The 576,716-nt window shown below is 43.5% G+C and overlaps 3 protein-coding genes across 12 annotated transcripts; 2 read left to right on the forward strand and 1 right to left on the reverse strand.

The window, feature by feature from the left end:
- The first annotated feature begins 126,058 nt into the window (after positions 1-126,058).
- rai14 (retinoic acid induced 14) lies at positions 126,059-406,149 on the forward strand. Of its 6 annotated transcripts, none has more exons than XM_067984243.1 (19): positions 126,059-126,173; positions 126,995-127,072; positions 270,219-270,349; positions 313,243-313,331; positions 316,407-316,471; positions 324,733-324,790; positions 333,093-333,163; positions 344,032-344,138; positions 354,598-354,785; positions 362,748-362,776; positions 375,674-375,760; positions 375,979-376,071; positions 376,664-376,771; positions 377,724-377,790; positions 381,190-381,308; positions 384,071-385,666; positions 391,013-391,162; positions 391,667-391,732; positions 402,028-406,149. In XM_067984243.1, exons 2-19 carry the CDS (start codon positions 127,037-127,039, stop codon positions 402,103-402,105), a joined length of 3,138 nt encoding a protein of 1,045 aa, XP_067840344.1. In that variant the 5' UTR covers positions 126,059-126,173; positions 126,995-127,036; the 3' UTR covers positions 402,106-406,149. The 6 variants fall into 6 exon arrangements, with proteins under 6 accessions (XP_067840344.1, XP_067840361.1, XP_067840336.1 ...); XM_067984260.1 differs by lacking the exons at positions 126,059-126,173; positions 126,995-127,072 and adding an exon at positions 263,167-263,464 and having other exon boundaries at positions 384,071-384,328; positions 384,452-385,666; XM_067984235.1 differs by lacking the exons at positions 126,059-126,173; positions 126,995-127,072 and adding an exon at positions 263,167-263,464.
- Positions 406,150-415,932: 9,783 nt separating this feature from the next.
- tmem267 (transmembrane protein 267) lies at positions 415,933-434,324 on the forward strand. 4 transcript variants are annotated; one of them, XM_067984288.1, is made up of 3 exons: positions 415,933-416,059; positions 424,495-424,885; positions 433,405-434,324. In XM_067984288.1, the coding sequence occupies exons 2-3, from the start codon at positions 424,544-424,546 to the stop codon at positions 433,738-433,740; spliced, it is 678 nt and encodes a 225-aa protein (XP_067840389.1). In that variant the 5' UTR covers positions 415,933-416,059; positions 424,495-424,543; the 3' UTR covers positions 433,741-434,324. The 4 variants fall into 4 exon arrangements, with proteins under 4 accessions (XP_067840389.1, XP_067840407.1, XP_067840397.1 ...); XM_067984306.1 differs by lacking the exon at positions 415,933-416,059 and adding an exon at positions 416,360-416,429; XM_067984296.1 differs by lacking the exon at positions 415,933-416,059 and adding an exon at positions 416,436-416,754.
- Positions 434,325-441,891: 7,567 nt separating this feature from the next.
- On the reverse strand, positions 441,892-519,724 carry il11ra (interleukin 11 receptor subunit alpha). Of its 2 annotated transcripts, none has more exons than XM_067984329.1 (12): positions 519,581-519,724; positions 483,174-483,267; positions 482,003-482,063; positions 473,875-474,041; positions 471,573-471,687; positions 462,629-462,795; positions 461,606-461,763; positions 456,633-456,774; positions 455,369-455,479; positions 450,961-451,051; positions 450,401-450,474; positions 441,892-449,377 (listed from the first exon to the last, which is right to left on the reverse strand). In XM_067984329.1, exons 2-11 carry the CDS (start codon positions 483,265-483,267, stop codon positions 450,405-450,407), a joined length of 1,176 nt encoding a protein of 391 aa, XP_067840430.1. In that variant the 5' UTR covers positions 519,581-519,724; the 3' UTR covers positions 441,892-449,377; positions 450,401-450,404. The 2 variants fall into 2 exon arrangements, with proteins under 2 accessions (XP_067840430.1, XP_067840440.1); XM_067984339.1 differs by having other exon boundaries at positions 450,385-450,474.
- Between the last annotated feature and the right edge of the window lie 56,992 nt (positions 519,725-576,716).

Genomic DNA, 576,716 nt, shown 5'->3' on the forward strand with positions numbered 1-576,716 from the left:
CATCCAGTCGTGAATGGTGGTGGACAATTAAACAACAAACGGGAGGAGGACGCTCTGTAAACATCCGTATCCTCAGTGATGGCGGAGTCCAGCACGTGAGTGCAAAAGACAAGGCTGAAGCGTTTGCAACCATCTTCAGCCAGAAGGGCCGAGCGGATGATTCATCTCAGCCTCCTCCCGATATCCCCACCATCACAGAAGCCAGTCTTCAGCCAATTCGATGCACTCCATGTGATATCAAGAAACGGCTGAGTGCACTGGATACAGCAAAGGCTATGGGCCCTGACAACATCCCGGCTGTAGTGCTGAAGACTTGTACTCCAGAACTAGCTGCGCCTCTAGCCAAGTTGTTCCAGTACAGCTACAACACTGGCATCTACCCGACAATGTGGAAAATTGCCTAGATATGTCCTGTGCACAAAAAGCAGGACAAATCCAATCCGGCCAATTACCGCCCCATCAGTCTAGTCTCAATCATCAGCAAAGTGATGGAAGGTGACGTCGACAGTGCTTTCAAGCGGCACTTACTCACCAATAACCTGCTCACTGATGTTCAGTTTGGGTTCCGCCAGGACCACACGGCTCCAGACCTCATTACAGCCTTGGTCCAAACATGGACAAAAGAGCTGAATGTGACTGCCCTTGACATCAAGGCAGCATTTGACAGAGTGTGGCACGAAGGAGCCCGAGGAAAATTGAAGTCAATGGGAATCAGGGGGAAAACTCTCCAGTCGCTGGAGTCATACCTAGCACAAAAGGAAGATGGTAGTGGCTGTTGGAGGCCAATCATCTCAGCCCCAGGGCATTGTTGCAGGAGTTCCTCAGGGCAGTGTCTTAGGCCCAACCATCTTCAGCTGCGTCATCAATGACCTTCCCTCCATCATAAGGTCAGAAATGGGGATGTTCGCTGATGTCTATAATTAAGGATAGGGTGACTGAACACCTTGAGAATTTTCAGTTAATCAGAGAGAGCCAGCATGGATTTGTGAAAGGTAGGTCGTGCCTGACAAGCCTGATTGAATTTTTTGAAGAGGTGGCTAAAGAAGTGGACAGGGGAATGTCAATGGATGTTATTTATATTGACTTCCAGAAGGCATTTGATAAGGTCCCACATAAGAGACTGTTAACTAAGTTAGAAGCCCATGGAATCGAGGGAAAAGTACGGACTTGGTTAGGAAGTTGGCTGAGCGAAAGGCGACAGAGAGTCGGGATAATGGGTAGGTACTCACATTGGCAGGAGGTGATTAGTGGAGTCCCGCAGGGATCTGTCTTGGGGCCTCAATTATTCACAATATTTATTAACGACTTAGATGAAGGCATAGGAAGTCTCATATCTAAGTTTGCCGATGACACAAAGATTGGTGGCATTGTCAGCAGTGTAGATGAAAACTTAAAATTACAAAGGGATATTGATAGATTAAGTGAATGGGCAAAAGTGTGGCAAATGGAATTCAATGTAGACAAATGTGAGGTCATTCACTTTGGATCAAAAAAGGATAGAACAGGGTACTTTCTAAATGGTAAAAAGTTAAAAACAGTGGATGTCCAAAGGGACTTAGGGGTTCAGGTACACAGATCATTGAAGTGTCACGAACAGGTGCAGAAAATAATCAAGAAGGCACATGGAATGTTGGCCTTTATATCTAGAGGACTAGAGTACAAGGGGGCAGAAGTTATGCTGCAGCTATACAAAACCCTGGTTAGACCGCACCTGGAGTGCCGTGAGCAGTTCTGGGCATCGCACCTTCGGAAGGACATATTGGCCTTGGAGGGGGTGCAGCGTAGGTTTACTAGAATGATACCCGGACTTCAAGGGTTAAGTTACGAGGAGAGATTACACAAATTGGGGTTGTATTCTCTAGAGTTTCGAAGGTTAAGGGGTGATCTGATCGAAGTTTAAGATATTAAAGGGAACAGATAGGGTGGATAGAGAGAAACTATTTCCGCTGGTTGGGGATTTTAGGATTAGGGGGCACAGTCTAAAAATTAGAGCCAGACCTTTCAGGAGCGAGATTAGAAAACATTTCTACACACAAAGGGTGGTAGAAGTTTGGAACACTCTTCCGCAAACGGCAATTGATACTAGCTCAATTGCTAAATTTAAATCTGAGATAGATAGTTTTTTGGCAACCAAAGGTATTAAGGGATACGGGCCAAAGGCAGGTATGTGGAGTTCGATCACAGATCATCCATGATCTTATCAAATGGCGGAACAGGCATGAGGGGCTGAATGGCCTACCCCTGTTCCTATTTTCCTATGATTGCAGAGTGTTCAGTTCCATTCGCAACCCCTCAAATAATGAAGCAGTCCGAGCCCGCATGCAGCGAGACCTGGACAACATCCAGGTTTGGGCTCATAAGTGGCAAGTAACATTCGCGCCAGACAAGTGCCAGGCAATGACCATCTCCAACAAGAGAGAGTCTAACGACCTCCCCTTGACATTCGACGGCATTACCATCGCTGAATCCCCCACAATCAACATCCTGGGGGTCACCATTGACCAGAAACTTAACTGGACCAGCTATATAAATACTGGGACTACAAGAGCAGGTCAGCGGCTGGGTATTCTGTGGCGAGTGACTCACCTCCTGACTCCCCAAAGCCTTTCCACCATCTACAAGGCACAAGTCAGGAGTGTGATGGAATACTCTCCACTTGCCTGGATGAGTGCAGCTCCAACAACACTCAAGAAGCTCGACACCATCCAGGACAAAGCAGCCCACTTGATTGGCACCCCATCCACCACCCTAAACATTCACTCCCTTCACCACCGGCGCTCAGTGGCTGCAGTGTGTACCATCCACAGGATGCACTGCAGCAACTCGCCAAGGCTTCTTCAACAACACCTCCCAAACCCGCGACCTCTACCACCTAGAAGGACAAGAGCAGCAGGCACATGGGAACAACACCACCTGCACGTTCCCTTCCAAGTCACACACCATCCCAAATTGGAAACATATCGCCGTTCCTTCATCGTCGCTGGGTCAAAATCCTGGAACTCACTACCTAACAGCACTGTGGGAGAGCCTTCACCATACGGACTACAGCGGTTTAAGAAGGCGGCTCACCACCACCTTCTCAAGGGCAATTAAGGATGGGCAATAAATGCCGGCCTTGCCAGCGACGCCCACATCCCATGAACGAATAAAAAGAGAAATAATTCCCGCTATGCACTGTCCACTCAAAAATAAATGATCAGGGCTCTGGAGATTTAAAATTGTTAGGGCGGCAGAATTTGTGCTGTGAGGCATGTCATTTCATATGTTTGGAGTTACCCATCCAGGAATCTTCATTTCCTTAGACTGTTTGTCATATAGGTGCATTTGAAAGATCAAATAAAATTTGAATTGTAACTGTCTGTGGGCTTAAGGGTCACTGGCCATGATGATAGATGTTGGCACTTTATAATTGAGCTTTGCTATATTCTGGAAATTCCCTGCAGTTCAAATACATTTTTAAACCGAGCTTCTGAAATACTGCGAGAGGTGATGGGTGTGACTGAGAATGACATCTGTTGAATGTACTTTCAATTGACAAGAAGTCTAATCGAAATGATTTTGTTTTATTTATTGATAAATGTCTTTTTCCATGTGGGAAAATAATGCAAAAATTTCTATAAGTTGTTGTTTTACCTGATCATTCACATTTTCCTGTGCAAGAAATGTTTGCAACATGAACTTCCTCTGCTCACTTCAATGTATTGCAAGCATCTATTCAAGATTTATCTTTGTTTATCGTTTTACTATAATTTTGACTCCAGGTGCCCATAAAGGCTGTCTTATAGGTCGATCAACAGATTGAACATTGTAATAACTTTTGTCGTGACTAGATCAGATTATAATGCTGTTTTTGTGGCTGAATCAGTCTAAGCCGCTGAATCAGTTCAGCTTCTGGTACCTCATCCAAGTGACCATTCTTCATTCCTGAGCGCATACTACAAATACTGGTGGGCTATTTGTGGGTTCTATCATAACCAAGGCCGATTCTGTTTTTACCCCTCGTAGGGACACATGCACTTCCAGCAGGGATTAAGATTGGAAACCCTTGTGGTTTTTTTTTACCTTTTTTCCTAAGGCCAATTAAGCACTTCTCTTACCCGCACGGAGCAAGAATCAGATCACCGACCTGTGGGGGTTATATTCGATTAGGCCAGAAACCGGGCAAGGGTACTGTGATCCACGACTAACCTGTGCCCGGTGCTTCCTGCGCAGGCAGGATGAGACACTCGTCCGGCCTGAGTACTTACCTGACAGCAGCGTTAAAAACCAGGCCACGACACAAGGATTTCAGGACATGCACACTTTCCACCAGCAGCGGAAGCCTGAATCTCTCAAAGGGAGGATGTCCCTTGAAGGTAGCCAGTCCCTGTTATTTGCTTAAAAAATAACAGTCTGCTGTCTGATCTCAGTTCAGACATCGCACATGTAAAACACAGATGCAGGTTCCATCCCTGTTTACAAACTGTTGAATTCTGTCAAAACTTTGAATAAAGGATGCGCACTACTAAATCCCACATCCTCCGATCTGCATGCCAGACCTCACCAATCTGAGTTTTTACCAGGCCTGCGAGTGTGTGCATCAAGGTTCTCTGCTGATGCACTAGAGGCCTTGGTGCAAGAGGTGGGCAGAAGAATAAGGTGGATGAACTGAAGGTGTTGATAAACACATGGGAGTATGATATTGTTGCTGTCACAGAGACATGGTTGAGGGAGGGGCAAGACTGGCAGCTCAATATTCCGGGGTACAGAATCTTCAGGCGAGACAGAGGGGGAGGTATAAGAGGAGGGGGGGGGTCGCAATATTAATTAAAGAATCAATTACTGCCATAAGGAGGGATGATATATTAGCAGGTTCCTCTAATGAGGCCATATGGGTGGAGCTTAAAAACAAAAATGGGGCAAGCACTTTGATGGGAGTGTACCATAGGCCCCCAAACAGTCAGGGGGAGATAGAGGAACAGATATGTAGGCAAATCTCAGAAAATTGTGCAAATAATAGGGTAATAATAGTGGGGGATTTCAACTTCCCCAATATTAACTGGGATACTCAGAGTGTAAAAGACTTAGAGGGTACAAAATTCTTAACGTGCATCCAGGAGAGCTTTTTGAGCCAGCATGTAGAAAGTCCTACAAGAGAGGGGGCGGTACTGGACCTAATTCTAGGGAATGTGGCCGGCCAAGTGGAAGAAGTGCTAGTAGGTGAGCACTTTGGTGACAGTGACCATAATTTGGTGAGATTTAAGGTGGTCATGGAAAAGGACAGGGAGGGGCCGGAAATAAAGGTTCTAAATTGGGGGAAGGCCGATTTTAATAGGATAAGGCAGGATCTGGCCAAAATGGACTGGGATCAGCTGCTTGTAGGACAATCCGCATCGGAGCAATGGGAGTCTTTCAGAAGGGAGATTGAGACCATACAATGGCAACATGTTCCCGTAAAGGTCAAGGGTGGTTCCAAGAACTCCAGGGAACCTTGGATGTCAGGGGATATACGAGAATGGATTAGGAAAAAAAGGAGGGCTTTTGGCAGATACAAAAGGCTAAAGACGGAGGAAGCCCTAGAGGAGTACAAAAAGTGCAGGGGGATACTTAAAAAAGAAATTAGGAGATCAAGGAGGGGCCATGAAATAACACTGGCGAGCAAAATAAAGGAAAATCCTAAGATGTTTTATAAGTATATTAAGGGTAAGAGGATAACCAGGGAAAAAATAGGGCCCATTAGGGTCAAAAATGGCAATCTGTGTGTGGAGCCGGCAGATGTCGGAGGGGTTCTAAATGAATTTTTTGCATCTGTTTTCACTATGGAGAAGGACGATGTAGACATAGAAATACGGCAGGGGGACTGTGATATACTCGAACATATTAACATCGAGCGGGAGGAGGTATTGGCGGTTTTAGCAGGCCTAAAAATGGATAAATCCCCAGGCCCGGACGAAATGTATCCCAGGCTACTGTGTGAGGCAAAGGAGGAGATTGCGGGGGCTCTGACACATATATTCAGAACCTCTCTGGCCACAGGGGATGTGCCAGAGGACTGGAGAACCGCTAATGTAATACCATTATTCAAGAAGGGGAGTAGGGAAAAACCGGGGAACTACAGGCCAGTGAGCCGAACATCAGTGGTAGGAAAATTATTGGAAAAAATTCTGAAGGACAAAATTAGTCTCCACTTGGAGAAGCAAGGATTAATCAGGGATAGTCAACATGGCTTTGTCAAGGGAAGATCATGTCTGACTAATTTGATTGAATTTTTTGAGGGGGTGACTAGGCGTGTGGATGAGGGTAACGCAGTGGATGTGGTATACATGGATTTCAGTAAGGCCTTCGATAAAGTCCCCCACAGGAGACTGGTCAAGAAGGTACGAGCCCATGGAATCCAGGGTGCCTTGGCACTTTGGATACAAAACTGGCTTAGTGGCAGAAGGCAGAGGGTGATGGTCGAAGGTTGTTTTTGTGACTGGAAGCCTGTGGCCAGTGGGGTACCACAGGGATCGGTGCTGGGTCCCTTGCTGTTTGTGGTCTACATTAATGACTTGGATATGAATGTAAAAGGTATGATCAGTAAGTTCGCTGATGATACAAAGATTGGTAGGGTGGTAAATAGCGAGGAGGATAGCCTCAGTCTGCAGGACGATATAGATGGGTTGGTCAGATGGGCGGAACAGTGGCAAATGGAATTTAACCCGGAAAAGTGCGAGGTGATGCACTTTGGAGGGACTAACAAGGCAAGGGAATACACAATGAATGGGAGGACCCTAGGCAAGACAGAGGGTCAGAGGGATCTTGGTGTGCAAGTTCACAGATCCCTGAAGGCGGCGGAACAGGTAGATAAGGTGGTAAAGAAGGCATATGGGATACTTGCCTTTATTAGCCGAGGCATAGAATATAAGAGCAAGGAGGTTATGATGGAGCTGTATAAAACACTGGTTAGGCCACAGCTGGAGTACTGTGTGCAGTTCTGGTCGCCACACTACAGGAAGGATGTGATCGCTTTGGAGAGGGTGCAGAGGAGATTCACCAGGATGTTACCAGGGCTGGAGCGCTTCAGCTATGAAGAGAGACTGGGAAGATTGGGTTTGTTTTCCTTGGAGCAGAGGAGGCTGAGGGGGGACATGATTGAGGTGTACAAAATTATGAGGGGCACAGATAGGATGGATACTAAGGAGCTTTTTCCCTTCGTTGAGGGTTCTATAACAAGAGAACATAGATTCAAGTTAAAAGGCGGGAGGTTTAGAGGGGATTTGAGAAAGAACTTTTTCACCCAGAGGGTGGTTGGAGTCTGGAACTCACTGCCTGAAAGGGTTGTGGAGGCAGGAACCCTCAACATTCAAGAAGCATTTGGATGAGCACTTGAAATGCCATAGCATACAAGGCTACGGACCAAATGCTGGAATATGGGATTAGAGTAGACAGGGCTGATGGCCGGCGCGGACACGATGGGCCGAAGGGCCTCTATCCGTGCTGTATAACTCTATGACTCTATGACTCTAAGAAGGGACATTCTATATCCGCTGGGGGGTAGGCAAGAGGCCCTCCAGACATATGCCCAAAAGGCAGTGGGAGGCAGCAGGGGACAAAGTCAGTGCCAGGTGCATAGCACCAAGAATATGGATTTGTGCGGGGAGAAGTTCAATGATTTGACACGAGTGGTCAAAGTGAGTGAGGTCAACTGTCAAGTGGCATCTCCTACCAACTACACCACTAGCCGCATCCACTGCTCCACGCACTACAGCCCCCCATCACCCTCATACCAACAAACTCTTTCCATCAGTACTCAACTCTGCTAATCCGATGCTTCCTCTCACCGTTACACATTACCACAGTTGCAAGCCGTCCACCCACAACTCACAGGCCACACACACTGGCAGCTATTCAACATGACCGGCACATCACCCAGACACACTGTGGGAGAACCTTCACCACACTGCAGCAGTTCAAGGCGGCGGCTCACCACCACCTCCTGATGTCCAATTAGTGATGAGCAATAAATGCTGGCCTTGCCAGCGACGCCCACATCCCATGAACGAATTTTGAAAAAAAACCACACGTCCCACTTTCTTGCAGGAGAAGGTGAAACAAAACATGAGGCAGCAAGTGGCAGTGGCATTTAATCTCTCGATCATGTTCCGCCATTCAGTGAGATCATACTGGATCTGTGACCTAACGCCATATACCTGTCTTAGCCCCATATCCCTTAATACCATTGGTTCACAGAAATCTATCAATCTCAGATTTAGAATTCACAATTGAGCTAGCATCAACTGCCATTTGCAGAAGAGTGTTCCAAACTTCTCCCACCCTTTGCTTGTCGAAGAGTTTCCTAACTTCACTCCTGCATGTCTGGCTCTAAATGTCTCCTATACTTGCATATTATGTCCTAATATGCAAGTATAGGAGACCTCTAAAAACAGCTAAAAATGCATCAGCAGCCAAAAGCAATAATCCAGCAACTAACCTGTAAATCCTGCATTGTCCCTTTTTAAATAGCACTGGTGGGAAGTCCTCCAGGCACTCTAAGGCATGTTCAGATAGTCGCGGTTAGGACTGTGCGTTGAGTCCCAAAATGGTGTCTATCACTTTGAATCAGCGTTGCACACTGATTGTATCCATTTTCTCTTTACTTCACTTGCTGCCGGCGTTCGTTATTTGCGCATGTGCTGCTACCTTTACCAAGATGGCATCCTGCCCATGTCACGCTAGAAACGTACGTGCGCAGCCAAGATGCTATCTTGGCACTTTACGAGGCCGCGTAGCTCCGAAACAACAATGTTTTTTTTTATTCGATCATGGGATGTGGGCGTCGCTGGCGAGGCCGGCATTTATTGCCCATCCCTAATGGGTGCTAGATGGCCTAATTTCTAGCCCAGTGTGTCTCAGTCCCACAGGATATAATGTATTTCCTCTCTCTAAACCATTGGGGACAATTTAATAGCTCCAGCTGTCTCTCTTTTTGTATTTTTCATCTATGTATGGGGGGGGTGGGGTTTAGCATTTAGAAACATTTAGCAACTCTTTGGCTCAAAGAGTTGCTAATAATTTTCAGCAGTGTTTATTTGTTAACATAAAATAGTGTTGGCACAAAAAGTGCTACATCAAAGAATAAAATGATTATTTAATGGCACAGCAAAAATAGAGAGATTAAACTGTTGGCTTTGTGCTAAGTTTAGTAATGCTTAGGCTGAAATAAAGCCCAATAATGCTGAGTAACTTTTCCTGACATTTGCCCTGGGGAACGCCTGGGAGGAAAGAAATGAGAGGGGTGGAAGGGGTGCAGGCCCAACTCACTGATGCCAACTTCAAAAATAATTCTCATGTTGCATCTTCAGTGTCAGGTTGACAGAAACCCTAGAAAAATAGTGCAAATGGTTGCTTATGCCATTTCTCCTTGGATTTTGATAATCTTCTGCCGAAGTTACGGTAGGAGGCCTGGAGAAGCCCCATGGAAGTTTTACCCCACAGGCCTTGAACAGCAGTCACACTGCTGGGAGTGTACTATAGACCCTCAGGTCGTCAGAGGGAGATAGGAGAGCAAATAGGTAGGCAAATTTCTGAAGTGTAAAAACAATAGGGCAGTAATAGGGGATTTCAACTACCCTAATATTAATTGGGATAGAATCAGCGTAAAAGGTATAGAGAGTGCAGAATTCTTAAAATGCATTCAGGAGAACTTTTTCAGCCAGTACGTAGCAAGCCCAACAAGAGAGGGGACAGTTCTGGATTTAGTCTTAGGGAATGAAGCTGGAGGAGTAGTATCAGTGGGAGAGCACTTTGGTGGTAGCGTAGTTATGGAAAAGGACAAAGAAAGAACAGGAATAAAAGTTCTCAATTGGGGAAAGGCCAATTTTACTAAGCTGTGATATGATTTAGCAAAAGTGGTCTGGAAATAGCTACTTGAAATTAAATCAGTGTCAGAGCAGTCTACATGGATTTTAGCAAGGCTTTTGACAAAGTCCCACATGGCAGACTGGTCAGAAAAGTAAAAGCCCATGGGATCGAAGGGAAAGTGGCAAGTCGAATCTAAAATTGGCTCAGTGGCAGGAAGCAAAGGGTAATGGTCAATGGGTGTTTTTGTGACTGGAAGGCTGTTCCAGTGGGGTTCTGCATGGCTTAGTACTAGGTCCCTTGCTTTATGTGGTTGAAATCAATGATTTAGACTTTAAATGTAGGGGGCATGATTTTGCAGAAGATAGAAAAATTGGCTGTGTGGTTGATAGTGAGGAGGGAAGCTGTAGATTGCAGGAAGATATCAATGGACTGGTCAGGTGGGCAGAAAAGTGGCAAATGGAATTCAATCTGGAGAAGTGTGAGGTAGTTCATTTGGGGAGGGCAAACAAGGCAAGGGAATACACAATAAATGGGAGGATACTGAGAGGTATAGAGGGACCTTAGAGTGCATGTCCACAGATTCCTGAAGGTAGCAGGACAGGTAGATAAGGTGGTTAAGAAGGCATCCAGGATACTTTTCCTTTATTAGCCGAGGCATAAAATACAAGAGGGAGGTTACGCTAGAACTGCACAAAACACTAGTTAGAGTACTGTGTACAGTTCTGGTCTTCACATTACAGGGAAGATGTGATTGCACTAGAGAGGGCTCAGAGGAGATTTACGAGGATGTTGCCAGGACTGGAGAATTTTAGCTATGAGGAAAGATGGGATAGGCTGGGGTTGTTTTCTTCGGAACAGAGGAGGCTGAGGGGAGGTTTAATTGAGGTGTATAAAATTCAGAGGGGCCTAGATAGTGGATAGGAAGGACCTATTTCCTGTAGCAGAGAGGTCAATAACCAGGGGACATAGATTTAAAGTGATTGGTGGAAGGATTAGAGGGGGGTTAAGGAGAATTTTTTTCACCCAGAGGGTGGTGGGGTTCTGGAATTCACTGCCTGTAAGTGTGGTAGAGGCAGAAACCCTCAACTCATTTTAAAAAAGTACTTGGATGTGCACTTGAAGTGCTGTAATCTACATGGCTACGGACCAAGAGCTGGAACGTGGGATTAGGCTGGATAGCTCTTTTACGGCCGGCACAGACACGACGGGCCGAATGGCCTCCTTCTGTGCCATAACTTTCTATGATTCTGCGGTGGTTCTTCTGATCCCTTGTCATAACTTTGGTGGTGTAACAGCTGAAGATGGTTGTTTATGCCACTTCTCCAGACATTCTGCCGAGCACCTACTACAGTTGCAGCATGAGATCGGGAGAACCCCCATGGAAATGCAGGATCGTAGAGAACATACAGCAGAGATTCACCAAGATGATAGCGGGGATGGGAGATCATAGTTATGAGGAGAGAATTGAGATGCCGAGACCAGAGCCGAGGCCCGAGACCAGAGCGGCGGCCCGAGGCCCGAGGCCCGAGACCCGAGGCCCGAGACCAGAGCCGAGGCTCGAGACCAGAGACCAGAGACCAGAGACCAGAGACCAGAGCCGAGGCCAGAGACCTGAGCCGAGGCCCGAGCCGAGGCCCGAGGCCCGAGGCCCGAGACCAGAGCCGAGGCCCGAGGCCCGAGGCCAGAGCCGAGGCCCGAGACCAGAGCCGAGGCCCGAGACCAGAGCGGCGGCGGACCTGATCGGATCAAAAACAACAACAGAAAACCAAGGAGTGACGTCACAGGACAGCAGGTAAGTGATTGGTTGGTGAGTATTACTGTTTTTTTTTTCTTCTCTAAATTAGGGCATTGGTTTAAACTAAGAGCTGGGAAACTAAGCAGCTTTTATAGCAGGTAGTTTTTTTTTTAGTGAACCTAGGTCCCTGGTATAGTTAACATTTTCAAATTTCAACGTAATTTAAAAGAGGTAACTAAGCTAAGGCAAATCATGGCAGCAGACCTCGCACCCGTGATATGCCCCTCCTGCAAGATGTGGGAAGTCATGGACACTACCAGTGTCCCTGCCGACCACGTGTGCAGGAAGTGTGTCCACCTGCAGCTACTGACCGATCGTATCTCGGAGCTGGAGCTGCGGGTGGACTCACTGTGGAGCATCCACGATGCAGAGAAACTCGTGGATAGCACGTTTAGCGAGTTGGTCACACCGCAGGTAAAGGCAGTACAGGCAGGAAGTGAATGGGTGACCACCAGGAAGAGTAAGAGGTGCAGGCAGGTAGTGCAGGGGTCCCCTGTGGCCATCCCCCTCTCAAACAGGTATACCGTTTTGGATACTGTTGTGGGAGATGGCTCACCAGGGGAAGGTGGCAGCGGCCAGGTTCATGGCACCGTGGCTGGCTCTGCTGCACAGGAGGGCAGGAAAAAGAGTGGCAGAGCTATAGTGATAGGGGACTCGATTGTAAGGGGAATAGACAGGCGTTTCTGCGGACGCAACAGAGACTCCAGGATGGTATGTTGCCTCCCTGGTGCAAGGGTCAGGGATGTCTCGGAGCGGCTGCAGAACATTCTGGAGGGGGAGGGTGAACAGCCAGTTGTCGTGGTGCATATAGGTACCAACGATATAGGTAGAAAATGGGATGAGGTCCTACAAGCTGAATTTAGGGAGTTAGGAGTTAAACGAAAAAGTAGGACCTCAAAGGTAGTAATCTCAGGATTGCTACCAGTACCACAGGCTAGTCAGAGTAGGAATGACAGGATAGCTAGGATGAATACGTGGCTTGAGAGATGGTGCAAGAGGGAGGGATTCAAATTCCTGGGACATTGGAACCGGTTCTGGGGGAGGTGGGACCAGTACCAATTGGACGGTCTGCATCTGGGCAGGACTGGAACCAATGTCCTAGGGGGAGTGTTTGCTTGTGCTGTTGGGGAGGGTTTAAACTAAAGTGGCAGGGGGATGGGAATCGATGCAGGAAGTCAGTGGGAAGTAAAGTGGTGACAGAAACAAAAGGCAGGAAGGGAGAGTGTACAAAACATGACTGGACAAATGGTCTGAGAAAGCACGGCAAAGACCAAGGGAAGTCCAGATTAAACTGCATTTATTTCAATGCAAGAAGTCTGATGGGCAAGGCAGATGAACTCAGGGCATGGATGGGTACATGGGACTGGGATGTTATAGCTATTACTGAAACATGGCTAAGGGAGGGGCAGGACTGGCAGCTAAATATTCCAGGGTACAGATGCTATAGGAAAGATAGAGCAGGAGGTAAGAAAGGAGGGGGAGTTGCGTTCTTGATTAGGGAGAACATCACGGCAGTAGTGAGAGAGGATATATCCGAGGGTTCGCCCACGGAGTCGATATGGGTAGAACTGAAAAATAAGAAGGGAGAGATCACGTTGATAGGATTGTACTACAGACCCCCAAATAGTCAACGGGAAATTGAGGAGCAAATATGTATGGAGATTACAGACAGCTGCAAGAAAAATAGGGTGGTAATAGTAGTGGACTTTAACTTTCCCAACATTGACTGGGACAGCCATAGCATTAGGGGCTTGGATGGAGAGAAATTTGTTGAGTGTATTCAGGAGGAATTTCTCATTCAGTATGTGGATGGCCCGACTAGAGAGGGGGCAAAACTTGACCTCCTCTTGGGAAATAAGGAAGGGCAGGTGACAGAAGTGTTAGTGAGGGATCACTTTGGGACCAGTGATCATAATTCCATTAGTTTTAAGATAGCTATGGAGAATGATAGGTCTGGCCCAAAAGTTAAAATTCTAAATTGGGGAAAGGCCAATTTTGATGGTATTAGACAGGAACTTTCAGAAGTTGATTGGGAGAGTCTGTTGGCAGGCAAAGGGACGTCTGGTAAGTGGGAGTCCTTCAAAAATGTGTTAACCAGGGTTCAGGGTAAGCACATTCCTTATAAAGTAAAGGGCAAGGCTGGTAGAAGTAGGGAACCTTGGATGACTCGGGAGATTGAGGCCCTAGTCAGAAAGAAGAAGGAGGCATATGACATGCACAGGCAGCTGGGATCAAGTGGATCCCTTGAAGAGTATAGAGATTGCCGGAGTAGAGTTAAGAGAGAAATCAGGAGGGCAAAAAGGGGACATGAGATTGCTTTGGCAGATAAGGCAAAGGTGAATCCAAAGAGCTTCTACAAATACATAAAGGGCAAAAGAGTAACTAGGGAGAAAGTAGGGCCTCTGAAGGATCAACAAGGTCATCTATGTGCGGAACCACAAGAGATGGGTGAGATCCTGAATGAATATTTCGCATCAGTATTTACGGTTGAGAAAGGCATGGATGTTAGGGAACTTGGGGAAATAAATAGTGATGTCTTGAGGAGTGTACATATTACAGAGAGGGAGGTGCTGGAAGTCTTAACGTGCATCAAGGTAGATAAATCTCCGGGACCTGATGAAATGTATCCCAGGACGTTATGGGAGGTTAGGAAGGAAATTGCGGGTCCCCTAGCAGAGATATTTGAATGATCAACAGCTACAGGTGAGGTGCCTGAAGATTGGAGGGTAGCAAATGTTGTGCCTTTGTTTAAGAAGGGCGGCAGGGAAAAGCCTGGGAACTACAGACCGGTGAGCCTGACATCTGTAGTGGGTAAGTTGTTAGAGGGTATTCTGAGAGACAGGATCTACGGGCATTTGGAGAGGCAGGGACTGATTAGGAACAGTCAGCATGGTTTTGTGAGAGGAAAATCATGTCTCACAAATTTGATTGAGTTTTTTGAAGGGGTAACCAAGAAGATAGATAAGGGCTGTGCAGTAGACGTGGTCTACATGGACTTTAGCAAAGCCTTTGACAAGGTACCGCATGGTAGGTTGTTACATAAGGTTAAATCTCACGGGATCCAAGGTGAGCTAGCCAATTGGATACAACATTGGCTTGACGACAGAAGACAGAGGGTGGGTGTAGAGGGTTGTTTTTCAAATTGGAGGCCTGTGACCAGCGGTGTGCCTCAGGGATCGGTGCTGGGTCCGCTGTTATTTGTTATTTATATTAATGATTTGGATGAGAATTTAGGAGGCATGGTTAGTAAGTTTGCAGATGACACCAAGATTGGTGGCATTGTGGACAGTGAAGAAGGTTATCTAGGATTGCAACGGGATCTTGATAAATTGGGCCAGTGGGCCGATGAATGGCAGATGGAGTTTAATTTAGATAAATGTGAGGTGATGCATTTTGGGAGATCGAATCGGGCCAGGACCTACTCCGTTAATGGTAGGGCGTTGGGGAGAGTTATAGAACAAAGAGATCTGGGAGTACAGGTTCATAGCTCCTTGAAAGTGGAGTCACAGGTGGATAGGGTGGTGAAGAAGGCATTCAGCTTGCTTGGTTTCATTGGTCAGAACATTGAACACAGGAGTTGGGATGTCTTGTTGAAGTTGTACAAGACATTAGTTAGGCCACACTTGGAATACTGTGTACAGTTCTGGTCACCCTATTATAGAAAGGATATTATTAAACTAGAAAGAGTGCAGAAAATATTTACTAGGATGCTGCCAGGACTTGATGGTTTGACTTATAGGGAGAGGTTAGATAGACTGGGACTTTTTTCCCTGGAGAGTAGGAGGTTGAGGGGTGATCTTATACAAGTCTATAAAATAATGAGGGGCATTGATAAAGTAGATAGTCAAAATCTTTTCCCAAAGGGAGGGGAGTCTATAACGAGGGGGCATAGATTTCAGGTGAGAGGGGAGAGATACAAAAGGGTCCAGAGGGGCAATTTTTTCACTCAAAGGGTGGTGAGTGTCTGGAACGAGCTGCCAGAGGCAGTAGTAGAGGCGGGTACAATTTTGTCTTTTAAAAAGCATTTGGACAGTTACATGGGTAAGATGGGTATAGAGGGATATGGGCCAAGTGCAGGCAATTGGGACTAGCTTGGTGGTATAAACTGGGCGACATGGACATGTTGGGCCGAAGGGCCTGTTTCCATGTTGTAAACTTCTATGATTCTATACTAGGACTATTTCAACTGGAGCGGAGAAGGCTAAGTGATTTTATTAGAAATTTTTAAAATTATGAAATGTATTCATGGAGTGAAGATAGAAAGACTATCTTGTCTAGTTGGGGAGTTGCTGATGATGAGGGTACATTAATTTTAAATTAATCATGAGGAGTTAGGAGAAATTTATTTTACACAGAGGGTTGTTGGAGCATGGAATTCTTTGCTAGAGAAGATGGTTGAGGCAGAGACCATTGCATCTTTTAAGGGGAAATTGGATAATATTTAAAGCAGAAGAAAATACAAGATTATGGGGAGAGAGCAGGGAAATGGGATTAGCTTTGGATTGCTCTATCAAAGAGTTGGCCAAATGGCCTCCTTTCATGGAATGGTTACAGTACAGAAGGAGGCCATTTGGCCCATTGAGCCCATACTGGCTCGTTGTAAGATCAATCCAGTTAGTCCCATTCTCCCGCATTTTCCCTGTAGCCCTGGAGATTTTTCCCTTCAAGTATTTATCCAACTCCTTTTTGAAAGCCATGATTGAATCTGCTTCCACCACCCTTTCAGGCAGTGCATTCCAGACCATAACTACTCGCTGAGGAAAAAAACTTTTCCTCGTGTCACCTTTTTGGTTCTTTTGCCAATCACCTTAAATCTGTGCCCTCTGGTTCTCGACCCTTCCGCCAATGGGAGCAGTTTCTATTTATTTACTTTATCTAAACCCTTCCTGATTTTGAACACCTCCACCAAATCTCCTATTAACCTTCTCTGATCTAAGGAGAACAACCCAGCTTCTCTAGTCTATCCACGTAACTGAAGTCCCTCATCCCTGGAACCAATCCTCTTCTGCACCTTCTCTAAGGCCTTGACAGCCTTCCTAAAGTGCGGTGCCTAGAATTGGACAATACTGCAGCTGTGGCCGAACCAGTGTTTTATAAAGTTTCAACATAACTTCCTTGCTTTTGTACTCTATGCCTCTATTTATAAAGTCCAGGATTCCGTATGCTTTTTTAACAGCCTTCTCAACCTGTCCTGCCACCTTCAAAGATTTGTGCACATATACCCTTAGGTCTCTGTTCTTGCACCCCTTTTAGAATTGCACCCTTTAGTTTATATTGCCTCTCCTTGTTCTTCCTTCCTTTGCACTTCTGTGTTAAATGTCATCTGCCATATGTCCCCCCCGCCCCACTCCCCATTCCACCAGCCTGTCTATGTCCTCTTGAAGTCTGTCACTATCCTCTTCACTGCACTTCCAAGTCTTGTGCCATCTGCAAATTTTGAAATTGTGCCCTGTACACCCAAGTCCAAGTCATTAATACATATCAAGAAAAGCAGTGGTCCTAGTGCTGACCCCTGGTGAACATCACTGTACACCTTCCTCCAGTCCGAAAAACAACTGTTCACCATAACTCTGTTTCCTGTCACTTAGCCAATTTCGTATCCACGATGCCACTGACCCTTTTATTCCATGAGCTTCAATTCTGACAAGCCTATTATATGGCACTTTATCAAACACCTTTTGAAAGTCCGTATACATGTGAACCACAATGCCCTCATCAAAAAACTCGATTTGCCATTAACAAATCCATGCTGATTTTCCTTTATTAATTCAGGACAAATTAGGAGTCACTTGGACAAGTTTGAATTATCATTCCTAAAAGCTTCCCCACCACCAAGATTAAACTGACTGGCCTGTAGTTACTGGGTTTATCCTTACACCCTTTTTGAACAAAGGTGTAACATTTGACATTCTCCAGTCCTCTGGCACCACCCCCATATCTAAGGACAATTGGAAGATTATGGCCAGCACCTCTGCAATTTCCATCCTCGCTTCTCTCAGCAACCTAGGATGCATCCCATCCGGACCGGGTGACTTATCTACTTTAAGTACAGCCAGCCTTTCTCGTACCTCCTCTATCACTTTCAGCCTATCCAATATCTCAACTACCTCCTCTTGAACTGTGACTTTGGCAGCATCTTCTTTCTTGGTCAAGACAGATGCAAAGTACTCGTTTAGTACCTCAGTCTTGCCCGCTGCCTCCATGCGTAGATCTCCTTTTTTGGTCCCTAATCGGCCTTAACCCCAACTCCTCCTCTTACTAACCATTATTTATATGCCTATAGAAGACTTTTGGATTCCCTTTTATGTTAGTTGCCAGTCTATTCTCATACACTCTCTTTGCCCCTCTTATTTCCTTTTTCACTTCTCTGTACTTTCTATATTCAGCCTGGTTCTCATTTGTATTATCAACCTGACATCTGTCATACGCCCTTTTTTTTTGCTTCACCTTACTCTCTATCTCTTTCATCATCCAGGGAGCTCTGGCTTTGGATGCCCTACCTTTTCCCCCTTGTGGGAATGTACCAGAACCAACTCCTCTTTAAAGGCTGCCCATTGTTCAATTACAGTGTTGCCTGCCAATCTTTGATTCCAACTTATCTGAGCCAGATCCGTTCTCAACCTACTGAAATTGGCCCTCCAATTAAGTATTTTTACTCTAGACTGCTTGTCCTTTTCTATAATTAATCTAAGCCTTATGATGATATGATCGCTGTTCCATAAATGTTCCCCCACTGACACTTGCTCCACTTCATTCCCTAGAACTAGATCCAGCAATGCCACCTTCTTTCATTAGAAGAAAAAAGTTATATTGCATCACTTGTTGATTGTTGAATGCCTTTTAATTGCCACAGAAACGAAACTTGTATGAAATTTCAAGGATAGTTATTATGCTAGATCTTGTTTGCTGATCTGCAGATTTCTCAGCAGTAATTTATTGAATAGTGCTGGCCCAATGTTTCTTGGAAGCCATTAAATTGCAGTGAGTAGTTGTGTTTGATATATATCTTGGCATATGGAATTTTTAATTAGCCATTCATTTTATTTAGGCATGTCTATTATTTTGCATGTTTTGGCACTTGAACGTATGAGTGTCAAAGTATTGATGTTGTCTAACACCATTTCAGTAATGGGTGGATTTGGTTTTTACTGAAAAACAAATGTGTGCCTTTTTGACTTCTTAGTTGCCACCCAGTGACAGTATTTCCTAAATGATAGCAGAAAGTGAAATTTAATCTCCTAAAACATATGCTGAATTTGGACACTTTTGGCAGAAGCTGCGACTGGCTGCCAGGATTCCGCAGCTGAAAGCTATTGGCCAGAGCTGGGGATTGGGGATGTAGTGGAAATCTTAACAGGAATTAACTTCAGATTTTATTAATTTTTAAGGCTCAGTCCTAGTAGAAGCTAAATTAGACTCTAAAGGTTAGCTTTTGAGCTGACAGCAATTAGGTCAAGCTCCTCCCAATTGGCAGCTTTTTAAAATTTATAACAGGTGAGCTAATGTTTCTTAACACTATTTATAGCATATGCTAACAACAGGTCACACTGACAATGATTTAGGACCATGGATTCTGACCAGTATATATGACTGTTGGAACTATCTACAATGATCTTGAGACATTACCTAATCTTCAGGATATTGTTAATAAGCTAACCTGAATTTTGCAACTACATATGAACAGTAAAGTTCGCACTATCTGGAGCTGTATTTATACACTGTTATATTTAACATTGGTTAGATATTGAGATGTTAGGGAGGAAAAATTATCATTGTCCCTGTGATTATATGGGGTCAATAATGTAGTTCTGGCACAGAGGCACTGGGACCAGTGCACTCAGCACACCTTGCGCTTTAGGAAAGATAAGGCATCCCTAGCTAGAACTCCCCGGATGACAAAGGAAATAGAGGTTAAATTAAAACAGAAAAAGGAGGTTTATGACACATGTCAGGTACATAATATAGAAGAAAACCCAGGCAGAATATAGAGTGCAAAGAGAGAATATGAGAAGATTAGTGGGTAACATAAAAGGGAACCCAAAAATCTTTTATAAACCTATAAAAAGGATAGTTAAAGGAATGGTGGGGCTGATTATGGACAAAGATGGAAATCTAGTTTTGGAGGCAGAGGGCATGACTGAGGTACTGAACGAGTACTTTACATCTGTCTTGACAAAAGAGGATGAAATTAATGTCGCAGTAGAGGAGGAGGGAGTAGGGATAGTGGATAGGATTAAAAATAGATAGAAAGGAGGTGCTAAATAGGTTGGCATCACTCAAAGTTAACAAGTCACCCAGTCCAGATGGAATGCATCCTAGATTGCTGAGAGAAACAAGAGTGGAGATATCAGAAGCTCTGACCACAATCTTTCAATCCTCCTTTGATATGGGAGTGCTGCCAGAGGATTGGAGAATTGCATATGTTACTGCTATTCAAAAAAGGGGTGAGGGATAAACCTGGTAACTACAGGCCAATCAGTCTAATGTCAGTGGTGAGAAAGCTACTAGAGACCATTGTCAAGGACAAAATTAATTCTCACTTGGAGAAGCATGGGTTAATAAGGGACAGCCAGCACAGATTTGTTAAAGGCAAATCATGTCTGACCAACCTGATTGAGTTCCTTGATGAAGCATCAGAGAGGGTTGATGAAGGTAATGCAGTAGATGTTGTATGTGTATATATGGACTTTTAAAAGGCATTTGATAAAGTACCGCATAACGGACTTATTCAGCAAATAGAAGCGCATGGGATTAAAGGGATGGTGGTAACTTGGGTACGTAATTGGCTATGGGGTAGGAGATAGAGAGTAATGGTGAACGGATGTTTTTCTGACTGAAGAGAAGTATGCAGTGGGGTCCCCCAGGGGTCAGTAATAGGACCATTGGTTTAAGAACATAAGAACATAAATAGGAGCAGGAGTAGGTCACATGGCCCCTCGAGCCTGCTCCGCCATTCAATAAGATCACGGCTGATTTTCAACCTTAAATCCACTTTCCTGCCCGATCCCCATATCCCTTGATTCCCCTAGAGTCCAGAAATCGGTCTATCTCAGCCTTGAATATATTCAACAATTCAGCATCCACAGCCCTCTGGAGTAGAGAATTCCAAAGATTCACAACCCTATGAGTGAAGAAATTCCTCTCAGTCTTAAATGGCCGACCCCTTATCTTGCAACTATGTCCCTTGGTTCTAGACAAACCAGCCATGGGGAAACAATCTCTCAGCATCTACCCTCATAATCTTCTTATGTTTCAATGAGATCGCCTCTCATTCTTCTAAATTCCAGACAGTATAGGCCCACTCTACTCAATCTCATTTCATAGGACAACCCTCTCATCCCAGGAATTAATCTAGTGAACCATGCTGCACCGTCTCTAAGGTAAGTATATCCTTCCTTAGATAAGGAGTACAAAACTGTAGACAGTATTCCAGGTGAGGTCTCACCAAAGCCCTGTACAATTGTAAGACTTTCTTACTTTTGTACTCTAAACCCCCTTGCAATAAAGGCCAGCATGCTATTTGCTTTCCTAATTGCTTGCTGTACCTGCATGCTAACTTTTTGTTTCTTGTATGAGGACACCCAAGTCTCTCTGAACACCAACATTTAGTAGTTTCTCACCATTTTAAAAAATATTCTGCTTTTCTATTCTTCCTACCTAAATGAATAACCTCAAATTTCCCCACGTTTATACTCCATCTGCCACCTTCCTGCCCACTCCATCTGCCACCTTCCTGCCCACCTGTCTATATCCCTTTGCAGACTCTGTGTCCTCAACAGCTTACTTTCCCACCTAGTTTTGTATTGTCAGCAAACTTGGATACACTACACCCGGTCCCTTCATCTAAGTCATTAATATAGATTGTAAATAGCTGAGACCCAAGCACCAATCCTTGCGGCACCCCACTAGTTAAAGCCTGGCAGCCTGAAAATGTCCTGTTTATCCCTACTCTGTTTTCTGTCCGTTAACCAATCCTTCATCTATGCTAATATGTTACCCCCAACTCCATGACCTTGGCTAACAACCCTTTATGTGGCACATTATTGAATGCCTTTTGAAAATCCAAATAAAAGACATCCACTGGTTCCCCTTTATCGACCCTGTAGTTACATCCTCAAAAAACTAACAGGTTTGTCAAACAAAATTTCCCTTTCATAAAATCATGTTGACTCTGCCTAATCATATTATGATTTTCTAAGTGCCCTGTTACCACTTCCTTAACAATGTATTCCAGCATTTTCCTGACAACTGATGTCAGGCTAACTGGTCTGTAATTCCCTGTTGTCTTGCTCCCTCATTGTATACAATTAACCTGGACTTGGGTGTGGGGAGTACAATTTTGAAGTTTGCGGGTGATACAAAACTTGGCAATGTAATAAATAGTGAGGAGGCTAGAAGCAAACTTCAGGAGGACATAAACAAGCTGGTGAAATGGGCAGACACATGGCAGATGCAATTTAATGCGGATAAGTGTGAAGTGATGCACTTTGGGAGGAACAACATGGAGAGGCAGTATAATCTAAATAGTACTAATTTTGAGGGGGGTGCAAGAGCAGAGGGACCTGAGGGTACATATTCATAAATCGTTTGAAGGTGGCAGGGCAAGTTGATAGGTTAAGAAAAGTGAATGGGATACTTGGCATTGAATACAAAAATAAGGAAGTCATGCTAGACCCTTACAAATTACTCGTTAGGCCTCAGCTGGAGTATGGTGTACAAATCTGGGTACGGTGTACAAATCTGGGTACCACACTTCAGGAAGGATGTCAAGGCCTTGGAGAAGGCACAGAGGAAGTTTATCAGGGACAAGGGACTTCAGTTATGTGGAGAGATTGGAGAAGTGTGGATTGTTCGCCTTAGAGCAGAGAAGGTTAAGGGGACACCTCGTAGAGATATTCAAAATAATGAAGGGTTTTGATAGAGCAAATAAGGAGAAATTGTTTCTTCTGGCAAAAGAACTAAAGAGGAAATGAGAATTTTTTTCACAGAGGATGGTTAAGATCTAGAACGCACTACCTGAAAGAGGTGGAAGCAGATTCCATAGGACATGTAATTGAAGAGGACTAATTTGCAGGGTTATGGGGAAAAAGCTGCGGTGTGGGAATAAATTGGAACACTCTTTCAAACAGCTAGCATAGAAACGACAGGCCAAATGGCCTCCTCTGTACTGGAAGATTTTATATTGAGGATCAGCTCGTTTTAAATATATTTTTTTCGTTCCCAGTGTACAGCTCAGGTAGAATATCCAATGCCAACAGCTATTAAAGGGCTGCAAATTTACAAAATGGCAGAAGCAAAGAGCATAGTATCATAGAAAGGTTACAGCATGGAAGGAGCCCATTTGGCCCTTCAAGTCCATGCCGGCTCCATGCAAGAGCAAGCCAGCTAGTTCCAATCCAACTGTTCCAGTACAGCTACAACACTGGCATCGACCTGACAATGTGGAAGATTGCCCAGGTATGTCCTATCCACAAAAAGCAGGACAAATCCAATCCGGCCAATTACCGCCCCATCAGTCTACTCTCAATCATCAGTAAAGTGATGGAAGGTGTCGTCGACAGTGCTATCAAGCGGCACTTACTCACCAATAACCTGCTCACTGATGCTCAGTTTGGGTTCCTCCAGGACCACTCACCTCCAGACCTCATTACAGCCTTGGTCCAAACATGGACAAAAGAGCTGAATTCCAGAGGTGAGGGGAGAGTGAATGCCCTGGACATCAAGGCAGCATTTGACAGAGTGTGGCACCAAAGAGCCCTAGTAAAATTGAAGTCAATGGGAATCAAGGGGAAAACTCTCCAGTGGCTGGAGTCATACCTAGCACAAAGGAAGATGGTAGTGGTTGTTGGTGGCCAATCATCTCAGCCCCAGAACATTGCTGCAGGAGTTCCTCAGGGCAGTGTCCGAGGCCCAACCATCTTCAGCTGCTTCATCAATGACCTTCCCTCCATCATAAGGTCAGAAATGGGGATGTTTGCTAATGATTGCACAGTGTTCAGTTCCATTCGCAACCCCTCAGATAATGAAGCAGTCCGAGCCCGAATGCAACAAGACCTGGACAACATCCAGGCTTGGACTGATAAGTGGCAAATAACATTTGCGCCAGACAAGTGACAGGCAATGACCATCTCCAACAAGAGAGAGTCTAACCACCTCCCCTTGACATTCAACGGCATTACCATCGCCGAATCCTCCACCATCAACGTCATGGGGGTCACCATCGACCAGAAACTTAACTGGACCAGCCACATAAATACCGTGGATACAAGAGCAGGTCAGAGGCTGGGTATTCTGCGGTGAGTGACTCACCTCCTGACTCCCCAAAGCATTTCCACCATCTACAAGGCACAAGTCAGGAGTGTGATGGAATACTCTCCACTTGCCTGGATAAGTGCAGCTCCAACAACGCTCAAGAAGCTCGACACCATCCAGGACAATGCAGTCCCCTGGATTGGCAACCCATCCACCACCCTAAACATTCACTCCCTTCACCACCGGCACACTGTGGCTGCAGTGTTCACCATCCACAGGGTGCAGTGCAGCTACTCGCCAAGGCTTCTTCGACAGCACCTCCCAAACCTGCGACCTCTACGACCTAGAAGGACAAGAGCAGCAGGTACATGGGAACAACACCACCTGCACGTTCCCCTACAAGTCACACTCCATCCCGACTTGGAAATATATTGCCGTTTCTTCATCGTCGCTGGGACAAAATCTTGGAACTCCCTTCCTAACAGCACGGTGGGAGAACGTACATCACATGGACTGCAGCGGTTCAAGGAGGCGGCTCACCACCACCTTTTCAAGGGCAATTAGGGATGGGCAATAAATGCCGGCCTTGCCAGCGATGCCCACATCCCGTGAACTAATTAAAAGAAAAGTCCCACTCCCCTGCCCTATCCCCGTAGCCATACAAATTTTTTCCTTTCAAGTACTTATCCAGTTTCCTTTTGAAGGCCATGATTGAATCTGCCTCCACCACTCCCTCGGGCAGTACATTCCAGATCATAACCATTCGCTGCGCTGTGTGTATTAAAAAAAAAGTTTTTCCTCATGTCACCTCTGGCTCTTTTGCCAATCACCTTAAATCTATGGCTTCTGGTCCTTGACACTTCTGACAATGGGAACAGTTTCTCTCGATCAACTTGTCTAGGCCCTTCATGATTTTGAATACCTCTATCAAGTCCCCGCTCAACCTTCTCCGTTCCAAGGAGAACAACCCCAGCTTTTCCAGTCTATCCACATAACTACATTCCCTCATCACTGGAATCATTCTAGTAAATCTCTTCTGCACCCTCTGTAAGGCCCTCACATCTTTCTTAAAGTGCAGTGCCCAGAACTGGACACAGCATTCCAGTTCTGGCCAAACCAGTGTTTTATAAATGTTCATGATGTTGAGATGCCGGTGATGGACTGGGGTTGACAATTGTAAACAATTTTACAACACCAAGTTATAGTCCAGCAATTTTATTTTAAATTCACAAGCTTTCGGAGGCTTCCTCCTTCGTCAGGTGAAGGAGGAAGCCTCCGAAAGCTTGTGAATTTAAAATAAAATTGCTGGACTATAACTTGGTGTTGTAAAATTGTTTACAATTATAAATGTTCATCATGACTTCCATACTTTTCTACTCTATGCCTCTATTTATAAAGTCCAGGATCTCGTATGCTTTTTTAAACCGCTTTCTTAAGCTGCCCTGCCACCTTCAAAGATTTGTGCACATATACCCCCAGATCTCTCTGTTCCTGCACTCCTTTTAGAATTGCACCCTTGAGTTTATATTGCCTCTCCTCATTCTTCCTACCAAAATGTATCACCTCACATTTTTCTGCATTAAATTTCATCTGCCACTTGTCAGCTTATGCCACCAGCCTATTTATATCCTCTTCAAGTCTATCTCTATCCTCCTCACTGTTCACTACCCTTCCAAGTTTCGTCATTTGCAAATTTTGAAATTGTGCCCTGTACACTCAAGTCCAAGTCATTGATATATATCAAGGGATATCAAAACCAATACAAAGAACTTTTATAGTTATATTAGGAAGAAAAAGGTGGTCAGGAGCAGTGTTGGCCCCTTAAAAACTGAAAGTGGGGATATTGTCATTGACAATGGGGAAATGGCGGACATGTTGAATTACTTTGCGTCAGTATTTACAGTAGAAAAAGAGGATAGCATGCCGGAAATTCCAAGAAAACTAATATTGAATCGGGGACAGGGACTTGATAAAATGAACAATAGTAAAGCAACAGTAATGAAGAAAATAATAGCACTAAAGAGTGACAAATCCCCAGGACCAGATGGTTTCCAAGGAAGTAGGTGAGCAGATTGCAGATGCCCTAACTATAATCTTTCAAAGTTCTCTAGATTCAGGAACTGTCCCTCTAGATTGGAAAATTGCACATGTCACTCTGCTTTTTAAGAAAGGAGAGAGGGGGAAACCGGGGAATTATAGACCAGTTAGCCTAACATCTGTTGTGGGGAAATTGCTGGAGTCTATAATTAAGGATAGGGTGACTGAACACCTCGAGAATTTTCAGTTAATCAGAGAGCGCCAGCATGGATTTGTGAAAGGTAGGTCGTGCCTGACAAACCTGATTGAATTTTTTGAAGAGGTGGCTAAAGAAGTGGACAGGGGAATGTCAATGGATGTTATTTATATGGACTTCCAGAAGGCATTTGATAAGGTCCCACATAAGAGACTGTTAGCGAAGATAGAAGCCCATGGAATCGAGGGAAAAGTACGGACTTGGTTAGGAAATTGGCTGAGCGAAAGGCGTCAGAGAGTAGGGATAATGAGTAGGTACTCACATTGGCAGGATATGGCTAGTGGAGTCCCACAGGGATCTGTCTTGGGGCCTCAATCATTCACAATATTTATTAACGACTTAGATGAAGGCATAGAAAGTCTCATATCTAAGTTTGCCGATGACACAAAGATTGGTGGCATTGTAAGCAGTGTAGATGAAAACACAAAATTACAAAGGGATGTTGATAGATTAGGTGAATGGGCAAAAGTGTGGCAAATGGAATTTAATGTAGACAAATGTGAGGTCATCCACTTTGGATCAAAAAAGGATAGAACAGGGTACTTTCTAAATGGTAAAAAGTTAAAAACAGTGGATGTCCAAAGGGACTTAGGGGTTCAGGTACATGGATCATTGAAGTTTCATGAACAGGTGCAGAAAATAATCAAGAAGGCTAATGGAATGCTGGCCTTTATATCCAGAGGACTGGAGTAAAAGGGGGCAGAAGTTATGCTGCAGCTATACAAAACCCTGGTTAGACCACACCTGGAGTACTGTGAGCAGTTCTGGGCACCGCGCCTTTGGAAGGACATATTGGCCTTGGAGGGAGTGCAGCGTAGGTTTACTAGAATGATACCCGGACTTCAAGGGTTAAGTTACGAGGAGAGATTACACAAATTGGGGTTGTATTCTCTGGAGTTTCCAAGGTTAAGGGGTGATCTGATCGAAGTTTATAAGATATTAAGGGGAACGGATAGGGTGGATAGAGAGAAACTATTTCCGCTGGTTGGGGATTTTAGGAGTAGGGGGCAAAGTCTAAAAATTAGAGCCAGACCTTTCAGGAGCGAGATTTGAAAACACTTCTACACACAAAGGGTGGTAGAAGTTTGGAACTCTTCCACAAACGGCAATTGATACTTGCTCAATTGCTAAATTTAAATCTGAGATAGATAGCTTTTTGGCAACCAAAGGTATTAAGGGATATGGGCCAAAGGCAGGTATATGGAGCTCGATCACAGATCAGCCATGATCTTATCAAACGGCGGAGCAGGCACGAGGGGCTGAATGGCCTACTCCTGTTCCTATGTTCCTGAATGCAATGGTCCTAGTATTGACCCCTGGGGAACACTACTATACACCTCCCTCCAGTCCGAAAAACAATTGTTCACCGCTACTGTTCCCTGTTACTTAGACAATTCTGTATGCATGCTACTACTGCCCCTTTCATTACATGGGCTTCAATCTTGATGACAAGCCTATTTTTTTTTTATTCGTTCATGGCATGTGGGCGTCGCTGGCGAGGCTGGCATTTATTGCCCATCCCTAATTGCCCTTGAGAAGGTGGTGGTGAGCCGCCTTCTTGAACCGCTGCAGTCCATGTGGTGACGGTTCTCCCACAGTGCTGTTAGGAAGGGAGTTCCAGGATTTTGACCCAGCGACGATGAAGGAACGGCGATATATTTCCAAGTCGGGATGGTGTGTGACTTGGAGGGGAACATGCAGGTGGTTTTGTTCCCATGTGCCTGCTGCTCTTGTCCTTCTAGGTGGTAGAGGTCACGGATTTGGGAGGTGCTGTTGAAGAAGCCTTGGCGAGTTGCTGGAGTGCATCCTGCGGATGGTACACACTGCAGCCACTGTGCCGGTGGTGAAGGGAGTGAATGTTTAGAGTGGTGGATGGGGTGCCAATCAAGCGGGCTGCTTTGTCCTGGATGGTGTCGAGCTTCTTGAGTGTTGTTGGAGCTGCACTCATCCAAGCCAGTGGAGAGTATTCCATCACACTCCTGACCTGTGCCTTGTAGATGGTGGAAAGGCTTTGGGGAGTCAGGAGGTGAGTCACTCGCCGCAGAATACCCAGCCTCTGACTTGCTCTTGTAGCCACAGTATTTATGTGGCTGGTCCAGTTAAGTTTCTGGTCAATGATGACCCCCAGGATGTTGATGGTGGGGGATTCGGCGATGGTAACGCCGTTGAATGTCAAGGGGAGGTGGTTAGACTCTCTTGTTGGAGATGGTCATTGCCTGGCACTTTTCTGGCAGGAATGTTACTTGCCACTTATCAGCCCAAGCCTGGATGTCGTCCAGGTCTTGCTGCATGCGGACACAGACTGCTTCATTATCGGAGGGGTTGTGAAAGGAACTGAACACTGCAATCATTAGCGAACATCCCCATTTCTGACCTTATGATGGAGGGAAGGTCATTGATGAAGCAGCTGAAGATGGTTGAGCCTAGGACACTGCCCTGAGGAACTCCTGCAGCAATATCCTGGGGCTGAGATAATTGGCCTCCAACAACCACTACCATCTTCCTTTTTGCTAGGTACAACTCCAACCACTGGATAGTTTTCCCCCCGATTCCCACTGACTTCAATTTTTCTAGGGCTCCTTGGTGCCCTTGAGGTCAAGGGCAGTCACTCTCACCTCACCAATTCAGCTCTTTTGTCCATGTTTGGACCAAGGCTGTAATGAGGTCTGGAGCAGAGTGGTCCTGGCTGAACCCAAACTGAGCCAGTGGTAAAGCATTCAAACATAGAAGCAAGTTAACTCAATAGACTAGATAGTGAAAACCCAAAGATGTTTTATAAATACATAAGGAGCAAGAGGATAACTAAGAGTACGGCCTATTAAAGACCAAAAAGGTAACCTGTGTGTGGAGGCAGAAGATGTGGGTATGGTTCTTAATGAATGCTTTGCGTTTGTCTTCACAAAAGAGGAAGATGATGCAGACATCCTAGTCTAGGAGGAGGAGTGTGAAATATTGGATGGGATAAACTAACGAGACAGGAAGTATTCAGGGGTTTAGCATCTTTGAAGGTAGATAAATCACCAGGCCTGGACGAACTGTATCCAAGGCTGTTAAGAGAAGCAAGGGAGGAATTCACAGAGGCTCTGACCATCATTTTCCAATCCTCTCTGGCTACAGGCGTGGTGCCAATGACTGCTAACATTGTACCATTCTTTAAAAAGGGAGAAAGGGATAGACCAAGTAATTACAGGCCAGTCAGTCTCACCATGGTGATGGGCAAATTATTGGAAACAATTCTGAGGGACAGTATTAATCATCATTTAGAAAGGCACAGATTCATTAAGGACAGCCAGCATAGATTTGTTAAGGGAAGGTCTTGTCTGTAACTTGATTGAATTTTTTGAGGAGGTAACAAGGAAGGTAGTGCATTCGATGTAGTCTACGTGGATTTTAGCAAGGCTTTTGCCAAGGTCCCACATGGCCAACTGGTCAAAAAAGTAAAAGCCCATGGGATCCAAGGGAAAGTGGCAGGTTGGAGCCAAAATTGGCTTAATGGCAGGAAGCAAAGGGTAATGGTCAACGGGTATTTTTGTGACTGGAAGGTGGCTTCCAGTGGGGTTCCGCAGGGCTCGGTACTAGGTCCCTTGCTTTTTGTGGTATATATTAATGATTTAGACTTGAGGGGCATGATTAAGATGTTTGCAGATGATATGAAAATTGGCCGTGTGGTTGATAGTGAGGAGGAAAGCTGTAGACTGCAGTCAATGGACTGGTCAGGTGGGCAGAAAAGTAGCAAACGGAATTCAATCCGGAGAAGTGCGAGGTAATGCATTTGGGGAGGGCAAACAAGGCAAGAGAATACACAATAAATGGGAGGATACTGAGAAGTGTAGAGGGACAGAGGGACCTTGGAGTGCATGTCCACAGATCTCTGAAGGTAACAGGACAGGTAGATAAGGCATACAGGATATTTTCCTTTATAGCCGAGGCATAGAATATAAGAGTAGGGAGGCTATGCTAGAACTGTAAAAAACACTAGCTAGGCCCCAGCTACAGTACTGTGCACAGTTCTGGTCTCCACATTACAGGAAAGATGTGATTGCACTGGAGGTACAGAGGAGATTTAGGAACATAGGAACAGGAGTAGGCCATTCAGCCCCTCGTGCCTACTCCACCATTTGATAAGATCATGGCTGATCTGTGATCTAGCTCCATATACCTGCCTTTGGCCCATATCCCTTAAAAGTTTACAAAGTGGTCACCAGGACTGGAGAATTTTAGCTATGAGGAAAGGTTGTTTTCTTCAGAACAAAGGAAGCTGAGAGGAGATTTAATTGAGGTGTACAAAATTATGAGGGGGGCTAGCTGGAGTGGACAGGAAGGATCTATTTCCCATAGCAGAGGACAATAACCAAGGGGCATAAATTTAAAGTAATTGCTAGAAGGATTGGATGGGAGGAGAGGAAAAATCTTTTCACCCAGAGGGTGGTGGGGGTTTGGAACTCACTGCCTGAAAGGGTGGTAGAGGCAGAAACCCTCAACTCATTTAAAAAGTGCTTGGATGCACACTTGAAGTGCCATAACCTACAGGGCTATAGACCAAGAGCTGGAAAGTGGGATTAGGCTGGATAGCTCTTTCAGCCGACACAGACCTGACGGGCCGAATGGCTTCCTTCTGGGCCGTAAATTTCTATGATTCAGTACTTAACTTTAATTACATTACATTAAAACAGTGAGTCTAGAAAGTCATTAGTTCCATGAGAGTGCCTTCAAAATTGTGCTCTTTGATGCTTTGTTGGATATGTGCATGGCATAATACGCACAGTCAGTAGTGACCAGTAAATAGGATTGATGAGTGAACTAAAGAACGTGTGCCATCATTTTCTTTTATTTACCATAGGCTAAAGAAATCTTCCAAAGTAGATTGTTAATCAAGCCAATTTCAAAGGTGAAGCATCTTGAACATTGGTTCAAAGTTCACACCTCATCCAGTATCCAGTCTTGACTATCTAATTAATACCTTGACCAGAGTGACGATTTACACCACTGTATCAGCCAATAAATTGTACTGTGTCAGCCAATGAGTTGAAGGCAGGGCAGGATTTACAGCAGGACTCACAGCAAACAGCCTTTTTACAGCAAAATCTATTTACTCAGCACACTACAGCAAACAGTCTACAGAGTCTATTTAAAAAGAGTCTCTATGAACTACAGCAACATCTCCAGATAAAATCAATGATTTCTCCAGCAAATTGCAGCACATGGAGGATAGTTACATACAAATTATATGTGTAAAATCAATCCCAGTCATTTATAGCAGTGCAGTCTCCAGGTGTGATTGATGGGGGAACTACCCAATAATCTCCATTCTAGCCAAGAACTCAGTGGTGTCACTATATGCAGCCTACCTTGACAAGGCATAATCAGAGGAGTCCTGGGAAGAGCATTCTGCAATTGACTGAGTTGCAAATCAAATCGAACTGGATCCAGTTGAGTTTATTTTTTTGATGGCCCAGCGACTAAGGATGATGATTACATTTGCAAACTCAGAGTTTCTGACACCTATATCTTCAATCGAAACTGTCAACTTTGGCTCAGTGGTAGCACTCTAGCCTTTGAGTCACAAGGTTGTGGGTTCAAGCCGGACTCGAGAGTCTTGGGCACAAAATCTAGGCTGACACTTCAGTGAAGTACTCAAGGTGTGCCTGCACAGTCAGAGGTGCATCTTCCGGATGAGTCGTTAAACCAAGGTCCGTCCGCCCTCAGGTCGATGTAAAAGATCTCACGGCACTATTTGAAAAAGAGTAAGTGAGTTCTCCCAGTGCCCTGGCCAACATTTTCCCTCAGCCAAAACTTTTAAACAGGTGATCTGGTCATTTATTTCATTGCTGTTTGTGACAGCTTGCTGTGTACAAATTGACTGCTGCATTTCCTACATTACAACAGTGACTACACTTCAATAAAGTACTTTATTGATTGTAAAGCACTTCAGGGCATTCTGAGGTCATGAAAGACATTATATTATTGCAAGTCTTTCTATTTTCTTTTACAAAATTAATTCAATGCCTTTAAAAGGATCTAGAATTTAATTAGATATAGTTTCAAAAGTCATTGTATCAATCATTCAGACAGGAGAGAATTTCTGTTACAATTAACACATGGTGCTCCCAGACAGAATTTTGTAGGCTCGGAATTCTGCGGGGGCTGCTCCACTGGTGAAATAGCGATGGAGCAGAATCCCTATCTGCCCTTGCAGTAGGCCATATTTACAGTCCCAAACTGCAGGGTCAGGGAGAGCTGCCAATGCTTCCAAGGGCTTCTCAGCAGCACCATCACAGATCTGGCCTTGTAAAGCAGAATGGCCCAATGCTGCTCTGCCTGAAATGTCCCAGACTCTTCAGGCTCAAAAGAGTAAAAGTTAAACTTTGGGGTTTTTGCCTCCAAAAAGGGGTCACTTTACCTCCAGGCAGAAGGCAATTGATCCTCTCCAGGATTGATCACCTTAGTCTCGTTGGGATTTGGGACATTTAAAATGCACTCAAAGAAACTCACACCAGTTCTCAGCTCTTTCTTCTGCTAGTCTGGAACGGTTATTCCTATTGCTCGAGCTGACCATGATGATAGCTCTCCTCTCCATACAAAGTTGCTGCTGTTTCCATGGGGGGGGTTGACGGACGGACACACACAACAGTGTCTATTACTAATTTTTTTATTTACTAATCAAACATGCAATTAGCCACATCTGGATTTCCAATTAGCCACGTGACTAACGGCTAACGTATTGAACAACATTGTGTTAAAGCGTCTGATTCCTTAGTTTTGCCAGCTTACCTCAGAAGGTTGTAGGTTCATATCCCAGTCCAAGACTTGAGCACATAAATAGTAGACAGGAGCATAAAATTACAAAGAGACAACGATAGATTAAGTGAACGGGCAAAACTGTGGCAGATGGATTTCAATGCAGGTAAATGTGAGGTTATCCATTTTGGACCAAAAAAAGGATAGATCAGAGTATTTTTTTAAATGGTGAAAAGCTAGGAACAGTGGGGGTCCAAAGAGACTTAGGGGTCTACATACACAGATTGCTAAAATGTAGGAGTCAGGTACAAAAAAAAATCAAAAAGACTAATGGAGTGTTAGCCTTGATAACTAGAGGGCTAGAATATAAAAGGGGAGGAAGTTTAGTTACAGCTATACAAAGCCCTGGTCAGACCACATCTGGAGTACTGTGTACTGCGCCTTAGAAAGGATATATCGGCCTTGGAAGGACTGCAGCGCAGATTCACCAGAATGTTACCAGGGCTCCAAGGGTTAAATCATGAGGCGAGATTACATAAACTAGGCTTGTATTCCCTGGAATTTGATTGAGGTTTTTTAGGATTTTGAAAGGAATTGATACGATAGAGAGAAACCTTTTCTGCTGGTGATGGAGTTAGGCCAAGGGGACTTAACCTTAAAATCAGAGCCAGGAGAGAAGTTAAGAAACAATTCACCACGAAAAGGGTGGTAGAAGTATGGAACACTCTCCCACAAAAAGCAGTAGATGCTAGCTCAATTAATCATTTTAAATCTGAGATGGCTAGATTTTTGCTAGCCAAGGGTATTAAGGGATATGGAGCTAGGATACAGATCAGCCATGATCTCACTGAATGGCAGAACAGGCTCGAGGAATTGAATGGCCTACTCCTGTTCCTACAGTCTAGGTTGACACTTTAATACAGTACTGAGGGAGTACCGCACTTGAGTTGCTGTCTTTTGGATGAGATGTTAAACTAAGGTCCTGTCTATTCAGATGGACGTAAAAGATCCCATAGCATTATTCCAAGTAAAGCAGGAAGCTGTTCTTTCCAAAATTCCTCCCTCAGCAAAGACCACCACAAAAACTGATATACTGGTCATTCATTTAATTTACTGTTTGTGGGGTCTTTCTTTTCACAAATTAGCTACTGTATTTGCTTCCACGTGACTAAGCTTCAAAAGTAAATCACTGGATGTGAAGTCTTCAGGACAAGACATACATTCAGCACAGGTACAGGGAAACTGGCTGACCAAGGGCAGAAATGGGGCCCAGCTAGACACCCAAAGACGTAGGCAAGAAAAAAAAGTCCTCAAATATTAAAAAGGTGGTCCTCTTTGTAAAGGGGATGCTGGGACAGGTAAGTTATTTCTTGGAGTGGACCCGACAACAGGTCCCCAACTTTTAACATTAATGCTGGACTTTCCGGCATCTTTATCAACCCTAGATGCACCCGCAGCTCACCATGTGGGGTCTCATCCTAACCCCAACAAAGATCACGGGGGTCAACAGCAGAGATCTGGAGCAAGCAAAAATCAACACTTACACCAAGACATGCTGTCCGGTGGATTTTTTAGGAACCAAAATTTGAAGAACGAAGTTAATTCTTGACAAATAAATTGTAAATAATACAATTATTTTTCCTATAATTTCTTGCCACTATCTAAACTGTTTCTTGGAAATTTAAATCAATCTATCTCTCTTTCAGGAGTTTCAAACTGATCATTTCCTTCTGAGATCTCAGACTCCACATTTCATGGCTTTATATTAGGGTTGCCAACTCTCATTAAGCGTATACCTGGAGGTTTCAAAACATGACCTCCCGCCTCGAACCTTCCAAGCCCCACACTCCCACCACTGGTCCATCCTTCGGGCGCACCACCTTCCTATACCAATCAGAAAGCAAACGGACTCTGTTACCCAGTTGAATTAATCTTGACTGTTAGGCAGGAGGGAAGGCTGCTTGACTATCTGATTTTTTTTTACAACTAATAAATGAAAATGTTAAAAGAAAATGAAACAAAATTCTTTTTAAGGCCCCTATGATTTTTCTCCCTGGGTTGCTCGCATCAGTGTGCTGGAAATTAATCTTCAATTCCTGGAGAGTTGACAACTCTAGTTCATATCCTAGAAAAGTGTTCCTGGAACATCTTGGATGTGAATATTTGACTTGTCAAATCTAAAAAAGGGACTATCACATAATACTGTAAGTTTGAACTATCCCTCTCTCCAGGCTGTAACCAACTAAATTTGTGACAATGAATCGTGGTAAGCTTGGTGCACAAATCTGGAACTACACTGGCCCAGAACGTGGTGTCAAAATAACAGGTTAATGGCGCTCACTGTTATTTATGCACAAATCGTACAGCAACTTCAGGTGAGGTCAGACGAATGCAGTTATCCAAAAGTTGCTGTCAGAGATGCACCACTCCGCCATTAGCTTTGCTAAAATGGCATCTCGCTGTTTGCCTCATCGTTGAAATGCAACGAATAGTGTGAAGTTCCTGTATTTGTGAAGTAGATACTAAACTCGCCACAGAAAGTTGTCAAATCATTTCAAGTCTAAGTACCTTTTTAATGATGTGATAACTGTTAATTACCGCTAGTCAACCTCTCTGGCACTGAAAATTAAACTATTACAAGTGTGGAGCCTCATTCCTTCAGGTTTTAATTGTTGCAGATTTTTTTTTAAATTTACTTTTTCTTTGTCTCCTTTTTATCTCTCAATCCAATCTTTCTTTCCCTCTCTTTCTCCTTGTGTACCTGATTTGACATTGAATTCACCCACTCCAATTTACACTGGCTGCTCAGTCCTTGCACTGTTCATTTCACTAGTCTTCAATCTGATTATCTCTTTAACCACACAGTTGCTTGCCCTGTTCGCCCAGGTCCCAGATGCCCTGTAGAGGGCACTGCACCATTTCCATCTTGCACTTCCAGCAACTTGCGGCACAAAATATCATGGAGATTAAATGGGCACGAGCAAGTTCAACTAACTACAGCAAATTCGGGGCCATTTAGTTTTTTTTTGTTCTTCGACTGGATTTGGAGAAGCAGGCATTAATCTGAAAGAGAGAGACAAAAGATACCCCATTTTTGTCATGAGATTTTAAAGATTACAGAAGAGCCTAAGAATTCTCTCTCACAAAATATCAGATCAGACCTGAAATTAAATGTTCACTTTTCGAAGTCTCTACAGTTGCAGAATGCTGCACACATCCTTCATGATTAATCTTTTAAGACAATGCTAAAAGCCAAATTGGCCTTTGTTTTAACATGGACAAATGGGCACTTTTTCCTGAAATTACAAAAGCTGTTTACTCATGTCCACTTTTTTTTTTGGTAGATTTCAGAGAGGAATGTCAGGACCACTATGTCTAAAGGAGTTGTGGTGCAATGCAACTAGATATCCAATACAAGGATAAATTCTCATCCATCATGGGTCATAAGTCAGCCATGTGATCTAATTCCCAATACATCCCAGTGTGTGTAGCTCTGCACCAGGGATGCTAAAGATGAAAAATTACCTCAGAGTCCTGGGACATGATTTTAATTTGGAGCCGGGAACTCAGCCAGTGGGTGGATTAGCACGTGGGGAACCCGGAAGTCAAGTATGCGCATTTAAATCTGCAATCGCAACTCAATTGCAGGCAATTACGTTTGCTTCTGGATTTCGTGTCTCCAAGGTACACAGCGGGCCTACTGCGCACCCGAACCCATGATTTAAAGCACTAGTCCAAGAATGGATTTTGAAAGAGAAATGGAGTCCAGAAAAGCAAAGGCTTCCCCTAGATTTAATGATGCCTCCCTGGATGTACTGCTGGCTGCAGTGAGAGCCAGGCAGGAGGTAATGTTGCCAATGGATGGCAGAAAGAAACCTGGCTCTAACGAAAAATGCTTGGCTGGAGGTGGCAGAAGAGCTGCGCAGCAGGAGCACAGTGCCCAAGTCTTGGGTTCAGTGCAGGAGGCATTTTAATGACCTAACCAGGTCAGGAAAAGAGAGTCAAGTTGCTGATTCATCCACATCCTGAGTTGTTCAACATGCCACCTCCCCACCACCCATCACTCTGTGTTAGCATGCCTACCCCATCACACCCACTTAACCATCCTTCACTTTCTATGCACTTCCTTAACTGCCCATTTATTCACCTACCACTACCATTCACCCCAATCCTGATGCAATGTGATGCATTTGACTGATAGATGCATCAGAGGGTGACTCTTTCGTGGTCAGCCTCACCCAAAGCATTCACAGGGTGAATATGTCATCTTCAGTCACTCACAAGTCTGCTCTTTCGCCCCTCGTGGACGAGTGCAAAATGCAAGGGAGAGGAGCAGAACTGGAGCAGGCCCACCGTATAGCAGAGGTGACAGATGTGGAGGAGGCAGCAATGGAAATAAGTCAGTGTGTTGCATGCCTATCCATTGGAGATGGAGACTGGCAACCCGCAGATGGCTGGTGACAGAACTTTAACATCTTTCACACGCATGATGAATTGATTTTATCAATGATGTAACTGTGCCAGACCTCAGTATGATCACTGGAAAGATTGTCAATTTTGCGATAAATTATCACATTCTGTTTTCTTCCAGCACCTTCATAAGGAATCAGCAGAAATGGAAGATAGTGATTCCTCAGAGAAGCTCATTCCTTCTGAAGATTCCTTCCACCGTCACAAGACATACAGCTATGCACTAGTGCTGGTACTCACACTTCAGTGGGTCCTGTTAGCTGGGTTGTCACCTGTTGATTCACTACTCAAGGGAGCATGAGCAAACACTGGTGGCAAGGGCAGCTGTGGAGAGTCAGCGTCAGGGTTGGGTTGGGGGAGGAAAAAGAAGAGACACTCCTCTCCAAGCTGTGCTCAGCTGGCCATAGATGCTGAAATCCAGGGGTAATCATTGAGTGAGAATGATGGAGGTGCAGCAGCAACTTTGCAAGGTAATGGAAAAAGTGCCACGCACACTCCACAATCGCGGAGAGGATGAAGGAGTCCAACTCCATCACTATTGAATTATTGGCACAGATAAGTGCGAGAATGTCTGTGATGGAGAGAATGGTAGCCTCCATTGAACTTCAAGCACGGCTTTCAAATGAGTCCATGCAGGCCATGACAATGGCCATGTGGACTCTGGAAGCCAACACGTCTGCCGCCTTAAACAGGTAGGTAGATACATTAGCCGTGGCCTTACAAGGCAGCACATCTGCTCACCAACTTGCTGACCAGCAAAACGGGACATGGAAGTGGGGACTCTACTCCCACATCTCACCCTCATATGTCTCATTGAAACATATAAAATTCTTAGAGGGCTTCACAGGGTAGATGTGGGTAGGCTGTTTCCCCTGGCTGGAGAGTCTAGAACTAGGGGTCATGGACTCAGGATAAGGGGTCAGCCATTTAGGACTGAGTGGAGGAGGAATGTCTTCACTCAGAGGGTTGTGAATCTTTGGAATTCTCTATCCTAGAGGGCTGTGGATGTTTAGTTGTTGAGTATATTCAAGACTGAGATCGATAGATTTCTGTCTCTGGGGGAATCAAGGGATATGTGGATCGGGCAGGAAAGTTTAGTTGAGGTCGAAGATCATCCATCATCTTATTGAATGGCGGAACAGGCTCGACGGGCCATATGGCCTACTCCTATTTCTAATGGGCACCCACTGCCCTCGCCTCAACCAGTACCCGCAATGCTGCCTCCTCTCCCATGGAGAAGTCTGTCCCTGCACAGGTGCAGGAGGAACAGCCTTTGGCGGGGCCTTCACAGGCTCCAAAACCCAGAGGTTGTAGGCAGAGAGCATCTCAGCAGTCAGGATAGGTATCTGAGCAACCTGCCACTAACTCTGCTGAAGCCACATGGGATGCGCCACGTTGAAGTGGTAGAAAGCGAAAGGCTATGCAATTGTAATTCACCAAGGGTATGTACAAAGGTGTTTAATGAGCTGTCATGTTAATTTATATATTTTTGTTATGGCACATTAAATCATAGTAGGTACAGCACAGGAGGCAGCCATTCGGCCCATCATGCCTGTGCTGGCTCTTCGAAAGTGCTATCCATTTAGTCCCCTGCCCTTTCCCCAAAGCTCAGTAAATTCTTTCCCTTCAAGTATTTATTTATCCAATTCCCTTTTGAAAGTTACTATGAATCTGCTTCCACCATCTTTCCAGGCAGTGCATGCCGGCTCACTGCATAAAAAGGTTTCCTCATGTCGCCTCTGGCTCTTTTGCCGATCATCTTAAATCTGTGTCCTCTGGTTACCAACTCTTCTGCCACTGGAAACAGTTTCTCCTGTGTCAAAATTTTGAATACCTCTTTCAAATCTCCTGTTCTAAAGGAGAACACCCCAGCTTCTCCAGTCTCCACATTGGAGAATTCCCTCATCCCTGCTAAATCTAGTAAATCTCTTCTGCACCCTTTCCAAGGCCTTGACATCCTTCCTAAAGTGCAGTGCCCAGAATTGAGCATAATACTCCAGCTGAGGTCAAACCAGTGTTTTATAAAGGTTTAGCATAATTTCCTTGCTTTTGTATTCTATGCCTCTATTAATAAAGCCCAGGATCCCATATGCTTTAACAGCCTCCTAAACTTGTCCTGCCACCTTCAAAGATTTGTGTATGTACACCCCCTTTAAAATGGTACCAGTCAGTTTATATTGCCTCTCCTCATTCTGCCTACCAAAATTAATCACTTCACACTTCTCTGCATTAAATTTCACCTGCCATGTGTCTGCCCATTTCACCAATCTATGGCCTCCTGAAGTGTTACTATTGTCCACGTTGTTTACTACATTTCCAAGTTTCATATCATCTGCAAACTTTGAAATTATACCCAAGTCCAGATCATTACTATATAATCGAAAGGAGCAGTGGTCCTAATGCTGACCCCTGGGGAACATCACTGTACATTTCCCTCCAGTCTGAAAAACAACCGTTCACCACTACTCTCTGCTTTCTGTCCCTTAGCCAATTTTATATCCACGCTGCTATTGTCCCTTTAATCCCATGGGCTTTAATTCTGCTAACAAGCCTATTATGTGGTACTTTATCAAATACCTTTTGAAAGCCCGTATACACATCAACCCTCTCCATTACTTCAAAGAACTCAAGTTAGTCAAACATGATTTTTCTTCAACAAATCCATGCTGACTTTCATTTATTAGCCCAAATTTATCACCAACACAGCCACATCTTGGCCATTATTGAGTCTCTTGTGAATTCACCTTTTCATGTGCTTCATCATGAATGCCAAGACATGATGCCACCCATTGGACAAGTGTGCAATGGGTGTAAGCATGGTTGAAGGACTGCTATGTGCAAAAGAGAGGGGTTGTTGTTGGTAGTGGTGGTGGTTGTTGTTCCAGGTGGCCTGTTTATTTCAGTCTTCAATTTTGCACATCTCATTATAAGAACGCGTTAAGATGAACGAATCCCTGGCATCACATGCAGCAATGTGCACCACTGCTCTGGCAATGGGTTCCCCCATCTTCATTTTCCTCCTCCTCAGATGTACTGTGGAATAGATCCATTGCATCTGTCATCCAGATCTTGTCAGTTTGAGGGGCTCCAAAATGTAGGTAAATGTGTGTGAACACAAGCATTCTCAGTTTCAAAGAAATCTCAGTCTAAACGGAACTCTAAACTCCTAGCCAAACGTTTGAGAGAACAGAGTGCCCAGCTGCAAAACTACTTCTTTTATTGAGATGTGTCAACCAAGGGCCAAATGAGCTTCAGTTGCAACTCACCTCCATTTCAATGGCCTGTTTCAGAAGCCACAGGAGACATGTTAAGGGTAGTTAAATCAGTTTCTGCAGCAGAATCCACAAAGTTAAATACCTAAAGTGGCCCCTTAAATATCAGCCCACCGACTTTGAGTGACGATGGAACTTCTGGGTTTCTGTTATTAGGGTGCGTCAGAGCCGGGCTGCTACTTTAACCTCCCACCTGCCCCCAACTCACCTGTTCTTGGGGGTTCAAATTATCCCCGTTATCTATTTTACTGTAGTACAGATATACAAAATACCAGAAAATTGAATAGAAATGCCTACTTAGTATCTGAAACAAACAGGTAAATATTTTAGGTGGGATCTTTTTACGTTCTTCTGAGGGACTCCACCAAAAAGATGGATTTGCCAACTATTTCTAGCATTTAAGTACTGATTTGCCCCCCCCCCCCCAGAACACATATTCCCCAGGTACAGAGGTCACAAAAAGGGGAGCAGGTTGCTGCTGCCTTTACATTGCCACAAGATTTTTGGGGGAATTCATCCAATGGACAGAGTAGAACCTGTGCATGTAATAGGCTCAGGCCCAATGTACTCATTTAAATGAAGTGGCAGAGGCACATTTCAAGGCCTCCCACTACATTCCCCTGTCGATTGGGCAGTCAGGCACCTAAACACAGGGGTGTCCAATGAAGATGGCAGTGGGCCTTGCTCCAGTGACCCCATCAGATCAAAGGGTCCTCTGGGGCACCAGCAAGGTCAGAAGGTAGTTGAATCACTTTTTTGGCAGGAACAAATAGATTTTCAGGCCCCAATTCCAGTGGCCAGGTTTGCAACTACAGGCCTCTGTTTCTGTCACCAATGCCTGCTGCAAGGCCCACTGTAGGTGAGCCTGCATTAGAGATGCAAACAGATCATTTTAATGGCCCAGCCTACCAAATTCAGATAAAGCCCTGCCAAGCACAATGCATTTTGATTCAATCCAACCCCAGGATGGGGGCCCGTTGTGTTTTTGCATTAGATTTCCAGCATTTTGTTCTTATCTACGGAGGAAAAAGGAATACCGATTTTAGAAAAGTATACATAGCACCAACATTTTAAAGCAGTGCATGAATACTGTGTTAAAGGGGAAATAAACTGACATTCATATAGCACCTTATTGCATAATTGAAACATCACGGAGCACTTCACAAAATGAATTACATTTCGGTGTGCAATTACAGGCATCTGAGTAAGATTCACTTTCACTTATCTAATGCTGCCCTCTAGCGAAAGCCGCAGAGAGAACAACATTCGATAAACTGAAGAAAAACAATTTCCAAAGCATTTATAATCCAATTTCAGAAGTGAATTTGTAGCAGATCATAAGGCTTGGAACAAAAACAGTTGGAATCTTGCAACGTACTTTGCTTATCTATGACAGATCTTCTACCATGTGTACCTATGCAAAAGAAAATTCTCTACAAATCACGAATAAAATGTTTTAATCCTGCTTCTAATGAAGCTAATAGTCAATACTGAAGTGGAGATTTAAAGCAGAGCTATCATTACAGCATTATAACAGAGTGACTTTTGGGAGCAGGAGGAGGCTGGTCAAGCCTAAGGTCAGAGTATTAGTTTTCCCTGGGACATGTAACAAAATCCAACAAGATATCACTTGACCAATAACACAACCTGCCAATTACAATTAGCCTTGTTGACTAATTTCTAGAATAATATCCCATCCAGTACGCAGGAGGCCAGGAATCCTTGCGTCTTATCCAGCCCCAAATCTGGTGCCAATTATACAAATTACCCCTAAGCCACAGATAATGTTACCAATTCCATGTATACGCAGACTTTAAAACAGCTCTTTGTTCTTTATGGATTCCCGTACAACCCATGAAGCACGCACCAATTACTCACAGGATGCTCTTTACAGTTGTTAAGAAATCAAAGAACGCGACTTAACTAAAATCCCTGTCCACAGTGAAACATTTGGAATGCTTTAAGTGAATACATTACATAATCATTAGATCAGCGGTGTCAAAAGCACCATCGGCTCGATCCAGCCCAGACTTCCGAACCTGCTGATTGTCCTTGTTCACTAGTGGAATTAGAAAATTCCCCGTTCAGTTGTTGAAAGCCTTTTAAATTAAGCACGTGGATTCTCAATTTCTCATTCACCTGTGGGCGAGTGGTTACTGATAGACAGACTTCTCCCCCGAGGCTGATTGCCGGCTATTTTTTTTAATCAATCTATTTTATTTGCATGTCATGAGGGAAAACCTTAAGGAAGACTTCTTCTCTAGCTTCCTCATCACTGCATTTGCAACCTACACAGATTGCTTTTTTTAAAGGAAATTCCGCAGTCTTATAAACTTCAGACCAAAGGATTCTGTTTTTAAGTCCAAATTAAGTGTGTTGTTTCAAGAAAAAAATTGGAGGTTTTTAAAGATTTGGAAAGTTCTTCGGCATTTTGGGAGGATACAGCTATAAATATAACTAACCTAGTCTTGCTGTTCCGTGTTTATAATGTGTAAAACGTTTCTATAATTCTCCTTTAAATTAACAAGCAGATAGACTGTTTCTTGACAGAAACCACTATGACTGCTAAATACACAAAGGTAATCAACTCTGACTTTCACCACGCTCCTTCTATCTTTGAGTGAACCCGTAGAACAGCATTGTTGCCCCAGTGTCATGAACCCTGAAAAACTAACAAAGTGCCATCATAAATTATTTGTTTTTTGACACAAATAATAAACACCAAATCAATACAATTATTCTCATCAACCATACACACCGGTCACGGAAAACCTCAAGTGTACCAGCAGACACTGCGTGCTGCCTCTGTAGGGCCACCCGGACGGGGAGCATATGCCATCCTTTAGGAGTGGCCTATCGGTGAATGAGGACTTTTCTAACCCTGTTCATTGTGAGAAGCAACTGATTCTTGGCCCCAGCATCATGTTGGAGATTCTGAAGACCAATTATAATTTAAAATGCATAGTTAATAAACTTTTTCATTACTCTTCCAGTCTCCAGTTCTGTTCAATATTCTGACCAATGGGTTTGCTCGTCAGTTGAAAGCTATGATTGGTTGCCTGGTGCCTTTTTTATCGGGCACATATAGGGATACTCATTCACATGTAGCACTCAGTCACTCGTTGTTGGGTGGCAGTAAATAGAAATTTCATTTTATATTTAGAGCCTTTCACAACCTTAGGTCATCCTAAAGTACTTTACAGGCAATTAAGTACTTTTGAATTGTAGACACTGTTACAATATAGGAAATAAAACCTAAATGTAAGTAAAGAACTTGCATTTATATAGCGCCATTCATGACCTCAGGATGTCCCAAAGTACTTTACAGCCAATGAAGTACTTTTGAAGTGTAGTCACTGTTGTAATGTAGGAAACACGACAACCAATTTGCACACAGCAAGGTCCCACAAACAACAATGAGATAATGACCAGATAATCTGTTTTAGCGATGTTGGTTGAGGGATAAATATTGGCCAGGACACCGGGGAGAACTCCCTGCTCTTTGAAATGGTGTTGTGGGATCTTATACATACACCTGAGAGGGCTTCTGTTTAATTTCTCATCCGAAAGATGGCACCTCCAACAGTACAGCATCCCCTTAAGACTGCACTCAAGTGTCAGCCTAGATTATGTGCTCAAGTCCCTGAATGAAGTGGAGTAAGTACCAATATGGTTTATCTTTATTTCTATTTTAATAACTTTTTCTGAACGTGGTCCGTGACAAATGCTGGGATATTGGATCAGGCCAACCATATAAAATGAGGTTGACACCCCTGCATTAGATGACTATCTAATGCAAATTTTCCACACTCTGTTAATCATTTGGGGGGGGGGGGAATAGGAATCTGGCCCATGTCTATATTTAATGTTTCTTCTGTAGTGAGAATCTCTATGATCTAGCTTTGAACTTTGCTTTACATGGTGTAAACTAATGTCACCTACAAAAAGCGCAACTGATGCACGTCTGGCCATTTGTTCCAGCGCTGGACCTGGAGAGCATATAGGTATATAGAATCATTGAATCATACAGCACAGAAGGAGGCCATTCAGCCCATCATGCCTGTGCCAGCTCTTTGAAAGAGCTATCCAAGTAGTCTCACTCCCCTGCTCTTTTCCCATTGCCCTGCAAATGTTTCCTTTTCAAACATATATCCAATTCCCTTTTGAATGTTACTATTGAATCCGCTTCCACCACCCTTCCAGGTAGTGCATTCTAGATCATAGCACCACAGAGGCTAATTATATTGCTGAGACTGGGGCAGGGGGTGCAGAATACTAACACTTAACCTTTCTGATGTTGAGCACTATTACTTGGACAGCTGTCACTGTGATTCCACATTGGCTGGGCAGCTACCTTTGTGATAGCACCAACAATCTCGTTCTTCTGGGGTGTTAAGGGTTTTGTTTAAGGGACCCTCAGTATGCTTCCATGCTGTTCCTACAAAATCAATCAGTTCTTCATTGAGGGTACTGTTTATGTTGAAAAACAGAGTTTTTGCCCTCTTAATTCATTCAGCATTATATGGAAATTCTTTGAGGATATTTCAACTCAGTGTCTCAAGTCATCTTCAACTAACTGCATTTAATTAAACTATTGTGTTCAGATCACCATAGAAAAGTCACTAACATTATTGAGTGATGAGACGTTGCTTTCTGGGGCATAGCTTTAGTATCTGGTTTCACTGTACATATGTTTTGAGTTACTTGTCCAGCATTAGGTAATATAATGAGAGTTTTTTTTACAGGTTCTTGTAGGTTGAATGTTTGCGGTTAGTGGTTCTCAATTGTTAAAACCCAATAAACAGCTGATGCAGGGTCAAGGCAGTGAGTCAAAATGTCCTGCAGTTTAACACACTCCAGTTTTGCTATTACTCATTATTTCATAAATAGCGTTTTCACTTCTCCAGAAAATATTTCCAGAGTATGCACTATGGTACATCCTGAGGTCACGAAAGGTGCTATATAAATGCTTTATATAAGGTTATGGTGTTCAAAATCATGAATGGTTTTGATAGAGTAAATAAGGAGAAAGTGGGCACTAAATAGGGTTGTCTAGGGCCTGTTGTTTTGGCGTTACGCAGCCTCCCGGAGATCCAAGATGGCGCCTTGGCTGCGCACGCACATTTCCAGTGTGATGTGCGCTGGACGCCATCTTGGTATAGGTATTAGCACAGGTGCAAATACCGAATGCCAGCAGCATATAAAGTAGGGAGAAAATGCGTACAATCAGTGTGCAATGCTGATTTAAAGTGATAGACACCATTTTGGACCTTATCGCTCAACTCAATGCACAGTCTTAACCACGCACACCTTAACGTGTCTTGGAATGCCTGGAGAACCCCCCACCAGCGCTATTTAAAGGGACCATGCAGGATTTACAGGTTAGTTGCTGGATTATTTCTTCTGGCTGTTGGTGAAATAGGAAGTGTTTTTTGAAGCTCCCGACACTTAATGAGAGTTGCGAAAGGACGTTTGAGAGTGGTTTGGCAGGTAGTGTCTTACGGTTCGGAAAGTTACAACTATGGTTGAACAACATTCCTGGCAACTATGGGTGGTCTGCTAGGGGTCCCGCTGGGCATTGAGCACGACTGGGAGCACGCAGAGAGGCTACATACAGCAGGTCAAGCCATGAGGGGAGGGAGGAGGTGGAGGCGCAGGGCACTGGGCAGGAGCCATATCCAATGAGGGCCTTCCGGGACCAATTCTCTTACCTCAACATGAGCGAGAAGCATTGCATCCGACGGTTGAGGTTCACCAAGGAAGCCGTGATGGAGATCTGTCAACGGGTGTGGCTACAACTGCAGCACCACAGCAGGGCAAGAACATCATTGCCTGTGGCTGTGAAGATAACCATGGTGCTGAATTTCTACGGCTCAGGATCATTTCAGGCCTCTGCTGGCGACATGTGCAACATCTCGCAGTATGGCAGTGCGCTGCTGCATAAGGGAGGCAGAGATGCACTGTATCCTTGCGGGGAGGTTTGCTAGCACTGTTGGGGGGGGTTTAAACTAACTTGGCAGGGGGATGGGATACAGAGTGGAGCTACAATAGGGGGTGATGTGCAGCCAAATATTGAGAAAAAAACAAGTCAGCTTGGAAGACAGGGCAAATATGTGAGGGCAAGGCTGGATGGCATCTATTTTAATGCAAGGAGTCTTGCAAATAAGGTGGATGAACTGAAGGTGTTGATAAACACATGGGAGTATGATATTGTTGCTGTCACAGAGACATGTTTGAGGGAGGGGCAAGACTGGCAGCTCAATATTCCGGTGTACAGAATCTTCAGGCGAGACAGAGGGGGAGGTATAAGAGGAGGGGGGGTCGCAATATTAATTAAAGAATCAATTACTGCCATAAGGAGGGATGATATATTAGCAGGTTCCTCAAATGAGGCCATATGGGTGGAGCTTAAAAACAAAAAGGGGGCAAGCACTTTGATGGAAGTGTACTATAGACCCCCAAACAGTCAGGGGGAGATAGAGGAACAGATATGTAGGCAAATCTCAGAAAATTGTGCAAATAATAGGGTAATAATAGTGGGGGATTTCAACTTCCCCAATATTAACTGGGATACTCAGAGTGTAAAAGGCTTAGAGGGTACAAAATTCTTAACGTGCATCCAGGAGAGCTTTTTGAGCCAGCATGTAGAAAGTCCTACAAGAGAGGGGGCGGTACTGGACCTAATTCTAGGGAATGTGGCCGGCCAAGTGGAAGAAGTGCTAGTAGGTGAGCACTTTGGTGACAGTGACCATAATTCGGTGAGATTTAAGGTGGTCATGGAAAAGGATAGGGAGGGGCCGGAAATAAAGGTTCTAAATTGGGGGAAGGCCGATTTTAATAGGATAAGGCAGGATCTGGCCAAAATGGACTGGGATCAGCTGCTTGTAGGAAAATCCGCATCGGAGCAATGGGAGTCTTTCAGAAGGGAGATTGAGACCATACAATGGCAACATGTTCCCGTAAAGGTCAAGGGTGGTTCCAAGAACTCCAGGGAACCTTGGATGTCAGGGGATATACGAGAATGGATTAGGAAAAAAAGGAGGGCTTTTGGCAGATACAAAAGGCTAAGGACGGAGGAAGCCCCAGAGGAGTACAAAAAGTGCAGGGGGATACTTAAAAAGGAAATTAGGAGATCAAGGAGGGGCCATGAAAAAACACTGGCGAGCAAAATAAAGGAAAATCCTAAGATGTTTTATAAGTATATTAAGGGTAAGAGGATAACTAGGGAAAAAATAGGGCCCATTAGGGACAAAAATGGCAATCTGTGTGTGGAGCCGGAAGATGTAGGAGGGGTTCTAAATGAATTTTTTGCATCTGTTTTCACTATGGAGAAGGACGACGGCGACATAGAAATACGACAGGGGGACTGTGATATACTCGAACATATTAACATCGAGCGGGAGGAGGTATTGGCGGTTTTAGCAGGCCTAAAAATGGATAAATCCCCAGGCCCGGACGAAATGTATCCCAGGCTACTGTGTGAGGCAAAGGAGGAGATTGCGGGGGCTCTAACACATATATTCAGAACCTCTCTGGCCACAGGGGATGTGCCAGAGGACTGGAGAACCGCTAATGTAATACCATTATTCAAGAAGGGGAGTAGGGAAAAACCGGGGAACTACAGGCCAGTGAGCCTAACATCAGTGGTAGGAAAATTATTGGAAAAAATTCTGAAGGACAAAATTAGTCTCCACTTGGAGAAGCAAGGATTAATCAGGGATAGTCAACATGGCTTTGTCAAGGGAAGATCATGTCTGACTAATTTGATTAAATTTTTTGAGGGGGTGACTAGGCGCGTGGATGAGGGTAACGTAGTGGATGTGGTATACATGGATTTCAGTAAGGCCTTCGATAAAGTCCCGCACAGGAGACTGGTCAAGAAGGTACGAGCCCATAGAGTCCAGGGTGCCTTGGCACTTTGGATACAAAACTGGCTTAGTGGCAGAAGGCAGAGGGTGATGGTCGAAGGTTGTTTTTGTGACTGGAAGCCTGTGGCCAGTGGGGTACCACAGGGATCTGTGCTGAGACCCTTGCTGTTTGTGGTCTACATTAACGACTTGGATATGAATGTAAAAGGTATGATCAGTAAGTTTGCTGATGATACAAAAATTGGTAGGGTGGTAAATAGCGAGGAGGATAGCCTCAGTCTGCAGGACGATATAGATGGGTTGGTCAGATGGGCGGAACAGTGGCAAATGGAATTTAACCCGGAAAAGTGCGAGGTGATGCACTTTGGAGGGACTAACAAGGCAAGGGAATATACAATGAATGGGAAGACCCTAGGCAAGACAGAGGGTCAGAGGGATCTTGGTGTGCAAGTTCACAGATCCCTGAAGGCGGCGGAACAGGTAGATAAGGTGGTAAAGAAGGCATATGGGATACTTGCCTTTATTAGCCGAGGCATAGAATATAAGAGCAAGGAGGTTATGATGGAGCTGTATAAAACACTGGTTAGGCCACAGCTGGAGTACTGTGTGCAGTTCTGGTCGCCGCACTACAGGAAGGATGTGATCGCTTTGGAGAGGGTGCAGAGGAGATTCACCAGGATGTTACCAGGGCTGGAGCGCTTCAGCTATGAAGAGAGACTGGGAAGATTGGGTTTGTTTTCCTTGGAGCAGAGGAGGCTGAGGGGGGACATGATTGAGGTGTACAAAATTATGAGGGGCATAGATAGGATGGATACTCAGGAGCTTTTTCCCTTCGTTGAGGGTTCTATAACAAGGGGACATAGATTCAAGGTAAAAGGCGGGAGGTTTAGAGGGGATTTGAGAAAGAACTTTTTCACCCAGAGGGTGGTTGGAGTCTGGAACTCACTGCCTGAGAGGGTTGTGGAGGCAGGAACCCTCACAACATTCAAGAAGCATTTGGATGAGCACTTGAAATGCCATAGCATACAAGGCTACGGACCAAATGCTGGAATATGGGATTAGAGTAGACAGGGCTTGATGGCCGGCGCGGACACGATGGGCCGAAGGGCCTCTATCCGTGCTGTATAACTCTATGACTCTCTATGACTCTGAGACGAGGAACAGGTTCATCACCTTCCCTCTCCACAGAGGCAAGCAGAACAAGTGAGCATGGGGGCTCGCTCGCATTGCTGGTTTCCCCATGGTGCAGGGTGCCATAGACTGCACGCACATTGCCCTGCATGCCCCATATATCAATTCAGCCGTCTTCGTCAATCAAAAGGGCCTCCACTTCCTCAACGTGCAGCTGGTGTGCGACCACCTGCATCGAATCATGGAGGTTGATGCCCACTACCCTGGGATCAGTCACAATGCCTTCGGGAGGAGGAGGAGGAACAGGCTGAGGAGGAGAAGGAGGAGGAGGCGGAAGGGGAGGAGCCAGAGAAGGAAGTGGAAGAAGATGCAAGGGTGCAACAGGAACCACACACCTTGTCTGCAAAGGCTGTGCGAGCTTGCCTGATCCGTGCCCGCTATCAATAATGTCAACTACATCCCCCAACTCACCAACAGTCCTACACTCCCCACATTTCAACTCCCACAAGACCATCAAATTGCCCTCCCTCTGATTAAACATTGGTTTCCCCCTCAGCTCATTGCACAAATAAAAACCATCACCAAATGCAAATTCAAAGTCACATTTATCAATGAAGAAATAAAATTATGGAAACAGAACAGAACTATTCACCCTTCTGCATTGCCTTAGTGCCTATTGTTCGTGTGCCTTTACCTATCCTAGTGCTCCTACGAGGTGCATCCCCAGTGGCTGGAGCATGGGTGGTGGGAGGATGCTTGCCTTCAATGGAGGAGCGTGCAGATGGCCTTGGAGAACAACCTCGAGCAGCTCTGGGCTGGGAGAGCCCGGCTTCAAACTGCACCATCTCAGCATGCACTGCAGCAGTCTGACCTGGCTGGCTGATAGGCAACAACAGGGGCACTGGCGGAGTGGCAGGGGTGGGAGCAGAAATGCTGTCGACGTAAGAACAGCAGGTCTGACTGCCATGGCGCCACTGTCACTCTCCCGGGGTGGTGCCTCAGCACTCCTGATGATCAGCTGGAGAACGGATTGCTGGAGTGCTGGGATACCCTGAAAGCCCTATTCCATGGTGGTCCCCAGAGCCATGATACCAGCAGTCTGAGCTTCCATTGCAGCAGTCTGAGCAGCAACCGTAACTTGCAGACCTATAATCACATCTGTTTGTGCTGCAATGGAAGCTGCAACATCAGTTATCAGACACTGCATCATGGTGGGTTCCACAGGTGCGCTATTGGAGGTGACCACCCATTCTATGTTGGAAAGGATGGGCTCAAAGCTCTGCACAAAGCCCTGTGCCAAGTTGGAGCTGGACTCTTCCATGCCCCTTTTCATTGTGTGCAGGCTTTCTGGCAGGCTTTCCAGTGCCCCAAGCATTTGGTGGTGTACTCCCATCAGCCGTCTTCTGTAGCCTGGCCCATCAAAGTCCTCATCTGACTCCTCTGCAGCAGAACTAGTGAGCGACCACACCCTCCGGCGAGTTGGCTCCTGTGGTATCCATTCCCTCCGCCTTGGCTCCTGGGCATTTGTGCCCGGTGTCTCACCACATGCAGATCCCTCCTCTAACCTAGCCTGTAAAGGACGCGCAGTGTCAGTCTCTGAGTGGATGTGAGTGTCAGATCAAGTAACGGTGTGGCTTCAGTGTCCCCCCAACTTCTCCCCTCCTCCTCGGACGGTGCCACCACGTGTTCTTGGGTATCTGCAATGACAAAGGGAAACGGGTTGAGTTGTGGAGTGGGGAGAGGAGCAAATAAGATATGCATGCCGACAGCATCTGCAGCACATGAGTCAGAAAAGATTATGGGAGGAGGGAGATGTGGGAAATGAGATGGAGCATTAGATATGCAGAGACCCCCTTCATCAGGACCTCCAGCGCAGCATGTTGTCACGGCTGCAGCGATGGCCCACCCAATGATCCGGAGCATCGTTTCCTCCAGGGGGGGTGAGGACACGTAAGCATTCCAATCCTCCCTCAGGTCTCTCCTGCTGCCAGCTGTTATGCGCCACCTTCTCCTGCAAGACAGAGGGAAGTGTGTCAGTGAGTATCCTGCAAGGTGTTTGGGTGATGTGCTTGTCATGTTCGAATAGCTGCCAGTGTGTGTGACCTGTGAGTGGTGGTTGTGTGGCCTGCAAGTGTAGTACTATGAGCGGGTGAGATGCAGCATGCCAAGTGCATCATTGCGTATGGATGGGCAGTGTTTGTTGGTGGGTGGGTGAAGGGGTGTCACGCGTGGAGCAGTGGTGCAGTTGGTAAGATGTGCCACTTGACTCTTGCATTCACTCACCTTGACCACTCATGTCAAATCATTGAACTTCTTTCGGCACTGCACCCACATGCGTGGTGCAATGCTCCTGGCGTTCACTTCCTGGGCCACATCCTGCCAATGCCTGCGGAGCTGCGGTCTGGAGGGCCTCCTGCCACCCTGCGGGTACATGCTGGCCCTCCTATCGTCCACCCCCTCCACCAGGGCCTCCATTGCATCCGGGCCGGTCCTGCCATCCTTCCAGCCATCTTTCCCGGCTCCTAGTGGACTGTGCATGTCCCATTTAAAATGTGCACCTGATGACGTGCGCTGAGCACACCCCATTTCCAGCTTCCTCATTCTCCATGCAGCCTCTCAGCAGTGCGGGAGTGCTGGCTGCACGGACATATCATGGTAAGTAGCAGGCAGCTCGAAATTCACATGCTGCCCGTGTAAGGGCCATCGGACACGGGGTAATAGCAGATCACGCTACCCATGCCCGAAAATGGGCCTGATCTAATTTTTTTTTCCACCAGTTTTTCCAGTGATAAAAGGGTTGGTAACCAGAGGACACAGATTTAAGGTAATTGGCAAAAGAATCAGAGGCAAGATGAAGAGACATTTTTTTACACAGTGAGTTGTTATGATCTAGAATGCACTGCCTGAAGCAGATTCAATAATAACTTGCAAAAGGGAATTGGATAACCAATTGAAGGGGAAATATTTGTCCGGCTATGGGGAAAGTGCAGGGCTGTGGGACTAATTAGATAGCTCTTTCATAGAGCCGGCACAGGCACGATGGGCCGAATGGTCTCCTTCTGCGCTGTATCATTCTATAAAAACCCAGTATTCCATTAGCTTTATTTAATGACCTCATCCATTTGAGGTGCTGCTTTTAATGTCTTATAAACCTGAACCCCAAATATATCTATATCACTCAGCTTTCTCCTATTCAAGGTACAATTATTACTTTTTTAAACCAAAATCTGCCACCTCACAGTTACTGACATTGGATTCCCTCTGCTATTGTCCATTCCACCATCTTATTAATATTCCCTTGCAGCTTCCTTTGATCCTCACAATTATTTACTATGCCTCTGATTGCCTGTAAATTTGCACACCACTCTCTCCAGCCCTATATCCAAATCACTGCTAAACACAATGGTCCTAGAACAGAAATCTGTAGGACACCACTACCCACTTCCAATAATTCTCAGAAACTGCCCTCAACTCCTACTCTCTGTTTTCTCCCTTCTAACCAGCTTTTAACCAATTTGCTACCCTCCCGCTAATTCCATACCCTTTAATCTTCTTCAGTAGTTTCTTTTGTGGTACTTTGTCAAAGGCTTTCTGAAAGTTCATGTTTACCACATTCACCTCATTTCCCTCATCCACTATATCTGTCACCTCCTCAAAGAGCTTTTCTGCTTCTCTCTCCCTAACTCTTCTTTTTGCTTCCCTTTCAGTCCTTTTCTAGTTCTCTTTGTGTTTTCCTTCTTTTCTTTGAGGTGGAAGGTGGTGGGTGGTATGATATAGTGTGGCAGGGAAAAGAGCCACCAACAGCTGTGGGCTGCATTTGGGGTGATACTGCAGGGAAAATGATTCCCCGACCCATGATCCCTGACCCTTCACTTTCTCACTATCCCCCCCTCATCCTCCCATCTCCTCAATCCCATCACTACCCCTACCTCTTTCTCCTTGACCTACCTGTTCAACCCCTGTATCCTCCCCTCCCCTTGATCCAATATCACTCACCTCATCCTTAACCAGCCTATGGTGGGTATCAAGAAACCAGAGGTCCCCTCACCCTGAATAATTTCCTTCCTCTTTCCTTTCTGTCCCTTCTTCCATCCCTTCCTATCTATTTCTATCAAAGAGCCTTTGTTCGCTTTCAAAATTCAACTTCCTGTTTTTTTTCAAAAAATAAATTAAGTTAGAATGAGGAATGATATTGTGGGGGCCAATTTCTGCAAGGATTCTCCCAATCATCCACTGTAGCTTCAATGGAATATCTGCAGAAACCCAAATCTGCAGTTTCAACAAATGTTCCACCAAAGTTACATCGGACAATTGGGAGAACCCCTGCAGAAATTTACCCCATCTGTCCACTTTTCTATCCATCTGTCCCTTTCCCTTCCCCCCTCTCACTTACTCTCAAAAAAATTAATTTTCAGTAATTTATGGAACACAAAACAAAAGCTACAATAGCTGTGTAGTCAGAACACTGTCATTTCTTCTCATTCTTGCTCTTTCTCTCTCTCAGACACAAACACAAACAACTTGCATTTATATGGCGCCTTTAACATAGTAAAACATCCCAAGAGTTACATACAGTCTCTCTGTTTAACATAATATGCAATATAAATTTTGCCCGAGTAAAACTTTTGAAATTTGTCCTCTTTCAAAATGTTTGAAGAAAAGCTACAGAATCAAAAGTGTTAAAGAGAAATATTACATTAATATGGCTGATTAAATGGTACTGATGCTTCATGGGAAATTAGGCATATTGCAAATACTCAGAGCACAATCCAAATTCAGCTGTGTCACACATCTGGGCAAAAACATGGGGCATGATGGCGGAAGGAGAGTTGGGGGGGAAGGATTTGCAAGTGCAAAACCCGGAAGGGAAGTAGGCGAGCCACGATTGCAATGAGGCCAATGAATGCCTCTTCCGGGTTTCATGCCCAGCAGCCAGCTTGGTGGACAGGCTGGCTGCCTGTCGGCAGAGAGGAGTCACACATCCGAGAAAGCTGGGGGAGGGGGGGATAAAGAGAGAGACCTCATTGGCCATTGGGAGAGAGATGGGGGTGGGGGGGCAGGAGATATCGGAGAGACATCGGGCATCGGTGGAGAGGGGGAAGAGACATCGGACATCAGAGAGACAAAGAACATTGGGCGGGGGGGATGCAGGTGACATCATTTTTTACAATGGGAAATGTAATTTTATTTAATTTATTTAGTTTATTTTTCATTGATCCGGCCCTTTCCGCCTAGTTTCACCAGGTTGAATCGGAAGCCGTGGGAAAGCCGCCCAGGTACGGTTAAAATCTTTTTAAGTGCCCAATATGCAAAAAATAAACTATCTTAAATACCTCAATGAGGTACATTTGCCCCTTTAATTATTGGCCCGCCGGATTTAATTGCCAGCAGGACTTCTGGCTTTCTGATCCGTGCACGCATCCAGATGCGTCTGGGTCGTACGCGTTTTACGTCGGGTTGGAGCCAGGACTCCCGCTCCATAAAAATGTGATTTTGTTTGACCCCCCCCCGCCCCGAACTCATCCAGACATGGCAGTTAAAATCCTGCCCATGAAGTCTAAACCTAAACAATAATAATTCAACACTTACTTTTAGCGGGCCTCTTCAGTTCCATCGCCTGTGGAACTGGTCGGAGTGTGCACGGCAAGGCTTCAACCAGAAATGGCAATCAGGGTCCTATTTAGTTCATAGGAACTCTATTTTTCCATATTGAAAGAGGCCTATCGCCTGAAACAGGCAGGCGCTTTGGACACCCGGCAGTAGGTCGCTTTCAAATTGGAGCCGGCCCCATTGCGGGTGTTAACGGAGTGATAAAGCTACCATATTGATGTCATTACGGTCCTGTTAACAAAAGCTGAGGCAGTGAAAATCGACGCCCAGGTTTGTGTGAATCTGTGTCAGACAAAGTGTGATACCCTCAACGTTAAAAATACATTTATATCGCAGTGCCACCAACAGGCCTAATGGGTATAGCAGGCACTATATCAGTTTGTGTCATTAGGAGTAAACTTCACATGAAAGTGTTTGATGGAACACATATCCTACATACTGAATTTAATATGAGCTAGATTGTTTATTAAATATTTACATTAAGTAAAATCTGTTTTATTTGAGTTGATCAGTTTAAAAAGTAAACTGTCTATCCTTACAACTGGCATGTTGGTTAGTTTCTTAAGAATTTGAAGAGAGAGATGCTATGTTGTGATGCACAATGACAACTAGCTATGCCCATTTTATGGATATTTGATACCATTCTGTCCTTGAGACTATCTGATGAAACAGGGGGCTCCCAAAATAAAGTAAAGCAAACTGGTAAAGGCAAGGGATGGTAAAATCGTGGGATATTTTTGTAGCATCTATTTGGATAACCATCCAGTCTGGGCATCTTCCCAAAATGCATGCCTTTGATGGCTGATGTTTCCTCATCCTCAGTAAACCTGGTGGCCAGAGGGTCACTATCCAAATATTCCAGCTAAAACAGATCCAAATGCTCCACAAGTCATCTTTGGCTTGGCTGACACCAATTAAATTCCTTTCCTTGTTCTTGCAATTGAAATAGAAATGGTTGGCTTGACTGGTTAACATGTTCATGATGCTTCTGATGATTAAAATGAAGTGAACCTTCTGCCTGTTTGACATTAGGTAGCTTAATATTCCTTTAATATGGGCAAAGTCTTGCAGCTTATTATCTGTATCTTGCCACTTGTACTCTCTTTCAAGAGCTGCTAAACCTAATAATAAACCTGGCCTAACCCTAAATCTAACCTTAAGCCTAACCCTTATCACAATCCTAAACCTACATATTCTGACATAAAATCACTGGCGCCACCCCGCATGTTTTCTATCAGCATGAGTGAGGGGTTGTCAGATCTGAAACTGTGTGAAAAGGCTGTCCAAAGAAGCTCGCCTGAATGAAAATGATTGTGTCTCATTATGTCCCTTTGTATAAGGCAGGATTGGAGCCCTCAACCTACCCACAGGGACATCACGGGGCGCAGTACGGGGCATCACGGGGCGCAGTACGCTCATACATGTCCACTTCTTTCAGCAAGCTTCTTCAGTTGCACTACTGTTGGCTTATTAGTTGCATGGGTGCCCCTGCAAAAGAAATATAAGCAATCGTGCATGCGCCTGCCTAAACCTGTATTTCCCAGCCACTGGGGATAGGTAGTTGTACTAAATAAATAGTAACAAACAGTGAATTTAAAGCAACTGCACTCTATTGTGCATGTTCATTTTAAAGTCAAACCAATCGTTGTGGAAACCAACCTACAATGTAAACCACAAGATTGGGAACCAGCGTTTGCCAACCTTTTGGGAAGTGGTTCTTCACTATAAATAAGCACATAATCCTGTTCAGAGAAATGTGAAATTACTGTATCCGACACCAAGCTTGTTTCCATTTACAAGAGATCATAATCAAAGTCAGTTGCTGTCCAACTGACAGGAGATCCGAGGACAGCCAGTACCTTATAATAACTGATCTCTTGGCCAGAGCCATAGGAAAATCAGTAGAAGCCTCCAATGTCCTTCACTGAGGGTGAGCCTCTTGTTGGGAATCACCCAAGCGGATCTTATTTTATTAACTCACAGTAATAAGCAACAGTACACATGGTACCCATTAGAAACAGTGGTGCTCAGCACTGCCAACTATATGGTTCTTAGTAATTAAGTAACTTATTGACTATTTCAGATTTATCCTTTATATAAACTGTTTTATTTGCATCTTTTCGTAAAATGTTATTATATGAAGAACGGGTCTGGTCTTCTCCGAATAAAATGAAGGATGATGATTATGGTAATAAATATAAACAACAACTTGCATTTATATAGCGCCTTTAATGTAGAAAGACGTCCCAAGGTGCTTCACAGAAGCTTAATCAGACAAAAAAATCAATGCCGAGCCGAAGAAGGAGACAACCTTTAACATTGCCCCTTGATGACCTCTTTCCTGTTAGAAGTAAAATTTAATTTCTGAATGCTGCTTTGCGAGCAACATTTAAAAGGACACTATTTCCATTATCAAGTGTTCAGTGAAACTTTTTCATTTGTTTACAAATACCATTATCTAGATCACATTAAAATGTATCATTACATCATTTGTGCATGACATAATCACAGTGAAAATTATTCATTTTTCTGGCTTTTTTCCTTTCCAAAACACGCTTGTCTTTGAGACTGTATTAGCTGCTTTAATGCATACACAATGCATGAAAAAGACACTTTTACACAGACACATATTTAGTTCAAAGTCTGGAGCCTGCATCCCACATTTATTAGATCTGGCTCCTTATTCCCAAAGGTAGAATAATAAACAGAATTTTCCATTGGTGTGTGATGCTGCTTCAAAGCTATGGGATCCAGATTTAGCAGTGTAAACACAGGGAACCACAGCACAGATGCAATATCCTGAAATCTAACCCAAACAAATGCCAGTGTAGAAGTACATTTATTCTACAGTGAATATGGATGTATTTAATTCTGGGATAAAGCTTTTAGAGTAAACGATAGTAGAATATACACTGGTATATTCATTCTTGGTATGTGAGTGTTGTTGGTAAGGCCTGCATTTCTAGTTGTCCTTGATAAGGTGGTGTAGGCCTTCTTCTTGAACTGCTGCAACCATGTGGTGAAGGTTATACTTTGAAAGTCAGTGATGTGTAATCTTGCCCAAGGTCACTCCACAATTCATATCCTACCAGACCTTCTGTTTGACTGACAACAGAACCATTAATGAGGTGATAAGAGTAGCATCTGGCATCACCTTATCTGTGACCAGATCTACTCCACTGAGAAATCTAAACACAGCCTATCCAATGCCAACAGAATTCATCAATCACTGTGGGTCTAAATGTGCAACAAAAATATTGGATACATATGTATCATTTGTGAAAGAGCAACTGAACCCAAAATGTTATCTTCATGTGAACTCATCACATACCATTACGATAACTTTTTGTTTCTGCCCTGTTCAGGAAATTACATGCAGTTATTTGAAACAAATTGATTTCATTGTGTTTTCTGCTTGACGGGCTATAATGTTGCTTAGAGAGGAAGTTGTTGTTGCAAGTACCCTGAAGACTTAACCACAACTGTGGAATTTTTAGGCTTTGAATGTTTTTGCGTGCAAGTATATAAAAAAGTATAACATTACAGAATACTAACCATACCCTGATAAAAATAAATGGCATCTTATCCTGTATTTCCCCATGACTGGTTCTGCTAGGCTTGGAAAGTTCGCTACCAGGAAATAGGAGTGACTTTTGTGTTTCCCCATAGATTGCACTGGAAGACCTCAGGTGAGACTAATTCATTTTGGCATCTTTAGCCCCCTTGCTCTATTTGATTGGTCAAACTCTGGCCTGGGAAACTCTCATTCAATGCTTCCATTTTTGAAACAAACTTCACTGTCTTGTGATCCCATCCTCATGTAACACATTAATTGTTATATTTGCAATTATATTTGTACAAATTTCACTGTTTTCATGTGATTGTGTTTTTTTAAATGTAAATATGGGACAAATAATACATCCATAACTGTGGGCTAGATTTTCAAAACATTTGTGATCTATATTTTAGTGTATTTGTAAGCTAAGATTGATTTATCACAAGGATGGCTTTTTAGTTCTGATATATTATACATTATTTTTCAAGCTGTCCAATTGGAACACAAATATACATAAGTTTCAGATTCATATCTCCAGGGAAAATGTTCCTTGCAGTGATGGTGGAAAGAAAGAGAGAACTTGCTTTTATAAAGAGCCTTTCATGACCTCAGGATGTCCCAAAGCAGATTGCTGCCCATGAAGTACTTTTGAAGTGTGGTCACTGATGTAATGTAGCAAAATGCAGCAGCCAATTTGCACAAAGTAAGATCCCACAAACAGTAAATAGATGAATGACCAGATAATCTGTTTGTAATTTTGGCTGAGGGATAAATATTGGCCAGGACACCAGGAGAACTACCATGTTCTTTGAATAGTGCCAAGGGATTTACAACTGGCTGAGAGGGTAGACTGGACCTCATTTTAAAGCCTCATGTGAAAGATGACACCTCTGACAGTGCAGCACCCCTTCAGTACTGCACTGGAGTGTTAGCCTAGATTATGTGCTCACGTCTCTGGAGTGGGGCTTGAACCCATGACCTTCTGACTCAGAGGTGATAGTGATACCATTAAGCTGACACCAAAACTGCATACTTATATGTTGTTTCTCAAAATAAATCTTTTTCTGCCATCACAGAGGTAAGATAAAGTTTCAGCAGACTTTTTATGATTATTTAGCGTGTGCAGAACAGACTGTTAATCTTGTCCTCAGTTGAGTGGGGAAAAGCTCCATGGAATTCCACATGACCAGATATACTGAAGTTGTTTATATTACAACACTGCCATTGAAATCAGAGTTGCCACTGGCAACAGTGCTGTAATATAAATTCAGCATTGAGATGTCATTCTGGACTTGAACTACAAAGAAATCTACCACAGCTGCTTTAAAATAGAGGATTTCTAGTTTTAAGTACATTTGTGCTTGGTTTTGATTGCCAAATTACATAGGATGTTTAAATTTTGAAACAAATTTTCCAAGGTTTTTTCTCTGTGTTCTTGTCTCTTTCTTTCTTGCATGTCTGCTGGGTGGGGGTGGTCGAAGCGGGGATATGAGGGTGCTGGTGTGCAGATGACGCATGGACAGTATACAACAGGTTTGATGAACCAGATGGTCTGTACCTGGCCTTCTTTGTATGTTTTATGTTGCTTTGAAAGAATTCAATATGGCTAAAAAGTTGTTTTCCTTTGTTGTCGAAAAGCAACATTGTATTTGTAGATAGATTGTTATTCGGTGTCATAGAAGCTGCTGCTAAGGAGAATTTTGTCATCAAACTTGTTCAAGTTATCGAACATCCAGTTAGTATGAGTTCTTGGGTTTTTTTTGAATATTACAGAAATGCAAAGAGTGATGTTGGAACAATAACCTCAAAAACTAATTTTCCTTAATCTCCACATTCATCACACACAAAGTTAAATTTGCCAATCAATCTGTATAAAGCTTATAACTAAAATATAGTTTGACTAGTCTAATGGTTAGGAGGTAGGAGACAAAGAGTAGGGATAATGGGTATGTACTTCAATTGGCAGGATGTGACTAGTGGTGTCCGCCAGGGATCTGTACTGGGGCCTCAGCTTTTCACTATATTTATAAATGACTTAGATGAAGGAACAGAGAGCCATATACACAAGTTTGCAGATGACACTAAGTTAGGTGGCACAGTAAGTAGTCTAGAGGGAGCAGAAAGTTGCAAAGATTATTGATAGATTAAGTGAGTGGGCAAAACTGTGATGGATGGAGTTCAACGTGGGGAAGTGAAAGGACCTAAAAAAGATAGATCAGAGTATTTTCTAAAGGGTGAAAAGCTAGCAATTGTGGAGGAGCAGAGAGATTTAGGGGTCCATGTACAGAAATCACTAAATTTAGTGGACAGGTACCAAAAATAAATTTAAAAAGCTAATGGAATGTTAGTAATCATCTTAAGGGGGCTGGAATACAAAGGGGTGCGAGTTATGCTACAGTTGCATAAATCTCTGGTTAAACTGCACCTGGAGTACTGCATTCAATCCTGGGCACCGCGCCTCAGGCAGGATATGCTGGCCTTGGAGGGGATGTAGCATGGATTCACCAGAATGATACCAGGGCTAAAAGGGTTAAATTATGAGGACAGTTTCCATAGACTAGGCTTGTATTCCCTTGAGTATAGAAGATTAAGGGGTGATCTAATTGAGGTGTTTAAGATGACTAAAGGATTTGATGGAGTAGATAGAGAAAAACTATTTCCTCTGGTAGTGGAGTCCAGAACAAGGGGGCATAACCTTAAAATTAGAGCTAGGCCATTCAGGGGTGATGTGAGGAATCACTTCTTCACACAGAGGGTAGTGGGAATCTGGAACTCTCTCCCCCGAAAGGTTGTTGAGTCTGGGTGAATTGAAAATTTCAAAATTGAGATTGATAGATTTTTGTTAGGCAAGGGTATTAAGTGTTACAGGACCAATGAGGATAAATGGAATTAAGATGCAGATCAGCCATAATCTAATTGAATGGCAGAACAGGCTCGGGTGGGGGGAGGGTGCAGTGGTTGAATGGCCTACTCCTATTCCTATATTCCTATGAATTGTTCCATAGGTTGATGACTCTCTGTGAAGAAAATTGTCTCCTGACATTTAACCTAGTTCTGTGCTTACGTAACTTATGCTTATGTTCCTTCGTTTTCCTTATCCTATCTAGCTCGAGTAGCCTATCCACTTAAACCAAGTTTAATCATTTATTATTTTAAAGTACTCAATCAACTCTCCTTGAAGTCTATGCTTTTCTATAGTAAAAATCCCCAGCTGTCAATGTTTATTGTAGTAATTCAGTCCCATTAAACTAGATATCAATCTAGTTGTCCACTGAATCTTTTCCAGGGCTTCTATTTCACCCACCATGTTAGGGGACCAAACTACACACACTACTCCAAATGACCATGCCCTTATACAGAAAAGGGATAATATTTTATTCACTTCAGCGACTCTTGCACTATAAACCCAGATTCTTCGTTCACTCAACAATCTTAAGCTTGCAATCCTGCATGGTGTACACATGCTTGGAGTTGCCCATACCCAAGTACATTACACCATGGTACATTTATCTGTATTAAAAGACATCCATCAGATACAGGCTCATTCCTCCATCACATCTAGATCTATCTGCAATCAATTGGTGCTCAGATAGCAATCTTCTTTGAAATGTAGGTCCTGTGGAGTCTGAATTCAATCGCTCTGAAGCTAAGGAAAGAGGCAAGGTGGCCCTTCAGCCATCAAGCTCCTACTCGTCCTCTGCCACCACCACATGCTATAGCTCACTCATTCACTGTATTTCATATTTTCATACTGACTATTTAAATCCCTCATGGTAGACATACCTGTGCTAGTGCTTGACACAGCTGCTGAGTCACCGCTTAAAACAATGACAATATAACTAGAACTTTTGTCATGGTGCTGTGATTGAAAGCAAGTGAGTGAGTGTGATTGAGTGAACAGAGAAAGAATAATTGAATAGGATAATACTAGTCCTCAGCTTCAAGAAAGCCTCCAGCTTCATCCTGGATTATTTCCTCAGCCTACTCCCGTCCCAAGATGTCCAGTACAACCTGGTGGAAAAAAACCTAAGGCATGAAAATGACAGGGTCCTCTTTCAATTCAGATTTGTTCCCATCTATTGTGAGCACATAGACTGACACTCAAGTATCCATTTTTTTCCCCAGTTTCTGTGTGAGTAAATCAATATGCATCATGTAGCTAGATTGTGTTGTAAGCTTGCTTTGTGGGCTCACCTTTTCAAATACAAATGTGACAATAGTTCTAGTTTTAAGTGGCAATAGTATAATTTGCCCTGCTGCAGAATGGTTATGGTATTTGAAGTTTTTAAAGCGCTGTATGTTTTCCGAGGGCTTAACTTGTAGTATCTGAAATTCTTGAATTATAAAAGGCTTATCATAACGAGAGGCTTGTGAATATTACACTCCTCATCAAAAAAGGGAAAAGGGTAATTCAAGCAACCATAGACCAATTAGCCTCATGTTCGTAGTAGGAAAACCACCAGAGACCATAATAAGGCAAAATATTTAGTGAAAACTTAGAAAGGCATGAGCTAATCAGGGACCAACATGGGTTTCTAAAGAGGAGGTCATGTTTAACTAAATTAACCAAATTCTTTAAGAAAATTATTGGGCACATAGGCAAAGGGAATGCAATGGTTATGGTACATTTGGACTTTCAAAAAGCATTTGATAAAGGTTAATATAAGACACATGTGAAGATTGAGGCCCATGGTATTAACGGTAAAGTAAATGGACAGAGGAATGACTGAAAAACAAAAAGGAGAGAATGGAAGCTGTTTTCCTTGTTTTTGTATCTTCACACTTTTTCCTTGAAGAATGGTATGAAATTCGGAAGGATTCGCAAGATGATTAACAGTCAAACAGGTGAATGTTGCTTCCATGGACGTAACTATCTTTACACAAGTTAATAGGGTGATTAGTCCTATACAACAGAAGGGTTTTATGGGCTCCCACAACCCATACAATGAGAGGGATGGGAGGAGGGGAACACCCACACTCACTGGATGCGAGTATCCACTGGATGTCAACCCAGAATTCAGAGCCAAAGCTCGCCGAGACTGTCTGAAGCAGGGTTCAAACCTGCACCTTTTGACTCAGAGGCAGGAATGCTACCACTAAACTAAAGCCTAGAATAGAAGTGAATGGATGTTTCTCCAATTCGCAAGATGTACCTAGTGGCATACTGCAGAGATCTGTGTGTTGGGGCTTCTCGTCTTCATGGACATAATTCATTCTCTCTGTGAAATTATTTAACATTTATATAATGCCTTTCACATCCTCAATACTTCCAAAATTCAATGAATTACTTTTGTAGCAATCACTGTTGTTTTGTAGGCAAACACAGCATCCAATTTGCACACAGCCAGTTCCCACAAACAGCAATGATATCATTGGCCAGTTAATCTGTTTTTAGTGGTGTTGGTTGTGGAGAACCCTCTGCTCTTCTTTCAATAATGCCATCAGGTCTTTTACATCCACTTGAACAGGCAGGCAGGCCCTCTGTTTCATCTCTCATTCAAACAATGGCACTCTGACAATGCAGCACTCCCTCAGTATTGGGCTTGAGCTAATCCATGTCTTTCTGATTCATAAGAACATAAGGACATAAGAAATAAGAGCAGGAGTAGGCCATATGGACTCTCGAGCCTGCTCTGCCATTCAATAAGATCATGGCCGATCTTCGACCTCAACTCGACTTTCCCGCCCGATCCCCACATCCCTTGATTCCCTTAGAGTCCAAAAATCTATCAATTTCAGCCTTGAATATACTCAACGACTGAGCATCTACAACCCTCTGGGTAGAGAAGTCCAAAGATTCACAACCCTATGAGTGAAGAACTTTCTCCTCATCTCAGTCCTAAATGGCCGACCCCTTATCCTGAGACAATGCCCCCGAGTTCTAGACTCTCCAGCCAGGGGATGTTAATTGTATCCATGTGATTTATATCAATTAGTATTAATTGTATTCAGGTGGTGTTTATCAATTGGGGCTCTCTTGTATCCATATATAAGAGAGCTTATCTAGGGTGTGGTGTGTGTAACATGGAGCTCTGTGAATAAAGGCTTGGAAGCAACTGAAGACCAGGCTCTAGTATTGTATTCTTCACCCCGGGCTATCCAATTTATAAGATAGTAGCAGAGAATGGTTGCCTAAAGGTGAAGGTTGGAAACTACAATTTTTTAGGGGGCATAAAAAAAATTGTAGTTTCCAACCTCTACCTTTAGCTAACCATCTCTGCTACCATGTTTTAAATTGGATAGCCCGGTGGTGAAGGATAGAATACTCGAGCCTGGTCTTCAGTTGCTTCCAAGCCTTTTGTCCACAGAGCTCCACTTTACACTGGGGAAACAGCCTCTCAGCATCTATCCTGTCAAGCCCTCTCAGAATCTTATATGTTCCAATGAGATCACATCTCATTCTTCTAAACTCCAGAGAGTAATGACCCATTCTACTCAATCTCTCCTCCTGGGGCTGACAGTGCTGCCACTGGGCCAAGCTAACAGAAAATAATATCAATATTCACTGATGACACCAGATTTGAGGTGTGGCAAACTATGAGAAAGTGCAAGAGACTTCAGGAGAACAGAGACAAGGTAGGGTATATGGCAACAGTAATTCATCATAGCTAAACATGAAAAAATACATTTTGAGAAAAAGAACATTGAATGGAAATATACCCTGAATGGTAAAATTCTCAATGAAGTGAAGAAACAGAGAGATCTAAGATGTAGGATTCTTTGATTCCAGGATTTGTGGACCTAAGCGGAATGACAGTCAGACAATACATACACAATGGAAGTTAAACTAAACTACCTTTATAATTCCAATATGCAATAAAATACATACAACCTGTTCTGTAGAGAAAGCTTGGCTTCAAGGCTTGTGGAGTGATCAGTTCCGTAGCACTTGAGGTTCTTCTTAAACGTCTTCCTAAATGAGTCTTTCACCACTCCCCATCAACTCTCCTATTTTTATACCTTTATTTATACTAAGACATCATCACTCTCCTGTGGACATGATAAGATTAGTCATAACATGATGTTATTTGTTTCAATCCCTAAAAGTTAATCAGCAACGCATTCATCAAGGATGCATTCTTTTCGTACCTTGTGTTCCTTAGCACTGTCCGTTGATCACCAGACCTCATGATTAGCCATCTCTGGACTTTGGACAGGGATGACCTTGTTTATCCCAAAAAACCTGCATCCCTGATTGTTTTATTCCTTGCAGATAAGAAGACCCTCTGCCAGCAGCAATTCCTTGCTGCATCGACTCTTCAGGTTATACTGTTCAGTTCGGTTACTAACCCTCAACTCTCCAACATATGTCTCATATAGTGAGATGGACAGCATTTATATAGTGCCTTTAACGTAGTAAAACGTCCCAAGGTGCTTCACAGGAGCATTATCAAACAAAATTTGACATAGAGCCACATAAGAAGATATTAGGACAGGTGACCCAAAGCTTGGTCAAAGAGGTAGGTTTTAAGGAGTGTCTTGAAGGAGGAGAGGTAGAGAGACAGAGAGGTTTAGGGAGGGAATTCCAGAGCTTAGGGCCTAGGCAGCTGAATACACGGCCGCCAATGGCGGAGCGATTAAAATTGGGGATGTGCAAGAGGCAAGAATTGGAGAAGCATAGAGATTTCGGAGGGTTGGACAGCTGGAGGAGGTTACAGAGATAGGGAGGGGTGAGGCCATGGAGCGATTTGAAAACAAGGATGAGAATTTTAAAATCGATGCGTTCCCAGACTGGAAGCCAATGTAGGTCAGTGAGCACAAGGGTGATGGGAAAACGGTACTTGGTGCGAGTTAGGATATGGGCAGCAGAGTTTTGGATAAGCTCAACAGTATAAGTTGTTCCTCCATCGTAAGTTACTTCAAGTCATTATCTTTGGCACAATTCCTGCAATGGTGCATTTACACAGATCTTTACAAGCAGATTACATGGGGGGAAAGCCATAAAAAGGGCAAATGGAATTCTGCACCTGGAATTTCCACAGGGTTCTCCAGCAGAACCCTCAGAGAGATGGTATAAACCCCTAAAATAGCTGTTTGACCATTTCTCCAGGGATTCCACCAATCTCCTGCCGAGGTTAAGGCAGGAGATTAGAAGAACCCCACAGAAATTCAGGGCCCTGGGGTTTTCTGTAATCTTCTTGCCAATTTATACTTTGATCTCAGATTCTCCAACATCCCATAAGCTGGTTTGTCTGTTTCAAGTCATATTACGTACTTTTCCATTTCTTTTACTGGCAGCTCGCAACAGGCATCATACTTTTTTTTTGTTAAAAGTTAAGTTTTGGAAACTCTGGAATTGAACCTTAAGAAGCCCTGAATAAACAAATGCAAGTGAAATGAGTTTCAAACCAGCTCATGGTGGCTAGGGTCCACTGCAAAAAACTGCCTTGGAATTTGACATTAAATTAACATTCTCACTCAAAAAGGTTGTAAAGATGACTGGTCTAGAAACTGGGGAAAAATTATGCTGTGCAGTAATGGGCTGGGGTTAAAATATATTGGGGCACAATAGAGGGTGCCTCCATTGGCTACTCTGTACACGAACTGGGAGTATTTGATGCTGACACTGGGGATAATTGTTTTGGCTTTACCCTTCCCAGTCCATGAAGCTCTGCACTAGTATCACTAAAGATAAAATGTACTGCTATGTGTTAAATAGAAAAGTTTCATTCCCCCCGCACTGATATCGATTAACTAGGTAAACACAAAAAAAAAGGAATTTGTTCAAATTTAATATGAAAGCAATAAAAATGTAACCATTAAAAACTATTGAAATTTATTCCAATTTATTTTACACAGGGGACGGTAGCATAGTGTTTATGTTACTGGACTAGTAATCCAGAGGCCTGGACTAAAATCCAGAGTCATGAGTTCAAATCCTGCCAAGGCAGCTGGCGAATTTAAATTCAATTAATTAATTAAAATTCAATTAATTAAATAAAAAATCTGGAATTAAAATACTAGTATCAGTAATGATGGCCATGAAACTACCGGATTGTCGTAAAAACCCATCTGGTTCACTAATGTCCTTTAGGGAAGGAAACATGCCGTCCTTACCCGGTCTGGCCTAAATGTGACTCCAGGCCCACAGCAATGTGGTTGATTCTGAAATGGCCTAGAAAGCCACTCAGTTGTAAAATCTCGCTATGAAAAGTCATAATAAGAATTAAACCGGACGGACCACCTAGCATCGGACCACTAGGCACCGGACACGACAACGGCAAACCAAGCCCAGTCGACCCTGCAAGGTCATCCTTACTAACATCTGGGGACTTGTGCCAAAATTGGGACAGCTGTCCCACAGACTAGTCAAGCAACGGCCTGACATAGCCATACTCACAGAATCATACCTTTCAGCCAACGTCCCAGACTCTTCCATCACCATCCCTGGGTATGTCCTGTCCCACCGGCAGGACAGACCCACCAGAGGTGGCGGTACAGTGATATACAGTCAGGAGGGAGTGGCCCTGGGAGTCCTCAACATTGACTGTGGACCCCATGAAATCTCATGGCATCAGGTCAAACATGGGCAAGGAAACCTCCTGCTGATTACCACCTACCGTCCTCCCTCAGCTGATGAATCAGTCCTCCTCCATGTTGAGCACCACTTGGAGGAAGCACTGAGGGTAGCAAGGGCACAAAATGTACTCTGGGTGGGGGACTTCAATGTCCATCATCAAGAGTGGCTCGATAGCACCACTACTGACCGAGCTGGCCGAGTCCTGAAGGACATAGCTGTGAGACTGGGCCTGCGGCAGGTGGTGAGCGAACCAACACGAGGGAAAAACTTACTTGACCTCGTCCTCACCAATCTACCTGTCGTAAATGCATCTGTCCATGATAGTATTCGCACTGAGGACACCATCCAACGTGTTGAGTGGCACTACCACCGTGCTAAATGGGATAGATTCAGAACAGATCGAGCAGCTCAAAACTGAGGCGCTGTGGGCCATCAGCAGCAGCAGAATTGTATTCCAGCACAATCTGTAAACTCACGGCCCAGCATATTCCTCACTCTACCATTACAAACAAGCCAGGGCATCAACCCTGGTTCAATGAGGAGTGTAGAAGAGCATGCCAGGAGCAGCACCAGGCGTACCTAAAAATGAGGTGCCAACCTGGTGAAGCTACAACTCAGGACTACATGCATGCTAAACAGCGGAAGCAACATGCTATAGACAGAGCTAAGCGGTCCCACAACCAATGGATCAGATCAAAGCTCTGCAGTCCTGCCACATCCAGTCGTGAATGGTGGTGGACAATTAAACAACTAACGGGAGGAGGAGGCTCTGCAAACATCCCCATCCTCAATGATGGAGGAGTACAGCACGTGAGTGCAAAAGACAAGGCTGAAGCGTTTGCAACCATCTTCAGCCAGAAGTGTCGAGTGGATGATCCATCTCGGCCTCCTCCCGATATCCCCACCATCACAGAAGCCAGTCTTCAGCCAATTCGATTCACTCCACGTGATATCAAGAAACGGCTGAGTGCACTGGATACAGCAAAGGCTATGGGCCCCGACAACATCCCAGCTGTAGTGCTGAAGACTTGTGCTCCAGAATTGGCTGCGCCTCCAGCCAAGCTGTTCCAGTACAGCTACAACATTGGCATCTACCTGACAATGTGGAAATTGCCCAGGTATGTCCTGTCCACAAAAAGCAGGACAAATCCAATCCGGCCAATTACCGCCCCATCAGTCTGCTCTCAATCATCAGCAAAGTGATGGAAGGTGTCGTCGACAGTGCTATCAAGCGGCACTTACTCACCAACAACCTGCTCACCGATGCTCAGTTTGGGTTCCGCCAGGACCACTCGGCTCCAGACCTCATTACAGCCTTGGTCCAAACATGGACAAAAGAGCTGAATTCCAGAGGTGAGGTGAGAGTAACTGCCCTTGTCATCAAGGCAGCATTTGACCGAGTATGGCACCAAGGAGCCCGAGTAAAATTGAAGTCAATGGGAATCAGGGGGAAAACTCTCCAGTGGCTGGAGTCATACCTTGCACAAAGGAAGATGGTAGTGGTTGTTGGAGGCCAATCATCTCAGCCCCAGGACATTGCTGCAGGAGTTCTTCAGGGCAGTGTCCTAGGCCCAACCATCTTCAGCTGCTTCATCAATGACCTTCCCTCCATCATAAGGTCAGAAATGGGGATGTTCGCTGATGACTGCACAGTGTTCAGTTCCATTCGCAACCCCTCAGATAATGAAGCAGTCCGAGCCCGCATGCAGCAAGACCTGGACAACATCCAGGCTTGGGCTCATAAGTGGCAAGTAACATTCGCGCCAGACAAGTGCCAGGCAATGACCATCTCCAACAAGAGAGAGTCTAACCACCTCCCCTTGACATTCAACGGCATTACCATCGCCGAATCCACCACCATCAGCATCCTGGGGGTCACCATTGACCAGAAACTTAACTGGACCAGCCATATAAATACTGTGGCTATGAGAGCAGGTCAGAGGCTGGGTATTCTGTGGCGAGTGACTCATCTACTGACTCCCCAAAGCCTTTCCACCATCTACAAGGCACAAGTCAGGAGTGTGATGGAATACTCTCCACTTGCTTGGATGAGTGCAGCTCCAACAACACTCAAGAAGCTCGACACCATCCAAGATAAAGCAGCCCGCTTGATTGGCACTCCATCCACCACCCTAAACATTCACTCCCTTCACCACCGGCACACTGTGGCTGCAGTGTGTACCATCCACAGGATGTACTGCAGCAACTCGCCAAGGCTTCTTCGACAGCACCTCCCAAACCCGCGACCTCTACCACCTAGAAGGACAAGAGCAGCAGGTACATAGGAACAACACCACCTGCACGTTCCCCTCCAAGTCACACACCATCCCGACTTGGAAATATATCGCCGTTCCTTCATCGTCGCTGGGTCAAAATCCTGGAACTCCCTTCCTAACAGCACTGTGGGAGAACCGTCACCACACGACTGCAGCGGTTCAAGAAGGCGGCTCACCACCACCTTCTCAAGGGCAATTAGGGATGGGCAATAAATGCTGGCCTTGCCAGCGGCGCCCACATCCCGTGAACGAATAAAAAATAAATAAATAAATAAATAAACTGGAACTCTACATGACTGACAACAAATAGATGGAATAACGCCTAAGGAAAAGTCACTCGGTGTTTATTCAGCTTCAATCTTGCCATCACGTTATTGAGAAACAAACTATTTAACCAGTGTACAGCAATTTTGATGAAGGCTCCTATCCAAAACATTAAGCCCTTTTAGCATTTTTCGTCTTTATTTAAAATTTACACTGTGTACCATTTGTTTATGCCTAATTATTGAACTAGTTGTTTCTCCTTAATATTTCAATGAGAGCTGCAAGAGTTTTTTTTCTATCATACCATTGGTCACAGAAATATGGTATTCATAATCACTCACAGCCTCAGCTGAGCTTTCCTGTTCTGTTTATAACTCCGCGGCAAACCATGAAACAAAAAAAAATCTGGTTCTCTTTTCTAAAAAAAATGATGTTTAGCAAATTACAAATATTTGTGGGCAAAATATAGAACTCCACTGCCAGAAGTTCATATTTATACAGTGCCCTATGCTCAGGTCGCTGGGGGGATTGGAAACATAGTTTGTTTTGATTTTCTGGGGAGTTGTTATCCGATACTCTTGGCAGAATGATGTAGCTGTCACAAATGTCATAAACCACATTCTGGAAGCTGGTAAAATGAATCATTGGTATGAAATAATTGATTCTTTTACACATCAAATCATGAAGAGGCTTATTTCAATAGATGTTTCACAAATTTTTATATAAATATAAAATGGAAAAAAGGGGTTCAAAAGTGTTCTGTTCTTTTATGATGTCGTTTCCAAACACCCCCTCCATCCAGTTTCCTCTTTCATTTTTGAACATCTCCTTGGAAAAGCAAAATATCCCACTGTGCAAAACAGGACCTCTAAAACCGCAATTGTAATGCATCAAACATTTTTCTTCTGCAAAATCATTTAAAGCTGGATCACAGTTGTTCATCCATTACTGATTACAAAATCTCCATTTTAGCTTTCAAAGTTTTTCCTCTCTCAATGAAGTTCTTTACCCTTCTGAAAATGTTAATACCAATTAACATACATTAAATTTCAGAATCTATGAAACTGCAGTGCAGTTTATTGATTGAATTTTACTGCTAAATACTAAGCAGAAGTTTTGTGACATATTTTCTCTTTTATGTATCCCATAAAGTGGTTAAAGAAACTGTATCTTCCTGTCACCCCAACTTACATAAATTGCATTTCAGCTCAAATATTCCAGCTATGTTTTCTGACATGCTCTGACTTTCCCTAAGTTTTCATTCACATTCACTTAAAGTGACAGCTACCAAAACAACATTAGGCAAAAATATGCCATTTTTTTCTCACAGGCACTAACCATAATTCTCCAAAGGATTGGGGGGTTTCAAATATAACACCATTATTTAAGACCAAGAAAAAGGATAAGTTGGGAAAGCGCATGCTAATTAGTCGTACTTGAGTTGTAGGTAATTTTCTAAGCTTAGATTATCCATTTTTAGTATAGTTTGGACTGCAATAATTATTGATGGGCGTGAAAAAACATGATGGGATAGATTTTCATCTTCACCACCTGGGCAGTAATCTGGCAACGAGTGCCTGCCCTTTGTAGAATCTGACGGATTTTCATTTCATTGATTTCAACATAAAGGGAGGGCAGTCAGCTCTGCAAGATTACCGCTGCAAGAATGGACAAATCAAGGAAGATTCGAGCAAGAGCCCATGAAGATATGGTGTACATATAATTTTAATTATGCTGCCAGTCAATGAAACAGTTAAAACTAAAATGCTGTAGTCCTAGGTAATATCTTTAAAATAATTTAGTAAGAATGCTTTGTTGAGATAAGCTGCACGTGGTTGATCAGCCTTATCTTAATCACTGTAGCTCTAGACAGTGTTTTGTCTCTTAGAGAAATTAACCTGTTGAGATAAGCTACTCATGACTGATCGGCCTCTTCTCCCTCCAGTTTATACTCATGAAGCTGACAATAACCAATCAAACTTATCTTCCCTGACCTTGTTATGTTGGAAAAACAACATCACATTTTGAGGCTCTAGGTCCAAGGGGCTGGCTTGAACCGATTACAAGACCAGCATAAGTACAAGTGATTGTAAGAGGTCAGTAGTAGAGATAAAGCTACAGAGAAGAAGAGAATACCAGTCAGGTTATGACTCTCAATAAGGGAACAGGATAATATCATTCAGATCTTATAACTATTGCTCGAGCATTGTAATTGTCTTAATTTGTGCTTGATTTGATCTCCTCAATAAAGAATCTCGTCACCGCCCATAAGGTGTCAGGGTCGGATTTATCCCACCGCCCAAGCAGTGAAGGTGAAAATCTATCCCCATGTATTTTTGTCTAGTGTTATTTTGGTTGTGTCTCTTTAAACCAAATCATAATACATTTGGGCCTTGCATTTCCTTGGAGGTTCTGCTAGATACCTGATGGGTTCCTGCCAATTCCAGGATCTCCCAGTCGGCCTTGAAATGGGCAGAACATTCATTTACTCCTTAGATGGGACCAGTGATGTGACAGGTACTCCAAGGGGAAGAGCTGGGGTCAGGACTTCATATGTTGGGAAATTTTACTTCCCCAACTCAGTTGGGATCCAGCATATTACTGGAGGCTGGTATGCCGAGTGAGATGAAGCGTACCAGCCAACAGATGACCACAAATGCCACCCCCTCCCCCACCATGGGGCATGGGTGAGAGGAACAGGCTGGATTCCTGAATAAAAGAATAAGTTCTAAAACAAAATTTATTGGATTGGGTCACTTGCATGGGAGGCGAAGGGTGGGGGGTCGGGGGGGAGTACTATGGGATCTCAGGGTGGGCCTGAAGAACCTCCCCCACCTCCCCCAAATGGTGTGCAGGCGCTGGATTTTCTGGCTGCAGGGAGCAAGCAGGTGCCAGATATGCGCCCATGGTCGTTTAGGTACCCTCCCACTGAACCCGCAAAATCCAGCAGCTTTAGAATTAGAGGTCACTGGTAACCGCCTGGATCGTGGCCCATGGAATTTTGGGCTTGGAGTTTAAACAGCCAGGTAGAGCCAGAAATCTTGTACCGATTAAATGTTGCAAGTTTTGTTGGGTGCAGGCTTGGGAGAGCTATCTTAACATATACTGTGTGATTGCTTCTGTTTTGTATTTGACTACATTCCCTTTCAAATTTGAAAGGGTCAGAATTTCAAAATCCCAGATAACCCAGCAACACTTCTCCTGGATATAAATAAGGTGACTCTGTTTGAATGAAGAGAGGAGATTGGAAAATCCTATGGGAAAAGTAGTACCAGCCACAGTTACTCTGTACCTGTACACAGGTACCAGGTTGCTGGCCTCCACATCCTAATGACCGATATATGCTATCCAGCTGCAAAGTTTTGCACCAGGAGAGGAAATTCATAAAATGAATCCTACTTGTAAATTAAAGGGATGGCCTTCCAACAATAAGTGTTAGGAGCTCCTGGACGTCTTTGTCACTAAGATTGAGACCATCTGTTCAGCTGTCTCTGCCATATCCCTCCCTTCCCCTTGCCCACCAATCAAATATCCCCCCAGGTTCCCCCTGTCCTAGCCCTGAACTTGCATCATTCTCTAGTTTCGATCCTATCTCTCCTCAAGCCCTCTCAAAAAGCTCATTTTGCCCATGAGACCCACATCCTGCTCTCTCATCCCTATTCCCACTAAACTGCTGACCACCCAACTTCCCTCCTGGCCTCCACGCCAGCTAATATTGTTAACGGTTCCCTCTCCTCAGGTACAGTCCCCTTCCTTTCAAAGCTGCCACGATCAACACCCTCCTCAAAAAAAATCCTTGACCCCTCTGTCCTTACAAACTAAAGACCCATTTCCAACCTCCCTTTCCTCTCCAAAGTCCTTGAAATTGTTGTCACTTGCCAAATCCGTGCCCATCTTTCCCGCAACTCCATTTTGAACCTCTCCAATCAGGTTTCTGCCTCTGCCACAGCACTGAAACGGCCCTTATAAAAAGCACAAATGACATCCTATGTGACTCTGACCATGAAGCACTATCCTTCCTCATCCTTCACAATCTGACTGCAGCCTTTTATTCAGTTGACCACACCATCCTCCTCCAATGTCTCTTCTCCGTTGTCCATCTTCCCTAGCTCCACACTTACCTGTCCAGTTGTAGCCAGAGAACCTTCTGTAATGGATTCTATTCACGCCCCCGCACCACTATCACTGGAGTTCCCCAAGGTACTATTGACTTCCTCCTATTTCTCAATTGTGAAAATTGAATTCCGGACTGGCAGCAGAGAAAAGATCATAATATTTACTGGATTGTCAGAAAGACCCAACTGGTTTACTAATGTCCTTCCATCCCTAGGGGCCGATATGGCCAGCTTGCAGAATGGGCATGTAAATGGCAAATTAATTTCAATATAGATAAGTGCGAGGTGTTGCATTTTGGTAAGAGAAATAAGGAGGCCACATACTCCTTGGGACATAAGAATCTAAGTAGGGTTAACATAGAAACATAGAAAATAGGAGCAAGAGTAGGCCATTCGGCCCTTCGGGCCTGCTCCACCATTCAAAATGATCATGGCTGATCGTCTAACTCAGTACCCTGTTCCCGCTTTCTCCCCATATCCCTCAATCCCTTTAGCATTAAGAAATATATCTATCTCCTTCTTGAATACATCTAATGACTTGGCCTCCACTGCCTTCTGTGGTAGAGAATTCCACAGGTTCACCACTCGAAATTTCTCCTCATCTCGGTTCTAAATGGCATACCCCGTATCCTGAGACTGTGACTCCTGGATCTCGACTCCCCAGCCATCGGGAACATCCTCCCTGCATCTCGTCTGTCTAGTCCTGTTAGAATTTTATATGTTTCGATGAGATCACCTCTCATTCTTCTGAACTCTAGTGAATATAGGCTTAGTTGACCCAGGTAGAGACACAAAGAGATCCAGGGGTTTAGATTCACAAATCATTAAAAGTAGCAATGCAGGTTAACAAAGCCATAAAAAATGCAAACAAAGCCCTGCAGTTCATTTCTAGAGGAACAGAATTCAAAAGCAGAGAAATTATGTTAAACTTGTATAGAACCTTGGTTGGACAACACTTAGCATACTGTGCACAGTTCTGGTCTCCATATTACAAAAAGGATATAGAAGCACTGGAGAAAGTGCTAAAAGATTTACAAGGCTGATACCAGAACTGGGAGGTTACAACTATCAGGAAAGACTGAACAGGCTGGTGCTCTTTTCTCTAGAAAGGAGAAGACAGAGAGGTGACCTGATAGAGCTCTTTAAAATTATGAAGGGGTTCGATAGGGTAGATGTAGAGAAGATATTTCCACTTGTGGGGGAGTCAAAACTAGGGACCATAAATATAAGATAGTCACTCATAAATCCAATAAGGAACTGAGGAGAAACCTCTTCACTCAGAGAGTGGTGAGAATGTGGAACTCGCTACCACTTGGAGTGGTTGAGGTGATTAGCATCGATGCATTAAGGGGAAAATAGATAAGTACACGAGGGAGAAAGGAGTAGAAGAATATGTTGATGGGATTAGATGAAGTAGGGAGGGAGGAGGCTCGTCTGGAGCATAAACACCAGCATAGACCAGTTGGGCCGAATGGACTGTTTCTGTGCTGTAAAATTCTATGTAATCCACATGTTGCCCCTCGGCAACATCATCCAAAGGCATGACATCAGGTTCCACATGTACACTGACGACACCCAGCTTTACCTCAACACCACTTCTCTTGACCCCTCCACTGCCTCTGTGTTATCAGACTGTTTGCCTGAAATCCGGTCCTGGACTAGTCGCAATTTCCTCCAATTAAATACTGCGAAGACCGAAGCCATCGTCTTCGGCCCCCACCACAAACTCTGTTCGCACACCTTTGATTCTATCCTCCTCCTGTCTCAGGCTGAACAAGGCTGTTCATAATCTTGGCATCTTATTTGACCCTGAGCTGAGCTTTCAACCCCATATGCTCGCCATCAAAAGACTGCCTACTTCCACCGCCATAACATCGCCCGTCCCTGCCCCTGTGGGAGTTTAAGGGTTAATCTCTTTAAAATCTAGTGCATATTGCTTCCAAAAGTTTAAGTTCAATTGCTATTAACTGTTTAAGTTCAATTTTAAAGTTTAAATTTTTAAGTTTCTGTCAGGCTTCAGCAGAGAGAGCTGCTGTAGCAAGTTAATTGGTTAGCTAGATTCAACTGGTACTTGAAGGTGGGGCAGGCCTGACTCATCTGAGTCTCAACTGTAGAAATACAGGGGCCTGTCAGTGCGAACAGCACGGTGTGCGGATACACAGTGTGAACTGAATTTGTTGAGTGTGGGAGTTCGGTGAAGTGGGGGAAGGAGGTGCTGCTTTGCCTTGCTTTTCCTAATTTTTTCCCCAGAGCGGCAATGGACCTGAGAGCAGAAGACTGAGATTGGGGAATAAAAGCAGCAGCAGACCTGCAACAAGAGACAACTACTGTGCGACGTCACAGGTGAGGCAGGAGAGTCCGAGAGGTGAGCACAGTATAAAAGGAGAGACCTAGAGCGGGAGGAGAGTCGGAGAGTCTAAGGGCAAGTCATGGCAGCAGACCTCGCACCCGTGATATGCTCCTCCTGCACTATATGGGAAGTCATGGCCACTACCAGTGTCTCTAGCGACCATGTGTGCAGGAAGTGTGTCCAGCTGCAGCTACTGGCTAACCGTCTTTCGGAGCTGGAGCTGCGCGTGAACTCACTGTGGAGCATCCACGATGCTGAGACTATCGTGGATAGCACGTTCAGTGAGGTGGTCACCCCGCAGGTAAAGATTACGCAGGCAGAAAGGATATGGGTGACTGCCAGGCAGAGTAAAAGGACTAGGCAGGTAGAGCAGGAGTCCCCTGGGGCCATCTCCCTCTCAAACAGATATTCTGCTTTAGATACTGTTGGGGGAGATGGCTTATCAGGGGGATGCAGCAAGAGCCAGGTTCGGGGCACCACGGGTGGCTCTGCTGCACAGGAGGGGAGGAAGAAGAGTGGCAGGGCTATAGTGATAGGGGATTCCATTGTTAGGGGAACAGATAGGCGTTTCTACGGCCGCAAACGTGACTCCAGGATGGTATGTTGCCTCCCTGGTGCTAGGGTCAAGGATGTCACGGAGCGGCTGCAGGGCATTCTGGAGGGGGAGGGTGAACAGCCAGTAGTCGTGGTCCATATCGGTACCAACGACATAGGTAAAAAAAGGGATGAGGTCCTGCAAGGTGAATTTAAGGAGTTAGGAGATAAATTAAAAAGCAGGACTTCAAAGGTAGTGATCTCAGGATTACTACCGGTGCCACGTGCTAGTGAGTATAGGAACAGGAGAATAGACAGGATGAATGCGTGGCTGCAGGGATGGTGTAGGAGGGAGAGATTTAGATTCCTGGGACATTGGGACCAGTTCTGGGGAAGGTGGGACCTGTACAAGCGTGACGGGTTACACCCGAGCAGGACCGGGACCAATGTCCTCGCGGGGGTGTTTGCTAGTGCTGTTGGGGAAGGTTTAAACTAGAGTGGCAGGGGGATGGGAACCTTAGTGGGGAGTCAGAAGGGAGTAAAGTTGAGAGCAGCAAGAGAGGGGAAGACCCAGGGGAAATTTACAATACAAATAGTACAAACAGTTGTTCAAGAACAAGTGAAAGGGAAAAGCGTAGAGCAGCAGAAAGAAAGTGTACTTTAGGCACGACAGAAAAAAAAAAACTAGAAGGCGTAAGGCGATTAACCCAGCATCAAAGCTGTGGCAGGGGGTTGGGAACCTGAGCAGGGAGACAGAGGAAAGCGTGTCAGGAAGGGACAGAAGGTATGGAGTAAAAGGTAAAGAGTTAAAAAAGGAAAAAGCAGGAACTAAGTGTCACAAAACATATTTGAAAGTTCTTTTACTGAATGCACGTAGCATTCATAACAAAATGGATGAGTTAACGGCACAAATAACGACGTATGGGTATGATCTTGTGGCCATTACAGAAACATGGCTGCAGGGTGACAACGACTGGGAATTAAATATGCCAGGTTATTTAACAATCAGGAAGGACAGGCAGGAAGGAAGGGGAGGTGGGGTGGCTATGTTAGTAAAGGAAGGAATCACTGTAATACAGAGAAATGATATTGGGACAAAGGATCAGGATAATGAAACAGTTTGGGTAGAGATAAGGAATAATGAGGGGCAAAAAACACTCGTGGGCGTAGTATATAGGCCTCCTAATAGTTGCAACTCTGCTGGAAGAAGTATTAATCAGGAAATAGTCAGGGCATGTAATAAGGGAACAGCTATAATTATGGGGGATTTTAACTATCATATTAACTAGACAAATCAAATTGGGCAGGGCAGCCTTGAGGAAGAGTTCATTGAGTGCATTAGGGATGGATTTCTTGAGCAGTATGTAACTGATCCTACAAGGGGGAAAGCAACCTTGGACCTGGTCCTGTGTAATGAGCCAGGATTAATTAATAATGTCCGAGTTAAGGATCCCCTTGGAATGAGTGACCATAACATGGTTACATTCCATATCCAATTCGAGGGTGAGAAGGTTGGTTCTCAAACAAGCGTACTGAGCTTGAATAAAGGAGACTATCATGGTATGAGAGCGGAATTGATTAAAGTGGACTGGGAAAATAGATTAAAGGGTAAGACGGTACATGAGCAGTGGTGTTCATTCAAGGAGTTATTTTACAACTTTCAAAAAATATATATTCCACTGAGGAAAAAAGGGTCTAAAAGAAATGACAGCCATCCGTGGCTAAGTAAAGAAATTAAGGACAGTATCCGACTAAAAACAAGGACATATAAGGTAGCCAAACTTAGTGGGAGGATAGAAGATTGGGAAGTCTTCAAAAGACAGCAAAAAGTAACTAAAGGATTGATTAAGAAAGGGAAGATAGATTATGAAAATAAATTAGCAAAAAAAATAAAAACAGATAACAAGAGTTTCTACAGTTATATAAAAAGAAAAAGGGTGGCTAAGGCAAACGTAGGTCCCTTAGAGGATGAGACCGGGAAATTAATGGTGGGATACATGGAAATGGCAAAAATGCTGAACAAATATTTTGTTTCAGTCTTTACGGTAGAGGACACTAAGAATAACCCAACACTGGACAAACAGGGGGCTCGAGGGGGGGAGGAGCTAAATACGATTAAAATCACTAAGGAATTGGTACTCAGTAAAATAATGGGACTCAAGGCGGATAAATCCCCTGGACCTGATGGCTTACATCCGAGGGTCTTGAGGGAAGTGACAGTAGGGATTGTGGATGCTTTGGTAATAATTTTCCAAAATTCTCTGGACTCGGCAAAGGTCCCGGCAGATTGGAAAACTGCTAATGTAACAACCTTATTTAAAAAGGGTAGTAGGCAGAAGGCTGGAAATTATAGACCAGTTAGCCTAACATCTGTGGTGGGTATAATTTTGGAATCTATTATCAAGGAGACAGTAGCGGAACATTTGGATAAACATAATTTAATAGGACAAAGTCAGCATGGCTTTACGAAGGGGAAGTCATGTCTGACAAATTTGCTTTAGTTCTTTGAGGACATAACGTGCAGGGTGGATAAAGGGGAACCAGTGGACGTAGTGTATTTAGACTTCCAGAAGGCATTCGACAAGGTGCCACATAAAAGATTATTGCTCAAGATAAAGAATCACTGGATTGGGGGTAATATTCTGGCATGGGTGGAGGATTGGTTATCTAACAGGAAGCAGAGAGTTGGGATAAACGGTTCATTCTCGGACTGGCAACCTGTAGCCAGTGGTGTTCCGCAGGGGTCGGTGCTGGGTCCCCAACTCTTTACAATCTATATTAACGATTTGGAGGAGGGGACCGAGTGTAACATATCAAAGTTTGCAGATGATACAAAGATGGGAGGGAAAGTGGAGAGTGAGGAGGACATAAAAAACCTACAGGGGGATATAGACAGGCTGGGTGAGTGTGTGGAGATTTGGCAGATGCAATACAATATTGGAAAATGTGAGGTTATGCACTTTGGCAGGAAAAATCAGAGAGCAAGTTATTATCTTAATGGCGAGAAACTGGAAAGTACTGCAGTACAAAGGGATCTGGGGGTCCTAGTGCAAGAAGATCAAAAAGTTAGTATGCAGGTGCAGCAGGTGATCAAGAAGGCCAACGGAATGTTGGCTTTTATTGCTCGGGGGATAGAATATAAAAACAGGGAGGTATTGCTGCAGTTATATAGGGTATTGGTGAGACCGCACCTGGAATACTGCATACAGTTTTGGTCTCCATACTTAAGAACATAAGAAATAGGAGCAGGAGGCAGTACTGCTCTCGAGGCAGTACAAAGAAGGTTCACTCGGTTAATCCCGGGGATGAGGGGGCGGACATATGAGGAGAGGTTGAGTAGATTGGGACTCTACTCATTGGAGTTCAGAAGAATGAGAGGCGATCTTATTGAAACATAAGATTGTGAAGGGGCTTGATCGGGTGGATGCGGTAAGGATGTTCCCAAGGATGGGTGAAACTAGAACTAGGGGGCATAATCTTAGAATAAGGGGCTGCTCTTTCAAAACTGAGATGAGGAGAAACTTCTTCACTCAGAGGATGGTAGGTCTGTGGAATTTGCTGCCCCAGGAAGCTGTGGAAGCTACATCATTAAATAAATTTAAAACGGAAATCGACAGTTTCCTAGAAGTAAAGGGAATTAGGGGTTACGGGGAGCGGGCAGGAAATTGGACATGAATTTAGATTTGAGGTTAGGATCAGATCAGCCATGATCTTATTGAATGGCGGAGCAGGCTCGAGGGGCCGATTGGCCTACTCCTGCTCCTATTTCTTATGTTCTTATGCCTCAGCTGATCTGCTGCTGAAACCCTCATCCATGTTTCGTTACCTCCAAACTCGATTATCCCTATGCTCTCCTGTCTGGTCTCTCATTATCCGCCCTCTATAAACTTGAGCACATCCAAAACTTTGCCCATATCCTAACCCAAACCAAATCCCACTCACCCATTACCTCTGTACTCGCCAAACTACATTGGGTCCTGGTCCACCAATGCCTCGATTTTAAAATTCTCATCCTCTTGTTCAAATCCCTACATGACCTTATCCTTCCCTATCTCTGTAATCTCCTTCAGCCCTGCAACCCTCCAAGAACTCTGCATTCCTCCAACTCTGGCCTCATGGATCCCCCATTCCCTTCGCCCCACCATTGGTGGCCATGCCTTCAGCCATCTAGACCCTAAGCTCTGGAATTCCCTCCCTAAATTTCTCTGCCTCTCTACCTCTCTCTCCTCCTTTAAGACCCACCTTAAAACCTACCTCTTTGACCTAACTTTTAGTCACCCACCCTGATATCTCTTACTTTGGCTCAGTGTCAATTTTTGTCTGAGTATTCTTTTGTGAAGCGCTCTGGGACGTTTTCCTACATTAAAGGCGCTATTTAAATGCAAGTTTGTGAGCGCCAATCCCCACTGGGAGTGCTAGCTTATGTAATCGCCCCATAGTTTGTAACATATCAGTTTCAGTTTTACACTTGTAAGGTCAATCATTATCAAGATATCCCGTGTAAAGTTCTACTTAAAAAAATCATTTTTGTTCATAGCAGACTCGCTTCTGCGGCAATACTATTAAGATCATAGTCATCCTTTCTGGGGCTGATGCAGTGATCCAGTTGATTGGAGCTATGTTGCATTGTGCCAGGAAGTAGTAGGATGTGGATCTATGTTCATGATTCCCTACAGTGTCGTTAGATAAATATCATGTTTTAGCTTGAACACAGACATCTATAGATTGTGCAATCAATATTGTGTGCTGAATTTAAGACAAATATTTTTCCCAAATCTATGGCTACAGAGAATTAAAGCGTGGCCAGCAATGGAACGCCAGTTGAATTACCAAACTTCCCATTAGTGAAACACCTCACATTTGCCCAGCTGAGATTAGCAACTTGCTCTGTGGAGAAAGCACAGGTTGAAATATCAGCTACGATTCAAGCCCAAATTGCCCAGTCTGTGGACCGATGCGTTATATTGTACTGCCAGCCCACCCTATTTATTTTTTTAACCCATTGCAGACTACTAACGTATACACATTGTGCTCTAATCAGTGTACAGAATAAGTGGTACACATGTGCTAAGGCACCGTTAAGAAGAGTGACAACACAAACTGGTGTCCATAACCCCTTGGGTAAAATATCACTTTACTCCATATGTTCAGAACATATGCCTTCAGGCAGAAGGACCCCTTTATCATTCCCAGTAAAAGCATTAGTGTCTAAAGGCCAGACAATCCCTAAGGTAAGATGTTAAAATATTAAAACATATGACAGAAGTACCAGGCACGTTTCTGTACTTAGTGTTGGCTCCAGTACTACAATAATGAACTTTGCCACAATAAAGTAAAATAAACTCCAATCCAAGACTGAAAGGTTAGGAATTAACCAAGAATCCAAGTTTTATAGCAAAGCATACAATGATTCAGTTGACTTTGGGTTATATTATGAACTGACACTTTGTATGGTTTAGCTGAGTTCACACTTGGGGTCAAATAAACACAAGACTTAATCTCATACTCTAAAGAGTCAATTAAATCCAAGTATATAACTGGTAATAAAAAGAATGGCAAGAAGTATATTGTTTACGCAACATAATATTTACACGTTAGTGACACTTGAGGATATAAGCCTTGAAATTATTGTTAGCAGTCTTATTGTATGAACAGGAATAAAATAAACGGTTTAACATCTCTACTAAAACAGCAGAAAGAAACATTTTTTTTTATTCGTTCACGGGATGTGGGCGTCGCTGGCGAGGCCAGCATTTATTGCCCATCCCTAATTGCCCTTGAGAAGGTGGTGGTGAGCCGCCTTCTTGAACCGCTGCAGTCCGTGTGGTGACGGTTCTCCCACAGTGCTGTTAGGAAGGGAGTTCCAGGATTTTGACCCAGCGACAATGAAGGAACGGCGATATATTTCCAAGTCGGGATGGTGTGTGACTTGGAGGGGAACGTGCAGGTGGTGTTGTTCCCATGTACCTGCTGCTCTTGTCCTTCTAGGTGGTAGAGGTCGCGGGTTTGGGAGGTGCTGTCGAAGAAGCCTTGGCGAGTTGCTGCAGTGCATTCTGTGGATGGTGCACACTGCAGCCACAGTGCGCCGGTGGTGAAGGGAGTGAATGTTTAGGGTGGTGGATGGGGTGCCAATCAAGCGGGCTGCTTTATCTTGGATGGTGTCGAGCTTCTTGAGTGTTGTTGGAGCTGCACTCATCCAGGGAAGTGGAGAGTATTCCATCACACTCCTGACTTGTGCCTTGTAGATGGTGGAAAGGCTTTGGGGAGTCAGGAGGTGAGTCACTCGCCGCAGAATACCCAGCCTCTGACCTGCTCTCGTAGCCACAGTATTTATATGGCTGGTCCAGTTAAGTTTCTGGTCAATGGTGACCCCCAGGATGTTGATGGTGGTGGATTCGGCGATGGTAATGCCGTTGAATGTCAAGGGGAGGTGGTTAGACTCTCTCTTGTTGGAGATGGTCAGTGCCTGGCACTTGTTTGGCGCGAATGTTACTTGCCACTTATGAGCCCAAGCCTGGATGTTGTCCAGGTCTTGCTGCATGCGGGCTCGGACTGCTTCATTATTTGAGGGGTTGCGAATGGAACTGAACACTGTGCAGTCATCAGCGAACATCCCCATTTCTGACCTTATGATGGAGGGAAGGTCATTGATGAAGCAGCTGAAGATGGTTGGGCCTAGGACACTGCCCTGAGGAACTCCTGCAGCAATGTCCTGGGGCTGAGATGATTGGCCTCCAACAACCACTACCATCTTCCTTTGTGCTAGGTATGACTCCAGCCACTGGAGAGTTTTCCCCTTGATTCCCATTGACTTCAACTTTACTAGGGCTCCTTGGTGCCACACTCGGTCAAATGCTGCCTTGATGTCAAGGGCAGTCACTCTCACCTCACTTCTGGAATTCAGCTCTTTTGTCCATGTTTGGACCAGGGCTGTAATGAGGTCTGGAGCCGAGTGGTCCTGGCGGAACCCAAACTGAGCATCGGTGAGCAGGTTATTGGTGAGTAAGTGCCGCTTGATAGCACTGTCGACGACACCTTCCATCACTTTGCTGATGATTGAGAGTAGACTGATGGGGCGGTAATTGGCCGGATTGGATTTGTCCTGCTTTTTGTGGACAGGACATACCTGGGCAATTTTCCACATTGTCGGGTAGATGCCAGTGTTGTAGCTGTACTGGAACAGCTTGGCTAGAGGCGCAGCTAGTTCTGGAGCACAAGTCTTCAGCACTACAGCTGGGATGTTGTCGGGGCCCATAGCCTTTGCTGTATCCAGTGCACTCAGCCGTTTCTTGATATCACGTGGAGTGAATCGAATTGGCCGAAGACTGGCTTCCGTGATGGTGGGGATATCGGGAGGAGGCCGAGATGGATCATCCACTCCGCACTTCTGGCTGAAGATGGTTGCAAATGCTTCAGCCTTGTCTTTTGCACTCACGTGCTGGACTCCGCCATCATTGAGGATGGGGATGTTTGCAGAGCCTCCTCCTCCCGTTAGTTGTTTAATTGTCCACCACCATTCACGACTGGATGTGGCAGGACTGCAGAGCTTTGATCTGTTGGTTCAAGTTTAAGCTCATCCGCCACAGCTGAAGGAGTTCTGTGTTGTCAGAGGTGCTGTTTTTCAAATGAAATGTTAAACTGAGGCACTGTCCATCTATTCAGATCAATATTAAAGATCACATGGCATTATTTGAAGAACAGTCATGGTGTCATGGCCAAAATTTTTCCCTGAACCAAAATCACTAAAGAAAAATGATTAGCTGGTCATTCATCCCAGTGCCATTTGTTGCTCATGCAGAATATCTGCTACAAATAATAACATCCACTGCACTTCAAAGTAATTCATTGATTCAAGCTCTTTAAGATGTTATGACATGAAAAGCTGCTGTATGAAATGCTATTTATATAATTAAAAGTCTTGCAGCTACGAATCTAAGGGAGGAGGGGCACATCCCGTTGTAAGCTACCTGACAGCCCCAACATGCCATGTCTGGAGAGGGGTGGGGGGATGCAGGAGGTGCTGGAGTCCCTTCCAGAAAGGATAAAGTTCTGCCCCTTGATAAGAAGATTGAATATCGCAAAGAATTTGCTTCCACTTTGGGGGTCCAGTCCATGACTGAGCCCCAGGGCCACCAATCCATGTACTAGTACATCTGGTACTGCTGATGATAATATGCAGAGTCCCTGTGAAGCCGGGAACATAGTAACTCCCAGCACTTGGAGTCCCTGTCCCAGCCCCACTTCCTCCTACAACACTGATGTGGAGATGCCGGTGATGGACTGGGGTGGACAAATGTAAGCAATCTTACAACACCATGTTATAGTCCAACAGTTTTATTTGAAAATCACAAGTTTTTGGAGCTTGCACTCCTTACACATGCAACAATAGGATTACTAAAATATTATGTTCACTCACTGTAGGTTTCATCCTCTTTCGCTTTTTGCACTATTTAGTCTAGGCATCCATTTAGTCCGATTGCTCCTCTGGTAAGCTCCGAAAGCTTGTGATTTTCAAATAAAACTGTTGGACTATAACCTGGTGTTGTAAGATTGCTTACATTTGTCCTACAACACTAGCCTTGTAAGGAGCGCCCTATACAAGGCCCCACGGAATCCCTAACATGAGGCCAAACCCTGGCATATCTCGGTCTCAACCTAATTTCTGGCTCTACCGTAACACCACCAGACTTCCAGGCTGGTGATTCTTTAAAGTAAGATAGCATAGCACAGGTGAGCACCCGAGATGCATCTATACTTGCCAGCAATGTGCAAATAAGGTGCCATCCCATTTGACCCTCCACCCAAAATAGAGGGCACTGGCAGGAATGATCCTGGTGTAAATGGCGGGATTATTGCTCACAGAGATATGTATTCCTTCACGCGGCTTCCTTACACATGCACCAATAGGATTACTAAAATATTATTTTCACTCACTGTAGGTTTCATCCTCTTTCGCTTTTTGCACTATTTAGTCTAGGCATCCATTTAGTCCGATTGCTCCTCTGGTAATCCTAATGTGCAGTGTATACCTGAAGACTTATCATCCTATCCTATGTCTGCACCTTTACACTAGAAGAATCTCTATCGATTACAGTTGAGTAACATTTCCTGCACAGATGCATCTATCTAAACATTAAGGCCCGGAATTTCCTCGGAATGTTCCCGCTCCACCGATGTAACTTCGCTGTCAGTGCAGTGGAAGGCCTACCTTGTGGATTCACCAAGGTTGGCTTCATTATGTATACATAGCCAGCTTTCAGCCTGAGTTGTCAGTGGGAGAGTATGCAGGAATTAATGCGCAACTGCAACTTTTAGAGGACTATTAGAGTTATCTTTTGTAAACAATTTTACAACACCAAGTTATAGTCCAGCAATTTTATTTTAAATTCACAAGCTTTCGGAGATTTCCTTCTTCCTCAGGCAAATGTTTCAAGAGCTCCTTGAAGCCTACGCATTTATACATATAGAACAATACATGGTGTTTACAGACTGCCCCTGCAACTGCCCGTTGCCCGTTGCAGGGGCAGTCTGTAAACACCATGTATTGTTCTATATGTATAAATGCGTAGGCTTCAAGGAGCTCTTGAAACATTTGCCTGAGGAAGGAGGAAATCTCCGAAAGCTTGTGAATTTAAAATAAAATTGCTGGACTATAACTTGGTGTTGTAAAATTGTTTACAATTGTCAACCCCAGTCCATCACCGGCATCTCCACATCATGACTACCAGAGTTATCTTTGAAAGAGAATGATATGCTGAAGAAGACGATGGCAGCAGCTGCCAATAAGATGGATGATTTGAAAAATTGATCCAGATGAATAATTTTAATGTGGTTGGCCTTATAGTGGAGGTAGAAGGGGACAATATTGTAGATAATTTCCAGGATGTCCTACCCGGGCTTCTGAGGTTACCAGAATTCTCAAAATTGGCAATAGAGTGGATACATTGATCCCTGGTGTCATGGACAAATCCATAAAAAAGACCACATGCAATAATTTTGAAAATGTTCAAATTCCAAACCAAACTGCAGATTCTCAAATCATCGAGGAAGAAAGTTAATCTAAGGATAATGTCATAATTTCTGGATTTTTTTGACCATCTTCTGTGGATAGGATATAGATATGAGTTATTTTAAAATGTACTTTTAAGTTAAAGCTTGCTTTAAAGGGGTTAAGTTCACACAACAGCAAGACTAGCAGGTGTGTATTACGTTTCAGACAGGACCTCTGAAACTAACACCCCAGAGACAATGAAAGGTATTTTGACAATCCAGCAACCGTTCACTCTCACAGCTGCTGCAACAACCCTGTGCATTTGAACTGAGGAGGAGCCATTGCCAAGTTAGGCTGATAAACTTCACTCTTGGGGGCCGGGGGTTTGTGGGGGGGGGGGGGGGGGAAATGTAGTCAGCTTTGACTAAAAGCTGTCAGTGGATTCACACTTTTATGAAAAAAGAAACACAAAACACCAAAACATCAGTTAGGCAACAGAGTGCTGTGAGAAGGCAAGAGAGTGCAAGAAAAAAGATTCTGCTCTGTAAGTAACATAAGAACATAAAAAATAGGAGCAGGAGTAGGCCATACGGCCCCTCGAGCTTGCTTCGCCATTCAATTAGATCATGACTGATCTCCAACCTCAACTTCACTTTCCCGCCCGATCCCCATATCCCTTGATTTCCCGAGAGTCCAAAAAATTATCTATCTCATCCTTGAATATATTCAACGGCTCAGCATCCATAGCCCTTTGGGCTAGAGAATTCCAAAGATTCATAACCCTCTGAGTGAAGAAATTCCTCCTCATCTCAGTCTTAAATGGCCGACCCATATTCCTGAAACGATGCCCTCTAGTTCTAGACTCTTCAGCCAGGGGAAACAACCTCTCAGCATCTACCCTGTTAAGGCCCCTCAGAATCTCATATGTTTCAATGAGATCACCTCTCATTCTTCTAAACTCCAGACAGTATAGGCCCATTCTACAGGACCTCTCCTCATAGGATAACCGTCTCATCCCAGGAATTAATGTAGTGAACCTTCGTTGCACCGCCTCTAACGCAAGTATATCCTTCCTTAGGTGAGGAGTACTTCAGGTGAGGTCTCACCAACGCCCTGTACAATTGTAGTAACACTTCCTAACTCTTGCACTTAAACCCCCTTGCAATAAAGGCCAACATGCCATTTGCCTTCCTAATTGCTTGCTATACCTGCATGCTAACTTCTTGTGTTTCTTGTACCAGGACACCTAAGTCTCTCTGGACACCAATCGTTAATAGTTTCTCACCATTTAAAAAATATTCTGTTTTTCTATTCTTCCTACCAAAGTGAATAACCTCACATTTCCCCACATTATACTCCATCTGCCACCTTCTTGCCCACTCACTTACCTGTCTATATCCCTTTGCAGACTCTTTGGGCTCGATATTAGCAGGGCGGCGGGTTCTCAGCAGGGGGGTCGACTGGGCGCGTGGACAACGCGCCCGGTGAAATCAGTGCGCTCCGCACGGAATCGCAGGCTAATTGGAGCCACTTACCTTTGCTTCCGGGTTTCCCGCTGGTAAGCTGCGCGGCGGGCGGACTGCGCATGCGCAGCAAGGTCTGTCAGCTGGAGGAGCCCTATTTAAAGGGGCAGTCCTTCACTGACTGATGCTGCAGAAAATAGGAAAAATTACAGCATGGAGCAGCCCAGGGGGAAGGTTGCTCCCAGGTTTAATAATGCCTCACTCCAGGTCTCATTGGATGTGGTGAGGAGGAGGGAGAGGACAAAGATCTTCCCCCCGGCGGGCGGGAGGAAGCAGCCTGTCTCTGCCACCAAGAAGGCCTGGCTCGAGGTGGCAGAGGAGGTCACCAGCACCACCAACACCTGCATACAGTGCAGAAGGCGCTTCAATCACCTAAGTAGGTCAGCTGAAGTGAGTACACTTACTCATTCCCCTACACTCCATCTGCCACATCACCGCCCCCACCCCACATCTCCTTCTGCACTGCCAATACTATTCTATCACATCACCCCTCACACCCACTCAAGGCTCATCCTCATCTTACCTGCACTTATTCACCTCACCATTACTCATCCCACCACGACCACTCAACCCAATCCTCATACAATCTCATGGCTCTATGTCATACTCACCTTTTGATGCATCTCTTTCAGGGTCAGCCTCACTCAACCTGCCACTACCTGTGCTGCAGCCACAGGGCATGCATCACATATGTGCAGTAGGAAGCGTAAGGCAAACGTGTCGTGAGCATGAAGGGGATGCACAAAGTTGTTTGAGGGTTTGTCATGGTGTTTACCTATGTTTAATTTCTGATCAACTCACATAACATATTATATTGTCACTACTACTGCCACGTCTTTGCGAATCTTGTCTGGTTTGTGCAATAAATAATCACTATGAAGACCCACAACTGATGCCACCCATTGTGTCACTGCAGAGTGGGTGTTGGTGTATTTGCAGGGCTCTTATGTGTAGACGACTGAGAGACGTCGGAGATGTCCCCGGTGGCATCCTGGAAGGATGCGGAGGAGAAGTTGTTGAGGGCAGTGGTGACTTTGACAGCGACAGGTAAGAAGATGGTGCTCGGGCCAGCCGGGAGCAGCTCGGCATGAAGGAGGCTGCAGATGTCCACGACTACATGTCGAGTGACTCTGAGCCTCCGTGTGCACTGTTGCTCAGAGAGGTCCAGGAAGCTGAGCCTCGGTCTGTGGATCCTGTGGCAAGGGTAGTGCCCTCTGCGACGCATCTCTCTCTGCCATTGCCCTCCCTCTTGCTGTGCAGGTGGATGTGTCACAGCACTGTGTTGTGGAGCTCCACGTGTCAGAGGTGGACGGCATGGACGGCGAGGCAGGTGATGCTGTTCGCCCTCCGAGGAGGTCATGACTGCAGCTACGGCGGCCCCCATCCAGAAGATGTATATCTGAGGGAGTCCGCAAGGTAGGTAAATGTGTCTGGACACCGGGGTCAGAGTGCAAGTTGGTGAATTTTATTGTTAGGAGGAGGGTGGTGGAGGCCAAACTTTGTCCCAAGTGACAGAGTGGCCTCCTGCAATGAGTGAGGGTCTCCCCCCACCCCAGCTGTCAAATGGACCTTTGCAGCTGCCACAGGCTGATGGCTGCAACACGTCCATTTCAACTGGGAGTGTTTCCCCCAGTACGGGAAACAGTCTCAGTTCATTGCAAAATCCCACCCCTTCTAAAATATCAGGTCAATCAGGTCTGTCAACAACCTGAAGTACCTGTTTAAGTACTTTAAGTGGCACCCCGCCGGCTTTAATTGCTGGTGGGAGTCCCAAATGCGGGGGCTGCGCGCGTGTCAGTGTGTCACTGGGGAACCCAGAAGTGGGCGGGTTGGAGCCGGGCTCCAGACCCGCCCCGGGAATCCCCGATTTTCGCAACCCGCCACCACGAACGCACCCGATCGCGGGTGCTAAAACCGAGCCCTTTGTGTCCTCCTCACAGCGTACTTGCCCACCTAGCTTTGTATCGTCAGCGAACTTGGATACACTGCACTCGGTCCCTTCATCCAAGTCATTGATATAGATTGTAAATAGCTGAGGCCCAAGCACTGATCCTTGTGGTACCTCACTAGTTACAGCCTGCCAACCTGAAAATGACCCGTTTATCCCTACTGTCTGTTTTCTGACCGTTAACCAATCCTCTATCCATGGTAATATATTACCCCCAACCCCATGAGCCCTAATCTTGTGTAACGACCTTTTATGTGGCACCTTATCAAAGGCCTTTTGAAAATCCAAATATACTACAGCCACGGACTCCACTTTATCGACCCTGCTAGTTACATCCTCAAAAAATCTAATAAATTTGTCAAACATGATTTCCCTTTCATAAAACCATGTTGACTCTGCCTAATCATATTATGATGTTCTAAGTGCCCTGTTACCACTTCCTTAATAATGGATTCTCTCTCCCTTCTTTCTTGAATAGCGGGGTTACATTTGCTACCTTCCAATCTGCTGGGACCATTCTAGAATCTAGGGAATTTTGGAAGATCGTAACTAATGCATCCACTATCTCTGCAATTACCTCTTTCAGAACCCCAGGATGTAGGTCATCAAGTCCAGGGGATTTATTGGCTTTTAGTCCCATTAGTTTCTCAAATACTTTTTCTCTACTGATGATATTTACTTTAAGTTCCTCACTCTCATTAGCCCCTTGGTTCCCCATTATTTCTGGTATGCTTTTTGTGTCTTCTCCTGTAAAGACAGATACAAAATATTTGTTTAACGCATCTGCCATTTTCTGATTCTGTATTATAATTTCTTCTGTCTCAGACTTGAGGGGACCGACATTTACTTTTGCCACTTTCTTCCTTTTTACGTACTTGTAGATGCTCTTATAATCTGTTTTTATATTTCTTTCCAGTTTACTTTCATATTCTATTTTCTCCTTTTTAATCAATTTTTTGGTTGTCCTGACCATATATAGTCGACCAATATGACCCTCTGAAGTGGGATAGTATTGCATATTCCTTATTTTGTATCATTACATGAGCAAAAGCTGTACTGATTAAATTATGCGATTCTGATCGTACCTGTTCCTTTGTACATTTCACCTTACATAAGAACATAAGAACATAAGAAATAGGAGCAGGAGTAGGAATAAGACCAAACTTTGCCTTCGTCTGTGGAAAAATTGAACAAATACATGGCAAATGACATAGATATCTGGTCCAGATGTAAAGGGTGTTCTATTGTCACGTCCCCAGGTCTTGATACCATACAAGTAGTTAAAGGCCAGGGTGAATCAACTTCCATAAAAATAAGATGCTCAGAATAAGAGTGACTGCTGCCACTGAACCCAAGTAGGAATCTATGATAGACTTGAATTTGTAACATGGAAATGTAGAAAATTTACAGCAGAGGAGGTGGCCATTTGGACCATCATGTTCGTGCCGGCCGAAAATGAGCCACCCAGCCTAATCCCACTTTCCAGCACTTAGTCCGTAGCACTTCAGTGCACATCCAAGTACTTTTTAAATGAGTTGAGGGTTTCTGCCTCTACCATCCTTTCAGGCAGTGAGTTCCAGACTCTCCCCCACCCTCTGGGTGAAATTGTTTTTCCTCAGCTCCCCTCTAATCCTTCTACCAATCACTTTAAATCTATGCCCCCTGGTTATTGACCTCTCTGCTAAGGGAAATAGGTCCTTCCTATCCACTCTATCTAGGCCTCTCATAATTTTGTACACCTCAATTAAGTCACCCCTCAGCCTCCTCTGTTCCAAGGAAAACAACCCCAGCCTATCCAATCTTTCCATAGAACCATAGAAAAGATACAACACAGAAGGGGGCCATTCAGCCCATCGTGTCCGCGCCGACTCGAAGAACAACCAGGTGCCCATTCTATTCCTACCTTCCAGCACCCGGTCCGTAGCCCTGTAGCTTACAGCACTTTAGCTGCAGGTCCAGGTACTTTTTAAAAGAGTTGAGGGTCCCTGCCTCTACCACCAATTCGGGCAGCAAATTCCATACACCCGCCATCCTCTGGGTAAAAAAGTTTTTCCTCATGTCCCCTCTAATCCTTCTGCCAATCAGCTTAAATCTATGTCCTCTAGTTCTTGAACTCTCTGCTAGGGAAAACATATACTTCCTGTCTACTCTATCTGGGCCCCTCATAATTTTGTACACCTCAATCAAGTCTCCCCTCAGCCTCCTCTGCTCCAAGGAAAACAACCCCAGCCTATCCAATCTCTCCTCGTAGTTGCAATTTTCAAGCCCTGGCAACATTCTTGCAAATCTCCTCTACACTCTCTCCAAAGCAATTACGTCCTTCCTGTAATGTGGTGACCAGAACTGCGCACAATACTCCAGCTGTGGCCTTACCAGCGTTTTATACAATTCCATCATTACATCCCCGCTTTTGTATTCTATACCTCGGTTAATAACGGAGAGCATTCCGTATGCCTTCTTCACAACCTTAAATACCTGTACTGCCACCTTCAGGGACCTGTGCACATGCACTCCAAGGTCTCTCACTTCCTCTGCACATCTCAATATATTCCCGTTTACTGCGTATTCCCTTTTACTGTTTATCCTCCCTAAGTGCATTACCTCACACTTCTCCGGGTTGAACTCCATTTGCCACTTTTCTGCCCACTCCACCAACCCATTGATATCGTCTTGGAGTCTACAGCTATCCTCTTCACTATCAACTACACGGCCAATTTTTGTGTCGTCTGAAAATTTGCCAATCATGCCCCCTACATTCAAGTCCAAATCATTAATATATACCACAAACAGCAAGGGACCCAACACTGAGCCCTGTGGCACACCACTGGAAACGGATTTCCATTCGCAAAGACATCCATCGACTTTTACCCTTTGTTTCCTGTTACTGAGCCAATTTTGGATCCAATTCGCCACAATTCCCTGTGTCCCATGGGCTTTTATCTTTCTGACCAGTCTGCCATGTGGGACCTTGTCAAATGCCTTACTAAAATCCATGTAGACAACATCCACTGCACTACCCTCATCAATCCTCCTTGTCACTTCCTCAAAGAATTCAATCAGATTTGTAAGGCGTGACCTTCCCTGAACAAATCCATGCTGACTATCCCTGATTAAACCATACCTTTCCAAGTGACAGTTTATCCTATCTTTCTGTATTGATTCTAATAGTTTGCCCACCACCGAATTAAGACTGACCGGCCTATAATTGTTCGGCCTTTCCCTTGTATCCTTTTTAAACAACGGTACTACATTTGCAGTCTTCCAGTCCTCCGGTACCTCCCCTGTATCTAGTGAGGATTGGAAAATGATCCTCAGAGCATCCGCTATTTCCTCCCTGGCTTCCTTCACTAGCCTAGGAAACAATCCATCCGGCCCTAGTGACTTATCAACTTTCAAGGATTCCAGTCCCTCTAGTACTTCCTCTCTCATTATGTTTACCTTATCCAATATTTCACTCTCCTCTGTAACTACCACGTCCGGATCATCCCTATCCTTTGTGAATACTGAGACAAAATATTCATTTAAAACCCTACCCACATCCTCTGCTTCTGCACACAAGTTACCCCCATCATCCCTGATAGGTCCAACTTTTTCCTTAGCTATCCTCTTGTTCTTAATGCACTGATAAAATATCTTTGGGTTTTCTTTAATCTTACTAGCTAATATTTTTTCATGCCCTCTCTTTGCTTTTCTTATTTCCTTTTTTACGTCATCCCTGTACTTTCTATACTCCTCTAGGCTTTCTGCAGTATTTAGTTTTCTGTGACAGTCATAAGCTTTCTTTTTCTGCTTTATCTTGCCCCGTATACTTCAAGACAACCAAGGGGTTCTAAATTTGGCAGTGCCACCCTTTTTCTTTGAGAGGACGTGTCTGCATTGTACCCGTAGAATTTCACTTTTTAGTGCCTCCCACTGGATTGCCACTGATTTCTCCTCAAGTAGTCATGTCCAGTCCACTTCTGCCAAATCACCTCTTAGTTCTGTAAAATTTGCCTTCCCCCAATTTAAAACATTTACTCCTGATTTAACTCTGTCCTTTACCATAATAATGCTAAAACTAACTGAATTGTGGCCACTATCCCCAATATGGTCACCCAATGTCACTTCACCCACTTGCCTATCTTCATTTCCCAGGACTAAATCTAGAATTGCATCCCCTCTTGTTGGGCTTGTCACGTACTGACTGAAAAAGTTCTCCTGGACACCAATCAAGAATTTTGTGCCCCTCACACTGTTTGAATCCCAGTTGATGTTAGGCTAGTTGAAGTCCCCTACTATTATTGCCGTCTTATTTTTGCACTCAGAAATTTGCCTACATATTTGTTCTTCTATCTCCCTTTCGCTATTCGGGGGTCTATAGTACACTCCTAATAGTGTGACTGCCCCTTTTTTATTTCTTAGCTCAACCCATATGACCTCGATTGATGATCCATTTAGCATATCATCCCTTCTCACCACTGTAATTGATTCTTTAACCAATAATGCTCTTAGCTAAAATTCTCCAGTCCTGGCAACATCCTCATAAATCCCCTCTGTACCCTCTCTAGTGCAATCACATCTTTCCTGTAATGTGGTGACCAGAACTGTACACAGTACTCAAGCTGTGGCCTAACTAGTACTTTATACAGTTCCAGTATAACCTCCCTGCTCTTATATTCTATGCCTCGGCTAATAAAGGAAAGTATTCGGTATGCCTTCTTAACCACCTTATCTACTTGTCCTGCTAACTTCATGGATCTGTGGACATGCATTTCAAGGTCCCTCACTTAGAATCATAGAATCATAGAAAGGTTACAGCACGGAAGGAGGCCATTCGGCCCATCGAGTCTGCACCCGCACTATGCAAGAGCAATCCAGCTTGTCTCAATCCCCCGCCCTTTCCCCGTAGCCCTGCATTTTTTTTCCTTTCAAGTTCTTATCCAGTTCCCTTTGAAGGCCATTATTGAATCTGCCTCCACCACCCCCTCAGACAGTGCATTCCAGATCCTAACCACTCACTGTGTAAAAAAGTTTTTCCCTCATGTCGCCTTTGGTTCTTTTGCCAATCATTTTAAATCTATGTCCTCTGAACCTTCCGCCAATGGGAACAGTTTCTCTCTATCTACTCCGTCTAGACATTTAATGATTTTGAATACCTCCATCAAATCTCTTTGCAACCTTCTCTGTTCCAAGGAGAACAACCCCATCTTCTCCAGTCTATCCATGTAACTAAAGTCCCTCATCCCTGGAATCATTCTAGTAAATCTCTTCTGCACCCTTTCTAAGGCCTTCACATCTTTCCTGAAGTGTGGTGCCCAGAACTGGGCACAATACTCCAGATGTGGCCAAGCCAGTGTTTTATAAAGATTCATCATGACTTCCATACTTTTGTACTCTATGCCACTATTTGTAAAGCCCAGGATTCCATATGCTTTTTTAAGTGCTTTCTCAACCTGCCCTACAATGATTTGTGCACATATACCTCCAGATCTCTCTGTTCGCGTACCCTTTTTAGAGTTGTGTTCTCTAGTTTCTATTGCCTCTCTTTGTTCTTCCTACCGAAATGTATCACTTCGCACTTTTCTGCATTAAATTTCATCTGCCACAAGTGGTCCGCCCATGCCACCAGCCTGTCTATATACTCTTGAAGTCTATCACTATCCTCACTGTTTGCTATCCTTCCAAGTTTTGCGTCATCTTCAAATTTTGAAATTGTACCCTGTACACCCAAGTCCAAGTCATTAATATATATCAAGAAAAGCAGTGGTCCCAGCACTGACCCCTGAGAACACTACTGTACAGCTTCCTCCAGTCCAAAAAACAACCGTTCACCACTATCTCTGTTTCCTGTCCCTTAGCCAATTCTGTATCCATGTTGCTATTGCCCCCCTTTATTCCATGGGCCGCAATCTTGAAATTAATGGTGGGAAACATGGAGATGGCAAAAATGCTGAACAAATATTTTGTTTCAGTCTTTACGGTAGAGGACACTAAGAATATCCCAACACTGGACAAACAGGGGGCTCTACGGGGGGAGGAGCTAAATACGATTAAAATCACTCAGGAGATGGTACTCAGTAAAATAATGGGACTCAAAGCGGATAAATCCCCTGGACCAGATGGCTTACATCCTAGGGTCTTGAGGGAAGTGGCAGTAGGGATTGTGGATGCTTTGGTGATAGTTTTCCAAAATTCCCTGGACTCAGGAGAGGTCCCGGCAGATTGAAAAACTGCTAATGTAACACCGTTATTTAAAAAGGGTAGTAGGCAGAAGGCTGGAAATTATAGGCCAGTTAGCCTAACATCTGTGGTGGGTAAAATTTTGGAGTCTATTATTAAGGAGACAGTAACGGAACATTTAGATAAGCATAATTTAATAGGACAAAGTCAGCATGGCTTTATGAAGGGGAAGTCATGTCTGACAAATTTGCTTTAGTTCTTTGAGGATATAACGTACAGGGTGGATAAAGGGGAACCAGTGGACGTAGTGTATTTAGACTTCCAGAAGGCATTCGACAAGGTGCCACATAAAAGAATATTACTTAAGATAAAAAATCACGGGATTGGGGGTAATATTCTGGCATGGGTGGAGGATTGGTTATCGAACAGGAGGCAGAGAGTTGGGATAAATGGTACATTTTCGGACTGGCAACCAGTAACCAGTGGTGTTCCGCAGGGGTCGGTGCTGGGTCCCCAACTCTTTACAATCTATATTAACGATTTGGAGGAGGGGACCGAGTGCAACATATCAAAATTTGCAGATGATACAAAGATGGGAGGGAAAGTAGAGAGTGAGGAGGACATAAAAAACCTGCAAGGGGATATAGACAGGCTGGGTGAGTGGGCGGAGATTTGGCAGATGCAATATAATATTGGAAAATGTGAGGTTATGCACTTTGGCAGGAAAAATCAGAGAGCAAGTTATTTTCTTAATGGCGAGAGACTGGAAAGTACTGCAGTACAAAGGGATCTGGGGGTCCTAGTGCAAGAAAATCAAAAAGTTGGTATGCAGGTGCAGCAGGTGATCAAGAAAGCCAACGGAATGTTGGCTTTTATTGCTAGGGGGATAGAATATAAAAACAGGGAGGTATTGCTGCAGTTATATAAGGTATTGGTGAGACCGCACCTGGAATACTGCATACAGTTTTGGTGTCCACACTTAAGAAAAGACATACTTGCTCTCGAGGCAGTACAAAGAAGGTTCACTCGGTTAATCCCGGGGATGAGGGGGTGGACATATGAGGAGAGGTTGAGTAGATTGGGACTCTACTCATTGGAGTTCAGAAGAATGAGAGGCGATCTTATTGAAACATATAAGATTGTGAAGGGGCTTGATCGGGTGGATGCGGTAAGGATGTTCCCAAAGATGGGTGAAACTAGAACTAGGGGGCATAATCTTAGAATAAGGGGCTGCTCTTTCAAAACTGAGATGAGGAGAAACTTCTTCACTCAGAGGGTGGTAGGTCTGTGGAATTTGCTGCCCCAGGAAGCTGTGGAAGCTACATCATTAGATAAATTTAAAACAGAAATAGACAGTTTTCTAGAAGTAAAGGGAATTAGGGGTTATGGGGAGCGGGCAGGAAATTGGACATGAAGCTGAGTTCGGATCGGTCAATGCCCTGTGGGTGGCGGAGAGGGCCCAGGGGCTGAGTGGCCGGGTCCTGCTCCTACTTCTTGTGTTCTTTAGATTTGTGGTTGGGATCAGATCAGCCATGATCTTATTGAATGGCGGAGCAGGCTCGAGGGGCCGATTGGCCTACTCCTGCTCCTATTTCTTATGTTGTTATGTTCTTTATCAAATGCCTTTTGAAAGCCCATATACACCACATTAACTCCATTGCCCTCATTTACTCTCTCTGTTACCTCATCAACAAACTCTTTGATTTGTTAAACACAATTTGCCTTTAACAAATCCGTGCTGGCTTTCCCTAATCAATCCACCCTCGTCCAAGTGACTGTTAATTCTGTCCCAGATTATCGTTTCTAAAAGTTTCCACACTTCCTCTACACCTCTCAGTATATATCCCATTTATTTTGTGTCCTCTTGCCTTGCTTGCCCTCCCCAAATTCATTACCTCACATTTCTCTGGATTGAATTTCATTTGCCACTTTTCTGCCCACCTGACCAGTCCAATGGTATCTTCCTGCAGTCTACAGCTTTCCTTCTACCAACCACATGGCCAATTTTTGTATCATCTGCAAACTTCTTAATCATGCCCCCTCCATTTATGTCCAAATCATTAATATATATCACAAAAAGCAAGGGACCTAATACTGAGCCCTGCAGAACCCCTCTGGAAACATCCTTCCAGTCACAAAAACACCCATCGACCATTACCCTTTGCTTCCTGCCACTGAGCCAACTCTGGATCCAACTTGCCACTTGTAACATATGGGAAGTATTCATTTGAATATTTTCCCTGACATTTCATATGGGCATACATGCCAACTGCCAGTGTTTTAAGCAGACGGTTAATATTTCAACCCAAGTGTGAGTTTTTTGGTACTTCACAAATATCTCCAAGTTCCCCCTCCAACTCACATACCATCCTAATTTTGATATGTATGTCTGTTCCTTCATCGTCACTGGATCAAAATCCTGGAACTCCCTACCTAGCAGCATTGCGGGAGCACCTTCACCGCATGAACTGCAGCGGTTCAAGAAGGTAGTCCACCACCATTTTCTCAAGGACAACTACGGATGGGCAATAAATGCCAGACTTTCCAGTGAGGCCCACATCCTGAGAATGAAAAAACAGAAAGCAGGCCCTACTTCCGCCAGGATCAAGTTCTACATGCTAGTGTGCCAGCTTTATGCATACATCCATTGCATGAAAGAAACTGAGGTAAGGCTGGTGAGGTTTTTGGCAGATAGTAGTCCTGCCTCTTTCACTTACATCCACATAGAAAGGGGTGGACACAAAAAGCATCTGCTCCCACTTTTAGTGCAATTTGGCAATTGATTGAAAGAAAAACGTGGAGGCTCAGTGTGACCGGGTACCCAAATTCCAACCCTAGCTCGCCCCAATTGCAACAATTATTTGCCCCTGTGGGAAGAATTTTAGAGCTGACTACTCTTCAGGGGTCACGAAGCAGGAAGGAACTATAATAGAAGATGTTGCGCTCTGAGGGTTGGAGCACAGTTCCATTCTGTTTTTCCTTATTTTGCTGTTTCATTCTGGAGTGTTATTAGAAAGGGGGATACTGGTATATTATAGAGGATTGATTGGAATATTTGTACCACATTTGTTCCTAATTTTGTGCTTTGTTATAAAATAAAAATACATTGCCCTCTCATTCTGCTGCCAGATGTACAGGGGAAAAAATATTTTACAATGCATCAGTGATCTGCTTGATTCATCTGTGCACTGCAGATTGACTAATGTTGTTGGTGCCTCCTGTGATAGCTTGGAATGAGTCTGAGGCATAAAAATTCAAGGCTGGGGTACTTTGATTGCAACTGCCTGTGCCATTCCTGTGGTGAAGGTTGCCTGCCAGTCAGATTCAAGCAGAAAGGACAATTCTGTCACTGTCTCTGGTGTAGCAGAACAGAGTTTTCTTTGTATATTCCTAAGTAAGTCTGCTTGAGTTTACAGACACAACTGCATGGTTATGTGTCATTGTTGGCAGTCCACCTCTGGTAAAATCAAACCTGTTTTGCATTCCTCTTTCACCGTTTTCACTCCAGCTCCACTGGCCATAGTGACTAGAAAATCGGCCCTAAAATGTGGATCAGAATGTTATACTTCTGTAAACCCGAGTATTTTTTCTCAATAAAACTCTTTTCCTATCAGCTGACTACATTTTACACCTAGGATAGTATCATTAAAAACTGTCATAGTTGTGGCAGAAATGATGATCTGACCAATTTATGATCAGAGGATTTGCCTCCAATAGCTAAATTAGTGGATTTTAACATAAATAAATGTGGATAATTCTGACAAGGAACATTCCCACAGAAACCCAGATTTCAGCTCAACCTCCTTTGCCATAAGAACATAAGAACATAAGAAATAGGAGCAGGAGTAGGCCAATCGGCCCCTCGAGCCTGCTCCGCCATTCAATAAGATCATGGCTGATCTGATCCTAACCTCAAATCTAAATTCATGTCCAATTTCCTGCCCGCTCCCCGTAACCCCTAATTCCCTTTACTTCTAGGAAACTGTCTATTTCTGTTTTAAATTTATATAATGATGTAGCTTCCACAGCTTCCTGGGGCAGCAAATTCCACAGACCTACTACCCTCTGAGTGAAGAAATTTCTCCTCATCTCAGTTTTGAAAGAGCAGCCCCTTATTCTAAGATTATGCCCCCTAGTTCTAGTTTCACCCATCCTTGGGAACATCCTTACCGCATCCACCCGATCAAGCCCCTTCACAATCTTATATGTTTCAATAAGATCGCCTCTCATTCTTCTGAACTCCAATGAGTAGAGTCCCAATCTACTCAACCTCTCCTCATATGTCCACCCCCTCATCCCCGGGATTAACCGAGTGAACCTTCTTTGTACTGCCTCGAGAGCAAGTATGTCTTTTCTTAAGTATGGACACCAAAACTGTATGCAGTATTCCAGGTGCGGTCTCACCAATACCTTATATAACTGCAGCAATACCTCCCTGTTTTTATATTCTATCCCCCTAGCAATAAAAGCCAACATTCCGTTGGCCTTCTTGCTCATCCTTGAGGAAAGGATCCAACAAATGTAAAATAGTTTTTCTGGTCTGGTCCATCCCCTTATTGTAACCCCATCACCACCTGATTCATGGCCCACTTTAAGCTGTAGCCGTTGACATTTTAGAAAGTCAATTAGTGGGAGACGGCAAACTGATCTCTGCCATTGAAGTCTAGTGTTAGTGTATTGTTATTGGCCAAACAGAGCTTATCCATAAAGGCAAAAAGCTGTTGGGACAGGAGAAGACAGATGAAAAATTTGAAAAGCAGCACCATCAAAGTTTATTGCAGATAAAATCTAAAACTGTAAAATGTGAAAACATTTATCTCTGCGTTTGAATTGTTCTTTTAAGCAATACAAATGGGTTAGTCCAAGTGACAATAACTAACAGTATGCGTGAAGTACCCAACTTCTGCACACAGGATTACTAACTAATAAACCACTGAGTGATATTGGGTCTCACAATAACACCAGTGATTATGACACCCAGGTTATTCGTAAAGAAAAACAATCCCTAATTTAAGTTACACAATTTATTGGAAAGCATTTTATATTTTCAAGCTAACTGAAATATCTTTGTTGCTATCATGTTTTCTCCATGCTTCCCTCCATGTCGGTACCTTACGTCAAACACTGTGCTCCTTGGTCAAGATGGCCCAGGTCACATACATTTCCAGGACTCCTGCCAATGTGCTCCTTAAATGACTAATTGGCAAAGAGAACTCCTAAAGGAACACTCAATTTGAACATCAGTCAAGATTATGTTTGAATTGAATTTGGCACCTCCCAGTTGGCAGTTCAACAGTTTTGTTTTTGTGGGCTACACGCATGTGAACTATGGACCTTCAGGGCCACGTATAAAGTTTAAATCCATGTTGCCATTAATTTTCATATATCTCAATTTTTTGATATTAACAGATCTTAGTGTCCTGATTACGATTTTTCTATCAGTAAAGCCACAGCACTAAAATTACCCTTTTTCCAAACCTTCAGGCCCACAAAATTCAAACAGGACAAACTAGCAAATAAGAAACATAAAGGCAAATACAACAGAATTGGTTGGCTTCAAGGATTGGATTGCCAGGGATCATGGGCCAGATTTAATCCTAAAGTCAGAGTTTGGTCACAATTCGCAGGGCACAATTTTCAGATTGGCCTCGATTTTTACTCCTGGGAGGGAATGCAGCAAAGTGAGCGGCCAGCCCGTCCGAGAGCCACAGCAGGCAGGCTAGGCCGACTTTACTGGCCAGACCTCATTTCCATGCCGCTTTCCGACTTTCTGACCAGAAAATTTCTGGGAAGTAAGCGGGAAACAGCTGCCTGGCCATTAAAATCATGCCTGTCTGAATCCAGGGACCAGAGGAAACAGTCCTTGGCACTAAGGTCAGTGGATCGGCGGAGTGGGGGGATCCTAGTTGTGGGAGGGATCCCTGAGCAGGGCAGGCCCTAGGCTTCCTTGTGGGGTCCAGAAGAGCATTCCTGGCCCACAAGAAAACTAAAAATAAAAATAAATAACTTACCTTACTGGTCCTGGTTCCTGTTCCCGGCAGGTTTGGCCTGGCAGGGAAGCCATCACTGCTCTCTCACTCAGGCCTCAGGCTAAAATCGCAGATTGGGCCACGATGACGTCATCAGAGCCCGGTCTGCATATTTAAAGAGGACCCTGTCAACTTCAGGCAGATCCCCATGCCGCCTGCAATTTAAAATTGCAGTCGGTCATATTAGGGTGGGAAAGAAGTGGGTAAGTACCCCACTCCATTTTAAATGCCCACCCCACCATCCCCCCGCCTGGTTTTTAGTAGGCGGCAGGAGTTAAAACCAAAGGCACCCAGCCAAAAATGTCATTTTGATTGGTAACTGTTATTTTATTACTAATACTGTCAGTGCGTATTTTCTAATGAGGCTTTAATACACCACTAGTGCTGATGTAGGTTTCCACCTGAAATGCTAACTTAACTTTCTCATTCAGATACTGACTGACCTGTTGTGTACTTCCAGCATTTCCTCTGATTTTGAGATGTCCAGCATTTACAACTTTTCTTTTTAGTTTTAAAAGAATGATAATAGATTACTGCTCATGAACTAAAAATACCAATTGAATGGGAGCCGAAGATATTCAACAGTCATTTACTCCACTGCTACTACTTGGGGGCTGAATTTCTGAGAGGTTCGACCCTTTAGTTTTCAATACCATCTTAAACCAGCATGTTTTCTACTTATTTTCCTTAACATCGGAAGAGCTATGAATTTAAAATAATTGTTTGAAGTTTAGTTGTGCATTATAATGCAATACCAAACATGGTTTCCCACATTATTACATTTTTCAAGGTGTGTCGTTATACAATTGCAATGTTCTGACTGTATAATTACAAACATTTTCTTCTGAAAATGTCATTGTATTTCAAACAACAATCCAAGGTATCAGTTACTTGATCATCTTAATATTAAACCACCTGGCCAGCAAGTTTCTATACCACCACTACAGCCTCGTGAAATTTACCCTTAGAGATTAAAATGATTTTTTTAAAAATTCAGTCAAATAACCATACAAAATTTCATAGAAAAAAATAGGTTTTGTATTTGCATAATGCTAAAATATTGCTAACTTTACAATGTTACTTTTTGCATGAAATATTAAAATGTTAGAAATAACATAGCTTTTATAAATGATATGAACAAACAACTTTTTTTAAAATTGAGAAATCTATGTGAAGTGCCAAGGCTCAGAGTGTAAGACACTAACCAGATTGAAAGGAGGAAAGAAAACAAGCTAAATCTAGAAGCAGTAGTTAAATGATGCCAAGCTTGGATTTTAAAGACCCGTAGATGGAGGAAGGTAAAGAGTTCCACAGCTTTGACGTCATTGGAAAGACAATCAGAGTCGGAGCAAGAACAACTTGCATTTTCTGTAGAGTCTTTGATATAGAAAAATATCCCAAGGTACATTACAGAGATGTAATTCTGAAAATGGATGTCAAGCCAAAGAAGGAGATATTGGGCTCTATTTTAGCACCCGCTATCGGGTGCGTTCCTGGTGGGAGGGCTCCAAAAATCGGGGAATCCCGGAGCGGGTCCGGAGCCCGGCTCCAACCCGCCCACTTCCGGGTTCCCCACAGACGCGCGACGTGTGCGCGCAGCCCCCGCATGTGGGACTCCCGCAGGCAATTAAAGCCGGCGGGGTGCCACTTGAGAGTATTTATCTTGTCATTTCAGGTCATTAACAGACCTGAATAAGGGAATATGTCAGGAGGGGTGGGATTTTAGAAACAACTGGGACTGTTTCCCGTACTGGGGGAAACACTCCCAGTTGAAATGGACGTGTTGCAGCTATCAGCCTGTGGCAGCTGCAGAGCTCCATTTGACAGGTGGTGGGGGGAGACCCTCACTCATTGCAGGAGGCCACTCTGTCACTTGGGACAAAGTTTGGCCTCCACCACCCTCCTCCTGACAATCAAATTCACCAACTTGCACACTGACCCCGGTGTCCAGAGACATGTACCTACCTTGCGGACCCCCTCAGATGTACATCTTACAGATGGGGCCGCCGTAGCTGCAGTCATGACCTCCTTGGAGGGCGAACAGCATCATCAGCCTCGCCGGCCAAGCCGTCCACCTCTGACACGTGGAGCTCCACAACACAGTGCTGTGACACATCCACCTGCACAGCAGGAGGGAGGGCAACCACAGAGAGAGATGCGTCGCAGGGGGCACTACCCTCGCCACAGGGTCCACAGACCGAGGCTCAGCTTCCTGGACCTCTCTGAGCAGCAGTGCACACGGAGGCTCAGAGTCACTCGACATGTCGTCGTGGACATCTGCAGCCTCCTTCATGCCGAGCTGCTCCCGGCTGGCCCGAGCACCATCTTCTTACCTGTCGCTGTCAAAGTCACCGCTGCCCTCAACAACTTCTCCTCCTCATCCTTCCAGGGTGCCACTGGGGACATCGCCGACGTCTCTCAGCCGTCTGCACAAAAGAGCCCTGCAAATACACCTACACCCACTTTGCAGTGACACAATGGGTGGCATCAGGTGTGGGTCTTCATTGTGATCCTCAGGAAAGGGCATTATTGCACAAACCAGACAAGATTCGCAAAGATATGGCATTAGTGGTGCCAATATAATATGTGATGTGAGTTGATCAGAAATTCAATATAAGTAAAAACCATGACAAACCCTCAAACACCCTTGTGCATCCCCTTCATGCTCACGACACTTTTGCCTTACGCTGCCTACTGCACATACGTGATGCATGCCCTGTGGCTGCAGCACAGGTAGTGGCAGGTTGAGTGAGGCTGACTGTGAAAGAGATGCATGAGAGGGTGAGTATGAGATGGAGCCATGAGATTGTATGAGGATTGGGTTGAGTGGTAGTGGTGGGATGAGTACTGGCGAGGTGAGTAAGTGCAGGTAAGATGAGGATGAGCTTTGAGTGGGTGTGAGGGGTGATGTGACAGAGTAGTATTGGCAGTGCAGAAGGAGATGTGGGGTGGGGGCGGTGATGTGGCAGACGGAGTGTAGGGGAATGAGTAAGTGTACTCACTTTGGCTGACCTACTTAGGTCATTGCAGCGCTTCCTGCACTGTATGCAGGTGGGCGATATGTTGGTGGTGCAGGTGACCTCCTCTGCCACCTCGAGCCAGGCCTTCCTGGTGGCAGAGGCAGGCCGCTTCCTCCCGCCCACCGGGGGGATGATCTCTGTCCTCCTCCTCCTCCTCATCCCATCTAATGATACCTGGAGTGAGGCATCATTAAACCTGGGAGCAGCCTTCTCCCTTTGCTGCTCCACGCTGTATTTTTTCCTATTTGTTGCAGCATCTGTCAGTGGAGGACTGCCCCTTTAAATAGAGCTCCTCCTGCTGACAGACCTTACTGCGCATGCGCAGTCCGCCCGACGCGCAGATCAGCAGTGGGGAACCCGGAAGACAAGGTAAGTGGATCCAATTAGGCTGCGATCGCGTGCAGGGCAGACTGATTTCGCTGGGCGCGTTACCCACGCGTCCAATAGCCCCCCCCCGCCGCGAACACGCAGCCCTGGCAATATCGAGCCCATTAGGAGGGGTGATCAAAAGCATGTTCAAAGAAGTAGGTTTTAAGGAGGGTATTAAAAGAGGAGAGGGTGGTGGACAGGCGGAGGGGTTTAAGGAAGTAATTCCAGAGCAAGAAGTAATGCAGTGAATGCAAAATGCAATTGAAAGAAGCCAAAAAGCAAAAAAAAAAAGAAACTTTCAATGTAACAGGAAACAATCCAGCATAATTTTAAGAGTCCTATTCTCACAAGCCAGAACATCACTTTACTTCCCATCCAATTTATACGTTCAAGCTGTACTATGATGGAGGAGACAATCAAAAACATGTGGAATCCAATGTGGAGCCAATTTTCATAAGAATCAAAGATTAAATGAGTTTCACATTGATCAGAAGTGTCGCCTCCAAAAATCCTGAAAGTTTCTTTGCTGTGAAATGCAGGTCAGGGGAATCAGGTCTGCCAACCTAAATGCCACCTTTCTCTGACCTACATACTGGCCAGTAAGTTTCTCGATCACCACTGTAGCCTTGTGAAATTTACCCATAGAGATTAAAATGATTTTTAAAAAAATACATTCAATCAAATGACCATACAAAATTTCATAGAAGAAAAATGGGTTTTGTATTTGCATAATGCTAAAATATTGCTAACTTTACAATGTTATGTTTTGCATGAAATATTAAATGTTAGAAATAACATAGCTTTTATAAATGATGTGAAACATAATAGTAACTATCTTCTTCACAATATAAAGAAACAGAGACGTTAAACAACAAAAAAAAATACATATGTATTGCTCAAGAATTGAATAACAGTTAACATTGACAATTTTGTAAAACAATTAGGTAATATCTCTGCATCCACACTCCTGGGGTTGAGCCTCGCCCACTGGGAAGTGCGTACTGGAAAATTGCAAAGGCACAGCCCATCATTTCCATCCACTGGATGGAAAATTAAGGGCTGTACCTGAGCTATTTTCTGATATGCGCTCCTGGCAGGCACGATGCCACATTACTATTGAATTTGGATAATTTAATTTCAAATAACTTGGCTCTGGATGTCTTAACTTACTGTCAGCAGTAAGCTGGATGGTAGTGAATTGGAAAATGGCATTATTTTGTCAGCTCGGTGGTAATTGAGCAGAGTTATTGTGCAGGCATAGCACATTTTATCCTCTGCAAGTCTGAAAATGGGGCCAAAGGATGTTTCACTGTCAGGACACATTTTAAAAGTTTTTCTTTTTTTAAAGAGTCTTTTTGCATTCGAGAGTCTTCAGATGAGTTCAGTTCATAAAGTAACTAGGAACAGCCTCCTTGAAAACAGTGCTGAGCTACTATATTGGCGCTTCTGTAACTTTGCACTGTAGCATTTGCTATTTTTCCTGCAAGACAAACACTTTTGAAGCAAGTGTGTATTTTCAACTATTTTTAAGTAACAATTTTATAGAGCTAAATGCAGTTAGCAACATTATGACACTTCTGCATCAACATCTGAGCCACACTGCTCTCCTCAGTGTTTAAACCTGGCAAAGTGTCCCAGAAGACATCCTTATTATGGCAACATTACCCTTTAATTACTAGTTCTGTTTGAGCTGAACTTCTTGCATTTTCACAGTAGTATCATAATTCCAGCAACTTAACAAACTGCTATGCAGTTCATGGATCCAATTGTTTTAAAGAAATCCAGTTTGAAACTTAAATTATTGAAAATAAACTACTTGCTTGCAGACATGTGGTATTAATGTAGAATTCAGAACAAAGGAACAAAAAAGAACCTATTTTTCTCCTCCTTCAGCCCTATCTGTGCAGAACCCAATTTACTCTTTACTCCACACCCGAAACTCCTTCCTCCCCATTCTGCTACCTCCGTTAACCTCCACCATCATTCTTTCCTCTTCCCAAATATCTATCTTTAATTTATCCTCTGCTCCCTTTATATTTTTTTCCTTGATCTCTCACTATTTCGTGCTTCTTACTGTGCTTTTCTGTTTTCCTTCTTATTGTTATTTGCCATTGGCTTTCCAGTTTTATCTTCATCCATTCCCTTTTTACTTCTGCATTCTCACTTCCAGTTTAGATTTTGTTTCTCTGAATTTTTCTCTGCTTTACATTTTCTCATTACAAAATAGGGGGTGAATTTACGTGGAAGTTCTCCCGTTCGTCTGCCGTAACCTTGACAGAAGAGCAGCAGAAACCCTGGAAAAACTGCGCAAAGCTGTAGGAAACTGCAGTTAATGGGGGTTAACTGAAGTGAAAGGGAAAGCCCTCCAATGGCTGGAGTCATACCTGATGCAAAGGTCATGCCTGTCAGAGGCCAGTCATTGCAGCTCCAGAACATTACTGCAGAAGTTGCTCTGCAGAAGAAGCTTGGCCCAACCATCTTCAGCTACTTCATTAATGACCTTCCTTTTGGCATAAGGTCAGGAGTGGGGCTGATGATTCCACAGTGTTTAGCTCCATTCACAAATCATCAGATAATAAAGGAGCTCGTGCCAGCCTACAGCAGGACCTGGACAACATCCAGACTTGAGCTGACAAGTGACAGGTATCATTTGCATCACATAAGTGCCAGGTAAGGACCATCTTGAACAAGAGAAAGCCGAACTACCTTCCAGTGACCTTCTATAGCACCAACATCACAAAGTCCTACGCCAACATCCTGGAGGTCACCATTGACCAGAAACTGAACCGGACCAGCCAGATCAACTCAGTGGTTACAAGAGCACGACAGAGGTTGAGTACTCTGTGATGAACAGAGCACAGTTTGCCATGCGGGGGGCCCCATGCAATGGTTCGATTTGGGGCCCCTCCTACCTACTTAATCTGGTGTCAAATCTGCACATGTACAATCATGAAAAGGCATGTTTGCTTGGGTAATATAAAAATAGTTATTATTAATAATTAATATTATTAATATAAAAATAGTTATTATTACCATTGCGTAAGTGTCCTTTCACTGGATCCACTGGGGGCAACTGACTGGTTTGAGGCCCTGTGCAATAGCACGGGTTCCACGGTCCTAACGCTGTCTCTGCAATGAGTGGCTCATTGCTGATCCCTCAAAGCTTCTCCATCATCCACAAAGCTCAGCAACTCACGAAGGTTACTTCGACAGCACCTCTCTTCCCTGTGACCTCTACCACTAAGACTTGGACATATATTGCTTTTGCTGGAATGCCCTACCTCACACCATTGTGGGAGCATCATCACCATAAGAACTGCAGCAGTTCAAGGAGAAGTTCCATCACCATCTCAAGGAAACTACGATGGACAATAAATGCAACCGTGCCTGTACCACCCACATTGCAAAAACAAATAAAACATAAAAAGGTAATTATTTGAACAATTCGAGTTTTACGGAAATGAGCAAAAAATTGCCACTTTAATGAGTAATCAGGACAGAAAGCCAAATTATGTCAAAGGTCAAGGCATATTAGGAAAATATAGATTTTTTTTAAACACAACAATAATTAAAGATTTATGATAATCACAGAAATAGGCTGGTCTTAGGGAATTAGGTGGTACAGTGATTCAGGAACACTAGCTTAGCTTTTAACTCGGGGCAGGAGTGCAGCGGGCTGAGATGGGAGGGAAACCCCAATGAAGTAGTCATCAGGAGGCCCGGGCAATTTTAACTTCTGGGCCTCATTACCATTTGAGTGATAGGTTGCCCTCCTACTCATGTCAGGAATTGGGCAGCCTGCCCACCAACCACAAAAAAGTTACAACGCAACTTAACTCCAGACTTACTTAAAGCGGGAATGGACCTCTTAAAGCGAGGTTGTATCCCCTGCTTGAGCATTTCATTGCTTTCATCTTGAACACTTCCTGGCTGCTGCAATGAACAGAAGGTTTACCCCCCACCCCCCAACTCGATCACCATTTTTGATGCCTATTTGGAGATCCTAGTGGAGGAATTGAGGGCAAGGAGGGAGTCATTCTTCCTTGCACCAGAGACCTGAGCATATAATCTAGGCTGACATTTCTGTGCAGTACTGAAGGAGTGCAGCACTGTCGGAGGTGCCATCTTTCGGATGTGATGTTAAACTGAGGCCCCATCTATCCTCTCAGGTGGACATAAAAGATTCAATGACAAGAATCGAAGAAGGGCAAGGGAGTTCTCCCCGTTCTCCTAGCCAATGTTTATTTCTGAACCAACATCACCAAAAAAATCAGATGATATGGCCATTATCGCATTACTTTTTGTGGAGCCTTGTTGTGTGCAAATTGGCTGCTGCATTTCCTATATTACAACAGTGATTACATTTCAAAAGTATTTCATTAGTTGTAAAGCTCTTTGGGATGTCCTGAGGCTGTGAAAGGTGCAGTACAAATGCAAGTCTTTCTTTTTCCTTTTTTCTATCAAGCTGGCCTGGACAGAAGTCAATGTTAGTGCCACCAGCATGAACCCCCAGGACCTGGCTTCAATATAGGTAGAGGTTCAATGACCTCACAAGATCTGCAAGGGTAAGCACAGCTCTCCAGCTATCCCAATAGCACCAGCCAACATTCCTTCCACCCCTCCCCCACTACTCTTAACAATTCCCTCCCATCCATCACATCCTTTGGCATAGTATCAAAAGGGCACACTGCAACACCTCTCTTTCTCATTTCAAACACTCATCTATTCCTTTCCTCTCTTCACACCACACACCATTCTCTTCTCACATACGAACACAAGCACAACCACCAACTTCTCCCACCACTTCGTCCTCACTTCATACCACACATACTTGGCTTTAAATTAATAATTTCCTCACCCTCGTTCCATCTTGCTTCTTCACCCTACACCACTTGGAGGAAGCACTGAGGGTAGCAAGGGCACAGAATGTACTCTGGGTGGGGGACTTCAATGTCCATCACCAAGAGTGGCTCGGTAGCACCACTATTGACCGAGCTGGCCGAGTCCTGAAGGACATAGCTGCTAGACTGGGCCTGCGGCAGGTGGTGAGCGAACCAACACGAGGGAAAAACTTACTTGGCCTCGTCCTCACCAATCTACCTGTCGCAAATACATCTGTCCATGACAGTATTGGTAGGAGTGACCACCGCACAGTCCTCGTGGAGATGAAGTCCCGTCTTTGCACTGAGGACACCATCCAACGTGTTGTGTGGCACTACCACCGTGCTAAATGGGATAGATTCAGAATGGATCTAGCAGCTCAAAACTGGGCATCCATGAGGCGCTGTGGGCCATCAGCAGCAGCAGAATTGTATTCCAGCACAATCTGTAACCTCATGGCCCGGCATATTCCTCACTCTACCATTAACAACAAGCCAGGGGATCAACCCTGGTTCAACGAGGAGTGTAGAAGAGCATGCCAGGAGCAGCACCAGGTGTACCTAAAAATGAGGTGCCAACCTGGTGAAGCGACAATACAGGACTACATGCATGCTAAACAGCGGAAGCAACATGCTATAGACAGAGCTAAGCGATTCCACAACCAACGGATCAGATCAAAGCTCTGCAGTCCTGCCACATCCAGTCGTGAAAGGTGGTGGACAATTAAACAACTAACGGGAGGAGGAGGCTCTGCAAACATCCCCATCCTCAAAGATGGCAGAGTCCAGCACGTGAGTGCAAAAGACAAGGCTGAAGCATTTGCAACCATCTTCAGCCAGAAGGGCCGAGAGGACGATCCATCTCGGCCTCCTCCCGATATCCCCACCATCACAGAAGCCAGTCTTCAGCCAATTTGATTCACTCCATGTGATATCAAGAAACGGCTGAGTGCACTGGATACAGCAAAGGCTATGGGCCCCGACAACATCCCGGTTGTAGTGCTGAAGGCTTGTGCTCCAGAACTAGCTGCGCCTCTAGCCAAGCTGTTCCAGTACAGCTACAACACTGGCATCTACCCGACAATGTGGAAAATTGCCCAGGTATGTCCTGTCCACAAAAAGCAGGACAAATCCAATCCGGCCAATTACCGCCCCATCAGTCTACTCTCAATCATCAGTAAAGTGATGGAAGGTGTCGTCGACAGTGCTATCAAGCGGCACTTACTCACCAACAACCTGCTCACCGATGCTCAGTTTGGGTTCCGCCAGGACCACTCAGCTCCAGACCTCATTACAGCCTTGGTCCAAACATGGACAAAAGAGCTGAATTCCAGAGGTAAGGTGAGTGTCACTGCCCTTGACATCAAGGCAGCATTTGATCAAGTGTGGCACCAAGGAGCCCTAGTAAAGTTGAAGTCAATGGGAATCAAGGGGAAAACTCTCCAGTGGCTGGAGTCATACCTAGCACAAAGGAAGATGGTAGTGGTTGTTGGAGGCCAATCATCTCAGCCCCAGGACATTGCTGCAGGAGTTCCTCAGGGCAGTGTCCTAGGCCCAACCATCTTCAGCTGCTTCATCAATGACCTTCCCTCCATCATAAGGTCAGAAATGGGGATGTTCGCTGATGATTGCACAGTGTTCAGTTCCATTCACAATCCCTCAGATAATGAAGCAGTCCGAGCCCGAATGCAACAAGACCTGGACAATATCCAGGCTTGGGCTCATAAGTGGCAAGTAACATTCGCACCAGACAAGTGCCAGGCAATGACCATCTCCAACAAGAGAGAGTCTAACCACCTCCCCTTGACATTCAACGGCAGTACCATTGCCGAATTCCCCCACCATCAACATCCTGGGGGTCACCATTGACCAGAAACTTAACTGGACCAGCCATATAAATACTGTGGCTACAAGAGCAGGTCAGAGGCTGGGTATTCTGCGGCAAGTGATTCACCTCCTGAATCCCCAAAGCCGTTCCACCATCTACAAGGCACAAGTCAGGAGTGTGATGGAATACTCTCCACTTGCCTGGATGAGTGCAGCTCCAACGACACTCAAGAAGCTCGACACCATCCAGGACAAAGCAGCCCGCTTGATTGGCACCCCATCCACCACCCTAAACATTCACTCCCTTCGTCACCGGCGCACAGTGGCTGCAGTGTGTACCATCCACAGGATGCACTGCAGCAACTCGTCAAGGGTTCTTCAACAGCACCTCCCAAACCCGCGACCTCTACCACCTGGAAGGACAAGAGCAGCTGGCACATGGGAACAACACCACCTGCACGTACCCCTCCAAGTCACACACCATCCCGACTTGGAAATATATCGCCGTTCCTTCATCGTCGCTGGGTCAAAATCCTGGAACTCCCTTCCTAACAGCACTGTGGGAGAACCGTCACCACACGGACTGCAGCGGTTCAAGAAGGCAGCTCACCACCACCTTCTCAAGGGCAATTAGGGATGGGCAATAAATGCTGGCCTTGCCAGCGATGCCCCATCCCATGAACGAATTTTAAAAAATCACATCCACCAAATGCATAAGCCCCACACATCTCCACTGACCTTTTCAACAGCCACCCATTTAACTCACCCCATCTTTCTTCAGTACAAAATAGTGCATAATTCCAGGGAGAAGAAGAGTGGAGGAGTACCTAACATTATAGCCCTCACCCAAGCAAAGCACGAGGTCCTGGAGATTTGTCGCCCAGGAAAAGCCATGAAGGAGAGGCTGGAGGCTTATCTCAGCAGGGTGCCTGCATATTACTTGTATCCCTTCATTCCTTCAGAAGTTCAAGCGGCATTCTCAAGACTGTCACCTGCAAATGTTCACCTATCTGCCATCCTAACTCTTGCCACTTCTTTTTCTCAGCAGCAAGAGGCCGCTTAGGCAGATACCTCGGAGGAGGACAATCCTCCTGAGGATACACCGCCAGATTTGCGTCAAGAGACATACAAGCAATGAAAAATTTATAATCTAGAATTGGACCTGTCCATGAATTTTAAAAGTGGGCTCTTTGACGAAATAGTGACGGCAGTACTCATGTGGCATTAATGCAGATTCTGGTTCACAACAACTATTTATATAGTACTCTTCATGTGGAAAATAATGGGCTTGATTTTTGAATGTCCGAGCTGGCAGGTTCGTGGCGGGGGCACTCCGAAAATCGGGGATTCCCGGGGCGGATCCAGAGCCCGGCTCCAACCCGCCCACCTCCGAGTTCTCCAGTGACGTGCTTAGATGCAATTAAAGCCGGCGGGATCCCACTTAAGGCAATTAATTTGATAGTTCAGGTCGTTATCCGACCTGATTTGTAGGATATTTTAGGAGGGGTGGGATTTTCAACTAAACTGCGTGTTTCCCCTACTTGAAATGGATGTTGCAGCCACCAGCCTGTGGCAGCTGCAAAGGTCCATTTGACAGGTCGGAGGGGGGAGACCCTCACTCATTGCAGGAGGCCACTCTGTCACTTTGGACAAAGTTTGGCCTCCACCACCTTCCTCCTAACAATAAAATTCACCAATTTGGAACCTCAAACCCGGTGTGCAGACACATTTACCTAACTTGCGGACCCCCTCAAACGTACATCTTTTGGATGGGGACCACCGTAGCTGCAGTCATGACGTCCTCGGAGGACGAACAGCATCACCAGCCTTGTTGGCCATGCCGTCCACCTCTGACATGTGGAGCTCCACAACACAGTGCTGTGACACATCCATCTGCACAGCAGGAGGGAGGGCAACCGCAGAGAGAGATGCGTGGCAGAAGGCACTACCCTTGCCAAAGGGTCTATATACCGAGGCTCAGCTTCTTTGACCTCTCTAAGCAGCAGTGCACAGGAAGACTCAAAGTCACTTGACATGTAGTCGTAGACATCTGTAGCCACCTTCATGCCGAGCTGCTCCCGGCTGGCCCGAGCACCATCTTCTTACCTGTCGCTGTCAAAGTCACCATTGCCCTCAACAACTTCTCCTTCGCATCCTTCCAGGGTGCCACCGGGGACATGGCCGGCGTCTCTCAGTCGTCTGCACAAAAGAGCCCTGCAAATACACCTACACCCACTCTGCAGTGACACAATGGATGGCATCAGGTGTGGGTCTTCATGGTGATCCTCAGGAAAGGGCATTATTGCACTAACCAGACAATATTTTCAATAATGTGGCAGTCATGGTGATAACAATTTTTTATGATTTTTTGCAAAACAAAGGAAAATAAATCAAAAACATGACATTTTGTCTTACATCCTTGTGCATCCCCTTTGTGCTCACAAACCCTTTGCCTTACATTTACGGGAACCCCTGCGTGGTGCTACCCCTGTGGCTTCAGCAGAGGTAGTGGCAGGTTGCTCTTGTCCATACCCTGATCGATGAGATGCTTTGCTTGGACGCCCTCTGGGTTTCGGTGCCCGTGAGGGCCCCGCCAAAGACTGCTCCATCTGCACCTGTGCAGGGGCAGACTCGGCCACCTGGAGAGGGGGCAGCATTGCTGGTACTGGTTGAGAGGGGGGCAACGGGTGAGACGTGGGAACGCTTTGTGTAGCATCCCCACTTCCATGTCCCCTTTTACCATCATCCCTCTCCTGGCCCAGGTCCACATCACTCCTTCCACCCTGCTGGACGACAGTTTGGAGGACTTGTGTGAAGCCTTGGAAGGCCAGTTGTAAGGTATCTTTCAACCTGAATAAGGCGGCAGAATGCTGCTCACCCTGAATCCGAACGGCCGTTGTCAGGGCCTGAATGGACTCATTGTTAAGCCGTGCTTGACGCTTGATGGAGGCTATCCTTTCCTCCATCGTAGACATTCCCGCACCTACCCACGACACTATCTCAGAGATGCCTTCACGTCCCTGTGACAGTATTCCACTCATGCACGAGTTGGATTCCTCCATCCTCTGCACGATTGTGGAGAGTGCGCATGGCAACTGTTCCAGTACCTCGGCAATGTGCTGCTGCCCCTCGATGACTCTCCTTTTCACGGCTGGCCCCCAGGGTTCAGCATCTGGGTCCAGCTGAGCAGAGCCTGGAGAAGAGTGGTCCCACCGACGAGGACTCTCCACGGCTGCCCCTGCCACTAGGGTCTGCTCGTGCTCACATGTGCGTGATGACTCACCATGTGCAAGCCCAACTAAGTGAGGACGGGGACCCACCGAGGTGTGTGTATCTGCACTGGTGGATGGCTGGCTCAGATGTGACGATGCACCCTCAGAGGCCGGCAGGCCCTCTGAGGAATCGCCCTCCGCAGTCATGGCGGTCGTAGATGGGCCTGCAAGAGAATAGAAAGCAATATTAAGCATGTGGACGGATGTTGAGGTGCTGCACATGCCAAGTGATGCTAAGATCATTCGCTATCATGAGTGCTGAGTTTTAGATTTCTGTCACCAGCCGCTTGTGCACCCAGTCTTGGCGTCCGCCACGGACAGGCACTCCAGCGTTCAGCTTATTTTGAGTGCCTGCTGCTCTGCGTCTGTTAGTGCCACCTGGTGCGGCGGGCCCCCTCTGGTCCTTGCTCTCTCCCGGGCATTCTGGCATCTCTTCTCCTATCAAGGCAAAACACAGAGGCGTGATCGAGTGATGGTTGCATGGTGACCCGCTGAATGCATTGGTGTGGGTGGGAAGAGCGTGAGGGAGATGCATGGGAGGGTGCGTGTGAGACATAGCCATGAGATTGTATGAGGTTTGGGTTGCGTGGTAGTGTTTGAAAGGGAACTGGGGCAGTGAGTACGTGCAGGCAAGGTGAGGATGATGGTTGAGTGGATGTGAGGAGTGATGCGAGAGCGTTGTGGTGGGAGTGCAGAGGGAGTTGTGTGGTGGTGAAGGTGATGTGGAAGATGGAGTGTGCAAGAATGCGTAAGTATACTCACTTTGGCTGACCTAGTTAGGTCATTAAATTTCTTCCTGCACTGCACCAGGTTCTGGACACATTGCCGCTGCTGGTGACCTCCTCGGCCACCTCCAGCCAGGCCTTCTTGGTGGTGGAGGGAGGACACTTCTTCCCATCCGATGGGAAAAAAATTTCCCTCCTCCTCACCCCATCGAGCAGTACCTGGAGTGAGGAGTCAGAGAACCTTGGAGCAGCCTTGCCTCTGGTCTGCTCCATGCTCCTAAATTGGTTCTTTGCTGCAGGAGGAGCATTGGAGGACTGTCCCTTTAAATAGGGCTCCTCCTGCTGTTACAGCCTGTGATGCTGGTGCGCAGAGCGCCTGCTGCGCAGGTCTCGAATGCGCCCAGTCGACCCCCCGCTGCCAACCCACCTCCCTCGTAATATCGAGCCCAATGTCTCACAGCATTTTATATAAAGGTAGACACTGGGCAGGAAAATGGAGAGGGAGAGACAGGGGTTAGAAAGAAACAGCAAAGGCATGGTCAAAGAATAGGATTTTTAAAACGGCTTTGAGACACAGGGGAAGAGATGATGATCCAGAGGGATTTTGTAAGGGAGCTCCGGGGGATCGGGATACAGTGGATGAAGGAACAGCTGGCAATGGTGGAGCAGAAGGAACGGATAATGAGAAGTAGACTAGTGTCCTGGAGTGCCAGGTGCGTGTACAAACGTAAAGCTGGAGAAGATCAGAGAGAAAGAATGGGGCAAAGTCATGGGGGGATTCGAACACATGGTTGAGGATAGTCTGTTCCATTACAAGAAGCCACTGTCGCTAGATGAGAATGGGTGTGATGAGGGTTTGGGGCTTTATGCAGGAAATTGATGTTCTAGACAGGTTGCAGTTCATTGAGCGTACAGACAGGGAGACTTTAAACATTTTTCAGTATGCTTTTACTGTATATGGTGAAAAACTTAACACAGCCTGAAAAACTGGAAATATTACAGTTGTGATACTATTTTGTTAAATAATACATAAACACAGTTTGTCCCATAACTAGTTAGTATCTATACCAAGTTTTATATTTACTGAAAATAAAATACCTTCCTGGTGCATCCCATTGAATTGTTCGGATCCACTGAGAGAGCTGACCTGACCCAGCAGGATTACACTCCCTGCCCCTATGGGAATGATATGACAAGCGTTTAATCATTTATCAAAAAGACAAAATTTACGACAGTGTTAATGAAAAAAATACCGAGGAGGAATTCTGGAAAGAGAGGTAATGTAAAAGAGAAAAACAATCTATTTTAGTTTCTTATTTGGTTGGGAATCTGAAAGCTGATTTTTTTTTTTGGCACTGTGCATGACAAATTTTAACAGCAGTATTCTTGTATAAACAGGAATCTATGTGAGAGCTGGGAGCCTTGATATTGACATGGCATTGTTGTATCAGGCAGGATCTCTTCCTGGAAGAGCCAGAGAAGTCTATTTTGAAAACTCTGTTCAATTGCCATCATGTTGTCAGCTATAGGAGATCTGACTTTTACGATGTGGACTTCTAATTTCTGTTTTAGATTTTATTTTGCTTTTTCTTCACAACTATTAACTTTTAAATAGCAGATGCAATCTGTGAAATTATGATATAATTACAGCGCTGACTGCATCATTCCACATTCCTGTTTACACAGCTAGTAAAGAGCGGAATTTTATCTTTTTTAATTTATCAACAGGGTATTCCTGGTGATGCACTAAGCATTTTTGAATGTCCATGCCCTCGAAGTGACATTTTATTTGGTGGTACAATACAATATTTCACATCAGTTAATGTTTATCCATATAATTAAAAGTACTGCATCCAGTGCGTGCCTGAAAGGTGAGCAGAAAATATGTATATGGCAAAAAATAAAATCCTGTCAAATTGATAAAAAAACTATTTTCATAAAAAATTACTGGAAAACTATCAAAGAACAATCTGCAACCACCACAAAACCAACCAATCAAGTTACTGAAAAAAAATTCAAATTTCTTTTGGCAGCCATATTAGTCCACATCCACCTCAAATACTGTATATCCCTAAAATTAACTTTTGTAACTTAATAAATTCCCCAACTCAAATTTAAAATTCTCATCCTTGTGCTTAAATCTTTCATGGCCATGCCCCTCCCTATCTTTGTAACCACCTCCAGCCATACAACTCCTTCCCCTCTGAACTCTCTGTTCCACTAATTCTGGACTTTTATGCACCCTCTCCCTACTACACACACTGTCGTCTCTAAACCACTCCACCTTCTTCTCTTCCTTTAAGGTCCCCCTCCTAATGTATCTCCTTCTTTGGCTCAGCATCCGTTTTTCTCTGTTAATGCCTCCATGAAGAGCTTTGGGATGTATTTTTATGTTAAAGGTCCAAATAAATTGTTGTTGGTGCTGAGAAGACAGTAATGAATGACTGAATGTTTCCCGAGGTTTAACAGAGCTAGGCAACTGGGCATTGTTCTTCCCTAGACAGGAACGGACAGCATGCAAAATGGTACTGAGTCTCAGTTTAACATCTCATCCACAAGATGGCACCTCTCCGACAGTGCAGCACTCCCTCGGTATTGCACTGAAGTGTCAGCCTAGATTTTTTGTGCTCAAGTCTCTGGAGTGGCACTTGAACACACAACCTACTGACTCAGAGGTGAGAGTGCTACCAATGAGCCACGGCTAGCACCTAATGGAGCAGGCCTGTACAGGACCTGGATAACATCCAGCCTTGGGCTGACAAGTGGCAGGTAACATCTGCACCACTGGAGTGCCAAACACAGACCATCTCCAACAAGAAAAGGCCCAACCACCTCTTTGGATCTTCAGCTGCACCAACATCACGGAGTTCCCCACCATTAACATCTTGGGGGTCACCACTGAACTTAACTGCACAAGCCATATCAACACTGTATCTACAAAAGTAGGGCAATGGTTAGGAAGACAAGTTGCTCATTTCCTGATTACTCAATGCCTCACTATCATCTGCAAGGATCAAGTCAGGAGTGCCATGGAATAATCACCACTCGCCCAGACAGGTGCAGCTGCAACAACAGTCAAGAAGCTTGACACTATTCAGAACAAAGCAGTCCATTTGCTCAATGTCCCTGCCACTGAGCTCAATATCCACCCCCTCCACCACCGGTGGACTGTGGCTGCAGTGTGCATAACCTAAAGGATACAATGCAGCAACTCAATATCTACCTCAAAAGCATCTCCCAGCTCCACAACCTCAACCTCTGAAAAGAACAAAAGAAGCTGTGGGATCATCAAGACCTCTAAATTCCCCTCCAAGTAACACACACCAACCAGATTTGAATATATATCACCATTCCTTCATCATCGCTGGGTCAAAATCCTGGAATTCCCTCTGTAACACCATAGTGTGAGCATGATCATCACAAGGAAAGCAGCAGTTCAAGGACAAGGCCCACCAACACTTTCTCAGGGTAACTATGGAAGGGCAATAAATGCAACCTTGGCAGCACTGCCCACATCCTAAGAGCAAATAAAAACTTTCAGGCCTTCTCACTAAAGAAAGCAGTCCTGCCTGTATCCTGGGAATTGTCAAACTTGATACACATTTTCTAATACTTTCTCCAAAGTTATCTCTCTAAACTGACTTTTTCTTTTCCAACAGGAAATGCAAATACAGCTTTAAGGTACTACAGCTGCACTTTTAAGGTTCTGCCCCAGAAATCCCACCTTCTGACATCTATTCTCCTAATGAGCCAAGCAAAGTGCAGTAGGAGCACAGAATCCATAAGCTAACAAGGGGACCGTGCAAAATCCAGAGAAGTCTCCTCAGTGCAACAGTGGTGCAAATTGCACCATGCAAAGTGTGCAATATGCCAGGAGCACAATGTCAGGCCCTAGATTTTAGATGATCAAAATTATTCAGCAGCATTTTGTAATGTGTATGAGTTCCAAGAAAATAGTCCCTTTACCAGATATAAGAAAAATCAATATTTACAAGAGTGCTTTCAGTTTTGAAAATGTTGATTGAAAATATGCCTATTTGGCTGAGTCCTGACATGTAGAATATAATATAATGGCTAATGCTTCCTTGTATTATATAACACATTGGCCGGGAATTCCCACCCTGCCACTGTAACTTCACCAGATCGAGCTTTCCGCCATACATTCGGCAAAGTTACAATGTTGGAGTGGGACTCACTCCGTGGAAATTCCCAGCCATAGCGTATTACTTGCTTTCAAGTTCCTATCATTATTAACTAGCGAATCCTCCAATTTATTAGGAGCAATGCCATGGGAAACCTGCAAACCTGCAACACGCAAGGAAGTCAATGAAATCAACAATAGGCTTGTCAGCATCTAAAAGATTTTGATGAAGTTTCCAACTTAAGGCATTGAGCTGTTTTTCCTCTTTCAGATACTGAGTCATCTGCATTTTCAATGTTTTTCCAGATTTCCAGCATTCAGCTTTCTTTGTATTGCTAATTTTGTTTATTCTTGCAGTGTGGGCCAGAATTTAATTGCAATACTGGGAAGTAAATAGTGTTACATAGCATGGTTAAAAATAAAATGAACCATGTCAGAGATACCACACTAAAAAATATTCATTAAAAAATGAATCTGAGGACATTGTTGAATCCTCTTTGTAAGATTAAATAAATTGTTTAAAGAAAGTTTTGCAGCAACTGTACATGGGGACCGAGTGATGTTTTTCAGATCTGTCTAAAATTCTGCTTCAGCCACCTGCATTAATGACAGCTCCATCTCCTCCTTAGCACGCACCAATATTTGCACTAAATGGAAATTAGGGAGGAATGGGATGCTTCAAATATTTGCTTTGAAAATATATGCAACACAAATTGATTTATGCAGGGATGCAAAGCAAAATTGTAAACAGTGCCTTTCAAAATATTAAATCGTCCTTTAAAAATATTAATGTTGATATGATTATCTGGTTGAATATTAAAAGAGTTGTTCATGTTGTGTGCACTTCTTCAAATTGAAAAAAAATGGAGAAGAAAAATAAATAGTTGTGTTCACTTCATCATAAAGACTCAGAAAGATATTTTTGTTCCAATGTCTGATTGAGATATCAACACAGGTAGAATTTCTGTTTGCTTGATATGGAGTACAAACTCTTTCCAAAGGGACACACCCCATTTACCTAAATCCAGAGAGCTTAAGTGCAGGTTGGCAATAAGTAAGGCTTAAAGAGTCCAAATATGTGTAAGAGTTTAATCAGCTACAACTGCACAGCTTGGCAACACAGAGCATTGGTAAGTTTCCCACTGCTTGTCCAGGCTAGGGCATTCGCTAGCAAGATCATCTGGAACCGAGTGGGAAGAAACGCAGCCCCAGTGACAGGGCTGATCCCTTTACCCCCTCACCCCCACCCAAACCAAGTCCTTTAACAAAACCAGGCTTGCTGTCAACAGCGCCCTGGAGTTATAGAGTTTGTCAGGCTTATCATCTTGGAGCCAACTCAACTCCAAAGACATCCTGCTTACCATCCCTCTCCCCTTGCTAATCATTGGACAACTGACAGCACAGGTTTGAGCAATTTGCTAGGCAGACAGCGGCTATTAGAAAATCCTCACAAGTGACATTGTGAGAGGCACAACTCACCACAAAATGTGAGTCCATTCTCCTGGCCACAGCGCAATGACCCACTAATCTCCACTGAATGGTCTTTCCACAAGTTGGAAGTGCAAAGCTTCAGATACAACTGCTTGGCTCTCTGCTGCATCTCTGTTACTACTTTCCGATAAGAGGCTAAACTGACACCCTGTTGGCTATTCTGGTGGATGTAAAAAATCCTATAGCACTATTCAAAGAAAAGCAGGGTATTCTTCTAATGTTCTAGCCAACATTCATCTTTCAACTACATTGACTGGTGATTTACATCATTTACTCTATGTGAAACTTTGCTGTGTACAGATTTCTGTTGTGTTTGACTACACTTCAAAAGTAATTAATTGGTTGTGAAGTGCCTTGAGATGTCTTGAGGACCTGAAAAGTGTCATATAAATGCAAGTTGTTTCTTAACTGCATTGAAGTGTCAGACTAGACCAGTGTTGTCCATTAGTCACCAGCCACATGTGGCTAATTGGGAATTTATATGTGGCTAATTGCATTTTTGATTAATAAAAATGAGTCAGAGTCACTATCATTCGGCGTATGATCTCAATACTCATATTCAACGGCGTGTACATGTGTATTTAATATTTTTGTGTATTGTTGGTAAAATGGTAAGACGAGAAGCAAAGTATGTGGGTGTTGTTTGATCACGTGTGTGCATTACTTCCTTGGTTACTGCTTATTTGTTATAAAATCTTACAGCATAGAAGGAGGATAATTGACCCTTCGTGTCTGTATGGGGTCTTTGAATCAGCTATCCAATTAATCCCTTTCCCCTGTTCTTTCCCCATAGCCCTGCAAATTTTTCAAGTATATGTCCAATTCCCTTTTGAAAGTTACTACTGAATCTGTTTCCAGTGGCCTTTCAGGCAATACATTCCAGATCATTACAACTCACTGCATAAAAAAAGTCTCCTTATCTTCTCTCTGGTTCTTTTGCCAATTATCTTAAATCTGTGTCCTCTGGTACCAACCCACTCGAGAATGGAAATACTTTCTCCATTTTTACTCTATCAAAACCCTTCATAGTTTTAAAAACCTCTATTAAATCTCCCCTTAACATACTCTGCTTTAAGAACAATCCCAACTTTTCTAGTCTCTCCACATAACTGAAGTCCCTCATCCTCATATTTTGGTAAATCTTCTCTGCACCCTCTCCAATGCCTGGACATCCTTCCTGAAGTGTGGTGCCTCGAATTGGACATAATACTCTAGCTGAGGCCTAACCAGTGATTTATAAAGGTTTAGTGTAACCTCCTTGCTTTTGTACCCTATGCATCTATTTATAAAGTCAGAGCTTCTTTAACAGCTTTATCAACTTGTCCTGCCACTTTCAAAGATTTGTGTGTGTGAACCCCTAGGTCTCCCTGTTTCTGCACCTCCTTTAAATTGTACCATGTAGTTTATATTGCCTCTCCTCATTCTTCCTCCCAAAATGCATCACTTCACACTTCTCTGCATTAAATTTCATCTGCCATGTGTATGCTCATTTCATTAGTCTGTCCTAGTCCTCCTGGTGTCTGCTACTATCCTCTTCACTGTTTACTGCTAAAATGTTGTATAACACGAGTGAAAATGCCAGACTTCAGCACCATGGAAACATCAGCAACATTGTATGAAAGAAAGACTTGCATTTATATAGTACCTTTCACGACCCCAGGACGTCCCAATGTGCTTTACAGTAAATGAAGTACTTTTGAGGTGCAATCAGTGTTACATAAGAAATGCGGCAGACAATTTGCGCACAGCAAAGTCCCACAAACGACAATGTGATAATGTCCAGATAGTTTGTTTTAGTGATGTTGATTGAGGGATAAATAATGGGCCAGGACACGGGGGTGAACTCTTCTGCTCGTCTTCAAAATATGCCATGTATTGTTTACGTCCACCTGAGAGGTCAGTTTAATGTCTCATCCAAGATGGCACTTCCAGCAGTGCAGCACTCCCGAGTGTCAGCCTTGATTTTGTGCTCAAGTTGATGGAGGTGGACTTGAACCCACAATCATCTGACTCAGAGGCGAGAGTGCCGCAATCTGAGCCATGGCTAACATTTAAATAGATGGAGAGTGGAGCTTTCAACATGGTCAGGTTGAGCAATAGGAATAACTGCCCCAGGCCATTGGAAAAAAGTAAGCCCAAACAATAACAAGCAGCTCCAACAGGGCACGTCATGGCAAAGGGCAAGCAGCATCCAACCGCATTCTTCATGGAGAGCAGAGGCAGGTCTGGCGCATCTATTTGTGCAAGTCAACATTCTCACCAATCACTCTAATGAAATCGAAGTACCGTTAGCTCACAAATGCTGGACAAAAACCTAGAAGCTGCACCAAGATTTGCTGTGTCTGATCAATTTATGCCAGGATTCCAAACTTTGATGGAAAAGGCACCGCATGGTGGTAGTTGTTTGTGAAGTATACGTGTGAAGTATACATTTGTCTGTATTAAGTATAAGTCGTTTTTGCAATAAAACTAGTGCATGTGGCTAAAACGGTATCCCCACACAGTCTTAAATGTGGCTCGTCAGCGGTTTCTATTGGACAACACTGAATCAGACACACTAGTCACTCAAACGACACTGGGAAATGCTCCTTTTTTGTTTACATGTTTCCAGCTCTAAGCAATGTCCCGACAATCAATCCACACAGTGCGGGCAAAAGGCTCGAGTCACACTCGGTCAGAACGCTGCGAACATCACAAACACAATCGGCAACAAAGGCAACAGAACGGCGCGCGCCGCCACCGCGTTCTTTGCGGATGACGTGAGGACGCCAGGGACAATGGCACGCGCTGTCGCTGCGTTTTCCGCCGCGAGGCAGTTGGAGCGGTGTTAGAGGCGGCTCCGGGTACAGTGCGTGCAACTCAGACACTTACAAGTTTTGCAGAGAGAGAGAGAGAGATTCACCCGCTCGTTCAATCTTCACGCTGGCATGGGGTGAGTTCACTTTTCCCATCTAAGAACGGCAGAACCGAAACTTTATTTTTTTTTACTGCAATATTTTGGTTGCATTTTCCCCCTCTTTCTCTCTCGATTTGTAAATAGAGCAGATGAGCGAATGAATGGGTTTATTGTTTGTAGCAGTGAAAGTTCCCGCATGCGATTCGTTCCTGAGGACTGTCACACTCGAGCGGAGGCAAATTGAGGAGAGGGGCTGGAAACAGATGGAGGAGGGGAGGGGGGGGGGGGATAAAGAATGAATGAGAGTAGCACCCGCAAAAAGAAAAGCAGGGCTGCCAAAGAGGAGCGAGGCAAGATTCATTTAATTCGAGAACATCTTTGCAGAAACTGCCTTAGAAACGATCAAGCCGCAAAAGTTTATTGATGAAGTTTAAAGCGAGAAGTTGAAACGGTGCCGTATTGTTTTACTGCTTCGAATGACCAGATAAGGACCAATTTTATTTGGCTGTGATTACTGCACATCCAATCCTGTCTTTTAATGTTTTAACACCACTTTTCGCAGTTTGGTTTATTAAAGTAACAACTTTTTCAAATAATTTTGATTGCTGTAACGAATATAATGTTCAACTTTGGCAACTTTTAATTTAACTTAATGTGCAAATACTGGTGAATGAATGCATGAGGAGTACTGGATCCCAATTTATTCAGTGCAGTCAGTCCACGAGTATTATTTGGCATTCATACAAAAAATGTTCATGGGTAACAATAGGAAGAACCGTCATAAATTTCGCGTATTTTGAAACAAAGTTTTCCGATTAGGTTATAATAGAATGATTTTGTTTTGTGTATTTATCTAGGTTTTATTAAGGTTTGGCACTCAGCAGTAACATTGGGCGAAAATGAAAAGCTTAAAAGCCAAGTTCAGAAAGAGTGATGTAAGTACCGCAGGCCGTCTACATAACTGTTATTGGTTGACTCATTGCTACAAACAACAGTGTTAACTTCGACACTGATATAGTAATTGGCAGGGTAATCAGAAGTCTGTACAAACTTGACTCAGAATCCTCAGATTTTGTCCTCTAAATCTGCAGATATCTTTTGAGTGCAGAGATGTTGGGGGTCAAATTATTTTTAATTTATTAAATGAATAGGTTAAAATAATGGACTTTCAAGAAAAAGTCGGATAAAGGAAACTAGTCATTTGCACAAGGTTTCTTCTACCCTCTCCCCCCACATACCTGCAGTACCTTGACTACTACCCTCCCACATTGTAACATCTATGGGGTCACTGTGCAACCAATACTGATACTGCCACCCATGAAATTCCAATGGGTGAGGAGGTTTGGTCCATTTGTACATACTCTGAGCCCCTCTAATACTTCCCTAATACATTAGTAGTACTCTTCTCCCAACCAGCTAGTGACCAATTGTGCATGCTGGTATTGCCATCTTAGTGGCCCCCCCACAGCATATATCACAGCTCCCAAGGTGTGATGGCCCCATGTGATGAGCATTGCTGTTATTCAGATTATCCAGGTTTTGTCACACTTAAATAATTTTATTTCCACATATATTTTTTGGAACTGACATTTACTGCAGAAAATATTTTTTGGCAAGGAAATTCCAGAGTTGCAGGAAAAACACAAGAACAGAGGGAAAAAGAACACTTCCCAAGGAAAATCCACACCCTTATTGATTTCTGATAGTCATGGTAATAGATTAATGGGCTTCATAGAATGAGGAATACTGCAGAAAAGCATTTTAGTTTACTTGCATGCTGTATCTTTTGATTTATTTGTTGCTAAATTGTTTGTCTAAGTTTGGTTACATTATGATATTGCGTTAGGCAACTTTTTAATGTAACATATCTTTCTGAAATGTAGACTGCATTGGTACAGAACTTTTCTTTGCACGTTGCTGTAACTGTTGCACCTTCATGGATGATAATGTCCTAAAAAATGAAATTTATACACTGGATTTTATGGTAATTATTGCTGTGCTTTCATGAAGAAACAGTTATGAACTGGTCATAATTTGAAGAGACTGTATGGTATTTGACAGTTTTAAAATCAAATTAATGTATTAGTTTGTGTATATCATAATTTTAGTTTTAATTATAGATCTCAAGCCCTTTCTGTTGTGCAATATGATGTAGGAGAGTTTTCTTCACAGGATCTGTTTTGGGGTATGACATTTTTAAAATCAAAGAGGGACTTTCACACATTAGATTCCACCGTCCTTGGTAACTGCTTGTAAGTTAATCTAGTTACACGCTATATCTAAAGCTGTGTTGCATTGAGTTACAGGTTGTAATACAGTCTCAGGATTCTGATGACTTCCTCAAAACACTGACAATATGTTACAGCTATTCTGTTACTTAACATCTCTATTTAAAAAGCAATCACCTACCCAAACTGCAGTGGATGTGGTCTGAATCTATAATTCACTAGTTTCCTCTTAGAATAAGCGTGAGTACTTTCAATCATTTCTTCAAAACAGGGAAGAAAATGATACTTTTGAAGGGATGGAAAGCTTTATTTTCATTTCAAAAAGGCACCTTTTCACCTCTAGCTGGCTACGTTGCTGTTATTCAGATTATCCAGGTTTTGTCACGCTTAAATAATTTTATTTCCACATATATTTGTGGGTGTGGGTGGCAGTAGCAGTCTTTCACAAGGATGCACTCCGTTAAATCAAAATGGTTTGAAGCCAGTCAGAGTATGTTTTCCACGAGTATGAATAAGCATACTTTCATAGCTGGAAACTGCTAATTTTTAAAGTTTTAAACCCTTTAAAAAGCAGGATCTGAAGTTCAGACTGTGAAATTTAATAACTTGTATATACATACAAGTTTGTAATTGATTTGAGGATTCAATGTTGAGCTGTAAAAACAAGGCTTGTTAAATCTCAATCAGTTATGATTTTATGACTTCCAAATATTGACATTTTATTTTTTAAAAATTTGAACTGAAAATCAGGATGTTGTATTATAATGTACGTGGGCCAATCGGTATGGCCACTGTTTGGGAGACCACTAGGTATGGAGACAGAGACTGGCAGCGGCACTTGTTTATAAAAGCCAGGTATGTCCAAAGGAGAGTGCCATTTAGGAAACAAAAGGACTTTCTTGCCCAACTTGTAAACCAAAGAATCGGTAGTTTGCACTCTTTTTTGTTTTAGTTTTGTTTTATACCTAAACTTTCTCCCCAAAACTTTTTTTTAAATTCTGGTTTGGATTTTGTAATGTTTCCTCTTTGGTTGTTTATTTGGATATAACCGCACATATGAAAAATGTTTTGTTGTGTCCCATTGGTTGGTGAGTAGGACCATTTTTCATAATCACTGAACAAACACTTGCCTCCAGAGACTGGTTGGAATCTAGTAACATGTTTTGATAGCTCAATAAAATGCATGGGAAAAGAGAACTTTACAAAAGGAAGGTACAGCACCATTGCCTCATTTTAACATAAATGTTAATTTTTAAAAAAAATTGATTGATATCCATGTGATTTGTTACAAATCTAATTTGCATATAGTTGGAAATTACCTGTTCAATGTTTAATATGATGCAAAAACTCTTGAGTGGTTTGACTTATTTTGCATTTTTAAAAGAAGTCAACTATTATTTTGTCTTTATTTTGGCCAGATATCACTGGCACTTGTACAGTATCTCTATTTATTCTTGAGTCTATTAATGTAATGGTTTGCCAGACTGAGGAAAATTTGGAGTGGAGGATGGGAGATAGGGAAAGGTAACTCGTGGCATACCATTTTGTGTATTTGACTAATTGCTTGTTAAAACCCATCAGAATAGCGATGTTTCATCACCATTGTCCTATATAAGGAACGGATGATTGATGTTTTACAGTCTAGGGTAAGATCTTCCGCATCTTTCTTTTTGTAATACAAATTTTCAAAGTGTTTATTTCCCTTCTAACTGCATCAAACACATTTTCTGACCCAGATGGCAGATAGGTGCCATTGATGGTGGGTGAGCTATGCAGGCAGACACCGTCTAATTATTTTGTTATTTTCATTCCCCAAGATAGCTTTGCTGAGATTATATAATTGCTGCAAAAGAAGCCCATCGAAAGAGGGAGGGGTAAGCAGGCCTGCATTTCTAATGCAATGGCAGAATGAGTTAGTTCACCGTACTGCTACGTGACTGAAGTTAATGATTAACGTAGCTAACTTTATGTTGACTTTTTCTCTTTTTTTTCCCCACTCTTTCTCCCGCGCCCTCCCTCCAATCCCATATTTGCATTTGATACAGTAGAGTTTTTACTCTGCTATATTTTCTTATATTGCATGGACTCTATGAGGCAAGTCTCATAAGGGTCAATAAAAAGACAGGAAAGAATAGCAGACTAAGCACAGTATATCACTCCAGAATGTCAGCTCACTCATGAGCAAGGTTCTTATCATTCATAAACACAGTGTGGATGATGCAAATCATAGCACTAGCAGAAACTTGGGTGGCAACTCTTTCCTCCTTATAGAAGTTCCCCACCAGCAGCTCCACCCAATTGCATGGCCCTCATTGCCAAGTCACACCTTGGCCTCTTCTTTTTTCCCCCTCCCCCTCCTCCAGCACTATCTTCTCCGTCTAACATCTCTCTCACTTCTATCCCTATGTCTCTCTTAAAATCTTCATTGCTTACAGCTCCTCATTGACTTCCTTAAGGAAACACCCTGTCTTCTTCCTTCCCTCACCCTTTGTACTGTGACTCCTCATCCTCGGTGAGTTCAACCTATATCTGAATTCCCCATGCCTCATCTCATAGAATCATAAAACACAGAAGGAGGCCATTCAGCTCATTATGCCTGTGCCGGCTCTCAGAAAGAACATAAGAAATAGTGACAGGAGTAGGCCATATGGCACCTTGAGCCTGCTTCGCTAGTCAATAAGATCATGGCTGATTTTCGACCTCAGTTCCACTTACCCGCCTGATCCCCATATCCCTTGATTCCCCTAGACTCCAAAAATCTATCTATCTCAGGCTTGAATGTACTCAACGACTCAGCATCCACAGCCCTTTGGGGTAGAGAATTCCAAAGATTCACAACCCTTTGAATGAAGAAATTCCTCTTCATTTCAGTCTTAAATGGCAGACCCCTTATCCTGAGACTATACCTCCTAGTTCTAGACTCTTCAGCCAGGGGAAACAAGCTCTCAGCATCTACCCTGTCAAGCCCCCTCAGAATCTTTTATGTTTCAATGAGATCACCTCTCATTCTTCTAAACTCCAGAGAGAATAGGCCCATTCTACTCAATCTCTCATCATAGAACAACCCTCTTATCCCAGGAATCCATCTAGTGAACCTTTGTTGCACCGCCTCTAAGGCAAGTATATCCTTCCTTAGATAAGGAGACCAAAACTGTGCACAGTGCTCCAGGTGAGGTCTCACTAAAGCCGTGTACAATTATAGCAGGTCCTCCTAACTCCTGTTCTTCAACCCCCTTGCATTAAACATTTGCCTTCGTAATTGTTTGCTGTACCTGCGTGCTAACTTTTTGTGTTTCTTGTACGAGGACACCCAAATCTTTCTGAACACCAACATTTAATAGTTTCTCACCATTTAAAAAATATTCTGTTTTTCTATTCTTCCTACCAAAGTGAATAACCTCACATTTCCCCACATTATACTCCATCTGCCACCTTACTGTCCACTCACTTAGCCTGTCTATATTCCTTTACAGACTCTTGTGTCCTTCTCACAGCTTATTTTCCCATCTAGCTTTGTATTGTCAGCAAATTTGGATACATTACACTTGGCCCCTTCATCTAAGTCATTAATATAGATTGTAAATAGCTGAGGCCCAAACACTGATCCTTGCAGCACCCCACCAGTTACAGCCTGCCATCCTGAAAATGATCCATTTATTCCTACTCTCTGTTTTCTGTCCGTTAACAAATCCTCTATCCATACTGATATATTACCCCCAACCCCATGAGCCCTTACCTTGTGTAACAACCTTTTATGTGGCACCTTATTGAATGCCTTTTGAAAATCCAAATATACTTCATCCACTGGTTCCCCTTTACTACCCTTCTAGTTACATCCTCAAAAAACTCTAAAAAATTTGTCAAAGATGATTTCCCTTTCATAAAACAGTGTTGACTCTGCCTAATCATATTATGATTTTCTAAGTGCCCTGTTATCACTTCCTTGATACTGGATTCCAACATTTTCCCAACGACTGATGTCGGGCTAGCTCCCCTGTTGTTCCCTGTTTTCTCTCTCCCTTCGTTCTTGAATAGTAGTGTTACATTTGCTACCTTCCAATCCACTGAGACCGTTCTAGAATCTAGGGAATTTTGGAAGATCACAACCAATGCATCCGCTATCTCTGCAGCTACCTCTTTTAGAACCCTAGGATGTGGGCCATCAGGTCCAGGGGATTTGTCGGCTTTTAGTCCCATTAGTTTCTCCAGTACTTTTTCTCTACTGATATTAATTACTTTAAGTTCCTCACTCTCATCAGTCTCTTGGTTACCTACTAGTTTTGGTATTTTTTTTTGTCTTCTACTGTGAAGACAGATACAAAATATTTGTTTAACATCTATGCCATTTCCTTATTCCCCATTATAATTTCTCCTGTCTCAGCCGCTAAGGGACCAATGTTGACTTTTTCTACTCTCTTCCTTTTTACACACTTGTAGAAGCTCTTACAATCTGTTTTTATATTTCTTGTTAGTTTACTCTCATATTCTATTTCTCCTTGTTTATCATTTTTTTTGGTTCTCCTTTGCTGGTTTCTAAAACTCTCCCAATCCTCAGGCTTACTACTATTCTTCACAACATTATAAGCCTCTTCTTTTAATCTAATACTATCCTTAACTTCTTTAGTTAGTCACGGATAGTTCACTTTTCCCCTGGAGTTTTTATTTCTCAATGGACTGTATATTCGTTGAGAATTTTGAAATATTTCTTTAAATGTTTGCCACTGCTTATCTACCGTCATACCTTTTAATCTAATTTCCCAATCTACCTTAGCCAACTTGCCCCTCCCACCTATGTAATTGGCTTTATTTACGGCTAAGACTCTAGTTTTAGACATCACTCTCAAACTCAATGTGAAATTCTATCATATTCCCAGAAAAAGCTACCAATTAATCCCACTCCACTACTGTTTCCCCGTAGCCCTGCAAATTTTTCCTTTTTAAGTAGAGATCCAATTCCCTTTTGAAAGTTACTATTGAATCTGCTTCCACCATTTAATCCAAGTTCATCACCTGTCCACTCTCTATGCATCCCCCTCCCCTCTCTTAGCCCCACCATTGGTGACCCTTCAGCTGCCTTGTCCTAATCTCTGAACTTCCTCCTTAAATCTCTGTCTTTCTCTCCAGCATCTAAAACAAAATTTGGTTGATGATGATCTTTCTTGTCCTCAGTTAAACTATTACATGCATTCTTTTCCATCATACCATAGTAAATATATTGTTATTCAATGTAATTAATTTTTAAAAATAAAATAGCTATAAAATCATTCCCATATAAGAACATAAGAAATAGGAACAGGATTAGGCCATACAGCCCCTTGAGCCTGCTCTGCCATTCAATACCTTAACTCCACTTTCCTGCCCTATCCACATATCCCTTGATTCCCTTGGTGTCCAAATATCCATCCACCTCAGTCTTCAATATACTTAACGACTGAGCATCCACAGCCCTCTGGGGTAGATAATTCCAAAGATTCACAACCCTCTGAATGAAGAAATTTTTCCTTATCTCGGTCCTAAATGTCCGTTGATCTGTTGATTAGAGAAACTTTTAAAAATTGGAAAACCAAGATGAAGGAACAAGACCCAGAACGTATGATCCCAACAAGCTTGAAAAGATTAAGAAAGAACTTGCATTTTTATAGTGCTTCTCATGTCCTCAGGACATCCCAAAGCACTTCACAGCCAATGAAGTACTTTTGAAATGTTGTCACTGTTGTAATGTAGGAAACTGAACGTGCAATTTGCACACAGCTAGGTCCCACAAACAGCAATGAGATAAATGACCAGATAATTTTTTTTTAGTGATATTAGTTGAGGGGTAAATGTTGGCCAGGACACTGGGAGAGATCCCTTGCTCATCTTCAAATAGTGCCAAGGATCTTTTATGCTCACCTGAGAGGGCAGATGGGGGTCTTGGTTTAATGTCTTATCCAAAAGATGGCACTTCTGATAGTGCAGTACTCCCTCAGTACTACACTGAAGTGCCAACCTTGATTACGTGCTCAAGTCTCTGAAGTGGGGCTTGAACCCATGGCCTCCTGACTGAGGTGAGAATGCTACCACTGAGCCATGGCTAGAAAATAATTAAGAGATAAGTCAAGGAGTAAGTGATTAGGTGACCGCTCTTAAGAGTGGGGTGGTGGGCAAAGAGAATCATCTTGGAGCTGCTTTTTTTGTTGGCACTCTTCTGTTTGGTTTCCAGGAGAGTGGTGTCTGTGAACTGGCTCCTATCATTTACTCCTCTAAATTCAGCTTCTTTATTATGGTGGTAGATCTGTAGACTCACAAGTAGCTAGTCTTCTGTTGGGATTCAGTAGTTTAAGCTTTGGGAGCTGGCTAACAAAACCCTGCCTCCATACTAAAGTGACACTAATTGTATGTAAGAGGTGGCAGTGACCTGTGTTAACAGTAACGCAGATAAAATAAAAGCTCATTTGATGTGTGCCTTGACACCGATACCCTTTTAGAAGATGAAAAGAGCAGTATTTTGAGCATTAACATTTTTAAAAATTAAGTGATTATTTAAACTAAATTTTGATTAATTTTGAAGGTGTTGGCTGGGAAAAGTTACTGAGGACTGAAGTATGAATGTATTGAATTATTCATCATTATATTCATTAACCCAGGATTATCCTATAAACTGGTAAAATTTAAAATATAGTTGATAAATTCTGCAATATGGAATTCCAATAAAAAGGTAAAACTTCAATCCATTTGTATAAATTCTTCTGTCTGCCCTATGAATGACTATGTTAAGACAGCAATATAAAAGCTGAGAAGCTTGACTCATTCACTAAATATAAGCATGAATGTTCTCTTTATTCTGTGGAAAATCTGAGAAATTTGCTTGGGAAGTTGCCTTTCCTTCTGTTTTCATATTGAAATACATATGTGGACGATACCCAGCTTCACCTCACCACTGCTGTACTTGATTCCACAACTGCCTGACCAACATCCAAGTTGTGGATGCATCAGAATTTCTTACACCCCAACATTGGTAAGACCAAAGATGACCTGTTTGTCTCCTGCCAGAAACTCTGTGCCTAGCTCCCTTTCTGCATTGTGTGCTCAAGCTCAACTCTAACCTAAGCTTCAAACTCCACATCCTATCCATCACCAGACCTCAGACATTAACTGTCTCAACCCCTATCTTAACTCCTTGCCACTAAAACTCTCACCCATACTTTTGTTTGTTCTTGGCACTTTTTTTCCCCCAATGTTCTCACTGGCCTCCCGAGTTTCACCTTACATTAGGAACATAGGAACAGGTGTAGGCCATTCAGCACCTCAAGCCTGTTCCACCATTCAATTAGATCATGGCTGATCTGTACCTCAACTCCATCGACCCATTTTGGTTCCGTAACCTTTAACACCCTTGCCTAACAAAAATACTCGTTAAAAAACATTACTCCAACTCATTCAGAGCTCTGCTGCCTGTGTCCTATCCTTCATAAAATCAGCTCATTTGTCGCCCCAACCCTTGTCAAGATTCGTTGGCTGCCCATCTCCCGACACATTAGTTTCAAAATCACTGCCTTCAAGTTCCTCCATGATCTCTCCCCTTCCTACTTTTGCAGTCCCTTCTAGCCCCACATCTCTGCTTGCACTTTTGCAGCTCTCATCAATTATGCATTCCCATCTTCACTCCTTTCTACCATCCATGACAGACCCATCAGCCATCTACTCCCCGGTCTCTGGAACTCCCTCCCTTTGAGTTGCTACATCTGTCCCTACTTTCAAAAGCCTCCTTATAATTAGCTCTTCAAATGCAGTTTTGGTCATCTTCCTGAACCACCTGTACAATCTTTTCTGTGGTCTGGTATTTAACTGAAGTGCCTCGGATGTTTTGCTAAGTTAAAGGTACAAGTTGTTGAATTTGTGAAAGGAACATTTTTGTATTTCAAGATTGCAGCAAATACAAATAAAAATACTTTTAATAATCGCTTGGCTTGTGCTAGACTCATTTTTGCAGGTTCTTCAAACTTGTACCACAGCTTTTTCTAAAAAGAATGTTTTCTAAAATAAAAGTTATCTTCAATTTATTCAGATTGATTCAATTGAAGTCAGATTACAAGATTTCATTTTGAAATGATTACAAATTGCTCTTGATCGGTATTTCTGCTGGGAAATCTGATTGACTTCTGTATTCAGCAGTGTAATCTAGTTAAATGAATTTCATAAGTCCTGCTCATTATTAAATCTGTTATATGGCTATCAACACCCTGTTCAGGGTGAGTTGATAGATACTTAATAGTATAATTGTTACCTTTTTTGATTTACACAAGATAGTCTACTGTTTGAGTGTCACTGGCCATGCCCATAAGTGACCCTCATGTCCCCTACAATCCGGAATGTGCCTTTACCTGGCCCAGTAACTAGATGTATGATTGTGAGACCCAAGCATTGAATAGAGAACCCTTGACACTTATCTGAGTTTACTAGAATATATCACATGCTGCTGCTTGATTCTCCTTGGCTTTAGTAGGTGGATTGAATATACTTCCTATCAGACAGAAAGTCGGTTTATGAACCAGCAATTAATTTAATAAAGAACAGGCAAGAGAACGGTGCTTTGTGAAAAAGTGTATTTACAGTAACTTACAAACTTTGCCAATGACCTTTTCTGATGGCAGACTTTCCTGGTTTGTTCAGGCCATGTTAATCTTCAGACCGTGGGTTTTAATTGACTGAAGAAGCGGCCTTTAGGCCCAGTTTTTAGGCAAGTGAAATCTAAATTTTGAAAGTTTTTTGGCTGGTGAGATTCAGGAGGAAGAAAAGAATGAGTAATAAAAGGATTGAAGTTTTTTTGTAAAACAAAATTAAATTTCGTAGGGGGAAAGTAAAATTGTAATTGTGAAAGTAAAGTTGGTGGGGGGGAAAGAGAGGACAGTGGGGGGAAAAAGGAAGACAAGGTAGCAGAAGTAAAATGCTTAGTTTATTTTTTTATGTTTTTGTATTTTGGGATTAATGAAGTAAAGCTGTACCTGACATGATGTAATTTTATTACTGTAATAGTGTTTCAGCATCATGGCTTGTTATTTAACAACATGGGGGAGAAAAATGCCCAGGGGAATTGGAATGTTCCTGGACTGGTCAGCAGTGTAAGAGTTAAAAACCTTAGTCTTATTAAACACTGAACCTTTGAATAAAAATCAGCACAGTAATCATGTACCAATGCAGCGCAGCACAGCACAGGCATTTCTTCTAGTTTGTAAATGGTTTTGGAAGAATTCCAAGTATTGATGTTTGAGCTTCGAAGGATTATAAGAGAGTCTGAGTTTCCACTAAAGGACACTTGTTAGCACTCCTAAGTCTTCATACACTCACTCTGATTTTACATCTTTGGTTGCTTTTTTCACTTGTTCTTGGGAATTGGGTGATGCTGGCTACATTTATTGCCCATCCCTAGTTGCCCTGAGAAGATGGTGTTCTGCCACCTTGAAGCAATTGCATTACAACTAAATGGTTTTGCTAAGTCACTTCAGAGTATTTGTAGTCAACCTCGTGGGCCAGACTAGTAAAAAGCAGCAGGTTTCCTTCCCTTCCCTGAAGGACATTAGTAGACCAGTTAAGCTTTTTATTATACAGACCAGCAGCTTTCAGTCATTTTTCTGATGTTAACCCACAAATTACCAGATTTATTTAATTGAATTTCAAACTTGCCATGATTAGATTTGAATTCACGACCTCTCGATTGCTAGTCCAGGACGATAACCACGACACTACTGAGGATACTGTAGGACATTTAACTTCCAGTTAATGAGGATGGGGGTGGTTTTTGTCACTGGCAGTAAAGTTACACTTAAAACCCACTTTAGAAAAACTATATTTTATAAATGGATTATTTTGTAGAATAATTATTTTCACTTGGGGTGCATTTACACTACAAATTTAGCATTGATATGAAGCAGTTTTAGCTATGCACAGAAGCTAAACTTGTGTAGTATAAATCAAGTGTTAAGGCCCAAATTAACTCTGGGGGCAAAGTGAAATGGGGCTCCCTGTTCTCTCAGCTTCACTCCAGGCAGTATTTATACTATAATTACAATGTCTGTGAAGTAAAACTGCTACCTATCATTGCAATGTAAATGCTCACTTGATTTTGAATCTTGATTATGCTTATTGATCATCACAAAATACTTTGAGCAGTGTTGATTCCATTTATTTCATTTGAGAAGCATAACTGTATTGATATGACGTTGTTCCCCATCTCTTAGAGTAGTGGAAATTATCTTTTGAAAGTGGCTTTATTGCTGGTGTTTTATGATGTCTTGCGGGATTACAAAAGAAATCTTAGCACCACTCAGCCTGACCACATGACTGGGTTGTATTGGCTACCAATTTGCTTAAATGTTAAAATAGAAAGTTAAGCTAGTGGCAGTTTGTTTTAAAAAAAAGAATGAAAGTAGTCATGTTTTTCCACGTTCTTATTGTAGAAAGATTATATACTCTATTGGGTAGCTGGTTGATTGAGATTTTTACATAAAACTTTGTTCATGCTATTTGTAATGTACCAATTGGTAGTTGTTGAACAGATCTTTTGAGGAGGTTAGTAGTGTTTACATACTAAAGTAAAACTTTTAAAAAGGTGTCAGAAAATACTGACTTTACATAAAAACACTCTGATTCCATATATTATTTCTAACAATTGGCATGAGAAAAATTCCAAAAATCATTGCTACAGAAAGTGCTTATATGTTGCAAACTGTAGAGCTCCATGTATTCAGAGAAGTGGTATAGCCTTATCCTTGTTCAATTTTAATAGTATTTCATAGTTTGCCATATAAAGCTTCCTGCTTCAAGTTTATGTCCATATTTATTGTTTTAATATATGTTAACAGGTATTAACTATTAGTGGGGGAACCCATGCAATGTAAATGCGTATTGAATTTCTTTGTTTTATTATATGTTGACATTTTAGAGGAAAAAAGATCTGATGCAGACATTACTGTGTAAATGGTTTTAAATGATTGCAAATGCTGTAATGAAGTATAGAGCACTGTGGTAATGATGCATTTGTACTTTTTAAAACTTAGTCAGTATCCTCTTGAGACCGTCGCTGCTTGCAGCTCTTACTAAGGGAACGAGAGATGCAGTATAGACGGGATGTGACCCAGTCTCTGACCTCATCCCTTGAGGAATAAAAATGCCCCAAAAGAATGGAAATCAACTTATCACTGAGTCAAAAAGGAAACAGAGACATGTGTGGGGCCTTTGATTTATGGTTATTTATAATGACATTCTTTTCAATTTATTCATAATGTCATTCCATTTGATACTCTGTTAAAGGGGCTTGTGCAATTATGTGTTCTTTTCAGTACCCTAGGCAATTTACTGGTGGTTGGTTAGAAATTGCCTGACTGCCAAAAATTCATGTCTAGATTCTTTTTCGTTTTCATTGCCAACTTCAGATTGTAACTATGCATCAATATTACCTCGTAACATTGTATGAATTCTTTGGCTGGTTGGTGTATTGCAGCAGTATTTAAAGTTTTAAATAACTGATCAAGAAAGTAACTGATTCTATTTTAGGTATCTTGCAGCTTTTTCACCAATGAAGGTCATAAATGAACTGGCATTGCTGGGAGCATGTATTAAGAAAATAAAATGGTAGGTTCATAGAGTTGATATAGAAAGAACAGACTTGCATTTATGTAGCCTTTCACATCCTCAGGATGTCCCAAAGCACTTTACAGCCAACGAATTACTTTTAAAGTGTAGTCACAGTTTGTAGGCAAACAAAGCAGCGGATTTGAGCACAGCCGAGACCCATAAATAATAAGATAAATGACCAGTTAGTCTGTTTTTTGGTGGTGTTGGTTGAGGAATAAATGTGAGGTAAAACATTGAGAGAACTCCCTTGCTCTTCTTTGAATAGCACCATGGGATATTTTATATGCCCACGAGCAGGCATATGGAGTCTCAATTTAATGCTACATCTGAAAGATGCAGCACTCCCTCAGTACAGTACTGAGGTGTCAGTCTAGTGCTCCAGTCCCGGAGTGGAGTGTGAATCCATAATCTTCTGACTCCAAGGCGAGAGTACCACCATTGAACCAAACTGACACAGATATGATACTTATGTTTTTATTGTGAGAAAATAGTCTTTTATAAAAGAATCACCCAGAATACAAAGTTACTTAAACTGTTCAAAATGAAACCTTCAGTTCATTCTATTTTCAATAAGTAAAAACAGAAAATGTTGAAAATACATAGGTTAGTTGGTACCTTAAAGTTGATGGCCCAGATTTTGCTGTGGCAGGTCATCTAACGGCATCTGCCATTAGTTAGACTTGCCCTTGTCCGTTTAGGTTTTTATTTTTTTGCGTGGCAAGTTTCTGAAAGCGCGAGCTGATAACGTCGCAGCAAGAGAAACAGGGCATCTGGGACCTGAGTGAACAGGGCAAGCAACTGTGTATCTCCTTAATTAATCAGATTGAAGGATTGTGAAATTAATAGCATAAGGACCGAGAAGGAAGTGTAAATTAGAGAGGGGGAATTCAATGTCAAATCATGTAAATAAAGGGAAATAAAGTGAGGGAAAGAAAGATTGGATTGAGAGAGAGAGAGAAAAAAAGAGACAAAGGAAAAGTTTTTTAAAAAATGTAAAATTATCCAAAAACAATTAAAACCTGAAGGAATGAGACTCCACACTTGTAATAGTTAATTTTCAGTGCCAGAGAGGTTGTTTGGCAGTAACTAACACTTGGAGATTAAAAGAATCTCTGACAGCTGAAAAGCTCTTCTTATCTGAATCCAGGCTTAATTAAATATGCGCATGAAGTTGCTGTATTTGTGCAGTAGATACGAACTAAACTTGCCACACAAAGTTAGGGCTGGTCTGAAGTGATGCAAGAAGCCTGATTTAGAGTCATTTTTATTTAAAATGGTTGTTTAAGTTGCAGGATGCCCTGTAGTGTGTTTTCTTTTGCGTCTGTTGAACTCACTTGCAGTAGAAAAATGAGAAGATAGCTGAGAGACTGAAGTAACCACCTGCCTAACTATGTATTTAGCATGTTTCTAGGGTGTAGTAATTGCATCAGATTTGCATTATTCCAATAAAGATTGTACCACAACTTCATGCCATTTAATGCATTTCAATGGTGAGTCAGACAGCACGATGCTGTTTTCGTGAAGCTAATGGCGGAGCGGTGCAACTCTGACAGCAATTGATGGATATTTTAGTTTCACCACGCATCTGCCCCTCACTTGAAGTTGCTGTGTCATTTGTACATAAATAACTGCAAGTGCCATTAGCCTCACTGTTACTTTGACAGCAAAATCTGGGGCATTGTTTCAGTACCCTTCATCAGAACTTTTTCTTTATATCTCTTATTTTTAAGAACATGAAAAATGCACAGAAACTTCCTCTAGAACTTGGCGATGATGTTGTCACTGTACCACGTTCTTATGGTCTCTCTCTCTCTCTCTCTCCCCCTCTCTTTCTATGTCTCTTCGCTTTCTTGCTCACTCTTCTCTTCCCTATCACCTTCCTCCAGTGTGGAGCTGGACAATCTATTTTTTGTTATAGTGTAACGCTGTCCCTTGACAGCCAAGAATTTCCCTTTTTAACATTCAAAATATTCAATATGATTACATTTGCATATCTAACCAGTTGAGATTTTCCCAATCCTGGTCGTTTAACTTGCATGATGCACTGCGGTGTGTTTTCTTTTCCCTCTGTTGAATCCACTTGCAGTAGGAAAACAAGTAGATAGCCGAGGGACTGAAGTAACCATCTGCCTAACTGCATATAGTATTTAGTATGATTCTAGGGTGGAATAATTGCATCAGATTTGCATTATTCCAGTAAAGATTATACCACAAATAACATAATTGTAACATTAACGCAATTACAGTATAACTTAAAGCAACAATTTAGTTTGTTTGCACAGAAGGCGGGTGATTTTAGGATGCAATTGCGGGCGGGGGGGGGCTCCGAAAATCGCGGAAATCCCGTTCAGGTTCGGAAACCGGCTGCAACTGTGAGGTACTTAAGGCACTTTACCTGTGACAGATGAAGTAATTAGAAAGATTTTTAACTTACCTGGGTGGCTTGCCCACCGCTTCTGGTTCACGCCTGGTGAAACCAGGCATGATGGGCCAGATCAGGCTAGAAGAAACGAAATAAATTAAATAAAAAACCATGGAAGGAAGTGAAAACACTAAATGAATCTACCTTTGAAACCTGCTCTGATGTCCCCCTCTCCGCCCCCCGGCCCCGGCCTTCCAGTCCAGCATCAGATGACGTCTCGCTCTCTCTCCTCGCCCCTTCCCCGCCACCCCCCCCCCCCCCCACCGTGTTGCAGCTCCTTACAGCAGCCTGCCTGTCAATCAGGCTAGCTGCCGGGCGCGAAACCCGGAGAGGACATTAATCACTATCAAATCAATGTGCGATCGTGTCAGAAACAGTAAGTTTTGTTTATGCGGGTTTGCCATGCGCACCTTCACCCCCCCTCCCCCGCTGCCAACCCGCCACCATTGTAAAATCAAGCCCAAGGCGTCTAAGTTGCATCAGGGGCTGGTTGAATCAAGCTTGGGCCATGAGCATTTTCATTTGCCTGTCCCCGGCAGGATTAATGTATTCTATTTTAATGGGTACATAATTTTTTCTGTGCTTCAAATCTCTTATGCAGAAACGTATATTCCAAAGCTTGGATTTGTGCCAGATATTTTTTGCTAAAGCCTCTGCCATGTGTCTGTTACTAAATAAGTACACCAGATGAAAAAATTCCAATGCAAAGAAAATACTGAGGCATAAGCACTAGAGGCCCAAAGGGCTATGCCACTTTTTTGTGGAGGAAGATGGGAGAAGAGAGAAGAGAAGAGAAAGGAAGAAAGGTGATGGTGGTTGAATTATGCTTTTAGGATGAAGGTTGCATGCTTTTATAGTGCAGATTGTGCAGCGGCAAGGACTTAAATTTTCAGCGCGAAGGTGGAGGATTTTAACACCCAAGAACAGGAGGGTTAGGAGCTGGTGGGAAGTTAAAATGAATGACTTTTCCAGCGTGAACCAAGGTGATCAATATTCTAGCGTAACCCTGGAAAAATTGTGTTATGGCATTTATGCCTTTTTCCGGGCTTTCCGTGGTTCTTCCAAAGTTCAGGCAGACAAGTGAGAGAAGCTCTGTGGAAATTCACTCTCGGTGTTTAAGAAATATTGATCACGTGCATTTTATGGTGGTTTGGGAATTATCTAATTTTGGGGGAAGATGAGAGAAAATTTCACGAGCTTTTTTCAGAAACAAGTTCAGATACGGGAGTTGAGGTGGGGCAGGAGAGAGGGATGCACAAGTTCAGACCTTTGGGGGGGAGAGACTAGTTCAGACATGGGGATGGAGAAGTCCAGACAGATAAACGGAGAAGTCCAGACAGGAAAGGCCGAGAAGTTGCAAGAGAGAGAGACATTCAAACCCAGGGAGAGACGAGAGTTCAGGGAAATGGGAAGAGGGAAAGAAAAGTTCAGACACACGGAAACATTGAAGTTTATAGCACACAGAAGGAGGCCATTCAACTCATCATGCCTGTGCCGGTTCTTTGAAAGAGCAAATTTTTCCATTTCAATTATATATCCAATTCCCTTTTAAAAGTTACTGCTGAATCTGCTTCCACCGCCCATTCAGGTAGAATCATAGAAATTTACGACGCAGAAGGAGGCCATTCGGCCCGTTGTGCCTATACCGGCTGAGAAAGAGCTATCTAGCCGAATCCCACTTTCCAGCTCTTGGTCCGTAGCCTGGTAGGTTATGGCACTTCAAGTGCATATTCAAGTACTTTTTAAATGTGATGAGGTTTCTGCCTCTACCACTTTTCCAGGCAGTGAGTACCAGACCTCTACCACACTCTGGGTGAATAAAATTCTCCTCAACTCCCCTGTATCCTTCTACCAATTACTTTAAATTTATGCCCCCTGGTTATTGACCTCTCTGCTAAGGCAAATAGGCCCCTCATAACTTTATACACCTCAATTAAATCTCCCCTCAGCCTCCTCTGTTCCAAAGAAAACAACTCCAGCCTATCCAGTCTCCCTCATAGCTAAAATTCTCCAGTCCTGGCAACATCCTTGTAAATCTCCTATTACCTCTTTAGTACAATCACATCTTTCCTGTAATGTAGAGACCAGAACTGTAAGCAGTATTCTAGCTGTGGCCTAACTAGTGTTTTATACTGTTCTAGCATTTAAAAAAAAATTCATTCATGAGATGTGGGCATCGCTGGCAAGGCCAACATTTATTACCCATCCCTAAGAGAAGGTGGTGGTGAGCCGTCTTCTTGAACCTCTGAAGTCTGCGTGGTGAAGGTTCTCCCATAACCTCCCTGCTCTTATATTCTGTGCCTTGGCTAATAATGGAAAGTATCCCGTTTGCCTTCTAACCATCTTATCTAACTGTCCTGCTACCTTCGTGGATCTATGGCCATGTACTCCAAGGTCCCTCTGTTCCTCTACACTTTTCAGTATCCTACCATTTATTGTGTACTCCCTTGTCTTGTTTGCCCTCCCCAAATGTATTGCCTCACAATTCTCCAGATTGAATTCCATTTGCCACTTTTCTGCCTACCTGACCAGTCCATTGATATCTTCCTGCAGTTTACAGCTTTCTTCCTCACTATCCACCACACAGCCAACTTTTGTATCATCTGCAAACTTCTTAATCATGCCCCCTACATTGAAGTCTAAATCATTAATATATACCACAAAAAGCAAGGGACTCTAGTACTGAGCCCTGTGGAACCCCACTGGAAACAGCCTTCCAGTCACAAAAACACCCGTTGACCATTATCCTTTGCTTCCTGCCATTGAGCCAATTTTGGATCCAACTTGCCACTATCTCCCTTGGATCCCATGGGCTTTTGCTTTTCTGACTAGTCTGCCATTTGGGATTTTGTTAAAAGCCTTGCTAAAATCCATGTACACTACATGAAACACACTACCCTCATTGACCCTCCTTGTTACCTCCTCAAAAAATTCAATCAAGTTAGTCAGACACGACACGAATGCAGGAAGTGCATTCCAGATCATACCAACTCGCTGCGTAAAAAAAATTCTCCTCATCTCCCCTCTGGTTCATCGCCAATCTGTGTCCTCTGGTTATCGACCAATCTACTCTATCAGAACCCTTCATACTATTGAGCACATCTATTAGATCACTCCTTAAACTTCTTTGCTCTATGGAGAACAATCCCAGCTTCTCTAGTCTGTAAACATAACCAAAATCCCTCATCCCTCATCCCTGGTACCATTCCAGTAAATCTCCTCTGCACCCATTCTAGGGCCTTGATATCCTTCTTAAAGTGCCATGCCCATAATTGGACACAATACTCTAGCTTCAAATATGTATCCATTTTCCCTTAAAAGGTGCAATGGCCTTAGTCTTGGTCTCTGTCTCAACCACTTCCTGTGGCAAATTACTCCATGCTGCAACAAATCTGCACAGAAATTTCTCCTACCCTCTGTTCTCACTCTCTTCATGACATTTGTAAACTGATGAATCCTCATCACAACCAGAAGAAAGAGGAGCAAATTTGCAGGCAAATTACCCGAAAGATGCAAGAACTATAGAGTAGTGATAATGGATTTTATTTATTCCAGTATAGACTGGGGCAGTAACAATGTAAAGGGCAAAGAGGGGGAGGAATTCCTGAAATGTGTACAAGAACACTTTCTTGAACTGTGTTTCCACCCCAATGAGGAAGGAAGCAGTGCTGGATCTAGTTCTGGGAAATGAAGTGGGGCAAGTGGAGCATGTTTCAGTAGGGGTGCATTTGAGGAACAGTGATCATAATATCATTAGGTTTAGAATATCATAGTGGGTACAGCACAGGAAGGGGCCATTCGGCCCATCGTGCCTGTGACGGCTCTTTGAAAGAGCTATCCAATTACTTTCATTCCCCTGCTCTTTCCCCATAGCCTTGTAATTTTTTCCCTTCAAGTGTTTATCCAGTTCCCTTTTGAAAGTTATGATTGAATCTGCTTCTAAAACCCTTTCAGGCGGTGCATTCCAGATCATTACAACTCGCTTTGTGAGATCATGTTTCCTCATGTTGCCTCTGGCTCTTTTGCCAATCACCTTAAATCTGTGTCTTCTGGTTACTGACACTTCTGTCACTGGAAATAGTTTCTCCTTATTTACTCTGTCAAAACTGTTCATGATCTTGAATACCTCTATCAAATCTCCCTTTAACTTTCTCTGCTCTAAGGAGAACAACCCAAGCTTCTCCAATCTCTCCACATAACTGAAGTCCCTCATCCCTGGTACCATTCTAGTAAATCTCTTCTGCACCCTCTCTAAGACCTAAAAATCTTCCTAAAGTGTGGTGCCCAGAATTGAACACAATACTCCAGATGAGGCCTAACCAGTGTTTTATAAACGTTTAGCATAACTTCCTTCCTTTTGTACTCTATGCCTCTATTAATAAAGCCCAGGATCCCATATGTTTTTTTAACAGCATTCTCAACTTGTCCTGCCACTTTCAAAGATATCTGCATGTGCATCTCCAGGTGGCTGTTTCTGCACCCCCTTTAAAATTGTTCCATTTAGTTTATATTGCTTCTCTTTCTTCCTACCAAAATGTATCACTTCACACTTCTCTGCGTTAAATTTCATTTGCCATGTGTCTTGTCCATTTCACCATCTGTCTATGTCCTTCTGAAGTCTATTACTATCCTCAACATTGCTTACTACATTTCTGAGTTTTGTGTCATCTGCAAACTTTGAAATTATACCCTGAATGCCCAAGTCCAGGTCATTAATATATATCAAAAAGAGCAGTGGTCCTAAGACCTGGGGAACACCAGTATATACTTTCTTCCAGTCTGAAAAACAACCGTTCACCACTACTCTCTGCTTTCTGTCCCATAGCCAATTTTGTAACCCTGCTGCCACTGTCCCTTTCATCTCATGGGCTTTAATTTTGCTAACAAGTCTATTACGTGGTACTTTATCAAATGCCTTTTGAACATCCATATACACAAGATCAACCACACTACCCTCATCAACCCTCTCCATTACTTCATCAAAGAACTCAATCAACTTAGTCAAACACGATTTTCCTTTAACAAATCCGTGCTGACTTTCATTTATTAGCCCATACTTATTCAATTAATTCTGTCCTGGATTATTGTGTCTCAAAGTTCCCCCACCACCAACGTTGGGCTGACGAGACTGTAATTGCCGGGTTTATTGCTCTCCCCTTTTTTTGAACAGGGGTGTAACAGTTACAATCCTCTGGCATCATCCCCATACCTAAGGAGGATTGGAAGATTGTGGCCAGAGCCTCTGCAATTTCCACCCTTACTTCCCTCAGTAACCTGGATGCCTCGCATCTGGACCGGGTGACATTACTACACTGAATAGAATCATAAAATGGTTACGGCGCTGATGTAGGTCATTCGGGCCATCGAGCTTGCGCTGGCTCTCTGCAAGAGCAATCCAGCTAGCCCCACTCCCCCTCTCATTCCCCATATCACTGCAAATTTTTCTCCTTCAGGCATCTATCTAATTCCTTTTTGAAAGCCACAATTGACCCTGCTTCCACCACCACTTCAGATAGTGCTGCCAATCTTTTAAGTACCTCCTTTCCAATATCGCTACTACCTCCTCCTTTATTGCTACAACGGCAGCATCCTTTCTCATACTCTCTTTGCCCCTCATTTCTTTTTTTAGATCTCTTCTGTACTTTCTGTATTCAGCCTGGTTCTCTACTCTATTATTAACCTTTTTCAGTTTCATTTTAATCTCTATATCTTCAGTCATCCAGGGAGCTCTAGCTTTGGATGCCCTTCCTTTCCCCCTTGTAGGAATGTGTCTATCCTGTACCTGAACCAACTCCTCCTTGAAGGCCTCCCATTGTTCAATTATTGTTTTGCCTGTTAATTTTTGATTCCAATCCACCTGTCAGGATCCCTTTTAAACTCACTGAAATTAGCCCTTCCCCAGTTTAGTATTTTCACATTTGATTGTTCCTCGTCCTTTTCCATAACTATTCTAAGCCAACTGATATTATGATCACTGTTCCCCAAATGCTCCCTCACTGAAACATGCTCTTTCTGCCCCACATCATTCCCCAGAACTAGATCCAGCACTGTTTCCTTCCTGGTTGGGCTGGAAACATACTGTTTCAGAAAGTTCTCTTGTATGCATTTCAGGACTTCCTCCTCCTCTTTGCCCTTTACATTGTAACTGTCTCAAACTATATTGGGATAATTGAAGCCCTCCATTTTCACTACTCCATAGTTCTTACATCTTTCTGTAATTTGCCTGCAAATTTGCTCCTGTATCTCCTTCCCACTATTTTGTGGCCTAGGATATACAGTAGCGTAATAGCCGCTCTGTTGTTCCTTAATTCTAACCAAATAGATTTTGTCTTACAATCATAGAAGGTTACAGCATCGACGGAGGCCATTTGGCCCATCGAGTCCGCGCTGGCTCTCTGCATGAACAATCCAGTTTGTCCCACTGCCCCGCCCTATCCCCATAGCCCTGCACATTTTTTTGTTTCAAGTACTTATCCAGTTCCCCTTTGAAGGTCACGATTGAATCTGCCTCCACCACTCGCTCGGGCAGTGCATTCCAGATCCTAACCACTCGCTGTGTAAAAAAGTTTTCCTCATATCACTTTTGGATCTTTTGCCAATCACCTAAAATCTATGCCCTCTGGTTCTTGACCCTTCCGTAATGGAAACGGTTTCTCTCTATCTACTCTGTCTCGATCCTTCATGATTTTGAATACCTCTATCAATTCTCCTCTCAACCTTTTCTGTTCCAAGGAGAACAACCCCAGCTTCTCCATGTAATTTAAGTCCCTCATCCCTGGAATCATTCTAGTAAATCTCTTCTGCACCCTCTTTAAGGCCTTCACATCCTTCCTAAAGTGCGGTGCCTAGAACTGGACACAATACGCCAGTTGTGGCCGAACCAGTGTTTTATAAAGGTTCATCATGACTTCCTTGCTTTTGTATTCTATGCCTCTATTTATAAAGCCCAGGACCCCGTATGCTTTTTTAACCATTTTCTCAACCTGCCCTGCCACCTTCAACGATTTGTGCACATACACTCCCAGATCCCTCTGTTCCTGTACCCCTTTTAGAATTGTGCCCTCTAGTTTATATTGTCTCTCCTCATTTTTTCTACCAAAATGCATCACCTCGCATTTTTCCAAGTTAAACTTTATCTGCCACGTGTCCGCCCGTACCACCAGAATATCTACATCCTTTTGAAGTCTATCACTATCCTCCTCACTGTTTACTACCCTTCCAAGTTTTGTGTCATCTGTAAATTTTGAAATTTTGACTCCTCAACTACATCATCCCTTTCCTGTGCTGTAATAGTTTCTTTGATCAATACTGCCACCCTCTCCTTTCTTTCCATCCATACCTTTCCTGAATACCATGTAGCCAGGAATATTAAGTACCCTTCTTTGAAACGGGTCTCTGTTATTGCCACTATATCATAGTCCCATGTGGCGACTTGAGCCTGCAGCTCACCGACTTTAATTACCACGTTGCTTGCATTTATACACATGCACTCGAAACTCATCTTAGTCTGCCTCGCTATTACCCCCCGTCTGATCCCTCTTATTTCTGAACTCTACTCTAGTGCTGTTTGTCCCACCCAGTCCTCTGTGCACCTTGTTTCTCCTCTCTAATGTTAATAATTGTGGAAAAGGACAAGGAGCAATCAAATGTGAAAATACTTAACTGGAGGAAGGCTAATTTCATTGAGTTAAAAAGGGATCTTGCCCCGGTGGATTGGAATCAAAAATCGGTAGGCAAAACAGTAATTGAACAATAGGAGGCCTTCAAGTGGGTTGCTTTGTTCTGGATGGTGTCGAGCTTCTTCAGCGTTGTTGGAGCTGCACTCATCCAAGCAAGTGGAGAGTATTCCATCACACTCCTGACCTGTGCCTTGTAGATGGTGGAAAGGCTTTGGGGAGTTAGGAAGTGAGTCATTCGCTGCAGAATACCCAGCCTCTGACCTGCTCTAGTAGCCATAGTATTTATGTGGCTGGTCCAGTTAAGTTTCTGGTCAATGGTACCCCCAGGATGTTGATGGTGGGGGATTCGGCAGTGGTAATGCCGTTGAATGTCAAGGGGAGGTGGTTAGACTCTCTCTTGTTGGAGATGATTATTGCCTGGCACTTGTGTGGAGCAAATGTTACTTGCCACTTATCAGCTCAGGACTGGAGGATTGCAAATGTTACACTCCTATTCAAAAAAAGGGAGACTGATAAACCCAACAATTGCAGGCCATGTCAGCCTAACAGTGGTGGTGGGGAAACTTTGAGATAATATCCGGGATAAAATAAATTGGCACTTGGGAAAAGTATGGGCTAATAAATGAAAGTCAGCACGGATTTGTTAAAGGAAAATCGTGTTTGACTAAATTGATTGAGTTTTTTGATGAAGTAACGGAGAGGTTTGATGAGGGTAGTGCGGTCGATGTTGTGTATATGGACTTTCAAAAGGCATTTGATAAAGTACCACATAATAGACTTGTTAGCAAAATTAAAGCTCATGGGATGAAAGGGACAGGGGCAGCGTGGATAAAAATTGGCTAGGGGACAGAAAGCAGACAGCAGTGGCGAACTAAAAACAGAAAATGCTGCAAAAGCTCAGCAAGTGAGGCAGCATCTATGGAGAAAGAAACAGAGTTAACACTTCAGGTCGAAGACCTTTCATCAGTAGTGGTGAAAGGTTGTTTTTCAGACTGGAGAGAAGTATACATTGGTGTTCCCCAGGGGTCAGTATTAGGACCACTGCTCTTTTCGATTATATATTAATGACTTAGACTTGGGTATAGAGGGTATGATTTCAAAGTTTGCAAATGATCCAAAACTCAGAAATGTAGTAAACAATGTGGAGGATAGTAACAGACTTCAGGAGGACATAGACAGATGGTGAAATGGGCAGACAGATGCCAGGTGAAATTTAATGCAGAGAATTGCGAAGTGTTGCATTTTGGGAGGAAAAATTAGGAGAGGCAATATAAACTAAGCGGTCCAATTTTAAAGGGAGTGCAGGAATAGAGAGACCCGGGGGTGTATGTACACAAATCTTTTAAGGTGACAGGACAAGTTGAGACAGCTGTTTAAAAAAAAAACATATGGGATCCAGGGCTTTATTAGTAGAGGCATAGAGTGCAAAAGCAAGGAAGTCATGCTGAACCTTTATAAAACACTGCTTAGGCCTCATCTGGAGTATTGTGTTCAATTCTGGGCACCACACTTTAGGAAGGATGTCAAGGCCTTAGAGAGGGTGCAGAAGAGATTTACTAGAATGGTAGCAGGGATGAGGGACTTCAGTTATGTGGAGAGACTGGAGAAGCTGGGGTTGTTCTCCTTAGAGCAGAGAAAGTTAAAGGGAGATTTGATAGAGGAGCTCAAAATCATGAATGGTTTTGACAGAGTAAATAAGGAGAAACTGTTTCCACTGGCAGAAGGGGTCAGTTACCAGAGGAGCCAGATTTAAGGTGATTGGCAAAAGAGCCAGAGGCGACATGAGGAAACATTTTTTTACACAGTGAGTTGTAATGATATAGTTTGCACTGCCTTAAAGGGTGGTGGAAACAGATTCAGTAGTAACTTTCAAAATGGAATTGGGTAAATACTTGAAGGGAAAAAAATTACAGGGCTAAGGAGAAAGAGCTAGGGATAGCTCAATTGCTAATTTTAAATCTGAGATAGATAGCTTTTTGCCAACCAAAGGTATTGAGGGTTATGGGCCAAAGGCAGGTATATGGAGTTAGATCACAGATCAGCCATGGTCTTATCAAATGGCGGAGCGGACTCAAGAGGCTGAATGGCCTACTCCTGTTCCTATGATTGGGAATAATTGGATAGCTCTTTCAAAGATATGGCACAGGCACAATGGTCTGAATGACTGTCTCATGTTCTGTACCTCCAATGATAATATAATAAATGATCTTTCCTTATTGATCCCATCAAAACCCTTCATAATTTTAAAAACCTCTAAATCCCCTTTTAGTGCTTTTGTTCTCCAGTGGAAGTAGTCCCAAAATCTCAAGTTTTGTTTATTGTAACTATGAGAGAAATTCAGTTTTTTTTAAAAAAAAAGTATTCAGATTCACAAAAAGTATTTAGATAGTGGAAGAGTGTTGTTTGCTCATTTGGAGCTAGCAAGGTGTCAACACAATGGAGCCAGAACAGCAAATAATAACAAATGGCAAAAGCTTATCGTGAAGTGGCGCATGAAAACAGGAGCTTTTCTCTGCAATGGGGATGATGATGATAAGACATTGGTTATAGTCTCCTACAAGCACAAAGTTAACAGTCAGGCAAATTACTGAAAATGAAAACATTTAAATGGTTTAAATATAACTAATTGTTGTTGAAGCAGCGTTCAAGAAGTACAATTGCTGCCACCTTTCATAAGTCCAAAAGCCCAATGGCAGGATCTCCATACACTTCAAAATGTTGGAAAAAGCATTGAAGAAGTGTGAATAGTCAAGATTTCCTTGTGTGAGAGGGGCAACTGCCCACACCTCCCTAGAAAATTAATTTTGCAATACCGGAATTTTCTAAATCCACCACTGCAAAAATGACACTTGTGTTCTTCAGTCCATGCAGCCCCCCCCCCCCACCCAACCACTCCATGGAGTATTGGGTATAGTTGCAGTTTATTCATGACAGATTCACATCCCAGTGCCAGGGGTGCATTCATGCACAGGTCCCAGCAAAATATGAACCACCCACCATTTTTTTTTGTTGGTTAATACTTTATCCTATGAATTTTTGATTTCAGTTCTTATTGTAAACTTTTACAAGTTTCTGTAAATCACTTTCGGATGTCCTGAGGTCGTGTAAGGTGCTATATAAATAATGGTATTTACAACAGTTGCAAGACCAAATAATACTTTCTACAATTTTGAACAGTTATTTTTCATACTGCACCTTAGCTAAATTGTCACATTTTCTAATTCAGTGAGCAGGTCTGTGGTCATGTAATCAAACCTGTAGAATGTACTGTACGTATGCCAGACTCTGAAATGGCAGCAAGTAGTGTTTATTATGGTTAAATGTAAACTCTAAGTATGTGATGCCCACGTGTATTGAAGAATGTCAGCAGTGATTGTCGTTGATTTTGTTCCACGATTTCCACAAAATTTATGCTGCTTTTGGCAGACTAGACATGGGCAGAGACTAGTGGACTGTGCTTTAAGGAAATGGTGTCTGTGAAGTTTGCTGCTTAGGACAATGACGTTTTGGCTAACGAGTTCATAAATGGCGATAGTAACAAGAATGCTGAGCTTTAGCTTCCTCTTATTGAATGCTTTCTAGACCCATTTAACCTGGGAATGTCTTTAGTATTCTTGATGCATGTCTATATAAGAGAGTAGAATTGCATTTTTTTGCTCAGATTTCTATTGCTGTCATCTACCTATACAGTCCCATCTTCAGCTGGCAGGTTAGGCCAATATGGAGATTTCCAATATTGCTGTCAGTCGCATTCTGGCTGCGTAAGGATCTGCTTCTGTCCTTCCTACCCCACACTGGAAATGGAGTTCTTCCTCCTTTGTATTCCAGATATTAAACTTCAAACGTCAGCTGAGATGGGGATTCAGTCTCTGGATGATCTGGGTGTTCAGTAATTCTCTGCTAAACTGTTTTCACATATCCTCAAATTACCACCTGCAGTAATCTTTTGAAACATAACTGCCTGTTGATTGTGGTGTATTAATCTTTTTTAAGATAGCATTGAAGCTGTTTTCCTAAATACATAGAATGATTACTGGCTTAGTTGTCTGCTTTATGTGCCTTTGTTCAAAATAGGTTGAGCTACACATTTGTTAACAAAATAATAAATAGTCCCAAATAAATGATTTCTTTGTGTGTGTCATATTATTTGCTCTAGATGCCTTAGATGAGTCTTTTCCTATAAAAATTCAGAAATAACTTTCTGATTAGTACTTGCAGATCACTTTTCCACTTTCCAATGACTTGCATTTGAAGTATGTAAGCCTGAAATAGTATACTTGTTAACTGTTGGCAGTGTAACTGGCAACACAGTGTTCATTGCCTGAGTAGCTTGTTTACTTTTTCAATTTGATCATTAAACATGTGACTACACTGCAAGTTCCTTCCTGCAAAATGTTGCTGGTGTGATCAGTAAATATCTTCAGTATTAAATATAGAAAATGTCAATGTTGACCCTTGTAAATGACTTGGCACATGCAAGATAAATACTATAGTATTACTGTTTGGTTTAACATCATGGAAGAGATTCTCTTGGGGTTTGCACTTTATACTTGGCAGCAATTTGTATTCTGTAAAGATCTGGCACTAAAATTTAGGAAAAAGTCTCCTTTATTTCTGTGAATGTGTACATTATAGTAGTATAGATCTGCCAGAATCTATATAGTACATTAACCATTAAACATCTGTTTTCCATTGTAATTTAGCAGAGACTGGTTTTGGTTACATTATACATGCATAAATTTTATGTATCATATATGAGCTAAACTTGAAGGTTAACTTTGTGTTTAGTTATTGATATTTGGCATAGACAACTATCTCGTGCAGTAATTGCTGACCGAATGAAGACTGAAGAGTGTTAGAGATGAAGACGCGATAAATTAGGATGTCGTTATGATTAGTGACACCAAATTTGGATTTCAAAAACCTGTCAGTTGTAAGAGAAAGGAAAGATTAAGCAACATAGAATTCCACAGTCATGAGGCCCTAGGAGAGTACAAATGGAGTAAAATATGGTGCGATGAGTGTTGATTTCAACACAGTGCAGATTGGGGGAGGGGGAAGTGCATGTAGGATGGGATATTTAGAGTTTGAGGAATAAGAGATGAAGGGGTAAAAAATTAATAATGACAATACTCATAAAATAGAGAAAGACAAAAAAGATTGTGATGATTTATTGGGGTGAGGTAGAAAAGGGCGAGGGGGCTAAAGATGAGAGAAGGATTTGAAGCATTCAAGGGAGATGAATAAATTCCTAACTCTGCAAAATAGAAAAAAGATCAAAAACAATCTCATCCAAGTTTTCTGTGTGCTAGTTGTAGAGAAATTCTTACAATTTTATTAGACCTAGAGCACAGAGGAAATCTTCTCCTTGTTTGGCCTTGAAACATGGCCTAGACAGAGTGGTTGGATTGGCTAAATGTTCAATATCCTTCATCTTGTGTTTTTAGGATTGTAATCAAACAGCAGATGAAATTTTAGGGAAAATGTAAAGTTTTATGGCTTTTTCAAGCATTCTTATTGCTAGTGCTCTCATTATCCATGTTTTCAATTATATCTATTCAAAACAAAATGTGCAAGTCCAGGTCAAAAAGTAGAGCACCAGTGAAGTTAGTTCTTCGCAATTGACCTGGTGGTATTTTGTTACATTTTAGGTCCATGAAGTGGTATTCAAATATAAGCGAAGTGTTTGTTTAAAAAGTTCAGATTGCAGAACTCTTCAAGTTCTCAGATATTAATGGGACTCCCTGCTAGCATGGGAAGTTTGAATCACTCACTTCGATTTGTGCTACCGAGTATTTTCAATTTATAGGTCGGCACCTTACAGACAACATTTTTTTTAGATATGGATGGCACTTCAAACAACAAAGATTTAACAAAATACCACTAGATCAGTAAAAACAACAACAACTACTTGCATTTATATAACTCCACAGGAGCAAAATCAGACAAAAACTGACACCGAGCCAAAGAGAAAGATATTAGGATAGGTGACTATCACTGTAGGTACAGCACAGGAGGAGGCCATTCAGTCCATCATGCCTGTGCGGGCTCTTTGGAAGAGCTATCCAATTAGTCCCATTCCCCTGCTCTTTCCCATAGCCCTGTCAGATTTTTTCCCTTCAAGTATTTATCCAATTCCCTTTTGAAAGTTACTACTGAATCTGCTCCCACCACCATTTCAGGCATTGCATTCCAGATGATTACAACTTGCCGTGTTTAAAAAAAAATGTTTCCTCATGTAGCCTCTGGCTCTTTTGCCGATCACCATAAATTTGTGTCCTCTGATTACTGACTCTTCTGCCACTGGAAACAATTTCTCGTTATTTAGTCTATCAAAACCATTCATGATTTTGAACACCTCTATCAAATCTTCCCTTAACCTTCTCTATTCTAAGAAGAACAACCCCAGTTTCTCCAGTCTCTTCACATAACTGAAGTCTCTCATCCCTGGCACCATTCTGGTAAATCTCTTCTGCACCCTCTCTAAGGCCTTGACATCCTTCCTAAAGTGTGGTGCCCAGAATTGAACACACTGCTCCAGCGTTTTATAAAGGATTAGTGTAACTTCCTTGCTTTTGTCCTCCATGCCTCTATTTATAAAGCCCAGGATCCAATAAGCTTTTTTAATAGCCTTCTCAACTTATCCTGCCACCTTCAAAGATTTATGTATCTGCACCCCCTTTAAAATTGTAATTTAGTTTATATTGCCTCCCCTCATTCTTCCTACCAAAATGCATCACATCACACTTCTCTGCGTTAAATTTAATCTGCCATTTCACCAGTCTGTCTATGTCCTCCTGAAGTCTGTTACCATCCTTCACATTGTTGAGACTAAAAGCTTGGTCAAAGGGGTAGGTTTCAAGGAGTGCCTTAAAGGAGGAGAGAGAGGTGGAGGCAGAGATGTTCAGGTCCATGGAGGGATTTGAACATGAGGATGAGAATTTTAAAATGAATATGTTGGTGGACCGGGCGCCACTATAGGTCAGTGAGTGCAAGGTTGACATGTGACTGGGACTTGGCATGAGTTAGGATACAGGCAGCAGCGTTTTGGATGAATTCAAGTTTATGGAGGTTGGAAAATGGGAGGCCGGCCAGGAGAGCATTGGAATAGTTGAGTCTGGATATAACAAAAGCATGGAAGAGGGTTTCAGCAAGATGGGCTGAGCCAGGGGTGGAGTCCGGCAATGTTAGAGATAGAAGTAGCAGGTTTTAACCTATAGGAAGTAGTAGGTAATATCTCTAGACATTAACAATACTACAACAGAGTTACTAAATCATGACAGCAGAAAATAGGTGTGGCAAAGACGATAACTCAAGGGCCTGGAGTGTCCTCCGCATTTGTGCCCAGAGACATGCATAATCTGAACGCAAACCAATTACGTGGATTAAAAGATTGCGGATCTTGGGGCGTAAGTGAGTTACGCGCATAATTACAATATGCCCAAGACTAGATGTTTTATGGCTTTCCATCAAACCCTCAGCCGGAACGATTCTCCACCCACAAAACTGGCCACATCCCCAACACTCAAATGCGAGTCTCTTCCATTTGCGCTTGTTCGGAGGGTCTCTTCACGTTCCGACCAGATTTTCAGGCGCAACAGGAAAAGAAGTAATTCTTCTGGTGTTTTATTGCAATTTTATTTTAATTGATCTTCACTGAGACTTGCCCTGCATTTTCTGTTTCTTCTAATGCATTATTATGGTATGAGTAACATTAGAAAGCTGTTGTGCCCGATGTGCATGAATGATGGTTAAATGAGTTGAAATTTAAATTTTCATGCTTAAAGAAAAAATATATGGAGGGGGTTCACCGCTTTCTTTGGGCCCTGATTGTTTATGCTGATTTATGCCCATTTTAAATTTGGGCATATTCCAATGAGATTGGGAAGATACTTGAGTGTAACTTGATATTGGCAAAATGGGTGCATTTACAGGTCTAACGTCCTGGTTCTGCCCATGGAGGAAACTCTAGGCCAAGAATTTTTGTATATTGAGATGTATAATAAGTATTTTGGATATGATTCTTTTGTTGTGTGCCTGGGTGGGGGGGGGGGTTCCTGTAGATCAGGGTGTGGGATGCATGGAGTTCTTTTCATCAGTGCCTGCAGAAAATTCCTATTTAATAATTGTTGGACTGCTTAGGTAAAAGAGTGTATTATCTGTTTTCTTCTCTGGGTTGAAGAGCTACAGTTTAGATAACTTGCTGCAAGCTGTTTCATGCATATGTTTCATGCATAATGTGCTTCAGTGACTGGCGATCAATCTGATTGCTTGAAAAAGAATCTGAAGCTTTGTGAAAATCAAACGGGATGTTAGCTGCCAGACAAATTTGTTAACAAAATTGAAAACCAAGACTGTAGTGATACAATATTAGCGAAAGCTCTTCAACATGTTTGAGGAGTATTGATGTTATGCTTCAGTAGTAAAAAAGTAAGTTTCGAAAATGTCTATTAGGTTCAGTGTAGTAGTCTTTGGGCCTGCACTGTGGAATCCCACCACAGAAGTTAGAACAACTTTCAGTCTGACAGGTGATGAGTACTAAACTTTCTATTCCTGTTGGAGGCATGTGATTGACATTGAGGACAGCTGGAGATACCAGTTTCTACTTGAAGCCTTCCGTGGTGTAAATTCTTGAAACCCACTGCATCCAGCACGCTGCTCAGCAGCTATCAAAATAAATCTCTTGCATAGAATCAGAATCTCTTGTTGTTTGTATGATGAGCATTTTTCGATTGGTTTCCCTTTTAACAATTGCATTGTTCTAGATTTGCGTGTACATAATTGAGATGAGTTTGAATCCATGTATGAAATGCAATATTCTCTACTGCTGCTAATATTAAGGATGTCCTGGGAATGGGGGCAGGGGATGGGGAGGAAGATAAGTAGAAGAAAGTGGGAAAAAATGGAAACTAATAGTAAAAGGGTAGTCAAAAGAAGAGTGGGGCCGATTAGGGACAAAATATATGTTTTTGTGGAGGCAGCGGGCATGGCTGAGATACTAAATGAATACTTCGCATCAGTCTTCATTAGAGAAGATGATGCTGCCATTGTAGCAGTAAAGGAGGAGGTAGTAGTGATATTGGATAGGATAAAAATAGACAAAGAGGAGGTACTTAAAAGATTGGCAGTACACAAAGTAGAGAAGTCACCCAGTCCAGATGGGATGTGTCCTAGGTTACTCAGGGAAGTAATGGAAATTGCAGAGGCTCTGGCCACAATCTTCCAATCCTCCTTAGATATGGGGATGGAGCCAGAGGATTGTAAATGTTACACCCCTGTTCAAAAAAAGGGGAGAGTGATAAACCCAGCAATTAAAGGCCACTCAGCCTAACGTTGGTGGTGGGAAAACTTTTAGAGACAACAATCTGGGAAGAATTAATTGCAGTTGGAAAAATATGGGCTAATAAATGAAAGTCAGCATGGATTTGTTAAAGGAAAATCGTGTTTGACTAATTTGATTGAGTTCTTTTGATGAAGTAATGGAGAGGGTCAATGAGAGTACTTTTTTTTTATTCGTTCATGGGATGTGGGCGTCGCTGGCAAGGCCAGCATTTATTGCCCATCCCTAATTGCTCTTGAGAAGGTGGTAGTGAGCCGCCTTCTTCAACCTCTGCAGTCCGTGTAGTGAAGGTTCCCCCACAGTGCTGTTAGGAAGGGAGTTCCAGGATTTTGACCCAGTGACGACGAAGGAACAGCAATATATTTCCAAGTCGGGATGGTGTGTGACTTGGAGGGGAATGTGCAGGTGGTGTTGTTCCCATGTGCCTGCTGCCCTTGCCCTTCTAGGTGGTAGAGGTTGCAGGTTTGGGAGGTGCTGTCGAAATGCCTTGGCGAGTTGTCCACCACCGTTCACGACTGGATGTGACAGGACTGCAGAGCTTTGATCTGATCCGTTGGTTGTGGAATCGCTGAGCTCTGTCTATAGCATGTTGCTTACGCTGTTTAGCATGCATGTAGTCCTGAGTTGTAGCTTCACCAGGTTGGCACCTCATTTTTAGGTACGCTTGGTGCTGCTCCTGGCATGCTCTTCTACACTCCTCATTGAACCAGGGTTGATCCCCTGGCTTGTTGGTAATGGTAGAGTGAGGAATATGCCGGGCCATGAGGTTACAGATTGTGCTGGAATACAATTCTGCTGCTGCTGATGGCCCACAGCGCCTCATGGATGCCCAGTTTTGAGCTGCTAGATCTGTTCTGAATCTATCCCATTTAGCACAGTGATAGTGCCACACAACACGTTGGATGGTACTGCAGTTGATATTATGTATATGGACTTTCAAAAGGCATTTGATAAAGTACCACATAATAGACTTGTTAGCAAAATTAAAGCCAATGGGATTAAAGGAACAGTGGCAGCGTGGATACAAAATTGGCTAAGGGACAGAAAGCAGAGAATAATGGTGAATGGTTTTTCAGATTTGAGGGAAGTATATTGTAGTGTTCCCCAGGGGTCAGTATTAAGACCATTGCTGTTCTTGATACATATTGATGACCTGAACTTGGGTATAGAGGGTATAATTTCAAAGTTTGCAGATGACACAAAACTCAGAAATGTAGTAAACAACGTGGAGGATAGTAACAGACTTCAGGAGGTCGTAGACTGTTGAAATGGGCAGACAGCACATGACCGATGAAATTTAACACAGTGAAGTGTGAATTTTGGTAGGAAGAATGAGGAGAGGCAATATAAACTAAATGGTACAATTTTAAGGGGAATGCTGGAACAGAGAGACCTGCGGGTGCACATGTAGATATCTTTGGAGGTGGCAGGACAAGTTGAGAAGGCTGTTTTAAAAAAAAAATGCATACAAGTTCCTTGGCTTTATTAATAGAGGCATAGAGTACAAAAGCAAGTAAGTTACGCTAAACCTTTATAATACACTGGTGCAGCTATACAAAACCCTGGTTAGACCGCACCTGGAGTACTGTGAGCAGTTCTGGGCACCGCACCTTCGTAAGGACATATTGGCCTTGGAGGGAGTGCAGCGTAGGTTTACTAGAATGATACCCGGACTTCAAGGGTTAAGTTACGAGGAGAGATTACACAAATTGGGGTTGTATTCTCTGGAGTTTCGAAGGTTAAGGGGTGATCTGATCGAAGTTTATAAGATATTAAGAGGAACAGATACGGTGGATAGAGAGAAACTATTTCCGCTGGTTGGGGATTCCTGGAGTAGGGGGCACGGTCTTAAAAATTAGAGCCAGACCTTTCAGGAATGAGATTAGAAAACATTTCAACACACAAAGGGTGGTAGAAATTTGGAACTCTTCCGCAAACGGCAATTGATACTAGCTCAATTGCTAAATTTAAATCTGAGATCGATAGCTTTTTGGCAATCAAAGGTATTAAGGGATATGGGTCAAAGGCGGGTATATGGAGTTAGATCACAGATCAGCCATGATCTTATCAAAGGACGGAGCAGGCATGAGGGGCTGAATGGCCTACTCCTGTTCCAATGTTCCTATGGTTAGGCCTCAGCTGGAGTATTGTGCTCAATTTTGAGCACCACACTTTAGGAAGGATGTCAAGGCCTTAGAGAGGGTGCAGAAGAGATTAACTGGAATGGAGGGACTTCAGTTATGTGGAGCGACTAGAGAAGCTGGGGTTGTTCTCCTTAGAACAGAGAAGGTTAAGAGGAGATTTGATAGAGGCTTTCAAGATCATGAACGGTTTTGACAGAATAAATAAGGAGAAACTGTTTCTAGTGGCAGGAGGGTCGGTAACCAGAGGACACCGATTTAAGATGATTGGCTGAGGAACCAGAGTCGACCTGAGGAAACTTTTTTTTAAACACAGCGAGTTGTAATGATCTGGAATGCACTGCCTGAAAGGGTGGTGGAAGCAGATTCAATAGTAACTTTCAAAAGGGAATTGGGTAAATACTTGAAGGGAAAAAATCTACAGGACTCTGGGGAAAGAGTGGGGGATTGGGAATAATTGGATAGCGCTTTCAAAGAGCCAGTACTGGCATGATGGGCTGAATGGCCTCTCCTGTGCTGTACCACGCTATGATTACCACTATACCTCCCTTGGTAAAATGTACACACTTTTTGCTGTTGGATAGAGTACTGTTATATGGTTCCTAACCAAATAGCTTTTGAATACATCACACACTTGCTTTAGCGTCATTAGGCAGGATTTCCCTGAATGTGAACTTTAAACTTTTAAGGTAACACGAATCATACATCAGCCACTCAGCATGCATATGAGTAATCCGTACAAAATAATTTAGTAGCTCATCTCCTGTAAAAGGAAATAAGAGGGGCAAAGAGAGAGTATGACAATAGACTGGCGGCTAACATAAAAGGGAATCCAAAAGTCTTCTACCGGCCTGTAAACAGTAAACGGGTAGTAAGAGGAGTGGTGAGGCCGATTAGGGAACATAAAGGAGATCTACTCATGGAGGCAGAGGGGATGGCCAAGGTTAATTGTGGAGGTACTGGCCAAAATCTTCCAAACATCCTTAAATACAGGGGTGGAGCCAGAGGACTGGAGAATTGCAAATGTTTACATCCTTGTTCAAAAAAGGGTGTAAGGATAAACCCAGCAAGGAAAAAATATGCAGGGCTACGGGAATAGGGCGAGGGAGTGGGGCTAGCTGGATTGCTCTTGCATAGAGCCGGTGCGGACTCGATGGGCCAAATGGCCTACTACCCTGCTGTAACCCTATGATTCTACGATTGTGCACTGGTGACAGGCAAGGAAAGCAACCGTAAGTGAATATTGTGTAAACGGTGACAGAATGTCTAGGTTCATGTGCACATACAGTACTTCAAGAGAAAATCTCAGTCAGTGCTTTGGTCGCTTAATCCATTGTCCTCATTGCAAAAAATAGCTGTGTTTATATGTTGAGAAATTAAGGTTGAAGGTCAAGGCCCATAGTGCAGAAAATTCCCAGGTTGAAAAGAGTTTGAGAGTAGACGACATCAATTCAGAACTGGTGCCAGCCTTGGATTAGTGGTAGTACTCTCGCCTCTGAGATAGAAAGCCATAGGTTCAAACAACACTCCAGAGACTTGAGCACATAATCTGGGTTGACACGTCAGTGGAGTACTGATGGTGTGCTGCACTGTTGGAGGTGCTGCCTTCCAGATGGGACGTTAAACTGAGGCTCCATCTGCCTCAGATGGATGTACAAAATCCCGTAGCACGATTCAAAGAAGAGCAGGGGAGTTCTCCCTGTGCCCTGACTAATATTTATCCCTCAAACTGACATAACTAAAACGGATTATCTAGTCATTGATCTCATTGCTGTTTGTGGAATCTTGCTGCGCACAAAATTAGCTGCCACATTTCATTATATTGCAACAGTGACCATACTTCAAAAGTATGTCATTGGCTGTAAAGCACTTCCTGAGGTTCTGAAAGGCACTATATAAATGCAAGTTCTTTCTTTTCTTTCTTTGGTTATTTGGTGACAAGGCTTGGGTTTTAAAAGCCTGTCCACTCCAATTGAAGTATTTTTGTTCCTGTTCAGAAGGTTAAAATTTAAAGTTGACTTAAAATTCCTAAAGTTGCAGATGTAGATGTGCTGTGCATATGGGGAATTAGATAACATATGGAAAGGAAAATTGTGAATACTGGAAATCTGAAATAAAAAACAAGTGCTGGAAATGCAAAACATCTGAAAGAGAAAGACAGGTTATTATGAGTAGAATCCTTGATCGAAACAGTCAATAACATTATTGGATAATATGTGTTCCAATTCTGTTATAGTTGAACATTTAAATGGTACTTCTATTAGTACAGTATTTTAGTACAGTATTCTACACAACATGATTTGTGGGGAATAGGGATTTGGACAAGAACATTCTCTGCTTGTTGCACTGATTTCTATTTCATTTTGCTGATGTACACTTCTTTTGTAAATTATGACCAGCTCAAAGTCTAATTTTCTTAATGATATTGGGAGTGAACTTAAAAGCAAAAAACTGCAGATGCTGGAAATCTGAAATAACAGAAAATACTGAGCAGGTCAAGTAGCAACTGTAGAGAGAGAGGTCGGTAGGGTTAACATGTCAGGTCGGTGATCTTTTGTCAGATCCAGATGACGTCACAGATGAACAGATTATAGGGAGGAACAGAGGCAGGGGAAAGTGGGGGGGTGGGGAACAGGGAGATAAAAAGAGGTCTTTAAGTTATGGAGGACACAAAGTGATTAAATGACAGAAGTGATGATGGTGCAAGAGAAAAGGAGGGAATAATGAGAGAAATTAGAGCAGCAAAAAATATATCCAAGACCCAGAGGGTGAGTGAATAGTCAAAGTAAAATTGCAGAGGGGGAAGGAAGTATGCAAAACTTTGCAAAGCAGAGGAGGCTTCAGTGGACCAGGAGTATGGCGGGAAAAAAAGGCAGTTAGAACCCAGGCGTGCAGACCACCCTGACGGCCATGCTGAGGATGGGGATCCCCATCCTAAGCTTGAGCCTACAACTTCCCCTATACCTTAACTCTCTCCCTTCCTCTCTCCACCGATGTTGCCTGATCTGCTGAGTGTTTCCAGCATTTTCTGATTTTATTTGGGTGTGTATCTAGTTGCTTTTTAAATAATTCTTTTAACCACTTAAAACAGTTTACCTGTGTGCTTATTTTTCCAAATGCTAGGATACAACATTATAGAAACATAGAAACATAGAAAATAGGAGCAAGAGTAGGCCATTCGGCCCTTCGGGCCTGCTCCGCCATTCAAAATGATCATGGCTGATTGTCTAACTCAGATAGCTGTGATCATTGAATACCACTCGGGTTGGAAAATGCATTTATTTATTGCCTCCTGAAGCTACAAAATGAATAACCCTGTTCCTGCTTTTTCCCCATATCCCTTGATCCCTTTAGCATTTAGAAATATATCTATCTCCTTCTCGAATACATCTAATGACTTGGCCTCCATTGCCTTCTGTGGTAGAGAATTCCACAGATTCACCACCCTCTGAGTGAAGAAATTTCTCTTCATCTCGTTTCTAAATGGCATACCCCATATCCTGAGACTGTGACCCCTCGTTCTGGACTCCCCAGCCATCGGGAACATCCTCCCTGCATCTCGTCTGTCTAGTCCTGTTAGAATTTTATATGTTTCGATGAGATCACCTCTCATTCTTCTAAACTCTAGTGAATATAGGCCTAGTCGACCCAATCTCTTCTCATACGTCAGTCCTGCCATCCCAGGAATCAGTCTGGTAAACCTTCGTTGCACTCCTTCCATGGCAAGGACACCCTTCCTCAGATACGGAGACCAAAATATAAATTAATTGTAACAGATTGAAAGTCCTATGTTTTTTTCTAACTACTTGACAGTTCATGGCATCATGCATTTATAAAACAGATAGCTGTGATCATTGAATACCACTCGGGTTGGAAAATGCATTTATTTATTGCCTCCTGAAGCTACAAAATGAATCTACCAGACAGGACCTCATGCAGCTGACTGTGACTAAATGTTAGGTGGCAGTGGCACAAAGCCCAAAGCTATTACAGATCAGTAGAAGATAGAAAATTATTTCTGGGCTGTATAGAAAAAAAAATTGTAAGCCAAGTTTTGTATGTTACTGCAGGTAGTTTTATATCTGACCGGGACTGCTTAATGTCACAGCCACATGCTGCTTTTGATTCTAGATGACATTTAAAAAAAATTCTTGTATTACAGCCTATATGTGGAACGGTGTCAATATACAAGACTACAAGTGATAACTTACAAGACTTTCTAATTGTAAAAATTTATAAGAGCTGTCTGAAGATGCCCGTGGCAAAATGTAATATTTTGTCCATCATTTTGTTCCATTTGTTCATTACTGTACCTTTGAAACCTAGTTCTGTAAAGAAATAACAGACGTCACACTTTATTATGCTGATGTGCCTCACTCCTGGAGACAAACCAGCTGGGATATGACTAACTTTCTTTTGTGTGTTAATAATGATTAATTGCAAAGATGGTTGGGTTGGGATCACCAGAAGCACTTCCTGACAGCTGCTTGCTTTGTTCTGCAAATGATTCATTAAGGCAAGAGAAGTTTGCAGTCAGATGACAAATGTATTTGGGCCTGATTAGATGGACACTGCTGACATTCACTCAACGAATAGTCTGTGAAGCTGCAGACACACCCTTTCACTAACTAGATGTATAACTGGCACCTCTTTTGAATTGAAAGATACATTGTTGATTTCACTTAATCCTGATCAAACTTCGCATCCAGTAAGTTAAATCAGTGGCAAGGGTCTCTGTTCAATTCCTGGGCTTGCAACATTAACAGATATCGGTACATAAAGGCACGCTTTGGTCCGTAGGGAGTGAGGACTCGCTTACAGGTGTGGCCTTTGGTGCGGAACATGTGAATAATATCTGATTAAAACACAACTGTTGCTAGAACTGATGCCCTGGCAATAACTGCTGAAATCCCAACGCTGTTGCTGTTCTATGCAACAGTGATTTACCGGAAAGTGTGCTTATCCATAGCTGTAGCTGTAAGCCAAATAGAACTTCTGGCGTATATTGGGAAGTAAATAGAACTATTAATGAACTGTGTGGTGGACCAAACTTGTTAAGAATTTCCCATCAGCCTGTATCCTGTCAGATTAATATCTTATTTTGTAGTTGCAAAAGATCAGATCATTGAAAAATCAGACCTCCATTTGCTACTAGAAGTAATGTGAACCAGTTTTCATTTTGGCACAATTATACATTTTGTCCTGATGCATCTTTGTATATTATAAACTGGATAGATACTCAATCTGAATCCCTGTCAATGCTATCTGCTAGTTTTTGGACTCTAGTTGTGTTATGCTTTTTATATTACCCCCCTCAACTCCGCTGTGCGACTTACATATTTGTGATTGTGACAACAATTAATTTTTTATGCAAAATGTGAATGTTTGTGAAGATACTTAGCAATTAGCTGGACCACTCTATTAAAGCCAACACTGGCACATTCAAATTCTGAGTGCATATTTCCACAATATTTCAGTATGAATGCAGTATGACATAGTATGTAACATTCAGATTTAGACTCTATTTTAGCTTCACTATTTGTAATCTGTGATATAATATTTTGTATTTATTTTGATCCTATGAATTACCTCTTTCCCCCTCGACCTTGCCATCTCACGTGGCCTATCTACTCCCATTGTCTAAATCAGAGATAAGGCCATCTTTGATCACTTCCTTGTATCCCTCACCACTCATCCCCCTTCCAACCCCATTTCCTTCTGCATCCGTCCCTGGAAAAAACTCTTCCCCAGGTTACTTACAACTACACTTTCAAATACCCAACTGTATAGCCTTTGACCCTCCGTTCGCCACGATACTTCTGTATTACATCGAGTTACATCGAATCTACAGCACAGAAACAGGCCATTCAGCCCCACTGGTCTATGCCGGCATTTATGCTCGAAACGAGCCTCCTCCCACCCCTCTTCATCTAACTCTATCAGCATATCCGTCTATTCCTTTCTCCCTCATGCTTATCTAGCTTCCCCTTAAATGCATCTGTGCTATTTGCCTCAACTACTAATTGTGGTAGCACGTTCTACATTCTCACCACTCTTTAGGTAAAGAAGATTCTCCTGAATTCCCCATTAGATTCATTAGTGACTATCTTATACTTATGATCTCTAGTTTTGGCCTCCCACACAAGTAAAAACATTTTCTCTCCATCTACCCTATTAAATCCTTTCATAATCTTAAAGACCTCTATCAGGTCACCCCTCTTCTCTTTTCTGGAGAAAAGAACCCCTGCCTGTTCAGCCTTTCCTGATACGTACATCCTCTCAATTCTGATATCATCCTTGTGAATCATTATTGCACCTTCTCCAATGCCTCTATATCCTTTTTATAATATGGAGACCAGAACTGTGAACAATTCTCCCAAGTGTAGTCTAACCAAGGTTGTATACAAGTTTAACATAACATCTTTTTTTCACTTTTCTCCTTCAAGAAATGAACCCAAGTGCTTGATTTGCTTTCTTTTATGGTCTTATTAACTAGTGTCACTACTTTTAGTGATTTGTGAATGTGTATCCCTAGGTCCCTTTGCTCCTCTACCCTGTTTAGACTTATTATCCAAGCAGTATGTGGCCTCTTTATTCTTCCTACCAAAATGCAATACCCCACACTTATCTATATTGAAATTCATTTGCCAATTGCACATCCATTCTGCAAGTTTATTAATGTCCTCTTGCATTTTGACGCATTCTTCTTTTGTATTAACTACACCGCCCCCCCATATTGGTGTTTGCAAATTTTGAAATTGTACTTCCAATTCCTGAGTCCAAATCGTTAATATAAATTGTGAACAACAATGGTCCCAGCACCGAGCCCTGAGGAGCACCACTTCCCACCTTTTGCCAGTCTGAGTAGCTAACTTTAACCCCTACTCTCTTTTCTGTTTTGTAGCCAGCTTGCTATCCATTCCGTTACCCTGTCCCTTGAATCCATATGCTCTGACCTCAGTCATAAGTCTACTATGCGGAACCTTATCGAAGGCCTATTGAAAATCCAAATATATTGCATCTACTACATTAACCTTGTCTACTCTTTCTGTTACTTCTTCAAAGAATTCAATAAGGTTGGTTAAGCATGACCCCTTTTGAAATCCGTGCTGACTGTTCTTTATTATATTTTTGTCTTCTAGATATTTTTCACTTACATCTTCGAGTAAAGATTCCATTATCTTGCCCACCACCGATGTTAAGCTAATACAACAAGTCCAGGGAACTACAGATCAATCTCCTGTTTTAAATCATATTAGCTGTCCGCCAGTCCTCTGGCACTATTTCCTTTTCTAATTAATTTATTTGTATATGTGTGTATGTATATGTGTGTGAATGTATATATGTAATAGTGCCGTTGCTATCTCTTCCCTAACTTCTTTTAATATGCATGGATTCAATCCATCCGGACCAGGGGTTTTATCCTCTCTAAGTTTGATTAGTTTATCAATTATCCCCCCCCCTCACTTTCTATCTTAAATGTCCTTCTATCATTTTTGTTTTTTTCTTCTAATGTCATGGCCATCTTGTTAGTCTCCCTGGTAAATACTGAGACAAAGTAACTATTCAATATTTCTGCCATTTTGTTGTCATTACCCATGAGTTTACTGTGTGTCACCCTTAGTGGCCCTATCCCTATCCTGATTTTTCTTCTGTAAGGAATCTTATAACACTAGGTTATAGTCCAACAGTTTTATTTGAAAATCACAAGCTTTCGGAGGCTTTCTCCTTCGTCAGGTGAGTGTGGGATTCCATGAAAGGTACTGCATATATAGTCAGAGAACAATGCCTGGTGATTACAGACAATCTTTCCAACTGCCTGTTGTCAAGGCAATCAAAGGAGTTGAATAGTGTTCAGACAGAGAGACATTACATACAGGACTACTGAATATACAAATGGTCAGAATCATCATGATTTCTCTTTTGTAATTTATTTCTGTAGAATACTTTACTATTTCTTTTTATATTCCTTGGTAATTTACTTTTGTAGTTTCTCTTTTCTTTCCTAATTATTTTTTTGACTTCTTTCCTAACCTCTTCGTATTCCCTTTTGTCATCCTCTCCTTTATTGTCTTTGTACTTGGAGTATGCCTTTTTCTTTAGTTTCAATTTCACCCTTATTTCTTTATTCATGCATGGTGTTTCATTATTGGCGAGTTTGTTCTTGTTTTTTGGAGGAATATATTTCTCCTGAACTCTCTTGATCACCATTTTGTCAAATTTTTTTTCAAGTTTACCTTCCCTAGTTCCATTCTAATCCCCTCAAATTAGCAGTTTCCCAATCTACTGTTTTGTTTTTTGTCTTGCATATGCCTTTCTCAATAATTATTTTAAACCACATTATGTTAAACCACATTATTTTAAACCACATTATCCAGATGTTTCCCATATGCTTAGTTCTCTTATCTGCTCTAGTTCATTTCCCATTGCTAGATCCATCAATGATTCCTCTCTGGTTGGGCTTCTCACATACTGGATAAGAAAGGAGTCCTGTACACACTGTAAAAGCACCATTCCCTTTCCTTACTTCTTGCCAGTTTATTTGGGGGTAGTTGAAATCTCCCATGATTATTATTCAATGTTTTTTACTCATTTCATAGATTTGCCTACATATTTTTTTCCTCCACTTCCCTTCCACTATTAGGTGGTCTGTAGAATACCCCTATTAACGTGATTAATCCCTTTTTATCCTTTGTCCCAGTCCAAAAGGATTCTGTTTCTATCTTAATGTTACTTACGTCCCTTTTTTCTACTGCCATCATGTTGTCTCTAATTAGTACAGCTACCCCACCCCCCTTTCTTCCCTATCCTTTCTAGATACGTTATATCCTCCAATATTTAACTGCCAGTCCTGTTCTTTATTAAGCCATGATTCAGTTATCCCTACCACATCTGGCTCGTCGTTATGAATTATTGCCTCCAGTTCCCCCGTTTTGTTTTGGATGCTGTGCTCACTGCTGTACAGGCAATTCAGTTTGTTTTTATTAATTGTTCCCCTTACTTTATTTTTAACAGTCATTTTATACTTAAGATCTATGACTGTACTTCTTCCCTGAGCGTTTGTTACCCTTATTTCTTTCTTTGGCCTGACCTTTACTCTCATCTCCTATTTCTTTTATCTTCAGACTTATGCTATTTTCACCAGATCCCTCCCCCTGCCTTACTAGTTTTAATTTCCTACCCACAGCCCCATTTATCCATTCTGCTAGGACGCTGGTCCCATTCCAGTTCAGGTGGAGCCCATCCCAGTAGTATTATCTCTGTCAATTAGCACGTGGCTTGGGAAGTAATCCCGAGATTACCGCCCGTGAGGTCCTGTTTTTTAATTTAGTTCCTAACTTCTGATGTTCCCTTATCAGGACCTCCTCCCTTTTCTTCCCTACGTCATTGATCCCAACATGGACCACGACAACTGGATCTTCTCCCTCCCTTTCCAAGTTCTTCTCCAGTTGTTTCGAGATATCCTTTACCTTTGCACTGGGTAGGCAGCACACCCTCCTGGACTCATGGTCACAACTGCAGAGAACGCTATCTAAACCCTAATTATTGAATCCCCTATGACTGCTACCTTTTGATTCTGTCCCTCCCCTCCTTGGACTGTGTCCTGCTCCATGGTGCCATGGTTAGCGTTCTGGCTATCCACCCCGTAGCCCACATCCTTATCCTCAAGGGTAGCAAATACATTGTGCCTGTTGGCTAGGACCAGTGTCTGCGGGACCTCCTTCTCTACCTCCCTTTGGTTCCCCTTACCCTGCTGACTAACAGTCACGCTCTCCCCTTCCTGCATCTTTGCTTTCCTCTGAGGTGTGACTGTATTCTGGAGAAAACTATCCAGATATTTCTCCCCCTCCCTTATATGTCAGAGTGTCTCGAACTCTCAGTCCAGCTCAACGCCTCTGAGCCGGAGTGATTCAAGAGAGAGACATTTCCTGCAGATGTGGCAATCCAGGACAGTCTCACTGTCCACAAACTCCCACATATCACAGTCCCGACACACAGTCTGCACTGCCATCTCTAATCTTTATTTTTTAAAATTTTATTTATTTAATAGAATAATTGAACGGTTACAGCATGGAAGGAGGCCTTTCGGCCCATCGAGTCCGTGCCAACTCTATGCAAGAGCAATCCAGCTAGTCCCACTCCCCCGCCAAATTTATTTATTAGTTAGCAGTAATTTATATCTAGAACTAAGAGTCACTTGAGATCTGTTATTAATTAGCTGTGGAGTATTTTGATTTCAGATTAATTGGTAATTAATTACTCTGATTATTTATTTAATGCATATTGGATCCCTTTAATGTTGGCTTCCTCTACTTAGTTTATTTTATCCCCTTGGATCTATTTAGGCTATTTAGCCTCTTAGGTCTATTTGTTTACCTGAAGGATATTATGCTCTTTATACTTAAGTTAAATGATAAATTAAACACTTAGCTCTAATTGCTCAGGTCTGCCGCTCCTCACTCTGTGCTGACTATGACGTCACTTTTTGAGGTTTTCCCTCTGTTTGTTTCTTGCGCAGTTTAAATGTGTCGCTCTGGGTCTCCCGATAAGCTCTGCTGCTGCCGTAGCTATCGATCTGTGAATCACTCCTTCACTTCTGCCTCTGATGCCCTTTTCCTCAGTAAAACCTGTGCTCATTCACACCCTGGTCGTTCCCTCTGGTACATACCCCATCTTTTCTCCGTTAAGTCCAAGGGATCCAGACATGAACGTTTATGACACACAACTGATGTTGCTGTTCAGAGAAGTAAGGAAGGAAATAGCAGAGGCTCTGACCATCATTTTCAAATCTTCTCTGGCTACAGGCATGGTGCTGGAGGATTGGAGGACTGCTAATGTTGTACCGTCGTTTAAAAAGGGAGAAAAGGATAGACCGAGTAATTACAGGCTAGTCAGCCTTACCTCGGTGGTGGGCAAATTATTGGAAACAGTTCTGAGGGAAGGTATAAACAGTCATTTAGAAAGGCACGGATTAATTAAGGACAGTCAGCATAGATTTGTTAAGGGAAGGTTGTGTCTGACTAACTTGATTGACCCTCCTTGTTACCTCCTCAAAAAAATTCAATGAGGGTAACGCATTTGATGTCGTCTACATGGGTTTTTGCAAGGCTTTTGGCAAGGTCCCACATGGCAGACTGGTCAGAAAAGTAAAAGCCCATGGAATCCAAGGAAAAGTGGCAAGTTGGATCCAAAATTGCCTTAGTGGCAGGAAGCAAAGGATAATGGTTGACAGGTGTTTTTGTAACTGGAAGGCTGTTTCCAGTGAGATTCCACAGGATTCAGCACTAGGTCCCTTGTTTTTTGTGATATATATTAATGATTTAGGCTTAAATGTAAGGGGCATGATTAAGAATTTTGCAGATGATACAAAAATTGGCCATGTGGTTGATAGTGAGGAGGAAAGCTGTAGACGGCAGGAAGATATCCATGGACTGGTCAGGTGGGTGGAAAAGTGGCAAATGGAATTCAATCCAGAGAAGTTTGAGGTAATGCATTTGGGGAGGGCAAACAAGGCAAGGGATTACACAATAAATGGTAGGATACTGAGAAGTGTAGAGGAAAGAGGGACCTTGGAGTGCATGTCCACAGATTCCTGAAGGTAGCAGGACAGATAGATAAGGTGATTAAGGCGGCTTACGGGATACTTTCCTTCATTAGCCGAGGCATAGAATACAAGAGCAGGGAGGATATGCTAGAATTATATAAAACACTCGATAGGCCACAGCTTGAGTACTGTGTACAGTTCTGGTCACTACATTACAGGAAAGATGTGATTGCACTAGAGACGGTACAGAGGAGATTTATGTGGATGTTGCCAGGACTGGAGAATTTAAGCTATGAGGAAAGATTGGATAGGCTGGAGTTGTTTTCTTTGGAACAGAGGAGGCTGAGGGGCGATTTAATTGACTTGTATAAAATTGAGGGGTCTAGATAGAGTGGATAGGAAGGACTCATTTCCCTTAGCAGAGGGGTCAGTGACCAGAGGGCATAGATTTAAAGTAATTGATAGAAGGATTAAAGGGGAGTTGAGGAGAAATTTTTTACTTGGAGGGTGGTGGGGGTCTGGAACTCACGGCCTGAAAGGGTGGTAGAGGCAGAAACTCTCAACTCATTTAAAAAGTACTTGGATGTGCACTTGAAGTGCCGTAACCTACGTGACTACGACCAAGTGCTGGAAAGTGGGATTAAGCTGGATAGCTGTTTTTCGGCCGGCACGGACACAGTGGACCTAATGGCCTCCTTCTGTGCCGTAACTTTCTATGATTCTATGACAACTGGTTTAGCCATTTATCGCTAGATCTGGGTGGATCACATCAAGCACTATCGGGCCCTGCTCTCCTCTGTCAAACTGCTCACCACTACAGGATGTTCCTGTAACACCTGGCTTCTTTTCTCCACTACCAACCATTGCCATAAACTCCTCACCCCTGCCCCCTCCACCCTCACTTCTAACAATAAGCGTGAGGAGCTCATGGACTTCTTTGTCACTAAGATTGAGACCATCCGTTCAGCTGTCTCTGCCACATCCCTCCCTTCCCGGGAACTCAACACTATGGGAAGCTTAGAGGAGTATACAAAGTGCAGGGGTGAAGATAAAAAGGAAATTAGCAAAGCAAAGAGAGGGCATGAAAAAATATTAGCAGGTAAATTCAAAGAAAACTCAAAGATGTTTTATAAATATATTAAGAGCGAGAGGATAACTATGGAAAGAGTAGGGCCAATTAGAGACCAAAAAGGTAAACTATGTGTGGTGGCGGAAAATGTTGGTATGGTTCTTAATGAATACTTTGCATCCGTCTTCACAAAAGAGAGGGATGAAACAGGGATTGAAGTTAAGGAGGAGGAGTGTGAAATATTGGATGAGATAAACATAGTGAGAGAGGAAGTATTAAGGGGATTGTTTGAAAGTGGATATATTAGGGATGGGCAATAAATGCCGGCCTCGCCAGCGACACCCACATCCCATGAACGAATTAAAAAAAAAATATCACCAGGGCCGGATGAAATGTATCCTAGGCTGTTAAAAGAAACCAGGGAGGAAATAGCGGAGGCTTTAACAATCATTTTCCAAACTTCACTGAATACAGGCATAGTGCCGGAGGATTGGAGGACTCCTAACGTCGTACCGTTGTTTAAAAAGGGAGCGAAGGATAGATCGAGTAATTACAGGCCAGTCAGTCTAACCTCGGTGGTGGGCAAATTATTGAAATCAATTCTGAGAGACAGGATAAACTGTTACTTAGAAAGGCACAGACTAATCAAGGACAGTCAGCACAGATTTGTTAAGGGGAGATCGTGTCTGACTATCTTGATTGAATTTTTCGAGACGGTGACAAGGAGGATCGATGAGGGTAGCGCAATTGATGTAGTCTACATGGATTTTAGCAAGGCTTTTGACAAGGTCCCACATGGCAGATTGATCAAAAAAGTAAAGGCCCATGGGATCTAAGGGAATGTAGCAAATTGGATCCAAAATTGGCTCAGTGGCGGGAAGCAAAGGGTAATGGTCGACGGGTGTTTTTGCGACTGGAAGGCTGTTTCCAGTGGGGTGCCGCAGGGCTCGGTACTAGGTCCTTTGTGTTATACATTAACGATTTGGACTTAAACGTAGGGGGCATGATTAAGAAATTTGTGGATGACACAAAGGTAGGCCGTGTGGTTGATAGTGAGGAGGAAAGCTGTGGACTGCAGGAAGATATCAATGAACTGGTTCAGATGGGCAGAGAAGTGGCAAATGGAGTTCAGTCTGGAGAAGTGTGAGGTAATGCATTTGGGGAGAGCAAACAAGGCAGGGGAGTACACAATAAATGGGAGGATACTGAGAGGTGCAGAGGAAGTGAGGGACCTTGGAGTGCATGTCCGCAGATCCCTGAAGGTAGCAGGACATGTAGATAAGGTGGTTAAGAAGGCATATGGAATGCTTTCCTTTATTAGCCGAGGCATAGAATATAAAAGCAGGCATGTTATGCTGGACCTGTATAAAACACGAGTTAAGCCACAGCTTGAGTACTGCGCACAGTTCTGTTCACCACATTACAGGTAGGATGTAATTGCACTAGAGATGGTGCAGAGGAGAATTACGAGGATGTTGCCAGAACTGGAGAATTTTAGCTATGATGACAGACTGGATAGGCTGGGGTTGTTTTCCTTGGTTTGATTGAGGTGTACAAAATTATGAGGGGCCTAGATAGAGTGGATAGGAAGGACCTATTTCCCTCAGTGGAGGGGTCAATAACCAGGGGGCATAGATAGAAAGTGATTGGTGGAAGGATTAGAGCGGAAATTAGGAAAATATTTTTCACTCAGAGGGTGGTGGATGTTTGGAATTCACTGCCTGAGAGGGTGTTCAATGCAGAAACTCTCAACTTATTTAAGAAGTACCTGGATGTGCACCTGAAGAGCCGTGACCTGTAGGGCTACGGACCAAATGCGGGAAGTTGGGATTAGGCTGGGTAGCTCATTTCTTAGCTGGCGCGGACGCGATGGGCCGAATGGGCCTCCTTCAGTGCCGTAAAGTTTCTATGATTCTATGATTCCCCTTGCTCTATCCCTGAACTCGCATATTTCTCTAGTTTCATTCCTATCTCTTTTCCCCTTCGTTGAGGGTTCTATAACAAGGGGGCATAGATTCAAGGTAAAAGGTGGGAGGTTTAGAGGGGATTTGAGAAAGAACTTTTTCACCCAGAGGGTGGTTGGAGTCTGGAACTCACTGCCTGAAAGGGTTGTGGAGGCAGGAACCCTCAACATTCAAGAAGCATTTGGATGCGCACTTGAAATGCCATAGCATACAAGGCTACGGACCAAATGCTGGAATATGGGATTAGAGTAGACAGGGCTTGATGGCCGGCGCGGACACGATGGGCCGAAGGGCCTCCATCCGTGCCGTATAACTCTATAACTCTATGACTCTCCTCATGCTCTCTCTAAGCTCACCTTGTCCATGTGACCTACCTCTTGCTCTCTCGACCCTATTCCCATGAAACTGCTGACCACCTAACTTCCCATTCTAGCCCCATACCAGCTGACATTGTAAATTGTTCCCTCTCCTCGGGTACTGTTCTCCCTTCCTGTCAAATCTGCCGTCATTACCTCCCCCTTAAAAAAAAAAGCCACCCTTGACCCCTCTCCTTGCAAACTAGTGGCCGATCTCCAGCCTCCCTTTCCTCTCAAGTCCTTGAACATGTTGCCTCCCAAATCCATGCTATCCTTCCTGCAATTCCATGTTTGAATCCCTCCAATCAGGTTTCCACCCTTACCACAGCACTAAAACGGCCTTAATCAAAGCCAAACGTGACGTCCTCTTTGATAGTGACCATGGTGCAATATCTTTCCTCATCCTTCTCAACCTCTCTGTAGCCATTGACACGGTTGACCGCACCATTCTCTTCCAATCTACAACTTTTTTGATGTCAGAAACAAATTTTGATATGCTATATCTGTCCAAATCCAAACCATCTATATATACTGACAATTAAAGTGGGCCCAGAATTGACTACTGGGTTCTCCACTTGCCTGAATTTATGAGCAGACCTCCTGTGGAAATAATAGAAAAGACCAGGTGAATCTAGTAATAATGGTTAGGTGATCCAAAGCATAAATTTTAAGTGTATAGCTTGTAGGAGGAAGAAATATAACACCAAAATGATGAATATTTTTTAATTATATAAAGCCTACTTTTAGATGCAATGGAATAAACATACACCATCTAAAGTACAGTGCTGTAAAAGCTAGGGATTTGAAAACATCCCTTGTGATGCAAATTACATTGTAACTCTAAGGTTGTACTGTAATACTACTTTGTCCGTAGAACTTTATTGTGCTTGGCCCCAGTTGTTTCCTGCCTGTGTAAACCTAAGTATTCTGGAAATGGGAGAGTGTGTGCATGTCTGTTTTAAATGTTTTAAATTCCATGCAAAATTTGAATTTGACTAATTTCCTTTACGTTTATTACTTTTACCTTAGTGTTATTTCCTTTGTTGATGGTTTGTACAATGTACTTTATGAAGGAGTGTGTTTTAAATTCTTTTGTGAAATTTCCTGTTACCTGCAGGAAACAGATAAACTAAATGTTCTTTCCTGAATAATCAAAAATAGCAGAATTATGTATTGCAGCGGAGAGACATTGAGGAAAACATAACATTAAATTGCACATTAAAGCTAAAAGTGCAAGTGTCAAACTATCTGACAGTTTTGTTCTGTATTAATTGTCTCATGGGGAAGTTAGATATATATGATTAGGACATTGTGTCAGTCATTTGTAAAAGCCTGGATCTATTGAGCTCCTTATACTTGTTTTTCAACAGCTCTGATAATCTGCATGTTTGCTGCTTGAGTGCACTGCATAGTTTGTTAATCAAAATACAGAAAATGCATTTCAGTAATCAAAATACAGAAAATGCGTTTGTTAATCAAAATACCAGAAAATGCATTTCAGTATCTTGGGCAGAGATTACATGTTTTCATCAAATGAAAAGTAATGTGGTGGAAGACAAGAAACTGGGTACAATTGTGTTGTTGGTGTTCAAAATTTATCCCATTTGTACTGTGGTGTGCATTTGTAGGAACATAGGAACAGGAGACGGCCATTCAGCGCCTCATGCCTGTTCCGCCATTTGATAAGATCATGGCTGATCTGTGATCTAACTCCAAATACCTGCCTTTGGCCCATATCCCTTAATACCTTTGGTTGCCAAAAAGCTATCTATCTCAGATTTAAATTTAGCAATTGAGCTAGTATCAATTGCCGTTTGTGGAAGAGAGTTCCAAACTTCTACCACCCTTTGTGTGTAGAAATGTTTTCTAATCTCGCTCCTGAAAGGTCTGGCTCTAATTTTTAGACTGTGCCCCCTACTCCCGGAATCCCCAACCAGTGGAAATAGTTTATCTCTATCCATCCTATCCGTTCCCCTTAATATCTTATAAACTTCAATCAGATCACCCCTTAACCTTCGAAACGCTAGAGAATACAACCCCAATTTGTGTAATCTCTCCTCGTAACTTAACCCTTGAAGTCCGGGTGTCATTCTAGTAAACCTACGCTGCACTCCCTCTAAGGCCAATATGTCCTTCCGAAGGTGCGGTGCCGAGAACTGCTCACAGTACTCCAGGTGCGGTCTAACCAGGGTTTTGTATAACTGCAGCATAACTTCTGCCCCCTTGTACTTCAGTCCTCTGGATATAAAGGCCAGCATTCCATTAGCCTTATTGATTATTTTCTGCACCTGTTCATGACACTTCAATGATCTATGTACCTGAACCCCTAAGTCCCTTTGGACGTCCACTGTTTTTAACTTTTTACCATTTAGAAAGTACTCTTCTATCCTTTTTTGATCCAAAGTGGATGACCTCACATTTGTCTACATTGAATTCCATTTGCCACAGTTTTGCCCATTCACCTAATCTATCAATATCGTTTGTAATTTTATGTTTTCATCTACACTGCTGACAATGCCACCAATCTTTGTGTCATCGGCAAACTTAGATATGAGACTTTCTATGCCTTCATCTAAGTCGTTAATAAAGACAGATCCCTGTGGGACTCCACTAGTCACATCCTGCCAATGTGAGTACCTACCCATTATCCCTACTCTCTGTCGCCTTTCGCTCAGCCAACTTCCTAACCAAGTCCGTACTTTTCCCTCGATTCCATGGGTTTCTATCTTAGTCTCTTTTATGTGGGACCTTATCAAATCCCTTCTGGAAGTCTATAAATAACATCCATTGACATTCCTCTGTCCACTACTTTAGTCACCTCTTCAAAAAATTCAATCAGGCTTGTCAGGCACGACCTACCTTTCACAAATCCATGCTGGCTCTCTCTGATTAACTGAAAATTCTCGAGGTGTTCAGTCACCCAATCCTTAATTATAGACTCCAGCATTTTCCCCACAACAGATGTTAGGCTAACTGGTCTATAATTCCCTGGTTTCCCTCTTTCTCCTTTCTTAAAAAGTGGAGTGAGAGTGCAATTTTCCAATCTAGAGGGACAGTTCCTGAATCTAGAGAACTTTGAAAGATTATAGTTAGGGCATCTGCAATGTGCTCACCTACTTCCTTTAAAAGCATCTGCAGTAACTCAAGAACTGGCACGAGATTTGCCCTTGGACAGTTGCACAAAAGCTGTACTCATGTTTGCCTTCAATTTCTAGACAATCTTGTGACACAAAGGTGCTCATAATTTATTACTAAATTGGTATGCTTGTTCAGAGAGGTGGAGGCTGTACTTCAGCTGATGAAGACGGAAAGTAGCTGAACTTCTCAAACCTATATGATTACTGGTCTGATCTCCAGTTTACACTAAGATACCTAATCTCAACCAAGGCATTAACATAAATTAAGTATATAATGATTACTGAATTATTTTCTTGTTTACCTTTCCATAAAGGCTGGTTCCTAACTAGTTATTTTTAATTGTTCATAGTAAATAGTCACAACCATTCCTGCCTTTAATAGACAGGAAATGGTAAAGGTATCAAGGCATATGGATCAACAGCAGGCAAATGAAGTTGAGGTACAGATCAGTCATGATCTGATTGATGGGCTGAATGGCTTACTCCTGTTCCTATGAAACCGGTTTAAATAATTGTGCTGCAGAATTTTATTCAAATAAACTACCATTTTTTGCTGGAAAATGTTTCATTATAAAGCAGAACTAGAAAGACAAAAACAAGAAGAAATATGACTTCTGAAGAAGGGGTATGTTTCAGCAGGTGTCATCTCATAGGGGCTTGATTAGATTGTGGAAGTATCTAACCTTTATTTACTTTGGGTTAGCCAGATATTGAGGTATCAACTTTTGAGGTTACTTTTCAATGGGCATATTATGGGGGAAAAGACATTTCAAATTCCTTAGAATTCCTTTAAGCATTATTTTTTTTAAACAAAGAAAAATTACCAGTGCAGAAACTCAAGTGATTTTTTTTCGTTTCTTCATCTAAAAGTCTATAGGTTTTTTTTTTATAGATTTGAAGAATTTCATTAAAAAATGCAAGTTGCTTTTATCTTTCCACTTTTAGTACTGAACATGGCGGAGAAAAACAAAACCTCAGGAATGAAGTGGATTTTATTTTTTAACTTTTGAAATAGAAACTGGAGTTAGCCAACAAAAACACATGTAACTGTACCATGTCTTCAGTTTAAAAAAAACTGAACTCTTGTATTGTTTTTCTATTTAGTTGAATCCTAAATAGAAAATGTCCGTGTCAAGTAAATAACCTATATATAATTACAGCATAAATATCATAGGGAGAACAATAATACAATACATAAAGAAAGTTATGTTGGAAAGAAACAAGTCTTGGTAATTGACCAACATTCCTTATATGACAGTTATTCTAAGAATGTGAAACCTTTGAACTCTTTCATTTTTGTTCAAATTGGGACATTCCTGTGTACAGATCATTGGAGTTTCTGACTTGGATTGAAAACGTTTATTGTTTAATGTGGTGCCATTAAGAGTTTCGTACTTGATTTAGTGTACATCTGCTTTGGTTCAGTGGTCTTGCATGCAGGTACAGTAAGAAGGATGTATAGTACAGTATTAATTAACATTTTAAAAAAATACTGAGTTACTTTTTAGCACATGACATTAGAACTAAAGTAACAGGTAGCTTTTTTGCAATATTCTTTCCAACACAGTGATTCCGATCACTTGGAACAGAGACTGCTGCAAGGAGATTTGATGGAGGTATTCAAAATCGTGAAGAGTCTAGATAGAGTCAGATGGAGAGAAACTGTTCCCATTGGCGGAAGGGTCAAGGGCCAGAAGACATAGATTTAAGGTGATTGGCAAAAGAACCAAAGGTGACATGAGGAAAAACGTTTTTTACACAGCGAGTGGTTAGGATCTGAAATGCACTGCCCGAGGGAGTAGTGGAGGCAGATTTAATCACGGCCTTCAAAGGGGAACTGGATAAGTACTTGAAAGGAAAAAATTTGCAGGGCTGTGGGGGAGTGGGACTAGTTGGATTGCTCTTGCATAGAGCCGGCACGGACTTGATGGGCCGAATGGCCTCCTTCCGTGCCGTAACCTCTCTGATTCTATGTATTAACTTTGATGAATGTTATGCGGTTAGCTGTAGTTTTATACAGTGAAAACTTACATACAACTTTCATCCTTTTGCATATGCAATGGTAGTTCTGCACCATTTTTTTCAATAAGAAACTTACTTGAAGGGTTAAGACCTATCCCTTTGATGCATATCACCAGAAATGTTGAGGAAATTAGAAGAGGACACACAAGATAAATGAAGAGCTAATTAAGTGAAGCCAAGATTAGTAGATTAAATGAGCTTATGGGAAAGAAGTTGGATGGTGTTGTATTAAAATGAACTTGATGAGAATACACAGAGAAGGAAAAGCAGATTGGATGGTTTATTTAGAGCTTGGAAAGAAAAAAGGAAAGTTTAAAGGAACGGTGGTTATAATATTGACAGAATTAAGATGAGAAAGAGAGAAGCAACATCATTTAAAAGAAAATCTTCTCTCTCCAATATATGGATGCAAAGACACACGTTGACATTGTCTTCAGTTGGTAGTTCAACCTTTAGGCATCTGCAGTGGTGATGAATTCTGTTCCTTCATTGATTTACAATGATCTAGTATATATCACCAGCCATCTCTTTTGTACATATCCTCCATTTCTGCTTTACAGTGCCAAGTCCTGTACAAAAATCGGTTTTGCGAATCAATGTATGAGTAATCATTTCTTAGTGAAGACCAAACCTTCCTTATCGAAGTGAAGATGTATTTCATGAACGTTGTACAAGAAAAAGAACATGAAGATTTCCTAGAGAGATAGACTACAAAAGCAAGGAGGTAATGTTGAGTTTGTACAAGAACCTAGGCTACAGTTTGAATGTTATGTAGTTTTGCATATCCCATTATAGGAAGGATATAACAACAATGACAAAGTTGCAGTGTAGATTCATTAGGATGTTACCAGAATGAGTGTTTATAGTCATGAAGTGAGACTTGAGAACTTAAGGTTTGTTTCACTGGGGCTAAGAAAGTTAAGAGGTGAACTGATAGAGGTCTTCAGGATTACAAAGGTCACGATCAGATAAACAGGGATAGAATGTTTTCACTGATCATGGAGACAGTAACAAATGAGCATACATTTAAAATTATCACAAAGAAATAAAGGGGAGTTAGAAAAAGACTCTTTATAGAGAGGGTGGTTAGAATGTGGAATTCTTTTGAAGCAGATCCATATTTTTCTTTTAAAAGGGAACCAGATAGTTGCTTGAAAATGAATATTGAAAGGAAAGTAAACAGGAGAATATAATTACACTAGGTTTCTTGTGGAGAAAAACACTGGCACAGACTTGATGGGCCGAATAGCCTGTTTTTGTACTGTAATGTTCTGATTCTTGGTCAGGGTCATTCACAATATCTGAATATTTAAAAGCAGTGAATTTAGTCATTCCTTTACTGGCTGTGGAAAATTTGGCTCTTGGACTTTCTGACTGATTGGCTTTTTTGGGTCCTGTACAGACCTAAACACAGATGGGTGGTCAAGTTTAGCATAATGACCCGTACAACTAGATAGCTTCTTAAAGTAGCACCAAGTCAGCAAGGGTTCTTAAGGTTCTCCATCCTGTAGGTGTACATTGATGGCACAGACTTGATGGGCTGAATGGCCTATTTTTGTGGAATATTTATAGGTACCAAAACCACCATTACAATTTTAGGTTATGTCATCTCAGTCATTCATGTCTGCAGACACTGCTGAATTGGTAGCTATCACCCAGATCAATCAGGATTGATGCAGCAGCTGTTACAAGTACGCATTTTTTTTGGGCATATTTTGGTTGGGAACTTCCTCTGGTTACTAGATTTATAAACACCTAGAAAGATAATCTATTCATTTGCTGATTAACTCTCACCTTGGACTTGGAACCTTCGAGGTTTGCAGCACGAGAAGAGGCTACGTGGGTCCATTATGTCGGTGCCAGCTGTTTTCTAAAGCAATCCGTAACTAATCCCACTGCCTTGCTCTTTCTCCATGGCCTCATAACTTCCTCTGGTTCAGATTTAAATCTTTAAACTGTTGTCAGAACTTTTTGAATACATGCTTTATTGTTACCTTAGGTTTCTTGCACTTCTGGCAGGTATTCTACTAACCTTCATTTTTATACGCAGGGGTGATGAATTTAATGCCTTGATGGTCAATCCACGGCCATTTTTGCCAAAGAATTGCATCAGAGCTTCATTTATCTTAGAAAATGACAGTGCCAACATCTAACTGTCACCTTGTCTTTCTTCTATTTGAAAGAAGCTAAAATTTGATGGTCAGAGATGTGTGAGAAATCTGAGAAGAGATTCACTCATTATCTGGAGTAATTTACATGTTTTCACTCATAGCTGTGACAGCTCATGGTCACAAGTGCTACTGCGTTCTATGGTTGTCAATGTTTAGGTCTTCCCAATCCCACTTGCGGTTTCTGAATTAGTTTGGTATGATCTGTTTATATGTGGAGGAGGAAAGAATGAAGTTAGATTTCTTACTGTAGATGTAGTCTTCCTGCTTTTTAAATTGAGGTTAATTGCATTCAAGCCTCCTCCAGCCTGCACCTTGACCCTTGCTGACCTGGTGCTACTTGGAATTCTGTTAACTTTTGTGTGTGTGTTCCTCTGTGTACTATATTTATCAAAATTATAATCTCGTTCTGTATCTTCATTAATCGTACTTGGGTGTCTCTTCTGCCTCCTCTGGCAAAAGATTTGAAGTTCAAACATTCCAGAGACAAATGTTTATCTTCCGAAACCATATGCAGCGTTAGTGCTGAAATATATCCAGTATGTTTGCATTGTTTCAGTAGTAAATCTCTCAGTTGGGCATTGTCTGGTGAATTAAACGGTTGCTCAAAATAACTGGATTTGAAATACTAATTTCCAGTAAAGTAACAAATTTAGCACTGTGGTAACAATAAAATATCTATTATGTTTTTCTTTCTAAGGCCCATAAATTCCAAAAGTTCCATTCTGCAAACAGCATATTTGGATTTAAAAGGCACGCAGTACCCGATCAGTGATAGCTCAAAATCATGTTCCCACACATTCAGCAATGTGCCTTTACTTTTGAAGATTATTTTATTGTTTCATAAATTTTTCTTCTGAGGAAAGGAAATGCTATCGCTTGTCCATCTGAAGATGTGCAACAATAAGCAGTGCAGTGCAATTTGTAAACAAAATAATTCCAAAACATTTGACAAAATAACTTTAATGTGAAAGCATGAGCTTTTAATTCTCTTCAGTTATTGAGGGATGGTAATGTTATACAATAGTTTTTCAGAACTGTCACTCAACTGTTTAGGGATGATCAGAACCACAGACTCCAGTCTAACTTCAGCTTGTCATAACCAAGTGGTTGACAGATTGAAAGAAAAATATGACAAAACTTTCAACTTAATCTAATCACAATAATGAATGTTTTTTTAAAAAATAATTTTCTTCCTTAATTTACACTAGCTGTCCAGAAGATGTAAGGAATCTTACAACACCAGGTTATAGTCCAACAAATTTATTTTAAAATCACAAGCTTTCGGAGATTATCCCCTTCGTCAGGTGAATGAGTGAAAAGGTTCTCAAATCGCATATCTTATACTAGGCTGGGACAGCATCACACCAATCAAAAGGTGTCGTTGTTGTTCAAACAGGCCAGTCACGGAAAACAGGACGTCCCAGTACACTAGATATACATTGTGTCAATTACACAGACAGACAGAAAGAAACCCAAATGGCAGAGAGAGAGAGAATATTCAAAACATAACTTTTTTTTCCCTTTTTGCTGGTGGGGTTACGTGTAGCGTGACATGAACCCAAGATCCCGGTTGAGGCCGTCCTCATGGGTGCGGAACTTGGCTATCAACTTCTGCTCGACGATTTTGCGTTGTCGTGTGTCTCGAAGGCCGCCTTGGAGAACGCTTACCCGAAGATCGGTGGCTGAATGTCCTTGACTGCTAAAGTGTTCCCCGACTGGGAGGGAACCCTCCTGTCTGGCGATTGTTGCGCGGTGTCCGTTCATCCGTTGTCGCAGTGTCTGCATGGTCTCGCCAATGTACCATGCTCCGGGGCATCCTTTCCTGCAACGTATGAGGTAGACAACGTTGGCCGAGTCACAGGAGTATGAACCATGTACCTGGTGGGTGGTGTCCTCTCGTGTGATGGTGGTATCCGTGTCGATGATCTGGCATGTCTTGCAGAGGTTGCCGTGGCAGGGTTGTGTGGTGTCGTGGACGCTGTTCTCCTGAAAACTGGGTAACTTGCTGCAAACGATTGTCTGTTTGAGGTTGGGTGGCTGTTTAAAGGCGAGTAGTGGAGGTGTGGGGATGGCCTTAGCGAGGTGTTCGTCGTCATCGATGACATGTTGAAGGCTGCGGAGAACATGGTGTAGTTTCTCCGCTCCGGGGAAGTACTGGACGACGAAGGGTACTCTGTTGGTTGCGTCCCGTGTTTGTCTTCTGAGGAGGTCTATGCGATTCTTCCCTGTGGCCCGTCGGAACTGTCGATCGACGAGCGTCATATCCCGTTCTTACGAGGGCGTCTTTCAGCGTCTGTAGGTGTCCATCGCGTTCCTCCTCGTCTGAGCAGATCCTGTGTATTCGTAGGGCCTGTCCATAGGGGATGGCCTCTTTGACGTGGTTGGGGTGGAAGCTGGAAAAGTGGAGCATCGTGAGGTTGTCTGGGCTTGCGGTAGAGTGAGGTGCTGAGGTGCCCGTCTTTGATGGAGATTTGTGTGTCCAAGAAAGAAACCGATTCTGAGGAGTAGTCCATGGTGAGTTTGATGGTGGGATGGAACTTGTTCGATATCCAGTTCTTTACCCACTCACACGGAACAGCCATGGGGACCAAATTCGCACCCCAATACGCCAACATTTTCATGCACAAGTTCGAGCACGACTTCTTCACTGCACAGGACCTCCAACCAACGCAATACACCAGATACATCGACGACATTTTCTTCCTATGGACCCACGGCGAAGAATCACTGAAGAGACTACACGATAACATCAACAAGTTCCATCCCACCATCAAACTCCAAGGCGGCCTTCGAGACACACGTCAACGCAAAATCGTCGAGCAGAAATTGATAGCCAAGTTCCGCACCCATGAGGACGGCCTCAACCGGGATCTTGGGTTCATGTCACGCTACACGTAACCCCACCAGCAAAAAGGGAAAAAAAGTTATGTTTTTAATATTCTCTCTTTCTCTCTCTCTGCCATTTGGGTTTCTTTCTGTCTGTCTGTGTAATTGACACAATGTATATCTAGTGTACTGGGACGTGCTGTTCTCCGTGACTGGCCTGTTTGAACAACAACGATACCTTTTGATTGGTGTGATGCTGTCCCAGCCTAGTATAAGATATGCGATTTGAGAACCTTTTCACTCATTCACCTGATGAAGGGGATAATCTCCGAAAGCTTGTGATTTTAAAATAAATTTGTTGGACTATAACCTGGTGTTGTAAGATTCCTTACATTTGTCCACCCCAGTCCATCACCGGCGTCTCCACATCATGTCCAGAAGATGGGAGCCCCTGACATTTAGCACTTCAGATTAAATTTTATGTAAGCTAGTTATAGCAGTTTCAACAGTGCTTGCATTTAACTCTGTCCCAGTCTTCAGGTTAATTTTCATTATCAAATCCATAGAGAATGAATACAGCTAGATGTTCACCTTCCTGTACTCATTCGAAAAGGTGAGTGAGAGACCCAAGCGCATGCATTTTAAATGGGAAGTCTGCTTCCTCTTTCTCATCATCGGAAGTAAATCTTTTTTGAGCCACTACATACACCATTGCTCTTCGGAACTTTCTCCTAAAACTACTTTGCCTCTCTACTTCTCTCTTTTTCTTTTGAGCGGACTTTTGAAGTTGAGAGCAGTGGCAATGTGGAGGGATTTAAGTGTGTGCGTGGGGGCTTTGGATATAGGCTTTACCTAGGACAATGGAGTGAAGGGGGTGGGTACACCAGTTAGAAGAGCTGAGGGTGCATGCTGGGGCATAGTGCTGGAGAAGATCGCAGAGGTAGGGTGGAATGAGGCCGTGAAGGGATTTGAAAACAGGAATGGAAATTTTGAAGTGAATGTTCTGGGAGATGGTAAATCAGTGGAGGTCGTAAGGACAGGCTCGCAGGGCTCACTAAAGGATAGGATACAAGGGGCAGAGTTCTGAATGGGTTAAGTTTATGTCGGGTGGAGCTCAGGAATCCAGCAGAGATCATTGGATAAATCAGGTCTTGAGGTGATGGAGTAGATGAAGTTTTCAGTGGCAGTGGCGGTGAGTTAGGGATGGAGTCGATATTGTGAATGTGGAAGTAGGTGGTCTTAGTGATGGACCAGATAAGAGGTTTGAAGCTCTGCTTAGCGTTGAGCAGGTCACTGAGGTTATGCACCATCATGTTTGATGTGAACCAGGAGTCGGACAGGATCATGGAACTAATTCATGCCTGAGGTGCCACATCTCTGACGAAGGATGAACTGGGGGACTTCCTTCTTGACTTTGTTGAGCTGGAGAAGTGGAGTATCGTTGGCATATATCGATATAAAGATGCATTTTCAGATAAAACTTGAAGTTTAAAAAAAGACACAGTAGTACAGATACACAGAACTGACCTGGTGCCTCATCGAAGTGTGTGTGTGTGTGTGTGTGTGTGTGTACGGGGTGCGACTGTAGAGAAAATGTTAATGAATTCAGCCCAGAATATTTTTTTTCGCACTTCATGAGCTGCATTTTACTTTGTACTATTTGTGCTGTTCTAGTTGAAGATTGACAATGGCGGCAGCGATTAATTGCCCGCAGCTACAGCTGACCTTCAACTTTGAATGAACCTGTTTAAGCTTGGGTGTTTAACAGTTACAGGGGAATATTGGGATGCTATTACTATGCTTTTCTGTAGCTGTTTAATATCAATGGATCCTTGGGTTGAGAAGGGAGGAAGGTTTCTTTACCAACAACATTTATATAATGCTCCTCTCATAGAAGAATATCTCAATACTTTAGATATGGAGAGGTCAACACCAATGAGGAAGTGAAAAGATTTGGGAAGAGAGAAAGAGGAAGAAACCAAAGACAGTGTCGAACAGGGGTTTTTAAGAATTCTGAAGGCTGAGAGAGGGGTAGCAAGGAGGAGTTTTTCTGGAAGAAAATTCTGAAGCATAATGGCTGAAATATCAGTCTCTGACAGTGAAGTGGAAGGTGCATGGTAAAAACACTAAAGAGTCAGAGAAACAGACGATGCAGAGTGTGTATTTCTGGACAAGATTTCCCCAATAGAGCTAGGCCACGGATGGATTTAAAGACAAGGTTGAGGATCTTGAATTTGATTGAGGGGCACATGAAATCAGTGGAGCTTCAGAAGCTGGGGACTTTGCGGGAAGTACTCAGGATCAGCTGTAGTTTTTGAAGGATGGAGATGGGGAAGATGTTGAGGAGTATATTTGAGAAATTGATTCTTACAGTGCTGATGACATTGATGAGGCTGCCAGAAATGGTGATGATTAGGAAGGAGCACAGCATTTTGCTGGAGGTGGAAGAATCTGACCTGGCTACAATTTATGTGGAAACATAGAAATTGCTAGATGGTTTAAAAAAAAAACAAGGTGTTTGTCTTCTACCAACCTGGTAGTCGCATAATACGGTAATAGAGTTGTTGACTAATTTTAGCAATCAATCTCAATCAATTAGTCTCCAACAGACCCAGACATGAGGCAAGGAAAACTCCAGTGGTGGAGAGCTTCTGGGACCATAGGTTCAGAGTCACCTGTTCTTTCCATGCATGCTTCACTTACCACGTATTTTTCTCAAATCACTCCTATACTGTATCCCAAAATTTTATTTTCTGAAAGAAATCTGTTGAATCTAGATGTGGGCTTAAAGCTCAACTTGGTATCTAATAGAATGCCAAGATTGGCGATCAGCCAGGGAGGTTGATGGAATTAGAGGCATACAAGAGCCAAACCAGATGGCTTTAATTTTGTCAGCATTTGAGTTTTGGGAAGTATTGGTTCATCCAGGCCTGGATGTTAGATGGCCCTGGAACCAATGATGGTGGTGGATAGTGTGGGCTTCTTCAGCATTCATGTGAAAATTGACCCCATGCTTGTGGATAATTACACTGAGAAGATCCCCAACGAGCTCTGGGGCACAACGGAGTTGATGATGCTGGCTTGGGAGGAGAACCTATTGGAAAAGACTGCACTGGGACAAATAAGAGCCATAAAGAGAGTAGTGACACGGAGAATCAAGTTGCCAACAGTAGGGTAAGGAGGATGAGAAGGAGCAGTGAGCTGTGTTCTGTTGCACTGGATGAAATTTGTGATTTTCACCAGGGCATTCTTGGTGTTAACATGAACCAGATTGGAGGAGCAGGGAGCAATGCGCAAGATGATCAGATAGTGGGTGGCTGTGATATATTTAAGGTACTTAAGAGAAAAGGAAAGTTAAAGATAGGGCAGTAATGTGAGAAGATAGAGGGTCAAGGGTAAGCTTTTTAAATAAGGTCAGTGAAAAGGGTGAGACAGTGCCTGAGAAGTTTGACAATTTCTGTAAGCATGGCGCCAAGAAGGGGAAGTTGGATATTCATCATGGAATGTCTGGCTGGATCTAGGCATCTTTGGGAAAGTGTCACTGTTTGTGAAGCAGGTTTGGGCAAGCCCAGGGTGTCATTGCTTGCATGCAGTATGGGTTTATGGATGGGATGGGCCATGTTCATAAGAGACTGGATATTTTTCAAGGTAGGAGCTTAGGAATGGATAAGAGGTTGGAGAATTGACCTGAAAATAGAGCAACAGACTGGGTAAGTGCTGGGCGAGGAGAATGGTTATTCAGTCAGTTGCCTATGTCATAGTGGGCAATGAGCTTTAAAGCAGGTAGAGCTATTGTGTGACTGTCAAGGCATGAAAGGATAGACCTGAGTGGTAGAGTAGTGGAGTAGGAGATTGTCCAGGGAAGAATGCAGCCAATTGAGGAGTATGAATGTTGGAGACCAGGGAGGCAACAAGGAACCGAGTGATGCGATTGGGCAGCAAAGCGGAATGGGACAGAAGAGCTTGGGTCCAAAGCAGTAGCCAATTCACGCATGCAAGTGAACAAGAAATTATAATTTGTTAGAACGTTTACACGTCGGTTGCATGGCGAAGTCAGAATGCATATTTGCGGCCACCCCATCGACCTTCCCACCTCATGTGGCCTCTCTACTCCCATGGCCTCTATTACAGACTGGCCATCCCCAACCACTTTCTTATATCTCTCTACTGTGTTGACAGACTGCTTGTCTGAAATATAGTTTTGGATGGGCTGCAATTTCTTCTAGTTAAACATTGGGGAGACTGAAGCCATTGCCTTTGGTCCACATTATAACTCCGTACCCATGCCATTGATTCCATCCCCCTCCCCAATCATTGTCTCAGGTTGAACCAGATTGTTTGCAGCCTTGGTCTCCTATTTGACCCCGAGCGGTACTTCCAATCCCATATCCTCCACACCACAATGACCGCTTAATTCTAATTCCGTAAACACGCTCGCCTCTGCCCCTACCTCAGCCCATCTGCTGCTGAAACCCTCATCTATGCTTTTACTGCCTCCAGACTTGACTGTTCCAGTGCTCTCCTGGCTGGCTTTCCAGCTTCCATAAACTTCAGCTCATCCAAAACTCCGCTGCCCGTATCCTATCCCTCACCAACCATCCATGTCCTCGCTGACCTACATTAGCTCTCAGTTTCCCAATACCATCAATTTAAAATTTGCAACATGGTGCTTAAACTCTCCATGACCTCGACCCTCCCTATCTCTAACCTTCTACTGCCCTACAACCCCTCCCAAAATTCTGCATTCCTCTGACTCTGGCCTCTTGTCTACCGCTGCTCTTTGCTGCACTATTAGTGGCCGTTCCATCAGCCATCTAAGCCCTATATTCTGGATTTTCCCCTCGAAACCTCTGTCTCTTCAACTCCCTCTGCCCCTTTAAGACCCTCCTTAAAACCCATCTTGTTGACCATGCATTTGGTCACCCCTCCTAATAACTCGTTTGGCTTGGCATCCATTTTTGTCTTATTACATCTCTGTGAAGTTCCTTGGGATGTTTTTCTACTTTAAAGGCGTTATATAAATGTAAATTTTGAACAGTTGATTGGTGATGCGTGTAAAGTTTGTCTGTGTTTCAAGCAGTGAATTTATTTCCTCCTTTCCTGCCTCCCCCCCCCATGCACAAGCTTTCTCTTGTAAACTGGGGCTGTATTGGTTTAATAATTGGGTTTTGATCCTTCAGAGCAGTAGATCAGTTCTGTTGTTTACATATTGGAGAATAAAATTGGCTTCAATAGACTGAAAAGCTGGATTACCAGGTGACCATCCTTTGAACCTTTCTAAATTCACATATTTGCATGAGCAGATGTTAATAATTTTTTAATACAGGAGAATGCCAGCAATGCACTTCACCGTGCAGGTACTGCAGATGGAAGAAACTCATTATTTGCTCACGGACAAGTATTTGAAGGTTACTGCATGCTTTTGGAAACTTACTAACAGTTTCTGCATGAAATATTTAGAAATTTGTGCCCATGTTAGCTTACACCTCAACTGGTCATTTCAGCATGGTGGAAACTGTTGCTTGCAGTTTGGGTTCTGTGGTGTTGTACTAATTGGCAGGATATATTTATTTACCTTGATTTGTGGACAACAATGAGTAGTAGTGCATCTGGTAGAGTATCTGGTTGACAGCCAGTTACGAGTGGAATGCCACAAGATTCAGTATTGAGGCTGCTGTTATTGATAAAACAATGATTTAGGGGAAGGCGTTGTGTCCACATTTGCAGACGGTACCTAATTGGGAGCAGTGGCAAATGATGAATATCAATGCGCTCAAATTCAAATGTACCTTGACAAGCTTTGATCAGTGGGCAGAGAAATGGCAGATGCAGTTTAATACAGGGGGAAATAAAGGCCGATATTTGGCAGAGGAATATGGATTATGTGCTAAATGGGAATGTACTTGAGGTATCGGAAGAGGTGAGGGACGTTGGGAATTTAGTGGACAGGTCAGGAAAGGTCACTGAAACCATCAGCACAATGTTCCCAGGCTGACTAAAAAGCAAACAGAATGTTGGAATTTATATAAATTCAGAGAAGTAATTAAAAAAATGTATTTAGCCCTGATATGTCCACATCTGGAGCACTGTGCTGCTTTATTCTCCCTATTTTAAAAAGAATATTCAATTATTGGAGGCGGTATAGAAAAGGGCTTCATGGTCGATTGCAGAATTTAAGTGAATGATGTACGAGGAAAGCTTGACTACCCTGTGTCTTTTCTCTCTTGAAAAGATAAGACTGAGGGGAAAAGATAAAAGTGTGGTCTAACCAAGGTTCTATACAAGTTTAACATAATTTCTCTGCTTTTCCAGTTCTATCCCTCTAGAAATGACCCCTAGTGCTTTGATTTGCCATTTTTATGGCTTTATTAACATATGTCGCTGCTTTTAGTGATTTGTGTATCTGTAACTCTAGATCCCTTTGCTCCTCTAGCCCATTCAGACTCTTGTTATCCAAGTAGTATGTGGCCTCCTTATTCTTCCCACCAAAATGTACCATTTCACACTTACCTATATTGAAATTCATTTGCCAATTACACACCATTCTGCAAGTTTATTAACGTCCTCTTGCAGTTTGACGAATTTTTCCTTTGTATTAACTACATCCCCCAATTTGGTGTCGTCCGCAAATTTTTGAAATTGTACTTCCGATTCCCGAGTCCAAATCGTTAATGTAAATTGTGAACAACAGCAGTCCCAGCACCGATCCCTGTGGAACACCACTTTCTACCTTTTGCCAGTCTGAGTAGCTAACTTTAACCCCCACTCTCTGTTTTCTGTTTAGTAGCCAGCTTGCTATCCATTCTGTTATGGGTCCCCTGACTCCACATGCTCTGACCTTATTCATGAGGCTACAATGCAGTACCTTTTCAAAGGCCTTTTGAAAATCCAAATATATTACATCTACTGCATTTCCCCTGTCTACTCTTTTTCTGTTACTTCTTCATTAAGATTCGATAAGCATGACTTTCCATTCTGAAATCCATGCTGACTATTCTTTATAATATTTTCGTTCTCTAGATGTTTTTCTATTACGTCTTTGAGTAAAGCTTCCATTATCTTTCCCACCACTGACGTTAAGCTAACTGGTGTATAGTTCCCTGGATTTGTTCTATCTCCCATTTTAAATATAGGAATAACACTAGCTGTCCGCCAGTCCTCTGGCAGTAATCCCATTTCTATTGAATTATTATATGTATATAATAGTGTCTCTGCTATCTCTTCCTTAACTTCTTTTAATATGCGTGGATGCAATCCATCTGGACCTGAGGTTTTATCCTCTCTAAATTTGATTAGTTTATCAATTATTTCCCCCCTTTCTATCTTAAATGCTTTTAAGTCTTTTTCGATTTCTTCTAATGTCATGCCCACCGTGTTAGTCTCCCTAGTAAATACAGAGACAGAATAACTATCCAATATTTCTGCCATTTCACTGTTACTACCTGTGAGTTTATTTTGTGCATCCCTTAGTGGCCCTATCCCTATTCTGATTTTTCTTTTGTTATTGATGTGTCTGTAGAATACTTTACTATTTCTTTTTATATTCCTTGATAATTTAATTTCGTAGTTCCTCTTTACTTCCTAATTTTTTTTGACTTCTTTCCCAACCTCTTCTTTTCCCTTTAGTCATCCTTTCTTTTATTGTCTACTTATTTGGAGTATGCCTTTTTCTTTAGTTTCAATTTTACCCTTATCTCTTTATTCATCCATGGTGTTTCATTATTGGCTAGTTTGTTCTTGTTTTTTAGAGGAATATACTTCTCCTGAACTCCATTGATCACCATTTAAAATATTTTCCACTGCTGTTTTATCTGTCAAAATGTTTTCTCCATTTAACCGTTCCTAGTTCCTTTCTCATCCCCTCAAAATTAGCTTTTTCCTAATCTACTACTTTGGTTTTGTCTTACTTACGTATTTCTCCATCATTATTTTAAACCTTATTATGTTATGATCGCTATTTATTCATATATGCTAATAATCTTGAGTCTGTGGGCAGTTGTGAGGGGCCATTGCTCGCTTTAGTGACTCAATTCACTGTACATAAAAGCATAGAACAAGAAAAGGCCATTTGCTTATCAAGCTCGCCTTTAACTGTCTTGTTTAATTTGTTCTCTTATGCACTCTACCCATCCTAATCTTCTGAGGGAACTGCTAAGTTCCTTCCTATCCCACCTATCTAATCTTACATATCACAATGTTCATTCTTGGCCAGTTGTTTTCCTTAGAATGATATTTTGATTGCCTCAACATAGGAACGCCTAGATGAAAAAAGACCAAAGTCCATCCAATTCACCTCCATCCTGGTAGTCACGTAATACAATGATAATGGAATTGTTGACTAATCATAGCAATCAATCTCTATCAATTAGTCTAACAAACCCAGTGATGGAGAGGTTTGGAAACCCAAGTATGCTGCACTTAAAATATCTCGTCTCAAATTACTGTATCCCAAAGTATTCTTTTCTGAAAGAAATCTATCTAATTTGCATTTTAACTAATCAATATTAACCACTTCCACCATCTCCATAGTGAGCCAGTCCCTTAGATTGAGCACTCACTCAATGAAATATTGGCCCAGAAATTGCTCGGAGCGGCGAACCAACAGTGCTCCCCGCTGCATAGATTTATACTAACCTACTAACTTTCTGCAGTCTTTACAGGGTGCAAGTCCTCTAATAGGAAGAGCCCAGAATTAGCTCCAGTGAAGCTAGGACACGAGAGAAGCGAGAGGAACACGCTCTCCCCATGACGAATCAGACTGCAGCATTTTTGACAAGCTGCAAACGTTTTCTGCATGTTGCAATGTAAAATCCAGGAAATGAAAGGTACAACACTAAAATCATTTCTAAAACAGTTATAGACAGTGAAAAAAGGAGAGGGTAATAAATAACCGAATTAACGAGAGACAGAATGGAAAAGTAAAAACACATTTTTGAAAAAATTCTTAATTAAAAATTTTTTTTTAAATGAAAACTGTTAAAATAAGGAGTAATGAGACTCCACGTTTTTAAAAGTTATTTTTTAGTTGTTTGGCAGTCATTAATACTTATTACGCTGTTAAAACTTAGTTTAGACCTGGTATTTTTAAACGTACCTGTTTTGTGGCGATATTAGTTACTTTCCAGCTGGGCAGATGAGCAAGTTGGCGCTGATCCCTTGTTTCCACTGATTCCAGCTGGCGATATCCCTTTAATTTGAAGCTGTCGTATCGCTGGCGAACCAGGAGGAGCAAGTTCTGGATTTCCGGCATTCGCACATGCGCAGTGAAACGCGGAACTTGCTGCTTGATTTCGCCACTAAAAACAGTGAGCGCTATTGAGCTCACCGTTATTTTTTAAACAATTTCTGGGCCATTGTTTCTGTATATTAGTTTTGAAGTTACCCTCCTTCAAGCTCTTCTTGAGAACCATTGTGTTCATCAAGTATTTGATCATCTCTATACTTGCTCTATAATCCTCTTTCAAACCAGTTATTTATCCAGCTTTTTGGTAAAGGTGATGATCAGCACCGAATTTACTGCTTAGCTGGATGTTTGTTCCACATATTAATCTGGCAGAGAGGAGCAGATTTTCTTCATTCTATGTCTCACTTGGTATACTCAGCTTTTTGTTCTGTACTCAGTCCAGGTTAAATAAGTTGCTTACGTTCAATTATCCATGCCTGCCAGTATTTCTGGGACTTTTTAAAAAATGTGTTCTTGGGATGTGGGTGATGCTGACAAAACCGTATTTATTATCAACCCCTAGTTGTCCTGAGAAGGTTGTGTTGGGCAGCCTTCTTAAACTTCTGTAGTCCGTGTGGTGAATGCGCTACCACAATGCTGTTGAGCGGGGAGTTCCAAGGATTTTGACCCGGCGATGATGAAGGAAGGACAATATATGTCCAAGTTAGGGTTGTGTGTGACTTGGAGGGAAACCTGGAGGTGATGGTTCTACCAGGTGGTGAAGGTCACTGGTTTGAGAGGAGCTGCCAAAGAAGCCTTGGTGAGTTCCTGTCGTGCATCCTGTGGGTAGTACACACTGCTACCACAATATGCTAGTAGTGGAGTGGGTGGATGTTTAGGCTAGTGAATGAAGTGCCGATAAATTGGATTGCTTTGTCCTGTGTGGTGTTGAGCTTCTTGCGTGTTGTTGCAGCTGCACCCATCCAAACATGTGAGTATTTTATCACACTCCTGACTTAAGTTTTGTAGTTGGTGGATGGACTTGAGGGGTCAGGAGGTGAGCCACTTTTTGCAGAGTATCCAGCCTTTTATCCTGCTCTTGTTGCCATGGTGTTAGTATGGCTTCTGACCAGTTCAGCTTCTGGTCAGTGGTGACCTCCCAGATGTTGGAGGATTTGGTGATTTTTGCATGATTCTTAGTCCTCATTACATTTTGCTTTCTTGTGTATAGTTCTTCTTAGTTATTTGTCGGTGAATTTTGATCTTTCTATTCATCCACTGTGATTTTGGTCTTATTGTTTCTCATTTTCTTTCAATGGCTTCTACTTCATTTCCATATTCTTTGATTTAAAAAAAAATCAATTTCCCACTTGATTTTCTCTAGAGCTTTTCTCATAGCTTCAAACTTTGTTCTGCTAAAATCTTCCATGAATACATTTCTTTAGAAGAGAGGCATTTCATGGGCTATGAATGGAAGAGTATATGAGGCTCATGTCTCATCAACAATTGTAGCACAGAGAATGGATCTCTGACAAAGGTACAGAAGCAGAAAGTGGATACTTTTGGAATGTGCTAAGAAAAGAGAATGTTTGCTACCTCTGAAAGGACAGTATTACCAGTGTTGAAGTAATGAAAAGTAAAGCTAAGTCTTTACAATGCGCTGGCAAACTACATTTAGAGTGCTGTGCTAATTTTTTTACACAATGCCACAAAAAGATATACATTGGAAATGGTACAAAAAAGAACTACAAAAATGATCCCAAATACAAAAGGAATGAGTTATGAACAGAATGAGTAATAGAGAAGCTTATGCTTTAAAGCCTAGAAAGATAGCAAATAAAGGAGATCTCAAAGTATATTAAATGGTCTTGATGAGATTAACCCAGGTAGTCAATCCAGGAAAGTAGGATCACAGGACATAAATGGAAATCAGCAAGAAGTAAATTTAAAAATCATCAGGAAGAACTTCTTCACTTGGTGATAATTGTTTGCAGTAATCTGCTTGGCAGTAATAGAGGCAAAAATATTGGAGTTGTTCAAAATATATTTGGATGCTATCGTGAGAAAGTTAGATGGATGAGCTCCGATTATCTTTTCTTGTCCCTGAATTTCCTTATTTAAAAACACATGGACACTAAAGAAAATTGTATAGTATGTAACATGTAGCTGACAGTGAGCTGGTTACAAGACTTTAATTCGATCCAACATTCCTAGCATCAGAATAAACTTTAATTTGGCAGATTACTGAGACTGAACTGCAGCCTTGTGCTGACTTCCAGAGTATTAGTCCTTTGTACAATATTTTGTAAATATTTATTTCCTGTTTACTTTTTAATGTGCTGTGCACAGAAGAGATGGTGTGACTTTAATTGAAGTTTGAGAGGGGGAGACAGTTCTAAGATAAATGTATCTTTATTCATTATCTATAAAAAGGTTCTCCTTAGAATAGTATTTTTTTAAATGCCAACCATATTTGCATACACTGTATTGCATCAAATGTCAAAGCATGCTGAATTCGAAAGCCACAAATGGCAAAGGCTTCTGCTTCATTTCACAGATTCCATCCTAAAAAGGGACCAAATCTGTTTTTGGTTTGTGGTTTTGTACCCTACATAATGGTAAACGGTCCTGACCCAGTGCTGTTACAGGCAGTGTTTCAAGCGTAGAAATTTGTTTGAGTCTTTAGTTTTGTACCTGCAGTAAACTAACACTGAGTTAATTGTAAACTATGTGTTAAATTTTTATTAACGTAGCAATGCAGTAGTTCTCGACTGCTTTTGTACCAGGAACTCCTTTTTACAAAATTGGAAAATTTTGTGCTTTCCTGCCCCATAACTACAAAGTGCCCATAACTATTTAATAATACCGCTCCCCCACTCTCTATTTGCTGGAGTGCTCTTTCCTTCACCCCCCACCCCAAGCTTAGGGGCCACTTTTTCTCTTTCCCTCCCTCCCCAGTTTAGAGGGGCTCTTTTTTTACCTCCCAATTTATGGAGATATTCCTGCCTCCCTCACAATCTCCTGAGGTACTTATTTTGTTTATTTTTGGTTTTCCTTTTTCTTCTCCCCCTTCCCTTCTTTTCCGGTTCAGTGGCACTCCCTGAATTGCTTCTAACTATCAGTCGCTGGTTCAGCTCCCACTTGAAGCTGCTGTTCCATTCCAAAGGTGATTTCCCCCTGCTGGTATTGACTCTAACCCAAAGCTAGTTCTCTACAGTAGCTGACTCTCTCGTGTGCTGCAGGTAGGAATTCCTGATGTGGTCGATGGTACTGGAATCAGGAATTCCCACTGCAGTGTGCGGCAGACACTCTGCTGCTGGAGTGAAGCGGCTTCAGGCGGGAGGCAGGGGTTGTGATCGGCAGAGAGGAAGCATCAGGGATCAGCCAGTGGGGAAGAAGCTTCAGAGAATGAACTGGTGGTGATTTCCCCCTTCCCCACCAGGTTGGTGCTCAGGACTTCCAGTGATAACTTCTGATTTAGGAAAAAAATACTTTAATTTTTTTGTGATATGCTGCTTGTGTAATGCTCTTAAATGTTCATTGCCCGAAATTTCTCCCAGCACTTAGCCTTACCACACAGCTCAAATTGAGTTCTCCAGACCCAATCCAACATGAATAAAATGAACATTTGCAGTGGGTGTTTTTCATAGTTCAGGTGGACATTGTGTGAAAGTTTCACACGTACACCATTACTCTTCACTGGAAAACAAATGACTACACTGTTATAGTGCCACTGCTAAATAATATTATTGGAATATATGTGCCATTGTTCTTCAGTGACAAAGTGAAATGATTTAATCCTTTTCATGCTCTATTTGCCACCAAATCAAATCAACTGTAGGTACAAGGTTACCATATCTCATCGCACTAGGGCAGAGAGAAGGAAAGAGCAGTGGTGACAGCACCAATCACATTAAATATATTTGGCCCAGGCATTAGCACTGCTAACTCCCAAGGCATTGCTGTATTGGTGCAAGCTTACATTTTAAAAAAGAAAGTCAAATCTGCATTTAGAAAACTAACGTAGACTGTATGCTGGGGAATATGGCACCCACTGGCAGTATTATGGACTCTCAGGTTGGATAAGAACATAGGAAATAGGAGCAGGAGTAGGCCATACAGCCCCTCGAGCCTGCTCTGCCATTCAGTAAGATCATGGCTGATCTTCTACCTCAACTCCACTTTCCCAACCGATCCCCACATCCCTTCATTCCCTTAGAGTCCAAAAATCTATCAATCTCAGCTTTGAATATACTCAATGAATGAGCATCCACAGCCCTCTGGAGTAGAGAATTCCAAAGATTCAAAACCCTCTGAGTGAAGAAATTCCTTCTCATCTCAGTCTTAAATGGCTGACCCCTTATCCTGAGAATATGCCCCCTAGTTCTAGACTCTCCAGCCAGGGGAAACAGTCTCTCAGCATCTACCCCATCAAGCCCTCTAAGAATTTTATCCGTTTCAGTGAGATCACCTCTCATTCTTCTAAACTCCAGAGAGTGTAGGCCCATTTTACTCATTCTCTCATAGGACAACCCACTGATTCCTGGGATGAATCTAGTGAACCTTCGTTGCACTGCCTCTAAGGCAAGTATATCCTTCCTTAGGTAAGGAGACCAAAACTTTACACAGTGTGGTCTCACCAAAGCCCTGTACAATTGTAGCAAGACTTCCTTACACTTGTATTCCAACCCCCTTGCAATAAAGGCCAACATATCATTGGCCTTCCAAATTGTTTGCTGTACCTGCATGTTAACTTTGTGTTTCGTGTACAACGACACCCAAATCTCTCTGAACACCAACATTTAATAATTTTTCACCTTCTAAATAAAAATTCTGTTTTTCTATTCTTCCTGCCAAAGTGAATAATCTCACATTTCCCCACATTATACTCCATCTGCCACTTTCTTGCCCACTCACTTAACCTGTCTGTATTTCTTTGTAGACTGTTTGGGCATGATTTTGACCCTGAGCCGGGAAGGAGGAGGGGGGGGGGATCAAATTGTGGACGGGAAACCCGGCAGTATAGGTTGGCATGGGGGCACCGGTGGGCATTGGGGTCACAGGGGGGTGGAGTCAGTAACGTGAGGAGGGATCAGGGGTCAGTCATGGGGAGGGTGTTGGGATTGGGGGTAGTCACGGGGGTCCCGATCGTGGGAGGGTGGCCGCAATCATTGCGGGGTGGGGGTTGTCTGAGATCGGGGGGGTGTCCGCGATCGTTGGGGGGGCGGGGGTCGCTGCAGGTAGGCTTGTTGGGCCTGGGGGAAGCACTCCTGCTCCTCCGGGCTCAAAACCTGTTCCAGAAAGGCACATACCTGTTGTTACGGGCCTTCTCGCCTCCTTTCACATGGCGCAAAAGAGAAGTCCTGGGAATCCCGGCCCCCAGGGGTTGAAATTGGAAACTCTGGAGAAATGGAGGCCCGCAGGCTCCTTGAACGGTTTTAATCACCAACCCGTCTCCTGGGAGCCGGTTCCTCGCCTGCCCCTTGTCCTGCCCCGGTGAAAACCGGAAGGAGGGGGGTTGGGGGCGGATCCGAAATGGTTGCAATTTTGAATGCTGCCCCCAACCCACCCGTTTTTCTCTTTTAAATTTGTGCCCTTTGTGCCCTCCACACAGCTTACTTTCCCACCTAGCTTTGTATCGTAACTTGGATACGTTACACTCGGTCCCTTCATCTAAGTCATTAATATAGATTGTAAATAGCTGAGGCCTAAGCACTGATCCTTGCGGCATCCCACTAATTACAGCCTGCCAACCTGAAAATGACCCGGTTATCCCTAGTCTCTGTTTTCTGTCCTTTAACCAATCCTCTATCCATGCTAATATATTACCTCCAACCCCATGAGCCCTTATCTTGTATAACAACCTTTTTGTGTGGCACCTTATCGAATGTCCTTTGAAAATCCAAATATACTACATCCACTGGTTCCCCTTTATCTACCTTGCTAGTTACACCCTCAAAAAACTCTAATGGATTTGTCAAACAGAATTTCCCTTTCATAAAACCATGTTGACTCTGCTTAATCATATTATGATTTTCTAAGTATCCTGTTAGCACTTCTTTAATAATGAATTTCGGTATTTTCCCGACGACTGATGTCAGGCTAATTAGCTTGTAATTCTCTATTTTCTCTCTTCCCTCCTTTCTTGAATTGCGGTGTTACATTTGCTACCTTCCAATCCACTGGGACTGTTCTGGAATCTAGGGAATTTTGGAAGATCACAACCAATGCATCCACTATCTCTGCAGCCACCTCTTTTGGAACCCTAGGATGTTGGTCATCAGATCCAGGGGATTTGTTGGCTTTTAGTCCCATTAGTTCCTCTAATACTTTTTCTTTACTAATATTAATTACTTTAAGTTCCTCACTCTCATTAGACCCTTTGTTCCCTGCTATTTCTGGTTTTTTTTTGTGTATTCTACTATGAAGACAGATATAAAATATTTGTTTGGATTCATGCTAAAGCTCCCTCTGTGTATGAACCCAGCCTCAGAAATCACTCTTGTGGCATCATTTCATTTCCCATGCCAAGTTTCTTTGTTGCTTCTGTAAGTGATATTGTCACCTAGTACTGAATTTTAGAAGGTTTTGATCTGTGTACTCTTGCCCATTTGGAGTTGGGTTGAGACTATTCAAATCAAATGTTTTTCACTTTGATTTATTTTCTCTCTGCCAGTTACAAGGGTTTATTTTCCGATGTGATGTGATGAATGTGACAGAAATATGTCCTAATAGACAACTTTACCCAGTTGGTATTTTTAATTTTAGAAAGAGTTCTGTTTGGAAATCTTTCATTATGATCTAGGAACTGCATCTTGATCATTCATTTTTTTCTTCTGCCTACTTTTGTCTCTCTTGACCAGAGAAGAAATAGCCCCATAAATGTCTCGTACCATATTGAGGTTATTATTTTCCTGTTCTCTGGTGTAATTTTAGTAGCTTATAGTAAACCAAGGGATACTCGGGTCGATTTTCGGATGGCTGAGCGGGTGCGTTCGTGGCGGGTGGGGGGTTGGCTGCTAAAATTCGGGATTCCTGGGCGGGTCCGGAGCCCGGCTCCAACCCACCCACTTCCGGGTTCCCCAATGATGTGGCGCAGCCCCTGCATGCGGGACTCCCACCGGCGGTATCCCACTTAAACCAATTAATTAGATAGTTCAGGTCGTTTGCAGACCTGATTGGGAGGATATTTTAGGAGAGGTGGGATTTCCATCTCAACTGAGCGTATATCCCGTACTGGGGGAAACACTCCCAGTTGAAACAGACGTGTTGCAGCCACCAGCCTGTGGGAGCTGCAAAGGTCCATTTGACAGGTTGGGGGAGACCCTCACTCATTGCAGGAGGCCACTCTGTCACTTTGGACAAAGTTTGGCCTGCACCACCCTCCTCCTAACACAAAAATTCACAAACTTGGAACCTCAACTCCGGAGTGCAGACACATTTACATACCTTGCGGACCCCCTCAAACGTGCATCTTGCGTAGGACGAACAGCATCACCAGCCTCGCCAGCCACACTGTCCACCTCTGACACGTGGAGCTTCACAACACAGTGCTGTGACAGAACCACCTGCACAGCAGGAGGGAGGGCAACCGCAGAGAGAGATGTGTCGCAGAAGACCTTGCCACAGGGTCTACAGACTTTCTGGATCTCTCTGAGGAGCAGTGCACACGGAGGCTCAGAGTTACTCGACATGTAGTCATGGACATCTGCAGCCTCCTTGATGCCGAGCTGCTCCTGGCTGGCCCGAGCACCATCTTCTTACCTGTCGCCTTCAAAGTCACCACTGCCCTCAACATCTTCTCCTCCGGATCCTTCCAAGGTGCCACCGGGGATATCGCCGTGTCTCTCAGTTGTCTGCACAAAAGAGCCCTGCAAATACACCTGCACCCACTCTGCAGTGACACAATGGGTGGCATCAGGTGTGGGTCTTCATGGTGATCCTCAGGAAAGGGAATTATTGTACAAACCAGACAAGATTTGCAAAGATGTGGCAGTAGTGGTGATAACAAATTTTGATGTGCTTGGCAAAACAAACAAAACTAAATGAAAAACATGACATTCTGTCATATACCCTTGTGCATCCCCTTTGTGCTCACATAACCTTAGCTGTACGTTTCCGGGAACCCCTACGTGGTGCTACCCCTGTGGCTTCAGCAGAGGTGGCAGGTTGTTCTTGTCCATGCCCTGACTGATGAGATGCTTTGAGCGGACGCCCTCTGGGTTTCGGTTTCCGTGAGGGTCCCACCAAAGACTGCTCCACCTGCACCTGTGCAGGGGCAGACTCGGCCACCTGGAGAGGAGGCAGCATTATGGGTACTGGTTGAGAGGGGGCAACGGGTGAGACATGGGATTGCTTTGAGTGGATTCTCCACCTCCATGTCCCCTTTCGCCATCACCCCTCTCCTGGCCCAGGCCCACATCAGTCCTTCCACCCTGCTGGATGACAGTTTGGAGGACTTGTGTGAGGCCTTGGAAGGCCAGTTGTAACGTATTTGTCAGCCTGTTTAAGAAGGCAGAATGTTGCTCACCCTGAATCCGAACGGCCGTTATCAGGGCCTGAATGGACTCCTGTTGAGCCGTGCTTGAAGCTTGATGGAGGCTAGCCTTCCCTCCATCGCAGACATTCCCGCATCTACCTGCGATACTATCTGAGATGCCTTCACGTCCCTGTGACAGTATTCCACTCATGCAGGAGTTGGACTCCTCCATCCTCTGCGCGATTGTGGAGAGTGCACGTGGCAACTGTTCCAGTACCTCGGCAATGTGCTGCTGGCCTTCGATGACTCTCCTTTTCACGGCTGGCCCCCAGGGTTCAGTATCTGGGTCCAGCTGAGCAAAGCCTGGTGAAAAGTCCTCCTACCGACACGGACTCTCCACAGCTGCCCCTGCCACCAGGGTCTGCTCGTGCTCACATGTGCGTAGTGACTCACTATGTGCAAACCCAAATAAGTGAGGACAGGGACCCACCGAGGTATGTGTATCTGCGCTGGTGGATGGCTGGCTCAGATGTGATGATGCCCCCTCAGAGGCCGGCAGGTCCTCTGAGGAATCGCCCTCTGCCGTCACGGCGCTCGCAGATGGCCCTGCAAGAGAACAGAAAGCAACATTAAGCATGTGGATAGATGTTGAGGTGCTGCACTGCCAAGAGATGTTAAGATAGTTTGCTATCATGAGTGCTGAGTGTTAGATTTCTGTCACCAGCCGCTTGTGCGCTCCCAGTCTCGGCGTCTGCCACGGACAGGCACTCCAGCGTGCGGCTTATTTCCATTGCCTGCTGCTCTGCGTCCGTTAGGACCACCTGGTGTGGCGGGCCCCCTCTGGTCCTTGCCCTCTCCCGGGCATTCTGTCATCTTTTCTCCTATCAAGGCAAAACACAGTGAGGCGTGATTGAGTGATGGTTGCATAGTGACCCACTGCATGCATTGGTGCGGGTAGGGGTGAGCGTGAGGGAGATGCATGGGAGGGTGCGTGTGAGACATGGCCATGAGATTGTATGAGGATTGGGTTGCGTGGTAGTGTTTGAATGGGAACTGGGGCGGTGAGTAAGTGCAGGCAAGGTGAGGATGATGGTTGAGTGGATGTGAGGAGTGATGCGAGAGCGTTGTGGTGGGAGTGCAGAAGGAGTTGTGTGGTGGTGGAGGTGATGTGGAAGACGGAGTGTGGGAGAATGCGCAAGTATACTCACTTTGGCTGACCTGGTTAGGTCGTTAAAGCGCTTCCTGTACTGGACCCAAGTTCGGCCGACATTGCTGCTGCTGCGAACCTCCTCTGCCACCTCGAGCCAGGCCTTCTTGGTGGCAGAGGGAGGCCACCTCCTCCCCTCAGATGAGAAAAACATTTCCCTCCTACTTTTAACCCCATCGAGCTGCATCTTGAGTGAGGAGTCAGAAAATCTTGGAGCAGCCTTGCCTCTGGCCTGCTCCATATTATTTTGGTTCTTTGCTGCAGGAGGAGCATTGGAGGACTGCCCCTTTAAATAGGGCTCCTCCTGCTGACAGCCTGTGATGTGGGTGCGCAGTACACCCGGTGCGCAGGTCTGCAATGGGAAACCCGGAAGCAAGTGTAAGTACATTCAATTAGGCTGCGATCGCGTGTGGAGCACACCGATTTCACTGGGCGCGTTACCCACGCTAATGCTAATAAATGCTAATAAGCCCACTCATGCTAATAAATAAAAAGGGCACATTAGTGCAGATGCAAAATAGTCCAAATTAAAATCTTCTTTGTGTATTTCTTCCTTTTCTCCTAATCTCTCTTTAGAAATAAGCATGTTCGTGTTTTAATCCAAGGATTAGAAAGGAAACTTCTACCAAAACTGAGTTAAAAGAAAAACAGTGGTTTTCAACACTGCTGTGATTTTCAAGCTCATAGTATACAAGGCTGCCTTTCTGACAACCCTGCTTTTATGCCTGTGAAACTTGGACAACATATGCACGCCACATTAAGAAACTGAATCACTTTCACCTAAGCTGCCTGAGACGATTAATAAAGATCAGCTGGCAAGACAAGATCCCTGACACCGTAATTCTTAAATAAGCTGACATGCCAAGCACAGATGCTGTGATCATGAAGGCACGGCTATGATGGGTAGTCATATGATGCAGATGCCTGATGAACGAATCCTGAAGAAGATCTTTTGTGGTGCATTGATGACCGGGAAGCGACTTTGTGGTGGGCAGCAAAAGAGATATAAAGCCTGCTTAAAAGCAACTCTGAAACAATGCAAAATAGACCATAAGTGGGAATAACTTGCTCAAGATAAGAAAGCATGATGAGAAACCATCCACGAAAGCACCTCCTATTATGAGGCCCTTGGCATTGCTGATGCTGAATATAAATGCTAGCTGAGGAAGTTTTGCCTGAAAAATCAAGATCCCCAACCTGGTATATCCAGGATCAATTGTTCAATCTGCGGACGCTCGTTCCTAGCAAAAAAAAAATAGGTCTCATCAGTCAGCAAAGAACTCACCGCAGAAAAATGATGTGAATTTCAGTGGCAGATAGCGTAAATTGGACGTGCAAGTATTTCGTATTCAGTAGCATGCTCCAGTTGAGAGGATGGGTAGTGTCAGCCACCACATTCATTTTTGTAAGTTAATGCCAAGCCCTGCTGTTAATGCTGTTACCAAACATCATTAGTAGATTTTGCTTTGTCCCGTACATTGAAGCCAGTTGGGCTTCACTAACACCTGTCCCTGATTTGGTAATGCTATACATCTCCTGACATTCTCTCTTGAGACACAGCCCTTTTATATATCGATTTTAATTATACACTCCAGAAGTGGCTGTTAATAGAGCTGGACTGCAACAGCATGATTTGAGTATGTTCAATAGTTTTTTATATGATATATTGATCTGAAAATCTGTCCTGTTTCCATTAAAGCAAATTCGACTGCTTGGTGAGTACTTTTGGGAAGTCTACACATTTTTTTTTCAGCAGCAATAAAGTGATCTGTTGAGTTTAAATCCATTTCATAAATTCAAGATACTCATTTAGAAACCAAATGATCAGTAATTAACTGCAGGAAATGTACACACTATAGTTACTGCTGTTCAAGTGACCAATATCATATTTAAATACTGTTTAAAATCCTGGCACTGATAACTAATACACTTACATATCACGGGTTGGGCGAAAGTTCAACACTGTTTTAAAACAAAGTATTGGGAGAACCTATTTTAGTAATTAGAAAAGGGAAGGGAATGTTTGCATCCGCACCATATACGAGTGAAATAAAGCCCATCAGTGAGACAATAAATCAGATGCATAGTGCGACTCTGGGGAAGCAAAGGCGCTTCTTGAAAAATACTGTTCAGAGCACTCATTATGCATTAAGACCTATTCCATCTGCCAAGCAAGGGAGACCCCCGTTTAACCTCATATTTTAAATAATGGCATCTCCAAGCCTGCAGTGTACCCCCATTAATATTTCACTGGATTGCCATTTTTATGCATGAGTTCAAATCTTTTTTTGGCATCTCTCCTGCCCCCTCATTCCACTCTAGCAGGTGCAGCTTTAACAGAAAATGTTTGGACTCAAAATTGGAGATTAGCAGCTGAGATTATTAAAATTATATTCAACATTAGTTGCACTAATGAAATTTCTATTATTGGTAAGACAAATTTTAATTTATATTTTTATGTTTATCGCTGATTCAGTGAAGTAACATCGCGATTGGATGTGTTTAGTGTTTTGGGCAATATTGCAGTTGGGGCAGTTTCTGAAGCCACTTGAGCTGTTTTATTTTTTTAAACAAAGGACTGGAAGTTTCTGGAGGCATAATTTACCTGTTACATCATCTATGGTAAATCAGAATTTTACAAAATGTTAAAGTTACTACAAAAATTTAAAAAAAGGCTTCAGACAGCAAGATCTACCTGAAAGAATAATTTATTCTCCAATTATTTTCCTCTTTCTACTTTTATAGCATGATTGCATGTTCCCTGGCGCCATCAACTTATTTTATAATCGGTTATTCTGTTTCTGCTTAGAAACTGACTGTGAATTCCTAGACTATCCAACTTGTGCAAGGCTCTATTTTGATTAAATTAGATAAGCGCTTTCATTAAAATGGTGGTGAGCCGCCGTCTTGAACCGCTGCAGTCCGTGTGGTGAAGGTTCTCCCACAATGCTGTTAGGAAGGGAGTTCCAGGATTTTGACCCAGCGACGATGAAGGAACGGCGATATATTTCCAAGTCGGGATGGTGTGTGACTTGGAGGGGAACGTGCAGGTGGTGTTGTTCCCATGTGCCTGCTGCCCTTGTCCTTCTAGGTGGTGGAGGTCGCGGGTTTGGGAGGAGCTGTCGAAGAAGCCTTGGCGAGTTGCTGCAGTGCATCCTGTGGATGGTGCACACTGCAGCCACTGTGCGCCGCTGGTGAAGGGAGTGAATGTTTAGGGTGGTGGATGGGGTGCCAATCAAGTGGGCTGCTTTGTCCTGGATGGTGTCGAGCTTCTTGAGTGTTGTTGGAGCTGCACTCATCCAAGCAAGTGGAGGGTATTCCATCACACTCCTGACTTGTGCCTTGTAGATGGTGGAAAGGCTTTGGGGAGTCAGGAGGTGAGTGACTCGCCACAGAATACCCAGCCTCTGACCTGCTCTTGTAACCATAGTATTAAAATGGCTGGTCCAGTTCAGTTTCTGGTCAATGGTGACCCCCAGGATGTTGATGGTGGGGGATTTGGCGATGGTAACGCCATTGAATGTCAAGGGGAGGTGGTTAGACTCTCTCTTGTTGGAGATGGTCATTGCCTGGCACTTATCTGGCACGAATGTTACTTGCCACTTATGAGCCCAAGCCTGGATCTTGTCCAGGTCTCGCTGCATGCGGGCTCGGACTGCTTCATTGTTTGAGCGGTTGCGAAGTGAACTGCACACTGTGCAATCATCAGTTTTGCTTTATCTGTTTTTAATGATTTGTTTTGTTCTGTAGTCACCAATGTACTATTACACCGATTTTTAAAAATATTGGTATCCTTTTTGGATGTGGGTGGATTCTGAAGAGTCACACTATTTACTTATACATCTTTGCTGTGGTTGTGGGTTGGGGGGTGGGGAGAATTTATGGGCACATGCTCTGAAATCCCATACATTCCAACCATGGCGTGCAGAGCTTAGGAACATTGCATGTTGATATCATGACACAGTTTTAGTATACTGTTGTGCATGTACTTCAGCCTTTTGACCTTAAAGGCTGAAATGAATATTCAATTTTGTGTTTTTGAAAATGGAGGTTGATGTGGGAAAACGAGTTTTGTTGCATGAAATAAATCTTTACACGATTGGTATCACTTTGTGAAGCCTCTGGAGGCAAAGTTCCAGTTAGCTTAGTTATATTTTTATAATTCAACCATATAATGCATTTTTGTCTTTTATAAGGGGGGGGAAGAAAGATATCTGGAGCACGTAGATGTATTGTGAAGTGGTATATTGCAATTTCAAGATGGTGTCACTAGCATTGCCAATCAACAATGTAGTGCTGCACTTCTAACATTTGGGTACCACATAAATGACACGTATGCATAAGATGATTCTGGTGTGTTGTCAATAGGAACATTGCAAGTACAAACTTTTTTCATTTGAACCATTTTGATAGAGTAGGGGCAAAACAGCTACAGCAACTAAAACCTCTTCCCGTGTCAATAAACACAACTGTATTTTTTTCACTGCAGTCCTGTCCCAATATTTGATGAGAGCCTGTACAGACTAGGAATGTGAAAATTGTATTGCTGCCATAAATGGGTATGATTGATTTGAGAGAATAAAATAGTGGACCCAACCACTCAAGTCACTAGTCGCACCCATTTATCTTTGCAATTGACACCACCAATGGAGATAGGAAACCATCTGGTAAGGCTGTGTTCCCTCGTTCCAGAGGCATGCACGCTGCCTCATTTATATCGGAATGTGCCTCTGAGGGCACGGCTGCCTCTGGAGAAATGCATTTCAGGTGAGAAAATCTGTTGTAAATAGATCAAGATGTTTCGATGGAAGTGAAAATTGCAAATGTTAGAAATCTGAAATAAAGTCAGAAAATGCTGGATATGCAGGTCTCCATCTGAGAGAGTGTGTTGATATTTTAGGCAGATTTTTCTTTAGCTCTGAGTTTGTGTAGTACCTAATTACTAGTTCTAATTTGGGGAGGGGGAGAAGAGGCAAAATTCTACTTAGCACATTGTGGAGTATTTTTAGGTTTAGGTGCGTCAAACAATTGGAATATTTTTAGCAGCAGTAAAACCAAAGGGGATGAGAGTCCTTTCAACATAATTTACTCCCATCATTTCACTACTGCTACTCAAAAAATATTCTTTTCAAAAAAAAAAATTGTGTCTTTATTTCTTTTTTAGAGGGGATATTTCAATTTATCTATAGCAAGAGATTCATTAGAATGATCTATCTCTCTGACTAGGTGCCATTCAACTAAATGAGAATCTACACCCAAAATGGGGGAAAGGAAATGGCAATGTTGGAAATCTGAAATAAAAAGCGAGAGGGGAATTTTAACTCCCCCCGCCTGGTGTAAATCGGGTGGCCAGTTAAAGTGGAGTGGATAGCCACTCCGTTCCTGCTCCATTCAGATTTCAAAATGACTGATTTTTCAGGCGTATGAGGTGCCTGCCTGAATCAGGTAGGAGTCTTAAACATTTATGCAAATTGGAGTCCTATTAACGTAATAGGACCCCGATACCATCTTTACCCGGAAGAGAGCAGGCTGACCAGTGCTGCCATCATGGCAGCTACTACTAAGTCTGAACACGGGTGCTCCTCTGGGCCCCACGAGGAAAGTGTAAGCCTCCCCTGCCCCGAATCCCTTGTCCCCATCCATAATCAGGTTTATTAAAAATAAAAAGTAGACGTTAGTGGAAAATCAAGATGGCAGATTTCACGATTACAGGTCCTTCGACTTGCACCTGCTAGGGTACAAAAAATAAGATGCGTTACTTCACTAAATGTTTCGATACTAAACTTGGACCAACATCAGTAAAATAACTTGTACATGACATTTCATCCACCAACACAGTTCTTAGCTTCTATTGAATGTGGTTCAGATGAACTGGGAGAAGGCTGCCTCATTTATCCTTAGAATCAGCAGCTCCTTGCTACTGAGCTGTCAATCAAGTGGACATGAAAGGCTTAGGATCCCCCCTCTTCAAAAACCTGTCTTAAATATTTCCAGACAAAGCCAAGCTATGAGAGCTTTTCAGGACCCCGTGATGTGATGAGTAATCACACATGATTTAGTTCTTTCTCCTGAAGCCAGATGAACAATATTACGTGGTTCTGCCACCCTATGTGAACTTGGCAAATCAACTTCATTAAGTCCTCCGAATAGACACTGGTGACCATCAGCCTTTGAAGTGACATTTTGCATACCAGACAGCAATGTGTATCCTCTCCAGAATTAAGAAAACATGTCAGCAGAGGGCAGACAGCAGAGATTCTTTCGCAGCATGCAGTAATCAATTTTAAATTGACCAGCCATATCTTATTTATAGATGTTAAAAATATATACACTGTGTATTTTGAGTAGAGAAGTTTATGGGGAGATTTAATAGAGGCGTTCAAAATTATAATGGGTTTTGATAAGAGTAGATAGGGAGAAACTTGTTTCCACTGGCAGGAGGGTCAGTAACCAGAGGACACAGATTTAAAATAATTGGCAAACTAGCTGGGGGGAGATGAGGAGAACTTTTTTTTTACTCAGCGAGTTGTTATGATCTGGAATGCACTGCCTAAAAAGGCGGAGGAAGCAGATTCAGTCGTAACTTTCAAAAGAGAATTGGAACTCTATTTAAAAAGGAAAAATTTCCAGTGTTATGGTGAAAGAGCAGCGGAGTGGGACTGATTGGTACTGTTAACAAAAATTAGAGCAAATGGAATTAAAGGCAACCTATTGACATGGGTAGGGAATTGTTTAGGAGGTCGGAGACAGAGTAGGAATAATGGGTATGTCTCCATTTGGCAAGATATGATAATAGTCGAGGGGCTGAATGGCCTACTCCTGTTCCAGTGTAGCTCTTTCAGAGAGCAGGCACAATGGACTGAGTGGTCTTCTTCTGTGCTCTATAATTCAATGAAATGAGACAGATGTCCCTATCTGTCACATGCGCATTGGTCTAAATAATGAACCGGATGCTAATAACCTCAACAACCTGCCCAGTCACGCCTAGTGGGTTGGTAATGTGTATTGGCATGATTAGTGCTTGAACTCTGTGCCAGGGTGTACTGTGTGCCTAGGCAATGCAAACATTTAATTCCTTGTTTTATATTATTGAATGGCTTCCAATAATGTGCGCTGTTTTCTGTTGAGCTGAATCTGTCCTATTTGTATTTTAGGGTGGATTCAGCAACAGCAAGGAATTGCAGATGGGTGAATTACGTGTGTATGATTTGAAGCTGTGAATGCTACTTTATTAGGCTGACTGGGACTTGCCTGATGTCAGTTGAAGTTTCATATAGGTCAGCAATGCTAAAGGATTCTTAACAAAAATTAGAGCTAATGGAATTGGATACAACCTATTGGCATGGGTAGGAAATTGGTTAGGTGGTAGGAGACAGTGTAGGTATAATGGGTATGTACTCCAATTGGCAGTGATAATAGTCGAGGGTCTGTGTGGTCAGGCTTATGGATCAACAACAATGCCTGGAATGTGACGACTTAAATTTACTGCCGCCAGCAGTTTTGGACAGAAGCTCTAGGCTAATATTCTCCTCCCATCACAGGATTCAGAAGAACGTTTGGCAATTTCTACTGCAGGGTTGCTTTCAGTAGTGCTTTTGAAAAGCACTATATAAATGCAAGTCTTTCTTTTTTTACTTTGAGCTAATTGGCTCCTTACAGTGTTGCAACAGTAACTCAATCGCTGATCTTGATGCAAATACAAACAGTGAAATGTGGACACTTGCTTGCTAGGGAAATCCTCGGTCTTGTGCAGGACTCACATTAATGGTTCTGACCGAAGGGAATCCTCTCATTGACTTAATTGTATGCTGGGCAAATTTAAATTAGGTATAAAGCTGAAATTGTAGTAGTGCTGGAAATCAGCTTTTACCTCCTTCCCACTCGTGATTTACTTATGTGTTATATAGGAAAATATTAGGCTCGCTCTTTTTTTCCATTCTTGTCCAGACTCTAGTTGGGATGGCTTAACAGTAAAGTGTTTCTGTCATGTTTGAGGGAACATGAGTTCCGCACCCATGAGGACGGCCTCAACCGGGATCTTGGGTTCATGTCACGCTACACGTTACCCCACCAGCGAACAAATGTTATCTGTTTTTAATATAATGGGTCATTTGCTGGCTCTCTCTGCCTTCCGGATGTTTCTGCCTCTCTCTTTTTTTTTCTCTTTTTTTTCCCTGTTTGTTTTTTTGTTGAATGTGTATTCGGGGGTTCTGCAGATGACACCTCTCTGTCTGAACACGGTGATTGCCTTGGCAACGGGCAGTTGCAGGGGCAGTCTGTAAACACCATGTATTATTCAATATGTATAAATGCGTAGGCTTCAAGGAGATCTTGAAACATTTACCTGAGGAAGGAGAAAATCTCCGAAAGCTTGTGAATTTAAAATAAAATTGCTGGACTATAACTTGGTGTTGTAAAATTGTTTACAATGTTTGAGGGAGGAAGAGAAACTAAAATAAATACTTTTATTTGTCATCGTAGCAATGCACGCATTGATCTTGGGGTACGGTAGCATAGTGGTTATGTTACTGGGCTAGTAATCCAGAGGCCTGGACTAAAATCCAGAGTCATGAGTTCAAATCCCGCCACGGCAGCTGGCGAATTTAAATTCAATTAATTAATTAAATTCAATTAATTAAATAAAAATCTGGAATTAAAATACTAGTATCAGTAATGATGGCCATGAAACGACCGGATTGTCGTAAAAACCCATCTGGTTCACTAATGTCCTTTAGGGAAGGAAGCCTGCCGCCCTTACCCGGTCTGGCCTATATGTGACTCCAGACCCACAGCAATGTGGTTGATTCTTAATTGCCCTCTGAAATGGCCGAGCAAGCCACTCAGTTGTAAAATCTCGTTACGAAAAGTCATAAGAATAAAACCGGACGGACCACCCGGCATCGGACCACGAGGCACCGGACACGACAATGGCAAAACACCAAGCCCAGTTAACCCTGCAAGGTCCTCCTTACCAACATCTGGGGACTTGTGCCAAAATTGGGAGAGCTGTCCCACAGACTAGTCAAGCAACAGCCTGACATAGCCATACTCACAGAATCATATCTTTCAGCCAACGTCCCAGACTCTTCCATCACCATCCCTGGGTATGTCCTGTCCCACCGGCAGGACAGACCGACCAGAGGTGGCGGTACAGTGATATACAGTCAGGAGGGAGTGGCCCTGGGAGTCCTCAACATTGACTGTGGACCCCATGAAATCTCATGGCATCAGGTCAAACATGGGCAAGGAAACCTCCTGCTGATTACCACCTACCGTCCTCCCTCAGCTGATGAATCAGTCCTCCTCCATGTTGAACACCACTTGAAGGAAGCACTGAGGGTAGCAAGGGCACAAAATGTACTCTGGGTGGGGGACTTCAATGTCCATCACCAAGAGTGGCTCGGTAGCACCACTACTGACCGAGCTGGCCGAGTCCTGAAGGACATAGCTGCTAGACTGGGCCTGCGGCAGGTGGTGAGCGAACCAACACGAGGGAAAAACTTACTTGACCTCGTCCTCACCAATCTACCTGTCGCAAATGCATCTGTCCATGACAATATTGGTAGGAGTGACCACCGCACAGTCCTCGTGGAGATGAAATCCCGTCTTCGCACTGAGGACACCATCCAACGTGTTGTGTGGCACTACCACCGTGCTAAATGGGATAGATTCAGAACAGATCTAGCAGCTCAAAACTGGGCATCCATGAGACTCTGTGGGCCATCAGCAGCAGCAGAATTGTATTCCAGCACAATCTGTAACCTCATGGCCTGGCATATTCCTCACTCTACCATTACCAACAAGCCAGGGGATCAACCCTGGTTCAATGAGGAGTGTAGAAGAGCATGCCAGGAGCAACACCAGGCGTACCTAAAAATGAGGTGCCAACCTGGTGAAGCTACAACTCAGGACTACATGCATGCTAAACAGCGGAAGCAACATGCTATAGACAGAGCTAAGCGATTCCACAACCAACGGATCAGATCAAAGCTCTGCAGTCCTGCCACATCCAGTCGTGAATGGTGGTGGACAATTAAACAACTAACGGGAGGAGGAGGCTCTGCAAACATCCCCATTCTCAATGATGGCGGAGTCCAGCACGTGAGTGCAAAAGACAAGGCTGAAGCGTTTGCAACCATCTTCAGCCAGAAGTGCCGAGTGGATAATCCATCTCAGCCTCCTCCCGATATCCCCACCATCACTGAAGCCAGTCTTCGGCCAATTCGATTCACTCCACGTGATATCAAGAAACGGCTGAGTGCACTGGATACAGCAAAGGCTATGGGCCCTGACAACATCCCAGCTGTAGTGCTGAAGACTTGTGCTCCAGAACTAGCTGCGCCTCTAGCCAAGCTGTTCCAGTACAGCTACAACACTGGCATCCACCCGACAATGTGGAAAATTGCCCAGGTATGTCCTGTCCACAAAAAGCAGGACAAATCTAATCCGGCCAATTACCGCCCCATCAGTCTACTCTCAATCATCAGCAAAGTGATGGAAGGTGACGTCGACAGTGCTATCAAGCGGCACTTACTCACCAATAACCTGCTCACCGATGCTCAGTTTGGGTTCCGCCAGGACCACTCGGCTCCAGACCTCATTACAGCCTTGGTCCAAACATGGACAAAAGAGCTGAATTCCAGAGGTGAGGTGAGAGTGACTGCCCTTGACATCAAGGCAGCATTTGACCGAGTGTGGCACCAAGGAGCCCTAGTAAAATTGAAGTCAATGGGAATCAGGGGGAAAACTCTCCAGTGGCTGGAGTCATACCTAGCACAAAGGAAGATGGTAGTGGTTGTTGGAGGCCAATCATCTCAGCCCCAGGGCATTGCTGCAGGAGTTCCTCAGGGCAGTGTCCTAGGCCCAACCATCTTCAGCTGCTTCATCAATGACCTTCCCTCCATCATAAGGTCAGAAATGGGGATGTTCGCTGATGACTGCACAGTGTTCAGTTCCATTCGCAGCCCCTCAAACAATGAAGCAGTCCGAGCCCGCATGCAGCAAGACCTGGACAACATCCAGGCTTGGGCTCATAAGTGGCAAGTAACATTTGCGCCAGATAAGTGCCAGGCAATGACCATCTCCAACAAGCGAGAGTCTAACCACCTCCCCTTGATATTCAACGGCATTACCATCGCCGAATCCCCCTCCATCAACATCCTGGGGGTCACCATTGACCAGAAACTTAACTGGACCAGCCATATAAATACTGTGGCTACGAGAGCAGGTCAGAGCCTGGGTATTCTGCGGCGAGTGACTCACCTCCTGACTCCCCAAAGCCTTTCCACCATCTACAAGGCACAAGTCAGGAGTGTGATGGAATACTCTCCACTTGCCTGGATGAGTGCAGCTCCAACAACACTCAAGAAGCTCGACACCATCCAAGATAAAGCAGCCCGCTTGATTGGCACCCCATCCACCACCCTAAACATTCACTCCCTTCACCGGCGCACTGTGGCTGCAGTGTGCACCATCCACAGGATGCACTGCAGCAACTCGCCAAGGCTTCTTCGACAGCACCTCCCAAACCCGCGACCTCTACCACCTAGAAGGACAAGGGCAGCAGGCGCATGGGAACAACACCACCTGCACGTTCCCCTCCAAGTCACACACCATCCCGACTTGGAAATATATCGCCGTTCCTTCATTGTCCCTGGGTCAAAATCCTGGAACTCCCTTCCTAACAGCACTGTGGGAGAACCGTCACCACACAGACTGCAGCGGTTCAAGAAGGCGGCTCACCACCACCTTCTCGAGGGCAATTAGGGATGGGCAATAAATGCCGGCCTTGCCAGCGACGCCCACATCCCGTGAACGAATAAAAAAAAAATGCCCATCTTTGGAGGGAGAGATTAATACTGAAAACCTGGGATTGACATGAACAAGAAAAACAATTGGAATTGACAATTTCATTATTGACGAAACGGAGTGTTAATGCTTCTCATGTTTTTAATCTACAATAGTAAAGTGTTTAAAAAAAAGTATTTGAAATAATGCCAAAGGCCTCAATACTCATTTTGGTGAGCCTCAGTTCCTCAATCAGTAGAGGTGGATAATTCCTTCCATTGTATGCAGTTAGCTTTGTTTATTGTAAAATAATGACTGTCTGGTTGCCTGGAAAATTCATAGTTCTTTAGTCTCAGTTCAAATCAAAACTTTTAAAAAAATTCCGAGCTTGTGTCCTCTAACCTACTGAAGGGAAGTTTCAAGGGATAGGGGGAAATGACCTTGTGTTACTTAGTAAAGCAGTGCTTATTTGAGGGAGGAGTGGTGAAATTATCATTTCTTATAATGGTGGCAATAGTTTTTCAACAGCTAAAGGCATACAACAAAACAAATTGGGTACAGTTGCAGCAAGAGCTGCTGGGTTTAGTTCTAGACATCCCTTTGTGTTGGGGTATTAGGAATGTACAATTGGAAAAAGTGTAGCTTTTTTAACGTAATTATTTAGAGGCAAGTTTTTTCACAATTCCACATCTTCACCTTTCCGCTGCCATGGGGGTGGTATACAGTCTACTTTGAGATTGCTGCAGGTGACACTATCCCTGGACCATGATAGTTGGTTGTTGAAAGGTGTGTGGCTGTCCATTCTGATATTGTCCCCTTCTCACCCTCCTCCCCCTCCCCTTCCCTCCGAGCGATACCATGGCTTCCACTCAACACCCACCTGCTTGACGAGGTTAAGACTTGGAAATACGGATTAAATTTTCTTTCTCCACGCTTTATTTTGTTGAGTGTTGGTGCTCTGATGCTCGGTGCTGTGGCGTCATCCTTAATAGATTTTCTTTTAATGTTGTATATCTCTCCAAATTTTGGAGTTACGTCCAATCTTAAATCTTTCAATACAGTTTCACCAATTTCAATTATCTAAATTGCTCAATCACATTCCAGCTTAAGTCATTATTTTGAAAGTACTCTTATTTTACCCTTCATTGACTGGGTCAAAAAAATGGAAGAAAACAAAATGCTTCCCAAATCTACATATGTAAAAGAGCTGTACTTGGCTGGAGATATGTTTATTACATAGGTTTCAACAGGGTTCAAAAGCTAATATTTCTGGTTTTCCCTTGCACCATGGTGACAAGTCAGTGAATGGGTCCATTACAGAACCTTGAGATTGGAATCTACGGCTTGCCTAGATGTTTGGGATATTCACAAGCATGAAAAAAAAAGCATTAGCCAACTGAAAATTGAAACATTTGTGTACTGGTGCCTTATAGTTGATGACCCACTGATGAAGCAAAACTGCAAGAAGCTAGCATGTTATTAAATTATGTCTTCTAGCATAATTTCCCAAGCCTCGCAGGTGATGCAGGTGAATATTGGTAAGCATGGAGTTTCTTCATTATGTGGACATTTTAATTGAACATATTGGGCCTGATTTTAGCAGGCCTGCGGGTTGGGTTTCGGGTGCGTGGCCTCCGCACCCGGTGAAATTAGTGGGTTGCCCGCGCGATCGTAGCAGGCAATGCACTAATTGGAATCACTTATCTGCTCCTCCGGGGTCCGCGCTGCTGGTCTGCGCGTCGGGCGGGCTGCGCATGCGCAGTACGATCTGTCAGCTGGAGGCTCTCTAGTTAAAGGGGCAGTCCTCCACTGACAAATGCTGCAACCAATGGAACAAATTACAGCATGGAGCAGCCCAGGGGGAAGGCTGCTCCCAGTTTAATGATGCCTCACCCCAGGTATCATCAGATGGGGTGAGGAGGAGGGGGAGGACAGAGATCTTCCACCCGGCGGGCGGGAGGAAGCGGCCTGCCTCTGCCACCAAGAAGGCCTGGCTTGAGGTGGCAGAGGGGGTCACCTGCACCACCAACATATCGCCCACCTGCATACAGTGCAGGAGGCGCTCCAATGACCTCAGTAGGTCAGCCACAGTGAGAACACGTAGTCTTTCCCCTACACTCCGTCTGCCACAACACTGCCCCCACCCCACATCTCCTTCAGCACCGCCAACACTACTCTGTCACATCACCCCTCATACCCACTCAAACCCCATCCTCATCTTACCTGCACCTACTCACCTCGCCAGTACTCACCCGCCACTAATACGCAACCCAATCCTCATACGATCTCATGGCTCTATCCCATACTCACCCTCTCGTGCATCTCTCTCACGGCCAGCCTCACTCAACCTGCCACCACCTGTGCTGCAGCCACAGGGCATGCATCGCATATGTGCAGTAGGCAGCCTACGGCAAACGTGTCGTGAGCATGAAGGGGATGCACAAGGGTGTCATGGTTTGCCATGGGTGTTACCTATATTGAATTTCAGAGCAACAAACATCACACATTATATTGGCACCACCACTGCCATGTCTCCGCGAATCCTGTCTGTTGTGTCCAATAATGCCCGCTCCTGGGTATCACTATGAGGACCCACCACTGATGCCACCCATTGTGTTACTGCAGAGTAGGTGCAGGTGTATTTGCAGGGCTCTTCCGCGCGGACGACTGAGAGACATCGGCGGTGTACCCGGCTGCACCCTGGAAGGATGCGGAGGAGAAGTTGTGGAGGGCAGTGGTGACTTTGGCAGCGACAGGTAAGCAGATGGTGCTGGGGCCAGCCAGGAGCAGCTCGGCATGAAAGAGCTTGCAGATCTCCACGACTACATGTCGAGTGAATCTGCGCCTCCGTGTGCACTGCTGCTCGGAGAGGTCCGGGGAGTTGCGCCTCGGTCTGTGGACCCTGTGGCGAGGGTAGTGCCCTCTGCGACGCGTCTCTCTCTGCGGCAGCCCTCCCTCCTGCTGCACAGGTGGATGTGTCACAGCACTCTGTTGTGGAGCTCCACGTGTCAGAGGTGGATGGCGAGGCTGGTGATGCTGTTCGCCCTCCGAGGGGGTCATGACTGCAGCTACGGCAGCCCCCATCCGCAATATGTACATCTGAGGGGGTCCGCAAGGTAGGCACATGTCTCCGGACCCCGGGGTGAGTGTGCAGGTTGGTGACTTTGACCGTCCGGAGGGGGGTGTTGGAGGCCACACTTTGTCCCAAGTGACAGAGCGGCCTCCTGCAATGGGTGAGGGTCTCCCCCCCCCCCCTCCCCCCCACCTGTCAAATGGACCTTTGCAGCTGGGTCAAAATCCTGGAACTCCCTCCCGAACAGCACTGTGGGAGAACCTTCACCACACGGACTGCAGCGGTTCAAGAAGGCGGCTCACCACCACCTTCTCAAGGGCAATTAGGGATGGGCAATAAATGCCGGCCTTGCCAGCGACGCCCACATCCCGTGAACGAATAAAAAAAAAGCTGCCACAGGCTGACGGCTGCAACACGTCCAGTTCAACTAGGACTGTTTCCCCCCGTGTGTGAAACAGTCCCATGTTTCCCCAAAATCACACACAGTCCCTTAATCAGGTCAGTTAATGACCTGAACAAGCGAAATAAATAACCTCAAGTGGCATCCCGCTGGCTTTAATTGCCTGCGGGATTCCCACCAGCGGGGGCCACGCACGCACCCCTGCACGTCATCGGGGAACCCGGAAGTGGGCGGGATCGCGGCGGGTTCCCGTCACGTGACTGGATATCGGGATTTTCGGGGCCCCCCGCTGGAAACCCACAGGAAACCAGACGGTAAAATCGAGCCCATTGTATATGCTCCAACCTATCACTGGTCTTGATGCATTAGTTGCAATCTGTATTGCACTGAGTCATTCAGAATACTCAGTAAGTTTGTGAAATTAAAAACCTTTATATATTTAAAATCATTAAAATCAAATACATATTAAATCACTGTGGGGTCTAAATTGGGCTGCGTAGCACCCGTTTTGTAGGTGATACGCAGACTCCAAAATGGCTTCCAGAATGCAAGAGCACTCTTATAACGTGACACGTGCTGGACGCCATATTGTTCGCGCACGCGCAGATAACGAATGCTGGCACCATGTAAAGTAGGGAGAATGCAGTAGGGAGAATGCAGCAGATCAGCGTGCAACGCTGATTTAAAGGGACAGATGTGCTTGGGGAACTCCACGGGCTCGATTTTAGGGTCGGGTTACCTGCGGGTTTCCAGCGGGGGGGCCCCGAAAATCCCGATCTCCGATCACGTGACCGGATTCGGACGAAATCCCGGCCACTTCCGGGTACCGCGCTGACGTGCGGGGCTGCGCGCGCAAGCCCCGCTGGTGGGAATCCCGCAGGCAATTAAAGCCAGCGGGGTTCCACTTGAGAGCACTTAACTTGCTCGTTGTGGTCAGTTAATGAGCTGAAGCAGCTGTCAAAAGAGGAAGTGTGGGATTTTACGTTCAAAGCAGTCAGTTTCCCACACTGGGGGAAACAGGACCCTTCAAACCAGGCGTGTTGCAGCCAGCAGCCTGTGGCAGGTGCCAAGGTGCGCTCCACGGGGGAGCGCCCTCACCCACGCAGGAGGCCACCGCGTCACATAGGGCAACCCCTGCCCCCCACCACCCCCCGGCCAAGCCAGAGGACAGACCGACACGAAACCGCAGCCCCAGTCTGAGGACCCACACACCTACCCTGCACAACCCCTCAGACCAACACCTGCCAGTTGGGTGGTGTGTGGACACCCTCGGAGGACGAAGAGCATGACCACCACCAGCAGCCTCGCAGTCCACGCCGTCCGCCGCAGAGACGTGGATCCCCCCAACACGGTGTGGTTGCACGCCCACCTGCACAGCAGGAGGGAGGGCTACCGCAGAGAGAGACGTGTCGCAGAGGGCACTACCCTCGCCACAGGGTCCACAGACCGAGGCGCAGCTCCCCGGACCTCTCCGAGCAGCAGTGCACAGGGAGGCGCAGATTCGCTCGACATGTAGTCGTGGAGATCTGCAGCCTCTTTCATGCCGAGCTGCTCCTGGCTGGCCCCAGCACCAACTGCTTACCTGTCGCTGGCAAAGTCACCACTGTCCTCCACACCTTCTCCTCCGCATCCTTCCAGGGTGCAGCCGGCAACACCGCCGATGTCTCTCAGTTGTCTGCGCGGACGAGCCCTGCAAATACACCTGCACCTACTCTGCAGTAACACGATGGGTGGCATCAGTGGTGGATCCTCATAGTGATACCCAGGAGCGGGCATTATTGGACACAACAGACAGGATTCGCGGAGACATGGCAGTGGTGGTGTCAATATAATGTGTGCTGTTTGTGGCTCTGAAATTCAATATGGGTAACACCCATGACAAACCCTCAGACACCCTTGTGCACCCCCTTCATGCTGACGAGACGTTTGCCTTACCCTGCCTACTGCACATATGTGATGCATGCCCTGTGGCTGCAGCACAGGTGGTGGCAGGTTGAGTGAGGCTGGCCGTGAGGGAGATGCACGAGAGGGTGAGTATGGGATGGAGCCATGAGATTGTATGAGGATTGGGTCGCGTGTTAGTGGCAGGATGAGTACTGGCGAGGTGAGTAGGTGGAGGTAAGATGAGGATGGGGTGTGAGTGGGCATGAAGGGTGATGTGACAGAATAGTGTTGGCGGTGCCGAAGGAGATTTGGGGTAGGGGCAGTGTTGTGGCAGACGGAGTGTAGGGGAAAGACTTCGTGTTCTCACTGTGGCTGACCTACTGCGGTCATTGCAGCGCCTCCTGCACTGTATGCAGGTGGGCGATATGTTGGTGGCGCAGGTGACCCCCTCTGCCACCTCGAGCCAGGCCTTCTTGGTGGCGGAGGCAGGCCGCTTCCTCCCGCCCGCCGGGGGGAAGATCTGTGTCCTCCCCCTCCTCCTCACCCCATCTGATGATACCTGGGGTGAGGCATCATTAAACTGGGAGCAGCCTTCCCCCTGGGCTGCTCCATGCTGCAATTTGTCCCATTGGTTGCAGCATCTGTCAGTGGAGGACTGCCCCTTTAACTAGAGAGCCTCCAGCTGACAGATCGTACTGCGCATGCGCAGCCCGCCCGACGCGCAGGCCAGCGCCGTGGACCCCGGAGGAGCAGGTAATTGGATCCTATTAGTGGATTGCCTGCTACGATCGCGTGGGCAACCCACTAATTTCGCCGTTCGCGTTTTCGACGCTCCCGGAGGACCACCCGCTGGGAACCCGCAGGCCTGCTAAATTCGAGCCCCACGCTCCAGCCAATGCACTGTCTTAATCTCGCACAGCTGAACAGGTCTTAAACAGCATGAAGGCCCCCCACCCCCAGTGCTATTTAAAGGGATCATGCAGGAGTTACAGATTAGTTGCTGGATTATTGCTTCTGGCTGCTGATCATTTGTACCTATTTTTGGAGGTCTCCTATACTTGAATACTAGGACTAGGGGACATAGCCTAAAAATTAGAGCCAGGGCTTGCAGGAATGAAGTTAGGAAATGTCTCAACAGGCAAAGGGTGGTAGAAGTTTGGAACTCTCTTCCGCAAAGGGCAGTTGATGCTAGCTCAATTAAATCTGAGATTGATAGATTTTTGTTAACCAAAGGTATTAAGGGTTATGGGGCGAAGGCAGGTATGTGGAGTTAGGTCACAAATCAACTATGATCTCATTGAATGGCGGAACAGGCTCAAGGGGCTAAATGGCCTACTCCTGTTCCTATCTTCCCATGTTCCTATAATAAAGTTTCAATACTCTAGGACAAAAAGAGTCTGCAGAGGGATATAAACAAGTTAAATGATTGGGCAAGAAGGTGGCAGATGGAGTATAATGTGGAGAAATGTGAAGTTATTCACTTTGGTAGGAAGAATAGAAAAGCAGAATATTTTTTAAATGGTGAGAAACTAATAATGTTGGGTTCAGAGAGATCTGGGTGTCCTTGTACAAGAAACACAGAAAGTTAGCATGCAGGTACAGCAAGCAAATAGGAAGGCAGATGGCATGGTGGCCTTCATTGCAAGGGGGTTGGAGCACATTTGATAAGATCATGGATGATCTGTGATCTAACTCCATATCCCTTAATACCTTTGGTTGCCAAAAAGCTATCTAGCTCAGATTTAAATTTAGCAATTGAGCTAGTATCTATTGCCGTTTGCGGAAGAGAGTTCCAAACTTCTACCACCCTTTGTGTGTAGAAATGTTTTCTAATCTCACTCCTGAAAAGTCTGGCTCTAATTTTTAGACTGTGTCCCCAACTCCTAGAATCCCCAACCAGCGAAAATAGCTTCTCTCTATCCACCCGATCCGTTCCCCTTAATATCTTATAAACTTCAATCAGATCACCCCATAAACTTCGAAACTCCAGAGAATACAACCCCAATTTGTGTAATCTCCTCGTAATTTAACCCTTGAAGTCCGGGGATCATTCTAGTAAACCTACACTGCACTCCCTCCAAGGCCAATATGTCCTTCTGAAGGTGCGGTGCCCAGAACTGCTCACAGTATTCCAGGTGCGGTCTAACCAGGGTTTTGTATAGCTGCAGCATAACTTCTGCCCCCTTTTACTCCAGTCCTCTAGATATAAAGGCCAGCATTCCATTAGCCTTCTTGATTATTTTCTGCACCTGTTCGTGACACTTCAATGATCTATGTACCTGAACCCCTAAGTCCCTTTGGACATCCACTGTTTTTAACTTTTTACCATTTAGAAAGTACCCTGTTCTATCCAAAGTGGATGACATCACATTTGTCTACATTGAATTCCATTTGCTACAGTTTTGCCCATTCACCTAATCTATCAATATCGCTTTGTAATTTTATGTTTTCATCTACACTGCTTACAATGTCACCAATCTTTGTGTCATCGGCAAACTTACATATGAGACTTTCTATGCCTTCATCTAAGTCGTTAATAAATATTGTGAATAATTGAGGCCCTAAGACAGATCCCTGCGGGACTCCACTAATCACCTCCTGCCAATGTGAGTACCTACCCATTATCCCTACTCTCTGTCACCTTTCGCTCAGCCAATTTCCTAACCTCTTATGTGGGACCTTATCAAATATCTTCTGGAAGTCCATATAAATAACATCCATTGACATTCCCCTGTCCACTACTTTAGTCACCTCTTCAAAAAATTCAGTCAGGTTTGTCAGGCACGACCTACCTTTCACAAATCCATGCTGGCTCTCTCTGATTAACTGAAAATTCTTGAGGTGTTCAATCACCCTGTCCTTAATTATAGACTCCAGCATTTTCCCCACAACAGATGTTAGGCTAACTGGTCTATAATTCCCTGGTTTCCCTCTCTCTCCTTTCTTAAAAAGCGGAGTGACATGTGCAATTTTCCAATCCAGAGGGACAGTTCCTGAATCTAGAGAACTTTGAAAGATTATAGTTAGGGCATCTGCAATCTGCTCACTTACTTCCTTTAAAACCCTGGGATGGAAACCATCTGGTCCTGGGGATTTGTCACTCTTCAGTGCTATTATTTTCTTTAATACTGTTGCTTTACTTATATTAATTTTATCGAGTCCCTGTCCCCGATTCAATATTAGTTTTCTTGGGATTTCCGGCATGCTATCCTCTTTTTCTACTGTAAATACTGACGCAAAATAATCGTTCAACATGTCCGCCATTTCCCCATTGTCAATGACAATATCCCCACTTTTAGTTTTTAAGGGGCCAACACTGCTCCTGACCGCCCTCTTTTTCCTAATATAACTATAAACGTTCTTCGTATTGGTTTTGATATCCCTTGCAAGTTTCTTTTCCTATCTCTTTTTGTATCTCTTACTATCTGTTTTGTGACCCTTTGTTGATCTTTGTATCTTTCCCATTCGCAAGGATCTGTGCCATTTTTTGCCTTTTTGTATGCCCTTTCCTTATGTCTTATACTGTCCCTTACCTCTTTAGTTGTCCATGGCTGTATTTTTTGGCAAGTAGAGTTCTTGCCCCTCGAGGGTATAAACCGATTCTGTATCACGTTAAATGTTTCTTTAAACATTTCCCACTGATCATCAGTCGTTTTACCCATTAACAGATTTGCCCAGTTTACTGTGGACAGTCTCTGTCTCATCCCATTGAAGTCGGCCTTACCCAAGTCTAGAATCTTAGCAGCTGATTCACTTTTTTCCCTTTCAAACACTACATTGAACTCGATCATGTTATGATCGCTATTGGATAGATGTTCACATACAGTTAAGCCATTAACTAAATCTGGTTCATTACTCATTACTAAATCTAGTATGGCTTGCCCCCTTGTTGCCTCTAGGACATACTGCTGTAGAAAACTATCCCGGACACACTCAAGAAATTCACTACCTTTCTGACAGTTGCTAGTCTGCTTTTCCCAATCTATTTGAAGGTTAAAGTCCCCCATTAAGACCACTGTGCCTTTGTTACACGCTTGTCTAATCTCTGCATTTATACAATCTAGCACTTCAGAGCTGCTGCCAGGGGTCCTATACACAATTCCCACTATCTCCTTCCATCCTTTCCTCTTTCTCAATTCAACCCATGAGGTCTCTGTTGGCTGCTTACCCCTTGTTATATCCTCCTTTATCATTGAAGTGATTTCATCTCTAATCATTAAGGCTACTCCTCCCCCTCTTCCATTTTCCCTGTCTCTCCTGTAGACCTTATAACCCGGTATATTTAGTTCCCAATCCTAACCATCCTGCAGCCATGTCTCAGTAATAGCTGTCATGTCATACCCTCCAATTTAAATTTGAACCTGTAGTTTATTTAATTTATTCCTTATACTCCGTGCATTTGTATATAGAACTTTTAGTTGGGCCACACACCCTAGCCTGACCTCCAGCTTTGATGCTGGGTTAATCACCTTACACCTTCTAGTTTTCACTTTATCTGTAGTGTCTAAAGTACACTTTCTTTCTGCTGCTCTACTCTTTTCCCTTTCACTTGTTCTTGAACAACTGTTTGTACTATTTGTGTTGTAAATTTCCCCTGGGTCTTCCCCTCTCTTGCTGCTCTCAACTTTACTCCCTTCTGACTCCCCGCTCAGGTTCCCATCCCCCAGCCACTCAATTTAAACCATCCCCAACAGCAATAGTTAACACCCCCGCAAGGACATTGGTCCCGGTCCTGCTCGGGTGTAACCCGTCCCGCTTGTACAGGTCCCACCTTCCCTAAAACCGGTCCCAATGTCCCAGGAATCGAAGTCCCTCCCTCCTACACAATCCCTGCAGCCACGCATTCATCCGGTCTATTTTCCTGTTCTTATACTCACCAGCACGTGGCACTGGTAGTAATCCTGAGATCACTACCTTTGAAGTCCTGCTTTTTAATTTATCTCCTAACTCCTTAAATTCACCTTGCAGGACCTCATCCCTTTTTTTTACCTATGTCGTTGGTACCGATATGGACCACGACTACTGGCTGTTCACCCTCCCCCTCCAGAATGCCCTGCAGCCGCTCCGTGACATCCTTGACCCTAGCACCAGGGAGGCAACATACCATCCTGGAGTCATGTTTGCGGCCACAGAAATGCCTATCTGTTCCCCTTACAATTGAATCCCCTATCACTATAGCCCTGCCACTCTTATTCCTCCCCTCCTGTGCAGCTGAGCCACCCGTGTTGCCACAAACTTGGCTCTTGCTGCTTGGCTCTTGCTGCTTTTCCCTGATAAGGCATCTCCCCCAACAGTATCCAAAGCAGAATACCTGTTTGAGAGGGAGATGGCCCCAGGGGACTCCTGCTCTACCTGCCTAATCCTTTTACTCTGCCTGGCGGTCACCCATTTCCTTTCTGTCTGTGTAATCTTTACCTGCAGTGTGACCACCTCACTGAACGTGCTATCCACGATAGTCTCAGCATCACAGATGCTCCACAGCGAATCCACCCGCAGCTCCATCTCCAGCGAGTAGCTGCAGCTGGACACACTTCCTGCACACATGGTCGCCAGGGACACTGGTAATGTCCATGACTTCCCACATAGTGCAGGAGGAGCATATCACGGGTGCGAGCTGTGCTGCCATGACTTGCCTTGGATTTTCACTGCGTTCACCTCTCAGACTCTCCTCCCGCTCTCGGTCTCTTCTTTTATACTGTGCTCACGTCTCGGATTCTCCTGCCTCACCTGTGATGTCGCGCAGTAGTCTTCTCTTGTTGCAGGTCTGCTGCTGCTTTTATTCCCCACTCTCAGTCTTCTGCCGCTCAGGTCCGCTGCCGCTCTGTGGAAAAAGTTTGGAAAAGCAAGGCCAAGCATCACCTCCTTCCCCCACTTCATCGAACTCCCACACTCACCAAACTCGCAGCTGCATCACTGTGTCCTGCTGCACTCGTACAAGAGTAAGGAAGTCTTACTGCAATTGTATAGGGCTTTGGTGAGACCACACCTGGAGTACTGTGCATGGTTTTGGTCTCCTTATCCAAGGAAGGATATAATTGCCTTAGAGGTGGTGCAATGAAGATTCACTGGATTAATTCCTGGGATGAGAGGTTGTCCTATGAGGAGAGACTATGTAGAATTTTTTTTTTATTCGTTCATGGGTTGTGGGCGTCACTGGCGAGGCCGGCATTTATTGCCCATCCCTAATTGCCCTTGAGAAGGTGGTGGTGAGCCGCCTTCTTGAACCGCTGCAGCCCGTGTGGCGACGGTTCTCCCACAGTGCTTTTAGGAAGGGAGTTCCAGGATTTTGACCCAGCGACGATGAAGGAACGGCGATATATTTCCAAGTCGGGATGGTGTGCCTACATTCTCGAGTTTAGAAGAAGGAAAGATGATCTCGTTGAAACATATAAGATTCTGAAGGGGCTTGACAGGGTAGATACTGAGGGGTTGTTTCCCCTGTCTGGCGAGTCTAGAACTAGGGGGCATCGTCTCAGGATAAGGGGCCGGCCATTTAAGACTGAGTTAAGGAGGAATTTCTTCACTCAGAGGGTTGTGAATCTTTGGCATTCTCTACCCCAGAGGACTTTGGATGCTGAGTCATTGAGTATATTCAAGACTGAGATTGATAGATTTTTGGAATCAAGGGATATGGGGATCGGGCAAGAAAGTGGAGTTGAGGCCAAAGGTCAGCCATGATCTTATTGAATGGCAGAGCAGTCTCGAGGAGCCGTATGGCCTACTCCTGCTCCTGTTTCTTATGTTCTCTTACGTTGTACAGGGAGTGGGCTGGCAAGCTGACAGGCAACAGCAAGGCCACTGGCAGAATTGCAGGTGTGGGACAGGAATGCTCTCGTCCTGAGAGGAAAGCAGGTTCATGTTCAGTGGAGCCACTGCCACTTGCATTCTCCTGTTATGCGCCACCTTCCCCTGCAAGAAAGTGGGGTGTGTGTCGGTGACTGTCCTGCAAGATTTTTGGGTGATGTGGCTGTCATGGTTGAATAGCTCCTAGTGTGTGTGACCTGTAGTTGTGGGTGTGCGGTTTGCAACAGTGGTAATGTGTGAGGGTGAGAGTGAGAGGAAGCATTTGATTGGAAGAGTTGAGTATTGATTGAAAGAGTTTGTTGGTAGGTGGGTGATTGGTGGGGGGGGGGGGGTGCGTGTCGTGCGTCGAGCAGTGGATGCGGCTGGTGGTTGAGTTGGTAGGAGATGCCACTTGGCAGTTGATCTCACTCACTTTGACCACTCGTGTCAAAGCATTGAACTTCTTCCTGTACTGCATCCCTGTTCGTGGTGCTATGCGCCTGGCATTGACTTCGTTCCCTGCTGCAACTCACTGCCTCGGGAGCTCGTGTCTGGAGGGCCTCTTGTCCCCCTTTGAATATAGAATGCCCCTCATTTCGTCCACCTCTTGCACCAAGACCTCTAATGCATCATCGGGGTACCTTGGTGCACGCTGTCTCGCAGGCCCGGCACAAACTCCGATCGGCAGATTGGTGAGGTCTGGTGTGCAGATTGGAGGATGTAGGATTTAGTAGTGTGTAACCTTTATTCAATGGTTTTAAAATAACTCAACAGTTGGTAAACATCGAGACAGGCCCTGCAACTGTGTTTTACTTGTGCAATGTTTGATCACCGTTCAGACTCCGTGCGGACCCATATTTTATATTTTGCAAATATCAGAGTCCCGCAAACGTTGAGCAGCTCAATTGTTGCTCATTAAAAATTCCACAGGTCCCATCATCACCATGCTTCACTATATTGCAGCACAGATTCACTTCATCATTGACTTCCACCACTTCTTGCAGCCACTCACAATATCTGGACCCCCTGCTGGTGAGCAGCCATTCAACAGCGCAGGTAGTGCTGGCTGCACGCAGCGAACAGGTCAATCACCAGGCAGCATGAATATTACATGCTGCTTGCATCTCAACGACCGGACGTGGGTTAATCGTGCACCGCGACCCCCGCGCCTGGTTTCGGGGGTTATCCCACATAACCCCCTATGTACCAACTTCACTTCAGGGTGCATAATTGATGTTTCAAGTTTGTTTTTCTGAAGCTCTATTGGTTGCCTTGCACATTATCTTTTCCAACTGTTTAGTACTGATAAGTTGACAACAGTGTTGGTTTCTTTCCATGTAGTTAACATAATGAAGGTTATTGCTGTCTATATTTCTTCTAGTTTTCAACCCTCACATATTGGTAATATATCTTATGGTTTTGAAGTAATTTCACAACTTAGGCTGCTTTTAGACTTGTGACATTTCTGTCATGGATTTATCTTGCCACTGTCAGTTCACTTCTTTGCAGGTTGGTGAAGTTCATTGTTTTCTCCGAAGAACTAATCCTGGTGTGAGTCTGTGGCTATATTAAGCAGCAAACCAATATATTTAACACGATTTGGTGTGCATCTCAGTGTATCAGTGCTCTTCTGGAGTTTTTAGATTCTGCAAATATTTAGTTTGGTAACGGTCACCGAGGAGAAAGTCATGTCTGCTTTTTGAAATTTTGCAAGATTGGTCATGGCTTACCAGGACCCATGAAAAGTAAGAATTCTCAAGTACTGCTAAATGGCTAGCTCTTGTTCCCGAAAATGCATAACTCAGATTTTCCATGATGAGAACTTAATTATATGAATGCTTTTAGATATGTGAACTGGTTATTGCCAGTGCAGTTCCTTCCTGTTGTCTCAAAGGAGCCCATAGTACAGAATGTCATGGGATGATTGCTATCACAACTGCCAGAAATACAGTTGCTGTCAGGGAAGTTGAACTAATTCAGGATGTGCAGGTGTCCGTGCGTATATCTCTGGTAAGACTGAACTGACGTACACATTTCTAGTTAGTCAAGGCCGAGTAGTTTGTGTGCTAAGTACTTTGGAAATTATATTTATCTTGCTCCAGAGTCATTATCTGCTTCTTCTACCCCGTCTGGTGATTTAAAGTTGCAGAACCAGAATGAACTGCACTGACATGAAACATTTTTGAGCTCTGAAATATTGTAAGGGCATTGAGTGTTTTGGAAGCTATATTCAACCCCTTTTAAATGCCCAAATGCAGCACATGGAGCCTCAGATTATTTAATGCAGAAAATACCAATTTTAATCAGCTCTGCCCCATAAAAATCAGCTTAATTGGCATCTTGGATTAATGCCAGTGATAACTCTGCAACTTGCAGTTGCCAATTTTGTACTGTGTACAATAATATTAGATATTTTAATACATTTCTCAAGGATGTAATGTTAAATTGATTTTCAAAAAAAAAATGTTCTGTTGTCTTCATCAAAGGATATTTATTTTAAGTAAATATATTTTTCTGTTCGGTATAGAAGCTTCCCTTTGGTAAGTTGACTCCTCTATTCTGATCTTTCAGTGCCAAGTACAGTGGATTTGTGACTTTCTCCCATGCTTCTGTCTATGCATGGACTGCAGGAAGAGAGATCTTGGGTAATCTCTTCTCTTCCCACATCTGCCCCTATTCCCCCAACTGTGTGGGAAGGTATAACCTCAGATTGACCGTTACAACTGTGCTGTTAAGTTTGGACACTTGAGCTTTGTGGTGAATCGTGGGCACAAGCCCATATTATTCCCTCCGTGCTGCTGAGTTTTGGTGCTCCAATGCATTGTGCCTCTTTGCTGCTTTGGAATGTTATTTTATGTGGTTTTGGTATAGAACTGCAAGCCACTGAAAGCCACTATATGTACAACTTCAATTTCTGTTTCTGTTTCAGGGAAAAGTGCATAGGTCAACAGCTGTTAACCAATATGGCGCCTCCATCTCAAGTAGCTATGTGAGGCTCATGTACTGACTTTAAAATCCCTTGCTATCGTGATTCCTAAGCTGGTGCTTGTGCTCTCCTGAAACTGTCGCTGCTTCCTGAATGTAGCATAGCAAGTCTTCCCCTGTAGGATTGGCAGCACCCAGCTTCAACAAAAACCACTCAATCTATAACTGAGCCATCTGTAGGGATTCCTCCCCAGCCCACAACCCTCCTCATGGCAATTTGACCGAGCAAAACTAGCTGTTTTGCTTTAGTACCCTGCTGTAAACTGACTTATTTCACAACCATTAGAATGAATAAAATACTTTGCCTTTGACCTACTATGCTGTATTTTGTGCATAACTGTTGCTTCCATCCTATCCCAGGAAATCAACTTCAAGATTTTAGTCCTAATTTTCAAATTGCAACAAGCCTTCTTCACCCCACCTCATTAGGTGCTCTCTAGTCAAGTATCTTGCCTGACGTTGTCTGTTCTGGATTGCTGCCTATCCTAGACCTCTTCCTCCTCCTGAACCTGATTTTCTTCTAAGCTTACGAAATCTCATCCAAAACTACTTTGTCTTGCTAGCATTCTCGCTGTTTTCAAAAGCTCCCAAAAACCTATCTCCAACAACGTCGTTAGTTTGTTTCCTCCCATCAAATTCCTCACTTCCTGTTCAGTGTAACTTTTGACCCCTTGTGAAGTGTTCCAAGATCATTTTTATATGAGAAGCAGTGGTATGATTTTTGATGATTGGTCTCTCTTGCTTTCTCTTCCTGTCTCCAGTGGATGTTTTAAGATTGAAAGTTTACAAAACTTCACTTAATTCACTGAAATATTGTTAGATAAAATCATTTGTTGGTTAATACATAATGTGGTTTAATATCTAGTTGAATTCATTAATTCTATATACTCTGTTGCTATTGTTGTGGTCTGCATGTTTGTATAAGCAGAGCCTGGAACTACAGGGAAATGGTTTACTTGATGTACAGTCATTTATTAAAAAAAATTATGCTTAATCAATGCTGAAATAACTCTAGTCCAAGTCTATAGATTTAAAATTTAACTTGTATTCTTTGGGGGGAAAAGTTTAAATCGCTCCATTCAGCCATTTTTGCTGGCACTAATCCCAGTTTTATTGAAATTCAGTTGGTGATCAGGATTTATCGTAAAGGCCAAGGTCCATTTAAAGGAAGCATTGTTTTAACAAATTTGTAGTTGAACTATATTTTCCACAGAGTAAGAAGCGCTTTCCATCACTGAAAGCTGAACAGATGGAGTTATGGTACAGATCAGCCATGATCTAATGTGCCATGCAGTCCTACATTTTTAAAACTTATTGCAAGGACTGTTAGAAAATGAGCATTATACAGATACAGCGCAGTAGGTCAAAGGGAAAGTGTTTTATTCATCTTGATGTTTGTAAAATAAGTCAGTTTATAATAGAGCACTGTAGCAAAACTGCTAATTTTTTTCAATTTTGTTCCTTCAGTCAAGATTGTCATGAGGAGTTCATGCCTAAGGGAACACAACACCTGCAAAACATTAATATGAGTAACTTGTAGGGACTGATTTTAAAGTAGTTGTAACAGTGGTAGGTGCTTATTTTTTTCCTTTAAGTTTTATGCTGCTTCTGGCTGCAGTTTGAATCTGTGGCGGTAACTCTGCTTCCAAAGATATCAAGACCCACTTAAGGAACTGGTTTTCCCTGGCACCTCTGCAGACAGCAGCGCCGGAACAGTAATGTTAGTGGTTTCTGCTGCTTTGTCAGCTGCCATTTTTTTTTCTGACTGGGGCAGGTTAAGCACCGAGTCCACTTGTAGAGGTCAGCATGGCTGTTTTCTGCTTCCTGACCGAATACAGGTTTCCCCCAGTCATTGGTGAAGGACCAGCGATCAGAAAGTAAGATTCAAATTACAACTTTCAAATAACTGTGTTTACGTGTACATGATGTGTATATTTATCATGGTTGTGGAATCTGCCATGCAACGCAAATACAGCAAATACAGCAGATGCTACAAAGCCAGGAGGTTTAGCTTGTCACAGAACTATTTCTATGATTTTTTTCACAATGGAAAGTTTGCGTTTGTAAATTCATCGAAGTTTCTACTTCTATTGTGGCCGGCATTTTTCCATGATTATAAGTCATATGATGAAGTGGCTTGCCAGACCAGAAAGAGGAGTGATTCAGGTGAGTTGTATTTACCTGAATGCACAAGTATACTGACTAAAATCTGTGATCTAGAAGCACTTATTGCTTATGGGGTATTACATTAATGGAGATGCAGCTTAGGTTAGGACAGAACTTGCTTGCTTAGAAAATATTCAGGGGAGGGAAAGAGAGCGAATAAATGAGGAGGGATTGCAATATTAATCAAAGATTACATTATAGCAATGGAACCTGAGGATGATATAATGCAAAAGCCAAATCTATTTGGTTAAAGAACAAGAAGGAAACTGATACTTTTTAGGGGTTTATTATAGCCCCTTGAGTCTGTTCTGCCATTCATTTAGATCATGGCTGATCTGTACCATAACTCCATCTACCTGACTTGGTTCCATAACCCTAATACCCTTGCCTAACAAACATCTATCAATCTCAGTTTTGAAATTTTCAATTGACGTAGCCTCAACAGCTTTTTTTCGGGGGGTGGGTGGTGGTGGGGTAAGAGTTCCAGATTTCTTCTACCCTCAGGAAGTGCTTCCTGACATCAACCCTGAACGACCTAGCTCTAGCCTTGTTCTGGACTCCCCCACCAGAGGGAATAGTGTCTCTCTATCTAACCTATCAACTCCTTTAATCATGTTAAACACCTCAATTATATCACCTCTTAATCTTCTATATTCAAGGGAATATAGACCACCAAATGTACATCATATGGCGAAAGATATGTGCACAAGTTAGAGAATTATGCAAAAGTAACAGAGCCATAATAATAGGTCAGATAACTATAGATAAGGCAGTAGGACTGGAAAAGTCAATGGAACTCAAGTGTTATATCGAAACTACAGCACAGTAACAGGCTATTCGGCCCAACTGGTCTATGTTGGCCTTTAAACTCGACTTGAACCTTCTCCCTCCCTACTTCATCTAACCCTATCCTGGAGGGCCACATGTGCAGGAAATGCCTCCAGTTGTTCGAGCTCAAGCTGAGGGTTTCTGAGCTTGAGGGGCAGCTGGAGTCACTGCAGAGCATAAGGGAGGTTGAAAGTTTCTTGGATCATACATTCCAGGAGGTGGTCACCCCGCAGCCACAAAGTGTTTAGGATAGCAAGTGGGTGGCCATCTGAAAGGGTAGGAAGAGGCAGACAGTGCAGGAATTTTCTAGGTGTGTGGCACTCTCAAACATTCAGCATTGAATACCAGAGAAGGTGACCACACCTCGAAGGAGTGTAGTCCTGAGCATGGCACCACAGGGCAAAGGATTGCACAGGGGGCACAGTGAAGTGTAGAAATGCATTAGTCAGAGGAGATTCAATAGTCAGGAGGACAGACAGGCATTTCTGTGACCGCCGATGTGAGTCCCGCATGGTGTGTTGCCTCCTTGGTGCCAGGGTAAAGGACATTATGGAGAGGGTGCAGAACATTCCACAGAGGGAAGGGGAACAGCTAGAAGTCGTGGTCCATTTGGGTACTAACAACATAGGAAAGAAAAGGGATGAGGTTGTGTGGTCAGAATTTCAGGAGCTATGGAGGAAGTTAAAAAGCAGGACCTCAAAGGTAGTAATCTCTGGATTACTCCCAGCGCCATGGGCGAGTGAGTACAGAAATAGGACGAGAAGGCAGGTTAATGCATGGCTAGAGACATGGTGCAAGAAGGAGGGCTTCAGATTCTTGGGGCATTGAGACCTGTTCTGGGGCAGGAGGGACCTGTTCAAGACTGATGGGTTGCACCTCAACACAGCTGGGACCAATGTCCTCACGGGGAGGTTCACTAGTGCTGTGGCGGTGGTGGGGGGGGGAGGTGGGTTAAACTAATTTGGCAGGAGGATGGGCACCAGGACATAGCATTAGAAAGGAGAAACAAGGTGCACAGAGGATTGGGAGAGACAGATAGCACTAGAGTAAGAACTAGTACAGTATTAGGTGGGTTTTTTTCAGACTAAGAGAGAATACGCGAAGGTTTAGAGTGTGTGTGTAAACGCACGAAGTGTAGTAAACAAGGTTGGTGAGCTGCAGGCGCAAATAGCCACATGGGAATATGTTGTAGTGGCGATAATGGAGACCTGGCTCAAAAAAGGGCTGGAGTGGGTACTAAATATTCCTGGATAGACGGTATTCAGGAAAGATAGGGAAGGAAAAAATGGAGGGAGGGTGGTAACAGTATTGATTAAGGAGAATATTGCAGTGCTGGAGAGAGAGGATGCCCTGGAGAGGTCAAGGACAGAATCTATTTGGTTAGAGTTAAGAAACAATAGAAGTGTCATTTCACTACTGGGTGTATTCAATAGGCCACCAATTGGTGGGAAGGATATACAGGAGCAAATTTGCAGGGAAATTAGACAGTTGCAAGAACTATACAGTACTGATAATGGGGGACTTCAACTATCCTAATATAGACTGGGATAATAATAGTGTAAAGGACAAAGAGGGGGAGGAATTTCTGAAGTGTGTTCAAGAGAAGTTGGCCCAATGAGGAAGGAGGCATTGCTAGATCTAGTTCTGGGGAATCAAGTGGAGCAAGTGTCAGTGGGGGAACATTTAGAGAACGGTGATCATAGTATCATAAGGTTTAGATTAGTTATGGAAAAGGACAAGCAATCTAGAGTAAAAGTTCTTAATTGGAGAAAGGCCAATTTCAATAGGTTGAGAACGGATCTGGTCCGGGTAAATTGGAATCAAAGATTGGCAGGCAAAACTGTAATTGAATAATGGGCAGCCTTTAAAGAGGAGTTGGTTCGGGTACAGTCCAGGTACATTCTCACGAGAGGGAAATGTAGGGCAACCAAAGCCAGAGCTCCCTGGATGACACAGAGTAAGATGAAGCAGAAAATGGGGACATATGACAGATGTCAGGTTGATAATACAAGTGGAAAGTACAGAAGTGAGGTGAAAAAGGAAATAAGAGGGGCAAAGAAAGAGTATGAGAATAGACCAACGACTACCAAAAAAGGGAATCCAAAAGACTTCTATAGGCATATAAATAGTAAGCGGGTAGTAAGAGAAGGGGTGTGGCCGATTAGGGGCCAAAGAGGAGATCTACGCATGGAAGCAGAGGGCATGGCTGAGGTGTTATGAGTACTTTGCATCTGTCTTTAGAAGGAAGAAGCTGCTGCCAAAATCACAGTAAAAGAGGAGATACTGGATGGCCTAAAAATTGATAAAGAGGAGGTACTAGAAAGGCTAGCTTTACTTAAAGTAGGTAAGTCACCCGGTTCAGATGGGATGCATCCTAGTTTGCTGAGGGAAGTAAGGGTGGAAATTGCAGAGGTGCTGACCGTAATCTTCCAATCCTCCTTAGATATGGGGGTGGTTTCAGAGGACTGGAGAATGGCAAATGTTACACCTTGTTCAGAAAAGTGTACAAGGATAAACCCAGCAACTACAGACCAGTTAGTTTAACCTCGGTGGTCAGGAAGTTTTTAGAAATGATAATCCAGGACAAAGTTAATAGTCACTTGGACAGGTGTGGATTAATAAAAGAAAGCCAGCACAGATTTGTTAAAGGCAAATCGTGTTTAACAAACTTGATTTGAGCTTTTTGATGAGGTAACAGAGATGGTTGATGAGAGCAATGCGGTTGATGTGTATATATAGACTTTCAAAACGCGTTTGATAAAGTGCCACAAAATAGGCTTGTCAGCAAAATTGAAGTCCATGGAATAAAAGGGACAGTGGCTACATGGATACAAAATTGGCTAAGGGACAGGAAACACAGAGTAGTGGTGAACGGTTGTTTTTCGGACAGTAGAAAGGTGTACAGTGGTGTTCCCCAGGGGTCGGTAGTAGGACCTCTGCTTTTTTTGATATATATTAATGACTTGGACTTGGGTGTACTGGGCACAATTTCAAAATTTGTAGATGACACAAAACTTGGAAGAGTAGTGGACAGTGCAGAGGATAATGATAGACTTCAAGAGGACATGGACAGGCTGGTGGAATGGGTGGACACATGGCAGATGAAATTCAATGCAGAAAAGTATGAAGTGATACATTTTGGCAGGAAGAATGAAGAGAGGCAGTGGTTCCAGGGCTGAGGGACTTCAGTTACTTGGATAGATTGGAGAAGCTGGGGTTGTTCTCCTTAGAGCAGAGAAGGTTAAGAGGAGATTTGATAAGTGTTCAAAATTGGAAGGGTTTAGATAAAGTAAATAGTTTAGGTTAAGTTCCCATTATCGGAAGGATCGAGAACCAGAGGCCACAGATTTAAGGTGATTGGCAAAAGAACCAAAGGCAACATGAGGAAAAACTTTTTTACGCAGCGAGGAGTTATGATTTGGATTGTGCTGCCTGAAAGGATGGTGGAAGCAGATTCAATCGTGACTTTCAAAAAGGAATTGGATAAATACTTGAAGGGAAAACATTTGCAGGGCTACGGGGAAAGAGCGGGGGAATGGGACTAACTGGATTGCTCTTATAATGAGCTGGCATGGTCTCAATGAGCCCAATGGCCTCCTTCTGTGCTGTTATCATTCTATGATTCTATGATATCCTTCAATTCCTTTCTCCCTCATGTGCTTATCCAGCTTCCCCTTAAATGCATCTTTGCAGTGGACATGCATCCTAGAATTCTGAGGATAGTCGGAAAGGCAATATAAGGGTACGGTAGCATAGTGGTTATGTTACTGGGCTAGTAATCCAGAGTCATGAGTTCAAATCCCGCCACGGCAGCTGGCGAATTTAAATTCAATTAATTAATTAAATTCAATTAATTAAAAATAAAATCTGGAATTAAAATACTAGTATCAGTAATGATGGCCATGAAACTACCGGATTGTCGTAAAAACCCATCTGGTTCACTAATGTCCTTTAGGGAAGGAAGCCTGCCGCCCTTACCCGGTCTGGCCTATATGTGACTCCAGACCCACAGCAATGTGGTTGATTCTTAATTGCCCTCTGAAATGGCCTAGCAAGCCACTCAGTTGTAAAATCTCACTACGAAAAGTCATAATAAGAATAAAACCGGACGGACCACCCGGCATCGGACCACTAGGCACCGGACACGACAACGGCAAAACACCAAGCCCAGTCGACCCTGCAAGGTCCTCCTTACTAACATCTGGGGACTTGTGCCAAAATTGGGAGAGCTGTCCCACAGACTAGTCAAGCAACAGCCTGACATAGCCATACTCACAGAATCATATCTTTCAGCCAACGTCCCAGACTCTTCCATCACCATCCCTGGGTATGTCCTGTCCCACCGGCAGGACAGACCGACCAGAGGTGGCGGTACAGTGATATACAGTCAGGAGGGAGTGGCCCTGGGAGTCCTCAACATTGACTGTGGAACCCATGAAATCTCATGGCATCAGGTCAAACATGGGCAAGGAAACCTCCTGCTGATTACCACCTACCGTCCTCCCTCAGCTGATGAATCAGTCCTCCTCCATGTTGAGCACCACTTGGAGGAAGCACTGAGGGTAGCAAGGGCACAAAATGTACTCTGGGTGGGGGACTTCAATGTCCATCACCAAGAGTGGCTCGGTAGCACCACTACTGACCGAGCTGGCCGAGTCCTGAAGGACATAGCTGCGAGACTGGGCCTGCGGCAGGTGGTGAGCGAACCAACACGAGGGAAAAACTTACTTGACCTCGTCCTCACCAATCTACCTGTCGCAAATGCATCTGTCCATGACAGTATTGGTAGGAGTGACCACCGCACAGTCCTCGTGGAGATGAAATCCCGTCTTCGCACTGAGGACACCATCCAACGTGTTGTGTGGCACTACCACCGTGCTAAATGGGATAGATTCAGAACAGATCTAGCAGCTCAAAACTGGGCATCCATGAGGCGCTGTGGGCCATCAGCAGCAGCAGAATTGTATTCCAGCACAATCTGTAACCTCATGGCCCGGCATATTCCTCACTCTACCATTACCAACAAGCCAGGGGATCAACTCTGGTTCAATGAGGAGTGTAGAAGAGCATGCCAGGAGCAGCACCTGGTGTACCGAAAAATGAGGTGCCAACCTGGTGAAGCTACAACTCAGGACTACATGCATGCTAAACAGCGGAAGCAACATGCTATAGACAGAGCTAAGCGATTCCACAACCAACGGATCAGATCAAAGCTCTGCAGTCCTGCCACATCCAGTCGTGAATGGTGGTGGACAATTAAACAACTAACGGGAGGAGGAGGCTCTGCAAACATCCCCATTCTCAATGATGGTGGAGTCCAGCACATGAGTGCAAAAGACGAGGCTGAAGCGTTTGCAACCATCTTCAGCCAGAAGTGCCGAGTGGATAATCCATCTCAGCCTCCTCCCGATATCCCCACCATCACGGAAGCCAGTCTTCAGCCAATTCGATTCACTCCACGTGATATCAAGAAACGGCTGAGTGCACTGGATACAGCAAAGGCTATGGGCCCCGACAACATCCCAGCTGTAGTGCTGAAGACTTGTGCTCCAGAACTAGCTGCGCCTCTAGCCAAGCTGTTCCAGTACAGCTACAACACTGGCATCCACCCGACAATGTGGAAAATTGCCCAGGTATGTCCTGTCCACAAAAAGCAGGACAAATCCAATCCGGCCAATTACCGCCCCATCAGTCTACTCTCAATCATCAGCAAAGTGATGGAAGGTGTCGTCGACAGTGCTATCAAGCGGCACTTACTCACCAATAACCTGCTCACCGATGCTCAGTTTGGGTTCCGCCAGGACCACTCGGCTCCAGACCTCATTACAGCCTTGGTCCAAACATGGACAAAAGAGCTGAATTCCAAAGGTGAGGTGAGAGTGACTGCCCTTGACATCAAGGCAGCATTTGACCGAGTGTGGCACCAAGGAGCCCTTCGTAAAATTGAAGTCAATGGGAATCAGGGGGAAAACTCTCCAGTGGCTGGAGTCATACCTAGCACAAAGGAAGATGGTAGTGGTTGTTGGAGGCCAATCATCTCAGCCCCAGGACATTGCTGCAGGAGTTCCTCAGGGCAGTGTCCTAGGCCCAACCATCTTCAGCTGCTTCATCAATGACCTTCCCTCCATCATAAGGTCAGAAATGGGGATGTTCGCTGATGACTGCACAGTGTTCAGTTCCATTCGCAACCCCTCAGATAATGAAGCAGTCCGAGCCTGCATGCAGCAAGACCTGGACAACATCCAGGCTTGGGCTGATAAGTGGCAAGTAACATTCGCGCCAGATAAGTGCCAGGCAATGACCATCTCCAACAAGAGAGAGTCTAACCACCTCCCCTTGACATTCAACGGCATTACCATCGCCGAATCCCCCACCATCAACATCCTGGGGGTCACCATTGACCAGAAACTTAACTGGACCAGCCATATAAATACCGTGGCTACGAGAGCAGGTCAGAGGCTGGGTATTCTGCGGCGAGTGACTCACCTTCTGACTCCCCAAAGCCTTTCCACCATCTGCAAGGCACAAGTCAGGAGTGTGATGGAATACTCTCCACTTGCCTGGATGAGTGCAGCTCCAACAACACTCAAGAAGCTCGACACTATCCAAGATAAAGCAGCCCGCTTGATTGGCACCCCATCCACCACCCTAAACATTCACTCCCTTCACCACCGGCGCACTGTGGCTGCAGTGTGCACCATCCACAGGATGCACTGCAGCAACTCGCCAAGGCTTCTTCGACAGCACCTCCCAAACCCGCGACCTCTACCACCTAGAAGGACAAGGGCAGCAGGCGCATGGGAACAACACCACCTGCACGTTCCCCTCCAAGTCACACACCATCCCCACTTCGAAATATATCGCCGTTCCTTCATTGTCGCTGGGTCAAAAAACTGGAACTCCCTTCCTAACAGCACTGTGGGAGAACCGTCACCACACAGACTGCAGCGGTTCAAGAAGGCGGCTCACCACCACCTTCTCGAGGGCAATTAGGGATGGGCAATAAATGCCGGCCTTGCCAGCGACGCCCACATCCCGTGAACGAATAAATAAAAAAAAAACATAGCAGAGTCTCTGACACAACTTTCACAGCCAAGGATATTTAAAAGATTGTGGTCAGAGGACTGGAGAGTTGCCAATGCAGCACCTCTGTTTCAGAAAGGGATAAACCAGGTAACTATCGACCAGTGAGTCTTAGATCAGGGGCTCGATTTTGCAATGGTGGCGGGTTGGCAGCAGCGGGGGTTGCGGGGGGGGGGTGCGGAGGTGAAGGTACGCGTAGCAAACCCACATGAACAAAACTTACCATTTCCGATGCAATCGCACAGGGGTGTGGCGAATGGAAAATCGGGGCGGGGGGGAGGGAGATTGCATGGACATCGGGGGGGATGAAGAGGGGGACATTGGGAGGACATCGGGGGGGGTATAGAGGGGGACATTGGGAGGACATCGGGAGGGGGTTGAAGAGGGGAAGATTGGAGAGGGAGACATCGGAGCAGTATGTAAAGGTAGGTTTATTTTGTGTTTTAGCTTCTATGGTTTTCTATTTAATTTATTTAGTTTCTTGTTCCCTGATCTGGCCCTTCACGTCTGGTTTCACCAGGCGTGAATCAGAAGCGGTGGGCAAGCTGCCCAGGTATGTTAAAAATCATTACAATTAACTCATCTGTCACACGTAAAGTGCCGTAAGTACCTCAATGCGGTACATTTGGCTCTTTAACTGTGATCCCGGCGGGACTTCCATTTTCGGGTCTCCCGCACGCACACAGGTGGGTCCCTGGGAAACTTGGAAGTCGGCGGGTTGGAGCCAGCTTCCGAACCCGAATGGGATTTCAGCGATTTTCGGAGCCCCGCCCCAACGCACCCGCAATTGCCCCCTAAAATTGAGCCCCAGTAGTGGGTAAGCTTTTAGAGGTCATTATAGGGGATAAAGTTAATATTTGCTTAGAAAGTTGTAGATTAATTAAGAATAGCCAGCATGAATATGTAGAAGGCAAATCGTGTCCGATTGAAGAGTTCTGCTAAGTAAACGGCTAAATGCACTGGACACAGCAAAGGCTATGGGCCTTGACAACATCCGTGCTGCAGTGCTAAAGATCTATGCTCCAGAACTAACCGCACTCCTACCCAGCTTTCCAGTGCAGTTGCATCACTGGTATCTATCTGACAGTGTGAAAAATTGTGGAAGTATGTCCTGTCCATATAAAGTGGGATAAATCCATTTACCAGCCTATCAGTCTACTCTCAATCATCTGCAAAGTGTTGGAAATAATTGTCAACAGTACTATCAAGCTGCATTATTCACCAAGAACCTGCTTATTGATGCTCAATTTGGGTTCTGCCAGGACCGTGCTGCTCCAGAGCTCATTAGAAGCTTGGTTCAAACTTGGACAGGAGCTCGAGTAAAACTGAAGTCATTGGGGATCAAGGGGAAAATTCTCCTGTGGCCAGAGTCATACTTGGAAGGTGGTTGTGGTTGTTGGAGGCCAATCATCTCAGCCTCAGGACATTGCTGCAGGAGCTCCTCAAGGCTGCGTGCAAGGCCCAACCATCGTCTTCTCTCCGTCTTAAGATCAGAAGTGATGATTACACAAATCTACGAGATACAAGGTGGGAGTGTGATGGAATACTCTCCAGTTGCCTGGATGAGTGCAGCTCCAACAACACCCATCCAGGACAAACCAGTCTACTATCGGCATCTCAAGGAGCACAGCACCAAAGTTTGCAGTCAGCACAAAAATAAGGAGTATGGTTAATTGCGATAAGGATTACAAGCAATTTCAGGAGGATATAGAGAGGTTAGTAGATTGGTCAGATAGATGTAAATTAAATTAAATTCTCTAAATCTGGTAATTTGTGGGCTATAGCACCAGAAAAATAATGACTGTGAAAGCTGCTGAATTGTTCTTTTCGTTAAAGTAATTAGTGAGCCTGTCATCTCTACCCACTCTGGCCTACACATGACATGAGTCCACATTATGTGCTTGACTTTTCATGCTCTTTGAAGTGGCCTAGCAAACAATTTATACAAACAATTGCTACTTAAGAAGAGCAACCAAAGATAGGCAATAAATGTAGCCTTGCCACCATCAGGTAGAAGAGATATTTTAAAAAGATGAATTGTCCCTTAGACTATTGACCATTGTAACATTTCAGCTTGAGCATTGTGAAGCTAGAAAATTCCCCCTAATATTTCAGTAATAATGTTATTGAGATACCAGTGCTAACTTTATTACTGTAATATTATAATACCAATCAGGTAGGCTGCAAATAAACTTCTGTCTGTGGATTAGTCTTCAATATTTACTATTTTTACACTTTTTTTTATATCTATGTTTTTATATCTCAGTATTTTAGCCTTATGTCTTTAAAATTGAAATACCAGTTTTATATCCTGCTGCCTGTTTTTAAGCTGGAACCCACTTAGACAAAATTGGAACCTTGATTGGCTGAATACTGGTTTCAAAGGTTGGTTTTGCAATCATTCTGGAGGCTGAATGTTGGTTTGACCTAGCTGGCTGCATCAAACTTTGACATTACTTCAAGGCAAACATTCATATGCCTGAAATGCTTGATGAAATAACGTGCCAACAAGAGCAGGTGCACCAAAACAAGTACTTGGCAGACCGAAGGTCAATCGTAAAGATTGTATCTGCATTGAAGTAGCCTACATGTCCCTCGTGATGGCATGGATTTTTTTAACTTTTTTTCTTTTTTTTGTGAATTTAGTTTGAAAGTGCATTTGTTTTCCACAAATGATATACAATTCAAAACCTGATTGAGAGCTGAAAATGTAAACATAGTACACTATAGGTATACAACTTAGAATTTTATATCTCTCCTCAAGTTTAAAAAATAGTCTGTGCTTTGTGAGCAGGAGCGGTGAATGTCATGTAAGAATGAGAGTTTTGGGGAACAGGTGGAGATCAAAAGCATGGTGGAATAGGTAGGTTGCCTGCTATTCTACTGTCCCACCACTGATGGTGCCATGAATTGAGGGTTTCTGCCTCTACCACCCTTTCAGGCAGTGAGTTCCAGACCCCCACCACCCTCTGGGTGAAAAAATGTTTCCTCAGCTCCCCTCTAATCTACCAATCACTTTAAATCTATGCCCCCTGGTCATTGACCTCTCTGCTAAGGGAAATAGGTCCTTCCTATCCACTCTATAGAGGCCCCTCATAATTTTGGACATCTCAATTAAATCTACCCTCAGCCTCCTCACAAGGAAAACAACCCCAGCCTATCCAATCTTTCCTCATAGCTAAAATTCTCCAGTCCTGGCAACATCCTCGTAAATTTCCTCTGTACACTCTCTAGTGCAATCTTTCCTGTAATGTGGTGACCAGTACTCAAGCTGTGACCTAACTAGTGTTTTATACAGTTCTAGCATAACCTCCCTGCTCGGCTAATAAAGGGAAGTATTCCATATGCCTTCTTAACCACCATATCTACCTGTCCTGCTACCTTCAGGGATCTGTGAACATGCACTCCAAGGTCACTGACTTCCTCTACACCTCTTCGTATCCTCCCGTTTATTGTGTATTCCCTTGCCTTGTTTGCACTCCCCAAATGCATTAACTCACATTTCTCTGGATTGAATTTCCTATGCCACTTTTCTGCTCATGAATCAAACTTCTTGATTAAGCCCCCCACATTCAAGACCAAATCATTAATATATACCACAAAAAGCAAGGGACCTAGTACTGAGCCCTGCAGAACCCCACTGGAAACATCCTTCCAGTCACCAAAAAACCCATAGACTATTACCCTTTGCTTCCTGCCTCTGAGCCAGTTTTGAATCCAACTTGCCACACTCCCTTGGACCTGAATGGATCTGGCTGCAGACTGCAGGATCTCTGCTACTGCCAGGGCAGTCTGGCCCAGCTGGCTTTCTAGCACCAGGACGGGCGTTGGTTGAGTGGTTGGCAGGGGAGCAGACATATTGTCATCCTTAGAGAGGACAGCAAGAGCCTTTCCCATGGCATACTGCCACTCACATGGGGCTGTGCCTCAACACTTGCACTGATCTATGGAAGAGTGGAGTGCAGGAGGGCTGTGCCAGCACTGAAGCTCCTATTCATGCTTTCATGCAAACTGTGGAAGCCTGGGGAGACCCTTACGCATTGCAGGAGGCCACTCTGTCACTTTGGACAAAGTTTGGCCTCCACCACCCTCCTCCTAACAATAAAATTCACCAACTTGCACACTTACCCCCGTGTCCAGACACATTTACCTACCTTGCGGACCCCCTCAAATGTACATCTTCCGGATGGGGGCTGCCGTAGCTGCAGTCATGACCTCCTCGGAGGATGAACAGCATCACCAGCCTCGCCAGCCACGTGCGTATGCATCTGAAGTGCCGTAATCTTCGTGGCTATGGACCAACTGCTGGAAAGTGGGATTCGGCTGGGTGGCTCATTTTCAGCCGGCGCTGACACTATGGGCCGAATGGCCTCTTTCTGTGCCGTAAATTTTCTATGATTCTAACTCATTAATAGTTAACTAAATGCTTAATGGTAGGAAGCGGCTACTGACAGGGAATGTGTTGGTGGGGGAGGGTGTCTAAGGGTCATGGAAAGGTTGGGATAGAAGGTTGATAGTTGGGACTATGGTGGGGTATAGTACCTGATGGTCCGAAAGGCGCCATGGACAATTCAGATCCTGTTCTCTTGGGTCTCCTTTCCCTATTTCGTCCTTTTAAGATACTCCTTAAAACCAAGATTTTGGTCAACTGTCCTAATGTGGCTCGGAGTCCATTTTTTCTGATAACGCTCCTGTGAAGTGCCTTAGGATGTTTTACTATGTTACAGGTCCTATATAAATGCAAGCGGTTGTTGAGTACACATGACTGTCTACACCAGCTTGTGGAGCTTCCAAATCAATGGGCTCCCTCAGGATTTGCTTCTAGCATGGCTCCTTTTTAATCTGTACATAAACGATTTGCTGCAACCAGATCATGGACATTCCTCTACGCGGATGACCGTGCCTTTGCTACACAAGTGCCTTGGTAACCACACTCACTGATGTTATGAAACTCATGGAGGAGTACTGCCTGAAATAGCATCTTCAACCAAGTACATCAAAGATTGTCTCCTCTGTCTTTCATTTGCACAATGCTAGTGCCTCTCATGAACTCACTATCATCTTTAAATGGTTAATTCCTCGAACATGATACTCACCCAGTCTTGGGCGTCACCCTTGACCGGTCACTAACCTACCAAAACCATCTGTTAAAAACTGCTGAGAAACTCAAAACCCGAAATAATCTAATCGCCAAATTTGCTGGCTCTACCTGGGGAGCAAAGGCTTCCATTCATTATGGAGGCTGGACATCTCCCTTAGGGAGAGACAAATCCAAGCCTGAGCCACTTCTGCCCACACTCTCACTGGCAGGGCCTTGGAAGCCTGTTTCTCTCCATTGCGTGTGACCTGAGAGGATAAAAACACATTTAGAAAAACCTATATATAAAAGGGAGGAAATGTGGTCAAAACCTCAAATTCCTTGTAACACTTAATTTTTGATATTGAGAGCATATTCTCTTTTTAAGATCTTGCGATTATACCTGTCCGACACTTTTGTTGCAAAAATGCAGTCAAGTTGATCTGCCAAGCTCTTTGTGTGAAGTCTACTTCAACAGAATATATTCCGCAGAGATTATTAAGAAAATTGCCATCTTGAATGTGGATAATCAAGACATCCTGTGTAAACTGAATAGTTTATATTTCATAAATTGTATTGGGAAATTGTTGATGTGTGTTAATGTGTAAAAGTGTACTGTGTAATCTGGAATGCATTGCCTAACAGGATAGTGGAAACAGATTCAATAGTAATTTTCAAAAGGGAAAATGGATATATGCTTGAAAAGAAAAAATCTGAAGGGCTATGGGGAGAGATCATGGGAATGGGACTAATTGGATAGCTCTTTCAAAGAGGCACAATGGGCGAATGTGCTGTATGATTCTATGAAAAGGTACAACATTCCCCACGCGTTAGCTATTAAATAATGTGCAGAGTGGATTTTGTGTAAGATACATTAATATGCGCATGCTGCTTATCTTTTATTTAATTAGGGTGGTTAACATATTTTCTTACAATGGCATTCGTGAATACTTGTCTAAGGTTTATTATTTGTGGAATGCTTTGTTGTACAAAGTTGATATTCTTGTGTCAAACGTGCTAGGTGCAGCAATGTTTACACACATACACAAGATAGTCAAGGGCAGCAGGCCTTTAAACAAAAAGCAAAAAATACAATTGGTGAAGTAAACACAAAGGGAGATTTTCTGCTTCTGGTGTATGCTGAGAGTGCATATTGGGAAATAGTGCTATACTAAACCCATGATTTTCTGCCCACTGGTGTTAGTTGAAAATCCTGGGATGATCCAACACAAATAGGGAATGTATAGTACGACATTAAAGAATTTAACTATAGGATGGGAGATGCTGAGAAAAGGATTTGTTGAAGCAGAAATTCTCCCCTCTAGTTCCTATATTTCAATAGTGATTACACTTCAAGAGTACTTCGTTGGTTGTAAAGCACAGGTTGTGAAAGATGCTACATAAATGCAAGTCTTTCTCTCTACTTTCCCATTAATATCATTTTCCCTTTTTGTTTAAAGGCCTCATGTCCCTGACTATATCTGGAAATGTCTATATATTACAAACACTGCTGCATGCATATTGTAACTGTTAATGTACTGTAGTACTGTAGTTTATCTATTAAAATGATAAAGGACCAGACCAAATAAATATTTTGTTATAGTACTAGTGAAGACTTCCATACAGTAGTTTTACTGACCTACATTTTCATCACTTACACAGCTTATCCTGTTCTCGCTTCACCTTTGGCATCGATGATGGGTATTCAATTTGCCTACTTTAGAGTACATGTAAATGAGTTGAAACTGAAACACACACTGGTCATTAAGTGACAAATGGAAATTGATTGGCAAGCTCTTACCCACCAAGTTTGTAGAGCACATTACAAAGCTATTTCAAGGTGTTAAGCAATGCAATGAGATGTAACCCTCCAGTGAAAGTGAGGTGCCGTAACCTAGCATAAACTGCAATGTGGAAGCAGGAAGGCAGTATTGAGTGGAATATAGAACTTTTGTGTTTTGATTATTCTTTAGGCATATGAAAAAATGTTGCTGTGATTTTACCTCCCTCCCTATGTAAAAAAAGAAAGTTTCAATTGCGATCAGGAGGTCAACTGCATGGAGGTGGAGGCAGGAAGGACATTGAACCTATTTGTCAAGCATGTAATATACTAAAACGCTTGTCTGCCCGCACTTCCTGGTAACTTTTCCATTATAAATTCCTTTGTCTACATCTATAACGGAAACTTCCTGTGTAAATGTCATGCTGTAATTACACGCTCCTGCCAGTAGTGGCGCTGAAGCACCTCAGTTATGCATCTTCCAGGTCCTCGGCCTGTACCACAGAGATACTCCTGTGCTCCAACTAACTATGTTTCCCAAATTGCAGTATGTTTTGCTGTATAAATCTAACTAATAGAAAATTGAAGTATATAAAAATAAAGTTTCAATTTAATGACTTTAAAATGGGGTCAGAATTATGTCTGCAAACTTTGGTACAATTAACCTCCACCCCCTAGCCCACTTCACCTGAAGAGTACACTTGGTCTGAATCCCCATTTGCAACACCATAGTAGAATGATTAATATGTTAAAAGTCTTGCAAATGGTGCACACCTGCCGTAATTACCCTTACTACCTTTTATATCAATTTTTGAGTAATGCGTTTAGGTTAACGATGCAAAAATCGTATCGACATTTACTGTTCATGCTGTAATTGCAGGCTTCCTGCCATTTCCTCAGCCTCTATTGGCCACACAACTCGAGCTGGCTTTGTTTCACCTGGCTTTCACTACTAGTTCTGGTGGTCTCTGATCCTGTTATTCCGAACTCTACCTGCCTCCAGCCTCATTGCATCTGGCTTTGCTTGCCTCAGGCCCACTCTCTCCCAGTGCTCCTGCAAAAAGTGCTCCTGAAAAAAATGTTCCTGGCCCCAATTCCCAGCTTCACAGCCACCCACCCATGCCTATTCCTGTTTTGGGGATCGTGGACTAGGAGTGTCTGCCTTGAGCTACCTCCCCACTGCTGTTTCTCTTTTGTTTTAAAGCCCTTTTATAGAATCATAGAAAGGTTACAGCACGGTAGGAGGCCATTCAGCCCACCAAGTCCGTGCCAGCTCTATGCAAGAGCAATCCAGCTAGTCCCACTCCCCCACCCTATCCCCATAGTCCTGCAATTTTTTTCCTTTCAAATACTTATCCAGTTCCGTTTGGAAGGCCATGATTGAATCTACACAGCTTATACTTTACAAATACAGTTTAAGCTCTTTAAATGTTGGGAAACTGGCTTTAAAAGTTTTGGCAAGGGGTTTGGGACCAAGGCTCAGAGAATACAAAGGAAAAGAGAAAGAAATTAAGTGCAGGGGCTGGGGAAAGAGGCAACAATGGTCGCAGGGTGAGATGGGTCATTAAAGCGTTGAAATATGGAGAAGGGGAGTTGAACTCACTGGTCACATATGAAAGGGTGGGGGAAGAAAAGATGATAGAGAACAGGAATGAAGAGGATAGGAGTCATGTGGGGTTGTCATAACGGTAAGGATGGAAGATGTAAAAGCTTGTAAGGATAAACCCAGCAACTATAGACCAGTCAGGTTAACCTCGGTGGTGGGGAAGCTTTTGGAAACGATAATCCGGGACAGAATTAACAGTCACTTGGATGAGTGTGGATGAATTAGGGAAAGCCAGCACGGATTTGTTAAAGACAAATCGTGTTTAACCAACTTGATAGAGTTTTTTGATGAGGGTAGATGAGGACAATGCAGTTGATGTGGTGTATATGGACTTTCAAAAGGCGTTTGATAAAGTGCCGTACAGTAGGCTTATCAAGATTGCGGCCCATGGAATAAAGGGGGCAGTGGCAACGTGGATGCAGAATTGGCTAAATGACAGGAAACAGAGTAGTGGTGAACGGTTGTTTTTCGGAGGGAGGCGTGTAGTGGTGTTCCCCAGGGGTCGGTGCTGGGACCACTGCTTTTCTTGATATATATTGATGACTTGGACTTGGGTGTACAGGGCACAATTTCAAAATTTGCAGATGACACAAAACTTGGAAGATAGTGATAGACTTCAAGAGGATATAGACACGCTGGTGGTATGGGCGGACACGTGGCAGATGACGTTTAACACGGAAAAATGCGAGGTGATGCAGTTCGCTAGGAAAAATGAGGAGAGGCAATATCAACTAGAGGGCACAATTCTAAAAGGGTTAGAGGAACAGAGGGATCTGTGGGTATATGCACAAATCGTTGAAGGTGGCAGGGCAAGTTAAGAAAGCATACGAGGTCCTGGGCTTTATAAATAGAGGCATAGAGTACAAAAGCAAGGAAGTCATGATGAACCTTTATAAAACACTGGTTCAGCCACAACTGGAGTATTGTGTCCAGTTCTGGGCCCCGCATTTTAGGAAAGAAGTGAAGGCCTTAGAAAGGGTGCAGAGGAGATTTACTAGAATGATTCCAGGGATGAGGGACTTAAATTATATGGATAGACTGGAGAAGCTGGGATTGTTCTCCTTGGAACAGAGAAGGTTGAGAGGAGATTTGGTAGAGGTATTCAAAATCATGAAGGGTCTAGACAGAATAGATAGAGAGAAGCTGTTCCCATTGGCGGAAGGGTCAAGAACCAGAGGGCATAGATTTAAGGTGATTGGCAAAAGAACCAAAGTTGACATGAGGAAAAACTTTTTTACACAGCGAGTGGTTAGGATCTGGAATGCACTGCCCGAGGGGGTGGTGGAGGCAGATTCAATCATGGCCTTCAAAAGGGAACTGGATAAGTACTTGAAACGAAAAAATGTGCACGGCTACGGGGATAGAGTGGGGCAGTGGGACTAGCTGGATTGCTCGTGCATAGAGCCGGCGTGAACTCGATGGGCCGAATGGCCGCCTTCCGTGCTGCAACCTTTCAATGATTTTATGATGGTTAGAAAGTCGTGCTCGTGTTACGATGAAAAGAAATAAGATAGGGGTAGGGGTAATTGAGAGGAGTGACGACTTGCATTAATGTAACGCTTTCAATGAAAAGAGCATCCCAAGGCCGTTCACAGATAGGCATAAGTAAAACTGATGCCAAGTCAGGAAGATAGTGATTAGGATGGGTGACTGCAAACTAGATCGAAGAGATGGGTTTTGAAGAAGTTTTTAAAGGAAAGGGAGGTGGAGAAACTCAAAGGTCTAGGGAGGGAGTTCCGGGTAACAGATCCCAGGTAGCTGAAGGTTCTGCTTCCAACAATAGGATCAAAAAAAGGGGATGCATTAAAGGCCAGGTCAGACCCAGAGGATTTGTGTTGGGTGGAGAAGAAAGGGAAGATTGAGATGGAGAGTGCAGAGATGATTCTGTGTGTACAATTTTGTAATTGTGGGTAAATTTGAGCTTCATTCCATGCTGGATAATGTTTTAAAGTAGATATTCAACATGGGAAGTAGCATAACAAATATTTAATTAAGTGGCGATGTATTAAAGGGCAAAACTTTGTCTTAGAGTCCTGATTAATGTGAATGAAATACATTGTACAAGTCATTTGGATAAAATCTAGTGGTCCAAATTTTATTGTATCGATATCATGAAGTACAGATATGTATCCATTAATGTATATCTATCATTTAACTGATAATTTTAAGCACAACGATGTATTCTCCACCCTCTCGTCCTCCTCACCACCTCCACTCTCAAATAGTGCTCATGAACAGGGATCTAGGTTATCTAATTATCCCAAATTCTGGGAGTGCTGAGGTTGATTGTCACGTCTCAACAGTGTAGCTTGAAGCCATTAGGGATTAGCACAGTCTTGTTAGGCATAGAACTAAGTACAATGAATGGTATGTACTTAACCCAACATGAGTCGCAGATGTTCAGTTTTAAAATTATCTCACATAGGACTCCTTGGTGCTTGGATAAGCCACAGAACTTGTCAGTGGAATTGTTCTGTTTACAGTCTAGTTGTGAAGCACTGTTTTTATTCTCCAGGCGCTCTCAAGCATTTGTGATATTTTAGCAGAGACTCCCCAGAGACTGAAGGCGAGAAGGCCTGGAATTGGTCTTTAAGTACACCAGCCCTGCTGACACTAATGATGATCAGCATGAATGCTTTACATTGGCTTACATTTACTGCAGTGCATTAGCTATATTCTTTCCCTGACAAAAGGGCACATAGCAAATGAGGAAAAGGTGTATAAAACTGGATATAGCATTAAAGTCGTAGAAATTATGGGCAGAAGCAACTTCAAGTAAAACTACACTGATGCATTATCTTTGATTTATTTGACAGATACTTGAGAGGCCCTATTTCGAAATATTGGCGTTTATCCCTTATTCTGTTGAAACGGCTCCTTTTAGCTGTAGAGCAGTTTTACTAACTGTGAATAGTGAAGTGTATGGTTGTTTCATTTTGGTAATGGAATAAGGAGGCCACTTATTCCTTGGAAGGTAAAAAACTAAATTGGTTTAGAGAAGCAAAGAGATCTGTGAATACAGATACATAAATCACGAAAAGTAGCAATGCAAATTGATAAGGCCATAAAGAATGCAAACAAAATACTGGGATTCATTTCCAGAGGATTAGAATACAGAAGCAGAGAGGTAATGTTAAATTTATATTGGGCTGGAAATTGCTCCGAGCGGCGAATGAACAGGACTCGCTATTCCATAGATTTATACTCGCCTACATACTTATCACTGTCTTTACTGCGGGAATTTCCACTAATCCGAACCTGAAAAGAGTCCAGTGTTAACTCCAGCAAAGCTAGGACCCATGCAAGTGATAGGTGCGCTCTCCCCTCGACCAATCAGAATGCAGCATTATTGACAAGCCACGAAGAGTCAGTGCAAGCTGCAATGAGTCAAAACCAGGAAGTGCAAGCTGCAACAGTAAAATCATTGTAAAAACAGTTGGAGACAACGAAATAGAGAGGGTAAGAAATATCGACGTAAAGAATAACGTTTTTTTTTAAAAAAAATTACTTTAAATGTCCAACAATAATGAAAATTGCAATGAATGAGACTCCACATTTTTAAAATTAATTTTCAGTGCCAGAGAACATAAGAACATAAGAAATAGGAGCAGGAGTTGGCCATACGGCCCCTTGTGACTGCTCTGCATTCAGTAAGATCATGGCTGATCTTTGGCTTCAACTCTGCTTTCCGGTCCGGTCTCCATATCCCTTAATTCCCCTGGAGTCCAAAAATCTATCCATTTCAGTCTTGAACATATTCAACGACTCAACATCCTCAGCCCTCTGGGGTAGAGAATCCCAAAGATTCACAACCCTCTGAGTGAAGAAATTCCTTCTTACCTCAGTCTTAAATGGCCGACCCCTTATTCTGAGACTAAGCCCTCTAGTTCTAGACTCGCCAGGCAGGGGAAACAACCTCTATGGTATCTACCCTGTCAAGCCCCCTCAGAATATTATGTTTTAATTCTTCTAAACTCCAGAGAGTATAGGCCCATTCTACTTAATCTCTCCTCATAGGATAACCCTTTCATCCCAGGAATCAATCTAGTGAATCTTCGTTGCACCACCTCCAAGGCAAGTATATCCTTCCTTAGATAAGGAGACCAAAACTATACACAGTACTGCAGGTGTGGCCTCACCAAAGCCCTGTACAATTGTAGCAAGACTTCCTTGCTCTTGTACTCCAACCCCCTTGCAATAAAGGCCAATAAAGAGGGGTTGTTTGGCAGTCATTAAGACTTACAATTTAATTAACACTGTTAAAATTTAGTTTAGACCTGATATATTTGAGCGTACCTGTTTTGTGGCAATATTAGTTAGTTTCCAGCTGGGCAGAAGAGCAAGTTGGCGCTGTTCCATTGATTCTATTGATTGCAGCTGGCAATGACCCTTTAGGGCAGTGCTGTCGGATCACTGGTGAAGCAGGAAGAGCAAGTTCCAGATTTCCGCGTTTGACTGCGCATGTACAGTCGCTGGAACTTGCTCTTCGATTTCACCTTCAATAACGATGAGTGCTGTTAGGCTCACCATTAATTTTGAAAGCAATTTCGGGCCCAGTGAACCTTGGTTAGACTGCCCTTGGAGTACTATGTGCAGTTCTGGCCTTGATGCTACAAAAAGGATATTTTAGCACGGGAGAAAGTGCAGAAAAGATTTACAAGTATGTTAACCAGAATTGAGAGGATGCAACTACCAGGAAAAATTGAGAAATCTGGGGGTCTTTTCGCTGGAAAAGAGAAGACTGACGAGACCTGATAGAGGTCTTTAAAATGATGAAACAATTCGATAGGGTAGACATGGAGATACTGTTACCACGTGTGGGTGAGTTCAGGATAAGGGAACATAAATATAAGGTAGTCACTTAACAGATCAAAAAGAATTTAGGTGGAATTTCTTTACGGAGAATGGTGAGAATGTAGAACTCGATGCTATATGGAATGGTTTAAGCAGATAGAATTGAAATATTTGGGGGATGCTTGATGAATACATGAGGGAGAGAGGAATAGAAGGTTATGGGGCAGGGTGGAAAGTAATAATAAGGGTGGAAGGAGTTTGTATGGCGTATTAACACCGGCTTAGACCAGTTGGTTGAATGGCCTGTTTCTGTGCTGTAGTTTAGCCACTGCCAGTGTGATTGTAGGCGGTTTCTATGGCAATTGAGGAATTGACTGTAAAATGGCCCTTCATGTTTTTTAAATAAACGTCTTTGTCAGAGGTTGCTGTATATGCAATTTTAAAAATATTTCAGGCTATCTTCTTCTTGTATAATGAGAGGTTGTGGTTGGCGGATTGGTAATGGCCACATTTTAACCACCATAGAGTGCCTTTGCTGCTGCCACAGTTTCTTGTGGTGGCAGAGAAGTGTATGCAGCTTCTTCTGCGAGCATTTTTTCGAAACCTGTTATAAAGGTCTTTGCTTCAATCATTAACTCGGAGTACATTCCACAGCCTCACAATCCTCTTTTTTAAAAAAAAAAGTTTCTGCTGCTTTGCCCTAAATCACTTTTATCTATGGCTCTTTGTTCTGGACTCCTCAATTATTAGATGTCCGTTTCTATCTACCATCCCATCCTTCATAACTTTAAACACCTCTCATCAAGTCAACCCTTAATCCCTTTTACAATCGAAAACAGTTCCTGTTTGCTCCTGTAACCATGGTCCAAAGAATAACTGTGCTATAAACTGGCTAAGAAAACTGATGTGATAACAATAAATGCTGGAAACACACAGCAGGTCAGGCAGTATCTGTGGAGAGAGAAACAAAGTTAATGGGCATAATTTTAATATGGTGGTGGGGGGGGGGGGGTGATTTGCGGGCGCCAAACCCAGAAGGGAAGTAGGCAGATTGCGAGCGACCCTAATGAGGCCAATTAAAGTCTCTTCCAGGTTTTGCAGACAGGAGCTGCACATCTTGGGGGTGGGGTGCGGGGTGGTTGCGGTAAGAGAAAGACCTCATCGGCCATTGGGAGAGAGATTGGGGCAGGGGAGAGGACATCAGAGGTGGGGGTGGGGGGGGGAGACATCGGAGAGAGGGGTGAAGGTGATATTGTTTGTAAGGTATGTTTATTTTTTTACAATGGGAAATGTAATTTTATTTAATTTATTTAGTTAATTTTTCACTGATCCAGCCCTTCCTGCCTAGTTTCACCAGGTGTGAATTGGAAGCCATGGGAAAGCTGCCCAGGTTAAAATCTTTTTAACTACCCACAAACAAAAAAATAAACTACCTTACGTACCTCAACGAGGTACATTTGCTGCTTTAATTGCCGGCAGGACTTCTGGGTTCGGGAACGGCGCGTGCACCCAGATGGCTGAGTCATGCACGTTCTTCAGCGTGTTGGAGCCGGGAATCCTGCCCGCTCCAAAAAATCCCAATTTTCTTTGTTTCCCACCCCCTCTTCCCGCCCCCAACACACCCGGACTTTCATTTTAGAATTGAGCCCAATGTTTCAGGCCATTGACCTTTCGTCAGAACTGGTTTGAGATTTAACAGTTTTTAAGCAGGTACAGAGCCAGGGAAAGGAGGGGTGGGGGAGGAAAACAAAAGGAAGGTCTGTGGTAAGGTGGAGGGCAGGAGTGATTAAATGACAAAAGGGATAATGGTGCAAAGCAAAGGGGGGTGATAGTGGGACAAGTAAAGAAACAAAAGATGGGTCTAGAGGAGTTGTAAATGGTTTCAGCAGAACCATTACCAGCAGTTGCTGTCCGAAAAAATGGGAGTCGCGGTTATGATCTGAAGTTATTGAAATCAGTGAGTCCGGAAGGTTGTAAAGTGCCCAATGGAAAGATGAGGTGCTGTTCCTCGAGTTTACATTGAGCTTCATTGCAACAATATAATTTCACATCGTTCACCTGAGGAAGGAGGTAGCCTCCGAAAGCTTGTGAATTTAAAATAAAATAGCTGGACTATAACTTGGTGTTGTAAAATTGTTTACAATTGTCAACCCCAGTCCATCACCGGCATCTCCACATCTCAACAATATAGGAGGCAGAGGTCAGAGTGGGAGTGGGATGGAGAATTAAAATGGTAAGTGACCGGAAGCTCAGGTTCACACTTGCGGACTGAACGGAGGTGTTCAGCATAGCGATCACCCAATCTGTGTTTGGTCTCCCCAATGTAGAGGAAACTGCATCGTGAGCAGCGCATACAGTATACTAAATTGAAAGAAGTGCAAGTAAATCACTGTTGCACCTGGAAGGAGTGTTTGATGCCCTGGACGGTGGGAAGGGAGGAGGTGAAAGGGCAGGTGTTATATTTCCTGCGCGTGTATGGGAAGGTGCCGTGGGAAAGGGAGCGGGTGTTGGGGGTGATGGAAGAGTGGATCAAGGTGTTGCAGAGGGAATGGTCCTTTTGGAATGCTGGGAGGGGAGGGGAAGATGTGATTGATGGTGGCATTGCGCTGAAGGTGATGGAAATGTCGGAGGATGATCCATTGAATGTGGAGGCTGGTGGGGTGGAATGTGAGGACGGGGACCCTATTGTGGTTCTGGGAGGGCGGGGAAGGGGTGAGGGGGGAAAACTGATGCGCTGGTGTGTACTGTACTAATTGTAAGATACAGCGGTCATTAGCTTGTAACTGATGGTTGTGGCAGCCGCACAATTAAAACTAAGTCTTTCTTCTGGTGGATAGCACTGTGTTTCGCTACAATCTGTATCCTGGTTATCCTATGTTCAGTGTAGTAGCAGAGTAATTTTATCACAACTGACAGAGAATAATGTATTCTGTGAAATTCAGGAAGCATGTGAAACCCATTTTTTTATATATATAAAATTAAGTAAAACATATATGTAAAATGGAACTGCCTGTTGTGGGGCCTGCATAAAAACAAATTGATTATTAGTGGTGTGCAAATCAAAATGATAACAGTTCTCACCTACATTCCTTTTCATAGGTGAAATCCATCTGTAAACTTCTGAAGGTGAGTTTGACTTCGCTCAAACAGCCTGTATAAGGACCGTTATCCCATTCACAGAAACTCTCATTGCTTTATTCTGTTACCAAGATTTTGGTCCTAGATTTTAGACTCTGTTTTTTGGCTCCAGTGGCTTTGCGGTGGTTTTTGTCGAATTGTAAGTTCAACAGGAGATGATGTTTACAAGGTTCTTAATTTAGTTCCTGTACCTGGCAGCCTGCCATTGCTATTAGATCCATGTAATATGCAAACTTAATATAAGCAGAATTATGTCAATGTTCTAGTACATTTAAATAGTCTAGCTATGTTGTGGGGTATTTACTTAATTTGGCGGCATGTAATGGTTGTGCTGGTTAGTTGTTCAGCTACAGCAAAGTTTTAATTGATCGTTACAGTCCTGATTAATATAGCTCACGAAAATGAGCAGTGAAAATTTAGCCAATTCAATTTTTGTGCCACAGGGTGAGAAAAATTGGGGTTCTGAAATAAAAATCTATAATTTTGTATGTGTATAGGAAAATCAGTAACTCAGACAGGAAAAAGCTGGTAGTAATCAGCCCAATGTGTGCAGAGTAATAGCATTGCTGAACTTATAGAATCATAGGTTACAGCACGGAAGGAGGCCATTCAGCCCATCGAATCCGTGCATGCTCTATGCATGAGCATCCAGCTAATCTCACTCCCCCGTCCTATCCCCGTGGCCCTGCACGTTTTTTCGTTTCAAGTACTTAATCCAGTTCCCTTTTGAAGGCCGTGAATGAATCTGCCTCCACCACTCCCTCGGGCCGTGCATTCCAGATCCCAACCATTCGCTGTGTAAAAAAGTTTTTCCTCATGTCACCTTTGGTTCTTTTGCCAGTCACCGTAAATCTATGCCCTCTGGTTCTTGACCCTTCCACCAATGGGAACAGTTTCTCTCTGTCTAGACCCTTCAAGATTTTGAATACCTCTATCAAATCTCCTCTCAACCTTCTCTGTTCCAAGGAGAAGAATCCCAGCTTCTCCAGTCTATCCATGTAATTTACGTCCCTCATTCCTGGAATCATTCTAGTAAATCTCCTCTGCACCCTTTCTAAGGCCTTCACATCCTTCCTGAAGTGTGTTGCCCAGAACTGGACACAATATTCCAGTTGTGGCCGCACCAGTGTTTTATAAAGGTTCATCATGACTTCCTTGCTTTTGTACTCTATACCTCTATTTATAAAGCCCAGGACCTCGTATGCTTTTTTAAACCGCTTTCTCAACCTGCCCCTCTTGAGAATGCGTAATTAATTAGTATTTTACTTTATAAAAAACATCTTGCTTGACCTTCTCAGAAGAAGAGTGTAGACCAAGACAAGATAGGAAATAGGCCAACAAGAACAGTCCTTCTGAATCCAGACTAGTCTAACTAACAAGACTATCAGTCAGGCAGGATCTAACATAAGAACATAAGAAATAGGAGCAGGAGTAGGCCAATCGGCCCCTCAAGCCTGCTCCGCCATTCAATAAGATCATGGCTGATCTGATCCTAACCTCAAATCTAAATTCATGTCCAATTTCCTGCCCGCTCCCCGTAACCCCTAATTCCCTTTACTTCTAGGAAACTGTCGATTTCCGTTTTAAATTTATTTATTTAATGATATAGCTGTTCTTCCTGGCCCAACTGGGGACCAGAACTGCTCAAATTGCTTCAATCTTTCAACATGCATTGCTCACAGCCCATGTACAGCCTTTTCCAAAACCTTAAGGTATCAATGTGCTCTGCCCTATCTATGCATGGAACAAACTAAATGTACATTGACATCACAAAATATGTATAATTTGCAGATAGTTGAAAACTTTTTTTTTTAAATCAAGGTTTGGTGTGACACCTGAGAATCCCAATGGATTTGTGAGGCATGACCTTTAGCTGCAAAAATTATCCTTTTATAATGTATAGACTCTTCAAGTGAACATGATAGCATCACATCGAATTCTCCTAAGCATTTTCCCTATTGTGTATATTGGCTGTTATGCCTAATGGCAATTTTTTATTCCTAAAAGTTCATGTGTTCTTATTTGCTATCTTAAAGGGCAACCATTGTCCTGCTGAAAATATTGAGCAGAGCGCCAACATGGTTTTTAGTGATCACTGAGGAGCGGAATTACAAATGCTGGGCAACACTTGTTAGCAAAATTAAAATCCATGGGATTAAAGGGACAGTTGCAGCGTGGATACAAAATAGGCTAAGGGACAGAAAGCAGAGAGTACTGGTGAACGGTTGTTTTTCAGACTGGAGGGTAGTATGCAGTGGTTTTCCCCAGGGGTTGGTAAGCTACTATTTAATTTTTATTTATCTGAACATGACAATGATGTGTCTATGTGGAAGGGAAAGTAGTAATCCAGTTTTGGATTTCAGATGATAAATCTCTCAAACTTTGCTCCTGCAGTTTAGTATAACCTCTGAACCCCTAGATTAGAATTACTCCCTTGTAAAAGACCCTTGTAAAAATACTGGGACCCGAGTAAACTTCCAGGCATCCTTAAAGTATTGCGGGCAGCCATTACATTGGGCTGAAGAAGTTCATACATACATATATATTATATGTGTGTGTGTGTGTGTGTGTGTGTGTGTATTTCAATTATTTACATGCTTATATGTGACCTTTCATTTTAGTCCACAAAATATTATGTTAAAAAGGCTCAATTTTAAAAAAATAACTTCACTATACTAAACAAGATAATTGATGAGGAAATAAAGTAACTTCAATTTAAACACATCATCTAGGAGTGTCAAAACGCTAAAAGGAAATTCTACAGATGTGATTTAGGATGTAGGATACCTTTGTGGTATTTTTCTTATATTTGCAGGCAGCGTATATAGAATCTTACAGCACAAAAGGAGGCTATTCAGCTCATTGTACCTGTGTCGGCTCTTTGAAAGTGCTATCCAATTAGTTACCTCCCACTCTTTCCCCATAGCCCTGCAACATTTTTCCTTTTGAAGTATATATCCAATTCCCTTTTGAAAATTACTATTAAATCTGCTTCCACTGCCTTTCCAGATCATTACAACTCGCTGCATAAAAACATTTCTCTTCATCTCCCACTCTGATTCCTTTGCTAATTATCTTATATCTGTGTCCTCTGGTTACTGACACTCCTGCCAGTGGAAACAGTTTCTCCCCATCCACTCCATCAAAACCCCTCACAATGATAAATGATGAGAAGTGGGATATAGTTTGTATTCCATGAATAAACTGACTTGATAACTTGGAACTGACTCCGTAGAATGGAATATATTGTATCCCATAGCTGCTGTGTGTGGCTTTTTTTGCTCTTGATTTTTATTCTCTCCTCTTCTGAAGGTACTAACTCTTACTGGGACACAGTTCTATGCTGCTGGTTGGTACCTTGCCTAAGAGACCATTCAACATGCATCAGCTTAGATAATGAATGTCAGCAAGTTGGTTTGTGTGTGTGTGTGTGTGTGTGTGTGTGTGTAAGGGTGTGTGGAGGCAGCACAACCAAGCCTTGTCCTTCATGTGCAGTGTTTTTATAACCCAACCATTGGGTACACCATTTGTCCTCTTTATAATAACGTATGATAAAAGTTAAATGTACATTTAAATGTTAAACACAAGCAAATACTTAGCAACTTCACTGGAACTACTCTAACCTATGAAATGTGCCCCGCCCCTCTCAAAGTGGGTTTGTTTCAAATTGTGATTATGATCTATGTCACACCGCCACGCAAGGTTATGATACAACATACACAATATTTTCTACTGTCGTGCAAGTTACTGCTCTTAACTGATAGCTGCTTTCTGTATTAGAATTAGATAAAGCCACAAATTCCAAACACTTCCATGGAATATGGGTAATAACTTAAGCATGAGCTTGTACTGTGTAAATATTATAACTGCTGTGTGCTATAGCAGATGCTTGGGCTTAGTTCAAAACTATTAAAACTCAATATTGTAAGAAATGTTTTCTTTACCAGTACATTCTGCTCATCCCCTTTCCCCACCCCCATTTTGAATGTTCTAATTCCTTTAAATAATGCATGCTGTGGACATAAATTAAACTAATGAAATGATATCTGGGTATCAACCATTCTTCATCTATTAAAAGTTTCCCAAAGTCAACAGACAAACTATGCCTTGTTAAGACAGCCAAGATATTATTGCACAATTTAGGGGCTGCTATCATTTCTATTTTGAAGCAACACAGTCTCTTTCCTGGATAACTGTGCCAACATGATGTCGTCCTCCTCCTTGCCTTGTTTGTTTAATATGAATAATTTGTCATCGCAAATTGGTATCTCAGTAACACACAAATGGCTAGTTCCAGAAGTCCTCTTATACCATCGTACAATGGAAATTCTGTATTGTGTGAACTCGAGTCACATCAGTCTCTGAAAGACGACAGAGGGCTGTTGAATGCGATCCAGTGTGTGCATTTTCGATGACATTGCTTTGATTCGATGGTACAGAGAAAACTTGCTTCTGTGGAAATTGTGGAGCAGGATACATTCTAGCAGATCTATCAGTGACTGATGAGTGAAGGCAGGAGAAAAATAAAGAACCACTTCAACAATGAAACGCATGTTTCTATGTTCGTTTCTGTCTGTCGGTGTAAGTATTCCTCCAATTTAAATTGACGTTAATGTTTTTGTTCTGTTTTCTCATATTTTAGGAGTAGGATGTTTCATTTTGAAGGCTGTACTCCGGGTCTAAATGGCATGACTGTTTAGGTCGTATGTTCTTGGTTTTTCTGTGATTATAAGGTCTACAGTCCAGAAAAGTGAGTGTTTCAGGATGAAAATAAAAAGAAGATAAATCTGAAACAAAACCAGAAAATGCAGAAAATGTCCATCAGGTCAACATCTACCTGAAACAATTAAGATGAAATCATTTTTCAGCTGGAAACCTTCATCAGAAATTGCTGAGCTTTTATTTCTAATTCTAAAATATTTTCCCAAACATCTCAAAGTTAAAGTGGTGCAATAGATTGGTGGACCAGCACATTGGTCGGATGTCATTTGGATCATGTGTGAGGTTGGGGTGGGGGAGGGTGAAAAAGAAGTGAAGTTTGGAGACTTAGCTTTTTATCAAGAGATGAAAATAAATGACCGAGTCACAATAGTCCATCCTGGGTCAGATCACAAAACAAAACCTGAAGATAAAGGCGAGGAATCGGTATTGAGAGTTGAATAAATTGATTTGTATCTGTGTGAATAAGATAATAGAGGTGGGGGGTTCAGCAGCTCCGTAACTCAATGTTTTAAAATACTTTGTGCCCAAAACTGTTCTAAATCCAATTTAAAATGCTGTATTGTAGCAGTATGATCTAAGCCATGCATCGCTCAACCAACACCTAAGGTGCCACTACCTTAGTGGGAAGTAAATAGGGGAATCCTTACGGTGATAAAGGTAGAAATTGCTAACGTAGCAAACCTACAGTTTTGCAATCCATAGAAAGAAGTTAGCTACTGTGTGCGTGAATTTGTTCCTGTATTTTTTTTTTGCTTTTAAAATCTGAGGGTCATTTTCATTTTGCATGAGGCCATGTTTTAGAACTCTTGTTAAATATTCTGAAAAGCTATCAATCACTATCTTGACCCAGTTTCCCAAAAAGATGAATGGTTAGTATCAAACTTGATATACTCAATGTTAAATTTGACACTGACTAACCCAGATTATTTTGGGTTAGTCAGTGGGAACGCAGGGCGCGTGGGAACGGAGAGTAAGTACGTATAATTTGTATAATCCCTGGAGCATGGGAGTTAAAGATGCATTTCTCAAATTGCAGTTTTGTGAGAATTTTTTATTCTAAATTGCCTATAGTAAAATAACCATTTTGATTATTTAAATAGAAGTGCATTTTAATTCCTTTGCAGTTTGCTCAGTGGAATGTGGAACGTTTAAATGCCTGGCCTAGTTTTTATTTCATTTGAATATTTCACTCTTGGTGGTCACAGATGGCTGGCAGCGTGGAATTTAAATGGTGAAGAAAGTCTTGGATATTTGTCCGTACATCACTTATGTAATATGGCTGTGTCCCATCCAACATTTATCCCTCAATCAACAACTTCAAAACAGATAATTATGTTATTTAATCTCCTTACGGATTGTGGGACCCAGCTGTGCACAAAATGGCTGGCGCATTTGCCTATTCAACAACAGTGACTATACTTCAAAAGTAATCCACTGGCTGTGAGGCGGTTGGGATATCTTGAGGATGTGAAAGGCTTTATATAAATGCAAGCTCTTTCTTCTATCTAGTGTACCATTGTAAAGTACCTGATGTAATATAAGCAGGAATAGTTGTGAGTGCCAGTGTTAGCGCACCATATGTAAACTTCATATCTTGCTGAAGTATGATTTTAAATCCTCTTTACTAAAATATCTGGTGTACGAAGTTCTGAGACTGCAAGGAGATAATTGTACCGCACAAGGAATACTGTTAATATGTACTGTGCTCTTATAGATTTTTTTTTCAAACAGTCACAATCAGTTAACTTTTACAGATTTAACCCATAGACTACTTGAAGCTCCAAGTAATAACAAAATCCTAATGCAGTACTAATGCTACTAGATGCTTTGAATAGCTTTTTAAAAAAACATAGGATCTTACAGCACAGAAGGAGGCTATTCCGCCTATTGTGCATGTATGGGGTCTTTGAAAGAGCTATCCAGTTACTCTCACTCGCCTGCTCTTTCCCCATTGCCCTGCAATTTTTTCCCCTTCAAGTATATATGCAGATCCCTTTTGAAAGTTACTATTGAATTTGCTTCCACCACCCTTTCAGGCAGTGCATTCCGGATCATTACAACTCGCTGCATTGAAAAAATTCTCCTCATCTCCCCTCTGGTTCTATTTCAAAATAATTAATTCCCTTCCTCTTCCCCATGTTAACTTGGCTAGTCAATAGCAATCTCTCCTCCAGTTTAGACAATTATATGTTTGAGCCCCTTGAGTACACAATCTAAGCTGACACTCCAATACAATACTGAGAGAATGGTGCATTGTTGGTAGTACCATCCTTTGGATGAGAAGTTCAACCAAGCTCCTGTCTGCCTGTTTTGATGGCCTAAAGATCCCATGACACTATCAAAGAGCAAAGAGATCTCCCAGTATCTTGGCCAACATTCCCCCCTCAACTAATGCCACTTAAAAAAATTTTTTTTTAAATTCGTTCATGGGATGTGGGCGTCGCTGGCAAGGCCAGCATTTATTGCCCATCCCTAATTGCCCTTGAGAAGATGGTGGTGAGCCGCCTTTCTGAACCGCTGCAGCCCGTGTGGTGAAGGTTCTCCCACAGTCCTGTTAGGAAGGGAGTTCCAGGATTTTGACCCAACGATGATGAAGGAACGGCGATATATTTAGAAGTGGGGATGGTGTGTGACTTGGAGGGGAACGTGCAGGTGGTGTTGTTCCCATGTGCCTGCTGCTCTTGTCCTTCTAGGTGGTAGAGGTCGCGGGTTTGGGAGGTGCTGTCGAAGAAGCCTTGGCGAGTTGCTGCAGTGCATCCTGTGGATGGTACACACTGCAGCCACTGTGCGCCGGTGGTGAAGGGAGTGAATGTTTAGGGTGGTGGATTGGGTGCCAATCGAGCTTTGTCCTGGATGGTGTCGAGCTTCTTGAGTGTTGTTGGACCTGCACTCATCCAGGCAAGTGGAGAGTATTCCATCACATGTCTGACTTGTTCCTTGTAGATGGTGGAAAGGCTTTGGGGAGTCAGGAGGTGAGTGACTTGCCACAGAATACCCAGCCTCTGACCTGCTCTTGTAGCCACAGTATTTATATGGCTGGTCCAGTTAAGTTTCTGGTCAGTGGTGACCCCCAGGATGTTGATGGGGGATTTGGCGATGGTAATGCCATTGAATGTCAAGGGGAGGTGGTTAGACTCTCTTGTTGGAGATGGTCATTGCCTGGCACTTGTCTGGCGCAAATGTTACTTGCCACTTATGAGCCCAAGCCTGGATGTTGTCCAGGTCTTGCTGCATGCGGGCACAGACTGCTTCGTTATCTGAGAGGTTGCGAATGGAACTGAACACTGTGCAATCATCAGCGAACATCCCCATTTCTGACGTTATGATGGAGGGAAGGTCATTGATGAAGCAGCTGAAGATTGTTGGATCTAGGACACTGCCCTGAGGAACTCCTGCAGCAATGTCCTGGGGCTGAGATGATTGGCCTCCAACAACCACTAACACCTTCCTTTGTGCTAGGTATGACTCCAGCCATTGGAGAGTTTTCCCCTTGATTCCTATTGACTTCAATTTTACTAGGGCTCCTTGGTGCCACACTCGGTCAAATGCTGCCTTGATGTCAAGGGCAGTCACTTTCACCTCACCTCTGGAATTCAGCTCTTTTGTCCATGTTTGGACCAAGGCTGTAATGAGGTCTAGAGCCGAGTGGTCCTGGCGAAAACCCAAACTGAGCATCAGTGAGCAGGTTATTGGTGAGTAAGTGCCGCTTGATAGCACTGTCGACGACACCTTCCATCACTTTACTAATGATTGAGAGTAGACTGATGAGGCGGTAATTGGCCGGATTGGATTTGTCCTGCTTTTTGTGGACATTGGTCATTCATATTCTGTATAGTTTTGCTGTGTGAAAGAAAGCTGCTGATTTGCCTACATAACACATCCTTTCAACTCAAAGTAATTTATTGGCCCCAATATTTGCGGGGTAGCACGGGGGAAACCTGGCAAGGCCGGGGATGTGGAGGCGCTGCTGAATTTAACGGCAGGACCTCATTATAATTCTTTTCTTCCATTACCTGCCTGGCAGCTGGCCAAATTGACAAGCTGGCCAGCTGCTGGGCGAGAAAACCAGCAGCTGGAGGCTGCAGCTGAGGACCCTTGAGGATGGTCCCCGGTAATCAAGATCGCGAGGCAGGCCGGAGATGGTGGGTGGGCCCCCGATCGCGGCAGGGGCTAGAGAAATGCCACAATTGGCAGAAGGGCGGCTGAAGGTTTGCTTGAGGGGCCATGGGGAGCATTCCTGCTCCTCGCCCACAAGTAGTGCTGGAAAAAGCACTTACCTTCTGGAGCCGACAGCTCTCGCCTCCATTTCGCTGCTGGGTTTCTAGAGCCCTGCAAAACCCAGCCAGCAGCAGTTAAATTTAAATTGAGCTCCCAATTGCACTGTGGAAGCCTGATTTAAATATTTCATAATGAAGCGTCCTGCCTTTCCAAGTCAGGGCACATGCATGCAACCCAACACCGTAAAAATGCCAATGGGCGCATATGCGGTGGGTTGGAGACTCTTTCCCTGTTTTTTAGGATTAACCCCCCTCGCCCCGACCTATCGCTCGTTGTGGGGAGGTTAATATCGAGGCCATTGTCTCTGAAGCTCTCGCGACATGATGTGCTATATAATCCATATACCTATCTGCTGAAGATGCTGACTTGCGGTATGGTTCTACAGTCCTTGGTATGTTGCCCCAGTGGCTGCTCATGTGTGATTCTTAAATGTTGAATTGCTATTTGACTGTGTCGGGGCTCATTGGTGACATGCACACAATTTCAGCATTGGTCACAGGAGAGAGATCAGGAGTGGAAACCACGGTTTAAATTTCTTAAAGCCTCCAACGACAAAATGAGAGAAAAAAAATAAAACGTTTGTTTGGAAATAAAGCTGTGAGAATACTTATGTCTTGTAAATACTAGTTGATGCTCATGAATCATTGCAAATTTGACTTATTTATCTCTTGTGGTTTTGGTTTTCTTCTTGTGTCCTGATCAGCTGTCTATTCTGCCAGCTGCTGACAAGTAGCCTTTGCAGTGTCTGGTCGACCTGCTCTTTTGTCTGTTCTGAAGCCAGCAGCTAAGAGATGCAAGAATTCTGCCTTGGGATGATCGTGTTTTTTTAAAAAAAAATGTTTCTCCTATTCCCTATGCAGAAGAGCTTGGCCTCAGCTTAGTGCTTCCTCACAATGATGCGCCTTGGTTTGGGAGCTCAGCAGTGGAGGATTGTGTACTGTTATTAAGTAATGCTTTACACTGGTGTTTCTAATATGCTGTATTACCAATAGTTCCCCCCCACCACAAATGTTTCTTTACTCCTCTTGAAGGCAGTAATTCATGATGGTGCATGGTTCCATGGATACCAGCAGTCATAGTGTTCTTAATTCGCCATGATTTATGTGAAGCTGGGCAGTGAATGTCAGAAGATTATGTGATCAGAGCTGAATCTGATCCTGTCCTTACTTTATGTCTTTTATCAGGAGGTCACTGGATAATGGGAGCAGAAACCCTGGCTGATTTCTTTTTTCTTCACCATCACAGCCCAGAATGCTGGAGACTAATTATAATGGTCCAAAATAAGTTTGTCACAAAATAGTATGAAACAACTTCAGACCACTTTGATGTTTGAATTTGGTGCATGAATGAAAGTTATAGAACAGTAAAATAGTGCCAAATTATTAGAATCTTTATTATATGGTGCTGTATACTGTTTAAAGGCCTAATTGCAGTCAGTAGTAATACCATAGGTCCTTGGTAATAGCAAACTTAAGTGGATCAAGAGAAAAACAAGTATGGTTGAAATGAAAACAGAAATGCTAGAAACACACAGCAGGCCTGTCAGCATCTGTGGGGGGGAAAAGCTAAGCTGATGTACTGAGTGGGCCCGTTATTAGCTCTGTTGAAGAGTCATGCATAAAATCTTAACCTACCTTTCTCTTTCAGATGCTGACCAGCCTGTAATTTAATCTGATCAGACTAGGCTCATAACTATGATGTCATTTTAAAACCTCAATTAAGTTACAGGCATGTAGCTCACGCCCAGATGCACAATCTATTAATGTGTTACATAATTCAGTTATATTCAAGAATATTTATTTTGTAGTGCAGGTTTTGGATAATGCAAAATGTATGCTGTGAATTCTGAAGAGAAGTCATTGCCTGGACAGTCACAGCAGCAAAATGTGTTGGAGATGTCAGACTGAGTTCTGCACCAGGCTTTAAATCTTGGGAGCAACCTTCCACAGAAATGCATAATGCTATTCCCACAGGATCTGTTCGGGCAGAGAGCCAGTCAATATCTTAAGAGGCTGTTGTCAGCAGTTTTCGGTGGTATTCGCAGCGCAGCGTATGCAAACTAATGGGTCTCTGACTAGTGCAGTTAAACGTTGTTATGGAGAATGCCTTGCAAGATCTGAAATTCTTCTTTTGCCTAGATATGTGTGTCAACTGTAAGGTCTTTTCATTCAGCTTCCTTTTCAGATTTTTGGGGCCTGGGAGGGAAAATCAGGATGTGCTTCTAATTCTGGGTTTAGGTTGCTGTTTAATGCATTGCTTGTGTCTGAGCTGTTAAGTGCCTGAACACAAAAACCTATACTCCCGCACTCATTCTGTTTTTCTTTGTGCATTGCAGGCACATGAGTGGAGCAAAAATGATGACCGACTACTGCAAGCTGTGGAGCATGGCGACACAGAGAAAGTGGCAGCCCTCTTGGGCAAAAAAGGGATCAGTCCCACCAAGCTGGATAGCGAGGGCAAGTCTGCGTAAGTGAACCATATACTAGCCCCCCACTTTTTAAAAAAAAACTGCTTGCAAACAAATAATTTTATAATTGTTATCTAGCTTGTTTGTGATGAATTCCTTTTTAAATTATTCTATGTATTTTTAATTATAATAGCTCATTGTTATTGTGGTATTTCTGCAATATTGGATTTTAGTACAACTTTTGATGATTTGTTCTTCCCTGATTATTGGAAATCCAAAAGGCAGGAGCTGTCACGTTGATAGTGGAAATGCTGTAAAAAAAAGATTAATTGATTTTTGGTTAGGGCTGAATATTTACTATACACAATAAACACTCTGTTTCTATAATTTCTAGTCTCAGAACTCTATTGCAAATTACTGTCAGTACTTGACTTAGAAAAAACCTACATCCACTGACCCATCCTTTATTATAAATTGTTGCGATGGTGTTTTGAAATTAATGATTTTACTAGAATTTGATTTTGACTGACTTTGATAACTGGCGTGGAAATTAATATGAATTGTTTAGAAATTAACCTGAATTGTCAGTATTGTTACAATGAAATGTACCATTCTGCAGAACAGCAGTGCAGATTTTTAAAATGTACTCTGACAAGCTATGTTAAAAATCTATATCAATCTTCATATTAGATGTGATTATCCCAGGAACTTTTGAATTTTAAATCCATCTTGCATGGTTAACCATCAGCTAAGCTATCTTCTCTGAATAAATTAGCAGCTTTGGATAAAGGGCAGCTGTTTTCCATCATTCCCATTAAAAGGGGCACCACCCTTGTGGCTGGTACTGTGTAATCTCAATTCAGCAAAGTGTCAAATTAAGTCAGTGCAACATTTGATACTTGCATTTGACCTCACTCGCAGAAATTATTGTTTTATTTCTTGAAGTCATCCATAATTTATTTGGTGGCAAATGTGTTCCTTAAAGTTATTGTCTGGAATATTTTCAGCTGCAACATCATAAATTATTTGATTTTGAAAAGTTGTGAATATAGTTTAAAGAGGCTGAACAAAAAGGTTTCTTTAAAGCTGTGCAGGCCCTTTTGAATTTTACCTCACCTTCATGCACTTCACAGAATCCAAGCAAATTGCCACTTCAATAGTGCAAAAAAGCATATTCTTAACTGGCCTAAGTGCCCCTGGACTAAGGAGGGGAAAAATCAGTCCAAGTTCCCCATCCTAAGTGTTATCCAGTGACTCCTGCTGGAAAGTGCATATATCTAGAAGGCAGGAGAGGACTGGATCGAGCTCAGCTCTGAATCCCCTGAATAGCCTGCCAGCACTCACCACCAAGACTCGTATATGAAGAATGGCCACTTGGGTGAGGTACTGGGCAGCAGCTGGCATCCATAGAACTGTGCCAAGCATCAGAAATGGAGAACATTTGGAGGAGGTGAAATAGTATCAGCTCTGATTTTAATGCTTGGGAGACTTAAACTGGAACATTTGCTCCCGTTTGAGAGAACATAATGGGCCGGATTTTGCTGTAAGCAGCGTACGAACGGCGCCTGCAATTTGTTAGACTTGCATAGACTTTGTGAGCTTTTGCAAAGCAAGCTGATGAAAATTAGTGTGCTAAAAAGAATGACACCCTCTACATGGCATTTGGGACCTGTGTGAACAGGGCAAACAGCTATCTATCCCCTTAACCAATCAGATTTTTTTTTTATTCGTTCACAAGGCCAGCATTTATTGCCCATCCCTAATTGCCCTCGAGAAGGTGGTGGTGAGCCACCTTCTTGAACCGCTGCAGTCCGTGTGGTGACGGTTCTCCCACAGTGCTGTTAGGAAGGGAGTTCCAGGATTTTGACCCAGCGACAATGAAGGAACGGCGATATATTTCGAAGTGGGGATGGTGTGTGACTTGGAGGGGAACGTGCAGGTGGTGTTGTTCCCATGTACCTGCTGCTCTTGTCCTTCTAGGTGGTAGAGGTCACGGGTTTGGGAGGTGCTGTCGAAGAAGCCTTGGCGAGTTGCTGCAGTGCATCCTATGGATGGTACACACTGCAGCCACAGTGCGCCGGTGGTGAAGGGAATGAATGTTTAGGGTGGTGGATGGGGTGCCAATCAAGCGGGCTGCTTTATCTTGGATAGTGTCGAGCTTCTTGAGTGTTGTTGGAGCTTCACTGATCCAAGCAAGTGGAGAGTATTCCATCACACTCCTGACTTGTGCCTTGTAGATTGTGGAAAGGCTTTGGGGAGTCAGGAGGTGAGTCACTCGCCACAGAATACCCAGCCTCTGACCTGCTCTCGTAGCCACAGTATTTATATGGCTGGTCCAGTTAAGTTTCTGGTCAATGGTGACCCCCAGGATGTTGATGGTGGGGGATTCGGCGATGGTAATGCCGTTGAATGTCAAGGGGAGGTGGTTAGACTCTCTCTTGTTGGAGATGGTCATTGCCTGGCACTTATGAGCCCAAGCCTGGATGTTGTCCAGGTCTTGCTGCATGCGGGCTCGGACTGCTTCATTATTTGAGGGGTTGCGAATGGAACTGAACACTGTGCAGTCATCAGCGAACATCCCCATTTCTGACCTTATGATGGAGGGAAGGTCATTGATGAAGCAGCTGAAGATGGTTGGGCCTAGGACACTGCCCTGAGGAACTCCTGCAGCAATGTCCTGGGGCTGAGATGATTGGCCTCCAACAACCACTACCATCTTCCTTTGTGCTAGGTATGACTCCAGCCACTGGAGAGTTTTCCCCCTGATTCCCATTGACTTCAATTTTACTAGGGCTCCTTGGTGCCACACTCAGTCAAATGCTGCCTTGATGTTAAGGGCAGTCACTCTCACCTCACCTCTGGAATTCAGCTCTTTTGTCCATGTTTGGACCAAGGCTGTAATGAGGTCTGGAGCCGAGTGGTCCTGGCGGAACCCAAACTGAGCACCGGTGAGCAGGTTATTGGTGAGTAAGTGCCGCTTGATAGCACTGTCGATGACACCTTCCATCACTTTGCTGATGATTGAGAGTAGACTGATGGGGCGGTAATTGGCCGGATTGGATTTGTCCTGCTTTTTGTGGACAGGACATACCTGGGCAATTTTCCACATTGTCGGGTAGATGCCAGTGTAGTGCCAGAGAGGTTGTTCGGCAGTCATTAAGACTTACCACGACGTTAAAAGGGTACTTACAACAGAATGGACAAGCCCTAACTTTTCCTTGCAAGTTTAGCCCGTATGTATGGCGTTAGTACAGGAACATCACACTGTTCCATTCATTTGAATAGGGAGCCAGCTGGCGAGATGCCGTTCCCGCGAAGCTTACAGAGAAGCAGTGTATCTCGTTCAGCAACTTCTGGATTTCCGCATTTAACTGCACATGTGCGCTTGCCAGAAGTTGCTGACCGATTTGCACAGAAATAACGGTGAGCACTGTTAGGCTCGTCGTTTTTTTCACAGCGAAGTCCAGCCTATTGCTGTTCAGAATCTGGCGTCTTGTGTGGCTTAAGATACCAGCTCACTTTTACAAAAAGAGTACTAATGTGTTAGTCATTTGAAGGATTGACTAATTGGTTTGCTTTATAATAATGGAAATTCTTTCTTGACCTTGTGACATTTTCAGTGCATCTTTCCAGTTTCCAGAATCTATAGTGAGCTTAGTGCAACTCCACCCACATCACTGCTAACATAAAATGAATAGAAAGCTCCAAAATATAAATCTAAATGGAATAGAGTTAAAATTGCTGTGCAATTCGTACTGTAATGGAATTCCCCAGGGATTTATTCCAAGCTTTGTCCTGACAAATGTGCAGTATTGAAATTGTGAAGCACAATAACAACTTGCTGCATTGGGACCCTGGAACCCTCCCAAGAGTTCCAAAACCTGGAACTTCATAAAAATGATAAAAATTCTTAAAGGGGAAAGTTTTTTTTTGTTCTACGAAAATATTTTGTGTAATCCCACTTGTTCGGGCCTGTCAGCCTGAAGACTACTCTGTGACATCATGATTAGGAGGATCTTTGTATATTGATTGCGGTGGAATTGAAAGTTTGGCCAAATTTTTGCTGTGAGCTTGCACCTACTAGGAAATGGGATGATGCAGTCTAATTTAATTTCAAGTCGAGCCCTTTTTTATTATTCTACCAATTTGGACAGAATTTGGGTTCAGTAACTTGAAGGAGAATAGTTTAATGTTCTAAATTTCTCCTCCCTTTCCCCTTGTTTCAACTTTCACCAACACTGAGGAACATTGAAGAGAAAGGGCACTAGGATTATTCTACAAAAATGAAAAGCTATAGACATTAGAGAAATACGCCAGAAGGGCTTGAAAATCTGTTTCTGTTTGCTATACATTAGTATCTGCCAATTCCTTAAATTTAAAAAAGAAATTGCCTTGTTTCTGAATTGACAATGGTTGTCGAGTTTATTGGAAGGATTGCTACCGTTCCTATACTAATCTTTGGGGCTCTGTTATGATGCTGAAATACTTGCAGTTGAGTCCATGATCCCTGACTTCAGTATTGAGTTTAATACAGATCAAAAAAAATGTTAAAGAAGTGCAAGGCCAGCATACTGTTGTAATAAAATGTTATTTCTGATTAGTCTTGAAGTTGGGAAGCGTGGACTCAGTGGTGAACACTCCTACATTATTATGTGTCATTTTCAATTACTGCAGCATTCCAAAGATTAACATTCAGAGTATAATGGCTGCAGTTATCTACAGACACAAGGCAGTGGGTCTATAGATTTAAAGACTAAATTAATATTTGCAGATAATTTTAAAACCTAATTTCTTATTTGTGGAAATGGCAGTTACTTGGCTGAACGTAACCGATAAATCTTTAGTAAGCCTTTCCTGGAGTATTTAATGAAAGGCGCTGAACTTTATCTTGGAAGTTTTACCTCCGGTTAGTGACCTTCTAGGGATTGAGTTGGGTAGATTCTATGACGGGGCACATTGTATATGGTCCAAGGAGAGAGTTTGTTTTATAAGTTGAGTAACTTTCTTCACACTGTACTTTTTTGTGTTCTTAGATTACGCATGTCCACACAAATCACTAAACTACAAATTTCAGACAAGGTATACTGCTATTTTGAACCTTTTAAAGGTGGTTTTCCTTTGTTTAAGGGTACATAATAGTTTTTTATTTGCTTTGGAGAAATGTATTTGAATTCAATGTTGCAATTGTGACCAACAGTACACCTTAGAAAAATAGAGAATAAAAACAATGGGCATGATTTTGACCCCGAGCGGGAAGGGGGCGAGGTGGGGTTCAAATTGCAGACAGGAAACCCAGAAGTACGGGTACGATATTGACATAAGGACGTCTTTTTTTTGTCGGTTTGCCGTCCGACTGACCAGCCTGATTGACAAGCTGATCTCAGTCGGACGGGAGAGCAGCCAGGGAGAGGACGTGTTCAGGTAAGTCTTTCATTGTATGGATGATAGGGGACACCGGTGGGCATGGGGGTCACCTGTGGGAGGGAGGCGTCAGTCATGGGGTAGGGAGGGTGTCGGGATCGGGGGTCCGCGATTGTTTGGGGGAGGTGGGGGGGGTCCACAATCGCTTTGGGAGGGTGATGTCAGAGATCGGGCGGGGGGGGGGTGTGATTGGAGGGGGGATCGGGGTGGAGGGGGTCTGCGATCATTGGGGGGTCATCACAGGTAGGTTTGTTGGGCATGGGGGAAGCACTTCTGCTCCTCCGGGCCCGCATGCTGTGCCAGAAAGGCACTTACCTGCAGTTTTGGGCATTTTCGCCTCCTTTCAAGTGGCGTGAAGGAGAAGGCCCAGGAATCCCGGCCCCCAGGGATTGAAATTGCAAATTCTGCAAAAATGGAGTCTCGCAGCCTCCTTGAAAGGTTTTAGTCACCAACCCGTCTCCTGGGAGTGGATTGCTCACCCGCCCCTCGTCCTGCCCCAGTGAAAACTGGAAATGGGCAGGTCTTAAATTGTAGCAATTTTAAATACTCCCCGCCCCCAACTCACCTGTTTTTCAATGTTAAAATCATGCCCAATGTGTACAGATTTTTTAAAAAAAACATACAAGCTATCTAGTACTAACTAAATACACAAGTGCTTCTATTTTTCTTGTAGATAGGGTGGGCGGATTGCAGCTACAAGCTGCGCCGTAGGAGTAGACCCTGTTTTCAAGGCATTGTGTAGTATAGTGTGCAGTATCACCCTGGTGTTCTGCCTGGACTCTACTGGATGGATTTGAGGATTACCTGTAATAAATATAATTTTAAAAAAGATTGAAAGCTGTGCTCTTAAATATGGCTAATTAAAATTTATATCCATTTATAACATTCTGCTAAGCTTTTCACTTTTAGACTGTCGTTATCAATTTCATTGAAAAGTTTGTACAAGTCACATGGGTGAATAAGTAATCTAAATGTCTGCCCATACTTGCATTGTACAGTTAGATTTATTATCTAAACATATGACTTAAGCTGAATAAATTGTAGTTGCCCAATATGTATTTGTTGTGTACAAACATTACTTTACTTCCATTTTAGTTGTGATCTCACATTATTGATTATTGGAATGCAGATTTTTGTGTTGTAATTGAGCACTATTAATTTACATGGCCGTGTACTCTACTTATCAATGTTCATAACAAAAACTACAATTTTCTGGAGATTGTGGGGGGGAACAGAGATTTGTTTTCCACATTTTCTTCACTGATCAGTTACATTATGGAAATACTCTTCAATATGATGATCTTTTCATCAAATGTGCTACTCCTCTATCCACTCCCATCCATTGCTGTGTTGCCTTTGTGTACTGAAAACTTAAATTTACAAAATGACATATATATTTTAAAAAGTACACTTTAGGCAAGCTAATTTTCTGATGATGCTCAGAAATGAAAGTAGAAATAAGAACTACACAGACACAAAGTTCAGTTGTATTCTGCAAATCAGAAAAGTTGCAATCTTTCCTATTTTGCAAATTGCTGTTTTAATCAGAAGGATAAGAGATGTTTTAAGCTCGAGTTAAATTGTGCATTCAGAAATCACCACTTTAAACACGATGTTACAAAGATGTTACACTTCCTTCATCACATTTTATAGACCCATGAGTTAATTCTGTTAAAAGCATTGGAGGAAGGGTGTGGAAGAATTTGGGTTCTTAATTAAAACTCAAACTGGAGGTAATGGGGGCGAAATTGTATGCGCTATGTGGACACCTAAGTCCCGAAAATGGCGCAAACTTCTGACGTGAAGTGCGCAGGGCGCCATCTTGGTAAAGGCGTTTGCGCAAGCGCACCTAACGAACGCCGGCATCATATAGAGTAGGGAGATCAGTGTGCAAAGCTGATTTAAAGGGACCGCAGCTATTTTGGTACTCCACGCTCCAGCCAACGCACTGTCTTAACTTCGCACAGCTGAACAGGACCTAAATGGCATGGAGGAACCCCACCAGCACTATTTAAAGGGATCATGCAGGAGTTACAGGTTAGTTGCTGGATTATTTCTTCTGGCTGCTGATGCATTTGTACGTGTTTTTGGAGGTTTCCTATCCTTGAAGTGAAATACAGTTTTCAGCAACTGATGGGACAGTTTATTGATTGACTAGTTGGTGTTATTTTGAAACGCACCATAGTTTTTACTTATATACACTGGGTTATATGTTGGGACCTCTGCAGGCAATGAACAGTGCAGGTGGTGCTGGCTGCATGCAACAATCATTTAAACTCACTGCGATAATTATCTGGAAATTAGATTAGAGGTTAGCGATAAGTACAAAGGTGTTCTTCATGAGACAAGATGAAGTTATACAGTGGAGTTGTGAGGATAGACAAACATTTCAAGAGCTTAGTTGGATTACCTTTTCAGATCAGAATTCATGCAGAACTTTCCCTCAGAAAATTAGAGGGTGGGGCAGAGTCCATGATGGCATGTATTGTATGTGTGGTCTGTGCACAGAATGGGCCAAATGGCTTTTTTTCATTTCATACTCTTTGTTCCTTTTAAGTCAGTTGAAGTAAATTTGGAAAATAATGCATGCCTGTGTTGCTTGCTATAGATGCGAGAATGAGGCATGGTTCTTCACCCTTCTGGAACAAAAAATTTGACCAAGACTGAAGCTGTTTAAATAATGCACATTTTGTTTCGAACAACAGATTTTTCCTTTCACACATCTGATTTTCCCTTTTTTTGCACCAAAACAGATCTGATCAACAGTCACTGCCCTTCTCCACATTTCCCTCCAGAATCTCTGTTCATTTGCGAACAAGGCCCTTGCCATCCACGACCTTATTCTGGTGGATTGCATGACATCCTGGCTTTGACTGAAACTTGGCTCATGGGTAACGCCAACTTGCCCCTTACTAAATATGGGTAGGAGAGATAATAAGGAGGAAGAGGCTAAGGGAGGGCTCCATGTTTAAATCACTCCAGTCAAGTTTCCATCCTTGCCACATCAACCTCCTCCAACACTTTTCCTCCATTGTCCAGCTCAGTGGGATTTCCCTTGCTTGATTCCACTCTTAGCTATTAGATCATACCTGGAGCATTTGCTGCAATGGTTTGTCTTCCCACCTCCCCACCATTATCTCCAGAATCCCCCAAGGATCTATCCTTGGTCCCCTCCTCTTCATGCTGCCACTTGGCGAAATCATTCACCGACATGGGGCCAGCTGACGAAATCCAGCTCTATCTCTCCACCACTTCTCACAACCCATTTACTTTCTCTGTATTGTCAGATTGCTTATCTGAGATCCAGTCTTGGATGAGCCACAATTATCTCCAGTTAAACATTGGGATGACTGAAGTCATCGTCCTCATCCCCTGCCACAAACTCCGTAGCCTCGCCATTGATTCCAACCCCCTCTGTGACCATTGTCTCAGATTGAACCATGACATGTGGTAAGTATAGTATGCGTGGGAGGAACAGGTGACTTTGCACCTGTGGCTTGAAAAGCCCTCCACCACCATTTGTAGAATAAATGGTATGAATAGATTGCTACAATTAGTCAACAACTCCATTATCATTGTATCTAGCGACTACCATGATGGTAGAAGGTGATCTAGATAGACCATGGTCAGTCGTCTTCTAGCAATTCCTATGTTCCTATGAACTAGACTGTTCACAACCTCGACATCCTATTTGGCCCTGAGTTGATCTTCTAACCTCATATTCTCTCCAGTGCAAAGACTGCCTACATCTACCTCCATAACATCGCTTGCCTCTGCCCCTGACTCATTCCATTTGCCACTGAAACCCTCATCCATGCTTTTGTCACCTCCAGAAGCAACTATTCCAATGCACTCCTGGCCAGCCTCTCATTCTCCAGCCTCCTTAAGCCCAGTTCACCCAAAACTCTGCTGCCCATATCCTACCCTGCACCAACTTCTGCTCACCCATCATCTCTGACCTTGCTGACATATATTGGCTCCTGGTCTCCCCATACCTCAAATTGAACATTATCATCCTTGTGTTTAAGTCCTTTATGGCCTTGCCCCTTCCTATCTCAGCAACCTCCTCCATCCATACAACCCCACCCACCTGAATTCTCCGTTACTCTGACTCTGGCCTTTTGTGCATCCTCACCTTTCTTTGCCCTACCATTGGCAGTTGTGCCTCCAGGCATTGGGACACCATGCTCTGGGATTCTTCCGAAACCCTCCACCACTCTACCTCCCCTCTGCTCCTTCAAGATTTTCATTAAAACCCATCTGTTGGACCAGGATTTGAGTCACCCCTCCTAAGTGAATCACCCATGTCTCAGCATCCATTTTTGTCTGATTACACATCTGTGAAGGGCCCTATAATGTTTTTACATATGAACATACAAATTAAGAGCTGGAATAGGCCATTTGGTCCCTCGTGCCTGCTCTGCCATTTGATAAGATCATGGCTGATCTGATTGTGACCTCAACCCTACTTTCCCATCTACCGATTATATATGGGTAGGAGAGATAATAAGCTACCTAACTATTTTCTATGTTAATGGTGCTAAACAAGTTGTTGTTAATCATGGTGCAATTTACACACTAACCCATGCTGCTGTAATAAAGTAACTCATTACGGCTGCTTGTTTCTCTGAGGTGACAAAATTAGTTAACTTGTCTCTTTTCGCTATTCTTCACAAGGATAAACCACTGGACACAGAAATTGGACCTGTTTGCTCCAGTGACCCACCAATCTTTTATGTACAGACTGGCTGGGAAAACTGGCTGAAAATTGGTTCGAATGGCCAGTCAGAAACTGAATTTAGAGATGTTTGTCTCAGTTTCAGAGTGCATTAAGGTTGAAGAAGGCACAGGATAACTGACAAGTTTAGACTTGAAAGTAAAATAACATAAAATGACAGTTAAGGTAGAAGTTGCAGAAGTTAAGTGAATGCAGGAAAAAAGACTAAAGAGTACAGGGTGATCAGCAGAGCAAAAGTCTGGTATTTATTTGAAACTTGTTAAGTCTATTGATAGCTTTGCATTAATATAGCAATGAAGCTACTCCTGACATTTCAATAGCATTTCTGTAATGAGCAATTTTTCTGCAACTGTGTGAGAGCAGGAATTTCAGAAAAAATGGCCAACCCAAGAAGTACAGAATTCCTTGGAGCTGCCAGCAGTCAAAGTGCTCAAGGTTAATCTTTAATGAACGTTATCGCTGTAAACATTTTCTCACCACGCGAACTGTGTAACTCCAAGGTCGAACCATGCTAAACTGAGATGCAGATAGTATCAGCATCTGATTAATAGGCAGTTATTTCAAAGGTTATGGATGCATGTTCTTATTGAACCAGAACTTAATTAGCTTTGCAGACTTGTCTTTAACTACTAAAGGAAAATAATTGTATTTATAGGAACAACATCAAGTGCTTTACAAGGGGGTGAGGTGCCCATCGAGCAGGAAGTGAAGGGGGGAGGGGGACAATGTGGACACCAAGCAGATCTGGAACGGAACTTGGAACCAGTCATGTCGAACGGAACTGAGAGGTTATACCTATTGGGAAAGACTGAAAAGGCTGGGGCACTTTTCTCTAGAAAAGACAAGACTGAGGGATGACCTGATAGAGGTCTTTAAGATTATGAAAGGGTTTGATAGGGTAGATGTAGAGAAAATGTTGCCACTTGTTGGGGAGTCCAAAACTAGGGGCCATAAATATAAGATAGTCACCAATAATTCGAATAGAGAATTCAGGAGAAACTTCTTTACCCAGAGAGTGGTTAGAATTTGGAACTCGCTACCGCAAGGAGTAGTTGAGGCAAATAGCCTGGATGCATTTAAGGGGAAGCTTAATAAACACATGAGGGAGAAAGGAATAGAAGGTTATGCTGATTAGGAATAAATGAAGAGGGGTGGGAGGAGGCTTTTGTGGAACATGGACCAGTTGGGCCGAATGGCCTGTTTCTGTGCTGTAGGTAACTTTTACTTTAAAGGTAATTTGTTCTCCCCACGTTCTTTGTGAATTTATTTCTGTATTTTTGTATTATGTCTCCATTTTGTATAAATACGGCTTTTGGTGCTGGGTCCTACAGCTTTTCTTCATTCACTCTACCTTTTTGTTCAGATCTTAGCTTATCAGAAACAGTAAGGGTTCCTTTGAAAATTACCCAACCTGCTAAAGGTACAGAGTTCAAAGAACATTTGCCAAATTCTCACAAATAAATTATGTTTCCATCCCAAAAGCTCTAACGCATGACTTAGCAGAACAGGTTATAGATTATAGACCACACCTTAAGTATTGTGTCCAGTTCTGCTCACCGAAATGCAAAGGAGACATTCAAGCATTGGAAGCAATGTAAAGAATAGCCACAAAGCTGATCCCTAATGTTAGAGGTTTGAGTTATGAGGAAACACTGGAGAATCTGGCTTTTCAACCTTGAAAGGAGGCGTCTTAAGTGGTGATCTTATAGAGCTATATGGTAAATCCAGAAAATTGCTTCAAATTAAATTGCAAGAGTAGAGCAATGGGCCACTAAATGGTCCAATTTTAAAGTGAGTGCAGAAATAGACACACCTGGGGATGTATGTACACAAATCTTTGAAGGTGATCGGACAAGTTGAGAAGGCTGTTAAAAAAGCATATAGAATTGTTGGCTTTATATGTCGAGGCATAGGACATCATTTTAGCATGGAGGTGGGAAGCCAGCGGGTGGGTAAATAATCACGTGGGAAACCTGGAAGTAATTTGAGCGTGTCGGATTGTGTGATCGCAATTCAATTGAAGGCACTTCATTTTACCTCTGGGTTTCGCGTCTCCAAGCTGCACAGCGGATGCACTGCGCACCCGCATGATACGATTTAAAACCCACTATTTAAAGGGCCAATACAAAATGGATTTTGAAGGAGAAAGGAGGAAAAGTGAAATGGAAGGACAAAGGGGAAAGGCAGCACCCAGGTTCTCAGACGCCTCCCTTGAGATACTATTGGCTGCTGTGAGAAGCAAGAGGGAGGTGTTAGACCCAGGTGATAGGAGGAAGAAACCTGCTTCTGCCACCAAGAAGGTCTGACTGGAGGTGGCAGAACAGGTCAGCAGCAGGAACACGGTGCCCAGGTGTTGGCTACAGTGCAGGAAGCATTTTAATGACCTAACCAGGTCAGGAAAAGTGAGTACATTTGCTGATTCACCCACATCCTGTGTTGTGCACCCCCCCCACCCCACTCCCTCACTCTGTGTTGGCACACCTACTCCATCACATAATTCCTCACACCTGGTTATTTTGCAGCATCAACCATCCTTCACTTTCTCTGTACTTCCTCAACTCCCCATTAATGCATCTACCACTGCCACTCACCCTAATCCTGATGCAATGTGATGTATCTGTTTGATAGCCCTCTCTGATGCATCTGTTTCATTGCCAGCCTCACCCAAAGCAATGAATCCATTGGTTGAAAACTTCACCTTCAGTCACGCACAGGCCTGTTCTTTCTCCCCTTGTAGAAGAGAGTGCAAAGCGCAAGAGAGAGGACCAGAACTGGAGGTGGACCACCACATATAGTGGAGCTGACAGATGTGGAGGAGGAGGCCCTGGAAATAAGTGGGCCAACTGCATCCCAGAGAGACTGGGAACCAGCAGATGGCTGGTGACAGAACTTTTAACATCTTTCACCCACATGATGAATTGATTTTATCAATGACTGTGCCAGACCTCAGAATGGTCATTGGAAAGATTGTCACTTTTCCGATGAATAATTCATATCGCTTTCTGTTGTCTTCCAGGGCATTCATGACTTCAAGAACAATCAGGGGAAATGGAAAACATCGATTCCACAGCGGAGCTTATTCCTTCTGAGGGTGCACAGTCACAGGACATAGAACAATGCACCAGCAAGATACTCGCACTTCGGTGGGTCCTGTACAGATAGTTGGGTTGTCACCTGGTGATTCACCACTCACAAGTGAGCACGAGCAGACACTGTTAGAAGCGGCAGATGTGGAAAGTCCGCGTCGGGGGGTGCGCTCCTCTCCAAGCTCTGCTCAGCTGGACACAGATGCTGAACCCCAAGGGCCATTGTTGAGAATGAGAATGATTGAGGTACAGCTGCAACTTTTGTGAGCTACTGGCAAATGTGCCACGTGCACACTCCACAATAGCAGAGAGGAAGGAGGAATCCTACTCCATCGCTAGTGGATTGTTGTTGCAGGTAATTGTGAGAATGTCTGCAACGGAGAGAGTGGCAGCCTCCATTCAGCTTCAAGCATGGCTCACCAATGAGTCTATGTAGGCCATAACATAGGCGTGCAGATTCTGGATGCCAACATGTTCGCTGCCTTAAACAGGATGACAAATATCTTATCCATGGCCTTACAAGGCGGCATATCTATTCACCAACTTGCTGTCCAGCAGAGTGGTGGGAGTGATGCTGCATTGGCCTAGGAGAGGAATGATGGCGAAAGGGGACATGGAAGCGGGGACTGCACAAAGCGCTCCCACGTCTCACCCGCAATGCTGCCTCCTCTCCCAATGGCCGAGTCTGCCTGCACAGATGCAGGTGGAGCAGTCTTTGGCGGGTCCTCAAGGGCTCCAAAAGCTAGAGTGCTTAGGCCGAGAGCATCTCAGCAGCCAGGATATGTATCTGAGAGACCTGCCACTAACTCTGCTGAAGCCACAGGGGTTGCACCACGTAGAAGTAGTAGAAAACAAAAGGTTAAGCAATTGTAGATCACCGAAGGTTTGCACAAGGGTGTTTGACGAAATGTTCATTTATGTATTTTTTTTGTTATGCCACGTTAAATTTAATCATTATTACCACTACCACGTCTTGGTCATTATTGCGTCTCATCTTTGAAGTCGCCCTTTCATTTGCTTCAGTAGGAATGCCAAGACATGACCACACCCATTGGGCGGGTGTGCAGTGGGTATATGCATGGTTGAAGGACTGTTTTGTGCAAAGGGAGGGAGGGGGAATGTGGTGGTGGTGCTGGTGGTGGTTGTTCCAGGCAGCCTGAATATGTCAAATAGCTACAGCTACACAAAGCCCTGGTTAGACCACACCTGGAGTACTGTGTTCTGGGCACCGCACCTTAGGAAGGATAAATTGGCCTTGGAGGGAGTGCAGTGTAGATTTACTAGAATGATACCTGGACTCCAAGGGTTAAATTACAAAGAGAGGTTACATAAACTAGGGTTGTATTCCCTGAAATTTATAAGATTAAGGGGTGATTTGATCGAATTTTTCAAGATACTACGGGGAACTGATAGGGTTGATAGAGAGAAACGATTTCCGCTGGTTGGGGAATCTAGGACTAGGGGATGTAGCCTAAAAATTAGAGCCAGGACTTTCAGGAGTGAAGTTAGGAAACCCTTCTACACGCAAAGGGTGGTAGAAGTTTGGAACTCCCTTCCGCAAGAGGCAGTTGATGCTAGCTCAGCTGTTAATTTTAAATCTGAGATTGATAGATTTTTGTTGGGCCCATATCCCTTAATAGCTTTGGTTAAGGCGAGTATATGGAGTTAGGTCACAGATCAGCCATGATCTCATTGAATGGCAGAACAGGCTCGAGGGTCTAAATGGCCTACTCCTGTTCCTATGTTACTAAATTCTTCACATTGCACATCGCATTATGAGAACCTGTTAGATATGAGGGCATCCTTGACATCACGGGCAGCAATGTGCATGGCTGCTCTGGCAATGGGTTTCCCATCTTCATTTTCCTCCTCCTCGTGATCCTCCTCCTCCTGATCCTCCTCCTTCTCATCCTCTTCCTCTTCTTCATTGTTGGCGCCAGCAGAGGATGCTTGACAAGTGCATTCGAGTTCCTCCACCTGTAACCCTCTCTGTTGCACTATGTTGCGCACGGCACAGCACACGACTAGTCTGGACACCCTCGCTGGTGAGTACTGAAGGGCTCCACCAGATCTATCCAGGCACCTGAAGCACATCTTCAATATGCCTATGGCTTGCTCAGTGACATACCTGATGGTAATGTGGCTCCGGTTGTACCGCTGCTGTGTCTCGTTGGTGGGGTTTCTCACAGATGTCATGAGCTATGTCTGCAGGGGGTATCCATTGTCTCCAAGGAGCCAGCCCTTAAGTCTACCTCTTGTCTGGAAGAGGTCCGGAATGTTGGATTCGCGTAAAATGAATGAATAGGATAGCTGCCAGGGAATTTGGCGCACGCCTGCAAAAATCTCTTCTGCTGGTTGCACACCAGCTGCGCATCGATGAAGTGATATCCCTTTCAGTTGACAAGCAGTCCTGGCTCATGTGGAGGTCTTCAGATTGCCACACACGTGCAATCAATTGCGCCCTTCACCTGTGGGAAGCCATCCAGAGAGTTGAAACCCACTGCCCCCTCAGTTTGGCTGATGTCGTTGTGGGGGAAATTCACGTAGTTGGATGCGCTGGCAAAAAAGTCATCTGTCACCTATCGTATACACTTATGTGCAGACGACTGACACACCCTGGAGATGTCACCGGTGGCACCCTGGAAGGATCTGGAGGCAAAGAAATTGAAAGCAATTGTGACTTCACATGTGACGGGCAATGCGTGGCCAACAGGTCCAGCTGGGAGCAGCTCTTTCTGAAGGAGGCTGCAGATTTCTGCGACGAACTGCCGACTTAATCTGAGCCTGCATTGGCACTGCTCTTCAGAGAAGTCCAGAAAGCTCAGCACCTGCCTGTATACCCTCTCATGTGAGTAGTGCCTCCTGCGATGTCGGCCCCTCCATTGGTCCCCTTTCTGCTCTTCTCCAGGACCTTGTTGCACACCTCTCTTATGCACCTGCAGATCCCAGAACAGCATGACATGCCTGCCGGAGATGGTTATGTTCCTCCTCCTCAGATGTACTGTGGAATGCATCCATTGTGCCCCCCAATCCTGATATCAGTTTGAGGGGCTCCAAAATGTTGGTAAATTTGTGTGAATGCAAGAATTCAGTCTCAACAAAGAATTCTCAACCAAACGTTTGCCTGAGAGAAATAAGTGCCCAGCTGCAATACCCCACCTTTTATTGAGATGTGTCAATCACTGGTTTAAGGGGCCAAATGAGCTTCGGCTGCTTCTCACCTCCGTTTCAGTGGCGTGTTTCAGAAGCCATGGGAGACATGCTCAGGAGAAGCTAACTCAGTTTCTGTTGCAGAATCCACAAAAAGTTAAGTAACTCAAGTGTTTAAATTACCTACATTGCCCCTTTAACTATCGGCCCACCGGCAGTAAGTGGGGACGGGACTTCCAGGTTTCTATTGCGCGTGCACGTGTCCTAATGCACTTGGGTTAAACCCGGAAGTGTGCGTGTTGGAGCTGGGATGCAGTCCTGCTGAAGAAATGAATTATTTTTACCACCCAGCCCACTCATTCTTGGGGGTTAAAGTTACCCCCGTAGAGTACAATAGCAAGGAAATTATGCTAAACTTTTATAAAGGTGGATTGGATTCAAAAATTGGTAGGCAAAACATTAATTGAACAATGAGAGGCCTTCAAGGAGGAGTTGATTCGGGTACAGAGTGGAGGGGGAAAGGAGGGGCATCCAAAGCTAGAGCTCCCTGGATGACTAAAGAGAGATTAAAATGAAACAGAAAAAGTAGGCTTATAATGAATGTCAGGTTTACATTAGAGAACCAGGCTGAATACAGTGAGTACAGAGGAGATCTAAAAAAGGAATAAGAAGGACAAAGAGAGAATATAAGAATAGATTAGCGGTCAACATAAAAGGGAACCCAAAAGTCTTTTATAAACCATATAAATAGTAAAAGGATAGTCAAAGGAAGGATGGGACCAATTAGGGACAAAAAAGGAGATCTTCTTGTGGAGGCAGAGGGCATGGTTGAGGTACTAAATGAACACTTCACTAGAGAAGAGAATGTAGCAGTAAAGGACGAGGTAGTAGCGATATTGGATACGATTAAAAAAAAGATAAAGAGGAGCTACCCAAAAGATTGGCAGTATTCAAAGTAGAAAAGTCACCCGGTCCAGATGGGATGCATCCTAGGTTACTGAGGAAAATATGGGTTGAAATTGCGGAGGCTCTGGCCACAATCTTCCAATCCTCCTTAGATATCGGGACGGTGCTGGAGGACTGGAGGATTGCAAAAGTTACACCCCTGTTCAAAAAAAAGGGAGGGGGATAAACTCGGCAATTACAGACCAGTCAGCCTAACATCGGTGGTGGGGAAACTTTTAGAGACAATAACCTGGGACAAAATTAATTGGCACTTGGAAAAGTATGGGCTAATAAATGAAAGTCAGCACTGATTTATTAAAAGAAAATAGTGTTTGACTAACTTGATTGAGTTACTTCATCAAAGAACAGAGAGAGTTGATGAGAGTAGTGCAGTTGATGTATATATGGACTTTCAAAAGGCATTTAATAAAGTACCACTTACTAGACTTGTTAGCAAAATTAAAGCCCATGAGATGAAAGGGACAGAGGCAGCATGGGTGCAAAATTAGCTGAGGGACAGAAAGCAGAGATGAGTGGTGGACGGTTGTTTTTCAGACTTGAGGGAAGTATACAGTGGTGTTCCCCAGGGGTCAGTATTAAGACCACTGTTCTTTTTGATATATATTAATCTCCTGGATTTGGGTATAGAGGGTATAATTTCAAAGTTTGCAGATGCCACGAAACTTGGAAATTTAGTAAACAATGTGGAGGATCGTAAAACTTCAGGAGGACCTCAGGTGAAATGGGCAGACACATGGCAGATGAAATTTAACGGGGAGAAGTGTGAAGTGATGCATTTTGGTAGGAAGAGTGAGGAGAGGCGATATAAACTCAATGGTACAATTTTGAAGGGGGTGCAGGAACAGAGAGACCTGGCGGTGCACATTCACAAGTCTTTGAAGGTGGCAGGATACGTTGAGAAGACTGTTAAAAAAGCATATGGGATCCTGGGCTTTCTTAATAGAGGCATAGAGAACAAAAGCAAGGAAGTTATGCTAAACCTTTAGAAAACATTGGTTAGGCCTCAGCTGGAGAATTGTGTTCAATTCTGGGCAACACACTTTAGGAAGGATGTCAAGGCCTGAGAGAGGGTGCAGAAGAGATTTACCAGAATAGCACCAGGGATGAGGGACTTCAGTTATGTGGAGAGACTGGAGAAGCTGGGGTTGTTCTCCTTTGAATTGAGAAAGTTAAGGGGAGATTTGATAGAGGTGTTCAAGATCATGAATGATTTTGATGTGGAGATGCCGGTGATGGACTGGGGTTGACAATTGTAAACAATTTTACAACACCAAGTTATAGTCCAGCAATTTTATTTTAAATTCACAAGCTTTCGGAGACTTCCTCCTTCCTCAGGTATATGTTCCTGAAACATTTACCTGAGGAAGGAGGAAGTCTCCGAAAGCTTGTGAATTTAAAATAAAATTGCTGGACTATAACTTGGTGTTGTAAAATTGTTTACAATGAATGATTTTGACAGAGTAAATAAGGAGATACTGTATCCAGTGGCAGAAGGGGTCACAGATTTAAGGTGATCGGCAAAAGAGCCAGAGGTGACATGTGGAAACCTTTTTTTTACCTTTTTTTGGAATGCACTGCCTGAAAGGTGGAAACAGATTCAGTAGTAACTTTCAGAAGGGAATTAGATAAATACTTGAAGGGAAAAAAATTACAGGGCTATGAGAAAAAGCAAGGGAATGAGATTAATTGGATAGCTCTTTCAAAGAGCCGGCACAGGTAAATGGCTGCCTTCTGTGCTGTACTATTCAAAGATTCTATGAAATCTAAAGAGCATGCATTTTTGCTTATCTGGTCTGGCTTATATGTGACTCCAGTCCCACAGCAATGTGGTTGATTCTTAATCGCCCTCTGAAATGGCCTAGCAAGCCACTCAGTTGTACAATTTTGCTACAGAAAGTTACAATAGGAATAAAACCGGCCGGACCACCCGGCATTGGACCACTGGGCACTGGACACGACAAAGGCAAACCAAGCCGAGTCGACCCTGAAAGTCCTCTTCACTAACATCTGGGAACTTGTGCCAAAATTGGGAGGGCTGTCTGACAGACTAGTCAAGCAACAGCCTGACATAGCCATACTCACAGAGTCATACCTTTCAGCCAATGTCCCAGACTCTTCCATCAACATCCCTGGGTATGTCCTGTCGCACCAGCAGGACAGACCCACCAGAGGTGGCGGTAGAGTGGTATACAGTCAGGAGGGAGTGGCTCTGGGAGTCCTCAACATTGACTCCGGACCCCATGAAATCTCATAGCATCAGGTCAAAAATGGGCAAGGAAACCTCCTGCTGATTACCACCTACCGTCCCCACTCAGCTGATGAGTCAGTCCTCCTCCATGTTGAGAACCACTTGAAGGAAGCACTGAGGGTAGCAAGGGCACAGAATGTACTCTGGGTGGGGGACTTCAATGTCCATCACCAAGAGTGGCTCGATAGCACCACTACTGACCGAGCTGGCCAAGTCCTGAAGGACATAGATGCCAGACTGGGCTTGCCTCAGGTGGTGAGCGAACCAACACGAGGGAAAAACCTACTTCACCTCATCCTCACCAATCTACCTGTCGCAGATGTATCTGTCCATGACAGTATTGGTAGGAGTGACCACCGCACAGTCCTTGTGGAGACGAAGTCCCGTCTTCGCACTGAGGACACCATCCAATGTGTTGTGTGGCACTACCACTGAGCTAAATGGGATAGATTCAGAACAGATTTAGCAGCTCAAAACTGGGCATCCATGAGGCACTGTGGGCCATCAGCAGCAGCAGAAATGTATTCCTCACTCTACCATTACCAACAAGCCAGCGGATCAACTCTGGTTCAATGAGGAGTGTGGAAGAGCATGCCAGGAGCAGCACCAGGTGTACCTAAAATGAGGTGTCAACCTGGTGAAGCTACAACTCAGGACTATGTGCATGCTAAACAGCAGAGCAACGTGCTATAGACAGAGCTAAGCGACTCCGCAACCAACGGATCAGATCAAAACCCTGCAATCCTGCCACATCCAGTCATGAATGGTGGTAGACAATTAAACGACAAACAGGAGGAGGAGGCTCTAAGAACATTCCCATCCTCAATGATGGCTAAGTCCAGCACGTGTGTGCAAAAGACAAGGCTGAAGCATTTGCAACCATCTTCAGCCAGAAATGCTGAGCGGATAATCCATTTCAGCCTCCTCCCGATATCCCCACCATCACAGAAGCCAGTTTCAGCCAATTCGATTGACTCTCCGCGATATCAAGAAATGGCTGAGTGCACTGGATACAGCAAAGGCTATGGGCCCCGACAACATCCCGGCTGTAGTGCTGAAGTCTTGTGCTCCAGAACTAGCCGCACCTCTAGCCAAACTGTTTCAGTACAGCTACAACACTGGCATCTACCCGACAATGTGGAAAATTGCCCAGCTATGTCCTGTCCACAAAAAGCAGGACAAATCCAATCCGGCCAATTACCGACCCATTCGTCTACTCTCAATCATCAGCAAAGTGATGGGAAAGTGTCGTCGACAGTGCTATCAAGCGGCATTTACTCACCAATAACCTGCTTGCCGATGCTTAGTTTGGGTTCGGCTCCAGACCTCATTACATCCTTGGTCCAAACATGGACAAAAGAGCTGAATTCCAGAGGTGAGGTGAGAGTGACTGTCCTTGACATCAAGGCAGCATTTGACCGAGTGTGGCACCAAGGAGCCCTAGGAAAATTGAAGTCAATGGGAATCGAGGGGAAAACTCTCCAGTGGCTGGAGTCATACCTAGCGCAAAGGAAGATGGTAGTGGTTGTTGGAGGCCAATCATCTCAGCCCCAGGACATTGCTGCAGGAGTTCCTCAGGGCAGTGTCCTAGGCCCAATCATCTTCAGCTGCTTCATCAATGACCTTCCCTCCATCATAAGGTCAGAAATGGAGATGTTCGCTGATGACTGCACTGTGTTCAGTTCCATTCGCAACCCCTCAGATAATGAAGCAGTCCGTGCCCACATGCAGCAAGACCTGGACAACATCCAGGCTTGGGCTGATAAAAGTAGCAAGTAACATTTGCACCAGACAATTGCCAGGCAATGACCATCTCCAACAAGAGAGAGTCTAACCACCTCCCCATGACATTCAACGGCATTACCATCGCCGAATCCCCCACCATCGACATCCTGGGGGTCACCATTGACCAGAAACTTAACTGGACCAGCCACATAAATACTGTGGCTACAAGAGCAGGTCAGAGGCTGGGTGTTCTGCGGCGAGTGACTCACCTCCTGACTCCAAATAGCCTTTCCACTATCTACAAGACACAAGTCAGGAGTATGATGGAATGCTCTCCACTTGCCTGGATGAGTGCAGCTCCAACAACACTCAAGAAGCTCGACACCATCCAGGACGAAGCAGTCCGCTTGATTGGCACCCCATCCACCACCCTAAACATTCACTCCCTTCACCACCAACGCACCATGGCTACAGCGTGTACCATCTGCAGGATGCACTGCAGCAACTCGCCAAGGCTTCTTTGATAGCATCTCCCAAACCCGCGACCTCTACCAACACCACCTGCACGTTCCCCTTCAAGTTACACACCATCCTGACTTGGAAATATATCGCCGTTCCTTCATCGTCGCTGGGTCAAAATCCAGGAACTCCCTACCTAACAGCACTGTGAGAGAACCTTCACCCCAAGGACTGCAGCGGTTCACCACCGCCTTCTCAAGGGCAGTTAGGGATGGGCAGTAAATGCTGGCCTTGCCAGCGACGCCCACACCTCATGAACGAATAAAAATAAATGTTTTCAAGATTATGAAGGAGATTGATCAATTTGACCTGGGCAAGTAGTTCACAACGCAGAAGGGTTCAAAACCAAAGCATTTAAATATGGGAATTCAGGCTGAAAGTTCTTACTCACATGATAATGAATGTATGGGAATAGGTTATCGGAATGCTGTTGAAGACGACCATATAATGGGTTTAAGAGACAATTGAATATTTCTGGATAGAAAGGAATTGAGGATTATGGTGGAAGATAGGTACATGGGTCTCCTGTGCTTTGGAATTCTGTCCCTAACCTCTCCACCACGCACTCCTCCTTTAAGATCCTCCTTGAAATCCACTTCTTTGACCAAGCTTTTTGTCACCCTTCCTAATATTCCTCCTTTGGCTCAAAGTTCATTTTAGTTGGATTATGCTTCTGTGAAGTGCCTTGGGATGTTTTACTATGTTAAAGGCACTATATAAATGCACGTTGTTCAAAATTTAGTGTCATAAGCTCTCCACTAGCAGAGAAGTGAAGATGGACTTATTAATGTAAAGGCGCGTTCTTCAATTCACCAGTGACATTTGAACTGTTTGGTACTCTATCGGCTGTGGAAATTAATGTTCAGTTATATCTTTAGCTGATTGAGGGTCACAACTACTTGGATATGGCTTTCATATAGGTACCTCTGCATGGAGGTGAGCTATTAGCCAATAAATAAACACCTTTTTTTATATAGAAAATCAGTATGCCAGTTCCAGTTTGGATGTCCATTCAGTTCAATGTAATGTTTAATGTTGTCTGATATTTTTGAAACAATCCAATTTCATCATAACACAAAGAATATATTGTATCTAGTCTGCAAAAATCTGTGTGTTCCACAGCTGTGTTTTATTTTGATGCTCCAATAAATTCCCAATATGCCACATAATTACCTGGACACAATACATAAGTGAAAAAATGGAAATGAAAACATTTGGACTTTCATGTTCCCAGTACTCTAGATAATGGAATGCTCCCAGACTTTTATATCTGATCTTGACAGTCTTATGTATCCATTTGTTACATAAATTCTCAAGCATTTGTTTCAGATCTATCAAAGTTAAGTATGCCAAATTATGTGTAGTTTAGAGCTGTGGTCAGATTTGAACATCAAGACAAATTTAATGTGTTTTTTTCACGCAGAGGGTTATTAGAACTTGGAATACTTGACCTGAAGTGACCATTGAAGCACAGGCAAACATTTTTTTATAAAGGGAATTGCATAAGGTTTTAAAAAGGAAGTATATATAAGGATGCAGAAAAAGGGCGGGGAAATCGAGTTAGAGTAAATAACTGCAATTTGAACTAGCAGTGGTTTCCCTCTGCTGCAATTTCTATAATTTTGTATGTTCTTTAGTCGAGATATTTTTAACCTGAAAGAAAATTCAGACATGGGAGTGCTATGAGGCAAAGTATGTCGAGGTCAAATGAATTGAAGAGCCTAGTTAGTGGTGATTAGCTTTCCATCCTTTTAAAAGATTGGTTCTTTCGTGGCTTTTGCCATGAGGTTCCGGTATGAATTTTACGGTCATTTACCAAACCAACAATGGATGCGGGATTTTTTGCTTTTATTGGTCTACTCCCACTTCCTGGCCCAGGCAGTGGGTTTTCTGGTGGAAGTAGGGGATAAATATAGAATACAAAGGGTAACCAGCAAACTGTTGCTCCTATCCAACCATTTAAGTCCTAGTCAGTTGTAGCAATCTTGCCTCTGAGTCAGAAGGACTTGAGCACATAATCTAGGCTGACACTTCAGTGAAGTGCTGAGGGAGTGCCTGTACTGTCAATGGGTACCATCTTTTGAATGAGATGTTAAACCAAGGCCCTGTCTGCCCTCTCGGTTGGATGTAAAAGATTCCATGGCACTATTCAAAGAATAGCGAGGAACTTTTCTCAGTGTTCTGGCCAACATTTATCCCTCAACTAACAACATTAAAAATAGATTATCTGGTCATTTATGTTACTGCTGTTTGAGGGAGCCCTTGCTGTGTGCAAATTGGCTGCTGTATTTGCCTATGTTACAGCAGTGGCTACACTTCAGAAGTACTTAATTGACTGCGAAGCACCATGGCACATCCTGAGGAGTGAAAGTTATATAAAAGCCATTCATTCGTCTTTGTCCTTCCTGTCTCTAACTCATGCAACCTCTGTCTCCCTCTACCCCAATAAACGATTACTGCCAACTCTCAACTCCTTCTCCTTAGACATGCTACCTGTACCAATATCAAGACCTCTAATCTGGTTACTTGCCGTATCTCTACTTTCAACATTCATGGCCCCCACGTATCCAGAACTGTTTTCCATTCCCACTGCTCCACCTGGTACAACCGCAACCTCTATGGATTTAAGTCCATTGGCCTTAGACTTGTGCGCACAATGTGTAAAATCAACATGGCTCACCATAACCAATCTGACTTGACCAATTTAAACAGTAGTGTTTTGCCTCTCACATGGCCAGATCCTATTACTCTAGGATCATCCTGGGGGCAAAGATAACCCTAGACTCTTTGTCGCTACCACAAACAGCCTTCTACTAACTCCGTCCAATGTGCCTTCCATCCCTATCTTTGATACTAGATGTGAGGAGGGAACTTTGTTTTTATCTGTAATCAGGTTATGGGGGGTATAAGTGTCATAAATATTATTGACAAGAGCGGAAGGTTTTAATTAATGTTCCATACACCATGGAATATTATGATGGGCAGTAACAACTTAGCAAGTGTACTGATTTAATTTCCCAGTCTATTCAGAGCAGGGTTTTGTGAAATAACCTTACCAGGTTCTCATATTTTCTACTACTTAAATGATGATTTCTTGAATGAAGCTTTGTTTCAAAGAGGTTTATTTGTAACTGTTTAATGATCCTCACTGTGGGCCACTTTATAAGGAGGAGTTGGTGTTTGGGTTACAGACCGACATTGTGATGCCCTTTGATGTTTTCTTGTCACAACTATGTGTGCATCTCAGTCAGCAAGAATCTAGCTCCTGTTGTAAAGCTGGGGAATGCTATTGAAAACCACAAAAAACGGTGGTGCTAGACCCAGTCTATTCTACGATTAAAAACACAAAATGATGATGAAGAGTACCCACCTGAAATACCATAACATCTTTTCTCTATACAGATGCTGACAGCCTTGTGTATTTCCAGCATTTTCTGTTTTTATTGTAGATGCACAGCATTTATCAGTTTTTCCTTTTTTATTTTGCTATGTATTCTGCATTGTGTTGAGATTCCAAACTAACCATGGTAGCAGAACGAATAACACACTGTTAACTGCCCCATGAATGATTCCAGAGTTTTTGCCTCCACTACCATATTCAGAAGACCATTCCAGGTATTCACCCTTTATATGAACAGGTGGTTTCTGACATCAGTCATGAACTTGCCTTTTACCACTTACTACCCTTGTCCTGTAATCATGGTTCATCCAGTTCTCTGGATTTTCTTTTTTTATTCTATTTAGTATGTTATTTACATCTATAAGATCTCCTTTCATGCACCTCCTTTTGTGGCTGAAGTGTCCGTTTTCCTAGCCTGTCCTCATAACTCTGATCTAGGGCAGTAAAGGCTTGATTTTAACTTGCTGGCGGGCACGTGGCAAAGCGAGTGGCCGACCCATCCTGGAGCAGGGAGGCCCGGCCAATTTTAACAATCGGGCCTCGTTAACATGCCACTTCCCGACCGAAAAGTTATCGGGAAGCGGCTGACCAGCCATTAAAATTGGGGGGTGCAGAAGGCCGCCACTGGAGACCCGATTGTGGGGGGGGGGGGTGGGGGGGTGGGGGGGTGGGAACAGTAAGTGCTCCAGGAGGGGAATCTCAGTTGGGTTAACAGGGGATGCCTGGGGCAGAGTAAGGCCCAAGGTTTCCTTGTGGGGCCTGGAGGAACATTCCTACTCCTCCTGACCCACAAGGAAACTGAACAAAAAAAAATGTAAAAAACTTAACTTGGTGGGCGGCTCTTGGCCTTGACTGCTGTTCCCTGCAGGTATGGCCTGGTAGGGAGGCTGGCACCACTCCCCAGCCTCAGGTTAAAATCGCAGATCGGGACCCAATTACCTTATCAGAGCAGGACCTGCATATTTTAAGGGGTCCCCACTGGCTTGGGGGTGGGTGTCCTTGCTGCCTGCAGTTTAAAATTACAGTCAGCCAGTTTGAAATGGAGTGGTGGGGCAGGAAAGGAGTGAGTAACTCCCCCACTCCATTTTAGCTCCCTTTTATGTTCAGCTTTTTGAATTTAGTATTGTTTCACAAAGAAGGTATTTTTAGCTTTGGCATCAGAAATTATTACTGCAGTTGCAAAATTCTAGCAGTTAGTCCGGAGTCCAGGCTAGAGTCGATAGGTTGGGAGGAGGTGGGGTGGATAGTGCTATGGCCTAAAAGGTTTTACTGTGATGAGTATCGCTGACTTTCTCAACCATTTGTATATGAGCCCTGTCCTGGCAAAACTGACTTGGGCTAGCTCCTATTTTTTCTCTGCTGGACATTTTCTATTGACTTACCAGAATCCACAGAAAAGTTTGAAATAATGTTCTAAATGGACCCAGTAAACTCGGGTCATCTGTTTCAGTAATGTTAGACTGTTGGTACATGCGTCAACCATAAGTGGATTGTTGCGGAATTAATTGCCAACCATTTATTCTATTCCATTCCCAGTGCCAGAAGTATAATTGAAATGATTCTGTCCTAAGAGTGTTAAAAAAAAATAATAGGATTGGATTACAGTGCACAGGCAATCTGATAATCTGTGCCATGGAATTATAGCAAGTTAATTTGAGGCCATGATTCTCCACATGATGAGCTCCTAAACTTGGCCACGATTACATGTGTCCCTCCATCATTGACTGAATAAAATAAGTCATAGGTTTTGATCCTTGTCACACTGTTATGAAGGTTGAACATGTCCAAGAGAGAAGTGTACATGAAATAATTGATTGCTGGGAATGTTTATCAAACTGTAGTTTAATTAATTGGCTTGGATCTGGCCTATCCAAATTGCAGTTGCAGGCTACAATATGGCCCTCGAGTGCTCGCAATTCAGTTCTTCAAGCCCAGACAGTTTGGTCCCATTTGTGCTTATTTTTTTCTTTCCTGGTTTGCCCTGTTTGAATTTCACAATATTGGCAGTTTGGAAAGGGCTGTCCTTAGAATTGTTACCCTATCGGTGGATAAATCTTAAATTGGAATCCCAAGGACTGCTAGTATGAACAATTTGAGATATAAGCAAATTAATAGGAATGTAGATTAAATGTTATGTGATTTGAAGCTCCATGGTATGCAGCTATGAGGCCCATGAAGACAAAAAACTTGGCCAGCCCTGGTTTAGATGACATCATAAAATTGAAAGCAAAGCATAGAAAGAAAAAAGAAATAACTTATACTGCATTTCATTCTAAGTTACAAAAACAAGAGCTTCCCATTTTAAAATCTTGCGGCTTTAGACTAAAATATATAATTTCTTCTGAATTCAAACTGATGGATCCTAGATCTGTAACAGAAATGATTAATATTCTGATTGCTTGAGTAATAAGAAAACCTGGTCACCAAAGAACCTGCCTCTACTTCAAGGAAAGGCAGGTCTTCCAGTTCCGTGTTCAACTGTTTTCCTGTTGATATGGTAGAGATGGTGTTTTATGTTCCTATCTCTGAACTGAAACTAGCTCTGTCATGTGGGAATGTCTATGAATTATGTTGTACAACAAATGGCAAATCCACCATTTGCTAAGCAATTAACTCGCTCACTTTCTATTTGAAATTTATTCCATGTACTGAAAGAAACTTAACCAGAACTGCGTTTTACTAAGTTACACAGTCTCCTTCAGTTTAACTTTCCATGCACTATCCTCTTCATATCATTAAATAGGAAAACATTGATTTAAAATCTCAGGGCTAAGTGAGTAATAGTGGACCTGTAGAATAGGCTGCCAGCTCATGCTGCTTCGCTGAATTTATACAAGTGAGAGGTGGACCTATTTCTCGAAGGGGCGGAGATCATCTCGTAGAAGAGGTAGGTACTGTACAGCATTAATCAAGGCCAGAGTGGTCTCCTGGGCTAGTTTTGATCGCCTAAGGGGGTCAGAGAGAAGTTTTCCAGATTTTTTTCCCTTAATTGGCCTGGGTTTTTATCTGGTTTTTCACCTTTCCCAGGAGATTAAATGGTGCGGGAAATGTATGTATTGTGATGCACAAGACATCACGACTATACGGGACAGGGTGATCTTTTCCTGTCCATTATTTTTTATATGTTTGTAAAACTCCCATTGTCATGATCAAAAGGCAGCTTTGCCTCTGCTTGTCAATCTATTTATATCAGTGGGACAATTATTTGTGTTCACGTTCATTAAGATCTTCCCAATGAAATGCCAAAAGCCAGGCAACTGTATATAAATCTTACCAGTCACAGTCAATGTGCTTGTGGCCTACAGCCAGAGTGTGACCTCTCAGCTTAAAAATACATATATGTTGTATCATGGAGAGGGTGTGCATTCTGCCACTCATATTCAAAATCAAGTTCTACTCCTTCACCATAGATTAAAGGCATAGATTATTGTTTTATTACTAGTTGAATTCCCATGGCATTGCCCATGGAGAAAAATAAAAAAACAAAAATGCCTCTCTCCTTTTTAACTCCCACTCCTAACCTTACTCTTTCTTAACTTTGCTCATTCTTCATCTTTAATTTTGTGTTAGTCTCTGTCTTTGTAATCCACTCTCTTGCTCTTGTTCACATACTTCTCACTATAGTATCTGTCTTTCTCTGACTCTTCCATCTTTCATTATTTGTCTCTCTGTCTTGTGTATGCTTCCTAATCTCTGGCTCCTGCATTATTTTATGTTAGGGGAGGGTGAAATAAAGGAAGCATGGTTGTAATCAATTTCAATCTCAAGTTTTTAGCTTTCTAGTGGTGAAGGGCTGGAATATACAAGTAGGGCTTGGGAAAGAGTGGGATGCTGGGGCTGGGAGAAAGCAGGAAATGGGATTGATGCATAGAGGCATTGGGGCTAAGCTGGAAGTATTCATGGGGTTTTGGAGCCTGGGAGACCTGAGATTTGAGACACATATTGGGGCTGGGCCTTGGGAGCATTATATTAGAGGAGGTAGGGAGAGTTCTAAAATATATGCCCTGGGACTATTCAGGGAGTTGTGGGCTCTGCCCTGCATCATAAGACAAAATATTGTTATACTACTAGCAAATCTCTTGTGGAATTGTTCAGTGAATTGGAGGGTTTTTTGGGGGGAAAATGGTGCCATGCCAAGCAGGGACACTGATTTACCAGCATTGGACCTGAGATCTAACAGTACTTCAAAAGGCAGGGAGTCCTGGGTGTGAGAGTCCTGGAAGGGATCCTGTGGGTCTGGTAAGACTGTATTAATTGGGAGAAGGATCCTTGGAGCTTTAGGGAGGCAGATCCAAGTCAGTACGATAACAACAATGCTATTACTGTTGAAAAAAACCTTCCAAGGCACTTCGTAGAAGCGTAATCAGACAAAAATGAATGCCAAGGCAAAAAAAGATATATTAGGAAGGGTGACCAAAATTTGAGTTAAAGAGGTGGCTTTTAAGGAGATCCATCAAGGAGGAGAGGGAGTTGGAGAGGGAGAAGGGTTTAGGTTAGGAATTCAAGTGCATGGGACATAGATGGCTGAAAACATGGCTACCAATGGTAGATTGAAGGGGAGGGGGGGGTGGGAGTGGGGGGGCACAAAAGGCCAGAGTCATAGAATGGCTCCAGGAGCATCGAGACCTTCATTGAATCATGGAGCACTGAGCACATGGTCTAGGAATGTGAACACTGAGTGGTGTCCTGGAATCTGGGAATGGGGGGGGTGGGGTGGGTGGAGTGATCTTTTGAGGCAGGAGGTCATGGAATCCAGCTGGACTGGGGAAGGCTTTTGTGAGCTTTTAGGATCATAGTTTGGCAGAGTTGGTATTGCTGGAATCAGGCAGCTTTGCGGGGCAGGGGAGGCAGGCAATGTCCAGTAGCCTTGTGGGGGATGGGGCCAGGAGACTGGAAAACAAATTTCCCATGGCCTCTTTTCGACCACCTGCCATGGTACCGCCTGTCTGCCCAACTCTGCCCCAATCCCCAAAACTGCTTTCTCAATTGTCTTATGTTCTTATGTTTCGTGCTGCCTCAAAGCAATTAAAACTTGGGTGAGTTTTGCAGCTTGCATGCAGTCAGTAATAAAAATTTCCACAAACAAATAAAAATTGCATTATTTACACAGATCAAAGTTTTTAATGAAACCTCCTCCTGAAAACAATTCAAAGGAATGTTTATTGAGAATAGATTTTGTCAAAGAAAAAGGATTTTGACTTACTCAATCCTTATAAATCAATGACTCCAATGTTATGTCCTACTTGACATATTATTACAAAACAGTATATCCTCTGACTCACCATGAGAAACACCACAGGACATCTAGTATTATTTAAAATCTTGTATATGCACGCACTTCCTGTCCATAAACCTTACTTCCTGCTCTCAGTTTTTGTGAGTGCATTTATATTAACCTTTAATATTGAAACATAACATTGCATTTTTAACCTTTCAAAAGAAATCCATTCTCAATAAACAATTTCTGTTTTGTTAGCAAGTAAGAAGAGACACCGCAGCCGCTGCTAATCACAGGTCTTGTTTAACTCAGCAGCTGATAATAGAAAAGTTGTCAGTATTTTAGAGATAATATAATGGCAGTAGCAAAATGGGACATAACTAAAATAAGGAAAGAAACAGAATCCATATGGATTGAAATAAAAGACAAGAAGGGATCTTTTTTTTTAAAAAAAGAAGGGATCACGGTAATAGGGGTATACTGCAGACCACCTAAGAGTGGAAAGGAGATGGAGGAAGAAATATGTAAACAAATAAGTGAAATGAGTAAAGGACATAGAAGAATAATCATGGGAGATTTTAACTACCCCCAGATAAACTGGGAAGAGGTAAGCAGCTACAGAGGTACAGGGAATAGAATTTTTACAATGGGCTCGATGTTAGCAGGGCTGCGGGTTCGCGGCAGGGGGCTATTGGGCGCGTGGGTAACGCGCCCGGTGAAATTAGTCAGCCACCCGCGCGATCGTAGCCCAATTGGATCCACTTACCTTGTCTTCCGGGTTCCCCACTGCTGATCTGCGCGTCGGGCGGGCTGCGCATGCGCAGTAAGATCTATCAGCTGGAGGAGCTCTATTTAAAGGGGCAGTCCTCCACTGACAGATACTGCAACAAATAGAAAAAAATTACAGCATGGAGCAGCCCAGGGGGAAGGCTGCTCCCAGTTTAATGATGCCTCACTCCAGGTATCATTAGATGGGGTGAGGAGGAGGAGGAGGGGGAGGACAGAGATCTCCCCCCCCCCCCCCCCCCCCCACCCTGGCGGGCGGGAGGAAGCGGCCTGCCTCTGCCACCAGGAAGGCCTGGCTCGAGGTGGCCGAGGAGGTCACCTGCACCACCAACATATCACCCACCTGCATACAATGAAGGAGGCGCTCCAATGACCTCAGTAGGTCAGCCAAAGTGAGTACACTTACTCATTCCCCTATACTCCATCTGCCACATCACCGCCCCCACCCCACACCTCCTTCTGCACTGCCAACACTACTCTGTCACATCACCCCTCATACCCACTCAAACCTCATCCTCATCTTACCTGCACTTACTCACCTCGCCAGTACTCATCCCGCCACTACCACTCAACCCAATCCTCATACAATCTCATGGCTCTATCTCGTACTCACCCTCTCATGCATCTCTTTCACGGTCAGCCTCACTCAACCTGCCACTACCTGTGCTGCAGCCACAGGGCATGCATCACATATGTGCAGTAGGCAGCGTAAGGCAAAATATTGTGAGCATGAAGGGGATGCACAAGAGTGTTTGAGGGTTTCTCTTGGTTGTTACTTATATTGAATTTCTGACCAACTCACATCACATATTATATTGGCACCACTACTGCCATGTCTTTGCGAATCTTGTCTGGTTTGTGCAATAATGCCCTTTCCTGAGGATCACTATGAAGACCCACAACTGATGCCACCCATTGTGTCACTGCAGAATGGGTGTAGGTGTATTTGCAGGGCTCTTTTGTGCAGACGGCTGAGAGACGTCGGCGATGTCCCCGGTGGTACCCTGGAAGGATGCGGAGGAGAAGTTGTTGAGGGCAGTGGTGACTTTGACAGTGACAGGTAAGAAGATGGTGCTCGGGCCAGCCGGGAGCAACTCGGCATGAAGGAGGCTGCAGATGTCCATGACTACATGTCGAGTGACTCTGAGCCTCCGTGTGCACTGCTGCTCAGAGAGGTCCAGGAAGCTGAGCCTCAGTCTGTGGACCCTGTGGCGAGGGTAGTGCCCTCTGCGACGCATCTCTCTCTGCGGTAGCCCTCTCTCCTGCTGTACAGGTGGATGTGTCACAGCACTGTGTTGTGGAGCTCCACGTGTCAGAGATAGACGGCGAGGCTGGTGATGCTGTTCGCCCTCCAAGGAGGTCATGACTGCAACTACGGCGGCCCCCATCCGGAAGATGTACATCTGAGGGCGTCCGCAAGGTAGGTACATGTCTCTGGACCCCGGGGTAAGTGTGCAAGTTGGTGACTTTGATTGTCAGGAGGAGGGTGGTGGAGGCCAAACTTTGTCCAAAGTGACAGAGTGGCCTCCTGCAATGAGTGAGGGTCTCCCGCCCCCCCCCACCTGTCAAATGGACCTTTGCAGCTGCCACAGGCTGACAGCTGCAACACGTCCATTTGAAGTGGGAGTGTTTCCCCCAGTATGGGAAACAGTCCTAGTTTTCTATAAAATCCCACCCCTCCTCACATAATCACTTAATCAGGTCAGTTAATGACCTGAACAAGCAAAATAAATACTTTCAAGTGGCATCCCGCTGGCTTTAATTGCCTGCGGGATTCCCACCAGCGGGGGCTGCGCGCGCACGCCGGCGTGTCAGTGGGGAACCCGGAAGTGGGCGGGTTGGAGCCGGGCTCCGGTCCCACTCCGGGATTCTCCGATTTTCGGAGCCGCCCCGCCAGGAACGCACCCGATAGCAGGTGCTAAAATGATGCCCAATGTGTTCAGGACTGCTTTCTTACCCAGTATGTAAAAAGCCTAACAAGAGAGGAAACACTGTTGGATCCAGTAATGGAAAATGAACCAGAACAGATAAGAGTAGTAAGCATAAGGGAACATCTAGGCAATAGCGATCACAAAATAATACGGTTTAAGATAAAGATTGAGAAGGATGTAAGATAAAGACCAAAGTAATAAATTGGAAAACTGCTGATTTTAAGGGGATGAGAATTGAACTAGGGAAAATAAACTGGCAAAATTTACTGACAAGCAAAGAAATAGAACAGCAGTGGGAAACATTTAAAATGGTGATCAATAGAATCCAGGAGAAATATATCCCACTAAAAAGCAAGAAAAAACTAGCCAGTAATGACACACCATGGATGAATAAAGAAATAAGGGCAAAATTTAAACTAAAGAAAAAGGCATATACTATGTACATAGACAATAAAGGAGAGGATGACAAGAGGGAATGCAAAAAGGTTAGGAAAGAAGTCAAACAATTAGGAAGGCAAAGAGAAACTACAAAATTAAATTATCAAGGAAAATAAAAAGATGTAGTGAAGTATCTACAGACACATAAATAACAAAAGAAAAATCAGGATAGGAATAGGACCACTAAGGGATACACATGATAAACTCATAGGTAATGACAGCAAAATGGCAGAAATATTAAATAATTACTTTGCCTGGGAGACTAACAAGGTGGGCATGACATTAGAGGAAGAGATCAAAAAAAATAAAGATATTTAAGATAGAAAGGAGGAGATAATTGATAAACTAATCAAACTTAATGGAGGGTAAGACCCCTGGTCCGATTGCATCTGCACATATTAAAAGAAGTTAGGGAAGAGATAGTAGAGGCACTTTTTTATATATATATATAAAAATTCGTTAGAAAAGGTATTAGTGCCAGAGGACTGGAGGACAGCTAACGTCATTTCTATGTTTAAAAAGGGAGATAGAACAAGTCCAGGGAACTATAGACCAATTAGCTTAACGTGGGTGGTGGGAAAGATCATGGAATCCTTACTCAAAGATGTAACAGAAAAAAACATCTAGAGAACAAAAATATAATAAAGAATAATCAGCACAAATTCTTTGAAGAAGTAGCAGAAAGAGTAGACAAGGGTAATGCAGTGGATGTAACATATTTGGATTTTCAAAAGACCTTCGATAAGGTACCACATTGTAAACTCATGATTAAGGTCAGAGCATGTCAGAGAGCAGGGGCTAAAGTTAGTTACTCAGACTGGCAAAAGGTGGGAAGTGGTGTTCCACAAGGATCGGTGCTGCGACCACTGTTGTTCACCATTTACATAATGATTTGGACTTGGGAATCGGAAGTACAATTTCAAAATTTGCAGTCGACACCAAATTGGGGGCTATAGTTAATACTGAGGAGGACTGCGACAAAATACAGGAAGACATTTATAAACTTCCAGACTGAATTTCAATATAGATAAATGTGAGGTGGTGCATTTTGGTAGGAAGAATAAGGAGGCCACATACTGCTTGTAAAATAAGAATCTAAATGGAGAAGAGGAGCAGAGGGATCTTGGGGTACAGATACACAAATCACTAAAAGTAGCGATGCAGGTTAATAAGGCCATTGAAAAAAAAACTAAGCACTTGGGTTCATTTCTATAGGGGTAGAATTGAAAAGCAGTAAACTTGTGTTAAACTTGTATAGAACCTTGGTTAGATCACACTTGGAGTACTGTGAACAGTTCTGGTCTCTATTATAAAAAGAAATATAGAGGCACTGGAGAAGGTGCAAGAAGATTTACTAGAATGATGCCAGAACTGGGAGGTTCTACCTATCAGGAAAGATTGAACAGGCTGGGGCTCTTTTCTCTAGAAAAGAGACAATTGAAGGGTGACCTGATAGAGGTCCTTAAGATTATGAAAGGGTTTGATGGGGTAGACGTAGAGAAGACATTTCCACTTGGGAGACAAGAACTAGGGGCCATAAGTATAAGATAGTCACTAGTAAATCCAATGGGGAATTCAGGAGAAATTTCTTTACCCAGAGTGGTTAGAATGTGGAACTCGCTACCACAAGGAGTAGTTGAGGTGACTAGCATAGATTCATTTAAGGGGAAGCTAGATAAACACATGAGGGAGAAAAGAATAGAAGGAAATGCTGATAGGGTTAGATGAAGAAGGGAGGGAGGAGGCTCGTGAGGAGCAAAAACAATGACACGGACTTGTTGGGCCGAATGGCTGGTTGTCGTACATTCCATGTAATTCTATGTAATTTCAAATGCAACTTAGCTGAAATAAATCTTTGAGAATTAATTTCTTTGAAAGTTTTTTTTGGAAAAAGCAAATAAACTCTCAAGTTCTCGCAGAAGATTGTGACACTTCATCCTGTTCTCAAAACCTACAAATTCTTGCTGACAAATTCTACCACCTGCACCTGTTTAGAATGCACAGAGGCATTTGGAAGATTTTCAGAGGTGAGCATTTCCAGTTGAAGCCTAGGCTTTTGAGCAAGGCTGGCAGCATGCTTCATAGTATGTACAGCACTGGAGGAGGCTGTTTGGCCCATCTTGCCTGTGGCGGCTCTTTGAAACAGCTATCCAATTTGTCCCATTTCCTTACTTTTTCCCCATAGCCCTGTAATTCTTTTCTCGTCAAGTATTTATCCAATTCCCTTTTGAAAGTTACTATTGAATCTGCTTCCACCACCCTTTCAGGCAGTGCATTCCAGATCATTACAACTCGCTGCGTTAAATCTGTGTCCTATGACCCTTCTGCCACTGGAAACAGTTTCTCCTTATTTACTCTGTCAAAATCCTTCATGATTTTGAACACCTCTGTCAAACCTCCCCTTAACTTTCTCTGTTCTAAGGAGAACAACCCCAGCTTATCCAGTCTCTCCACATAACTGAAGTCCTTCATCCCTGGCACCATTCTAGTAAGTCTCTTCTGCACCCTCTCTAAGGCCTTGACATCCTTCCTAAAGTATGGTGCCCAGAATCGAACACAGTACTCCAGCTGAGGCCTAACCAATGTTTTATAAAGGTTTAGCATAACTTCCTTGCTTTTGTACTCTATGCCTCTATTAATAAAGCCCAGGATCCCATTTGCTTTTTGATGTGGAGATGCCGGTGATGGACTGGGGTGGACAAATGTAAGGAATCTTTGTTGACGGCCTCAACCGGGATCTTGGGTTCATGTCACGCTACACGTAACCCCACCAGCAAAAAGGAAAAAAAGTTATGTGTTTTAATATTCTCTCTCTCTCTCTGCCATTTGGGTCTCTTTCTTTCTGTCTGTGTAATTGACACAATGTATATCCAGTGTACTGGGACGTGCTGTTCTCCGTGACTGGTCTGTTTGAACAAAAACGACACCTTTTGATTGGTGTGATGCTGTCCCAGCCTAATATAAGATATGCGATTTGAGAACCTTTCACTCATTCACCTGACGAAGGGTGTAATCTCCGAAAGCTTGTGATTTTAAAATAAAATTGTTGGACTATAACCTGGTGTTGTAAGATTCCTTACATTTGCTTTTTGAACAGCCTTCTCAACTTGTCCTGCCACCTTCAAAGATTTGTGTATGTGCACCCCAGGTCTCTCTGTTCCTGCACCCCCTTTAAAATTGTACCATTTAGATTATATTGCCTCTCCTTGTTCTTCCTATCTAAAAGCATCACTTCACACTTCTCTGCGTTAAATTTCACCTGCCATGTGCCTGCCCATTTCACCATCTGTCTATGTCCTCTTGAAGTCTGTTACTATCCTCCACATTATTTACTACATTTCCGAGTTTCATGTCATCTGCAAACTTTGAATTTATACCCTCTATACCCAAGTCCAGGTTATCAGTATATATCAAAAAGAGCAATGGCCCTAGTACCGAACACCACTATATACTTCCCTCCTGTTTGAAAAACCACCGTTCACCACATAAGAACATAAGAAATAGGAGCAGGAGTAAGCCATACGGCCCCTCAAGCCTGCTGGGCCATTCAATAAGATCATGGCTGATCATCTACCTCAACTCCACTTTCCTGCCCTATCCCCGTATTCCTTGATACCCTTGATCTCAGTTTTGAATATACCCAACAACTGAGCATCCATAGCCCTCTGGGGTAGAGAATTCCAAAGATTCACAACTCTGAGTGAAGACATTTTTCCACATCTCAGTCCTAAATGGCCAAACTCTTATCTTGATACTCTCCCACCAGGGGAAACATCCTCTCAGCTTCTACCCTGTCAAGCCCTCTAAGAATTTAATATGTTTCAATGAGATCACCTCTCATTCTTCTAAACTCCAGAGAATATAGGCCCATTTTACTCAATCTCTCCTCATAGGACAGCCCTCTCATCCCAGGAATTTAGTGAACCTTCGTTGCACCGCTTCTAAGGCAAGTATATCCTTCCTTAGGTAAGGAGACAAAACTGTACACAGTACTCCAGGTGTGGTCTCACCACAGCCCTATATAATTGCAGCAAGACCTCCTTACTCTTATACTCCAACCCCCTTGCAATAAAGGCTAACATACCATTTGCCGTCCTAGTTGCTTGGTGTACAAGAACACCCAAACTCTTCTGAATACCAACATTTCTTAGTCTCTCACCTTTTGAAGAATATTCTGCTTTTCTATTCTTTCTACTCTCTGCTTTCTGTCCCCTAGCCAATTTTGCATCCATGCTGCCATTGTCCGGTTAATCCCATGGGATTTAATTTTGCTAACAAGGCTATTATGTGGTACTTTATCAAATGCCTTTTCAAAGTCCATATACATGACATCAACTACACTATCCTCATCAACCCTCTCCATTACTTCGTCAAAGAACTCAATCAAGTTAGTCAAACACGATTTTCCTTTAACAAGTTTGTGCTGACTTTCATGTATTAGCCCATACTTTTCCAAGTGCCAACCTATTTTGTCCCGGATTATTGTCTCTAAAAGTTTCCCCACCACCGATGCTAGGCTAACTGGCCTATAAGTGGCGGATTTATCTCTCTCCCCTTTTTTGAACAGGGGTATAACATTTACAATTCTCCAATCCTCCAGGCACCATCCCCATATCTAAGGAGTATTCGAAGATTGTGGTCAGAGCTTCCGCAATTTCCACCCTTACTTCCCTGAGTAACCCAGGATTCATCCCATCTGGACTGGGTGGCTTTTCTACTTTGAGTACTGCCAATCATTTGAATGCCACCTCTTTATCGATTTTTATCCTATCCAATATCGCTACTACCTCCTCCTTTACCGCTACAATGGCAGCATTCTCTTGTCTAGTGAAGACGAATGCGAAGTATTCATTTAATGCCTCAGCCATGCCCTCTGCCTCCACAAGAAGATCTTTTTTGTCCCTAATTGGTCCCATGCTTCCTTTGACTACCCTTTTATTATTTATTTGCTTGTTGAAGTAAAAACTTTAAGGAAGGCATTAAATTCTATACTTTCCCAGCAGTTGGTTGATTGTTTCATATTGATCCAGTTCATACAACTGGTAAAAATAAATGACTGTATTAAGTTTGATCTGTATATATCTTGAGCTTTAGGAAGAATTGCTGATTTTGCAGAGGGTGACTGGGAAATGCTGTTTTTGGGAAATACCATTTCATGGGAAATCTGATCATCTTATTGTGAAATATGTAACTTTTTGAATTTTGTCTTTTGTTTAAAATCTTATTTTAGAAATGATAAATGTAAGTTCCTGGAAAAAAAATTGTGGACAAAAAACTTCCCAAAAAGCATTTTCAGTGATTTGTTTGGTTTTATCAACAAACTGTGACAGGCAACAGTTTACATAGGGAAATTCCATTATAAAATGTTTACATAGACAGTTTCAATGAGATGACCCTGAAACTGCTGGCACCACAGCTCACTGCTGTCCACTAACTGGCACTTCAGCCCTTTGAGTAGGCCAGCTCAGTGATTGAATGGATGTGCGGTGGCCCCGAGAGATAGCTAGCTCATCTGTCCTCCCTCCTACAATGCCCCAGCTGTTAGGCATTTCTCCAGAATTATCAGGGATCTGCGTGAGAACAGGCTGTTGCGCACCACAGGAATCTGAACCATGCTATTGAGGTTCTTCTTAGTCTACTCCCCCAACCTATCTAATACAGACCTGGAATGTAAGGTCACAGTGGTCTGAGTATTTGAGAGAAACTGTTTTTTGGACTTCTGTACTTAGGACTTTTTTGCAGATGGCTGTGGATTTGCACATCTGTGCTCCACTACTAAACATGTGCTGGTCCTGTATTTCTGCAGGTTATTCAGCAGTATGGTCTGCATATTCTCAAAAGACTTCATGAAGACTCTTTGGTTGTCTATCAACTCCCTTTTATAAACAGGCTCTGTGGATCACCAATCATTTCCTCGTGTAGCTGAGGAATGTCTAGGGCTAACTGATCATCTGGTTTTGGATACTCCATAATAGGAAGGATATATGAGCAATAGAAAAGGTGTTGTGTAGATTCACAAGGATGTTAGGGATTTGGTGGGGGTGGGGGACGGTGGGATGTTACGGTTTTGAGTAGAGACTTGAGAAGTTAGTGCTTGTTTTCACTAGATTTGAGACGGTTGAGAGGAGACCTGATAGATGTATTCAAGATTATGAAAGACAAATGATGATTGTTTACACTGGCTGGCAACATGGTAACAAAGGGCACAAATTTAAAGTAATCACAAAGAATGACAAGGGAGGTTAGAAAATAATTCATAACAAAGGATGATTAGAATGTGGAAGTCTCTGCCATGAGCCATTCTTCAAATAGAGTCCATAACCTATTTTGAAGCAAGCTAGATAGTTTTTTGATAAAGATGACTATTAAAGTGTATGCAGAATGAGAAGGGGAGAGTAGGATTGGACTAGGTGGCTCAAGTCGAGAAAAAACACTAGCAAAGACTTGGTGGGCCAAATGGTCTGTGTGCTGTAACATTCTAGGATTCAGATGAGCAGTAAAACATTTTCTCTAACAGAGAGATATGTGAAGCTACTCCTGTGCCAATTTCAAACCACTACCAGTAACATAATGACTGTTAAAACATTCAACACCCACAGCTTCTGTAAACCAGCAAACTAGATACTGTCATTTAAACAGAATTATGATAATGGAGATGTTTCCAGCTAGATTATATTTGTGTCTCAGTGGCTTTTCACATGTGTGGGAGCCTACAGAAAGCACTAAAATAAAAACACATGTCAGTGATGCGTAAGCATTATTTATGACTTTGTCAAAAATGTCTGTCATGTTAACATTAATTTAGACAAATGATGGAAAAATTGGTTATATGAAGAAAATTTGATGTCCTGGCATGTGTCTGAATTGTTTGAGAACATTGCAATTCTCTAAGCTTTGCAATAATGAATGTTTGTTCAATTCATGTTTTTTTGGAGGTAAGGCCTATGTAGTCTGAAGCTCTTCCACTGTATTACGTTGGTCCTCCTTTCCTTCTAGTGTAATTATAAGATAGCACTGAGTAATTACTTCAGTATCTTACAGGATAGTGACTTGTTTAAAAAACAGTATATATTTGAATACTCAAAATGCTAATACGGAAAACCAGCTTTAGTAGTACATAAAATTAATACATATTCACAGCATTAGCCCTGTAAATATTTCCCATCATTTCTTAATCACTAAGTTTCTTTTTTTTTACTATTCCTTTTTTATTTACTGTTGGACTTAATATTGTTGAGCCTTTTGAAGAGTGCAGTAGAATTTTTTTGCAGTAAAAAGTTGGGTCAATGGGATTACAGTCATATATTCCTGGTGTATTTGAAGAATGCAAAAATTGCACCTCTACATTTCTTGAACCTTTCTTCAAAACTACAATTCGTCATTTATAGAATTCTTTTTGCCGATGCCATGCAACTGAATATTTGAAACCTGAAAAGAGCGTTCCGTACTGCCACATAATGAAATGCTAGTGGCAGAGAATATTTTATATACTTTGATGAGGTACGCATAACTGCCACTGTCCCAGATTGTAAACCTTAAAGGGATAGAAAATGTAGAGATAATGCTTCTTGTTGAAAGTACTATCCCATTTTATAGACTAAAATAGTCTCAGCAGAGTTTTGTTTGATATTTAGTAAAAATGAAACAAGCTACGGACTATAGGAGCTTCATTTTCAAGGAGGGTACTGGACAGGCTTCATCAGAAATATTGGGGACTGCAACTTCAAACTGGCCTGTTTCACTTTGCAGCTGCCAAACCCCAGGAAACCGCCCGACCACAACTTCTTGCATTTCCAAGGTGCTTCTCGTGCAGGAAAACATCTCAAAGCACTTTATAATGAAGGAAAATCAATGCTGATCAGGAGGAGAAACGGAAAAAATTAGGAGAGTTAGAGTGGAGAATGGTTTGGAGAAGGTTTTTGAAAGCAGGTGGGATTGGAGGAGGATGGAATGATGACTGTGTCATAGGCTGTAGAGAGATCGAAAAGGACAAGGAGGGATAGTGCACCATGGTCACACCATTCGGTAGGGGCGGAAAGCTGATTGGAGAGTTTCAAACATAGAGTTGTGGGAAAGATGGGCACAGATTTGGGAGGAGTCAACTCATTCAAGGACTTTGGAGAAGAAAGGAAGGTTGGTGATGAGGCAGTAGTTTGTAAAGACAGAAGGGTCAAGGGTGGGTTTTTTGAGGAGGGGGTTTTGAAAAGAGGGGGACAGTACCTGAGGAGAGTGAACCATGTGCAATGTCAGCTATCACGGGGATCAGAAGGGAAGTTGAGTGGTCAGCAGTTTAGTGGGAATTTGTTTGAGAGATCAGGTAACGGGTCCAATGGTAAGATGAGATAGGAGAGAAGTTATAGAAAGAAGCGGGTCACAGTGAACCTTGGTGGGAAGTTTGGCTTGGCGGGCTAGGGGAAGGTGGGATGCAGCTGAATGGATGGTCTCAATCTTAGTGACAAAGAACTCCACGAGCTCCTCACACTTGTTGAAGGATGCAGGGGAGAGGGGCTTAAGGAGATGGTTTGTAGTGAGAGATGAAGCCAGGGTTTATCTTCGAATTTCAGCATGCGACTTTAGCAGAGGGGAGCAAGGCTTGAAGGTGCTTAATGTAATCCAGCAAGATTTGGCGATGGATGGTTAAACCAGTTCTGCACCAGATACGTTCGAGTCTGCACCCCTTTGATTTGAGAAAGTGAAGACGGAAGCCATACCAGGGGCAACGTCCAGGGTGGGAGAGAGTAAGTGTTTTATTGGGGACAAGGGCATCAAAGCTGGAGGTGAGGGAGTGATTGAGCAGATCGACAGCTGTCGAGGACCTAAAGCTAAACAGTTGGGAGTTTACAAGTGCAGTTGTAAGTGACTTGGGGGAAGAGTTTTTTTCCAGGGGTAGACGCTGAAGGAATTGAACATCAAGATGGAAACGCAAACCTCAGAGCAGAGGACTCATTGAGCAACACAACGGGAGATCTACGAATAGTTCAAAACCAATAAGTGAAATTATGCGCTAAATAAATAGTCCAGGATAAAATTTCACAGGGATTATGTTCTGGAGTTTTTATATAAGCAAAATTAAAACACCTGACATCTTTGTTTGATTCTGGACTGAAAACAACGCCCTGAAAGCAGGAATAAAGCCATTTCTGAGCCGTCAGCTAAAGTATCGTTGTTCTTACAGAAAAAAGCATCAAATCATGCAAGACGTTAAACTTATGACTAAACTTGGTCTTGAAAGCTTTGAATCGCTTAGGTGCCAGAAGAAAACTTCAAAAGTAAATGTAAAAAATGCTGGAACACTGATTTCATTTAATGATTTGTTTTTCTTTCAGTTTTCACCTGGCTGCTACGAAGGGACAGGTGGACTGTTTGGGAGCGATGCTCACTCATGGCGTTGATCTAACTATACCTGATGGCTCGGGTAAGCAATTTACCACTGAAATGGAACCTGTGTTAGAAAATATTTAAATATTTTGTTGTAAATTATTGGATTACACAAAAGGATTCTTGACACATTATGAAGCTTGAGATTTTGCAGGCAGGGACTTCCCAGATGCACGCTCACCTCTTCCACTTAGCACTGTTTGAATCTCTTCAGTTCGGTTTCCATCCTGCCCACATTTCAAAGGTAGCCCTGGCAAAAGTCTTTACTGTTTTGCTCTGTGACTGCAAGCATGGCACATTATCCCTCCTAGTCCTCTTTAATCTCTGACATTTGACCTAGTTGATCACACTATCCTCTACTGCCTCTCCTCCGTGGGACTGTCCGTGCATGGCTCCATTCCTACCTGTTCAAACACAGGCAGCACAACTCCAGAAATGGCGCTTTCTCCAGCTACTATGGGGTCACTTCCAGAATTCCTCAGAGATCCACCTTTTGACCTCCTTCCACTTCCTCATCTACATCCTGCACCCGAGTGACATCATCCATCAATTCCACACGTATGCTGACAACACCCAGATCTACCTCTCTACCACTTCCAGTTGAACCTCAAGTTGACCAAAGCCACAGATTTAGGCCCCTGGAAAAAAAAATTCTGCACCCATACCATTGATTCCCCTGCCTGCCAACTCGCTCAGGCTGCTTATAATGAGGTGTTCAAAATTATGGAGGGTTTTGATACAGTAAATAAGGAGACATTGTTTCCACTGGCAGGAAGGTCCGTAACCAGAGGACACAGACTTAAGGTAATTGGCAAAAGAACCAGAGATTTTTTTTTCATGCAGCGAGTTGTCATAATCTGGAACACACTGCCTGAAAGGGTGGTGGAAGCAGATTCAATAATAGCTTTCAAAAGGGAATTGGATACATAATTGAACAGGAAACGTTTGCAGGGCTATGGGGAAAGAGCAGAGGAGTGGGACTATTTGGACAGCTCTTTCAAAGAGCCGGCATAGGCACGATGGGTCGAATGGTCTCCTTCTGTGCCGAATGATTCTAATCCCTTCATTCTGTTTGACCCAGAGCTCAAATTCAAACATCAGGTCCTATCCGTTACCAGTATCATTTATTTCTGCTCCTATGTTACCCTCACTGCTGCTGAAACCCTTATGAATACCTTTGTTACCTCTGGACTCAAATTTTCCAAAGCCCTTCTTCTCCCTCCCTCCCTTTAATACTTGAATAATATTTGCAATTTTTCAATCTAACAGTACAATTCCTCAATCTAGAGAGCTTTGGAAAATTATGGCTAACAGATCTGGGATTTCCTCACCTATCTCTTTTAATATTCTGGAGTGGAAACCATCAGGTCCTGGAGATTTATCTATTTTAAGTCCCATTATTTCCTCCATTACTACTTTTTTATTTATATTAAATACTCGAAATTCCTCTCCGTGAGTTATTTTAGGTTCTGTTATATTGTTGGTATTTTGCCCTCTTCCTCTACTGTGAAAATGGATATAAAGTGCTCATTTAACAAATCTGCTATTTCCTTATTATCCATTACAGTTTTGCAGGCACAGTCTTCAGTGGGACCATATTCCCCTTTAGCACTTTCTTTCTCTTAATATATTTGTAAAAACTTTTTGCTTTTAGCTTTGATATCCCTTACAAGTTTTTTTTTTAACATGCTGTTTTTGCACCTTTATTACCTTGTATCACTTTGATGCATTAGATTTCCACTTTTCCTTGCATTTGTGCAAGCCTTTTGATTTAGCTTGATACTGTCTCACACCTCATTTGTTGATCATGATTGCATAGCTACACAGGTGGAATCTTTGCTTTTTAGGGTTCAGCTCAATTTGCTGTGGGCAATTCATTTCTCATCCCTTCAGTGTTCCCTTTTTGAAATTTAAAACCTTGGTTTGAGACTCTGCCTTCTCTTTCTCAAACCTAATATGAAATTCAGTCATATTATGGCCACTACTTGCTAGATGTTCCCTTACTGTTAGATTGTTAACTAATTCCCTGGTTTGCTTTTGCATTAGTATTGCCCCCGTTGTAATTTTTTCCCTTTCTCCAGTTCTCCACATGTAATGCATCATCGTGGCCAAGTGTGCAGATGAATGACCTGCTCGTAGGAGCCTCATGAACAGCCCCATGAAGAATAATTTTACTTCTCCGAGGGGAAGCATTTGGCTTCCACTTAATGATGTCCCACAGGAAGGTGGCCGAGGTTGGGAAGCTCGGTTACCTGGAGGAATTGTGGGTACTAGTGCCAGTCCCACAACTCTATGGCACTATTGTATTTTAACACCCTGCCCTGGCAGTATGGTTAATTTCAATAAATGCAATGACGGAATTATTTAATTTACAACCACACATAGTAGCGTCTGAGAAAATAAGTCTCCATCAAAGTTCCATTCAGGCCAGGCTGGAGATTCCTCTGTTGGAATAGTGTAGCATTACCAATTTTTCCCAGCCTGACTGTGTCTAGGCAGAGCTGAGAACTTCTAATGGCCAGCCCGAGGAGCCTGGAATTTTCCTTGTTATGCTGCCAGTCCAAGGGTGAATATTCATAACAAAAACATGGTTTCTCTCAGCTCGTGTCTGCAGGCTGAATACTTCAAAGTTTTGATGAGGGTCTTCACAATAAATGTTAATCTGTCTTCCTCTTTCAGATGTTGACTGCTGTACATATTTCTAGCATTCACTACTTATATTGGATATCCAGCTCAGCAACTTTTCTTTTAATCTCAATAGTAGTTGTCAATTAATTGATCAATTATCAGTTTTATTTCTTCCAACAAACATCTCTTTCTTCTGTTACAGGATTCCATTAGTCTTACTGACATTCCAGCTGTGAGGTTGCTGAATCAGAGAAAAAAAATGAAGTGCATGTTATGTTTCTTGTCTGCCAGTGCAATCTATTTTCAGCTGTAAATTTATAATGTCCTTTTCCTATAAAGAGCACTTCAGACTCAATATCTAACTTCACCTTGTGCATATAAAAAAGAGGAGCTAATATTTAAGTGGCATTTTTATATTCTTCAGTTTAAAAAGTAGTAGTGGATACAAGAATTTTAATGCATTTCCCCCCTGTTCAAATTGTAGGTCACAATGCTTTGCACCTTGCTTCAAAGAATAGTCATCAAGAATGTGTGAAGAAGATCCTTCAGGTAGTGGTGACACATGTTTTTGCTGTCTGTGATTGATAATTTAAGAAATGGCTCTAATTTCCTAGCGCCCAGCTTATGTAATACCAACACTTGTGAGAGAAATAGTGGTAGTAAATGTAATATAATATTGAATGGGAGCTGGATTATTTGTTATATATCCATATCACAGTTGAAGATGCAGTGCATTGTACAGTTACACTCAATACTCTATAAATAGAAAATGAATATGGTTTTTAACTTAATTCAGTTGTTTTGTTCACACAGCGTCCGAGTTCTAACAAACTCCTCCACTCCTCTATCGATAATGCATGAATGTGTGGTGTTGGTCCAACAAACCGACTGCACCCCCCCCCCCCCCACCCCAAGCTCGCGCGCGCTCCCCTGCCCCCCCTCCCCCCCCACAGCTCGGGCGCGCTCTCACTTGCCCCCCCCCCAGCACTGCGCGCGCTCCCCCTGCCCCCCCCCCCAGCTCGCGCGCGCTCCCCTGCACCGCTCCCCTGCCCCCCCCCCCAGCTCGCGCGCGCTCCCCTTCACCGCTCCCCTGCCCCCCCCCCAGCTCGCGCGCGCTCCCCTGCCCCCCCCAAGCTCTCGCGCGCTCCCCTGCCCCCCCCAGCTCTCGCGCGCTCCCCCTGCCCCCCCCCCCAGCTCGCGCGCGCTCCCCTGCCCCCCCCCCCAGCTCGCAGCGCCGCTCCCCTGCCCCCCCCCCAGCTCGCGCTGCGCTCCCCTGCCCCCCCCCAGCTCGCGCGCGCTCCCCTGCCCCCCCCCAGCTCGCGCGCGCTCCCTGCCCCCCCCCCCAGCTCGCGCACGCTCCCCTGCCCCCCCCCAGCTCGCGCACGCTCCCCTGCCCCCCCCCCCAGCTCGCGCGCGCTCCCCTGCCCCCCCCCCAGCTCGCGCGCGCTCCCCTGCCCCCCCCCCCAGCTCGCGCGCGCTCCCCTGCCCCCCCCCCAGCTCGCAGCGCGCTCCCCTGCCCCCCCCCCAGCTCGCGCGCGCTCCCCTGCCCCCCCCCCCAGCTCGCGCGCGCTCCCCTGCCCCCCCCCCCCAGCTCGCGCGCGCTCCCCTGCCCCCCCCCCAGCTCGCGCGCGCTCCCCTGCCCCCCCCCCAGCTCGCGCGCGCTTCCCTGCCCCCCCCCCCCCAGCTCGCGCGCGCTCCCCTGCCCCCCCCCCCCCCAGCTCGCGCGCGCTCCCCTGCCCCCCCCCCAGCTCGCGCGTGCTCCCCTGCCCCCCCCCAGCTCGCGCGTGCTCCCCTGCCCCCCCCCCAGCTCGCTGCGCGCTCCCCTGCCCCCCCCCCCCCCCAGCTCGCGCGTGCTCCCCTGCCCCCCCCCCCCAGCTCGCGCGTGCTCCCCTGCCCCCCCCCCCCCCCAGCTCGCGCGTGCTCCCCTGCCCCCCCCCCCAGCTCGCGCGCGCTCCCCTGCACCACCCCCCCCCAGCTCGCGCGCGCTCCCTGCCCCCCCCCAGCTCGCGCGCGCTCCCCTGCCCCACCCCCCCCCCCAGCTCGCGCGCGCTCCCTGCCCCACCCCCCCCCAGCTCGCGCGCGCTCCCTGCACCACCCCCCCCCAGCTCGCGCGCGCTCCCCTGCCCCCCCCCAGCTCGCGCGCGCTCCCTGCCCCCCCCAGCTCGCGCGCGCTCCCCTGCCCCCCCCCAGCTCGCGCGCGCTCCCCTGCCCCCCCCCAGCTCGCGCGCGCTCCCCTGCCCCCCCCCCTCCCAGCTCGCGCGCGCTTCCCTGCCCCCCCCCCCCCAGCTCGCGCGCGCTCCCCTGCCCCCCCCCCCCCAGCTCGCGCGCGCTCCCCTGCCCCCCCCCCCAGCTCGCGCGCGCTCCCCTGCCCCCCCCCCCAGCTCGCGCGCGCTCCCCTGCACCGCTCCCCTGCCCCCCCCCCAGCTCGCGCACGCTCCCCTGCCCCCCCCCCCAGCTCGCGCACGCTCCCCTGCCCCCCCCCCCCAGCTCACGCGCGCTCCCCTGCCCCCCCCCCCCAGCTCGCGCGCGCTCCCCTGCCCCCCCCAGCTCGCGCGCGCTCCCCTGCCCCCCCCCCCCCAGCTCGCGCGCGCTCCCCTGCCCCCCCCCCCAGCTCGCGCGCGCTCCCCTGCCCCCCCCCCCCCCAGCTCGCGCGCGCTCCCCTGCCCCCCCCCCAGCTCGCGCGCGCTCCCCTGCCCCCCCCCCCAGCTCGCGCGCGCTCCCCTGCCCCCCCCCCAGCTCGCGCGCGCTCCCCTGCCCCCCCCAGCTCGCGCGCGCTCCCCTGCCCCCCCCCCAGCTCGCGCGCGCTCCCCTGCCCCCCCCCAGCTCGCGCGCGCTCCCCTGCCCCCCCCCCAGCTCGCGCGCGCTTCCCCTGCCCCCCCCCCAGCTCGCGCGCGCTCCCCTGCCCCCCCCCAGCTCGCGCGCGCTCCCCTGCCCCCCCCCCAGCTCGCGCGCGCTCCCCTGCCCCCCCCCAGCTCGCGCGCGCTCCCCTGCCCCCCCCCCCAGCTCGCGCGCGCTCCCCTGCCCCCCCCCCCAGCTCGCGCGCGCTCCCCTGCCCCCCCCCCAGCTCGCGCGCGCTCCCCTGCCCCCCCCCCCCCAGCTCGCGCGCGCTCCCCTGCCCCCCCCCCAGCTCGCGCGCGCTCCCCTGCCCCCCCCCCCAGCTCGCGCGCGCTCCCCTGCCCCCCCCCCAGCTCGCGCGCGCTCCCCTGCCCCCCCCCCAGCTCGCGCGCGCTCCCCTGCCCCCCCCCCAGCTCGCGCGCGCTCCCCTGCCCCCCCCCCAGCTCGCGCGCGCTCCCCTGCCCCCCCCCAGCTCGCGCGCGCTCCCCTGCCCCCCCCCAGCTCGCGCGCGCTCCCCTGCCCCCCCCCCCAGCTCGCGCGCGCTCCCCTGCCCCCCCCCCAGCTCGCGCGCGCTCAGCCCTGCCCCCCCCCCCAGCTCGCGGCGCGCTCCCCTGCCCCCCCCCCCAGCTCGCGCGCTCCCTGCCCCCCCCCAGCTCGCAGCGCTCTCCCCTGCCCCCCCCCCAGCTCGCGCGCGCTTCCCCTGCCCCCCCCCCCAGCTCGCGCGCGCTCCCCTGCCCCCCCCCCCCAGCTCGCGCGCGCTCCCCTGCCCCCCCCCCCCAGCTCGCGCGCGCTCCCCTGCCCCCCCCAGCTCGCGCGCTCTCCCCTGCCCCCCCCCAGCCTCGCGCGCGCTCCCCTGCCCCCCCCCCCAGCTCGCGCGCGCTCCCCTGCCCCCCCCCCCCAGCTCGCGCGCGCTCCCCTGCCCCCCCCCCCAGCTCGCGCGCGCTCCCCTGCCCCCCCAGCTCGCGCGCGCTCCCCTGCCCCCCCCCAACTCGCGCGCGCTCCCCTGCCCCCCCAGCTCGCGCGCGCTCCCCTGCCCCCCCCCCAGCTCGCGCGCGCTCCCCTGCCCCCCCCCAGCTCGCGCGCGCTCCCCTGCCCCCCCCCCCACCTCGCGCGCGCTCCCCTGCCCCCCCCCCCACCTCGCGCGCGCTCCCCTGCCCCCCCCCCCAGCTCGCACGCGCTCCCCTGCCCCCCCCCAGCTCGCGCGCGCTCCCTGCCCCCCCCAGCTCGCGCGCGCTCCCCTGCCCCCCCCCCAGCTCGCGCGCGCTCCCCTGCCCCCCCCAGCTCGCGCGCGCTCCCCTGCCCCCCCCCCCCCAGCTCGCGCGCGCTCCCCTGCCCCCCCCCCCCAGCTCGCGCGCGCTCCCCTGCCCCCCCCCCCCCCAGCTCGCGCGCGCTCCCCTGCCCCCCCCCCCAGCTCGCACGCGCTCCCCTGCCCCCCCCCCCCAGCTCGCGCGCGCTCCCTGCCCCCCCCCAGCTCGCGCGCGCTCCCTGCCCCCCCCCAGCTCGCGCGCGCTCCCCTGCCCCCCCCCAGCTCGCGCGCGCTCCCCTGCCCCCCCCCCAGCTCGCGCGCGCTCCCCTGCCCCCCCCCCAGCTCGCGCGCGCTCCCCTGCCCCCCCCCCAGCTCGCGCGCGCTCCCCTGCCCCCCCCCCAGCTCGCGCGCGCTCCCCTGCCCCCCCCAGCTCGCGCGCGCTCACCCTGCCCCCCCCCCCCCCCAGCTCGCGCGCGCTCCCCTGCCCCCCCCCAGCTCGCGCGCGCTTCCCCTGCCCCCCCCCCCCAGCTCGCGCGCGCTCCCCTGCCCCCCCCCCTCAGCTCGCGCGCGCTCCCCTGCCCCCCCCCCCCCCAGCTCGCGCGCGCTCCCCAACCCCCCCCCCCCCCAGCTCGCGCGCGCTCCCCAACCCCCCCCCCCCCCCAGCTCGCGCGCGCTCCCCAGCCCCCCCCCCCCCCCAGCTCGCGCGCGCTCCCCTGCCCCCCCCCCCCCCCCCAGCTCGGGCGCGCTCCCCTGCCCCCCCCCCTCCCCCCAGCTCGCGCGCGCTCCCCTGCCCCCCCCAGCTCGCGCGCGCTCCCCTGCCCCCCCCCCCCCAGCTCGCGCGCGCTCCCCAACCCCCCCCCAGCTCGCGCGCGCTCCCCAACCCCCCCCCCCCCCAGCTCGCGCGCGCTCCCCAGCCCCCCCCCCCCCCAGCTCGCGCGCGCTCCCCTGCCCCCCCCCCCCCCCAGCTCGCGCGCGCTCCCCTGCCCCCCCCAGCTCGCGCGCGCTCCCCTGCCCCCCCCCCCCAGCTCGCGCGCGCTCCCCTGCCCCCCCCCCCAGCTCGCGCGCGCTCCCCTGCCGCCCCCCCCCCCGCGCGCTCCCCTGCCCCCCCTCTCGCGCGCTCCCCTCCCCCCCTCCCTCGCGCGCTCCCCTTCCCCCCCGCGCGCGCGCTCCCCTGCCCCCCCTCTCGCGCGCTCCCCCTTCCCCCCTCCCTCGCGCGCTCCCCTTCCCCCCTCCCTCGCGCGCTCCCCTGCCCCCCCTCTCGCGCTCCCCTGTCCCCCTCTAGCGCGCACGAGTGTCCTCGCTCCCACCGCCCCCTCCCCCTCCTCTCTTTCTGTTAATGTCTCCTTTTTCTCACTCCTTTTTTTTTCAAAACTGTTCTTTTCTCTTTTGAGGTTCTTTCCATTTTTTAAATCAATCTATTTTACTTGCTTTGGTTTCATCCTGATGGCTGTACTCGCCATTCCTATTTTTAAAAAACTTTTTGCTTTTCTCCCTTCTGACCCGTCCTTCCTGTTAAGGTAAGCTTGTTGGATGAGTCTGGAAGAAGAGAAGACCTGAGAGGATGGAGACAGTTCTTAGCGCATGCGATTTTAAGCTGGAAAACAGTAATTGGATTAAAAATTCATTACATGTTTAAAAATGCACTCTTTTAAAAGTCTGGTTGATTTTTTAATATGGTTTTATGACACTCCCTGTTCACTACCTGCTAATGTAAGTAATATAAGCATTGAAAATAGCAACTAGTTCAAACCGCTAAACTCCTGTGTTCAATGCGTAGAAAACAAAAACTCGGACTGAAAGGATTGAAACTATTTCTTCCAAATAAAATGTTAACTAGATATTGGCTATTATCACACTAGATCATGTAGCAGTGCGAGTGGGGAGTACTCATTAATCAGCCCAACTCATTGGTATCGAGGTGGGTGGTGGAGCTCTGTGCATGCTGCTCAAACTCATATATACTGAGATTTACATTGCTTCCTTTACAGCTGGTCTTTTCTGAACCAGAAAAGCAGAGAGGGCAACTAACTCTTTAATAGGTAGCAAAACAAAAGTGTCTGTGTAGGAGGCAGCCTGAGAGTTTTTATTAAAGGTGCCGAAAGTTTTTTTTATTAAAACTAGAAGGTGGATATTGTATCATCTGCACTTTCTCTGCAATTGCTACACAGAATAGTGAAATATTACATGCAGGAGATCTGTAAGGTTATGGTTGGCCTGGTACTGGCAATTTAAGGACTTTTGGAATTGGCACAAGGGAAAATGTGGTATGACTTTAACTGCAGATGCGCAATGTAAAGGTGGCATTAGATGCACTGAGTACATAGAAATGACTCCATCTTTCATCCAGAAGGAAACATGGTTAGATTCTCCATCTTATTAAACAGTGCCTGTTTCTTGTCGTACTGCAGCTGAAAGCTCAATATTCATGTAGTTTGGCATTTATTTTTGAAACTACTAAACAGTAACGATACTGTCATAACTTTTGACTGGTTTTACTACTTCGGGATGAGGAAAGAATTCGGCCAGGATTTTGACCTGGAGCTGGGAAGGGAGCGGGGGTGTTGAATCGCGGACGGGAAACCCAGAAGTACGGGTTTCCTGGATGACCTTACGATTTTGATGTAAGGACTTCTTTTGTTTTTCTTTATCGGTTTGCTGTCCGACAGACTGGCCTGATTTGACAGGCTGGTCTCAGTTGGACGGGATCAGAGCAAGGAGGAGGACGTGAAAAGATAAGTCTTCAGGTAAATCTTAGATTGTATGGATTTGTGGGGGTGGGGGAGCATGGGTGGGCACGGGGACTCCGATGGGTATAGGGGTCTTGGGGGGAGGGTGGAGTCAGTCATCAGGGGGGGGAAGAGGTAAGTCACGGGGGAGTCAGTCATGGGGGGTGTTTGGGCGTTGGTCACTGAGGTGCGGTGGGGGGGGTGTTGGGATCAGGGGCCATCGTGGTGGTCCGCGATCGTTGCAGGGGGGAGTTGCGATCGTTACCGGGTGGTGTCCGCGATCATTGGGGGAGTTCACTACAGGTCGGCTTGTTGGGCCTGGGGAAGCACTCCTGCCCACAAGCTGTGCTATAAAGGCACAGATCTGCAGTTTCGGGCCTTCTCGTCTCCCCTCATGCCTAGGTTAGTTGCCTGCCCCGGTGAAAACCGGAAATGGGCGGGTTGGGGGCGGGTCTGAAACTGTTGCAATTTTCAATGCCCCAACCCACCAGTTTTTCACAGTTAAAATTCTGCCTGTAGACGTTTGTAATTCTGACAGTCTCTTTTGTAAGGACTTAATTTTTGTACTTTTGAAATTAATCATTATGTCATCTCATCATTCAAAAATTATTGGTAACCTCATAAATTTGACTTGCACTTCAGCTTGTTTTTTTTATTCGTTCATGGGATGTGGGCGTCGCTGGCGAGGCCGGCATTTATTGCCCATCCCTAATTGCCCTTGAGAAGGTGGTGGTGAGCCGCCTTGAAACGCTGCAGTCCGTGTGGTGAAGGTTCTCCCACAGTGCTGTTAGGAAGGGAGTTCCAGGATTTTGACCCAGCGACAGTGAAGGAACGGCGATATATTTCGAAGTCGGGATGGTGTGTGACTTGGAGGGTAATGTGCAGGTGGTGGTGTTCCCATGTGCCTGCTGCTCTTATCCTTCTAGGTGGTAGAGGTCGCGGGTTTGGGAGGTGCTGTCGAAGAAGCCTTGGCGAGTTGCTGCAGTGCATCCTGTGGATGGTACACACTGCAGCCACAGTGCGCCGGTGGTGAAGGGAGTGAATGTTTAGGGTGGTGGATGGGGTGCCAATCAAGCGGGCTGCTTTGTCCTGGATGTTGTCGAGCTTCTTGAGTGTTGTTGGAGCTGCACTCATCCAGGCAAGTGGAGAGTATTCCATCACACTCCTGACTTGTGCCCTGTAGGGGAAAGGCTTTGGGGAGTCAGGAGGTGAGTCACTCGCCGCAGAATACCCAGCCTCTGACCTGCTCTTGTAGCCACAGTATTTATATGGCTGGTCCAGTTAAGTTTCTGGTCAATGGTGACCCCCAGGATGTTGATGGTGGGGGATTCGGCAATGGTAATGTCGTTGAATGTCAAGGGGAGGTGGTTAGACTCTCTCTTGTTGGAGATGGTCATTGCCTGGCACTTGTCTGGCACGAATGTTATTTAGCACTTATGAGCCCAAGCCTGGATGTTGTCCAGGTCTTGCTGCATGCGGGCACGGACTGCCTCATTATCTGAGGAGTTGCGAATGGAACTGAACACTGTGCAATCATCAGCGAACATCCCCATTTCTGACCTTATGATGGAGGGAAGGTCATTGATGAAGAAGCTGAAGATGGTTGGGCCTCGGACTCTGCCCTGAGGAACTCCTGCAGCAATGTCCTGGGGCTGAGATGTTTGGCCTCCAAAAACCACTACCATCTTCCTTTGTAGTATATAGTTTATAGTATAATGATCTTGATAGGTTAAATGCTTGAGTAAATTAAGAATTACATTGTTTGACTATACAAGAAAAAGGCTGTCTCTGTCGAGAATTTTTCCCCTCTGCTGTAATATATCTGTCAGAATGTTCATATGTTTTATCTTGGTATGAGGTAAGTCCTGCAGGATGTAATCAGACTAATGCAGGGAATGTAAAATATATATTAGTTAACATTGTTATTGTATCCAAAGCATATACACATTTCTAGAGTAGAGCACTAAACAAATTTCTGTCTTCTCACTGTTTCTTGTTAACAGTACAAGTGTCCTGTGGAATGTGCTGACATTAATGGGAAGACAGCTTTACACCATGCAGGTAATGAATGTTACCCATTTTGTTTTTAAAGACATTGTTCATTTGACAACTGAGGGGCTAAATTCTTTTTTTAAAATGTTTTGTGATGTATGAGGAACACTATAGGGTTCATTTTAACCCCCGGCAGGACAGATGGCAATCCTGCACAGGAGTCTTCATTGGAGGCTCGGCAGATTTTAACTGCTCGGGCTTATTTGAATGCCGCTGGTCAGCTGCTCACCTGTATTGGGCAGGAAGTGGCAGCTGGCCGTCGAGGGGGGATGGATGAAGATCGGGTGGAGAGGTATTGCAAGGGTCTCCCAGCAGGGGGGGAACGGGACAGCAGAGGCTGGACTTTCCTCCTGGGGTCAGGAGGCGCATCCCGTACTAAGGAAAGTTTTTCTTTAACTTACGTTAGAGGGTCTCACTAGTTTCTTGATAGTTTTACCTGGCCACAGCGCCCAGCTCAGGAGCAGGTTAAAATGGCATTAGGGTCCCATGTACGTCGTGGCATTTATTAATGAGGCTCCCACTGAAGTCTGACGGGTTATCTGCCACCAAAACCAGCTCTCCCACTCCTGGAATCCATTATTAAGGAGATGGTAACAGGACACTTAGAAAATCATAATATGATTAGGCAGAGTCAACATGGTTTTATGAAAGGGAAATCGTGTTTGACAAATTTATTAGAGTTTTTTGAAGATGTAACTAGCAGTGTAGATAAAAGGGAACCAGTGGATGTAGTATATTTGGATTTTCAAAAAGCATTTGATAAGGTGCCACATAAAAGGTTGTTGCACAAGGTAAGGGCTCATGGGGTTGGGAGTAACATATTAGCATGGATAGATGACTGGTTAACGGACAAAAAAACAGAGAGTAGGGATAAACGGGTCTTTTTCAGGTTGGCAGGCTATAACTAATGGGGTGCCGCAAAGATCAGTGCTTGGGCATCAGCTATTTACAATCGAAATGAGTGACTTAGATGAACGGACCGAGTGTTATGTATTCAAGTTTGCTGATGATACAAAGCTAGGTGGGAAAGTAAGCTGTGAGGAGGACACAAAGGGCACAATTTTAATAAGGCGGAGGGATGGCAGCGGGATGGGGGGGTCAATGGGCGCATGGCAAACACGAATAATAAAAACTTACTGTTCCCCACGCGATCGCGACTTAATTGGTGGCCATTAATCTTGTTTCCGGGTTTGCCGTTCAAAAGCTGCATGCGGACTACACACCCGCATGACAGGCTGTCAGCTGCAGCATCTAGATTTAAAGGGCCATTTCTCCAATGGATTTTCCTGGAGCAAGAAGACACAATGGAGCAGCACAGGGGCAAAGCTGCTCCCAGATTCAGCAATGCCTCACTTAAGGTGCTGCAGGCCGGGGTGGGGAGGAGGAGGGAACTATTTTACCCGGCCAACAGGAGGAAGCGCCTGGCTCGAGGTGGCAGAGGAAGTCACCAGCAGGAGCAACATCTCCCACACTTGGGTCCAGTGCAGGAAGCGTTTCAATGACCTAACTAGGTCAGCAAAAGTGAGTACACTTACTGAATCTCCTGCATATCATGTTGCACATCACCACAACACCCCCCCTCCCCTCAACTCATTCTGCACTGCCAAGACTACTCTATTACATCAATCCTCACACCCACTTAAGACTCATCCTCAACTTATCTTCACTTCCTCACCTCCCCATTTGTGACCCCACCACTACCACTCACCTCAATCCTGATCCAATGTGATGTCTTTGTCTGATACTGACCCTCTGATGCACTTCTTTCCTCGTCAGCCTCACCCAAAGCAATGCATTCATCGGCTGACCACTTCACCATCACTCACTCACACGTCTGTACATTCTCCCCTTGTAGAAGAGAGCGGAAAATGCACGCGAGAGGGCAAGGACTGGAGGGGGGCCACAACAAATAGTGGTCCTCACAGAGGCGGAGGAGGAGGCCCTGAAGATCAGCTGCACCCTCGAGAGCCTGTCCGTCGGGGACGCCAAGACTGGCACCCCACAAACATCTGGTGACATAACTTTAACATTCATCACACACAACATGAATTGATATTAACAATGTTTGGCATGTTGAACTGAACACCTCAGTATGCGTACTGCAACATGACACATCTGTGATGATGTTTAATATTGCCTTCTGTTCGCTTACAGGCCCTTCAACAACTACATGACAGCAGAGGGCGATTCCTCAGAGGTGCTCCCGGCCTCTGAGGGTGCACCGTCACATCTTAGTGAGCCACCCACCGGCGCAGATACTGACACCTCGGTGGGTCCTAGTAATCAGTTAGTTGGGTTGGCACCTGGTGAGCACGAGCAGACACTGGTGGCAGGGGCAGTTGTGGAGAGGCCACGTCGGTGGCCGCACTCCTCCATGCTCTGCTCAGCTGGACACAGGTGCTGAACCCTGGGGGCCATCCTTTAAAAGGAGCGTGATTGAGGGACAGCAGCACATTTGCGAGGTACTGGAACAGGTGCCATGCGCACTCTCCACAATGACGCTGAGGATGGAGGAGTCCAAGTCCTGCATTAGTGGAATGGTGGCACAGGTACATGAGGAACTATCTGAGATAGTGTCACAGGTAGATGCAGGAATGTCTGCGATAGAGAGAAGGCTAACCTCCAATGAGCTTCAAGCATGGTTCACAAATGAGTCCATTCAGGTCCTGACAACGGCAGTTCGGACTCAGGGTGAACAATATTCTACCGCCTTAAACAGGCAGACAGAAACTTTACAATTGGACTTCCAAGGCATCATACATGTCCTCCAAACTCTTATCCAGCAGAGTGATAGGAGTGATGTGGGCCTGGTCCAGGAGAGGGATGATGGTGAGTGGGGACACCATTCAAAGCCCTCCCACGCCTCACCCGTTGCCCCCCTCTCAACCAGTACCCACAATGCTGCCTCCTCTCCAGGTGGGCGAGTCTGCCTCTGCATAGGTGCAGGTGGAGTAGTCTTTGGCAGGGCCCTCACGGGCTCCAAAACCCAGAGGGCTTAGGCCAAAAGCATCAAAGCAGTCAGGGCAAGGACATGAGCGACCTGCCACTACCTCTGCTGCAGCCATAGGGGATGCACCACGTAGAAGTGGTAGGAAGAGAAAGGCTAAGGATTTGTGATCACAGAGGGTATGTACAAGGATGTTTGACAGACTGTCATGTTTTTCATTTATATTTGTTTTTTATTAATGTCACATTAAATGTTTAATATTGAATTTAAGGTGAATTTAAAATAAAATTGCTGGACTATAACTTGGTGTTGTAAAATTGTTTACATTAAATGTTATCATTCTCATCACTACTGCCACGCCTTGCCCATTTTTGACTGCCTTTTGTGATAGGGCCCTTTCATGTGCTTCATCACGAACAGCGACACTTGATGCCACCCAATGGGTGACTTTACAGTGGGTGTATGTGTAGTTGCAGGACAGTTTTGTGCGGTGGGGGGGAGGTGGGCTGGTGTTGGTGTTGCTCTTTCCAGGTGGTGTGAGGACTGGACTATTCTCACTTTGTGATCTTATGAGAACCGTTCACATATCAGTGACCCTCTGGCCTCACGAATAGCCAGGTGAGCTGCTGCTCTGCCCATGGGTTCATCCTCCTCCTGCTCCTGCTCCTGCTCCTCCTCAATGTTGATGGCAGATGTGGATGTTGGATGAGGGCATGGGGCCTCATCAACCAGTACCCCTCTCTGTTGCGCCGGACACAACACACTAATATAATGTGACCCACTCTCGCTGGTGCGTATTGAAGCGCTCCCCCAGAACGATCAAGGCACCGAAATCGCATCTTCGGTCCCAATGCATGTTCAGTTACCGACCTGGTGGTGATGTGGCTGCCGTTGTATCGACGCTGTTGCTCGCTGATGGGGTTCCTCAGAGCTGTCATCAACTATATGTGCAGGGGATATCCCTTGTCCCCTTAAGGCTGTTTGGCGCATGGAAGAGGTCCGGGATATTTTATTCCCTCAGAATGAATGAATCATGGCAGCTGCCAGGGAATCTCTTACACACGTGAAGAAATCTTTTACAGCGGTCACAAACGAGCTGAGTGTTGATGGAGTGATAACCCTTCCTGTCGACGAACAGTCCTGGCTTGTGCGGAGGTGCCTGGATTGCGATATGTGTGCAATCTATTGCACCCTGTTCAGGTGGCAAGCCAGCCACAGAGTGGAATCCCACTGCCCTCTCCGTCTGGCTGAGGTCGTACATGGGGAAGTTGACGTATTGCGAGGCCCTGCGAAACAACTCGTTGGTGACCTGCCTTATGCACTTGTGTGCGGACGACTGAGAGACCACAGCAATGTCACTGGTGGCACCCTGGAATGATCTGACGGCAAAGAAGTTGAGGGCAGTGGTCACTTTAACTGCGACAGGTAATGAGATGCCCAGCCGGGAGCAGCTCGGCATGAAGGAGGCTGCAGATGTCTGTGACCACCTGGCGACTCACTCTCAGCCTTCATATGCACTGCTCCTCAGAGAGGTCCAGGAAGCTGAGCCTCGGTCTGTAGACCCTCTGTTAAATTGGTGCCTCCTGCGACGTTGGCCCCTCTGTTGTTCCCCTCTGTGTTCTTGTGCAGTGCCTGTTGCACAGCACTGTGTTGTAGAGCTACAAGTGGTGGAAGTGCATGCCGTGCCTGGTGAGGATGGTGATATTCCACATGTCACCTTTCGTTCTTTTGCCAGTCACCTTAAATCTATGCCCTCTGGTTCTTGACCCTTCCGCCAATGGGAACAGTTTCTCTCTATCTACTCTGTCTGGACCCTTCATGATTTTGAATACCTCTACCAAATCTCCTCGCAACCGTCTCCATTCCAAGGGGAACAACCCCAGCTTCTCCAGTCTATCCACATAACTAAAGTCCCTCATCCCTGGAATCATTCTCGTAAATCTCTTCTGCACCCTCTCTAAGGCCTTCACATCTTTCCTAAAGTGCAGTGCCCAGAACTGGACACAGCCAATCCAGTTGTGGCCGAACCAGTGTTTTATAAAGGTTCATCATGACTTCCTTGCATTTGTACTCTATGCCTCTAATATAAAACCCAGGATCCCATTTGCTTTTTTAACCGCTTTCTCAACTTGCCCTGCCACCTTCAATGTGGGGGTATATGTGCACATATACCCCCAGATCTCTCTGTTCCCATACCCCTTTTAGAATTATGCCCTCTAGTTTATATTGCCTCTCCTCATTCTTCCTACTGAAATGTATCACTTCGTATTTTTCTGCGTTAAATTTTATCTGCCACATGTCTGCCCATTCCACCATCCTGTCTTATATCCTCTTGAAGTCCATCACTATCCTCCTCACTATTCACAACCCTTCCAAGTTTTGTGTCATCTGCAAATTTTGAAATTGTGCCCTGTGCATCCAAGTCCAAGTCATTAATATAAATCAAGAAAAGCAGTGATCCCAGCACCGACCCCTGGGGAACACCACTTTACACCTCCCTCCAGTCTGATAAACAACCGTTCACCACTACTCTCTGTTTCCTGTCACTTAGCCAATTCTGTATCCATGTTGCCTATAGTTGCTGGGTTTATCCTTGCACCCTTTTTTAAACAAGGGTGCAACATTTGCAAGTCTCCAGTCCTCTGGCACCACCCCTGTTTCTAAATATGTTTGGAAGATTATGGCCAGCATCTCTGCGATTTCCACCCTTACTTCCCTCAGCAACCTAGGATGCATCCCATCCAGACCGGGTGACTTATCTACTTTAAGTACAGCTAGCCTTTCTAGTACTTCTTCATCAATTTTTAGCCCATCCAGTATCTCAACTACCTCTTCTTTTACTGTGACTTTGGCAGCATCTTCTTCCTTGGTAAAGACAGATGCAAAGTACTTATTTAGTACTTCAGCCATGCCCTCTGCCTCCACGCATAGATCTCCTATTTGGTCCCTAATCGGTCCCACCCCTCCTCTTACTACCCGTTTACTGTTTATATGCCTATCAAAGACTTTTGGATTCCCTTTTATGTTGGCCGCCAGTCTATTATCATACTCTCTCTTTGCCCCTCTTATTTCCTTTTTTACTTCCCCTCTGAACTTTCTATATTCAGCCTGGTTCTCACTTGTGTTATCAACCTGCCATCTGTCATATGCCCCTTTTTCCTGCTTCATCTTAATCTCTATCTCTTTTGTCATCCAGGGAGCTCTACCTTTCTCCTTCGTGGGAATGTAACTAGACTGTAGCCGAACCATCTCCTCTTTAAAGGCGGCCCACTGTTCAATTACAAATTTTGCCTGCCAATCTTTGATTCCAATTTACCTGGGGAGAGTTGTCCTATGAGGAGAGTTTGAGTAGAATGGGCCTATACTCTCTGGATTTTAGAAGAATGAGAGGGGATCTCATTGAAACATATAAGATCCTGAGGGGGCTTGACAGGATAGAGGCTGAGAGATTGTTTCCCCTGGCTGGAGAGTCTACAACTAGACGGCATAGTTGCAGGATAAGGGGTCGGCCATTTAAGACTGAAATGAGGAGGAATTTCTTCACTGAGAGTTGTGAATCTTTGGAATTCTCTACCCAGAGGGCTGTGGTTGCTGAGTCATTTAGTATATTCAAGGCTGAGATAGATAAATTTTTGGACTCTCGGGGAATCAAGGGATATGGGGATCGGGCAAGAAAGTGGCATTGAGGTTGAAGATCAGCCATGATCTGATTGAATGGCGGAGCAGGCTCGAGGGGCCGTGTGGCCTATTCCTGCTCCTATTTCTTATGTTCTTATGTTTCGCATTGATCTGGGAGAGTTAAAATTTCCCCTTATGCAAATGTTGCATATGAACATATGAGATCTAAATGGTTGTTAATGGATGTTAATGACACACTTAGCACAATGGAGTTGGTTCATCTGCACCTCAGAATACAATGCAAATTAATGGGTTCCATAGCATAGTCGTTATGAGCCCAGAAGTCAGGAGTTCAATCCCACCAAAGTAAATTGTGAAATTGAATTCAGTAAATTTGGTAATTTGTGGGCTGGCACCAGAAAAATTATTGTTGTAAAATTTCAACTGGCTTACTAATGTCCTTAAGGAAAGGGAACCTGCCAACCCAATCGGTCTGGCTGCATGTGATTCCAGTCCCATACTATAATGCCCTCAGAGCAACTGGGGATGGGCAGAAAATACTGACTTGCCAGTTTCTCCCACATCCCAAGAAAAAATCGGGGAAAAAAGACCATGCTTCTGGCTTAAGAATAATAGCTGTAAAGCATGAAACATAGCTGGCAACTCACACTAAGCTCACCAGGAGGCAGCCTCGTGTTAGAGTGCAGTTTTCTCATAACATTTGAAAAGACTCTATTTGTTTATAAAGTATCGTGGAGATTTGTTGGCCTTCATCAGAGGTCCAATGGTCTTCTTGAGCACTTTTTTCAATCTGACTTCACACTGGACTCGAAATATACTTCACCCTTTGCAAAGACGTGTGATGCCTCTTGGAGGGGCTCTCGTACTGTTTAGCTTTGGTGCTTTTGGAAGTTAGATTGGGACCTGACTCCTGAGTTACACTATTACTTTTGTATTCTGTACCTGAAAATATCTTGCATCCACAGAAAGTGCAGTATAACTTCAGCCTAAAATATCTCACTCATGACCTGCATCGCAGCGCCACAGGTTCAAATGCACTCCGCCGTGAAATGGCGGGATGTGGGATGGTGCCAGCAATTTTCCAGGTGATCAGCCTCACCCATGCTGTGAAGGGGGAGAGGATGGGAGGATGAGCCAAAGACTCCTTGGGTTAAATTTTCACCGTAAGTACTCGGCATAGAGCTTTGTGTGCAGGAGCACATGTTGCTAATTCGGGTATGTGCCCAATTTTCCATCCAATCTAGGGCAGTAGCATGGAGGTGGACCACAAAGGAGAGATTTTGTAGGAGGACAGAATGGCTGATGGTGATGAGAGAGGACAAGATTGCTGCAGTGACAAAGGGTATCATAGGTGTATTCTACTGTCTCAATATTATAGGCAGCAGGGAAACTGAATTGAAAGGATTTGCAGAGGGATTCCATGGAGCAGAGTGACAACAACCCATTTAAAGAGTTTAGACGATAACTTTATTGTAATATTAGTGTTTATGAGCTGAAAAACTGATACTTATGGTTGAGTTCTCTGGACAAGCAAATGGGTTTTGGGCCATTTTCCAATATAAAAATCTGGCACAATTTTATTCAAGGAAAATTTATCCCATTGATTTCAGTCTCATACTTGCATAAAATGAGAATGTGATTTTTTTTTTGGTTTATTAATTAAACATAAGCTGATGCCAATGATGCATAAGTACACAGTACTAACTTACTGTTTTTAATTTCTAGCTACAAGTGGTTCTATTTCCATCATTCAACTTCTGTATGAACACAAGTGCCCTATTAATATCAAGGACGCAGTATGTATCCACCTTGTATCTTTCAACTGTAAGATTTCTGAATTACATAGAATGTACAGCACAGAAACAGGCCATTCGACCCAACAGGTCCATGCTGGTGTTTATGCTCCACACGAGCCTCCTCCCATACTTCTTCATCAAACTCTATCAACATATCCTTCTATTCCTTTCTCCATCATGTGTCTATCTAGGTTCCCCTTAAATGCATCTATGCTAGTCGCCTCAACTACTCCTTGTGGTAGCGAGTTCCAAATTCTAACCACTCTCTGGGTAAAGAAGTTTCTCCTGAATTTCCTATTGGATTAGTTTTCCATTAAACAATGCAATTGCATTTTATAGAATTCAGATGCACAATTTTTGAATAATTTGATCTCGCTTAATAACATTACTTAATAAAATTAATTTTTATCTATACGTTATATTAAAAGTCTTGAGTGTAGCATGATTGTCCTGTAACTGTTATGCCTATTTTGGCCATGTTTTTTCTGTCATGCTTGAACTTACCTACTAATTTCCCATACCTTTTGCTTGAGCCCTCAAACTCCTGTCTCCATAGTAGGTGTGCAATATGAGAGTCCTTCTAACCTGTGTCTTCAAGTTAGTAGGTGGTTCTTTGGCTGTGTACTCATGGCACCACCCCACTTGGACTCCTCTGAGCAGGAATTAGCTTTAAGTTTCTTGAATACTTAAAAAAAAAATTGGCTGACAGTAGGGAAACTGGGTTTTGGTAGCATGGGGTCAGATAGAGAATTCCCTGCAATGGAAAACTCTGTATTTTTTAAGCAGCATTGTTTAGTGTTGAAATAGAGCAAGGCTTTCTATATTTTGAAAGCCCTATAGACTTTCAATACTGGAGAATGGAAGGGAAGAATTATCCTTTATAACTCTTTCCTTCGCCACTCCAGGCAGCCATGCGTTCCCCCTTTGTTCCATCTTACCATCTCCCCCTGCCCCCACTCAGCACTGATCCCTTCTACTGTGTCTACCCTCAACTAACCAGAATGCCTCTGCAATTTCCTGTTCCCACTCACTTCTATTGTCTCTTGCTACCCCCAAGTGCCAGTTCCTTTGCCTTTTCAGCTCCCTTCGACTGCCCACACCGAGTAGCCATTCTTTTCCTCTTGCTGCCCTGAGCATCTGTGTCTTACCTCTTCTCGACCCCCTCCATTTGCCTCTTACTACTGAGTGCCCAGATCCACACTTGCTGCTGGCTGTTACCACTCCCATCTTCCTTTCCTCCCCCGACTCCCTTCAGACATGTTTGATGCACCCACCACCCCCCATGGAGCACTTATACCTTTCCTCAAGTACTAACATGTCCTTTACAAAAACACTCATCATTATTGTACTTCCCCATCACGCATCCAACTTCACATTCACATAACAAACAAACCCAATCCCATCCTCTAAGTGGAAAATGTTTTTTAAATGAATGCTCCAACTTGGAGCACTAATTGGATAGCTCTTTCAAAGAGCCGGCACAGGCACATTGAGCCGAATGGCGGCCTCCTCTGCTCTTTGATTCTATGAAGTGCTTTAACAAATTATATTAAATATATACCTTATATAAAAATTATCTACACATGATATACTGTACACATTGTACATACATTTCAGTATTATTTCATTTAAAAAAAAATTGTTCTCTGGATGTGCTGATGGTGGTAAGACTGCATTATTGCCCATTATAACTCCAATTCCCTTCATTCATAAACCTTTACAACTGCATAACATCTTCCAATATACGTTTTCATCTTTTTCATTTAGAATCATTTTGGTTCAATTTCTATATCATTTACTCTATTTTACAATCATTTATTTATTTCTAACCAGTATTTCTTTTATTCCTGGCAAACTTAAAATATACCAATACAATAATACATTCTTCATTATACTAGAGAAGATTCCTCACTGTGCACACATTTTGTACAATTCAATCATGGAACTGGAGTTTGAAAATACTATTAATACTCTCACAATGCACTAATAGAAATGCAATTTAACTTATTCAATCACAAACTCAGTGGCCCTTATAATATATTACACATTGCATGCAACAAAATCATGTATGCTCATGTAAACCATGGGAGATTCACTAATATAGATAGATAGCTTAATTCTTTCTGGATGTTTTACTCTGAGGGTACACTTGTATGTTATAACAATATATCTAAGAATTTAGATGCAGTGCTTCATACAAAAGTACTAATAGAATCGAGAAGACAATTTGGCTGGTCAAGCCTGCACTTTCCACACACGATGTACAACCTATTATAGACTCTGCCCAACTTATTTAATCTTCAAAAGGAATGTTCAGCAAAATTTCTCCCTTGACCCATTCCCCAAGGCAACTGAGCAACATTCCATAATATTTGTGCATTTTGACATCTCCACTATTCCAACCAGGCTGGTTGCTTTCCACCAATGACATTTACAGTCTCACTTAATGCTATTTATGCTTGCCGATTTCCTGCAATCTATTGCAGATTTGTAATACAGTTCTAAATGGGTACAAAATTGAGTTTACAAAGGTTACATCTACTAACTGTTGGAATAGTTGAAACAAAAAATTAGGCACCAAAAAGTTATTCAGGAAAAGGTATTCTTCTTACAATAAAGCATTTAAACACTTTTGCATTAAAGATTACATTACTTTCAAGAAAATCCAATTAAATACATCCATGTCTTAAATAGAGTATATTTATTCTAATTAAAAAGACAGTTTGATTCAATTCTTACAGATAATTGGGTTGTAGTGTTTCAATTTAAATATTTAGGATGTTTGTGCATATTTCAGAACACTTCTGTCAGGATTCATGATAAGATGTGTGGCAGATGCATTGTCATACATTTTGCAGTTAAACTTTTAGAAAGGCTTCTTATGATATTACTGAAGCAAACACAGCATGTACTGATTTACTGATACGAAATGCATGTGTGGTCTCTATTTGAATGATCTATGGCAGAACAAATATTGAAATGCTTAATGTAACGTGGCACATAAAATTCTTCCTAAGCTTATTTAGATTTTAATAGACCAAAGATATGACAAGTAGCCTGGTTCTAAATGGACAGAAAAAGAATTGATACTTTGAGTATTCATTCCTATGGCATGTTCACACTAAATAACTATGAAACATTTGTAGAAACTTCATATTGCATTTGTGTATAGATTTCACAAAAACCACAAAACCCACAAACTTTCAAATGAGAAAAAAACATTCCTCTTTCGTTCAAAAAGCTTTTTGTTTCCTTGGCCGCAAAGGGAATTTTATTCTGTTCGGTCACCTCTTCCTGCTCAAGAATGGAATATACAGTGTGTATATATAAATATTTCCTCATAGAACTGTTTTTCAGCCAAATTATTTGAGACTTCTATTTCAGACCCTTTTCAGACCACACAAGAACATAGCAGCAGCTGCACATTTATTGATAGGATATATTTTTAAAAAATCTATTCGTATTAATGTCACAGATGCAATCAAGATATTCTTGTGCATAATTCAAAAATCACATCCTTTTTCTGTAAAGTTGGTAGAATTGCTTTTAGGGTTTTTGTTTCTGTATGACTCCATACTGATGCTGTCTGGAGAGATAATCCATTTACAATCTACTCAGAATCGTGAAGAAAATGTATTTTTGCAGTCAAAATGTGAATGTAAGGTACCATGTTTTCCTCCATTCTTCTGAGTTCTTGATCACAGCCATGTTGTGGGATGCAACCAAACAACGGTCAGGTGCTTCACTACAGGAAGGAGAGAAACAATCCTTGGGGAAAGTCTGCTCTGGCTGCCTCTCTCATAGATCAGTGCAGAATGAGAAAGGAGCTCCCTTCTGTACTCTTAGAGCTAGGGAGAAAATGAAGAACACCTTATCCTTTTTTTAAAATCCCTAATTATTGGTTACACACCAATGCATCCAAGGTTAACGGGTCTCAAAAGTCAGTATTATGTGCCATTAACTATATTTTTCCAAGTGGATTTTGAGAAAGACAATATTTTGTTAGTCAATCCTTAAATCCCTGTTTGCTGTGCTAAATGTTATATCTATGAGCATGTATGAACACTTGAATCCTTTTGAACGATGAGCAGCTTTTGTATATCCTGTTTGATCAAGCTTCTATTTTTAATGGAGGAAAACATTAGATGTGTTGTATTCTCTGCCAACTTTAAACTGATTTTTTTTTTATGAAGTGAAATTGTACACCACAACCTGAGCCCATGAGACTGAACTAAAAACCTTACAAGATTGCTTTGGCACTTCTTTTTGCTAACCTAGCTGATGTAGAAGAAAAAGTTCCAAAAGAAATAAATATGCAAGTTTTGACAATTAAATGCTTAATTTTGGCACGGTCAGTTAGAACAATCCAAACTTGAGATTAATGAATTCCTCGTCTGGATTTGTACTCATTTCTAATGGTTAATTGCCCAGTAGATGTTTGGTCCGAACAATAAAAATAAGTGTTCATTTTCTGTAGAACATGACTGAAACCTTAACATAAACTTTGCTTGTTTATAAAGAGCAATGTTTAATTACTAAGGTAACCTGCAGTCATCAAGTGTGACATATTCAGCAACACAGAAGGTAAACCCAACCTCCCTTCATAAACACTCATATAAAAGCCAAATAATTGACAATACAATTGACATGAAAAGAAAAGCTGGAAATCTGCATTAAAATCCGAAAGCACTGAAAATATACAGGTGTGTTAGCAACTTGAAAGGTTGCTGTCTCAGTTAAAACCCGTTCAGAACTGAAAAGGGAAGGGTCTGATGACTAATTTCTGGCCCAGAGTTTTGGAAATTTCACTAAACTGAGGTTTTCCCTCATGTAGTTTGCAAGGCCCCTGATTGTGTCCGGCTCATTTCCTTTGCCTGCTTAACAATGGTAGGGTCTCTCGCCTCACTTTCTATCCCATTAGCCTCTGCATCTGCCTGTTCGTCTTCCAATATTTCTGCCATCTGCAGTTTGATCCCACCAGCAAGCAAATTTTTGTTTTTCCTCCCATCTAAGCATTCTAGAAGGACCATTTTATCTGCAACACACTTGTTCACCCTTCCATCAGCCCTGCTCCTCAGCAATTTCCTCAACAACCTACCTGTCATAGACATCTCTGTCCACGGTAGCATTGGTAGGAATGACCATCGCACTGTCCTTATGAAGACATGGTCTTGTCTTCAGAGTGAGAACACTTTCCATTGTGTAGTGAGGCACTACCACCATGCTAAGTGGGTCAGAATAAGGACAAATCCAGCAGCTCAAAACTGGGCATCCATGAGGTGCTGTGGACCACTGCCAGCAGCAGAATTGCAAACCACCACAATTTGTGATTTTGTGGCATGGCACATCCCTCACTCCTCAGTCACAATCAAGCCAGAGATCAACACTGGTTCAATTGGGATTGTAGAAGGCCATGCCAGGAGCAGCACCAGGCAGCAACTTAGTGAAATTACAACACAGGGCTGGCTGCATGCTGACTACCAAAAGCAGCAGAATATAGTCAGAGCTAAATAGTCCTACAACCAACAGTAGCAGAAGAGCTCTGTGGCCCTACTACATCCAGTTAAGAATGGTGGTAGACAAGCAGGCAACTAAGAGGAAGAGGAGGTTCCATGAATATCACCATCCTCAACCTTGGCAGAGCCAAGATACGAATGCAAGCGAAAAGGCTGAAGTGTTTGCAGGCGTCTTCAGCCATAAGTGCCAAGTGAACAATTCTGATCAGTCTCCTCCTGAGGTTCCCACTATCATAGATGCCAATGTCTAACTAATTCAGTTCATTCTACATAACATTAGTAAAGCGACTGAATACACTGGACACAGAGCCAATGGGCCCTGATAACATCCTGAATGTAGTGAAGAAGGCCTGTGTACCAGAACTAGGTGTTCCCTTTGCCAAGCTGTTCCAATGTAGCTATGACACTGGCATCTAATTGACCAATGGGGAAAACTGCCCAGGCATGTCCTAGCCACAAAAAGCAGGGCAATTCTAACCCGGCCAATTACCAGTCCATCATTCTCTTCCCAGTCACCAGCCAAGTGATGGAAGAAGTCATAAATAGTGCCATCAAGCAACACCTACTCACCAATAACCTGCTCGCTAACGCTCAGTTCGGATTCTGCCAGAACCACTCAATGCCAGACCTCATCCCAGCTTTGATACAAACATGGAAGAGCTGAATGCGAAAGGAGAGTTGAGAGTGGCTGCCTTAATATCAAGGCAGCATTCGACTGAGCATGGCACCGAGAAGCCCTTGCAAATTATCTAGCTCAGCACAAGACTGGTGCTTGAACTTAGGAATCTCGCGGTCAATGTGGCTCAATACTACACTCAGTGATGCATTTACCCATGAATCCATCAAGGTAACTTATATTTTAAAAAAATTAATTTCACAATCCAATTTTGGATTGTTAAGTTGAAATTTTAAGAACATAAGAAATAGGAACAGGTGTAGGCCATATGGCCCCTCAAGCCTGCTCCGCCATTCAATAAGGTCATGGCTGATCTTCAACCTCAATTCCACTTTCCCGCACTATCCCCATATCCCTTGATTCCCTTAATGTCCAAAAATCTATCGATCTCAGTTTTGAATATAATCAACAACTGAGCATCCACAGCCCTCTGGAGTAGAGAATTCCAAAGATTCACAATCCTCTGAGTGAAAATTTTTTTCCTCATCTTGGTCCTAAATGGCCAACCTCTTATCTTGAGACCATGACCCCTAGTTCTAGACTCTCCAGCCAGGGGAACCAGCTTCTCAGTATCTACCCTGTCAAGCCCTCTAAGAATTTTATATGTTTCAATGAGATTAGGCCAGTCAGCTTAACCTTGGCGTTGGCAAATGATTGGAAAAAATTCTGAGGGTTGGTATAAATCGTCATTTAGAAACGCTTGGATTAATCAAGCTCAGTCTGCGTGGATTTGTTACGGGAAGGTTGTGACTGACTAACTGGATTGAATTTTTTGAGGAGGTAACAAAGAAGGTGGTTGAGGGTAGCGCGTTTGATGTAGTTTACATGGATTTTAGCAAGGCTTTTGACAAGGTCCCATATGTCAGACTGGTCAAAAAAGTATAAGCTCAAGGGAAAGTGGCAAGTTGGAACCAAAATTTGCTCAGTGGCGGGAAGCAAAGAGTAATGGTCGACGGGTGTTTTTGTTACTGGAAGGCTGTTCCCAGTGGGGTTCCGCAGGGCTCAATACTAGGTCCCTTGCTTTTTGTGGTATATATCAATGATTTAGACTTAAATATAGGGAGCATGATTAAGAAGTTTGCAGATGATACAAAAATTGGCCGTGTGGTTGATAGTGAGGAGAAAAGCTGTAGACTGCAGGAAGCTATCAATGGACTGGTCAGATGGGCAGAAAAGTGGCAAATGGAATTCAATCTGGAGAAGTGTGACGTAATGCATTTGGGGAGGACAAGCAAGGCAAAGGAATACACAGTAAATGGTAGGATACTGAGAAGTGTAGAGGAATAGAGGGACCTTGGAGCGCATGTCCACAGATCCCTGAAGGTAGCAGGACAGGTAGATAAGGTGGTTCAGAAGGCATACGGGATACTTTCCTTTATTAGCCAAGGCATAGAATATACGAGCAGGGAGGTTATGCTAGAACAGTATAAAACACTAGTTAAGCTACAACTAGAGTACTGCTTACAGTCTGGCCACCACATTCCAGGAAGGATGTGATTGCACTAGAGAGGGTACAGAGGAGATTTATGATGATATTGCCAGGACCGGAGAATTTTTGCTGTGAGGAAAGATTGGATAGGCTTGGATTGTTTTCTTTGGAACAGAGGAGGCTGGGAGGGAGATTTAATTGAGGTGTATAAAATTCTGAGGGGCCTAGATAGAGTGGATAGGAATGACCTATTTCCCTTAGCAGAGAGATTAATAACCAGGGGGCATAGATTTAAAGTAATGGTAGAAAGATTAGAGGAGAGGTGAGGAGAATTTTTTTCACCAGAGGGTGGTGGGGGTCTGGAACTCACAGCCTGGAAGAGTGGCAGAGACAGAAACCCTCATCGCGTTTAAGAAGTACTTGAATATGCACTTGAAGTGCCGTAAACTACAAGGCTACGGACCAAGAGCTGGAAAATGGGATTAGGCTGGATAGCTCTTTTTCAGCTGGCACAGACACGATGGGCCGAATGATTTCCTTCTGTGCTGTAAATTTCTATGATTCTAGATCACCTCTCATTCTTCTAAACTCCAGAGAATATAGGCCTATTCTACACAATCTCTCCTCATAGGACAACCCTCTCATCCCAGGAATCAATCTAGTGAACCTTTGTTGCATCCCCCCTAAGTATATCCTTCCTTAGGTAAGGAGACCAAAACTGTACACAGGACTCCAGGCATGGTCTCACCAGAGTCCTATGTAATTGCTGCAGGACCTCCTTACTCTTATACTCAAACCCCCTTGCAATAAAGGCTAACATACCATTTGCCTTCCTAATTGCTTGCTGTATCTGCATGTTAACTTTCTGTGTTTCATGTACAGGGACACCCAAAACCTTCTAACAACTTCTCTTCGTCTCTCACCTTTTAAAGAATATTCTGCTTTTCTTTTCTTCCTGCCAAAGTGAATAATTTCATATTTTCGCACATTATACTCCATCTGCCACCTTCTCGCCCACTCACTTAACCTGTCTATATCCCTTTGCGTTCTCCTCGCAGCATACTTTCCCGTGTGGCTTTGTATCGTTAGCAAACTAAGACAGATACAAAGTATTTATTTAATACATCTGCCATTTCCTGATTCCCCAATATAATTTCTCCTGTCTCAGCCTCTAAGGGACCAACGTTTACTTTTGCTACTCTCTTCCTTTTTACATACTTGTAGAAGCTCTTACAATCTGTTTTTATATTTGTTGCTAGTTTATTTTCATATTCTATTTTCTCATCAATTTTTTGGTTGTCCTTTGCTTGTTTCTAAAACTCTCCCAATCCTCGGGCTTACTACTCTTCTTGGCAACATTGTAGGCCTCTTCTTTTAACCTAATACTCTCCTTAACTTTTTTAGTTAGCCACGGGTGGATCACTTTTCCCATGGAGTTTTTACTTCTGAATGGAATGTATATTTGTTGAGAATATTGAAATATTTCTTTAAAGTTTGCCATTGCTTTTCAACTGTCATACACTTTAATTTGGTTTCCCAATCTACCTTAGCCAACTCACCCCTCATACCTATGTACTTGGGTTTATTTAGGTTTCAGACTCTAGTTTCTGACTTAAGTACGTCACTGTCAAGCTCAATGTGAAATTCTATCATATTATCCTCTTCCCCAGAGGATTTCTTACTGTGAGATTACTAATTAAACGTGTCTCATTACATAATACAAGATCTAAAATAGCCTGTTCCCTGATTGGTTCCATGATGTATTGCTCTAGGAAACCGTCTTGAATGCATTCCATGAACTCGTCCTCCAAACTACCTTTGCCAATTTGATTTGCCCAGTCTATATGAAGATTAAAGTCCCCCACGATTACTGCATTACCTTTGTAATTACCTCAGTCATTGATTTATATTGCAAGCAGATGAGGCCGAAGCATCGATCCTTGGGGTACCCCGCTCGTTACCACTTGCCAACCCAAAAGTGACCCGTTTATTCCTACTCTCTGTTTTCTGTCTATTAACCAATCGTCAATTCATATTATCCCCCATCCCATGAGCCCTAATCTTGTGTAACAACCTCTTGTGTGGCACTTTATCGAATGCCTTTTGAATATCCAAATATACTACATCCACTGGTTTCCCCCTTACACCCTCCTGCTAGTTACACCCTTAAAAAATTCTAATAGATTTGTCAAACACTTAACTTCTCTAGTTAGCCACGGTTGGATCACTTTTCCCGTGGAGTTTTTATTCCTCAAGGGAATATATATTCATTGAGAATTATTTCTTTAAATGTTCGCCATTGCTTATCTACTGTTATATCTTTTAATCTAATTTCCCAATCTACCTTAGCCAACTCGCCCCTCATTCCTATGTAATTGGCTTTGTTTAAATTTAAGACCCTAGTTTCGGACTTAACTACATTACTCTCAAACTCAATATAAAATTCATCATATTATGATCACTCTGCCCCAGAGGATCCTTAACTATAAGATTACTAACCCTGTCTCATTACACAATCTAAATTACACTAGCTCTAAAATAACCTGTTCCCTAATTGATTCCTCGACATACTGTTCTAGAAAATTGTCGCAAATGCATTCCATGAACTGATTCTCCAAATTAGTTTTGCCAATTTGGTTTGCCCAGTCTATGTGAAGATTAAAGTCCCCTACAATTATTGCATTACCCTTATTACATGCTCCTGTAATTTCCTGATTTAAACTCTGTCCAACACTCTAACTATTATTAAGGGTCCTATAAACTCCTCTCACCAGTGTTTTCTACCTCTTGTTATTTCTTAGCTCCACCCATACTGATTGAACAGCCTGATTTTCTGAGCTAAGATCCTTTCTCACTACTGCCTTTATGTCATCCTTTATTATCAGGGAAACCCCCTCCCCACCTCCTTTTCCATTTTGCCTATCTTTTCTAAAAGTCAAGTACCCTGGAATATTTAGTTCCCAACCTTGGTGACCCCGCAACCATGTCCCAGTAATGGCTACTAGTTCAAACCCATTTATCTCTATTTGTGCCATTAATTCATTTATCTTGTTACGAATGCTTCATGTATTCAGATATAGCGCCTTTAATTTTAACTTTTTACTATTTTTTCCTGATGTGATCATAGTCACTAACGCCCCATTACCTTTGATAAATCTTTGTTATCTGTGTAATGATCTTATCTGTGCACAGAGCTGATATGTGAAGTTCTTTTTCTCTGCAACCCTGCATTTATTTGGAATTCTAGGAAGGTTTTACACCACTGATCCAGGCTGCACAGAGCAACCATGCTGAGGTGTGTCGTTACCTGATAGATCAAGGAGCAGATATTGATGCAAGAGACAAGAATGGCAGGTAACATGGGGCATTAATTCAAAATTTCTGTGTTTTTTTGTTAAATCATAATTGCACAGTTTTGAAGATTTAGCTAGTTTTACTTTACCCTTTTCCCCGCCCTCCTCCTCCCAAAAATGTTAACTCTTTACAATAGGATAAAATTGTGATCTAAACAATATGAACTTGACTGCACTAAATATATAGGAATTAAATACAATTTGTGATAACTGATACGATCTTGTTGGGTGTTCACTGTAAAGATTTGAATGCTGTGCATCAGCTTGTGACAAATAGGCTATACATGTCACTGCCTTCGTGTACTACTGCATCTCCACGGAGCAAACAGCAAAGCAACGTGTTCACAAGGCATGCAATGAGACACTCGGAGTGCTCATTTTCTGGCATTGTAGGCCGATTTAAGTTTCTGTGACTTAAACACAGATCTCGAGTTATGTGAAGTGTGTAATTGCTGTAATCAGCCACTTTGATTAGATTAATTGGTTTATAACAAAATTAAAGCGTGTTCTATATAGAATGTTGTTTATAAGAAGGCAATTAAGTAACTTTGCAAGACACTCATATTTCTAAATATAATGTCCCAGATTTTGCTGGAGCAGGCCCTTGGTTAGTTAGTTAGTTAGACTTGTTTGGGCATGATTAGGTTTTAATTTTTTTTGCCCACAAGATTGCTAGAAATGTGAGCTGATAACAGTGCAGCAAGGGCAACAGGGCACCTGAGACAAACAGTGTTTCTCCTTAACCAATGAGATTAAAAGATTGAGAAATAAACACAGGAAGGAGGGTGAATTAAAGGGGGTGAACTCAATGTCAAATCAAGTACAGAAAGAGAAATAAAGAGAGAGCTAGAAAGATTAGATTAAGTGAGAGAGAAAAAAGAGAGGGCTAGAAAGATTGGATTAAGAGAGAAAAAAGAGACAAACAAAAAGTCAGAAAAAAAAATTAAATTTGATATTTAAAAAATTTCCAACAATTCACAACCTGAAGGAATGAGTTGCAATGCTTTTAATTGTTCATTTTCTGGACAAGAGATGTTGATTAGCAGTCATTAACAATCTTCACATTGTTAAAAGCATACTTACACTGTTAATTACTAAACTTAACTTTCTATGGTGAGTTTAATAGGCAATTAATGTGCAAATGCCACAACTTCATGAAAATCACCGGGCGGTTAAGGGTGAGATCCCGTTTTCGCGAAGCTAACGGTGAAGCGACGCAAATCAACCAGCAACTTGTGGCAATTCACAATTCACGGGGTATTTCTTCCTCGTCACAAGTTGCTGGCCGATTTGCAGGTTAATAACGTGCGTCATTCACACGCCATTATTTTTTCAGCAAATTCTGGGCCAATGTATTGCGAAAACAGTGGGGTGTGCTAAACTTTATTTTTTTTAAATTGCTTACACTAGTAGTGGATAAATTGCAGTGTAAGAATGCAAGCATTTTTAGAAACAGAAAAAGGCCTTTAAACCCCCCCCCCCAAAAATACCCTTTTTTAATTAACCTCACTTACCTACCTTCACCATTGCTTTCAATCCCTTCTCTTTCTCCAGAAGCTCCACTAATTGTCTCTTCAACCCATTTATACTGTTAGCTTCATTAACCCTCCCTACTAACTCATTCGACAACTCTATTACCCTTTGGGTGAAAATGTTCCACGATATCCCTTCTCACTTCTAACTTCCTAATTTTTGAACTTATAGCTTTGGTATTTGAGCTTTTAAAATAGTGAACAGTTTGTCTGGATCAACTTTGTCATTTTTCTTCTTAATCTTGAAAACTTCAGTTAGATCACTTGGAAGTCTCTTTTCCAAAGAAAATAAGCATAACTTCCGTAGCTTTTCCTTGTCGCTTAAATTTCTGATAACCAGCAGTACACTTATTGCTTGCCTCTGTACCCTATGGAGGTGGATATTTTTCTAGCTATTTGGTAACCAGAATTACACACTACTCTAGATGAGGTCTAACTGATGCCTGTAGACTCACAGGGATCTCACTACTTGTACACTAACATACATTGTTTTTCTGCGATACATAAATCAGAAGGTTGGATTTATGCTGGCTGTCAAAGGGCTCTTCTCCATTTCAATCATTAAGCTCATATTTCATGACTTCTAATTAAAATGGCATCCTCATCCTGTTTTGCAACAAAGTGATAGTGAAGCAGGGGAGGAACATAGGAAGAAGTGAAGTATGAGAATGATGAAATGGGCTTTACATGCCAGCTAGCATTACAGTCAAGAGTGGTGAAATGCACTTTGAGCAACACAGTCAGACTAGCATTGAGGAGGAAAGAAAATTTCCATTTCTCATGCAAGTTAATGTTGAAGTACTTGCTATTTTGATGTTACAAGAACTCCTTGCGAATAGAAGAGGGAGAATCCGGAAATATCATATTTAAAAATGCCTGATGTTAAGTAGCTTCTGAGAGTGAACAATGATTGATCAAGATTCACTAAATCGATTTTAATAGACTAGCCCATAAAATTCAATAAAAATGATATGTGATATACTGTTATAAATGTGTAACCTGAACAGCTACCTTGGAACAAGCAAAAAAATGAATAGAGCTAAAAGCAGTGGTGTTTTTTTTAAAATTGAATTTAAATGTTTTTAGTGCAGGAAGAAAATACAAAGTAAAGTATAATTGTATAATAGTTTATACTAGATTTGATGCTATAGTAAACCCTTGGTAGAACATTTGGACATTGCCCTACTTCAGTGACAATGCTGCTTTGTATTTTCAGGGTCATCTTATACCAGCATTGAATCTGAGGGAAGTGTTGCTTCCGGAGCTAAATGACTAACTAAAAAGGATTGAGTAGTACTGCTTCAGAGTCACCTAATCTACTTCCATTGTCGACTTGTGAATATGTATAGTATCTATAAAGATCAAATTCTGTAGCTCTCCGACAAAATTTAGCAGTAAAATTAGGAGAATTTAGACATCTGGGGAACATGAATTGAGCTGTAAACCTGTATTTAAAACATTTTTTTTAAATGGTAATGTTGCAGTGCCAATGGAAATCCTGTCTGTCTCAACCTTCTGAGAATCTTTTGATGCATTTATATTATATTGCGGCATTGGAGGAAGCCCTGACTGGTTGCAGTGCTGTTACATAAATCGGGTGTACCTTGTGTTTTGATGGCACAGACGGGTTTCCCTGCATCAGCAGAGGTGCAATGCATGTCATCAGCAAACTTAAACAGCTGATGCAGGTCATTATTTTTCTTGATTTTTGTCTGTGACTTTTCAACAATTGGTAATGAAACTGCATGTGTGCTGCTGAAATTGGGGACCATAAATATAAGACAATCGTTAATAAATCCAATAAGGAATTGGGGAGAAACTTCTTTACCCAGAGAGTGGTTAGAATGTGGAACTTGCTACCACATGGAGTAGTTGAGGCGAATAGCATTGATGCATTTAAGGGGAAGCTACATAAGTACATGAGGGAGAAAGGAATAGAAGGATATGTTGATAGGGTGAGATGAGAAGGCAAATAAATACTGGCATAGACCTATTGTATCGAATGGCCTGTTTCTGTGCTGTGAATACTATGTAACTATGTTTCCATGTTTGCTATTGATGGTCTGAAATTGAAACCAAGTATTAGCCATCTGAAAAATTGCAGACTCACTTCAAGTACAAGAGGCTCTGCAATATAAATACAACGCTTTAAAAGCAGCAGCCAAGTGATTTTAAAGTTGCCTGTTGGCATAAGTGTGAGGTGATATATTTTGGTCGGAAGAACACCAAAATGTATCACCCTGTCCCTCATTTCTGAAGGGATAGAATTGAACAGCAGAGAAGTTACGTTAAACTTGTATAGACCCTTGGTTAAACCACACTTTGGAGTATTGTGAACAGTTCTGGTCTCCAAATTATAAAAAAGGATGTGGAGGCATTGGAGAAGGTGCAAAAAAGATTTATTAGGATGGTACCAGAACTGTGAGGTTATACCTATCAGGAAAGATTGAACAGGCTGGGGCTCTTTTCTTTAGAGGGATGACCTGATAGAGGTCTTTAAGATTATGAAAGGGTTTGATAGGGTAGATATAGAGAAGGTGTTTCCATTTGCGGGGAAGATCAGGACTCAGGGCCATAAATATAAGATAGTCACTGATTAATCAGGAGAAAATTCTTTACCCAGAGAGTGGTTAGAATGTGGAACTTGCTAAGGCAAAGAATAGTTGAGGCGACTGTCATAGATGTATTTAAGGGGAAGCTAGATAAACACATGAGGGAGAAAGAAATAGAAGGACATGTTGATGGGGTTAGATGGGAAGAGGGTCATGTGGACCTGCATGGACCTGTTTGGTTGAATGGCCTGTTTCTGTGCTGGACATTCTATGTAATTCTATTGTAGAGTATGCAACATATTAATCCTTTAATCCTGGCTTCATTAACAGTATTAATCATGTCAGCATTTGGCACAGTCTAAAACGCTAACTTTTTCCCCACAGCCTTCTACTGAGGTTTCTTCAGGACTGTGAAACATTTGCTTGATGCAAGTTTTTTTGTAATGAGGGCCTACTTATACAACATTTTAAAACTTTCTTTTCTGATCCTATTTCCCCCCCTCCCCCACTCTCCATATTTTGATCCCTGTACGAACCAGTTATCTTTTGTTTCTTGATTTACTCTCTGCCTAGTTCTGTTTGTACTATAATTTACCAACACTAGAATATCATTGTTATAAAAGGAAAATCTAATATTCCAAAATATTAACTTCATGATTAATGCAAGGAAAATAATTAAACAGAATTATTTCTAAACCATGCAGATGTTTAAACATCCTTCAAATAGAGGCCTGTGTAACATTATATACTGGAACTTTGACTTGTACAAATACTGTGAACTCCTGTATTACAAGAAACCACATAATAATCTCTATTATACAGGACATATTGTTTTTTGTTGGTTATTTACTTCTACTGTTTCAAACCCCCCTTTTTTTTAAAAGAAGAACTTGAACTCATCCTGATTGTGACTAACCATATTTGCATCCCTATCAGATGCCATTGTGTGCTTCTAATGACATTTCAGTGACCAAATTGTCTACATGATAGGAAATGGAGAGCTCGGTTTCCTAGATAGACTTGATGATGCAATGCAATATAACTGACAAGGATAGTTAAAGAATATCAAAATATCTAATTTCTCTAAATAGGTTATTGGGCTATTTGCTTAATTGAGAAATTAATGGCAAAGAGGAGAGAGGAGGCTAGAGAGAGAGGACAAAAATCAGTTGCTGTGTAATTGCAACCAAAGGTTTACGGATAAATGTAAACAAAATAGAGCTGGAGGGCTAAAGCTTACAAATTGAACAGAATCGAGACATAAAAGTACAAGTATAATTCCTCCAATTAGTAAGTTGGAAGATGAAAGCAAGCTGGAGTAAAAGCAGACAGGGAATGTGAACAGTTTGGCAAGAAAAGTCCATATTCTGAATATTAAATGTACATTTCCTTTTAATGTAATATGTTTATTGGATTTTTTTTGATAGAACCCACTAAATAAATCCATCTTCTATCCTGAAGTTACAAGCAGATCCTGTTAATGTTGTCCATCCTTTGTGATTTTTCTCTTCACCCTGTCCCAGGTTGCATCTGAAATACTGAATTTTTGAGGTTAAGACAAGATGTAGTGTGTCATCAGAGAAATCAGATTCTTCTGTATTTTGTGCAGACTATTCAAAGGCATTATAATGGGGCGGAAATTGCTTGGAGCGGCGAACCAACAGTGCTCACCGCTCCATAGATTTATACTAACCTACTAACTTACCATGGCCTTTACTTCGGGCACTTCTTCGAATAGGAAGTGGAGAAGAGCCCAGTGTTAGTTCAAGCAAAGCTAGTACCTGTGGGAGAAGCGAGAGGCTCATACTCTCCCCTCCACCAATCAGATTGCAGCATTTTTGACACGCTGCGTAACTCTCTCTGCAAGCTTCCAACCTGAAAACCAGGAAGTGAAAGGTACAACATTAAAATCATTGTAAAAACAGTTATAGGCAGCGGTAAAAAGAGAGGGTGAGAAATAATTGAATTAAGTAAAAGAGACAGAAGGGAAAGTAATAAAAAATTCAAATTTTTTTATTAAAGTAAGGAGTAATGAGACTCCACATTTTAAAAAATGTTTTTGTTGGCAGTCATTAAGAACATGTTTTGTGGCGTAATTAGTTACTTTCCAACTGGGCAGATGAGCAAGTTTGCACTTTTTCAAAGATTTCTCTTGATTGCAGTGTCCCTTTAATTTGAAGCTGTCATATCGCCAGTGAACCAGTAGGACCAAGTTCCAAATTTCCACATTTTACTGTGCATGTGCGAACACCAGAACTTGCTCCTCCATTTCACCACTAACAATGGAGAGCTCTGCAAGCAATTTCTGCCCCATTGTTTTTTTTTCTGACCTAACAATAGAGGCAATGATATACAGCAAGCATCTATTGATGTAGAAGAATACCTTTTTGAAATATTACCGTTGTAAATTCATATTGGACAGCATCTAATGATGAAGGAAGAGGCAGTCATGCAAACAAAAATTTGACCAATTATGTTACAGACCCATTATCAATCTGCCATATGGTGTAATAATCAGGAAGTGCATACTGTTTATAAGTATGAATAGATTGACATACCGTATGAAGTTTTGGTAAGGTTACAATTCAGCTTAACTCTTTATCAAATAACAAATGTAGCAAGTATGATGCCTTCAATTGCTGGCCTTTATATCTAGAGGACTAGAATACAAGGGGGTGGAAGTTATACTACAGCTTTACAATGCCCTGATTAGACCACTCCTGGAGTACTGTGTTCACTTCTGGGCACCACACCTTAGGAAGGATATATTGACCTAAGTTAGGCCATATAAGTTAGAAAACACTTCTGCACGCAAAGGGTGGTAGAAGTTTGGAATTCTCTTCCGCCAAAGGCAGTTGATGCTAGCTCAGTTGTTAAATTTAAATCTGGGATTGATAGATTTTTGTTAACCAAAGGTATTAAGGGATATGGGGCTAAGGCGGGAATATGGAGTTAGGTCACAGATCAACCTTGATTCTCATTGAATGGCGGAACAGGCTCGAGCGGCTAAATGGCCTACTCCTGCTCCTATGTTCCGAAGCAGGTAACCTTTTCCTGGACCTTTCCAGTGTTTTTGCAAAGGTAGCTTAGATCAGGGTTGTGCAGGCATTTTGTCGTCTTGGCTCACATAGGTGCTATGCCATGTTTCCTGGGGACCACATATAAAGTTTAAATTCATATGTTCATTAATTTACATATATCTCAAATTGCTGAGAAAAAGAATCTTGGTGTTCTGATTTAGAATTTATTCACCAATGACACAACAGTGCTAAGGATAGTCCTTTTTAAACTTCCCAAAATTCACACGACAAACTAACAGATAGGAAATAAATACCATTAGGACTTAGTTGCCTGGAATTCAGGGCCAGCTTGCAAGGACTAAAGGGCTACCTGTGGCCACCTTTGGCATAAACCATGCTTTCACTGCTTTCATGTAATGCCAGCAGCTACAGATGAACGTTGTGCCATCCAGAAAGGAACAGAGGTAGTACATAAAATTGTGTATTGGTGTTTGTGAATGGCACAACAAAAGGAAGTTTGCAGGAGCCCAAAAGGTTAATTGTTAATTGATTACTATAATATGATTTACTTTTTTTTATTAGACACAATATTTTCTGGATTCCAAATTCTGAGAAAACAAGTAAATAGAGAATAACGAGAAAGGATGTGTGAGAGATGATTTGGAGGCCAGAGGTGCTTTATTGATAGTCAAGAAGTGTAGAAAGGAAAAATGTTTGGCAAGAGGAAACCGACTGCAGACCACTGACCACAGCTTTAATAATGGAGGAATTGTGATTTTTTTTAAAAAGGAAGGAAGTAGTCTTTCCTTACAGCATGAGCTTCCACAGCTGAGAGGATGGGTGATGAGATATTCTCAGGCTTCTGTTGGTACCCTTCTACTGACTGCTAAGAGGCTCGTTAGAATGGTACAGATTTTCACTTGGCGCTATCCTTCAATCATAGAATCATAGAAAATTTACAGCACGGAAAGAGGCCATTCAGCCCATCGTGTCCGCGCCGGCCGAAAATAAGCCACCGAAGCTAATCCCACTTTCCAGCACTTGGTCCGTAGCCTTGTAGGTCACGGCACTTCAGGTGCACATCCAGGCACTTTTTAAATGAGTTGAGGGTTTCTGCCTATACCACCCTTTCGGGCAGTGAGTTCCAGACCCTCATCACCCTCTGGGTGAAAAAGATTTCCCTCTGCTCCCCTCTAATCCTTCTACCAATCACTTTAAATCTATACCCCCTGGTTATTGACCTCTTTGCTAAGGGAAATAGGTCCTTCCTATCGACTGTATCTCGGCCTCTCAATTTTGTACACCTTAGCCTCCTCTGTTCCAAAGAGAACAATCCCAGCCTATCCAATCTTTCCTCATAGCTAAAATTCTCCAGTCCTGGCAACATCTTCGTAAATCTCCTCTGTACCCTCTCTAGTGCAATTACATCCTGTAACGTGGTGACCAGAACTGTACACAGTACTTAAGCTGTGGCCTAACCAGTGTTTTATACAGTTCCAGCATAACTTTCCTGCTGTTACATTCTATGCCTCGGCTAATAAAGGAAAGTATTCCATATACCTTCTTAACCACCTTACCTAGCTGTCCTGCTACCTTCAGGGATCTGTGGACATGCATTCCAAGGTCCCTCACTTCCTTCACTGACATTGGAAAACATGCTAGGGTGTCACAAACATGTTGGACCTCTTCATGGTGCAGCATTTTGGAGTACTGAACTGGTGTGTCACTGCTGCCCTTGCAATAAGAATTTTTTTAATGTTGCATGTTTCGGCAAATTGTAACCATAACTCTTGACTATAAAGGCAACTAGTAAATCTACCACATTTACCACATCTTTTTATGCTCCATGCTAAGCATTCTTTCATCTCTTGACATTCTTAGCTTCAATATGTCATTTTGATGAGAAGAATTTTCACATCTCCTCCATTGTTGAACCTACCACTAAGAAACGATTTCTCTCTTTCATGCCATTTCTTTCTCTTTCAAACGTTTCTTTGTCCCATAACAATTCTTAATTCTCTATAAAGGTAGTATCCATCCAACACTTGGATATTGCTGCCATATTTGGGGAAATTTGCATCTCGCATTCCTGGAGAGGATACAAGAAAAAGCTTGTAATCTGTTGTGCAATCAGAATCATATCTAGCCTCCATTCTCCTTTCTGTTGTAATCTTTCTTAACATCATCTGTTTATTAATACTCTGGTGAATGCTGTTAAGAACTTTGCTCCATTAATCAGCCTTAGCTCCAAATATGTCATAATACATACTCTTCCTCTTCTTCCACCCGACATTCCCACTGTGTTGAAATTGGGACTCAGCATGAGTTTCCTACTGAAAATTATTTTTTCTAGAAACACAAAACTGCGGAACTCTATGGAGGAGATCAGTGGCACATGCGATACGTACACCTGAAGCAGGAGTTCCGAGGCTTATTCCAACTTGGGCCTCTGTCCCATCTCCATAGTTCCGTCGAGTTGTGGACGTCAATCAGGCATCCAGAGGCAGCTTGCTGCTTTCTTCCCACCGTTTGGGCCTGCTGCGATGCTGGCAGCAGCCCTCAAATAGGTTCTGTGAGGTGGGGGGGGATGGTGGTGGGTAGTGTGGGGGTGTGGGAATGAACTGGAGGGAAACGAGTGCAGGCCGGCAGCAGCCCGGAGTATTGTTGTGGAGCCAGGCAGAACACTGCTGCTCCTTGTGGCTGCACAATAAAGGTAAGTTTAAAGAAAAAGAGAAAACCTGCCGTTTTGTTGACAGTCTCCAGCGGTCAATTTAAGGACTGCTGGTTAGGTCGCAGAAGAACCCAAAAAACTGAGCACTGCTACGTTCTGCTGAATTTCGGAGTAAGGTTGTAAAACGGGCGTTAGGCCCCTCATTAGCACATGCAAGGAGTCTACCACCAAGTTTTAGGCAGCCACCATGGACATCTCGGTATCACCTGAACCATTATAGTGTCAGACGTGCTTCCATCACAGTTTGGGCAAGGGTCTCAGCACTGCAAAATTGGTGGTTTTTACGTCCGAAAAATGGACGCGATAGATCCACCTTCCTCCCCCATGTCTGTGCTTCCTCCTACAACTCTCAGGCTTTTAAAACTCAGGGTTGGCTTCATCTAATAATTAAGTCCTGATTTATCTTGTCTTCACTTTTACTTCCTTCACCTCAGTGTCATTATGGGCATTAGTAGTTCACCTTGGTTTCTCAATAAAAAAGCACGTTGCAAAATAATAGGTAGTGTATTGCACAATAAGTGTTTTTGAGACTCTTGATAATCACTAAAACTAATAGTTGTTTGGTATGTACGTGACACATTAATGAGGGATTTATGATTTTCTTGTTTCTTTTCTCTGCCCTTAGGACTGCTGTAATGATGGCATGTGAGCATGGTAGTGGAAACGCTGTTGAGATTTTAGTCAAGAGAGGTGCCAACTTGAAGTTAGTAGACGCACTGGGTCATGATGCACTCCATTACTACAAGCTCTCAGGAAATGCCGATATACTAAATTTCCTTCAGGCAACACTTAAAAAGGTCTCCGAGGATGCTGGTATGTGCCCTATCTGCTTATAATTGAGGAAGCCTTTGAATTTGTGCAAAATCAACTTGAAGCTATCCTGTTGCAGATCAATGCTCTAGAAATATGAAGCGTCATTTTTGAATAGCCCACTTCCTGCATTTAACATAATTGTCTGTCATTAAAAAAATTAACATTCCCGTTATTAACAGTGCCTCTAAATTGAGCTATTTGGGATTAAGATTTTGTGATCAGTATTTATAGGTTGAAATATATAAAATGTATTTCGCACTGTTTTAGCACAAATTGATAATTACCAAAGCTATAGAGCAGATGAAATCAGATGAAGATTAGGCATTGTAATTTAAGTAAGAAATACTCAAGGGAATTGAACACAAAATAGTGAAATAGACTTTTGTTGTACACTCAGCAGCCACTATAACATGATGACCTGTCTGCTATTGGGTTAGCTGCTGAGTGATTTCAAAGGAAAGAAAGAACTTGCATTTATATAGCACCTTTCATGATCTCAGGACGTCCCAAAGCGCTTTACAGCCAATAAAGTACTTTTGATGTGTAGTCACTGTTGTAATGTAGGGAAACGCAGCAGCCAAGTTGCACATAACAAGGTTCCACAAACAGTAGTAAGATAAATGCCCAGATAATGGCCTATAAAATCAGCCGTGCAGCACCTGTTTTTCAGGCACTAACTGGCCTACTATGACCCCAATATGGCAGGACGGAAGTGTGCCGCCCTGCCATATTGGTGGAAAAAAGGTACAGGTGCATGGCCCATGCCTGAAACAGGCATTAGACCCTTTGCATTTGCAAATAAGGGGCCTAATGCCTGTTTGAGGCCACCACTGCAGTGTGCCCTGAAGTAAAACCAGACCTTGGGATCACCTGGTACCAAGGAGGTAGGTTTCTGAAATTTACTTTGCTCAATGTGGAGCCATGAGGTGCAGGAGGGCTTCTGCTGTCCCCCACTCCAACCTGGACTTTGATCTTCTGACCCCTATCTTCCCCCCCAGCCCCCTCCCAGCCTCCTATCTCCCCCCCCCCCCCCCCCCAGCCCCCTATCTTCCCCCCTCCCAGCCTCCTATCTTCCCCCCCCTCCCAGCCTCCTATCTTCCCCCCCCTCCCAGCCTCCTATCTTCCCCCCCCCTCCCAGCCTCCTATCTTCCCCCCCCCTCCCAGCCTCCTATCTTCCCCCCCCCTCCCAGCCTCCTATCTTCCCCCCCCTCCCAGCCTCCTATCTTCCCCCCCCCTCCCAGCCTCCTATCTTCCCCCCCCTCCCAGCCTCCTATCTCCCCCAGCCTCCTATTTCCCACCTCCACTCCTATCTCCTGACCCCCGGCTCTCACGTACCCAAGGATCGCTGCTAGCATCGCAGCAGCCTGATTTTGGTTTACTGTTTGCAGGATGGCTGTTCGCGCCACGCCGGCTCTGTTGAAATGTGGCCTGAGGCCCAATATCGGGGGCGCCTCAGTCCACACCATTCAGGTGCATGGAATATACTCTGGACACACCAGAGTAAGGGCAATTAGGGATGGGCAATAAATGCCGGCCTTGCCAGCGACGCCCACATCCCGTGAACGAATAAAAAAAAACACCCAAATTTCTACCACATCATTTTTTTTTAAAGAAGTGAAATGCAGGTGATTCTAACTTTTATAACTACAAAATCCATATTTCTCAAACAAAAGAAGCCTCCCCCTATTGTAAAATTATTAGAACATTTTGCATTGAGAAAATTTAAAAGGGGTAAGCTTACGTTAAGAGTGGAAATGCAAAGGTATGGTGATTTATAGAACACATTTAAGTCTGTGTTTTGCTGCCCTCTGGTGGCTCCACTAAATGGAAGCTAAGTGTGAGAATATACACTGTCCTTTTTTTCACAATGCTAACTATACTTAGAAAATGAGAAATGTAAACTCTGCAAATATTTCAAGCACACAATTCAGAAAGGACAGTTCCTGTGTTTGACAGTTCAAATTTGAATTTTTCAGTCACTGTATTTCATAAGAACAGGAGTAGGCCATTCAGCCACTTGAGCCTGTTCTTCCATTCATTTCGATCATGGCTGATCTGTACCTCAGCTCCATTTTTCTGCCGTTGTTCCACATCTCTTGATACCCTTACCTAACAAAAATCTATCGATCTCAGTCTTGAAAATTTCAATTGATCCAGCATCCACAGACAGCCTTCAGTCTCTATTATTACAAAAGTACTTTGAAATTACTCAGATTTCATATTTATAAATTTATGTTTCAGAAAAATTCATTGTGAAAACAATCATTTGATAATGTTTTGGATTTTACATCCCGTTCACTTCTTCCCTGCTAGCAGCTGTGGAAGCAATTGATCCGGTCTGATTCTACTTATCGAATATCATTGATTTAGAAATTAATCTCAACAGTGAGTGAGGTGTTGTTGTCTTCTATTCCTCTGTTGCTAATACAGTGTGGTCTTGTGCTTACTTATGCATAGGCTCTCACTGCCTGATCCCTTTGCTTTGTTTTTATGTTTCTCTTTCCCTGTTATCTCGATCTCTGTATTTTGCTGTTAATCATTTCCTTTGAGTATGCCTAATGATGCAGCAAAGAAACTGGACCAGTACTCTATTAAACTAATACTTGGAAGTACAACTCTTCTCCTGTATAGCTTTTATTATTTTTTTAATTCATTCTCAGGATGTGGGCTTCGCTGACCAGTTCGGTATTTATTGCTCATCCCTAGTTGCCCTTGAGAAGGTGATGGTGGGACTTCTTGAATCGCTGCAGTCCATGTGGTGAAGGGACTCCCACAGTTGTGTTAGGCAGGGAATTCCAGGATTTTGACGGAGCAACAATGAAAGAACTATGTGCCAAGTCAGGATGGTGTATGACTTGGAGGGGAACTTGGAGGTGGTGGTGTTCCCATGCGCCTGCTACGCTTGTCCTTCTAGGTGTTGGAGGTTGTGGGTTTGGGAGGTGCTGTCGAAGAAACCTTGGCGCGTTGCTGCAAGACATCCTGTAGATTGTACACACTGCAGCCACGTGCGCCCCTGATGGCTGCGGATGTTTACGGTTGCGTAAGGGCTGCCGATCAAACGGACTGCTTTGTCCTGGATGGTGTCGAGCTGCTTGATTGTTTTTGCAGTTGCGTCCATCCAGGCAAGTGGAGAGTATTCCATTACACGCCTGACTTGTGCCTTGTAGCTGGTGGAGAGGCTTTGCAGAGTCAGGAGGTGAGCCACTCATCGCGGAACACCCAGCCTGTGACCTGCTCTTGTAGCCACACAATTTTTATGGCTGGTCCAGTTGAGTTTCGGGTCAGTGGTGACCCCAAAATGTTGATGGTTGGGGATTCGGCGATGGTAATGCCATTGAATGTCAAGGGGAGGTGATTAGACTCTCTCTTGTTTGAGATGGTCATTGCCTGGCACTTGTCTGGTGCGAATGTTATTTACCACTTATGAGCCCAAGCCTGGATGTTGTCCAGGTCTTGCTGCATGCGGGCTCGGACTGCTTCATTATCTGAGGAATTGCGAATGGAGCTGAACACTGTGCAATCATCAGCAGCGAACAGCCCCACTTCTTATGATGGAGGGATGATCATTGATGAAATAGCTGAAGATAATTGGGCCTAGGATGCTGCCCTGAGAAACTCCTGGAGCTGAGATGATGGCCTCCAACAACCGCAACCATTTTCCTTTGTGCCAGGTATGACTCCAGCCACTGGGGAGTTTTTCCGCTGATCTCCATTGACTTTAGTTGCACTTGGGCTCCTTAGTGCCACACTTGGTCGAATGCTGCCTTGATGTCAAAGGCAATCACTCTCGTCTCAACTCTGGAATTCAGCTCTTTTGTCCATATTTGAACCAAGGCTGTATAATGAGGTCTGGAGCTGAGCAGGTTATTGGTGAGTGAGTGCTGCTTGATAGAGAAACATTACATACAAGACTACTGAATACACAAGCAGTATACTGAATACACAAGCGAACACAAAGACGGCCTTCGAGACACACGACAACGCAAAATCGTCGAGCAGAAATTGATAGCCAAGTTCCACACCCATGAGGATGGCCTCAACCGGGATCTTGGGTTCATGTCACGCTACATGTAACCCCAACAGCGAAAAAAAGTTATCTGTTTTTAATACAACTGGTCATTCTCTCTCTTTCTCTGCCTTTCGGGTGTCTCTCTCTCTCTCTCTCTCTCTCTCTCTCTCTCTCTCTCTCTCTGTCTTTGTGTTCGTTTGTGTATTCAGTAGTCTTGTATGTAATGTTTCTCTGTCTGAACACCATCCACTCCTTTGATTGCTTTGATTATATCTCTGCCAAGGTGTGATAACGGGCAGTTGGAAAGATTATCTGTAATCACCAGGCATTGTTCTCTGACTATATATTCTATGCCTTTATGGAATCCTACACTCACCTGACGAAGGAGGAAAGCTCCGAAAGCTTGTGATTTCAAATAAAGCTGTTGGACTATAACCTGGTGTTGTGCGACTCCTTTCTTTTTTTCTTGTAAGGGACAATGTTTCAATTTAAGAAATCCTGATTCCCAATACACAGTGAATTGAAGTTTGCATAATCCCACCATCTATTCCTGTATAAATGATGCCAAATTGTTAAACAGCGAACTTCTGACTTATATATTTATATTACAGAGCTTGTAATATTGCTCTCGGCTCCTAATGTCATAAATTCTGCCTTGTTCATATTGCGGGGAAGATTTCACAGCATCAGAACATTAGAAAAAACACATCTCGAGCATGCATACTTGTTTTAAAGTCATACTTCATGACTATGTTTCTAGCTGCAGTATTTCTCCAGGGGCTGGAGAAATTATATACAGAGTAAGTGAAAAATCACTTGAGTCTGCAATGGCAGGCTCAGATGCTCAGCTCACTAGCAGCAAGTAAAAATAGTAGTTACTGCCTCTGGTGTTAATGCATTCCTTGTTACCAGGGGTACTGGTGCCTCCAGAGGATACAGTGAAATGTACTTCTATTGGTGTATCACCAGCTGTCAAGGCAGCAGTGCCAGTGGAAGCAGTGCTGTGAAGAAAGTAAGACATTAACTGTTTACGCTCTCATAATAGCTTGCTTTTGTGATAGTTGCTGAGACGGCCATTAAAACTTTGTAGCTAGTGGCTGCCTCATTTCTTGTCCTAACCTCACTTGAAGAGTTAGCATTAGGTTCAAGTTTAAATTATGCTCATATCACCAACAAATTTCATTAATTATAGGTTGCATACTATATTCATGTGCACTGATAATAAGTTAAGTCACACAGTTACCTTGGGTATGGCTGGTTAACATCGCCAACAAGAAGGGGAGAGCAGTGTTCTTTTTGGTCATTGTGACCATTTGATGAACATTTCAGACGTATATGGGGCTCAATTTTAAAAGTGAAAAACAGGTGGGTTGGGGGTTATTGAAAATTGCCACCATTTCAGACCCACCCCCAACCCGCCCATTTCCAGCTTTCACCGGGACGGGAAGAGGGGCGGGCGACCAAACCACTCCCAGGAGGCGGTTCGGGCTTTAAAACCTTTCAAGGAGGCTTCAGGCCTCCATTTTTCTGGACTTCCCGATTTCAACCCCGGGGGCCAGGATTCCCGGGCCTACTGTTTTACACCTCGTGAAAGGAGGCAAGAAGGCCCGAGACTGACAGGTAGTTGCCTAAAAAGGCGCAGCTTGTAGGCCCAGAGGAGCAGGAATGCTTCCCCCAGGCCTAACAAGCCTACCTGCACCGACCCGACAACGATCGTGGACACCCAACCCCCGATCGCGGATCTCTGACCCTGATCCTCCCGATCCTCTGATCCCTGACCCCAATTCTCTCCCTCAACGATCGTGGACCCCCGCGATGTCCACCGATCCCAACACCCCCCCTCCCCCCCCCCCCCCCCCCGTTACTGACCCCCGATCCCTCCCCCCGCGACTCACGACCCCCATGCCAACCTGTGCCCACCCCCCCCCCCCCCACCCCCAAATCCATACAAACAAACTTACCTGCAGACGTTCTCTCCGTGGCTGGTCTCCCGTCTGACTGAGACCAGCCTGTCATTCAGGCCGGTCGGTCGGATGGGAAACCGTCAAACAAAACAAAAGATGTTCTTACGTCAAAATCGCCCCGTTCCCGGCTCGGTTTTAAAATTGAGCCCATGGAGTCAGAAATAGGGTTTCTCATCCGTGTCCACATAGCCATCTACAGGACTCTGTGCTTAGTCTCTCCTTTTCACTATTTATACGCTACCCCTTGGCAACATCATCCAGGAGCAGGATATTTCAGATTGAAAACGTTTTTTTAATGCTCACTGTTCTAAGATTCTGAGTACTGCTCCCCCACTCAGGCCTCCAACTAAAATTGTAGATCGGATCCCGATGACGCCATTGGGCCCAGTTCTGTATATTTAGAAAGGACCCCTCTGCCTCCCTGCTCAAAAGAGCAGGTTATCATCTGGAATGGCGGGAAGGCAACGGGAACATAGGGGGTAAGCGACTGCCCTCATTTCAACTGCCTCCCTGCCAGGTGGGGGGAGTTAAAATCGGGTGCTATGTAACCTCCTCCAGCCCTACAACCCTCCGAGATCTCTGCCCTGCTCCAATTCTTGCCTCTTGCGCATCCCCAATTTTAATCGCTCCATCATTGGCGGCTGTGCCTTCAGCTGCCTAGGCCCTAAGCCCTGGAATTCCTTCCCTGAACCTCTCCACCTTCCTACCTCTCTCTCCTCCTTTAAGACGTTCCTTAAAACCTACCTCTTTGACCAAGCTGTCCTACGATCCCCTTATGTGGCCCGATGTCAAAATTTGTTTGGGACGATTTACTACGTTAAAGGTGCTATATAAATGCAAGTTGTTGTTGTTATCTCGCGGAAGGTAGTTCCCTGTGCTTGTTAGACTTTTAGTTACTCAGTTACCAGAGGCAATTATAAGAAAGTGTTTCAATGAGAATCAGACATGAAATATAAATGAAACGTGGATTAAACACCACCAGTACTTTATAGCCAACCTGTTCTAATTAGTTTGAGTAGAAGCATCTTAACGCAATCACATTCCGTAGTGAGCATTCCCTTTCTGTAACAACTCCCATAAATGTTTGAGGAATGAATCTGTGCCAAAAGTATTATTGCCGGGTCCTAATGTAACTGGTGAATCCTAATTCTGAATATAATGTTTATATATACTAAAATGTTTCTACAAGTATGTATGCATTTGGGGGGTTTTTTGGTTGTTGGGGGTGTTGGTGGAGAGGGAGAAAATAAATATTTCTCTATTCAGAGATTCTTCTAATTAAGATTTGGGCTATTCCTTCAGTGGAGTTCCTGACAGGATCCAGGAAAAATTTAGTTATAATAAGAATTTTGAAATGAGAGTTACAATAATGAGGTTTAAGTCTGTATTGAATTTGATTTTTATAACTAAGTAGTTGTTAATTCACCAATAGTATTTCAGTACAATAAACATCACCACTGAAATTTTTTAAGCTTCAAATATATTTAATTGTGACAATTCTGTACAGTTATAAAGCCTACTGTAACCAGTATTAAGTTGGAAATTTAAAAATATATATTTTTAACTACAGAAGTCGAGTCTGTAACTTCAGAAATGATCAAAATTATACATAATGTGTTTTTTGATCTGGTCAACTCAGTAGTTGAAACAGATGGTGTCGTATCATTAACTTAGCAGCGAAATATGGCTAGTCAGGTTTCCTTAGCAACAAAAATAGCCTAGTATGACACGTTCTCAGTAATAATGAGTGAAGTATGATGATGTTCTATAGCAATCATACAGGACTCACTATAAATGGGCAACATCTTTGAATATTGAGGTAGGAAATTAAGACCAGAGTAGTTTTATAATAGTCTAATATGATTTGGAATCATTATTTGTAGATTTTAAATAAATTATTAAATTACTTAGTTCTTACTGGTTCTTGTATTATAATGCATTAATTTTCCTTTCTTTATCTTCCTTTACTTGTTTTCTATTTCAAAATAGATATGAAATCTGCACAGACATCTAAACAGGTAAAGTTAAATATGTGACTTAACAATGTATATTGCTTAAGGATACCATAAGGATTATTGCACTGCATTTTTAAGTGTATTTCAAGATTGGGCCCTTCAACAACCGTATCAAGTACCTATATTGCTTCTATAAGTAATTGTAATTATAAGTTTTTACCATTTTTATGAGAATGAGGTGCTGAAATATAATGTTTATATGCTCTTCTCCTATACTTTCATTTTTCTCCTACACTTAGCTGGTGTCCTTGAGCCAAAGGATGAGATGGTCAAGACTTTCTAATAGCAGTTAGTGTAATTGGCTGACAGACCACAATTCTAGCAGTGAATTGAGCTTTGCAAATTTTACTAAGATAATAAAGATTCACCTGTCCTTCTAAAAGGTGGAATAGTTCACTTCTATAAGGTGTTTTTTTTTTCATTAGCTGTGTGTTGAGCACACACAGAAACTATTACCACGATGAAGAGTTTCCAAACCAAGCTTCTAAGAAACCATACATGTAGAATTTATGTTTGCCCAATATGATGTGCACACACTCTCTCCCTGTTTGGATACATCCCCATTAGTAGGTCTAGAGAGCTATTGGTACAGATTGGTAAGTATCCAGGTTTACAAATCCTAAAGTTGCACAGGAGTTTAACCAGCCAAAACTGAGCAGCTTACTAGCAAAAAGAGTAATAGTAGGTTTCCAGTTGTTTACCCTCAGCCTACCTTTCTCCTTCAACTACCACCCCATCCCTAATTTCCCTTTCTGCTCTAAGGTGTTTGAACATGTCATCACCTCCCAGCTATGTGTCCAGCTATCCCAAAACTCCCTATTTAAATTCCTTCAGTCCAGTTTCCACCCTGCTCACTGCACTGTAACCATCTTGGCCAACATCACGAATGACATCCTCTGTCACTGTGACTGCTGTTTGTTATCCTGCCTTCTCCACCTTAACCTCTCCGCAGTGTTTCCTTTTGCCTCTGTAAAGCAGCCTAGAATGTTCTTCTACCTTAAAAGCACTATATAATACAACTGAGAATAGAAGAAATGTGTGTACGTGGGTCATTTCTTAAGCTGGTCATTATCATCCTCCTGTTAGTGACTTTGAGGTACAGATTCACATGGTGATAGCAGATGAGGAAGACCATTTGGTCAATCTTAATTCATCCATCCAAAAATATTGAATATCCCCCTTCCCCATTGTAGCACCTAATTGTTTCTTAAATGATTCTAGGGTTTTTGTCTCCACGGTTCTGCCCGGAAGTCCATTCCATACATTGACCACTCTGTGAAGAAGAACTTTCTCATATCAGTCTTACATTTATCTTTTCTGTGTTCCCTTGGCCTATACTCACAATTTAATTTAAAGCAATATTGTGGATTTATATTTTCCATTCTTTTAATTCTTGTATTCCTCTACAAAATCACCTCTCAGATGCTTCCTTTCATGGTTGAGAACTCAGGTTTCTTTAGTCTTTTCTCAGAACTCAGAACCCTAACACTAGTAATCAACCTCATGTCTGTTTTCTGCACTGCCTCCAGTGCTTGAATATTTCCCTTTCTGAACTGGGTTTGGGTAAGATTTCACTATTCATTATTCTAGCAATCTTCTTTATTTTAATGGGTTAACAGCTTTTTAAAAAATAGCCATCAGAGGAATTTCACCCAGATGTATTACCAGTTAGATAAAAAATAGCCTGCAGAGGTATTTCTACTTTTTAGCATTTTCCTACTGCGTTTTAATTGTAGATGAAGACATTTTACACGGAAAGATAATGCTTGCCACCTGCTCCCTGTTTTGCCAGTATGTGCAGTAATGGGAGGGAGAGAACAACCATATCACTCCACTGCTGATTTGATTTGTTTTTAAATGATTTCATTTGTACACTTGATTTAAAGCTTACACCCTCAGTAGGGCAAGACTCCAAATGAAAACTTTCAAAAAAAATTAGGGAGGTGTGACGGAAAAGACAAAGAAATAATTTTTTTCCATCTCCACTTCACTGCCAGTCTGGAATCTTTTAGTAATTTTAGGGGCGTTGAATAGTTTGAACATGAAAATGCCTGCAGAAATAATGTACATTTAAAAATAATTTCTCGGCAGAAAGGCAAAATAGTTGAGATGAGACCTGGAACTGTGTTCTGCAAATGATAAACCAATACAGCCCACAGATAACAAAATCCCAGCACACAGAGGTCTAAAGTCTTTATAGAAGATAATGCTATTATGATACTTAGGTTTAGCTTTAAATAAGGGAAACTCTGCAATGACCTTTGACTACAGAGTACCCCAAGTATTAGTGCAAGGAAGAAAGGAATTGTATTCACCCAGTTTATTTCCAGAACTCTTGTTCAAATAATGATCTATCACACATTTATTTTTTCAGTGTTACCTTGTTTTTATATGTGGTAATTGCATATTTAATACCCAATTCTTCAATACAGAATCTTATTAGCCAGTCAAGACTTTATTTTACAGCTTATAGATCTAGTTCTGAAGTTCCACTGAAATTTGGTATTAAAAACCAGGTCACAAAAAATTCCTCAGAAATTCTATAAAATGTTGACCAAATCCACACTTAGGATTTTTTTGTAGTTTCATTATTTCCAGAATATCAACTTAGCCAAAACATTTATTGTGCTATGATTTGACGATCTCACGTTTATCATGCATGACAGACTTTCCCTCCTACTTCTCGGCATGGAATAAAATGTTACTCACAAGCATGCATTGATTGTTCTGTATTGCTTTAAATAGTAATAGGTACTATTGTACTTGGACATTATCTTGGAGGATTGTTGGGAGTTTTGAGCTTACTTCGTTTGTCCAGTTCAATATCAATGAGACCGTAGCATATTATAATGTACGACTGATTTTCATACATCTCCTGAATACCTGCTTCAGAGGAGTGCATATAAATAATATGGTACAAAAAACATTTTAAAAATATTATTTCACGTTTGTAACGGCACACATAAAAACGCTTAAAGAAAGTTACTTAGTATTACACTAGTTAAACTTGAGTTGCAAGGTTTTTGCAGAGGAAAATTGCACAAAAAACTATATTCTAAAAAAAATCAAATCTGGTATTGCTAAAATATCATGGTTTCTCACTAGGCTTTGCTGGCAAATTAAAAAGTAATATGTCCTTGTAAATATCAGCTAATAAAGATGAAAGTAATTTTTTTAAGAAAAAAAATAGTTGGTATCTGTACTTGACAGATGCCCAGCCTGTGTTTAATGTCCCAGCAAGCAGAAAAGAATTGCATTCCCATATGCATGTGCTGGAGCTCTGGCTGTCAGATGGTTCCCAGGAACTATAGTTGCTTATAGCAGAGATGTGCATTTACTTGATATTGGCTATTGCATCAGGTATCCAAGCATATGGAATAAGCTGGATGGAGATGGTAAATTATGGAGGGGCAGGAGGTTGGGTTGCAAGTCCAGGATGTGCAAAGGCATGGTAGGGTGCATTGTGGTTGTAAAATATATTTATACATAAATCTTGATTTTTTTTTGTCCTTCTTTACCCTTCCTTAATTTTTTATGCATTTATGCTATAAATTTTAATTTTTAGGGGTATACAGTGGTTGGGTGATGAACCAGCATGGTCACTTAAAGGAATTTGAATTTCTTTTCCAGAGATTTATGAGATAATGGCATATTTCTTTTTTTAACTCATTCTTTTTTATCTTTCTTACATTGACTTACATCAAAACTACAGCACAGAAAGAAGCCATTCGGCCCAACTGGTCTTTGCCGGCGTTTATGCTCCACACGAGCCTTTCTCTCTCTCGCTCTCGCTCTCTCGATCTGAATCTTACTCATAGGATTGATCGATACAGATATCTCCCTTGTTTGGGCTAGATTGATATATATCTCTATCTATCTCTGTCACTCTCTCCCCTCATCTTGCAATGTTTATTTGCTCATATTCAAATTTGTCCCACCTCAATTCAAATTTCTTCTACCTCAGTGGTGTATATGTAGATTTTTCACTTTCATAAAACAGCAAGCCATCATAATGATCTGCAATGAAAACCCAAATTTACAGGTAAAATGTACATCAATAACAGATTTTATTCTTCATTTCATTTATATACCTAGTTACCTGTCAGTTAGCTGTCCTGTCCTTTCTCAGTGCTCACTTTCTAAAGCCTGAACCACCTTCACTTTGAGCCGAGACTCGAGACAAAGTTCTCCACTCTCCCTTTCACTGTTAGAAAATATTTTAACGTTACATCATTGGCAGTTGCCTCCTCTTATTCCTCCCTAACACTAATATACCTGTTACAAATTTGATCTGCCATGGATACCTTCTCTGGTTCAATAATGTCAGTTGCTCCCATAAGTGGATTGTATGGCCCTTACCTGCCAGAGTAGAATCTCACTGCCCAATATCTACGTATATGATGGCGTAACCTAGGGATGCAAAATTGGTAGCTCTTGTGACCTGAAACAGGTATTCGTGCCTTTAGATGTGCCTCCAATGTGCTACTCCAATCTGAAAAGTTACCCGGTAATGTGAGGCCAAATATAAGCCATTAAGCTGCTTTATTGCACAGCAAGTGAACATACAGAGCAACAGTTATGATTGGACTTACTTAGTTCAATCACTAAAAGTTTCTTTTGAATAATACAGAAATAACAAACATGCTACACTTCTCCACATCAGTTAGGATCAACAGTCCCATCTACAACCTGACCACCTTCTTCCACCCACCTTCTGAATGTTCTCCAACACTATTACCTCGTAGGCGTTCCTCTTACATTACTAAGAATATGAAGACCAACATCACGCGTAAAAGACCTCTTTACTTCACATCTTCTACATTCTGGATTTAACAAATTTTCCTTCTCTAAATGTTGAACAGTAATCACCCTACTGCAATCCCTCCGTGTCTGGCCTCTGTGCTCATTTAATTATTCTAGTGCTCCTACGAAATGGTTCCCTTGTCACTGGAGCCTCAGGGTGGAAAGCTGCTGATCATCCACTGAGGATACTTGAGTTGACCGTGGAAGGTGATCTCAAGCAGCTCTGGCCATTGAGGGCCCAGCTGCAGACTGCTGTGTCTCAGTGTTGGCTGGGGCCAGCTGGCTCTGTGGAAACAACAGAGGTACTGGGTGAGAGGTTGGCAGGGGTGCTGGTATGCTGTCCTCCCGAAAGAGGACCGCATGAGCCTCTTCCATGGAGCCAATGCTACTGTCATGGGGCTGCACCTCCACACTTCCATTGCTCTGCGTGAAAAAACAATGAAGGAGTGTAGTAATGCTCAGAAAGCCTCTATTCATGCTCTCCACACTCATATCCATGCTCTCCTTCAGGGATTAAAAGCATGAGGAGATGCTAGGCCTCAGAACCACGATGGCAGTAGTGTGAGCTCCCAGCAAAGCTGACAGAGCTTTCATCAGTGACTTCATCATTGTGGGCCCCCCAATGTATTCATAGAGCTGACCACTCACTCAATGATAGATTGCATGGTCTCAATGCCATGCTCGGCGACCACACAGAAGCTGGAGCTGGACTCCATCATGCTCTGCCGTTGTGCACAAGCTCACTGGCAAAAGGAAAAGAAAGACTTGCATTTATATAAAAGAAAACTTGAATTTATAGGACGTCTCAAAGCACTTTGCAGCCAAAGAAGTACTTTTGAAGTGTAGTAACTATTGTAACGTAGGAAACGTGGCAGCCAATTTGCACACAGCAAACTACCACAAACAACAATGAAATAAATGACCAGTTTATCATTTTAGGTGTTAATTGTTGGATAAAGGTTGGCCAGAACACTGAGCAAACTCTCCTGTTCCTCTTCAAATAGTGCCATGGGATCTTTTATGTCCACCTGAGGGCGCAGACAGGGCCTCGGTTTAACATTTCATCCGAAAGATGGCAGCTCCGACGGTGCAGCACTCCCTCGGTACTGCACGGAAGTGCCAGCCTATATTACGTGCTCAAGTCTCTGGAGTGGAGCTTGAACCCATGTCCTTCTAACTCGGAGACAAGAGTGCTACCACTGAGCTAAGGCTGGCAGGCTGCCCAGTGCACTTAAAAGGTCCTAGTATATAAAAATCAATCTTTTAATGTAGACTGTGCCCTCGAGGTCGACATCTGTTCCCTCTGAAGCAGAGCTAGGATGTGAGATCTCCCTCCAGGAAGCTGCTTCCTAGGCCGTCCCATCCCGCTGCCCTTGCTCCTGCGCACTAGTGCTCAGTGAGTGTCCCAGTGCTGACTCCTCTAGCCTATTCTGTAAAGTATGTGTAGTGCCAGCCTCAGACCTGGTGCTTGCTAAAGTAAGGCTGAGTGACGCTGTGACATAAGTACTGCCTTCTTCCAGCACCTCAGCCTCTGGAAGAGAGGGACAAGGATTAACATTTAGTGTCAAGGATAAGCAGAGACAGATGAGTGGCTGCTGAAAGCAGCTGCACTTTGTCAGGCGTAGTGTGAGGGCATTTCAGCCCAAGAACCCTACACATCCTGCAACTTCAACACTTGCCATGTCTTGACACGACCCTTCCCCAAGATCTCCTTGATGTCCTCCTTGACTTGTGAGATGACCTGAAAAGACACTCTCCCTATTGTCCTCATCTCCTCCCTGCTTATGCTTGCGTGCCCTGCAAGAAACAAGGAATGGTGTTAGTGGTAGACCAGTGAGATGTTTTGAGGGTGTGCATGTCAAAGTCGAATAGTGCTGCTGATGTGTGAAGGGTGGCAGAGGTATGAGGAGAGTAGGAAGTGCAGAGTGTGGCATTAGGAACAGAAGGAGATGGAGTGAAATGTGCTGCAAGGTATGGAGGAATAGTGCTGGTCAATCGGGGAAGGAAAGATTGAGTACTGGGGCTACAGGTACTGTAGGGTCATGCAGAGAGTGATGCCAGATAAGAGTTAGCAGTCTTAGCAACCCTGGTCAGGTCAATAAACTTTTTGCTGCTTTGAAGCCAGGTCTGTGGGGCGATGCTCCTGGCATTGACCCGCTCCACCACATGTGCTCACTGCTGCCGAGATGCTTATTGGGATATCTTCCTGCTGCCTGGTGTGAAGAGGACATCCCTCCTCCTGCCAACCTCCTCCACCACGCCCTCCAATGCTGTATCCGAGAAGAGGGGGGCTTGTCTTGCTTCTTTAAATTGCATCAGGAACATCTGATAATTACATCCCAATTAGGCGAACTGCTAAAGAACAGCGTGACTAGTGCTGGGAGCCCGCCTATTTAATGATAAGGAGGGCCCCTGACCAATTTTGCTTCCTTGTTCCACCCACATGATTAGGTGCCCTCTATCTGTGTGAGGTGTATCGATTGTCAAGACATACTAACAAACTGCTTGTTATATGCAGTCTTTGGGGGAATAACATTAAAGCATGGTTCATTGGTATTTTTACCACCTTTCATCTTAGTGCTTTTTTAAAAACTTGTGCAAATACACTTTGTTTTAAAACATAATCCTTAAATATAATTTTCCCTCTAAATCTTTTCTGCGGAAAAATGGTCGAAGATCCCAAAATGTGGTAATGCCTGAGCCAGTTTCTACACTTCAACCCTTCTTGGTTTTGTCTATTGTTCCGCCTGCCAAACATAAACCCAGCCCCTTTCAGTTCTTAAAACACATCCAATTTTTCCAACAATATTTTATTTCAAAATTATTTTCTTACAGCTACAGTTACCTGGATTTGCCTATTTATTCTACTAGAGAATAGCTGAGTAGTGGCCTCAAATGATAGTTGTAAACAATTTTACAACACCAAGTTATAGTCCAGCAATTTTATTTTAAATTCACAAGCTTTCGGAGGCTTCCTCCTTCCTCAGGTAAATGTTCAGGAGCTCCTTGAAGCCTACGCATTTATACATATAGAACAATACATGGTGTTTACAGAATGCCCCTGCAACTGCCCGTTGCCAAGGCAATCACCGTGTTCAGACAGAGAAGTGTCACCTGCAGAACCCCCGAATACACATTCAACAAAAAAACAAACAGGAAAAAAAAAACAGAGAGAGGCAGAAACATCCGGAAGGCAGAGAAAGCCATCAAATGACCCATTATATTAAAAACAGATAACATTTGTTCGCTGGTGGGGTAACGTGTAGCGTGACATGAACCCAAGATCCCGGTTGAGGCCGTCCTCATGGGTGCGGAACTTGGCTATCAATTTCTGCTCGACGATTTTGCGTTGTCGTGTGTCTCGAAGGCCGCCTTGGAGTACGCTTACCCGAAGGTCGGTGGATGAATGTCCATGACTGCTGAAGTGTTCCCCGACTGGGAGGGAACCCTCCTGTTTGGCGATTGTTGCGCGGTGTCCGTTCATCCGTTGTCGCAGCGTCTGCATGGTCTCGCCAATGTACCATGCTCTGGGGCATCCTTTCCTGCAACGTATGAGGTAGACAACGTTGGCCGAGTCACAGGAGTATGAACCATGCACCTGGTGGGTGGTGTCCTCTCGTGTGATGGTGGTATCTGTGTCGATGATCTGGCATGTCTTGCAGAGGTTACCGTGGCAGGGTTGTGTGGTGTCGTGGACGCTGTTCTCTTGAAAGCTAGGTAATTTGCTGCGAACGATGGTCTGTTTGAGGTTGGGTGGCTGTTTAAAGGCGAGTAGTGGAGGTGTGGGGATGGCCATAGCGAGGTGTTTGTCCTCATTGATGACATGTTGAAGGCTGCGGAGAACATGGCGTAGTTTCTCCGCTCCGGGGAAGTACTGGACGACAAAGGGTACTCTGTTGGTTGCGTCCCGTGTTAGTCTCCTGAGGAGGTCTATGCGATTTTTTGCTGTGGCCCGTCGGAACCGTCGATCGATGAGTCGAGCGTCATATCCCGTTCTTACTAGGGCGTCTTTCAGCGTCTGTAGGTGTCCATCGCGTTCCTCCTCGTCTGAGCAGACCCTGTGTATTCGCAGGGCCTGTCCATAGGGGATGGCCTCTTTGACGTGGTTAGGGTGGAAGCTGGAAAAGTGGAGCATCGTGAGGTTGTCCGTGGGCTTGCGGTAGAGTGAGGTGCTGAGGTGCCCGTCTTTGATGGAGATTCGTGTGTCCAAGAAAGAAACTGATTCTGAGGAGTAGTCCATGGTGAGCTTGATGGTGGGATGGAACTTGTTGATGTTATCGTGTAGTCTCTTTAGTGATTCCTTGCCGTGGGTCCATAGAAAGAAAATGTCGTCGATGTATCTGGTGTATAGTGTTGGTTGGAGGTCTTGTGCAGTGAAGAAGTCCTGCTCGAACTTGTGCATGAAAATGTTGGCGTATTGGGGTGCGAATTTGGTCCCCATGGCTGTTCCGTGTGTTTGGGTAAAGAACTGGTTATCGAAGGTGAAGACATTGTGATTCAGGATGAAGCGGATGAGTTGTAGGATGGCTTCCGGAGATTGGCTGTTGTTGGTGTTGAGTATTGATGCTGTCGCAGCGATGCCGTCATCGTGGGGGATACTGGTGTATAGTGCCGAGACGTCCATCGTGGTGAGAAGTGTTCCTGGTTCAACTGGTCCGTGGGTACTGAGTTTTTGTAGGAAGTCTGTAGTGTCGCGACAGAAGCTGGGGGTTCCCTGTACGATGGGTTTCAGGATGCCCTCGATGTATCCAGAGAGGTTCTCACACAGGGTTCCGTTGCCTGATACGATGGGACGTCCGGGTGTGTTGGCTTTGTGTATCTTTGGGAGGCAGTAGAAGTCTCCCACGCGGGGATTACGTGGGATGAGAGTGCGTAGGATGCTTTGAAGGTCTGGATCGAAGGTCTTGATCAGTTTGTTGAGCTGGTGGGTGTGTTCTTTGGTCGGATCTGCGGGTAACCGTCTGTAGTGTTCCTGGTTGTCCAGTTGTCGGTATGCTTCTTTGCAATAGTCTGTTCTGTTCTGTATGACAATGGCTCCTCCTTTGTCCGCTGGTTTGATGACGATGTTGCGGTTGGTCTTGAGAGCGTTGATGGCGTTGCGTTGTGCTCGGGTGACATTCTGGACTGTCTTCTGAGTGCGGCTGATGAATCTGGCATTGACGCATTTCCTGACAGCTTGAGCATACATGTCCAGCTGAGGGCAGCGACCCTCCGGAGGAGTCCAGTTTGACTCTTTCCTCTTCGGTTGCTGTACCGCGGATCCCTCTGTCTGCTGTTCCGGATCGTCGATTGTCTCATTGGGTTCGCTGCTGAAATCTTGGGGTTTGTGGTAGAATTCCCGGAGCCTCATTCTCCTGATGAATTCCTCTGTGTCCGCCGCGAGACTAGTGGGGTCCATTTTGGTAGTGGGGCAGAAATTGAGCCCTCGGCTGAGAACTTCGATTTCGTCTGGTTGAAGGGTGTGGTCGGATAAATTGACAATAGACTTCCCTGTGGTTGCAACCGTGGTACCAGGGGAAGCTTGGTCGTTGCTGGTGGTGATGCCGAGTTTCTCAAGCTTCCTGCTCTTGGTTTTCATGTAGGCAGCGTAGTTCCGTTGCCTCGTCTGTTTGGCGGTATAACGTAGCTGGTCTGCTGTGTCCTGAGTACAGGTTGAGAGTATGGACTCTATCTTGGTTTCGAGGTTGTGGCGTCTGCTGTAGAGTTGGTGTATGAGATGGTTGCGGAGTGTGCGAGAGGTACGGCGGCAGAGTCTCTCAGCGTAATCCGAGTTGTATGTGGACTTGAGTGGGTTCGTGATCTGGAGTCCTTTCGGGATCTTGTCTGCTTTCTTGCAGCTCTGTAAAAACTTGATGTCTGTGTCTAAATGCGCGATCTTCTTGGATATCCTTTCCACTGTGAGCCGGCAGTTTGTGGTGTCGATGGTAGTCATGATGTGGAGATGCCGGTGATGGACTGGGGTTGACAATTGTAAACAATTTTACAACACCAAGTTATAGTCCAGCAATTTTATTTTAAATTCACAAGCTTTCGGAGGCTTCCTCCTTCCTCAGGTAAATGTTCAGGAGCTCCTTGAAGCCTACGCATTTATACATATAGAACAATACATGGTGTTTACAGAATGCCCCTGCAACTGCCCGTTGCCAAGGCAATCACCGTGTTCAGACAGAGAGGTGTCACCTGCAGAACCCCCGAATACACATTCAACAAAAAAACAAACAGGAAAAAAAAACAGAGAGAGGCAGAAACATCCGGAAGGCAGAGAAAGCCAGCAAATGACCCATTATATTAAAAACAGATAACATTTGTTCGCTGGTGGGGTAACGTGTAGCGTGACATGAACCCAAGATCCGGGTTGAGGCCGTCCTCATGGGTGCGGAACTTGGCTATCAATTTCTGCTCGACGATTTTGCGTTGTCGTGTGTCTCGAAGGCCGCCTTGGAGTACGCTTACCCGAAGGTCGGTGGATGAATGTCCATGACTGCTGAAGTGTTCCCCGACTGGGAGGGAACCCTCCTGTTTGGCGATTGTTGCGCGGTGTCCGTTCATCCGTTGTCGCAGCGTCTGCATGGTCTCGCCAATGTACCATGCTCTGGGGCATCCTTTCCTGCAACGTATGAGGTAGACAACGTTGGCCGAGTCACAGGAGTATGAACCATGCACCTGGTGGGTGGTGTCCTCTCGTGTGATGGTGGTATCTGTGTCGATGATCTGGCATGTCTTGCAGAGGTTACCGTGGCAGGGTTGTGTGGTGTCGTGGACGCTGTTCTCTTGAAAGCTAGGTAATTTGCTGCGAACGATGGTCTGTTTGAGGTTGGGTGGCTGTTTAAAGGCGAGTAGTGGAGGTGTGGGGATGGCCATAGCGAGGTGTTTGTCCTCATTGATGACATGTTGAAGGCTGCGGAGAACATGGCGTAGTTTCTCCGCTCCGGGGAAGTACTGGATGACAAAGGGTACTCTGTTGGTCGCGTCCCGTGTTAGTCTCCTGAGGAGGTCTATGCGATTTTTTGCTGTGGCCCGTCGGAACTGTCGATCGATGAGTCGAGCGTCATATCCCGTTCTTACTAGGGCGTCTTTCAGCGTCTGTAGGTGTCCATCGCGTTCCTCCTCGTCTGAGCAGACCCTGTGTATTCGCAGGGCCTGTCCATAGGGGATGGCCTCTTTGACGTGGTTAGGGTGGAAGCTGGAAAAGTGGAGCATCGTGAGGTTGTCCGTGGGCTTGCGGTAGAGTGAGGTGCTGAGGTGCCCGTCTTTGATGGAGATTCGTGTGTCCAAGAAAGAAACTGATTCTGAGGAGTAGTCCATGGTGAGCTTGATGGTGGGATGGAACTTGTTGATGTTATCGTGTAGTCTCTTTAGTGATTCCTTGCCGTGGGTCCATAGAAAGAAAATGTCGTCGATGTATCTGGTGTATAGTGTTGGTTGGAGGTCTTGTGCAGTGAAGAAGTCCTGCTCGAACTTGTGCATGAAAATGTTGGCGTATTGGGGTGCGAATTTGGTCCCCATGGCTGTTCCGTGTGTTTGGGTAAAGAACTGGTTATCGAAGGTGAAGACATTGTGATTCAGGATGAAGCGGATGAGTTGTAGGATGGCTTCCGGAGATTGGCTGTTGTTGGTGTTGAGTATTGATGCTGTCGCAGCGATGCCGTCATCGTGGGGGATACTGGTGTATAGTGCCGAGACGTCCATCGTGGTGAGAAGTGTTCCTGGTTCAACTGGTCCGTGGGTACTGAGTTTTTGTAGGAAGTCTGTAGTGTCAAATGATAGGGCAGGTTAAACATAGCAGCAATACATCACAATGATGTAGGATATCTACCAATATCTTTGTTTTTTGGTTGGCATAGATATCATAGCAGGTAATCTGCATGCTTCATTCACATGTCAGGTGCAAAACTTTTGATGATATAGATACATCAATATCGCCCATTTTAAATTTGAGTATTGCTTATGCATGTTAAACTCACAACTAAGTGAGCACGCACAAACTTGAACAATTTACAGAAGAAGGCATGTATTAACTCATTGTATAAATTTAACATTCACAACTTTTACTAACAAAACTAACTCCTCTACATTTCTGATCTGTAAAATTTTCAGCTGGATCCTGCCATTAAATTCTCTGCAGATAGAAGTGGAACTCCTAAAAAACGAAAAGCACCACCACCGCCAACTAGTGCTATGCAGGTAAAAGAAAACGCATCTAACTAATGGCCATCTGATTAGCAACATAAATATTTACAGGTAGAAAATCAGTTTACATTAAATCTTTTAAAGATGGTTAGTCACTGAATTTCTCAGATTGATTAAAACAATTTTTAAAGGTTTTATTTTTCTATTACTGTTGAGAGTTTACTACTGCAGTCAGTACTTTAATTACCAACACTTTGTGATCTTTTGTTTAGGGTCCCCAGTCTATTGAAATACCTTCTCCACAGTCCCACAGCCCTCGTTCATCAGAATTTGAGCCATCTGAAGTGGAAGAAACGTTTGTTAAGGTAGTTTTCCAACCTAATGTCCAGTATTATTATGACATTTCTAAAACCCAAACGATTGAGGAATATCATTATTTCAAATCCATTTTGAAATATTTACTTTTCTGTAGAGACCTTGGTCACAGGGTAAAATTGTAGATTCTAATTTGGTTCCTTTGCTCTCCTTAGTGGATTATGGAGAGGTTCTATTGGAGGAAACTATTCTGGGCTTTGTTATATTTCTAATAAACTGGACCTAATCTTTACTACTGGATGTATAAAATAGCTAAGTTCAAATAACACCTAATACTTCTTATTGTATTTCTTTTATTGTGTCTGAGGGAGGGGGTGCAGATATATAATTATCAACTGGCTTATATGGAAGTATAAGCAGATTTGTTGGTGGTTGAATCTTTACCAAAAAGAGTTAATTTATGAAACAAAATTGTGTGTGGTTATTAATAGCAGGCAAGTGCATTCTTTACAAGTTTCCAAATAACATTTAAACTCACTCAACGTGTGTAATTTACTTGCAACATTAAATTATTTTAAAAATTTGTTTTCATTCCTGTTCTGAGGTGATGACCTTGCTCATTTTGATATATTTGTGGCACAGGAAAGGGAGAATGATGAGGAAACGAGAAAGCTTCAAGCAGAGAAGGCAAATTTATTGGAGGTGATACAAAACCTAAATCAACAGCTACGGGACAAAAACTTCCAAGAGGTATTTTTCTTTTAAATTGAGTATGCCTGTTGATGGCTGTTTCAATGGATGCTGGGTCAATTGAAATTTTCAAGACAGATCGATAGATTTTTGTTGGGTAAGGGTATCAAGGGATATGGAACAAAGGTGAGTAAATGGAGTTAAGGTACAGATCAGCAATGATCTAATCATAGAAAATTTACGGCACAGAAGGAGGCCATTTGGCCCATCGGGTCCACGCCGGCCGAAAATGAGCCACCCAGCCTAATCCCACTTTCCAGCACTTGGCCTGTGGCCCTGTAAGTTACGGCACTTCAAGTGCACGTCCAAGTACTTTTTAAATGTGATGAGGGTTTCTGCCTCCTCCACCCTTTTAGGCAGTGAGTTCCAGACACCCACCACCCTCTGGAGCTCCCCTCTAATCCTTCTCCCAATCACTTTGAATCAATGCCCCTGGTTATTGACCTCTCTGCTAAGGGAAATAGGTCCTTCCTATCCACTCTATCTAGTCCCTTTATAATTTTGTACACCTCAATTAAATCACCCCTCAGCCCCCTCTGTTCCAAAGAAAACAACCCCAGCCTATCCAATCTTTCCTCAAAGCTAAAATTCTCTAGTCCTGGCAACATCCTCATAAATCTCCTCTGTACCCTCTCTAGTGCAATTACACCCTTCCTGTAATGTATGGTGTGGAACAGGCTGAAGGAGCTGAACTGCCTACACCTGTTCCTATGTTAATATTACAAGTTTTATACAAGATGTGAACCTACTCAGTATAAGTAGCTTGCAGTGTAGTATAACATAATTATAAAAAGAAGCTGACAGCTGTGTGTCCATTCTCCATGTGTATGTGATGTGCAGGAAATATAATTCCATTTCAGAACTACCTGCAAATCAGAAATAAATACTTTTCGACCGATGTTGGACATTGAAGCTGATTCTCTTTTATATTAATGCTTTTTTTTAATTTTAGGCGCAGCAAAATGACCTCAAAAGGCAAGACTGTAGGAATAATGAAGAAATGCCATTTGATGCAATTGGTACTGTTTCAGTTTGTTGGCCTATATACAGTGCGGCTAATCCTGATACTTGTGTAACTTTTGTTATTGCCAAATCTGCCCTGCAGCATGAACAGGCCAAATTCAGTGCAATTGTGTAATCACTTCCAGTGAAGCAGTTCCATATTATAAATTGAGTATGAGGTCCATTATTGGTTTAAGAAGTTGGGCTGGACATTCTGCCCAACCATAGTTTGTCAGACTCAGCAGTAAGTTGGATAGTTTTATGGAAAATTTAAACTAGAGCTATTGTAGGTAACATTGGCACCTATCTGTAAATAGGGCTATTAAAACTAAGACGATAAATGTTTCTTCAAATTAGTAATACCCTGGCCAATTTTCCCTCAAGCTGTGTTGTTGAGCTCTGTAAACTTGTCAACAGATATTAATTCAGCTCATTTTCAAAGGTGTCAGTTGTCTCAAATCAACTACCTCATCTGGGTGTTTCCTCCCCCTACCTATTAAAATAATGTAGCTACTTGATTTAAATTTCATCCAGTTTGGGAAAAAAGCAAGACTGTGAAGGCAGGAAATTGCATACAAAATATTGTGATCAGGAAAACAGTTTGCGTTCTAAAGCATGCTTGCATCTGTTTCTGCTTAGTAGAATCACTAGAATTGTACAGCACAAGAAAGAGGCCATTCAGCCCATTGTGCCTATGTCTGCTTTCTGAAAGTTATCCAATTGGTCCCTTTCCCAATATCCTTCTAAATCTTTCTATTTCAAATATATATCCACTTCCCTTTTAAAAGCTATTGTGGATTTTGCTTTGACTACTGTTTCTGTATGGCATTCCATGACCCCCACTTCAAAATTGGCTTGCCTCGAGGGCTTTCCTTCAGTAAAGCCAGACCTTGGGACTGCCTGCGACCTACATGGTAAGTTTTTAACATTTACTTACCTGAATGTGAAGCCTGGAGGAGTAGGAGTGCACCTCCCGACCCCACATTAAAAGAAAGCTCGTCGCTGCTCCCAACCCCCTTGCCTCCGATCCTTTCCTCCCGGCCTCTGACCTCTGACCCTTCCCTTCCAACCTCCGATCTTCCCCCGGCCTTCTATCCCTCCCTCTGACCTCCAATCTCGACCCTTGGCTTCACATACCTGAGACCTGCTGCGACGCTAGCAGTGGCCCAATCTTGGTCTCCTCTTCACCGATTGGATGCTTGTGCCACACTGGCTCCATAGTAATGGGGACGAGGCCCAATATCAGGGGGTGCCTCAGGCACAAGGCATGCACTGTGCGCGTGTGTTCCCCTTCCCCCCCCCCCCCGCACATGGCACGATAAATGGGCATGCCCGAATTTCTAGGACCATGTACCTTAATTTTATCAGTAAGTCTCCTATGTGGCATAAGATGTCTTATAATAATACGAACGTGCAATATCCATTGCATTTTCTTTATCTATGCATTCCATCTTATCCTCAAAGAAATCTTTCAAAATTTGTCAGATCCAATTTTCTCTTTACAAATTTATGCTGGCTGCCCTTAATTAACCTGTATCTTGCTAAATGAGTGAGCTTTGTCCTATTTTATGCATTCTGAAGCTTGCTTACCACTGATGTTAGACTGACTGGACTGTAGTTACCTGGTTTATCACTATCTCCTTTTTTGAACAGAGCTGTTACATTGGAAGCCCTCCAGTCCCCTGGCATAACTTCCATATTTAAGGATATTTAAAAGATTGTGATCAGAGCCTCTGCCCTTTCCTCCGACTTCCTTCAGTATTCTAGGATGCAAGCCATAGGGCCCAATGCCTTTTCTACTTTTGAGTTCCACTCATTTTTTTCTTATCTATAATTGTTCTATCTAATTGCTGTACCAGGCCTTCTGGTAACCTTTCTTTCCCACTACCGCACTTCTATGAAAACTGAGTTCAAGTACTCATTTGTTGTCTGTGCCATTCTTCAATTCTGCATTAAATGTTATTCTTCATCTCTAATTGACCATACCCTTTTTTTCACTATTTTTACTTTTTGTGTGTTCATAAAATCCTTTACTATTTTCCTTTGTTGCCTGTCAGTCTTCCTTCATACCAACTCTTATCTTTTCTAATCATGTTTTTTGCTTCCCCTCTATTTTCTATATTTGGCTTGATTTTCTTTTGTGTTATTGGACGTAGATTTGTCTTGAGCCTTTGTCATTTTAATTTTAATTTTATTTTTTCCACTCATCCAAGGAACTCCAGTTTTTGCTCTACCATCTTTACTATTTGTGGCAATATATCTAGTCTGTACCCTAATAATGACTTGTTTGCACTTTTTCCGTTGTGCCTTGTCTTATTTGCCAATATTTCTTTACAGTTTATCTGGACTACTTCACTTTATAACTCATTGAAATAGGTTATTTTCCAGTCATTTACCTTTGACAGTTGCCTTTCTTTTTCAATTTTTATATTAAACCTAATTATGTTTTGGTTGCTGTTTCCTAAATGTTCCCCTACCCTACATTATTGACTTGCCCCACTTCATTTCCTAGAACTAGATGCAGAGCTGCTGCTTTCCTTGTTGGCATAAAACGTACTGATCCAGAAGCAACATTGTAGAAATTCCTCCCCTTCTGTGCCAAGTACACTACCCTTACCCTAAGCTTTCTTTGGATAATTAAAGTTATCTATTGTTATGGCCCTGTTCTGTTCCTTTCTTCTCATTTATCTCAATATTGCTTTCTCTCTCTCTCCTTTCCATTGTTTGGCAGTCTATGTCATGTAATCCCAATAGAATAATAGTTCCCTTCCTATACCTTGCCTCTAACCAAATCACTTCAACTTTTGCGCCAACCACTATATCATTTCTGTTCTAGTTCTATAAAGGAATGCTTCATTAACTCTGCCACCTTATTCCCTTTTTTCCTATTCCATCGCTTCTGAATATTTTGCATCCATGAATGTTTAGCTCCCATATCTGCCCTGGCTTAAGCCAAGTCTCCATTAATGCTATTATAATATACCCCTTCCACCATAGCAATAGTATCTTGTCCGTTATCTGATCGTGCTTCATCTGTAAATGAAATCAGATTCAGAAGGTAGACAACCATAAAATGTCATTGACTTGTCATTGAAAATATGGGGCAGGTGTTGCTTTTTCAAATTACTTGTTTCACACATGGTCCATGTGATCTTGAAGTTGGTTTCCTTTTTTTTCTGCTGCTTCCTCTTCTCCATGCTTGCAATACATTGCAAATTTGCACCATATTTCGTGAAAATTATGGCTTGAAATTGTACCATGCTCAGTGTATGTGCATAATCTTTACTAACTGCAATTCACCTTTAATGTATGTGAATGAATTTTAAGTATTTAATTTAACTTAATGTTCATCTGACCATAACTCCACATTTTTAGATGCTCAAGTATGTATAATTTCTGGTTTAATTGCCTTTTAGGTAGTGGAAGTAAAGAACTGGACAACTCTTCCGTTGAAGAACCTGACCAGATAATGGCATTGCAATCCCAAATTTCTTCTCTCTTGGTGCAAAATAAAGAGCTGTGGGATAAACTACAGGTATTTTGGATAATCTGTGATTCTTTACCATTTATTTCTCAGTAGTTTTTACATTTACATTTCTAATACTGATATTTGTACCTTCAAAAAATGTGAAGCATCCTAGGTTTCCTCAGCAAATAATTGTTACTTCACATATGATAAATCTGCTTTTGTGTCATCAAAATTTATGGTAAGAGAAATTATGCAACATACAAATATTACGTAATATGTTTAATACACTGTACAGGTTCATCTCTCGTGGTATTGCTCATGGGCCAAGGATGAAGCCAGGAATATCATGGTGGATACAGAGGCCCAGGAGCAAACATCAAGGTGAAACCAAGGCAGGGTAGAAAGCAAAGGCATGTAAAAGTCGAGGTCCATTGACTGCAGGAGGTGTGGAGAGCAAGAGTGCAGGGAAGGCTGGTATTGAGAGATGCAGGGAACAAATGGCCAGTAGTTGATACAAAGGTAATTTAGCTCTTTGCTGAAGTAATAGTGGAATTTGAAATGTATCTTCTGGGTTAACTAAATCAGGAAAAGGACATGGTGGCTGCATCTTGGAGAATTTTATTTTCTTAACCAATGAAAATATTTGAAACACTGAAACCATGAAAAAGCTCAAACATGAGCTTACTCTGATCCAATCATAAAGCTCAGATATGAGTCTATTGAAGACATTAAAGACACAATTTATTATTATGTTTATAAACTAAAAGTTATGGGTTTGGTGCATATCCATAGGGTGTGAAGCATGCTGATTGGTTCAAAATTTGCACTCTCCAAAAAGCAGCCAATCACATCCCTGGGAGAAAAAAATTCCATTCTCTCTGCAACTATATTAGTTCCCTCACCACCGGAACATATATTGTAAAAATTAAGTTTATATAACATAGTAAACTCATTAACATAATGAACTCATGAAATAAATCAATAATTCTGAAAAGAAGTCACAAAGTTTACCCATAAACATACTATCACATTTGTCAGCACCACCAACAACTTCCTGCCAACATCTTGTTAACCTCCTTCCTTCTGTGGTTCACAACGACACACTTCGAGTAAGTACGAGACGCTTGATTAGTGGAGTATACGGAGCAGACTTTATTCATATACAGCATAGGTGATCAATCTATACTGTACCCAGGAGTAGATTCGGGTTTCTCACTCCAACGAACTCTGGAAAAACCCACCCGTATACATCTCAGTTTGCCTACTTCAAAGTTATATTTCACGGATAAGACCTCATAATTTATCTGTTCTTGGATTCTTTCAAGAACAGGTTATTTACGTAAACAGTCTTAGTTGCTTACTTCAAAGGTACATTCCATAAACAGCACTTTTTGATCTATCTGTTCTCAATACCTTTCAGGATCAGTTTATTGACAGCTTATTTACCTAAACCTCCAATCTATACCACGGTTAATTGATCCCTTTGCCTATGTTTATTACACTAGTCACTAAAGTTATACATCAATCACACATGGTCGATGTTGTCCCAGTCACCATCTCTTTGCACAGGCATCCCTTGTAGATCATTATCAGATATTTGAGGTAGACCATATAATCTGCCGTTCCTTCTCCTAGAAACCTCGCTGGTTTCCAGTTTATCTTAGAAAGACTGTTGCTCCATGACTAGTTGTAGTTATACAGGTTAGTTTGATTATTAACACTTAACTCTCCAACAATTTTGAGAACCTCAAGCTTGCCTGTTGCTTTCTTCTTGCATCTTACCCTCCAGCTGGCTGCATCTACCTATAACCTGTTCATGCTCGCGTGCATTTGCAGATGCCCAACTCAGGAGCCCATACAAACACAATTCCATACCCCGCTCACGATCGGCAATCAGCCCCCGCCCCAGAATTCTCTGATGAGTCCCCCCGCATCCCTCCTCCCCTCCCAGTGTTCCCAAGCCTCAGACCCATCCCTTTTCAGTGCTACCAGGTTCCACTCGTAGTTTGCTCTCTTGCCGCACTCCATCCACCATCTCGCTCCCAGGCCCTGCTTCCTCTTTGATACCAAACAAAGACACACCTTCCTCTCCTCCCCTGAATTCCTGTAGTCCCAGACTCCCACTTCCTCTCATTTGCATGTGTTCCAATAGCCTCCCTCTGCCTGATCCCAGCAGCCACCTCTGAACTGGTACATGTTGGCATCCATTTTGCTGCTTTAAGAAAGATGGGAGAAAGAAATTGAGTAATCGGTAAAGGAACATAAATAAGAGTTGTACAGAGAGATTGGGAGTTGCAGAGAAAAGGGGAGATCCTTACCGAAAGAGTGAATGTGAAAGAGATGATGTCAATAGGTACAGACACTAATATGGAAAACAGAATAGGAGCCATACAGAAAGGGAATAAAGTGGAAGACAGAAGATGAAGGATACAACAAAATAGTGAGAGTGAACCAGAGATTGTTACAGGAAGAAAAATTAGTTTTTAATTTTTTCTTCCAGGAACCAGTCCACAAGAGATAAAACAGTGGCTATATATGTACAGTACTTATTGTTACAGACAGGGGGACGTACTGGTAGAGATCATTAACAATCTTCTATTTAAAAAGACACCAATTTCATGAAAAGTGTTTTTAAATTTGCGAACTCTTAGTACAAAGCTGTAAATTGCAATAAAAGGCAACATATCATTTGCGTGTAATAAAGGCAAAAATTGCAAGTGGCACTTCACCTTCCCAAAACAAGGCTTGTCAAAGAAATTTTCATGAAAATGTCGGCTTTTTAAATCTTGTATCTTACTGTTTAATTGTGAATTTGAATTTGATTACAGGGAAAGGAATTGCAGGACAAAGTAACAAGCATATTGCCACAGGATGAGCAATCAAGACAGAATCCAGAAACATCATTTGACCTAAATCTTAATTCAGCAGATTCCCATTGTATTCTCACAGCTGATTACATCCAGCTAAAGGAATTGTATAAAAACGCTGAAGCTGAAATTACAAACCTGAGAGCAGAGATGTCTTCAAACATCTCAACTGGTTCAATACAAGCAGAGATTTTTGAAAATAGTAGCACTAATACAGAGGTAAAAAATTTGCATGAGCAAGAAACTCAGCATGCATTGGCAATGGAATTGTTGGCTGAATTCTCTGAAGGAAACATGCAGACATTAAGAGAAATTAATGAGAATGGTTATTGTCTCGAACAGAAGCTCCAAGAGACCCAGAGCAAGTATGACGAGGCACTGAAGGAACTTTCAAGTCTGCGGGCACAGGTACAAGAAGATTTGTGCTTCAGAGAAGAACACATGTCTTTACCAAATTTGGAAGAGCTGACGCAGTCCTATGAAGATGAAATAGAAGAACTGAAGCAAAGACTTAAAAGAGCTTTGGAAGATGAAGAGAAGGCTACTAGTAGCTTGAGAGAAATAGAGGAACTCCTAGATATAAAAGATAAAATCTTGTCCAAGTATATGTCTGAGGAAGATTGTGAGGACGTCAAAAATTCTCAAAGCTTGCTTATTGAGAACATCAATCAAGAGAAGGCGCTGCTAATTGAGAAGTATAAGGAAGCACAAGAGGAAATTAAAAAGCTACAAGAAAAGCTGAACTATCAGGCATGCACTCAAGAAAAGGAAAATGACTTCCAAGAGATGCTAGCAGCACTGAACAAAACAATAGATGAGCTGAATAATCAAGTAACTGAAATGACACAGCGGTACAATGAAGCACAAAGTGAGTTAGAAGAGTTGAAGAATAAAAAGGCTGAAGCGGCATTTGAACATGTTAATTCAAACTATATCCATAAAGAGCAACATGAACAACTAGTACAAGTTCTAAATGAGTCAGTAGATGAATTGAAAGAAAAACTTTCAGAAATGGAGATGAACCTTAAGGGAGCTGAGCAAGACAATGCAAAGATACAGAGGGACCTTGAGTTTCAAAAGCAGACCTCTGTATCTCTCTCTGAGCATAACCAAATTATAGTGTCTCTTGAAAATACTATAAAGACTTTTGATGGCAGAGTACGCCAGATGGAGAAAGGACTTGAGCAGAAAGAAATAGAGCTCAACATATTGCAAGGAAATCTGGCTACAGAGAAAGCTGCTGTTCAAGAAGCGATGGTTCCAAAATCAGAATGTGAGAAGATAAAACTTTCATTAGAAGCAGAGTCAAATCGATTGACTGTTAAAATAAATGATTTATTGAAAGAACAAGAAAAGATATCTGCAGAAGCTGCACAGGCTAAGAAGGACAACCTATTAGCAAGAAGTGAGCGGGAGACTGCTCAGGCTCAGCTTGTGGTCAAGGAGCAAGAAATCAAGAGGATTCGCATCAGGTGCCATGATATGCAGCAAGCTGTTGAAGAATTGCAAAAGCGGATTAAAGATTCCTTAAAACTAGAAGAAGATAAAGACAAGAAGGTAAGATTTTACATTCATTTTTGCTATTCTGCCCTTTTCATAGAATCACAGAAAGGTTACAGCACGGAAGGTGGCCATTCGGCCCATCGAGTCCACGCCGGCTCTATGCAAGAGCAATCCAGCTAGTCCCACTCCCCCGCCCTTTCCCCGTAGCCCTTTATTTTCAGCCTCTGTGGATTTTCCAGCTGGAATACTTCAGGTAATTGACAAATAATTAAACAGTACAATGGCTGTAACCTCTTGAGCAATGTAATTATTTTTTTTCACAAAAAAATGTCTACTTTTGACCTTAGGAAGCTAATTGCTGGAACGTGTCAGATATAATGCCATAACTATTGTTCTGTTGTTGAGACTAAATAAATGTAGAAACTTCTTTCATAAAATAAGGTGAGTTTGGGTGCGGCCAAGTAACCCGTTCTGGAGGGGCGGGTCAGTGATTATAATATGTTAATGAGGGTCATTTCATGAGATTTTGGCAGCAATTTGAAACTTATGCCTCCAGCACGGGTTTCCCAGGACTCGGGGAAACTCGGCAGTAAAATGGAGGCGAGATTGAATGGCACTTCATGGGGATGGTTAAAGGTCAGTTGTCCCAATATGAATAAAGGCTCAGTGCTCACAGCTGCTTTCTCAGTTCCCTCTGGGAAATGCTTTGGTGAGTGTTCTTGTGGTGACAGATTTATTTTTACGGTTTGGAGGTGTTCACACAGAGAATATCAGAATGGGTGGCGCCATGGCTGCTTTAGATTGGACTTAAGGCGAGGAAGACTATCAACATCCACAGCAGCACAGTCATGCTGTGATGGGAGCTGAAGGGGAGCAGCGGAGGGGTTGAGTTTGTAGGAAGCACTAGCGACCTAACAGGTTGCACAGACAGAGGCTCAGCTTCTTGGAAGAGCAGTGCTTCCAGAGGCTGAGATTGTCACGTCAGGTGGTCGCAGACATCTGCAGCCTCCTAGAAGAAGAGCTGCTCCCTGCTGGGCCTGGTGACCTTGCGTTACCAGTGCCTGTGAAAGTCACCACCGCCCTCAATTTGTTTGCCTCTGGTTCCTTCCAGAGCGCTAACAGAGACATATTGAGGGTCTCCCAGTCGGCTGCACATAAATGCATAAGACAGGTGACGGATGGATTGTCTGCCAGAGCTGGGAGTTACGTAAACTTTCCCCGCGATGACAATAGCCAGAGCGAGTGGGCACTCAGATTTGCATCTCTGGCCGACTTTTCACAGGTACAGGGTGCCACCGCTTGCTCACACATGGTAATCTGGGCACCACCAGATCAACCCTCAAGGGAATTCATTCCATCAGTATTCAGCTGGTGTGCAACCAAAAGAAAAGTTTCATGTAGGTCTGTGCCAGATTCCCTGGGAGCTGCCAGGATGCTTTCATTCTGTGGCAGTCCAACATCCCTGACCGGTTTGTACCTGGAACTACCCTGCTAGGCGACAAAGGATACCCCCTTCAAACCTGGCTCATACCTCTGAGGAACCCCACCAATGAACCCCAAGAGTGCTTCGATGACAGTCACATGACAACCAGATGTGTCATCCAGCAAGCCATCGGCACACTCAAGATGCGCTTCAGGTGCCTGGACAGGTCTAGAGGCGCCCTTCAGTACTCATCACTGAGAGCCTCTAGGATGATCGTTGTGTGCTGCTTTCGACACAACACAGCTCATCACTGATCATCTGATGAGGATCCCAATGGAGAAGAGGTGGAAGAGGAGGAAGATGAAGATGAGGCACCCAACGCCAGACCAGCTGCTCACATTGCTGCTCAGGATGCGCTAATAGCTCAAAGGTTAAGTTAGTCACTCACACTGGACCAAAGTAACTATCACATCCCCCGCCCCACCCCCCACCCCCCCACCCCCCTCACTGACACAAAGCAGTCCTGTAACCAACCATCCACCCATTGCACATGCACCAATTGGTTCCCATCAATTCAGATTTTCACATTCATCACCGACCAACTGAAAAAGCGAGTTGTCACTCGGCACACAAGAATGGGCAACATGGGGAAATGGTACAAATGAATACATTTTATGTGAGCTGATAAAGGAAACTTAATAACACAATATTTTCATAAACATCCATGTGCATATCATTGGTGAACTCCAAAGCTTTTCCTTTCCTACCTACTTGGTGCAACCCCTGTGGCTTCAGCAGAGGAAGGGACAGGCGGCTCAGATCCCTGCCCTGACTGCTGAGATGCTCTTGGCTGATGACCTCTGGGTGTTGGAGCCCACGAGGGCTCTGCCAAAGACTGCTCCACCTGCACCTATGCAAGGGCAGACTCGGCCATCGAGAGATGAGGCAGCATGTCGGGCACTGGTTTGGGGGGCCGGTGGCGGCAAACAGGTGAGGTGGGGAGCGCTTTGAGTGGATTTCCCACCTCCATGTCCCCTTTCGCCACCACCCCTCTCCTAGGCCAGTGGCACATCACTCCTACCTCTCTGAGGGGGAGCATCTTGGTGCAGATCAGTGACACATTGTAAGTTCACGGCTAAGGTATCAGTCATCCTGTTTAAGGCGGCAGACATGTTAGCATCCATAGTCTGCACGGCCATGGTTAGGACCTGCATGGACCGACTAGATTGCCGCGATTGAAGTTCCACAGAGAAGATCACTCTATCCGTGGAAGACATCCTCGCAATGGTCTGCGACATCAATCCACAAATGTTTGAGCTGGACTCCTCCATCCTCTCTACTATTGTGGACAGCGTGCGTGGCACATCTGCCAGTATCTCGCAAATCTGTTGTCCATCTATGCTTCTCCTTTTCATTGATGGCCCCCAGGATTCAGCATCTGTGTCCAGCTGAGCAGAGCTTGGAGAGGAGTGAGCCTGCCGATGTGAACACTCCACAGCTGTCCCTACCACCACTCTCTGCTCGTGCTCACTTGTGAACTGTAACTCACCAAATGAAAACCCACCTAACTATATAACAGGATCCACGGAAGTGCGAGTAACTGTGCTGGGTGCCTGGTAAGAATGTGTCCTGTGATGGTGCACCCTCAGAAGCAATCAGCTCCTCTGAAGAATCGTCGTCCAAACATCCATGGGCAGCTGTTCTTCACATGATGGCCCTGGAGGAGAGAAGAGACCGATATGAATCAGTAATGGCAATGTAAAAATGTTGCTACTTGGCATAATTAAGATGATCATGTTTCACTTGGTGCTGAAATCATGTCAACCTGACTTAGTCTTGTATGAGATGTAGGTCAGAGATACTTAATGCTGTCACCATGCAGCTGCGCAGTCCCAGTCTCTCCATCTCTGATTGTCATGGGCGCAGGTATGCCACTGATCTCCACGGCCTCTTCATCTGCTGATGTCAGCTGTACTGTCTGTGGTGGGCGACCTCCGGTCCTCTCCCTCTCCCTTGTATTTTGTGTTCGCTTCTGCTGCAAGGGGGAGCGACAGACCATGTGTTCACCCGATGGATGCAGTGCATTCATTGACGGTGACTATCAGGTAGATGCACCACGAGTTACACTGGCATGCATTTGAGGATGTGTGTTTACAATTGATGAACTGACTGAGGTAGCATCACATTGCATAAGGATTGGGGTGAGTGGCAATGGTGGATGGATAAATGGGGACATGAGAAAGCGTATAGAAAGTGAATGATAGGTACTGTTGAAACTTAAGTGGCTGTGAGGAGTGATATGATGGAGTACACTTGACAAGACAGAGTGAGCGGGGGGGGGAGTGCACTATAGGATGTAGATGAATCTGCAGGTGTGCTCACTTGACTTGGTTAGGTCATTAAACCGCTTCCTCCACTGCATCCAGGTATGGGACACTATACTCCTGCTGCTGTCCTCCTTAGCCACCTCTAACCACGCCTTCATGGTGACAGCGGCAGGCCCTGTCACGTAGACATGTTTACTGTTGCCTCTTTCTATGTGCATTATCCTACATTGATTCATATTAAAATCCATCTTCCATATCTCAAACCAAGTTTCTCTGAAAATAGTTGTCACCTATCCACAGAACGGTGTCTCATCAGCAAATTTAATAATACTGCTACAGACATCCTGTACTACATCATTCACAAATATTGTAAATAGCAACGGTCCCTATGGAGCACCACTGGTTACCTCTTCCATGGCAGAGCACTTTCCATTTATCAGCATCCTCTGTCTTTGCTGCTAAGTCACTTCAGTCCATTTAGACAATTTGTCAGCTGTTCCATGAGTCTTAAGCTTCCTTTCTATCCTTGCAGGAGGAGCATGTCAAATCCCTTTTGAAAATCCAAATAAACTACATCTACTGGATTGCCTTCATACACTAGCTTAGTTACTCCCTCAAAGAATTCTAGTAGGTTTGTAAGAATGACCTATTACTTTTAAAACCATGCTGACTACTCCCTAGGATAGCTGTGTTCTTTAAAGGCTTATTTATAGCAACATAGAGAATATCCTCAAGCACGTGTCTCACTATGGATGTCAGGCTAATTGGCCTGTGATCAAAGGTTCATGCCTTACTTTATTTGTGAATATTGCAACCACATTTACCTCTAGTCCAATATTTATGGACATCTTAAAATATCAAAGCATCATAATTTTCTGGATGTAGCCCATCTGGCCCAAAAACTTAATCCTTATAATTTCTCCACAACATTTTTTGACTAAATTGTTTACATGCTATAGATTGTTTAGCCCAATTTAGAATAAGTGGAATTAGTCTATAATCCCTCATTTGTGAAAACTTCTGTAAAGAATCCATTCAGTATATTTGCTGTATATCCTGATAATATGATAATCATATGTAAAATTTTACCTCAACTTATCTTTTAATAGGTAAAACAAATGCAAAATACTGCAGATTCTGGAAATCTTAAATAAAGACAGAAAATGCTGGAAACATTCAGCAGGTCAGGCAACATCTGTGGAGAGAGAAACAGAGTTAACATTTCAGGTCGTCAAAAGGTCATCGACCTGAAATGTTAACTCTGTTTCTCTCTCCTCAGATGCTGCCTGTCCTGCTGCGTGTTTTCAGCATTTTCTGTTTTTATTTCATCTTTTAATGGGTCCATCTGTCCTTTGAGGTTCCTTCTATTATTAACATAGTTATAAAACCGTTTTGAATCCCTCTGGATTCAAATTGAATTATGGAAAAGGCTCAACGGGCTGAATGGTCTACTCCTGTTCATATGTAACAGGAGTTGTTGCCCTTGTGATCAGAGGCATTTTCCAGTGAAGCCTTTTAGAACTAAGGCAGTCTTACCTAGTACTTATGGGACTTTTATCTCAAATATGTTTTTGATTTTTTTTTCCTATTGCATAATGAATCTACTCCTTCACCCCAATTGAACTTGTTGTATTTTGGTGTTTTAAACAGAACAATGAACTGACGAAGGAAGTAAGCAAATTGAAGGAGGCACTGAACAGTCTTTCCCAACTTTCTTATACTGCAAATACTCTCAAAAGACAAAACCAGCAACTTGAGACTCTTCAGCAGCAAGTGAAACATTTACAGCACCAGTTATCTGTAAGTACATAAATCCCCCAAGTGGTATTTATGATGTTTTAAAGGCCTGTACTTTACAACATCTAAACTGTTGATTCCCCAGATACAGTGATAATACATGCTTCAAGTAAATAAGATCTTGTGTAGGGTAAGCAGAGCTCATTAAAGAGCTAATTCACTGTAGACTTTGAAAAATTCTTGTGCAACTAGAGACATGGTAGAGTGGGTTAATGCACTATCCTTTTCACCTTTTGGAACTTAGGAACAGGAATAGTCCATTCAGCCCCTTGAGCCTGTTCTGCCATTCAATTAGATCATGGCTGATCTGTATCTTAACTCCATCTACCTGCCTTGGTTCTGTAACCCTTGATACCCTTGCCTAACAAATCTCTATCAATCTAGGAAGAACATCTTTGTGAGCTAAGGTCCCTTCATGAAATTAATTTCAGATGCTATTCCATTATTGTGTTTCAAATGTATAGTACAGCTGCTCCAATCAATGAAATGTAATCATTTAATTTATAGGAAGCAAATCAACGACATCAGGAGGTAATATCTGTGTATAGAATGCATCTTCTGTATGCTGTCCAGGTAAGTTTCTGTAATTATCCTTTATCCTTTATTTACTGCACAAGGCAGTTGAGATCATTTCTGAATTGACAGGTTCCTTTATTTCTTAAGGATTCCTTTACAACTTGCTTTTGTGTTTCTTAACATTAAAAGATGCAAAGGTCACTGCTTCAACTGCTTTCTTTGGCAAAGTATTTGATGATCCAAAAGAAGCTCTGCCGAAAGAAATGCCTCCTAACCTTGCTGCTTATTCTCTCAGTCGTAGATTCATAGAATGATACAGCACAGAAAGAGGCCATTCGGTCCATTGTGCTTGTGCCAGCTCTTTTGAAAGAGCTATCAGTTAAGTCGCACTCCTCTGCTCTTCCCCTTAGCCCTGCAAATTTTTCCTCTTCAAGTAATTATCCAGTTCCCTTTTGAAAATTATTATTGAATCTGCTTCCATCACCCTTTCAGGCAGCACCTTCCAGATCACAACTCGCTGCATATAAAATTTTGCCTCATCTCGCCTTTGGTTCTTTTGTCAAATACCTTAAATCTGTGTCCTCTGGTTACCGACCCTTCTGTCACTGGAAACAGTTTCTCCTTATTTACTTCTAGAGATCATAATCCAGGACAAAATTAATTGTCATTTGGAAGAACATGGGTTAATAAATGACCACCAAAATGGATTTGTTAAAGGCAAATCGTGTCTGACAACTTAAGAACATAAGAAATAGGAGCAGGAGTAGGCCAATCGGCCCCTCGAGCCTGCTCCGCCATTCAATAAGATCATGGCTGATCTGATCCTAACCTCAAATCTAAATTCATGTCCAATTTCCTGCCCGCTCCCCGTAACCCCTAATTCCCTTTACTTCTAGGAAACTGTCGATTTCTGTTTTAAATTTATATAATGATGTAGTTTCCACAGCTTCCTGGGGCAGCAAATTCCACAGACCAACTACCCTCTGAGTGAAGAAGTTTCTCCTCATCTCAGTTTTGAAAGAGCAGCCCCTTATTCTAAGATTATGCCCCCTAGTTCTAGTTTCACCCATCCTTGGGAACATCCTTACCGCATCCACCCGATCAAGCCCCTTCACAATCTTATATGTTTCAATAAGATCGCCTCTCATTCTTCTGAACTTCAATGAGTAGAGTCCCAATCTACTCAACCTCTCCTCATATGTCCACCCCCTCCTCATATGTCCACCCCCTCATCCCCGGGATTAACCGAGTGAACCTTCTTTGTACTGCCTCGAGAGCAAGTATGTCTTTTCTTAAGTGTGGACACCAAAACTGTATGCAGTATTCCAGGTGCGGTCTCACCAATACCTTATATAACTGCAGCAATACCTCCCTGTTTTTATATTCTATCCCCCTAGCAATAAAAGCCAACATTCCGTTGGCCTTCTTGATCACCTGCTGCACCTGCAAACTAACTTTTTGATTTTCTTGCACTAGGACCCCCAGATCCCTTTGTACTGCAGTACTTTCCAGTTTCTCGCCATTAAGATAATAACTTGCTCTCTGATTTTTCCTGCCAAAGTGCATAACCTCTCATTTTCCAATATTGTATTGCATCTGCCAAATCTCCGCCCACTCACCCAGCCTGTCTATATCCCCTTGTAGGTTTTTTATGTCCTCCTCACTCTCTACTTTCCCTCCCATCTTTGTATCATCTGCAAACTTTGATATTTTACACTCGGTCCCCTCCTCCAAATCATTAATATGGATTGTGAAGAGTTGGGGACCCAGCACCGACCCCTGCGGAACACCACTGGCTACTGGTTGCCAGTCCGAGAATGTACCATTTATCCCAACTCTCTGCTTCCTGTTAGATAACCAATCCTCCACCCATGCCAGAATATTACCCCCAATCCAGTGATTCTTTATCTTGAGCAATAATCTTTTATGTGGCACCTTGTCGAATGCCTTCTGGAAGTCCAAATACACGACGTCCACTGGTTCCCCTTTATCCACCCTGTATGTTATGTCCTCAAAGAACTCAAGCAAATTTGTCAGACATGACTTCCCCTTCGTAAAGCCATGCTGACTTTGTCCTATTAAATTATGTTTATCCAAATGTTCCGCTACTGTCTCCTTAATAATAGACTCCAAAATTTTACCCACTACAGATGTTAGGCTAACTGGTCTATAATTTCCAGCCTTCTGCCAGCCTTTTTAAATAAGGGTGTTACATTAGCAGTTTTCCAATCTGCCGGGACCTTTGCCGAGTCCAGAGAATTTTGGAAAATTATTACCAAAGCATCCACAATCCCTACTGCCACTTCCCTCAAGACCCTGGGATGTAAGCCATCAGGTCCAGGGGATTTATCCGCCTTGAGTCCCATTAATTTACTGAGTACCAATTCCTTAGTGATTTTAATCGTATTTAGCTCTTCCCCCCCAAGAGCCCCCTGTTTGTCCAGTGTTGGGATATTCTTCGTGTCCTCTACTGTAAAGACTGAAACAAAATATTTGTTCAGCATTTTTGCCATCTCCATGTTTCCCACCATTAATTTCCCGGTCTCATCCTCTAAAGGACCTACGTTTGCCTTAGCCACCCTTTTTCTTTTTATATAACTGTAGAAACTCTTGTTATCTGTTTTTATATTTTTTGCTAATTTATTTTCATAATCTATCTTCCCTTTCTTAATCAATCCTTTTGTTACTTTTTGCTGTCTTTTGAAGACTTCCCAATCTTCTATCCTCCCACTAAGTTTGGCTACCTTATATGTCCTTGTTTTTAGTCGGATACTATCCTTAATTTCTTTACTTAGCCACGGATGGCTGTCATTTCTTTTACACCCTTTTTTCCTCAGTGGAATATATTTTTTTTGAAAGTTGTAAAATAACTCCTTAAATGAACATCACTGTTCATGTACCGTCTTACCCTTTAAACTATTTTCCCAGTCCACTTTAATCAATTCCGCTCTCATACCATCATAGTCTCCTTTATTCAAGCTCAGTACGCTTGTTTGAGAACCAACCTTCTCACCCTCTAATTGGATATGGAATGTAACCATGTTATGGTCACTCATTCCAAGGGGATCCTTAACTCGGACATTATTAATTAATCCTGGCTCATTACACAGGACCAGGTCCAAGGTTGCTTGCCCCCTTGTAGGTTCAGTTACATACTGCTCAAGAAATCCATCCCTAATACACTCAATAAACTCTTCCTCAAGGCTACCCTGCCCAATTTAATTTGTCCAGTTAATATGATAGTTAAAATCCCCCATAATTATAGCTGTTCCCTTATTACATGCCCCGACTATTTCCTGATTAATACTTCTTCCAGCAGAGTTGCAACTATTAGGAGGCCTATATACTACGCCCACAAGTGTTTTTTGCCCCTTATTATTCCTTATCTCCACCCAAACTGTTTCATTATCCTGATCCTTTATCCCAATATATTTTCTCTGTATTACAGTGATTCCTTCCCTTATTAACATAGCCACCCCACCTCCCCTTCCTTCCTGCCTGTCCTTCCTGATTGTAAATACCCTGGCATATTTAATTCCCAGTTGTTGTCACCCTGCAGCCATGTTTCTGTAATGGCCACAAGATCATACCCATACGTCGTTATTTGTGCCGTTAACTCGTCCATTTTGTTACGAATGCTACGTGCATTCAGATAAAGAACTTTATCTGACACTTGTTTTGTGACACTTAGTTCCTGCTTTTTCCTTTTTTAACACTTTACCTTTTACTCCATACCTTCTGTCCCTTCCTGATACGCTTTCCTCTGTCTCCCTGCTCAGGTTCCCAACCCCCTGCCACAGCTTTGATGCTGGGTTAATCGCCTTACGCCTTCTAGTTTTCATTTTATCTTTCGTACCTAAAGTACACTTTCTTTCCGCTGCTCTATGCTTTTCCCTTTCACTTTTTCTTGAACAACTGTTTGTACAATTTGTATTGTAGATTTCCCCTGGGTCTTCCCCTCTCTTGCTGCTCTCAACTTTATTCCCTTCTGACTCCCCGCTCAGGTTCCCATCCCCCTGCCACTCTAGTTTAAACCTTCCCCAACAGCACTAGCAAACACCCCCGCGAGGACATTTGTCCCGGTCCTGCTCGGGTGTAACCCGTCCCGCTTGTACAGGTCCCACCTTCCCCAGAACCAGTCCCAATGTCCCAGGAATCTAAATCCCTCCCTCCTACACCATCCCTGCAGCCACGCATTCATCCTGTCTATTCTCCTGTTCCTATACTCACTAGCACGTGGCACCGGTAGTAATCCTGAGATCACTATCTTTGAAGTCCTGCTTTTTAATTTATCTCCTAACTCCTTAAATTCACCTTGCAGGACCTCATCCCTTTTTTTACCTATGTCGTTGGTACCGAGATGGACCACGACTACTGGCTGTTCACCCTCCCCCTCCAGAACGCCCTGTCGCCGCTCCGTGACGTCCTTGACCCTAGCAACATACCATCCTTGATGGCGTTCTGCAATGAAATCACAGAGCAGGTTGATGAAGGTCATGCAGCTGATGTTGTGTATATGGACTTTCAGAAAGCATTTGATAAAGTGCCACTTGTTAGCAAGATTGAAGCCCATGGGATTCAAGGGGCAGTGGCACCGTGGATATGAAGTTGTCCTATAGACAGAAAGCAGAGAGTAGTGGTGAACAGTTGCTTATCAGACTTGAGGGAAGTAAACAGTGGTGTCCCCCAGGGATCGCTATTGGGATCACTTTTTGATACACACCAATGACCTGGACTTGGATATAGGGGGCATAAGTTTGCAGGTGACACAAAGCTTGGAAATGTAGTAAACAGTGTCAGGAGGATAGTAGCAGACTTCAGGAGGACATAAACTGGTGAAATTGGGGGGGAAATGGCAGATGAAATTTAATGTAGAGAAATGTGAAATGATGCATTTTGGAAGGAAAAATAAGGAGAGGCAATATAAATTAAATGGTACAATTTTAAAGTGGTTGCAGGCACAGAGAGACCTGGGGGTTCACATACACAAATCTTTGAAGGTGGCAGGACAAGTTGAGAAGGCCGTTAAAGCATACGGGATCCTTGACTTTATAAATAGAGGCACAGAATACAAAAGCAAGGAAGTTATGACAAACCTTTATAAATCACTGATCAGACCTCAGCTAGAGTATTGTGTCTGATTCTGGGTACCGCACTTTAGGAAGGATGTCAAGGCCTTGTTTAGGGTGCAGAGGATATTTACCAGAATGGTACCAGGGATGAGGGACTTCAGTTATGTGGAGAGACTGGAGAAGCTGGGATTGCTGTCCTTAGAGCAGAGAAGGTTAAGAGGAGATTTGATAGAGGTGTTCAAAATTATGTTTTGATTTGATTGAGTAGTTGGGGAAAAACTGTTTCGCCTATTCAGGTGAAGCTTGTCCATCCTGTACAGGCAACTCCTTCCTCAGAACTGGCCCCAGTAATCTGATTACGCCCCTCCTACACTATTTCTCCAGCCACGCATTTGCACCCTTACCTTGCACTTTCTATACTGACTAGCACACGGCACAAGGAGTTATGCTGAGGTTGCTACTCTTGCAGTCCTGTTCTTCAACCTGATTCTTGAAACTCCCTTTGCAGGACCTCAATTCTATTTCTTCCAATGCCTTTGGTTCCAATGTGAATCCCCAGTCCTTTCCCTCTTCAAAATCTTTTGTACCCACTTTGTTTTATCCCTTACCCTGGCACCTGGGTTTAGGAATGTCAGTTATGGCGACAAAAGCCATATATTCTCCTGACTATGGCATCCCCTATCATGCCAGTTTTTAATATATTATCCACCCCCGATGATTCCCAATCTACTTCCTTTAACAAATAAAACTTGAACATAATACAACTGGGTAGGACATGGAAAAGAGGCACAGGCAAATGTGATGGTTCTGGTGGAATGGGAGAATAAAAGAGGCTTGAGAAATGACATATCTGTGCTCCCAGAGATTTTGCCAATCTTATTTCGGCAGGGAGGGGAATGAACATAAGGGATTCCTGACTCTGGATGGAGCATCATGTGAGGACAGTAAGAACCAAATTGCAGCAGCAACACAAGTCCAACTGGTGAAGTTCCAAAAATTTGGCAGCTAGTCCTCAGGAGCATCAAGAGATAATTAATCTGTTATATTTTTTTCACTTTGAAGAAACTATGATTTTTTAAAAATACAGCAAAAAACCCTTTGCAACCTTAAGGCTGCAATATTTATTTGAGTTACTACAGATTTTACTTTTATTTTGGGATGGGAGGAGAATAGAAAAAGGATAGTGAGGTTGAGAAAGATGACAGTCTCTGTCAAGACAACCCTATCAACAGCCCCAGTTGTTCATAGAATCATAGAAAGTTACGGCACAGAAGGAGGCCATTTGGCCCATCATGTCCATGCTGGCCGAAAAAGAGCTATCCAGCTTAATCCCACTTTCCAGCACTTGGTCTGTAGCCCTGTAGCTTACGGCACTTCAGGTGCATATCCAAGTACTTCTTAAATGAGTTGAGGGTTTCTGCCTCTACCACCCTTTCAGGCAGTGAGTTCCAGACACCCACCACCCTCTGGGTGAAAAAAATTCTCCTTAGCTTCTCTCTTATCCTTCTACCAATTACTTTAAATCTATGTCCCCTGGTCACTGACCCCTCTGCTAAGGGACATAGGTCCTCCCTATCCACTCTATCTAGGCCCCTCATAATTTTATATACCTCAATTAAATTGCCTCTCAGCCTCCTTTGTTCCAAAGAAAACAACCCCGGCCTATCCGATCTTTTCTCATAGCTAAAATTCTCCAGTAAATTCCTTGTAAATTACCCTCTCTAGTGCAATCACATCTTTCCTGTAATAAAGTGACCAGAACTGTAAGCAGTACTCAAGCTGTGGCCTAACCTAAGTTTTATATAATTCTAGCATAACCTCCTTGCTCTTATATTCTATGCCTTGGCTAATAAAGGAAAGTATCCCATATGCCTTTTTAACCACATTATCTACCTGTCCTGCTACCTTCAGGGATCTATGGACATGCACTCCAAGGTCCCTTTGTTCCTCTACACCTCTCAGTATCCTCCCATTTATTGTGTATTCCCTTGCCTTGTTTGTCCTCCCCAAATGCATTACCTCACACTTCTCTGGATTGAATTCCATTTGCCACTTTTCTGCCCACCTGACCAGTCCATTGATATCTTCCTGCAGTCTACAGCTTCCTTCCTCACTATCAACCACATGGCCAATTTTTGTATCATCAGCAAACTTCTTGATCAAGCCCCCTACATTCAAGTCCAAATCACTAATATATGCCACAAACAGCAAGGGACCTAGTACTGAGCCTTGTGGGACCCCAATGGAAACAGCCTTCCAGTCGCAAAAATACCCGTCAACCATTACCCTTTGCTTCCTGTCACTGAGCTAATTTTGGATCCAACTAGCCACTTTCCCTTGGATCCCATGGGCTTTTTCTTTTTTGCCATGTGAGACCTTGTCAAAAGCCTTGCTAAAATCCATGTACACTGCATCAAATGCATTACCCTAATCGATCCTCCTTGTTACCTCCTCAAAAAATTCAATCAAGTTAGTCAGACACGACCATCCCTTAACAAATCCATGCTGATTAACCCGTGCCTTTCTAAATGACGATTTATGTTGTCCCTCAGAATCGATTCCAATAATTTGCCTACCACCGAGGTTAGGCTGACTGGCCTATAATTACTCGGTCTATCCCTTTCTCTCTTTTTAAACAACGGTACAGCGTTAGCAGTCCTCTAGTCCTCTGGCATCACGCCTGTAGCCAGGGAGGATTGGAAAATGATGGTCAGAGCCTCTGCTATTTCCTCCCTTGCTTCTCTTAACAGCCTGGGATACATTTCATCTGGGCCTGCGATTTATCTACTTTCAAAGATGCTAAACCCTTTAATACTTCCCTTCTCACTATGTTTATCCTATCCAATATTTCACACTCCTCCTCCTTAACTACAATGTCTGCATCATCCCTCTCTTTTGTGAAGACTGACGCAAAGTATTCATTTAGAACCGTATCCACATCTTCCGCCTCCACACACAGGTTATCTCTTTGGTCTCTAGTAAGCCCTGTTCTTTCCTCAGTTATTTTCTTGCTCTTAATGTATTTATAAAACATCTTTGGGTTTTCCTTGATTTTACTTGACAATGTTTTTTCACTCCCTCTCTTTGCTTTCCCCCCTGCACTTCTATACTCCTCTAGGCTTTCTGCACTATTGAGCTCTTGGTATCTGACGTAAGCTTCCCTTTTTTGCTGTATCCTACCCTGTATGTTCTCTGTCATCTAGGGGGCTCTTGATTTGGCAGTCCCACTTTTCCTTTGTGGGGACATGTTTGTTCTGAACCCTCACAATCTCTCCCTTGAATGCCTCTCACTGCTCTAATTTACCTTCAAGTAGCTGTTTCCAGTCCACTTTTGCTAAATCACTTCTCAGCTTAGTAAAATTTGGCTTTTCCCCAATTGAGAACTTTTACTCCTGTTCTATCTTTGTCCTTTTCCATCACTATGCTAAATCTAACTGAATTATGATCACTGCCAGCAAAATGCTCTCCCACTGATACCCCATCCACCTGCCCAGCTTCATTCCCTAAAACTAAGTCCAAAACTGTCCCCCCCTCTTGTTGGGCTTGCTACGTACTGGCTAAAAAGGTTCTTCAAAATGCTCTCACACTGATACCCCATCCACCTGCCCAGCTTCATTCCCTAAAACTAAGTCCAAAACTGTCCCCCCCTCTTGTTGGGCTTGCTACGTACTGGCTAAAAAGGTTCTTCTGAATGCAATTTAAGAATTCTGCGCCCTCTATACCTTTTGCACTGATTGCATCCCAGTTAATATTAGGATAGTTGAAATCCCCTATTATTACTGCCCTAATGTTTTTGCACTTCTCAGAAATTTGCCTACACATTTGCTCTTCTATCTCCCTCTGACTGTTTGGGGGTCTATAGTACACTCCTAGTAGTGTGATTGCCCCTTTTTTGTTTTTTAGCTCAACCCATATGACCTCATTTGATGATCTTTCTAACATATCATCCCTCCTCACAGCTGTAATTGTTTCTTTAACTAATATTGCCACCCCACCTCTTTTTTTATCCCCCTCTCTGTCTCGTCTGAAAACCCTGTAACCAGGAATGTTGAGCTGCCATTCCTGCCCCTCTTTAAGCCATGTTCCAGTAATAGCTAAGATATCAAACTTCCATGTGTTTATCTGTGCCCTTAACTCACCTGCCTTATTCACTAGACTCCGTGCAATGAAGTATATACCTGAACACTGCCAAGCTCTTTTGTTGTCTATTTTCTAACCTTCGTTTTCTCTGCCTTCCAAACTCGCTTACTAATTTTTTCTCTTCCATTTCCAGCTATGCTTCGGTCCCTTCTGAATCCCCCTGCCAAGATAGTTTAAACCCTCCCCAACAGCACTAGCAACCCACCCCCACCGTGAGGATATTGGTCCCAGCCCTGTTGAGATGCAACCCGTCCGGCCTATACAGGTCTCACATCCCCCAGAACCAGTCCCAATGCCCCAGGAATTTATAGACCTCCCTCCTGCACCATCTATCCAGCCACGCATTCATTTGTTCTGTCCTGGCACTGGGAGTAATCTGGAGATTACTACCTTTGAGGTCCTGCTTATTAATTTCTTTCCTAGCTCCTTAAACTCTGCCTGCAGGATCTCAATCCTCTGTCGTTGGTACCAATATGGACCACGACCTCTGGCTGCTCAACCTCCCCCTTCAGAATGTTCTGTAGCCGCTCAGTGACATCCTTGACCCTGGCACCAGGGAGGCAACACACCATCCTGGAATCACGTCTCCGGCCGCAGAAACGCCTGTCTGTTCCCCGTACTATTGAATTCCCTATCACTATTGCTCTCCTGACCTTCCTCCTCCCCCCTGTACAGCTGAGCCACTCATGGTGATGTGCACTTGGCTGTGGCTGCACTCCCTGGAGGAATCATCGCCATGTCAAATTCTGTAAACATTTATACTGGTGGTAGTTGACACCCTGATGTGTCAGCTTCACCAAGAAACCAAGAACCACACCACTAAGCCATAAAATTAGGCTACTAACTTGATGTTCCCAACTTTACTGCGACCTACTTGTATATCCTGATACTTTTAACCACTTGTATTTACATTGTGCCTGTAATGCAGCGAAAGATTCCAAGTGGCTTCATAGTTGTGCATCACATCTGAGCAGGAATTATAATTCATTTTACAATATATAAATTTAAACATTATGTAATGTTTAAAAAAAATGTAAAATGGCCATATGAAATGAGGTTACAACTGTCTTGGAGACAAAAATTTTAATTTTAGCATATGGCTTTGTTCTTGGTCTAATGTTTTTTAAAATATATTTCCAGGGTCAAATGGATGAAGATGTTCAGAAGGCTCTGAAACAGATTTTGACAATGTGCAAAACTCAGACACAAATGAAGTGATATATATAACATTACGTAGCCAATCCTTGTCTAATGTTCAATTGCCACTGCTGTTAAAAAGAATGAGCATGGGATAATGGACTATTAAAACTGCAAAAAAAAATAGTTTACAGGCGCTTTCTTTGTTCTACCTACTAACTGTGTGTACTTTATTGTCCTATTAAAAATATGTAGTCAGTATGTTTGTACGAAAATGCCCATAGCAAAATTTCATGGGAACAAACTAGTTTGTAGAACTTCATTGTTGTCATATTTGTTAATAGACTTATTTAGTTTCTTAAACATGCCATTGGAAATGCAAGATCATGTTATATTGTGGTTAGGGTATTGATATGAATAACCAGAAGCAAACACATCTGGCACCAGGTATTTACTAGTCCAATTACATAATAAATTAATGCATGTGTTATCATGGGATACATAGGAAACAATGAATGCACTGGAGAAGCTAATGCCATCTTGTCATCCTAAACTTGACTTACAGATGTCCACAAGGTAGCACAGTACAAACTGAAGAGAAAAAAGACAATAAATGAGAATTTAGCTGATAAGCCTTGGGCTAGAGTAGTAAGAGACTAAGTGTAGAGAAAGATGCCAGGGAAGAGCAGAAAGTGATCACATGAAAATTTCTGCTACGATTAATAAAATTTTGCATGTGACTTTTTGATTATTGCTGAAAATCCTCAATCTGGATTAGTTCTGCTCCTGACATCTTCTCTGCTTTCAGCATGTTGGCTTCATTATTTGTCTTGTTTGTGGAGTCTTGCCGTTCCTGTTGTGTACTTGGCCTCTCCTGTTCCATGAATTTCTCCAAATCCCAATTATGTAAGTGCTACTAGTTTTTTCAGTATTTTTGTATTCACCGCCCGCATTCCTTAACTCAATATGATGCAGGGAAGTTATGATGTAATTTCTTATGCTCAAAAACAAATTTTTGAAAAAACGTATATATTTGCTTTACATAAATTATACATCACCTTGCATTTCCTTTGTAACAAGGATATTTTACACCATTTGAAAAATATAGTTAACCGATGCCTCTCGCTCTCCATTAGCTAGTAGCATAGGCGCTTGCTTTAGTTCTGGAAAATTAGTTGGTAGATTTGTTAAGTTTGAGGCAGAGTAGCCGAGGTGTCGAGCCTTTTTTCCGTTAATTATTTGAATACAGTTTGCTGCAACAGGGCTATGCAGTGTACAGTAAATTTTGATAGATCTATACAAGCTGCAGCTGCATAATTATTAGTGATTCTCATACCATTTGTATAATTAAGTGACAACATTGTAAATTAAAAGATCATTGATGAGACCTCTTTTTTTACTTATTGATAAGCCCTTATGTCACAGCCTACTTCATATCACAAATAGCCAACAAATTAGTTATGATAGTAAAAGGGTTTCACTGTAATAATTTTTTTCCAACATTCATAATCCTGAACAGCATATAGGTCTGAATAATACGTTCCAGAGTAGCCTAAACCAATGTGCAGATATGCATGTCACATTAATATTTTTATGTAATCATTAAAATTTCACAGCTTGACATTCTGTGAGAAATTAAAATCATTATTAAATTTCAAAAACCCACTAGAACTTTACATTTGAAGCTCAATGTTATGAGGGTTTTTCAATAAGATAAAATATTGCACATCTGAATTACATCTTACTAAGTAAATAGATTAATTTGTCTAGTACTAGACCTTTTAAGACTAGATCAAATTATGTATGCATTTAATTAGTATTAGCAATATGGAAATATTGGAAGATCCATTCCTTTATATACAATTAAAATGATTTGGGAAAACATAGAATAATACTGCCCTGAAACTGGGTACTGCATTTTAATGCATCCTAAGGAGAGGTCCTACAACTTATTTATATTGCAGTTTTTTTTTGGAGGGGGCAGGGACGCAGTCGTATTTCCCATGATTAATGAAGAGCTGAATGCAAGCTATGAAGTTAAGTATCTATATAGTAACAAGAACTTGCAATTGAAGCTGTGCATCGACTGAAGCAGTGTTATTTCTCCATGTTAAGATAATGTTGTTTATGTTTTGAACAATCAAATTAAAGCATGGAATAATGAGGATTCGTAGAGATCACAGATTTATATTGTACATTGCCTGATTGGGATTGTTGTTAGCATATGTAATTTCAAACTATTTGCTAATTACTGGTTATAAGTTTGCATTGAAGGATGATTTAACCCATTTCTCCAAAAGAGGTGGAAGAATCTGCTGTTAAAACGACTTGGTTTATAATGGATGTTTTTAACCCAGGTCCCGGCAATTTATTCAGTGAGTTACTTTATTCTCTGTTTGAATTAACCATCTACAAAACAACCATTCTTCTAAGAACATAAGAAATAGGAGCAGGAGTAGGCCAATCGGCCCCTCGAGCCTGCTCCGCCATTCAATAAGATCATGGCTGATCTGATCCTAACCTCGAATCTAAATTCATGTCCAATTTCCTGCCCGCTCCCCGTAACCCCTAATTCATTTAAAGTAAAAATGAACTCACAGAATTTGGATTTTGTTTTTGCAGTGTGCTGTAGCTTTTCCACAAATACTGAATAATGAGTATTTGGTGCATTTACTTGATATTCTTGAAATTCAATGTTGCAGTCAGTGTATGTTGGATTAATATGAACTATCAAAGCAACAAAATTATTGACCACATCATGTTGTACAGTGATGTGTCTTTATAGGACATGAAATTGTGTATAAAATTCTGTAGGTAGAGGAAGCTTAACCTGGAAGACCACTAGTTAGAAAAAAAAATTTCTTCTATACCATTTTTCAGATTTCTCCGCTGAAGGTGCTGACTCAATGCTAGACTGGGTGTTCACCATTATCTCTCAAATAGCTAGTAAGTGTTGGAAAGATATTGAACTGTAGAAGGTGAGCCTGATCTGGTTCTCCCCAGCATCCAGACATGAAAATTCCTACAGAGGGTCGTTGGATAGCGATTTGGGCAGGAGCCTTGGTTGATTTTTTTTTCCCTCTTATTTCCAAAGGGACCCTCAGGCCAATTGGAGCATCCTGACTAAGATCAGCTAACTCAGGACTGATCAGTGATTGAATCAGGGACCTTTCTGGTCTACATGGCTTAAGGCCACACTTGGTGGTGCATGTAGAACTAAGCCATTGGAGGACCTGAAATGGTTCTTTCTATAGAAAATGTGATTTATAGTAGTGATTGGACTGTTGGAGTACCATATGTTCCATATGTTAGAAAATTTGGATAGAAAATTATGTAAAATGCAAGTATCATTCTTTATAGCACTGGAAGTTTTGCAGGATATTGTAGTCATGTGAGTTTGCTTTTATTCTTCAGCCTTTTAAATGCTAGCCATGACTCTGGGATTCTGCTTTTCGAACATGGTTAGGATTAAACCACACTAAGACTAATGTATGACGTTGCATTCTCAGGGGTTCTTTATCTGAAAGACATTCACTACAGGAGGGTCCACTAATAGAGCCAATTCATGACCAAAAGAAATCCTTTGTGTCCATCTTGATTAAAAGCTTTGCAATTTGTACAAAGCTGTATCCTGTGTTTGTGTGTGTATATAATGCATATATAACTAGACCTCTAAGATGGAACCCAACACAGTTCTTGTGCAGAATGGCTTACAAAATGCTCCAATAATGCCTGCTCTGGCAGAAAATTCAATAGAAGAATTAAAGATAGCACATAGGTAGCAATGATGATACCTGATCTTCCTCCAATCCTGCCCCCCGCCGCCCAAAAAAAGATTTGCTGAAATGCTGAATTATGGTAAATTGCACTGAGATAAGGACACACAACTGGGATCTGTGTCAAATGTTACGTCTTGAAACTCTGGTGTTGAATGAAGGACACTTGTACTTCAGAAATGTAATATTTTGCAAGTTTAGCTACACCTAGCAATAAGCCACACTATTGAAAACATATTTATTGCAGCTGCCTATACTACAGCATTTTAAATAAAGCTAATGTATATTAATCCTTGTATTTTATTGATTCCAATGTATTTTCTGGATAATAAATGTTTTTGTTATTAAAGACTTCCTGGTGCACTTGAGTCATAATGTTTGTGACTGCCAAGTGAAAGTCCTCAGAATAATGTTTAATGTTGCTTGCGGCATGTTACTCTAAAACTGAACGCGGAGAGGTATGTGAGAATGGCACAGATTTCTTCCTCTTTTTGAGGAAAATGGCTTGCCTTCATTCAGAACTTTCTATAGCAGTATGGCTGAGATCGAAACTTGCCTGTTGGAGAGTCCGGCTAGTGGCAAGGAAATAGCAAAGAAAAAACAAACAAGTTACCACAAAATATGAACCCTTGGAATAGTAAACATGATATGGTTTACAGAAAGTCAGAAACCAGACCAAGGTTACATCAGTCATTCTCCCAGTACAGGTGGAAACATTTCTGGAATGGAAGGAAAACCAATAGGAACCAATGACATAGGAAAGAGTATAATAGAGATCTTGCAGAGAGAGTTTGAGGAGTTAGATTCTAGATTGAAGTGCAAGACCTCAAGGATAGTACTTATGATGCCATGTACTGGTAAAGTTGAGGTGGAACTGATTAGCTACATCAACATATAGCTAGGCAGATGGAATTGAAGGGAGGAGAAGCTCTGGGGAAAGGAGAAGTTGTTCAGCTGCAATGTGCTTCACATAACCCAGATTGATACCAGTGTCATCAGAGAGTGTAAATAGGGCAGTAGGGTAGAATTTAATATGTAGGCTAGAGGGGGAGGGATAAATAAAACAAATCAAGAAGGAATTTAATAGCAGAAAGATAAAATAAGAAAAGGAATGTTGTGAGGGAGAGGCTTAAATGTTTTTAAAGAAAGTAAGCAATAAATGCATTTATATAGCGCATTTCACGACCTCGTGACATCCTAAAACAATTTACAGCCAGTAAAGTACTTTTTGAAGTGTAGTCACTGTTCTAATGTAGGAAATGCCATAGCCAATATGCACACAGCAAGCTCCTACAAGCAGCAATTAGATAATGATCAGATAATTCTTTGTGATATTGGTTAAGGGACAAATATTGGCCAGGAGACCGGGGAGAATTCCTCTCTTCTGCTTCAAAATAGTGCCTTGGGATCTTTTACGTTCACCTGAGAGGGCAGACGTGGCTTTGGTTTAACACTTCATCTAAGAGACGACATCTCCAACAGTGCAGCACTCCCTCAGTACTGCACTGAAGTGTCAGCATAGATTATATGCTCAAGTCTCTGAGATGGGACTTGAAGCCACAACCTTCTGATACAAATATATAAAAACTATATATACAAATGCACGACCAGGAATAAAGAACTGGAGTTAGATGTATATGCAGCTAACAAGAATATTGGTGTGGATTGACAGAGTATAGCCAAAAGCTAGAGCTGAGGGTATAAATGTTTTGTAATGGAGGACCTATAAAGGGAGGTGATGGAGTTTTTTTATTGATTAGGAATGTTGTAATGCAGCTGTAGAGTTTACGAATCTAACAGCAGAATGTAATGAGGTTGAAATAATAAGAATAGACCTGAGTAATAAGGGTAGCAAATTATTAATTGGTAACTGCTGCAGATCACCAGTACAAGAGAAGTAAGCAGAGAGGCAGGGCTGAGGAACATTGTAATATTCTAATCATGGGAGATTTCAACATAAACTGATGTGTGCTTTAGTTTTCTATATAAAACCAAAGGCTTATAATGGAAGTATTGATTTAACAGAAAGGGAAAGGAGCTAAACTATTATGTTGGGACCATAGGGCTTTTGTATGAAGAAGTTACATGGAGCCCTTTCTCAACTACAGTGTCAGTGTAAAGCTTATCCATGCACAGCATTTTAAAAAGTCGACCGGATGGATTCCTGCAAGTGGAAGGATCTCGAGTAATGAAGGTATGTGGGTTAATAGGAAGGTTTTTAAACTGAACAGGAAGTAGAGACAGAGGGGTTTAGGAAGAGAGTTCAAGAGAAAAGATCACTGAAGGGTCTGCTACCAGTGGTACCAGTTGCTGTAGTCTCCTGGAGCTTGCTTGATTGCATGTGGGGTTGGGAAGGTCGGAGAGGAATTTCCCAAAGTTTTTTTTCTAAATTGGCCTGTTTTTTTTCTTTTTTTTTGTTTCCCAGGAAATTATGTAATGGGGCTGAGGGGTAGGTTAGGTCTGGTAATGTACATAAGTTGCAGCACGTAGGATTGAGAGAGACTTGAAGGACGATCTGGTCTTTTCCTCCTTTTGCATGTGTTTGTATGTTTTTACAACCACAATAATTCAAAAAGGGGAGCTAAATCTTCAAAACTTTGTGTTACATTATGTACTTAGGACAAAAGAAGATCATCAGCCCCATACTTGCTAGTCCCGTTAATGCAGGAATAATATGTGAATACCAGATTGACTCAGAATGGGCTGTTTTTCCACAATCCCTCCACCCAGACTCATTAGCAAAGGAAATCAAACTAGCGCTATAGAGTCAGGAAAAGCATTATGCTACAAAAGGGAGTAGGCCAATGAGACAGCCCATATTGGGGTCCAGGGAGACCAACACAATAAGAACATAAGAAAAAGGAGCAAGAGTAGGCCATCCAGCCCCTCGAGCCTGCTCTGCCATTCAACAAGATCATGGCTGATCTTCTACCTCAATGCCATTTTCCTGCACCATTCCCAAATCCCTTGATACCTTTAATATCTAGAAATCTATCAATCTCTGTTTTGAATGTACTCAATGACTGAGCCTCCACAGCCCTCTGGGATAAAGAATTCCAAAGATTCACCATCCTCTGAGTGAAGAAAATATATGTACACAAGTGACTTGAGCTTATGTTTGTTATGGACTTGACCTTCTCCAAAATCAGACCAATATGCTCAAATCATAGAGAGAGAGTTATACAGCACAGATAGAGGCCCTTCGACCCATCGTGTCCGCGCCGGCCATCAAGCCCTGTCTAATCTAATCCCATATTCCAGCATTTATAGAGTCATAGAGTTATGACTGGTCCATAATGCATAAGTGGATACAAACCACTCCAACACAGTTCTGAGATGTGAGGGCACCAATGGTGGCATCGTGATAACATGCAGTATGTTTGATACAGGATTGAATTTTTTGAGGAGGTCATTTATAAGGTGGACAAGCAATTGTCTGTGGCTGTTGTCGATATGGACTTCCCAAAGGCATTCCACAGGAGATTATTAGCAAAAATGAGAGCGCATGGAATTGGAGATAACTTTAGGGCATAGCTTGAAAATTGGTTGGGAGGTAGGAGACAGAGAGTAGGGACAAAGCGAATGTACTCTAATTGGCAAATTGTGACAGGTGATGTTCCCCAGAGTTCTGTACTGGGGCCTCAGCTAACGCATGGGAGAGGGTTTGGAGAGGGGATTGAAATTGGGTCAAAAGGAAGGATTTTTGAGAAGGTTTTTTTAAGCAGGAAGTAGAGACAGAGAGGTTTAGGAAGAGAGTTCAAGAGAAAAGGATCACTGAAGGGTCTGCTACCATTGGTGGAGCAAATGGAAGGGAGAAAGCAGAGGAGACCAGAGTCAAAGGGGGGAAGGATGTGGGAGGGTGGAGAAGGTTGCATAGGTAGGAAGTAGCTGTTGTAGCCTTTAAAGAGGACGGCAAGGATTTTACTTTGACCTACACTGACTCCTAATACATTCAATGAGGAAAGGTGACGCATAAATGCATAGTGCGTATGCGTAGTGCTGCACAGGATATGGGCAGCTGCATTTTGGACAAGTTGAAATTTATGGAGGGTGAATGATCTGAGGCCAGCAGGAAAAGCATTGAAATCATTGGGGGTAATTTCAACCCCCCACAACGGGTTGGGGGGGGGGGGGGGGTAGGTTAAAATTTCAAAAATTTATGAATAAAGGCTCAGTGCTCACAGCTGCTTTCTCAGTTCCCTCTGGGAAACGGTTTGGTGAGAGTTCTTGTTGTGACAGATTCATTTGTACAGTTTGGAGGTGTTCACATAGAGAACATCAGGATGGGTGGCACCATGGCTGCTTTAGATTGGACTTCCGATGAGGAAGACAATCACCATCCACAGCAGACATGGTCATACGGTGGTGGGAGCTGCAGGTGGACCACAGAGAGGGGGGGACAAGCAGAGAGGGGGGACAAACAGAGGGGTCGAGTTCACAGGAGGCACGAGGCATTAGCCACCTAACAGTGTACAGACAGAGGCTCAGCTTCCTTGATCTCTCAGAAGAGCAGTACTTCTGGAGGTTGAGCAGAGCTTGGAGAAGAGTGCTCCATCTGACACGGACTCTTCACAGCGGTCTCTATCACCACTCTCTGCTCGTGCTCACTTGCCTACCTAACTATCTAACTGGACCCACCGAACTGTGAGTATCTGCGCTGGTGCCTGATTAGCATGTGTCCTATGATGGTGCACCCTCAGAAGTAATCAGCTCTTCTGAGGAATCATAGTCCAGAAGGTCCACGGGCAGCTGTTGTTTGCCATTGCTAATTCATATCTGTCTCTCCTCTCCTCCAGGGCCATCATGCAATGTAAAAATGTTGCTGCTTAGCATAATTGAGGTGATCATGTTTCACTCTGCTGAAATCTAGTCAACATGACTTAGTCTTGTATGAGATGAGAGTCAGAGATTTTTAATGCTGTCACCATGTGGCTGTGAAATCCCAGTCTCTGCATATCTGATGGTCAGGGATGTAGAGATGCCACTGATCCCCATGGCCTCTTCCTCTGTAGATGTCAGATGCAATATCTGTGGCAGGCCATCTCCAGTACTTTCCCTCTCCCTTGTATTTTGTGCTCGCTTCTGCAAGGGGAAACGACAGACCTATAAGCGTCTGTAAGGCATATGTTCACCCGATGGTGCAGTGCATTTGTTGAGGGTGACTATCAGGCAGATGCATCACGAGTGCCACTGGCATACATTTGAGGACATGTGTTTACAGTCCGGTGAGCTGACTGAGGTGACATCTCATTGCATAAGGATTGGGGTGAGTGGCAGTGGTGGATGGATAAATGGGGACGTGAGAAAATGTATAGAAAGTGAACGATAGTGGTGCTCATGAAACTTAAGTGGCTGTGAGGAATGATGTCATGGAGTACGCTTGGCAAGTAAGAGTGAGGAGGGGGGTTGGGGGGATGGCACTACAGGATGTAGATGAATCTGCAACTCTACTCACCTTTCCTGACCAGATTAGGCCATTAAACCGCTTCCTGCTCTGGATCCAGGTAAGGGGCACAATGCTGTTACTACTGATCTCCTCAACTGCCTCTGTCCACGCATTCTTGATGACAATAACAGGTTTCATCTTGCCATTGCTGGGGAACAGTACCTCCTTCCTGCTGCTTACTGCACCCAACAGTATATCAAGTTGAGGCATCGTTGAAACGGGACGCAGCCTTTGAACGTCCTGACTCGAATTTTTCCGTGTCTTTCCAAATACTCCCAACTCCTCCTCATTCCATCTTTGAATTGGCCCTTTAAATAGTCGAGTTGAGGTCTCACGCCCACTCACGTACATTGGCAAACCAAAACTGGGAAGTAAAATTATAATGAGCTATCCATGATGAAATCAGACATTCCGAAGCACCCAAACATCTTGTGGGTTTCGTGCCCACTATCCCCCTCCCCCCCACCCCCCTCCCCCGCTCAGAACCTGCCTCTTATTATTGGGCCTATTGAGTCTGGAGGTGACAAAAACGTGTTTGAGCAGCAGAGGGGTAAGTAAGTGGTCATGGTGATGTAGAGGATGTAAGATTTGAAGCTCAACTCGGTCAAATATGATGCTAAGGTTGTGCGTGGTTTTTTTCAGCTTGAGTGAGTGACCAAGGAAGGAGATGGAATTAGTGTTGGAATCAATGACAGTGGAGAGGGATTTACGGCGTGCACCAAAAAAGGTGACTTCAGTCTTTCAGATTCTAACTGGGGAATTACAGTGGCAATAAGGAAATGGCAGAGATGTTAAATAAATATTTTGTTTCTGTCTTCACAGTAGAAGACACAAAAAAACATCGGAAATAGTGGGGAAGCAAGAGTCTGTTGAGAGTGAGGAACTTAAAGTAATTAATATTAGTAAAGAAAAAGTACTGGAGAAATTAATGGGACTAAAAGCCGACAAATCCCCTGGACCTGATGGCCTGCATCCTAGGGTTTTAAAAGAGGTGGCTGCAGACATAGTGGATGACTTGGTTTTGATCTTCCAGAATTGCCTAGATTATAGAATGGATCCCATGGATTGGAAGTTAGCAAATGTAACTCTGCTATTCAAGAAGGGAGGGAGAGTGAAAACAGGGAACTATAGGACAGTTAGCCTGACATCAGTAGTAGGGAAAATACTAGAATCTATCAAGGACATAGTAACAGGGCAATTGGAAAAGCATAATATGATTAGGAAGAGTCAACATGGTTTTATGAAAGGGAAACTTTTTCATAAATCTTTGATTTTTTTTTGAGGGTTTAACTAGCAGGGTAGATAAGGGGGAACCAGTGGATGTATTATATTTGGATTTTCAAAAGGCATTCGATAAGGTGCCAAACAAGAGGTTGTTACACAAGATTAGGGCTCATGGGATTGGGGGTAAAATATTAGCATGAATTGAGGATTGGTTAACGGACAGGAAACAGACAGAAGGAATAAACGGGTCATTTTCATATTGGCAAGTTGTAACTAGTGGGGTGTCACAAGGATCAATGTTTGGGCCTCAGCTATTTACAATATACATCAATGACTTAGATGAAGGGACTGGGTGTAGTGTATCCAAGTTTGCTGATGATAAAAAGCTAGGTGGGAAAGTAAGCTGTGAGGAGGATGCAAAGGGATATAGACAGGTTAAGTGAGTGGGAGAGAAGGTGGCAGATGGAGTATAATGTGGGGAAACGTGAGGAAAAGAATAGAAAAGCAGAACATTTTTCAAAAGTGAGACACTAAGAAATGTTGTTATTCAGAGGGATTTGGATGTCCTTGTGCACAAATCACAGAAAGTTAACATGCAGGTACAACAAGCAATTAGGAAGGCAAATAGCATGTTGGCCTTTATTGCAAGGGGTTTGGAGTATAAGAATAAAGAATAAAGGTTGCACTGATGCAACCATCTTCAGCCAGAAGTACCTACTGGCTGATCCATCTCGGCCTCCTCCCGATAACCCTACCATCACAGAAGCCAGTCTTTAGCCAATTCGATTCACTCCACGTGATATCTAAAAAAGGCTGAGTGCACTGGATACAACAAAGGCTATGGGCCCCAACAACATCCCAGTTGTAGTGCTGCAGACTTGTGCTCCAGAACTAGCTGCGCCTCTGGCCAAACTGTTCCAGTACAGCTACAACACTGGCATCAAACTGACAATGTGGAAAATTGCCCAGATATGTCCTGTCCACAAAAAGCAGGACAAATCTAATCTGGCCAATTACCGCCCCATCAGTCTACTCTCAATCTTCAGCAAAGTGATGGAAGGTGTCGTCGACAGTGCTATCAAGCGGCACTTACTCACCAATAACCTGATCACCGATGCTCAGTTTGGGTTCCACCAGGAAAACTTGGCTCCATATCTCATTACTGCCTTGATCCAAACATGGACAAAAGAGTTGAATTCCAGAAGTGAGGTGAGAGTGACTGCCCTTGACCTCAAGACAGCATTTGACCGAGTGTGGCACCAAGGAACCCTAGTAAAATTGAAGTTAATGGGAATCAGGGGGAAAACTCTCCAGTGGCTGGAGTCAAACCTAGCACAAAGGAAGATGGTAGTGGTTGCCGGAGGCCAATCATCTCAGCCCCAGGACATTGCTGCAAGAGTTCCTCAGGGCAGTGTCCTAGGCCCAACCATCTTCAGCTGCTTCATCAATGACCTTCCCTCTATCATAAGTTCAGAAATGGGGATGTTCGCTGATGATTGCACAGTGTTCAGTTCTATTTGCAACCCCTCAGATAATGAAGCAGTCCTTGCCCACATGCAACAAGACCTGGACAACAACCAGGCTTCGGCTGATAAGTGGCAAGTAACATTCGCACCAGACAATGACCATCTCCAACAAGAGAGAGTCTAACCACCTCCCCTTGACATTCCACGGCATTACCATCGTCGAATCCCCCACCATCAACATCCTGGGGGTCACCATTGACCAGAAACTTAACTGGACCAGCCACATAAATACTGAGGCTACAAGAGCAGGTCAGAGGCTGGGTATTCTGTGGCGAGTGACTCGCCTCCTGACTACCTAAAGCCTTTCCACCATCTACAAGGCACAAGTCAGGAGTGTGATGGAATGCTCTCCACTTACCTGGATGAGTGCAGGTCCAACAACACTCAAGAAGCTCGACACCATCCAGGACAAAGCAGCCCGCTTGATTGGCACCCCATCCACCACCCTAAACGTTCACTCCCTTCACCACCGGCGCACAGTGGCTGCAGTGTGTACTATCCACAGGATGCACTGCAGCAACTCGCCAAAGGTTCTTCGACAGCACCTCCCAAATCCACGACCTCTACTACCTAGAAGGACAAGGGCAGCAGGCGCATGGGAACAACACCACCTGCACGTTCCCTTCCAAGTCACACACCATCCCGACTTGGAAATATATCACCGTTCCTTCATCGTCGCTGGGTCAAAATCCTGGAACTCCCTACCTAACAGCACTTTGGGAGAACCTTCACCACTTGGACTGCAGCGGTTCAAGAAGATGGCTCACCACCACCTTCTCAAGGGCAATTAGGGATGGGCAATAAATGCTGGCCTTGCCAGCAATGCCCACATCCCATGAACGAAAGAAAAAACACCTGGAGTACAGTGTACAGTTTTGGTCTCCTTACCTAAGGAAGGATATATTTGCCTCAGAGAGGGTGCAACGAAGGTTCACTAGGTTGATTTCTAGAGGGCTTAACAGAGTAGATGCTGAGATACTGTTTACCCTGGCTGGAGAGTCTAGAACTTGGGGTCATAGTCTCAAGATAATGAGTCAGCTGTTTTAGGACCAAGATGAGGAAAAATGTCTTCATTCAGAGGGTTGTGAATCTTTGGAATTCTCTATCCCAGAGGGCTGTGGATGTTAAGTTGTTGAGTATATTCAAGATTGAGAGCAATAGATTTTTGGACACTAAGGGAATCAAGGGATGTGGGGATAGGTTGGGAAAGTGGAGTTGAGGCGGAAGATCAGCAATGATCTTATTGAATGGCGCAGCAGGCTCGAGGGGCCGTATGGTCTACTTCTGAACCTATTTCTTATGCTCTTAAGTCCTTGTGGTGAAGGTACTCCTATAATGCTGATAGGTCGGGAGTTCCAGGATTTTGACCCAACGATGATGAAGGGATGGTGACATATACCCTTGTCGGATGGTGTGACCTGGATGAGAACTTGGAGTTTGTGTTGTTGTTCCTATGTACCTGGTACCCTTGTCCTTCTAGGTGGTTGAGGTCACTGGTGTGGCAGGTGCTGCCAAAGCATCCTTGGCGAGTTGCAGCCGCGGTATGCCGGTGGTGGAGGGAGTGGATGTTTAAGCTGGTGATTGGGTTCTGATCAAGCGGAGTGCTTTGTCCCGGATGGTGTCCAGGTCCTTGAATGTTGTTGCAGCTGCACCCCTCCAGGCAGATGGAGAGTATTCCTTCACACTCCTGACTTGTGCCTTGAGTGTGGAGAGACCCTGGGGAGTCAGGTGAGCCATTCCCTGCAGAATACCCAGCCTCTGACCCGCTTTCGTAGCTGCTGCATGCTGTCCACAAGTGGCGGTGCCACGTGTTGTGTTTATATTCACACAAAGCCACTGGGCGTCCTGGGCACTCCCGCTGAGTGACAGCCGCAGTGATGACGTAACAGGCCGGGCTTTGTCTCGGCGGTGATACTCCCGCGCACGCGCACCGCTATCGAGCCGAGTGGATGCGCTCTCGAGCCGGTCCTGTGTCGGGAGAGAGTGGATGCGCTCTCGAGCCGGTCCTGTGTCGGGAGAGAGTGGATGCGCTCTCGAGCCGGTCCTGTGTCGGGAGAGAGTGGGTGAGTAAAGTTTACTGATCGTCACATTTACTCATCAAAATGCAGTCAAACGAGGTTTTTTTTTTGATTCGTGAGCGACGCATTTCGACGGCATCACGACGTTAAGCACGGTCGGTGACCTTTTTATTCGATGATTGACGTGAAATCCAACCATTCAGGTGACAGGACCCGGGCCAATCAACGCGGGGGGGCGGGGCGGGGCTTGGGCTGTGATCGACGCGAAAGGCAACCAATTGAGTGAAGGTGCGGGAGGACGATCGCCAATCAGCGCGGGGCTGAGCCCGGGGGGGGGCGGGAGCAGTGGTCGTCGGGCGGCGCCTGGGCTGAGCCGAGTCCGAGCCCGAGCCCGAGTCCGAGCGTGAGGCGGCAGGTAGGAAGGAAGGAAGGAGGCCGTGAGGGGCGGTTAGGAGTGTCGGTCGGGGCAGTGAAATGCCGTTAACTGCCCTTGTATTAATAATTAATGTACTCTTAATGATGAGATGTTCTGCCGATTCTCACCGATGGATCAAAAGATGACTGTCACTGATGGAGTGAGGTCTCGACAGCTGGGGATGTCATCGGTTGGATTCGGACTGGGGCTGGGGCTGGTGATGGGCAAATTAATTAGTGCACGTACCAAGGGCTTTTACCAGTTGAATATAATTCATTATTGATCTATGCTGTGTTTATGGACGTTGTCCATCTACTAAATTAAGGTCAGTGTGGGAGAAATAGGGATGAGAGTCCCAGCGAGCTAAGATGTGCCTTTTATAATACAAAAATCGGTAACATCCGAGGATAGGGTCTTCGGTTTGCTTAAAGTCAATTTACAATGTGTGTGATTTTTAAAAAGTTATATTATTATTTATATTATATATGTGTGTGTGTATATATATAAAAATAAATGTTGATTGATTAATAACATTAACTGCTAGAAATTCCCAGCAAGTCAGCTAGCATTTATCTAAAAGAGGTTGAAGCTTTGTGTGGGAACCATTATTAGAATTCCTGTCCGCAAAACATGCAATTTCTGTTTTAAGTGCTGAAAATGTGGTGCATTTTCAATATTTTCTGCTTTTATTCTATATTTCCAGCATTTGAGGTCTTTCCCTCTAAATTGCTTTGTTTTGTGGATCTACCAAAGAGAATAGAGCATAATAATATTTGTTGATATTAGTTTTTTTGTTCAATGAAGTAAGATTCCAAAATCTACAAATATACATGACAGATGTATAAGAACCTAATCAAATTTTTAATGCATTTTGCTTGTGCTATTTGCTTGTCAAATTAATTGAAAATTGCTCCGATACACTGTGTATTTGAAAGCAGTAATTGTTAAGTGATATTGTTCTTGCTTCTGCCATCAGTAGTCAGTTAGAAAGTGTTGTTTTAAATTTCAAATGGAATATTACTCTCCTACCCTACCTATCTTAACATTTTAAATATGGGCTGACTGAGAAATCTGCAGGTACACCTTCAGCCCATAGTCAAAGGGATTCCAAGGTACAGTTACAAACACAATAGGATCAATAGCAGGCCTATCACTCCAACTAATCCAGAGGACTAGGTGGGTTAGAGATATATTAAAGCAGCTCTTTTATATAAAATAGTTAAATACCCTCCAGAGCAAAAAGGATGTAATAGTTTGCAGCATTCAGTGATTCTTGTGGCATAAATCTAATGTATTAATTTTCCTCACTCGGTATGTTGGGATACTACTTACCATGATTAATCACCTGTGAGAACTGTGGAACTATTTATGCAATTGGTTTAAATTATGTCTTAAGAGAAGCACTAGATAATAGCCAGTAGGTTATTTTAAGAACAGCAAACAAATTTACTTATGCAATTTTCCTAAAATATTACAAAGTATTCATACTAAATTTACTAAGTAAACAGAAAATGCTGAAAATAGAAAGCATCAGGTCAATCAGCATTTGAAAGAGAAAATTGGGCTAGCATTTCAGGTGTGATCTTTCATTCGAATGAGTTTCTTTTTCAGAGACTGACTGACATGCTGTGTATTTGTAGCTTTTACCTGTTTTGATTTCATATTTCCAGCACTTACATTTTTTTCTTTCTATTGGAGTTGCTAGATGCTGTCCGCTTAACTTATCACCTGTCAGCCAATCAAAGAAGGAATATATTTAGTTGAATATACTAATAATCCCCAAGTATAAAAAATTGATATTTGTACATTTACTGGAAATCTGAGGTGCCTTGCTAGTGTATTTTATTCATTAAAACTGATGGTTAGAAGAAGCCTGGGAGCAGACATTTTGGGTGGAATTTGTAATGTGAAATTGCATGATTTTATTTCAGTGACTTCATAGCAAGGGCAGAATTCTGATTTGACCAGAGACTTCGCTATGTATTTAGGTCCCTTCCAGTCAACTCCTTGGTTGATTGAAGGAAATTCTTTAATGCACGTGCTAAGGCTCGGCTTGCTCTATTCTTCATTTCAAGGAAGGACTACGGTATACAATCCTTTACCACCTGCTGTCAGTCTTAAGGGGCTGTCCATTTTGGTTATCATTTCCTTCAGCTCCTGAAAGATCTTTTCCAAAAATATAGCTATATTTTTAATTAAGGCCTTAAAAAAAAGTATGGGAACATTATAAAAAAGCAGAACAAATTTCAAGTGTTGCTTTCCTGTGATGACTGGAATTCTGCAGAAGAATGCTTCATACTGTGGCTTATGCACCGTGTTTACAATCAGTCTTTATTAAAGTAATACTGCTGAGTAGATTTAAAATTTAGATAATGAGTTTATATCATCAACCAGCTACCCAGTCAATTCCAAGCAGAAGTGGCAGTTGTCACTGACAGCGTTAATTAGTGCACAGATCTCAGATTTTGTTTGGTAACGCTTCACTATGTTAAAGGTGCTTTTATAAATGCAAGTTCTTGTTTTTGCAGGATAAAAGAGATTTGTAGTTCTTGCAGGGATCTTGCTAAGACTCAAACCCATGACTGACAGTTTTTCCCTCAGTGTTCATCATTAACCATTAGCTAAAAGACCAAAATCTCATTGTGGGGTGAGAAAGCTTGAAGATTAGTGCTGCAACATCTGGTAAAGAATTGCTAACAGAGGCACTATTAAAATCCTGGGGATATTGTTAGATGACTGTAACTAAAGTTACAGAGTTTCAAGCCAGTTTTGCTGTCGCAGATAAAAAGAAAAACTGCATGCTGGAAATCTGAAATAAAGTTTGAGAGTGACATACTTAAGTCAGAAACTAGAGTCATAAACTTAAATAAAGCCAATTACATAGGTATGAGGGGTGAGTTGGCTTAGGTAGATTGGGAAACCAAATTAAAGGCTATCACGGTTGAAAAGCAATGGCAAACATTTAAAGAAATATTTCAATATCCTCAACAAATATACATTCCATTGAGAAATAAAAACTCCATGGGAAAAGTGATCCACCCATGGCTAACTAAAGAAGTTAAGGATAGTATTAGATTTAAAGAAGAGGCCTATAATGTTGCCAAGAAGAGTAGTAAGCCTGAGGATTGGGAGAGTTTTAGAAACCAGCAAAGGAGAACCAAAAAATTGATAAAAAGAGAGAAAATAGAATATGAAAGTAAACTAGCAAGAAATATAAAAATGGATTGTAAGAGCTTCTAAAAGTATGTAAAAAGGAAGAGATTAGTGAAAGTAGATGTTGGCCCCTTAGAGGCTGAGTCAGGAGAAATTATAATGGGGAATCAGGAAATGGCAGATGCATTAAACAAATTGTTTGTATTTGTATTTGTCTTCACAAAGAAGACACAAAAAAATACCAGAAATAATGTGGAACCAAGGGTCTAATGAGAGTGAGGAACTTAAAGTAATTAATATCAGTAAAGAAAAAGTACTTGAGAAACTAATGGGACGAAAAGCTGATAAATCCCCTTTCTCCTCATGACCTACATCCTAGGGTTCTAAAAGAGGTGGCTGCAGAGATAGCGGATGCATTGGTTGTGATCTTCCAAAATTCCCTAGATTCTAGAACGGTCCCAGTGAATTGGAAGGTAGCAAATGTGACCCCGCTATTCAAGAAAGAAAGGAGGGAGAGAGAAGTCAGGGAACTACAGGCCAGTTAGCCTGACATCAGTCATCATGAAAATGCTGGAATCCATTATTAAGGAATTGGTAACAGGGCACTTAGAAAATCATGATATGATATAGGCAGAGCCAACATGGTTTTATGAAATGGAAATCGTGTTTGACAATTAACACAGGGATTTTCAAAAGGCATTCGATAAGGTGCCACATAAAAGGTTGTTACACAAGATAAGGGCTCATGGGGTTGGGGGTAACATATTAGCATGGCTAGAGGATTGGTTAACAGACAGAACATAGAGAGCAGGGATAAACGGGCAATTTTCAGGCTGGCAGGCTGTAACTAGTGGGGTGCCACAAGGATCGGTGATTGGGCTTCAGCTATTTACAATCTACATTAATGACTTAGATGAAGGGACCGAGTGTAATGTATCCAAGTTTGCTGACGATACAAAGCTAGGTGGGAAAGTAAGCAGTGAGGAGGACACAGAGTCTGCAAAGGGATATAGACAAGGTAAGTGAGTGGACAAGAATGTGGCAGATGGAATGTAAGGTGGGGAAATGTGAGGTTATTCACTTTGGAGGAAGAATAGAAAAACAGAATATTTTTTAAATGGTGAGAAACTATTAAATGTTGTTGTTCAGAGAGACTTGGGTGTCCTCATACAAGAAACACAAAAAGTTAGCATGCAGGTACAGCAAGCAATTAGGAAAGCAAATGGAATGTTGGGCTTTATTGCAAGGGGGTTGGAATACAAAAGTAAGGAAGTCTTATTTCAATTATACAGGGCTTTGGTGAGACCTCACCTGGGATACTATGTACAGTTTTGGTCTCCTTACCTAAGGAAGGATATACTTGCCTTAGAGGCGGTGCAGTGAAGGTTCACTAGATTAATTCCTGGGATGAGAAGGTTGCCCTATGAGGTGAGGTTGAGTAGAATGGGCCTGTCCTCTCTGGAGTTTAGAAGAATGAGAGGCAATTTTGTTGAAACATAAGATTATGAGGGGGCTTGACAGGGTAGATGGAGAGAGGTTGTTTCCCATGGCTGGAGAGTCTAGAACTAGGGGGCATAGTTGCAGGATAAGGGGGCGGCCATTTAAAACTGAGATGAGGAGGAATTTCTTCACTCAGGTTTTGAATCTTTGGAATTCTTTACCCAAAAGGCTGTGGATGCTGAGTCGTTGAATATGTTCAAGGCTGAGATTGACAGATTTTTGGACTCTAGGGGATTCAATGGATATGGGGATCGGGCAGGAAAGTGGAGTTGAGGTCAGAGATCAGCCATGATCTGATTGAATGGTGGAGCAGGCTTGAGGGGCCATGTGGTCTGCTCCTGCTCCTATTTCTTATATTCTTAAGTTCTTAAACTGGAAATGCACTTGATTAATCAGCACATTTAAAAAGAGAGATTAAAATTTCAGATGGAACTTTTATCAGAACTGGCTTGGTCAGACAGGACAGCCCCTTTACAAGACTGACCAAAAAAAAGGGGGTGGGAGGGGAGAATAACAGGCATGAGTACTATTGTGCTAGTTACTTTTACCAAAACAAAAATAGGTTTTTGAAACTATAGTCAAAACAGGAAGGGAAAGGAACACTGCCAATGGTGAAGAGGACAACGAGACCAAGGAAAATCATCGTCAAGAAAGGAACAGACTTCTTCAAGACTTGGTTGCAAACAGTCTGGTGCAACCTGAGACAGTGGCCGGGGAGGCGGATGGAATCGGTGATATTGGAACAGGAGTAGACCATTCAGCCCCACGAACCTATTCTGCCATTCATTGAGATCTGTACCCTAACTCCATTTACTTGCCTAGGCTCTATATTCCTTAATACCCTTGGCTAGCAAAAATCTATCAATCTCAGATTTAAAATTATTATCTGAGCTAGCATCTACTGCTTCTTGTGAGAGAGAGTTCCATGTTTCTACCATCCTTTGAGTGAAGTATCTCCTAACTTTTCTCCTGAATGGCCTGGCTCTGATTTTAAGGTTATGTCCCCTTGTCCTAGACTCCATACTTCTGTCAAGGGTATGGACTTTGTGGCGGGGGCTGAAGATGATGGTTTTGGTCTTCCCAGTGTTTCATTTGGAGGAAATTGCGGCTGATCTGGGACTGGATGTTGAACAAGCAGTCTGAAAACACAGAGGCAGTGGCAGTTCGAAGAGGTGGTGGAGAGTTAGAGCTGGGTGTCATCAGCGTACATTTGGAACCTGACCGTTTGTGTCACCTTGGATTTAGCCTCTTGAAATTACAGTTGAAAATTAAAGCTGTTTTCTACCCACAGGAGAAAAAAATGATACTAATTCCATTTTTCATTTTGATATTACTTTCCTACAGATTGAGAAAAAAGAACTTGGAGGCAGACTTTCCTTTTGTGTTTTATAAAACTGGACTAGCGGACCTCCACAGTGACGGTGTCACTTTTTACTCTCTTTCTTTCTCGCTTATCTCTATTTACAGTTACAGTTCATACGTTCCCTTCCTTGCATGCACGGCTTCGCCATTAACTTGCTACATGTCAATTGAATCATCTGCCTTCAGCACTATAACAAGTGTCTGATAGATTAGAATGTCTACAGAAACAAGTAGCTCAGCTATCGATATTCTAGATTAAACAGGCATATCAGCTATATTTCCATATCTCATCCTTACAAAGGTGATGTTAACTCAAGCCACTGTTGTAATGTCATAGGTTGGAACTTGGCTTGTATCACACAGTATTTATATACATTAAAACTTTGTTATTTTTAAGTGTTAGAAATTATTTGGAGCTGCTCAAAATAAATACATGTTTGCTTTACTTTATCAGAACAAATATTTATATAGTGTTTGTAAATTAGTCTATTGTTACAGTTATAAAATAGGGCACGACTTACTAGAAATTGAGAGTTTAAGGCATTTTTTTTGGTAAAGTACTCTTTATGTATGACTGCTTTTTTTATTTAACATTGTTGACGCATATTTAAAAAGAAGTTATTGTCTTGTATAGTGGGTGTTTCTTGACACTGGGAGCCATTGGCAAAATACTTCCTTTAGAAAATTGGTACTGCAGAATAATTAACAGTATTTCCATAAGTTTGATAGTTTTTAAACAGACATTAGCTGCACTTCAAGATCCCCGAAAGGTAGGTCTTTGACCTGTGAAATTTTCAACTTCTGTATCATTAAGGATGGACATTTTTTGTCAAATGTTCTTGTACTTTACAGTTGATATGACAGTGGTTCATTGAAGGACTTTGGTCGGCATTTGATTCTCATTAGTAATTTTCGTGTAATTAGCAAAGCAGACCAAAGTGGAGCAGTTCAAATAACTTGTATCGAAGTAACTGAGAAAAACAGATTTTATGGTTGAATAGCCTGCTTCTGTGTTATAACATTCTTTGATTATTAAAACCACTAATATCCAACATATGGAAAATGAAATCCAATCGAAATGTAGTGCATCACAAGATCAATCAAAGTTTGGAGTAGGGAATCCTTTAGCAGACTAGGTTGATTTCCTGAACATAGGAATTGCTAGATGAAAAAAGACTACGGTCCGCCTTCTACCATCCTGCTAGTCGCATGATACAACAATAATGGAGTTGTTGACTAATCATGGCAATCAATCTCTATCAATTAGTCTACAACAAACCTGACTATGACGCGAGGAAAGCCCCAGTGATGGAAAGCTTTGGGAGCCATAGGTCCACAGTCACCTGTCCCTCCAAATCATACTATACTTACCATATGTGATGTCTCAAATTAGTGAGTATACTGTATCCTAAAATATTATTTTCTCAAAGAAATCTATCTAATTTGCATCTGAATGAATCAATATGATGAAGGTTGTAAATTCATTATACAAATTAGGCCATAAATTTGTCTGTTTTTATGAAATGCTATCTTCAAAAGTGACTTTGTGCTTCAGTGTTTGCTTCAGATTGCATTATTAAAACAGTACAGCTGTTCACAGCATTTGTAAACAGATTAGAATTGAAGGGCAATAGACCTTGGGGGGTAATATTTTCAAAATATCTGGGAGGGGCGAATCACAGAAAACTTTCATATTTTTAAATTGATTTCCTCAACCCCCATACTGACATAGTCCTTGAGTATTGTCATTGAGTCCAAGAACTTGATCATTATCTAAATCTAGATCATTTACACTGTTACTTTGGTCTGTGCAATCCAAGGGGAAAGTATTTTCATGTATGTATGCATAATAGATTGAGTAGAAGTTTACAGAAAGAGTTCCCTTTTCCTTTACTGCTATTATATATACAGTAGAAATACTCTCACCTGGTTGATCCACCCTCCCAAATGTTCAGACCTCACTCTAACAGTACCTTAAAGAAAACTGTGCTTTGTTTTCATTGTAATTTCTGGGTTAACAATAACAAAAACTGTTCCTTTCTTGATTTAGAATGAGGAATGCTGCCGTAAAATACCATGGATGATATTCACATTGTACGATGTTCAAGTCGAAACAGTCCACAATTACAATGGCGACAGAGACAGAAAATGCACGTGCACTACTTAAAACATTCAGCACTGCATCAGTCATCTCGAGCATAGGCCTAGGAGTTTTCTGCTTCCTATCAGATCAGTGTTTACAATTTTCTTTAATACAGAACAACTACTGGCTAAAAGCTCTTTCAGATAATGCAGTACATGGTGCCATTGGACTGTGGTCTTGGGCCATTGTGATTGGATTGAGAAAGAAAAGTGATTTTTATGAAGTAATTCTGGCTGGACTTCTGTCTTCTGTCATTGATGTTGATCACTTTCTTGCAGCTGGATCCATATCTCTCAAGGTAAGCACACAAATACCTGGCTCAAATTTCCTATATATTTTACCATAAAATATAATTTACTGCACACTTGCAACAAATTGTTTACTTTTGAATCTAAAGTTACACTTAAATATGATGTTGCATACTTGATGTGTTTAATGAGTCACTGTCACATGTAGCCAGATTATAGTCCGATACTGTACATGAATGTTCCTTTACTCTGTGTGGCACTTGTTTACAGTCTCTTAGGCCTTTTATGATTTTTTCATAGTACTTGTCAGTGAGTAGTAATAAAGAAATACTTATACAAGCAGCTTGTAGTCCTGTTAATATTATCAGAGAAGTGGCTCCTTCAATCGCTCAGTTAATTTAAGCAAATGAGTAATTGAGCCATACAGGCCAGAACTTAAATTTCAGCTCTGTGCTGAGTTAGCTGATTTAATTCAATGCTGTGGTTGGGATACTGCAGCTGTCTTCAATGCCCTTAAGTTAGGGTGGCCAAAATTGGTTAAGTTTCCCATCTGTGATCCCTATTCCACTACTTATGCTCGAAGTGCATATGCATGTATGTTGGGTGAGGACAGCGTTGGGTTTGGTCCTCTGTGCCATGTATGAAGAATGACCACTTGAGTGAGATGCATCTTTTATTAGATGGTAGTTAATGCGTATTCTATAGAAACTGTGGGGATCTGTTACTTTTTAAACCTAAGTTAGTAACTAAGCCTTACTGGAATCAATTAGGAGCTTGAGAGGCAGCCTAGCAGCAGTAAAGTTCCAGGAAATAAATGAGGAACGAAATCCAAATGGTGAAGTTTGATGTATTAAAGGCTAAATAATTCTTTTTGCTGACTGATGAGAATGATACTACATGAGATGATACTATTAGTGATGGCACAGCACCCAGAATTGAGATCGTATCCCATACCACTGGCAGGAATTAATAGGCTAAATCAAAGCAACAAAAGATAAATATATCAGCCAGGACTAGGACAGGGTTACAAGTTGTAATACTCTCTCAGGCTTACAATGACCAAACTACTAAAGCTTTTTTTTTGGTTAGATGTCATCTTTGTTGGTCACGTAAAACAATCTTGCAGACGTCTTAAACAAGGAGCATCATAAATTAAAGAAGCTCCCATGTTATCTGAAAATTGTGTCCTAATCTGCACATTCTGATGTTGGAACATGCAAAATATTTAACTTTAATTTTGCAGTTGCTTGACACTCTTGATCAATAATCTCTTTTTTAGCATCTTTTGCCTGAGATGATCTTTGTATTTCATTCAGCTCTTTTCACTATTTATTAAATCCATTCTAAGGCTACAAAAGCCATTAGTTGCTGCTTTATTTGACAGTGACTTTTACCTGTTCTCTGGCCCCACTAATGGGGCTTTTCTACCTTCACTTTCCAGTTTTAATGAAGAGTCTCTACTTCAAACGTTATCTTGTCTTTTCAGATGTTGACAGACCTACTGTCTGTTTCTGCATTTTTTAAAAATTCAGATTAGCATCATTTGTAGTTTTTTCTTATTATGACTTCTATTTTTATTAAATATAGCTCAGGCCAGAATAGAAGATGCCTTCTTTCACGAGGCCATGACTTCAGGGAAACTAATAATATAATACTAATAATATTTCTCTTTTAATTGGGAGAGGGAGCAGTTTGGAAGTGATAATATATACAGCCCAGCAGACAGCCTTGTGTTCTCTGATTACCAAGCCTTTTGAAAATTCAATTATAAAGTGAGAAACCAATCTGGGGGAAAGGTGCAAAGAAAGCAGCCAGTTCCAGCCAAGGTGAAAAGACCTATAACATCATTGCTTGTTTACTATATATGGAAAAAAAATCCTTTCTACATGAAAGGAGCCTCTTGGTATAAAACCACAGTTCTGGTTGCAAATTTTCTGTTCTGACGTGAGAGCAGTGAACTCCGTGGGTGAACTGGAACCCCATCTCATGTTGAAGATCTGTGAATGAGAAAACGGCTGTTCCATCCAAAGGGCATGTCGGTTACCAACAGACTGTAAGAAGTGGCTTACTGAAACAAAGAACTTGCATTCTAATAGCACCTTTCATGTTAACCAAAGATATTAAGGGATATGGGGCTACTGCGGTATACGGAGTTAGGTCTCAGATCAGCCATGATCTCGTTGAATGGCAGAACAGGCTCGAGGGGCTAAATGGCCTATTCCTGTTCCTATGATCTCAGGATGCCGCGAAGTGTTTTATAGCCAACGAAGTACTTTTGAAATTTAGTCACTGTTGAGTAGGAAACGTGACAGGCAATTTGTGCACAGCGAGATCTCAAACAGCATCAAAATAAATGACCACGGCATCTGTTTTTGGTGTTGTTTGATGGATAAATGTAGGCTAGATATCGTGAGAACTCCACTGCTCTTCTTCGAATAGTCATTTGAAAGACGGCACCTCCAACAGTGCAGCCCTCCCTACGTACTGCACTGAAGTTCCAACCCAGATTATGTGCTTAAGTCTCTGGAGTGGGGCTTGAACCCACAGCCTCACTGAGTCAAAGGTGAGAATGCTACCACTGAGCCAAGACTGACACCTAAATAATATATTAATCCCTTGTGGACCGATTTCTAGTTTTTTATTAAGTACATAGAATGTACAGCACAGAAAAAGGCCATTCGGCGCAACTGGTCTATGCCAGTGTTTATGCTCCACATGAGCCTCCTCCCATCCTACTTCATCTAACCCTATCAGCATATCCTTCTATTCCTTTCTCCCTCATGTAATTACCTAGCTTCCTCTTAAATGCAATTATGCTATTCGTCTTAGCTACTCCATGTGGTAGTGAGTTCCACATTCTAACCACTCTGGGTAAAGAAGTTTCTCCTGAATTCCTTATTGAATTTATTAGTGATTTATATTTATGACCCCTAGTTTTGGACTCCCCTCCTCTTTCTCCTCCCCCCCCCCCCCCCCCACCAAGTGGAAACATCTTCTCTACGTCTACCCTATCATACCCCTTCATAATTTTAAAGACTTCCATTTGATCACCCCTCAGCCTTCTATTTTCTAGAGAAAAGAGCCCCAGCTTGTTCCGTCTTACCTGATAGTTACAACCTCAATTCTGATATCATACTTGTAAATCTTTTTTGCATGTTCTCCAGTGCTCTATATCCTTTTTATAATATGGAGACTAGAACTGTGTGCAGTATCCCAATTGTGGTCTAACCAAGGATCTATACAAGTTTAACATAACTTCCCTGCTTTTCAATTCTGTTCCTCTAGAAATGAAGCCCAGAGCTTTGTTTGCATTTTTTATGGCCTTGTTAACCTGCATTACTACTTTTAATGATTTGTGAATCTGTATCCCTAGATCCCTTTGCTCCTCTACTCCATGTAGACTCTGATTTTCCCAGGAGTATGTGGCCGCCTTATTCCTCCTACCAAAATGTACCACCTCACACTTATCTATATGCAAATTCATTTGCCATTTACACGCCCATTCTGCAAGTTTCCTAATGTCTTCTTGTATTTTGCCACAGTTTTCTCAATATTAACTATTCCCCTAATTTGGTGTCATCCACAAATTTTTTAATTGTACTTCCGATTCCTGCATCCAAATCATTTAAGTAAAAGAACAATACTTTCTAGTTCTGCTGTTTCAATATCTTACCATGTATTTTTACTTTTCTATATTTCATCCTTAAATTCACCCAACTAATTTTGGCCTAATTTCATAGGTCAGGCAATGTGTTACTTTGTCTTCAGAGGAGATGGGAGCATATAGTAATCATCCCATGTATTCTGCAGTAAATGATTTACTGTTGATTGTTAAGTCGGAATATGCTAATCTGTACATGGCAGTTAGTAAAGACTTATAAAATTTGTTTCCGGAAACAAGCTGTAAACAAGAAAAAATCCATTTTGTAACAGTGACCTTAGCTGGAATGTTTAGAATCATAGAAAGGTTCCAGCATGGAAGGAGGCCATTCGGCCCATCGCGTCCGTGCCGGCTGTATGCAAGAGCAATCCAGCTAGTCCCACTCCCCCGCCCTTTCCCCGTAGCCCTGCAAATTTTTTCCTTTCAAGTATTTAATCAGTTCCCTTTTGAAGGCCATGATTAAATCTGTCTCCACCAACCCTTCAGACAGTGCGTTCCAGATTCTAAGTTTTTCTTCATGTCACCTTTGGTTCCTTTGCCAATCTCCTTAAATCTATGTCCTCTGGTTCTTGACCCTTCCGCCAATGGGAACAGTTTCTCTCTATCTACCCTGTCTAGACCCTTCATGATTTTGAATACCTCTATCAAATCTCCTCCCAACCTTCTCTGTTCCAAGGAGAACAACCCCAGCTTCTCCAGCCTATCCACGTAACTAAAGTCCCTCATCCCTGGAATCATTCTAGTAAATCTCTTCTGCACCCTTCACATCTTTCCTAAAGTGCAGTGCCCAGAACTGGACACAATACCCCAGTTGTGGCTGAACCAGTGTTTTATAAAAGGTCATCATGACTTCCATATTTTTGTACTCTATGCCTCTATTTATAAAGCCCAGGATCCCGTATGCTTTTTAACTGCTTTCTCAACCTGCCCTGCCACCTTCAATGATTTATGCACAAACCCCCAGATCTCTCTGTTCCTGTACCCCTTTTAAAGTTGTGACCTCTAGTTTATATTGCCTTTCCTCAGTCTCCTACCGAGATGTGTCACTTCGCATTTTTCTGCGTTAAATTTCATCTGCCACACGTCTGCCCATGCCACCAGCCTGTTTATATCCTCTTGAAGTCTATCACTATCCTCTTAACTGTTTACTACCCTTCCAAGTTTTGTGTCATCTGCAAATTTTGAAATTGTGCCCTGTACACCCAAGTCCAAGCCATTAATATATATCAAGAAAAGCAATGATCCTAGCACTGACCCCTGGGGAACACCACTATACAGTCCGAAAAACAACCGTTCAACCTCTGTTTCTTGTCCCTTAGCCAATTCTGTATCCTTATTGCTACTGCCTCCTTTATTCCATGGGCTGCAATCTTGATGATGAGCCTACCGTGCGACACTTTATCAAAAGCCTTTTGAAAGTCCATCAAGTTAGTTAAACACGATTTGCCTTTAACAAATCTGTGCCGGCTTTCCCTAATCAATCCACACGTGTCCAAGTGTTAATTCTGTCCTGGATTATCATTTCTAAAAGTCTCCCCACCACCGAGATTAAATTGACTGGCCTATAGTTACTGGGTTTATCCTTGCACCCTTTTTTGAACAAGGGTGTAACATTTGCAATTCTCCAGTCCTCTGGCACCACCCCCATAAGGATTAAACACTAAGGATATTTGGAAGATTATGACCAGTACCTCCGCAATTTACACTTTTACTTCCCTCAGCAACGTAGGGTGCATCCATTCCAGACCAGGTGACTTATTTACTTTAAGTACAGCTAGCCTTTCAAGTACCTCCTCTTTATCAATTTTAGCCCATCCAGTATCTCAACTATATCTTCCTTTTACTGAGACTCTGGCATCATCTTCTTCCTTGGTAAAGACAGATGCAAAGTACTCATTTAGTACCTCGGCCATCCCCTCTGCCTCCATGAGTAGATCTCCTTTTATGGTCCCTAATCGGCCCCACCCCTCATCTTACTACCCTTTTACTGTAGAAGACTTTTCGATTCCCTTTTGTTGGCTGCCAGTCTATTCTCATACTCTCTCTTATTTCCTTTTTCACTTCCCCTCTGAACTTTCTATATTCAGCCTGGTTCTCACTTGTGTTATCAACCTGACATCTGTCATACGCCCCTTTTTTCCGTTTCATCTTACTCACTATCTCTTTTGTCATCCAGGGAGCTCTGGCTTCTGTTGCCCTACCTTTCTGCCTTGTAGGAATGTGCCTAGACTGTACCCGAACCATCTCCTCCTTAAAGGCCAGATCTGTTCTCATCCCATTGAAATTGGCCCTCCTCTATTTGAGTATTTTTACATTAGAGTGGTCTGTGTCCTTTTCCATAGCTATTCTAAAACTTATGATACTATGATCACTTGGCCCACCTCATTCTGTAGAACCAAGTCCAGAAATGCCTCCTTCCTCGTTGGGCCGGAAGCACACTGGTTAAGAAAGTTATCCTGAACACGTTTCAAAAATTCTTTCCCCTCTGTGCCGCTTAATATTATTGTTCTCCCAGTCTATATTACTTACTGAATTCATAACAGTACATATTTTATATTATATATTTTATATATTAAATTCATTGCAACCTCATTATAAGCATTGCAGTACCTGTTACATCTGTAGGTGGAGCTGTGATAGACCTTTTCAATGTTAATTATGTAACACTTTAGGACACACAATAGCTGTTATTATATAATGATGATAAATTCTCATGTATAGTGCAATCTGGCTACCAGATTCCACAAATCATTCAAAATGCTTTCTGAATTTTTTTTCAGTGAAATCCCTAATTTCCAAAATACGAATTTAAACAAAATTTAAAATTACATATTTAACGATAACATAACTAAATTTATCTGTTGATTAATCTTTTAATGATTTCATTAAAGTTTTTACTTAGAATCATAGAATGATACAGTAGAGAAGGAGACCATTTAGCCCATCGTACCTGAGCTGGCTCTTTGAAAGAGCTATCTAATTAGTCTCACTCTCTTATTCTTTCCCCATAGCCAGGCAAATTTTCCCCTTTCAAGTATTTATCCAATTCCCTTTTGAAAGTTATTATCGAATCTGCTTCCACCACCCTTTCAGGCAGTGCATTCCGGATCATAACAACTCGCTGCGTAATTTTTTTAAAGTCGCCTCTGGTTCTTTTGTCAATTACCTTAAATCTGTCCTCTGGTACCAACCCTTCTGCCTCTGGAAATGGTGTTTGAATTTTGAAAGCAGATAAAACCTCTTTGAATGAAACAGATAGGAAGGGAGAGGATGAAGGAGAGAGGTTGGGGAGGGTGGAAACGGGTTGAGCCTGAGGGGGTCACTGGCTGCATGCCAGCTTCCCAAGGTTGGGCTGATGGAAAGCAGATAAGAACATAGAACATAAGAAATAGGAGCAGGAGTGGGCCAATCGGCCCCTCGAGCCTGCTCCGCCATTCAATAAGATCATGGCTGATCTGATCCTAACCTCAAATTTAAATTCATGTCCAATTTCCTGCCCGCTCCCTGTAACCCCTAATTCCCTTTACTTCTAGGAAACTGTCTATTTCTGTTTTTAATTTATTTAATGATGTCGCTTCCACAGCTTCCTGGGGCAGCAAATTCCACAGACCCACTACCCTCTGAGTGAAGAAGTTTCTCCTCATCTTAGTTTTGAAAGAGCAGCCCCTTATTCTAAGATTATGCCCCCTAGTTCTAGTTTTACCCATCCTTGGGAACATCCTTACCGCATCCACCCGATCAAGCCCCTTCATAATCTTATATGTTTCAATAAGATCGCCTCTCATTCTTCTGAACTCCAATGAGTAGAGTCCCAATCTACTCAACCTCTCCTCATATGTCCACCCCCTCATCCCCGGGATTAACCGAGTGAACCTTCTAAGATCAAGGGAAAAGGAAGAATACAAGGATTGACCGGGTAGTTCAGAAGGGAGAAGGTAGCTGTAATGATGGGAAAGAATGGGATGCTAGGAAATGAAGGAGAAAATAGGAAGGTGAATGGTTAGGAGTGAAGGGGTGAGGGCAAATATACATGATTAAAGAAGGAGTTAAGCAGGAACCCGCTATAGGCCACATTCTCTGTAATCCTACCCCCAAATGCTGTCTGCAGGTGTTGTGGCTCTTGTCCATGCCACACTCTGCCATAATACACATCACCTCCCATCTAGAAGAAAAGAAAAAGACAGGGAAAGAAGCAGAAAAGGACATGAAGAAAAGCAAAAAGCGTTAAGGGGGTGAGATGGAGAGAAACTGCAACAAAAAGACATCAGGGACGCTCGAGAATGACCATATTCTCCGACTTACTGTGTGCAATGTCACAAGAGATTGACTAATTATACAAAATAATAGCTTGTTGATAGTGAGCTACAGAAGGTGTACGAGGTCCTCATCACTTTCTGTTTACATGCCCTTTTAAATGAAGGCAGAGCTATATATAATTTTTATATTTATAATATATAGCCTGTATTTGCACATTGCTCAGTTAGTAAACCTTCCTGTAAAGCAGAAGAATTCATTTTGATAAAAAGGTTGCATTTTGCTTGCTGAAATATTTTTAAGTTTTTGTCGATATTAATTGATATTATATACTGATCTAGTATATATCTTGGAAATTAAAACCAGTGTTGTTTTTGAGTTATAATTATCCAGTATTTTATTAAATAATTTTGTTCTACACATTACGGTAGTTGCAAAGAATGCTAAGCAATGTAACCTTTCTAATAGTTTCCAATGGTGGACCCCAGCAAACTGCTTAAAAAATGGTCAGAACAGTAGATAGGAAGTTCCCTTAAGTACTCCTTTCTAGTTCTACATATATTTGATAATCATTTTTAAAAATAAAACTCTAAAGGCCACCATTTGGAAATAGAATCTTTAACTGTGCAATAACGGCACTTTTCTCTCTTTTAGGCTGCGTTACATCTCCCACAAAGGCCTCCACTGCACTGTTCCACAGTGATACCTGTAGTGGCTTTTTCAATGAAACTTGCTATGTGGATATTTAGACTTAAAGATTCTTGGTGCTTTCTCCCATGGATGGTAACCATTTCTTGGGTTTCTCACCATGTCCGTGATGGTGTCCGACATGGACTTTGGTTCTGTCCCTTTGGAAATACAGCTCCTGTGCCATATTGGACCTCCATAGCAATTACATCCTCATTCCCTCATCTTTGCTCTGTTCTTATGTATGTGACTGGAACTAGAGAAACAATGTCCATGTCCCATGGAATTGCAATTGATGTATAACAATATATATGTATGATGTGATCTCCTGTTTAAGGTAATGCTCACTACACTGAATTGAGCATATTTGCATATACCAACTAGTAGGGTACTGACCATCACTTTTTGTGAAACTACTTCTACATCAGGGCAATATGCTCTATGTAATATGTTTTAAGACATAGCCTCATCCTCTGATCACCTAAGCTGCTATGCTTGTATATGTTTTTAAGAAAATACTAATTTAAATTTGTATTCCCCAGTTTCTGTTGTAAACATGATCAAACGTTCACAGAAAACTATATAGTCTTTTCAGTTGATTGAAATGTAAAAGTATTGTGATTGAAGGTTAGAATGAGGTAGAATTTTATTATTTATAAATAAAGATGTTCACAATTTGGTTGTGCTGGTTTTGAAGCGTGTTGAAAATAGATGCTGTGTTGTGATAGCATTGGACCATCTATGTCGCATATAGGAAAAGCATTGATGTAATCATAGCTAACGGTCACATATGATTAACACTAAATCTTCTGCAAACAGAGTGAGCACCTTTGTTCATAGTCATTGAAATTTGTTATAATTCCAAATTAAAATGAACTTGAAAAGTGTTTTCAGATACATCCTTATTTTTCTAATTATACTTCAACAATCAAAACTGGTGAGACAGCTTTGATACTTTAAAAATGTACATTGCTTTTCATGTTGACACTTTTGAAATTCTACATTATCGTTCCTTAAATAAAACGAAACAAAGACACCACTTTGTTTGATGCCCTTACTAGCTATTGTCAAGAGTTTCTAAGGGCTTTTTTTTACAGCAAGTACCTTTTTAAATTCAAGTAGAAAGATTAGTAACATTCTTAGAAACTTAGGGGCATTTTGATACATTGTTACTTAGGTAGCCAAGTGGCTATCGTACTGGGCTAGTAACCCAGAGGTTGAGAGTTCAAATCCCATGTGTAATTTGAACTTGAATTGATTTGAATTCATAAATCTGGTAAATTGTGGGTAAGCAACAGAAAATGACCATGAAAGCTGCAGAATTTTTTTTTTACTTTATTCTCTGGATGTGGATGCCGCTGGCAAAGCCAGCATTTATTGTCTATCCCAAGTTTCCCTTGAGAAGGTGGTGGTGAGCTGCCTTGAACCTTGCAGTCTATGTGCTGAAGGTGCTTCCCCCAGTGCTGTTGGGTAGGGAGTTCAGTATTTTGACCCAGTGACAATGAAGGAACAGTGATATATGTCCAAGTCAGGATAGTGTGTGACTTGCAGGTGATGGTTTTCCCATGAACCTGCTGCCCTTATACTTCTAGGTGGTGGAGGTTGCAGGTTTAGGAGATACTGCCAATGCAGCCTTGGCAAGATGCTGCAGAGCATCCTGTAGATAGTACACACTGCAGCCACAGTACACTAATGATGGAGGGAGTGGATGTTTAAGCCAGTGGATCGGGTGTCAATCAAGTGGACTGCTTTGTCCTGGATAGCGTCGAGCTTTTTGAGTGTTGTTGGATCTGCATCCATCCAAGCGGAGACTATACCATCATCTTGACTTGTTCCTTTATAGGTGGTAGAGAGGGGTCAGGAAGTGTACCGTTCACCACAGAATACCCAGCCTCTGACCTGCTCTAGAAGCCATGGCATTTAGTTGGCTGGGCCAGTTCAGTTTCTGATCAATAGTGACCCCCAGGATGTTGATGGTGGGGGACCTGATGATGGTAATGCCATTGAATGTCAAGGGGAGGTGGTTAGGCTCTCTTTAATTGGAGATGGTGTCCAGGTCTTGCTGCATGTGGGCATAGACTGCTTCATTGTCTGAGGAATTGTGAATGCAACTGAACACTCTGCAATGATTAGAGAACAGCCCCACTTCTGACCTTGTGATGGAGGGAAGGTCAGTGATGAAGCAGCTGAAGATCGATGGGCCTAGGGCACTGCCCTGAAGAACTCCTGCAGCAATGTCCTGAAGCTGAAATGATTGGCCTCCAATGACTACAACCATCTTCCTTTGTGCCAGGTATGGCTCCAGTCACTGGAGAGTTTTTCCCCTGGTCCCCATTGACATCAGTTTTACTAGGGCTCCTTGGTGCCACACTCTGGTAAAAAATCTTATGTCTGCATACAATTCCTCTCTACAAAACCTTACTTCCTGTTGGAAAAATTTGATGCAAAAATATTACATTATAAATCCCTATGGCCACATCTATAATGGAAACTGCATGTGTAAACTTGTCTGTCACACTGTAATTGCATCCTCCTGCTAGTAGTGGTAGTGTATCATAGTTTTCCATTTCCCATTTCTTTGGCCTGTATCGCAGAGAAACTGCTCCAACGAGCTTTGTTACATAAATTGCCTTAAGATTTGCTATTTAACTTTAAATAAAGTATTATGTAAAAATAAGGATAGAATATACAACTTTACAATGGGACTAAGGTATGTCTGAATGCTCTGGTCCAATTAACCCCCACTCTTTAACCCCAGTAAAGATTTTAACCCATAGCGAGTTTGAGGATAAACAGCCCAATGTCCTGTTCTCACTGAGTGGGGTGAGTTCAAACTCCCCTCCATTTCACCTGACAATTACACTTACAATGCTACAGGAGATCGACTAGTGTGTGCATTTATATCATCACATTTTCAACATTCAGTTTTTTTTTTAAAGTACTGTATTTTCTGCATTTTTGGTATTTATTAACTTCATTGTAAATGTTTTTTTTTATTGACAGTTTAGATTTTGTTAGCAAAATTTACCAGTCGCTAGAAAAGACTCAGTTTTGCTGCTTGAAAAGACGATGACGAATTCAAACTGAGTTCTAGGATTTGCACTGATGCACTCTCAATGAAGCTGAATTATTGATCAGCACCATATTCATAGTTATGTATTTTGAGCCCTGAAATTGAAGAAATGTAAACCCAACCTGTTACATTTGGATTTCCACCATGTATTCAGAAAGCCAAAGGTTACATTTGAATTCATTAAAAATGCACTGTATATTTTACACACAACCGTAAATGAGCAGTAGCTTTATCTTTTGATTGGCTTTAGCCTTCTGATCCACTGCATCTTCAGGAGCGATAATGGTCAGTAGCTCTTACTATTTTGATTGCACGAGTTATAAATAAGTTGGAGCATTTCACATTCTTTATGCTATATTTACAGCCTCTTGTGTTTGTGATCCCAACCAGAGTGTGTGCATGGTGAGAGGTTTCTGAAATGGTCTATTGGAAAGTAAATGAGAAAAAGGCATATAATGTATAATGGGGCATTTAAGCTTCACTTACAACAGTAATGAGTAAGTAAGTTGAAAATCCAAGATTCAACATCTCATGCAAAGTCCACAGTAGAACACAAGTTGCTTCAGTGTTTTGAATTTTCTTGTACTGGAAAGCTAGTAACTAACTTTTTTTCTTCAAGCAAAATGTATATGTTATGGTCAACTACTAGCAAAGCTGCAGATTACTTCATTTACTCAGTGTTTGTTAAAAAGTTGTAACTTTACAAATTCCTTACTTGATGCAAGTTATATGGTGTTTATATTTCAATAAATATAATTTGGAAGAATAACCTTTTTAGATTTACTTTAATTTTTAAAAAAGTTAGAATAGACGTTCAAGAAAGAGGCCTTGTCGCCGTTGAAAGAAACAACGGTATAGTCTATCCGTCGCTCAGCCAACAAAACATTGATGTATTTCTAGCTGCAATAAACTGAAAAATAACTTTTGATGTTTTATTTAGCTGTCCTTGGACTAAGATCACAGCATCAAAAAATCATGAAAATCTTAAATTGAATATTCTGTGAGAACATTTAAAAATATTTTTCAACTCCATTCTGTGTATGCTAATAAAAGTAATGCTGTCCCTTTTAAGTATTTAGTATAATGTAGCCAAACCAGCTCTGTTCCAAGTACTGTATCAAAGCTATTAAATCGTAAGTGCACTTTTAGAATGTATGACTCAAATATGATGGCACAGAGACAATAATCCAGTGTCTGACAACAAATATATTTAAAACTGGTGTATGGTATTCCTTTGCCACGAGAGGATGCCATAAGGTTATGTTTCAAAAACCTGTCAATTCTATCGGAACTGTTCTATCAATCCTATTTGTGAATTAAGTAGAATTTCTTTTCACAATTTCACTCTTCCCCAAAATACATTGGTCCTTAAAGGCAGTTATTTACTTTAAAGTAGCTGACTCGCAAATACCACATTTTTCAATTGTTTTGTATTGAAGATAGAGTGGGGTAGTGGCAAGGCAAAGGTGGAAAAAAAAACTTAGCACTGTCTTCATGCCCAGTACAATTTTGGAGGGGGCCTTCAAATAGACAGCCAGGGCTCCCACCTGAATATATTTAAAGCAGGGGCCCTTTGGGGTGTTTAGGACCCTAACGCAATTTTAGTTTTCCATTGGAGAGCGCAACAAAAGCATACTCCTTCCAGTGTAACGGAATGTAGAGTGATCTAATTAGCGGCCCTTAAAGAGACTGCCAAAGGCTGCTCTGTTTCGGAAATAGTGCATGGATTTTGCCGAGTGGTGAATGAACAGCTTGCACTTTCCCATAGACTTTCTGTGAACTCTTGCATAGCAACTGCCTCTAAATTAGACAGCCAAAATGCACGGCACCCTCTACAGGACATCTGGGACCTGTGTGAACAGGGCAAGCAACTGTATATCCCCTTAACAAATCACTCCTGATTCATCGATAATAAGCCACGAAGTATAAGTTAGAATAGTGAATTCAATGTCAAATCAGGCACAGAAATTGAAAGAGGATAAGAAATATTGAATTAAGAGAGACAAAGAAAAAGCAAAAAACAAAAAATGTATTTATACTTTTAAAAAAAAATCCAACAAAAATTAAAATCTGAAGGAAGGCGACTCCACACTTAGTTAATTTTCAGTGCCAGAGAGGTTGTTCAGCTTTTTCTGGCGAGATTAGTTCATATCTACAACGTTAGTGCAGAACTTCACGCTGTTCCATTCAGTTGAACAGGGAGCTAGGCAGCAAGATACAGTTTTCACGGAGCTCACGGAAGGGGATCGCATCTCATACAGCGATTTCCGCATTTAACTGCGCATGTGTGCTTGCCAGAAGTTGCTGTAGCTACTTTATCACATTGGACACTGGAATTTCTTGACAGCATCCCTGTATTGCACACTAAGATGACTATTATGACTGGACTAGGTAGAGTGGATAGGGAGGACCTATTTCCCTTAGCAGAGGGGTCAGTGACCAGGGGACATAGATTTAAAGTAATTGGCAGAAGGATTAGAGGAGAGCTGAGAATTTTTTTCACCCAGAGGGTGGTAGTTTTCTGGAACCCACTGCCTGAAAGGGTGCTGGAGGCAGAAACCCTCAACTCATTTAAAAGTACTTGGATGTGCACTTGAAGTGCCGTAACCTACAGGGCTACGGACCAAGTGCTGGAAAGTGGGATTAAGCTGGATAGCTCTTTTTTGGCTGTCATGGACATGGGCTGAATGGCCTCCTTCAGTGCCATAACTTTCTATGATTCTATGAAAGACAATGGCAGATGGGAGTTGAATGTGAGGACACGCGAGATCATCCACTTTGGGTCCAAGAAAGACAAATTGGAATATTTTCTTCAGAGTGAGACTAGAAAATTATGGGAATTTTAGATGCCCATATACACAAATCACTAGAAGCTAGTGCACAGGTACAAAAAGTAATCAAAAAGGCTACTGGAATGTTGGCCTTTATATCAAGGGATTGGAATTCAAAAGGGAGGAAGTGATGCTTTAGTTGTAGAGCCTTAATCAGACCTTATCTGGAATACAGTGTTCAGTTTTGGGCACTGAAACTGAGGAAAGATATATTGGCCTTGGAGGGAGTATAATTCACCAGATTGATACTGAGGCTTAAAGGGTTAAATTATGAGGGCAGGTGCATAAACATAGCTTGCATTCCCATGAGTTTAGAAGGTTGAGGTGTGATCAAATTGAGGAGTTTAAAATGATAGGGATTCAGGGTAGATAGAGACCAGGAGGGCATAACAAAATTAGAGCTAGGCCATTTAGGAGTGAAATCAGGAAGCACGTTTTACACAAAGGATAGTAGAAATCTGTAACTGTCCACCAAACGGCTGTGGATGCTGGGTCAATTGAAATTTTCAAAACTATGATTGATAGATTGTTGGTAGGTAAGGTCCAGATGGGATGTATCCTAGGTTACTGAGGCAAGTAAAGGTGGAAACTGCAGAGGCACTGGCCACAATCTTCCCATCTTCCTTATTTGGGGACAGTGCCGGAGGATTAGAGGATTCCAAATGTTACACCCCTGTTCAAAAAAGGGGGAGAGGGATAAACCTGTCAATTACAGGCCAGTCAGCCTAATGTCGGTGGTGGGGAAACTTTGAGACAATAATCCGGGACAAAATTAATTGGCACTTGGAAAAGTATGGGCTAATAAATGAAAGGAAGATTGTGTTTGACTAACTTGATTGAGCTCTTTGATGAAGTAATGGAGGGGGTTGATGAGGGTACTGTGGTTGATGTGTATATGGACTTTCGAAAGGATTTGAAAAAGTACCACACAAGAGACTCGTTAGCAAAATTAAAGCCCATGGGATTTAAGGGATACAAAATTGGCTAAGGGACAGAAAGCAGAGAGTAGTGGTGAACGATTGTTTTTCAGACAGAAGGGAAGTATACAGTGGATTGCTCTTTCAAAAATCTGGCTCAGGCACGATGGGCCAAATGACCTCCTCCTGTACTGTACCTACTATGATACTATGGGTGTCAAGGGATATGGAACAAAGACAGGTAAATGAATTTGAGATACAGATCAGCCATGGTCTAATTGAATGGTGGAACAGGCTCGAGGGCCTGAATAGCCTACTATTGTCCCTATGTTTTGTGCCTTTCTTCACTTGCAGTATATTTTCTGGAACCTTAGCACAAGGATGTCTATCCATTTGGAGCAGGTGCAGGATACAGGTGACAAAACTAATGAGGGGGCCACTTGTGATTACACAAAAAAGGAAAGCCTCCTTTTTCATGAAACATTGGAGATTTAATAAAAATGAGCCTGTGGGCCATATCTTGGACATCCCAGACATAATTTAATTATTTTTTTTAAACAGAGGCTTTAAAAGTACTTAATGGTATGAATAAATAAAAGATATCCTAGAAAAAATTGGAATACCTATTTTTAAAAAAAACAAACAATTGGAAACTAAAACATTTTTAAAAAAATTAAAATTGCATAGAGTTCCACTTTAGCCCACTTCAGTAGATTTACTAAACACTGCACTAGTCAGGAAATCATGTCAGGTATTGATTTAAATATTTTACAGTAAATTCTGTGTCTTTAGTGAGGCTCTCATGTGAAATGTTGACTCTTGACCCAACGTTTCAGCTGGTCAGAAAATTATGGGGAGCCAGCAATTGGATGAGAAATGGGCTAAGGCCTACTCACCTGACTTCCCAACCCAGTATGCATGCTCCTCACTGACACCAGCAGTAAGAAACCATAGAGAATCTATCCTTCCATATGTAACTAGAGGAACTTTGTCAAGTGGGATCTACCTTCTTTTAAATGTATGCTGGCTACTGTTTCTTCTTCTAATGCTTTACAGGTATTGCTATAGTCTACTGATTAGAGTGGTTTAATTTTAACCAGCATTGATACTAGGTTAATAGGCTGAGAGTTGTCCAAGTCAGATTTGTACCCCCTTATAATAATTCTCATTAAATATTATTCATTTGATCAGTTGCAGTCTTGACCAATCTATTTAAATATTATCTTTCCTACAACGTTCCTGCATGTCCTCTCTATCCACCTTTGGCATTATGTGCAAATCAAACGTTCAACTTTCAATGTCTTCATGAACATTATTAAACTCTGGGACAGCAGAGTGCTTGAGCACACTCTGCTGGTCAAAATTGTCTGGTTAGCTGTATTACTATTTATTATCTTATTAAATTCCAATTGCACAGAGAACATAATTTGAAAGATATCACCCACAATTCTAGAATGGAAAAAAGTTACATAAATCACATCGAAGAGTATGAGATGGTGCAGTGTGTGACCCAAAAGCAAAGAACAAGAAGTATAAAACTACCAGAATGGAAGTTGCATGTGCCAGGATGTGACGAGTGCAAGAGTATGTAGCAAGTGTAAATCATGAAAAAAAGAAACTGTTTTAAAGTCAGATATTTTAATACAATTTTCTATTTTAAAAAGATAAGTGGATACAAGAATATTCAAATTACAATGTAGCTTAAAAATATAGAGTATTCATTGAACAAAGACGACATTCTTCTGGCATTTTAAATAAAAATAAATTGCAAATGCAATTAAACCAGTCATATTTTCTGTAATGAAAAATTTGTGACATGCTTTTCCTCAAACTAGATCATAGAAAATAAATTGCAACTTTTTTTAATTAAAAAAAAATCACATTAATGTATATGAGATAGCTTTGTGAAACCAATAGATTCTAGCTTATTAAAATGTTACGGATACAACAAAACCAGAAAATGTTGAATAATGCTGGTACAGAAGTATAGACATGCTGTATGATAATTTATATTTCAAAAATACTCAATAATAGTACTTGGTTTGGACTATTGAAAATAAAAAATACTTTTTATTTCAGGCATTAATTGATTATCTCTTTCACAAAAGAAAGCCTAACTTCTGAAGCAGGTCACCCCTTCAACATGTCACCTCCTCACTGAACATTCATTTATGTACCTGATGCACAAGTCAAATACCAAATGTAGACTGTCTCAAAAGGAGGCTAGATTGATCATTCCTCTGAATAAAATGGAATTATATTTTATTGTATTATTTGATTTTAAAGCGAAATATTTTCTTCCCTTCATGTATAATAAGGTACTTCAACAAATGAATTCAGTATTAGTATTGTATCTGTTCTACACCAAATTGTAATTTCTCTAACAGTTCAAATCTCCAGTACTGGAGTACATTTCCCCCACCTCAAAGACAGCTACATTTTCTCTTACAATCACAATAGCAGGACAATCTCCAAAACTACCACAAACAAGTGCTGATCCAACCAAGAGTTCATTTAGTTGACAGCTAAACCTGGGACTCAACTTGTGACATAGTGATGAGGTGGCAAGTACTGTGCTGCCTGCACTAAATAAGGCTCTGGGGCCAAGTTTATTTCACAGTCTCCTGAATTACAACATATGGAACGATTTACACACCATCAGACATCAATACTTGAAAAACACTGCAGAAAAAGTTATACTATGTTGAAGTGAAACGGTACTGCAAACTACTGTTACTTTCTGCCATAAATTTTAACCCATTTGCAGGGGGTAAAGCCAGTTACTCCACACTATATACTAAACCTACATAAGTAGGTGCTACTCATAGTCCATGTGACAGTGATCCTTGATAATTCTCTGAGCGAATAACAATCAATTTGTCAACATTAAATGCAAATCCACAGCACAACTAGGAGAGAGAAATTACCAATCATCTACTGTCACATCACAAAAAACAAACTAGGAAGGCGAATGGTATGTTGGCCTTCATTGCAAGAGGATTTGAGTACAGGAGCAAAGATGTCTTACTGCAGTTATACAGGGCCTTGGTGAGACCACACCTGGAGTATTGTGTGCAGTTTTGGTCTCCTTATCTAAGAAAGGATATACTTGCCGTAGAGGGAGTGCAGCGAAGGTTCACCAGACTGATTCCTGGGATGGCAGGACTGTCGTATGAGGAGAGATTGGGTCGACTCGGCCTGTATTCACTCGAGTTTAGATGAATGAGAGAGGATCTCATTGAAACATAAAATTCTGACAGGGCTAGACAGACTGGATGCAGGGAGGATGTTTCCCCTGGCTGGGGGTGGGGGGGTCCAGAACGAGGGGTCACAGTCTCAGGATACAGGGTAGGACATTTAGGACTGAGATGAGGAGAAATTTCTTCACTCAGAGGGTGGTGAACCTGTGGAATTCTCTACCACAAAAGGCTGGGGAGGCCCAGTCATTGAATATATTTAAGAAGGAGCTAGATAGATTTCTAGACACAAAAGGCATCAAGGGGTATGGGGAGAGAGCAGGAATATGGTATTGAGATAGAGGATCAGCCACGATCATATTGAATGGCGGAGCAGGCCCGAAGGGCTGAATGGCCTACTCCTGCTCCTATTTTCTATGTTTCATTAAAATTATTCAGAGCTTGAAAAAAAAACTCCACCCTGTTCTGCCACACACCACCAAAATTCTTTCCTTGTTACATACCAATGTCAAAAAAAACCTCAGCCACCATGCAGGGGAGACCAGAACTAGGGGCCATAAATAAAAGATAGTCACTAACAAATCCAATAGGGAATTCAGGAGAAATTTCTTTACCCAGAGTAGTGAGAATGTGGAACTCACTACCACGGAGTTGTTGAGGCAACTAGCATAGATGCATTTAAGGGGAAGCTGGATAAACACATGAGGGAAAAGGGAATAGAAAGATATGTTGAGAGGCTTAGATGAATTAGGGTAGGAGGAGGCTCACATGGAGCATAAACACCAGCATGAACCTGTTGGGCCAAATGGCCTGTTTCTGTGCTATATATTCTTTGTATCATGAAGAGATCCAACTGTCAAGATCCATCACCACACAGAGTCCAAACAGTCCAACTCCACAAAATGACGCCAGGTGGAAATTTCTCCCTTCTCTCAAAGTTGGCGCCTCATAAAACAGTCAAGGATGGGGAAAGAGCCTGCTGGCTTACTGAAGCTTGGAAAACTAGTATTCTAACTCTGTTAGCCTAGCATTCAACTACATTTTAAACTTACATCTGTACTATCTTGCCTGGATGATTATTGCAAAATATTATCACCCTTTGAGTAGACAAGTTCTTCTTTAAGTTATCAAAAGATGGAGGGTATGGCTCCAATGACAACAGAACCCTTCAATATTATTCCTAAATTGCTATTCTTCACAAGCAAGCCTGGATAATGGGTGTTGTTAGGCATCACAACTAAGCTATTCAAACTGCTTCACTTTCTAGTACAAATTACTGGATAGCAATCCGAAGCAACAACTGTGGCTGATTTTCTTTATCATCCCTAGCTTGTGGATACTTCAGCCAATTACGTTGCTTCCACTGGTGCTAGAAATCTTAGCCTGGAAACCAGTCAACGTAATGCTTTACATAGGGGGCTAGGAGCAGCAGTTTCAGGAGTTACACTTTTAAAATTACTGCAGGAATTTCTTTTTTAATGTGTGCTAGCCTTCTCACCCAGGCATTGCGGTAATGACATTGCAAATCTAATTATTAGCACATAAACAATATTCTGACAGGTCTCTCCCATATGAAATGGGCACTAGAGGTCACAAAGTTCTTGCATATCAGAAATCTAGGCAATTGGTACATTTTGAAGTGTTGAATACACATGTGGCTCAGGTACTAGATTCTTGGCTCAGACAGGAGAGGTATATGGACTTTTATAGATTGTGAAAACTAAGTCATTAATCCGCACTGAAAATTAGGAATAGGGGCTGCGGATATTTAAAGTTATTTTATCCTCAGTGGACTTAAATTAGCTTTTTAAAATATGCTAATAACATTCCATATGTTGCATGTGATTCATAACATGTTTCATTATAGCAAGGGTAATTTTTCTTTAACCATTGGTAAAAAGACAAGCCTCATAGTTATCAAAGTGTGAAGTAGTCAGTGTACAGATTTTGCTGGTGGCAACTGTGAAACAATGATGAACAGAGAAGGACTGGCAGAGATGTCATAGAGCACCAGAAGCATACTGTCTCCGCCTGCTTCTATGCTACCAATTCTTATTTACAGGCCCTGGCACAACTACCTGTCAATAAATAAGAAGCACTGCCTCTGGGGGGGCCCAGGCTAAAGCTAGGAGGCAGTTACAACTGCCCCATATACTTCAGGACTTGTAGACAACCTTAAATATAGGGCTAGCACTGCTAGTGAGCACAGCCTCAATTTTATATCACTGGCTCATTCCAAGCTACTGCAGGGGATATCTGTGGTATCAGTCTACTGGCCACTGATGCATCAAGGATATTGCAACGGCATTATTCAACAAATCCAACAACTTCATCAGTATTGCACCACTGACCAAAAGCAGCAATGTGATGCAGCAACACAATTTTGCAAAACTTGGCTTTCCCAGAGTCTACAGGATCATTGACTGCACCCATATTGCTATTATTAGATACCTCCCAAGGAGTGCCATAGCTACCCCATTTTTGAAAAGGGTCAAATCACATGTGCCAAGTAACTGCCCAAACCACCATGCCCTGTACTTTCATACTCAATTCTTCAAATACTAGTCATTTTATCCTGAGCTCCTGCTATATTGTTAATAAATGTTCAACATAATGTTCACATCAATGTATGATTCTATAAAAGGATACAGAGAAAAGAAAGGGACTAGGATCAAGTGGATACATTTTTAAGAGAGCCAGCAAAAGCACAATTGGCCAAATGGCCTCCCTCTGTGCTGTAAAATTCTATGATGCAAATGCATGACATTTGTGTCCTCTGTGGCATATTGGCAGCTTAAGTTGGCAATGTTAGCCCTTGGTACTTGTACTTTGTTTCAGACCTAACCATTTAAGTGACTTCCTTCTGGAAGTAGCATACTGGCTGATTTCAGAGTTTCACGGAGTGCTTTGCTTTGCACGGCCAGGGCCCTGCAGTTGAGTCAGCCATATCTAGGACCACAACAGCTGACTGGTGGTGACTGTTTTAAACTACCTCCTCTCAATTCCTGATGTATCAGATGCTTTTTTTTTTGGGGGGGGGGGGGGTGGGGAGTGGACGAGGGGTAGTCATCACTCCTTTTAGGTGTCTGCCTTCTCTCCTAAAGAACTTGCATCTTCTGACCAATCAAACTGGCTTTTCTAAAGCAATTTGCCGAGTCATCAACTAGCTTGTTTCTCAGTCCTAACTAGCAGTTCACAGCTAATGTAGTGTACAGTGTGCTGCTCCCTTCTTGTTAGTTGACCCACTGAGCACAAAGACTGAAAATGGCAGAATTATCTGTAAACCAGCATGGGAGATCTCCAAAACCTTTAGTAACCGAATGAGGTCTTTCTGCAATTTCTAGACGCTGTATAAAGTACACTATCTCCTCAAAATATTAAAAACTTTAAATAAAATCAAAATGATGAAACCAGACATAGAATAAATGATGCATTTCATATTTTGGGATGGAATACTGAAAATTTTAGGGACTGATGATTTCTCAAGTTATTCACTCATGAAACATTCTCATGTTCCACTCAAATACAGTCACTCTGGTGTATTTAAATACCAGTGATGCAGTTTCTGATTTTTAAATTCACATCTTCTAGCCAGCATTTCAACTGGGATGATGTAGCTGGCATTACAAGGACATCAACAGCATCAAAGAAAGTTCATATTTTTTCAGAAACTGTTAATTTTACTTAAACTTTCTACAATTTAAAGTATGCATGGGGAGGGGGGAAATCAATTTGTATAGAATCAGGACTAACTTAGAAAATATCCACATTTATACTTTACATTTAATATCACTTCTTAAAACAAGCACTATTGTTGTGGTTTGGCAAACTGTTCTTTTGGTTGGGGAGGAAGAGCCATAAACAAGTCAAATTGCATACTGTTCTTATAAGTATCTGGCTAACCCTTTTCACGATAATGTCCCATTAAATAAAAATAATCTAAATTAATTCTAAAATGCTGCCTTCATATCAATACTTAGTACTAAATCACCGTACTTTCTCCATGTGCTTTTGTAGGTTATTCACCCCATGCTTGGAATGGCATCACGATCAGAAAGCATCCAATCCACTCAGGACATTTTTTTTTTTAACATGTGAATCTTTGAAGTTATCCCAAACTTTCTCAAGCGACCTAAATATAGGAATTATTTAGTAATTATGACCAATATTACATTGTGTATTATTTCACCATTTCTAAATCCCTCATTGCAGGAACAGGACATGTTGCACGACACTCCTAACAATTTCAGTACTTAGTGAACATTGGTCATTTATAATTGAGCAAATCACCAATAGCGAGAGAAATTCAATTCTTCAGGTGAGACTTACTAATGACCGTACCAATCCTCTCCACACCTTTTTTTTAAAAAAACAGAAGTTATTTGACCTTCCTCTCTCTTTCCCCCTCTCTCTCACCTCCTTTCCCAGGGTAAGGGAAATCAAATAGCTCATAGCCTCTTCAATGTCTCCAAGTGTATTGCAGGTCCAATGCTCAAGAAAAAAGGCATGAGCTTCATTGGAGTTAAACTTAATACCACCTTTGATTTGTTGCCCTGATGGAAACCCCTTCCCACAGCGAGACTGAAACCCAACTAAATGATGAATAGGAAATCTCAGTGCTATTTCCTTTTTCAACTCAAGCTCCTAACCACCTTGGTATAATACAAGTATCTTTTCAGTTGATTACTGATGGGCACCCATCCCGTAGCTGTTCATTTAGAGGCCACAACTTGCTTCTTTCCAACTGCAATCTATTTTCCCAAATATAACTAATATTTAAATTTACTTTTAAATGTACATGCCATTAGAATCAAGAAGCTGCGCTGTCACAATTTTTGTGCCTTTTAGCTAACATTTGATTTCTAGCACAATTTGTGCAAATATATTTTAAAAAGATAACTGCCCACCTGCTCTTTAAGGGGGTCAGTTTTTTGTTTTGCTTATTGCTACACAGAGGAGATCAAAAAAACTGAGAAGTATGCACTGGGGGTGTACAAAATCAGCATTTTATGGGCTTTCCCTGCTCTTATATACTCTAACACCAGTGATTTAAGCTAAAAAGGATACAAGTTAAAGATAGAAGTGATCACTTAAAAGGAATATTCTATTGTCACACAAAAAAAACATTTGCAGGTGAGATTCCTTTCTCAACGGTCAAGTGCTTTAAAATAAGTACCAAAGACCAAAACAGGTTCAGATGTCTACACAGAATAATCACTATTTTCTCTGCACTTAACGCCTGCTTGTTGCTATAATCTTGTAAGGTATTATGTTGAGGCAGGTTACTGGAACAGTTAAAATTAAGAGTGGTCATATATTCTATAGACTGCAGTCATTTCACAATCCTTGTATGTTGCAGACCCGCTGGCTCGCCATATTCATTCTAGCAGCTGTACTTTGTATCACCTTCTGAAATTACCAAAATATTTCCACTGGCGGAGCCCATAAAATGGTTAACTTATTGGTTGCAATATAGCTTGTTGGGTTCTTCATGATATACCTTGACTTCTCATTAACCAAACCTCATGGCAGAAGCCAAACTGCATCAAACAATGTGTCACAAGGTTGTGACAACATTTTGGAAAGAGTAACAGAGAGTGATTGAAGATCATAGAGAGACAAGGGGTCACTATCTTCAGGAAATACAACAATCACACTAAAAAACAAGTCAGCTTCCATCCCATTTAAACAGTTTTGTAAAGTAAAAGGACATTGCACTGGCAGGTGATGATGAGATGATTACCCAATTCAATAAAGTAACTATTTAGTTGGCAACATCTGGACATTTCCTTCAGTTTAAAGGCCAGTGGCCAATTCTCCTCTCACGTTTTTCAGTTAGCTGAAGAAATGTACAGATTTACCACAGGATATTGTAGCTGGAATCCCTCTCAGTTTGATTGCTGGCTACCTCAGTATGCTGAGCTGTGAACAAAAAACACATTGTGATAAACTCTCAAATGGTTGTGACGAAACTGGAAATTTAGTTCGTTATATAGTATCCTGAGTTAGATTTTCTTTAAAAAATGGGAAGTACAACATCTTAGACATCAGTTTTGAGATAACTGAAGGGGTGAATTTTTAATGCAACATACAAAAAAGGACAGGAAAAGACCAGCCGGTCCACTGAGCCTGTCCTGTCCCGGCATGGTGTGACTTCTGAACAGAATCACCCCTCCCATGGTTATGCAGTCACTTCGGATAGGCAAAAAAAAACTACGGCCAATTTAGGAAAAAACTCTAGGAAATTTGTCTCTGGCCCCCAAAGGCTCCAGAAGACCATGATAATTAGATGACAACCCCCAAAAGACCCATCTACCCTCTATAAGGAAATCAATTTTTATGCCACTCTTGTTATCCTCCACATGCCATATACCATCTCCAGCTGAAGGTTGGAGGGGGGCGGGGGGGAAGGGGCGGATGGCGACTTGCTCCAAGGCATTTACCAATACATTAAACTGATACTTTAAAATTATGCAAGTGCCGATGATATTTTGATGTTTCCTTCCTTGTTGTGGAAACGCACTTTTTAATCTACAGTGCTGTAGCGAGTATAAGGTACATTAGAAGTGACAACGTATGTGAAATAGCAGAAAGCAGATAGTGATGCTGGAGTTCCAACCTATCATTAGTACGACCAGGCTTTTCTTCAAACACAGCCCCAGGAAATGTACTAAACACCATAATGTCTTTACCCAAAGAGTGGTAAGAATGTGGAACTCGCTACCACAAGGAGTAGTTGAGGCAATTAGCATAGAAACATTTAACGCGAAGCTTAATAAGCACATGAGGGTGAAGGGAATAGAAGGGTATCCTGATCGGGTTAGATGAAGTAGGGAGGGAGGAGGCTTGTGTGGAGCATAAACATCGGCATAGACCAACTGATTTCAAAAATGAAGATTGCAAAAGGAAAAGAAGAATCGGAGTTGTACCCAGCTGGATACGTACTGCACTAACAAAAGGGCAGTGCCTTCTTGGTCAGAATGTCATCCTTATCTGGGTCTTGTTTTTTCCTTCTGATCCTGGGAAGAAAATATATAATTTAGATTATTGTCTTAATAATTTAATTACAGTACCATCTGCTTCACATTCAGGCAACTAATTAAGTTGATTTATACACCAGCATATTGGAGATTTATTTTATTCTAAGGAGGATACTTTGTGAAGACTCTTGGCATACAATTGATATCACATAAGCAGAATGACCTAATAATCTACTCGTTACTCTCAAGTTATGATTAACAGCCACGGGTAAATCTTTAACATATTCTTTTTATCCAGCACGCTACATTCCTTTATGTTTTGGTTCCAACAGAGCTGGAAATGGTAAGTAATAGTTTGGCTACTTTTGTGGCGCATGGGTGCAGAGGTTTGTTTTGAAATAATTAAAATAATTAATCTTGTTCAAATATTCTTCACATTTCATGAATAGGACATAACACTCACTCAATCATAAGTAAAACACGCGTGAACATGAAATCAAAAAATAATTCAAATTTTTTTAATACCATAACACAAATATAGCGACTGCTATGGATATTCCAATTGAGACGGCAATTGAGATCAATATGACAATATTCTTATCCAGCACGTCAGAACCTATAGTCAAAGTAATAGAAACAGAGGTCAGTCTTTATGATATGGTACCATAAGATGAAAAACAGTCTCAAAATCTGGATTTTATTAATCATAGAATGGTTATAGCACAGAAGGAGGCCATTTGGCCCATCGAGCTCATGTCGACTCTTTGTAAGAGCAATCCAGTTAGTCCCATTCCCCTGTTCTTTCCCCGTAGCCCTGCAAATTTTTTCCCTACAAGTATTTATCCAATTCCTTTTTGAAAGCCACGACTGAATCTGCTTCCACCACCCTATTAAGCTAAGCATTCTCGATCACAACTACTCGCTGTGTAAAAAAGCTTTTCCTCATGTCTTTTGCCAATCAACTTAAATCTGTGTCCTGTGATTCTTGACCCTTCTGCCAATGGGAACAGCTTCTCTTTATTTACTTTATCTAAATCCGTCATGATTTTGAACACTTCTATCAAATCTCCTCTCAACCTTCTCTGCTATAAGAACAACAGCCCGAGTTTCTCCAGTCTGTCCATGTAACTGAAGTCCCTCATCCCTGGAACCATTCTAGTAAATCTTTTCTGCACCCTCTCTAAAGCCTTCACATCCTTCCTAAAGTGCGGTGTCCAGAATTGGACACAATACTTCAGTTGTGGCCAAACCAGTGTTTTCTAAAGGTTCAATACAATTTCTTTGCTTTTGTACTCTATGCCTCTATTTATAAAGCCCAGGATCCCGTATGCTTTTTTAAACTGCTTTTTCAACCTTTCTCCACCTTCAAAGATCTGTGCACATATATTCCCAGGTCTCTCGGTTCCTGCACCCCCTTTAGAATTGTACCATTTGGTTTATATTGCCTCTCCTCATTCTTCCTGCCAAAATGTATCACTTCACAGTGCTCTGCGTTAAATTTCATCTGCCATGTGTCCATCCATTCCACCAGCCTATGTCCTCTTGAAGTCTATTACCATCCTACTCACTGTTCACTACACTTTGAAGTTTTGTGTCATCTGCAAATTTTGAAATTGGACTTGGATGTACAGGGCACAAGTCATTAATATATATTGAAAAAAGCATTGGTGAATTCTTATTTGAAAAATCTGGATCTCATCTACTTCCTTGTTTATAAAATTATTTTCCTTTCAATGTGAGGAAGAAAAATCTTAATTCCACTAAACGCTAATCTTTTTCTTAATTCAGTTTTAAAAAAAAAACTTCAGAGAATTTAAGACTTACATACGAAGCATCTGAAAATGACTGACAGAAAAAGACCAGCTGGTCCATTGAGTCTGTCGCGTTCCAATACTACTCACCTGCCAGCAGCCATGCGTTTTCCTGGGAGAGGCAAAAAAAAGGAAAAAAAAACCCTAGGCCTATTCTGGGAAATTCCTCTCTGACCCCCGAAGGCGATCAAAAACAAGTTGCAGGAGATAACGATGATCATGAGGTACGGTACCCATCAACACACCTAACTTGTGTATGCAGGGCTGTGAGCCTCCTCTAGGAACTTCTCCAGCTCCCTTTGTACATTTGCAATGAATTTGCGCCCACTGCATGAGCCGGCAACCTACTCCAAAGTTCAACGATCCTCTGGGAAAAGAAAAACATGACATCTAACCTAACTCTATGCTTACACAGCTTGCATGCATGTCCCCTCGTTCTCCCTAACCTGTCTAATTCAAATAATCTCTCCACATGTACACAGTCCAGTCCCTTCTTCATTTTAAATACCTCAATTAAGTCCTCCTGAAGTCTACGTTTTTCTGGAGTAAAAAGACCCACCTATCTGAGCCTATCATGTTAACTAAGAGTTTTTAAACTAGATATTATTCTAATATCCCTCCTCTGAATCTTTTCTCAGGCCTGAGTATCTTCCACCATGAGAGAGACCAGAACTGGAAACAGTATGCTAGATGGGACCTAATCAATTTCTTGTACAAGGACACATGGTCCTCTTCATTTTATCTTGGATCATCCTAGCTATACATCCTATTACTCTGGTTTTGTTATAGCATCTTGGCATTGGTCATGGACTTTGAGACGCGTGCACTAGAACACCCATGTCTCTTTCCCTCTCAACAGACGTTAATTCAGAGCCCAGCATACTATACACATGCCTGGCATTAGCCCTACCCACATGCATTACATTACGTTTATCTGCATGAGCCTAAGCTCATCTACTGTTGAAACCCTCATCCATGCCTTTGTTACCTGTAGACTTTACTATTCCAATGCTCTCCTGGCCAGCCTCCCATCTTCCACCCTCTATAAACTTGAACTCATCCTAAACTCTGCTGCCCGTATCCTAACTCGCACCAAGTCCTGTTCACCCATCACCCCTGTGCTTGCTGACCTATATTGGCTCCCGGTCCAGTGAAGCCTCGATTTTAAAATTCTTATCCTTGTTTTCAAATCCTCCATGGCCTCACCTCCTATCTCTGTAACCTCCTCCAGCCCTACAACCCTCCGAGATCTCTGCGCTCCTCCAATTCTTGTCTCTTGCGCGGCCCCCATTTTTATCACTCCATAAAAAGTGGTTAAAAAAGCATACGGGATCCTGGGCTTTATAAATAGAGGCGTAAAGTACAAAAGCAAGGAAGTTATGTTGAATCTTTATAAAACACTGGGGTTTGGCCACAGCTGGAGTATTGTGTCCAGTTCTGGGCACCACACTTTAGGAATGATGTGAATGCTTTAAGAGAGGTTGGAGAAAAGATTTACTAGAATGGTTCCAGTGATGAGGGACTTCAGTTACATGGATAGACTGGAGAAACTCGGGTTGTTCTCCTTACAGCAGAGAAGGTTGAGAAGAGATTTGATGTAAGTGTTCAAAATCATGAAGGGTTTAGATAAAGTAAATAAAGAGAAACTGTTTCCATTGACGGGAGGGTCAAGAACCACAGGACACAGATTTAAGGTGATTGGCAAAAGAACCAAAGGTGACATGAGGAACAACTTTTTTTTTACGCAGCGAGTAGCTATGATCAGGAATGCGCTGCCTGAAAGGGTGGCGGAAGAAGATTCAATCGTAGCTTTCAAAAAGGAATTGGATAAATATTTGAAGGGAAAAAATTTGCAGGGCTATGGGGAAAGAACTGGGGAATGGGACTAACTGGATTGCTCTTACAAAGAGCTGGCACAGGCTTGATGGACCTAGTGGCCTCCTTGTGTGCTGCAACCATTCTATGACCTTTTTCATTGAAGTTCATTAATGTTGCTTTTACACTACAGGAGCGCAATGGGTAGCAAGGTTACATTGTTCCCTCTGTCGGCTGTACTCCACAGTGGAAATGACCCAATGTTCAGGGAGCAGTGGCATTTGAAACCCATGAAAATGTGTATCCATGACTTGGACATTTAGTTACGGTTGGTGAGTTATAATTTCATTAAATATAGGGATCCAAGCCTGCACATTTGCTCTCTGGATCTTAGTACTGCCCAGTTAGCCCTTGACACTGAGTGCTACATGGAGGTTGTTCTCCTAAAACAGGAGCTCCTGTTAAATTGACAAAGCAAAAGCACCTTTAAGGAACTCTGCAGCTGGTAGTCTTTTAACCAAGTGTGGGAATAATGTATCCAACTTAAAAACCTTGTTGAACCAGGTATGTTAATAAAACATGCTCTTGCTTTCTTTCTGGAATTCCCTCCCAAACCTCTCCGCTTTTTTACCTCTCTCGGCTTTTTAAGATCTTTCTAAAAACCCATCTCTTTGACCAAGCTTGTATTATTGCCTTTTTTTGGCTCGGCATCAATATTTGTCTGATTACACTTTTGTGAGGCGCCATGGGACTTTTTTCAAAATTAGAACCGCTATATAAATACAAGTTGTGTTGTCGTTGCTGGTTCCAGCACAAAAGTATTAAAGTTTGTTGGATAACCTGTACAGTATGTGTAGAAAACTGTGGTGTTCATATACTTCATTGTTAATTACAGAAATGAATAATTCAAACAATCAGTACTTTTGGTATCCAGTGAAAGAAGTTACTGCACTCTCATTTAATTTAACATTTAAAATATGTATTCCAAAAAAAAAAATAGGCCTGTGAGTGAGCACTATTTGTAATGATTTAAAGGGAACACTGTCCTACAGAATGTGCATATACACACACACACATGCATTACAGAAGAATTCATTGGGTGCATTTTTCAAATTGGCTCAATACAAATAAAGTTTATGCCAGAAAATAGTTCCTTCATATGATTTACGAGCACATTCATACAAACAGCATTTTCCACTCCTGACTTGGACCTGCTTCTAAACCTAAGCTCCATTACAGGATGGCTTTTTACATTATGCACTAATCCTTGACACAGTACCAAGAGTAACATTAGACTCTGATCTCACTTGAAAGTATTGAAGTTGGAGAAAAGGTAGGCTCTGCTGATTGACTGTGCGTGGGTGCATAGTCCATCATCAATGTGACGACAGTAGTTTGGATACTTTCCGAAGTAATTTCTGTAATGCATAAATGTTAGTTTATTAATAGATTTCAAAAGTCCAAACAAATTATACAAGAGAGTATTCACACCTCAAAAGGCCTGTAGCTTTGCATATTGTATGCTTCTAGCTTGGGGAAGAAAGCGGCCTCAGCATTACTGCTGCAACATTGAGTCCATTCCCTCCCCACTCACGGATGTGGATTTCCAATGTGCCAGAAGTCGAATTAGCTTTAAGTGCTCGAATGAATATCAACGATATAAAATAGCGCTTTGAATAGCTGGATAGAATAAGCAAAACAATGCCCCAAGGATTGGTGTGTAATGAATTTAATTCTGTGTTAGGCAGTCTGATCACAATTAGAGGACAGACATCTACAGAATGTAGAGCTTAGGTACCAGTGCTACGCCCTCATCTAGCACTTGGCTAGTGTTTGTGCATTGTTTACCAGCTAAAATCAGCTCCCTTCTTTTTAGATTACCATGTCATGGATTGTTCCACAGCTGGAGGTCAGGCAGATGGGTTGTTCAAAGCCTTAATGTCATCTTATAGTTGAAGTGCAGAAAAAATGACAAAATTGAGTTGCACTCCAATCTTCTCTCCCTTCAAGTGAGGAAGCAGCTTTCTCGAATAATCGCAGGAGTTCTTCCGATGTCCTGGCCAATATTCATCCCCGGGCTGATTTTTTTTGGAATAATCTTTCAGTAAAAAGCTGAATTGCACGAAATGAAAACTAACCATTTAGATCCCAAGGGGCAGCTTCTGTTGAAAATCTGCATTTCCTGTGTCTAAAGGTCAGATGCAGAATATAGGAATGACTTCCCTCCTTAATGAGATTTATTAGTAGTATTTCTAATTATCTTTCATTGTCACTTCACTTTGGTCAGTGATATATTTTTCCTCTCAATTGCCTTTTCAGGCCTTCCTCAGCCGTCTGTGGCCAAAAATGAAAGTCGTGATTTGAGACTCTCGAAACAACTGTGCATGCACAATGTGATTTGTTGTGTGTTGCTACTGGTGCTGTGGAATTCATCCCGCTTGTAAATGAAGCAGGTTCAACCGCACCAGGAGCCCAAGCATATTGCAAAACCAAAACTATTTTTACTTGGTGATTCTACAACATAAAAAGGTTTCAAGTGTTTTTGTAGCTTTGTATATGGATTGTGCTTACCACTCCATGAACTGGCAAGTACTTCAGAACTCCAGTCACTCCACTTCCCATTGTCAAAAGAGTCTTTTGCTTTCACACGAATCACATACAGCTGAGCAGCAATGGCATCGGTGATGATTTCTTCTTTCATTTTAGTCTCCATCTGAAAATAAAGGGAAAAAAAACTTGAAGGATTCTAAATGTTGAGGTCATTACTGTGTTCTACAGTACATGGTTATTCAACAAGTCAGATTAACATTCTAACATCAATGCTCTTTTCAGGTGAAAGCTATATTTTGAGTGATATCACCATCACTGGTCAGCATTCTTAAAATTTAAATAGCATGCATATATTCGCACCCCATATTACTCTGCCTCACAGATCCCCACCACTGCTATATTTTTCCTTTGGCAATCTGCACAGACTTCTCAGTACAATCACCAATGCCACAAACTGACAGGAGGTGAATTTTAGATGCAGGATTCGACTGTTGACATTATTTCATCTTTTCTGAGCTCCTCCAGAAAAACAGAATGGACAATGATGCTTCCATCATTGTTAAAGTGCTTTATCAAGTAACTTGTCCAAGAACCAAAGATCAGCCAACACAGAGACTCAGAGGCCTACTGAATTAGAACCTAACACTAAGAAAGAAACAACATGCATTTATATAGCATATTTCATTACCTCAGGACATCCCAAAGCTTTTCACAGTCAGTAAAGCATTTTGAAGTTTATTCATCAGTGTAATGTAGGGAAATGCAGTAGCCAATTTGCGTACAAGGTCCCACAAGCAGCAATGAGATAAATGACCAGATAATCTATTTTAGTGGTGCTGATTGAGGGATAAATATTGGCCAGAACATTGGTAAGAAGTCCTCTGCTCTTATTCGAATAGTGCCATAAGGTCTTTTATGTCCACCTCCAATCCATACCTTTGCAGAAGGGCTGTGGAAACCCTGGAAAAATGTATAATCATTTTACCTCTGCTCTTCCACCGAAGCTACAGATAAGTAAAATGGGAGAACCCCTGTGGAAATTGTTCCCTTATTTGTTCAAGCCTCTGGAGTGGGGCTCGCACCCACGGCCTTCTGACTCAGATGTGAGAATGTGACCACTAAACCAATACTGACACCGCTGTGCCACCAGTCACTAGCTGCCCTTACACAATATTTCTGGAGAAACTAAATAAATAGAGAGCAATGTTTTGTTTTTTGTACAAGAGTTGTATTCATCGTTATTCCAATTAGTATGACTCAAGAAAACAAACAGCAAAACAGACATGTAGTAATGAAGAGTGAATTTGTATTCAGCTATGGAAAATATGAAACACAGTTAAATTCTGTGTTGAAATGGCAAAAACAACTGTATTTGATTGTATTTAGTGCTGTAATACTGTAACAGAGTTCACTCAGTTTGTGAACTCATCAGGAACTACAATTATTTCCCTTACTGTTAAACACCTTAGGATTTCTTTAATGCTAAAAGTGATATATCAAGTGCAAGTTATTGATGTTGTTTACACAATGTTAGTTTGAGATGGTGTTCACTCAGGTAAACAGAAGTATTGAGAGGGTTATCCTGGCAGTTATGAAAACATCAAGGTTTTATTCAAGCTGTATAACCTTTCCAAATGCACAATACAATCTTGATTATCCACCTTCCTATTATCCACGTACCCAATTACCTGAAAACATTTTCCCAGGGGTTGGGTTGGGGCAAGCTGGTAGATCATTGGTAGTTACGTCCAGTCTTTTGTCCTGATTTGCAATAATTGTATTCTGCAGGAGATTCTTGAGAGCCATTAGTGGCCATCAGCAACTCCGCCTGCTTGCAAAATTGTCTGATGTGGCAACTATGCCCCTTTAGGGTGTGGGGTGGGGTGGAAAATTTGAACCCAGTAGTTCTACAACAAACATTAAGCACTTTAGTCAATGATGGATTAATTATTGGATCCTTCCTTGCTGATCATAGCACATATAGGATTAATCTGATCCTGTACCCAGCACCAGTGGGTTGCATAGAGTGGGCTCGAATGTTGCTGTGTCTCCAGTGTGGCACTTAAATCACTTAAGTCCTCCTCCAATGCCTTCTCACGAGGGAGCATCAACATGGGTCTGGCATCCCTTGCTACGGCAAGTGCCAGGTTGCTAGAAGTTGGTCGCTCTTTGACAGTAGTTTTTTTAATTCATTTTTGGGATGTGGGCATCGCTGGCAAAGCCAACATTTGTTGTCCTGCCTTATATACCGAGAAGGAAGTGGTGGGCTTTCTTCTTGAAATGCTGCAGTCCGCTTGGTGTTAAGTCCGTAGGGCTCTCACAATGCAGTCAAGTAAGGAGTTCCAGGATTTTGACCCAGCGACAATATATGTCCAAGTTAGGATGGTGAGTGACTTGGAGGGGAAATTGGAGGTGATGGTGTTCCCATGCACCAGCTGCCCCTGTCCTTCTAGGTGGTGGAGGTCGCAGATTTGGGAGGCACTGCTGAAGTGGCAAGTTGCTGTAGTGCATCCAGTAGATAGTACACACTGCACCGATGGTGGATGTTTAAGCTGCTGGATGGGGGGCTGATCAAGTGGACTGCTTTGTCCTGGATGGTGTCAAGTTTCTTCAGTGTTGTTGCAGCTGCATCTATCCAAACAAGTGGAGAATATACCATCATACTCCTGACTTGTGCCCTGTAAGTGGTGGAGAGGCTTTGGGGAGTCAGGTGGTGACCCATTCGCTGCAGAATACCCAACCTCAGACCTGCTTCAGTAGCCACATAATATGGCTGATCCGGATGAGTTTCTGTTCAAAGGTGAGCCCCAGGATATTAATGGTGGGGGATTCGGCGATGTTAATGTTACTGAATGTCATGGAGCGATGGCCATCACCTGGCACTTGTGTGGCTCGAATGTTACTTGCCACTTATCAGACCCTGGTGAATGAGTGTATACGTGCAGGGAAAAGACAACTTCTGTGATGCTGAACTCTAAGAGTACATTAGCCTATGTTTATCCCTCCAAAATGGGCCGTAATTAAGAGAATCCAGTCCCACATATCCCAGACTGAGCAGTGAATACTTCAACAAGACAGAATCATGGCTTAGATAAGATAGGCTTTGATATGTGTGGATTTACTGCTCCCATTGTTTTAGAAGGGAACCCACCTCACAGTTCATTCAGGGTTTGGAACTGATCAGTGGGCCAAGCAGTTCAATTCAATTACAAGCATCCTGTGTGGAAGACATGATTGTTTGGCAGCTGCATTTTATGTAGGCAAATGACATTTTGAATCCTGTGACAGTTATTATGAGAAATCCAGTTTTAACATCATTTGTTCCAGAATATCTTCAAAGGAGGTTGTATCTATCTAGTGAACAGTATTGTACAAAGACAGCAGTCAATCTAGAAACATCATAGGTCTAAGTCCAGACAGGGGAATCCATGGTAATGGATAGATGAAAAGACATAAATTAGCCATGCGTTTCATGGGTTAGTTTTATGTTGAGTGTTAGAGCAAGGAAACAATTTTATTTAAATCCTGAGAATAGTGAAGTCTGTATTTGCTATAAATTTATTGTGTGTTCAATGCTGTTCATTTACCTGTTTTAATGTTCAATAAATTTGTCTGGCAGTTTACAGCCTGATTTGCATTCTGATAGCATATATTCTTCCACCTACCGAACACAAGGTTACCATGTGATAAGTTCAAACAATCCAGAGTACAGTGACTAGGGCTCTCTGTTTCACCCCTGGATCTTGATACTTAGGCGCACACTGGTTTGTGGGGGACGCGAGGTCCGCTTACAGGGAGGGAGTTGTTAGAACGCCGAGCTCAAGGAGAATATCTGATGTAAAATCCAGAAACCTAACAGTTGTTCTCAAATTATAAACATGGAATCCAACCACCTTCACATTTTCTCTCTTTCATATAAAATATAGGGCAGATTTTATGATTTGACCTTGGGAGCACTTATTAGGAATTCAGGCAGGATTCCGGAAGCATTTTCCATTCATTACCATGCCAAATGTGCAAATTCATAAAAATATACCCTTATATTATCTTAATTACTTCCAATAACTGTAATATAGTTAGATCCTAACTAGCCGCAATAATTGAGGTTTTCCATTAGGCTTGATCAGGCAGAAATCAGAAGACTGGGGAAGGCAGAGTACCTTCTGACCGCAGGAAAGAATGCTCATCAGCACCACTGCAGCTTAATTTATTTTGCTATTTACTACAAACCTGATTCACTTACTATATAGTATTCATGCTTTTTTACAAAGTTGCAACATCACTGCCACTTTCCCAGCACTAGAAAATGCAGCAAATAGGACCGTTATGAATGAGTTAGTGAATGTAATTTCCTGACCTTTTATTTCTTGCCCCTTTTTGAAGGGTAGATTACACACTTAAAAAAAAGAGCAAAAGTTCATACATAGGTATGGGCCAGCTAGCAACAGCTGGTTTCATTTAGTACAAGATGGATTAGAACATTACAAATCCTTTAAGTCTTATTTTAGCAATAAAAGGTTATGTAAATGTAAACATGCCATCAGTTGAACATTTTTCCACTCTCTTTATCAACACATAATCTATCTTTTTTGAAAATATATATTCAAAAGTTTCAAACCATGTAAACATTTTATTGCAATTAAAAATAGGTGCCCACAAGCAAAATGTGTACTTTTCTACACTTTCATACTGATACAGGCATCAAAAATTCAAATCAAGTGCTTTTGCATTTTGCTTCAGCATAGACAGTAGTTCTAAGGATTCAGATAACCACCACAGTAAACTGATTTGCAATGAAGACAGCTATACCCATGCCAAGAGCACGATGGTAAAGTTCACACCAGTACAAGGACAATTCCTTTTTTAAAAAAAAACACACCAAGAAACACTGGAGTTTTAGACATTCGTGTTACAGCAAGAAAATTCTCCAAATTCAGCACCAGACAAGTCAACACAAACCACGAGTGGTAACTTCAAACCACTGGTGAACTCACCCTAGACCAGAAACGATTTTGCTGGAGTCTGTATTCCAAGATAAATTTTAATTCGAAACGTGGATTCCATGATAGTGGATATTCCCACTGCACTTTTATTCTTCTGGGAGATCCATAAACAGGCTCAGCTTTTACATGTGCAGGTGGATCAGGCTGAACTGAAACAAAGAGGAGAATGTCCTTCTGTCTGAAGTCAGAAATGTTACAACTTTAACCAAATGCACTTGCTGATAACAAACGTGGGTGTGTCCAAAATACATATTTTTTTTTAAATTCAAGAATGTATAGCTGAGGAAATATTTTACTTCAATTTATAAGAGGAAGATTTTGTACAGTTTGTCTTTCTTCTTTAATTCATTGCTGATTGATTGATTTATCCATTTAGGGTCACTCTTAGAATCTGAATTTTACTACATAGGAGACAACTATTTGGCTCTTTGCCCCACAAAAATAATAAAAATGGTTTCCTCCAGCTGTACCATCAGGTAAAACTAGGTGGAACATGCACAGCGCATGCTCCGTCAAGTTGTCTCTCAAAATGGCAATTGTGCGTCATTGGACCCTGATTTACATATTAGAAGGGCCTACTGCCTGAAACAGGCAGGCGTTCCAACCACCCAGCTGTAGGCCCCTTTCAGGCAGATCGGAAGCAGTAACAAGGCGGTAAGCTTTTCCTGGGGTTTTCAGGGGCGCTACCGTCCTGTTTCCGCCCAGCAGAGCCAGTGAAAATCTCACCCATTCGATCTCTCTGTCATTCCAATCTTGTTTGTGCCTCCTACCTACAAATGTTGTAAAAGTACCAAATTTTCTACAATCATTAGATCTACCCCGATATTATTACTACTGATTTAACCAAGCTACTGAATACTAATAAAGTTCCCATTTTACCATTATTGTATGATGTTGCGATCATGTTAGTTTATTGAGCAAGTCCTTGCCAGTCAACAGTTTTAACCAGTTAAATAAACATTTTGCATTTCAGCCAAACTAACAAGAAAAAGAGTGTGGGCAAACATTACTTACCAATGTCCTGTGCCACAATTTCTAACAGTGTAGTCCTGTAGCCAACAGGGTTGACTGCAGTTATATTTATTATATATGGCAGGGGTGAAAAAATTTGAGGATTGTCTATTTGGCAAATATTGCTAAGCAAGTCTGTAGAACAGTTCAAAACTTTGTTTCTTGGATCCCTGAAACAAAAAAAAATTATTACCCGAATCATCCATGGTGGAGGTTCGAGGCAGAAATTTGAACAGCATAATATTGTTTACATCTCAGGAGTATAGTAAATAATGTCTAGTTTTTACAGCTTCATCCCTCATCAGTTATAGGTCTTTCAAATTTGTGAAAGATCCCTTGTAATTCAATGATACCTGAAACAATATGATAAATGTTACAGCAATGTTTGAATCAATTGCAAGATTGGGCTCCCAAATCTGAAAGCTTTTATTAAGGACTGGAACTAAAGTTGGTAGCACCATGCACAGTTCATCATCAAGTGTAATGGAGCTCATTTACAGTGCATTCACACTCCAAGTTTGTTATTTGTGTGAATCCAAAACCACTTTGCACAGACACTGAACTTGGGAATGTGAAGGCCCAAAGTTCCTCCAAAACAGACGGTATGCTTGAGAGCGCTACTTTCCATTTAATTCTGGTAGCAGATCGGGCCCTGACGCCGGATTCAAGTTGCCGTAACACTATAACTTTCACCGCAAGAGCCTCACACTGATGCTACAGGTATAGTATGATACACCCTCAAATGCATTTCTTGCAAGCTTTCTCCCTGGAATTGGGTTCCCAATTTTCTCCTAGTTGTAGATCCACAACACCGAGCTGAAAGGCAGCAATATTTTCCAATATGGCGGGCGGTGCACTTCTGACTGAAAATGTGCGCGCGCTTTCTGCCTGCCATATTGGAGGCTCACGAGGCCGTTTAGTGCCTGATGAACGAGTGCTGTGCAGCCGAATTTCTAGGCCACAATGTTTACTGAGCTCCTCTTACTCACCAGGCCTGTTATCATCCCAAAGTTCAGTAGATTTGTCATAGTATCATAGCATGTTACAGCACAGGAGGCCGCTATTCAGCCCATCGTGCCAGTGCAGGTTCTTTGAATGAGCTTTCCAATTAGTCCCACTCCCCCGCTCTTTCCCCATTGCCCTGTAAATTTTTTCCCTTCAAGTATTTATCCAATTCCATTTTGAAAGTTATTACTGAATCCGCTTTCACCATCCTTTCAGGTAGTGCATTCCAGATCGTAACAGCTCTCTGCGTTAAAAAATAAGTTGCCTCTGCTTCTTTTGCCAATCATCTTAAATCTGTGTCCTCTGGTTACTGCCCCTTCTGCCATTGGAAACAATCCCAGCTTCTCCAGCCTCTCATCCCCGGTATCACTTTAGTAAATCTCTTCTGCACCCTCTCTAAGGCCTTGACATCCTTCCTAAAATGTGGTGCCCGGAATTGAACACAATAGTCCAGCTGAGGCCTAACCAGTGTTAAATAAAAGTTTAGCACAACTTCCTGGCTTTTGTATTCTGTACCTCTATTAATAAAGCCCAGGATCCTATATGCTTTTTAAAAAAAAACTGCCTCTCAACTTGTCTTGCTACTTTCAAAGATTTGTGTACCCCCAGGTCTCTTTGCTCCTGTACATCCTTTAAAAATGTACCATTTTGTTTATATTGCCTCTCCTCATTCTTCCTACCAAAATGTATCACTTAACACTTCTCTGCGTTAAATTTCATTTGCCATGTGTCTGCCCAGTTAACCAGTCTATGTCCTCCTGAATTTTGTTACTATCCTCCACATTGTTTAATACATTCCCGAGTTTTGTATCATCTACAAACTGTGAACTTATTCCCTGTATAGCCCCCTTCGAGACCTCCCCCTCCCCCAAGACATCCCTTCCCCAAGCACTCCCCTCCGAGATCTGTGCCCTCCTGCCTCAGAGATCTCCCCCCACCGCCTCCGAGATCCGCGCCCCCTCCGCGATCTCCCCTCCCCACGATCTCCTACCCTGCGACCCCCCTCACCCCCGGAATCTCTCCCGCGCCCACCCCCACCCCCCCCCCCCCCACCCCCGCGATCGACCCCCCAAAGGCCCCCCTCCACTCCGAGATCTCCAGGCTAACCTGCGATCTCTCCCCTCTCTTTCCCCCCCTTCCTCTCCAATCCCTGGCTGTGGACCTTCCCATCCGACCGCCAGCCAGCCTCTCAATCTGGCTGATTTGCCGGCCACTACAAGTTTCCCCTGCTCCCTCCCCGCAAATATCAGGGCCCTAAGTCTTTTAGTTCTCTCTGTCCATTAAGTCATTTAACATTTTTAATATCCTCAATATTTCAATTTAATTCCCTGAAAATTGCACCTCTATTATTGGGAAGCTGGCATGTGGTTTCCTCAGTCATCCTAAATGACAGCCATTGTTATTGACATCTCTTGTCCACTTTCTATCTTGAGACCCTTGGGATCTTTTACTTGTCCCACTATTTCCCTGACCACCTGCTTGCTATATATGTAGCCTTTCACATTGTGTTTCACGTTCTCCACGTTTTTAATTTAGTTTTATATTTTAGCACTCCTAATCAGTTTATTAGGAGTGCTAAAATATAAAACTATGTCCTCTGTTAATTATAAACCTATGGATTTATACTTGAGGAAAGTGTTCTTTTTTCCCAAATCTTTGGTTTTCTTCTTTCTCTACCACACTTCTTTCCCAGTGGAATATGGTTACTCAGTATTCTGTAGTAAGCCTCTCTAGCCATCATGATGCCACACAGCTTGACGAGATTTTCAAATTAAACATTCACATTATTTCTGGTTCAGCTGAATGTATAAATAGGATAAAGTAATGGTTTTACATCTGGCATTAAAGGGTCAACATTCCTTCCTAAGTCATATTCCATATTAAAGAGTCTCTGATAAAACCTAATTAAATACTGAAGTCTTTGGAGCTTTAGCCAGATTAACACTAGAAACAAAAAATAGAATTTTAATTTAATTCCTTAAATTTCCTTCAGCAGGATTAGTTACAATAAACTACTGATTGTTAGATCTCCGATTTTAATACTTCTGGTAGTAGTCAAAGTAATACTGGCTAAAACAACCGCCATAACTACTTTTAATTTGTTAAAATGTCATTCATCGATTTTAGTGAAGTGGACACCTATTGAAAGGTACAGAGATATGAACAGAGACATTACCCACTACTATAGTTTCTTATTCTCCACCTTGCCCTCTTTGATTAGTTACCCCAATATTCAATGGAGATATCAAGCTCTCTTCCCCCTAACCAACTCAGGATTGAGGAAGCTGTTCAGTTTTGAACTTTCTATTCTCAGCAAAGTAATGGGACTAAATTTATCCTCCAGACTATATTAGGACACGTTCTTCTGAAAAAAGACAGTCATAGCAAATTAAACACTCAAAAATGGCAAATACAAGAAAGTAAAATAAAAAAGTTGTGCATTTTAAAAAAATGTCAGATAAAAATAACTAATGGCAGGGATGACTCGATGATTGGGTCAACTCGGCCTGTATTCACTCGAGTTTAGAAGAATGAGAGGGGATCTCATTGAAACATATAAAATTCTGACAGGGCTAGACAGACTGGATGCAGGGAAGATGTTTCCCCTGGCTGGGGGGTCCAGAACGAGGGCTCACAGTCTCAGGATATGGGTAGGACATTTAGGACTGAGATGAGGAGAAATTTCTTCACTCAGAGGGTGGTGAACCTGTGGAATTCTCTACCACAGAAGGCTGTGGAGGCCAAGTAACTGAATATATTTAAGAAGGAGCTAGATAGATTTCTTGACACAAAAGGCATCAAGGAATATGGGGAGAGAGCAGCAATATGGTATTGAGATAGAGGATCAGCTATGATCATACTGAATGGCGGAGCAGGCTCGAAGGGCCAAATGGCCTACTCCTGCTCCTATTTTCTATGTTTCTATGAGGGTATAACCTTTCTTTAAACTTATTGATCAACATCTCATCATCCTTCTTAATATATCTGGCTCTCTCATTTGTGAACATTCCACCAGAAAGACACCTCATATCCTCCATTTTAATTTTACTTGTGTCAAATATTGCCTTTACTGTCTGGTTTCCCCTGTTTCTCATCTTAGTTTTGCTTTATCATCTCTGGTGGTCACTTTTTGATTTTAATACATAGAATTAACAGCACAGAAACAGGACATTCGGTTCAACCGGTCAATGCCAGCGTTTATGCATCTCACGAGCCTCTTCATCTAACCCTATCAGCATATCCTTCTATTCCTTTCTCCCTCATGTACTTATCTAGCTTCCCCTTAAATGCCTCCTTTTGCTTTTTCATTCCTTCATGTCTCCTTTTCAATAACGACTTGCCTCAATATGTAGCTTTTACATATAGGCAAATACGTAAAGCTTAGTCTCTTTCCCTATCAATTTATTTTTTAACTGTTGTCGCTTTACAATTGAAAATGGGGTAAAACAGAGAAAGCAAAGGGTGGTTGTGAATGGTGCTGCACTGACAAGTCAATGGGTCACTAGCAGTAGCCACTGCTGTTTACAATGCATATAAATGACATGGGATCAAGGGCAAAAATAAAGCTCTCTAAGTCTAAGAAAGGATTTCAAAAAAGGGTACAGGAACCCAAACACAAAGGGATCTGGATAGGTTGGGAAGATGGGCTAGTAAGTGAAAAATGGCATTTAATGTGGAGAAATGGAAGGTAATGAGAATACGATAAGGGCAGTAGAGTTTTGGATGAGCTAAAAATTAGAGTGGAGGATGAGAGACCATTCGAGAGATCATCGGAATAGTTGAGTCTGGAGGTGACAAAGGCATGGATGAGGGTTCAGCAGCAGATGGGCTTAGGTAGGGGTAGGGGCAGTCAATGCTTTTGAGGTTGAAGTAGACAGCCTTTAGTATATGAAAGGATGGATATGGGGTTGGTAGCTTAGCTCGGGGATGAATAAAGCAATCTGAGTAAATGGCCAGGGAGGGAGGCACAAGTCAGTGTTAAGGGTACAGAGTTTCTGGTGGGGCAGAAGACAATGGCTTTGGTCTTCCCAATGTTTAACTGGAAGAAACTGCAGCTCAGACAAGACTGGATGTCGGACAACACACAAGAGGTCAAGAAAGGTGATGGAAAGTTAGAGCTGGATGTCGTTAGTATACATATGGAAGCTGACTCCATGTCTGTGGTTGATGTCGAAGAGGTAGCATGTAGATGAGGAAGAGGGGGCCAAGTGTTGTTTCTTGGGGAACTCGGAGGTAACAGTGCCGAGGCAGGAAGAGAAACCATTGTTGGAGAAACTTTAGCTACAATTGGATAAGTTAAGAATGGAATCAAGCAAGTAAATTTGATTGAGGTCTTTAAAATAATGAAAGGATTAGAATCAATCCAAGTGAATAGGCCATTCGAGTTAGATAGCTTAGGAAGAACTAAGGGACAGAAGTATAAGATACGCAAGCACAGAACTAGATTCGATGTCAGGATGTACTTCTTTTCACAGAGTGTAATCAAGCTATGGAGTTGCTGGCACTTGCATTGAGTGGGGTTTCACTGTAAGCATTCAAAAGGTAGTTGGACAAGTTCCCGAGCGTGGCTAACATAACTAACTACATATAGAAGGTAGGTGGGTATAGGAGGATGTGTCTCCCAGTTACTGTGGTCTCCTGGAACTTGTTTGAGCGCTTTTTGGGGTCAGAGGAGAATTTCACAAGTTTTTTTTCAAAATTGACCGAAGGTTTTTTGCCTCTCCCAGGAGATTGCATGGCTGGTGGGTGGGATGTGGATGGGGCATGGTGTGCGGAAGTTATACCTTGACAGTGCAAGACAAATTTGATGGACGAGCTGGTCTTTTTCCATCCTTCATTTTGTATATTTGTAAATCCCAATTTTTCCTCCCTTCATCACCTCTTGGTGCCTCCCATTCTGCTGGTGTAGCTTGACAGATACTGCTGGCATTCTAATATCTTACTCAAGGGGCCAATGTTCATGTGCATGACCCTCAACAGCAAGTCATATCAGGCTAATTGACTGTGTTGAGGAAGTTGCATGGGGTGGGGTTTGGGGGGGGGGGGGGGGAAGAAAATCAAAACTGAGCCTATCTTCACCTCAGAGATTGCTGGTCTGGAAGACATTTCAAATGTTTCTTTTAAGAAAACTTCTCTCAGAAAATTAAGTGTATTAAGAAGATCTCATGATACGAAAAATTATACATAGCTTTAAAAAAATGTGCCCATTGGTCCTATTCTCATAATTTATAATATAAACAGTACAATTTGAGAGTTCTGCATATAGGAAAGAGAACTAGATTAGCCACAGGTCTTTCCCCCCTCAGACCTGGATTCAAATTCATTCAGGTTGATGGGATGACAGCTTTACTGCTGGCTAAAAGGCTCCTATGTAAAATGACTTTTGATATTTCTTAAGTTCTGATACTAGGAGCAGGAGTAGGCCATACAGCCCCTCGAGCCTGCTCTGCCATTCAACCAGATCATGGCTGATCTTCGACTTCAACTCCACTTTCCTGCCCAATCCCCATATCCCTCCATTCCCTTAGAGTCCAAAAATCTATCCATCTCAATCTTGAATATACTCAATGACTGAGCAGCCACAGCCCTCTTGAATAGAGAATTCCAAAGATTCACAACCATCTGAGTGAAGAAACTCCTCATCTCAGCCCCAAATGTCCGACCCAGTATCCTGAGACTATGTTGCCTAGTTCTAGACTCTCCAGCCAGGGGAAATATCTTCTCAGCATCTACCCTGTTGAGCCCTCTTAGAATTTTATATGTTTCAATGAGATCACCTCGCATTCTTCCAAACTCCAGAGAGTATAGGCCCATTCTACTCAATCTTTCCTCATAGGACAACCCTCTCATCCCAGGAATCAATCTAGTGAGCCTTTGTTGCACTGCCTCTAAGCTAAGTATATCCCTCCTTAGGTAAGGAGGAGACCAAAGCTGCACACAGTACTCCAGTTGTGGTCTCACCAAAGCCCTGAACAACTGCAGCAAGACTTCCTTACTCTTGTGCTCCAACTCCCTTGCAATAAAGGCCAACATACCATTTGCCTTCCTAATTGCTTGCTGTACCTGCACATATCATCCAATTGGGAGGGGGCATGGGCCCATACACAAAACTGGCCCTAGGTTAGGCCACAAGCCAACTGTTATGGGAAATGGGAAAATATCACATGGGGGACATAGAGGTGATCTTTTGAGGTTAGGACTGGGGCAGCGTAGACGGAGCTACAGTTTATTTCTGATAATTCAAAGTTGAATTATCCAATAATTCAAATTAAGCAACATAAATAAAATGGCAGTGTACTGAAGAAGTGGTTTAAAAAATTCAAATAATCTAGCAATTCAAATTAAATGACTGCAAATTAAAAGAGTAGACTGTACACCTGACCTGGGAGTAGTTGATGTGAACAGCAAGTGCCCAAGAGGAAAAAGTGTTCATTTATCCAACAATAACATCCCTCACCTTCATGAAAAATCAGTAAAGTAAAAAAAAAGTGCAATGTTTCAAATGGGTAGATGTAGACTAAATACTGGGACTCACCGGAAATGAGTCAGAAGAAAGCGATTCTATTAAGAGTTTCTAAAACAACATTAATGGAACACTTTCTGACTCCCGCAAATTAATTATTGACTTGTGACTCATGTTCCTGCATTTACTTCACAAAACATATATACTATGGTTCATTTAGAATTTTAGACCAATGTGCAGAAATATGGAAGTAAACAGTACAACTTGAAGTACAATATTACGTTACAAAATATTTAATGCAACAATGTTGAGCTTGTCAGCAGATTACTTTGGAATCACACCTACAGTGGTCATTACTTACAAAATAAATCCATTATTTTATAAAAACCCAGATTTGAAAACTTTAGAAAGTTGTAACATTATCAGGACTCAGATGGCATTAATTGATGATTGTGTTGGTTTCACAGTTTGTGACATCAACTGCATCTCTGGATTGGGTTATACTCTTCATAACACGGTCAGTCTCACCGCTGCATTGTATCAATCAGGCTGCAAACATTTACCTTCTGCAAACATATAGCTGGGAACTAGCATTGCAAGATGTACACCAGTGTGTTTTATAAATAGACTCCACAGGTAATAAGGGCAAAAATATAAACTGGTAATACTTGGTTAGTCATCCACAATCAAACCCTAGTGTCAATAATATAAATCCTTTTATATAATCTCCACTTTAGAATGGATTTTAAACACACACTGGCTGGGAAATTGGTTTCACCTAGAAGTGGATGGCATGCCTACAACGCACAGCCAAAGATGAAGGCCCGAGGCTTACTGAAAATTGGGCCTCGGGCCTAATCTACATAAATCCAGCAAGTTGCGGATGCCAATCAGGCTTTCTGATGCAGCTCACCAGTCAGGACCCTAGATGTGGAGCCAGCGTGCAGGTAAATCCTGGAAGGGGATGGGGAGGCCGGGGCGGGAAATCACAAACGGGAGCAGGGCAAGCACGCTTCACTCAGTTTATGCCAAATTTTGCATTGGGGTCCTGAAACAGGAGTCAGGCCCCTGATTAGCATATTCAGGCATTCGGAAGTCACCAGCTGCTAACTTAACGGACTTCCGCAGGGGATCGAGCGCACAAGATCACACCTGGAAATCGGTTCCTTCAACTCTTATTTTTCACGCAGAGATCCGGCACGACATGGACCAATTTCTCCCCCAATTTTTTTTTTGTTTTGTTCTTGGGGAGTGGGGGGTGGGTGACATAGCCATAGCCATTTTTATTGCTCTTCCTAGTTACTTCGAAAAAGTGATGGATCTTCTCCTTGAACAACTGCAGTCCTTGTGGTGATGATTCTCACACAATGGTGTTAAGTAAGGAATTCCAGAAATTTTACCCAGCACTGATTTAAATGTGTACATAGAAGTCAAACATTTCACAATTACACTACATAGAAGTGTATGAAGACATCCTACCTATAGGTTGCAATGTAACTGGTGGGAAAGGCTGCCACTTGACGATTTTCCCACGAGCAAAAAATCCTATAAAAATTTAGAGCCTTGCAGCGCACCAATGGCTTACTTGGAGGATCTGTTAATGAAACAGAAATAAAATGCAGATCAGACTGTTTGCAATAATAGTTAAAATAAACTCCAGTTTTCTAAGAAATCAACATGTTGTGGTCTGAATAATCCAAGTACAAACCCTGCCAAAACTACAGAAAACAACTAAGACTCTGTTGAGTGAGATCATAAATCCCAATTGTACCTCAGGTTGGAAATACTTTACACAACATACCTAAAAAGCACTTATTTACTTAGGTGACCTGGTCTCAAGTCTCTGTGCATGTTGTTTTATAATCAGAAACAAGGTGTACAAAAATGGCCACAAGTGTTTGTTGTGGAGGACAGATACTTTCCCACAAAGACTGATCAGATTGGGAACTACTACCCAAGCAATCCTAGTGTGGTGAACCACGTCCCAATAACCTATGGCACAGCATGTTGAAGCATGAAGGTGCTGCTCTAGATGCCACCATTTGACTTATTTTGATACATTTATGAACACTTGCAATTACTGAAGTTCTCTGGTATGTTTCTTAGTCTATAGCAACAATGAACTGAGCTACAAGAGACCAGTGGAGTGAGAAGGCTGCTGAGCAATTAAAGGAAGTTTGGCCTGAACTGGAGTTCAGAACTAAAAGTAGTTGGCTTGAAACTACTTAGTTATTTGAGTTTGAGCCCTTGAAATTCATTTATTATGGCAAAAGAGCTTGCAAGATGTAGACGTTTCTGGAAAGTGAGCGCTCAGGACAACCACAAATGTAACAAGCATCTCTAGGTGGCCTTGCTTGGGCTCAAAGTTATTCAGAATCCTTCCACATTAAAGATCTGCCACTTGTAAATTCCTCCAGTCTATCCAGGTCCCTCTACATTTGGTCTACTTGCTCCTCGTTTCCCTTGCCTGCCTCTTTAGCAAAGTCAATATATCTTCATTGCTGTGGCTATCAAGTCAGTAACATACAATGTAAACAATAATGATCCGAACACAGACCGGTGATGATCCACATTATGTAGTTCCTTGTACAACCCTTCACTTCTGACTGAGCCAATTTCTGGTCAATCCATAAACACCCCATTCAGTGCCTTCGGATTATGAGGGTACCAGAATATCTATATTTGGCACGTTCATGAAAGTGAATGCAAGAAATTGATATTCGGGTCTTAGACAATAGAAAGGACTGGTGATGGAACTATGCAAAATAGCAGGCAGAAACACAAAGACATGTTCATTCATAAGATGGGTAACTGAGTCTCCATTTGGAAGCAGGCATGAACTACTAGAATAAACATACCCATTCTAGTGCTCAAGATAAAATACAAAGCCCTCACTCCCCCACCACCAAATAATTGAAGTACTTCCCAGAATAATCCTAAATTAAGAACATAAGCTTCCAATTCCAATTATAAATATCAAAGACATTGGAATTGGTTTATAGCATCTTTACAAGTGGAACGGAATGATATGAATTTTATATAGTGCTTTCAAACCGAAGCCTGTGGTCACTGGTGCATTCCAACTGGAAAACTGATGGCTATGAAAGGTAAACACTGCCTATGATTTACTGTAAAAATTCAATATTGAAATAGTGCTGAAAATGATTCTCAAGCTGGTCTATTCTCCTAAACATGATTTAGAATTACAGAAGATTGTAGGGTTAGGCAGTTTAAAAGAAATATTCTAGGTGCCAACCACACAAGTTGACTTCTTGCTGAAAATGTTCTTTCTTCCCAATAATAAGGGGAAACAGAAAAGTATTTCCAGCATATTCTGAATTGTTTGATTTATAAATGTTGGGTATCCCATTCATGCATAGACTCCTTGGATATTCATTATTAAAAACTCAGCAAATCCCAATTAATAAACAACAGAATTTTATCCATTAAACCAAATTATTTTATGGTTCTTTATGTAACAAGTCTGAGCATTCTAAATTTTAGCATTACTTTTTCCTGACACTAGGATAGAAAATCAATTTGTAAAAGGAAATTCAATACTCTCATACACAAAGTTTTAAATAAACATCTTAATACACTTTAAATAGCTTTAATCATAATCCCCAAGAAGATATCAAAAGGTTAATATCTTGAGTTAAAAATTGCCTATAGCAATATATTTTCTGATTAGAAACTGAATTGTAATAAAATCCACTGCAGTATTCTTTTACAAATGTTATCGGATATGACAGACCTCTGCCGAAACATAAACTTGACTTACATCCAAGTTTTAGTTGAGTCCAGTGCAACAATCCTCCAGTCTCGTCATGGCAACTATAACTTCCTTCCATCGGCAAGCCTGCCATCAACAACATGAGGTTTCCATTTTGTACTTTTGTATTATTATTTAGGGCCACAAGGGTCCCATTAACCTTCCACTGAATAATCCTGTTGATAAAATTACATACTGTAAGAATAATTTAGAGCATGCAATAAAGCCTCAAGAAAACAATGAGTAAATCTTCACATATCAGGAGTTAGAGGTGGTCCTGAAAATTTTCACTTCAACCTATTTTACTTCAATGGTTGAGTTTCCATTTCATTTCTACATGACATTTTCCCCTTTACCCAGGACCACTGCAAATATTTCTCTTTCATAAACTTCCAAAAGAGTTATCACATACTAACTTTAACTGATACAGTCACCCTTGTTTGTCTGGCACTTTTATTTCTTCCTGGAAAGCTTGCTTTCATGATAGTAGGATTGACTATCATTTCTCTCTAACTTCTTACAAAACCTTTTCCTGGCTTGTCTAGCTTTCTGTTGATTCTCCATCACATCTCTATATTTTCACTCATAATTCTCTCCTCCAACTTCTATAGGTGTAGGGATGAAAGGCATACTCTTTCTCCTTAGCACTTGTGAGCAAGATCCTAAAGGACCAGTCTCACTATTAGACTATGTCTAATGTCTATCTTAATTTCTAGTGAAAGCTAAAGAGGAATGTCATCAACAAATTCAACAAAGGAAAAAAAATGTAATTATTTGCAATCCCACAGAACTCAGAATACCATCAGATGAACCAGAGAGAAACAGACAAGTGGTATGGATTTCAAAGAGCTAGAGCCACTCCATTAAATGAATACAGCATGAATACAAAAGACTAACTTGAAAGGGGATGGAAATGAGTAAATACCATAAACCCCAATGTCATACCATAATGAATGCATTTTACCTTTACAGACAAACACAAATAAATATAAATAAATATATAAATATATATATACACACACACACACACACACACACACACACACACATATACACACACATTTCAAATTTAACAGTGTAACCACACACACACACAAATACCCCCTCTAAAATTAAAATCGCTTCTAAGTTTTACTCTCAGGCATCTATCCACCATTAAAATAAGGAATTTATGGAGTTCTTCCTGTGTAACATCATAGTGTTAAGTTATTGAATATGGTTATTTAGATTTGTAGAATGTTCCAAGATAAGATTATATTGTAGCTTTATAATATAGTTCTCACAGATCATAGAAATAACATAGGAAGTTGTTATTCGTCCCATCTTGCCTGTGCTAGCTCATCTACTGAAGCTATATACTTTAATTCCATTTTCTTGCATACTTTAATATTCTTCCTTTTCAAATACTTATCCAATTCTCTTTTAAAATGTCAGTTTCTGCCTTATTAGCCACTTATGCTAAATCATTCCATATTCTAATAATCTAGTGTGTGAAAAAAAATTCTTCTACCCTCCTTCATTCTTCTAGCAAGAATCCCGAGTTTAGTCCCCCACGGTACCAATTTGCCAACCATTGCAAACAGTCTTACACTATTTACTCTTGCAAACATTTCATAATGTTGAAAAACTCTCTTGGAACTCCCCTTAATCCTCTGAAAAAAACTCAAATTTTTCAAGTCTTTATTCATAACTCTAACTTCTAATTCCTGGCATGATTCAAATGAATCTTCACAATACCATTTCCATGGTTCTCATAGTCTCCCTTTAATGAAATGCCTAGAGCTACATGCAATATACCAATTGTGACCCAACCAATGTCTACACAAATTCAACATCACTTTCTTGCTTTTATATTTAAAACCCAGAATCCCATTACCTTTAAATGGCCTTTCCTACCCACATTCCCACCTTTATTATGTACCTTCAATTCTAGATCTCTCTGTTCTTCCACCATTAAGAGTCTTAGTTTTCCCAACATGTACTATTTACATTTCTCTGCACTGAACTGCATCTGCCACCTATCTTCCCACTCTACTAATTGGTATCATTAACCATAGTTAATATAGGCAGCAATTCAAAGCTCTGGTTAGTTTATAAAAGGCTGGCCACATCGAACAACTGAATAAAGGAAGCAATTCAAATGCATTAACAGTAGAGGCAGCATTCCTCCTCATAGTTTGCCATGCTCTCTAATTTGGTAACATCAGCAACCTTCAGCATAATTTCTCTTGTGGCTATATCCAAAATGTGTAAATAAATGGAAAACAAGAGGACCCAGCACAGCTCACTTGGTTACACCACCACCAACATGCTACCATTCCAAAAAGATGTCAATTTAATCCGACACTTTGCTTTCTGGAGATCCATGGATCCATGCGGCTTCATTCCCTTTAATACCATATGCCTTAGTTTTCAAAACAAGTCTCAGGTGGCAACTTAAATACCTTCTGAAAATCAAATATATATATATATTCACCACATTCACTTTACTTATACACTCTTGATTTCCTGAAATAAATTCAGTTCAATTAGCCAGGTGCAACCTGCCCTTTAAAAATCCATGCTGTGTCCCAGATTAGCCCATGTCTTCCATGTACAGCATTTACAGGAAGTGGAGAAATGGAACCTTCATCCTGCCAGCATAGACTGGATTGAGACTTACATCCAGAGGTGAAAGGATGGTGTGCTAACTATTAATGCTTTTTGAAAAGTTCAGATTTAAACATCCACCAAGTTATCATTAACCAAATACCATACAGACTCATAGAGCTCGATATTGGCAGTGGCGGGGGGGGGGGGGGGGGTGTCGACTGGGCGCGTGGGTAACGTGCACAGTGAATTCGGGGTGCTCTGCACGTGATCGCAGCCTAATTGAAGCCACTTACCTTGGCTTCCGGGTTTCGCGCTGGAAAGCTGCGCAGCGGGCGGACTGCGCACCCGCATCATAGACTGTCAGCTGGAGGAGCCCTATTTAAAGGGGAAGTCCTCCACTGACTGATGCTGCAGAAAGGAGCCAAAATTACAGCATGGAGCAGCCCAGGGGGAAGGCTGCTCCCAGGTTTAATGCCATGGTTTAATGATGCTTCACTCCAGGTCCTACTGAATGGGATGAGGAGGAGGGGGAGTGGCCCACCTCTGCCACCAAGAAGGCCTGGCTCGAGGTGGCAGAGGAGGTCACCAGCACCACCAACGTATCACGCACCTGCATACAGTGCAAGAGACGCTTCAATGACCTAAGTAGGTCAGCCGAAGTGAGTACACTTACTCATTCCATCTGCCACATCACAGCCCCCACCCCACATCTCCTTCTGCACTGCCAACACTACTCTATCACATCACTCCTCACATCCACTCAAACCTCATCCTCATTGTACCTGCACCTACTCACCTCGCCAGTACTCATCCCACCACTACCACTCAACCCAATCCTCATACAATCTCATGGCTCCGTCTCATACTCACCCTCTCATGCATCTCTTTCACGGTCAGCCTCACTCAACCTGCCACTACCTGTGCTGCAGCCACAGGGCATGTATCACATATGTGCAGTAGGAAGCGTAAGGCAAACGTGTTGTGAGCATGAAGGGGATACACAAGGGTGTTTGAGGGTTTGTCATGGTTTTTACTTATATTTGATTTCTGATCAACTCACATTACATATTATATTGTCACCACTACTGCCACATCTTTGCAAATCTTGTCTGGTTTGTGCAATAATGCCCTTTCCTGAGGATCACCATGAAGACCCACAACTGATGCCACCCACTGTGTCACTGCAGAGTGCGTGGAGGTGTATTTTCAGGGCTTTTTTGTGCAGATGACGGAGAGATGTCGGCGATGTCCCCGGTGGCACTCTGGAAGGATGCGAAGGAGAAGTTGTTGAGGGCAGTGGTGACTTTGACAGCGACAGGTAAGATGGTGCTCGGGCCAGCCGGGAGCAGCTCTGCATCAAGGAGGCTGCAGATGTCCACGACTACATGTCGAGTGACTCTGAGCCTCCGTGTGCACTACTGCTCAGAGAGGTCCTGGAAGCTGAGCCTTGGTCCGTAGACCCTGTGGTGAGGGTAGTGCCTTCTGCGACGCATCTCTCTCTGCGGTTGCCCTCCCTCCTGCTGTGTAGGTGGATGTGTCACAGCACTATGTTGTGCAGCTCCACGTGTCAGAGGTGGACGGCGTGGCCGGTGATGCTGTTCATCCTCCGAGGTCATGACTGCAGCTATGGTGGCCCCCATCCGGAAGATGTACATTTGAGGGGGTCCGCAAGGTAGGTAAAATGTGTCTGCACACCGGGGTTGAGGTTCCAAGTTGGTGAATTTGATAGTTAGGAGGAGGGTGGTGGAGGCCAAACTTTGTCCAAATTGACAGAGTGGCCTCCTGCAATGAGTGAGGGTCTCCCCCACCACCACCTGTCAGATGGACCTTTGCAGCTGCCACAGGCTAGTGGCTGCAACACATCCATTTCAGCTGGGAGTGTTTCCCCCAGAAGGGGAAACACGCTCAGTTGAGATGAAAATCCGACCCCTCCTAATATCTTACAAATCAGGTCTGCTAACGACCTAAACTATCACATTAATTGCCTTAAGTGGGATCCCGCCGGCTTTAATTGCCGGCCGGAGTCACTCATGCGGGGGCTGCGCGCGCATCTAAGCCCGTCACTGGGGAACCCGGAAGTGGGCGGGTTGGAGCCGGGCTCCGGACCCGCCCCGGGAATCCCCGATTTTCGGAGCCCCCCACCCCGCCGGCTCGGACGTCCAAAAATCGAGCCCATTATTCCAATTCATGCACCTGAACTATTAGAAACTGGAAATGAGCTATATTCTAGTCTTTGTGTTTTAAAAATACAACCTAAAAATTAATTTAAACATTCTTTTAAATTACATTACACAGTGTTACATCTGTGTTCAATGTGCTGTGAACAATTCTGTTTTAGTCATTCCAATTCTACCTTCTAAAATGAAGTCTGAAGAAAAACATCACAGTAGAAGAAAGACTTGCATTTATATAGCACCTTTCACAATCTCAGGATGTCCCAAATTGCTTTACAACCAATTAAGTACTTTTGAAGTGTAGTCACTTTTGAAATATAGTAATGTTAAGTGTTTTACAAATGTGAATCTAATTGAAAAGTTGGTCACTTTACAGTAATTTTCTTAACTTTCAAAACATATTCAAAATAAATTTTAACGTTGTACTTGTACTGAGCAGATGGCTATACAACTTCCCAGTTACAAGGCATTAACTGGGAGTCAGTCAAACTGTAACAAAGAACCCTTTATGAAAAGCTTCCAGCAAAGTCCATTGATTCTCTGCTTTTCCCCCAGTGCTGCTCTACTACAGATTTTATTTCACATCTGCATTTGAATTGCTCTAGAACTACACTACAGTGATCACATTTACCATGTCATGTCCCAATTCATTACGCCCACCCATGGAAATTAAGTTCCACAGACCCTTGATAGTGTACTCAGTTCATAAACCATTTGCCTCAACCACAAGAGTAATAAAGCAGCAAGAAACAAGGAATTGACAATGCAGTATTGGTGTAGAATTCCCTCTCTCAACACTTCACATTTCATCCTGTTCTATTGCAGGGAAGACTTATTCAAAGAAGTTTCGTTGTCAGCACTTTACGGAGTACTGCATTACTATGATACTTTTAGAAACACACATTTACACAGCATAAATCTCAAGAGAAACAAAGCAGCCTTAGTATGAGGATAAAACATTGACTTCACACTTTATCATTTCACTTCACCCCTATTATCACCCCCTTAAAAAACCCTCAATTACAGCTCCATCTCCAATCTCCTTGAAAATATCATCTCCCAACCATGTCCACGTCTCTCTTCACTCTCTATTTGAATCTCTCCGGTCCGGTTTCTGCCCGTCTCACAGTAACATAACGGCTCCAACCAAGGTTACAAATGACTTGATCTGTGCTCATGAACATGGACATGATGCTTTATTCCTCCTTCGCCTCAACACCCGGCAATGCTCGATACGGTTGACCACCCAACTCATCCAATACCTATCCTCATATGGTTCCACTCCTACCTATACAAACATAGCCAAAGCATAGCTTCTCTTCCCACCCACTAACCATCAACTTTGCAGCCTCGCCTCCAAGGATTTATCCTGGGTCCCCTTCTTATCAAGTGGATAAGGCCATTAAAATAAAAGGTATTGGAACTCTGGGTTTTATGGCAAGAGATATAGAATATAAAAGTGGAGATGTAATGGAAAATTAGTAAGACCACAGTTGGAGGACTGTGTAGTTTTGGGCTCCATACTATTTGAAGGATGTTGAGGCAAAAGAGCGGGTACAACACAGATTCACTAGGATGCTGCATGGTATGAGGAAATACAAATACGAAGAAAGAGTTGTAAATCAAGGTCTGCTTTTGTTAGTTGTAAACAATTTTACAACACCAAGTTATAGTCCAGCAATTTTATTTTAAATTCACAAGCTTTCGGAGCCTCCGAAAGCTTGTGAATTTAAAATAAAATTGCTGGACTATAACTTGGTGTTGTAAAATTGTTTACAATCGTCAACCCCAGTCCATTACCGGCATCTCCACATCATGCTTTTGTTAGAACAGAGGAGATTATGGGGTGATTTGAAAGAGATGTTTAAAATTATGAACGATGGGGAAGAGTAGATGGAAGCAGACTGTTTCCAGTGATTGAGGATCTAGAACATTAAGTGTAAGAGATTTAGAATAGAGGGCAGGAGAAACTTCTTTACATCAAGGTTTGTGATGCTATAGAATGCGCTGCCAGAGTTAATGATTGAAACAGAGACCGTCTCAACATTTAAGAATGGGTTAGAAAGGTGGTTGAAGGAACAGGGAATAAAGGGATATGGGAAAAGGCAGGGTACGTGGGATTAGGATACTGCTCGTGTGGAGGATAAACACCGAATGGCCTGTTTCTGTGTTGTAATTTCTATGTAACTGTTCCTCATCTAACTGCTGCCCCTCAGTCATATCTATTGCAAATATGGGGTTAGCGTCCACATGTATGCCAATGACCTTCAGTTCTACCTCTCACACTATCCGTCTTGACCACCACTGTGCTATGTCAGTTTGCTTGTCCAACATCCAATCTTGGAGGAGTGTTAACTTCCTTTAGTTCAACATAGGAAAGACTGAATGCATTGTCTTTGCCCCCCCCCCCCAACATAAATCCTGCTTCCTAGATACAGATTTCATTCCACTACCTGGCCACACACTTGGTCATCATCCTGTTTGACAATGAACTGAGTTTCAGACCCCATATACCCTCCATCACAAAGACTGCTTACTTCCTCCTCTGTAACGTGACCTACTTCCACTCTTACCTCAGCCCCTCTGTCACTGAAACTCTTGTAGCTGTCTTTTGTCACCCCCAGATTCGACTAATCTAACTCTCTCCATGCCGGTCTCCCATCCTCAACTCTCCAGAAATTCCAACATGTCTAAAACCCTGTGGCATGCATACTGTCCCACAATAAGTCCCACTCACCCAACATCCTAGTCCTTGCTGACCTACATCAATTCCCTGTCTCTAATGCCTCAAGTTCAAAATCTTTGTCCTCATCATTAAATCCCTCGATGACCTAATCTCACCATATCTCTACACCTTCCTGTATTGCCTCCACCCCACTGCCCCAACCTCTCTGGTACTCTTGTGCATCCTTCCTTCCTTCACTTCACCAGTGGTGGCACAGCCTTCAGGTACCTGGTTTCATCAATCTGAGATTTACTCCCTAAATCCCTCTACCTCTCCATCTCCCTCTTTAAAAATCTCCTCAAAACCCAACTCTTTAACCAAACTTTTTATCGTCCCTCCTAATTCCTCTTTACTTAGCTCAGTATCCATTTTCACGTTTTCTGTGAAATTTGTTTTTAACATTAAATACACTACATGAACAGAGGTTGTGGTTGTGGTTTGCTGGTCTTAGCCAAAACATCAAAATCGAAGGATATGACACCTCTCTTTCTCCCTAGCTAAGCGATGAGACAATACTGCTATATGAAGTCACACCTATTGCACAACACCACCTAGAAGAGAACTGAGTGGGATATGGGTGTAAAAGGAAAAAAAAGAAAGCCACTTTATACACACATCCATGATTAATCAGAACTTAACTCAGTACCTGTCATTAGCAGCATTGCACAGCAAGGTTATATCTGTTCCTATTCTTCCAAGCAAAACATCTAGGATAGAACAAAATAAATTATAATCAGAACTTCAGACACTTGTCCCCATCTCATGCTCTGCGGCACTAGTGTCACAACTGCACTGGCTGTCATATATTAGTAATTTAAAGCCACGTTGATGCAATGTAAGCATAGGTGCAGTATGCTTAAAAGTTTTGACATTTATTTCTCGTCTTGCACTCTGCCCAAAAAGTTGTTACAGGAAATTTGTTATGTTTGCATGGCACGTTTTGAATAAACATAGTATTGTAAGTAAATTTACCAGAGCAAGTCAATGTATTACATTGAACAGTGAGGCCGATCAGATTAGAACACAGGACAGGCTGTGAAAGCTTGCATAATGGGAGCTATTTATAAAAGTATTATAAGGTGGCCCATTTTAGAATGAAGAATTTATAAATGGTTTGTATTTCACAACAATGAAAAGAGCTACCATACCAAAAGATTTGTTATGTCACAGATAATGGTCTAATGAGTAGACTATTTACCTTGTTTGCCATCATATCCTCTTTTAGATGAACCAACTTTTCAATTTAACTTTCAAGTCAACAAGTCCTTTAAAAAAATGCCAATATTTATGTAACAGAAAGACTTGCATTTGTTTAGTGACGAATGTATAGAAATGTTTCAAAGAGCTTCACATGAATTATTTTTAAAGTTACGTAAAGAAAATTCAATAAAGTAAACCAAGATCATTTGATTAGAATCCTTAACCCATACCATTTAAAGAATACAAATCCAAAAAGTTGGGGTGGAGTTAAAGATAAAGTACATATCTTTGGAACTCTATTTGAGAATTTTTTCAGAGTATATACCATCCAGTGAGTGCATTCTTTTCATCTCCCCTCTGCCCCTTCTAAGGTCATTTACAAAGATCTAAGTATAAGATTTCCATCTAACTTTTTCCCCACCTTCTCACCACAACAGTACAGCCAAGATACAGTTGTTGGTGGAGGTGGAAGACTGAACTTGTAATCCACTATTCTCTAATGCCACACCCAAGCCTTCAAGGCACTGTACTACCAGTTGCTGTGCATTTTCAGTTGTTCAAAAGAAAATGTCAGTGCTTCCTTTCTCTACTCCCTCCAAAAAAGCCAGCAAGCTTACCTTTCCCTCTGAAAATTTCTGTTCCAGCTGGAATCAAAAGAGAAACTGTGGCCAAAACAACTACATGGCAAAGAGAGGAGGTAGAACCAATCATCTGGAATGAGAAGAAAATAATAGGCACTTGAAGGTTTATGTATTATCTAAAAATACAGCAGAATTTATTCAACTCATAGGTACAGATAAAACCCATCCATTTTTAAAGGGACCTTGAACACAAAACGTTGACCTTCTTAAATTGTATGGATACAGGAAATTACTACTGTACCACAGATTAGCAGCTAAATATTGGATATTCTGGAAAGTATTGACCTTTTCTCTTTATTGTTGTAAATTAACAGATATACATCAGGGCCTGTACAGCTATATCAGAAAGGACAGAAGAATCACATTTGACACTGATCTGTTAAGAGTCCAGTGATCACCTAGAAGAAAAAGTCCAGATATCGAAAACTGATTTGAGTGACTAATTCCCCAGATGTTCTCAGACTGCAATACATTAGTCCTCGGAGTGGGGACAAATATTTTTTATCCTTTTTTATTTCATTGATAAATGATGCACCTTCACATTATGTTACAATGGAATACAGAAAACAACTCCATCAAAAGAATGGTAATTAAAAAGGCCGCCGCATCACACAACATACATTAAGCAAGAAAACATTCTGAAATGTACCAAGCTATTCACCTGCATTGGAGTTCCATCTAATTTGAGATTAGAGTGAAGAACTGCAAGAGAACCATTAGGGACATTTACACAAAAACACAAAGCCTCATGGTCTTTGCTCAGTCTTCTCTCTCTAATTCACTATGGAGCTTTGGAAATAGACACAGACTAATCTTATCAAACTGGATTAGTATCAGTCTACAGTTTACTAGTCTGTATATGTTACATTTGTAAAATTTCTTTAATTGTGCCACTAACTTTCTACAGTTCCACATAACCGAGTCCTGTACTAATTTCTTTGCCCACGTAACTCCTTTGCTATTCTCCTTTTCAATGGACCAAGAAAAAAAATAACCTTGCAAGCAGTCAACACTAACACACAATTTTAAGCTGTTTATCTCCAATATCTTCCAGTTCTGATGAAAGGTCATCGACCTGAGACGTTAACTCTTTCTCTCCACTGGTGCTGCCTGACCTGCTGAGTGTTTCCAGCATTTTCTGTTTTTTATTACAATTTTAACCCTTCTTATCAAGCGTTTATTCAAGTATGGTAGAAAATGATACAAATCCTAAAAAATTGGGGTAATACACAGTATCAATATTATTAATTTAATGCACACACACAGGATATGTATATCATGCCCTTTCTAAGCTCATCTCAAGCATGAGACCATGCTCCCTCGCCCTCGTTCCCACGAAACTCCTGATCACCCAACTTCCATTCCTGGCCGTCATCAGCCCCCACCACCCGAAAAAGTGTGACTGTGACTGTGGTACGCTATTTTTCCTTGACGTACCTGCAGCCTTGGTCAGAATCTTGCTCTAACGCACTCGTACATATTCAATTGTAGCTAGGCTCTCCTTAGCCTTCTCCTCTTCCTCATCTAAATACTACCCTGTGGTCATAGGGTCAGATTCTACATATATGATGATACCTAGCTCTGCCTCTCCCCTACCCCTCTCAATTCCTACACTGCTTCTGTGCTGTCAGACAGCTTGTCTCATATCCAGCCTTGGATAAGCCATAACTTCTTCCAGCTAAATACTGGGAAGACTGAAGCCATCAGCTTTGACCCCACCACAAGCTCCATACTCTCACCACCATCTTCATCCACCTCCCTGGCCACTGTCTCAGGATGAACCAGACTGTTTGCAACCTCGGCATCCTAATCAACCCTAAGCAGGGATTCCAACCGCATATCCTCTCCATCACAGAGGCCACCTACTTCCACATCTGCCCCTACCTCAGCCTATTTGCCATGTAAACCCTCATTCATGACAACTTCAGACACAACCCCTTCAATACTCCCGACCAGCCTGCCATTCTCCATCTGCCAAAACTTCATCTCATCCAAAACTCTGCAGCCCATATCTTATCCCACGCCAAGTTCCACCACACTACCTCTGTCTTCGTTGATCTCCGAGTCACTCACACCTCAAATTTAAAATTCACAACCTCCTGTTTAAATCTTTTTCATGGCCTTGCCTCCTGCAACCTTCTCCAGCCCCCCACCCCCTCCACGAATGCTACTTTCCTCCGACTCCAACCTTGAGCAGTCTCCTGTCCCTTTGCTCCACTATTAATGGCTGTGCCTTCAGTCACATAAGTCCCAGTCTCTAGATTGCCATCCATCCCTAAACCCTCCTCTTCACCTCTGTCTCCTCCTTTAAGATCCTCCTTAAAACCCATCTCTTTGACCAAGCTTTTGATCACCACTCCTAATCTTTCAGCTCGACATACATTTTCCTTACGCTTCTGTGAAGCACCATTTCTACATTAAAAAGATACTATATAAATATAAGTAGTTGTTGCTGAAAATTCTCTCACTTTATGGCCTTCCCTAGATTACTATTGTTTAGTCATAAAAATCAGTCAAGTCTCACTCTATCTTCCAAAGTTGAAACATAATTTATACCTTGGCAGTAATTTAACATTAGCGTCCTCTTTGATGGTTTGCCAATACTGTACTTAAAAGTCATGCCATAACACAATTTTAAAAATATATCAGCCTACTTTAACGACTCCAGGGAAATCATTTTCTTTTGAAGTCAGTTTGCAACTTGTCACGTCAAGAAAGGAGATACCTAACAATTAATTCCCAATAGGCGGGTATGGTAGCAAAACGGACAATGCAATACCCATAACACTACATTTGCAATAATAGATTAGCAGTCAGAATTCCTGCGAAAGGTCAAACATTCAATGCACCACCTCTTCAGCTACCCACAACCCATTATAAATCAGCATCTTCAAAGAAGGATGAAAAGCCTTCAGGATTACTCTAATGGAGTTCCAAAATATTCTGCTTTTAAACATACCCATAAAAATGTGCCACTTCTTTACCATTTTCCTGTTCCCAGACACAAAGACTGAGTAGACAAACCACTATTTCTTGATCTATTTCATTTTCTCCTACTGTTCTCAGCATTGAATGTGTCTTGCCATACAGGTCTTGCATTTACCTAGACTTTTCAATAAAAGTAATTTGCAATACAGTTCAACTTGAAATCATTTTAGCAACAGTATGAACAGATAAGATTATTTCTCAAATTTCAATGAAACCAAACTCAGTATCACTGCAGGTTGAATCGAAGGAGCTTGGCTGGAATTTTTACTACTTATATCATATTGAATAATAACTTAGTTTTGTTCAAATAACTTACTTCCCTACACTCTCCCTCAGTGTAACAAAGAATAATACAAGCTATTTCATGATAATGGTATAAAAAGGCTTAGAAGATGCTGACAAGTTTTTCAGAAGGAGAACACTTGCATTCATACAATACCTCATTGTGGCCTCAGAATGCTTTACAACCAATGGATTACTTTTGAAGAGCAGTTTTCTCTAGTTATATGGACAAGTATGACAGCCAATTTTCACGCAGCAATATCCCACAAACAGCAAATGAATCAATGACAATAATCGATTTCTGGTGGTGATGGTTGGGGGAGGAAATCTGGCCAGGATATCTGAAGAACTTCCTACTCCTCTTCAAAAGGTGCTATGGGATCCTTTAGCAGGCAGACGGGCTTCAGTTTAACACCTCATCCGAAAGACAATGCAACAATCCCTCAGTACTGCACAGCAGTACAAGCCAAGATTACACACAGAAGTTCAAAACGGGACCAGTACCGAGTGAGCCGAGCTGACATTTTATTGCAATATATTCCATTTCATACAGTATTCTACTTGTCCTGCACACTATAGGAGTTGCTCTACTCATTGTTTGTCACTTCATCTCCATGATTTATTTTTAAATATAAAAAGGCACATGGTTTTGCTGATAATATTCTTTACTGTTAATAGCATTGTAAAATTTACGACATGAGTTGATGAGGTAAATAATAGTGATCAGTCAACTGAAACAAAAGTGGCAGCTGCACGTGGTGTATTTTAAACTTTTCCCAACATATCGAAAATAGGTTCTATCTTGCTGATCACATATCTTTGTGGGAAATAACAATTACATTAATGGTCATTTAAATGCAAAAACATATGTATAATTGATTAATGCAAGTTTGAGACTTACCTATATACAAATGCTTGTATACAACTGAATTATAGACATATTATTGTTTCACATAAATAAATAATGAATTCACTAAAATTTTTAACAAAACTACATAAGTGAATAGAATGAACTGCATTGTGGCATGTCTTTTAAGTACAGTACTGGCAAACCAACAAAGGGGATGCTGACATTAAACTACTGCCAAGGCATAAATGGATAGAGAGAGAGAGAGATATGGAGATAGAGAGGGAAGAACTAAAGGTAAGGATACTTGACTGACACACAGCCAATTTCAAGTAGTTAAAAAAGGGAACTAGCCCAGATAATCAGGGAACAAAGAACGGGAAACATTTAAGCAGGAGATGGTTAGGATACAGACTAGGCATATTTCCATGAAATGTAACAGTGGTGCAAAAAAAACTGGAGTTCCTTTGATGAGGAAGACTAAAATTGAGATGGGACTTTAAAAAAAAGACATATGACAAATATCAGGCTAATCAAAGGAAAATCAAATGGAGTACAGAAAATATAGAGGGGAAGCAAAAAAGATTAGAAAGGCTAAGAGAGGGTATGAAGAAAGACCAGCAGGTAACAAAGGGAAACAATAAAGAATTTTATAAGCATAGAAAAAGTAAAATATTATTTAAAATAGGGTCAATTAGAGATGAAAAAGGAGTTCTTTCCAATTGAAGATTAAGGAAGACAAAAGGTCACTTAGCCTTAGTTTTCACATATATAGTGGGAATGAAAGTATACAAAAGGAAAATGTGGAGCAATTAGATAGGATAACTATAAAGTAGCACTTTAAAAAACCTTGTGGAACTCCAGTGAAAAAAGCACAGGCCCTAATGGCAGGCAATCCAACACTTCAGGAAGGGAGAAAGGAAATAACAGAGGCTGTGATCACAATCTTATAAACATCCTTGCACATGGAAGTTGTGCCTGAGAACTGGAAGGTTTCCAATGCAACACCTCGGTTCAAAAATCTTATCACCCAAGGCCAGTGCCTCCGTGGCCCCTCCTCCTAATGTCCCACATCTCGGCTCTGTGGAGAAGGCACCAGATTTCCCATCACCCCTCCCCTGAATTGCCGAGCTACCTGTCAGCGCTCGTAGCTCGTATTGTGAAAATGGTTCGGGGCCTCTCACCAATGCAGGTGGGCGAACTGATTGCTCCATCCACTTCTCATCCAACGTGCACAAAAATGAAAATCAGTCCCAAATGCCTAACCACAAATAATGGTGGAAGCAGAATCCACAATAGTTATTGAAAAGAGAAATGAATTATTTGAAAAACAAAACTTTTAAAAGGGTATGGAAAAAGGGATGGGGAATAGGCCAAAGTAGATAGCCTATTTAGTGAGCTGACACAGACATGATAGGCCAAATGACCTCCTTCTGTGCTGTACAATTCTATGATTCCTTTGTGTTAGCTTCCACTGTGGTGTTCTAGACCTCAGTCCTGGCCCGGCCATGTCTCATCTTAAAAGATTTAATTTAGATCCTGCAATGAGAATCAGGTTTACTAAGTCTACAGTATTGCAAGTCAAGAGAACTCACAAGAATTTCATTAAGTCTCATTAATAAGGATTTTGGCAGTTTCAACAGTGTTTCTCCAGTAATTCTCCATAAGAAACACAGATTAGTGTCTCCATTTAGAATATTTGAACAAATGTTCATTTTGAGCTTGTTCCAATTTTTAGTTCTTCGTGAGCTCATTCCCCCTGGGTCCACAAATACATTCTTAAGATATTTCAGTGGAATTTGAAAAAGTTATGCAGCGCCAGATGTAAAATGCAAGAAATGAAAGAAAAGACAAGATATTAGGTATACAACAATTTTAGGTTCAATGGAAGTGAATTTGGTCTCAGACGGTACCGCAAAATAAGCGATAGCGAGTCGACAGCTCGATTTACACCCCAGAGACATTGGGTTCGATTTGAACCCTACCCACTACGGGCAGGAAAGGGTTGGGCGAGGGGTTAACATCTTGAAACTTGAAATCTCACCTCCAACCCGCCACAATCCCTGTCACCGTAGTATTAATGGCAGTGATTCAGGCCCTGGACGAGGCTTCCTGATGATATCATCGGCGCCGTGACATAATATTAACGTCAAGGGGGAATCCCGCACTGTCAGCCGCCCGGCACCAATAAACATGGCAGGAGGAGCCGACTGACCAGAAGAGACCATGTAAGTTTTAAAACTTTCTGTCTCTCAACTCTGTGCCAGGATGAGTAGGAATTCTACCCCCCGACCCCACAAGGAATCCTTGGGCCTCGCCAGCAGCCCCCCACACCCTGATCTTCAGGGAATCCCCAGCCCTAGCCTTCCCCCCGATCTCCAGGGAATCCGAATCCCCAGCCCCAGTCTCCCCCCCGATCTCCAGGGAATCTCAAGCCCCAGCCCCCCAACCCCGATCTCCAGGGAATCCCCAGCTCCCCCATCCCCCCGATCTCCAGGGAATCCCCAGCCCCAGCCCCCCCATCCCCCCGATCTCCAGGGAATCCCCAGCCCCAGCCTCCCCACCCCCTCGATCTCCAGGGAATCCCCAGCCCCAGTCCTCCCCCCCCGACCCGCCCATCTCCAGGGAATCCCAAGTCCCAGCCTCCCTCCGATTTCCAGGGAATCCCAAGTCTCAGCCTCCCTCCGATCTCCAGGGAATCCCAAGTCCCAGCCTCCCTCCGATCTCCAGGGAATCCCAAGTCCCAGCCTCCCTACGATCTCCAGGGAATCCCAAGTCCCAGCCTCCCCCCCGATCTCCAGGGAATCCCAAGTCCCAGCCTCCCTCCGATTTCCAGGGAATCGCAAGTCCCAGCCTCCCTCCGATCTCCAGGGAATCCCAAGTCCCAGCCTCCCCCCGATCTCCAGGGAATCCCCAGCACCCCCCCCCCATCTCCAGGGAATCCCCAGCCTCCCCCACCCCCCGCCCCTCCCCCCGATCTCCAGGGAATCCCCAGCCCCCCCCACCCCTCCCCCGATCTCCAGGGAATCCCCAGCCCCAGTCCTCCCCCCACCCCCGGATCTCCAGGGAATCCCAAGTCCCAGCCTCCCTCCCCGATCTCCAGGGAATCCCAAGTCCCAGCCTCCAACCCCCCCCCCCATCTCCAGGGAATCCCGTCCCAGCCTCCCTCCGATCTCCAGGGAATCCCAAGTCTCAGCCTCCCTCCGATCTCCAGGGAATCCCAAGTCTCAGCCTCCCTCCGATCTCCAGGGAATCCCAAGTCCCAGCCTCCCTCCGATCTCCAGGGAATCCCCAGCCCCAGCCCCCCCACCCCCTCGATCTCCAGGGAATCCCCAGCCTCAGCCCCCTGATCTCCAGGGAATCCCCACCCCCACCCCCGATCTCCAGGGAATCCCCAGCTCCAACCCCCCCACCCCCTCGATCTCCAGGGAATCCCCAGCCCCAGCCTCCCAACCCCCGATCTCCAGGGAAATCCCCAGCCCCAGCCCCCCCAACCCCCGATCTCCAGGGAATCCCCAGCCACCCCAACCCCCCGATCTCCAGGGAATCCCCAGCCCCCCCAACCCCCCGATCTCCAGGGAATCCCCAGCCCCCCCAACCCCCCGATCTCCAGGGAATCCCCAGCCCCCCCAACCCCCCGATCTCCAGGGAATCCCCAGCACCCCAACCCCCTGATCTCCAGGGAATCCCCAGACCCCCCCGATCTCCAGGGAATCCCCAGCCTCCCCCACCCCCCGCCCCCCCCCCCCGATCTCCAGGGAATCCCCAGCCCCCCCCCCACCCCTCCCCCGATCTCCAGGGAATCCCCAGCCCCAGTCCTCCCCCCCCCCCCCCCCCCCCCCCGCCCATCTCCAGGGAATCCCAAGTCCCAGCCTCCCTCCGATTTCCAGGGAATCCCAAGTCCCAGCCTCCCTACGATCTCCAGGGAATCCCAAGTCCCAGCCTCCCCCCCGATCTCCAGGGAATCCCAAGTCCCAGCCTCCCTACGATTTCCAGGGAATCCCAAGTCCCAGCCTCCCTACGATCTCCAGGGAATCCCAAGTCCCAGCCTCCCCCCCGATCTCCAGGGAATCCCAAGTCCCAGCCTCCCTCCGATTTCCAGGGAATCGCAAGTCCCAGCCTCCCTCCGATCTCCAGGGAATCCCAAGTCCCAGCCTCCCCCCCGATCTCCAGGGAATCCCCAGCACCCCCCCCCATCTCCAGGGAATCCGCAGCCTCCCCCACCCCCCGCCCCTCCCCCCGATCTCCAGGGAATCCCCAGCCCCCCCCACCCCTCCCCCGATCTCCAGGGAATCCCCAGCCCCAGTCCTCCCCCCACCCCCGGATCTCCAGGGAATCCCAAGTCCCAGCCTCCCTCCCCGATCTCCAGGGAATCCCAAGTCCCAGCCTCCAACCCCCCCCCCCATCTCCAGGGAATCCCAAGTCCCAGCCTCCCTCCGATCTCCAGGGAATCCCGTCCCAGCCTCCCTCCGATCTCCAGGGAATCCCAAGTCTCAGCCTCCCTCCGATCTCCAGGGAATCCCAAGTCTCAGCCTCCCTCCGATCTCCAGGGAATCTCAAGTCCCAGCCTCCCTCCGATCTCCAGGGAATCCCAAGTCCCAGCCTCCCTCCGATCTCCAGGGAATCCCAAGTCCCAGCCTCCCTCCCCGATCTCCAGGGAATCCCAAGTCCCAGCCTCCAACCCCCCCCCCCATCTCCAGGGAATCCCAAGTCCCAGCCTCCCTCCGATCTCCAGGGAATCCCGTCCCAGCCTCCCTCCGATCTCCAGGGAATCCCAAGTCTCAGCCTCCCTCCGATCTCCAGGGAATCCCAAGTCTCAGCCTCCCTCCGATCTCCAGGGAATCCCAAGTCCCAGCCTCCCTCCGATCTCCAGGGAATCCCCAGCCCCAGCCCCCCCACCCCCTCGATCTCCAGGGAATCCCCAGCCTCAGCCCCCTGATCTCCAGGGAATCCCCACCCCCACCCCCGATCTCCAGGGAATCCCCAGCTCCAACCCCCCCACCCCCTCGATCTCCAGGGAATCCCCAGCCCCAGCCTCCCAACCCCCGATCTCCAGGGAAATCCCCAGCCCCAGCCCCCCCAACCCCCGATCTCCAGGGAATCCCCAGCCACCCCAACCCCCCGATCTCCAGGGAATCCCCAGCCCCCCCAACCCCCCGATCTCCAGGGAATCCCCAGCCCCCCCAACCCCCCGATCTCCAGGGAATCCCCAGCCCCCCCAACCCCCCCGATCTCCAGGGAATCCCCAGCACCCCAACCCCCTGATCTCCAGGGAATCCCCAGACCCCCCCGATCTCCAGGGAATCCCCAGCCTCCCCCACCCCCCGCCCCCCCCCCCGATCTCCAGGGAATCCCCAGCCCCCCCCCACCCCTCCCCCGATCTCCAGGGAATCCCCAGCCCCAGTCCTCCCCCCCCCCCCCCCCCCCGCCCATCTCCAGGGAATCCCAAGTCCCAGCCTCCCTCCGATTTCCAGGGAATCCCAAGTCCCAGCCTCCCTACGATCTCCAGGGAATCCCAAGTCCCAGCCTCCCCCCCGATCTCCAGGGAATCCCAAGTCCCAGCCTCCCTACGATTTCCAGGGAATCGCAAGTCCCAGCCTCCCTCCGATCTCCAGGGAATCCCAAGTCCCAGCCTCCCCCCCGATCTCCAGGGAATCCCCAGCACCCCCCCCCATCTCCAGGGAATCCCCAGCCTCCCCCACCCCCCGCCCCTCCCCCCGATCTCCAGGGAATCCCCAGCCCCCCCCACCCCTCCCCCGATCTCCAGGGAATCCCCAGCCCCAGTCCTCCCCCCACCCCCGGATCTCCAGGGAATCCCAAGTCCCAGCCTCCCTCCCCGATCTCCAGGGAATCCCAAGTCCCAGCCTCCAACCCCCCCCCCCCCATCTCCAGGGAATCCCAAGTCCCAGCCTCCCTCCGATCTCCAGGGAATCCCAAGTCCCAGCCTCCCTCCGATCTCCAGGGAATCGCAAGTCCCAGCCTCCCTCCAATCTCCAGGGAATCCCAAGTCCCAGCCTCCCTCCGATCTCCAGGGAATCCCAAGTCCCAGCCTCCCTCCGATCTCCAGGGAATCCCAAGTCCCAGCCTCCCTCCGATCTCCAGGGAATCCCAAGTCCCAGCCTCCCTCCGATCTCCAGGGAATGCCAAGTCCCAGCCTCCCTCCGATCTCCAGGGAATCCCAAGTCCCAGCCTCCCCCCCGATCTCCAGGGAATCCCAAGTCCCAGCCTCCACCCCCCCCCCCCCCCCCCATCTCCAGGGAATGCCAAGTCCCAGCCTCCCTCCGATCTCCAGGGAATCCCAAGTCCCAGCCTCCCTCCGATCTCCAGGGAATGCCAAGTCCCAGCCTCCCTCCGATCTCCAGGGAATGCCAAGTCCCAGCCTCCCCTCCGATCTCCAGGGAATGCCAAGTCCCAGCCTCCCTCCGATCTCCAGGGAATCCCAAGTCCCAGCCTCCCTCCGATCTCCAGGGAATCCCAAGTCCCAGCCTCTCACCGATCGTGCAACACGAGGGAATCCCCAGCCCTCCCTAATCCCACTGCAATTGCCCTGGTACCCCTCCACCCACTGACTGCCAGGAACCGTTTCCATGGATCCGAGGATGAGGCCGCCGGTGGTCAAGTTCCCACTCCCGCCCACCTGCCAGGTTGTGAATTTGGCCGGGTGTCGGGCGGGAGTCCAGGAAGTTTTATTTAAATCTAAGATCGGCAACGCCTCCATGCCTCTGACCTACCCGGGTGCACTGCCATAAATTGGTCTCATGCACACCATTTCTCCCCCCCACCCCGTAAAAATTGAGGCCTTTGTTTCGATTGAACCACTAAAATAAGCATGCTAACAAACATTTCCTCTGAAAAGCATCGACTGCAAATGGTTTGGAAATCATTCAAAATGTTTTAAAAATTCAATGCTCAGAAGAATACACAGGCAGCTTGCACATCACAGTAAAGCAAAAAGCTGACTCAATTTAGAATAAGCCATGATGTGGAGATGCCGGTGATGGACTGGGGTGGACAAATGTAAGGAATCTTACAACACCAGGTTATAGTCCATCAAATTTATTTTAAAATCACAAGCTTTCAGAGATTATCCCCTTCGTCAGGTGAATGTGTGAAAGGTTCTCAAATCGCATATCTTATATTAGGCTGGGACACCATCACACCAATCAAAAGGTGTCGTTGGTGTTCAGACAGATTAGCCACGGAGAACAGTACGTCCCAGTACACTGAATATACATTGTGTCAGACGAGGAGGAACGCGATGGACACCTACAGACACTGAAAGACGCCCTCGTAAGAACGGGATATGACGCTCAACTTGTCGATCGACAGTTCCGACGGGCCACAGCGAAGAATCGCATAGACCTCCTCAGAAGACTAACACGGGACGCAACCAACAGAGTACCCTTCGTCGTCCAGTACTTCCCCGGAGCGGAGAAACTACGTCATGTTCTCCGCAGCCTTCAACATGTCATCGATGACGACGAACACCTCGCTAAGGCCATCCCCACGCCTCCACTATTCGCCTTCAAACAGCCACCCAACCTCAAACAGACCATTGTTCGCAGCAAATTACCCAGCTTTCAGGAGAACAGCGTCCACGACACCACACAACCCTGCCACGGCAACCTCTGCAAGACATGCCAAATCATCGACACAGATACCACCATCACACGAGAGGACACCACCCACCAGGTACATGGTTCATACTCCTGTGACTCGGCCAACGTTGTCTACCTCATACGTTGCAGGAAAGGATGCCCCGGAGCATGGTACATTGGCGAGACCATGCAGACACTGCGACAACGGATGAACGGACACCGCGCAACAATCGCCAGACAGGAGGGTTCCCTCCCAGTCGGGGAACACTTTAGCAGTCAAGGACATTCAGCCACCGATCTTCGGGTAAGCATTCTCCAAGGCGGCCTTCGAGACACACGACAACGCAAAATCGTCGAGCAGAAATTGATAGCCAAGTTCCGCACCCATGAGGACGGCCTCAACCGGGATCTTGGGTTCATGTCACGCTACACGTAACCCCACCAGCAAGGGGGAAAAAAAAGTGATCTGTTTTTAATATTCTCTCTCTCTCTCTGCCATTTGGGTCTCTTTCTCTCTGTCTGTGTAATTTGACACAATGTATATTCAGTGTACTGGGATGTACTGTTCTCCGTGGCTAATCTGTCTGAACACCAACGACACCTTTTGATTGGTGTGATGGTGTCCCAGCCTAATATAAGATATGCGATTTGAGAACCTTTCACTCATTCACCTGACGAAGGGGATAATCTCCGAAAGCTTGTGATTTTAAAATAAATTTGTTGGACTATAACCTGGTGTTGTAAGATTCCTTACAATTTAGAATAAGGGGCTGCTCTTTCAAAACTGAGATGAGGAGAAACTTCTTCACTCAGAGGGTAGTAGGTCTGTGGAATTTGCTGCCCCAGGAAGCTGTGGAAGCTACATCATTAAATAAATTTAAAACAGAAATCGACAGTTTCCTAGAAGTAAAGGGAATTAGGGGTTACGGGGAGCGGGCAGGAAATTGGACATGAATTTAGATTTGAGGTTAGGATCAGATCAGCCATGATCTTATTGAATGGCGGAGCAGGCTCGAGGGGCCGATTGGCCTATTCCTGCTCCTATTTCTTATGTTCTTATGTTCTAATTTGGTTTTTGTTGTTGACTAATAGAATTTTAAACCATTCAAATGGGTTCTATAAACTAGAAATTTGCTTTAACAATTAGGGACTGTAGGATGGAGTATAGATGCAAAGAGGCTTCAAGGCGATTTAGACAAGTTGAGTGAGTGGGCAAATACATGGCAGATGCAGTATAATGTGGATAAATGTGAAGTTATCCACTTCGGAAGGAAAAACAGAAAAGCAGAGTATTATTTAAATAGTGATAGATTGGGGAATGTTAATGTACAAAGGGACCTGGGTGTCCTTGTACACCAGTTGCTGAAAGCAAGCATTCAGGTTCAGCAAGCAGTTAGGAAGGCAAATGGTATGTTGGCCTTCATTGCAAGAGGATTTGAGTACAGGAGCAGGGATGTCTTACTGCAGTTATACAGGGCCTTAGTGAGACCACATCTGGAGTACTGTGTGCAGTTTTGGTCTCCTTATCTGAGAAAGGATGTCCTTGCCATGGAGGGAGTGCAACGAAAGTTTACTAGTCTGAATCCTGGGATGGCAGGACTGATGTATGAGGAGAGATTGGGTCGACTAGGCCTATATTCACTAGAGTTTAGAAGAATGAGAGGTGATCTCTTTGAAACATATAAAATCCTAACAGGACTAGACAGACTAGATGCAGGGATGTTCCCGATGGCTGGGGAGTCCAGAACCAGTAGTCACAGTCTCAGGATACGGGGTATGCCATTTAGAACAGAGATGAGGAGAAATTTCTTCACTCAGAGGGTGGTGAACCTGTGGAATTCTCTACCACAGAAGGCAGTGGATGCCAAGTCATTAGATGTATTCATGAAGGAGATAGATATATTTCTTAATGCTAAAGGGATCAAGGGATATGGGGAAAAAGCATGAACAGGGTACTGAGTTAGACGATCAGCCATGATCATTTTGAATGGTGGAGCAGGCCCAAAGGGCCGAATGGCCTACTCTTGCTCCTATTTTCTATGTTTCTAGGACATTTAGGACTGAGATGAGGAGAAATTTCTTCACTCAGAGGGTGGTGAACTTGTGGAATTCTCTACCTCACAAGGCTGTGGAGGCCAAGTCATTGACTATATTTAAGAAGGAGCTAGACAGATTTCTAGACACAAAAGGCATCAACAGGTATGGGGAGAGAGCAGGAATATGGTATTGAGATAGAGGATAATATTGAATTGCGGAGCAGGTTCCAAGGGCCGAATGGCCTATTCCTGCTCCTATTTTCTATGTTTCTATATTTTGACTTTTTGGGGTAGAGGAAGACAAGGTAGGATTTCTTTTATGCTCTTCTCTACATCCCTCTCACTGGCCACTGTCTGAAGCTGAACAAGACCCTTCGCAACCTTGGCGTCCCATTTGACCATGAGATGAGCTTCCAACCATATAGAAAAAAGGAGGATAGAGCAAATGAATGCGTGGCTGGAGTGATGGTTCAGGAGGGAGGGCTTTAGCTTCCTGGCATTGGAATCAGTTCTGGGGGGGAGGGGGGGGGGGGGGGCGGGTGGGACCCATACAAGCCGGACGGGTTACACCTCAACAGAGCTGGGACCAATGTCCTCGTGGGGAGGTTCGCTAGTGCTGTGGGGGAGGGTTTAAACTAATTTGGCAGGGGGATGGGCACCAAGATGTAGCATTGGAAAGGAGAAACAAGGTACATGAAGGATTGGGAGAGACGGATAGCACTAGAGTAGGAAATAGTATAGTATTAAGTGGGATCAGACTGAGAGAGAATACGAGAAGGTCTAAGATAGGTGTGTGTAAACGCACGAAGCGTAGTAAACCAGGTTGGTGAGCTGCAGGCGCAACTAGCCACATGGGAATATGGTGTTGTGGTGATAACGGAGATCTGGCTCAAAAAAGGGCAGGATTGGGTACTAAATATTCCTGGATACAAGGTGTGGAGATGCCGGTGATGGACTGGGGTGGACAAATGTAAGGAATCTTACAACACCAGGTTATAGTCCAACAGTTTTATTTGAAAATCACTAGCTTTCGGGAAGGAAAGAAAGGAGTGTGGGGGTGGCAGTTTTGATTAAGGAGAATATTGCAGTGCTGGAGAGAGAGGATGTCCTGGAGGGGTCAAGGACAGGATCTATTTGGTTAGAGTTAGGAAACAATATAGAGATGTCGTTACACTACTGGATGTATTCTATAGGCCACCAAATAGTGGGAAGGATATAGAGGAGCAAATTTGCAGGGAAATTACAGAGAGGTGCAAGAGCCATAGAGTAGTGATAATGGGGGACTTCAACTATTCTAGTATAGACTGGGATAGTTATCGCGTAAAGGACACAGAGGGGAAGGAATTTTTGAAGTGTGTTCAGGAGAAATTTCCTGACCAGTATGTTTCCAGCCCAACAAGGAAGGCGGCATTGTTGGATCTGGTTCTGTGTAATGAGGTGGGCCAAGTGGAGCAGGTGTCAGTGGGGGAACATATAGGGAACAGCAATCACAGTATCATAAGGTTTAGATTTGCTATGGAAAAGGACAAGGAGCAATCTAGAGTAAAAATACTCGATTGGAGGAGGGCCAATTTCAGTGGGATGAGAACGGATCTGGCCTGGGTAAATTGGAATCAAAGATTGGCAGGCAAAACTGTAATCGAACAATGGGCGGCCTTTAAAGAAGTGATGGTTCGGGTACAGTCTAGGTACATTCCCACAAGGGGGAAAGGTAGGGCAACTAAAGCCAGAGCTCCTGGATGATGAAAGAGATAGAGTATAAAATGAAGCAGAAAAAAGGGGCGTATGACAGAAGTCAGGTTGATAATACAAGTGAGAACTGGGCTGAATACAGAAAGTTCATGGGGGAAGCGAGAAAGGAAATAAGAGGGGCAAAGAGAGAGAATGAAAATAGACTGGCGGCCAACATAAAAGGGAATCCAAAAGTCTTCGATAGGCATATAAACAGTAAATGGGTAGTAAGAGGGTTTGGACCGATTAGGGACCAAAAAGGAGATCTATGCGTGGAGACAGAGGGTATGGCTGAAGTACTAAATGAGTACTTTGCATCTGTCTTTACCAAGGAAGAAGATGCTGCCAAAGTCACAGCAAAAGAAGAGGTGGTTGAGATACTGGATGGGCTAAAAATTGATAAAGAGGAGGTAACAGAAAGGCTAGCTGTACTTAAAGTAGATAAGTCACTCGGTCCGGATGGGATGCATCCTAGGTTGCTGAGGGAAGTAAAGGTGGAAATTGCGGAGGTACTGGCCATAATCTTCCAATCATCCTCAGATACGGGGGTCTTGCCAGAGGACTGGAAAATTGCAAATGTTACACCCTTGTTCAAAAAAGGGTGCAAGAATAAACCCAGTAACTATAGGCCAGTCAGTTTAACCTCAGTGGTAGCGAAACTCTTAGAAACGATAATCCGAGACAAAGTTAATATTCACTTGGACAAATGTGGATTAATTAAGGAAAGTCAGCAGGGAATTGTTAAAGGCAAATCGTGTTTAACTTTTTTTTTTATTTGTTCACGGGATGTGGGCGTCGCTGGCAAGGCCGGCATTTATTGCCCATCCCTAGCGAGATTTTTACAACTGAGTTGCTTGCTAGGCCATTTCAGAGGGCAATTAAGAATCAACCACATTGCTGTGGGTCTGGAGTCACATATAGGCCAGACCGGGTAAGGACGGCAGGTTTCCTTCCCTAAAGGGCATTAGTGAACCAGATGGGTTTTTACGACAATCCGGTAGTTTCATGGCTATCATTACTGATACTAGTATTTTAATTCCAGATTTTTATTTAATTAATTGAATTTAAATTCGCCAGCCGTCGTGGCGGGATTTGAACTCGTGACTCTGGATTTTAGTCCAGGCCTCTGGATTACTAGCCCAGTAACATAACCACTACGCTACCGTACCCTTTTAACTAACTTGATTGAATTTTTTGATGAGGTAACAGAGAGGGTCGATGAGGGCAATGCGGTTGATGTGGTGTATATGGACTTCCAAAAGGTGTTTGACAAAGTGCTGCATAATACGCTTGATATCAAAGTTGAAGCCCATGGACTAAAAAGGGCAGTGGCAGCATGGATATGAAAGTGACAGGAAACAGAGTAGTGGTGAACAGTTGTTTATCAGACTGGAGGGAGGTATACAATGGTGGCCCCCAGGATCTGGTACTAGGACCACTACTTTTCTTGATATATATTAATGACATGGACTTGGGTGTACATGGCATAATTTCAAAATTTGCAGATGACACAAAACTTGGAAGTGTAGTAAACAGTGAGGAGGATAGCGATAGATTTCAAGAGGGCATAGACAGGCTGGTAGAATGGGCGGACACGTGGCAGATGAAATTTAACGCAGAAAAGTGCAAAGCGATACATTTTGGTAGGAAGAACGAGGAGAGGCAATATAATCTGAAGGGCATAATTCTAAAAGGGGTACAGGAACAGAGATCTGGGGGTATATGTGCACAAATCTTTCAAAGTGGCAGGGCAAGTTGAGAAAGTGGTTAAAAAAGCATACGGGATCCTGGGCTTTATAAATAGAGGCAGAGTACAAAAGCAAGGAAGTTATAATGACCACAACTGGAGTATTGTGTCCAGTTCTGGGCACTGCACTTTAGGAAGAATATGAAGGCCTTAGAGAGGGTGCAGAAGAGATTTACTGGAATGAAGGACTTTAGTTATGTGGATAGACTGGAGAAGCTGTAGTTGTTCTCCTTGGAGCAGAGAAGGTTGAGAGGATATTTGATAGAGGTATTCAAAATCATGAAGGGTCTGGACAGAGTAGATAGAGAGAAACTGTTCCTATTGGCAGAAGGGTCAAGAACCAGAGGACATAGGTTTAAGGTCATTGGCAAAAAAAACAAAGGCAACATGAGGAAAAACTTTTTTTTTTACACATCAAGTGGTTAGGATCTGGAATGCACTACCTGAGGGGGTGGTGGAGGCAGATTCAATCATGCCTTTCAAAAGGGAATTGGATAAGTACTTGAAGGGGAAAAATTTGCAGGGCTACAGGGAAAAGGCGGGGACTAGCTGGATTGCTCTTGCAGAGGGCCGGCATGGACTCAATGGGACAAACGGCCTCCTTCCATGCTGTAACCATTCTATGATTCTATGATGTCCGCTCCATCACCAAGACCGCCTACTTCCACCTCTGTAACATCACCTGTCTCCACCCCTGCTTCAGCTCAAGTGCTAATGAAGCCTTTGTTACCTCTGGACTGGACTATTCCAATGCTCTCCTGGCTGGCCTCCAATCTTCCACCCTCCATAAACTTGAGCTCATCCAAAACTCTGCTGCCCGTTATGAAATTGGATAGCCAGGTGGCGAAGGAGCCTTTATCCACCCAGCTCAATATTACACACCCTCCTATAAATGGATACAAGAGCGCGTCCCCAATTGATACCCATCACCTGAATACAATTAACACGAATTGATATAAATCAGAATTACAATTAACACCCGTATCCTAACTCGCACCAAATCCCATTCTCCCATCACCTGCACTCGCTGACCTACACTGGTTCCAAGTTCGGGAACGCCTCATTTTAAAATTCTCTCCCTGTTTTCAAATCCCTCCATGGCCTTGCCCCTCCCTATCTCTGTAATCTCATCCAACACTACAACCCTCCGATTCTTGCCTCATGCGCATCCCCAATTTTAATCGCTCCACCATTGGGGGCCGTGTCTTCAGCTCTAAGCTCTGGGATGCCCTCCCTAAACCTCTCTCTCCTCCTTTAAGATGCTCCCTAAAACTTACCTCTTTGACCAAGCTTTTGGTCACCTGTCCTAATACCTCCTTATGTGGCTCGGTGTCAAATTTTGTTAGATAACACTCCAGTGAAGCGCCTTGGGACGTTTGCTACGTTAAAGGTGCTATATAAATGCAAGTTGCTGTTGTTCTGGCTTGGTTTGTAAAGGAGGAAGATGCTAAGGTACAAGAATATCCGGGGGTGAAATCGGGTCTGATCAGTAGCACAAAAGGGGCGATAAAAAATTGGCACTCCATATTACATCCCACCGACTTTCTTTGTCATTGCAGGAATGTCTATGTTGTATAAATCAAATGCCACATAGTAAGTGAAAGAGTAAGGGGAAAGGGCACGGAAATGTGAATAAATGAAGTGCTCCTTCCGAGAGCTAGCACAGAGGTGTAATGGGCCACATGGCTTCCTTCTGTTTTGAGATTTTATGATGATATGACCTTCTCTCCCATCATAGCTCAAATGTGTCAAAGTCATTATGCCAATCCCACATATCCTTGGGTAACCACAGTGCACTTATTCACCAAAAGCACTGATTGCTTGTGACTGGGATATAGAAGTTGGCAACTTTTTTGACACAGGTCCAAGCCAACAATGGCATTTCCAATGAAGATCAACAACTGATGTTAGTTCAGACTGTGCAAACAGAATGTTATTACATATTCAGTACACATTTTGTCACATTCAACATGTACTTTGTGCATCCATCGCCATCAAAACAAAAACACTCCAACTGCAACTCTACAATCAACCTGCAGACCAGAAACTTTGCTATCTAAATATGCACAATAAAAATTGACATATTACAGTCACTGAGCACCAAGGAGGAACACCTGTCCAACAAAACAAGCTCAGGGGCATATTTTCCCTGAATCACCAAATTTTCAATTACAAAAAAACACTGAACAGGCTGGGGCTCTTTTCTGGACAAAAGAGAAGACTGAGAGGTGACCTGATAGAGGTCTTTAAAATTATCAAGGGATTTGATAAAGTCGATGTTTGCAATTGAAGTCGATGGGAGTCATACCTAGCACAAAGGAAGATGGGAGCGGTTGTTGGAGGCCAATCATCTCAGCCCCAGGACATTGCTGCAGGAGTTCCGCAGGGCAGTGTCCTAGGCCCAACCATCTTCAGCTGCTTCAACAATGACCTTCCCTCCATCATAACGTCAGAAATGGGGATGTTCGCTGATGATTGCACAGTGTTCAGTTCCATTCGCAACCCCTCAAATAATGAAGCAGTGCGAGCCCGCATGCAGCAAAACCTGGACAACATCCAGGCTTGGGCTCATAAGTGACAAATAACATTCGTGCCAGACAAGTGCCAGGCAATGACCATCTCCAACAAGAGAGTGTCTAACCACCTCCCCTTGACATTCAACGGCATTACCATCGCCGAATACCCCACCATCAACATCCTGAGGGTCAGCATTGACCAGAAACTTAACTGGACCAGCCATATAAATACTGTGGCTACAAGAGCAGGTCAGAGACTGGGTATTCTGTGGCGAGTGACTCACCTCCTAACTCCCCAAAGCCTTTCCACCATCTACAAGGCACAAGTCAGGAGTGTGATGGAATACTCTCCACTTGCCTGGATGAGTGCAGCTCCAACAACACTCAAGAAGCTCGACACCATCCAGGACAAAGCAGCCCACCTGATTGGCACCCCATCCACCACCCTAAACATTCACTCCCTTCACCACCGGCACACTGTGGCTGCAGTGTGTACCATCCACAGAATGCACTGCAGCAACTCGCCAAGGCTTCTTCGACAGCACCTCCTAAACCCGCGACCTCCACCACCTAGAAGGACAAGGGCAGCAGGCACATGGGAACAACATCACCTACACGTTCCCCTCCAAGTCACACACCATCCCGACTTGGAAATATATCGCCGTTCCTTCATCATCGCTGGGTCAAAATCCTGGAACTCCCTTCCTAACAGCACTGTGAGAGAACCTTCACCACACGGACTGCAGCGGTTCAAGAAGGCGGCTCACCACCACCTTCTCAAGGGCAATTAGGGATGGGCAATAAATGCCGGCCTCGCCAGCGACGCCCACATCCCATGAATGAATAAAAAAAATACTGTTGTCCATAAAGAAAGCATACTGGGATGGCGGAGGCGAAAGGTGGGACTGTTGCTTGGGCTCTGAGGTTCAGATACTAAGTCAGTAAACAGACAGTACAATTTTTGTAAAATTCCTCAGATCTCCCATGTGCTTTAATCCACATTTATAGCCTATAAGAAAATATTTTAAGTGATTAAACGTTACTTGAATGCTTAACAGCATATCATATGTCGTTTCAGTGTGTAATGATCCATGTAGTATATTCTGGTCCATTAAAAAAACAATCATGGCAGTGGTACAATAAGCTGGTGTTCCAACATGCCAATTAGAATTATTGCAGAGGAGATGGAGAAAGGGGTTGTGTCTTGCAGGGACCAAGCACTTCACACAGGTAGGAAGCTTCAGCAATAAGCTTGTGGGTTCAAGACCCATTCCAGAGACTTGAGCACATAGGGGGAGAAATTCGATAGGGGCCGTTTTTGGACGCGAGTAGCGCGATGTGCTAGTACCCCGTGACCAATGGCCCCTGCGCAGGCAGGACGCGAGTTTGGACCCACCAGAGCACTTACCTGCCCAATCAGCGTTCCTTTCCAGGGCTTGCACGTGGAATCAATGCAATTTGCACTTTCCACCACCAGAGGGAGCTCAATCTCAAAGGGAGGGTGTTTCTTCGAAATCTCTTAAAGGTAGCTGGTACCTGTTATTTGCTGAAAATTACAGTCTACTGTCAGCATGAAGTCTGAATGGAGATCAGACATCGCACACGTAAAACACAGATGCCGGTCCCATCCCTATGTTTATACACTGATGGGTTATGTTTAAACATTGAATAAAAGGTTGCGCACTACGAAATCCCACATTCTCCGATCTGCATGCCAGACCTCACCAATCTGTCAATCTGAGTTGGTACCAGGCCTGTGAGAGTGCATGCACCAAGGTTCTCTGCTGATGCACTAGAGACCTTGGGTGCAAGAGGTGGACGGAAGGAGGGGCATCCTATATCCGCGAGGGGGGCATGAGGCCCTCCAGACATATACTCAAAAGGCAGTGGGAGGCAGCGGGGGTTGAAGTCAATCCCAGGCGCACAGCATCATGAACACGGATGCAGTGCAGGAAGAAGTTCAATGCTTGGACATGAGTGGTCAAGGTGAGTGAGGTCAACTGTCAAGTGGCATCTCCTACCAACTGCACCACACACTACACCCCCCATCACCCACATACCAATATACTCTTTCCATCAGTACTCAACTCTCCCAATTAGATGCTTCCTCTCACCCTTGCACATTACTACTGTTTCAAGCCACCCACCCACAACTCTCAGGCAACACACACTGGCAGCTATTCAACAATGACAGGCACATCACCCAGACACACGTACCGCTTTCTTGGAGAAGGTGGCGCACATCAAGAAGCAGCAAGTGGCAGTGGCATTTAGCCCCTCGAGCCTGTTCCGCCATTCAATGAGATCATGGTGGACCTATGACCTAACTCCATATACCCGCCATAGCCCCATACCCTTAGTTCACAGAAATCTATCACTCAGATTTAACATTCACAAGTGAGCTAGCATCAACTGCCATCTGCAGAAGAGCGTTCCAAACATCTCCCACCCTTTGCGTGTAGAAGCATTTCCTAACTTCACTCCTGCACATCCTGGCTCTAAATGTTAGGCTATGTCCCCTCGTTCTAGTATTCAAATGTAGGAGACCTCCAAAAACAGTTACAAATGTCTCGGCAGCCAGAAACAATAATCCAGCCACTAACCTGTAAATCCTGCATGGTCCCTTTAAATAGCACTGGTGGGGGGGCCCTCCAGGCACTCCAAGACATGCTCAGGTGGTCGGGATTATGACTGTGCGTTGAGTTGAGCATTAAGTCCCAAAGTGGTGTCTATCACTTTAAATCAGCGTTACACACTGATTAATGCCATTTTTGCCCTACTTTACATGATTCCAGCGTTCGTTACCTGCGCCTGCGCTAACTCCAACACCAAGATGGCATCTGGTGCATGTCGCACAGGAAATGTGTGTGCGCATCCAAGACACCATCTTGGATGTCGGCGAGGCCGTGTAGCACCGAAACAACGGGCGCTACACGGCCCAATTTAGCACCCATAATCTAGGCCAACACTTCAGTGCAGTCCTGAGGGACAGCTGCACTGTCAGAGGTGACCCCTTTCAGATGAGACGTCAAACCTGGTCGGTTGGATGCAAAAAAATCCTATGGTACTATTTGAAGAAAAGCAGGGGAGATCTCTTGGTACCCTGGCCAATATTTGTCCCTCAACCAACACCACCAAAACAGATTAACCAATCCTTAATCTCACTGCTTGTTTGTGGGACCTTGCTGTGCACAAATTGGCTGCTGCAGATGCTTACATTACAACAATGACTACACTTCAAAAATACTTAATTGGCTGAGAAGCACTTTAGGATGTCCTGAGGTCATAAAAGGTGCTATATAAATGCAAGTTCTTTCTTTAATGGTCTAGTCAATTTGTGCATTACAGCAGTGACAAAGGAGTAATAGGACCTTTTTTTAAAAAAAAACAGCGAAGGAGGCCATTCAGTCCATTATACCTGTGCTGGCTCTTTGAAAAGTTATCCACTTAATCCCATTTCCCTATCTTTTCCCCATACTCTTTTAAAGAGATATGCATGGCCACTTGTGCATCTCCCAGCAGCCAGCTACAAAAGATGATTGACAAAGCTAAGAGCAGGTTACCTGTCCATTTTCTCAACCAAGGAATCAAGCACGATATGGGAAGACACCAGAGAAATGTAGCCAAGCAAAAAAACAAGGTAATAGCTTATTGTGAAGAAAAGTCCAAATCCAGGTCCATTACACAAAGACTTATAGCTATAGGAATAGGACAGTGATCATTAGGGTGTGATCGATAAATTGCAATCTACTGCTGCCATAAGAATGTTTTGCACAGGTTTCTTACAAACTCCCTCTCTGTGCATAAGACAATATATGGTCAATTTGGATTATGTCATTGAACCACTACTTTTAAAAAACACAAATTATAGATCAGCGATTTCCATGTAGTATTGGTTTTTGTGAGCTTAGTTTAGAGGTTTTTTTTCCCATTGTGACAGTGTTTACCGGCAACATTTTCAACAAACATTTTCTTAAAATAATTATTTCTCTAATGAATGGGAAAAGTCTCCTTTGAAGTTTTGTGAAGAAAAGTGGCACAAGGAGATGACTGGTAATATGTTACAATTATTTTAATTTTGGGGGGAGAAAAGATGTAAAAAAAAACTTTAAATAATCCTTTCTGTATGTCTTACAGACCAGTATTTAAAGATTATGGAGTAGATTTCCACCTGTACTGCCCAGCATAAAGTATGGAAAATCAGGTGGGGAGGATCGCCCACCCATAGCAGATCCTGTCCAATTTTCCCTCCATTCAAAAGAATGGAAGAAGAATCAGGCGAGCTCTGCTACCAGTGTGCCATTTTCCTGTCCGATTTATCCTTCCTGCACTCTGCTCATGTGATACAGATGAAAATCTGCCCCCATAACCTTATAATACACGAGTAGGGACAATTGTGATCTTCCCCGGAAAAGAGCTTTGCTGTCCTCTGTCACTTACAAGATTAACTTACGCTCACTGATGTTGTAAGATAGCAAGTGACCGTTAATCTTTCTTCATTGACGTCACAGCACACGGTTGGACACATTCAGGACAGCTTCATCAGTTCAGCGCAATCAAGCAAATAATGGCTTCTCAATGCAGAAAAGTGTTTTTAATGGAACACCGGGTCTTTTACAGAGCAACAGATGGCAGTAAATGAGGCAATTATATTGCACCTATCCATCGGTGCATAGAGACTACAATGATTATGGCCATCAACTACTGTATCACACTTTTTCATTGCCTGTTATAAGTATACTCTGATGTATAAATACTGTAAATTCAACAAAATGTTGATGGAAAAGCAATTTCAGGCAAGTACTTGCAATGCAAAAGTACTTAATACTGAACATATTCCATGTTATTAAATTCTTCATATTAGGAAAATCAACCAGAAAACTCAGAAGACCTTCAGTTTAGTGAATACAACATTACAAGATGCAGGTCAAGAAAATACTGGCAGACTACATCTGCGATTCAGCACCATCTTTCACACAAAGAGCCTGTTACCAGGCCGAAAATGGAGATCTTTTGGGATTTACAGAGAAGTCATTTTCAACTACAGAGCACTCTTAAAATAAAACAACTTCAATACGGAAAATAAGGTATTATGATCAGTGACAATTAACCGGATTGAAAATTAAATCTATAATATACTTTACTATCTAACTCATTGTCAATGCTTCATAGACTATACTGACACTTTAAAAAGTGAAAATCTACCACTAATCCAAGGACATCAGGTTGTGTGTTGCAATTTCAGTTGATGGCACCAAAGTACAGGTAGGTTTCCAGGAAATGGGAACAACAAATAGACATTATTTGAACTAGTTATTTGAGTTTGCATTTAAATAGCACGCTTACAAGTGAAGCTTAAAATATTTTGTTCACCTTAAAAAAAAGCTTCATTGTTACTGAAGCACAGATATTTCACATACCATTTCGCTAAAACCAGAACAGCCAAATTACCAAAACTGCAGGTTTTTAATGTGGGGGAAGAGGAGGGGTGGGGGCCAGGGGGGAGGGGGGGTGGCGGGGAGTACCAAAGGGCAGCATATTGTGTATCATTAACTCCAGCACATGCATCACCTCCAATGATTTAGTGGGTAAAAAAAATGGTTTTGAACCATGTAGACCAGGAGAGTGCCAGGTCCGATCACTTCCCACTGATGACAAGAATTATTCAATGGGTGTGATACACTTGACATCAGTACCATTAGGCTAGGAAGATAAATATCAACTGAGGTTACACTCCTAGCACTACGTAATGACTCCTGCTTTAAGTATGCATACATGGGCATCTGGTGAAGAAGGATTGGGCTTGGCTGCAATGGTGCCTATGGTTGACTAGCCCACTGATATCTCATCTCGCAGGTGAAAAATGCCATCTAAGACAAGGTACGCATGAGTCACCGCTGGCCATGGAAGCGGATCCCTGCAAGAATCACTGCCTGAAGTAAAAGGAGGTAAGGAGCTAAAAAAAGGAAGCATTTCCTGTGCGTGTACGTATTTGATTAAATTTTCAATAAAGTAGTCAACATTTCACGTCGCTTGCAATTCAACTGGCTAGTACTAAAAAACTGAATCAAAAAAGGAATGTGAAGCTGGTCTTTCACATTGTGAATGCACAGAATTATCTTTTGTTTGCTTTTATCGTATTTCTCCCTTCTTTGAAAATTATTTAATTTCCCACCACATAGATACACACAAAAAGCTGGGATTTCATTATTGTGCATTCATCCCCAAATTTGACTCAAGGAAATCTTTTGACATGCTGATAGATCTTATTGAATAATATATTGGAATTAATGCTAGATGCAGATAGCTATTTGCATTAATTAGGAGTTATAGCAAAATACAGAAAATTCTACCCTGCACATAACTCGTGCTGTACCTGCCTTGATTTCACTTGATGCTCACATTAGGCACAAAAAATTGAAAATGTTCTATTCTCTAGCACTAAAAATAATTTTAAAAAATTCTTACTCCATCCAAAAGTATTTTTCATGGTAACTATAGTTCAAGCTCTTATCAATAATCTGTTCACTGGCACTTAGTTTGGGATTCACCAGAACCACTGGGCTCCAGACCTCATAACAGCCTCGATCCAGACATGCTATATAAAGTACTAAATACCAAAGGAAAGTAGCTGCCTCTGACATCAAGGCAACATTTGACCAAGTGTGGCACCAAGGAGCCTTGCAAAACTGAAGTCAATGGGTGTCAAAAAGAAAATCCTCCAATGGCTAGAGTCATACCTAAAGCAAAAGGAAGATGGTCATCGTTGTTGGAGGCCAGTTTTCAAATGCTCCATTAATGACCTTCCCTCCGTCAGATTCCACAGTGTTCAGCTCCATTCACAAATCCTCTGATAATGAAGCAGTCCATGCCAACTTACAAGATTTGGATAACATCCAGACTTGGCTGACAAGTGGCAAGTAACATTCATGGCACGCAAGTGCCAAGTAATTACCATCTTCAATAAAAGCAAGTCCAGCCAGCTCCCCTTGATTTTAAAAGGCACCAGCATCACCAAGTCCCTCACTAACAACGTCCTGGAGATTACCATTGATCAAAAGCTGAACTGGGGCAGTGATATCAAAACAATGGCTATAAAAGCAGAACAGAGGCTGGATACTCAGATGAGTAGTTAATCTCATGACCCACTAAGGCTGTCCAGCATCTACAAAGCTGTCAGGAGTGTGATGCAATACTCACCTCTCGCCAGGGTGGATGCAGCCGCAACAATATTCAATAAGCTTGACATCATCCAAGACAGAACAGTTTGCCTGATTGGTGTCCCTGCAAACGGACTCAATACACACCTCCTCCACACCGCGCATTGTGGTTACAGTATGTACAATTTAAAGCATGCGCTGCAGCACCTCACAAAGATTATTTCGACAGCACCTCCCTCTCCCAGAACAAGAAGGACAAGTGTAGCCATGTCATGGGAACACCATTACCTCAAGTTCCCCTCCAAGTCACACACTTGGAGGACATATATCGCCACTCCTTAATTGTCACTGAGTCAGAATCCTGGAAATCCCTACCTAGCACCATCATGGGAGCACCATCACCACAAGGAGTGCAGCAGTTCAAGGAGTAGGCCCACCATCATACCTTCTCAGGGCAACAAGGAATGGGCAATAAATGTGGCCTTGCTCACATCAATATTTTTAAAGTAACATTAAATCTGCAATTAAAGCCAAAGGAACTACAAATTTAATTTTTAGTTTTTGCCAAGTCCGCAACTAAATCTGGGTTCTAAATTTTGTGAAGATCACAGAAAATAGAAGTACAATGCATAACTGCTAAAAAGCTTTACTACATACTATGGGTGGGGAGGCGGAAGGAGGAAAAGGAAAGGGATGCCACAATCACTTTGCTTTACAAGTTTTTTCACTATCACTTGATTTGCAAGCCGCTAACGTTTTTAACCCTCAGAACTGCAAATGGATTTTTTGACCAAGTGATATTTAATCCAGTTTTACTATGATTAATTAAATAGGCTGTGAAGCTTTTAATGAACAGCTGCAATGCAGAAGCATTACAGGTGAAAAGCTACACCAAGCAATTACCTTGGTATTACTGAAAAAAATTAAATGTTGTACTTGTATAAACTAACCACGATGTAAATGGCATCATTGATTTACTAGCATGTTGTGCCACCAGCTGCTTTTACATGGGACTTTGAGGGATGCTTGACTGTTATTCCTAATGCATGGGTCTCGCACCCCTGGTTGACAACCCCAATGTAAACTTTCTAGATTCGCTCAGACCAACCGCTGGGAAGACCCTGCTTTTTCCGTCAGTCAGTTTATACTAAGGTTCCCAAGACCTGCGTGTCACTAATCAACAATGCAAGAATCCCTCCAAAGCCAGTCTAAAAATAGCTACGGTTAGGTGTAGGTTCACACTTGCAATTTCCTGATCTCACGTTCATAATATTCTAAATTTGCAAAAGAGACTGTTCTCCAAGTATCTCAAGAAAAGTCCTTGAGACAATCAATACGAAGGATCAAGTGAGGGAAAACTTGTTTATCCAAAAAGAATCAACTTCTGTGGTGAAGGGGGAATGGGGGAGGGAGAAAGGAATGCAAGAAGGTTTGCAGCAGACTCATTAAAAAGACCAGACTAACCAAGGAGCTTAGTTCAAGAGTCTTAAATAAGACAGGTGCCCCTCAAACAGGAAAGTCCTGTGACTCACAATGAAAAAAAACATAAATGTTCAAAGGACATAATAGCTTCCAAAACAAAATGAAGTAAGCAGAAAAACTGTAAACAAATATAGGATTTGCCGTGAAGCCTTATACGGCATGGTTATACTGCAGGCACTGGTGTGAGATCATTACCTGCAAAGGTTTGCAGAGCCATCAATGCCAAGTTATACTGCTGGCTCTGTACTGCTCTTTGATCAATTAAACGCAGTAGGGCCCTTCCTGTCAGATCCTTCATGCACGCTTGCTGTCTCAGTGCCACCGCACGCTGTCCCCAAGGTGGCTGCGGTGGGGACGAGACCGTTACCCATCTTCTTCTGGAATGTGCCTTTGCAAAGGTCTGGAGAGAGATGCAGTGGTATTTGTCCAGGTTCATCCGGAGCAGCTCCGCAACACAGGACGCCGTACTCTACGGACTGTTCCCAGGGACGCACACAGAGACAAACGTCAACTGCTGCTAGAAGATCACCAACTCGGTGAAAAAACGCCTTTGGTAGGCCCGAAACTAGCTGGTCTTCCTGTGCGAGGAGCTGTCCTCGACCGAGTGTTGCAGACTGGCATACTTCAAGATCCAGGACTACATGCTGAGGGACTCACTGAAGTGTGATGTGGCCGCCGCAAAGGCTCCGTGGGGAAAGGCCACAGTTTAGGGCCCTCCCGCCATTGTATACTGAGGGGCTAGAATCTGAGAAAAATCCCCATGGGCCAAATGTGTAATGACAAATATATGTAATGTAATGTACTGTTTCTGTAATCAGTAATGACTAATGCAATGAGGCACCCTAGAGTGTTATGAACTCTCTGTACCATGTATGATGAGTAAATGTATTGTTTGTATAGTGAAATTTGAACTGTACATATGTACCATTTAGAATTGTAAGACCTTTATTGAATTGTTGAAGCGTGACATTTGAAATGTACTGTATGTACCTTTACAAATTTTATGAAAAGTATATTTTTGGAAAAAAAAAATGCAGCTCTGTGCATTTATATAAGCATACAGGCACAAAGCTCAATTCACCATCATACAAATGCCCTTTAATTTTTTAATGCTAGTAAAGACTGAGGAGAAATTGTTGTTGAGATAAACAGTTTAAATTAAGTTTAAAACATTCTTGGTGGGCCAACAGGTCACAAAGTTTATTTCATACAAGTTGCAGTTCCACTGAACCAGAAACAAAGTCGAAGTACATAAGGACAGCTTCTCACTAGTGACACAAGGCCACCTTCTCAGGAGTCCTTCTCCGTAGGAGAATGGGTGGGGGAAAAAAATCTTTACCTCTGTAGATAAAATAATCAACAAAAAGTTGTTGAAAATTACAATCAACTAATGAAGACATTGAAGGCAACATTAAGATAAAATATCTAGTAAACTGGATGTGAGAATGTTGGCTCTGGTTTAATATATTAAATATTAGTCTTTTACCAAAGACATTTTAAAAAATAAATAAGGGTGCTGGTACAGATGATAAATGCCTCATCCAAATTATAATCAAAATTAAACAGATATGATGCACATCAAAAATGAATTTCTGAAGCTGTGAGACATTAGGGTCAATTGGCTCAGAAGGGTATGCACATGTTCCTCCTCAAATAAAATGCACAAAAATGAAATGTTTTTCTGGCCCCTTCATTGTTTTCATTCATCATTGTTGCCAAAATATGCTGCACTACAAAATTTGACAACTTAACTCTTTCCGTTATGACAACTTTTCTCTTTCCGTTATGACAACTTTTGCATCGATGTAATGCAAAAACTGGTGCATGGATTCAAAAGTTGTAGTATAATTGGACCATCACAGCCGAAAATAACAGCAATAAAACTGATGAGCAATTATACTTCATCATGTGCAAAGCATCCTTAGAGACTGATGCTCAAAATCTATCCCTGTCAAGGAAACTCATGTCAATATCCCAGCTAAGACCAAAACTATTTCAGTAACTGTCGTAAAAAAAAAGCATGGTCACTGGTTTTCTGTAAAACAGCCAACAAAATGGCTATGTGCATGAAGAATCGTGACAGAATCAAGCTCACTCAACTGGCCAATTTGTTTCAAACTTCAAATGACTTCTGTAACAAAATATTTTTCGTCACGTGTTGCAAAATATGATAATGTTCCAAAATATAAAGTTGTGATCCAAAAAATGGTGACGAAAAATATTTTTGTAAAAATGTTTCCCCATGGTGTGTCACACTGACCAGCATTCATCAGAATTCAAATGTGCTATGCATGTCAAACTTCTTCCCAATAAAAAGAGGAAGAGAATTTAAAGTGATCCTCCCATTAATATCAACTGGCTCAGAGGGGTATGCATAAGTTCCTCCTCAAATAAAATGCACAAAAATGAAATGTTTTACTGACCTACAGTTTGCAAAATTTGGGGTTGGGAGGTTAGAGAGGAAGCTCAATTGCTAAATTTAAATCTGAGATAGATAGGTTTTTGGCAACCAAAGGTATTAAGGGATATGGGCCAAAGGCAGGTATATGGAGTTAGATCACAGATCAGCCATGATCTTATCAAATGGCGGAGCAGGCACGAGGGGCTGAATGGCCTACTCCTGTTCCTATGTTCCTATGTGTGACAGTTGCCTTATGTCTAAACTGAAATGAAATCGTGCAATGACCACCAATCAATAATTTACCAGTGATTGGTCCAGAGACACAGGACAGATGCTGAGGGAAATGGAAATGACAATGAGAATGCCTACGTAGTGCCCCTTTAATGAAAATGCCTATATAGTCAGTTTTCAGTAAAATAGTAAAATGCCTAAGTGGCAAAGTAGAAGACATAGTAATGTGATCAAGAAAGGGTTAATTAGAAACCTGCCTGCTAAGGTTGAAACCATGGGCCCCTTCAAGGCTATTAGTGGTGTGAGTAGCTTGTTAGATGTAGAGGCCTGCTTATTCTCATCGGTGGAGAATCCAGTGATAACATTAGGGAGTCTGGTGTGGGGGTCTCTGTACAGCTCTGTACAGCTGGTTGATCAATAGAAATAATGAGCTGAGCGAAGCCATAAACATCCCAAGTTAATAGATAAGGATGTGGGATGGACAGGAGAAACATTCCAAGCTGGGAGATGAGGAGACATCCATCTATGTCTGTCACTGCGGCGTGATCAGCCAAGTTTAATATCTGTGATTGGCCTGCAATCAGGTAACCCCTCATGGCCAACCTATGCCCAGCTTATGATTGTTAACACGAGGGTCAACACCAATGTACCAACCCCTATTGATCTGTATAAACGTGTGGATTTCTGTATGGGTCTTTGTAGTCTTTGTTCTTACTTCTTACTCTGTCAGAATCGACCAGACTCCCTCAGGAGTCTGAATCGAAGCTGCAGACTAAGCCCTGCTAATAAAGTTGTGTTGAACTTTAAAGGTGTATTCGACTCAGTGTTTGCTGAACCAGACTGAGGGTAAAAGAATCTGGTTCATCAACAAGTGGCACCAAAAGGAAAGGAAAGGCTGGGCGATATTCAAAAGGTTGGGGTGTTGAATCAAGATTTCCCCCTATGTCCACTGCTTCTATTTTTTTTTAAACAATTTGTCAAGATATAAGGAATCATAGAATGGTTACAGCATGGAAGGAGGCCATACAGCCTGTCGAGTCCGTGCCGGCTCTCTGCAAGAGCAATCCATCTAGTCTCACTGCCCCGACCTATCCCCGTAGCCCTGCAAATTTTTTCCCTTCAAGTACTTATCCAATTCTCTTTAGAAATCCATGATTGAATCTGTCTCCACTACCCCCTCAGGCAGTGCATTCCAGATCATAACCACTCGCTGCGTTAAAAAGATTTTTCTCATGGCGCCTTTGGTTCTTTTGCCAATCACCTAAATCTATATCCTTTGGTTCTTGACCCCTCTGCCAATGGGAACAGTTTCTCTCTACTCTGTCCAGAACCTTCATGGTTTTGAATACCTCTATCAAATCTCATCTCAACCGCCTCTGCTCTAAGGAGAACAACCCCAGCTTCTCCCGTCTATGCACATAACTGAAGTCCCTCATCCCTGGAATCATTCTAGTAAATCGTTTCTGCACCCTCTCTAAGGCCTTCACATCCTTTCGAAAGTGTGATGCCCAGAACTGGACACAAGACTCCAGTTGTGGCCGAACCAGTGTTTTACAAAAGTTCATTATAACTTCCTTGCTTTTGTACTCCATGCCTCTATTTATAAAGCCCAGGATCCCGTATGCTTTCTTAACCGCTTTCTCAACCTGCCCTGCCACCTTCAACGATTTGTACACATATATCCCCCAGATCTCTTTGTTCCTGCACCCCTTTTAGAGTTGTACCCTTTAGCTTATATTGCCTCTCCTCGTTCTTCCCACAGAAATGTATCATTTCACACTTTTCTGCTTTGAACTTCATCTGCCATGTGTCCGCCCATTCCACCAGCCTGTCCATGTCCTCTTGAAGTCTATTACCATCCTACTCACTAGGTTCATTACCCTTCCAAGTTTTGTGTCATCTGAAATTGTGCCCTATACACTCAAATCCAAGTCATTAATATATATCAAAAAAAGCAACAGTCCTGGTGCCGACCCCTGGGGAACATCACTGTATACCTCCCTCCAGTCCGGAAAAAAACCGTTCACCACTACTCTCTGTTTCCTATTACTTAGCCAATTTCGTATCCATGCTGCCACTGCCCCCTTTATTCCATGGGCTTCAACTTTAATGACAAGCCTATTATGCGGCACTTTATCAAACCCCTTTTGGAAGTCCATATACACCACATCAACCGCATTGCCCTCATCGACCCTCTCTGTTACCTCATCAAAAAACTCAATCAAGTTAGTTATATACGATTTGCCTTTAACAAATCCGTGCTGGTTTTCCATTATTAATCTGCACTTGTCCAAGTGACTGTTAACTTTGTCCCGGATTATTGTTTCTAAAAGTTTCCCTACTACCGAGGTTAAACTGACTGGCCTATAGTTGCTGGGTTTATCCTTACACCTTTTTTTGAACCAGGGTTTAACATTTGCAATTCTCCAGTCCTCTGGCACGAATACCATTCTAAGGAGGATTGGAAGATTATGGACAGTACCTCCATAATTTCCACCCTTACTCCCCTTAGCAACCTAGGATGCATCCCATCTGAACCGGGTGATTTATCTACTTTAAGTACAGCTAGCTTTTCTAGTACCTCCTCTTTACCAATTTTTAGCCCATCCAGTATCTCAACTACCTCTTACTGTGATTTTGGTAACATCTTCTTCATTGGTAAAGACAGATGCAAAGTACTCATTTAGTACCTCAGCCATGCCCTCTGCCTCCATGCGTAGATCTCCTTTTTGATCCCTAACCAGTCCCACCCCTCCTCTTACTACCCATTTACTGTTTACATGCCTACAGAAGACTTTTGGATTCCCTTTTATGTTGGCCGCCAGTCTATTCTCAGACTCTGTCTTTGCCTCTCATTTCATTTTTCGCCTCCCCTCTGAACTTTCTATATTCAGCCTGGTTCTCACTTGTATTATCAACCCGATATCTGTCATATGCCCCTTTTTTTTTGCTTCATCTTACTCTCTACCTCTTTTGTCATCCAGGGAGCTCTGGTTTTCGTTGCCCTACCTTTCGTCCTCATGGGAATGTATCTATACTGCACCCGAACCATCGCCTCTTTAAAGTCCGCCCATTGTTCATTTACAGTTTTGCCTGCCAATCTTTGATTCCAATTTACCCGGGCCAGATCCGTTAGCATCCCATTGAAATTGGCCCTCCTCCAATTGAGTATTTTTACATTAGAGTGGTCCTTGTCCTTTTCCATAGGAAAGTGGAAAGACTCAGGTCTTGAAATTACATTGTATGTTGTTTGCATGAAATTCCGTTGCTATTTTAATGGCGGTGTTAACTCTTTTATTAAGCAGATTAACACCAAGATTAAAATTCAAAAAAGAATTCATCAAGGTTTTGTATACTAAATGCTTGCACTATGTAATTTCACAGCCCTAGGGCTGCAGTACACCAGAAGTGAAAGTGTCTCCAAAACAAAGGCGGCTAAAGAAGCCTGTCAATTTAAGAAAACACACTTCCCAGCACTATATTCCCAACTCTATGTTGAGAAGACCGAAGCCACTGTCTGAGGCTGAACCAAACCACTCTGAACCTTGGCGCCCTATTTGGCAGAGATGAGCTTCCGGCCCCGTATCCGCTCCATTACCAAGACCGCCTACTTCCATCTCCGTAACATTTTCCGTCTCCGCCCCTGCCTCAGCTCATATGTTGCGGAAACCCTCATCCATGACTTTGTTACCTCCAGACTCAATTATTCTAATACTCTCCAGCTGGCGTCCCACCTTGCACCCTCCGTAAACCTGAGCTCATCCTAAACTCCGCCGCCCGCATCAAGTCCCGTTCACCCATCACCCTTGTGCTCGCTGACCTATATTGGTTCCCGGTCCGGCAACACCTCGATTTTAAAATTCTCATCCTTGTTTTCAAATCCCTCCATGATCTTGCTCCTCCCTTTCTCTGTAACCTTCTCCAGCCCCACGACCCTCCGAGATCCTTGCACTCCTCCAATTCTGGCCTCTTGCGCATCTCCAGTTTTCATCACTTCACCATTAGCGGCCATGCCTTCATCTGCTTAGGTCCTAAGCTCTCGAATTCCCTCCCTAAACCTTTCCGCTTCTCTCTCTTCCTTTAAAACGCATCTCTTTGACCAAGCTTTTGGTCACCTGTCCTAATATCTCCTTACATGGCTTGGTGTCAAATTTTGATTGATAACGCTCCTGTGAAGCGCCTTGGGACGTTTTACTACGTTAAAGGTGCTTTATTAATGCAAGTTGTTGTTATTGTCTATCAAGATATTCAAGCTTTCATGGTAGTTTCAGGAACATACAATCTGTGCACAAACTATACTTCTGCAATTCAAGGACGTGAACTCAGGGCTCAATAACAACACCGCAAAAAAATCATTCCTAAAACATACTTTTACTGCAAAATCTTCTCGACACCAGCAGAAAGAACATTTTTAAGAAAAATGAAAAAGGCAGGCCTTTGTAGGTACTGCACATTTTGAACTCCAACGAAGAGACTAAAAAAATGTTCAAGTATTTTTTAAACTGTGGGATGGATACTGATTATATTTTAAATGTAAAACACTTTACCACCAGTGAGTTAAAACCATATCATTTGGAAGGAGGAAGGCAGAAAAGCTTTGAACTCTGCCTAACCTAGAAAACACCCATCGCAAAAGTTAATGCACATAATAAATGGAGTGCAGTAACTGGTTAGTGAGGGAGGAAATAAAAACACTTTGAACTCCAGCGATAACCGAAAGTTATAATTATCTTAAATACTTATGCCGGTGGCAACTGTGGTAAATGATACACTACATACGGAGTAAACACGAAAGAATTCAAGCGATTAATGGCTCAAAATAATATGCTTCAACCGCATTTTAACTCAAAGGCAAAGTACAGCATTTTTAAAAAGTCCAAAACAGATATAAAACTACGCAAATCAGAATTTGGAAAAACACTCTTTGGAAAAGGCAATCTCAAGTTATTAAAAAAATACAGCACAGTGCAATGATGCTCATACTTTCTTGAATCGAACAGAAGGGAAGAAGCAAGCACTTATTTAGTGGGTGAAACAGAGTTAACGCTGCGTGGGTCAGAGGAACTCCAGGTAAGGGTTTTTGACATAGCAGATTTAAATTTTAAAAAGTTAAATTATGGGATTCATTTCATTGTTGGACTGTAACACGCTCGGGCGTCAGAAACTTTGCATTCTAAGTTTAAGAAAGAAACGCCCCGTATTGTGTGTGCTTTGACAAGTCGTCTACACATACCAAGCAAACCGTACCCCCATACACAATGAGGTAAAAAAAATCTCTTCCAAAAACTTTTATTGCCATCAAAATACACAAAAAGTTAATTTAACACCCACCCATATAGACATAGTTTTAATTGTCCTGGTTACCTTGTGCGTTGCTCGTGGGTCACCCCACTGAGTTGGCCATGTCTCCCTCACGCTCCCTGCTGCTCTGGGTTTGGGAACGGACTTGCGCGTCCCTGTCTCAGTCCCTGTCTCAATCCCTGCCTGTCAATCAGTCGCGCGGCTCCTTGTTTTCCACCCGGGCGAAGTGAGAACCTCACAAACACCGGATGCACCGCCCCTACCCCCCACACTCCCAAACCATTGGCCGCTCCTGCTGTCCATCCCTGATGTCCGTCTTGGGTGGGGGGTAGACGAGCCACAGTGAGGGAAACGGACCGATGCAATGCACATAACCAGAGAACAACGTCATGCAAATTGTTCACAAGTGTTGTGCACAGCTGTGGATATCTGAATCCAGATGTATTCAAACGGGCACAAAATGCGTTACCATCTTCATGAAGATTTATTTTTGTCCCCAGACAATTATGTAAGAATCTCCGCTATATAAGAACGACTTGCATTTATATAGCACTTTTAACGTAATAAAACGTCCTTAGGCACATCATGAGAGTAATCAGGCACGGAGCCAAAGAAGGAGATGTCAGGCGAGGTGATTAAAAGCTTTGTCAAAGAGATAAGGTTAAGGAGGGTCTTAAAGGATGAGACGTTTAGGGAGAGAATTTTAAAGCTTAGGGTCTAGATGGCTGAAAGCACTGCGGCCAGTGGTGGGGCAAAGGGAGTGGGGGGTGTACAAGAAGCAGGAGTACAAGAAGCAGGGTGTACAAGAAGCCAAGTTCCGCACCCATGAGGACGACCTCAACCGGGATCTTGGGTTCATGTCACGCTACACGTTACCCCACCAGCGAACAAATGTTATCTGTTTTTAATATAACGGGTCAGTTGCTGTCTTTTCTATGTTTCTACCTCTCTATCTCTTTTTTTTGTTTGTTTTTTTTGGTGATTTGTATATTCTGAGACCTGGCAGGTAACACCTGTCTGTCTGCACACTGATTGCCTTGGCAACGGGCAGTTGAAAAAACTGTCTGTAATCATCAAGCATTGTTCTGTGAATTATAAATGCGATTTCATTTCGAGGATTTCATTTTCACATCGTTCACCTGACGAAGGAGGAAGCCTCCGAAAGCTTGTGAATTTAAAATAAAATTGCTGGACTATAACTTGGTGTTGTAAAATTGTTTACAATTGTCAACCCCAGTCCATCACCGGCATCTCCACATCAAGAAGCAGGAAAGCAGAGTTCTCGGTGGGTTGAAGGAGGTTACAGAGATAGGGAGGGGCGAGGCCATAGAGGGATTTGAACATAACAATGAGAATTTTAAAATTGAAGCGCTGTTAATGGTTGAAAAGACACAGGGCTACGGGGAAAGAGCAGGGGAATAGGACTAACTGGATTACTCTTACAAAGAGCCAGAACGGGTTTGATGGGCCGAATGGCATCCTGTGCTGTAACCATTCTATGTTTCTGTGGTGGACCAGGAGCCAATGTAGGTCAGTGAGCCAGAGATGGATGAACGGGACTTGGTGTGAGTTAGGATACGAGCAGCAGAGTTTTGGATGAGCTCAAATTTATAGAGGGTGGAAGATGTAAGCCAGCCTGGAGACCACTGGAGTAGTAGAGTCTGGAGGTAACCAAAGCATGGATGAGTGCTTCAGCAGCTGATAGGCTGTGGCAGTGGCCGAGACGAGCGATATTATGGAGGTAGAAGTAGGCGATCTTTGTGGTGGAGAGGATATGGGATCAGAAACTCTGCTCAGTCATATAGGATGCCGAGGTAAGGAACAGTCCTCGGTTGTCTCAGGTCTCAGGTTCAGCCTGAGACAATGACCAGGATGGAATCAATGGCTAAGGAACAGGGTTTGTGGAGAGGAGGAAGACAATGGCTTTGATCGTCCCAATGTTTAATTGGAGGAAATTGTGGCTCATCCAGGATTGGATGTCAGGCTGATAGCACAGAGGCAATGGAGGGTTCGGGAGAGGTGTTGGTGAGGTAGAGCTGGGTGTCGTCAGCGTACATGTGGAATCTGACTTCAGGTCTTCGGATGATGTTGCCGAGTGGTAGCATGTAGATGAGAAATAGGAGGGGGCCAAGAATAGATTCTTGGGAGCTCTAGAGGTAATCGTGCAGGGGAGGGAAGATTCTATGAAGTTACAATTGTAAATATTTATAATATTTATATATTTACAATAAGTAAATTCGTAGAATTACATAGAATCTACAGCATGGAAACAGGCCATTTAGCCCAACTCAAATTTACTGGTTACATCAGATTGCAACACCAGTCAAAATAATTCTTGAATTTATAAGCATGCTCTCTGTTTCACATGGCTTTGTACAAATTGCATCTCCTAATGCATCATGGAGATTCCTTTAAAAAACATGGATCATGTTGATATTAAAGTTTTGTGAACATGACTTTTTGTTTTTTCTGCTACTTGTTAAGGTTTTACCATACAGCCATCATTTTTATGCTTTCAATTGGATTAAGCCTCAAATTCTCCTGCATCATTTTGCATCATCACCTGGCATCATCTATCATGGCAATGATAGAAAACTAGGAGCAGTAGCATTGAAATATAAAATAAAAATTAGGTAGAATTATACACTACTCAAACTTCATTTTTGCAATAATGGTGGTTATCTGAATTCCTTGTTGAATTACTAATTCATGATGGTAGTCCTTCATACTTGAAGATGACAACCCTTGTCTTTGTGACTACGCTAAGTACTATTAAGGCCAATGCAAGAGAGCGAAGCTCTTCGGCTGATTTTGGACACAAGGATGGCAGCTACTGTTCATGTCTTTGTTGTTGCTAATTCTTCTTCACGAGATGAATGGGCTGGTGCTCATACTGGCTAACACCACCATGTATTGCTGCTCCTCAGCTATTGTGATTAGTTGTAAGATTTCCCCAACTGCCCATGCAGATATATAGTGTGAGGTTGTGTTTAATTATGTCCATAAATGTCTTTCACCATCCACCCTCTTTCTTCTTGACCTGTTCCAGCTCACTGTACAGGATCCTTTTTGACACTCTGGAGTCTCCCATATGAACAACATGTCCTACCAGTGCATCATAACCTTATTAACACACTTTAAACGCTAAACGCCAGTGGTCTTGGTATGCTTAAGGATTCCCAGTTGGTAATTGTGTCCTGTAACGTGCACTTCAAGTGTTGGAGGTTGAATTTGTCAAGCCTTATAATCCATTGCCAGAAATTCATTATTTTTATTTATCAGGTAGGTCATTAAAGGGGAACTGATCATGATGGGAGAGTGAGGTCGATCAGTGGGGTGGGGAGGGCGACCGGGAAAGGGAGGGCGACAGGGATATGGAGAGCTATTGGGACATTGGAAGTGGGGGCATCGAGGTTGCAGTCGGGGGTGGGGGTGTGGTGGCTGGCAGTGGCCCGCATAGTTTTAATGTAGAGTTGGGAGGGGCACTCCTACTCCTCCCGACTCCACATTTAGGTAAGCATGTTCTAAAACATTACCTTTTTGGTGGCAGCCTGCAGCATTCCCTTCAAGGTCCCCCTATTAGACCGCGTGTAGACTACAGTTCCTGAACGCAGCTGGCGCTGGCTGCCTCAAGGCCATCCAATATTGCAAAGGATGCTTCTAACAAGTGTTATGCGCCATATTCGCACAAGCAAAGGGGCTAACACCTATCTCAGGAGTGGGCTCTGGACGCTTTCCACGAAACCCATCACGTGAAATGTCTAATCATATCAATAGATTTCTATACACCAATGCCAACCATTGATTTTAGACTACTGTTATAAATTTCAAATTGCATCAGACTGCACCCTGCCTCAGCTCATCTGCTGCTGAAACCCTCATCTATGCTTTTGTTACCTCTAGACCCGACTACTCCAATGCTCTCCTGGCCGGCTTCCCACCTTCCACCCTCCATAAACTTGAGCTCATCCAAAACTCTGCTGCCTGTACCCTAACTCACACCAAGTCCCATTCACCCAGCACCCCGTGCTTGCTGGCCTGCCATTGGCTCCTGGTCCCCGAAGGTCTCGATTTTAAAATTCTCACTCTTGTTTTCAAATCTCTCCATAGCCTTGCCCCTCCCTATTTCTGTTACCTCCTCTAGTCCTACAATCCTCCAAGAACTCTGTGTTCCTCCAATTCTGGCCTTTTGTTCATCGCGACTTCCTTCGCCCCACCATTGGTAGCCGTGCTTTCAGCAGTCTAGGCCCTAAGTTCTTCTAGCCCACAACTTTCTCTCCTCCTTTAAGACACTCTTAAAATCTGCTGTCTCCTTCTTTGGCTCAGTGTCAATTTGTTTGTTTGATAACGCACGTTTAATACGTTAAAGGCGCTATACAAATGCAAGTTGTTGTTATTATAGAATCATAGAATCATAGAAGTTACAACATGGAAACAGGCCCTTCGGCCCAACATGTCCATGTCGCCCAGTTTATACCACTAAGCTAGTCCCAATTGCCTGCACTTGGCCCATATCCCTCGATACCCATCTTCCCCATGTAACTGTCCAAATGCTTTTTAAAAGACAAAATTGTACCCGCCTCTACTACTGCCTCTGGCAGCTCGTTCCAGACACTCACCACCCTTTGAGTGAAAAAATTGCCCCTCTGGATCCTTTTGTATCTCTCCCCTCTCACCTTAAATCTGTGCCCCCTCGTTATAGACTCCCCTACCTTTGGGAAAAGATTTTGACTATCGACCTTATCTATGCCCCTCATTATTTTATAGACTTCTATAAGATCACCCCTTAACCTCCTACTCTCCAGGGAATAAAGTCCCAGTCTGTCTAACCTCTCCCTGTAAGTCAAACCATCAAGTCCCGGTAGCATCCTAGTAAATCTTTTCTGCACTCTTTCTAGTTTAATAATATCCTTTCTATAATAGGGTGACCAGAACTGTACACAGTACTCCAAGTGTGGCCTCACCAATGCCCTGTACAACTTCAACAAGACATCCCAACTCCTGCATTCAATGTTCTGACCAATGAAACCAAGCATGCTGAATGCCTTCTTCACCACCCTATCCACCTGTGACTCCACTTTCAAGGAGCTATGAATCTGTACTCCTAGATCTCTTTGTTCTATAACTCTCCCCAACGCCCTACCATTAACGGAGTAGGTCCTGGCCCGATTCGATCTACCAAAATGCATCACCTCACATTTATCTAAATTAAACTCCATCTGCCATTCATCGGCCCACTGGCCCAATTTATCAAGATCCCGTTGCAATCCGAGATAACCTTCTTCACTGTCCACAATGCCACCAATCTTGGTGTCATCTGCAAACTTACTAACCATGCCTCCTAAATTCTCATCCAAATCATTAATATAAATAACAAATAACAGCGGACCCAGCACCGATCCCTGAGGCACACCGCTGGACACAGGCATCCAGTTTGAAAAACAACCCTCGACAACCACCCTCTGTCTTCTGTCGTCAAGCCAATTTTGTATCCAATTGGCTACCTCACCTTGGATCCCATGAGATTTAACCTTATGTAACAACCTACCATGCGGTACCTTGTCAAATGCTTTGCTGAAGTCCATGTAGACCACGTCTACTGCACAGCCCTCATCTATCTTCTTGGTTACCCCTTCAAAAAACTCAATCAAATTCGTGAGACATGATTTTCCTCTCACAAAACCATGCTGACTGTTCCTAATTAGTCCCTGCCTCTCCAAATGCCTGTAGATTCTGTCCCTCAGAATACCCTCTAACAACTTACCCACTACAGATGTCAGGCTCACTGGTCTGTAGTTCCCAGGCTTTTCCCTGCCGCCCTTCTTAAACAAAGGCACAACATTTGCTACCCTCCAATCTTCAGGCACCTCACCTGTAGCGGTGGATGATTCAAATATCTCTGCTAGGGGACCCGCAATTTCCTCCCTAACCTCCCATAACGTCCTGGGATACATTTCATCAGGTCCCGGAGATTTATCTACCTTGATGCGCGTTAAGACTTCCAGCACCTCCCTCTCTGTAATATGTACACTCCTCAAGACATCACTATTTATTTCCCCAAGTTCCCTAACATCCATGCCTTTCTCAACCGTAAATACCGATGTGAAATATTCATTCAGGATCTCACCCATCTCTTGTGGTTCCGCACATAGATGACCTTGTTGATCCTTAAGAGGCCCTACTCTCTCCCTAGTTACCCTTTTGCCCTTTATGTATTTGTAGAAGCTCTTTGGATTCACCTTTGCCTGATCTGCCATAGCAATCTCATATCCCCTTTTTGCCCTCCTGATTTCTCTCTTAACTCTACTCCGGCAATCTCTATACTCTTCAAGGGATCCACTTGATCCCAGCTGCCTATGCATGTCATATGCCTCCTTCTTCTTTTTGACTAGTGCCTCAATCTCCCGAGTCATCCAAGGTTCCCTACTTCTACCAGCCTTGCCCTTCACTTTATAAGGAATGTGCTTACACTGAACCCTGGTTAACACACTTTTGAAAGCCTCCCACTTACCAGACGTCCCTTTGCCTGCCAACAGACTCTCCCAATCAACTTCTGAAAGTTCCTGTCTAATACCATCAAAATTGGCCTTTCCCCAATTTAGAATTTTAACTTTTGGGCCAGACCTATCCTTCTCCATAGCTATCTTAAAACTAATAGAATTATGATCACTGGTCCCAAAGTGATCCCTCACTAACACTTCTGTCACCTGCCCTTCCTTATTTCCCAAGAGGAGGTCAAGTTTTGCCCCCTCTCTAGTCGGGCCATCCACATACTGAATGAGAAATTCCTCCTGAATACACTCAACAAATTTCTCTCCATCCAAGCCCCTAATGCTATGGCTGTCCCAGTCAATGTTGGGAAAGTTAAAGTCCCCTACTATTACCACCCTATTTTTCTTGCAGCTGTCTGTAATCTCCTTACATATTTGCTCCTCAATTTCCCGTTGACTATTTGGGGGTCTGTAGTACAATCCTATCAAAGTGATCTCTCCCTTCTTATTTTTCAGTTCTACCCATATGGACTCAGTGGGCGAACCCTCGGATATATCCCCTCTCACTACTGCCGTGATGTTCTCCCTAATCAAGAACGCAACTCCCCCTCCTCTCTTACCTCCTGCTCTATCTTTCCTATAGCATCTGTACCCTGGAACATTGAGCTGCCAGTCCTGCCCCTCCCTTAGCCATGTTTCAGTAATAGCTATAACATCCCAGTCCCATGTACCCATCCATGCCCTGAGTTCATCTGCCTTGCCCATCAGACTTCTTGCATTGAAATAAATGCAGTTTAATCTAGACTTCCCTTGGTCTTTGCCCTGCTTTCTCAGACCATCTGTCCGGTCATGTTCTGTACACTCTCCCTTACTGCCTTTTGTTTCTGTCACCACTTTATTTCCCACTGACTTCCTGCATCGGTTCCCATCCCCCTGCCACATTAGTTTAAACCCTCCCCAACAGCACTAGCAAACACTCCCCCTAGGACATTGGTTCCAGTCCTGCCCAGATGCAGACCGTCCAATTTGTACTGGTCCCACCTCCCCCAGAACCGGTTCCAATGGCCCAGGAATTTGAATCCCTCCCTCTTGCACCATCTCTCAAGCCACGTATTCATCTTAGCTATCCTGTCATTCCTACTCTGACTAGCCCGTGGCACTGGTAGCAATCCTGAGATTACTACCTTTGAGGTCCTACTCTTTAGTTTAACTCCTAACTCACTAAATTCAGCTTGTAGGACCTCATCCTGTTTTTTACCTATATCGTTGGTGCCTATATGCACCACGACAACTGGCTGTTCACCCTCCCCCTCCAGAATGTCCTGCAGCCGCTCCGAGACATCCTTGACCCTTGCACCAGGGAGGCAACATACCATCCTGGAGTCTCGGTTGCGTCCGCAGAAACGCCTGTCTATTCCCCTTACAATCGAGTCCCCTATCACTATAGCTCTGCCACTCTTTTTCCTGCCCTCCTGTGCAGCAGAGCCAGCCACGGTGCCATGAACCTGGCCACTGCCACCTTCCCCTGGTGAGCCATCTCCGCCAACAGTATCCAAAACGGTATACCTGTTTTGGAGGGAGATGACCGCAGGGGACCCCTGCACTGCCTTCCTACTCTTCCTCTGTCTGTTGGTCACCCATTCACTATCTCCCTCAGTAATTTTTATCTGCGGTGTGACCAACTCACTGAACGTGCTATCCACGACTTTCTCAGCATCGCGGATGCTCCAAAGTGAGTCCATCCGCAGCTCCAGAGCCGTCAAGCGGTCAAACAATAGCTGCAGCTGGACACACTTCCCGCAAATATCTCTATTTGCAATGAAAATACTCATTACCCATGGTCAACTGAGTTAAGTCATGTTGCAATCTTAAGCATAAGGCTGTAGAGAATGCTATGGTGATACATAAAATTCACCTTCTTCATTAAGCTGACTAATGAACATTATGAGATAAAGTACTCAGTTATTGTTTACATCCCCCAACACTCCCCATTGTAATTTTTCATAAGCTCATAATTGCTTGGCCTTTAAAAAGGTGTCACAAATTCTGAAATTTGAGTTGTTCTACTTTATATGCGTTTCAAATATTACCAACTATGGCCAGTCAAAGATTAAATTAGAAAGGTGCTCTGTTCTGGGTTTTCAATTACTGCAGTGGCCAGTGAGAATTGAAAATAATTCAATTACAATTACATTTGTCCTTAGCAACACAAAATCTTGTATCCCATAACGTATAACAAATTTGTGCATTTCATGTTTTGTTTATGAGAAGTCTGTATGGTTTCATGTCACAAATACAATTATCTTCTCTCTCTCATAAGATTTAGGTCTATAGTGAACCCAGATCAATAATGGATTCAACGACTGTATTAAATTTAAAATTGTTGCTCAGAGATGCTTTGTCTGTATTTCAGCCTCTTAAATTTATATTTGATCGGTGAATTAAATTGTTGTGAATGGCTAATTTTATGCCTCACATTGTCTGTATCTGGGTAAGTAGAAACAAACAGCTATCTACCCCTGTCAATGGGGGTCATTTTAAGCTAACCTGTTCAGTGGGAAGCTGACGGGATTGGATCAGCTCCCCATTTTCCATTATGGAAAGTAAAATCAGGTGTAGAACGGGCTGCCAACCCGATCTCATCAGTTCCCCGCCAGCCTTCCTGAAGTCTCTTACAGTCTTCCTCGCTGTCCGCCAATTTGTATTTTCTATGACCAAGTCAAAATCATTTGTATATCCATTGAGAACTAAAGTGACTCTTGGGGGGCACCACTTCTGAACCTTCTGAGCATCACCCAGTTACCCTAAGAAAACTCCACAGAAACCGTAGAGGAATAGCATAAATGCTGTTTACACATTTCTCCGGGGTTTCTGTGGCTCTTCCATCAAAGTTGCAGCAATTGATTGGTGGAACTTCTACTGAAATTAAAGCCCTTAATTTTCTGTCTGTCAACAAACTTTCTATCTATACGGGTATATTTCCTCTCATACCATACACCCGGGAGTAAATTTTAACCCCCAAGAACAGGTGGGTTGGGGGCGGGTGGGAGGTTAAAATAATAGCTTTTTGGAGTGGGACCGCATCCTGGCTCCAACTCGCCCACTTTTGGGTGTAACCCAAGCAGGTTTATGTGCGTGTGCACAGCAGACACCAGGAAGCCCCGCCCCCACTTAAAGCCAGCGGGCCAATATTTAAAAGGACAATGTATCTCATTGAGATACTTGTGGTACTTAATATTTTGTGTATTGGACACTTAAACTGAATTTAACCTTACCTGTTTGGGTTTCCCATCGCTTCCGATTCACATCAGGTGAACGGAGGCGGGAAGGGCCGGATCCATGAGGTCAGTGCCTTTATTGCACTGCTTGTGGAGGAGCAGGAGTGCTTCATCCAGGCCCAACAAGCTTACCTGGCTGACAGAAACCCCCTGATCGGCCACCTCCCCCCTACCCCCATCCATGGTGGAGCCCCCCCCCACTATTGTGGACCCTCCTGATAGTGGACCCCCCACCCCGATCTCTGATGCTGGCTGGACCTCCCCATTGTCGTCACTTGCTGACCCCCCGATATCTAATGGTGGCTGACCCCCCCGATCCCCGATGCTGGCTGACCCCCCACACCCCTGATGCTCGATGCTGGCTGACCCCCACCTCCCCCCGAAAATGTCATCCATGTCCACCCACCTTCCCCTCCACCCTCCAATTTTTTCTAAGCCCGACGATCTCTCTCTCCCTCCCGCCCCCTTCTCTAATTTGCAGCTCCTTTAACCAGCCAGGCAATCTGGCTGCCTGGCGCATGGGAAACCCGGATGCTCAAATACGCACCTTCAATTCATAGAACCATAGAATCATGGAAAGTTATGGCACAGAAGGAGTCCATTCGGCCCATCGTGTCTGTGCCGGCAGAAAAGAGCTCTCCAGCTTAATCCCACTTTCCAGCACTTGGTCCGTAGCCCTGTAGGTTACAGCAGTTCAAGTGCTCATCCAAGTACGTTTTAAATGAGTTGAGGGTTTCTCTTTTCAGGCAGTGAGTTCCAGACCCCCACCACCCTCTGGGTGAAAAAATTCTCCTCATCTCCCCTCTAATCCTTCTACCAATTACTTTAAATCTATGCCCCATGGTCACTGACCCCTCTGCTAAGGGAAATAGGTCCTCCTTATCCATCCTATCTAGTCCCGTCATAATTTTATATACCTCAATTAAATCTCCCCTCAGCCTCCTTTGTTCCAAAGAAAACAACCCCAGTCTATCCAATCTTTTCTCATAGCTGAAGTTTTCCAGCCCTGGCAACATCTTCGTAAATCTCCTCAGCACCCTCTCTAGTGCAACCACATTTTTCCTGTAATGTGGTGACCAGAACTGTACGCTGTACTCAAGCTGTGGCCTAACCAATGTTTTATACAATTCTAGCATAACCTCCCTGCTCTTATATTTTATGCCTCGGCCAATAAAGGAAAGTATCCCATATGCCTTTTTAACCACTTTATCTACCTGTCCTGCTACCTTCAGAGATCTATGGACATGCACTCCAAGGTCCCTCACTTCCTCTACACCTCTCAGTATCCTCTCATTTATTGTGTACTCCCTTGCCTTGTTTGCCCTCCCTAAATGCATTACCTCACACTTCTCTGGATTTAATTCCATTTGCCACTTTTCTACCCATCTGACCAGTCCATTGATATCTTCCTGCAGTCTACAGCTTCCCTCCTCACTATCAACCACACAGCCAATTTTTGTATCATGAGCAAACTTCTTGATCAAGCCCCCCAAATTCAAGTCCAAATCGTTAATATATACCGCAAAAAGCAAGGGACCTAGTACTGAGCCTTGTGCGACCCCACTGGAAACAGCCTTCCAGTTGCAAAAACACCCATCAACCATTATCCTTTGCTTCCTGCCACTGAGCCAATTTTGGATCCAATTAGCCACTTTCCCTTGAATTCCATGGGCTTTTACTTTTTTGACCAGTCTGCCATGTGGTACCTTATCAAAAGCCTTGCTAAAATCAATGTAGACTACATCAAACGCACTACCTTCATCGACCCTCCTTGTTACCTCCTCAAAAAAATTCAATCATGTTAGTCAGACACGACCTTCCTTTAACAAATCCATGCTGACTGTCCTTGATGAACCCATGCCTTTCTAAATGACGATTTAGAAAGGTATTATTAAACTAGAAAGGATATTATTAAACTAGAAAGAGTGCAGAAAAGATTTACTAGGATGCTACCGGGACTTGATGGTTTGACTTACAGGGAGAGGTTAGACAGACTGGGACTTTTTTCCCTGGAGAGTAGGAGGTTAAGGGGTGATCTTATAGAAGTCTATAAAATAATGAGGGGCATAGATAAGGTCGATAGTCAAAATCTTTTCCCAAAGGTAGGGGAGTCTATAACGAGGGGGCATAGATTTAAGGTGAGAGGGGAGAGATACAAAAGGGTCCAGAGGGGCAATTTTTTCACTCAAAGGGTGGTGAGTGTCTGGAACGAGCTGCCAGAGGCAGTAGTAGAGGCGGGTACAATTTTGTCTTTTAAAAAGCATTTGGACAGTTACATGGGTAAGATGGGTATAGAGGGATATGGGCCAAGTGCAGGCAATTGGGACTAGCTTAGTGGTATAAACTGGGCGACATGGACATGTTGGGCCGAAGGGCCTGTTTCCATGTTGTAACTTCTATGATTCTATGATTCTATGATTTATGCTGTCCCTCAGAATTGATTCCAATAATTTGCCCACCATCGATGTTAGTCTGACTGGCCTATAATTACTCGGTCTATCTCTTTCTCTCTTTTTAAACAATGGTACAACGTTAGCAGTCCGCCAATCCTCCGGCACCATGCCTGTAGCCAGGGAGGATTGGAAAATGATGGTCAGAGCCTCCGCTATTTCCTCCCTTGCTTCTCTTAACAGCCTGGGGTACATTTCATCCAGGTCTGGCGATTTATCTACTTTCAAAGATGCTAAACCCCTTAATATTTCCTCTCTCACCATCTTTATCCCATCCAATATTTCACACTCCTCCTCCTTAACTACAATCTCTGCATTGTCCCTCTCTTTTGTGAAGACAGATGCAAAGTATTCATTACGAACTATACCCACCTCTTCCGCCTCCACACACAGGTTACCTTTTTGGTCTCTAATAGGCCCTACTCTTTCCTTAGTTATCCTCTTGCTCCTTATATAAAACACTTTTGGGTTTTCCTTAATTTTACTTGCAGTATTTTTACATGCCCTCTCTTTGCTTTCCTAATTTCATTTTTAATTTCGCCCCTGCACTTTTTATACTCCTCTAGGCTTTCTGCAGTATTGAGCTGTTGGTGTCTGACATAAGCTTCCCTTTTTTGCCTTATCTTACCCTGTATGCACCTTGTCATCCAGGGGGTTTTAGATTTGACAGTCCCACCCTTCTTCTTTGTGGGAACATGTTTAATCTGAACCCTTGAATCTCCCCCTTGAATACCTCCCACTGCTTTGACAATGATTTACCTGTTTCCAGTCCACTTTTGCTAAATCACTTCTTAGCTTAGCAAAATTTGTCTTTCCCCAATTGAGATCTTCTACTCCTGTTCTATCTTTGTCCTTTTCCATCACTATGCTAAATCTAACTGAATTATGATCACTACTAGTAAAATGCTCTCCCACTGATATTCCTTCCACCTGCCCAGCTTCATTCCCTAAAACTACATCCAGAACTGCCCCCCCTCTTGATGAGTTTGCTATGTATTGCCTAAAAAACTTCTCCCGAATACAATTTAAGAATTCTGTGCCCTCTATACCTTTTGCATTGAATGTATCTCAGTTAATATTAGGATAGTTGAAATCCCCTACTATTACTGCCCTATTGTTTTTGCACTTCTCAGAAATTTGCCTACATATTTGCTCTTCTATCTCACTCTGACTGTTTGGGGGTCTATAGTACACTCCCAACAGTGTGACTACCCCTTTTTTTGGTCTTTAGTTCAATCCATATGGCCTCATTTGAAGATCCTTCTAACCTATCATCTCTCCTCACAGCCATAATTGTTTATTTAACCAATATTGCCTTACCCACTTCCTTTTTTATCCCCCTCTCTATCTCGTCTGAAAACCCTGTAACCAGGAACGTTGAGCTGCCATTCCTGCCCCTGTTTAAGCCATGTTTCTGTAATAGCTAAGATATCGTACTTCCATTTGAGTTGCAATCGCAGACTGTGACAAACTCAATTCGCTTTCAGGTTTCCCACGTGAATATCTGCTGACGCATGGGTTACCTGGCTCCGTGTAAAAATTATGCCCCTGATGTTTTAGATTAAGTTTCTTGTGAGATACCTTATCCAATAATACCTAAAAATCCACACACACTACATCTACCACATTTTCTTTATCTATCCAATCAGGCACTTGTTAAAAATGCGATTAAATTGTACATTTGCACTGTGTCACATAATATTTTTGCTGCTGTAAAATATTCAATTGTAAATAAATTTGATTAGTTTTTTAGCCTGTATGAACTTGGCTTAGCAAACAATATTTATCCATTATCTAACACATTGAACCTATTTAGATATATATATATATATAAAATTATACATATACATACACACAAACATACACAGATCGGGCAGGAAAGTGGAGTTGAGGTCGAAGATCAGCCATGAGCCACATACACAGATATATATCTTAATGTTAAATAGCATGTGTTGTTCATCTGCTAAGTGTCAGTAAATCTTTGAATTTTATTCCTTTCAATGAAACTTGGTAACCGACAAATCAGATTGAACCACAGATTTAGGCATTTTACTTTCAATAATTTTACAATTATCATTTGTAAATAGCGTAAAGAACAGATATCCCAGATCATAAGACCAAATAAACATAAGAAATAGGAGCAGGAGTAATCCATACGGCCCCTCGAGCTTGCTCTGCCATTCAATCAGATCATGACTGATCTTCGACCTCAACTCCACTTTCCTGCCCGATCCCCTTATCCCTTGATTCCCCTAGAGTCCAAAAATCTATCTATCTCAGCCTTGAAAATACTCAACGACTCTGCATCCACAGCCCTCTGGGGTAGAGAATTACAAAGAGCCACAACCCTCTGAGTTGAAGAAATTCCTCCTCATCTCAGTCTTAAATGGCTGACCCCTTATCCTGCGACTATGCCCCCTCGTTCTAGACTCTCCAGCCAGGGGAAACAACATCTCAGCATCTACCCTGTCAAGCCTCCTCAGAATCTTATATGTTTCAATGAGATCACCTCTCATTCTTCTAAACTCCAGAGAGTATAGGCTCATTCTACTCAACCTCTCCTCATAGAACAATCCTCTCATCCCAGGAATTAATCTAGTGAACCTTCACTACACCGCCTCTAAGGCAAGTATATCCTTCCTTAGATAAGGAGACCAAAACTGTACGCAGTATTCCAGGTGAGGTCTCACCAAAGTCCTTTTAAGGCCATTTAAGACTGTTAACAAACCTTTCGAAAATCCCAAATATACTACATCCACTGGTTCCCCTTTATCCTCAAAAAACTCTAATAAATTTGTCAACACGATTTCCCTTTCATAAAACCACTTTGACTCTGCCTAATCATATTATGATTGTCTCAGCGCCCTGTTACCACTTTATAAATAATATTTTCCAGCATTTTCCCAAAAACTGATATCAGGCTAACAGGCCTGTAGTTCCCTGTTTTCTCTCTCCCTCCTTTCTTGAATAGCAGTGTTGCATTTGCTACCTTCCAATCCGTTGGGGCCATTCTAGAATCTAGGGAATTTTGGAACACCATAACCCAGGTCACAGAGCAGCTGCAGGGCATTTTGGAGGGGGAGGGTGAACAGCCAGTACTCATGGTCCATATCGGTACCAACGACATAGGTATAAAAAGGGATGAGATCCTGCAAGGTGAATTTAAGGAGTTAGGAGATAAATTAAAAAGCAGGACCTCAAAGGTAGTGATCTCAGGGTTACTACCAGTGCCACGTGCTAGTGAGCATAGGAACAGGAGAATAGACCAGATGAATGCGTGGCTGCAGGGATGGTGTAGGAGGGAGGGATTTAGATTCCTGGGACATTGGGACCGGTTCTGGGGAAGGTGGGACCTGTACAAGCGGGACGGGTTACACCCGAGCAGGACCGGGACCAATGTCCTCGCGGGGGTGTTTGCTAGTGCTGTAGGGGAACGTTTAAACTAGAATGGCAGCGGGATGGGAAACTGAGCAGGGAGACAGAGGAGGGGGAAACAAGGATAGAAACAAAAGACAGAAAGGGAAGAAGCAATAGTGGAAGGCAGAGAAAACAAGGGTGAAAAACAAATAGGGCCATAGTGCAAAATAATACTAAGATGACTAGCAATCTTAAAAAGACAAGTCGAAAGGCGTTGTGTCTTAATGCGCGGAGCATTCGCAATAAGGTAGATGAATTAACAGTGCAGATAGATATTAACGGTTAAGATATAGTTGCGATTACGGACACATGGGGCCCAATATTAGCACCCGCTATCAGGTGTGTTCCTGGCGGGGGGCTCCAAAAATCGGGGAATCCCGGAGCGGGTCGGGAGCCTGGCTCCAACCCGCCCACTTGCGCGCGCAGCCCCCGCATGTGGGACTCCTGCAGGCAATTAAAGCCGGCGGGGTGCCACTTGACAGTGTTTACGTAGGTATTTCAGGTCGTTAACGGACCTGATTAAGGGAATATTTCAGGAGGGGTGGGATTTTACAAACAACTGGGACTGTTTCCCGTACTGGGGGAAACACTCCCAGTTGAAATGGACGTGTTGCAGCTATCAGCCTGTGGCAGCTGCAAAGGTCCATTTGACAGGTGAGGGGGGGAGACCCTCACTCATTGCAGGAGGCCTCTCTGTCACTTGGGACAAAGTTTGGCCTCCACCACCCTCCTCCTAACAAGAAAATTCACCAACTTGCACACTTACCCCGGGGTCCAGACACATGGACATACCTTGCAGACCCCCTCAGATGTACATCTTCCGGATGGGGGCTGCCGTAGCTGCAGTCATGACCTCCTCGGAGGGCGAACAGCATCACCAGCCTCGCCGGCCACGCTGTCCACCTCTGACACATGGAGCTCCACAAGACAGTGCTGTGACACATCCACCTGCACAGCAGGAGGGAGGGCAACCGCAGAGAGAGATGCTTCGCAGAGGGCAGTACCCTCGCCACAGGGTCCACAGACCGAGGCTCAGCTTCCTGGACCTCTCTGAGCAGCAGTGCACATGGAGGCTCAGAGTCACTCGACATGTAGTTGTGGACATCTGCAGCCTCCTTCATGTCGAGCTGCTTCCGGCTGGCCCGAGCACCATCTTCATACCTGTCGCTGTCAAAGTCACCACTGCCCTCAACAACTTCTCCTCCGCATCCTTCCAGGGTGCCACTGGGGACATCGCCGACGTCTCTCAGTCATCTGCACAAAAGAGCCCTGCAAATACACCTACACCCACTCTGCAGTGACACAATGGGTGGCATCAGGTGTGGGTCTTCATTGTGATCCTCAGGAAAGGGCATTATTGCACAAACCAGACAAGATTCGCAAAGACGTGGCAGTAGTGGTGCCAATATAATATGTGATGTGAGTTGGTCAGAAATTAAATAGAAGTAAAACCATGACAAACCCTCAAACACCCTTGTGCATCCCCTTCATGCTCACGACAAGTTTGCCTTACGCTTCCTACTGCACATATGTGATGCATGCCCTGTAGCTGCAGCACAGGTAGTGGTAGGTTGAGTGAGGCTGACCGTGAAAGAGATGCACGAGAGGGTGAGTATGAGATAGAGCCATGAGATTGTATGAGGATTGGGTTGAGCGGTAGTGGCGGGATGAGTACTGGCGAACCCGCCGCCCTCCTAATATCGAGCCCACTGCTGCAGGGTGACCAAAGATGGGAACTGAACACCCAGGGGTATTCAATATTTAGGAAGGACAGACAAAAAGGGAAAGCAGGTGGGGTAGCCTTGTTGGTAAAGGAAGGAAATTACAAAAGTATGAGGTGTGAGTTGGCTAGGATAGATTGGGGAAATTTACTAAAAAGGATGATGGTGGATAGGCAATGGCTAATATTTAAAGAATGTGTGCAGGAATTACAACAATTATTCATTCCTGTCTGGCGCAAAAATAAAACAGGAAAGGTGGCTCAACTGTGACTTTCAAAAAAAATTAGGGATAGTATTAGATTCAAAGAGGAGACATATAAAATTGTCAGAAAAAGCGGCAAGCCTGAGGATTGGGAGCAGTTTAGAATTCAGCAAAGGAGAACAAAGAGATTGATTAAGAGGGGAAAAATAGAGTATGAGAGTAAACTAGCAGGAAACATAAAAACTGACTAAAAGCTTCTATAAATATGTCAAGAGAAAAAGATTAGTGAAGACAAATGTAGGTCCCTTACAGTCAGAAATGGAGGAAATTATAATGGGGAACAAAGAAATGGCAGAACAATTAAACACATACTTTGGTTCTGTCTTCACAAAGGAGGACACGAATAAACTCCTGGAAATATTAGGGAACCAAGGGTCTAGTGAGAGGGAGGAACTGAAGGAAATCAGTATTAGTAAAAAAAATAGTGCTAGGGAAATTAATGGGGCTAAAGGCTGACAAATCCCCTGGGCTTGATAATCTACATCCCAGAGTACTAAAGGAAGTGGCCCTGGAAATAGTGGATGCATTGGTGGTCATCTTCCAAAATTCTATAGATTCTGGAACAGTTCCTACAGATTGGAGGGTGGCAAATGTAACCCCACTATTTAAAAAAGGAGGGAGAGAAAAAACAGGGAATTACAGACCAGTTAGCCTAACATCAGTAGTGGGGAAAATGCTAGAGTCTATTATAAAGGATGTGATAACAGAACACTTGGAAGGCATTAACGGGATTGGACAAAGTCAGCATGGATTTATGAAAAGGAAATCATGCTTAACAAATCTACTGGAGTTTTTTGAGGAGGTAACTAGTAGAATAGATAGGGGAGAACCAGTGGATGTGGTGTACTTGGATTTTCAGAAATCTTTTGATAAGGTCCCACACAAGAGGTCAGTGTGCAAAATTAAAGAACTTGGGATTGGGGGGAATATACTGGCATGGATTGAGAATTGGTTAACAGACAGGGAACAGAGAGTAGGAATAAACGGGTCTTTCTCCGGGTGGCAGGCAGTGACTAGTGGGGTACCGCAAGGATCAGTGCTTGGGCCCCAGCTATTCACAATATATATCAATGATTTGGATGAGGGAACGGAATGTAACATTTCCAAGTTTGCAGACGACACAAAGCTGGGGTGGAATGTGAGCTGTGAGGAGGATGCAAAAAGGCTCCAATGTGATTTCGACAAGTTGTGTGAGTGGGCAAGAACATGGCAGATGCAGTATAACGTGGATAAATGTGAGGTTATCCACTTTGGTTGTAAAAACAGAAAGACAGGTTATTATCTGAATGTTGATAGATTAGGAAAAGGGGAGGTGCAACGAGACCTGAGTGCCCTTGTACATCAGTTGCTGAATTCAAGCATTCAGGTGCAGCAAGCAGTTAGGAAGGCGAATGGTATGTTGGCGTTCATTGCAAGAGGATTTGAGTACAGGAGCATGGATGTCTTACTGCAGTTGTACAGGGCCTTGGTGAGACCACATCTGGAGTATTGTGTGCAGTTTTGGTCTCCTTATCTGAGGAAGGATGTCCTTGCCATAGAGGGAGTGCAACAAAGGTTTACCAGACTGGTTCCTGGGATGGCAGGACTGATGTATGAGGAGAGATTGGGTCGACTAGGCCTATATTCACTAGAGTTTAGAAGAATGAGAGGTGATCTAATCGAAACTTATAAAATTCTAACAGGACTAGACAGACTAGATGCAGGGAGGATGTTCCCGAAGGCTGGGGAGTCCAGAACCAAGGCTCACAGTCTCAGGATACGGGCTATGCCATTTAGAACCGAGATGTGGAGAAATTTCTTCACTCAGAGGGTGGTGAACCTGTGGAATTCTCTACCACAGAAGGCAGTGGAGGCCAAGTCAATAGATGTATTCGAGAAGGAGATAGATATATTTCTTAATACGAAAGGGATCAAGGGATATGGGGAAAAAGCAAGAACAGGGTACTGAGTTAGACGATCAGCCATGATCATTTTGAATGGCAGAGCAGACCCGAAGGGCCGAATGGCCTACTCTTGCTCCTATTTTCTATGTATGTATGTTTCTATGTCTGAGCCCTGGGTTACGTTGCTGACCGAGATTGCCTTACTGGAATTTATGTTCGGTCATGTTGCTGTGTGGAAGGCCCGAGCAGAGACCAGCCAATTGTTACACAAGTTGAGATAAACTTGGAGGGATTGCCATCACTCGACCATTGTCACGCACCTCTTAGCAAAGTCCTGGGTTCAGGTCGCTTTTGCGTTCTCAGCCATCATTTTGTGCACAGTCCAGGGAGGACAGGGAAAAATACATAAGGAATAAAGTTTATTCTTTCAAAAAAATTCACACACTATTTATTAGTCTATTTCATTTCCTATTATACAGCTGAATTATTGTTTATTTTGCAACTTCCTTCTTTAGTTTAGTCATACTTATCTCATGACATACCTTATTAAAATAAATACCTTGTGAAAGTCAAGATTCATAACGCCCACCAATCCACCAATTCTGTTACATACTCAAAGGAATCCAATAAATTTGTTAGGCCTGACCTTCCTTTTATATGTCAACTTTGGTCTGGAATTACAACCTGTACTTTTATTGAATGTACTTGAATAGTTTCCTTAATAGGCTCCATTGTATTCCTGTTATAGATGTCAAGCCAGCAGGCTTTTAATTCTTGGGAATGTGCTTCTGACCTTTTTCTCAAATTTGAAACAACTTTAGTTAATTTCCAGACTACTTGAACTAACCCTGTACTCAATAGTAGATTTCAGACACAATTCCCCCTATTTCATTTTCCTTAATTTCCTCGAGTATTCTTGGATGCATTCCATCTGATCATGCTACCTGATGAATATTAAAGCAATCCAGTTTTTAAATGACTATTTGATTATGAATCTCTCTTTTCTCTATGAACTTTTACGCATTTTCTACCTCTCCAAAATTTGGAACAGGCACATTGGCATTATGTTTAACATTTCTACCATTTTAGTATCCTGGAGGTTCTGCCAATGTGACTCATGGTGGGGTATGAGTTCATGGGTGCTAGCAGTCCTCCATTATCTTGCATGAGTGGTTATTTAGCATGTGTCACCCTAGACAGTGACTATTGGCAGGCTATTCAACCAAGGGTAGTAAGACAGCCAAAACTGATTCTGTTCTTATTCAACATCCACACATGTATGCGGTTTTCATCAGGGATCACTGAAAGCCAATTAGGACTGGGAAACTTGTCTGATTTTTCCCTCATCCGACCAGGGGCACTGATGCCAACTGTAGCACCACTACTGGCTCTTGGCTGAGTTCAGCTAACTCAGCACAGACTGGGGATTGAATCTGATATCTTGCTGGTAGTAACTATTAGTAATCATCTTTAAGTTTGTGTACTTCAAAAATAACATCCAAATTCCCTTAATTTCCCTATTACCTTTCATTTTAGATTATCATTTTAGTAGTTTTTAAACTTAGTTTTAAATATGTTCCAATCTAGTATTAGATCCAAAGAGGAGTCATATAAAGTTGGCAGAAAAAATAGCAAGCCTGAGGATTGGGAGTAGTTTAGAATTCAGAAAAAAAGGACCAAGAGATTGATTAGGAGGGGGGAAAATAGAGTATGAGAGTAAACTTGCAAGGAACATAAAAGCAGACTGTAAAAGCTTCTGCAAGGATGTAAAAAGAAAAAGATTAGTGGAGACAAATGTAGGTCCCTTACAGTCAGAAATGGGAGAATTTATAATGGGGAACAAAGAAATGGCAGAGCAATTAAACAAATACTTTGGTTCTGTCTTTACGGAAGAGGACACAAAAACTTCCCAGAAATGCTAGGGAACCAAGGGTCCAGTGAGAAAGAGGAATTAAAGGAAATTAGTATTAGTAAAAAATAGTGCTGGAGAAATTAATGGGACTGAAAGCCAAAAAATCCCCAGGGCCTGATAATCTGCATCCCAGAGTACTAAAAGAGGTAGCCATGGAAATAGTGGATGCAAAGAGGCTTCAAGCCGATTTAGACAAGTTGAGTGAATGGGCAAATACATGGCAGATGCAGTATAACGTGGATAAATGTGAAGTTATCCACTTCGGAAGGAAAAACAGAAAGGCAGAGTATTATTTAAATGGTGATAGATTGGGAAATGTTTATGTACAAAGGGACCTGGGTGTCCTTGTACACCTGTCATTGAAAGTAAACATGCAGGTGCAGCAAGCATTTAGGAAGGCAAATGGTATGTTGGCCTTCATTGCAAGAGGATTTGAGTACAGCAACAAGGATGTCTTACTGCAGTTATACAGGGCCATGGTGAGACCACACCTGGAGTATTGTGTGCAGTTTTGGTCTCCTTACCTAGGAAAGGATATACTTGCCATAGAGAGAGTGCAGCTAAGGTTCACCAGAGTGATTCCTGGGATGGCAGGACTGTCGTATGTGGAGAGATTGGGTCGACTTGGCCTGTATTCACTAGATTTTAGAAGGATGAGAGGGGATCTCATTGAAACGCATAAAATTCTGACAGGGCTAGACAGACTGGATGCAGCGAGGATGTTTGCCCTTGCTGGGGTGTCTAGAATGAGGGATCACAGTCTCAGGATACGGGGTAGGACATTTAGGACTGAGATGAGGAGAAATTTCTTCACTCAGAGGGTGGTGAACCTGTGGAATTCTCTACCACAGAAGGCTGTGGAGGCCAAGTCACTGAATATATTTAAGAAGGAGATAGATAGACATCTAGACACAGAAGGCATCAAGGGGTATGGGGAGAGAGCGGGAATATGGTATTGAGATGAGGATCAGCCATGATCATATTGAATGGCGGAGCAGGCTTGAAGGGCCGAATGGCCTACTCCTGTTCCTATTTTCTATGTTTCTATGTTTTCCTTGTTTCCTTAAATCCCTTTTTTACACTAGTACTTTTCATTTATGTCATTACAATGTTTCAATTTAAGTCTAAATTCAGGTCTAGCTTTTTATATATTACAAAGTTCAGGCCAAATTTTTCAGAGTCCTATTTATTTAGATGGACTCCATCTTTATTAAACAGATGAGTGGATCTCCTGTGACATTAGTTATGGTAAGTAGAATGATATTTTGTTTTATATCACCATGTAACATGTTGAGACCAATAATACAATAGCAGGTGCCAAGGGCTGGTATGTATCAGTCTAGATCAGCTTGAGACATTGGCCAGAGAGGGAGATGGTGTCATTGTTCAGGGTACAAAGATTTTCCGCAGGCTGCAGCTTCTTATCCACTTCCTGCTCATTCTGGACAAGAAGTGGACCAGCAGCATGTTAATGAGGCCGGCATTTAAAATGGCCATGACCGTGGGTCAGAAATTAATTGACACTCGCAGTTTCTCACTGGAAACCCACTGGGAGTTAAAATTGATCCCAAGGTCTCCAGCATGAGAGGTCATGAATGCTTCTTGCAGTTGGCAGTGGGTTGTCCTCCACATCTTCTTCAGGCTCCTGCTGCTCCCCTTGCTGATCCCCTTACTATGTAGGGTCTTTCTCATTTAGAGCCTCTAGAATAAGGCGTTTTAGTAAGCTAAGTTGTGCAGTATGTATTACACTATCCTTGAGATCATTGAAGGACTACACTGCAGGATGCCCCCAGGTTGATCCATAAAAAAAATCTTAAGAGATCTTTATTATTTTGATTTGAGAAAAACAGTTTTAAAGTAAAAATGGGAATCATAAACTGTGTTGGTATTTTTTTAATATGTTGATTATGCTTGCTTCTGTATAGTCTTACTTCTTAGACAGAGATTTAAACTGAGTGTGAGCAGCAGCAGAGCCTATCAGGAGACCCAGTGTGGCAGATTTAAACTGAGCGTGAGCAGCAGCAGAGCCTATTGGGAGGCCCAATGCGGCAGATTTAAACTGAGCACGAGCAGCTGCAGAGCCTATCTGGAGACCCAGACCCAAACGCAGAGAGGAAACAAACAAAGGGATAAACTCAAAAAGTGATGTCATAGTGAGCACAAAGTGAAGAGTGGTGGAGCCAAGGAATTAGAGCTAATTGTTTAATTTATCATTTAAGTATTAAGAGCTTAATATCCTTTAGTGCTGAGGGTAAGTCAGTGTAAGTATCTAGTTTATCGGTAGGTGTTTTTAGTGAATATTGTGTTTAGTTGTTAGTGTTTTTAGTGGTTAGTGTTTTAGTGTCAGATAAACAATAAGGTGCCTTAAAGCTAAACAAACAGTTTAAATAACTGTTCACTAACATGGCAGGACAGCTGGGGCCTGTCGCATTCACATCCGGTGCCATGTGGGAACTCCAGAACACTTCATGGGTGCTAAATTGGGCCATGTAGTGCCCATTGTTTTGGCGCTACATGGCCTCTCTGCCATCTTGGTATAGAAGTTAGCACATGCACAAATACCGAACGCTGGAAGCATGTAAAATGCGTGCAATCAGTGTGCAACGCTGATTTACAGTGATAGACACCATTTTTGACCTTAACGCTCAACTCAACGCACAGTCTTAACCCCAACATCTGAACTTGTCTTACAGCACCTGGAGGACCCCACCCCACCAGCGCTATTTAAAGGGGCCATGCAGATGTTGCATGTTAGTTGCTGGATTATTGCTTTTGGCTGCTGGTGGAGTAGGAAATGTTTTTTGAAGCTCCATATTCTTACTGAGAGTTCCTAGAGTACATTTGAGAGTGGTTTGGCAGGCACTGCCTTACAGTTCGGAAAGTTACAACCGTGGCTGAACAACATTCCTGGCAACCCTGGGTGGTCTGCTAGGGCTCCCGCTGGGTATTGAGTACGACTGGGAGCATGCAGATAGGCCTCACCCAGCAGGTCAAGCTGTGCGGCAATGGAGGACAAGGAGGAGAAAGGCACTGAGCAGGAGGCCCCATCCAATGAGGGCCTTCCGGGACCAATTTTCTTACCTCAACATGACCGAGGAGGATTGCATCCGATGCCTGAAGTTCACCAAGGAAGCCGTGACCAAGATCTGTCAACTGGTGCGGCCAAAACTGCAGCCTCAGAGCAGGGCAAGGACAGCATTGCCAGTGGCTGTGAAGGTCACCGTGGTGCTGAATTTCTACGGCTCAGGATCATTACAGGCCTCTGCTGGGAACATGTGCAACATCTCGCAGTATGCAGTGCACTGCTGAATAAGGGAGGTCACAGACGCACTGTACCATAAGGAACAGGTTCATCACCTTCCCTCTCGACAGAGACCAGCAGATCGAGCAAGCACAGGGGCTCGCTCGCATTGCTGGCTTCCCCATGGTGCTGGATGCCATTGACTGCACGCATATTGTCCTGCGTGCCCCGCAAAACAACTCAGCCATCTTCGTCAACCGAAAGGGCTTCCACTCCCTGAACGTGCAGCTGGTGTGCGACCACACGCATTGAATCATGGAAGTCGATGCCCGCTACCCTGGAAGCAGTCACGACGCATTCGTCATGTGGCAGTCCAACATGCCATCTATCTTTCACCCAACTCGTCAAGTCAAAAGCTGGCTACTGGGAGACAAGGGCTATCCCCTCATGCCGTGGCTCATGACACCGGTCAGGAATCCACACACAGGTGCACAGCAGGCCTAGAATGAGACGCATGCTGCCACATGCAACATCATGGAGCACACCATAGGCCTCCTCAAACAATGCTTCCACTGCCTGGACAGGTCTGGAGGAACCCTGTAGTGCTCCCCTGAGTGGGTGGGCAGACTCGTGGTGGTATGCTGCACGCTGCACAACCTCGCAATCATGAGGGATCATCCTTTGCCACCAATGATTGGAGAAGACCCTGAGCCAGAGGTGAAGGAGGAGGAGGCTGAGGAGGAAGAGGCTGAGGAGGAGGAGGATGAAGAGGCTGAGGAGGAGGAGGAGGAGGAGGGGGTGGAGGCGGAAGAGGAAGTGGAGGAAGACGCAAGGGTGCAACAGGAACCACACGCCTTGTCTTTAAGGGCTCTGCGTGCTCGCCTGATCCGTGCCCACTATCAATAATCAACTACATCCCCCAACTCACCAACAGTCCTACGCTCCCCACCTGTCCACTCTCACATGACCATCAAATCGCCCTCATTCTGATTACGCATAGGTTTCCCCCTCAGCTCATCGCATAAATAATAACCACCACCAAATGCAAATTCAAAGTCTCATTTATCAATGAATAAATGAAATTATGCAAACATAACAGAACTATTCACCCTTGTGAATTCCCTTAGTGCCTATTGTTCGTGCGCCTTTACATATCCTAGTGTTCCTACGAGGTGCTTCTTCAGAGCCTGGAGCATGAGGGGTGGCAGGCAACCGGGTACGGTAGCATAGTGGTTATGTTATTGGACTAGTAATCCAGAGGCCTGGGCTAATAATCTGGAGTTATGAGTTCAAATCTCTGCTACAGCAGCTGGGGAATTTAAATTCAATTAATTAATTAAATAAAATCTGGAATTAAAATACTAGTATTAGTAATGGTGGCCATGAATATTACTGAATTGCCGTAAAAACCCATCTGGTTCACTAATGTCCTTTAGGGAAGGAAACTCTGCCGTCCTTATCCAGTCTGGGCTATATGTGATTCCAAACCCACAGCAATGTGGTTGATTCTTAATCGCACTCGTGAAATGGCCCAGCAAGCCATTCTGTTATAAAATCTCGCTTAAAAAAAGTCATAATAAGAATAAAACCGGATGGACCACTAGGCACTGGACACGACAAAGGCAAAACCAAGCCCAGTCAACCCTGCGAAGTCCTCCTCACTAACATCTGGGGACTTGTGCCAAAATTGGGAGAGCTGTCCCACAGACTAGTCAAGCAACAGCCTGACATAGCCATACCTTTCAGCCAACATCCCAGACTCTTCCATCAACATCTCTGGGTATGTCCTGTCCCACCGACAGGACAGACCAACCAGTGGTATACAGTCAGGGGGGAGTGGCCCTGGGAATCCTCAACATTGACTCTGGACCCCATGAAATCTCTTGGCATCAGGTCAAACATGGGCAAGGAAACTTCCTGCTGATTACCACCTATCGCCCTCCCTCAGCTGATGAAGCCGTCCTCCTCCATGTTTAACACCACTTGGAGGAAGCACTGAGTGGTAGCAAGGGCACAGAATGTACTGTGGGTGGGGGACTTCAAAGTCCATCACCAAGAGTGGATCGGTAGCACTACGACTGGCCGAGTCCCGAAGGACATAGATATCAGACTGGGCCTGTGGCACCTGTGACAGGTGGTGAGCGAACCAACACGAGGGAAAAACTTACTTGACCTCGTCCTCACCAATCTAACTGTTGGAAATGCATCTGTCCATGACAGTATTGGTAGGAGTGACCACCGCACAGTCCTTGTGGAGACGAAGTCCCGTCTTCGCACTGAGGATACCATCCAACGTGTTGTGTGGCACAACCACCGTACTAAATGGGATAGATTCAGAACAGATCTAGCAGCTCAAAACTGGGCATCCATGAGATGCTGTGGGCCATCAACAGCAGCAGTATTGTATTCCAGCACAATCTGTAACCTCATAGCCCAGCATATTTCTCAATCTGCCATTACCAACAAGCCAGGGGATCAACCCTGGTTCAATGAAAAGTGCAGAAGAGCATGCCAGGAGCAGCACCAGGCATACCTAAAAATGAGGTGCCAACAGGGTGAAGGTACAACACAGGACTACATGCATGCTAAACAGCGGAAGCAACATGCTATAGACAGAGCTAAGCGATTCCACAACCAACGGATCAGATCAAAGCTCTGCAGTCCTGCCACATCCAGTCGTGAATGGTGGTGGACAATTAAACAACTAACGGGAGGAGGAGGCCTGTAAACATCAGCATCCTCAATGATGGCGGAGTCCAGCACGTGAGTGCAAAAGACAAGGCTGAAGCATTTGCAACCATCTTCAGCCAGAAGTGCCGAGTGTATGATCTATCTCGGCCTCCTCCCGATATCCCCACCATCACAGAAGCCAACCTTCAGCCAATTCGATTCACTCCACGTGATATCAAGAAACGGCTGAGTGCACTGGATACAGCAAAGGCTATGGGCCCCGACAACATCCCGGCTGTAGTGCTGAAGACTTGTGCTCCAGAACTAGCCGCGCCACTAGCCAAGCTTTTCCAGTAGAGCTACAACACTGGCATCTACCCGACAATGTGGAAAATTGCCCCAAGTATGTCCTGTCCACAAAAAGCAGGACAAATCCAATCTGGCCAATTACCGCCCCATCAGTCTACTCTCAATCATCAGCAAAGTGATGGAAGGTGTCGTCGACAGTGCTATCAAGCGGCACTTACTAACCAATAACCTGCTCACCGAAGCTCAGTTTGGATTCCGCCAGGACCACTCGGCTCTAGACCTCATTATAGCCTTGGTCCAAACATGGACAAAAGAGCTGAATTCCAGAGGTGAGGTGAGAGTGACTGCCCTTGACATCAAGGCAGCATTTGACCGAGTGTGGCACCAAGGAGCCCTAGTAAAATTGAAGTCAATGGGAATCAGGGGGAAAACTCTCCAGTGGCTGGAGTCATACCTAGCAGAAAGGAAGATGAGAGTGGTTGTTGGAGGCCAATCATCTCAGCCCCAGGATATTGCTGAAGGAGTTCCTCAGGGCAGTGTCTGAGGCCCAACCATCTTCAGCTGCTTCATCAATGAACTTCCCTCCATCATAAGGTCAGAAATGGGGATGTTCGCTGATGATTGCAAGGTGTTCAGTCCCATTCACAACCTCTCAGATAATGAAGCAATCCGTGCCCACATGCAGCAAGATCTGGACAACATCCAGGCCTGGCCTGATAAATAGCAAGTAACATTTGCGCCAGACAAGTGCCAGGCAATGACCATCTCCAACAAGAGAGAGCCTAACAACCTCCCCTTGATATTCAACGACATTTCCATCGTCGAATCCCCCACCATCAACATCCTCGGGGTCACCAATGACCAAAAACTTAACTGGACCAGCCACATAAATACAGTGGCTACAAGAGCAGGTCAGAGGCTGGGTATTCTCCGGCGAGTGACTCACCTCCTGAATTCCCAAAGCCTTTCCACCATCTACAAGGCACAAGTCAGGAGTGTGATGGAATACTCTCCATTTTCCTGGAGGAGTGCAGCTTCAACAACACTCAAGAAGCTGGACACCATCCAGGACAAAGCTGCCCGCTTGATTGGCACCCCATTTACCACCCTAAACATTCATTCCCTTCACCACCAGCGCACCGTGGCTGCAGTGTGTTCCATCCACAGAATGCTCTGCAGCAACTTGCCAAGGCTTCTTCGACAGCATCTCCCAAACCCGCGACCTCTACCGCCGAGAAGGACAAGGGCAGCAGGCACATGGGAAATACACCACTTGCACGTTCCCCTCCAAGTCACACACCATCCCGACTTGGAAATATATTGCCATTCCTTCATCGTTGCTGGGTCAGAATTCTGGAACTCCCTACCTAACAGCACTGTGGAAGAACCTTCACCACACGGACTGCAATGGTTGAAGAAGGCGGTTCACCACCACCTTCTCAAGGGCAATTAGGGATGGGCAATAAATGCTGACCTTGCCAGCGACGCCCACACTCTATGAGCGAATATAGAAAAAGTTATGTGGAGAGTCTGGAGAAGCTGGGATTTTTCTCCTTAGCACAGAAAAGGTTAAGGGGAGATTTGAAAGAGGCGTTCAAAATCATGAACGGTTTTGACAGAGTAAATAAGGAGAAATGTTTCCAGTGGCAGAAGGGTCGGTAACCAGAGGACACAGATTTAAAGTGATCGGCAAAAGAGCCAGAGGCAACATGAGGAAACTTATTTTACGCAGCGAGTTGTAATAGTCTGGAATTCACTGCCTGAAAGGGTGGTGGAAGCAGATTCAATAGTAACTTTCAAAAAGGAATTGGATAAATACTTGAAGGGAAAAAATTTCCAGGGCAATGGGGAAAGAGCAAGGGAATGTGACTCAGCATCCACAGCCCTCTGGGGTAGAGAATGCCAAAGATTCACAACCCTCCGAGTTGAAGAAATTCCTCCTCATCTCAGTCTTAAATGGCTGACCTCTTATCCTGTGACTATGTCCCCTAGTTCTATGGGAAACAACCTCTCAGCATCCACCCTGTCAAGCCCCCTCAGAATTTTATATGTTTCAATGAGATCACCTCTCATTCTTCTAAACTCCAGAGAGTATATGCCCGTTCTACTCAACCTCGCCTCATAGGACAACCCTCTCATCCCAGGAATCAATCTAGTGATCCTTCACTGCACTGCCTCTAAGGCAAGTATATCCTTCCTTAGATAAGGAGACCAAAACTGTACACAGTACTCCAGGTGAAGTCTCAACAAAGCCATTTACAAGTAGAATACTATCAAGGAGTACTGTAGGTTCTCTCTGGATGGATTAGTTTAGATTGGTCAAATGGCTTTCCTCGTGGCATTTCCTCATATGGACCTTTTGACCTGCTCATCATCTTTCTTTTGGTGCTTTCATCAGTATTTCATTTTTGTTCTACCTAAGACGATTGGAGCTTAGTTACTTGGCCTCTCAAGGAGCGGTTACAAAATCTGATATCCTCAGCTGAAAATTGATGGTTAACAAGAATGTGTAATTGGCAGGAATGTCTATGAATTTGGCAGTAATGTGTAGTCCTTTAGGGCCCAGCCAGCCTCATGTTGGTTAGCCAATGTAATGAGAGGTTTTTGCCATTCAACAGAATTCAGCCACAAGTTGGAAAATGTTGATATAGGATATATTTCTTTGTCAAGGCATGCTATGTAACAATTTGATATTTCCAATTAAGTGACCTCCAGTTCCAGATGGGAAAGTGATACCGTAGCACACAATAAAATTTATCCTGGCATCTTTAATCACTTGGTTTAGTCATTTACAGTTAATAGAGCAGAAACATCTGTTGCAGTTTCTCAACAGTGTTTAATTCTAACTACACTCAAATAACTAACTTAAAATTGTAACTTTTTTACTTGTCAGGTTAATCAGTTTGGAGTATGTAGAGTTTGTTTAGAACTGTGATATATAATTTTATTGAAAAGAATTGTTTACGACTGTCTTCCTGCTCGAGGAGCAGCTCCTGTTTGTCCTACCTCAAAGCGGTCGACTCAAAACTTCTGTGAAGCTCCTTTCCACCACTTTTTCATCCTGATGGTAGAATTGATAACACGCTTATTAAGGAAGCTCACCTTCCTTAGCTCCCGGCTCTGATTTTGAAGTCAGTAAAGAACAATCTCCACTGTTCCAATTTATTGTAGCATGATGATCGACAAGTTTTACCCATCTTTTCTGTCAGGTCCTCTGCTGTCTGGACCTTAGAAAGACCTCTGGTCACGATGGGTATCTCAAGGGGGTAGATGTTATGTTACAGCTATACAAAGGCCTGGTTATACCACACCTGGAGTACTGTGTTCAGTTCTGGGCACCGCACCTTCGGAAGGATATATTGGCCTTGAAGGGAGTGCAACGTAGATTTACTAGAATGATACCTGGACTCCAAGGGTTAAATTATGAGGAGAGATTACACAAACTAGGGTTGGATTCCTTGGAATTTAGAAGATTAAGGGGTGATTTGATCAAAGTTTTCAAGCTATTAAGGGAAACTGATAGGGTGGATAGAGAGAAACTATTTCCGCTGGTTGGGGAGTCTAGGACTAGGGGACATATAATAAAAATTAGAGTCAGGACTTTCAGGAGTGAAGTTAGGAAACATGTCTACATGCAAAGGGTGGTAGAAGTTTGGAACTCTTATCTGCAAATGGCTCAATTGTTAATTTTAAATCTGAGATTAATAGATTTTTGTTAACCAAAGGTATTAAGGGATATGGGGCTAAGGCGGGTATATGGAGTTAGTTCACAGATAAACCATGATCTCATTGAATGGCGGAACAGGCTTGAGGGTCTAAAAGGCCTGCTCCTGATCCTATGTTCCTATGTTCCTGCCTTTCCAAAGACATGTGCTTGTCAAAAGCCCTCAATCTTTCTTACTGCCTAAGTATCCTATTTGTTGGAAATCTGCTTGTGTTCACCTTATCAGTGAGAAATTTGATTTTTCTTATCTGTACAACTATGACCATATTGCCCTGCTAGGATTTGAGGTTCCGATCAGCCATGATTTGATTGAATGGTGGAACAGGCTGTCGGGGCTGAATGGCCTACTCCTGTTCCTATTTTTCTATGGGATGATAGTGGCACGGATAGAATGCAACTTTTTTGAGCTGAATAATATTTATTGTATGGTTAGGTTGACTTGCTATCCTGGACATTATTTTACTTGATCAGAATGAGATTTCACCCTTTCTTGGAAGCTTTGCTCATGGTCAGTTATCTTCTCCAGATGATTGAATAAGTTGGATGCCCTTCATGATAATATGATGCATATTATGTGTCTCTCCCAACCACAAACATGTGTCCCTCATGATTTTTTGACCAAATCATGATACATGCTCAAACTCCCCATATATGCTCCTGTCAGACAAGGCTCTATACCGGTAGTGCAAACCCATAAAATCTCTCTTTAAATAATCTCATCAATCTCTTGCATAAAGACCACAATGAATGGATTACATTTTGAAGATGTTTGTGGGTTTTGCCAGGATCACAAAGGATGATCACATCAATGAGTATAAAAGCTGTTTGCTGGGCCTAGAGTGAAGATTCAGGGCAACTAGGCATGGGCAACATATGCTAGCCTTGCCAGTGATGCCCACATCCCGGGGTGAATAAAAAAATTGTTTGCAATATATGTGTGAAAACAAATGGTAATAACTAAACCTTCAGCTTCAGATGTTCATTTATCCCTTTATTTTAACTAAAGAGACCTAAGCTTATTTCTTTTAATCTCCAAATGTTTTAGATGTGGGTACTCAGATGTCAAAAGTTGATTTATTTCTTTAATATTAGACCTATCATGTAAATAACCTTTTGCATTGTTTCTCTGGGCTTACCCCATATCTTTTGCCAAAATTACTGCCAATGATAACCTTAAAACTAGAGCTAGGCTGTACAGGGGTAATGTCAGGAAGCACTTCTTCACACAAAGGGTAGTGGAAATCTGGAACTCTCACCCCAAAAAGCAGTTGAGGCTAGGTCAATTGAAAATTTCAATACTGAGATTGATAGATTTTTGTTAGGCAAGGGTATTAAGGGATATGGAACCAAGGGTAAATGAAGTTAAGATACAGTTTAGCCATGATTTAATTGAATGGCGGAGCAGGCTCGAGGGGCTGAATGCCCTACTCCTGTTCCAATGTTTCTATGATTACGAGAACCTCTGTGAAAAATCTACCTGATGTGTTTTAGTCATCCAATCCAAATCACTGTTTAGTTGAGGGTGTTGCACCAGGTAATTCTTGGAAGAAGCAATTTTGTTCCCAGGGATTGTCTTCTGTTGCCTTTCTGCTAAGACTTTTGACAGATGAAAAGTTTGGTTGTGTGGGGGTAATTTTATGGATTTGGTTTCTAGCACAGAGCTTTACTCACTGGGGTTACAATTTGAGAATTTGGGTGTTACCCATATTACTTTTTGTCCATTAAAATTAATGGACAAAAATCACAAGGACTGCATGCCTGAATTCCCAATTTGAACTTTCAGTGTGCAAAGTTCTGAGCCATGAACAAAAGTTTGAAAAATTAGCCCTCATAGCTTGGCTATAATTCTTGCTGCAAGTAAGCTTTTCATAATTTTTTAAAAATGTTCTTTGGTTGTGTTGCTCTGTATCTTTTTTTTTGATGCCCTGTCAAATTCAGACCAGGATCGGTGAAATGTTTATTTATATATTGAAATATCTTGCCAATCTTTGCAATCATGACTAATCTTGTTTGACACAAACTGTGGTAGGTAACTGTCCTTAACTCATATATGTACAACTAGTCAAGTAATCCAAAAGTAAATAAAAGAACTGTTGAACGTTCTGTTATGAAATCGTATGTGGTGAAAACTAATCAGACTCAACAACCAGAAACAAAATAACGAACATACTTTGTATGGCAGCTTGCCTGATAAATCCGCAGACTTGACTCAATTTTTTTAATAGCAGGATGTAGCACAGCCACATGGAGTACAACAGTTCTACTGTAATCCAGGCAATGGAGAAAGAGACTAAAGGGCCGTCCCTAATTTTAGAAAAAAATATGTGGCCCTAAGGTTTTCTCTTTTTGCCTCTCCCAGGAGATTACATGGCTGCGGGGGGAGGGGGTTAGGAAGTGTCTAGTCATGATGCCCCAGCCATCGTCAGTGTGGGGTAGGCTTGATGGACCAGCTGGTCTTTTCCTTACAATTAGTGGTCAGGAATTTAAGCTTCCATGTTTTATAATAATTCTTTCATCCTAGCTATGAAAACTGATATTGCATCAGTAGCTCCCAACTTTAGCAGCAGACCTGAAGTGTTTCCAATGCTTTGGAGGAGTCCAGACCGACCTTGAGAATTGTTTTCTCAAGCTCCACCAGAGGTCGTATGGTGGAGCATCACTTTAAATGGCTGCATCTGCTGGCACCAGCAACCACCATTTTTTTCTGGATGCAAGTGGGCTGAGCACTGAGCCCACCCAGACAAGCTAGTTTTTTTGCTATCTCTGCCCTGTATAGACCTAATCCAGCATTTGAGGGATGTCAAGCATTCAGAAATAAAAGTCACAATTCACCACTTTAAAATTTTTTTTTATTCATTCATGGGATGTGGGCGTTGCTGGCAAGGCCAGCATTTATTGCCCATCCCTAATTGCTCTTGAAAAGGTGGTGGTGAGCCGCCTTCTTGAACCGCTGCAGATCATGTGGAAGGGGTGCCAATCAAGCGGGCTGCTTTGTCCTGGATGGTGTCGAGCTTCTTGAGTGTTGCTGGAGCTGCACTCATCCAGGCAAGTGGAGAGCATCCCATCACACTCCTGACTTGTGCCTTGTAGATGTTGGAAAGGCTTTGGGGAGTCAGGAGGTGAGTCACTCATCGCAGAATACCCAGCCTCTGATCTGCTCTCGTAGCCACAGTATTTATATGGCTGGTCCAGTTAAGTTTCTGGTCAATGGTGACCTCCAGGATGTTTGATGATGGGGCATTCGGCGATGGTAATGCCGTTGAATGTCAAGGGGAGGTGGTTAGGCTCTCTCTTGTTGGAGATGGTCATTGCCTGGCACTTGTCTGGAGCGAATGTTACTTGCCACTTATCAACCCAAGCCTGGATGTTGTCCAGGTCTTGCTGCATGCAGGCACGGACTGCTTCATTATCTGAGGGGTTGCGAATGGAACTGAACACTGTGCAATCATCAGCTAACATCCCCATTTCTGACCTGATGATGGAGGGAAGGTCATTGATGAAGCAGCTGAAGATGGTTGGGCCTAGGACACTGCCCTGAGGAATTCCTGCAGCAATGTCCTGGGGCTGAGATGATTGGCCTCTAACAACCACTCTCATCTTCCTTTGTGCTAGGTATTACTCCAGCCACTGGAGAGTTTTCCGCCTAATTCCCATTGACTTCAATTTTACTAGGGCTCCTTGGTGCCACACTCGGTCAAATGTTGCCTTGATGTCAAGGACAGTCACTCTCACCTCACCTCTGGAATTCAGCTCTTTTGTCCATGTTTGGACCAAGGCTGTAATGAGGTCTGGAGCCGAGTGGTCCTGGCGGAACCCAAACTGAGCATCGATGAGCAGGTTATTGGTGAGTAAGTGCCGCTTGATAGCACTGTCAACGACACCTTCCATCACTTTGCTGATGATTGAGAGTAGACTGATGGGGCGGTAATTGGCCAGATTGAATTTGTCCTGCTTTTTGTGGACAGGACATACCTGGGCAATTTTCCACATTGTCGGGTAGATGCCAGTGTTGTAGCTGTACTGGAACAACTTGGCTAGAGGCGCAGCTATTTCTGGAGCACAAGTCTTCAGCATTACAGCCGGGATGTTGTCGGGGCCCATAGCCTTTGCTGTATCCAGTGCACGCAGCCGTTTCTTGATATCACATGGAGTGAATTGAATTGGCTGAAGACTGGCTTCTGTGATGGTGGGGATATCGGGAGGAGGCCGAGATGGATCATCCACTCGGCACTTCTGGTGCTTCAGCCTTGTCTTTTGCACTCACGTGCTGGACTCCGCCATCATTGAGGATGGGGATGTTTACAGACCCTCCTCCTCCCGTTAGTTGTTTAGTTGTCCACCACCATTCACTACTGGATGTGGCAGGACTGCAGAGCTTTGATCTGATCCGTTGGTTATGTAATCGCCTAGCTCTGGCTATAGCATGTTGCTTCCGCTGTTTAGCATGCATGTAGTCCTGAGTTGTAGCTTCACCAGGTTGGCACCTCATTTTTAGGTATGCCTGGTGCTGCTCCTGGCATGCTCTTCTACACTCCTCATTGAACCAGGGTTTATCCCCTGGCTTGTTGGTAATGGTAGAGTGAGGAATATGCCGGGCCATGAAGTTACAGATTGTGCTGGAATACAAATCTGCTGCTGCTGATGGCCCACAGCGCCTCATGGATGCCCAGTTTTGAGCTGCTAGATCTGTTCTGAATCTATCCCATTTAGCACGGTGGATGGTGTCCTCAGTGCGAAGACGGGACTTCGTCTCCACGAGGACTGTGCGGTGGTCACTCCTACCAATACTGTCACGGAGAGATGCATCTGCGACAAGTAGATTGGTGAGGATGAGGTCAAGTAGGTTTTTCCCTCGTGTTGGTTCGCTCACCACCTGCAGCAGGCCCAGTCTGGCAGCTATGTCCTTCAGGGCTCGGCTAGCTCGGTCAGTAGTGGTGCTACCGAGCCACTCTTGGTGATGTACATTGAAGTCCCCCAACCAGAGTACATTCTGTGCCCTTGCTACCCTCAGTGCTTCCTCCAAGTGGTGCTCAAAATGAAGGAGGACTGATTCATCAGCTGAGGGAGGGCGGTAGGTGATAATCCTTGCCCATGTTTGACCTGATGCCATGAGATTTCATGGGGTCCGGAGTTAATGTTGAGGATTCCCAAGGCCATCCCAGTGACTGTATATCACTGTACCGCCACCTCTGGTCGGTCTGTCCTGCCGGTGGGACAGGACATACCCAGGGATGGTGATGGAAGAGTCTGGGATGTTGGCTGAAAGGGATGATTCTGTGAGTATGGCTTTGTCAGGCTGTTGCTTGACTAGTCTGTGGGACAGCTCTCCCAATTTTGGCACAAGTCCCCAGATGTTAGTGAGGAGGACTTTGCAGGGTCGACTGGGCTTGGTTTGCCTTTGTCATGTCCGGTGCCTAGTGGTCTGATGCCGGGTGGTCCGTCCAGTTTTATTCTTATTATGACTTTTTTTAGCGAGATTGTACAACTGAGTGGCTTGCTAGGCCATTTCAGAGGGCAATTAAGAATCAACCACATTGCTGTGGGTCTGGAGTCACATATAGGCCAGACTGGGTAAGGATATTAGTGAACCAGATGGGTTTTTATGACAATCCAGTAGATTCATGGCCACCATTACTGATACTCATATTTTATCTAATACTAATCTATTACTCTCCTTAACGTCTTTAGCCCCTCGAGCCCGCTCTGTCATTCAATAAGATTATTGCTGATCTTCGACCTCAACCCCACTTTCCCACCCAATCCTCATATCCCTTGATTCCCTTACAGTCCAAAAATCTATCCATCTCAGCCTTGAATACATTCAATGACTCAACATCCACAGCTCTCTGGGGTAGAGTTTTCCAAAGATTCACAACCCTCTGCATGAAGAAATTCCTCCTCATCTCAGTCTTGAATGGCAGACCCCTTATCCTGCGACTATGGCCCCTAGTTCTAGACTCTCCAGCCAGGGGAAACAATCTCTCAGCATCTACCCTGTCAAGCCCCCTAATAATCTTATATGTTTCAATGAGATCACCTCTCATTCTTCTAAACTCCAGAGAGTATAGGCCCATTCTACTCAACCTCTCCTCGTAGTCAACCCTCTCATCCCAGGAATTAATCTAGTGAACCTTCATTTTTTTTTTTTTATTCGTTCACGGGATGTGGGCATCGCTGGCAAGGCTGACATTTATTGCCCATCCCTAATTGCCCTTGAGAAGGTGGTGGTGAGCCGCCTTCTTGAACCGCTGCAGTCCGTGTGGTGACGGTTCTCCCACAGTGCTGTTAGGAAGGGAGTTCCAGGATTTTGACCGTCTCCAAGGCAAGTATATCCTTCCTTAGATAAGGAGACCAAAACTGTACACAATACTCCAGGTGAGGTCTCACTGAAGCCCTGTACAACTGTAGTAAGTCTTCCTTACTCTTGTACTCCAACCCCCTTGCAATAAAGGCCAATGTTCCATTTGCTTTCCTAATTGCCTGCTGTTCCTGCATACTAACTTTTTGTGTTTCTTGTACAACGACACCCAAGTCTCTCTGAACACCAACATTTAATAGTTTCTCACCATTTAAAAAATATTCTGTTTTTCTATTCTTCATACCAAAGTGAATAACCTCACATTTCCCCACATTATACTCCATCTGCCATCTTCTTGCCCACTCATTTAATCCCTCTGCAGACTCTTTGTGTCCTCCTCACAGCTTACTTTCCCACCTAGCTTTGCATCGTCAGCAAACTTGGATACGTTACACTCAGTCCCTTCATCCAAGTCATTAATATAAATTGTAAATAGCTGAGGCCTAAGCACCGATCCTTGCGGAACCCCACTAGTTACAGCCTGCCAACCTGAAAATGGCCCATTTATCCCTACTCTCTGTTTTCTGTCCTTTAACCAATCCTCTATCCATGCTAATATTTTATCTCAAGCCCCATGAGCCCTTATCTTGTGTAAGAGCCTTTTATGTGGCACCTCATCGAATGCCTTTTGAAAGTCCAAATATACTACATCCACTGGTTCCCCTTTATCCATTCTGCTAGTTACATCCTCAAAAAACTCTAATAAATTTGTCAAACATGATTTCCCTTTCATAAAACCATGTTGACTCTGCCTAATCATGTTATGATTTTCTAAGTGCCCTGTTACCACTTCCTTAATAATGTATTCCAGCATTTTCCTGACGACCGATGTCAGGCTAACTGGCCTGTCGTTCCCTGTTTTCTCTCACCCTCTCTTCTTGAATAGTGGGTTAACATCTGCTACCTTCCAGTCCACTGGGACCATTCCAGAATCTAGAGAATTTTGGAAGATCATAACCAATGCACCACTATCTCTGCAGCCACCTCTTTTAGAACCCTAAGATGTCGGCCATCACTTCCACGGATCTTGTCGGCTTTTAGTCCCATTAGTTTGTCCAGTACTTTTTCTCCAGTGGTATTAATTGTTTTACGTTCCTCACTCTCATTTACCCCTTGGTTCCCCACTATTTTTGATATGCTTTTTGTGTCTACCACTGTGAAGACAGATACAAAATATTTGTTTAATGCATTTGCCATTTCCTGATTCCCCCATTATAATTTCTCCTGTCTCAGCCTCTAAGGGACCAACAATTACTTTTCTACTCTCTTCCTTTGTACATACTTGTAGAAGCTCTTATAATCCGTTTTTATATTTTTTGCTAGTTTACTTTCATATTCTATTTTCTCCCCTTTTATCAATTTTTTGGTCGTCCTTTGTTGGTTTCTAAAACTCTTCCAATCCCCAGGCTTATTACTCTTCTTGGCAACATTATAGGCCTCGTCTTTCAATCTATTACTCTCCTTAACTTCTTTAGTTAGCCGCGGGTGGATCACTTTACCCGTGGAGTTTTTAATTCTCAATGGAATGTATACTTGTTGAGAATATTGAAATATTTCTTTAAATGTTTGCCATTGCTTTTCAACTGTCAAACCCTTTAATTTAATTTCCCAATCTACTTTGACAACTTGCCCCTCATAGTTATGTAATTGACTTTATTTAAGTTTAAGACTCCAGTTTCTGACTTAAGTATGTTATTTTCAAACTGAATGTGAAATTCTATCATAATATGATCACTCTTCCCCAGAGGTTCTTTCACTGCGAGATTACTAATTAACCCTATCTCATTACATAATACAAGATCTAAAATGGCCTGTTTCCTGGTTGGTTCCTTGACGTATCGCTCTAGGAAACCGTCTCGAATACATTCCATGAACTCGTCATCCAAACTACCTTTGCCAATTTGATTTGCCCAGTCTATATGCAGATTAAAGTTCCCCAAGATGACTGCATTTCCTTTGTTACAAGCTCCCATTATTTCATGATTAATACTCTGTCTAACGATATTGCTACTATTAGGGAGCCTATAAACTACTCCCACCAATGTTTTCTGCCCCTTGTTATTTCTAATTTCCACCCATACTAATTGTACTTCCTGATCCTCCGAGCCAAGATCCTTTCTCACCACTGTCCTTATGTCATCCTTTATTATTAGGGCTACACCCCCTCCTTTTCCATTCTGCCTGTCTTTTCTAAATGTCACATACCCTGGAATATTTAGTTCCCAACCTTGGTCATTTTGCAACCACGTCTCTATAATGGCTATTTGGTCAAACCCATTTATCTCTATTTGTGCAATTAATTCATCTATCTTGTTACGAATGCTCTGTGGATAGAGATAAAGAGCCTTTAATTTTGACTTTTTACCATTTTTTTCCTGCTTTGACCTTACATGTTAGGAACATTGGAACATAGGAACAGGAGTAGGCCATTCAGCCCCTCGTGCCTGCTCTGTCATTTGATAAGATCATGGCTGATCTATGATCTAACTCCATATACCTGCCTTTGTCCCATGTCCCTTAATATTTTGATTGCCAAAAAGCTATCTATCTCAGATTTAAATTTAGCAATTAAGCTAGTATCAATTGCCGTTTGCGGAAGAGAGTTCCAAACTTCTACCACCCTTTGTGTGTAGAAATGTTTTCTAATCTCACTCCTGAAAGGTCTGGCTCTAATTTTTAGACTGTGCCCCCTACTCCTCGAATCCCCAACCAGCGGAAATAGTTTCTCTCTATCCACCCTATCTGTTCCCCTTAATATCTTATAAGCAACATGTTGTTGCACTATTATTGGTAAACTCTCTGTCCCTTCCGGCCACACTCTGCTTATCTTTACCCAAGTCACCACACTGTTCTATAGTCTTAACTTTTCTCACTAGATTTCTAAATTTCCCCATACCTGACCCCTCCCCCCCCCTTTTTAGTTTAAAGCCCTATCTACAGCCCTAGTTATTCGATTAGCCAGGGCGCTGGTCCCATCCCGGTTTAAGTGAAGCCTGTCCTATCGGAACAGCTCCCTCTTTCCCCAGTACTGGTATCAGTGCCCCACAAATATTCTTATGTACTTATATTCTTATGAAAGTGCACAAATGTATTCATGTAGTCAGCATGGACTCGATGGACCGAATGGCCTCCTTCCGTGCTGAAACCTTTCTATGATTCTTGCCTTGTGAAAATATTCAGATTTGTTTTTCAAACAACTTTTATGATGACTGCCGTTACATCAAAGATCAGAAACAGGCAAAACAGAAATAAAAATTTGAAAAAGACCAAGAAATATGTGCAAATTTAGAAATTTAAATCATTTATAATCCTTGCATGTTGTCAGAGGCCTACCATATTACTTCCAGTTCCAACAGTGTGGTCAACTCTGATATTTTTTTTGGATGACAGCTTAAGACACTTACTGACTAAGAGAGAGATCAAAAACAGAAAGTAAATGGGGAGACACATCCAAAAATATCTACTCCAAATATAACCGCTAACCTGTGTACAGTTTTAAAAACGTATGTTACCTTGAACATAATCCCAGAAGAACATTGTATCCTGTTTGTGTTTTCAATCTCAATTGTGCTGCTATGTAGTCAGCACAATGTCAGTCCACATCGACACAAATGTAACTAATTAAATTGGGATTCTTTTTGCTCACATCAAATTTCCTGGTGTTCTGTAAAACATGGTGTTCAAACCACTTATTGGGAGAAAAGATGAATTGGAACAGGCCTGTAAAATTTCAAATTCCCTTTTGCTTGTTTCAAATATTATTGAACAGCAATCAAACACATACAAAAACTTACCTGCTGATCTCCCATGGTGTTGCTCACAGATAGTCTGTGATGTGAACCACAATTGTGGTGTTCAGCTGCAAAAATGGATTGAGTTTAATGTGGCCTGTCCATTTTAAGGCCACCGTCAGGATATCCTGCAGGAAAGTGGTCTAAATAGGCACATCCTGAGGCCAAACAGAGACTAATTGTTGAGGGCGGTTACTGTAGATTGTCACTACTTGTGTAATGGGTGATTGGCACTTTGACATTCCAGTATAAATCTGCCAGCTCTAATTGATATTCTTTGTTGAGTTTTAGCATTCTTTCCTTTCTCTCTCCCTATTTCAGTTAGACACAGGACTCAACCATGTGTGGTTAAAAATATTTATTTTCCACTGAAATTATTTTATCGAGTTGCTCACACTGTGAAAATCAAACAGACCCGTACAAAATAAGCATTTTCTCAGCAAACCAAAAGTCACAGATATCAAATAATCCATCTTCTTTCCTCATGCTCCCTACATGTTCAGAGGTACAAAATATAATGGGCTCAAAATTACTCAGAACTACTGGGTTCGCGCTCACCTGAGAGCTTGCAGTTAGTGGGAGGGCACGCAATTTACATGAGGCAAGCAGGCAAAAGTGACACAAGGGGCACATCTCTGGTGTGCACCTGCCCCATGCACCCAGAAAATCTTCCGTCCCCTGCCATTGTTAGTGGGGGGGGGGGGGTTTGCACAGCCCCCCCCACCACAACTCCAGCCATGTTCTTCTCAGCCCGCCTGGGTAAGGGACTGATCAGCAAAATTTTAAATAAAAATGCTTCCCTAGGGTAGACCCCACTGGTGGGGTCCACTTTCGCCCATCTAGAGGCTAATATGCCTCAATTCATTCAGCATACCAGTTGACAAAGCTACGCCAGGTCCCAACTAAGCCAGGCTAGTGGAAGTCCTGGTGTAGAGAGTTCCTGAGCTTAGCTCCACCTCACCCCAACGGCAGATTGGAAACTCCTAGGAATGGCAGCGATCCAGCACGACCAGTTCTTTGCCATTTTCTGGGAGGTTCTGCCAGTCAACTGCTGAAGCTTTGATGGGAGATTGGCTGGATCCTTGTAATCTGGGTCCCTAGGCAGGAGTGCTCCTTCCAACCCCACATTTAAAGAATTTGGGCGGCCAATGGCCCGACCCAGCCTCCAATCCCCCTCCCTGACCTCCTAAGTCCCAATCCTGGCCTATGATTCCCCTCCATGGCTTCCGATCCCTCTCCACGGCCTCCTATCTCTCGACCCTCCCGGTCTCCGATTCCCCTCCTGGCCTCTGATCTCCTGATCCCTGAACCTCACCTACCTGAGGACCACAGCGACGCCAGATCTTTGTTTACTCTTCGACAACTAGCTGTTCGCGCCTCGTCGGCTTGATGTTCAAACGCCGGGATCCTTCCCAAAATGGGTGAGCCTGAATTTCTACCCCGTTGAATTGGATCATTCTCCTTTAAGGTTAGCTAGTGGAGTTACATTTTTGCGGGGGGCAGAGAAGCACAATTTTAAATTGGGAATTTGTGAAATATTTTTCTCAAGGATTAAACCAAATGTTGCATAAATTGTACAATTTGTGGAAAGTAACATTAAAATGGTACAGATTTTGGGCTCTAGGTGGACCGAAATGTAATTATTTTGCTATTAACTACAGATGGATGACCCAGTAAGGGAAGTCTCTGGCTACTGTCAGCATTAACAAAACAGCATTCCATATTTCAACACAAATGTAATTGTTAAAAGCTACAATTTTATGTTAAAATGGCATTATTCTTTTGTTTAGTTTTTGAAATTATGGGCTATAATTATAATTTGTATTCCTTTCTTCTTGTGATAGTTTTAATTGAAAACATATTCATCTCTGAAGGATAAAATGAGCGTTGCTAAATATAGTTTCATATTTAAATGATGAAGTGTATCTCTAACATTACTCACATGCCAAATAATCTAAGGAGAGTTTAAAACAAAACTAAATTTACTCCTGATTTCCTGGCCTGACACACAGACTTTATTAAAAAAATTAGTAATTACTTTGTTTTTCTCTGTGCCACAATTTTGCACAATGGCTGCAGCAATCACATTTTATAAATCCTGTGACGAGTTCAACTATTTCTAGTGCTTCCATTTTTCAAAAGCTTATCTGTAAAATGCAATAGATTTTCAGGCCCTTCTGGATTGCTATTGCTACAGTATGGCTGACATTATAGGGTAAATATTCATCGTCACTATATGGGTGATAATCTGGCAAAGTGAATCATTCACCTGTTATAGAACAAGCCCGATTTTTATTTGATTGATTTGAGGCAGTTCTGTCTTCTGCAAGCAAACAGCTTCTTGGCATACAAATATGGATCTTTTTCAAGGTTTAATGAAAACGCTTGCAGAATATCAGTTTATCAGCGGCATAGTTTTATGTCAAGTTGTCTGCATAGCAACAAAATAATGTTCTCTAGAGGATTGTCCTGTCTGAGGCCTGTTTCAGGGCAGACTGCAACAAGCACTGTATTGCTCTAATCCATTCAAATGAAAGCATTTCAAAGATCACTGTTGATCTAACTGTTTCAACTAACTGTCCCCCACCTTTCCCAAAAAATTTAGTGTAATCATTCTTTTCACCATTGTTTGATTCCCTTTTTTTAAAGTTGAGTATGGAATCAAAATGCTGCAAATTAACTTGCATAGCTAAAACAAAGTTCTTACAGGTTCCCTGATGGCTTAATGGCTAACTATACTATTTGGTGTGATGGTGATCCATGCAGATCAGTTGTTTCTCATCTGTGTTCACATAGCAGTTGAGGTGTGTTTTGAATTTGGAATCGTCCTTTGTTTCACTTTTTAATAAAACGAGTGGATGGCAGGGCAGATTTTCCTCTTCACTGTGCCTGGGAAATTAGCATTCCCCAGTTGTTGTGAAGGGGAATAAGGGTGGAGTCTTGTTACGTCAGGTCCCCCCCACCCTGGTGCATTGCCCTGGGATTTCCTGGGGCAGGAGAGGAGTCCCTGGCATTCCACCTCATTTTCCCAAACTTGTGACCAGCATAACAATACTTGAAAACACATGAAGCAAAAGCCTGCCCCACTGACCAGAGAGTCTGCGGAGATCTTGGGCAGGCCAAAGATTAAAGAGGAAATATCCAGATGAAGTTGCAAGCTATTTTCCTCCCCCTGACCAGCACAATCTAAAGGTCTCAGATTCTTCTGGTTGCTGCTCTCCAGCAGTATCCAGAAGGTCCATTGTAGTTGAAGGCCTCTGAATCTTGCAGCTGCAGTCCTGCTCCCTACCTGATTTTCAGGTGCATGACACATCCAATGGGTGGGCTGCACCATCAATGCACCAGAGCTGTACAAATGAACTCAGGCAGGAAATCATGGGACCCTCCTTGAAGACAGGCATCCAGCGGATGCATATAAAGGGAGATCTATAATGGCATCTTTTGAACTGAGATCAGTTTACGTCCTTGATTTAAATTGATAATAGTTGCATCATAAATAACAGGCATTTCCTGTAATCTGAACAGGCTAATTGTGGATTCATTGTCAGTTTTTGGCTACACCTTAGCTAACTGATTCAGTTGTCCATATTAATGAGGTTTTGGATCTCAGCAGGCACAAACATATTTTCCAACAGATTGTTTTGTGTGAATCCTGTTGGGCTTCTCACTTGCATAAAATATTTTTATTTGTAGTAAGTAACAGTAATACTTGCACTTATATTGCGACTTTCACATAACCAAATGCCTGAATGCACTTTACAAGGGGATTGGAAAAAAGTGAGCAAGAAATGAGAGGCACGTTAGAGGAGTTTGAGCAGAGAGAACACCACGGTGTGAGTTGGTGATGGAGTCAGGTGAGAACAGAGTGAGAGCAGTATTTGCATAATGAATATTTGTCTAGAGTAGTAATTCAATGGTGAGTAGGGATAAATCGTGGGTAAGTGTACTGGCCAACATTCATCCCTCAACCAACATCACTAAAACAGATTATTTGGTCATTTTTCTCTGTGTTATTTGTGAGATCTTACTGTGTTCAAATTGGCTACCGTGTTTCTCTACATTACTACAGTCGCCCTGATTTCTACTCTCCATTGAAGTCCAGCCAAATGGGGGAGGGAGGGAAGGGAAAGTGCTGGGTCACCCCAGAAAAGGAATCCGTGCCCCTGTGATCCCCTTACCAGGGAGGGGGGGGGGCATTTCAGACCCTTACCCCAAATTGTTTTGTCCCCTGATCTTCAGGGATTCAGGACCCGACCCTGAAACCCCAGGTGGGTCTCACTTCCATTGTGATTGGGTGATACCTGGTGAGACCAAGCATACTTGTGCCGATCGTACGCCGGCCGGGCCTGGACTTGAGAGCCTGGGAGTAGGAACTCCTGACTCAAGGGGTAGTCACCCCTGGCCTCAATTCCATTACGTCAATGGCCTTGTAGGTTTGGCCAGAGGCTCTGCTCTAAGAGGCCATTCCAGAAGTCTCAGTGCGAGGCTGGGATCCAGCCGAGTTTGTGGCTGCTCTGATAGACTGGTGCCAGACTTACACAGGAGTCCCTCAAAACAGTTATGTAATTTCGGGACCCTTTTCCCCTTTAAATGCTGACAGGGCTACTATATATTTTTATTTAAATCTTTTTTTTTACTTTTTATCTTTGTTGTATTCTTCAAATTCTGAAGCAAATATATTGTTCTGTTTGTGGTGGTTAAATTGACAATCTTCTGATCCTTGGCTTTTTCGAGATTGTGCATTGAAATAGTACATCAAACTTTGCCCTAGTCAGTCCTTGATATCTTTGGTGTGAACTGAGAGCTAGGTAGGTCCTCGAAACTGAGTCAGTTTATGTAGAATGACTCAAGACCAATATTAGGCATAACACATAAACCTTAAACACAAACATAAATTATTATCTATTATTTATACATCAGCATGAGTCACTGCTTTGGGAGGGAAGGGGAGGAAATTGGATATTTTTGTTGGAAAAGTTATTTGTTTTATCTATTGGCTTTACTGCGATCCACATATCCGGACAAACTGATCTTTACAAATGGTACCAAATTATGATCTATCACTGCTGAGAAAAAACAAATTGGAAATATGATACAAGATAATTACTGTCAAATGTTGCTGCTGATGACATTTAAATCATATTGTTATGATGTTTATGTTAATTGTATAATTGTGCAAACCAACTAAATGCTGTGCCAAGGCCAGTCCTGTGATATGATATCACTGCAAGCAACATTGATTAGATAACCTTTTGTTATTGAGTGCCATAGGTGAAGCACCAAGGCCACAATGTTAAACAGCACTAAGGTTGAAGAGAATGGGGGAGAGGCAGGGATAAATCAAGAAGTTGTGGTGAGGTGACATTAAACTTGAGTATTAAAAGCCTGCAGACTGTGGCGAAAAGGGAATACTGAGGGAGATGAGGGGCCGATAATAACGCAGAGGCAGGTTCTGAGTGGGGCAGGGGAGGGGGGAGGGCGAGATAGCAGGCCCGAAATCCGGAAGATGTTTGGGCACGTGGGAATGTCCAATTTCAACATGGATACCTAATTATCATTTTACTTCCGGGTTTTGGTTCCCCAATGTGTGACAGCGGGCGTGATGCGCACCTGCGTGACGCGATCTCAACTCGACTATTTAAAGGGCCAATGCAAAGATGGAATCTGGAGGAGTTGGGAGCATTTGGAAAGAGACAGTAAAGTTACAACATGGACTCTGGACGTTGAAAAGCTGCACCACATTTCAACGACGCCTCACTTGATGTACTGTTGGGTGCGGTAAGGAGCAGGAAGGAAGTACTGTTCCCCAGTATTGGCAAGAAGAAACCTGCTGCTGTCACCAAGAAGGCGTGGCTAGAGGTGGCTGAGGAGGTCAGCAGTAGGAGTATTGTGTCCCATACCTGGATCAGTGCAGGAAGTGGTTTAATGACCTAACCATGTCAGGAAAGGTGAGTACAGTTGCAGATTCACCTACATCCTGCAGTGCCCCCCCACCCCCCCATAGAATCATAGAATGATACAGCACAGAAGGAGGCCATTTAGCCAATTGTGCCGGCTCTTTGGAAGAGCTATCCAATTAGTCACACACCCCTGCTCTTTCCCCATAGCCCTGCAAATTGTTCCCCTTCAAGTATTTATCCAATTCCCTTTTGAAAGTTGCTATTGAATCTGCTTCCACCACCCTTTCGGTCAGTGCATTCCAGATCAGAACAACATGCAGCGTAAATTTTTTTTTCCTCATGTCGCCTCTGGTTCTTTTGCCAATTATCTAACTCTGTCTTGTCAAGCCTATTCCATCATATCACTCTTCACAGCCACTTAAAGTTTCAAGAGCACCCACCGTTCACTTTCTGTACGCTTCCTCATGTCCCCATTTATCCATCCATCACTGCCACTCACCCCAATCCTATCGCAATGTGTTGCCACCTCAGTCAGATCACCTGACTGTAAACACACATCCTCAAATGCATGTCAGTGGCAATTGTGATGCATCTGCCTGATAGTTACCCTCACCGAATGCACTACATAAAATACAAGGGAGAGAGAGAGGACTGGAGGTGGCCTGCCACAGATAGTGCAGCTGACATCTGGGGCCCGATTTTATCAGGCCTGCGGGTTTCCGGCGGGTTGGGTTTCGGGATCGTGGTCAACACGCTCGGTGAAATTAGTGGGTTGCCCGCGCGATCGTAGCAGGCAACACACTAATTGGATCCACTTACCTGCTCTACTGGGCTCCGCGCTGCTGGTCTGCGCGTCGGGCGGGCTGCGCAAGCGCAGTACGATCTGTCAGCTGGAGGCTCTCTAGTTAAAGGGGCAGTCCTCCACTGACAGATGCTGCAACCAATAGAACAAATTACAGCATGGAGCAGCCCAGGGGGAAGGCTGCTCACAGTTTAATGATGCCTCACCCCAGGTATCATCAGATGGGGTGAGGAGGAGGGGGAGGACAGAGATCTTCCACCCGGCGGGCGAGAGGAAGCGGCCTGCCTCTGCCACCAAGAAGGCCTGGCTCGAGGTGGCAGAGGAGGTCACCTGCACCACCAACATATCGCCCACCTGCATACGGTGCAGGAGGCGCTCCAATGACCGCAGTAGGTCAGCCACAGTGAGAACACGTAGTCTTTCCCCTACACTCCGTCTGCCACAACACTGCCCCCACCCCACATCTCCTTCGGCACCGCCAACACTACTCTGTCACATCACCCCTCATACCCACTCAAACCCCATCCTCATCTTACCTGCACCTACTCACCTCGCGAGTACTCACCCCGCCACTAACACGCAACCCAATCCTCATACAATCTCATGGCTCTATCCCATACTCACCCTCTCGTGCATCTCCCTCACGGCCTGCCTCACTCAACCTGCCACCACCTGTGCTGCAGCCACAGGGCATGCATCACATATGTGCAGTAGGCAGCGTAAGGCAAACGTGTCATGAGCATGCAGGGGATGCACAAGGGTGTTTGAGGGTTTGTCATGGGTGTCACCTATATTGAATTTCAGAACAACTCACATCACACATTGTATTGGCACCACCACTGCCATGTCTCCGCGAATCCTGTCTGTTTTGTGCAATGATGCCCGCTCCTGGGTATCACTATGAGGACCCACCACTGATGCCACCCATTGTGTTACTGCAGTGGCAGGTGTATTTGCAGGGCTCTTCCGCGCAGACGACTGAGAGACATCGGCGGTGTACCCGGCTGCACCCTGGAAGGATGCGGAGGAGAAGTTGTGGAGGGCAGTGGTGACTTTGGCAGCGACAGGTAAGCAGATGGTGCTGGGGCCAGCCAGGAGCAGCTCGGCATGAAAGAGCCTGCAGATCTCCACGACTACATGTAGAGTGAATCTGCGCCTCCGTGTGCACTGCTGCTCAGAGAGGTCCGGGGAGCTGCGCCTCGGTCTGTGGACCCTGTGGCGAGGGTAGTGCCCTCTGCGACGCATCTCTCTCTGCGGTAGCCCTCCCTCCTGCTGTACAGGTGGATGTGTCACAGCACTCTTTTGTGGAGCTCCACGTGTCGGAGGTGGACGGCATGGATGGCGAGGCTGGCGATGTTGTGCGCCCTCCGAGGAGGTCATGACTGCAGCTACGGCGGCCCCCATCCGCAATATGTACATCTGAGGGGGTCCGCAAGGTAGCCACATGTCTCCGGACCCCGGGGTGAGTTTGCAGGTTGGTGACTTTGAACGTCAGGAGGGGGGTGGTGGAGGCCACACTTTGTCCCAAGTGAGAGAGTGGCCTCCTGCAATGGGTGAGGGTCTCCCCCCCCACCTGTCAAATGGACCTTTGCAGCTGCCACAGGCTGACGGCTGCAACACGTCCAGTTCAACGAGGACTGTTTCCCCCAGTGTGTGAAACAGTCCCATGTTTCTCCAAAATCACACACAGTCCGTTAATCAGGTCAGTTAATGACCTGAACAAGCAAAATAAATACACTCAAGTGGCATCCCGCTGGCTTTAATTGCCTGCGGGATTCCCACCAGCAGGGGCTGCGCACGCACCCCCGCACGTCATCGGGGAACCCGGAAGTGAGCGGGATCGTGGCGCGATCCGGTCACGTGCCTGGATATCGGGATTTTCGGGGCCCCCCCGCTGGAAACGCACACGAAACCCGCTGGTAAAATCGAGCCCCTGCAGAGGGACCTGAGCTTCCTGTCCCTTCCTCTGCTAAAGCCACAGGGGTTGCACCAAGTAGGAACGGTAGGCAAAGGAAAAGAAAAGCTTTGTAAATCACCAATGATATGCACATTGGTGTTTGTGAAAATGTTATGTTATTAAGTTTCCTTTTTTTATCAATTCACATAAAATTTATTAATTTGCACCACTTCCCCATGTTGCCCATTGTTCTGTGCCGAGTGGCAACTCGTCTTTTCAGTTGCTTGGTGATGAATGTGAAAATATGAACTGACGGGGACCAATTGGTGCATGTGCAATGGGTGGATGGTTGGTTACAGGACTGCTTTGTGTCAGTGGTTGGGGGGAGGGTGGTGGGGATGTGATAGTTACTTTGGTCCAGTGTGAGTGACTAGCTGAACCTTCGAGCTATTGGGGCATCCCTGGCATCCTGACCAACAATGTGAGTGGCTGGTCTGGTTCACCTCGCTATGGCCATCCCCACACCTCCACTACTCGCCTTTAAACAGCCACCCAACCTCAAACAGACCATCGTTCGCAGCAAATTACCTAGCTTTCGGGTAAGCGTACTCCAAGGCGGCCTTCGAGACACACGACAACGCAAAATCGTCGAGCAGAAATTGATAGCCAAGTTCCGCACCCATGAGGACGGCCTCAACCGGGATCTTGGGTTCATGTCACGCTACACGTTACCCCACCAGCGAACAAATGTTATCTGTTTTTAATATAACGGGTCAGTTGCTGTCTTTTCTATGTTTCTACCTCTCTATCTCTGTTTTTTTTTGTTTGTTTGTTGTTTTTTTTGGTGATTTGTATATTCTGAGAACCTGCAGGTAACACCTGTCTGTCTGCACACTGATTGCCTTGGCAACGGGCAGTTGAAAAAACTGTCTGTAATCACCAAGCATTGTTCTGTGAATTATAAATGCGATTTCATTTCGAGGATTTCATTTCGACATCGTTCACCTGAGGAAGGAGGAAGCCTCCGAAAGCTTGTGAATTGAAAATAAAATTGCTGGACTATAACTTGGTGTAAAATTGTTTACAATTGTCAACCCCAGTCCATCACCGGCATCTCCACATCATAAGTTATGACAAGCCTACGTCCCATTGTACTTTTAGTGTATTTACCTGTCATGGACCTTTTTTAAGCTGTCAAGTTTTTTGAAACGATTGGTCATTTTTTCTAGTTTTCTAGCTTGGTATGTATGTTGCCAGCACTGTTCCCTCCAAGCTGCGTGCGTGTGTGCCTGCACAGCAGTTAGTTCTGTATCATGCACATCATCATTCTGTCCACCAAGCCAGTGCCCTCTGGTGGAGATGCTGCTGAGGTGACATCAGCTACCAGTCACTTTGCAGCAAGGGCGGGGGTTAAAATTAGGTTGGATGGGAGTGTTGTACTGCGGATGTCGGCATCTAGTACGGGTCAGTGGTACTGCTGCTCAGAGACCAGTGTCCACAAATAGATAGTGTAACAGTTTACATATATATATATATATATATATATATATTCATTGGGAAAATAGTGTAACAGTTGGATGGGAGCATTGTACTGCAGATGTCGGCGTCTAGTGCGGGTCAGTGGTACTGCTGCTCAGAGACCGATCTCCACAAATAGTATACTGTCCGATGGATGGATATCTATATATATTCATTGGACAAATAGTGTAAATGTATATATATAAAATACATTAAAGTACTGTAACAGTTTATATATATAGAAGAAATAGTGTAAAAGTATATATAAAAATATATATTAATTTGACAAAAAGTTTATATATACATTGGATAAATAGTGTAAACGTTTATATATTTATATATATTTATTCATTGGACAAATAATGTAAAAGTTTATATATACATTTCCATCCCTTCATGATATAACTGATTTGAGTTTCCAATCAGAAAACTTCAGCACGGGAGGATTCAATAAAGATTCAGTGAGGAGATGCATTCAATTAAATGAAAGCTTTTCACCTCTAGAGCAAATTGTGGAGAACTGTTACTTTAGTCTAAAGACAAACATATTTAAGGCATTTGTAGCAAATAACATTGGAGGGAGTCTACAATTAGTTCAATTAACAGTTTTTGTCACCATCCTATTTGACTTTAGCTTCTGAAGTAAACTACAAATGAACCCAAATTACCTGGCATATTGTAATAATCGTTTATCAATTTCCATATTTCATATTTACAAATTAAGTAATTCTGACACAGATCATGTGTAATACTGTTATTAAAGATCCTTCTACAATTGTGCTAAAATATGCTTTCCAATCACATTGGCACACTGTAATCAAAACAATGAAGTTGATTTAAATTGTTTTTTACAACTGCTATCCAAAAGCCCTCAGTTGCCCCAAGAATTGTCTCTTTTTATCTTTGTCTGTTGCCTCCCTCAGTTCAGGTTCTTCATGACCAAATTGCTCCCTGCCTTACATAGAGGCAGCCAAAACTAATGAGACCTGCAAGAGGTACAATTGTAATGCAATAATTTCTTAAATCCTGCTGAAGATTCAATGTGGGGGGTGGGGGGTGGGGGGGGAGATTTAATTAAACTGTTCCCTATCCCCAAATTCACACTGACTGATTCGACAGCTGTTTTGTATTTTTGACTCAACTAAAAAATTTGGATTGCACAAGATTTATTTCTGTTTGAATCAGAGTCATTAAGCTGAATCAACAAAAAGCTGATTGGAATCGTTCCCATCAGATAATATTTAATAAAATATAATGAGACTGGTTAAAGAAAACCCAAAGATGTTTTATAAATACATTAAGAGCAAGAGGATAACTAAGGAAAGAGTAGGGTCTGCTAGAGACCAAAAAAGTAAACTTTGAGCCCGATATTACCATGGCGGCGGGTTCTCAGCGGGGGGTCGAGTGGGCGTGTGGGTAACGCGCCCGGTGAAATCAGTGTGCTACGCACGCAGTTACAGGCTAATTGGAGCCACTTCCCTGTGCTTCTGGGTTTCCCGCTGGTAAACTGCGCGGCGGGCGGACAGCGCGTGCGCAGTAAGGTCTGTCAGCTGGAGGAGCCCTATTTAAAGGGGCAGTCCACCAATGTTCCTCCTGCAGCAAACAACCAATGCTACACCATGGAGCACTCCAGAGGGAAGGCTGCCCCAAGATTTTCAGACTCCTCACTCCAGCTGCTGCTGGATGGGGTGAGGAGGAGGAGGGAAATATTTTTCCCATCTGATGGGAGGAAGTGCCCTCCCTCCACCACGAGGAAGGCCTGGCTGGAGGTGGCCGAGGAGGTCAGCATCTGCGGCAATGTGGCACGAACCTGGGTCCAGTGCCGCAAGAGATTTAATGATCTAACCAGGTTAGGCAAAGTGAGTATACTTACGCATTCTCCCACACTCCGTCTTCCACATCACCTCCACCACCACACAACCCCTTCTGCACTGCCACCACAACGCTCTCGCATCACTCCTCACATCCACTCAACCATCATCCTCACCTTGCCTGCACGTACTCACCACCCCTGTCCCCATTCGAACACTACCACGCACCCCAATCCTCATACAATATCATGGCTATGTTGCACACGCACCCTCCCATGCATCTCCCTCACGCTCAACCCCACCCACACCAATGCATGCAGCGGCTCACCATGCAACCATCACTCAATCACGCCTCTGTGTTTTGCTTTGATAGGAGAAGAGATGCCAGAACGCCCGGGAGAGGGCACGAACCGGAAGGGGCCCGCCACACCAGGTGGTCCTAACGGACACGGAGCAGCAGGCGTTGGACATCGGCCGCATGCTGGAGTGCCTGTCCGTGGCGGATGCCGAGGCTGGGGTTGCACAAACGGCCGGTGACAGAAAACTAACACTCAGCACTCATGATAGCCAATGATTTTAGCATCACTTAGCATCTGCAGCACCTCAACATCTGTCCACATGCCTAATATTGCTTTCTGTTCTCTTGCAGGGCCATCTGCGAGCGCCGTGAGCATGGAGTGCGATTCCTCAGAGGACCTGCCGGTCTCTGAGGGTCCATCGTCACATCTGAGCCATGCATCCACCAGCGCAGATACACACACCTCGGTGGGTCCCCGTCCTTGCACATGGTGAGTCACCACGCACATGTGAGCACGAGCAGACGCTGGTGGCAGGGGCAGCCGTGGAGAGTCCACGTCGGTGGGTGCACTCTTCTCCAGGCTCTGCTCAGCTGGACCCAGATGCTGAACCCTGGGGGCCAGCTGTGAAAAGGAGAGTCGTCGAGGGGCAGCAGCACATTGCCGAGGCGCACTCTCCACAATCGCGCAGGTGATGGAGGAGTCCATCTCCTGCATGAGGGGAATGGTGGCACAGGTACAGGAGGGTATCTCCAAGATAGTGTCGCAGGGACGTGAAGGCGTCTCTGAGATAGCGTCGCGGGTAGGTGCGGGAATGTCTGCGATGGAGGAAAGGCTAGCCTTCCTTGAGCGTCAAGCACGGCTCAACAATGAGTCCATTCAGGCCCTGACAATGGCCATTCGGATTCAGGGTGAGCAACATTCTGCCTCCTTGAACAGGCTGACAGATACTTCAGAAGTGGCCTTCCAAGGCCTCACACAAGTCCTCCAAACTGCCATCCAGCAGGCTGGAAGGAGTGATGTGGGCCTGGGCCACGAGAGGGATGATGGTGAAAGGGGTCAAGGTAGCAGGGACGCTACTCAAAGCGCTCCCACGTCTCACCCGTTGCCCCCCTCTCAACCAGTACCTGCAATGCTGCCCCCTCTCCAGGTGGCTGAGTCTGCCCCTGCACAGGTGCAGGTGGAGCAGTCTTTGGAGGGGCCCTCACGGGCACCCAAACCCAGAGGGCGTCGGTCCAAAGCATCTCATCGGTCAGGGCATGGACAAGAGCGACCTGCCACTACCTCTGCTGAAGCCACAGGGGTAGCACCACGTAGAGGTTCCCAGAAACGCAAGGCAAAGGTTTTGTGAGGACAAACGGAATGCACAAGGGCGTTTGATGATTTGTCATGTTTTTTATTTATATTACTTTTCTGCCACATGCACAATAAATCCCATTATTATCACCACTATTGTCGCATCTTGCTTTGATAGGAGAAGAGATGCCAGAACGCCCGGGAGAGGGCACGGACCGGAGGGGGCCCGCCACACCAGGTGGTCCTAACGGACGCGGAGCAGCAGGCGTTGGAGATCAGCCGCACGCTGGAGTGCCTGTCCGTGGCGGATGCCGAGACTGGGATTGCACAAGCGGCCGGTAACAGAAAGCTAACACTCAGCACTCATGATAGCGAATGATCTTAGCATCACTTAGTATCTGCAGCACCTCAACATTTGTCCACATGCCTAATATTGCTTTCTGTTCTCTTGCAGGGCCAACTGCGAGCGCCGTGACCGTGGAGGGCGATTCCTCAGAGGATCTGCCAGCCTCTGAGGGTCCATCATCACATCTGAGACATGCATCCACCAGCGCAGATACATACACCTCAGTGGGTCCCCGTCCTCACTTAGTTGGGCTTGCACATGGTGAGTCACCACGCACATGTGAGCACGAGCAGACCCTGGTGGCAGGGGCAGACGTGGAGAGTCTTGACTGGCTTGTGCAATAGGTTCCTTTCATGGGGCTCACCATGAAGACGCACACTTGGTCCCACCCATTGGGTCATACTGCAGTGGGTGCAGGTGTAGTTGCACCGCTGTTTTGTGCAGGGGGCAGGGGAGGGGTCTGGTATTGCTGCTCCTCTGTCCAGGTGATGAGGACTGGACTCTTCAGACAGTCTGATGTTAGGAGAACCGTTCACATATCAGTGACTCCCTGGCCTCACAAGCAGCCAGGTGAGCCGCTGTTCTGCCCATGGGTTGTTCCTCCTCCTCCTTGGCACCCCTCTCTGTTGTGCCATGTTGTGCAGGACACAACAGACGACTATAATGCGTCCCACTCTGCGTGGCGCGTACTGAAGCGCTCCCCCAGAATGATCAAGGCACGTTAATCGCATCTTGAGCAGCCCGATAGCTTGCTCAATTGTGGACCTGGTAGCGATGTGGCTGTCGTTATATTGACTGTGGCTCGGTGGTGGGGTTCCTCAGAGGTGTCATAAGCCACGTGTGCAGGGGATATCCCTTGTCCCTGAGGAGACAGCCCTTGCGGGTGTTGGGTGAGTGGAAGAGGGGCGGCATGGTGGACTCGCTGAGGATGAAGGAATCGTGGCAGCTGCCAGGGTATCTGGCGCACACGTGAAGGAATCTCTTGCAGTGGTCACAGATGAGCTGAGTGTTCATGGAGTGATAGCCCTTCCTGTTGACGAACGGTCCTGGCTCGTGTGGAGGTGCTCGTATTGTTATATGGGTGCAATCGATTACACCCTGCACCCATGGGAAGCCAGCCACAGCATGGAATCCAACTGCCCTCTCCATCTGGCTGCGGTCATCCATGGGGAAGTTGATGTAGTGCGAGGCCCTGTGAAACAAGCCGTCGGTTACCTGCCTTATGCACTTGTGTGCAGACGACTGAGAGGCACCGGTGTTGTCCCCGGTGGCACCCTGGAAGGATCTGGAGACGAAGAAGTTGAGGGCAGTGGTGACTTTGATGGCGACAGGTAAGAAGACGGTGCTCGGTCCATCCGGGAGCAGCTCGTCATTAAGGAGGCTGCAGATGTCCGCGACTACCTGGCGATTGACTCTGAGCCTCCGTATGCACTGCTCCTCAGAGAGGTCCAGGAAGCTGAGCCTCGGTCTGTAGACCCTGTGGCGAGGGTAGTGCCTCCTGCGATGCATCTCTCTCTGCAGTTGCCCTCCCTCCTGCTGTGCAGGTGGATGTGTCACAGCACTGTGCTGTGGAGTTCCACGTGTCAGAGGTGGATGGCATGGCCGGCGAGGCTGGTGATGCTGTTTGTCCTCCGAGGAGGTCATGACTGCAACTATGGCGGCCCCCATCCAGAAGATGTACTTCTGAGGGGGTCCGCAAGGTGGGTAAATGTGTCTGGACACCGGGGTTGAGGTTCCAAGTTGGTGAATTTTATTGTTAGGAGGAGGGTGGTGGAGGCCAAACATTGTCCAAAGTGACAGAGTGGCCTCTTGCAATGGGTGAGGGT

Source organism: Heptranchias perlo, chromosome 1 (genome assembly GCF_035084215.1).
Source record: "Heptranchias perlo isolate sHepPer1 chromosome 1, sHepPer1.hap1, whole genome shotgun sequence".
NCBI lineage: Eukaryota > Metazoa > Chordata > Chondrichthyes > Hexanchiformes > Hexanchidae > Heptranchias > Heptranchias perlo.

Coding starts and splice junctions, on each gene's coding strand:
- rai14 (XM_067984235.1), top strand. CDS start 263,426: ATGAAACGCATGTTTCTATGTTCGTTTCTGTCTGTCGGT. Junction 391,163..391,666: donor ATTTACAGCACCAGTTATCT/GTAAGTACATAA, acceptor TTTAATTTATAG/GAAGCAAATCAACGACATCA. Junction 391,733..402,027: donor ATCTTCTGTATGCTGTCCAG/GTAAGTTTCTGT, acceptor ATATATTTCCAG/GGTCAAATGGATGAAGATGT.
- tmem267 (XM_067984288.1), top strand. CDS start 424,544: ATGTTCAAGTCGAAACAGTCCACAATTACAATGGCGACAGAGACAGAA. Junction 424,886..433,404: donor CTGGATCCATATCTCTCAAG/GTAAGCACACAA, acceptor TCTCTCTTTTAG/GCTGCGTTACATCTCCCACA.
- il11ra (XM_067984329.1), bottom strand. CDS start 483,267: ATGATTGGTTCTACCTCCTCTCTTTGCCATGTAGTTGTTTTGGCCACA. Junction 474,042..482,002: donor TGCAATGCTGCTAATGACAG/GTACTGAGTTAA, acceptor TTTTATCAACAG/GATTATTCAGTGGAAGGTTA. Junction 462,796..471,572: donor AGTTACATTGCAACCTATAG/GTAGGATGTCTT, acceptor TTTTTGTTTCAG/GGATCCAAGAAACAAAGTTT.